This window comes from Strix uralensis, chromosome 2 (genome assembly GCF_047716275.1).
Source record: "Strix uralensis isolate ZFMK-TIS-50842 chromosome 2, bStrUra1, whole genome shotgun sequence".
NCBI lineage: Eukaryota > Metazoa > Chordata > Aves > Strigiformes > Strigidae > Strix > Strix uralensis.
In genome coordinates this window covers 55214978-55644720 of record NC_133973.1, presented here as the reverse complement: position 1 = coordinate 55644720, position 429743 = coordinate 55214978, and the positions used below count along the sequence as shown (strand labels likewise).

At 40.9% G+C, this 429743-nt stretch overlaps 3 protein-coding genes across 12 annotated transcripts; 2 read left to right on the top strand and 1 right to left on the bottom strand.

The window, feature by feature from the left end:
* Positions 1-331: 331 nt before the first annotated feature.
* Positions 332-332925, bottom strand: ARHGAP6 (Rho GTPase activating protein 6). Of its 5 annotated transcripts, XM_074858817.1 has the most exons (14): positions 123719-123796; positions 123033-123134; positions 65302-65461; positions 43968-44039; positions 32970-33226; positions 27915-28110; positions 24726-24781; positions 20861-21011; positions 19606-19754; positions 16429-16608; positions 11057-11154; positions 4767-5029; positions 3150-3230; positions 332-2399 (listed from the first exon to the last, which is right to left on the bottom strand). In XM_074858817.1, the coding sequence occupies exons 1-14, from the start codon at positions 123758-123760 to the stop codon at positions 1693-1695; spliced, it is 2514 nt and encodes an 837-aa protein (XP_074714918.1). In that variant the 5' UTR covers positions 123761-123796; the 3' UTR covers positions 332-1692. The 5 variants fall into 5 exon arrangements, with proteins under 5 accessions (XP_074714918.1, XP_074714917.1, XP_074714921.1 ...); XM_074858816.1 differs by lacking the exons at positions 123033-123134; positions 123719-123796 and adding an exon at positions 332400-332925; XM_074858820.1 differs by lacking the exons at positions 123033-123134; positions 123719-123796 and adding an exon at positions 327226-327256.
* A 6893-nt stretch (positions 332926-339818) lies between these two features.
* Positions 339819-344653, top strand: LOC141939999 (uncharacterized). The gene is made up of 3 exons (XM_074860771.1): positions 339819-340922; positions 343462-343509; positions 343596-344653. Exons 1-2 carry the CDS (start codon positions 339819-339821, stop codon positions 343468-343470), a joined length of 1113 nt encoding a protein of 370 aa, XP_074716872.1. The 3' UTR covers positions 343471-343509; positions 343596-344653.
* Positions 344654-376293: 31640 nt separating this feature from the next.
* On the top strand, positions 376294-397763 carry MSL3 (MSL complex subunit 3). Of its 6 annotated transcripts, none has more exons than XR_012627556.1 (14): positions 376294-376420; positions 378386-378468; positions 379054-379149; positions 379708-379808; positions 380723-380814; positions 381627-381749; positions 382212-382372; positions 384339-384497; positions 384912-385174; positions 385555-385664; positions 385858-385957; positions 386416-386500; positions 387020-387112; positions 388001-389068. XR_012627556.1 is itself a non-coding variant. In XM_074858811.1 (14 exons), exons 1-13 carry the CDS (start codon positions 376322-376324, stop codon positions 393004-393006), a joined length of 1515 nt encoding a protein of 504 aa, XP_074714912.1. In that variant the 5' UTR covers positions 376294-376321; the 3' UTR covers positions 393007-393030; positions 396850-397024. The 6 variants fall into 6 exon arrangements, 5 of the variants coding, with proteins under 5 accessions (XP_074714912.1, XP_074714911.1, XP_074714913.1 ...); XM_074858811.1 differs by lacking the exons at positions 387020-387112; positions 388001-389068 and adding exons at positions 392964-393030; positions 396850-397024; XM_074858810.1 differs by lacking the exons at positions 387020-387112; positions 388001-389068 and adding an exon at positions 396850-397763.
* The last annotated feature ends 31980 nt before the right edge of the window (positions 397764-429743 follow it).

The window sequence follows — 429743 nt, the reverse complement described above, 5'->3', positions numbered from 1 at the left end:
CTGAATGCAGTATTCATAAAAAGACCCAGCCAGGCTGACACTGCTACAACAGTCAAAGGCCAAATCCTGCCCATTTCTACTTGGGTCGGTGCTTTTATCCTATAACTTTACTTGGGAAATGGAGATATGATGGACAGACTATAGGATGGATTTCAAGCCTAAAATTCAAGTAAAACCTTGGATCTTGGATATTTGAGTCATATTTGAAAGTGGTCCTTAAGTTCCTAAGCCTTTTAGATTTATTTTTTTTTACATAGATAATCAGGAATGCAATAAAAACACAACAATTTTTAAATAAACCTTACTTCAAAAAAAGGAGCAAAAAATATGCTCATTGTTTTGCTTAGCTTTTTATTCCATCACTATGGCACAAGATAGAACTTAGACAACGTCACTGAATAAGTCTTCAACTTCATTAAAATTAAGACTAATATGTTTTATAAAATTCTTTGATATGATACACTTTCCCTTATCAAGTGATAAAAAGAATTTTCTCTAGAATACTGAAGTACATTGCCACCTGCTGGCTATAAACAATTTTGCAATTTAAAAACACCAGAACGTGTATAAAACAGCAACAGTTAAAAATGCAACATACAGTCATTGAAGAAGTACTATTGACCCAGACTTTGGCACAATATTTATAGAAATTCAGCTGTGAACTTCTCCAAATGTCATGTTCACTTCTGAAACTCTGTGTGATTCCCTTTCGTATGTCTGTTTGCTAATGCTGAAGCTTTGTTATTTCAAAGGAAAAGCCATATTCTTTCTCAGTTGTTATACACCTCAATTTATTGGGTTTGGTTTTCTAAAATTTGGATTCCAGTTTATTGTTTTAGAACAATACATAAAATCATACATTTATAAATATATATTATATCCTGTATACATAACATTGGTTTTCCTCTAGAATGGGAGGGCAGACCTTTGCACTACATCCTTAGTTGGTTTAGGCACGGCCTTGCTCTTAGCTGATTCTCTGAGCTGCTTCCTACCAGAATCTAAAAAAATATTTTTACAATCTTGTATCAAATTTTAATTTTGTTTGCAAATATATTTATAAGAAAAAAATATTTGGTATCTTCCCCTCTAAGCTCACTACTACCCTTATAAAATATATGGCTTTTCATGTTCCACTCTATTTTAGTGTTTTTCAATAGGCAGTGGAAAGAAGGACAACTTCCCCCTTTAACAGGTTTTTTTTATATAAGCACAGAAACCAGCTTGTGCACTTTCTATAGAATTCCAATGCATATCACGGTAATGTAAGTGCAGTGATTTTTAAAAAAAGCAGTCATGACTGATTGACATCTGTATATGAAAACATAATATATGATTATCATACAGTACCCATTACAGAATATACAATCATCAAAACTGCAGATATATAAATACATTTTTAGCAACCTCAAAGCAACAGTTTTATCTTATACACAGTGTATGCGTACAAAGTTATTAGACTAAAATTTTCATCGTTTCTTCTCAAAAGCTTGCTGAAAAACAGGAACATACTGTATTTGTAAATGGACTGCTTGACAGTGCTGTTAAGAAATTAAAGTGAACAAAATTATAAAAAAGTATATGCAATTCAGTTGGTATAAAACAAACAAGCCCTCCCCATTTTCCAACGTCACTGCTGTTTTCCTATGAGATGGAGGCATAGGGTATGAGTGGCAGTTCTGCAGAGTCCGATCATACAAGGGTTTCTGGGAGGGCATCGGGGTTATCAGCTGATAATAGCTCCCAAATTTGCCACCTATCCCGTTGCCAATCATGCCAGTCCGCCTCTGAAACATTTTTACTGTTCTGACTGTGAGGTGCCGCCGAGTAGATGTGACCCGCTTGGGTGTGTGGGGCCGGCCGCTCCTGCCTGGAGGTGGCCTGGTCAGGGGCTTTGGCTGGTGGTCCTCCAGCTGCTCTGGTCCCTGAACTTTTCTCTTGGCGTTGAAGTCTCCACAGAGAGTGCAACGTTGAAGAAACACTCGATCGTTGTGACAACACGGAGCTTGTTTTTGCTGGGCCTGGGTAAGGGGGTGGTGGCCGCTCTTTTCTGTAGGAAGGTTTGGCTGTACTTTGCGAACAACCCGCATTTGAGTCACGCTCACTGAGGTCCTCCACACTGCTTAAAGTCAAGTGCTGCTCTGACTTTGAGTGTGACAGGTCTGAACTCCTACTGTCGACTTCAATTTGCGGGTTACTGCACACCCGAGACACCGTGGGATGAAGCCGACACTCGGGAAGGGCAGCAGTCGTCTGGCTCCTTCGCATGACCTGCCTGCTGGTGTCCAGCTCAGAGGAGCTGCCCTGACACCGAGGAGAATACATGGCGAGGTTCCCCTGGGAAAGAGAGCACTGTCCGGGTCGCAGCAAGCTGCTTTCATAAATGTTCCCATAAGAACCTGGGGGCCAGAGTCAGAAAGACAACATCAGCCTGCATAATCATTTACGTGGTATTTAACAAGTTACTGCTTTTCCCCTGCATCACACTGTAGAAGAGGCATGGGGGCTTTTTCTCATCAGGCTGTGCGACTGGAGGTGTTATCAGCTTCACCACTGGCCGAATCTGGGGACACAGAGCAGCAGCCCTACATCTATCTGAACCACATCTAATGTATTACCCAGTGACTCTTTAATACTTTGCTCTGACATAAAGCTTTGCAGCACTTAACATCTTTCAAATCTTGAAAAGCAGGGGGTGTTTTAGTCTCACAGTTTCTCTGTGAGTGGGTGCAGATGGGAGAAAAACAAAGGCAGGACAGGTCAGGGACTTGCCAGGGCCATGCCAGGGTCAGCAAGCAGGGTTGCCAACCTCACCGCCTGTGCTTGTGCCACTGCGGCAGCCGCTCTCAAATGCCCACCGGGCGTCCACCTTCCAATGACTTTTAGAAGAATACAAAACTACTTTTTGGAGTAATTTTAAAGCGACTTTTAAAATTATCTTGTGACAGTTTGAAATGTCACCACAGTTTGAAATGTCACCACATTTGTATAACCACTGCGCTTCTCTGTATTTTATTGAACAGATATTTTTTGAAAGTCCAACTCTGGACAATGTGAATTCTCCTACTGGTTTCACTGTGATTTCTCAAAACCAGGGAATTGTTTATCTCTTTGCTAGATTTGGGCTTAAAACTTGAGAAATAACTGACCTGTCATTGCTGGATCTTTGCAGCCACTTTTCAGTGTGGAATGCCAGGTGCCCCAGATATCAAAATGATCTTCGGAAACATCTAAATAGCAGGAAGAGCAGGAAGAAGATGATGAATTGATCCTCTTAAAGCCATTATTTATTTAGAAACATACAAATGGAATGGTAAAACCTTAAGTAAGGTATCAGAGATGTTAACATATACTAGCATCTGACTTACCCTGCACCTAACACAAACATCTCAAATGTATTTGTTCGCGGTTACTTGTTGTTTCAGGCTCAGATCCTGTAATTAATTCCTTAAGCTCTGTACGGGCAGGATGCCCAAGTTTGCTGAGAGAGTGGAATTTCCCTTAAGTCCTCTGCCTTACCAAAGTCAGTCGGAGAATTTCCACAAGAACAGGAGGATTTGGTCAACAGAAGGTAGTTCATGTGCTTTTTACAGGAAAGAATGGTGAAGCTCCCTCACAGGCAGCCCCAGCCCAGAGGTTACGGTAGGGCATGCTCTATCAACCTGCAGCATCACTTGGGCCTTGCAAAGAAGTGCGGTCACAGAATGGAGATTTAATGAACTACGTGCATCAGGCATTGTGCCTGATTATAACTATTTCATGCCTTTTTCTGATTCCATTTGGCAGTAAAGGAATTTCCTAATTTGTCATGGTCCAGTACCATCATGATGCATACTAAAGTCCAAAAGACGGTCAATATGATAAAACCTCATGTAATTTCCGGTTCATAACTTACTAGAAATCTGACCAAATTTTGAAACCTATTCAGAGATTTAGGTGCTGAATACGGAAGATAAATGCCCATTGGCATTTATAAAGCATATAGTTGAGATAATAGACTAAATCCCATTAATTCCAAAGGAAATTAAGTACCTAACCAGTACCTCTGAAATGAAACGGTTTTTAAAATACCACCAAACAGTTATCTGCATCCCTAAGCACTGAAAGTTCTTAAAGTTTGGCTTGCTAAATATGCATTTCATGAATGAAATTTTTTTTTAAAATATTTTTAAATGAAAAGCATCTTGACGTACTGGTGAGCTATCAGTTTAAACCACAGTTCTTTACAGAATAAATTATTCAGGTGTGCACTCCCTAGATAGCTATGGAAATTATGGATCCCTGCACTAGTATTGCTAGGTGTGTAATTGGTAGCAGATGTAAAGCTGTGCAGCTCAGCTGTGTTCTCCAGTGAGAGGGTGTTGAGGTCATTCTTTTCAATTGGAGAAAATTTGTAGCTTAATGTCTTAAAGTCTCAGCTTTTTCCAGAGTCCAGACCATACCCTTGTAGGTATTACAGTCCTATGGAGCAGGACTAGAAATCAGTCTTTACCATGCTGTCACAGGCAGGCCGAAAAGCAGGACATACATAGTTCTATCTTCCTAAGTAATAGCTCCAAGTTTTGAGAAATGCCATACGAAGAGCATCCCTGACCCTTTGGGCTCAACACAAAAAAAGGATGTTGGTCAGTTATTTTTTGTAAGGTTATTTACACTATTGCTCCTCTAACCCTGGTAGCTAATAATACAAACCCGACACTTTTCAAGTATTTCAGAAACCCCCATTAGTCACTGAGGAGGAGAAACATGAGCAGGATGTACTCTACCTTTTCCAGCCTGTGATGCAGAAGAATTCTCCTTTGTCTTAGGCTGCAAATGTCCAACCAGCGTGTACTGTTCAGGTACCTTGTACAGCTTATCTGGGCTGCGGGCAACTTCTTCTTGCATTGCCATCAGAGAGCGCTCAGACAGCACGGGGGAATTGTTGTCGTAAGGGGAAACATCGCCGCTTGAAGCTTTGTTGGAGTCTGTGGAAGAATGTCTTCCTCCTGTGGAATAGGAACCTTCTGACCGCAGCATCTCAGGGCTCCTGAGAAATTTTAATAAACAAACCACTGTTAATGAAAAACGCTTTATGTTCACAGCTATGGGTGCAGTCTGACATCATACAAATAAAATCAAATACACAACTATGATCACAGCTGCTGAAATGAAAACACTTCAGAAGCAGTACAGAAATGAATTTTCCATGAGTAAAACTTTTGCCATGAAGTGGCCAGCAGAGGCCACTAAAAATCAAAAGATGTTGCTGTCAAGAAAAAACAACAAAAACCACACAACAGTACAGTTCACCACAGGAAATCAAATAGTGAATCAATTCCTTATGTTACCTTGACAATTTAGCCTGTTGCAACAGTAAATCTGTTTGATGCTAAAATCACTTATTCCATTCTGAAGTACTGCACAGCCAGAGAAACCAAAACCACAGCTCACCTCTCGCTGTGAGAAGGATCCTTTTCTACAGACATCAGAAGGTAAATATTCTACAGGGGACAAGCAGATGTATCTACCATACTTCTGATGGGGGCAGCAAACAACTGGCTCTGCTGATAACTTCTACAACTTTTTTTACCCTTTCACCTTTACACCACCAACAGCATGGCCTGCATTTAATTTTGACAAAAAAAGGCAAACACAACACCCACCTAAGTGTAGCCAAGGCTCAGAGAGACAATTCTCATTTTTAAAGTGTGTTGGGAACATTGAGGGACATTTCTTGAACTGTTGCAGTTTACTACTCAGACAGGAGGCAGTCTGTGAGTCACTGAACCTCTCAAAGAATATGCAGAATTACTCTGTAAACAAACATAACTTTTCCCCTATCGGTCCTCCCTAATTTATATTTCTATTACTCATTTTTCATTTCTCTGCACCTTGATCTTTGTTTCTTACATGCTTATCTTTTGCTTTTCTTCTTGGTCACTTCTCTCAGGGAACTCACATTAATATCTGCTGTAAATGAATGTGACATGACAGAGGCTCATTCTTGTAAATGTGTACTGAAAATGGTCAGCCCTTCTCAGAGTCAAATCCAAAAAGCTTGAACTGAGCCAAAGCACATTACTTGTTATGGAATAATAACCTTCTTTCCAGACAAATGAAATAAAACTGAAGAAAAAAATAAAGAAAACACAGTCTAAAGTGGTAAGACAGGCTAGCCACAGCACACTAAATATTAATGCAGAAATAATGACAAAACTTAACATCACTTTCAAGCTGTTGGCCTTTTTTCCTGGCTGATTTACATATTGCATGTCCCAAAACATAAAATATATACACTCAACATCATGACTATTATGTTATTCAATATTCCATTTTTTTTTCCAGTAGAAAAGCAAACATAAAGTGTTGGGAATGGATTAACTAAGTTTACTGCCCAGTAACTCCCAGCAACAAATCCATCACTGAACTGATTGTGAACCTTAACTGGGGCCAACTCAAAAAATCAGAGCTGCCATTTGGCAAAGTAGCACTGTCCCAAGCTTCCCAGTGTGGTTGGTATGGTAATGCTGGGAGTCATTAAAAAAAAAAAGAAAAAATTAAATCATGCCTCAATTATGTAACTTCCCATCTTAACTTCTCATCTGAAGATGAGTCCAACATAAATTAATCTATAAACAGCCACGCACTGAACAGTTACTGTCTTTTAAGTATGTACCATTCTATCAAAAATCTTTTTTCTCTTTTTTTTCCCCCCTTACTCCTTTCTTTCTGCCCTCTTAAATTCTAAAAAAGCTTGTGCAGTGAGTGTGAGTTAAGATGAGATTTAAGCAATGTCTTGGGAATTTTAGAAGAACCAGAAAGACCTGAGAGAAAAGGGAAGAGACGTTGGTATCAGTAGGTTTCCTATGACCAGCTTTCTCAACTGAATGCCATCTGAGCCTCACCCTGCTAGCATACAGAGATACTTGGCACTAACGGTGACACGAGTAAGGCCTACTGCATGTAAATCTTTGCAGGATCAAAACTTAACAATGTTGCACAGGGCAAAGAGAGAGGTATACCACCACTTAGTCATGGCAAGGTAACACAAGGAATAGGGGAAAGGGAAATGGAGATGAAAGAACGTGGCAACATAAACTTGAGTTTTGTGAAACACTGATTGCATGTCTTACCTTGAATGATCTGTTATAGTCTATCTCTTCTCAAGACAGAGCTTCTGATAAAAATTTACTTGAATGGAAACTGTCAAGTCTTTGGAAAGATCCAAATGTTCAAGTTTCTAAACTCATTTACAGTTTCTCCTAGTAAGCCCATGCAATTATATATATATATATAAAATATCACTTCCAAATTTGTTTAGAAAAAATAGTTTTAAAAATCAAAGAAAATGCCTGTGGACTCTGTCAGCTTTACTACAAGAAACCATCAAAATGGATTGCATAAAGTTGGAAATTGATCTCATACATTTGCAGCTTTATCATGCTCTTCATGAACAAAACACAACTTGCAAAAGACTTTGGCTCACATCTTTACAAGTAAAGAATGAATTCTCACATATTCCCTAAAACAAAACTTCTGCATCTGTTTCCTTTACAGTTTGAGTTCAGTAGAAAGTGGATGTTTACTAAAATTAAAAATTCATCTTCCCCTGGATAGCTGTGAGATTCTCTACCCACACTCTGGGGAAAAACTAAATTGGGAGGCAAATGTAAATACTGCACGAGATGTCCGCTCGCCTATATGCAGTCTATGAATAAGGGCAGATCATGGTCTCCACAAAGACTAATAGAAGATTAGGTACTATCAAATATGAGAAATGTGAAAGCAAGCAAAGTATTTTCTAGTGGTTATGAACTATGTTAAGGAAAAGATTTAAAAAGTGGTTATGCGCAGACTGAAAGATTTGAAAGCTACAGAAGGAACCTATGCCACGTGTTCAAAAACACTATTTCATATTCCAAAACAAAAATCAACTGCGCTATGAAGGAGTCTTGGGCTTTCCATTTTAACTGGCATCCTGAATTGATGTTATCCACCGAAATCCACTTGGGAATCCCTTCTACTAGGGATATTCCTACTTTTCTGCTGGCATCAGGGTCATAAAAACTGGAAATCCCTTTCTGGTTTTGGCACAAAACTTTTTCTGTTATACCTTAAAGTTTCTCAGTGGGAAAACAATTACATCATTCAAGAGGCAAATCATACCAAGTGTGATGGCTTGGCAGCATGCAGTAGTAATTTCCACACATATTTGAGCAACACAGGTGTCACCAACAAAACAGATTATTACAGGATTATGATGTGGTTGCTACTGTAACAGGGTAGAGGACTCAATGATTCAGGGAGCCTCTGCAGCTTTGAAAACAGCATTTACGCATACTGTATGGCCTATTGTATGGCTTCATCTTTGTGCCACAGGTTAGGATGGATTAAAACCCACCATCACCATCCAAAAACATTCAAAAATTCTATAACTTTGAAACTCATTTACTCTAAAAGGACTACCAACCATGATAAGCAATAAATAATCATAAGAAACAGATTTTATTTCTGTGTTAGTTTAAAGATGCTCCATCTTACAGCTGGAAACCCCCAAATCCACTGTCATCAAGTCAACATACAAAACAGTTGGGAAATCATCCACAAAAGCACACTTCATAATTGCTGCCTATGGTAATTAGTGCTTTACCATGAATGACTTCCATAAACTCCCTGACACACCATTTACAATGCTCAGCTCTTAAGAGAACAGAAAGATGAGAAACATCTGATTTGTCCTCCTCTGGGGAGGAAAAGAGATTGGTTTCTCTGTTAGATCTGAGCCAAGAAAGCATTTGTAATGCCATCAAAAGCAGAGATGTGAGGGCAATTGCAGAAGCAGGACCTTCAGAGCAAGTAATATGACGTTAAAGTCTTGAAGTTGATTCCATACTCTACGCTATGCAGCCAACTAACTTTTCTGATGACAATTGTCTCAAGAATATGTAAAGTCTTCTGTTCCACAGAATCAAATTTGGATCTTGAGTACATGACCAGGAAATTTCTAAGAGTAGTAAGGATGTATTTTGGAGGCTCATTTTTATCAAATCAACACAAACATCTCCTTGTTGTCTGCTGCCTCACATTTCTTACAAGAAAAATAACCAACAAATACGTAGCCTCAAAATTGAGATTATATTCTGAAATAGATTAATCTCTTAAGAGCATCACACTCCTAGCAGTAACCCTATGCAACATTCCCTCTAATTGCCTGGATATCTTAATCAAGAAGTTGCAATCACAGTGAAAACATATCTCATTAACATTAAGAATAAATCACTTACATGATAGCAGAGTAGAAGAAAAATGACAGATAGTAATTTTTTCCTATCTCAGTGATACTGCATCTGTCCATTACTGAAAATACAGTAAATTGGTACTAGTGTAGGTGTATGTTCCTATTTGGTTTTGCAACCTTTTCTTACAAAACCCTTTTTGTCAGTTGTGACCAGCTTTGCACAAAAGATCCATTTTCTCCTGTAGCTGTGCATGGTGGCTGAAAAGTAAGGAAGCTCAAGGGAAGGTCAATTAACTTAAAGGAAACAGGATCTAACATCCAGAATGATTTGTGAGAAATTTATGCCACATGTGAGATACAATTTTATGTCTTTATAGTATATAGATGATGAAATCCAGCATGAAGGTTTTTATTAGATTGAGTTAGAAATAATATGATCATTCCAAACTAAGGGCTTATAGAAAGAAGTCTCTACAGACTTTACCATATGTTGTGTGATTTGCAGTGCCTCTCCTAATCATGGTCTTGGCTCATGGCAAATGTGAAACGAGTAAGAGACAGCTAATGTACCTCTAGTTATCCTGCATTTATTGTGATCTAAATATACACATGGTTACTTGTCAGTCAGACATAAACTAACTGAAATTATTTCATGTCTGTGGTACACTAAGAAAACACACAGAGACAATCACCATAAATCAGATCGTCTGTGGTAATTTGCTACTGCATGTTATGTGTTCATGTAGTTAAGTCAACAAACTCATAAAATCCTTTACAACACATGATATATTCTGCATGTATTTTTGCTTTTAGCTTTTATAATTAAAGAAAGCTTTTCCCCCCATGTGTTAATTATACTATTTCTTTTACACCTCTTCCTCTAAAGCCAGGCACACTAGTACATTACCTCCAACTATACAATGTTCAGAGGGAGAGAACAAAAATCTTGGCTGTCTGTACAAATTCAATTTTAATTGTATTCTGAATTCACTAGGCACTTTCTACACACACAGGAAGACAAAGTCCAATCTGTCCCAGAGAGTTTAGAGTCTAGGAAACCTTTTAAAAATTACTTAAAGCAAGCTTGTCAAATTTTGTGATTTTGGGGTCTGACATGTTGGGATTCACTAGAATAAAGGCAATGACTGTGTGTCCCATGAGAAAGCCAGGAATCCTGTTAATCCAAATGTAGAAACTCACAGCGTTAAGGCACATGGGTGTAGGCATATATACACCATACACAAAGTTAGAATATGTTATGTATCATAACTGCAATAGTGACCAGTGTGATTTTTTTTCTCTTCATATCTTTCACAAAGCATACAATTAAATAATATCCAAAGAGTCTCCATAAACCTGCTGTTGCGGCAGTTGACTTGTTTACTATGTCTTATGTGTATACAATAGGAAAAGAACAACAAACTGGTCAAATGGCTAGCTGTGACTGTGTTAAGGCACTCTAGGGTGTGTTTCAAGGATAGTGTAATACACTCCTCCTGTTACTGAAGACTACAACAAACCCAAGACATGAACCAGCAGATCACTAGAATACATCCTGTCAGATAATAGTGCACTGAATATTTTTATGTACATGTCATTCTGTTCTCTGCAGCAGAACACAATCTTTCCTCTGGATCAGGAAACAAGATTTGTCTTTAGAAAATGCTGTACAAGAGTCATAATTTCTTTGGCAGAGTCTGTGTAATGGGGAAGTTATTTCTACTCCACTGTAGACAGTGCAGAAGAGCTGTGGAAAACTAGAACCTTTTGAACACTTCCAGTGGGAGATAGAAATTCCCAGCAGAAACAGGGATGATGAAAAAACAGATTACTCACGATGACTGGGAAGCTTTCCTCCTCAACAAATAGTCCACAACATCTGGGTCAGTCTCTAACAGGCTTATAAGCACTTCATTCTGTAGGTCAGGGGAAACCTATGAAGACAGCAAAAAATACTTACTTGGAGACTAATATTCTTTCACATATATTGATTTTGGTACTATGCTTAATCTAAAAGACCAAGTACAAGTACATTTACAAAGAGTATATAAATATTCAGAAGCTTCCACTTAAAAGACAAGTTTCACGTAACAACAGGTGAAGTAGGACTAAAGACCACTTTGTACAATGTCAAAGGCTGATCACTGTTGAATAACCCATTGGTATCCAGTTGGATATTATATCTGGTAAAGGTGGGACTAATCATGTATCTCAATCTCAAAAGCTCCAGTTTAAGGTCCTCATCTTACATCCCCATTCAAAGATCTGGAGACATTTACAAATTTCCGTTCTGAGTGGCTGTACTTCTTCTAGAAACAATGTGAAATGTAATTACACAGGAAGGAGAATGTTTCATCATATATTCTGTGGCATTTGACTTATTTATGTCCTCATCATATGGAAATTTCGTGGCAACCGTTCTATCTATGAAGTTCTTCAACCGCTTCATTTCAGTGAGACCTGCCAAAAGTCAATATGTTTCCAAATGAAGCCTTATAAACATTTAATGTTCAAGTATCCACCATATGGTCAAATCCTGGGATCTAGAAGCATTTAAATTCCTGCTCATGCTCAGTGAGAACTTGAGTAATTAGAGAGTTCATCTGTCCATAACTCAAGTTTACAAGTGGGTCCTGTTTGATCTCCAGCCACTCTGGATGTCAGGTAGTAGCAACAAGCTCATCCAGAATTTGTGTCATCTTCTTTGGAGAATGGCCTTCTGATTTGCTAACTCTCTCTAGTGCACTTTATATGGAGATGAACCTTCAAAACACTTGATAGCTTCAGCTGCTGCAGGATACAGCAACATCTCCTGGGCCAGTAGCAGGAATGGCACTCCAAAACCCGCCCAAGTGCTTCCAACTGCATTTTATATGGGTCTCACCAATCCTTAAGTGAATTTGTCCACATGACAGTGGAACATTCAACTCAACCTTCAAAGCACTGAGACAGATGAAACCATCTGAGAAACTTAAACTAACAGTCCAGGTTCACTCATGATGGATGGAACTGGAGGCAAGACAATCTCAGCAAGTCATCAACTGTGCAATATGCTTCTGGATGCAATTTCTCAGAGCCTGAATCTCTTGACCTTCAGGTCACACTGCACGGGCCATTTGTTTTCCCTGACATTTCCTGGGAAATAGGAGTAGAATTACTAATAGATTCCCTCAGGGGAATACCTCAGTTTGGGAGGTATTTAGGGAGTCAAGTTACTGAAAAGGCATATTTCTTTAAAAAAGGAAATAATTTGAAAATAAATGAAGATATGCATCATTTAATTCAAATTTATCCAAACTCTCTATCAAAAACTTGTGTGACCACATATTCCTTTTTTAAAAATTGTATTTAGTCTCTAAGCTGGAAAAATATCTTATTAATGGTCACTGATATACTAGTCTTTAAATAAATTATCTTCTCTTTATAGGAATACATTTTTTGAAACCTGGTATGCTATAATTTCTCCATTTAGACAGCCTTCCTATACAGTAGAATAAACTCCAGATAAAGTTTGAGGGTAAAGAAGAATCCACGTCTTTCTCTAACTTGCTATTCAGTTTTATATCCAGTTGATAAACTTGTAAGAATCTCCTGAGAGGACTCTGTCAGAAAAATAAAAATATTTTCCATTATAAAAAAACCATCATTCTTTCATTCCATAAAAATGAATCTGAAAAAGGTCCAACAGGAAGTTCAATTCCAACTGAAAGCATCTGTGAAACCCAAACTTAACCGTTCTGTTGACTTACAGGATTTTTATCTGAGTAAATAATATATTAATCTATGATCCTTCAACTGGGTTTGTGCTGATGGTCTCCTTGCTAGATATATATTGGGTATACATATTCCTCCTGTGTAGCAATTTACTTCAGTTTAGTTAACTAACTTGCAAGTGTAGAAATGATATGCATGTGATTATAAACTTACATTTATAGAAAACTACTATATTGGTATCTCAGGAAGATGTTACAGAGCTGCAATAACTTATTGAATTAATTGTTTAACTGGCAGTTCTGGCTGAGTAGGTAGGTGAGAACTTGAAATTCAGGGACAGAAGGGAAGCCAAGGCACTGCTGAAATAACAGCTGTTGAGCACACACTGGGATGGATCAGAGGGCTCTGGGGTTGTCAGGACTGCAGTAGAGTAGGAGACATTCTGAGATTTTGGGGCTGGGTGCTACATAAGAGTCACAGCTACTGAGACACAGAAAGGTGGAAGGACACTTAAGTGTCTCCTTTGAGCTGTCCCTGGCTACTGATGTGGCACAGAGAGGCAGCGTGTGACTGTCTCCTCAGTGGGGAGCCACAGTAGCCTCTAACAGTAAAAATAAGAAATTTCAGACACTTCGTAGTGCTTCTTTGCAGCAGTGCTGGATTTGGGCACTAGGAAATGAAAATGCATGACGAAGATGCTCTTCTCCATCCTGCATGACAAGTCAAAACCAATGAGACAAAGTGTGGTTGAGTTGTGCCTCCCCACATTCAGCTGCTGGGCATAGTTCAGAGACTGGCAAAGAACAGTCCTTCGTACATTCCCGTAAAACGTTTTAATGCATCCCTAAGACTCACTGAAATGGGTAAGAATTAGATATGAAAGGCCTTAACATTCTTAACATTAATGAAGCAAGGTCAGAATCCATCTTCCATATGAAATCCACATGTTTGCATGTTACTGATGTCAATGATAATTACGTAATAAAAACAGTCCTCAGTATCCTGGGTTGTTCTGACAAACAGAACCTCCTGACCCACCAATACATCAGAGTCATTCTGATACTGTGGTCCGGGTGCCACAACACATCCTGGTTTCCTAGGTTTTATTTCACAAATGTTGTTCCAGTTTCAGTGTTGAAGCCAATCAGAGTTTTATAACCGCCCCATATACAAAAGTAACAGATAAAAAAATAAACCAAACACAAAAACACCTTAGCAGCAATACACTGTATGTTATAGCTGTAGCTGAATGCTCAAGTCCAGATGTTTTTCTTTTTGTAAGTACCATAAATGTCAAGTATAAACAGCAGTTCTGGTTTGGCCCCACTCCTGTAGGTTTGGAAAATGACCTCCTGCTGCCTGATTTCAAATGATCAGAGCTTTATTACAATTAGATGTACAAGTCTTTTCCTTTCAATACATCTAATACCAAATGATGCACTGGGCTAATTATCTTCATAATACAAAGAGTCTCTCTGTGCTGCTGCTGAAAACATGAAAAAGACAGAAGTAAACACTGGTAGAAGCTTTATGAAACACCAACTATGAGCAATTTGACACAATCCTACAGATCAAGTATCACGTGTGAGTCTAGACATAACTTCAGAAAACACGCAGAACTTGCCATGTTGTTTGTTAACTATGGCAATGGGAAGAGTGAAAGCACCCAGAGATGCTCAGCTGTTACAACATTTCTATAAATTTCACATCAATGTATTGCAGCTTTCAGGAGAGCACCCGAGATAGGTTTGTCTTTCTCTCACATGCAGCTAGCCTCTGATTTTGAAATCTGATTCTAATGCTCCTCCACAATCTGAAAAGCTACTCTGGAAAACAAAAGAAAACTCCCTTTTTTTCCCCCCACACTTTGTTTAACCTGCAGATGAAAATGCAAGCACTGAAGAGATAAAGGAATAAATCCATCACAATTAAAAGAGACCATATGTAGGTTAGTCTAACCCTAAGCCCCACCGTTTCTACATCAAAAAGTCGGAATGTGTGCCTAAGTATTATGTACTGCGATGTGGCTGTGCTGTAAAATGTTCTTAAAGAGAAACAATAAGAAAACTTCAAGTATTGCAAGTATTCTTATTCAAGTATTATTTTAAGTGCCATCTACACTCTGGGCCAGCAGACCTTTGCACAAGAGTGCAGTTCTGTCACTTCTTTTCCTGCTGTGGAAGGAAAAATAGTACCTAAAGTTTCCCCAAACTGTGAAAAGCATTAAAAAAAAAAAAAAAAAAAAAAAGAAAAAAGATTGCTGAGTGTCTCACTGGAACAAGAATAAAAATAAAGCAAAGGATGTAATGAAAGGCAATACAGTGTGAGGGAAAAGACAGAAAACCACAAAGAAGTTCATCTGAGGCTAAGACTGATAGGCAGGACTCGTGACTGCTTTCTCATGCTCTCCTCCCTGTTGAAATCTGGTAGACACCTTCCCCTGACAGTGCTATGGGGCCATCAATCCCACATGTCCACAGTCCAGGCTTGTCTATCTTCTCCCATCAAGGTACCCAGCACCCAGCTTTGCTGGAGCACTAAAGGAGGTTTCCAGAATGTTCTTTCTCTTGCTTTGCGAACCGATCTCAGTGCAACACACAGCACTGCTTAGTTTCAAGACACAACAACCAAAGCCATTTTCACCTTTTCAAGGCTACTGGGTTTCTTAAGACATATATGCCTACTAAAATGAAGACAGGATAGTGCCCACCACTAGGTCTGACTGGCTTCTGCTACCCCAGAGCAGGGCTCTCTCAAGCACAAGTTCTACTGAGCTGACCTATAATTCTGTAGACAAAAAGAGGAAAAGGTAAAGCCACAGAACGAACTGTCCAGGTAACTGCTAGGCATGAGGAATGTGATTTAACTAAGCTGCTTCTTAAGTAAACAATGTGTCCAAGTCCATGGTCACCATCCCTTTTATGAAGAACTTCCTTCTTCAGCAAGAGAACAGAAAGGAACTCAGGAACTGCACAGATATATGCTTTACTCCTCTTATCCAACTGACAAATGAGAAAGCTTTGTGCCTACCCCTCACCCAACCAACAAGAAAGTCTTTGGTAGAGGAGGCTGTTCCTTAAATTAACCAAGGATCTCCTACTCCCTGCAGAAAAATTGACTCCCTGACTACCAAAACTGAGAGGTGAAAGGTCATTTTCAGTCTTGTCTTCAAAACTAATGGGCAGTGCTGGTGCATTGTTTGGTATGCAACTGAATAGCCAACCCCATCATTTCCACTGACAGAAATCTTCTAAGGAAGATACTCTTTTATCTACATAGAAACCATTCCAGGTAATATAAGTACACATTTTTAATACTATTGCTTACTGCAAAGCATTCTCCTTGATAGAAGACTACTTTTTCTACCAATAATTGACCCTAATTTAATGCAGCTTGCACAGTTCATTTCATCCTATTCTACTTTAACACCAACTAGGTAGTTCTGCATTTAACTTAAAAATGTATTGGAGTAACGTGAAGAAACGTCCACCTACCATGAAAAGAGCTTCATAGTTTTCAATCATCTTTTGTACGACAGCTATGATAGCAGTACTCTCTTCAGCTCGAGCTGAGCTCTGAACTGAGAATTCTTTGTCTGTAGATTTCTGCTTGTGCAACAAGTTAGGGCCAAAGATGGTAGCCAGGTTGAGTGATGTCATTTTGTTCCCAGTAATCTAGAAAACAGAATATAAATGAGGTGGGGTCTCACACATCTACACCACCCCCCCACCCCCCCCAAACACTCCCTCTCTCTCTCTCTCGATTTGGCAGATGCTTTCTCAAGTAGCACTCATGATGTGAAACAGATACAGTGAGGAAAGACACACTTTTCCATGTTTAAACAGTTTAGATAATTAAGAAGCATGCTCATTATTTTTATCACTATTTTTCTGTCCTTTTGCTTGTTTCCTAGGACATGCCAAATGTTTATTTGTTGGGTGGATTTTTTTGTTTTGTTGCTTTTTTCCTACTTTTATAACACTGTGCTCAAATAAGCAACAGTAATCTGATTTTGGAAGAAGGCTAGGAATACATACTACACTAGACAGAAATTATCTGAAAAATATGTCATGTAGGTTATTAAATCAGAATTTTCATTGTCATATTTGTGATTAGACTACTTTTTCCCCTCCTATTATTTTATCAGAGAGAACAGCAGGGGTCATGTGCTTCTTCTCTACGTCTCCACTTGGTTGCTATTCTGGGAATGCAGAAGAAAATGCCAGCAGTTTGACTATATAAGACCGTAAGTGAATTTCAGCTGTTAACCCAGTATTTCTTGCAGGCTTTTTTAAAGAACAAAAAAAATATAATGAGAGTTATTTTTCATTTGTTTCAGTTACATTTGAGCTAATCAATTTTTAAAAAGGACAGAAAGAGTCACCAAAAAGAGGTAGTAAAAATAGCATTTTAAGAAATGATTGTTACAAAATGAACCTTTTCAAAGGTAGTATTTTAATTTTTTTTTGTAGCTGGTCATTTACTGAATACTCTAGTCAAAGTTACAACTGACTGCACTTGGTTTATTTTTTACAGAGCTCAACTAGACAGCATAGAGATGACAGTAAAAAGAGCTTTTCCTTTTATTGGTGGGACCAGCGTGTAATCTTGGAAAGACATCTGCACTAAGTAGGTGCATGGGCAGTCATAACAAACATGTTGGCTCTTTGTTTAAAGACTCATCCCATCACGACTGTGAGTACAGCACACTCCCTTATTTGTGCACCACCATGCACCTGGCTGTTTTTTGGGTGACCTGCTTTTTAAACAGTCAGAGTACTGAGCCACCAAGGATGCACAGGCACAAAGTGCTTTGAGTGTGCCAGGGACAGCCTCTGGCTGTGCCTGGACATGCATGTGCAGGCTGTTTGTACAAACAAGAAGTCTCTTCTTAAGGGCAGCCTCAGGGTATCCCTTAAAAAATGTTGTAAACATATCCACTGAAATAACTGAATGGGTAATTTTAATAAAGTTAGTCACTCATCTTCATCTTCGAGAGAGAAGGGCTTTTGAAAGAAATTGTGAAGAGGGCCTGTGTGTCAAAGCTTGGCTGTTTTCCTTCCAGTGATAGCAAACAGTCTGATAAAATACCTTCTCTTGCCCTATATGCTTTTATTCACTTAATTACTGATAAATAGCTTAAATAATTGTGAGCAGAATACTGTGTAATCTATAAAAGGTATCCAATTGCACATACTATTCCTGATGCTTACAATACTGCCAAGATAGTTTACATAAATTTGCCTTGCCAAAATACCTGTAGCAGAGCTGATGTACTGTTAAGGGGAATGAAAATGCCTTTAATACAACTGTTGGGCCAAACCAACTCTCTTAAGCAGCATCCTCTAGTCCTGCAATAAGATCCTCTTGGGTAAATTCCTGAATCAACAGAGAACTCTTTGCAGGACCAGGGGGACCACAACCTTAGCTGACTTATACATGTTTTTAAGCACAGTAAAACTGTTACAGGCTGCTCTTTTTAAATACTTTTCATCATAGTGGTGTAGTTTTTTATCAACTCCCTGCTGAGGACAAAAATCATAGCATTTAAAGTGGATTTAAAAGTGAAATAGGCATTGAAGTCACATACAGCACATTGGCAAGTTACGACTTGAGGCAGAAATTTAGCAAAACTCATCTCAAAGTGCCAATTGTTAAAACCAGCCAACTGCAGAAGGTGTCCAAATTTGACAGAAGTCAGCAGGGTTTTCCATCTGGAAGACAAAATTCTCTAGGAGTTTCAGAAGAGTCTCAGAGGTAACCTCAGAAATAGTCTCTGCTACAGTTCAGAGGACAGGGAAGTCCTTCCCACAGATAAACTGGTACAATTTTGTCAAGCAGTGACAGACTGTATCTGCATCATTCAAAGTTAACAGAGTTGCCACCTTTTGCAGAGCAGCCCACCCTACTAGTTCAAGCATTTTCCTGGTAGAAAATGGGAAGCCTGGATTTTCAGATCTTCTCTAGTGAGAACAGTGCAGATGCGCACGTGTGACTGCTCAGAAGTACAGCTCAGTCACCGGCTATGGGTGTTCTTGTCTCTGTGGGGTGGGTGCACTCCGACTTCTCCACGGATTTTGGTCCAGAATGCAACAGTAAGGAGGCCAGAATGAAAACAGGCAAAGATGGACCCTGACTCCAAGTAGTGATTAGGTCTGTCAGTTGCAAGGACACAGCTGGGAGTTCCTGTTCTTTATTTTTTATTCCTCACTAGCCAGTGCACACAAGGAAGCTAAGGGAACCAAGAAGTGAACTGCTGTGTCCAAAGATCATATAAGAAAGCAACATCAGAGAATGAAAAGAGAATTGAAAAGCATACTCTTGAATGCCTTACACTTTTCTATGTGAGTATATTTTCCATAGAATACAACAAAATAAGGGGCAGGGGGAATGGATGCATAACGTTAGATGTTCTTAACAACAAGGTTGATTATGCTGTGAATCTCCCAAAGGAAGTAGTAGATGCTTTACCAATTAAGTCATATAAAAATTAATCTTTCACAGCCCTAAAAACATAGTAAACAACTAAATGGCACATGTACAGGCAAGAATATGAAATCTCTCCCATCTTTCAGGGGTATGCCACCTTCGTGTTTGTTTCACAGCTTTAAAGATCTCTTTTCAGATTATGAATCAAGGGAAGTCAAAGGACACAAGTGACCAGGACTTACCTCTTGGCCATCTTTGTCGGTGGTGTCTTCTGCATGGCCAGCCACTGTGGCGAGGAACTGCAGCAGCCGGTGTAGGGTATCGCAGTTACAGGGAGGTAGAAGATAAATGAGAAGCTGTAAGGTGCTTAGCTGTTCATCTGGCTCTAATACTAAGAGGGGAAAAAAAATACATTCTAAGAAAATCACTCCAATTAACCTAAAAGCAGAATACATATACTGTTCCCAGCCCAAAGGAAGGTGCAAGAATAGCTTTGTTTAAAGATTATTTTCCTTATAATGTCAGAAAACTCTAAGGAAATATCAAAAGTGTAACAAATACTGTTATGGCATTTTTGTCTTGGTTGGTCATCTTTTTGCTCATAGGATCTCTTCTCAGCCTATAAGAGAGCAAAATCCATGTTGCACACTCCATCAGTGTCACTGGACACAAAAATTCTGCTTCATTTTCTACTTACTGCATTCATTTAGGTATAACTACTAGTATATACAGGGCACCGTTGGGAAGCATTTCCAGTCACATTTATGCTTTAGCCATTTTAAATGAGTTTTCTTATAATTTCACGTCTTGAAGAGGGACTGGGAGACTGGAAAAGCAACTAGAGATATAAAGGACGTTCTGCAACCACCATCACTTTAACCATCTAAAATGCAATGGTAGGCAGTGACAAAGATGGGACAGAGGCGGGATCTCAGACATGAGGGCTAGAAAGAATCTGAAGAACACATACAAAGCAGCAGCTTAAACTTGAAGCGTCCAACTTTACATTCTCCCAAACCTGCAAGGGTCTGCACTCAGGTCTTAGGCAACACATTTGGGAATACTTAATATGATGGCTTTGAGGGCCATTAACTATGATGAAACTTGAACTTTTAAAGCCAGACTGGAATTTTGGTCAGTGAACAGATCGAAAAATTAAAAGCATAAATGGTGCTAAGATACCGGGATTCAAATGGAAGTCTGTCATCTGCTACTGCTGAAGCAATAACCAGGGTCAGGATTTAATGGAAAGCATGAATCACATCCTATATACAAATGCAAAAAGTGAAATCTTTGCTGTTCTAGTTTTCTGGGCTATACTTACACAGTATGAAAAACAAGGAAAGACCTCAGCAAATTTATACTACACAAATATTTGGAGCAAATCAAGGCTAGAGTATTAAATGCACAGAAAAAAAGAATACGGTTAGTAGAGATCAAAGAATTCAAACAGGTAAGCTTTTGAAAATTGGTAAATCAAGACGCTGTAGAGCTCACAGAGAGTGTTGATGAAAGGTGTATAAAGTTCTCTGGTGAGAAGCGGGTCAGGCATGTCACGCAGAAATTCCTTTAACAAAGCAGCAACATCGTGAATGCTGTGCTCTTCGTCTAATACAACATCTATGCCCCGGTCAAACTCTTCACGTAACTGAAAAAGATCATGACACAAAACCACGGTCACATATTGTCCCAATTAGTACATCCCAACACGGTAAATCTTTTAAGATGTGGATTTACTCATTTTCACTTTCCAGATTGGACATGACTAGTTTTTGGTAAGGTCAAAGGTATAATGCATGTCTAATTGCTTACTCCATGATACACAACTTAAGGTGTGTACCAGACAGCAATAAAATACAATTCTTTCTTTCCAGCTAATATATGGCACTCTTATGAAAAAATGTGCCCAAGTAAATATAATTTTTGCAGAAATGTAAGATTAATATCAAAGGCAGAAACCATGGATAATAAGGAAAACTGCAAGAAAGGCTTTCTTATACCCCCTTTCTTGCATTATCCCTAGATTTTAGGACCAGAAAGACCAAAATTGCATTTTATAACATTTACGGTTTTGTACAAAAACTTTAATAAGACGACAATGTTCATATCCACCAAACTCACGTTTCTTTTGTGATTTAAGCATAAGCAGTAAGCAGCCAGGTTCACTTCACGGCATTTGTCCACACACATCTTGTTCTGCCTTCCTAATTTAGTTGCATTCACTAAGTGATGATCATTAGGGAATTAATAAACAGCAAGCTAATACTGTTATGAGGTATCACTTTTTTTTTTTCCCAGCTACAGTCCTCAGACAAATTCTGTGTAATTCAAAGGCATCACACTTCCCAAATGGCAGAAGAAATCCCTCTCCCACATCCAGTATGCCTTACAAAAAAAAAAAAGCCTGCCTTTCTGGAGAGATTTCCCAGCACCAAGAGCGCAACACTTTCTTCACACTGAGAGCTCCACCTTTTATTCTCTTTTCATTTTGAAAATAGTCAAGATGTTTTAAAACCATTTCCTAGGAAAATTTCGTATCTTTGCTAATATTATGAGGTATCATGATCTCACATCTATCTTCTCAAAAAGTAATTATATCTGAATCTTACTAAACAAGATGAAATTTGAGCTATCAGCTTTCTTTACCCGGATTATTACAGACATACCAAGAAGAAAGAAGGTAAGTCACAAGCAAACTATGTGTCTGTGATAATCTGTGGCAAATCTTGATCACAGGCAAATCTATCTTGAGTGTGTATAGTGTGGAGGAGTAGAAAACCCTGTGTTTTCAGCTGAAATTGTGCTTTCATAATGGGTGTGAAAGGTATTCTATAAAAACTACAGCCTCCTTTCTAATTTATTAAGACTACTTTTAACATTATTAATGTCAGTCATTACCAATAATGAATAATTACGCTATGAAGACCAGAACTTGTTCTTTATCTAGTATTACGCTTCCCCCTGCTGATTGTGGCCAAATATTTTCCAGTGCCAACCTGGGGATTTTATTCCCAGTTCAATTCTACTCTTCCAACTGGTGGCAAATGTGGAACATCCCTGCGGAGGACCATAAATTACCTCTATCCAGAAGATTGCTTTTGCACTTACTGCCCAAAAGCAGTCGAGGAAACAGATTAGCATTTTATCAGGAATTCAGACTTCCCAAATAGCTAAATCATAAATTGCTGTTACAGTCTTGAGTATTGCACTTCTGATCTGATATCCTGTGAGGCCTACAGAGATATCCTAATTAGCACAGTATCAGATAATCATTGGTGAAACATGGACACATTTCAGGCTCAGGTAACACGGCTGTTAAAAACTCTACATTTCTAAGTTTAAACTTTAGGTCTCTCAGACTTCATTCACAGAGAATACTTTCAGACTTTTGGAAAATACACCAGGTGAACTACAGCATCCACCAGAGCTTAAGATGTGAGAGCTGAGGACACTCATGCTGGGAGAGGGGATGGGAGAGCAGAGCTCTAGCCATGTCGCTCTTCAACCTCAGGGTCTGGCAGCTGCTTTGCCTGCAGAGCTGCCACCAAGTCACCAGGCCTATCATAGAGGGCTGCCCACCCTAAGCTCGGCAATGATGCTCTGCTCAAGCATCTGTACAGTTTCTGTGCACAAGCTGGTACCTGGCACTCCGATGTATCAGACCTACCACCTTGAGTCAACACTAGCTCAGGAATCTTTGTCCTACACCCATGTGAAGGAGGTTTGTAAATAGATGCACCTGTTCTAGATTTTCTCTTCCTGCTCACCAACCAAAAACCCCACTGGCACATGCATTTACTCACTTATGAATATACTGCAACAAACTACAGTTGAAATAGGACATTTTCTAACTGGGGGAGGAAGGGAAACAAAATTCTGCCTACTTTCTACACAAGAAAAACTAATGAACAGCTGCAAAAGCACACCAAAATCTGAGTACTGGGTTTGGCTTTCCACGGTTCAGAAAATGAGTGGAATTTTAATTGAATCCAGACTTTCCCATGTGTTCATGTTGACAGCATTTATTATCGTAACTGCAAAGGCCAAGCTGATGCTTCCATGTTGTTTAATGAAATATATTAGTTCACCTAGTTCAATAAATTAGTCCACGTAATAGAATACATAAATACCCAAATCTCTTTATTTCCTCAGCTTCTGAAAACACAGTAAATGAGAAACTGGTGAGTCACTGATGTTCAAAGTAAGGCTTAGTTTACAAGTAAATGATACAAGCCCTCTGCTTTTTCCCCAGAGGTATGATGTAGTTGTACTCACCCCTGAATGATAATATATGTTTTGACATTGAGCTGGTAATGCAAATGACAGGCAACTTACTTTTCAATACTTTATCTAGTTTAGTGTTGATCTAACAAGTGCCTCTTCAGACTATGAAAGTTTTTAGCTCTGTGTTACACCAGCCACTCAGCAATGGAAACTGCTAGAGAAGAAGCTACAAATCGGTAGGCTATACTGTCCTACCAGCCAGAATCAAGCCAGTTTAGCTATTCAAGGTAACTTTCCAGAGTGCCAAACTTTGTATAGTTTTTGCAACAAAGAATTATTATTTCTGGGATCAGATGAAGTCAAGCTTTCTTTTGCTTTTTTTCTATTTGATCTTTTTGGTCTTGTACTTCCTGGCAGGGATATTTTCCTGTGACTTTTTATCCCCTCCCTAAGCATCATGCAACCATTAAGCACTCTTCTCTCCTGCTCTAATTCAACATGTATTCCCAGCTTCTGGGAATAACAATGCAATATCTAGGGCTGAGGAAACACCCACTTCTGACTTTGTCTCGGGAACCCAATTGTACACTATCTTTGCTTTTACAACAGTTGGCTGAGACTAGGCCTTGGATGGGTCTGCTCTGACCTTCAAGTTTAACAGGGGTAAAAGAAAGGTGATATTTGGGAGCAGCATTTTGAGGGTCGAAGAGATTGCTCTGTACTTGCATATTTTCTCATACTGTTAGTTTTCAAAAAAAGATTTACAGTTTGGGTTTACTTTGGGAGCTTCAGCTGTTTCTGAGATGAAACTAGCAGCCAAGATTTTTTTTTCCCTACAGTGTAACCTTTGGAAAATTTCATCACTGTAGTCTATTTGGATCTCCAACCCTGTGCTACTTCTGCAGAGCAAAACATATAGAGACTGTTAACCTTCTAGGAACCTGACAAGGATTTCACCAGATGTAAAAGATGACTAGAAATGGCCTGTTATGCGCCATCAAAAAAACAATAAAGTCACTGACCCAGAAAGCCTGAATTTTACCAGTTGACAGATGGGGAGGGAAATCACTTAACAGAAAGAAATCAGGTTTGTTTGTACCATAGCTGATGAGGGAAAAGAGTATCCATATCCACTTACCTGTCTTACTCTCTTTTTTGAGCTTCCAACTCTGAATATTCCTACTGTCTGGAGACCTGCAAGTGCACATCAGACAACTGTTTTATTGTTTAATTTTCTGCTGAAAATTGCACTGAACCAAAGCAATCTGGGCTATGTGTATATTTACAAGAATAAAACCATAGTGTATTTCTCTACAAACTTGTACTTGCCACACTGAGGCAAAATTCAATTGTGTTGGATTAAGAAGCCATCCAATGTAGTTTTTTAAGGACCTTACATCACCTAACTGGCAAAATGGCATCTCTGTGACATTTCTTATAATGTTGTTTTGGTAGTGCCACTGCTACTCCATGAGGGACAGAGGTATGCAGAGTGAGGCACTGCTCAGTGTTTGGAGGTGGCACTTCCAGGACTGACATCAAAGGAAACTGTCAATAAGATAACTAAAGGCTTGGGCACTGAGGTGCGTCTTTGCATACAGGAAGCAGTTGGTGTTTGGGGTTACGCGTTGGCTCTATAGTGCCCATCAAGTCAAAGCTGAAAGTCTTCTTCAAAGGGACATAAGTAGGGCACTCACGCAGATTACGAGCAGGAAGAACTCTATCTGGGAGTTGCGTGTAATTTATAGGGTAGGAACAGCTATAATATAGAGGGAAAGCTATAAAGAAGTACTGTTGTACTTCAGGCAAGTGTTGAAAGTGTGCCTCTTGTGTCATTTAGACTTAAAGTGATTTGGAAATTGGTGTTGTCGGCTATTCCATAAGAAATCAGTTCAAACCTTCTAGCCCTGTAGATACTACCAGAATATCAAACAAACAATGACATGATTGTTGAATGGACATACTTTGCCGAGTAACAGAAACTGAAAAATTTGAGAGTGGCAATGAGAATGTGAGTGGAAATCTTAAGAGACTTAAGCAGCTGTGTACATAATATTATTTTACACAGTTAGACATTTTTTGCAAAAAGGATAAAATTATCTGTAAGCTTTGAAGAGTTTATGGTACAACAAAGACTACTCTGCAACATTCATTTTCTCTACTGACATACAGGAGATGTAAAATAACCTTGAAAAACAAATGCCTTTTGACAGCCATGAGGCTACACTTGCTTGCTAGAGATGTGTAGCTTTGCAGTGGTGTTTGGACTTGAAGGTTTTCATCAGAAAAATTCAGACACGATTCTGCCTTTTAGTTTTTAGTCTCAACATGACACCTCTCTTCGAATATTCTTCTATCTTTGGTTAACAGAAAATTACATTGATGGAATAACATTTAGTAAACCCAGGAACACTAGCAGGGAATCATCTAAGATGGAGATACTCATACTGGGCAAAAATTGGAGGCTGGTTCCCAGTTCCTGCACAAACACACAGTATTTGTTTTACACTGTGGGTCTGCAGGAAGTCAAGCCTTTACAACTCTGGGACATGATCCCAGGGAAAACAGAGAAGGTGAACAAGGCCAGGGGTTTTTCTGGCTAAAACATAATCATTTTTTGTCACATAAAGTTCAAAACTATCATTTAAAGCATTCATGAGAAACCCCTAGGTGATCTGCTGCTGAAAAATTGGCCTAAAGGACTTATGCATACAGGTAAGTATTTTCAGAATCAGAAACTTGGTCCATCATATAGTCTGGAATGATGTTGCTACAGGATTGTTGCTAGAACAGAAAGTCTTCTATTATCCCTAATATCAATGAGCAAACTGTAGTGTTCATCTTCTGCAATTTTTAAAAGTCAATCAATCCCAATGATTGTTTTGTGGATGGCGGATTAAATTGAAAATTGAAGAACATCACTATTTGCCCCAAATTATCTCACAATATTGTGTTGTGGAGTACTACACTGCACTCTTAGAAAATGCACCAAAAAAAATCATGAATTTTCTTTAAAATGAAACTTTAATGTAAAGCAAATATTTTAGTAAAAAATGAAAAGAATCTTTGCTATGACAGTGGGTTAAGTGGATTAAAAAATTTATTACACATGTTCAAGTGACATAAAATCACAGTATTCAAAGGATACTCAGCTGGATAGCTTTTTTGGCTGATTCAGACACTTTTATGGTCTCTATACTCAGCTACCCTTGTTTAAAGGGACAGAAGTCATTCATCTCAAACTTAATCATCCTCACACTTGTTTGTCAGCTATGGTATCTAATCTCTGTAAAAGGCTAACAATGACTCTCTTTCAGAGTCTTCCTTTATATATTTGCAAGCAACATGATTTTCATTTATGTATTGTAAAACTTTAGCATTGTTTTTTAAATTGCAGTCCCTCATCTGCAGAAACCTTTCATTCAGAGTCAGAAAATGATTTCTTTCTGTCAAATTAGGCACCAAATGCATCATTTGGTGTTGCAGTTGCCATTACTTAATGGTTTGTTTATTATCTGTCCATGTGATAACTCCGTCTTGCTGTGGCCAAGTTATTTCAATCCTCATTAAAAATCTTTACATGGATACACTGGGAGAGATGTTGAACAGATACCTTGATTAACTATTGTTTCTGCATTACATAAAGCTGGTGGGAGGTTTGTGTCTGGATGATCATGAAGACATGAGAAAAATATTGGCAGGAGTTTGTAATTCCCTTTGGAGAGAGCAGGCCTGAGCCTCAGGCTGGTCAGGAGAACTCAAGACAGGGACAAACTGAGTAGCCACCCTACAAGCCTTGTAGTGAACAGGAAAAGGCTTCTTGGAGCTTAGTATAATTTAGCATGGGATTTTTTTCTTTCTCTGAGCCTGTATCTTCAACTGCTCTTAAGTTTTGCAGCATAGTATAAACAGTTAATTTAGCTCTTGCACCTTAAGATCCAGTGATTGTGAAAAATGGCTCCAGGCTGACTGGCACATTTCAGACTTTCATTCTCAAAGTATGGATAAACCCCTGGGGTGTGAAGAGCCATTCCTGCAGAGCTGAGCACTCCAGTAGGAGATGAACAACCTCCAAGGAATGTCTCTCCCCCCCATGCTGTATGGGCCAGTTTGCAAGCTTGTAACATAGATCCTTAGTTTTGGAAGATATCTTCTAAGTAATTCTTTGTGAGACAGTATCTTTAGCAAGAGGCAAGATAGGAGGGAGTGTCTGACTTTCAAAGATGTCCTTGCAATTGAAAATGTATGCCTGCTTCTCAAAATATGCATTTATTTATATTATAGTAAAAATATATCTGTCACTCCTCGGAAAACGAAATAGTCTTACCATGCTTTTCCAAGTGCTGGCAGCAACTATCTACAAGCCGGGGAACCTGTCTGTAAATGGGGTTCAGGCTTAGTTTCTTATCTCTTGCCTTTTCTTTCTTGCTCTGGGCTTCTGCTGGCAAAGAGAGCTGGAGAGCTTCTAACAATCGTGACTGATTGTCATCAAGATCTGTAATAGAGTCCACAGACATCGCGCCCTGTAAAATACAGAGACATGAACAATCAGTATCTAAACGCCACAGGACCTTATCTAACAGACTTTTGCCTATCTGCATTTTAAACAAACTAATACAAAAATACAATTTGCTACACAGTTTTTGTAAATTAAGGAAGTTATAATACCAGTGTAAAGGATGGAAAAATCACAATGGTACCACAATTATTACCATACTACAAAGAATACAAATTAGATACTTAAAAAAGTCAATGTTTTCCGCTCACTTGGCACACCTTTTTATTATTGTAAGCCCGCACATACTACAGGACAAGGATGAATCATGGTCTGTGTGTGCCCCTCAGCAGTACAGTATTTATGTTCATGGAGATATATACACATTTTTAAACCTGATTTCCTACTTCTGCAGCTTGGGCCATTGTATCAGTGAGAATGATGGAAACAGATTTACAACCATACACCACATACAGTTAACTAGTAACACAAATACATACAACTGCAGAGACTGAAATAATCCCATGTTATCACAGAACAAAGACACACCAAAGAAGTAGGGGGGTAATATTTTTTTAGATAGTTCTACTTCACATATCTTAATATTTTAAAACCATTAAAATTCCAATGAAAGCTTTGAAAACTATGTTTGGATTACAGCAAGGTACAAAAGTTCAAGCAGTTTGTAAAGGATGAAGCAGTACAAGCAGTAGGAGATTTATGGCATGTTTCAATGTTCACACTTGAAAAATAAGATTTTTTTTTCAAACCATAAGATTACTGTCACTTCAAAACAACCATTTCCCTCAATTGTTATTAAACTTACCAGGCAAAAACATTTTAGGGGACATCTAGGCTTATAAATAATAACAAAACAAGAAGAAAAAATTTGGCCTTAATTCTCATTAAAAATATCTACTGTAAATTATTTTCTTTCTTTCTGAAACAAAGGATACATTTAACCATAACATTAAATGTACTGTATAGGGATCCAACATATCATCCTAAGAAATAATGAAGAAAATGTAAATTCCCATTCAAAACTTTGCTGACAACTCTAATTTCTCAAAAACTCATTGTTTTGAGGACAGGTATTTCACAGACTGCTGGTAAGATCTCCACATCTATTAAATGAAAACTGTACAACTGCTGAGGAATTTCAAGCTCTAGAAGCATTTTCTTCCATCAGCCTAGACAACTGAACTTTGCAAAGATTTATGGCTCATAGGCAACTCATACAAAGTCCACTGAGATTTCAAATGAATTTAAAAATTTTTAGTTCATAATATCTTTTTTAAAAAAGCATCTAACTTCTCAGGTTTAGTTCTGTTTCTTATAATTCATGGAAGACTTATAAATAAAACACAGGGAAGTTTTTAGAGTTTTTTTGGACCCACGCCTCTAAACAATTATTAGTCCCTTTAGAACACAACTTTGACCTTGATTTCTGATGTCTCTCAGAAGTACAATTGCTTGATTCTCTCTACCATTTCCTGCCAAAAGGAGACACAAAAAAAAAAAAGGCAACCCAAAACGAAACAAGAATCTCTGGCTATGATCCATGTGTGTAAAATTCCAACTCAACAATTTTTCTATTTTGTTTTTAAGAGTTTGGGGTTTCAGACATCAAAATTAGTCAACTGACACTGAAAATCCTAACACCATCCTCACCACTACAGCTCACAGGCAGTTCCTGTTATGACAGGTCCCCTCCTTTACAGCCTGCCTTTACTGGTCCTTCCCTGCCTGCAAAGCATCCTCACCTCTTGAATCATTATTATCACAGAGTCACTTAAGTCGGATTCAGATCCCTAAAATAGATGTAAATACAGTCAGTTCACCATTATCCATGGGCATTTTATCAAAGTTGTGGATTAACTGGGGCACTGAGCTGGCTTTAGGAAGAGTGACCTTGAGTTCAGTGGCTGAAATACAGCACTGCTTGGCAATACCAAGTCCCTGACAGCTCTGATTTTAAATTTCAAAGTGCCCAGGAAAACAATACCAACACAGTCCATGGATCCAGCTCAAAGTCAGCCACACCTATTAGTCTGGGCTCAGCCAGACCTATACAACTGCTGAGGAATGATGCAGGAGATCATGCACATTGCTGCCCACTACTCCAGGACTATCAACACAGACACAGTGCTACTTGGACTGCAGTGCCCAGCACCAAAGAAAAATCTACTGGGCATTACCTTTGCACATAATAGATACCAGTCCCTGCTCCACCATGGCAAGCTCAAAATCTAAATAAACTGCACAAGTATTAAGATAAGCATACAGAAACATGAAGGAAAGTGGAAATTAAAAAGGAAATGGAAAGAGCAAAAAGAAAATGAAGGCCAGAGGGACAGGTGTGGAATGAAGGTCAGATTAAGGTTTTCTTTACTTTTTAAGGGTTATAGAAGGCTTTTCTCTTTTGAAAAGATGAGCAATGTTACAGAGTATGCATGGGATCCAGTACTATCCATGGCAGATCCCTTTTCACTCCATACATTGTGGTATTTGAGTAGTAAAGCAGTATGACAGAGCTCCTGATACTTGAATAAAATTTGGCTGCATAATATATATAAAAATAATATATTAACAGAGAGTAGAATATTCTCTACAATAAGCACACAAAAAGTGTCTTGCTGGATGACCAGGGTCTCAACTTCCAACTTCTGGGCAAAAATTCTACACAGAAAATGCAGCAACAGTGATTTCTGTCTAGCTCTCAGAGAAGAGATAACCACAGCACTCATATCATGAGCTCTGCAGCCAGCATTGCCTTATATTTCTTACTGAAATCCTCAGTTGAGTGTTTGAAGACTCACTGGAATACACAAAAGTGAATGGTACAGTAATAAACAACCCTTCCAATTTAAAAGGACTGCAACTCCAGGTATCTGTGCAGCATTTGTGTGAGAAACTGGTTGTATCAGTTGCATCTACTAATTAATCTTTCTTTTTTTTTTTTTTTGGAAGTATTTGCCTTGATATAGTTGAAAATAAACAGTGCAACACTGCCCAAGAGATAACAGATCAGTGCAGGCTTCCTTACCATCCCCTAAAAACCTCAGTGGAGTGGAGTAAGTACACTGATAAGCAGAAGTATAAAAGCCAACGACAGACAAGATATGGGACATGAGTTGTTATTTATGTGAAATAATTGACAATTCATAAAGTACATTACTGAGTAACTGAGGTTCATTCCCAAGAGAAAATGCCAGCTCCCTCCATACCACACTGTCCACCTTAGTCTGCTCTTACTTCTCTGTAGGTGAACCATGTACTACTGCATCCTCACGTCTACGAACTACAGGCTCAAATCCAACACCCTGAAAGCTGCAACACTGGTATTAAAAAAAAAAAAAAAAAAGACCAAACAAGCAAAACCCCCACAAGCTTCTAGGAACTTGGTCCTGACGGAGCTCTATCCCTTGGATATAACAAAGGATCCAGGTTCCTTCTGCTTGCCGGCTGGTCAAATGCATGTCAGAGACCTTATCCCACTTGGTGAAAAGAACAGCAGATGACCCATATCTGGACACATGTGTTATCCTTCCCTCATATGAAAACAGGTTCTGAAGCCAATGGGTGTATACGGATTTCTATCTTTTGTCACTGCCTATGCCAAATTCTGAAAGAAGTTGGCAGGTTTCCCTTCACACTTATATTCATTCACATGTACTGTGCACTTTTGTGTGAACACAACTGCCTGTTTGTATGGTCTGGACAGGCCAATATATGTGCATTATGCATATGTAAGAATGCAAACATCTTCAAATACCATGCCCTCAGCTACAGAATGTAGACATTTCAAGCTTCAGCTGACAGCTAGAGGGAAAGAAGGCAGGTCATGGGGCTCTTCAACTTTCTCTTAATTTGCAATTTACTCCAGTTCTACTCCTCTTACTACCATGTCTTGGAGAGCCCTACATAGCATTTCTCTGAAGCAGGTTTTATCCTAGGGATGAAAGAAGGTAAGGATCCTAAGAAAATATTTTATTTTTCAGGGTCTGTTCCTGTACCCCAAATTCCTTCTCAGATTACTTAACAGGGGTTTTTATTGAAAGTACTTTATTATGAATTTTCTCTCTCTTCATTGCAAATGAAATTAAAAACAGTAACTCTAGAACCTCTATCCCATGGTATAAAAAAAAAAAAATACTGTTACTAGCTGCAGTACTGGAAAACTGAAAAGCTCAGAGCGTAAAATTTACTTACAAGAAACAGAACTCTGCAAACAAATGGTCTACCAGGTACCTATCTTACATGCAGGATTAACATTCAACCCAAACCACTGCACTGTGTTCTGCTGCCAAAGCATAGCCCCCATGTGGAAATGTCCTTCAGAGAGCCTGGTACAAATTTACTCTGACAACTTCTTACTTACCACCAAGGACATGATCAGAATTAGACCATAGGGATTTTTATTAATATTAGGATAGGGATCAATAGTTAGATTTATTTCCAAATTTGTAGAGCTAGATTAACATAAGCATACATATAAATAACAATCACATAGATTTAATCTTCCCCAGCTGAAAAAATTAGGTTGAAGATGGATGGAATTTGTTAAATCTAAAAGACCTCCTACACAGAAGGAGGTAGATAAAGGGACGGAACAAGAAAACTTCTAAATAATCTCTCTGAAACTTTGTGATCTGTAACAGATTTGCACAATCCATATGATCTTTTCCCACCAGCACCAGAGAAAGAAGACTTCCATTACAGTTAGAATTTTCTGGTATAGAACAGGCCAGCTTTCACCTGAAAATGACCGTTCAAACATGACAGAAGAAATATTCCACAATCTGTGGGCACAACAGAGTTTTTTCCTGCTCCAGCGAGACTCTCTGGACCTACCGGCCTGCACCGCATTGTGATGGATCTACTTACACGCCTCCTTGCTCGTGGCGCTGGCTCGGGTGTGTTAGGAGAAGTGGATTCATTTGGTGTTTCTGAGGTTGAGCTAAGAGATGAGTTACTGCTTGAAAGTTCTTTGTTCTGCTTTTTAGTTCCAAACGGCAAGAGAAAGGCCACAAAATCTGAAACATCTTTTTGCTCTTCTCTCTGAGAGTCTTGCTTGAGCTTGTAGGCCCGGTCATTAGCAATCACTTGGGACAAGGGCATTCCAAAAGCCTGGGGAATAAATTCTGCAACAACAACAACAAAATTAATATTTACTGAACATCTGATATTTATTTAGTACAAAAAGAATTAAGTATTAAGCTTTAAAAAGAAAAACAATCTGAAATCCCTTTACATATATAATAATTCCAGTGAAGTACTAGACTGCATAATAATAATAACAACATTCAAACAATAAAATAATAGTGGAGACGTGCCAGGTAATTGTAGCCCATGGTATCTGAATCCTGTTTCCAGTTGGATCATGCAAGACATACCACACAGAATCTTGGAAAATCACTTGGGTGAAGATCTAATTAAGGTATTAACTTTCACTGAAGGCAAATGGCAGTCTGGCACCTTTGGCTATATCTAGATGATGCAGAGGGCCATCAGAGGCTCCGGTAACCTAATCCTAAAACTGGGAAGCCTAGCTGGATGGTGCCACAGCTCTCTCAGAAACCTGGCAAAGGAGTCTGAAATATTTCTCACAAATGCTGCAAGGCACCACGGTCAAGGGGTACAGGTTCATGCATGGGTCTCATTACAGGTCAGGAGGGTATGTGCCTACCTGTACAGGGAGCTTGTAAGTGCATCCACTATTCAGATTAAGCCTTCAAGGATATGGTTTTAAATATATACAAGAACTATCCTGCTTTAACATACTGGTAAGACTAAACTGGTTTAATAGTGATATATCAGTATAAAGGTCCTTTGTAACAGTACAAAAATATATATGGACATATAGAAATATAGTGGAATAGAGATTTCTCTCAATTAACAGAAAGAATATAATCCCATCCCACATCAACATAACTGTAATGTACAAAAGCAGCATATACTTCAGGTCTCAAAGTAAAATGCTCACATATTTTACAGAACAGAAAAATGCTCTACAGTGAATTTGCCAACAACAACTAACATTGAAATTCTTGTCATTAAGTTTCAAATCTAGACCTATCTGAGATTAGTAGAACCAAAACCAGTGGGTCAGGCTGCCAACTAGTACTGTTTTGTGCTCAAATGGAATGAAAAAATAGCTATTGACTCTATTCATCCTGGTGAAAATGGGTGCAACTTTTTAAACTTTTTTTTAATTTTTTTTTACTATGAAAACAAGGAACAAAAAAAAAGGGGCAAACAAAAAAATCCTTACACACTATCCTTCTCTTTTGCCACAATTGTCTACATGATGAAAGGCTGAAGTTTCTCCTGGGACTTAAAGTCTGACTATATGTTTGATGACAGTTTCAAATTTTATCTAGGCTTACATTAAGATTAAAGTAAGGCATTGAAAAGAAGACTATATTGTATGAATCCTAAATGAGGACACTACTAGCCTATCATACTAAATAGACAAAGGCCCATTGTTCTGATTTGGTGAGAAACATTACTGCTCTTTAAAAGTATGAAATGTTAAGACATGACCTTAGTTTGGTGGCCAGACAAAACTAAATCAGGAAGCAGAGCCTCACATATCAAGCAAGTCTGGAGGTGACCTGTGAGTAGAATGACATCTAAAACCATCTGCATTTAATTTAGGACAAGAAAGAACATCATCTCATGGGTATCAAGCAATGCGGGGATTGCCAGTTCCAGGAGCCCAGAGTTAGACCCATCCCTCCTGTACCCAGAAGAGTGTGCCTATAAAATGATGAGAGTATTAGCATTAACATTTTTTTCTTTTCTGAATTATCTTACCAGTGAACATCTAAGACTACAAACTTGAGATACACATATGCAACAATGTCTTCCTTGCTGGCTGTCTAACTGGGTACATTGTTGTACCTCCAGCACCCCTATTTATTTGTCCTTCCACAGCATTTCCTGAGTAAAGCCACTGAGCCAAATGAAATCCTGAACATGAAATATTTACCTGGTTTTGGCTCACAGCCACGTGTGCTTCAAATTGGGATAGGACAGCAGTATGTAGCCCAGTGATGCCCATCATGCTGATGTCACTGATCCTATAGCACTGGGATCAACGGGGATAAGATCAGCAGGAGATGAGATCTCAGTACTGCTTATTAAAAGAATTTCAATAAAATCACCTTCTCCCTGACTTCATTATGTAAAGGCGGGTATTTTGAGGTAGGTGTTGCTCCTCTTTCAAAACTCTGAGGTGTGGGATTTTTAATTGCTCTTGCTCAACGTGCCTGTAGAGCAGTGAAAGGACATTGAGCCTCTAGTCTACTTTGCTGTAGGCCTCATTCTCAGAGGACATGAACTGCTTCCCCGATTTCTCAATGTCTGGCAGAGATGGGGAACTGGATGAAAACCAACTGGCTGATTTTCAGACTAAATAGAGATGGAAGTGATGCTGGCTGGCAGTGGCAATTACGTTAAAGAACTGGCAAAACCAGTAACTTTTTGCTCGTTTGCTGAAATTAAGAGAATTAGTTGCACCCTCCACAGACTGGCTACAGCCTCAAGTTCCCACCAAAACTAGTGTGTGTGTATATATTGTGGGGTGGTGGTGAAGAGCATGTTTTGCCCATCACTCTTTAGAAGTATTCAACCCCAACAATTTCCCTGTTGTACAGGTAATATCATGTCCAGTAGAGAGAACGCCAGCCCTTTTGACATTTCAGATTTATTCAAAAAAGAAGAGTTGTAGTCATGCAAAGTATTTAGCAACCCATTGACAGATTGGAAACTGGCCAATGTGACGCCCACATATAAGAAGGGTCGGAAGGATGACCCGGGAAATTACAGGCCTGTCAGCTTGATGTCAGTGCCTGGGAAGCTGATGGAGCAGCTCATCCAGAGTACCATCACAGAACACATGCGGGACAACCAGATGATCAGGCCCAGTCAGCATGGGTTTATGAAAGGCAGGTCCTGCTTGACAAACCTGATCTCCTTCTACAACAGGGTGACCAGCTTATTGGATGAGGGAAAGGCTGTGGATGTAGTTTACCTTGACTTCAGTAAGGCCTTTGACACTGTTTCCCACAGCATTCTCCTGGCAAAACTGGCTGCTCGAGGCTTGGATGATCGCACGCTTTGCTGGGTAAAAAACTGGCTGGATGGCCGGGCCCAGAGAGTTGTGGTGAATGGAGTTAAATCCAGTTGGTGGCTGGTCATGAGTGGTGTCCCCCAGGGCTCGGTTTTGGGGCCACTCCTGTTTAACATCTTTATTGATGATCTGGACGAGGGGATCGAGTGCACCCTCAGTAAGTTTGCAGACGACACCAAGTTGGGTGGGAGTGTTGATCTGCTCGAGGGTAGGGAGGCTCTGCAGAGAGAACTGGACAGGCTGGAGTGATGGGCTAAGGCCAACTGTATGAGCTTCAATAAGGTCAAATGCCGGGTGCTGCACTTGGGCCACAACAACCCCCAGCAGCGCTACAGGCTTGGGGAGGAGTGGCTGGAGAGCTGCCAGTCAGAGAGGGACCTGGGGGTGTTGATTGACAGCTGGCTGAACATGAGCCAGCAGTGTGCCCAGGTGGCCAAGAAGGGCAATAGTATCCTGGCTTGTATCAGAAATAGCGTGGCCAGCAGGGACAGGGAAGTGATCTTGCCCCTGTACTCGGCACTGGTGAGGCCGCATCTCGATTACTGTGTTCAGTTTTGGGCCCCTCATTACAAAAAGGACATTGAATTACTCGAGCGTGTCCAGAGAAGGGCAACGAAGCTGGTGAAGGGTCTGGAGCACATGTCGTATGAGGAGAGGCTGAGGGAACTGGGGTTGTTTAGTCTGGAGAAGAGGAGGCTGAGGAGAGACCTCATCGCCCTCTACAACTACCTGAAAGGAGGTTGCAGAGAGCTGGGGATGAGTCTCTTTAACCAAGTAACAAGCGATAGGACAAGAGGGAATGGCCTCAAGTTGCGCCAGGGAAGGTTTAGACTGGATATTAGGAAGCATTTCTTTACAGAACAGGTTGTTAGGCATTGGAATGGGCTGCCCAGGGCAGTGGTGGAGTCCCCATCCCTGGAGGTGTTTAAGAGTCAGGTTGACATAGCGCTTAGGGATATGGTGTAGTTGAGAAGGGTCAGTGTTAGGTTAATGGTTGGACTAGATGATCTTCAAGGTCTTTTCCAGCTTAGACGATTCTGTGATTCTGTGATGGGGGAGAAAGGGCACTGACTCAGATGTAAGATGTGTAGGTTTGAGACTCTGGTCTCACACTCAAGGTAAAAGTACCAACTCTCTATTTACTGCTCCCTGCTGTTGCAGATGTTTCATTTGTATGAAGAAGCATTCCTTAGAGCAGCAGCTCAAACTCTGGTCTGTTGTGTATATACTGAGTGCCAAAGCTACTAAGTTAGCTACTCTCTATAAACCCAACAAAAATTTGATCACTTACTCAATTAGGAGAGTGAGCAGCTTAAAAAGAAATTTTGCAGAAAGCACCATGTAAAAATGTGAAAAAACCTGCTGGATTGGGCAACCAGCTTGGAAATGCAGACTCATATAATTAGCCAGCAGCACATAAGGACTTGACTTTTGATCCATTCTGGTTTTTAGTGTTTACTGGCAAAGGAGACAATTTGCTATTTTGGAGAAGTGTGTAATTTCTCTTACCAGAAAGTCCATCTTGCAGCTGATGCAAGTTTCTTAACAAAATTTTCATCAAAACTGGTATGTTCCTAAGAAATCTTTCTGTGGTGGCAAATCAGTGTTTTCTAATCAAAAGCAGCATGTCACAGAAAAACTCCCAGCCAGATCAAATAAGAGTTTCAGTGATCAGAAATCCTGATATCCAGGATGTTGACCCATACAGTTAGCTTACTTGGCTTCATGTCTCCCCATCCAAGTACAGTTTTGAAGGCTTCTCTGAAGTTTCAGCTGGCGAAAATTGTGGTTTCTATTCCACAAACCATAACAATCTATTAAGAACCAGTGAGGTCTACACTCTAGACCCTAATGAGGCCTTCAATGCTAATAAAGTGAACAGCATACAATACAGCAACTTTGGATAGTCTCCTTAGCACTTTGGGGTTTTTTCTTAAATACAGCTAAAGTGCTGGTTTTGAGCTGCTAAAACCTTGTGACCAAGATCTACTGAGGTGCATGTACTACCTCTGTTTAAATGATAGGAATAGCGTGAGACAGCTCAAAGAATAATATGATTTAAAAGGGATATTTAAATGGGTAGGGGTCTTTAACTCAACGTCCCCAGCTAGCCGGACTGGGTAACTCTGTTTTGCTAACTGAAATTAATTACTTTGGATCTGTAGAGAGAGTGGTGGAAGCAAGAAAATTAGGAAAATGGAGAACTTGATACATAATGGGAATGGCAAAACTCCTTCCATCTGAATGTTCATCAAAACCCTGCACTGACTCCAGAAGACTCGAGATAAGACAATGTTCTCAGCATCAGTTCTGTGGCTGAAACTCCATTCTCTAGCTAGTTGGAGCTCACTGACCTTCAAGGAGTGACATAAGGCCTTCCCAATTACTTAGGCTTTTTCTGTGGGTAGGATTTTGGGTTTTTTAAAAAAATACCCAAGAGGTTCTTCAGTCCTTTAGTTGACTTTAGTACAAAATACGACACAGTGTTGCTTAAAAAACCTTTTGTATACCTAGAGAGCATGAGAAACATTTTAAAAGTTTTTTAAAAAGCACAGTAGGGTGCTGGAAAGGCTTGAAAAAAAATCACATTTCTAATAAACTATAATAAAAAAGAAACTTCATCTATTCAGCTCTCTCCTTAGGCTGTGCCAAGACAAACGAACATCATGTCAGGTTGAACTGCTGAAGAATAAATGCAAACATTAAGAAATACCTCTAAATTTATTGAGTATGGCTGGGAAGTAAACAAGGAAGATGTTTTCCAAAATTTTGAACTAAAGAAAAATTAAACATCTACTGATGGATCTGCATATACCACAGAGTTACCAGGAAGACCTTTTCTCAGAAACTCCAGCATACAGAGCAGCTCTGCTAAGGCCCTATGGAACCTGTCAAGTATTTACATTCCACACAGAAACACCAGAAAATGGGATGATTCTCAGTTGCTCAACAAATCACGTAACAACTGATTATTACTTCTGAGCAGGTCTCTTAGTTCACCTGTAGTGTTTACTGGAACCAAGGCAAAATGGAGCTGGTTTACTGATAAAATCTTCTAGGAGAAATCCTTTCTGGGAAGCATCTCTCTCAGGAATGCCTGTGTGTACTGTCTAAGTAGGTAGGCTTATGCTGACCCCTGTACCACTGGCAGGAGTCAAATGAAAGGCTCCACTTCTGCTGCTGTCAAAATTAGCAGTGAATTTGTAAGGGAACAGTACTCAGCTGCCAGCATGCAGAGCATCCTGAGAATTTCTTATTCCAAGCAGCACTGACATTTTACTGCTCCTCCAGCCCGAGTAGCGTTTGTTAGCAGCTAAAGCAAATGTTTGGAGACATGTAGACAGCATGACTGAGAATCACGATGGCCATTAAAAATAAGGAAGCTGGGTAGAGAAAAGCAAAGACATCGAATGATGGAAGCTGAAAATATTGCTTAAATATCTGAGCAGAGTGCTGCTCTCCTGCTTTGTCTGTTTACATCTGGCAACTTTTGCTATATCCTGATCTGGTGAGTCACTCAGAGATGTAAAAACAATTGAAAAAACACTTGTTTTAGAATTTTTGCCCCTTTTAATGAGATAAGGACATATGTATCTCTCAAAAAGGACAAAATAAAGATATGAATCTCATTTAAAGTGAATTCAATTCTACTTTAGTGTCTTTGTTGGCTTTCAGAAGTATGACAATTTGCTGAAACTCTCACTTAACAGACAGGTTGATCGACTGATCCATCTAAATAAACCGTGGTATTAGGAGAGTAAAAACTCCACAGATTGGAACGAGGCCTAAAACATGAGTGATTACATCTCCAAACAGTCCTAGAAGAAATGAGTACTATATCCTTTTGGTTATGCCTTTTAAGCATGGACACCTGGTGGGGTGGGGTGAGGGAGAACAGTCTTGGGCACAAATCGGAGGTAGGTGGTACTACAGAAGTCTACACCCTAGGGCAGTTCAGTGCACGTCAGTGCTAAAGGAGAGGGTTTGTCAGGCAAGACCAAGGACTCAAGTCCTCCCCGCTCTTTCTCAGGAACTGCCTGCACCTGAAGATGCTGACCACACACACTACAAGATGCACAAGATTCACACCTCGTGCACCCTGCAGCAAGGACTCCATCGCACATCCCCAGTGATCAGCACAGTGGCCTTTTTCTCTACCTCTGTGGCTTCCTGCGCCAGACACATCTTGGTGATCTTTGGCTGCAACCCACACACAGGATCACATGGTACTGTGTGATTGGCAGGATTAACCTTCAGAAGCCTATCTATCAAAAAAAAAAAAAAAAGACTTTTCAGGTGGCACATACTCCAGTCAAGACCTAACAATATGGCCCCTTCCACTGTTACTTGTTCTGGTATGTGGGGTCTCCCAAGGTGGGACATGGGAAACTCAAAATGTTTGGGATTAATTACATACTCTTCAAACTGCAACTGTGCTTACAAAAGTGATGCTGAAGGGACACAAATGCTGTTTGCATTAAGGCAGCTGCAACTCATCTGTATAAAGTGTTCTGGAAATCGGCTTCCCTGCTTCCCCTCCGATGTCCTGCAGACTGTCTCCTTCTCACAATGGTGCAGCTGGACTAGTTACCAAAAAAACCCAAAACAAACCCACAAAACCCCAAAAAGAAACAGAAGGAAGGCATTCTTTTCGGGCATGAGAGCTAGGGACCTGCCCGGGTGGGTAAGTAAGTGCTCCCTGCCTTTTGTTTGTGCACACCCATGTCCACAGTGCAATGTGTTTGTATGGAAGATACTCTCTTCATAAATAAATGGTAGAAATGCTTGTTAAAAAACACCATGGAACAGACTAGGATAATACTTCCAGCTTGCTGTGACACACACGCTGAGGGAGGTTAACTTTGACTTTGGGTGATATGGAGACCACTGTTCAGGAAAGGTGGTGGGGCTTGGCCCTGAGGTGAGCATGGTGGGCTCATCCTTACGGAGACCAGCAGCATGAGGCCTTACATTCTTCTTTCCAGAGCCAGCTCATCACCTGCAAGCTGGACAATGCTGTCCCTCCTAACTCCTGAGGCTGGGGGAGATGCTAGTGCTGCTGCTTCCTACAGGAAAACAGACACCTTCCACCAACCGTGCCAGGCTAAGGGCCCATGTGGCATTCCTGGTTGCTCATCCCCTGAGCCATCATGGATTATGAGTCTGCTCAGCAAGTATCTGTGTGGCAGATCATCTTTAATAACTCAGAAGGGCAGAGCACACCAGAAACAACCATGGACAGAAACCCTAAGAAGTAGGGTGCCATATGCTGCTATCTGGGCTATTTTTGCCTAACGTTTGCTGTTGGCAACAAATAAGAGCCAACATGGCTTTCTTTTCACTCTGCTGACACAACCTCATTGGGAACCCAACTCCTTTCAGTTTCCTGGCCTTCTCTACCCTTACTGACCAACCGGACACTACTGTCAATACAGACATCCTCAAGAAAGGAGAGAAATATAGATTCTGCTATTTTGAGTAGTGCTGGGCTATTTTCCCCTCAGAGGGTGCTCTTATAATATTTAATACATGAAGAGAGCATGTAAGACATCTCTATAAATGAGAATAAGGCAGTGGAAGGCAGAAGAAAGAGGATAAAAGCAGAGTGGTACATGTTTGAAACGCCTGAAGTTAAAAGAAGAAAGAAAAAAAAAGGAATTAAAATTAAGAGAATCAGCATAGTGATTTTTAAAAATGCTTGGGTATAGTTAACCAGAAGATATGAGCAATGCTGAAAAACAGGAAGTAGATAAATATATACAAAGATGAATAAGCACAAAGTGCTGACCTAAACAGCAAAGTACACTTAGAAAATCCATCGGAATAAAAACAGAAAGTATACCCCCAAAGTTACTGAGTGGAGTATAAATGCTATCATGCAAAGTAGACACAAAAAAATCCCTGAACAGAGATGTAAAAATTGTTTGAAAGATCTTTGGCAACAGAGAATTTAGAGGAATAAAGAGCAACTCCAGGTTAAGCATTTGTATGCATCACTGAAGGAAGCTATCATTTCTCAAGGCACTGTATCAAAGAGGCCTTGGAGGAGTTTGGAGGTGCAATTGCAAAGATCCACCGGATTTGGGTGACACAGCAAAACTTGTTCTTTGGTGAATTATCAAATCAATTTATTATTGCTAAAATCTGCTACTGCAATGAAAAATGTGAGAATAAAAAGATAAAATGTATTTAAGCTCTCAAAAGAGCTTTTAAATAGAAACTTTAAAAGGAGGCTACCAAAGCCACGCTACCCATATGGGGGGAAAGATAAGAACTCTCAGTGCATTAAAAATTTGTGAAAGCCAGAACAGTTTTTTTTAAAAAAAGCAGTAAGTGGTTAGCCATTTCCGACGCAGAAAAGCACCCCACAGGCTGCTATGAAGATCAGTATCTGGTAAATGCACTGAAAAGCAGGGAAGCTTTTGCACAGAACTATGTTGCTTTGCACTTTTAACTGCATGGAGAACTAAATGAAAAAAAAAACAAGGAAGCTAAGCAACATAATGACTGATTAATTACACTGCAGCCAAATGTAATGCATTGACAGGAGCAGTACAAGATAAGATTTTTCCCCAAAGGTGGCTGTAAAATCATTAAACCTCTCCCTTAAAGACTCCTTCTGCACGTGGGCTCAGTCCTACATCAAGTAATTCTCATAATAAATGAAAGATTAGGTACTTGCAATGCAACATGGGAGAACACTGGATTTACCCAAACAAATGTGTCAGGGGACTTTCAGTTTTAGAAAAACTAATGCAAATATTTCCCACAGCCATTTTTAAATCAAGAAAATAATAATCCCATATATGAAGTCACCAAAGAAACAAAAATTAAAAGGAAAGTATTTTCTTCCTGACAAATATCTAAAGTAACTTTGGAAAGAGGATGTTCATTTTTTCAATGGAATTTCAAAGTTCCATCCTTCTGCCAAATTAGATTACAAACAATAACGTCAGAGTAATGAAATCACTTCTCTTGTTACAAATTTGTACATTTGTGTGCGGGTTTGTGAAACTGGGATGTTAATACTGAGTTTTACTACCACTTTTCCAGAACTACTTTTCCAGAAGGGAACACAAAATTAGATGCACAATTACCTACGTGCAGGAAACTGCGATTTCAGAAACACTTTTCAGGTCTCAACGTCTAGACTTAGCTCAAATGGCTGCAAATTAAGGATCAAGTCCAGTGGATTAGGACCCAGCCCATAAAACTGATAACTGTCCAAACAAAAGAGTACAAGTTTATCTGTAAATCCATGTCACATGGAGTCTATTAAAATCTAACTGATCAGTAGCACTGAATCATTTCTATATTTTAAACAATGGCTATTTTCCTAAGGTTAAAAAAAGAAAAGCAAACCAACTGACTTGCTTGGGCAGGGTGGGGTTCACATGCTTTGCAAATTGAAAGAGGAGAGTGCAAATACAGGTAAACAACTGGATCATCTTATCCAGACTGCACTCTGTACTGGATCATGAAAATGGGCAGAAAGAACAATGAAGAAAATATGCAGTCCTTTAACTCCTCCTTTTCTCCCAGGAAATTAGCTGTCAGTTGAAGAGATCTGGGTTATACCAATGACAAATAGAAAAGATAAGACATATTTTTCAACTTGAAAATAAATACCTAGGCAGTACCTCAGCTCAGCAAATTCTCTTGCTCCAGAAAGTATACATACAAGACTGAAGAAATCTCATATGCAAAACTAAGACCCAATCAGATCAGTAAATATGTACTCATTTTACCTTTGTCTCTGTTCCTCTCCTTCCCTAAAGAGTCCAGTTTCTTTCTTAATGATTTCTTCCTCTTTTGTCCATCTGTAAGAGGAAAAAAGAAGAAAAAAAATAAAAGGAAGTGAAGAGAGAGAATGTTGAACAAACTGCTGCTGCACAAGCTGTAGGAACACAGACCTAGATGGCCATGGCACTTGGGAGTCAGGAAGACTGTGGGGCACATTTCACAAAGGCTAGGGACTGTCACAGTCCTTCAGCCCAAAGAAGCGCTGCTTTGTTCACCCAAATGCCGAAGTTGTACTGGGGAACCAAAATGTATCCCACTGCATACTGCTGGCCACATCTACATATCTGTGGTCACACAGCCCATGTGGCAGAATGAAAAGCTAATTTTGAAGACTTAACAATGGAGATTTGTTGCTGGATATTTTTCATAGTGAGGTACCATAAAAGGTATGGTACCTTACTATGGTAAGGTACCTAAAAGGTACTGGTTAGCCCTCATCCATGGTCACAAGACTGTGACTCAGGTGTGGAGCTGAAGGTAGTATTTGGAGAGGGAGGATTTCTAACCTCCAGGATAAATTCTGCGTAACAGTTGGGTGATAGCTGACCACCTTCACATGACCCATCTGAGAGGAACTCACACTGGGAGCTTGCATATTGGTACAGCATGTCCAAATTGGTTCAGATGGATTAGAGTCTCATAGAAATTATTGTTCTGACACCCTATTATATTATCATCAAAGTTTTCACTAAGGTATTAAGGACCAAAGATTTCAAGCAACAGTGCAGGCAAGTTCATTCTTGAAACAATTACGTCAAAAGGTTGGCTATCATTAGTTCCTTCAGCAGCATCTTTTATAATGAAAAGTCAACAAAAATGCATTTTATTTATTAGGTCTCAACAAATACCTGGGATTAAGACATGGGCCTGCTTTAACTTGTACCTTTTGAATTTTTTAAGTTCCAAAGCAATATAAAGGGTCTAACATAGGGACTAATACTAACACTAACATAGACACCACTCTACCTAAAGGTTAAGGAACACGTACCCTTGCCTTACTGGTTTTGTAATATGCCAAAACCTCAAAAATTAACACATTGTATCTGTATTTCACTTTCATGTTAAGGAGGTAACCAAACAATCTGTCTCAACACGTTTTCTAGTTCTGTAAGCCAGTGTCTTAAGTGGTCTTTCACAGTAGGGAGCATACCACAGAGGAATGAGGCAGATCTTTGTCAATGAACTCTCATCTCTGCAATTAGGGGTCGTGAGAGAACACAAGCCGTTTCCCCACAGTCTTCCCTCAACTCCTATTGAAAACCATGCCCAGAACATAACTCAATAGACAGCTGGAAAAAATATGACTTTTTCATAGCCAGTTAATATCCTTTTACTTTAAAATTAACATTTCCTTTTACCTTATGTAACTGTGGTTTGATCGACTCCACTTGCACTCTGCATTTATTTAGAGCGTATTTGCTCCAAGCACTCCGTTCACTATGATACTCAGTTCCTGTCTCTTGAGGTATACTGTCATTTACTGGTTATGGTAATTCCCCTTTTCCACACCTGCTCCGGTGAGAATACATGTCTCTGAAATAAGGTTGACTAGAATGGGTAAGGTGTTCTGGATGAGAGTTCACCAATATAATGGTGGTAATTCACTGCCTGATACGGTCTATGATTAGATTTTCCTTTTTCATAGCCACATGACAAGTTCATAACTCAAAGTCATATTTTGATTGATTAATATGCCTGGTCTTTTCACACCTTCTAACATTTCCAGTTGATAAAACTGAGTTTATTACAGAAATTCTTCTTTCACCTCTTGGCAATATGAATAGTTAAGTCGGTAGCCTGTTTACATACACCTGACAGTACTGCTTGTTTTTATAGGGTTCCCTACTACCATTGTGTTCTAGCTTTAAATATAAAATTTTCAAATTATTTTTTATGTTATAAATTCAAATTACTGCTTCACAGTAGCCTTTTGATAAATGACTCACATTTCTTTGGAACCTTAGAGCCTTATTCTCCAAAGACCCATTTATTGATATTCCGACATTCCACTGAAGTCTACTGAGACATAAAAATGAGAACAAAAGTCGAAATCGGATGTGAAATACAGTGTTTTGATATTATATCTACACAACGGCAACTTCTGGAGTGTTTTAGCACTGCACAATCAAATACAACAGAAATACAGGAAAAATGAATGCTGTTCAATATTGAACACAGAAACAAATGCCACTCATATCCACATGGAAAACAGGTTAACAACTTCCAGAGCCAGACTATAAATGATTTCTCATGAATCTTGTTTTTAATGGGTGATTCTTTCAACTCCAACAGTGAAGTAATTCCTCAGTAAATGACAGGCTGAGATAACATTTGTGCATCCGTCTCTGCAAACCTTGAATTTTGGATACAAGTGATGCTGAGGCCCAGAGGAATGTAAGAAGCAGGAAGCAGTTCTGTAGATGGACAAGCCAGAAAATACAGAAAAGAGTCCACTCTGAGCACTCCTGAGCAAAGAAAGAGATAGCAGTGACAGAGCGGAGACACTTACCTTGGGCAGTGATTGCAGTTCCACGGAAGGCAGTGGAGCTACAACCATTTACATTTACAGTTTACTGAGTGGCAAGAGAGAGTTGCACGTAAAAGTAAGACTGAGAGGAATTTCAGTGAAAAGCTAAAGCTTAGGGGATCTGCCAAAAGGTCTAAAGTCAGTTCCAGTTCTCCTTCTCCCCAGCAAAAGATGTGCTTAATTACAATCTATATTCTGTAAAAATAAATATGTTTTGAAATGATTGCTGATTCTGGTTACATCAGGCATGAACACTGCTGAAATATTCATAACGTGCTTAAAGAATTATGCAACTCTAGCAGTTTTACATCTTAAATTAACCCAATTCATAATAATAATGTTTAGTACTTATTATCTGCAGTGTGTTTTGAGAATATAATTAATATCCAAAGCATTTTTGGGAAACAGGCAAAGCATTATTACCCATGCATTATACCTACCATACATTTTTAAATTAATTAGCAAATATTTATGCAAAATAGCATTGTACCAGCCCAAAGTGCTATTAAATATGGACCGCTATTTTAATTTGCAGTTTGGAAATGTTTAAACCACAAAGTGATAAATGTTGTTGGGCTTTTATCCAGTGTTTTGTGTACATAATTATCACTTAATGTCTTCTTTCCATAGATGAACAATATACTGCTCCTCCAACAGATTCCACTGAAGAGTATCAGCAAGATGAGAGAAGTACTCAAAAGACAACTACTGTCAATGTGAAGGAAGCTGGATTTTTTTCTTTCATAACCTGTTCTGCTTTTTCTGAAGAACACCCGCCCAGGCAGCTGTGCAGATCAGTTTTTTTCAGAAATGAACTTGGTTTGTTCAATGTTTACATCACTCTCTGGGCGTCTATATATTAAGACTAGCATGATAAATATTTAAAAGACCAAGAGTCTAGAATCAAGCTCCTGAGTGCATATTAAATTGCTATGTGACCTGTTTTTCCAAAGTGGTGAGCACTTCCATGTTCAGTTAATGCCAAAAAGACTTCTCTATTTGAAAAATTAGTTCATCTTTTTACAACTCTGTCAGTGAACCACAGCCTAAAGAATACAAGAGTATTTATACTCATATACTGACTTTGGACAAGAACTGAGAAGTTTGACATCTAAGATTATTATTTTTGAAATTTTGGGTTAAGGTTGAAATGACACCTGCGGTGTCATCACTAACACCATTTAATTATCGGTTACACTCTCCAATCCCAGATTCTATATAGCACATTTCAGGGCCTAAATTTCACTCTAAGTGAGACCATGGTTCTACAAACTAGGTAATAAGAAGCCATTTTCACACTGAGGATATATAAATTTCAGCTCTAGAAGTTTAAAAAAAAAGGAGAGAACTTTGTATTTTTTTAATGACAGATCGCTCTGTTGCTTTGCACAAGACCACCTACCAACACCACATATGACTAAAAGAGAGAGCAAGCAGGCTGAATCCTGTTACTATTATTTCCTTCCAGTACTGCTTTACTAATTTTAAAGATATGGAAATCAACAAGTCTATTGGGTAGGTAGAGGTGTTGTTCAGCATAAGCAAAAGCATCACAAATTTAGTTATAGGGAATTTGTTCAAGATAACAGAGTTAGTGGCACACCTGGAGCTAACATTCAGGAACTCTTGGCCACCAGTTTCATGTTATGTCACTTAATAGTCACTATGCTGTGAAGCCCTAATACAGTATGGTTTTCATAATTAATATAATATACAGTAAAAAGCACAATAGCACCTGAACTTCCTAAGTAATTTTTATGACACTATTACAGTATTAGGCTTCAGATCATGGAAATACCAATGTAAATAAGCTTGAAGTGAACCTGTAACAAAAATACGATTCTTCAGCATCTTCCTTCCTTAAACATGGGCTTATAGATTATCTATAAGAATGGATGTTGCTTTTATGTTACTTACATTCAAAGACACTTTTTTGTTAATCGAAAACATAATTCATAAATTCATACAGAGCCTTTAAACTAATATAACTAGGCAGGTTTTTGACAAAAGAGGTGATCTGTTGCTTATGGGGTTGAGTAAAGAAAACTCCCCTCCCCATCTACTGGCAATTTCCTTTGCTTATGAGAATTGTGTTTCTTGTCCATTTGGGGAAGAAAATTTGTCATGTTCTACAATTAAGGGTTATTTTCACACAGTATAAAGAGAGAAGTTATGTGAGAGATGAATATCATACCCATAGCTCATTTATCAAAACAGAAACAGATGAAAAAGTCAATATTGTGAGATTTCTAAAATACTTCTTCATAGTAGTTGTATTCATGGCCATTTTCCCTTAACAGGTATTAGTAATTGGATCTAATTGCATTTAAAGAAAAAAATAAAAATAGACTGTACTTTCTAAAAGTGTAATCCATTCGGTCTTGAAAATGACTGCCAATGGCACCACAAAGCACCAAGTTTGACCTCTCTTGAGGACTTGTAGGTTCACTTCACTCATTGAGAGCGACACATTTCCCAAGTGCCAGCCTCCTGCACTCAACCTGCAAGCGGAATGCCAAGCTACAGCCTCTCTTGCCTGCGCAATACTGCAAGTAATAGAGACTCTGCAATCAGAACACACTGCTAAATTCTGTTGATGGAGCACAATAAAGACGAGACTGTGCTTCATTCACTGACAGTTGCACTGTGTTTGTGGTTGAAGTTGCCTCTTTGGGTCACTATACAAAGCAAATTTGCTTCTGAATGCATGCTTGGAGCTGCTCTACTGAAGAAGAGTGTGCTGGTTTTACTTAGCCATTTCTGTGACTATAAATGTCCATCTTGAAATATTTATTTAGATTAACTTGTTGAAATACCCTGTCCCCACTCAGCAATTTCCAAAGCACTGCCAGCTGCAGCACAGATGGAAGGTAAACAATTTCAACCAGAGAACCAGGAGCTAGAGATTTTGGCATATAAAGCAATATAAAAACAGAAGGGCTGAGCCTACAGTTACTTTCCATCACTCTCTTTCTCCCTTTCACCTGTCCTCAGCAGTACACACAAAAGGGGATCTCCATCAGCGATGCAGATTATTATATTCCTCCAGAAGCCTTGGACTATCTCCCTGTTTCTCACACTACTTCTCCGTATGGCCTATGTTGCTCTCTATTTCACTTTGACTTAAATCAGCACTCCTTTGTGCTTGTCAGCCTACAGATGGAAGAAAAGCCTTATTTGTTCAAGCGCACCCCTCAGCTGCAGCCATGACCTTCCAGGTGGCAGCCAGCTCACACGTGCTCACGTCAGCCCACAGAGCTGGCCTACGACTGCCCGCCACAGGCACCACAAACACACCCGGAGGCAGCTCCCCTCTTACATGCTGTTTTCTCTGATGCAGCAAACTAGCTTCTGCATTTCCCTCTCCGGGAAGTTCCCTCAATGAATTTACGGCAGAAGAAACTGCGTGAAAAGGGCAGAGCTGAAGAAGTCAGAGCCCATTCTTCAGTAGGGCTGCAGCTCCCTATGGGCTGCGCACAGGTGGGACCAGAGCCAGAGCGTTGCAGTCTTCTGGGCAGGAGCGCTGCCTGACCCAAACCCTTCCCAGGGCAATGGTGAGAAACCGGGTGAGGCATGGGCAAACTGACTGCTCAGGAAACGATGTTCTCAGTAGTACAGAGTGTATACAATACCACCACTTGAGAAAACCCACAACCATCAGACAAAAGTGTGCTTTTCATTCTATTCTCCCTCATCCCATCAGACTCTTTGGTAATCTGCGGTTAGCCTATCTTCTTCAGATATGTGCTTCAACCCCTCTGGGCTAAGGCATTAACGATTGTTAAAATGAAACATGGAGGAATTACAAAGTCCAAATGTGCAGGTTTAAGTGATGAAGCTGCTGGAAGGTTAAATTCTGCATTATACACTATCTCTTTACTGTGGAACAGTAAGAATTTGGTCATATTGGTATATGAATTAAATTATTTCTCTAGAAAGTATTCATAAATTGCCGTGGAACCTGCCTAGAAGGCAAAACTGCTGGAAACCTCCCCTGCTTCAAAAGCAAGCTGCATCTCTACAGGGACCTAAGTTTTATTAATCAAATAACACTTCACAACAACCTTTTGTGATTCTGATACAAATTTTTTTAAAAAATCAAACAATCCTCCATAATTTGTTTCCCAGGTATTAATAGATTTTTGATGCTCCACATCTATTATGATGGCAAAGGTGACATACCAATTTATACCAGCTGAGCATATCATCAATAGACTGTCCTGTCTTTTAGGAAAACACATCTAAAAAGTGTCGTTCAAAACTAGAATCAAATCTGTTAGAGTGAAAAATGTACCATTTCTACTGAACCCTATTCTCAAGGTCTATTTCTATCAGACTCATGTCCCAACTTGCTGAAAAAAAATGTTACATGTTGGAAAACAGCAGGATGATACAGATATAGACTACAACTGTAACGAGATAGGTAGAAACCCTTTCTCACAAAAAAAAAAAAAAAAAAAATCTTACTTTGGGCAATGTTCTAATTCAGACAGCAAATACTACTCAATTCTGGTGGACAGAGGAGTCATAAGAAAACACATTTCAGCTCCACTTGCCTACACCTTCCTTAGTGTATGTAAGGTATTAAATAGTCTCCAAGCATATATGTTGGAAGAGAGAACTACTTTGATGTTTTCAAACGTGTTCTTCCATGATTCTCTGTAGTGAGGGACTTGTGTTAACTGGTGAGCAAACACAGGTGCAACGTACTCTAAGGGTGAGAGTCAAACCTTAGTAGATAGGGGATAGGGGACTGGGGCTCTGGAGCAAGATCAGGGATGCAGAAGCCACAAGTGGAGGGAGGGCATTGTCAGCGAGCACAGCCCACCCCGGCTAGAAGAGGAGCCAGGAAGGAGTCGTTTTCCAGTTGCCCCAGCCACCGCACTCCTGCTGTGCAGGGTGCTGCAGGTCTAACAGACGAACATGAGCTCAGCAGCACCAAAAGCAACCCTTAAGAGAATACAAAGAGGATGCCTGCCTTCAGTTTGTGTATGCCGTGTATAAATATCCTTAAAAGATCAGAATTTTTAATTATGTCAGAATTTTTTAAACCACCACACAAAAAACCAAGAATAAAGTTCCCTATCTTCCCTTTTCATTTGATTTTTTAAAAAAATGTATTCTGTAGTCTTTTTGCATTTGGACTCTTGACTAGAGATAACAGTGTTTGGAAAGATGAAAAAAAAAAAATCTGTTCAGCTATTTTGGCATTACTAGAATGAAAAAATATATAGCTTTTTAACCTACCAATACATTTTAAATGCTGTATTACATGAACTCTAGGGAAGAAGATATTCAGTGAGTCCTACAGAGGAAATGAAAAATCAGCATACTAAACTACAATTGTTTTGGAGCTTATTGGTATTTGCTAAACCTTTAGCTGGACCTAAGGAAACCAACCCATTTTGATAGGAACATAAACAGTTGTTCAAACCTTTTTTTTATACTAGGATAAGGGAAGCTGCTGCTGCTGCCATATATAGAAGAGACGACGGAAATAACTTACTCAAGCATGCAAAGCTACCTGGCAGCCTTTAGAAGATTAGAAAGTAAGGGCCAAATGCCCTTGTGTGCCCTTCTGTGGCTGGCACTGGAGAGTAGCAAAAAGTGGGTGAACCCCTGGAAAGAGAGAACAGATAAAGATGCAGGATGCCAAGTCTGACTTCCCAGTGCATAGACTGAGTCAGATTCTCAAATAATAAAAATCTCTGCTTGCTTCAGTGCCTACATTAGCACAGGATTTCCTGTGTCATAAGAACTCCCAAATCATAGTACTCGATTAAACAAACAAACAAACAAACAAAAAACACAAAAAAAACCCCCAACAAACAAAAACAAACCCAGAAAGAGCGGGCCAAAGGGTAATTTGCTACACATTTTTCTCCAGGAAGGTCTTTTGATGAAGCACATGCCTCGTGTCAATACTGGAAGAAAAAAATGGCTCCAGGTATACTGATATTAGAGGGAACCATTCCTTCTACACTTCAGGGCAATATTTGCTACACTGAGACTCATGACAGGATTCACAAACCAGTAATGTGAAGCAGCAGGTGCAAACCAAAATATAGACGCTGTATTTTTTCACATTGCAGCAGTATCTGTAGTGTTGCAGGAGTTCCCTAAACTCAAAAGCTAGGTAAATTCCTAACTTAAATAGATTATGCTATATCAGGGACTTTGCAGCTGCCCTACTCTCTACATGGAAGGCACTCAGAAATGACAATGATCGGCAGAGGTTTAAAAGCTCTGAGAAAGACTGAATAACATCCCCTGCTTGGAGTGCTTCCATAACTGACAGTAAAATATGTCAGAAACTGTCTACAGTACTACCTCAAAACAACCACAGTAAAAGAAAATATTTTAGCTGTATTGAAAAAAAAAATAATCAAAACAGCAAATCCCAAACAAACAACAAACTGGAGCCTTGATGCTGCAGTTTGAGATCGGAAAAATGCACGTAACAGCTCTAAAACTGCCTTCAGTTCACCGAGGGCAAGGGAAAATTGACTGTCTCCTGGCATTGGCTACCTAAATAAAAAGTCATTTTATATATGGAAGGGGGAGAGTAGCTTGTTGTCATTCCTAGTCAAAGGGACTCTTGATTTGATAAGAAGAATTAATTACTTGTAATCCCCACAGTACCAGCTGGGCTAGGGGCAGGCCAGACATTAAATTGCCAGCATTTAGCTGGTATTGAACTTTTTGTGTATTGATAAACTGGCTTGCATGCCTGTAACTGGTAGGTGAAGCAGCAACCAAGTTTCTTTACATCTCCCTTACAGTTTTCCCCCAGGTTGCTCTCAGCATGATCATGGGTTAAGGTCTTCAAAGGACAAGGAAATTCACTCAGCTCTCTGGAATTCAGGGGACCTGCTCACGGTCACAGAGGTAGTTCATGGCATCCAGGTCCCCACTGTCTTCTGACTATTGCTTTGTTGTTATGAACCATTCATAAAAGTCTTTCCTCGGACTCTCACTTTAAAGAAGGACCTGTGCAAGAAACTAAAACAGCCTTCATAGCTTGCTCCCTCCAGGAGTAACTAAATTAGTCTACAGTATTCCTGCTCAGAGCCTTAATGAATAAATGAGAGAGGAGTCTTTAGTGCAAGGAATTGAAATCACGGTGAAGAAGGCCTCTCGTTGGACAGGCTGGTGGCCCCAATAATTGAGATGCTATCCCTTTGAAAAATGAACAATGCATCTTCTTTCTAATAATGTTTCATTGTAGTAATTATCTCTCCTCTGTATCATCACTCATCTAGCTTACACACTTTTTTATTAATAAACAGGAACAGGTGTTGAAAATGTAAACCACACAGATAAAAGGCATGATGAGCTCTGCAGAGAACACTTGGGTCACTTCCTGCACAGAAATAGAGTCACATAGACATCCGTCTAATCTATTCTTAAAAACCTTCAGCAGGAGATTAGAACTCCATTAAACCTTGAGGTAGACTTTTCAGTGTAAAAGCCTAATACAAAGATATATATAGTACCGCAGCTCTGATAAAATAAATCTATCTCTAGTCACTTTATCTTTCCTAATCAGTATTTAAAGACATATCTTATACTCCTGGCACCAAGCACAACTCCTTGACTGAAACCATGCCTTTGAAGAAACTTTAGAAACTGACTCTTCTACCTAAGGCAAGAAGAAATCCTCACCAGAATTACTTCCCTAACGCACTTTTGAAAGGAGCAATACACGTAAGACAACAGAAATAAATCTGATTTTCAACTGAAATATTTAAAAGTTGTATACCAGAAGAATACACGCAAAAGCAAAGCTCTGCCAAAGGCGAGCAGCATTTGGAAATTAGTGGGCTGCAATGTCAGTACTCTTAATAAAGGCTCAAAAGCTTCTCACATGGGATATATTTATTGGTATTTATTCTTTGGCTTTGATTGTAATAAAGCACGAAATCTTAAGTCACTGTAGATCACTACACACTTACGTGGATTATTTGCAAAGCACAGGACAGCCTAGTTAAGTGTTCAAAAACAAAGGGCCAGTACTACATCAAGTACTAAAGACAGATCTGGCAGAACATAATCAAGAATACCTCTGTTACACTTGTGTTCTCACAAAGATTTAGAAAACAAACAAAAATAATCACATACACCTAATTTTGCAAAACACACTGTTTCAGAGCCCCTGTATGTGCATTTTGCTTCCTAACACTGGTTGGCTCAGGCCATGTGTCTGAACTTTTCAATACGGTCAATAGTCATTAATTTTAAAATGGAAGCTGAGATTTCCATGTGGCACACTATTACAGACAAAATACTGAATGTATTTATACATACTCACAGTCAATAGCTATTTCAAGTGTACTATTAAGGAAATTACTTTCAATAGGATTTTTTTTTATGTCTCAGAAGTACTTTCTAAGCTTAATGGGACTTCGCATCAAATGTATGCATGCAGCAGTCTCCAGATCTGGAGTTGTAAAAGCGGTACCCTAAACCCACAACAGTCAGCATCTAAATAAGCAACTGCCCTAATATTGCTCAAGATTCCATCTCCAGTAACTGTGTCTCATGGTATCTGCATATAGAAATGTGGATGGTAATATTTCCCTGTTTAACTTTGGCGTTTCAGCAAGATGTCTTCCCTTCATTGTGATACCCACTGAAAGACTCCTGCCTTTCAGCACTCCTGCCTAATGAGCTCCGCAGCAAAGCATTCCTTCAATGTCCATCCCTGCCCCCGTTCCCTTCCTCCACCTTCACACAACACACCTACACAACAGGTAGATTCTCAGAAGTTACACAAATCTTTCTTTTAAAGGTGTTGCATAGTACACTAATTTTTCCATGTTCACATTAATGGCACCATTGACTTCACCAAGAAGCCTAGCAGTTTTTACTTCCTTTCTGTATTCGTATAGCACTGAAGAAAACGCATGCTGCTTCTCAATCAAAGCTCCTAGCTATTTACCAAAATACAAACTAATTATTAAAAAGACAAACTTCTTTTGTTTGTAGTGAGTGAAATCATTTGCTTTTAAAACTATTAGTTTGTCTCTAACTGATGGAATAGATATGATGAATGAAGTTTTCCTGATGTAAGCAGACATGTAAAACCTGCTATGCAATACAAGAAAATCTTGGAAATCAATTTGCTGAGCATTACACAGAATCTTTTATTAAAAAACTGCCTTACAGCAAAATTTTAAAAAGGAACAGATCACTAAAAACTTTACATTTTGAAGATAATAAATTATTTTCCCTGTTCTACCCTTAGAAAAATTACATTTTTGCAAGCTTCATGTATTTCTATTTTGTTCTTGTCTCAATGGTGGCAAAAAATCAAATCCAGAAAAAAAAAATCACAACAAGAAATTTCTGCAATTTCCTTATTGGGAGAAAAAAAAATTAAAAAAAAAATATTTTTGGCTTGCTTATTTCCCTGCTTGGAAAAGCTCCTGTCACCTTCACTTTGACAAACTCCTGTGTAGCAGAGTGCATGGCTGTGTGTTCTTACAACCTCTTCCCTGCAGCAGCTGGGACTTCTTCTAGCTTAAAACATTAAGTCAATTTTATTTTCTTTTTTTTTCAGACTGAGAGATACTGTTTTTATTTTCCCAAAAGGAAAAAAAATCCTCAGAAAAATCCGTGTTTCCATGGAAAATTTGAATGGGGGACGGGGAGAGAAGCCTTCATCTAAAAATCGGCAAGATATACAATTTCCATCTCTGACCAAGTTTGATACACCAAGCCTGGTACAGTACGTCCAAGATTTACTAATGTAGTGTAAAGAAACAGAATATAGCTCACAGTCTTGCTTGTCTTTAATATCATCTTCATGAACACTGCTATATTGAAAGAAAATCCATGGACTCACAGGATCATGTTAGAGACAGTATTTATATGAGAAGAAATGGCAGAGGTTGGAATTAAGGGGCGTGGTAATAAGCATCTTCACTTAAAAGATATACTGATGCCAACTCAAAAGCAACCAGCTGTAGTTCCATAGCTCCACAAAGTATAGGCTACAGTTGACTTAGATGCTTTCCTCTGTTACAACAGCCTATAAAGTATATAACATGGTCAGCGGTTAAAAACAATGAGCAGTTTGGAGCTGTCACAAAAATGCAAGTCCAGATAAAAATCATAGTCACTCTCAGTGTTAAGGAAAATGGATAATGAAATACAGTGACGAGTAATGTAAGCAAAAGACAGATCCAAAAATCTACTCCCTGCCAAAATAAACAAGAGAACGCGCAACTCTGAATTCCCATTTTTATTCAGAGCTTAACTGGAACATATTGGGGGCAAAGTGCACCAATGAACAATAAAAATTCGGAAAGCTCAACTATGTATGTTTTCTTCCATTTCAGAGATGGGGCTGTCTCAGGGCTCAGACTGTAATCACACACTTAGCCAGCCCTGCTCCTTCAAATTCACCTTACTAAAGCAAGTCGTACAGGAGACTAATGCTCACTTCATGTGAGCAGATGCACAGCATCACACAGCCGGTGGAACTGGCTACAAAACTTGCATGCAAAAAATGTACAACAGCACATGTTCAAGCAGCATAAGCAATATTTTCCCTTAAATGTCTGGGACTGCATTTAAGTTTCTAAACCCTTAGATCATATTCATTACAACTAATTAAATGAACCGAGAACTAGATTTGGCAGTAAAATTAAAGATTACCTTCTCTCTCCCCAGATGTCCCAGTAAGTCTAAAAAAATCAATTCCCTCAGAAATGGAACACTTGCTGTAATTACTGAAACTACTGTGTGTGACCTAGTTGCTGCTAATGGTAAGAAATTGTATGGATATATGTTTTTGTCATAGGTGGCATCAATACAGTAAACAGTTTTCTTCGTAAAGGCAGCTAATGTCTTTTATTACATTAGGTACACTTGCCAAAATAGCTGGGTAACATGTTTATTGTCACTTCTGGAAAGTGGAGACAAATTCTATGGCTCACCCTTGGATTTATACTCTAAAATATTTGAAAAACATTAAAATAAACCCAAAGATACAAAGTAAACGCATGCAACACTTGTACCAAAATGTAAATATACTTTGGTATGTGGTACATGTTAAAACCAAGACCCTACATCAACATAATGTTAAGGTTGTGACCCAAGCCAACAAAAGCAAGATAATTCATCAGAGATGGACATTCCGGCCTTAGACTAGCCTACTGCAGGTACTACAGTCTGTTGCATCTGATCTATGAACAGTCCTCAGCCAACACATAACCTCAATATTCAATCTTAGAATCATGGAATGGTTTGGGTTGGAAGGGACCTTAAAGATCATCTAGTACCACCCCCATGTCATGGGCAGGGACACCTTCCATTGGACCAAGTTTCTCAAAGCCCTGTCCAACCTGGCCTTGAACCCTTCCAGGGAAGGGGCACCCACAACTTCTCTGGGCAACCTGTTCCAGTGTCTCACCACCCTCACAGTAAATAATTTCTTCCTTCTATCTAATCTAAATCTACCCTCTTTCAGTATAAAGCCATTACCCCTTGTCCTATCGCTATACTCCCTCATAAAGAGTCCCTCCCCATCTTTCCTGTAGGCTCCCTTTATGTGCTGGGAGGCTGCTATAAGGTCTCCCCAAAACCTTCTCTTCTCCAGGCTGAACAACCCCAACTCTCTCAGTCTGCCCTCACTGAGGAGGTGCTCCAGCCCCCTGATCATCTTTGTGGCCCTCATCTGAACTTGCTTCAACAGGTCAATGTCTTTCTTATGTTGAGGGCCCCAGAGCTGGACACAGAACTCCAGGTGGGGTCTCATCTGAGCAGAGTAGAGGGGCAGAATTACCTCCCTCGACCTGTTGGCCACACTTCTCTTGATGCAGCCCAGGGCTGCAAGTGCACATTGCTGGCTCATAGTCAGTTTTAAATCCACTAATACTCCCAAGTCCTTATCCGCAGGGCTGCTCTCAGTCTGCTCATGGCCCAGTCTGTATTTGTACTTGTCATTGCCCTGACCCATGCGCAGGACCTTGCCCTTGTTGAACTTCATGAGGTTTGCACAGGCCCACCTCTGAAGCCTGTCAAGGTCCCTCTGGATGGCATCTGGACTGCACCACACAGCTTGGTGTCATCAGCAAACTTGCTGAGGGTGCACTCAATCCCACTGTCTATGTCACCAACAAAGATGTTAAACAGCGCTGGTCCCCATACTGACCCCTGAGAAATGGCACTCATCACTGCTCTCCACTCAGACATCAAGCCATTGACCACAACTCTTTGAGTGTGACCATCCAGCCAATTCCTTATCCACTGAGTGATACATCCATCAAATCCATGTCTCCCCAATTTAGAGACAAGGATGTCATGTGGGACAGTGTCAATTGCTTTGCACAAGTCCAGGTAGATGACATCAGTTGCTCTTCCCTTATCCATTAAGCACTGTAAGCCTGTCGTAGAAGGCCACCAAATTTGTCAGGTACAATTTTCCCTTAGTGAAGCTGTATTGGCTGTCACCAATCACCTCCTTGTTTTCCATGTGCCCTAGCATAGTTTCCAGGGAGATCCACTCTATGATCTTGCCGGGCACAGCATTGAGACTGACTGGTCTGTAGTTCCCAGTGTCTTCTTTTTTTCACTTTTTAGAAATGTGGATTATGTTTCCCTTTTTCCAGTCAGCAGGAACTTCACTGGACTGCCACAACTTCTCAGATATGATGGATAATGGCTTAGCCACTTCATCCGCCAGTTCCCTCAGGACTTACAGATGCATCTCATCAGGTCCCATGGACTTGTGCACCTTTGGGTTCTTTAGATGGTCTTGAACCTGATCTTCTCCTATGGTGGGTGGTTCTTCCTTCTCCCAGTTCCTGTCTTTGCCTTCTGCAATGTGGGTGGTGTGGCTGGAGCACTTGCTGGTGAAGACTGAAGCAAAAAAGTCACTGACTGCCTCAGCCTTCTCTATATCCTGGGTAATCAGGTCTCCTGTTTCCTCCCAGAGAGGACCCACATTTTCCCTAGTCTTCCTTTTATCACTGACGTACCTATAGAAGCTTTCCGTGTTGTCCTTGACGTCCCTGGCCAGATTTAATTCTGTCAGGGCTTTGGCCTTCCTAACCTCATCCCTGGCTGCTCAGAGATGAAGGTGTATCTTAGATATATCAATCTTGTGTTTTGAATATGAGATTAGAACAAAGGTATTTTTCCACATCAGTTTGAAGATACAGGACTGAACTCTTGGGCTAACAGTCTTCCTACAAAAAATTAAGTTTGATAGCTTACCTGTAATACTCTACTGAAACATGGGTTAATATTGGGATTCTTTACTAATTGTAAGAAAAGAATGACATATGAAAAATAAAAAGATACTTCTAGGGTTCTTGCCTAGTAGAACTCCTAAATTAAGTGAGCCCAGGCCTCTGACCTAGTACACACACAAACAAAAGCTCCCGTGTCAACTTTCTCACAGCTGAAATTCTGGACTGAAATAATTTAGGAGGTTACAACCAAAAATGTTTAATAAGGAAAACAGTGAGACTCTGTGAAGGTCTGTGCAAAATCTGGATAATATATTTCCCTTGCTGATTCAAATTCTACTCCATGCAGGTTAAATTAATACTTTCAAACTTTTAACAGAATTTGGCACACATTTTCACTTCTTTCCCCTTTTTTTGAGAATAAAAGAGAACACCTTTTTCTAATTAGTCTTCCTCTACCTCAGTGTCTCATAATTGACTAGTCCTACAACATTCTTCATCACAAGAACCCTTTCTGATTCCTGGTCCTTCTGAGTTCTTTCAGTAACTTCACCTTCCTCATCTTCAGGAGTCACTTTAAATGTGTCATCCACTTAAGGATGAACATCAGGATATCAAGAGGGCTCATCAATGCTGGAAGCTTAAACTGATAGAGCTGCTAAATTAAGATTAAACACAGCTATAAAGTGATCCACTCTTTGAGCCCATATACTTATGGGATTCAGAGGACATTTCAATTGACAAATCAGTGAGGCAGGGGGCAGCTCTCTCCTAAAAGCAGGTCATTTGATTTGTTGAATCTTTCTGAAACTGAGGGGCAATGATCCTATCAGCCAGGCCTCATCTTGCTGGTCACCACTTCCTCTGTATTGAAAAGCCCCTCAGTGGTTAATCCATCCACACGTCCTGGGTCTCACTCACTTGCCCCTGACTTGTGTTGAGACTAAGTTCTGGTGGCCAGAACCACTGCATAGTTGTCTACATCAAAACAGAGCCTTAACTCATAGCTGGAGCTATATTGTATGAGTGCCATAAAAACACAGGTAGTTGTCCTAGTTGTAACTACTGCAATGACCACCTTTCAGCAGAAAAATAAACATGACTCTCTCTTTATTTTTTATTATCAGCCCATGAAAAGTACTTCTTTCCAGCAGGTAATTTCAAACATGGAGCTGCAATATTCCAATGCAGCTGTGAAACAGTAGTCTCCAGTCTGATATATATGAAAAAACTTCAGAACTTTTATTTGATGTCTTAATGAATAATAATAGGCTGCCCCAAGCTTGTCAAAACAAAGCTAACACACAAGCAGATATGCACTTGGTGTGCCTGCTCTCTCTCTCTTTGGTGTCTGAAGCCAGTTTTGAGTCTGACTTGTGTGGGCAATGGCAATGCACAACCCTTTACACCACCTTGCTAATTAGCCAGGTAACTCTCAGAAGCACCATTGTCGTCTGACATTTAACAAGGTGGGGAGAGAAAAAGGGAGCAGTTTGGTCTGTGTGATCTCAGTTGCTATGCTTGAACCATTGCACAATTGCTGTGTGAGAAAAACTGGTACCTACCAGTATGATTACCTGCCTACTTGTTTCTTCTTCCTACAGAAGCTGAGACTGTGAGGCAGACAACCTGTACTCTCAAAGTGGGAGGCAGCATATGAATCAACAACAAATGATCATCTACGCACAAAGAGAAAAATAAATAATCACAAATGGCAACATGTAGCATGCTTTTATAATACAAAGCCTCTGGATAGGTTACAGCAATTTTGTGTAAAAGAAGAAAATCTTATCTACTTCTTCAGCATCTTCTATTAACAGTCCTTTCTTCCCCACTGGACCAACGTCTTTACCTACCTCTTTCCAAGGGGTTCCCACCAATGCCCTGTCCCAGCCCTAGCAGCCAGTGTTAGTCAAGAATAGGTGGAATGTTTTCTTCTAAAAGCAATCTTGGGCAGTGCAAACACTACTGGTGACATCTCTGCTTTATAAAAGTAAAAGCGGTATTAAACAGACATGAGTGGCAACAGAGCTGTTTTCTGGCACTTGCCCAGAAATTCCCCCAGGTTTGTCTATAACTTTTCAAGGAAATTCAATGGAAGAATATCATGTACACTTTTGAGTAGTCAACAGCACTTACCAAATTATTTTTTTAGACCCAAGTTTAGGCATCAGTTCCTCTCCTCTATCAAGAAGCCCATCTGCATTTGGCTATGGAACAGGCAAGAGGAAGGAGGATGGAAACTCCCTGGGGAAATTCCTAGCCCACAAGACTTCTATGCTCTCACAACTCTTTAAGTCCTCTGTTAGCCACAACCATTCCCCAGAGTTTTGGAGATTACACTTGGTGTGATAACAGCACATGAGTTTTCTATTTTGCTTCACAGACACATACATGACATGCTTCTTTTGCATCCCAGGACAACGCAGGCAGCTGGATTGTCATTGCAGTAATAACGCAATTTACCTAATCATACCAAGATGCTTACTGTGCAGCAACGTTGCCTGTGTGGCTACAGCACAGGACCGTATTACCAGTGAGAAATATAACAGAGCAACTTCCAGAACTGTAAGAGATTTATTCATATGAAAACATCAAGGGTTTTCCATTATTCTTTGTTGATACTATGAAGAAAACACATCCTACTTGTGCTGTCACATGGGACAAAGTGATGACAAATAAGAAAAATCCATAAAACACCAAACACCATTGATATACAGGGATTTGAACATGGCCACTTCTATACAAAGAGGTACATCAGAAGTCAAAAACTTGCTGTCAAGAAGATCAGAAGCAAAGATGACATTTCTGTCTGAGTTACTAGAGATACTGTCCAAATGTCTGCTTGTCATTTGTACAGGTAAACAAATGCATGAGAAAACATATATTGCTCCTATGCTTCTGCACTACTGAGATCAACTAAAGTTCCTCAGGAGTGTGGCAGGTATCATGAACATCAACATCAAGAGAGGTCAAAACTCAGATGAAAAGTCAGGACTTCACTCAACCTGTAGGAATAACAAAGATAGCTAGACTCAGCAGCCAGCGATGGTCACACCATTTTAATGATAGCAGAGAGACCTCTTTCACAGAGGTGAGGAGGGGCTAGCTCTGTGGCACATGGAAGGCCCAGGACACGCAGCTGAGAAAGATGTTGATTACAGAATGTGGAAGACAGATATGAGGCAGAAAAACAAGAGAACAAGAAACAAATCTGAAGCGTCTCTGTCATACATATAAAAATAACTCTTGATCAATTTGAATTCATTCTAATTGCCTACTGCAGTGCAATCATAGCATATTTTAAATGACATGCTGGTTAAATAAATTCCTGTGGGAGGTGGTCTCCTCTCTGTGACCACAGGATATTTAACTAAGAGATGTCAGCAATGCGCTTCATTAACAATAATGGCTGCAATACAGAAGAAGAGGGGGATTGCATATGAGGTATTACATTCTATGCATTCCTCTACAAGTGTGGGAATAGCCAGATGTGCCCTAGAAGTGCTAACTAACTGCACTTCCTGTGACAAAGGGGGCTTCTGAGCATGGCAGGACTGAAACATTATGAAGCAACCAAAAACAGCATGACTGTTGATTGTAAAGATAAGGCAGATGCTTCTGTACTCTGACTTAACTTCCATGCAAGCATCTTTGGCACAAACACTTGTTACCCAAGAACAATGCATTTTTACTTTCCACAATACCTGTGCCAGTAAATGTAATTACTCAAATGCCTGCAGGAAGCAAATGCCCAGCAGGCATGAGCATGTTCTGATGCCATTCATTCATAAGTTCTGAAGAACAGTCAAAAAACCACGAAGAATCACAACTTTTAAAACGGCCTTCTATATTTTCTAATACATACATTGTCCCACTAGCCTCTGCTCCTGAAGATTTTTATGTGGCACTCTTTGAAGTAGGAGAGCTGTAGAGCACATCTTTCTATGCCCAGATCTCTCCAGACCTAGAGAGCTCTTCCTGCTCTCTCAAAAAGACAGTACCAGTTCTACATGTCACTGTTTTTTCTTTTTTTTTTTTTCTTCCCCCTAAACCAGAAAATGTTTAACAGCCTTCAGTCTGTTTTTAACTTGAGGTACAAATGGCTGTGATGGAGTTTTATTTGTATTCCTGCATGCCCAAAGTGCCCAATCCAGTTTCACACTGATAAAACTTGAAATAATGGGGCTCTGAGCAACCTGATCTAGTTGAAGATGTCCCTGCTCATTGCACAGGGGGTTGGACTAGATGACCTTTAAAGGTCCCTTCCAACCCAAACTATTTTATGATTCTATGAATATGTATACACTATTGTCTTGGATAGTATTACCTCCATATATGTATATTCATCTCCCACTGGAACTACCAGAAAATACTGCAATGTCCTTAGTGATACAGTTCCTTCTATTAATGTCCCATAAAATTGTTTTCTTACTGATGGAACATTTTTTGAGGGACCAGAGACAGGGGAGCTCTAGTGGGGCTAAGAAGTTGATTGTATCCATCTCACTACAAACTGATACCCTGCTGTAACTGGTAAGTTGGACATCATTGGTTTTGGTAGGAGTTTTCTGCAAATCCTAAGAAGTTGATGAACACACAAGCTCATGTCTTTCACCTTTGTTCTTTTGCACACCATTATTTTCATAGACTGGACAACTTTTTTCTGCTTAACTTTGATTCATTAAAAAACTGGTCCTGTGGCAGCACTGTGTATGCACTACCACACAGTACCTCTGCTTGTAGCCAAAGGTGAGACTTCAGTCATTCCTTGTTATTCCTTAAATAAGTATAGAACAACTGGAAAGAAACAACAGGAAAGCCAGATTTGCAGATGATTGCACAACAGCTGTCTGCTAGGCTTGATCTCCAGCCTACAGGAAACAATGGAAACTTTCACATTAGTTTTAGTGAGATTGCTTGCACAGTAACCTAAATACAGGTCTACAATGTGCACAAATCCTGCATCAAGATTCTGATACCTGAGCTTCTCCTTTTCAATTAATCTCCTGTTCCTTAGGAGTTCAATGTTTTATGCTGAAAATTAACTTGTTTTCTAGGAAATAAGCACCACTGTCTTTAGAAAAACTTGCATAGGATTCGTCTTATTGATGCAGACATCTTCACTGTCTGTCTGAAATAGTGGTATCTGGCTTCCTCCAGAGCCAACAGAATACAGAGTGAAAAAGCCACTTCTATGGTATGATCTATCTGACCTACACAGACATGTACTTTCATATGTCAGGAAGTGCAAGAAAAGCCTTTTTCTTTCAACTGAGTATCAAGACATCCCAGCATGAATAGGTCTGATTTAGATTATCTACCCTGTAGACATCTGTCCTTGATCAGATGATCCCACCCCAGGTGGTCTCAATTGGACATAGCAGACAAACAACTTCACTAGTCTTTTTTACATAGTTACTCTGTTTAAGCAAAAATTAAATAGAAGACAATGTCTGTGGGTCTGTGGGATAAACAATGTAGAGTTTTCTCCCTTCTACTGCTGTGAAGTCAGTGGCTTAGCAATCTAAACAGAGTTTATCAAGCCCTTACCTTTGGGGATAGTAATCTGACAACTCAGGTCACAGTCCTGCTGCAACTGATAAAAAGCCACTTCCTGCAGCCGAGCACGCTCCAGCTCCGAGAGGCTTTGAACGGGAACTGACTTCAGCCGAACACTGCGCCCTGACATGCTGTTCCAAGTGAAATCACCCTACAGGAAATCAAATGGAAAAATATGAAGCATCATATGGTATGCACAGTTTAATAAACAGAACCATCTCTTTTACCGCTAGGAAAAACAACACAGGTTCTCTTTTCTAAAAGGCCATTTTCTTGGACATCTCTAACCTTCCAAGTATCTTTGTTTTCCTAAGAGCAGCATTCCTTAAAAGGAGTACAGACATGCAAAACAAAAAGTCAGTTCTGTCTGAAACCATTTAACCAAGTATTGTTGCAAAAACATTAGGATTCCAGTAACCAAAAGCACAAAGCCGGAAAAAAACCCCCTTGTCTGCTTTTCCCAGTTTGTTTTCTTTGTACAGTACTCAGTCATCACTTCATTCCTTTCCTTGCACAGTTAGTCAGATACGCAGACCTCCACGAGTCTGTGGACAACACACATCTTATCTCCTTCAATTTGCTAATCCCACACCACCTGGCTGTTCAGAGAGTACACAGGCAAAGCCCTTTCTCTTTTCTGACACATCCCATCCCCTCCTTATGATGATACTGTGTTCAGGCCAAGATTGACTAAAGGACAAACTGTTTCATGTTTTTGAAAAGCCATAACAATGTATGTGTTAAAATTTATACAGGAAAACAACACGAGATATGCTACATCTCTGTAAGGTACCAATTATGCTTGGAAAACAAATCAAAAGCTTTAGCTGTTCTATCTCCCACCTGTGATAACATACACAAAAAGCTATTCTCTCTTCTAGTATTTAGCTTGGGTGAGAGAAGTAATCATCAGTCAAAGAGAAGTGCAAACACACAGACAATCTTAAAGGCTGACAATTAACTTCAAGCAAGAATTTCAGAATTCATAGAAGCATCATCAAAGAGCACATTTTAGCACTACAGGGAGAGAAAGAAGAATTTGTTTTTCATTCTAACCATGTTAAAAAATAAACATCAAGCTTGTCAGTAGGTGTAACCTGATGCAGCTGTAGATAATGGAAAAACTCTGATGTACATCAGCTGAACTGCAAAGACAAATCCACCAACCTGCCCTTCACCACAACATGGTGGACTTAATTACCAAACTTCACTCTCATTTTAGGTGCCCTTTTTCAGTTTAAATTTCAACATCTGTACCTTCACTGCATGCTCATATTTTCACCATTCACTTATGATTCATCTGTTCTGCACATACATCTGCAGTGAAAAGATGCCCTTTGACTTTAAAAGACATTGGCTGAAGCTTTCTTACAAAAATCGGTAAAACTACTTTAATTAGCAGTTTTTGCATCCCGCTGTATGTAAACATCTTTGTGCATGTTTCCATATATTTTGCCTATATATGTGTATGTATATGTATGTGCACACATACAACTTGTATATACATTTGGGTATGCACACATATATACATACCTTTATATGCATACCTACAACTGCATGTGTATATTCACATATATGTGAGACAAAAATCATTCACAAAAGTGCAGCACCATCTAGCAATATAGATCAAAGGAACTACACATTAAACACCATTTCTTACAATGCATGAAGCATGTTTGAGTTCATGAAGGAAACTTTTTCTCATAGTATTTTTGTAAGTCATTAGGTAACCATAATAGATAAAGATGTTACCTCAGTGTGAACAACTGCACATCTGTACAGTCAATGCATGTACTATGCTCAGTATCTTCATGATATTTATATATAATGCAAAATTCTGTGCTAAGCCCAGTATTTGACTACTGGAATTTGATCCTTCAGTTTTTGCTTCTTTATCTCTTCATGCTCTTCTAGTGCCTTACTGTTGATTACCTATTTAGTAGGCTCCAACTAAAGGTTTGTACGGTGATACAAACCGAGCTGACTAACTTAACTCAAGCAAAACGAAAGCAGCAAGAGTCACATAAACCTTATTTGCAAAACTGCAAGTAAACATTTACATTTTTTAAAAAGCTGTTGTCATTTATAGATAAAAGTGATCAAGAACAGAATCCACAACCAGACAATGTGTACTAAGAAACTAATTCCTTTCCAAACCTGATAATGCAAAAGAAACTTTACAAGTACAGAAGTATGCAATTCAGTCCTCGTGAACATATAACATACAAAATGTTCTCCAGTCAAAATGGTACAGAGAGAGAAATATAGGTCTTTATGATAAAGTTTGGGGGAATTTTATCTTATCTATTTCTCTGAGATGAACATTTTCATAAACAAAAAGATCACTGATATGTCTACCATAAAAATTTAAAACTGAGATATTTAATTTTGAAACAGGAATGGGAAGCAAAAAGGATGCCCATTAGAAAATATTGAGGTAACAGAATATTGAAGACTGTAAACTTTTCAGGACATGTCCTCTTTCCCATAAAGCATAAAAACAAAGGGGTGCATGGGGTTTTTAGGAAATACCACAAGTAAAATAAATATTTCTTAACTGAATTAACTGCATGGACACATGAATTATTGCTCTTTTTCAGATAAAAACTACCAATGGCGAATCTAGCTTTGGAGGTGACTCCACATCCTCTGCCCTATCTCTGAGTTAGTTCTGTAACTGCAAGCAGTGAGCTGTAGCACCACAACACTGCAGCTCAGTGGTTAGCCCAGCCCATCAGTTGAACTTGGGAGGGACAGGGCTTGCTAGCTGTGGTACAGGCCTGCATTAATATTCTGCTTTGAAGTAAGCCTCTTCACAGAGAGTCGTGCTGCGTTATATGAGCAGAGCAGCCAACTCAGCACTGGCTCAGGAATCCTACCCGGGGTAATTTTACCTTAATATGGGAGCACCCCACCTCATTTTTTTATAGAAGGTCAAGGGGTTAGAACCAAGCAAAAGAAGAAAGCCCTCAACAACGTTATGAGGGCTGTTCCAACGAGGTTTTTTTATTCTGGCAGTCTGCAAGCTCCCAGTATGTCCCTGGCACTCACTGGGTTGATCCTATCTGGCTAAAAGCGGTGGGATGCAATCTCTGCACCTTCCAACACCAGGACAGGTCGCTGAGCAGCGATAAAGAATGTGGAATCACACTCTGACCAGTTGCTGGGCACTAAAGACAACATTCCTCTTTTACACTCAATGTGTTTGATAAAATCTCTGCTAGGTCACATTAACATAGGTTTTTACTATGCTAATGGAACACATGACTAATTAACTAAAATATTTTTGGAAGATCATGTGTTAGGGCCAGGGGAATCTCCTAATCTGCTAAAGGAGTGAGAGGCTCAAGAAATGTCTCCTTGAAAAAGTCTGTTTTATTTGGGAAATAAATATCACTGTCTTCTATGAGCCAAAACACAGTATTTGATAATTTAATCTATTCACAGACTCCTATGCTTTGCGTGACACAAGGTACATTAAAAGCTTCATCTTGCTTCTAAAGCACTGTACAATTTTACATACACCCTGTAAATTACTGCAGAACCAACCAGGCTTGGGAGAGGTCCAGAAAAGTCAAGCTCCCTTGGAGAATAGGTGCTGGTGCAATTACATCAGTCACTTCTGTCTAAAGCTATTCTTCACTCTGTGGGGCAATGAAAGGAGGGAAAGGGCAGGACAGACACGGAGAATATTTTGTTTCTCTCTCCATATGAGGAGGAACATTTCATCAACTGCTTCAACTTCAACATCAGCCTGACATAGCTCCTCGAAGAAGCTTAAGAGGAGCAGAAGATCTTTAAGCAGCAAGTCAGAGTGACTTAGGTTTTGAAATTTATGCCCTGCATGTGCATTCAGACATACATACACAGCTTCTTTGTTATTTGAATGGTAGGTCAGAATATGACCTGCAAATGGCTCCTTCATCATCAAGAAGGAGGAAAAAAAACCCAAAGAAACAAAAAACAAAACCACAAAAACAAACAGAGAAGAGTGTAAACAGAAATACTGCTCTGGGATAGAGTGATCAGCCTGATAAGACACAAACTGCTAACTGTAAGGGTGCTTTCATAACTGCCTTTTACAAAACCTTAAACTAGACTAAAAGCCTTCTCTGGTTTCTTCTACCAACCAGTCACTTCTTTTCCCTCACAAGTCTCCAGCTTCATCTGCATTTTCTCTCTGGCCCTCCCACTAACATCTAACATCTTTCCTCCACTCAACCAAGCAGTTCACTTATAGGGTAACTAAAATACCGAGCAAATGACTCAGCAAAGGAGCTGTCTGATTAACTGCATCTTGTGCCTTTGAAGAATCTGTCCACTCTTCCTGTATTTCTTGTCCACAGTCATAAGCACATGATTAATAAGATGCAGACTGCAGTTTTACTAATATTCTTTCAAGCATTTTTTTTTAATGGGTTGGATGTTCAGTGGCTCCAAAATAAACATTAAGTAGTACATCCTGACTTAGGTAACACTATGCAATTAAATTACTCTTAAGCACGTGTAGATTATTCTTGTGTTCCTGACCTCTTTCTCCCAAGCCTCCAACACACAGTCTTTCAGATGTCTTTTAGTGAAGACTTGTTCTTCAGTCCTTTGTACAATACAGAAACTGGTTGACAACTACTGCAAGGAATCCTGAATGTAGATGCAAAGCTACAGGTGATGACTGACCTCTGTTGACCTCTGCAGAGTTTTAAGCCTTAGTGAGCAATGTGGACCATGCACAGGGTGGGAAATAAGAACCCACGCACATGGCAGTTTTAGATAACAGAAATTTTAATGCAAGACGGAGAAACCAATTTTTGTCTTACTGCGTTATTGTTATTGACTTCAGTCTGTACTCAAATTTAGGTAAATGCCATTACCAGATTTAGCTGTCTATTACATTAGTCTTTTGCTCAAATCCATTTAAAACTACTAAGATCAAAATCAATTATGTCTATTTGTTCTTCTCCTACCCTAGCAACACTTAGCTATGTGCTTGCATTTAGATGGGTCTCCACTGTAAAAGAATTCAGTATTTTTGCACATGAAAAGATTATATTGCAAATAACATGGCAAATATAGTATTACAATGTCTTAATTCTGTTTGCTTAATTACTTCTTTAAACTTCATGAAACCACACATCATTGCCACTTTATAAACCTTTCACTTACCTTGGTCATTTATTTCAACCCTATTTCCAGATTTCTCAGGCATAAACCCTCACAATTTGACTGTCAGTGCAGGTAATCCCCGTCTTCCTCACTTCCCTGGTGTTGCTGTTAGTACGAACCAAAACCAGTTCTGAAGTAAATGTCAGTCACTCCAGTGCAGCTATATACTCATCATATGAAATCAATGTACAGAATACTATTGCTGACAGGATGACAAAAATAAGGAGAAAGGGGAAATAAACTACGTTAAATACCCATTTTAGCTCTACACGCAGTTAAGGACCGAATGTCTAGTCCTTTACTAATGCCATCTGAGAAAATGGCCACCTGTAGATTAACAAAGTTAGGAAACAACCAGACGCTACGGCCTGACTCTCTCTGCCACCCAATTTCCAGATGCTCCTCCATAGCCAGCACAGCTAGAGAGGCAGGCAGCATGCTGGTTTCCAGCCGGCATTACAAATACTGCAGCCTGGGATGCTCTGGCATCTCCAAACACTGCAGGCATCACGCAGCTGCTCCCAAAGGACTGATAGTATCACAAAAGAAGACAAGTCTTTCAGTTTAATGAAATGGCATCTAACTCCTAAATATGAAGACTCACAAGACTTGCTGCATGACATCAAAGCATTCAGAGGAAGATAGATGAACAAGGGTGCACAAAGCATGGGGCCCCAACAATTAATCTTCATTAAGAAAGACTGACTTCGGTAGTTATCTAGGGTGACATCCTGTTCCCCTTGACATCAGTGGCAAAATTATTAATATAATGTCTCCACTAGGAAGAGAATACAGTCCAGATGATCCTGTGTTACAGTTCAGAGCCTTTCACTTAAGTTGTCTTATCTCATGCTATATTGTACTTATGTGTATCATATATGTACAGAAAAAGCTATTAGTTTTGTCAAAAAGACCATACTTGAAAAATCAGTGATTTAAATATCAGAACTATTTAATGGCAACTAATATAGCCATGGCATTGCCGAAGACAGACACTTCCTCACTGCTAGCTAGCATCCTGTCTCATTCCCAAGGCTGGAAATCCCTGTACTAAGGATCAGTACTGCAAGACAACCCCTGTGGGACATTGGAAAGCTGGTATTCCCCAAAGGGGAGGCAGAATCCACACCCACGGCAGAAATACTTCATCTAGCAAGATGGCATGAACCCATATCCAAGTAAAGATACACATTTCAGAATATTACAATGGTGATTTCCATTTATCAGGGGGGGTTGGGGGGGTTGGGGGGTGAGGGAAGCCCTTCTATCTTCAGTCTAAGGGTAAAAAGGGAGCGGAAAAATGAGGATACTTTCACAGCAGTATTAAGATTGCTAAAATAAAGTGAAAAATATTTCCTGTTCTTCTTTCCAAATACCTCAGAATACTATTTCATGTTTAGAATATTTTACAAGCATTCTCTTAAAAAAATTGATGTGTAATGGAGATGTATTTCATTCCTTTTCTGACATTAATAAACATTAATGATGTACAAAGGTATTGCCTAGCAAAATATTCATCCCTAAGATACCCACTCGGTACTGAACTTTTTATACAGCCTGAAAACCAACCTCCAGAAGTTAGAAAGCTCCACTAAAATACATCAAAATACATGTTCGGATTTTCTGAATTTCTTACTTCAGCAGATATCAATATTTTTGGAGGAATTTATCCAGAAGCACTATAATTAAGAGCCAGAAGGGGAAGAGTACTGTTTTGGAGGTGCCAAAATGGAGACTGAACACCTTAAAAAGCCTAGATGTCAGTCTTCATGTAAACAGATTTCTGTGTATTTTTGTCAGAAAAGAGAATTAGGCCATATTGCAATACTCTGAATTTTGCTGCAGGTTGAAAGTTCATGCATAGCTGTCATAACCATCACTGCATGCAGTAACAAGCCGAACTGCAGTAATTAAACCATTTGAGACCACCGTAATGGGCTATACTACAAAAGCCAGCGTTTTCACCAACCTTGACACAAGAGATCTGGGATAGCCTGGGTTGATTAAGAGGAGAATTCTTACCCCTTTTATCAGTTCATATACTGTATCTTTTGAAAGGTTGGTTCTATGTTTTTCTCAAGTGTTATAATAGTTCCCTGCTTCAGCAGGAATAAAGTGAACTCTGCAAACTAATGGCAGCTGACCCAAAATCAAATACAATAACTGCACAAGTATTATTTTCATTGGCAAAGCTGCCTTAAATAGACCCTGCTCTAGCTTCTGCGACCAACCCAAATGTGTTCCCAACAATCCTCAGTGTTCAACTGCTCATGAAGTTGAACAAGGAACCACAGCCCATGATCCACCAAAGAATGGCATGTCCTCTCTGAGTTTTCCTGTGCCCCAAGTCATGGAAAAGGTGGTCTCCGTCCTGAGGACAACCTTTGCTAGATACTGCAGGTTTTAGTACCCATTCATGCCATGAATGCCATCCATTCATGTTATGCTCTTACTAAGTGTAAAGATTTCCAATGACATTTCGAATATGAAATAGTGCTCTTTTTCCTAAACCTAATGAAGTTAATGTTAAGCATGTGAAAACATAAGGCTGAAACTACATGCGAAATGCATTTAAATGATTTAGATTAAACAAATACGATCATATGTCCTATCTGTAGCTTTACTGGTTCTGAAGTAGTACATAATGGCCCAGTGAAACAATAAGGATCTCTGCTAGTGCAGCGCAGAAGTTAACCATTTCTGTACCCAATAACAAGTATGAACGTGACTGCAGCCAATGCTTTGAACAGTTATGAGGCATCCATTTCTATAATGTTCAGTACAAAAGAAAAAATTGCCACATTTTAGAGAGAAGTAAATGATTTACTATTTGAAAGAGAGAGAATGCACATGAGAGAGCACACACTGTCATTTCCAAACACTCAAAAATGGTATCAGCCTGAGTATTGTACACATGGCTAAAAACACATATTTGAGTAGTTCAGTTTACCTCCTGGATTTTAAGCTTTTAGGATACATGCAGATTACATTATCTGACTTGAGCATACCGTCAGAATCTCATCATGAGGTAAAATAATTAATTCCATGACTCCAAGAACTTGGATTTGACTAGTAATAAAGCCTTTAATTCAATACAAAGCCCTATTCTTATTGTTTCAAGTGGTTCAAACCAGTATTTTCTATAAACTGATATTACTTACAGAAAGGGTTTTGGGTCTAAGGAAAATGAGATCTGTTGCTCTTGTGGAAAACAGCCGTTCTGACTGTCTACATACCAGGTCTAGTTAGAAAACAATTCTAGGGGTTTTTCTCTTTCTTTTCTGTGGGGAGAGGGTGGGGGGGGGTGGTGATTTAGTTGATAGGAATGAAATGTAAGACATCTCCTAATATTTACATTTGGAAGCAGAGAGCTCTCAGTTACTCAGCTATGACAGAGAGGACTCAGGAACGTCTGTACTACCTGGCTTAGAGCAAGAGCTTGAACCAGGCTTTACCCCATCCCAGGCAAATGTCCTAATCAGGAGGCTACAGATTACTCTAACATCTACCCCCACTACTATATTGAACCTTGGTACAGATTGTCAACCCCTTCCAGAATGACCTGCAAGCTCATTATATGAATTGCTACTCTCAGAGCTGACTTGGACACCTCCACCAGCAACTACCCACTTACTCTGTACTGTGACCATGCGTGCTTCCTCAAGCACATTCTCTCTTACAACCTGGGCTGAAATAAAGGTGTTGCAGGAGCCGTTTTCTTATTTAAGGATACTTTCTTTGAGTCATGAGTTTATATCACCAGCCAACAGTGTTGCAGGTGTTAGTGACAGAGTACACATGCGTCTCGGAGGCAGGGACAGGCATGTTTCAAACACGCAGAAAGTAAGCAATTAGTTTTTAGGGATTAGGAGCTTTCACCTCATTTGCTACATAACCACTCTACACTTCCATTTTGGTTTTATCACTCTCACGCTATGGTCATGCATGTAAACGCTACCAGGCAGCCTGGGAGAAGTCTGTACCACTAAACGAGTTGCAGTTTCTCTGCCGATCTACTCCAGTTTATTGGGACTGTGTTTCTTGCTTTGTTTTGTCTTTTAAGATCTGGGATATCAAATTCCACCCACATTGGCAGCTGTTTTGATGACTCTGTCACTCTCCTAAAGACCCTGCAAAGACAAATCGCTATGGAAAAGTTCAGAAAACACAGAAAGTCTAGTAATTGGGGAAAATATTGTGAGTACAAAGAGGTGGCTTTGCACTCACTAGCATTATCATTACTTTTCATCTGTGTAATTACTTTTCCTGTTTTCTGTGTATTGAAACAGTGCGTGCTCTCTTCTTGCAATGCACGGCAAAGGACAATACTTCAGCTTATTGAGAAGCACTACTTCAGCATTTCTTATAAAAAATATCCTGTTTGCACATATGAATCTGCTGATTTGCCATTAAGTTAAATACCAAACAAGAGTTTAAATATTTTTTAAGGAACCACCTCAGCTACACTGGAACCATACAAACTTCTCTCAATGGATATATGCTATAGGTCAGGTTGATGGATCAGTGTACATACCTGTAAAGACCACTAAAGAGCACCTTGATGCTCATCATTGTCTATTAACTTGGCGGCTTGTTAAAAATGTGGCATTCCAAAGCAAGAAATGTAAAATGGATCCACACAAATAAAACCACTATGCTGCAACATCGATTTTCAGGAGAAAGGTACATTTTGTAAACTGCCCCTCCAACCTGAGTCACCCCAAGTTCAAACTGTGTGTCTGCCAGACAGTCTGCAACTTCTTTCTTTGTTTTTAAGCAGCACACTTACTTTGGACAGAGAAAGGGAAAAATAGCCCATAAAGTTCCCACTGTTATGAAAAACAGAAACAATTGCTAGAGTTACAAGCTCCTCATGGACCAGGCCAGAAGATGAACAGCTCTTGGTCTCTACTTTTTTCTACGCAGCTAACCCGAATTTAAAGAAGCAACAGTAACACAGCCATGGCCATAAAACCTGACCCTTGCAGAAACTGTTATTCGCCAAACTGAACCTATGCAGCTGCAGCTGTCATGCCATCAGCTTTCAAAACCCCTTTACCATCAGCATTATTTTGCTCAAGACTGCCTGGATTACATGCCCTTCATGCACAGAGAGTACAGAAAAGGATAAACATGTCACTGCAGTCTTCAAAGGACACCACTTGACGAAGCCACTCAAATATAGATCAGCCTAATTAACCAGTGTGGTTTCAAAATCTTAATGCAACTTCTCATTCCATAGTTTTATTCCTCTTGGTCCAACTATGAAGACAGGCAAGGTCATTAAACTGGTCTGAAAATAAACAGTATTTGAACAGTTTGTTGATGGATCTCCTGAACCTGGTAAGTGGTCAGTAGTGTCAGCTTTTTCCCCCACTGAATCAAAGTGTTCTCTTTTCTTCAAACTTAGCTAAAGCATGAAAAAATTAAACTTGATGTTACCATGAGCATCACATTCAGCACATGTTCTCCATTGTGCTTATCTATACCCCATTACGTACAAGATTATTCAGTTTCCTTACCCATTAACTAAGTTCTATGGCGTCTTCAATGTCCTTTAGTATTTGACCAAACCAGATTTGAATTAAGGACCTGGATCCATCTACACAGTTTCGTAAAATAAGAATAAGGTAAAAATAATGTCGTTGACCTAAAGCTGTGTACCGAGTATCTGAGAGAGAGCCCAGCTGGAGCAGCTGTGACTCCCAGGACACCTTTTGCTGCCAGATGTCATGAATCCTAGCAGGGGAAAAATTGATCTTTTCCTTTGTCCACTTCGAAGCAAGCTGAAAGCCCAGCTGAGGGGAAAGCCCAGTCACACAGACAAGTCGTGACTGGGTTCCCTGCTTCTTACTCTAGAGGAGATGTCCCGAGACAGTGCAAGGAGTGGTGAGGAAGGGGCAGGTCTCCCCTCAAAAATCCTTCTCCCCCGTGGCTATTCAAGCTCAAAACCAACTGTAACTGCCCAAACTCTCCCTACCAGGAATAGCTGGAAGAGTGCTGGATGCAGCTGCCATGGCTCCCTGGAACACAGCAAGGAGCACTTGGCGGTTTCTGCCTGACCTCACACAGTTAGTTCGGAGCTTTTTGAAACACCTTTGAAAATTTTCTACTGAAGCAAGCAGGCCAGCTATATTTATAACATGGTTTTGACAACAGCAACACAGAGACTGAGCATTTTACACACTTTGTTAGGGGAAAAAAAAAATCCTTGATAAAGCCACTGCTTCAAAAATAATGTCTGTCATATTCACAGTCCCCATACACAATGCTGTCATCTATAGTGCGTGGGCAGGCAGCATAGGAAATTTGTGAAAAACAAACAGTGAATCACCAATGATTTTGATGGCAGCTCTGCCCTGCGTGGCATTTCACCAAGTCATCATTCAGAGTGACAACTTTGTTTCTTGGCTGGCACGACTTAATGCTTCATCAGACTGCTCACGGAACAGGAGAAACCACAGGCTAGAGTTCATGGCAACAGCAAGGGAGATTATATAAATAATTTTTTTTTCCATATATCTACTCAGATGCTTTGTGCACCTCTAAATCGAGGTAGGCTGAACAGCCTCCCACCTGCCGGGGTATGAGAGCTGACGCTCACAGCTCAGAAATGCAGGCAGACCTTCTTGGCTCGACATCTTGGCCACCAATGCCTGCCTGGTAGCAGTAAACACAGACATCAGATGTCTCTCATTTCAGAGCCTTATCCAAAGCTCAGGGAAATCAATGCACAGGTCTCAGCATTTTCAATGCCTCAGCATTAGATCAGACATCAACTCCTCAAATCATGCAGCTCCTCACCTCCACTTCCAGTCTCTTTTCACTTCACTACCCAGGGCTGAGCAGTGCTAAGGACAACCAGCATAACTTACAGGATTTCCAAGGAAAAGAAAAACTGTCTTAGTTGCAAAGAGAGCTGAATAACTTTCTCAGAAAATTACTGTCACTGATTGTGCTTACATCCCAACACAAACCCAGGACACTGAAGTTAGATTTATCTCTTCCCATCAAAATGCTGTAGCCAGAGATCAATGTCCTGCTAGTCATCTCATGATTATGCTGTACATTTGTAGTTCTTGCAATCTTTCTTCAAAAGTAAGTGTCTTCAGCCCATATATCCATTGTACCATTTTTCTTTGAGTTCCTCTAATGAGCAAAACTCTTCTATTTATATAACCAGAAATGGGGACGTGTTCTTTCATGGACCCACTCACTCGAACCATGGGATGAAGGAACTGCCATTTTGAGGCTCTGCACAACAGCTGCCTTGCAAGCAAAGAATATAAAAATCACTGATCTTTTTTGGTGGCTGCAAAGAACCCAACCAGCCTGTCTCCCTTGTATTTATGAACTCCAGACAAGTTTATGTTTCTTTACCTTGGATAAAAAAATGTGGAACTGTATTAGAACTATGGGTTTCAATTCCTATTTACTGGAACTACAGGTTGACAGCAGGGGTTTCCTTCTCAGAAACTGAGGAGTCCAGCAATACTTGTTGAGTTATACTTTGAACCAGGGTTCTTCAGGTTATTCAGTAGCTAACAGTATTCCCTGCAAAAAAATCAGGCTCCTTTGCAGTACATTGTCTACACCTAGATGATGTTATTTTTATATACTTTCTATTAGCTACTAGTACATCTGGGGAATTATTTTTCCCCATTTCGAACTACTTTTTTCAGTAATGCACAGCTTTGTATTTAAAAATATGCTATTCAGGGTGGAATGTTATAACACAAAATGTTCACAGTTTATGGAGAGGTTACATAAAATATACCCTATTAGCCACAAAACGGAAGAAAATTAACTTCTTCTGTTGTCTACTTCAGATTCATTTCTTCCCAGAGCACTCAAAAATACTCATCTTAAAAATTTAAACTGAGCTTGGCCTAAACTCTCACTGAGAAACTGGTTAAGTGATTCTGATACTGTAACTTTGTCATTCACAGATAAGCAGTATGGGACTTAAAATTTGTTTCTTAATTATGCAAAATTCCAAGGACTGGACTCTCACTCTGGAGGGGCACAGGATTAGGAGAACCAAATTAGCAGGCAGCTGAGAATTCCTCTGGCTGATCTCTTGCTACACCAATGACCAATGCTGGCCACAAAAGCCTCACGGGACCGCCAAAAATAGCTTCAGAAACAGAATTGACCTAAAAATCTCATTTTTTCAGTGGAAAAAAAATCAGGCGTTTGTCTTAAAAATACTCATGAAAGATATGTTTTCTGTGGAAAAAAAATGGCTTGGTCAAAAAGTTCAAAAAAGTTTGCAGCTAAGAAAGATGTTTTCAGTCCAAAACACTCTGGTGTGCCTCATGGGAGCTACGATTCAAGCACCCTGCGTGCTTGGCTACCTTTCCCCTCGTGAGCAAGGGTTCCTGTGAGAGACTCCTTTCACCTCCAGGGATAGCACTGCACCACGAAAATCCTTTACAGCTCATTAAAAAGAACCTGGGGCATAAAAAACCCCCTGCAGAATAGCTTCCAGGAGACATGGCAGAGCTATTTTGAATAAAAACACATTCCATTTTTGTATTTCCACAAAAAGTAACTGAAAAATGCTGACTACTTTAGCCTTTCCTGGATTCCTTTTGAACTATACTGGGGAGCCCGAGAGACACATATAAGCTCAAATGACACACAGTTCACTCAAAAATAAAAATAAGTAAGAGAAGTACAACAACCTCTATTAGATTTACGCCTGATGTAACCCTAAGACCTGTGAAAATATAGAAGCAGTAGCAAGTTGCATATGCAAAGAAGGCACTTTAATTATATCTGAGCTGTCTGGTCCAGTAACTAAAAACACGCCGTTTGCTCCAGAGACTGTCTGCTGATGCCTCACAAACTCTACAAAGCAGAAAGCAAATAAAACTCAATTAAATATATTTAACTTGGGGGTTTCTCTCGTGATTTTAAGTGTTACCTTTTAGCAGAAACTAGTGACTCCAAAAGAGATGACTTAAGTACTCTGACAAGTTATATCAGGCTCTAATAAAAGCCCATACAGTGAGATAGATTACAAGAGAATGTGCAGCATCACCCCTGTTTCTAGAAAAGGAAAACATCAGAAAGAGTTGCAGAGACTTTGGTAAGCTGATGGAGAGTTGAAAGGCAGTCCTGGAAGAACCAAAGCTGGGTTTGCTCAGACATGCTGGTGCTGCTGCTGTCATCTCTGAACAGCAGAAGAATATGCTCTATTATTTCTCAAAGACTTTTGAAAGCAGTCGAATATATTCTGAGTCATTGCAATACCCCGAAAACCCCACTTTACAGCTTTGCTTTTATAAAAGCTGTACAGCAGATTTTCCCTTTATTGAAGTTCTAAAACCCATGTGGGATGAGCAGCATTAGGTACAGCCCCACAGCTCAACAATCCTTGAATCACAAGGGCAAACTCCCATCTTTGGGCATGTTTAGATTTCTCACCAGCAGAAAGCAGAGCATATATAGAACTATGGATTCAAGTGATGTTTTGGAAAATGATGCACCAGATTTTGAAAGAGTATTCAGTGAGAAGAGGGTGCAGCAAGGACCTTGTCCAGATCTCGGAGGGAGCTACACACAACCAAGGCTCCAAGTCCTGTTTCTGAAACTTAAAGCTTAAAGAGCACAGGCCCTGCTCCCAAAGCATTTGAAAAGACACATCTCCATCCACAGTCTCCAAACGAAAGATATAAACATAAACAAAGTCAGAAGTAGACTGAAAACCTATTTTTAGATGAATGAAGAGCATGAAAGCTTTCCAATGTCCTCTTCTTACCCCTCTCTTCTATTTCTTCTTTTCCCCTCCCTTCTCCCCCATACACTTTTGTTGGTGACTGCCAAATGCTCTCTATTCCTTATTTAAAATTTTTAATGGCAATCTAGCAGCCGTCCCTGATCCAATTATTTTAATCTGTCTGTGTTGTGGCCACAGCAGCTGTTCACCTCCTCTTATCAACATTATTAATACTGTCATTGAAACATACATTACTCAGCTGAAAGATCCACATAAACCTCTTTGAATTTTACTTTTCATTATTCATTGTGGAAAGTGCTTAGTGAAAAAAGAAGGAACCAAAAGTGTGGGTTTAAGAGCCGGTATGACGTTCTTGCTAAAAAAAGGCATGCAGACAGAGGAAGTTAGAGCCTTCACTGCAATATCCTTGTAAAATCAACAATCACTTGCCAGGTTAGATTTGAGGCTGAGTCTCACAGTATTGCCATACACAGAGCTCCCCATCCCATAGACAGGTAGCAGCACAGCATATTGCTTTTGAACTTTTATCAAACTCTACTAATATCGAAAGATCACAACATTTGACCTTACTATCACAGATTTCTGGTAACATAGAGGTCTAGAGAGCAAATTAATTTTGAGGTTTATGGCATCTAAAGAGTTCTTATCTGCATTATGCCCTTTAATGACCTAAAGGAGATTATTTGATACAGCTCATTAATAATCATAAAGTTTATTCAAGGGAAACTCAAGCTATAAGCCTGTATTTTGAAATAAGAGGGATTATACACTTAAGTATCATTGCAATGTGCTTCTAATGGGCTGCAGATGAATTTTAGCTGATCGCCTTAGACATATTCTTTGTTCTCTGAAACCCCAGGGATCTATGGGAGCTGCTACACTGTGGGTGGGGGTTTACCACATGCCAACCTCCTTTGGAGGTTACACTCACACACTTTCATATAATTACACATATGTTCTCACATAAGGGTCCAGCTCTTCAGAAAAGTCACCCCAGCAAAGCAGCAGGACTTTATAAACTTAGCTGCAGTACAACAATTTCCATTAGCTGAAGTTGTGGCTATTTGTTCAGAACCAGAGGAGGACAGAAAAAAAACCTGATATAAATAAAGCTCTTTAAGAGCCTTTACTCAGGTCTGAAGAATTCAACAGCTGCATCCCATTCAAAAAATGGAACAGAATAAATATCCTCAGCTACAAGAACAACTTTCCAGGGGCCCAAGTTGAAAACTGAGTATATTTCTAAAAGACATTGATTTTAAAGGCATTTGTAACACTCTCATATTCCACAGTGTTTTTACAAGTTAACTTTGTGATATTTTGTATTTGCTTTAAAGCTTTATCTCCAGGAGGTATGTGAAAGTACAGGTGGATCTCAGTGTATGTATTTATGTAAGGAATACGTAAAGCTCCAGCCATTGCAGAGAGAAGCCTGCAGGTACGCTCTCTGCGCTTTTGGAAAGTGAGAACCTGAGAAAAAGAACTCAAAAAGCACTTTTTAATTCCACCTAATGATTTTAAAGTAATTTTCATCACTCTGCTTTTCTTGGGACCCGAGTGGTTCTTCCTTCAAAGCATGCAGCTAGAATTCCTGGCATTAGGAAAACCGTGGGCAGCTCTCCGAGCTGCTCCTTCCCCATGGGTAAGTGGACTGCAGCAGGATGGAGACGGCACATTCTGCTGGTGGCAGATATCTAGGGTAACTGTCCCAACTGCTCTCACCCATCTGAACTTCTGTATTTGAGTCCCTAGTTATCCAAACGATGCAAATTGAAATTTGCGTTAGTAGTATTTTCTCCTAATACAGCTCTGGGTCATACAAAAGCATTCACTATCTTACAGGACTGACACAATTAATGAAATACATGACCCTAGCTGAATAAATTATATACAGTGTATACAAGAGATATTTTTTGGTAAAGATAGATACAAATACCCAATAATGCTTGCAGGCAGAAACTGAGGGAATAGTAAAAAATGAAGCATCTGTTAAGTGTATAACTTGATGTTTATTATTGCATAGAAGGCTACTTTCCTTAAACTTCTCCATTCAAACCATCCACTGATAAAAATTAAACACACTTTTGCTCTGACTTCTCACACATCACAGAATTAATGAAAGAATATGTTACTGTTATTACTTTTACCCATGCATCATTCATTACAGAATGAATTAGCTTATCCTTGAGGAATCCTTTAGACTTTGTGAATTTTACCCTTTCCATTTGACAGACTAATTAAAGCCAATGGCAAAAATGCAGATTAATTACCAATGTTTCAAATGCTGACAGATCAGCTATGGGGTAGACCAAACCTACAGTGGAATTGCTTTCAAAATACAGGCATCTCTATCTAACTAGACACTCTAAATACCACTTTCAACCAGTGGTGAGAAACAGGAACTTCTGGGGAAGCATTTAATTTCATTTGGTTTACAGAGATAAGAATAAAACCCCAGAAATGCCCTTTTCCCCACCTCCTCCCTTCTTGTTCATTCAGCTGCAGCCCCTCCTGTGGTCCCCTGAAACAAGTTGCTCTGACCAAGCTCAGCTGGACCACCACCATCATCACTGCACCAACCCATCCTTACAGAATCCAGACTGTGCCCCAGATGAAGCTGAGGCCCTTCTAATGTTCAGAAAATAGCTCAAGGTCATTCTCCATTTTATTAATTTCATGTCCAGCAGTGAAAATGTCAGCTGTAGAGGAACCTGCCTTTGCTTACTTCACTGCCTGCTGTAATTCCCTGAAGCCCAACTGCCATTTATAGCGATGGGGCTGGGTGGAGCATCCCTGGGAAGAAAGAGATCACAGGCTGCATTCTTCAGCTGCTGCAAGAATCTTTTCCCCTAGGAACTGGGCACATGCTGTGCTATTACAAAACAACAGTCAGTCACAATTTTTAATTATACTACTACTGGTCTTCAACTAATTTGGTGCAAACCTCTACAAGAAAGACTTTCCAGCACTACAAAAATTTACCCTGAAAATCGTCCTAGTGAGTTCTGCTACTAAGGACGTGAACTCCCACAAAAATGAACAGATTTGCAGTAACTTCATTGAAAGGAGGATCATGCCTTTTATTTTTTTCCCTGCAGTAGAGCATAAAGTGCCAGATGAAGCAATAACATACTCATCATAAACACTGATGTGTTGAACTTAAGAGTTGCAATGCATTGTGGTGTTATGTAACTAACAGAGAGTATTAGAAACACACATCAATTAATAATAGCTTAAATTTCCCTGAATTTTACTGTCTCAAAAAACCATTCATAACCTAAAACCAGAAAAGAGCCAGTGCTCTTTCAAGTCCATTAGGGATTTGGTTACTGCCAATCTGTCCTGTACAGAAGACATTCAGGCTACAGAAGACACAGAGAAGCATACAATAGAGAAATACAAAGAGCATCCATAGACTGCAATGATATAGCTAATGCTGTCCTTCTCCCACATCTTTTCCAAAATGTTAAACTGCCTTCTATCTGTAAGCAAACCAGAAGACAATAGTACAATACCATCCACAGCTCACACTTCCAAGAGCACTCTGTTTAAAAGCAAATAACCCCCTAAATTGCTCTTTCCAAAACAAGCTCCATTTTTTCTACTAGTTAATAATTACAGAAGAATTTTCTCAAGTTTACTGATGGTGGGAAAGAGAAGTACAGTTAGAGCATTATTTTCTTGTAGGGAACTGAAATAACACTTTTTCCAGATTTCCACAGAGATGTTCAGTGGAAAAATGCCCAGTATCCTGAAACACTTCTCTCTGGAAATTAATTTCACTCTTTCCTTCCCATATAGTCTTTTATGGATATGCAGAAGAGCACACAATAAAAAAATATGAAGTCTTTAAAAGAACACTGAATCATTTATTTCTGACATCTGAAATGTCTATCTGTGAGGACCAAGTTTATTATACAATATTCCAAGCCAATAAAGATTTTCTACCAACCTATAAAGTCTTAAGAGTTTTTATTATATTGTTTCCTAGGACTGCTCCCAGTGAGAATCAATGGGTTCTACTTGGGATTAGTTAGTTTATACAAATAGTTGCATAACAAAGAGCATACTCCTGTACCCAAGCCTTAAGCTCTAAGGTAAAAGACTAAGATGCCAACTATTAGAGCGTGACTGCATGTCTCAGGTTCTCATTTATTTTCAATTCTTCTGGTAGTTACAGAAGTAATTCTAAGAGCCATCCATCATGTCTCCTCTTAAAGATGTCTTTACAAAATGTGCCTACTTGTTTTTTCACTGTACCATGGGTGAGAGGATAAGAAGCATTTCAGACTGTGCAAGATAAACAGTTTTCAAAACTTTTAGATTACCAAGATAAAAACTTTCTCAGAAACCTAGGACAGAGCGAGGGCAGGAGAGGGCAGAATGAAAGGGAAAGGAAAGGGAAGAGGCCCTGACCCAGCTCATTTATCTCACTGGAGAAGAGAGCCGGGATATGTTCCAGACGAGCTAATTATTTCAACCGTATCACCTCACACAAACAATTCAAGTTTGCCTTGCATTTTGCAATATGAACTAATATGTGATAAATGTTACTGAACTTAGCAATGAGTTAACCATCCATCCTACCACACTGTCACTGTCCCTTTAGAAGGCTGTCCCTGCAAGAGACAAAGAGCTCCTCCCCAGAGGGAGAGCTGACAGAGGTGGGTCTGCAGGCACAGCCTTCAGCTCAACTCAGTGTCCTTCCCCTTAAAGTCTCCATCCTTGGGACTCAGAAGTGAGCAGAGGGGAAAGACACAAAGGCACACTGTCAACCTCAGTTGTCAGGAGTTTTAGGTTTCTAACTGTGTTTTCCTATTTTTCTGCAATGTTCTTCTCTAGTCCTACTGCTTTATGGTCACTACTCCCCCTTATGCCCGTTAGCCCTGCAGGACTGCACAAAAGGAAAACAACTGCTGTACAAAGGCAAATGAGTAACTAAACACCTATTAACATCACAAAAGTACATGACAATAAATCAGAGGGATGAGGAGGGAAAAGGACTGTCCTTTATCTTCTGTTTAATACCTCTTCTGTATTACAGCACATATGGCATTTCAAAAGCAGTATGATTTTAAAGATGATCACCCCTCATAAACTGTGTGTTCCCTTTTAAATCATGAGTCATATAACCTGCGGTGAATTACTTGAGGCTATTCTAGAAAATGGCTGTCCAAGCTGTATCCTGCTGGCCAGGCTGTGCCCCTAGGGATGACTTTGTCCTGCTCCCAAACACTTCTGTTATCAACTATCAGGGCATCTCAGCAGACAACTATTCTGCTGTATAATGTAGCCCTGAGCTGGCCACACAAATCTGTTCTAGACAACACCACAGATTGCCTTTGCAACCTCCAAAATGGGGATATACATATATGTGTGTGTATATATGTTTGCCCTTACTAATACAAGATGCACAAAAAGCTTTCGATGGCCTACTGATCTGTGTACCTACCACTGCTTAGGTTTACACTGTGCTAGTATTAAATCAGCAGAATTATGCTTGAAATAAATACTGAAACAGGAAAAATTTTGTAACAAAATGCTTGAAAGGTCAGCTTGAAATACACTGCTGTTGAAGAAAACACATTATTAATCAGGATGTTACCACATGTTTTTATTTAAGCATCTTGTTTCATCATTTAGGACACACATTTTGAATGTAAAAAATTGCACTGAGTGTTTGTTTCCCACTGACCTTACCACCAGATTTGCTCAGTCCAGTTTGGATTAATAAGCTATTAAATCTCAGCATTTGCCCTCACGTAAACAGTCAGAACCTGCTCCTTCACTCTCAGTGACTCTACAGACCTTCTCACAGACTTTTATTTGTACAGAAGGTACCTTCTGCCTAAACACGTATCTTCTGTATAGAAGATAAACTCCAGAGAGCAGACATTTACCTGGTTGATAGCGTTGTGTTACTACCTAAAGCCAAGGATGGAGAATTTATTGACTCTGCTGACAGCCACCATAGATTTTCAAACTCCACAAGCCAAGAAACATTCATCTAAGCCATCTTGTGGGTTTTGTGCTGTGTTGGATCTAGACCTGGTTTCTCAATCTTGGAATCTGCCTCCTCAGTAGTAAAACAACCCAGGGGAAACCAGTGCAGCACACAGATACAGCTGGGGCTCTGCAGAACCTCTAAGGATATCAACATAAAATTTAGAAGCAGATGTGTGTTTGCATGCATATTCACATCTGTAGCACAATGGCAGTTTAGGAGAAAAATACCACACATTTAGAACAGTTCATTATCAAAATAGTATTAACAGAACGAGAATACTCAGTTGTTACAGTTTGCAGAGCAGGAAAAAAGGCTATTACAAGGATGAAGACATTGTAACTTTCTCCTATGCCCCCCAATTCCCACCCCAGCTGAGTTACTGTACGCCCCCGGGTGAGCTTGGGCAGCCTGCAAAATTCCCCACAGTGCCCTGCAAATACATTTAGCAAACAAAACTGAAACAAAGCAAAATACTGAAACTTGTAACACATTGTAAGAAGTTATTACCTGTTCCAATTTGCTACATATTTAACAATTTTCCATTCAAAGGTACCAACCGGGCCTGAGCACAGAGATCTCCATGTAGGACAGTTACATGGTCTTTTACAAGGTACAGTGTTTTCCAGTGGGTTAAGAGCTAATCTCACCTTGTTAGTACTACCGTGATAGTGAATATTCCCGATTGTTCTTGTTTGTACACTCTGAAGATTTTAGGAAGGTTTGTAAGTGGTGGAGACAGACCCCACTGTCCCCAAAGGAGGTACCAATCCAGACTGAAGAGCAAGCACAGCTTCATGTACATCACTGACAGACACTTATATTTTACAAATATTTATCAGAAAGTGTGTGGCCCTCAGGGCTGTCACGACGCTTAACAGGACAAACCATGGCACCCGCCCTGCTCAGACAGTGGGAAGCTTCCCAATGGCGAAGTTGCAGGGTCTTAGCAAGGCTCACATCTGACCAATCCACCTGGGTTTCTTTGCAGGGAGGGAGCTGGTGTGCAGTCAGACCATGCCCCAGTACCCAAGCAAGGTGTGACCTTGGTCTGGTGGTACACCTGCAGCCTCCAGCAGCTACGCACACAAAGGGAGAAGACATAGGTCTCCAGAGTAAAGGAGCGTGTATGTGAACAAGCTTATGCAGCGGAACAAGTGACAACACATCAACAGCAGCGCAAGTACCACCTGTGTTAGCACTGTTAACTTGCAGCTAATGAAGACACCTTGTGCTAGCTTATGAACACGATGAAAGTTTAAATTAATGTATTTATAAAGCATTTTGCATGTCAAAGAGCACACGTATGGTTAGTTACCTTAGCTCTGCCATCTGCCAAGCTTCAGCAGCCCCATGATGTTCCCAATAGTGTGGCTTATCGCTGCTGGTAAGGAAGTTCACCAAAAGGTTCTCTCACTCAGGGCTCAGGCTGAGAGCTGAGAAGTCGTGCAATTACAGTTCAGGATGAAGAAAACCACAAGCCCATAACCAGAGGCTGAAATTTATATTTGCAAACTACACGGGCCTGGGCTCGTGCCCTGGCAGCAACCCAGCTGGCAGGGAACAGCCTTAATCCACACTATTAAACCACCTCCCACTGCAGAGTGGCCACATCCAAATGGTCTGTCATGAATAGTCCCTGGCCTGTGCTAACTCTATACTCAGGAACTGTTTCGGGGAGTTGGTCTGGACCTAAGCTACATCAGAGACATTGGTGATAACCCAACAGCACACATGATTGAGCCCCAGCACCGGAGGATGCTCTCTGATGTGATTCAATCTCTGTCTAGATGTGGTCAAAGACAGCAGACCAGGAGGCAGAAAGGCAGATATACGTGCAGTCATGGCATTTATGTATCTCTAAGAAAGTTACTCACACTCTGCAATATGCCCTAAGTGAGAGAAGACATGAAGCTGTACTGTCAAGAGTAAAGCAAGGAGGGAGAGAGAGAAGCATCAAAGCATCTCCTTCGTTTTTCTTCTGCTTCCATGGTTGTGCTAGACATGCACTGCCTACTGCCTGACCTTGAGAATGCAAATGAAAAAGAGATTCTTGCCTGTGAATGATCAGATCAATTCTCTGAACTTGTACAAAAAAGGTAATATTACATTTTGTGTTTTATTTTTCCTGCCCAAGCTATGTGAAATACTTGTGTAAGAGTGAACTTGCGTGCATACGACGTAGTAGCAAAGTTTTAACTAACAACAAAAAATAACTAACATTTATCATTCATATCAGTGCTATACCTTTATATTAACATTCACCTATGTTAGGCAAGTCTTTCCAAGGTACTCTCAGTCCTACTGACAGGGTCACACTACTCTTAAAACTTCACCTGAGCTTCATCTAGATTAAAGTCAAATGACAGAAGACTCAATGTATCCCAAGTCAGGCAAGTTTATTTCTACAAAGCTGGTTTATACATTTGTTATCATTTGATGCTGTTTTCTTATAAAGCAGACAGCGGAGTTGCCTCTCTAAAATTAACTAGGAAGTTGCACACTCCGGTTAAAAGGCAGATGAAGCTACTAGCGTTATTTACAGGCAGTGGTAAGTACTTCTTTCACCTACTCGCCAAGGGGACACACCGCAGTCAGTGGGACTTTACGTCCAAGCAGTTACGCACAAGATGACGTGTGCTGTTTGATGACAGCCAAATCAGTAAATCTCTCAAAATACAAAGGATATCTTTCCTTTGGACACCCTGTTATATACAACTTGCAACAAATTCGGCTGTTGGCAGTCCTAAGCTCCGCAAGAGCATGGTTGCTCTCCTCATTGCACACTTTAAACCACATTTTTCAGCTCAGTAGGTTCTTCTATTTTTTTCTATTGTCATGCCTGAACAATTCTTCTGATACCAGAACAAAAAAAACGATGGAAGACTTGTTCATGATGGGGTCCCTGATGGCTACAGTTTCCCAGTTCCTAAGAAGAGATCCCACCATCTCTGAGCCCCACTCTCCTGTTCTCCTGGGACAAGAGAACAGTTTGACATTTTCCTCAACTTCCGAAAGTCAAATGAAAAAAGCAGGCCTATGATCTACCAGATTTATTTTCCTACTTTGAGAAGCATAACAAGGAGCTATTGCTGCCTATTTAATGTTTTTCCTTTATCCCAGAGAAAATGATCTTTCCAAAGGAAAAGAGTTATTCCCCCCAGTCTTTGGCAAGATAGAAGGTGATCTCATTACTCCTTGAGAAGCAACAGCAGAATGGATATTCTCACTTACCTCCACAACGAAGCAAAAGGAGATCAACGGTGTTTAAAACACTAACAGACTCTGTGTAAGTTTAGAGTTCAGAGTGGGAAGTTTAGGCTGCATAAGGATTTTCTTTAGAGTTTAGTTGTGCCAGCAAAAAAAAAGGTACTTGTCACTTCCCTGTCAGTTAATGCAGATGAGCATTTTTCACTACGTGACTGTAGTCAGCTATTATCCAACCAAACTACTGTTCGTCCCTTTCTTCTCCTACTTAATGCAGGACATTAACATCAAACTACTGTTCGTCCCTTTCTTCTCCTACTTAATGCAGGACATTAACATCAACTTCTAATTAAAGAATGCTCACAGAACATGAAAATTTTAAGCCACAGAAAATATTTGGGTTGATTTACACTACTATTGCAGTTTATTTTTCATGGTATGAAAAAAACAATTGTAAGCTATCATGCCTTACTCAGCATTTCTGCAATGTTCTTTCTTAATGAGATTTTAATAAGGTTCATGGTAATAAAATTGAAAACATCAATTTAAAAATTAGTACCTTAGTCTAACTTCTATCACCAAGAAAACCTTGGATTCTTTTGTCCTGAAGTTTTACACCAGGACAACAGAAACACCATGTCTGGCTGTCAAAATACATACCTAAATACTTCAGAGACCAAGAGCTTTATAGATCAAAATTGGAATTTTAGTCATACAATTTTGTTTTCTGAAATTATTTCTGAATATTATCAAATCACACACTTAAGTTGAGCTTGTTTTCATGACCTGACATAGTACTACTAGCACAGGACATGACCTAAATTGGCTTACTTTAAGAAAAGCAAAATACCTTACTTTTCTTCAACTCCCAACTGTGATGATACGAATTACGGATGACCTCAGAGCCTTATTTTTAAAGGCATGAAGTCATTAAGTGCTGGGAAACGAAAAGCCTTACAGAATGTGATCCAAATGCAGGAATTCACGCATCCACTCTGCTCCTCCTCTTCACTGGGGTGAGCAAGGATGTACCCTGTATGGAAATCTGGGTGCTCACTCGCTGGGTAAGGCACGGGTGACAGTTCTGTGATTGCTTAAAACTGGGTGCAAATAGATACTAACTATCCTCCTCCTCCTCCAATACTTAATTTTGAATCTGAGGAATCTTTTCACTGAAAACCTATTATTTCTTAATGCAATGAGAACAGAACAGGTTCCTGCAGTGAAAATATCAACTCCTCCAAGTTTCTTAGCTCTGCTCATGGCAGTACTTTGAAAGTGTGACCTCCTTAACTTGGACGCACACTTTTGCAGAAAGGTCACTTCAGATAATACTTTTAGCAAAACAAATGCACCATACCATTATAATAATAAATTATATGTGAACTATAAATTTGGCACAGAATTCTATACTCTCTGAACAAAATTACATTATGATAGATAAAACAGCCAGCAAAATCAGGAAAGAAAATTGTAACTCCAGTGAGGGAGTGATCTTCAAAGCAGCTCTTAAGTAAATATTTTTAACAATTTTTTCTTGAAAGTCTCCATGAGGTTTCTCAAAAAAAAAAAAAAAAAAACCAACCCCCAAAAAAACATGAGAACAAAAACTCAAGACAGCAAGAAGGAATCATGCACAGCTCAAATATTTTTGCAGATTCTCCAGCTGCTAAAATCTATTGTTGTTTTTTTAAGGCTATGACTGCTCCCACATTCCTCTCTCAGAATCTACTAAAGCTGTGCTGTTGGCAAGTATTGTTACATTACTTTTAAATGACATTTAGTCCTTTTGCTATTGGTACTCATGGGCTGGGCTTCAAAATTAAAGGGAACTGCCCTCAGAGATTGCAGAAACAATGGAGACCAAAACCAAAAAAAGTTCAAACATTTGCATTCTATCTCAAGATAAATTCCAAAATCCAAAGGAATTTTATCACTGATTTGCTGTTCCCACCAAATGCTTAACAATGAATGATCCAGCTTTCCAAACAGACTGCACAAGATTTGTCCTTGATACCTACAGACTGTTTATTTTAATTCAGATGCTAATATATGAGCATTGTTTTTTTCTGATATAATGATAGCCAAAGCAGTATTTTTTTCCTCTTAATACAGATACTAGAATTTGAGAAAGAGAGAGGGATGGATCTTGACCACTTGCCTCCTAGGTGCAACGCTTGCTACACCAGTGAGTATTACAGTCAAGTTGTGACTACAACAGCAATTCAGTCCTCAGTTTTGTTAAGCTTGACAGTGAGTCTTCTTACTTTGTGATACAACAGCAACCATACATATACAGAACTATAAAATGAAAATCCCAAAAGAGAGAATGAAGATTTAGCTGGTCTGTACACTAAACACTCTGACCAGGGTTAATTTTAGCAGACCTCTTGGTAATGCCTTGTCTGATCCATGAGACAGTGCCACTGGCTGGGAAAGGAGCCTTGGCACACAGAGGTGTCCTCCAGCAGGGCGGGACCCCTTCAGAGCAAGGACCCACCCAAACCCCACACGGTTCACCACTGCATCAAGCGCAGGTGGCTGGCTGAGCCGGTGGTTGGGGGGCCAGAGAGGAGCTACAGCACAGCGCCGCACAGACACATCCAGCATGCGTAGCAGAGTGTTGGCAAAGTGATGTGCATCTTGATCTCGGAGTTAACGCACAGCACTTGACATCTTTGTGCCATTACTGCTTTCAAAAGATTATCCTACTTTCATGAATAGCAAAGGAAAAAAGATTAGCACTGTAGATGAAAACTCGTCCTCCTGAGACCTGCATTACTATTTGGTGTGCCATGGCATGACGTGCCGGAGTTGGCAGCTACTCTGGGCCAAAGGGCAGGATTTCTTTTCCAAACTCCTCCAATCTTATTAATCTTTCCATAGGAATGAAGTAGAGATAGCAACACTATTTTGACTGCTAATGCTTCATGTAAAAATAAGCTCCTAATGACTTCAGACAGAAGGCAAATCTGCCAGTCAGCAAAACATTTAAGTACATGCTTAGTTTAAGAAGTTTTGCTATCTATCATATGCAACTATTCTCTTGAATCATAGATGTAGGCTGGGTTTTGTATGGCTGAACTTGAGCTATTAAGCAACTCATCTCACCCGTCCTGGCATCCTTTGACCTAAAGAGGTGCTCGATCTTTCCACTGACTGCAGTAAGGTACAAGACAATTGCCTTATATGTTTAACTGGTAGATGAGAAAGCTCATGCTTGAAAAATCCTACCCATAATGGCATACTAGTAACTCAGCAAGACAGATCTGTCACTGCTGTATTCGTTACATGAACTCAAAGACTGTCAGCAAGACCCAGGTCAAGCGCTATGTTACTTCAGAGTAATTTTACTTTGTAACACCAAGGTATCAAAATACATATTAGAGTTTCCTTTTCTAGCTACCCCCCATCCAACACAACCTGGTTTTATCGACGTCAGTTAGGAGGTAAAAAATTTTCATCCTTCTGACATACTTGTTCACTTTAAAATACTGAGTAGCAGGAGGAAAGTGATTCATTACTGAATTACATCAGTGCCAGCCAGCTCTCAATGATGTAAAACCAGAGCACTGCAAAGTGAACCTGACCCACAAGGTCTTCAGACAGAGCAGATTCATTCCAAAGCAAGTTCAGAAGATGAAACCACATCAGCTATAAGGAATACCTTCAAGTGTCAGTCCTGGTTTATCAGTCCAGAAAGTTGTTTTGAACATGGTGTTCATGCAGTAAATTAAATTCTGGTTTTGTTATATTGTACAACAAAGGAATTTTTCTAAAAATGGGAGATGTTCATGCATTTGTATTCAGGCAACTCCAGTCATAAAAGCCCATGATACACTTTAAACTAAGAGAAAAAACAGAAAACAAAAAAACCTCATCTAGTTTTAGGGAGTACTTTTTGCCTGTACCTAATCAGAAGGTTCAGAATTGTTGAATATTTGGAAAAGATTATCTGCGTAAGAGAAAACCTGATCATTACATTAGGAAAAGAGAACCACAGATTTTGGAAACTGTGGTATCTGATTTTTTTCCTGCTTTAGTGTTTTAGCTAGTACAAAAATATTTCCCATTCCACTAAGACCAGATGGCTTTAAGTTTTAACCTTGTGGACTGCAGCAGCAAAGTTGGAACAGAACTGGAAACACAGAGGTTTTCATTCTCATAAAATAGTAATGGTTTTAAAATTTAGTTTCAGCTCTCATGAGTTCCACAACCAAACTTTCAAAATCTGTTACAGCAGGAGGTTCTAAGTTGGGGAAAAAGATGGAAAAAAATGTCTACCAGAATGCCTCCTTTGCCTTAGTTTCACTTAGCAAATTCAGGGCTTCTCAAAATTTGTGACTTTGGGCCAGTATCTCCATGTAGGCAACTCTAGACCTGGTGTCTAGAAATGGTATCACAGATGGATGAGACCTCAGGTATCACATTTCAATTTTTTCCTGCTTTTCTCTGTATACACAATCCTCAAAATCTCCATCACTGACAGACTGGCACAGATACTGACTGCCTACGAATATGTATGTAGAGGTATATTACTCCTGCACTAGCACTTATGTTTGTTACAAGAATACCCAAATGCTAAGCACTTAAAAGTGCTGCTGCATCAAGGCACCCGGAAAATGAAAACCGAAGTACCCTCATGGGGACATAAGTTAGGAGGAAGCAATACAAACTCTTCCTTGTATGCTCCATAGCTGATACTCAAACACAAGGGAAGACAATATATGAGGCGATACTCTGCATAGACAGATACGGCACTGTACTGTCGTGTGTAGGCACTTTTCCCTTAAACATCCCACGTGAGTAAGTATATTACATGCTTCTTCCGTTATGCTTCTATTATATTATCCTTCCCACTTGGGGAAGGGAGTATATAATAAAAGAATATGCTCCCAATTTTGGAGAATACAGTAGTGTTCTTTTGTGGTTTGAAAAGATGCAGATCATCAATCACAGGAAGGACAAACTTTGGTCCAAGGGCTTTTATTATATGGTCTGGACAGCGTTAACAGAGGCCATCCCTGAGAGCATCTATGTGCCACCACAGTATGCATGTTAAATGACAGTGAGAACACAATAAAGTGGGTGTCTTTCTCCATCTGTGCACCCATCCTATGGCTATGATTCAATGGGAGCTGGCTACATCACCAACCAACATTGCCAGCAGTCCAGCAACACCCACAAATGCAGAGCCTACCACCACTCCAACACCCACTCTTTATGGCACTCCAGCACCACCTGACGAATTCCCCAGGCTGTATCCAGTTCCACCAACCAACCCTGCCAAAGCCAGCTCAAACAGCACAACCGCAGGCAGGTGAACAACCAAACCTGACCGAGCAGCTTCAGCATCCTGTAAATCCCAGCCAACTAATGCAGCCCCAGCAGCTGAAGAATCCCCACCTGTCCACGTACCCCATGCCCCATTTGCTCCTGGACATGCCTCTGGGGTCATAGCAGTCCACCGATAAGAAAAAGCAAGAGGAGATAATATGAAAGCTTCCCCCCCCCCCCCCCCCCTCCCTCCTCAGCCATTACAGCCAGAGAGTGTGTCAGTTAAATCAATGTATCTTTCTGTGTAGTCACAGTCTTGTCAGGTTGGAATTGGTTTGTAACAGTTTAGCTTCTGTCAGATTGGAGCAAAAGATCGAATTTTAAACAAATTTGTAATTAAACCAGGCAGATGACTGTCAAATCAGACCTCTTACTGCAGATCTATCATATCAATACAGCCTTGAGTCTGTCTTGTCAAAGCTTTGCAAAGTTACACAGAATTTCAGAGGAAGAAACATGTATTAACAAACTCTGCAATGCTGTACAAAGGGAACACCACACTTTGCAAGACCTTATATCCTACAGGAAAATATAAACATACTAACACCATGGCCTTTGCAACAGATAGAATTAATGCCATGCCCTTTCATGTTTTAAAGAAACCAAGGATGCAATAAGTACATGCTCACTATGTGATTCAGAAGGCAGGAGGATTATAACAGCTTATTCTAACAGCGTAACAAGCTTCCATAATTTTTAGCTCACTGCTTTTCTCCTCATTTTATACTTAAAGGTCACTAATGCTTTTACTTGGGAAAAAGCTGCAAATCTCATTCTTTCTGTATCTTAGACCTCATTTCTTATCACCACTGGAAAAGAGACAAAACACAAACCCCATTACCACTGCATGAGAACTCTTTGTAAGGCTGGTTTTAATTTCATTCTTTTCCTTCTCTTTCAGGATTAAAGAGACCAGGAAATCAGAAAAAAAGCTAAAGTATTTTAGGCATTTTCACTTGCTTTTAAAAATCAATCCATCTCCTGTAGTCAGCGGCGCATGTCTCCTTTAACCCTCCTTCTCAGTGAGCACACTAACTGGAAAAACAAAAATGTGCAACTAGCATAGAATAAAAAATACTTTTAAAAAACCCAAACAAACCAAACCAACAATGTTTTTTGTTGAGCTTCGGATTTAAAAGGTGAGCTTGAGACATTACACTTTGTATCAAAAATAGTACAGTGATTGAGCAGAATAAACATGCTATCCTGAAAAATGGTCCCGCTGTGGTTTGAAAAGCTATGATATAACAAATTATAAAGACTATCTTCTAATTTTAATCTGCAAAAAAGTACTTAAAATAGAGACATACCTAATGCACACCATGAACTTGTACCATAATTGAATTTGACTTCAGAGAGTAAGAATATGACACTGTCACAAAGTACCCTGTGCTTCTAGTAAAAACATAGAGAATTAAGTCTCCATGGACTCTTTCTAGTTTTGTTTTTACAAATCAGCTGAGAACACAAGGCCATATCTTACTCCTTTCCTTACTAATGAGATAAGAATGAATACAGGGTTTTTTTTCTGAGAGAACTGAGAAGTTAATAAAAAATATTTTATTAAAATCACTGGCTTCACTCCATGTCACAAAAGAGTCTAAACCATTTATATTCCTGTAAAAAGGCACACTCACACAGGGAGTTATTAGCTGTAATATCCTTAAATTAAATTTGACAGGCTTATACCATAAAAGTTACCGCTATTAAAGACACAGTTCCAGATCACAGGCTATACCAGCATCCTCAACAGACATATGTAAGGTAAAGGTAGGAGAGAGGTATTTGCTACCAATGCAGCAAGGACTGTCACTGAGCTGGCATGCTGGGGGAGGATTTACTTGTCAGAATTCACTTTCCCAGAGAGCCAGCAAAACAAAGAAAGAGGTTTCAATTCTTTCAGTAAAAAAAAAAAAATAAATCCCCTCACCAGACTGACTCAGGGAAGCCAGCACCACGCTGCCTGTCAGCCTGCTTTGACAGCAAAAGCGCTGCTGGAGCGCTCTCAGAGAAAGGCAGCAGAGCTGGCGAGGGCAAAGCAGTGATTCAGCCACTAGCGGTGAGCACTGGCCGCTAAGAAATACCTGAAACGGGTCCCAGCAGTGAGCGCAGGCTGAGCCTGGGCTGGGTAACACCCCAGGCACACGGCTCCCAGCACCACTGCTGGTCAGGGTTGCGCTCACCGGCACCTGTGACTCCGCCGCGCTACGCAGACGTCCCCTGAGACCAAGACTTGCAGAGACCATGCTCCCAGTCCCTTAAAGATCTCTATGCTTTCGTTTTGCTTCATTCAACAGGAACAAAACCACCTCGAAGTGAGGAGGGTTCACCTGAACTAGCTGTATCCATGACAAACTTGCTACAGAGGTGTTGCTGTCAGCAGCATCAACATGAGCCGCCCATACCACCTGGCTTTAGGCCTAGGCACCAGGCTCTGTCCCTCTTCTCTTCAGCATCACTGACAAAACCTCTCTCCAAGGCATAATTTTTCCTGTTCTCATCTCCTTTATGCATGATGCTAGACCTACTAAAGATTTGCTCTTATTAGCTTAATGGTCAAGGCAGCATCTCCTGAAGAAAACAAAGTCAGAATTCTACTATCAAACTCACTTATCTTTTCATCCAAAATATTCCATAATTTTACACTGCATACCAAAAAGAAAAAAAAAAAAAACACTTTTTTCCTGTTTTAAAAACTAAAGAAATTTAAGAATGACAATAACCACCTAGAGAGAGGGGGGGGGGGGGAAGCTTTAGTTGACTCCAAACCAACCAATCATTTGCTTTTTCTAATCAAAGCAAACCCCAACTATTTCATTATGCTGCCCATACACTGAGATTTTTCTTCTGCATATCGACACTGTCCTTCTGCATGGATGCTTGCATTAGAAAAGAGTAAATGGTATTGAACATTTCAAAATAACTGTATGGCAAGTGTTGTTATTTAAAAAGAAAGGATTTTATTCACTACACCAGATGTTTTACAGAGCCCCATTATTAGGTAACTTCTTAGTGTTCATTCCTGCCCTAGGAAGCTACACACACCTTGTCTCGAAGTCCCACAGAGAAGAAATGCAGAGAACTGGGAAGGAGCTATTGCAGCACTGGGGATCATGCACTTCAATTAATCTGTAACTCCACCATGCAGGATTGCCCCACCATATAACATAATACAAACAGAAGAGTTTAAACCTCTACTGCCTCCCTTGAATTGGTCCTGTATCTGCCTCTCCATCTCAAAGAACAGCTTACAGCAATGAATGTGTATAAGCAAAACACAGGAGACACAGTTCACACAAGTTAAAATGCAGCAGCAATGGGGGAAGCAAAACCTCCTTTCCACAAGAGATTACTCAGGCTTCCTCTGTGCATTGCCCAAAGCCATTGGGAGTTAGTCGAGCTACCTCAGATTAACTCCATCCACCTACGTGGCCTGGCACAAGGCTATACTGAGTTGCCAGCTCAAGTCCTGCACTGCCAGCACGATGCTTGCTCTCTCATGGAGCAGAGCCACCCTGGAGCAGCAGAGTGCAGCCTTCCCTCTGCCGGGACGGGGCACATGAGGCTGCCCCAAGGGGCAGCCACTGGGGAAAGCCAACTTCATGGAGATTGAGTTCAGTTCCATGAAGTGCAGGAAACGGAGCAAAGCAGTGAAAAATAAAAGAAGGCAAAGATGAAGGAAGACAATTAAAAAAGGAAGGGAAGAGTATGGTGAGAAAAAGAGTATGGACCAATTAGCAGTATTGGACAAACAAAACTTTGAATACTGATTAAAAAGTTACTAACCTTTAAGCACAAGTGGAAGCAAGAACACTGAATTCGAGTGGAAAATGTTTAGCTTAATTTGTTCTTAAAGGTAATTTGCAAATTAAGATCAGACTAATTGACCTCATTTGCTTCTGAGAACCAAAGCAAGACTTTTAGAGAAATGAGAATCAGGAACTGGTATCAGAAAAAGGAAGATACAAAACTAGTTCATTTGAATGAGACTAGAAAAAAGACTGAGGCAACAGCCCTCAGGTCAGGCCAGTGGACCTGAAGGGCAACCAAAATTTTGTTGTAAACACCTTGTCAAGCATCAACATTTTGAGGGATCTCTACATCCTCTTACCTGTTGGCTCACTAGGAGAACACTACCAAGGCCACAAATGGCAATTCAGAGCCACAGTCAACTGGGAAGTATGTTGGCACATTAACCATTTGCAAATGCAAGAAATGCATATCTCTGAATCCACGCTTCTGAAAACCTGTCCCCTAAGATGGAGATTTCGTAAGAGTGAATCAGCTATCAGTTAGATGCCTGTATTTTACCACTTCACAATGATTTATAGCTGCCATTTATGATTTCAGAAAGGTCCATTTTTACGATTACCCTGACAAAAGACATGAAGTGACAACTTAAGAAAATGATGAGAGCAGTCTTTTTCCTTCACATATAGTCCACTTCTATAAAAGTGCAGTCCACTACGTTCCAGAAGTCCTCCAGAAGTACCATTTTTAAATTTTGAAAGCAGCATTTCCCAGTTCGCTAGCTCCCACCTGAAAGATAATTATCCCCTCACTTTCTAACATATAACTAAGAAAAACAAAAGGTGAGTTCAACTTACCATGAAGCAACATACCCACTAGCTTCGCATTCCTTTCTGATACAAAATTATACTGCTGGCTAAAAGTCCTATTTCCTCATCTCTACCTTTGCTATTCAGCTTTTCATAGAGGAAGAGAGCATACAGGTATAACATATTTGCACAGAGCAGACAACCTGAGGACGTTAAGAAAATCACCTGCACCTTGCTGAGCTCCTTCTTCTTCTTACAGCTATCAACTTAATGCTGGAGAAAAAGGTAACCTCTATAAATACACAACATATTTGGCATAGGGCACTGCTGGAAACAAAAGCAGAGATAAGCAATGCCTGAAAAGACCTTATTTTCTTTAGCCACAGCCTACTGGCTTTTGCAGGAGACCATTAACTGGAAAAAAATCCTGTAAGAGACTGAAAGGGACAGACTGGGGAAGAAAACACAGACGGGAGAGAATGACAAGGAAAGAATTAGGGGAAGTCTCCAGCAGATTGAAGGGGACATCACTAGCAACCTGCAACCTGACAGAAGATGGAGGAGTTTCCTAAGATACAGAATCAAGGCAGGCTGAGATAGTGACAAATACTGAGTATCCCACTAGAGACAAGAGAAAAAAGTATATGAAGCTTTGGGGAAAGCAAAGGGACACTGGTGTAAAGCAAGAACAAAACAGAGAAGCAGGGCTTACAAAAAGAAGATGAAAATCAATGCGAGACCATATGAAATTAATTGAAATTCATCTAGAAAGCAAAACAGTTATGATTTCCCCTAAGGGATTAATATCTCTGTTTCTCTTGATACAAGTTCACATGCAAAGACTATTTATTATTGTTGCCTAAAAATTCCAGCAAAGTAAAGTACAAGCATTCTCAAGTCTAAAGCATCCATGGGAAATTTCTCTTCCTGACAGCTAAAATCAACCAAATTGGTACATTTCAAGTATCATAACATGACGAAAAAGAACAGCATGAAGTGTCTCAGGTATTTTTTTCCATCACTTTTATTCTACCATCAAAGCCATGTAACATGACTGAAAAACATTCTCTGAAAAACAACTGAGTTAAGAATTTTTTTGGGCCCCACAGGGATTCCCAGCAACTCAGAGCTGTTTGTGGAATGCAGCCACCCTGAGAGGCTTCATCTTTTCACTGAGCAGAAGCAAAGGGATCCCATCAGATACTAGTTGTCCATAGATAAAATTACTTGTAATAAGAACAATCAGAAAATGATCTCCCGAGAGAAGTATCGTGCCATTAACTTAAGTGAATCTGCATGTTACCGTATGTTAAAGAGTAGAAAATTTCCATGGAACTTAAAAACCTAGGGCTTAAAGTCCAGTTAGATCCCCGTAAACTGATCAAGTCCTTGATTAATGAAGAGAGAGAAATGATTTTGAAGGCCTCTAAGGTATGAATCACTCCCCTGCAGCTGAGAAAGACAGGAGCCCACAGTTACAGCAAACACGAAGAGCCCAACTGGAACATACTGCTTTGAAAGAGGGAATTAATAGACCTTGGCTGCAAGGTCAGCCACACTCCTGGTTCCTCCCATTGTACAGGCTCCCCTCCCAAACCTTCCCCAACTACGTGGGCAGCCCAGAAGACAGTGATGGTCCACAGAAATGCAACATCTCTATGAAGAAAACCATTGGTAAGGTCAGGGCCATGGAGATTTCTAGACAGAGGCTCTTATTTCACATGACTTAGTCTCATGTTTTTATGTCTGTGCAATGAGTGTTATTTCAGGCCAAAGTGATCTTCTCCTTAAGTTAATGGATATGCACATACCATGATCAAAAAGCATGTCTGCTATTATTATTGGATCACATTTTCTCTCACATCTACTTATGCAAAGCATGAACTCAGACCAAGTTAAGCATGGCACCAGGGAAAAACAATTTTAACTGTAAAGACTAAATGGAGCGGGCAGAAGAGATCAAAAATGTGAACATCAAGGATGAGGAAGGAACAGGAAACTCACACCTTTAGGTGGAATTCCCCTAGGCCTGGTGAATGCAGAGGGGTGTGGATCAAGCTCTCCTTGATCATGTTTTGCAGAGACAGGTGAGGTACTTGTTCCTTTCCTGAGCAGCCCAGGATGGACCCAGGTACTTAAAGGGTGTCTTCCTTTACCTTCTTCCACTGATACACAGGCAAGATAAAACTGATAGTGCTCAAGCACTCACAAAATAAAATGAGAGGAGTCTTCCAGAAAAGCAATGGGGAAGGAGGAAAAGTTAGTTGACATTACAACCCAAAACCAGAGGAAGACAGGTAAATTAATATGTTCATTCCTCCTCGGTACAGGGCACGATGTGTCTAATAATACTCCCACTCGGTTATCAAATTTTTCCTCCTCTGATGCATTCTGTGCCTCACTGAGTTCCGTAATAAACACACACCTCTCTCACCAGAATATGGATAAATTACCTCAGTAATGTTTTCTGGCTTGCTGTAATATGCTAATCTATAATGATAACAGAAATGTACATATCACTGTCATCTTCAAAGTACTGCACAAATATGAATTAACTGATCGATGAACACTGCACCGGGCAGTGCTAACACGAGATTAATATATTCATAGGTATGTAGGTGGCTAATGTTTATGGTCAGCGTTTTATTTATGTGCCCAATTTCACCTTCCAAGAAAGGTTGCTCCCTTAAGGCAGGTCATCCGTCTGCCTGCAAGGGAAGGGTGAGAACCAGGAAGCAGCGGCTGACTCAGCGCCAGACCCCTCCTGACAGTGGAAAAAGCCGCTTCAGAAAAGCCTGGAATGGTCCCAAAACCTCCCCGCCTGCTGAGCCAAGTGAAGAGAGAGAGAAAACTTCACAACTTAGGCAGGATAACGCTGGAAGTGGCTGACATTTCAAGGAATAGCATACTAAATTGGAAAAGTAAACCTTGGGACACAAAGCAGGTCGGCAACTCTGTGATGGTGGTGCTTAAAATTTATTTTGCAGTAGACTATCTTCCAGGCATCTAGAGAAAGAGTGGAGACCGGCAGGTGCATACCCAAGCGCTCCCCTCCCAAGTCGTTCACCATCCCATGCGTTCAGGCTGTCAGAGCTGAGGAAAGCCATTACCCATGTCACCACCTCAGCCAATGTGACAGATTTGTTATTATTTTGTGAACCTGATGATCTAGGTGATAGATTGTGAAAGATAACAGACATAGGCATTGTAGCACTGTATCTCTATGGGTAAACAGTTCCTTTTATTACATCCCTGTGAGCACATCTACAGCCTGAGGTGGATGATCTACAAGTGACCAAAGTCTTAAACCATGACGAGAGCATGTTAATAAGCCTCTAGATTGACAGCATGCATAGCAAATGAAGATTTTCTTCATAATCCCATTAACTGACAGATTTTCAGTTTAGCTGATAACTGATAACTACGCAGACCTGGGCATCTCGGTACAACAATGTCCCCCCAAATTGCTTTCGTTTCTAGGCAGAGGTGCTCTGTGTTGTACATGCTGGGAAGAGAGGGCAAGTCTTTGATCATCGTATCTCCCAGCTTTTCTTCCTCCAGCCCATGAGGACAACTGCTTGCTAAGGGAACCTGTACTCTCAACCACATAACTTTCCTGCTTCAGAAAGAGGGCAGCCTTGAATTAGCTTTGACCCACACCTCTGAGAAGAGGAACCTCATAGCAAGTAGCAAAGGCTTTTCCACGGCCTCCCTTGCTTCTGCAGAAAAAGCAACATCCTGGCAGTATGGAAGCCCTCAAAAGCTGAGAGCTGCTACACACTGTAACAGCCCAGCTTGATTTACACCTCTTAAGAAGTTACCACCCAAATCAATCACGTCAGTTCACAACAGTATGATAAAGTAATAATAATTATTTCTGAAAAAAATAAGTATTTTGACAATGCATCAGAATTTGGCTTTGCTAACTCAGATACTCCGTAGCAAACGCATTTAGGAATGAGTAAAAAAATGGTTGTTATTTTTCCATAACTTGTGTTAGGAGGTTTGCATTTTCAAATTTAGGTGGCAGAAGCTGGGTCTGCTCATCAGTGAGCTTTAAAAGTACAGTTGATGCTCCTGTCCTTATTTTGGTCTACCTGGTTTTACTAATAGAATTCCCAGTGAGTGAGTGTAAACAGCAGCTTCTCCTAACAGAGATGGATAGATATGTAACCACCTAGGCGGCACACACAGTAGTGGGAGCTATGGAAATTCTTTCACTTCGAGACTGTGTGTGCGCACAGTCCGGACATCTCGCCCCCGCAGCACAGGCAAGGTGGCAGCGAGGAACCCACTGCTGAGCAGTGATGCACGGGGAACAGCAGAAAGGCAAAACAGGATGAAAGACTTGTCAGACCCGTGAATGTAAATAGGCACTGCTGTAAAGAAGTAACAGCCCCTACACAAGTGCTTGTTACACTAAATGCTAAATACACCTCCTTGTAAAACTGCACGTAACTATCAATATGCCTGGCCATGTCAATCATATAAATGCTTAGAAACAAAGGCCAGGCCTAACTGAAAACTCTCCAATGTCTTTGGGTTAAGAAACACTGCAGCCCTTTGAGCTGCAAGGTTGGACTTGCATTTAACAGGGATATCATATATCAAAGAGAACTTCTTCCTTTAAAGAGCTGAGTGTCTTTCTTCGAAAGCTACCAGAACTTCTTTCCATTTTTTTTTTGGCAGTTTCACATCACCAAAAGTTATCATATGCAGACATTAGGCAACAGAGATAACACTCCATAATAACTCTCCATATACTGGACCACATCCTGGATAACAAGACGCACTGCAACTGGTCCAAATAGGGCGGGATCTGTCAAAAGTTTCACTCTCGGGCCATGACCACAGCTGATTCAACAAATTCAAAACCAACTCCTTTTAGCAGAGCATCAATTATTTGATAACAAAAGTCAACATATCTCAGTCACCCCTTATCTGCAGCTAACTCTTTACACTCATGTAAGGCTACAGCTTACTCATTGACTTGCCAGCTTTCACATGCTACATAAGAGCTTCTTCCAGCGGCTCCAGCGATACAGTGCCATGCTCTGGCATCCCACACTGCATTCCCACGTACCAGGCAATCTCCAGACATCTCCATAGGAGCCCCCATGCAGGAGGGTGGCCACAGCATGACCCCAGTGCTGTCAAGGGGGTGCTTCTTCATATGATGTGATCAATGGATGCTCAAGGGAGTCCTCAGGGAAGGCACATCCTCCTTGCAGCAGCCTCACAGAATCACAGAATCATCTAGGTTGGAAAAGACCTTGAAGATCATCCAGTCCAACCATTAACTAAACATTGACAGTTCCCAACTACACCATATCCCTCAGAGCTATGTCAACTCTACTCTTAAGCACCTCCAGGGATGGGGACTCCACCACCTCCCTGGGCAGCCCATTCCAATGCACAACAACCCGTTCTGTAAAGAAATGCTTCCTAATATCCAGTCTAAATCTTCCCTGGCGCAACTTGAGGCCATTAGCTCTTGTCCTATCGCTTATTACTTGGTTAAAGAGACTCATCCCCAGTTCACGGCACAACCTCTCCACTAGCCACAAGATAAGGAGCCCACTGCACGAAATCTCACTCCTTAGGTAAGGGAGCCAGTTAGGAAGGGGTCATACTCACCAGCGTCTGTCTGGGAGAAGCCATCCACAGTCTGCAGAGCACCCCCTCCACGCCTCTCTGAGCCTTCTCAGACTGTCAGCGTTTGCACTGACACCTTGAGCATGGCCTCCCTGACTGCTCACTCAGCTCCCTCCCTCTCCTGTCTGTTGAGAGTTTTAACATCTCTCTTTGATGTTAGGCTCAGCCTTGGACAGGGTAGCCTGCACGGAGCCAGTCAGGAGATGTCTCTCCCAGTTGATGCTGTTATGTTCACTGCTATGGAGCTGGGTCCTACAGCCTGCACATACTCTCACTGCTTTTGGGGGTTTTTTTCGTTTTTTTTAAATGTAACAACCTTTTTACCCTTCCGTTTAAATCTGTGCATTTAGGGATACATTAACACTAAACTACAGCATGGAAACCCAGTCACGCCTACAGTTTTATAAATCTCTCCACAGGAATCACATGAACTTGTTAACTGAGTAAAATCAGTACAAACTAAATTGGATTTTCCTTCTATCTTATAAAATGCAGTGGTGCCTCAGGTGACCTCATGCACCTACCTTATGGAAAGACAAATACAAACATACACTTCAAAACACTGGAGAAAAAAGCCATCTTATCATAACAAGGTGAATCCAAGCCAGGTCAGCTTCCCTTTCAAAGACACAGATTTTTGCTCACTAAATTTAAGGGACAATTCTGCATATGGAGCCTCCTATCATTAACAGCTAAGCACCCATTTTCATTGAAGAACCATAGAGAACCATTTGCTGGAAAACATAGACCCATTCTGTTCAGTTTCCCAGATGATAGTTTTCTATCTTTAAAAATGCTGACGATGAAGACAGGAGTGCTGCTTTTTGACAATGAAGTACTACCATCAATTGCATAAACTGGGTTTCAGTTCAACTCCTTTGGTCTCTAATTCCATCAGTATGAAGGCAGAAAAATCTTTGGTTTAGTGCTACTTTAAAAATACTTCATAGTAGACGTTTTTAGCCATTTAGCAAAAATTCACTTTCAAGACAACTGTGAATAACTTCTCATTTTTGATCTGGGGAAGAAAAATGTAGAGTGAGAATACTGCTTGTCCTTTATGTTTCATAGGACAAAAATGCATGTGCAATATTCATGCAATTAAACTGGATAAGATCTCTCTGAATATCCTCATATATTTCTGTCTCAGTATTCCTACATTTTTTACTGATGCCAGTAATGACAGGTTAGTCTGATGAACTGCAAGTAACTTCCTTTTGCTTTCAGATTACACCAACATTTCTTCAGGTGAGAAACTTTAGTTCACCTAAATAAAAGTCTGAAGTGGTTGGCTAAATGAGACACTAAAATACTCCAATCACTCAGTAAATCTCAAAGTTTAGTTGTTCAGACCATTTACAAATGTGTGCTGCATGCCTAGAGCTGTCGTCACCATTAGCACATATCAGCCAAGTGCCCAAGAATCAGAAGCCCAAGAATCGTATCAAAAAGCAACAGCATGCCCGATTTTGGAAAAAATCAAGTAAATATCTGCATGTTCTCCCATGCCAAAGCATAATCCACAGTATTAAGTGCGAGGCTTATCCGAAACATAGTTAAATACAGCTGAGGGGAGATATCATTACCTTCAAAGGTATGGGAGATTTGCATACTGTGTTTGTAATCACTCCCTGACCATCACATTATCTCAACAACTTCTTGCCTGTTTCAAAACAATGTAAGCATAAAAATGTTAGCATTTTCTGTTACATATAGTTCTTCATGTCACAGGTGCCCTTATGTGTTTCCTAGGAAATCAAGTATCTTCCTTTCACCTACACATTAATTCGGTGTCACTGAAAGATTTCCATTTTGTGTGATTTAAAGAGCAGAAACAATGCACATCAAGTACAAGATGTTCTGCTGGTGTCCCTCTACTAATGCAGCACTATTTGCTAGTCATGGGAAGCTGGACAAGGGCAGTCAGATGCAGTGGAAGGGATGAGAGACAGTCTGGAAGAAGTCGAGACTGAACCGAAGAAAAATAACTTCGAGCTGAATCAGTGAATTTGACATGAAAACAAGGAGGGACATGGGCAGCAGTTGGAATAGCACAGAGAATCAAGGGTGCAACATGCTTCTTAAGATGAGAGAGATGAAAGCAGGCTTGTATCACTATGGGGAAGACAGTGAGATGTAAAGGAGAATCTTGCAGCAGGGTGACCCTGAGCGAGCCTGAAGGAGTGAGTGTAAAAGATTTGGAGATGGGGTTGTGTCACTGGGGCAACTGAATGAGTTAAGAGGAAAAAAAAAAACCAACCAAAAAACAAAGAGCTTTCTGAACGACGGGAAGGATACAGGAGGAGAGGGTTGTAGGAGGAAGAGAATAACAGACAGGACGCTATGGGGAAGAAGACATTCATGTCATATTTCAAACGTTGCAAATTTCTCTTGGAATAAATACTGGTCACTAACACAGGGATATCTAAACAGAGCGCTTTCTGTCAGTCTTCTCTTTCCTTCAAATACTTCAGTTATCTCTCTCATCTCACACGAATACACAAAATGCCTTACTGAATGGCAAGAAGGTAGCAACTAGTCCTCTACTGTGTTTAAAAATGCATAAAATTGGTAGCAAATGTTTATTACTTTCTCATCCGTGCAAAAAAATGTGCATGCTTCATGCACTGCTTCTCAGCAACTCAAGAGCAGTGAACTTATTCCAGTTAAATACCTCAGTGTCATTCACTTGAAAACTGGCTCTTAGCTCAGTCATAATTTTTAATAAGTACACAGTGTATAATTGTCATGAATTGTATCAAAGATAACTTCTTTACACAGGATTCAAACCTACAAAGCCGGGAGCTCTGGTTATGGCTTGTTAATGCTCAAAATACTAGCAAGGACATCTGTAACATAAATCTTACTTCTAAAGAGGCAGGTAAACATGTCTGGTTCATGAGAACAGGGCTTTAAAACTGGTGTAAAAATTGCAAAACCTTATATTTAAGATTCCATAATTGTTCATATTTATGTTTCATTTTATAAAGACGCTTAATGGATTAATAGCTACTCTTTAATTAAAATCAGTAACCTTGACTCAGAATTAATTAATTCTGATCTTACATAGAGAGCCCAAGGGGCAGGCAAAGTGCTTATATAACTGACCTAAGCCTAAGACTTCCAGCGAGATTTCAAAAAACAGAGTATTAGCCAAACTGTCTTCCCCTGAAATTCAGATGTAAAGTGCCCCCAGATTTCATTAGTAAAACTGAAACCACCATTAGATTTAAATATGTAACCTTAAATTGGTGAGTGAAAGCTCAGGTTAAGATACATTTTTGTATCATTCCTCTAGTATGTTAGCAGCCAGCTGGGTCCTAAAAAATTCTGAGGGTTAATTCTCTCCCTGGACAGCAGCTACTGGAGCACATCTATGCCAGGGCTGGTTCTGCAACACTGGAGTGGGGAGGGCCAGCAAAATTCCCGTCCTGCCACAAGTCTGCATCATCTTTCATTTGCTCTATAATACATCATTATTCCTACAATAAAAAAAAAAAAACTCCATGGTAACCAAAGAGTTTAAAAAACTTTGCAAAAAAGTAATCGTGGTGGGGAGGAAGGCAGACGATAAGAAAGGAAGCTATGAGATGAAGAAGGCTCAGCCCTGTGACATCCACATCTAACAAAATTTCTTCAGGCAGAATGCATTTGTCCCTTGAAAAGTATACTTTTCAGAGATGCTTGAATCCTTGCTTTCCGGTATGTAAATAATTTCTTCTCTGCTGTCTCCATAAAGATCATGCAGTCTCGCAAATGCGGCTGAGCTGGGCAAACGAAGAGCCGTTTCTCAGCTGAACTCATAAATTACTTATTGTTTTAATATACTGGAAAATTGGCAGGAAGCGGGGGAAGGTACGTCAGTTACACAAGACTTTATACCATCACTTATCCTTGCCTTCCATTAAAAAAACGTTAGTTGCTGTAGCAACTGTCAAACCACACTCTGGTTCCTCTTCCTCCAAGATACAGAACTTCTCCAAAACACTCACATAAATGCAGTCCTCCCCCATCTGAAGGACAGGTTTCTGGCATTTTCGCGTTGTTTAAAAAGAAAGAGGCTCTCCAAGGGGCTGACAAATCCTTTGCAGGACTTTTGCTCTGAGGTACGCTTCTGTAGAGACAGTTACCTGAAATCCTTAAAATGCTTTTTTTTCTTCCCTGCCTTTACCTCTTCTTTCTTTTTTCCCTCTTCCTGTTTTCCCTTCTTTCTCTGCATTATAGAGAACATTAACTCCATGCAGCTTATTTCATCACTACATCTCCCAGCATTAAGCAAAATGCCTACAGATCTGTCAGATGTCACTCCCTCTCTCATTCCTTCCCTCACAGGAAAGGCACACGCAACAGGGACATCACATAACACACGTTGCAACATCTCTAGGTCACAAAAGGCAAAGTCAAAGACAGGTCTCCTATCCAACACTTAAAGAGACAACCCCTCTCCGCAACCATCGCTTCTCAGTCATTTCTGCTCTGTCACCAAGGAGAACAAGACTCCTTTGAACTGGCTGAAATTCTCCTCCATCGGACAGATTTGAATAGGCTACCAAAAAAAAGAAAGAGAGGAAACCATTAGCATAAAGAGACCCCTTGAGAAAGCTCTGTCAGAAACAGTACAAATCACATACTACTGAAGAAAATCTCATGAGAAAGTGAAAATTGATTCCTCCCCTTTGTGCAGCATGCCAATATTAATGATAAGCAAAGATCCCTGGGAAGCTCTTACATGCTCAAGGACACTGCTTGGGGCAGGATGTTTGTACAGTAAAAGAGAGGTCCTATCCACCTTCTTATATCCCTCAACCTCCAGCAGCTCCATTCCATTTCTAACCAGAATTTGATGCTTATAATATTTTCATGCCAAAATGTTTTTGGTTTTAGAAACTAACTATTAACGCAAACAAATCTGTTCTCATACTTAATGGAATGATTATTTTTAGTTGCTGTCTAGAAAAGAGAGCATCGTAGTATTTCACAGATTGTATTCAGGAATATATACAAATTCTACTCTTCCAAAACAATTTCAGACTTGGATATACTTACGTTTTCCTATCATAGTAGTTTTATCATAATTTTCCTGTGAAGTGTCTTGCAAACTGGGGGATTAATGGTTCCACATAAAATCATTTTTGGTTCTTCTAAAAAGATCCGACCTACCCAGTCAGTTCCCCTTGCAGTTCATTTTTTCAGTGCCATAAGCATCACTTTTGTTCCTTTCCACCAACTACTTGTTTCCTCTGACAGTGTAAAAATGAACCGAAAATGTATAGTGTACTTATTCTGCCTACAGTAGTAGAAAGCACTTAGGCAACTATGGGAGGAGGGGTTAGCATGTGTGTCCATACAAAATTAATTGCAAAGTAATATGCACAAGCATACCCTGAAAACAGCTTTCTGTGAGCGTTTACAGTGGAAACAGCTGCATACTGGCCCAGCTACATAGCATAAACAAGGTCACTTGACTCTTGGGAGCAGTGACACAAAACCACCAGTTTGAACTGCAAACATTGAACCAATCTGTTCCCCAAGTTTACAGCAATGACTCCCTGCAATTAAGTGAGGAGCGCTGAGGGATGTTGTTACTCACTCCCAGCTCTGCCCACTAAGAACAGCAGTTGAAAGCAGGTATTGGTGGCTGATCCTATCAGAAATCCCAAACCAGCTGACATTTTTTGCTCCACTTAAGAGATTGTTGGGCTGTTCTCATACCCTGGTTCTTATGGTCTGTCTCTTTTGCATCTCGTGTCTGAGCTGACACTCTAAGCAGCTTTGTTTTCCTGTGCTCAGTCTTCCTTTCACACTTCTACTGATACTCTCTTTCACCACATCCCTTATTTCTACTGTACCCCATAATTTATCCAGACCCATGCACTTGTATGACAAAGCCTAGGCTGCTATTCTAATGAACGCTCCTGAAGTAAGTGCAAGATACCATTTGCTTTTTACTACCACTTAGCATCTGTAGATCTTCTGCATGGAATGAAGAAACACATGGCAGGCAGCAGCTCAAGGCCACCTTGCGACATTTTGAATGTCAGACTTAGGGCTGAAACAAAGAACTGCAAAGCTATAAACACGGGCTGCTGGAATTTGCACTAAGGCTCCTAAAACAGAACTGTGAGAATTACATCCAAAAAAGGTGCGATAGAATAGGGCCTCATTAACTGTAGTGTGCTTAACTATAAAGCAAAGCAAAGCAATTCCATCCCGTTAATTCACCAGCTAAGATCAGTCAGGAGTCTTGCCAGGTATCTTCATCCTAAACATGAAAAATATCCATGTTGTTACAAAGCCATACACAGACACGCTTTCACAGATGTGGGTGGACTGGATTGAGAAGTTACTGACCCTAGAAATTCGTTACCACTTTACAGCTGGCAAATCATAGTTGAGCTAGCCGTTATTTAACATCTATGCTGCTTTCTTCAGTTGATTCAAGTCACCTCATTGACCTACATTAAAAGACAAAGGAAAGCATTCACGCTACACGTTATGATGTGTTGTCTACAACAGCCATAAAGCATGGGTCATACAGCTGGAGGCAGGTATTAAACTCCTCCAGCAGAATGTGCAAACATGTACCTTCTGTGCTAGAATGATATATGGGCTGATAAGCACCTGGATCCCTTCCGCCTTTGTATTCACCTTCCATCTTCATTTGTCTGTGACTCATCTTGAATGTGTTTGTGAGAAATGACTTTCAGAGTGCTGCTCACTGACTACTTGCACATATTTTCAAGTTTCAGCTCTGGGAGAAGCTTACGTGCACTGTACGCTCACAAGAGACACAACCACAAATTGCAAATTATGCATGCTACATAGACAGAGGCAGTCCATCATAATTTGCCTAAACCAAGGATTACAGGAAGATGTGTTTCCTTGCCACAGCCAGGGGAAAGGTCTTTGCTTATCAGTGTTCAGCACCTCCTGCTGGTTATTATGCCTTCACCTCAAGAGTGGGATATTGTATACATGTGAGCATTTCAGTGTTACTTCAGCTGCCCTGAGTAACAATTCTTGCAGTGGTTTATACCTCTAGCTCACACCTAGACAGCACAGAATGCACTTGGGACTCCAGCACATTCTAAGGAAAAAAAAAAAAAAAAAAGAAAAACAGTGACACATAGCTAGTATTACAGCCATTTTCACTTTTTTCTTAATTATCCCTATACAAAATTGCCAAAATTACACAAACCTCTTCAAATATAGCATTTTAAATGTGATAGCCAGCTGACAGGACCAGCCATTGAGCAAAAAGCTACTTAATATTCCCTTAAATACTTTCTCTATTATCTACAGCTTTAGGTTTCATGTTACACTACGAGTTGTACCATCCATTTTTGCTGTTCCAATAGTATCTTCTGTTGTAAACTTATCTCACTTTCAGTACCACACCTATTTAATCTGAATTCTTTTCTGTTAGAATAATGATAACGTACAACAAGTAGCTTTGCTTCATCAAAAACTACAGCATTTTACTAAAAGTTACTGTAAAGGGACACATGTTCAAGCCAAGTTTTACCCACATATAAACAAAGTGACACTTTAAAAACAGAATTTATAAAATGTGGAAAAGGAACTATCTAACTTGGCTAAGAGGTAGATTTTAAAATACTTCTCTTTAATGTTTTTTATAACTTCAGATTTTTAATTTGCAAGACATTATCTTAGTCTGCCTGTAAATAATGAAGTGAACCTGTTCTTTGTAACAAGCAAATACATGATAACATTTTCTTCTCAGTTCCGCTATAGCTACAAACCAAAAAGGGTCTCTTATCCCACATATGCCACTCCTGGAGCTGATTACTAGAAACTCAGCTCCCTTTGGATGAAAAAAAACGGACTTAGGGAGAGAGAAAGAAGTTCATGCCCATTTCCTGAGACAGGAAGCTTGAATGCATATGGTCTGATAGAAGAAGTAAAAAAAAACCCTCAAATGTTTGAACCTAGTAGCTTGGCTACTTCTGAATATGCACCAGGATACAGCAAGTTCCTCCTCCCAAAAAAAGCATGATGAGTCATATACTATAGCATGAGCCCTTAGGTTATTCTTTTGGTTTTTTTTTTTTTTTAAGTTTCTGAACAAAAAGTTTTATAGCATTAAAGAGGAGTAAGCAGCTTCAGGATAGGGCAAGGAAATGTAAGAAAGCTTAAACCAGGAAGGATTTTTCCGTATGACCACCTGTGATGGTACCAAAAAAGCAAAGCAAGTCAATGTCTTGAGAATGATTTTTTTTCTTTCATTCTTTGGATTTTCATTCTCTCCATTCACATGAGGATCTATTGCTCTGTAAAGATGATGCACTGCAATTGCACAAACAGCTTCTACTCCGTCTCCTTCAGAGGCAGCTTATAAAAAAAGAAAAAACCAAAACCAACTCCCCCCAGCTTGAAAATTTTTATAGTAGAGAATACCATTTCAAACCAAAGACAGCATTTTTGTAGTTGCAAGCAGAGTAGCATGCATATGAAGTCTGACAGACATCCTTTTGCAGATATCAACCACCCTTAGAATATTGAAGAATTTATCAGGAACTTCCAGAATTTAAAAAATAAAGTAAAGTAGAGTAGAGTAGAGTAGAGTAGAGTAGAGTAGAGTAGAGTAGAGTAGAGTAGAGTAGAGTAGAGTAAAGTAGAGTAGAGTAAAGTAGAGTAAAGTAGAGTAAAGTAGAGTAGAGTAGAGTAAAGTAGAGTAGAGTAGAGTAAAGTAGAGTAGAGTAGAGTAAAGTAGAGTAGAGTAAAGTAGAGTAGAGTAAAGTAGAGTAGAGTAGAGTAGAGTAAATCCTGTATTTCAACAAAGTGCAGTACAATCACATTTTAATAAAATCAACATTATGATGGAGGAAAGCACTATGAGACTGGAAGATCTTGAATATTTATTGAAGAATTGAAGAACAATAATGGTGAAATAAGTCAATTCTTTCTCTTTAGAGGAAGGAACCCAGCTCCGAGCTATAGTTAGGATGTAACTATAATATCAGTTCCCAAAATACCAGTCTTAATCAACAGGGAATTTCTTCAGTCAAATTTAATTTGGTACTGTGAGAAGACAGAAGGCTGACTATAGCTTCTATTACATCATGGCATATATGTATGGATTTGCTCATGTTTGTAACTGTACATAAGAGCAGGGAAGCTCAAGCTACAATAGCCTGGATGCAGTCTGCCCAAACACTTGTCTGGATTACTTGCCCTCTCCTTTTCCTGCCACTCTGTCTTCTGGAGGCTTCACAGTCCCTTCCCAGCCACACGGCTGGAAGGCACCTGTTACATGACAAAGTACCAGCTCCCTCCCCATCGAGTCTGTAGCGCACATCAGCTCAGGTAAGTGCATTGGAGCACCCGTGACCACTGGGTCACAAAGTAAGGGCTGCCTCAGCATCCATCCCATCCTACAGCTAGGCGTGTTCCTGTCCCATGACCAAGATGTCGGTGTCCCCCACTGAATCACTAGGTATTTACCCACGGAGAAATGCCAACACTTTGTTACTGTGATGGAAATGGATGCAATGGAAAACTCCATAATAAGCCTTGGAAAAGACAAAAGATCAGGCACAACTAAGTTAGAGAGCCTGAATCTGGTGGTAAATAGCTTGACAGTTACAAGGAGAAAGGGCAGAGAGGACAGCAGGCTTGGAAGAGAAGGAGGAGGAGGAATGGTCTTAGAGACATTTCTGAACTAGGTTTGACTCACAACACATTCCACTAAAAGTAAAATACAGCTTATAAAAAAGGGGAAATATCTCATTATCTTTTACAGAACTTGGCTATCAGATGTTACTCAGTAATTAACACTGCTACTTGGCTACCTGAATGCAGAATTTGACCAGTGGAGAAAATATCCAGGTGAGCAATGTGGGCAAATACAAATGAACGACTTACAAGCAATCTTGAGATATTCAAGTATGATTAGCATTTGTTGAACATGAAAGGAAAAAGGAAGGTGAAACAGCATCATCACTATACCAACATATAATTAATATCAAGCTGTGATGTCACTTGTGATGTCAAGATGTGGACTCCTACTCACATGTGCACTAAAAAAATGTAACATATTCTGTGTTTTGTCCACTGAGTTTTATTCCAGCGTTCAGAGAGGAAATGACTTCATCAAATGCTCTTTAACTAAGCATGATTCCAGCTGTCTTAAATTCACTGTGAAACTAGATATGATACACAAGTCCTGCCTTTCCTTAAAAGTGAACCTCAGAAGAAATATATTGTAAATAAAATTCAATAGAAACTTACCAGTCAGATGCGTGTATATTGCCCTATCTTGCCAGCACATGCACACAGATAAGCACCAGAGCATCAGAAAAATAGCTGCTTGTGAGAAATGAGCAACAAGCTTATTTTCAGAAATAGTTATTTTAATAACAAGCAAAACTGCTATTTCAGTTGCTTGTCTGTAATCAAGTCACCCTGAACTGACACTGAATTAACTCACAGTGAACATGATATTTACAAAAATTAGGTTTTGTTAAATTATGTCTGCATATACATATATTGTAGCATGTTATATAAAATACATCTGCAAATGTTTGAAGGAGTAATATTTTTCTGGTCATTCCCTGTTTCCTTTTGGACTCTTAGCTGGTGCTGGCATTTACTGCTCTTCCATGCTTCATGTGCTATTAAAGTTATATATTTGAATTACTACTATGGATCAGGTCATTGCAAGTGGGTTGTCCAGATGCTTAGCAATAATGGTAGTAGTAATAACAGTCTCTGCTGCAAGGAATTTGGACATTGAATTACTCGAGCGTGTCCAAAAAAGAGCAATGAAGCTGGTGAAGGGTCTGGAGGACAGCTCTTATGAGGAGCGGCTAAGGGAACTGGGGTTGTTTAGTCTAGAGAAGAGGAGGCTGAGGGGAGACCTCATTGCCCTCTACAACTACCTGAAAGGAGGCTGCAGAGAGATGGGGATGAGTCTCTTTAACCAAGTAATAAGCGATAGGACAAGAGGGAATGGCCTCAAGTTGCGCCAGGGAAGGTTAAGACTAGATATGAGGAAGCATTTCTTTACAGAACGGGTTGTTGGGTGTTGGAATGGGCTGTCCAGGGCAGTGGTGGAGTCCCCATCCCTGGAGGTGTTTAAGAGTCGGGTTGACATAGCACTGAGGGATATGGTGTAGTTGGGAACTGTCAGTGTTAGGTTAATGGTTGGACTAGGTGATTTTCAAGGTCTTTTCCAACCTAGATGATTCTGTGAATAAAATTTTAGAGCATTTTTCACATCTGGATGAAGACATGCCATGAGCTTCTATGCAAAACACACTAATCTCAGAAGCCTCAAAGCAGGCAAGTTCAGAGCCACACTAGCCTAGCATTATACTTGAGCTAAATTTCCTGTCTGAACATGACCAAATCTGTCAGAAATACCAGCAAAGACAGCAGAGCAGAGTCTGGTCTGTCTGTAAACACCCCACCAGAGTCGGAACAAGAAAAGCAGCTGGACACAGCTGAGCAGATGGGAGAGCAGAGGAAAAGAGTAAGGCTGTACCAGCCAGTATGACAGGCAAAGCTTAGGGGGTAAAGAAAGTGTTTTACTTATCGTGTCCCCAGCCAACACCATCTACCATTGCTTCCCTGTTCTGTTCAGAACTAGATGATTACTGTCTCTTTAGTTAGATTTTCCATGCTAACACAAAATCAGCTCCAAGAGGTTTCTGAGTACCCAGAAAGCAGCAATCCACAGCTACTTCCAAGCCCAGTTAGCTCCGATGAAGCAACCCCGTTTAATTAAAAGCTGTAATGGTCTCAGATTACAACAGGGTGACATTTCTGAGAAGGATCCGCTCTTTTACTGTATCAGATTGTCTAAAAAGCTATTGTATTTCATAACCAACCTTTCATAGCACTGAATGTATGAACACATATATACTTTCACATAACAAATCTAGAACGCTCCTAAATTATTCTCTGGGGAGAGAAGAAAAAAAAAACAAACACCAAAACAGAAGAAAGAAAAAAAGAGAAAAAGTAAACAGTAGGGAAAAGGCATCTTCAGAAGAAAGAGAAGCAGGAACAAAATTTTCAGTGGTAACAGGAAAGAGCAGCCAAGAGGGAAATGGTGGAAAGAGCAGCAGCATCCTTCCAGCCATGTTTCAGAGCCAGTGGGCAGATACACTGATGCCTACTGAGATATCTACCTGTCCCACCATCTGTCTCTGACATGAAGGGTCTCACCTAAAGGGTCAGGAAGACAATAAAGCAAACAAGGTATGCCCATAGGAGAAATAATCAATCATTGGAGTAATCAATAATTTCAATAATCAATAATCAGAAATATGAACTTTAACTCGACTGCACAGTTGCGTTTTATCTTTGTGTCCCTGTATCAAGTTTTAAAGTTAAATTGGGGGGAGGGATTTCACCTTAATACAAAACGTCATATAAAAGATTACTTTGGTAGTCAGCCTGATTAAACTACATGCAAGTCAGTTTTATAAATGCATAGCTCTTGAAGAGATGTGCTTTTACAACAGATCTATAAACATGCTTTGTAAAACATTTATGTGGGCTCAGCATGTGGGCAAATTCACAAACAGACTTGCTAACTCCCTTCTTTCCTGATGACCAATAACCAGAAGAGGAAAAAGAAGAGGAGATTCTTTTTAGAAGAATAGTCTAGACAGTTCAAAAATAGCCCCTGTGCCCTTGCCAGGTGCAAGGGAAACTGGAAAAGTAGGAACTGTGGTGCTTACTAAAACCAGGGTGTTGTTTTGACTGTTTTTCATCCACCCTCAACCTTCTGGATTTCAGCAAGGAGATTCATATCCATGCAGCTCCCAAAGAAGGCCACCTCATCCCAAGGCTTAACTGAGAAATACTGTTGACAGGCTTCCAGGTGGCCTTCATACAGTGCAAAATCCCAAACTTCAAGACTATTTGCAATGCAAAGTGGCAAGCGGTTTCAGAAGCCAAGACGTCTTCAGGGCTTTAGCTCACCCTTCCTCCCTTGTTTGTTCCAATAAAAAATTCTTTTTGCTTCTTTGCTTGCTTATGACACACGCTTGACCTGGAGAAGGAGTTAAAGGTAGCAAGAGAAATTGCATTCCTGCTTTCCTGTCTTCACTTTTCAGAGAAAATGGGAAAGAAGAGTTGTTTATCCTTTCAAGTCAATGTGCATGTTCTGTGCACTTAGGATGACATTCTGTCAGTGGAGACATGTGGAGTTAGATAACATCAATTTATGTTAAATAATCTTAAAATAGAAACACATACAGTGTTGGTTTTAGACATACTCGATAGTGCTTTCACATAATCTGGTTTTGCATTTTTGGTTGGGGTTTTTTTTCAGTGCGTGGGAGATATATTATCTCATGTTTTAATGGATGTGGTAATTTTCTCTATGGCCAAGTTTACAGATGCTTGCAGGTTCTTTTCCCACATTTGGGGACTCAAGATACTGGGTGAGCAGGAATCTGTAAAACCCTACTCCGCCAGTGAGCCCTCACAAACCTGAAGTGATAGAAACTAGAGAGAGCACAGGGAGAGCAAGGGCCACTGAAGGAAGATCTATCATGCAATGATCTGGGACGCTAAATACTCTAGTTCTCTAAGCAGAATGCTAACGCTGCATACACTCTGTATCATATAATAAAGTAAGGCTGTGGCCATCAGATCCTATTATAGCTAGACCAATTCAAATTTATAATTTTGAATTATAAATTACTATATGCTTAACACCACTAAACATCAAGTTTGTAAAAACTAACTCCACTCTGCTCTTACTAGCAGCTATAAATATGACATTAGAAAGTTAGCACTGTGAAGAGTCAAAGATTAATTGCTTCTTATCTTCTCTTCCCAAAGTTTTAAGTTATGATAATGTAAATATGAAGACAGATCTGCAAGTCAAAACTGCTAAAGTTATCAAGCTGCTAAAGCCTGAACTGCCGTAACCTGGATCTACTTGATGCTTCTCCTGTCATAGCCAGCATGCTGTTCAACTGCTCCTCTCCCAGCCTTCCAGCATGTTGTAAATTTGGCAAGTAGCTAAATAGTGAACAAAAGACACTATACAGAAGACAAAAAGAGATTATGCTTGAAGACACCAGTGCGACTAGAAATAGAGAAAGTGAGCCTAAATTTAACAGGGCAGGTTTTTGGCTTAGTTTGTGACTACTTTCCACTCCCCCACCCCCACCCCCCACCCCTTAAATTGATGGCATACATCAGCTATAACTTCTTCCCCAGGGCACACCATCACAGCCACTGTCAATCTCTGGCCTTAACTTCCCACAGCATACATGCAAGTCTCTAAACTCAAAAGCATTACAAGTGGGAAATGCTGGATGGAGTCCAGGTATGATGATACAAACTACAATTAAATTCTTGGCAATTTAACAAGCGACAACAACTACCTAAACACATTAAGAAATACCTTACAATACACATGCATTGAGGGACATTGTCTAAAAACTTTATAAACACCCACTTTCTTGTAATTAATACTCTCCAAAGAGCTACTGTTAATGGTTCCTATAAAGCACTGCACATACAAACCAGATAAAATAAAATGCTCCAGTCAAAACTGATTTCCCCCTCACCCCCCTTAGAAGTAACCATGCATACACTGCTGAGCTGTTGATAGATTTTGCAACACTGCTGGGAAGGTAAGAAAAGAACAGTACACTCAGAGAATCTTCCTCTTTTTACTACACCCATTTTAAGAGTGTAAGGAAATAAGAGTGCCTATAGATATATTTGCTTAATTCAAAGAAGCTAGTGTTTTACTCTGTGTGATGAAATTCAAGCAAGCAGCAAAAGGAAACAATAGGAAATTACTGAACTGGAAAAAGTATTCCTGTTCCTCAGAAGAATATCTAACTTTATTTAAAAATTACAGCTGTCTGAATTTCACTCTAACAAGCACAAAAATTTACCTTAACGCAAGATTTACCCTTTAAAAAAAATAAGCAAATGTGGCTTATTGGCCCAATACCTCTATTTGCTTGGCCTAGTGAGTGGAAATAACTATTATTTTCTAAACTGACAATAAACTAGGCATGGAACTTCATTTGTAAACTGTAAATCATCTCAATTGATGGAATCCTAACTTTCACCTAAGGTATTTAAGGTATCACCTAACTTTCACCACTGTATTTATTTAAATTGTTACATCATATAAGGAAACTCAATTCAACAGAATTTTCACAAAGCAGGCTTATAGAAATAACCTGAGGTAATAAACCAGGGTAATGCTGAAGAGACTAAAGAAAACCTTTCCAAGTCAATAAGATTTTACACCAGACTTGCAACCTATCCCACAAGCACCAGACTTCCTTTAAAAGCTGGTATTCATCATCCAAATCTTAGCCTGCAGAGAAATGTTGTATGTAAAATTAAACATTCTGGTATCACACTGACAAAGAAATCAAGAGAAAAAATGTTTTGACCCAGCAATCTTCCCCATGATCCTGACCAGTTATTTATTCAGCCAAGCACATAATCTAATCAACCCCAATACTACTGCTGCACTTTTTTTGCTAGTTACCAGAGAAACTGTAGTTTGGCACCTAGTACACAGGTTTCAGAGATCAAAATTCCATGATGAGTATTACTGCTCAAAGAAAAGAAATCACGATTTGCAACCACGTTCAACTCCACTGTCTTCCCACCAGGTGTCTGACTGCAGCAATTCAGCTGTGATGATGTCTTTCAGACCTGAGGTTTGCAGCAAGATGAAGCAGCCCCCTCCCACAATACAGTACTCAGAATGGCACTTCAAAGCCTGAGAGAAGCTTCTGATAATTTCTAGTTTACCAGATCCAGACATCTCTGGCAATTCAGCATCAAAACCAAAAAGCAGATGAGGTATTGAAGTGCTCTGTTCCTTTAACAGGAATAGTGGGAATGAAGATGAATACTGATCATATGCACGGTTCCTTGCATTTCTAGGTTTTCATGTCAGTACTTCACTTCATGTTTTGTATTTTTGCAGTCAGATGTGAGAGTTCCCGAAGCTTTGCTCACTTCTAAAATGCATGAATTGGCTTCTCTGGAAATAGGACTCAGCTGGAAAAGAGCAAGAGTCATAAAAGTAAAAACTGCACCAGGGAATAAGAGAAAGAAATCTACCTCTTGGTCATTCCTTCCCATCATCCACGCCTTATCCATATTCCACTGTCCACATCCCTTTACAGAATCACAAGCACTCTGGCCACCCTGACACTGCATTATCCCATAGTTATGAAGCAGTTTAGTTTTACATACAGTCAGCCTCGAGTGGTGGAAGACACATGTTATCCAAAAGCCTAGACATTTCCAGAAAAACTTTGCTAACAGCCAGTCATCACTCTCTGAGAAGGATGTACTAATTAGAACATGAGTACATTTTTGCAACTTCCTTAAAACATCATGTCAAGAGCTCCGTGAGTTTTCATGAGGAATAAAACTTCTTCCTGCTTTTTTCAACAAGAGCTTTAAATCTAGCATTGCCTTCAGGTAAGGTTTTCTACAGCCAAGGGCATAACGTTTCCTCACATTGTTACTGATGTTCTAATTATGAGTGCAGCATTTGCCATGGAAATATAATAGGAACTCACAGATTACATTATCCAAATTAGGTCCTTTTTTCTCCCACACTTGTTCAGACACTATCCCAATTAAGACCTAACACACGGTTTACTGTTCATGCCCACTTGGAACTACAGTAACAACAGCAGATTTGTATGTAAGTAAATGCATCACAATTCTATACCGTCACAGCTTTTGGCTGACACTTTGCCATTTTGCAGTGAACTCTGAACTGCATTGAAGCTCCTGGTTTTTAAGCCCAACCCATGATTACATGGAAATCTCCATTTCACATTTTACTTTGCCTTTTAAAGCAGCGTTTGAGTCCTCAGAGCTGTGTAGAGAAGTTTGGAAATATGCAAATGTTTAGAAAACAAAAATCAAAAGAACCAACAAGTACATATTTCTCAAATCTACCTCAATCCATCTCATGATTTCTGGGTGCTCCAGACTGGACAGCCCAGCTGCAGAGGAAGGAATTTTACAGAAATTTAAAACAAAGAGATATGACAAGCTATGAGAAGGATGTAAATACATGCATAACTTCCTCTCTGTCAAAGTGTGGACTGTGCTTACACTCGTTTGCAGAAATCTGATTTAAAAGGCAGCTGGAAAGTAAGACTTTTCTAGGGATCATTAGTTGTGGAATTAATTCACTGTTGGTTTGGTCATTTGTGAATCTTGTGGGTGTGCTCCCAAGTACTGAGGGAGGAAGCAAGGGAAGGACTTCTGTTATTTACAGTGTTTGAATCGGAAAGTTCCAGTGTACTACATCTGAAAATGGATATTTACACATTGGATGAGTTTTGCCTTGAAAATTAAATTACGTAGAAGCGTAAGAAAGCACAGATTGTGTATCTTTTAACATACAAGCAGAAATACACATCACTAGAGTATTGATACTTAAAAAACAAAAACAACATCCACAAGAAATTACACATTTCATTATCAGACTATGGTTCTACATACATTTATGTCCAAACATGTCCTTATTGATGTCACACTAAATAGGGCATAGCCATTCAGGAAAAAAAGTTACAGGTCACTGCAATACTAGAATCTATAGTCTGCTTCACCGAGTTCAGATTATTTTTACTAAAGTGAAAATAAAGTACAGGAAACTGAGATTATCTCAGTGCTTTACAGACCATTTAAAAAAGAAACAAAGAACAAAGGGAAGGAGAGTTAAATCCTGTCTCTCTGGTCCCACACCCTTTTATACCTGCTAAGCACTGCTGACTGCAGGACCTTCAGATCAGTCTATGATGTTTCACTGTTTCATTAAGGTGCAACCTGTGAACTGCCATCTGTCATAGCTGCATTTGAGGAAAATACATCCTTAACTCTTGCTGTCAAAACCCCAACCAACCTAACAACGCATATATGTACATGAAATAAATAACCATTCAATATTCTCTGAATGAGCTACCGTTTCAAGGCTGAGCATTGCAGTCCATAGTCAACTTCACTTCAAATTTAGCTTAGTGTACAGATTGCACTGTTAAAATGTTATGATCTCTTCTACCTTTTTGAGAGGATGGGTGAATTCTCTTTGAATAATACGTCTTACACAAACGTGGTTCTCAACTTCTTTGAAGTCCATGGTGAGGTTCTTTCCACAAAGCACCTAAAAGTAAAGTCACTGTGGATAACAAGTTGCACTAAATATAGATGTAACATGAAGAATGTCACTACATAACAGGTAAATTTTAATAAACATACACTTTGAAGGGGTGGTGCCATGTTCTTCCAGCCTACCCTCTATTCCACAGGATTCTACATCTTCCTCTCAGATATATAAAAACAAAGCAGCCTGAAAAAAATCTCTAGTTATTTGCAAAGTAGATTCACTGAGGAGTTATTTTGGATTGACCCTAGCACCACTTTTCCTTCTGACATTCTGTAGTCTACTGTATTTAATCACAATCAATATTTATATTGCATAACTTTGATACAGATCAGATAGCATGTCACAGCTCTGGCATTTTACTTAGTGTATGCTGTTTCCATTTGTTCTTAGGATAACAATTCAGTCATCAATGTAATATTAAATAAGATTTTAAGACAGCAGATGGCATCACTTAGTTATTTTTAACTGTTGTATGCTGTCCATTTACTCTACAGCATAATCCATTTTTGAAGATTGGTAAATGGAGCTCTATGGACAGCATAGAAAAGTGACATTTCAATAAATAAAAAATAAGATATTACCGTTTTACCTATCTGGTTGCCTTGATCTGTATTGCATTTCATACAGGCATCTTAAAAGAGCTCACAGCTTCCCACGGTGGTGGCTGCTCTTCTTTGATTCACCAGATACCTCCCAGCCTGTAAGTGAGCATCCTAAAAGTCACCAGCTGAAGGCATTCATATCTTCACCAGATCAGCAAGAGCAATGGCTGGCTTTCAGAAACCTGGCAGATGTGACTGCAGCTTAGTGGGAATTTATAGACTCTTTTTCCTCATCTGTTCCCACTGGGATCACTACTAGAGCTACATTACACCGGCAGGCACAAAATCACAAAATATTTCAAACCATTGTTAGAGGAGTTACCCATTCAACAAATCAGGGTTGACAGAAATGGTTAATACTAGAAAGGCTCTTCATGCCCATGCAGCATCACATGGGAAATAACAGCCAGGATTAAAACAGACCTGGCTCTAAACTTTGCGAGTGGCTGCAAAACAAAACCTGCTATTCAATCTTCTTTTTATAATTTCTTTATATATGTTCCTTATATAATACATAGGATGATGTGAAAAAAGGCAGAACTATAAGTTTCCTTTGTGTATTGAGATGATATATAGATTTGAAAAGGTAAACCATAAAAACAAAGGTGTCTGCACACAGGCTCAAACTGCTGTACAGAAAATGGGAATTCAGAGAAGGCAATGTATCGAGTCATTTTTCTGATCCTTTTTCAGAAGAATAACAAAACCATTATGTTCTACTCAGGGTATTTAGAAAGTGGCTGTCACAGTAGTTTGTAGGTGTTACAGTAAGAGTTCATGATCAAAAGGTGTATTTTTCCATGTGCCAGGGATCTTGAGCTTAAGATGCCATCGGGGAGCAGCTGGGTGGATGTCCTTTAGCAGGCTGTGTGGCAAGATTTGTAAAGTCAAAGATGGTAGCCCATGGTGCAAACCTAGTCCAGAGGTGGCCCTATGCTGGCTGATCCCTGCTAAGTGCCATCGCTAACTGTCCCCTCATGACACACATACTATTCCACAGAGCGCAATGGAGAGCAACGGGAGGGTCACTTCAAACGTTGCGTGACAGATGTGTGGGAAATGGGATAAAGGCCACACGGAAAAGAGAAGAAATAAGCCAGAGTACAGGAGAAACACTCTCCTCCTGGCCCACACATACACAGATCTGCTTTTCTTTACCCACTCCTAAGTTTTTCTCTGGTCTTGCCTTTTTAAAAACTATTCAGAAAGCCACATTGTATGTACTGTCTGAACGCAGAGATGGCAGCCTTACAGAACATTTAACAATTCTTTGCAGGGTTGCTAACAGTTTATCCTTGCTTGATGGGTAAGTGCAAATACCCACCAGCATGCATGCTTAGTATTTAGTGTGCATTTAATAGCAGCCAGGAGCTCAACCTGAACACCATCTGTCTATAGTAGGAGATTTTAAATGAAAAATGAATTATGAAAACCAACAGGGTAAAGGGATTTGTGAAGAAGTTATGGATTTCTTCAGAAAAGAAAAAAATACTACAGAGAATACTGAAAACAAACATTAGATTCTTTTCATTTTATATCTTTGTAAAGACCTGTTTTCTCCCCGTGTTCAGATCAGCACGTTACCAGTGCACTACCAAAGCATTCATCCTCTTTCTGCTCTCAGCCTAGGGCAGAAATAAGCTTTTTCAGCCACTCAGAGCATGTCATTATACTTCTGAAAAGCAAACAGAGTCCCAAGAGCTGTGAGGAACAGAGGAGGGAAGGGAAGGAGTCAATCCCTGATACAATAAATTATAGAACCACTCTCAAAACTTTTTTCTTTTTATGGAAGTCACCTTCTGAAGTGTTGGCACTGTGTGCTTTAGACAATACTTTTTTTTTTCCCAAGGTTAATTTTTTTTTCCCAACCTGCTAGCAATAGAAATTGAATGTCATTTTTTTTCTCCATAATAGAATGAATTAGACACATAAATCCAACAACAATGTGAACCCAAACCAGCAGCACCATTACTAATGTCATGATAATTGGCATTTATACTCATTGTGGCCATATGCTTTCTGCTGAGTCAGTTTTGAAATACATACTAGTCCAAAAGGTATTAGAAGATACAAGACTAAGTTCCTAGAGGTCACCAAATAATCAGTAATGTTATCTATAGTGAATATCACTACCATAATGACAAAAATTATATGATACAAGTTGCCTACAGTAGCAGAGGTTAGTCTCAAATGATCTTGCCCTGTCCTATCTTACAACTGCTGCTTAACAGAACAGATGATGCAGACACAGAAGTTAAAAACCATAAGGCACTAACTAAGGAGGTCTGTACTTAGGGTCAAAAGTGATATGGGGTAGACTTCAAATTTCAGGTGAAGCATATACATTTAAATATCAGATCATATTTTAACATTACTTAGAAGTCTAAAATTACACATAGAGGTCTAGCAGGGCTTTCTAAAACAGAATCAAGTTAGTTGCGTAAGCCCTATTACAATCAGTAGCTATTAACTGAGCAGTCTGTTTAAAGACTGTAAAATGCTACTGAGAGACTTCTAATACATTTATGTGCCTAGGCATTTTCAAGTATCTGGCCTCTAGGTACATATGAACTGGAACCCTTTAAACTTCCTCAAAAATGAAGCCATTCTGGCCCATTTGATGAATCTTGTGGAAACTGAATCTCATAATCAAACTATATATTATATTCTTTATGAAGAGACACACATACATAAACAGAGAAGAAACATGTTCTAAAACCACATGGAAAGTTCTGTAGACATGCCTACATTATCTCACATTCAGCTACAGCAAGCTTCAGAGCTAACCTATGTACATAAAGCATTATATTCTCCACAGCTTACTGCTGGCAAGGATAAACAGGTCTCCAGAGCTCCACTAGTTCCTACAATGAACCCCTACAGGATTCACCTCATGATTTGCCTTCCTGCACCTTCAGAATTATTTCCTTCCCTTCTTCTGGACTAGTCTTCCCAGCTAAATTCTGAATTTAAATAAACAGTGAGAATAGATGGTTTCTCAAGCGAGTAACAATCTACTTACACTTTTATCCCAATCTCAGCTGTCCTAGTTGGTTTGCAGACATGCCAACAGATGGGCTATCTCTTCACTGCCTTTAATAGGGTGCAACTCTGAAAACCTGAAAAATTACCTCCTTCTTTCTGTCTTTTGCAGCGCTTTTAAAGTGGTGGTGGGAGGAGCAGAAACTCTCCCTATCTCGTCATGTGAGAAAAAGTTAAAATTCCCATTGAAGTGACTCACCGACATTAATCATATATACACCAGATTGAAAAGCACTCAGAACATGAAGCTTGAATCCCATCCTCAGTTAAGCAAATAAGAAGCAAATTGCGCAGTACTATCATATTATTTTCACTGTCATATCTGTACAATCTTGCACAATGGAGCTGATGAATATAAATTTATTGTTTTCTAGCACTGAACTCTTATACAGAAGTGCTGCTGAATCTTTTGGAAGAACAAACAGCCGAGTAATGTGCAACTTCCTTTAGTCTGAAGTGAATAAGTATCAGTGCAAAGATTTTTGTATATAAGACATTCACTTCACTTACCGCCTGCTTTATGCATTAGAATAAATATCCTTATTTCTTAATCAAGCAGATGCACATCAGAATCTTCAGTAACCAAATTACACTCCTGTTTGAGACACTGCATCTTCTGTTTGCTTCTCACTGGGAATACTGTGAGGTTTTTTTCAATAATACTAAATCCAAGCACAAAAATCCAAAGAGTGCTGTTTAGATTCAAGACTACAGATAAATGTTGGGGGTGAGAGGGGTTGAATAAAAAGAGAAAAATAAGAAAAAATCCTACCAGCTCTAAAATGTAGCTTGAAGAAGAGAGGATTTGTTTTCTTATTTAAAAAAAGACAACAAAGTCACATTTGGAGATATATACATCCTGCTGAATCTGCAAGGCAGGGAATTTTCCCATTCACACTATGTATGCAATGCTGCTCTATGTTCTCCATAAAGTGGACTCAGGCTTTTTGCCTTTCTTGTGTTTTTAACTTTGCCTCCCACAGAACTATACTCAGAATTAAATATGAAGAATAATCTATTAGCCATAAAAACAGCAGCATAATTATAAAAAGTGAACTACACTCCTCCTATTTTTCAGGGAAGTATTTGAATGCCCAGGAACTAGATTATGATCTGCTATGGTCCTGCAAATTCAGGATAAATCAAGTGTTGCTCTAACATTACCTTGGCATAAAAAAAAATCAAGGCCTCATTGCAATAAAGTGCTTGAGCTATCGCTGAGTTAACAATTTATACTAGCATTTAATTATAGTGCATTTCCTGAAGCTAAGGCACAGCTTTAGCGTGCGCAGGGCTACTCTTAGCAAGAGACTCATTCTGTTCAAATTAACACTCATCTGACAAATAGTTTTAATATGTATCAATGTGAGACACAGAAAACTGGCCAAGGATGTAAATTTTAGCTCCTCACTGAATGTTAAAGAATATCCAACCCAGAAATTATAACTACCACTATAAATAATACTTACATCCTACTTATGTTTTGCAAACATAAGAGCAAACCAGACAAATTTTCTTCTGGGCAGATGTATAAATATAAGAGTCTTGGTCAAAAATTGGGATCTGCTATACACTTTATACATTTCTATACCTCTAAAGGAAATGCTTGTATGACTTCAAAGCTTCAGCCCATTCTAGCTCCTCATACATGAGTATTAGAAATCAAGTGGGAACAATACATCACATAATTTGAGACTTGTGACTGTTAAGAACAAATCAACTACAGTTAGTGTATAAGCTAAGTTTGTAGCGACATATAGAGCATATTGAATCCACAGAGCAGCACAGGGGACCAATCCACATTTGTGCGAAGTATCTAGCTCTCAATAATCACTCCAATTTACATTCGGGAAGACCAAGATGAAAGGTTTGTGTTAGGTACTTAACAGACACTGTAAGTAGGTGTTTAAATTCAGGCCAGGGAAACTGCCCAGGCACCTGCAGCCCTTCTGGCATGATCAATGAAATGTCAGTCTAGTCAATCCTCCATACCTCAGCCCTGCCACACCACCCTTAGGTCCACACAGCAGTGATACAAAAGGGCGACAGTTCTGAAGGTGGTCTTCCAGAGGTACATCTAAAAGGCCATGTGCTTACAGGACAGAGAGATGACCACGGCTTTCATTCAAAAACAGGCAAATAGGCTCTTCTTTTATAGAAGAGCCTCATGGCCAGAACACTAAGCAGATGTGGGAATATATTTCTGGAAAAAAACAAAACAAAGAAAAAAACCACAACAAACAAAACCTAAAAAACAACCACCACCACAAAAAAACCCCATTACCAACCAGTGCAGGTGTAAGATAAATGAGGAGATCCTGATCTTAGGCTATTCTCTAGCCTAGTGGCTTGTAGCTCTTCCAAGAAAAACTGGAGTTTGAACCTCCTGCCAGGCCACGCTGGAGAACAGCAAACTGGAGTCTTCTGTGTCTTGTGCAGCCCTGTCCAGCATGCTGGCAGGTCTGTGTTATGGCACCAGCTCCTTCCTTTCCATTGCATAGTGAGCTCAGGCACACACTCAAGGCTGTAGTTTCCCGTCCAGAAAAAGCCAAGCGTATCGAAAGTCTGTTAAGACTTTGCAGGTTGACACTTACCTCCGTATTTTAATTTAACCACAAGGCAATTGTTTAAGGTCAGAAAGGAACCATTTGTAGAGACAGCAATAGAAGTCCACCGCCGCTCTCAGATGCTGACCGCACCCTGCTACTCACTGTACAAGTATGAGCCCATCATTCAAGACCCAAAGCTTAATCCTTTCTCTTCCAGATGCTTTACAGAAACTGTTGTGAGACGGCTGGAAAGCAGTATGAAGCTCTTAATGCTAAATTTCAAGTACATTTCTGCACTATTATGACTAATTCCTCTTTGTTGTCTGTTTACAAATATACTGAGGTAACATAATAAATAAAACAGATGTCTCTGAAGAAGGCCTCAGATGCTCAGGAAGTCCTTTGCAGTTTGTAGTTCAATCTGTTTCTTCTCAAGTTTAATCTGACATGTTAGGATCTGTGTGGTGCTTCAAATATTTTCAATTAGTTTTACTAAGACCAATTTCCCCCCCATTTAGACTAAATGGGAGTTTTCATCCGTGTGATCTGGACTTTTTCATTGATCACAGAACAATCCTAAATTGACAATGGTGAAACTACGGTTAAAATAGAAACGGGATGATCTGAATACAGATAATCAGAAATAACAAGGTTATCTAAATAGAGAACTCAAATGAAATCTGGGTCTCTTGGAGTCAATAGGAAGATTTTATCTTTCACACTTGTAATTAATTTCTAGCCTTATTATGTGCACTGAAATACATGCTTGCTTTTGTTTCTACGTAATGGTACAAGGGTCTCAGAAAATTATGTGGGCAAATAGGTATAATGACCAGTCTTGATTCTGGTACAACATGAAAGAAACAAAAGAAGGCTCATAAAGAATTGTAGAAGCAAGCATTGAATGCCTGAAGGGAACAATTCATGGGAAGTTAATCAGTACCCAATATGACATTGAGTAGGAGAGCAACAGAGTCAAGAGTATGAGACCTATGGAGGAACAGCAGAAAATGTAAACAAGGAGACCTAAGAATGAAATAACAATGTCAACAACAGACAAAGAAAAATTCAAGCCATTATAAAATGAGAATTGAAATGAGCAATCAGATGCAGGAAGGCAGAAAAGAAAAAAAAGACCAAAAAGAGTAATGAATAATTTTTAAAAATGTACTATTGAAAAGGAGTGACAATGTGCTATACAAAACTTAGCAATCTGTCAAATTTTAATTCTCTTTTCAATTACTAATTAGGCTTTCTCATTGATTCAATGAAATTACAAACTTTCAAGAGTTTTAATGTTACTTTCTTTTTCTCCCACTATGATCTGCTCATCACAGTGGAGAACCAGAATCCAGAAGAGCAGAACGGGACATTTGCTGCAAGATTATCTCTGCCCCTTAATACTACAGGAACCCTGAGTAAATGTCTATCCTAAATTAATAACATGGCAGAAATTTCAATGACATCAGTGGAGCAGGATTTCGCATGTGTTCGTGACAAATAAGCTTCTCCAAGAAAGCAAGTGATCTAAAATGCAAATTATATTTTTTTGTAGTCTTGACTGGAATAATTACTTCTCCAACCATATGAGCATCAAAGAGAACATAAGCAACAGGCATTAGCAGGCACACTGCCACATGATGCACAGCAGTGGTACCTGCACACAACCATTATCAAGTTACACACATACTCATTTGACACATCTCCATTTCTTCCTCCTAGCTCTCCAGACCGATTTCCTTTTAATCAAAAAAGAGACAGAAAGACTCTGACTGTCCCAGAGCCAGTGTGTCACCTCAGTAATGCCTTCTCTCTTTCCTCTCCGAGGAGCAGCACTGGGACACAGGGAGGGTAGGGGGAAAGCCAGGCATTTCCCCCTAAGCCTCAAAAGCAGCAGCAGTGGTTAGAGCAGGACAAAGCCATTACAGTTAGTGCTGGAAACTAATGCCCAGACCAAAGTGCAAAGGAAGATACCTGGAGCTTTGCCCCTGCTCCTTTAGGGACAGTACACAAAGCATGTTGTTATTTACAAGCTACAGAGAAAGCCATTTGCACTCCTTTCACTTACAATGGCTTTCTACTACATGTATTAAATCTTAAAAAGATATAAATGAAGGTGCATTGGCCATGGGCTCATTTTTGTATTACTGCTTTTGCTAAAATTACTTCAACAGAAGTTTATTCATTTCAGAGTGTGAAGTCTTTTTGCTCAAATTCAGTGGGAACATTTGTGCAATACATGCCACAGTGAAATCACGTGCATTAAAAACTGGCCCACTGGCAGCCATGAGCCTTTGATGAGATTCAATATATAGTCAGTAGTGCTTACCTTGGAGCAACCTGGGAAGGCATCCTTCATCTCTTCTTCTATTTTAATTTTAGTACTTAAGACTAATTTTTGCAATAATTCTTTATGGTTAATTAAGAAAGAAGACAATGGGCATAATCTCTTTTAGAGAATCTAGAACTAAATAGAAATGCCATTTCAGAACAGATGTTGTTACAGATTAGGTGTAATTAATATTATGCTGAAAATGGTCAAAATTGCATTAAATTGTGTATCTAGGGAACTCTGATAAAGTAAAAACTCCTCTTTACAGCTCTGTGAGAACAGAAGGTTTTCTGTATATGCAGCAGCACACAAAATGCACCAGAGCAAACAGAAAGATTAGTCACTGTACTCTAAAAAAGTTAAATCCGAAAGAGACATGCATCAACTTCTCTGCTCACAGTCACTAAAAGGCAAGGACAGATTTTACAGAGCAAAACTGGATTTGAATCTGTAGTAAAGATGCTCAGAGTACCTGAAGTTTTGCTGGAAACAAGAGAAAAGTTCAAAGGCAAGCAAACTTCCATTTTTGCAGTGGAGAAGGCGGCAGTGAGAAAATTAATCTTATGCATTAATCTTAGCATTCCTCACAAGTGACTCAGGCCTGCAGAAGAAAACATTCCCACTATCTCGTTAGAAAACGTCATGTTTCCCACGTGGAAGGGAGCAGAGGAGCCCGAGCTGCAATTTTACTACTTTTACTGATGAATCTGTTTGCAGACCCTTCAGCTGTTCAGAGTCCCAAACTGCTAAGGAAAACAGTTTCCATTTACCAACAAAAATTAAACTAGCCCTCAAAAGTATAATAAGCTCAAGTCAGAGCACTCCTAAGCAATTACTTAACAATTCATAATTTATTGTAATAGTCCTCTGTAAAAGCATCTTAGAATCACAAGCAGTAGTAATGTAGAAGAGATGCTAACAACTCTGTAGCAATATGTGTTTACACACTTAAGAGCTATAAATACATACTTTACATGGTGACAAGCATAAATAAAGTCCATCCAGCAAGGAAGAGTAGGAAATACCCTTGGTGAGCTGGAGGAGTGAGAGAGGTCAGAAAGCCACCTGCAGCACCTGAACCTCCACCATTTCTTCTGCCTGAGCCAAATGGCTCCTTTTTTCTGTGAACGCCTGGTTCTGCCAAGAGTGCTGACTGCATGCAGTTCTCATTCGTCTCAATAAAAGCCAATGTAGTTACCAACTGGGGAAAAGTACATTGCAAGGGTCAGGTGCAAAAAGGACAGTCAGTCCTTATGCTTCACTCTTAAACCCTCAACACTTGCAACAGAAGCAATAGCATCCCACTGGGAAGTACAAGAAGTAAGGGGAGTTACAACCAACAGCTTTCACAACCGCCAGCGTGCTGAGAAAGCAGCTGCTCAAACCTGCCCCTAAGAAACAGCAGATGCGGGTGTCCCAACTTACACTACGTCAGAGCGCTGAATGACTACACTCATCATCCAGGAGAGGCTTGTATCATGCCAGCTCTTGGCCCACTCACCCTCCTCTGGATAAGAGTGCCAACGTGGAAATTGCGACACATGGGAGAGCAAGCAGGAGGCCGGTTACACCAGAGCTGGGTGCTCAGCATGCCTGCCTGAGGGGGGAGAGGTGTTCCTCAGCATCACCCCCTCGTCCCCCACATCCCCCCCACATCCCGCCGGTCTCGGGAGACTCCAGCTGGATCTGAAGATGGGATCAGCAGGACAAGTAACTTGAGCACTGAAAGCTAATTTACTGTCTTCATAAAACATACAGGACAGCAAGGCAGAAGACTTAATGCCTCCTGTAGAAGCAGGTAAAAAACCCCAAGGCTTAACCACTTGCAGAACAAGAAGGAATCAATATGGAACAATTAAACCATGCAGAACACTTACGGTAGGCAACAGATTGCAATTTATTCACTTTAAAAGTACTTCCCAATACAGTTTCTCAGCTGAGCTTCTGTTTTGTTTTTTATTAATGTGACATGAAAGTTGAATTCAGAATGATTTTTCTCTATTTTTATTTATACATGTGGGAACTATTTACAATTCAAATGCGATTTTTTACTGTGTGCCTGAATGAAAATTACCAGTTCGGTCTGAATAGTTTTTCTGTACCAGCTTGGGTCTTTCAGTAATTGCTTTTTCACAACGTAATGTATTGAGAAAGGACTGAGATTACTGAAAATAATTGTATTGGCAACCAAGGAAGGCAAATTATTATGAGCAAATATTTCAAGTTTTTAAAGCCAAGTCCTCCTATTATGAATGGTATTTCCAACTTTCTTCCACTTTATTAAATATTTCATTATATTCTACTGGAACAGAAACGTTGTACAGGTATAAAATATTCTTCATGTGTTTTCCCTCTCCCTCTCCATATCTTGCACATCAGGTCAGTTTCCCCACTTCACAGCTCAGCTGAAAAGTTTAACCAAAAAAGTGTAAGCAAAATAAGTCTGAAGAATGCCACCATAAAACATGCAATACTTCACTGTTTGAAACAAACTCAAGGAGTTTTTCCACTTCTCACACTATGGTAAATGATGTAAGACAAAAGGATGGAATTTAAGTTATTAACAGATTTTCCCATCTATCTTCTGTATCTCACTATGGTTTACAAAATCCTTAATCATGTTTCATTTTTTTGTTGTTAGGGGGTTTTTTTGGTTGCTGTTGAGTCTGGCACAGACAAGGACGAAGTGTCTCCAAGCCATGACCTATTAGAAGCATTTATATGAAAAAATAAAATGTAGCCTTGTTACTAACAAAGTGTTTATTTTAATCTGTCAACAAGTTACAAAGAAAACAAGATGAAAGTGAGACAGTATGAGGAAAAAAAATTGTATCAACTAATTAGACTGATGAGTTTCCAAGATGATTTTAAAAATGAATGCTTTCAGAAAATGTGTATATTATAAACTCTAAATTATATATGTGTAAATGAAAGACTATAACAGTTTTTCTTATGTTCTTCTAATGAAGTTACTAATGCCAATAACTTCCTTCCCCTTCGGCCACCAGGTGCTCAATAATTCCCCTCAAAAAGAAGGCCAAGCAGGCATTCACACATTCATTTGCCATTCATTTTTTTCTTTCATCTATATCCACTAATTATCCTAATCTGCATACATGCTAACATACATATTTACTAACTTTTCATAAATATACAGCACATTGATGTGAATTTGGGGAAAGACTATAGAAAACTTCATAAAGAAATGTACTCATTTCATCAGCGTCTGACAACTTTACTAAAAGATTTCACCAGAAAGATATTATCCCACAATAGGAATCTTACACCTAGTTAACCTTAACCCAGCAGGGCAGAAATGGCAGATCTTTGTCTACTTTGGAGTGACTGGTGTTCTATTGCTTTAGAGCATCTCAACTGTATTTGAAAGGCATCTCTCAGAAAGTCACTCACATGCATCGTCTAGGAAAAGAGTAATAAAGCAAGCTGTTGATCTTCAATAACTGAAATAAATAAGGATAAACATTCTCTGACTCAGTAGAAAAATAGGGAAACTCAAACCACCGAGAAGTGAAGTAACATGCCACAAGAAGTCAGTAAAAGAGAAGGAAGAATATTCAATTATTCTGACAAGTTACATTGGCCTCAGGATGCAAGATTTACACCTCAACTTAAAGAAGTCCAACAGATGGTAAATTAGGATAGCTATAATTTAAGCTTTTCTACAATGCCATTATTCTCTATGGAAAACTAAAATCAGGGGTTTCTTTGATCTCTATTTTAAACAATGAACTAAAATGCTTAGAATTGTTAATGTTAAGGAAACAATCCTTATATAGCTCCAGATCATAAAATGCAAACTTTTTAAAAGAGCTCTTCAGGTCTATTTCATGATGTCACTTTGGTTAGTAAGATATCGAAAACTTAAGAGTAGAAATGTTCTACTGAAGTCAGTGGGACTACACACACTGAGTTCAGTCACACAGGATTTTATCTTAATCTTTAATGCTGATAGTCCAGAACTGCCCAGGTAACTACTTTCAGGGTAGATAAAGATGAACAATATAACCCACATCCTTTATCACCGTAGTTAACCATTACTCACTTCTTCCATTCAGTAAAGATTGACTTTTTCATCTACAAAACCTTCTGGTCATCTATCAAAACATGACCCACTTGCTCCACTGCTTATTCAGGGATCTTTCTCAGGAGTCATTTGACCTGCTCCTCATTGATCTTGTCCTTTTCCCTGAAATATTTTTCTTCTAATCCATCTAATCTGCCTGGATGGGGTCTACATTCTCCTTTCCACATTTCCTCCTCTTAAGACTTCTTGACTCTCTTTCAATGTGCCATCTTCCTCACTTCCTTTATGACCATCCTAGCAATATATTAACAAAAAAAGGACAATTACTTGGAAAACATATGCATTAACCTCTCAACTAATCCCACTGTTACATTGCTTCCCCTACTTCTACTCTTCTTACTCCAACAGCATTAATTAGTAGTTGTCTGATTTCTCCTTAGCTTGAAACACGGACGGACCAGGCAGCTGCTGCAGCACTGCCGCTGGGTAAACTCTGTGGTAAGATACAGCTGAGAAGCCTGTGCTCATACTGCAACCCCATAATGAATATGAATTGGGTCACCCTTTAGTGACAAAAGAACAAGCCACTTTTCATGTATCATGGAGTAAAAGCATTTGTAATGGACAGAAACTACTTCATAGTCGATATGCAGCAAACTAACATTTGAGTTTATTTTGATGCAACCTGCTTACATTTCGAAAAAGTAAACTCTTTGGAAAGCTGTTTCAGGTCTCACTGTCGCACCAGGGATCTTCAGAGTATACATTTTCTACCACTGTTAGCTGCTTTACATAGTCAGAGAAATGTAAAGGAATGTTATGGCAAGTGCCAACCAAACCTTTTACATTATATGTAATGGAAAACGCAGCAGAACATATCCATATGATAAAATAATCTTCCATCTCAGACAGAGTCCATCAAACCCCTCAGAAAGTCCTGTTTCTGTTATTTATTTTAACCCTGCACAATATGTTTTTTTAAGAAGGAGACTGAAAATTAAATATTCTTATAATCCCATAAATAATGCAACAGAACCGCACTGTAGGAACTTTAGAGCAACTAAGGATACTTAATCACTTTTCTTCAAGGATTCTCCTTTAATTTGAGGTTTCTAAAGTTATACAGCATGTTAGCAAAAGTAACACACTGATGAGAATATTCTGACAGAAGCACAGAAATCTGCCGCTGCCACATTCTCAGTCATTTTCTTAAAAAAAAAAAAAAACTACAAGACCTAAAAGAACTTTTAGCAGCAAAACTATCATTTATTTTCAAATATATCTTTCTATATGCACTAACTAGCTCCTGTCTCTCTCTGTCAAGGAGGTATTAGACACCTTGGCAAGTAGATGTGAATGAAACAAAGTAAAAAAAGGTCTCCAAATGTTCAACCCTGCAAAGGTCTGAGTACCTGAAAGGCAAGAGGTTCCCCGCATGCTTAAAGCTTAACAAAAACTTTCCATGTCTCTAGAGATGAAGCCTAAAAGAGCTTTTTATTTCTTGGTGCCAACCTATTTAATGTAATCCTATCTCCTTGATTATGCGTATTCTGGGAAATGAGAGCAGTGTCCTGTCTTCAAATAAATCTTTACCTTTTCAATCCGCACAGTTCTCAGTATCTTTTCAGCCATATATGCCTACAGCTCATTTTTTGTGAATTAATATGACTTTCCTATAAAAGCTGGCTTGAACATCATAAATAATTGACAAGCACTAAATAAACTCCTTGGAAAGCAAGGCTCGGGATGAGATGGAGACTCCCTGCAGTCACCCCACCTGGCAGCAAGAAGGCAGAGGCCGCTGCAGCCGCTAGTCCCCACTACCCCAAAGCTAAATGAGACATTCCAAGGCAGTGGCTCTTGTAAATATTTTGAATGTCACATTCACAAGGAACGTAACTGGGCAATTGAGTGCACCATCATTACGGAAGTTACTCTGAGAAGATGCAGGTTTTATTAGAGCCAATGTTTTCTGCTTCCCTGCTCATGAAAGCTCCGGGGCTAGAGTATAGCTGAATTTCCACAGTTTTTCCTCTCATTTTTCAAGTTACAGAGCAACACACATGTAGCACATCCTAAAAACAGGCAGAAGACAAATGATTTACAAGCACTGACCTAAATAAGCTTGCGGTCATCCCAGCTTTCCTCAAACCGTACCAAAAGAGGCTGCCTGCTTTTCTTCTGAGCACGTGGAGCAGCTTCAGACCGACTGCATCCTTCTGTCCTCCTCAGGTCTCAGATCTTGCTTTACATTTGCCCTTACATATCATGTCTGCCATTTTCTTGGCCTGCTACCTCTCCTTTTCCCTTTAAATCCCATACACCAGCAAATCAGCCTGCTCACCTCCCACTCGCGCACGGTGCCATGTTGCTGTACCCACTTAGAAACCTAGACACCTCTCTCCCCTCACCTCTCACCAAACGCAGCAGCCTCCATGTGTCCTGGCTCCCTCAACCCTTGCACATATGCAACCCTGGCTAGGATGGGAGGAGATCAGGGGGTCTAGAAGGAACCAGGTCATCAAGAACTGCTTTGAAAGATGATTAAGCAACACACATTTCCAGCATAGCTGCTCTGTGCGTGCATTCACCAGGTCCAGGGAGATAATACAGCTGTGAGAGAGAGTCTCTTCTGGCTGGGGAGGCTGTCTGGAGGAGGAATTACAGAGCGAGAACAGGACTCTCCCTTGGTGCTGGGTCTCTGCCAAGACAAGGCAATGGGATAAAGGACCTGACCTCTGAAACTTGCCTGAGGTTTAAATGAGCTTCTTCACATTGTGTACGAATGTAACTGTTTTGATTGTGGTTTGCTGTCCTACTAGACTATAATAAGAGTTTTTCTCTTAGCATAAACCAATTACATCAACAGCCCAATGCGTCATGGGACTGCATGCACACTTCCTCCATGAGAGTCTCCTCTGTGTGACACACAACTGTCACACCAATCACTCTTCTTACCAGGGAGGAACAACCCTCCTGGCCCCCACGCAGGTCAGGGACAGGCAGGCCAACACAGGTAGATTCTTGCTGGACACCATCATGGTGCTCAGTCGGGTCAACATAAAAAAAGAGATGTTCTTATTACATGTAAAAATTTAGTATAATGAGAATACATCAGATAATTTTTTTTAATGACCAAATCTCATTCTCTTCCCTAACATGACAGTCATCAGTGATGTCTTCTCATAGTTAAATGTGAAAACGACAAAGGGCTGGGCTCCTACACCTTTACCAAAGAAAATACAGATGCATGAGGAGAGTTGTTTTGTAGTTTCTAAGAATATTTTAAGTAATGGAGAATCAAAAGCAGATATGATAATACCACTTGAGAGAAAACATCATGCTGCCTGAAGAAGAAATAATGATTATCTTAAATGACAACAGATGGGGCCAATCTCTTCACCCAAGGTGACAAGTCACAAGCAGAAAGCGTTCTGCCTTTTCAACACCCCACCTCAAATCCTCCAGTTAGTTACACTAACAAAAACTCATATTGCCATCATACACTCACAAGGGGCTTCTATTGTGCTAGATTCCCACCTCAAAAATGTCTCTGCAAGAAGTCACCCCTCCCACTCACACCGTAGCAGGCAACATACACGTACAGCAGCACACGCTTGACCATTTACCGTGCATAAAGTACACACTGACTGCTACCCCTCAAAAGGCCCCACACCTTAATTCTCAGTATTACCAGTGAAGAGGCAATTCCTAACGCAGAATCTGAAAAAAACAAAATAAGTAGCTTCTACCATCTGGATGATTTAACTGATGTGTGCCAGAATAGCCTTTCTTTCATGTAGTGATACACTAAGTCTGGTACTGTTAGTTATAAATACGTCCAGCATAAGAATAATCACATATGCTGCCAGATTAAAGAGGATTTTCTGTACTTCTGTACATGGCAATCAGCCTTGGTCACCTTGATTGAAACACTGAGGGAACTGCAGAAAAAAAGAGGGGTATAAAGTCTTCTGTAAAGATACAGTGGTAGAGTTAGTAGGTCATCTCTAATACTAATTTCATTCTACTGCTGAAGAGATTCGCTGATGGACTGTGGAACACAGCCACAGACTCTGGGGAACGGCCCCACAAAAGGGACAGACCTGGGAGCTTTCTCATTTTAATTTCCAAGAGGACGGTGGTACTGCAACAAATCAGCCTCTGTGAGCTTCCAAATATCCAGTGTGGTATTTGTGTTCAGCAGTACAACAAAACATTAATGCCACCCATACATTAACAATGTGACATTGCTAGCTACTGATAGTCAAACAGAAACTCATTCTTTCCCAGCTAGAAAGAGTATCATTAAGTCCTAGCTCCTAAGAATTAAAGGACAGACCAGGTTAATGTGTAGAGAGGATGATATATGCAGAGTTCTCCCTCATGAGCAGAAGACAACTTCTTGAAAGACTTTCTGCAGGTTCAGTGAACACTGAGCAACAGAAGTAAGCTTAAATGAACACTTAAGCTACTGAGGCTACTGCCTCAGTTATGAAGAACATCTCTGTGCTCTGCACCGAGGTGTCTTGCACACAGCCGGAGTTGACAAGAGTTGTAATGAGCTGCACTGGAGCTAAGGTGCCAGAGGACTGTAAAACAAAAGTGGAGAGTGAGGTATCCACAGGCCTAGTATTTGAACAGTAAGGAGAAATTTGAAGCCTGCTTGTCAGAAACAACTGTCCCTCACACACAGGATAGCAATGGGGAAAACATTTCAATAACAGCAGAAACCTTTAAAAGGGAACAGGAACAAAACAATTCTTCTCCAACACATCTTTATTTCATTGTATATATCTATATATTTATGACCACGCTTCACACACAGGTACTTAGCTCCATCCAGATCTTGGGGAGATTTCTCTGTGGAGTACCAAAAAGTACTAGCAGTTCAGTCCAAAAACTTTGTGAACATCACATAAGATGAATACAGCTCAGCTTAAGTAGAAACAGCCACTGTTAGAAAAAGTCTCCTAAACCATTGATCATTTCTACATCAGCATATATAGTCCAGGCACAATCCTTGTTCTTGTGCACATTCCAAGAGCGTACATTCACAGCCCAGAACAGGGCTACGAAGAGATGACAAAGCACCTCAGCTTATAAAACATAAATATTTGTCTGACTGGTCCTGAGGAGCACCCAAGATGAAAGAAAAGGCATTCTCCCTTTTCTGCTAAAGAACTCAGCACTCTGCTCTTTCTTCCCCCTTTCCTTTCACTGGAGTGGAGATGGTTGGTCCAGCTGATTTTCTCTCAGCTACTTCAGGACTTCAGAACTGGTTCATTCTCTTGCAGCAGCTGTGCTCTCCTTCACTACAGGTAGGCGTGGGTCATCATAACAGTCTGTGGTTAGAAGACACTGCCAGTCTTCCATGGGATCTTACTACCAATGCAAATACTTTTTAACTCTCAAAGTCCATCTGCTTTTCGGACTGAACTGTTACTTTCCAGAAGAGTTATTTAATATTTATTGTTACTGTATAGACTCAGGCATGTCTCTTTTCTATTCCTTATCTAGTTGTTACTGTGTAAGACTGCCTGTTGATGAACTGCTAAAGGCATTATTCTGGTGAATGTTTGGAGCAAAACAAGTAACTACTTTCAAGTTTTCATCCTCCTAATTCAGGGCAACATGCATTTTTCAGGACTGCAACACCACTATGAGTCTAAAAATGACTAAACCTTTTAAATGCTGTACATCTCCAAGATAAAAAAATATCTGCTGACAGCAAGTCAAGGGCAAAAAACGTTTTACATAGGACTTTTAATATTAATTTAAGTACTTTGGCTCCAAATAGAGAGGCAGTATTAGCTGTTTTCATCACTGATACAAGGTTATACAATAAAAAAAAAAATTAAAAAATTTAATTGTTCTTTTGATATCTTACTTTCTCTTCAAGGCTGGGCTTCAAGGCTTCAGTACTTTTTTGAGTGTTCACCTATTAAAGCAATTAATTCTTTCATGCATTGGCATTATATGGGTAATAAATTTTCCTTAGAGGAAGGAAAGTGTTGACTGGAAAACCAAGATTAGCATTTTGACTGTCTTCTGCATGTAGAAAGGTAGAATTGCATCTTTGCGTCTGACAAATATTTAATGCCTTTTTAAAAGCATTGTGGTGTAAAGTTGCAAAGAAAATGTTAGAAGGCATCTTTATTTCCTTGCTTTTGCTTCAGAACATTATTCCTGTTTGATAAAGATTTCACAAGATGTCTTTCATGTCCACATGCAGGGTTTCTTTGCCCTGCAACATGCATAAAGCTTTCCAGCTTCCTTTATTTTATAAATATAAAAACACAAAGAGCCTTGAGCTGCAGTCCAGCACAATTTAAAATAGGAAGCCAAGAGCAGTTACAGGTACCACGTCTGCTCCTGAATCTAACTTTTGATGGTTTATAAGCAAGTTCGTGTGTTTTTTTCCTTAATATAAGTGAAAGATCCACACTAAAAAGAGAGAAGACTTGCATCTATAAACCATTCAGGGCAAGTGGTTATATAATAACAACAGATCTACACTGGCTTTTGAGAAGACGACCAATTCTCCTTGTGTCAAAACCATCTGTATACTAGCTCACTTTTTGGTATAAGGTAAGAAACTAAGGTACAATAGAGAAAGCTTAGTGCAGAACCAAGTTTGTGTATTCTTGTCTACACTGTGTGCACAAACTGAGCACACAGTATTGATTTCAACCCTGGGACCATGCTTCCTAGCAGATCACTGCAGTTCTGTCAAGCAGCCATCATTAGGCCCATAAGCCAGCTACAGATGTCAAATGCTTCATGAGTTAATAGGTATGCAGACTGCCCAATGCTGCCTGTAGGACAGCATAGGCATGCTGCACAAAGGTACACAAACTTATTGACGGGGTTGTCTCTCAGGCCCACATCATAAAGACCTGCTAGATCTCTAAGGACACTCGGGCATAATGCAAGAACTGTCCCACATACAAGTCAAATATAGCAGGGCTGCTGGGCTGGAAAACAACTTTGCAGAAAAGGTCCTGGTTCTGGTGGACAACAAGCTGAACCTGACCCAGCAATATGCACTTACAGCAAAGAAGGCCAACAGCTTCCTAAGCTGCACAAGCTTCATTAGGCAAAGTGTCACACAGGTCAAGGGAGAGGATCCTTCCCCTCTACTCAGGCTGGGTGAGACATAGCTGGAATGCAGGGTCCAGTTCTGGGCTCCCCCATACAAGAGAGACAGGGACTTAATGGAGCAAGTCCTCCAGCAAAGAGCCACAAAGATGTTTAAAAGACACAACCATCTGTCATACAAGGGGAGGCTGATAGAGCTGGAGATGAGAAGCCTTTGGGGGGATCTTATCAACGTGTACAAATACCCAATGGGGGGAGAAAATACAGACTCTTCTCTGTGGTACCCAGTGACAGGACAAAAGACAGTGTACACAGAATGAAATTCCACTTAAACATAAGAAAAAATTGTAAGAAAAAACTTCTGCTGTGACAGTGGTCAAACACTGGAACAGGTTGCCCAGACAGAGGGTGTAGTTTCCATCTCTGGAGATACCCAAAACATGACTGGACACAGCCATGAGCAACCTGCTGTAGCTGACCCTGCTCTGAGCAGGGGGTTGGACTAGATGATCTCCAGAGGTGCCTTTCCAATCTATTCTCTAATTCTGTGAAAAGTAAAGGGAAATAAAAAAGATAACTTCTAATCTTTCTAATTGCTAATCAGTACATTGTTAAAATAAAATGTACTTACTGTGATAAGTAATTACACCCCACAATATTCAGTTATTATAAAAACAAATTTCTTCATAATTCAAAATGACAGCACACACTTTCTGATTATGCAGCATAAGAAAGCGTGCTGGCTGCACACTTCATCTAAATGTGGCCAATAAAAGTCACTGCTAAAAGCTAAAGCTTTCTTTCACGGGACAAACAAAACATAAGGCAAGAATGTAATAAAAACATTTGCCTGAGTAACTCATTACCAAACTACCCAAGAAATCAACAAGCTAATAAACCTTTCTGTTTAAAAGAAATCCATCACACTTAGATTTTATTTTACAATTTCATGCCAATGATAAGGCTGACTCAAAGAATTTAGATACAAATCTGAATGTGAAGTTGCCCAGAACTGTGTGGCTAAGGAAGAAATCAAAGGAAACAGTCTGGTCTTTTACTGCAAATCAAAGAAAGCAATTCTCAAAATAAAAGCTGACATTTTCTAAAGTCACAAAACAATAAAGATAAGACAGACCATTTCTTCCTTTGAGAAGCTTTCACTTGTCTCACTGCCTTGAAATTCCTCCAGAGCAGAGTGGTATCTTCCCTTCGGACTCAAGGTTATTGATGGGCAGCTCCATTCAAAACCCACAAATATTAGCATCTATCTGATGCTGAGACTCAACCAGGAACAGCGCTGCCCTAATCAAGTCTCTTCCCTTGCCCTCTTGCCAGGATGCTTTTTCACAAAAGCTCTGTCCCTACTCAGTGTCTCCTGACCACATTTTCCCCACAGAGAGGGATTCAAATGTGCAGAACTAATTAACTGCATACTCCATGACAAACATGACACATGACTTTTACTGATGTCAAAACAGCATCAGCTACAGTTTGCTCAATGTTAAAGAGAGCACAACATCAAAAGATGGCATGAGTCTTTATGTCTTCAACCAGCCTAGTGTTCCTTATTAACAGAGGTAAAGAGGATAGATTTGTCATGTTTGGCAAGCACTTATCCACAAATGGATTTAGCTGCATCCTGTACAGTGGGAGGGCATGTTAATAATTATCAGTAATAAAATACTGAGGAGTCCTATAAAGTAGCAAAGGTTGTTTGTTCTGCCCTCCATGTCACGATGATTACAAATGAAGTCAATGCCCAGTTAAAGAGCCACTATTCAAACTCTGGTAATAAAGCCATTGCCAGAGGTAAAATGAGACAGACACCTGAGAATGCTTAAGCAGTGCTGGAGTGTCTGAGATACCAGCAATACTGGGGGGGGCAGGGGCAGAAAGAGACTGCCGACTTTTTCAACTAACTCCAGTGAGAGAAGAAACAACTCCCATTCATGTTAAAGGGATTAGAATCAGAGTCCTGCAGACAGAGGTATGCTACAAGCCACACAGTTCCACAAATAATAGGAGTAATGCCAAAAATTTTATCAGGATAGACTTTATTGCATTACATTTATTCATAGCCAGATCACAGCTCACCGCCTGTTACCAATGCTAGAGAGCAGCCTTGGCTAAGCCAAGGCCATTCCAGAAGAGTTTCACAGATGAGAAGATGCATTAAGGGATTTGACTTACAGGAATGATTTAACATTTTGCTAATCTAAGTGATACTGCATTAAACCCATGCTAATACCTAAATTAATAAAGTTTAGAATAGGAAAAAGAAAACAATTTGCTGCATCAGCTTGCAAAGCTAAGCACCTCATGCCTATTAACCCAACATACATTTCATAAGACGGCCACACATCGAAGAGGAACAGTGTTAAGTCCAGTGATGGCTAGTGAAACACAGTGCCTGGTGGGAGGAAAGTTAGGTGTAGTGTGCAGCCTGATCACAAGAGCTTGAAATGGGAAACACAAACATGCAACACACACAGGAAAGAATGAAGTTGTCCTAAAGCAGCAACCGCACTTTTCACTTTGTTCAAAGGCTCACAGGATTTGCCTGCCACAAAATAACCTAAGCTAAGGAAGCACTCTATCACTTAGTTCCCCATTAACTACATACACTGAAATCCAAAAAGCCTCCCTGGCTGCATTCTTTAGCAACTCATGGAAGCCAATTACCAAGTGTTTGTAAAACACTCTTCAGATCCTTCTTTGAGACCCTAGCTCGGCTATGTTTATACAACAGGAATATACAATACACTCCCCAACCATCTGAACCAATTTTAAGGCAAAGAAGCCACAAAATGCATCAAACCACCAGCTAATTTCTACGGAGCTTTGCATTTCTGCTGCTATTTGTGGTTTCCATTTCACTGTAGTTCTCCTCATATTATTTAATTCACTTATTTAATGATTTATATAGCACCTATATCCTCAGCTATCAGCCATCCTTCTCATATAGCCTTAAAAGGACTTGTTTAGGTTTGGAGGGGGAGGGGGAGGAGAGGGGGCTCCTTCTGAGTGTACTATGTCAAGGTTGTTAGAAGCCAGCAGATCCTGCCCTCCCAACCCATTTTTAAACTGCAAATTATGAAAACAGTCCACACATGCTGTTTCTCACTAAATTCAGGTTTTTTGATTCTACTCGTAGCGAAAGATAGAATCTGCATTTTGTTAAGAAACAGTATGTGAAGTATGCTATAATTTTCACTTTAAAAGGATGCAAGAATCACTGGCTCCTTACAAACTTGACATATTCAGCACACACACAAAAATTTAAACAAGTCCTTTTAAGGCTGCATAGCTTCTGTCTTTAAAAAAAAGAAAAAAAAAAAAAACACAACCAAAAAAAAAAAACCAAACCCAAAACACAGCCCTCACATATTTGCTAGACTGGGTTGCTAGCACTTCCCAGGGCTCTTCTGTATCCCTCTACAAGAATCAAACCATGCTCTGTCCCCATACATGTGGAGACAAAAACGCCATCTCATTCCTCATCAGAGGGGAAAGGACAGCCAAGTGACATTTCTTCCACTTGGCAAAAGCCTTAAAATAAATTTTAAAAAAGAATAATTTAAAAGTACCCTACAAGTGCTAAAAAAAGGGAAGTGGGAAAAATGGAATTGGATTAAATCACTGTACTAAAACTACAAGCTCTTTTTCTGTCCAAGTGACACCAAAGCCCAATCTTCGTTTTCCTAATTCACTTGACTACCAATCCTTGTTTGCTTAATTCTGCACTTCCTGCCTTCATGATATTAATGTACCTTAAAGCCCAGAAGACCAATTGGTACATAGGATTTTATGTCTTATAAAGTGATCAGCCCCTATCGCAAATACATTCCATTCAATAAAAGTCTAGAGATGAAAACATCTTATAACTTTTTCAGTTTTTATGTCCTCCAGCACATTTTGTCTCCATGGATACTCAAGACACTACTTTTCATTTATTCAGAGTGGAATATAAGCCTTTGAACAGATACACAATGCTAATAATCCTTGTACACAGAAAACACCACAAATTCCTCACTGCAAATCTTTGTGATCTAAAATAGTTCTTCTGTGAAAACCAATACTTCTTATGGACCCCACAAGTCCTGGGCAGAAAAGGTATCTCCTATTCCAGACAACACTTTTGATGAGAGAACATGAGAAGAGGAAAGTGAGCATCAGCTGACTGAGAGGTTGTTTGAGAAACAACCCCCTTCCATAGAAGAAGCCTCCGAATTGCTAACCTGAGTTTATTTATGTCTAGTTTACAATTTATTTGTTATCACTGCTGTGCTTTAACAGAAAGAATTCTTTCTTTTCTGTTTATTCCCTTGATATATTCACTGACAATAATCACACCCTTCTCATCTTCCCTTTCACTAGGCTAAGCAAAGTTATTCTCCTCCAGTCCTCAGGATGACAGTACCTCTAGTTCCTTAAATGTTTACTTACAATTCCTCCACATATTACTTTATCTTTCTTGAACATGGGGCAATGTATTCAGATTGCCAGTGGAACTGTACCAGCGCTCTTTGCAATGGTATAAACACTTCCCTTTCTCTACCAAAAATCTTACACCTGATATATTGTACAAGGCTTGCGTTTAGAAAAAGAGAAAAAAAAACACCCACACACACTTCTAGAAATGCCATGACTATCAAAGAGAACCATGAAATTATTCTGGCACAGTCTGGCTATGGTAAAATTATGCTTCATTTTCCTCTCATCTTCCATTCATCATTATTCCTTATCTTTAATAATGACTTCCTTGTTCTAAAGTCTTTCACACAACAGATGTCAGAATAATCAATCTATAGGTCCCTGAGTCACATTTTTGCTTCTTCTCAACAGCAAGAAATATATTCTTCTCCAGTCATACATGAGCAGCTCTGAAATGACTGATCTATCAAAAATGCTCGAGATCAGATTTTAAATGTTATGTGTTAGGGATGGCTATCATATGGTTCTCAGGATCCAGGAAAAACCAGACACTTAGGTTTTATTCTTAAATCAGAGACTCTGTTTTTCAGGCCCTCACACAAATTATCTTGGCTTTAATACAGCACCTCCAATATAATCACTCTATTAAGAGTGGAGGTAGAAAATATATCTAGTTTTGAGATCATGTCTAGATTATTTTTAAGGTGCATTTTAATGCATTGTGGCTTCATTTCAGCCCTTGTTCTTATGTCTGAAGAACACCTTCTTTGCATCAGGTTCCTCTGTAAAGCACTTAGCATGATTTTAGACAGTTTTCACAGAAGCCCTTAACCTCCAAGCCACAGCTTTCTTAGCAAGGATCTCTGCTTTATTCTGAAGTAGTTAATCCTACATTTACATTTTCAATAAAACAGTTTATATGTGGTTCTGACAGTTTTTCGCATGGCTCTTGGTTTCAGGACTTTGTTCTTTAAAAGAAATTATGTCCCCTCTGATCTCTTTAGTTTTGTTAATTAATTCTCTTAATTTCTGATTGTATTTTGTTTAACTTTCTATTTGAAATGGATTAAGTAGTAGGCATTTGTTCCAGGACTGTTTTCATAGTCAGCTCTTCTACAAGATCATTCCTACATACCAAAACTAAGCCTGAAACAGAGTGATCTTTCCATTCAGTAATGATTAGGTGAAGAAATATGTTCACAATTACATCCAGAAATATCCTTTCTATCATTATTAATAGTATCTTCTCCAAGAAATAGAAGTTTCCCATAGACACGTACCTCCCAGTAGTGTTTCTTTCTCTAGCAACATTAAGGATTTCTAGACCACAGCAGACTCCCAACACCATCCCATAGTACCTCACATCTTATACCTATCCAGGAAACAAAGCAGGACAAGGGTGAGTGCATGGCTCTTTGCTCCACTCCATCAACCAGGAGGCCTTCCAGGCCATCCCTAACTGGAATAACCTTCTCACCAACCCCATGCCATTCTGGCACTGCATGAACAGGTTGGGAAACACAGCTAACATTGTTACTCATTTCATAGGAAACTCACTCAGAATCCATTCTTAAAGTACTCCCAGTGACAGAAAAATTGAAAACTTGATAAACTTTGCCGAGCTTTTTAAAACCTCTTAACTGCAGACCCCTTTTCCCAAAAAATGTCAGAGAATTAGCCAATCTGAACTAACAGAAGACTCTGTTAGACAGATGTTTACAGATAGACAAGTTTAAAGACAATTTAATCTTGATTTGGCACTTCAGAAGCACCTCTCACCTTTGTGGGGTAACAAAGGCAGCCTTAAGCAATTTGAGTGCTGTTGTATTTATTAACACTTTGCATGAGTCACTACTTCAAAATGCCTTATGCTGTCCTTAAAATCATATTGGCACATGTTTCCTTTGAACATTTGCTAAGTGCTACTAAAACTTTACAGCCCTGGAGAAAAAGATGTAGGAGAGAGCTGGCACATTTACACTTTAAACAATGAGGCATATATAGAGCTGTTCCTCTTCTTCCCCATTCAGATTCATAACATGCAAAAACCAAAAAAAAAAACCCTTTACTTAAAATTTTAAGGATTACAGTATATTATAAGTATAAATTACATTTCCCCCAGAAAATGCAACATATCCCTGATGAGCATGCACAGGACAAAGGATCACTGCTTAGCACAAAGATAATGATTTTAAATTTTAAGTGTAGACATGTAAGAGAGGAATAAAGCCAATATGAATGGAAAATTTATGTAATTTTTAAATTAATCCAGTTTGCAACAGATTTTCTTTAAACAGTATGGACTGTTCTGTGTCTTTTAATCTTGTATTTTCTGTTTTCTCAAGTTTGGCAAAACAGAAAGAGTAACACCGGTGAAGTGAATGAATCAGAGAGAGGAAGGGGACTGAAGAAGCTGACATTGTTTCTTTTAAGTTGTATTCAACTTTCTCAAATATATATATTATGTTGCAGGCAGAAGTGCAATTTTCCTGTTGACAATGTATCTGTAACTACTGCTAGGCAAATGTAAAAGTTGGAGGCTTCCTTCAAATTAAGCTATCCATAAAAAAATTAGTTATTGTCACAGTAGTAGTGGTGCAAACAAAAGAAATCTGTTCATATGAACAAGATTTTCCCACAGTAATGAACATCTGCTTCACTTAGTATGGTTTAATGTGGTAGGGAGTCATCTAGGAGCTTCTTCCACAGTTGCTACTCCAAGTGCCAGGAGTTTTTATACTCCCTGGGCCATGCCAGGGGTACTGGTGCAAGTGTGGGGGGCTGCAGGGGCTGCAAGGCTTCAGTGCTTGGGCTCCAGGCTGGCTTCCAACACAACGGCAGTGGGGCCTCCTCAGCTATACCCTTCTCTCTCATCAGTACTTTCCCCTTTTCCTTCCTTTTTCATATCCTGTATCTACAGTTTGCCATCTCCTAACTCCACCTCCTTCTCTTCTGTCCCTGAAACCAGGAGCCATGCAAAACACACTTCAACAGAAACTCCAGCAAAATGAGAAAGATCAGGTACGTGCTCAGTTTCCCACCTCTCCTCTGCCTGCAGAGGCAGCAGATCCCAGTCTCCGAGGGGATGCTTCTTCTGAGGAGCTGCAGAATAAAGCTGATTAGGGCATCTATTTAAAAGATGGGAAATTGAAGGAAAAAAAAAAAAAAAAAAGCCATGAGTTGAAAAGGTCACCAAGGGCGGTATTCATCTAAATGAAGAACGCTGCAATGTTGATGTCAACTGTTAAACTCGGGCTCCATTTATAGTTGGGGTGGGGGAGGGATTGGGACAGAGGACATTTTCTCTTTGACTTCAGGCCATTATATGAGCTCCTGTCACTCTATTCTCCCAGGCAGCCACATTTCCATTGTGCATTAAGTCCACACCTGAAGAAAGCAACAAGCACAAAGGACAGTTTCTACGTAGAGGCACAGAATAAAAGATGCACATCACAACAAAGAGCCAGTTCAGCCAAAACAAAATGAAGGGGAAAAACGTGGATAAATACCAGGGCAGCAAAAGTGCAGTTTAAGCTAAAAGCTTATGTTGTCCCAAGAATAGATTTAGGCCAATATGAAAGGATGACTTATCAGTCACAGTGCTCTGGAAGAGCCCTCCAGCTGAAGGAGTGAACTGGAAAAAAAACTAGCGACACAGAGCCTGCTGTGTTTATGTAAGGGATTATGGGTAGCTGTGTGCAACAGAAAGGGGCAGGGATCCACTGCCCAGGAGGTCCCCTCATGTCTTACATTCCTAGATATTGGCCAAGTGGCAAGTATGAAGAATTACAGGCTCAAAGACTGATTTTCTTATAAAAAGTTACATCAAAACAGAATGAATATGCTTCTTTGAAACTTTTGGGAAAAGGATCAGTCCCCTAATTTGCCAAACACATGAGTAATAATTGCACTAGTTTGTTTCCAGAGTGCTTTTTCTGCTTGCTATTGCCATTCTTTCTGAAGAAGAAACAGATTCTCAGGGGAACAATAATTAATAGACTCAGTCAAGAGATCATTTCCTCTGGTCCCTCTGCAGTGCTAAATCACATCAGTCTCCAGGAAATAGAGTAAAGTGCAAGTGCTAAAAACAATCTAAGCCTACTACAAATGGAAGGAAGATGTGTACCCAAGCAATGGGGGGCATGCAGATGTTTAAAGGAGCTCTGAAAAGCTATTCTCTTTCTTTTTTTTCCATTGTACAATTTTCCTTGGTGCTCAAGTTACACCTACATAGAGTTACTAAGCCTAAAAGTATGTTTCAGAGGTATTTAGGAAGAAATTCAAATACATTTAAGGGGGTATAAACCTGTGGGGAGTATAAGCGAGACAGGAAACTAGCAAACACTCCTGACAAATATAAAAAAAAACGGGACTAAGAGGTAGACTGTAGGATCATCGCAGACTGTCCCCAGCACAAGGTCAAACAGCAGACACAGTTTTGATCCTGAAATAGGGAAGAGGTACACAAGCATCAAAAGAAGGCAACAGAAAACAGGCTGACAAAACTATTATACAAGCTGAAAAACTTCTGGACAAATAGATTTTATGCATCAGATGCAGCCTATGTGCTGTAGAAGAGGCACCCTTCTGCAATCACAGCTGTGAGAAAGTCAAGTGCATCAATGTTATTACTGCAAGTTCACCTATGTTTTACCAATAAAAATACCTCGGCCTTTAAATTTTTCTTCAAGTTGGCATACTTTTCATTCCCAGAACTAATGTAATTATTTCTGCTGGCTGTCAAAACTGCAACTTTCTTTTTTCCTTCCTTCCTTTTATTTGAAATTATTTTTGCAGAAAGACAAAAGCTACCACTGAAAAAGAGAGGGTTAAGTAAAAGGATTTCTGAGAAATAGTTGTCCAAAACTCACAGGTGAGGTCTCAATAACACCAACACTAAAAATACCACAATAGTCTATAGCCACAATTAGGTATTACACCAGCAAATCTAACCTTGCATCAGAACATGGCACGCTGCTCTCTTTGTTTTTTTACAGGAGACAAGAAATGCCTGTACTCCGAGAAAACATTTCAAAATGGATAACTGAATTTGGTCTCAGCAAGGTAACTTAAGCATCTTCTAGCAAGAGAGAAAGAGTTTTCTGTTACACCCTCAAGAGGCCAACCAGCGAGCCTTGCTCGCTCTCTCATGTGGTAACAATGCCGATGACATTTGTTAAAGACTGATCATAATGTGGTGACTGGGTAATCTTGTGGATAACCTCAAGTGAAATACCTCCAGCAGAGAAGAAATAAAAGAACAGTATATACAAACGTATCATTCAAATGCACACAAATATGTAACTAATAAATTGGAATACACATGAAAAAGATACAAAGCAGACACACTCGTGATTACAAGTCTCTTTTCCTAAGGAAACATCCTTTGAGCACTGCTCCTCTCTAACATGGCGGGAAGGTAGGTCTGCGTCCTGGCTAAACCTTCACTCATGTGGGTGTGTCAGCAGGGTTGTTTATAAGCCAGAAATAGATATGAAATGTATATATGAATGTATAACTATCTCTTCAGTGATGCTGAGCAAACAAAGCTGCAGCTGAAGTCTTTGGGACCTAACAGCCTCCAGGACTAATGAAAACCAAGCCATTGGTAATGACTCAGGATTCACCAAACACAAGAGGACAGGGGTCTTTTCAGCCCTTTTTTGAGTGTCAGCACAGATTCTATACAAGGAACTAGTGTTACACTCATTCACAGGGAGCATGCACCAAATGCTGGTGCATGCTGGTCAAACAGGTGGTGGTCTTGCAGCAACTGGCTGCTACCGGCAGGACTGAGTTCAGGAAGACACCCATCTAGAGCGCCCACCCAAACACTGTTACCTTCCTTCTTTGAAGCAAATGAGGACACTCCCGTAGCTCAGAGCAGGTCAATGCAGTAGGGCAGGAATAGCCCTGACCTTCAATCATCATTTGATTTGCTTATTTATAACCACCACTGGGGCTAAAAGCACCACTCATAGGGCCGGGACCATTTGAATTGCATGTGAGTGAACCATGTGGCACAACATGGACAAAAAGGACAATCCCAAATGCAAAAGAAAACTCATCAGAGGACATAACTATAATGGGCGACAGGGGATACACAGACATTTGTTTTCCCACTTGCTTCAAGCAGAGAAGCCCTGAGGAGATTCAAAGAAAGCTCATGTAAAAGCAACCTTGTTTGCCTGATTGATGCAATTAAGAAGGCCTGTTTCTTTATCTGCTTATTTGGAGCCAGACTGAGAAACTGCACGTAGAGTTAAATATCTAAATACCTAAATATGCACTGTGATGAGTCAGAGTATTTATTGTTGCCTTGTTCCAGTCACCCTGTTTAAGTTGAATTTGAGCTTGCTTTAAAATGGATCCACAGAGATAGCTAGAGGCCAGTTCAAGTGGAATTAAAGAATATGAATAGCGAGACACATTAATTCCTCATGGTAACTCAATTAACTGCAGATACTTATCCCAGAATAAATGTGACCTCCTCTTTTCCCCCTTTGCTTTTGCATCCTTAATAAACAAATACCAATTCCACTGAGTTAACAGAAAACTGAATAGTATTACCACTAATTGGAAAAAAAAAAAAGTTTCATGCCAGAAAACAGCAAGATGTATCACCGAAAACATGACAAGGTTATTTGTGAAAACCAAAGACATATGTACACACTCCAAACTATTAGCTCTGAATGCACCAAAATGCATTAAACACTTTATAGAACAAGCTACATACAAACTCTTTGCTCCTATCACTTTATGAAGTTGATTTCATTAAAAACTATGGAACTGACTTGCTCAAAAGAGAGAAGGGGCAACATAAAGGTTACTCTAAGGATCTGGCATGGTTGCTCAAACAGGGTTATACTCTGTTTCTGATTTGTAGTTAACTAAAATAGCTCTAAGATCACAAGATACATTTCAGATCAACAGTTTGCTTTCAAATCCACCTGTGTACTGATTGCCAGGAAAAAAAAAGCTTGCAATTTGCCTCTTAAAGTAAGAAATACATATTTTTAATGCTAGTCTCTCTAGTACAGAATACATCACTGTATCAGTTGATATAAAAAGAAATCCAAAGTTCTGCAGTGCACATTGTCAATGATTTTAAAGGAAATTTATAGGACATGCTGTTTTAATGAAATCAAGAACAGAAACAGAATTCAAATTTCTTCTGATCACAGGAGAATTACTGAATTTCTGACAACTAAAAATACTGACAAAAGGTGTTTGACAAAAACCCATGTTTTCAACTGTAATAATTACGTAGGACATAACAGAAATCAAGACACTCTAGGGAATGAAAAACAGCAATTATTCCACAACTTGAGCTTTCATTGTGAGATATATCACTGGCTGGACTACTTCCCAAAAAAATCCCCACAACCCACCCAGATTTAAAAATCCCCTGAGCTTCCACAGAATCTAAAACAAACCTCAGAGGTATAAATTAACCCAATAATTTCTAACAGATGATTCAGATGCCTGTGTGGAAGAAAGAGGTGCCACATTAAGATTTTTTTTGTACTGGGGAGCAGAGGGGAACGCATGGAGCTGCACACACAGAATGATGCAGCAGAAGTGAGGCCATATATAAATGGAAAGGGAAAGAGGAAACGGATAAAAACTTATTTTAAACAAAGACCACATAAATAATTCTGACAACACTGAAACCATCCTCATCCTTGTCAAACTGCCATGCAAATGCTGGAATTTTCAGAAGCAATAAGTGAATTCTGCTTTCAGTGAAGATGAAGTTTGCTTTACTCCAGACCTCAGTGTGAGCAAAGTTGCAGCATTTTGGAAAACTTCAGATAGAGTATTTGCAATATATACTGTAAACAAAACATTCATCCCTCTAAAATGAAATATTGACTTAGCCTGGCCTAGAGCCCTCAAGAGGTGAACAGTGTTAGATAAGAGATCAAACATACAAGTGTCTCAAACACACAACACTAACACACACAATGCGATGACAATTCATACAAGATAGGGGAAAAACAAAGAGGGAATATTTCAACATCAATCTTCTACATATTTGCAGCTGAAGCCCTCCAGCACAGGTGAATTTGAAGCCCCACCTTGCAAAACGACACCAGCAAGATTAAAGGAGAACAGCATGAAGATCTCAGTTCTAACAAACCTATCTCGGGAGAATGTGTTAGCAAATTAAATAAGAACACACACAAGTAACTTGGGAGAAGAGGAACACCCTGATAATTCCTGTGACTTTTAGTGAAAGGGATATTCTAATTTGCAAAACCTCACACATTAAATAATTATCAATAGCCAATTGCATTATATATATATTTTAACACCAAAGATGTAGCAAAGACTAGAAAATTGATTAAAAAGTGTAAATATTCTGCCAGAAACAATACAGAATCAGTTAGGCTTATAATGTGCCCTGGATAGAGTTTTTATGAAATTGTTGTGGATGACTTACAGAGCATCTATATTTCACAATGGTTCATCTTCTCACTTTCTTGCAAGAGACAGAATTTAAGGGAACTTTAAAAAAAGTAATAAACAGAAAAACATCCTCAGGAACATGTTACTAAAGGAAAGGGATTCAACTATGTTTCTTCAGTTGGAATTCCTTTTTCAGGCATGAATTCTACATAAAAGGCAAGTGATTTAAACAACTGGTACAAAGTAAGCCAAAAGTAAGATATAAGTAAACTCTGCTTAATGTTGCATACAAGTTAAGGTAACAGGTATCACATTTACAGTCATAGATAATAACTGTAAGGGCTTCCTGGCAGTAATATTTCTTGCCAAAGACTTTGGGTTTATGCTCAAGAGACAGGAAAAAAAAAAAAAATGCAGCTCGGTATTCATCACATGTGCCCTCTGTGTGCATTTAAATTATTCTCCATTTGCTCTAGGGACAGAAGTACTGCCCTTCACCTTTTTCAGCCCTGCAGAGACAAAAGGAGTTGCAACAGCATTAAAAGAATTTTGCAGCACAGTAACAATTACTGGGTATTTTGTATTGGTAACACCACATGACAAAGAAAAAAAAACCCAGCCCAAGGCTTCAGCTGGCAACATGTACAGGACTGGCTCCTAGCAAAGGCATCTTTTCAAATTCAGCTGTGCAGACCTAGAAGTCACTGAAAGACAATACATTTGAAAATCCCAAGTGTCATTTTTCTCCACCACTTCACAAAAGAAGTCTGAATGCCACTATGACATATCTGAAAGCAAAAAAATAGGTCTTGTTTACCTGGATTTGAAAAAGCCTGCACAATGCAAATACATAATTAGATGACTTTAAATGGATGATGGAAATGCACACATGAAAAGTGATACAAAACAGTGTGACACACAGTATAGGAAAACCCAAACTCATCTCACTGCAGGAAGGGCCACAGTCTTGACTTCAGTTCAGTCTAATTTACAGACTGGTAGGAACACAATGACAACTTCAATTTATAGCCAGAAATGCTGTTCTAGCACTAAAGGATTTAAATACTCTTCAGCCATTATGGATCCTCTCCGTAAGTAAAATATATGATTCTGTTCAGCATCACGGACAATAAAGAAATTGTCCAAATTCATGTAGAAAGGCTCAATAAATGGAGACTCCCAAATTTTTCATATGAAGGAATGCTTTCAAAGACTACAGTGCTGTCAGGTAATTTAAGATTTTCAAGGACCACTTCTGATGCCATGAATCACCTGTACTGGGACAACTACTCTCCATTAGAGCACTCACAGCAGGGAGAGTTTCCCCAAAAAAATAATTAGCCAGAAGGTAAATCATCAGCTGATCAGCAGTCAGATGGGACAAGAGCATCTCTTCTGTAAATAAATGTAAACAACTCACACTCCCCTTGTTAAATTTAGTAACAAAAGGATTTGATGGAGTTATGTCAATTACGGAGAAGGACTACACAGCTTGCTCTTTCTTACCCCTTTTCTTCTCTGTGATTCTGATGGAGATTAATTCTGCCCTGGTGCAACATTTTTATCATGTTAAATTCTCATAAACACAGATTTTGATATTGCTTCACATGGGCTGTGCTGTCATGCATGGAAAAACCCTGAACTGCAGATGCATTCTGGAAGATGACTGGTAAGGGGACAATAAAGTTCTCAACTTTGCATTTAATAAGTCTGTCTTCTTATGGCCCCAGAGTGAATTTCAGATTTGCATCAGTGTAAATCAGATCTCCTGAATACATTTCAAGACAAGGACACTAAAACAAAAATCCATAAATATTTATAGAAGAATTCATATTGATGCTCCTCATTAATTCTGAAAACAAAGCTCAGCACTAGCAACTTCGTTTCTTCCAGCCAGAATATCCAACTGCAGGCTCGTGCAGCCACGAGAACACAAAGCAGCCCAGAACAATGCACCGGTAAAATCCTTTCCTGAAAGAAAAAACTGGGTGCCCTGAAGCTCAACAAACTGAGCAGGAGTTCACTTTCTGCTGAAGAGGGACTACAAACTGTCTCTGGAAAACCCACTGGCTTTTAATCCAAAACAGGCTGAGAACAGAATTAACTCATGGCCTTGTGTGACATCGCATGGGAGTAGGCAAAATCTTTTGCTGTTTGCTCCTGGATGATTTAGGCTTCTGTACATCATGGGCAAGCAAAAGCGAGGAATGCAACGCTCAGCTGTTACATGGTGCTGTACCTCCACTAGCAGCAGCCTCCGGTGTTCCTCCAACAGTCACCCCAGACAGGCAGCACCACGGCACTTCTACTCGGAGGTTACCAGGACACAGGTCAGCAGCTTCTTACTACCTCCTATTCCTGAGCTGAACTGAAGTGTTAAGATGCGCTGCCTGCCACCCAAATGACACCGAGAGCTATGCAGGTGTATGTCAGACGTATCTCCAGTGAAAATATGTCACTGAGATTATGTATCTTCTCAAGATCTGAATATCTCACCTCTCTCACTGGAGGGGCAGCTCCTGAGGTTCACGTTTACTTCTCATGGGTTACAACAAAACCCCTCTGATCATTGCTCCTTTGCAAGACACTGCAGCCAGCACAAGAAATAAGAGAATCATCAGCTGCAAGTCTGAAAGACATCAACCCTCCAGTAAAAAGCCAAGTCACGCTCTTTCTCTGTGACCACCTGTTTCTACCATTTGTCCAGATGCACTCAGATGCTGGAACAGGCTATGAACCCGAGTACAAAAGCACTCACAAGGAAAGACCACAGAAACAGGCATCTGAGAGAGGAAGCAACCAGCTAATCAGGGGGTTCCCCAATTACTCTGCTTGCAAACCAACAAAATCTCAGATGTTCTGCCACAAGTTCCTCAGTACCATACTCTGCACTAAAATAAATCACTCGCTTTTATTTAAGATAACTTTCATAGAAATGGGAAGTATTTCCAACATTCAATATGTGCAGCTACAAAAGCCGACATTAAAGGGATACATAATCACAGTATGCAAATATTAATGACAGCCTGTACTGATATAGAACACGATAATTTACCACAGAGGTAAAAAAAAAACCCCACACATATTTAAGACCACAGTACCAATTAAAGGATGTTTTGCCCAGAGGGTCACTGGAATGTGAGACAATTTGCCAAGGGAAACAGAGGGTGTGGCCTCTGCACAAAGCTGGACTCAACATCTGTTTCAAGAGCCGGGACATATTTCAGCAAGAACAGGACCAGGCTGCAAGTACCTAAGGTTTTCTTCCTACACAATTTGTTTATGGGTTTCGTTTTCGTACAGATAGCACTATACACTATGTTCATTCAAGACCCCAACTAAAAACTATAAATATATTTCCAAGTTTTTAAGCAAGCTTAATACCCATCTATCAAACAATGATCTTCAGATTCTTTTCCACAGCTTGTGTTTAAACAACAAAGTGCTTTGCAAGCCTAGGGATATTTATTAATAGGACCAGACTGGAAAAAATACAGTAATCTACTCAAATGAGAATTTCAGCCTGCAAGAATACTGAATCCATACGCCAAGTCACGTATAGATGAGCATAAAAGGAGCTTTTTACCCACTAATGGAGAAAATAATAAACATTAAACAGCACCTAATTTAGGTCTCTAAATCAAATCTGACAACCCAGACAATGCAATGAACTTTCTAAATACATAAACCTTTGCAAATATTACACCCTTATCAACACCAAAAGAAAGTAACTGCAAGTTTCAGGAGATACAGACACTCAGGCCAAAGTTTGAGTGCTACACACCAGGTACCTGTAGACATACTTAGCCATTCAAGATGCTTGTTTTCAAAAATAATTTATCATCTACAGTAAACAAAAACAGTGAAGACTGGCTCTAATCTAGTGGAATTACACAGCATAGTAGAAGTCATAAAATCACAGGATCATCTACCTTCATGGCAGCATAGCAAAGGGGATTCATAATAAGATTCAGATACAGTAATGCACAAAAATATGTTATTTAAAAGTAAACAGTTCAATTGTATGATGAAATATCAAACAGCCTCCAGCATCATTTCCAAAGATTCATTCACCTGCTTCAAAAATGTAAAGCATCCAAGTATGAAATAACAGGAGACTATCTTACAGGTAGTTATGATCAGCACTTACTTTTGCTGCATACCTGAGGGCACTATAGCCTGAACAAACCCAAACTTTACTTACTTACGTTGCCCTTAGTAACTGAACACTACTACCATCTATTTAAGTACTGTTGTAATATTCAATTCCCTGCCAGCAGTTCCTAACATTTTTTGATTTAGTAGAGGACATATTCAGGAAATCCTTTTAACTGTGCACTGTCGATAACACTTAGATAGTAATCATTAGAGAGAAAAACACTACTTATTTTTCATTTTGAGTCAGCCATGCCCAATAAGATTAGGGTATCTCCTAAGGGAGCATTAATATTCTGACACTCCTTCAGAGAAACTCAGTGTGAACCATGTGGATTCGTCAGCCAAGGCTTGCTACAGAAAGGTTGTCACATTCTTCTTGTAAGCAATACAATGCATGCACACCTCCTTTATTCCCTAGACAAGAAAAAGCTATTTCACTGCATGGAGTGAGATGGCTTTCTATATTCCCAAATGTTGTAGGAACGCAGGAATAGTATGAAATTTGAACTCTGAGTACATCTTTTCCAAGTCACTGAAAGTTCAGCTGTATTTCTGCTGCAGGTACAGGTATTTCATTAGAACAAGAGCAGCAAAAAGTCCTTGCACAGGTATACTACTCAGTGAACAACAGAGGTGCTTAGCAGACAAATGAAAGAAGTTCAAAGGTGTTCAAAAGACCCTGTAAGCATGACGTGTGAAACAGATTGTTTCTTAGGTGTCATTTTTATTTGAAATTTCATTTCTAAATAAATGAAATTTCAAAGAGCTGTAGCCAGCAAAACTACTTTACTATTTTTAAGTCAATAAAAACAAATCTCTCAAGAAAGTAACCTCCTTCACAGTACTATGCAGACACACATGCATAAAAGGTAACTGATTAGCAACTGAAGATACATAAAAGTAGAACGAACTATAAATATATGTGTGACCTCAATCATCTTCCATTTACACGGTTTCACTCTTCAGGCTCAAAGAAGTGTAAAAATGTGCCTGCAAATTTCTAAAAGGTTCTGGGAAACAGAACTGAAATACAAACCATCAGCCTGCAAGGAGAATATCAGCCACATGGAGTCCAACATTTTTACTGTATCACACCACCTTCACATCTGAACAACTTCTAAAGTTGTTTCCACATGCCAATTCTTTTAGGGAGAGATGTATTTCTGCAGAAAAGTAAATAATAAAAAAAGGACCAGAGAAGAGCCCTACTCAAAAATCACCAAAAAAGGGCATGACAGAGACCGAGATCCTCAATTCTCAGCACTTCATCTGCATGGCTAACCTTCCTTCCAAGCACAGGTTGCCGATTTTGGCCATGCATGACCTTGCTGCTCAGACAGACTTCCTCAGCACTGTGAGCACAAAACCTCATCCATCTGGCATCTTTATGAAGGACTGTTGCTGGTTGATTAAATACCCTCTTGGAGAAGCACAATCACTGTAAATTGTACCGGGGAAGCATACCACCACATCAGAGCCAAATAATCTCCGAATAAAAACGCTGAAGCTCCACTCACATGGAGTTTTATTAAGCAGCATCTTTGTCAGTACTATTACAAGAACTGTAATTGGAGTGATAGATTACACTGTGCAATGACAGACTGAGAAATCGAATTAAAGGGAAGCTTTACATCCTGCTGTCTACACACAGAGTGGCCACTTTCCCCATACTTTAGGCCACCTCTCTTCCTGGCCAGTATCTGGGGGCAGACTAATACGACCACATCAGCATGGCTCTACACCTGACCTAGCAAGCCTTGCCAAACTCAACCTGCATCTGCTCCCATCTTTTCTACTGCACACATGAGAGGAAGGACATTCATATCCATGTGTGCGGAAAGCCCCAGGAATACATCAAGAGTTCAAGGGGTGTAAAAAATATGACCTGATCTGAATTGAAATCTACTTTCTGCAACTTTTTAAAAGCCTGTGACACACAAAAGAGCTCTTCCCTTCCTGTCTTCCCCTCATCCTGGCTCTTGGGCATTAACTCACAGCCACTTTACAGAGCAGATAAAAGCCGGCTGGACTCACTTCAGGTTCCATCAGTCCCAATCAAAGCTTGACCTTCGTATTGACTATTAAGCAACAAATAGTGCTCGTTTCCTATATTTATATATGCTCTTTAGAGACTAGCAATAAAAGCACTTTCAAAAGCTGCAGAAGTGTAAGCATGAATCATCACCATCACTGGGAATTTCACCCAAATTAAGAATGATCAGTCTCAAGAGTGATCAGCAAATATTCCTCCAACAAAACATCCAACATGCATGAGGTCAGCATAAGTCCCTGATGAATAAAATCTGAGAGTCAGATGCCAGAAACCTGACATTTAACCATTCCTCTGCTGCTAACTGCCTCTTCTGTAGCTTGCTTATCTGATCAAGCTGGAAGTTTTCTTCACAATTTCCTAATTTGAAAACAATACCTACAGAGTGTTTTAATTTTTCTGAACAAGCTAACTCTGCCTTTGAGCACTCAGAATATGAGAAAATAAGCAGCTACCTCCTGTGGAGCAGAGATGTTCTAGTTTTAGACCCTGGTGGGCAAGAACTTAATTCTCATGTTGAGCACTGTCTGAATCCCACAGACTGCTCCACCTCACCAAACCTAACTGCAAACGTACATTATGGTTGATCTGGATATGCATTGGTCTGCTCCGCTCCTGCGCTGCTTCTTGCTGGTGAGCCCATTGAGAAGACAGAGAAAACAGACAAATGGTCTAGGTGAAGGCAGCACACTTATCAGTCCTGCAAGATAAATTACTTATAGGATTTACTACAATCACAGTAATAAACACGGTCTGCTTGCGGCATGTAATTTTGTTGTTAAAACCCGTGAGTGGCTGAAGGCTCAAGTCATCAGGCAACGTGTCTTGAAATCAGAAAGGGAAGCAACTCTCTTTAAAAGTGGATTCTTGCAAAACGCAAGCAAGCCCACAAGAGGATGTCAGTGCTTGGGTCCTCCTCCTGAGGAGATTTTGCAGTTCTAGCTTACAGTTTTACAGCATCATCAACCAATCTCACTATTCCACTTTGTTATGAGTAACAACTGGCATTACAACTAGAATATTGGAGGAAAACTTCTATTATCCTCTTTTTAACTCCCTCTGTGCTCCGCAAGGCATTCTGTGTTTCACTAGTGTCGTAGTTTCCCTTGCAAACTGTTTCTTTTGTTTTCTCCATCCTTCCACGGAGACTGACGGATTTAAGATGGTAAGAGCAAGCAGCAAGTCTGCCTGCCACACCAGCAAAGGGTCAGCTGGGCGAAGGCTGAGCCAACACACAAGACAAGACAATACCCCAAATACTGCTGGAGGCAGGGAAAAACCCTTCTTTTCCCAAAATAATCTCTGACATGTGAATTGGAGGTGACTTCATTATCAGCGATAGATTCAGAGGCTTAGACCAACTCATAGTTGTGTCCTCCAGGGACCCACACGTCACCTCCACACCAGCTGCCAGAACTCCTGGTTCCTGGCCTCAAGGAAGAGTCTCACATCTTGTCTTCAGATGAATCCCGCACAGTACCCCACAGGTCATGGCAGCCACTTCCAAAGCCCAGCTCCTCCCCATTTTCTCATATTCCCTGGTTAAAGACAGCCAGAGTTTCTTCATCAGGGCCAATGTCCTTCCCCTTCAGGGAAATCTCTTCTGGTAAATGTTTCAAGACAAAACAAGATTAAAGATGCTACACCAAGATTAAAATGGCTAGATCCAAACCAGAACATACTTCAAGCTTCCTGCTTTGGCCCACTGAGGGGCTGGTTGGTTGGGCAACACCCAAGGCTATTTTGAGTCTTTTCTTCACATACGCAAAAAACTACATTTCAAGTTACCAATGGGTCTCTTAAAATAAAGTAAGTACAATATTGCTTTCTGCTGTTTTAGCCAAAATACATGAAGCAGCTTTTAATTCCCCCTGTAACTGCTGCTAAGATGAAAAAAATCCCATATGAATTTAGGAACCAACAGGAAGAAATCTCAAGTCAGAAAGGTGACCATCTCTCTTAATGAAATAATTTGAAAAATGTTCCTGGAACATTTGGAGATCTTATTATCAGTTATAAACACCATAATACCAGAAACAGCTTGTAAATCAGAGTGAATTCAGCCAGATGATTAGTGGGCAGGTAAAACTAACCTAGGTCTAAAAATTAAAGGGTACGGCTTGGCCAGACAACATACAGCAAAAATGAGATATTATTTAACTTTCTACAAGTTTTCGTAAAAATACTATATAGATATAAATATCAGAAAGGGAGAAGAGGTCTCTGGGCTGGTGAAAAGATATTAGGAGGAAAAAGAATCATTTCTGTGACTCAATGCAGGTGTAACACTTATTTTTTTCCTCCCACCCCTCCCCTTTTTTTTTTTAACCTACTCTCCTTTAGTAAGATATTTTTATTCATTTTCAGCTGGCTGATTTCTTTTAACTTACTTTTCACTGAAAAAAGAGTTTTAGCTGGTTACCTCTTTGCCTCCTGGAGCTTTCTGGGGAGTCAACACCAATGCTGAGTTCAAAGGGTAACTGTGAAATAATTATCAGTCATCCCACTCACATTTAATATACGCTGGATCAAACACGCTATAGGTTATGCAGTCATCTCCACACATGTTACCGTCTTAAATTATTAAGTCTTTGTTTGTATAAGCTATGTTTGCAAATACTATGAAGCTTCAGAATCATGATGGCATCCTTGATGACTTATGGCTACATTATGACGCTGCACTGGCAGCAGCACACTGCAGAGCCAAGGACTGGTATAGAGGATCCAATGTCCAAACCATACAAGTTTCAGAAGCTTACTCTCAAGCTGACTTGGTCCTGAGGCTCAGATACTCTCCAGACACTGGGGAGCACCACGAGCACATCCCCTGGTTCAGGATCACCTGAACAAACGCTGCCTCCCCCGTGCTCCAGGACTGCCCCGAGACATGAACCAAGGCACACAAACGGGGAACACTGGGAGATTTCCTTCAAAAGTGCACTGCTGATCTGAACCAAGATGCTACTGCAGATGCTTCCTTATGCACTTTTATGAAAATCATGAAACTTTAATTATCGGTCCTGAAAAATCAGCAGAAAAGCCCACCACAGAAATCACTATAATTTTTTCTGCCGATAAATTGCTGTTAAATACTATAACACTGTACAATTTTTACTTCACAGTTATCAAAGCAATCCAAGAACTTGATTTGTATTTACACCACACAATTATTCAAAGTTAACGAGAATGGTACTAAGTTACATTTAAGCAGTAATTACGAAGGCCTCAATCCAACAAAGCTCTAAAGTCTTAGCTTATCTTCAGGTCAACAAGCATTTGTTTTCAATTAGGCTATTCATAGACTTCACATCAAGCGTATGCACGGATAACGGCGCAGCCTCCAGATCCATACTGTGCAAACAAACCTGTAACATCACCTGCAAAGAACACTTACCTCCTAGATGTATATATGCATTGATACTTTATTATTGAATTATATCTTAAAATAGTAAAAAATATTTTAAAGTATTCTCAGGTGCACAATTTCCCCTTTGCTTCAATACACAGCAATCAAAGAGCAGTGGTTTTGCAACAGTGGTAATGGTCATTGGAGATGGCTGGCCACCCTGCTTTTTCCTCTGCATAGCTGCTGACCTGAATTTAAGACACCACCCGCTGCCGGCAAGAAAAGGGACTGATACCCAATTGACACAAACCATAATGTGTTTGTAACTACTAGTTAATGGTAGACTGACAAGCATAATCACAGGAAGTAATAAAAGTTTCGTGGAGCTCGCATGCGACCTGACTGTCACTGGTCTCTTGTGTCTAAATACGAAGGGGGCAATTGCCCTATTGAAAGAAGATGCTCCAACTCATTTGATGCATGATAACTAGTTTCCCAGTGAAATCACTATCACTATTCATACATGATACAAACTGTATTTGCTTCTGTGTAACTGTTTTAGCCAACATGTCCTTACCTTTAAAAGCTGTAGTATTACTACAATAGCTGAATGCACTAATACCTACTGTTGAGTGGGTATAAGAGTATTTACAAAGACAGACATTACACCTCCCCCAAAAAATAAAATCCCAAACAACCTCTTCTACTCTAAACTGTTACGATTTAAAAAACAGGCATAAAAAGAAACTTAATTTCACGGCCAATACTGAAGGAATCAAAGTGAACCGTGGGATAAAAGAACATCGCAGTGTATCCCATAAGCAATACACTTCCCAACCCATCCTTGCAGCGCTAGCTGCCGTTCTCACCAGGACCAGAAAAAGCAAGCCTGCTCTGACTGGCAATTCCCACATAACTTCATCAACAGCAATAAAATTATTCATTATTTACATGAGTGTAAACGAGAGCAGCATCAGACCTCGCATGCTAGCGTTTATTTATGACTTCAGGAGAGGAGACAGCTGGTTGCTTTTATGCGGCTTTTTTTTTTTTTTTTTCTGCCCGAGCAACCGAGAAAATGCTCCTAATAAGGCTGGTAGAAAGGAAGTCGCTTCTCAGCAGCACAATCTCCAGTGAAGGAAATAATTAAATACGGTGTTATTATCTCAAATGCAGCGGTAGCGGTGCCGGAACCAGTTACCGAGAGCACTTCTGGTGCCGGGGGCTCGCCCCGCCACTCTGCCTGCGAGCCTGGGGACCGGGCTCCCAGGGCTCCCCTAAAGCGCATCCTCACGCGGGAGCGTTCCGGCTCCTCGCGGGGGGAGGCTGCACCGGCACGGCTTGCGCGGGCTGCAGCCCAGCCTCCCCGCGCTCTTGTTATTAATATTAAAATAAACGTATTTTCGTGTCACCTCCAGCAAAGCGCGAAACTCCGGCAGCGGGAAGCGGAGGGAAGCCCCCGGGCGCGGCGGGGCGCGGGGTCCCCGCCGCGGCAGGACGGACACCGGCCTCCCCCAGACCCGCCGCTCACCCTTGTGCGCGCCGGCGGGCGGGCGGACAAACGGACGCACCCGCCCGCCCGTCCCCCGGCACACGTGGGCGCACAGTCGCCCGCGGCCCCGCCGGCCGAGCCCCGCGGCCGCGGCGAGCCCCTTCCCGCCCCGGCACTCACCGCGTAGCGCAGCGCCGGCCTCTCGCTGAACACCGAGTCCCCCATGGGCGCGGGCGGGCGGAGGGGCCGCTCCCTCCACACGGCGCGGCGGCGGCGCTGGGCGCTGCTCTGCCCTCAGACGGCGGCGGCGGGGGGCTCTCGCCCGGCAGCCTCCGGGCCCCAGCGCCCCTCCTCGCAACTTCTGCCTCCAGCCCGTCACCTCCCCTCCGCGGCAGCCCGCAGCCCCTCGGCGGAGCCGGGCGGCGGCAGCAGGAGCAGGAGGTGGCGGCGGCGGTGGAGGAGGCGCCGCCGCTCCCCCGCGCCGCTGGAGGGGCGGCGGTTTCAGTCCTCCCGCCCAGCGCCGGTGACACCCCGCGGCGCGGCCGCTCTCCCGCCCGGCCGCCTCCCCCCGCGGCGCTCAGCCCGGCCGCACCTGCGAGGTGGCGGGGGGAGCCCTCCGGCGGCTCTGTGCCCAGCTGGGGCCGTCCCGCGCGGCCCCCCAGGCCCGCGGGCCAGGCGCCCCGCGGCCCCCCAGGGCCCCCGCCCTTCCCTCCCGGGCGGCCCCGTCCCTCATCCCCCGGGCAAAGCACCCGGGCGGCCCCTCGCAGCACCTGGAGCTCGGCGGGGCAGCCCCGGCCCCTCCTCGCTCCTGCAAGCGAGGACCTAAAGGTTAAGGAGAGAGGGGCAAATAAAGCTAACTTTCTACTGCAGGTTTTTATCATGCGTGATTTGGGAGGACTGGCTCACGATTGCTGAACACGTAGGCTTTGAAAAATGAAACCCTATTTCACGGCCTAGTCGTTATTTTATGAATGCGTATTTACACAAACGGTAGAAGATGAAACCAATTCTGAAGGAAAATTGCATTCTGCTGTGTTATAATTAGTAGTGACTTCTGTGTGACTTGCCTAGGGAGAGTGGCAACTCCTCCAATGGAAGTGTTTATACATAAACCTCCCTCTGCTAGGCATGACCTCAGCAGAGTGAGGCTAGGGACAGGTTAGATGATTTCCTGACCCACCTTCCATCTTTTTAATCTTTTTTTCAGTTACTCTCAGTCGTTCTCTGAGGAAGTGGCCTTATTCTAGTGCTGCATGACGTATAGGAAATTAATGAGTTTTACTATTTCTGACCTACAGTCTAGGCAAACCTGTTACCAGCACATTGGATTATCTCTAAACAAAGGTAACATAGTTCTTTTCTTCCGGGGAAAAATAAAAGGTATTTTAGGAAAAAAATATAAAACAACTCAAAATACATCCTAGAAAGATAAATCAGTTGAGCCAAAGTTTTTATATGCTCTGATGATGATGTACTGTACCCAACAAACTTCCAGTTATGGATCTTCCATGGATCCTAATTGCTATTGCAGAGGAAATCATCTTTAAGAGTTCCCATGGACAGGGAGGTAATTTTCAATTAACTTTGCGTGGACAAAGAATACAATATCTGCATTTACCCATAAAGTCCATTTTTGTCTCTTGGGTGAACAATCTGTTCTAGTCCCCTTCCTGGAAAACGAGGCAGGGTAGATACTTTAGCAGTTGCAGAGCATATATTGGAAAGCAGTACCCAACAGAAAGAAATTTTACGTATCAAACATTTCAAACCATCAGGACCTTCAAGCAGGCAGGCAAGACAAAACAAAACAAAAAGGATCCGAGTGCCTGATTTTCCCTTCTGGTTCTGCTTTTTATTTATGTCCAGGAGATATTTCAACCTGAGAACTCTCCATATGCTCTGACTTCAAACGTTGTTTTTCCTCTGCTCTGCAGGTATAGGATTTGACCACAGAAAGCAACAGCAATCAGGTGAACAAGATTGGGAAGAGGTGTATAGTATTTCTAACCCTCAAGCTCTATAGCATCACCGCCTTCTTTTTAGCTGTATCTTCTGAAAAGGATCAATGCAAAAGGAAATGCTAAACACCAGAAAAGGCTAGGATTAAAACATGGGGGGGGGGGGGGTATGTTTCAATAAACACCCCAAAGTGAAAAGAATAGTACAGAGGAGACCAGAAACCCCCAGCTGGAAGGTACAGAAGAAAAAGACTAGTGAAAGGAAAGATGCGAAACTTGGAGGAAACAGACTAGTTTAGGAAAAGGGAAAAAACCATAAAGCCAGGAAAGTGAAGAATACCCCAGAGGGAGAAGCCAGAGAGGGGAAGGACTTAAAGGTGAAGTTTTGCAGGTTGAACTCATCTGACCTAGCAATTCATTGCCACCAGAAAGGAGAGTTGGGCTCCCACAACCCTCTTCATCCTCCGCTCCCAGCCGCACGTTGCCACCGCCTCCCTTCCCTCTGCCTCCGTGCTTGTCACAAACCCATACAGCAAATGGAGCACGCAGTTGTCTTCCCGTTTTGCAGGCTGAATCAGCTCCCTGAGGGAGGAGATGAGTGCCAGAGCTGGCACAAAGGAAAGAGGGAGGTTGTCTAGTTGGGAGCGGCATACTGGGGGCAGAAGAGGAGCGTGCATGGAAGTACCTTTGCAATAGTGACAGGTGCTTACATTGGTGCAGCTAAGATTAAAAATAAAGAATATGCAAACAGGAAAATGTCATAGAACTTTTCCTGGTGACAAGGAAAGAGTTATGGGCAAAAACTTACGGTTTTGGGGGGTGTCAACCCAGAAAAATGCAAGTTTACTAAATGCACTTTTTTTTCTGTCCACACAATTCTTTTCATTTATAAAATCTTAAATGATTTGGTAAGTTGCAGCTATCTGAAATTTCATAGTACAGTTCAAGATTTTTGTGTACCTAGTAACAAAGTTTAAAAGTAACTGCTAATTACAGAAGGTGTTTTCAAAGGCCGGACCTTAAAACAAAAGCTTCCTGGATTTTAAAAGCAAGTTATTGTGGCTGTGACTAGAAAGCTCGCTTATACTGTATTTATGGTGGCCAAGGAGTCTATGTGACTTCAAATTGCACAGGATTTGGAGCACACCCCTGGTCTGCAATGAGCAGTAACCGACTCAGTTGTACTACTCAGTCACTCGCAATCATCCGTCCCTCTTTTAAGCCACTTAGCATCTGGGGTTAACATACGGATCTTTCACGGCAGTTCTGACTATCTTTTCAGGTTCCTTCCTTATTCACATTCATTTATGATTCCTCCCAAATTTTCTTCCTCCTTTATTTACATGATAATAGGCACCCAAGGAATGCATGCAGCTCACTTTGGGAAGTGTGAACCTTCCAGGTCAGCTTCTCTTAACATGTAATACAAAGCACAACAGTTAATTTCCTGCATATCACTCCAAGGCTACTCAATCAAGAAAAAAACAATATAAACTGGAAAATTTTCAGTAATTAATTTTAAATAATTTCTGGTTTATGAGGTACGGCTTCCTTGCATTTTTTTTTAATGCTTTCCATGATTCGCATTGTGATTGATGCTCATACTGCTTTAAGAGGCTGTAATGCATGCTTTACACCTGCAAATGTAGATTACAGTAAAACCTTCACTCCTTCTGTCCTATTTATCATTTGATGTTGACAACAGCAAAGAAGAATGAACAATGTTTCAGCTAAAATTTAGTTGCTTTCAACACAGCAGCTGGAAAATGAGTAGGTAATTGAATTTTACTGTGTTGATCATTAATGAGGCCAGATTTTGTTTTTCCCATGTTATTCTATGAACCAAGTGCTTTCTCAGCACTAACTGCTCTTAAACAAAGGAAACTAGCTATAGAGTTGCAGATAGCACACAGTTATGAAACTGGGGAGAAGTGACTTCTCCACTTCTCTGCCATGACTCCTGGAACTAGTGACTCAAGCTGTCTGATCTCACATTGGATGAGGTAGGAAAAAGTTTCCAAATCCACCCTGTTATGGGAGGGAAGACAGCTTAATCCTTATGGCAGTAATAGATTTGTCTCACCTAAATGTAAACATCTACAACCTGCACCTTGGCTTACCAGTCTAGGCTCCCCTAGTCTGTAGGAAGAAACAGACACATCTGGTGGGCAATTTATGTCATTCCAAGTCGACATCTAAAATAGGTCACATAAATTGAAGTGCCTACTTCACTCCCCTGGGAGTCCATGACAATTAGTTCAGATGTCTGCCCTTCAGGCATCTGCAGCTAAGTGAGAGGAAGCCCACCTGGGAGCGGAGCTATGGGATCAGCCTTTAAATCTCACTTCGACTTTCAGAAAAGTCCTTAATAGTCTCAGTGTCTTGATTCTTTTCATTCCAGAACACAAGGGCTACCGTACTTATTGGGTGACAAAACAGTCAACATCTTCAGGTGAAAAAGCTTCAAGCAAGCATGAAGGTCTTGTTTTGTTTGACCTTTCTAACAGCACATGAAGGCAGCTTCCACACAGAGCTAACTCCAAATCTGGAAAAGACTTGCCTCTGTGGCTGCTGAACCAGGGCCAAGAGTGATACTGGCAGCACACTTCTTCCTCGGGGAATTAGCACTTTTCTTATTCTGGCCAAATGTTCATTCGGTCATTGCAAGTTACAGTTTAAGTCTATTTCCCAAAAAGAAGAGAGAGAAAAGATGACAGACAAGTAAATTAAATGCATAAATCTCTACAAACAAAAACTAGAAACTAAGGAATCAGAATGTAGGGATAATACACTGCAAAAATCCTTTGTTCCAAGCTAACAACTTTTTTCTTTTTTTTGAAGTATTTATTTGCTACCTATCAAAATATGTTGATAGCTTCTCACCAGTTTGTAACAGAACTAAGGGAAACAGTACTTAATGCCCATGAAGAATGAAGTGCCATCTCACTCGTGGAGATGCTTTTTCACAACAGTGATATAAATCTCCTTAGACAAAATAAATCCTATTTACAAAGAAATCGATCGCTGTAATTTCCTAGATGTCTGAAACCCCTTTATACAAGATCTAAGGCACTAGAAGAGCATGACACTGTTACAGCTCTCGAGGAGCACAGCTGCCCAAGTGTTGCTCACACCGGTGGAGGGGAAGTTAGCGCTTTATTCCTCAGGAGCAGATACAAAGCAGCCTGTGTTCCCCAGACACAAACACCCATCTTGTACTTGCACCAGGTGGTGCAAGCTGAGAGGAACTGAACCCTGTGCACACCCACCTAACGCTCCTGCACTGCCCAACTCTGTGAAGCCTGAGAGGGCAAACTGGACTCCGGATTACTAACTCAAACCTGTAAACTGTGCTGTGCGAAGGGGCTGGAGGAACCGTTTTTCTTAGCAATGGCATCAGTAAGCATCTTCAGGAAGGTCCTCCCCTCCACTCTTCCCCAGGCCCTCCGCTTGTGGTCAGCCCCTGCTGCCTGATGGGGCACCGCCTGGGAAGGAGCAGCAGCAATGCAAGAGTAGCCCCAGGGGAAGGCAAGACTCAAGACAATGGGCCCCGGGGCCAAAACCAGCTCTTCTGGTAAGCACTCCCTATAAGAAATGGACAACTCACACAGCAATCACAAGTGAAATCTTTTCCCTAATGAAAGTGTGTTAGCACTGGTGTGTCACCAGAATTTCACTTGGGTATTTCATTCTAGTTACCACATTCATAATTTTTTCATCCAATAAATCACTACACTGTTTAATTTCTAGGCCACTGTATATATACTGTATAATTTATAGGCCAGTGATGTTCTGTATGTGATTGTGCACATTACTGCACTATCAGTTATCAGCAGCCTGGCAAAGAAATCTAATCTAAAAGACTTGTATTTTAGAAGAAGGTTAAACTACTTTGCATCCCTTATGTTTGTACATTGGTCTCTATCTCCAGCATCAGTGAAAATTCACTAGAATATCTTTAAACTAAAACTCCAAACTACTAACACGTAAATCAAAAATATGACCCTATCACATAGCATAAAGTAGTTTTTCAACAAAAATTAGCATTTACCCTGTGGGTCACTAGAATTCATTCAGGTTTTAAAGCTGCAGAAGAAACCACCTATTCTGCCATCTTTTTCTCTCCTCAAAGGCTGCAATTTAAACAAACGGGATAGCTCACTGCTTCATGTGAAGAAAAATGACAGAGTTTCAGGCATAATTTTTTTTTTTTTTTATGCTTGGTTTTCCTTGCTGACAGGACAAGCTAAAAAGGCAGACAGTAATAAGAGGGAAAAAATTAAGCGGAGGAAAAAGAAGGAAAAAAAAAATGGAAGCAAACGTAACTTCCAGGTTTAGAGTTTCAAAACAGCTTAAGGGGCTCGAGCATACAAGCCAAAAACCTCAGTGAAGTCTCATCTTTGTAAATGATATACATCTGGGAAAGCAACAATTCACTGGAAGATTTTTCTAATTCCTAAAAGTGGGTAGATCTCCATGTATTTCTTTCCTTGTTTATCTCCTTGCAACTCACGTTCACTGTAACTGCATTACTGGGCTGAGCTCTCACTAGCAATTATCCTTCTCCCTAAAATGTCTTCCAAGAACTGGAGAGGGAGAAAAGCACAATTTTCTTTCATTACATATGACTTTTACAGAAATTGCAGCTATATAAAAAAAAATCAAAAAACACTAACTTGAAACAAATCAGCTACAGATACATGATTTGCTCACTGACTACAGAGAGGAAGGCTTATCAACAATGGATAGAAGCATGGGCTTCTATCTAAATTTACCATCTGGATATTTGACAAGAATTTAGGAGGGGGAAGGGCTCTTTCACAAACCTAAAGTTTATTCAAAATTGTTTTGTGGATATTATAGGATGGTTAAAATCCATTCAGTGTGCAGAGTAATAACTACACAATAAAACCTCCCAAGAAGTAATGGGACTACTGTACGTTTTGATTTAATGTAATTCATAAACCAGTTTTGCAGTGTAAAAGTAATTATTTCAAGACTGGAACAAGACCAAGCCTCTTGTGACCAACAATAATAATATTCATGATGTTAGCAAACCTCTTCAAATGAAGTCATTGTTTAATATGTTTCAGGCTATATGTGAAGTGGCTACAAACATCATGTTTTTGTAGTTGTCAATAATTTTGGGATCGTGTAAGCAGATGGATCTTGTGTTCTTCTGTTCTGGATTTCAACTGTAAATTAAGAGTCAGGGTATTATTACTCATAGTATTCACTGGAGCTGGTTGAAAAGCTAGTGTTCCAGTTGAGAAGGAACTTTGCTTTTCAAAATTTGACTTTCATCCGACTGAGTCTAAAGCCAACATTTTAAAGCTTCTTCTGAACTGTAAATTCTTAAACTTTTTTTGAGCCAGAAAAAAACAAATCATGAAGTAGTCTGCATGGTTAGCAATAAGCCTGACAAAAATTCCCCTTTTCTCTGAGCCCTTGGGGGAGCGCTCATGCAAACTGTCCTCAGAGGGACAGTCCCTGGGAAACATCCCAGTACATCTCAGCTCCAGGGCAGGGAGCCTGGGAAGCCAGAAAGCCAGACTGGGAATTACTATGGAATTAGGATTTGCCACAGTCCTCTGATACCCCGAGGTTTTGGCGCTGGCAAGCTGCAGGGCTGTGCCATCTCCAGTGGTGCCAAGCCCTGGCAGGCAGCCTGCCCTACAGCCAGGGAGCCCGCTGCAGGGCAGTTCTGCCAGGCAGCCCGCATTAGAAATGGGATCCCAGAATTTTCAGGATCACTGGATCTTGGTTTGGATCACTGGATGGACTTAAACAAAGATATACACTCTGAGTCAGTCCCAGGCCTTGGGCTGTGGGACAGCCCAGGAGGATTTTCTCACAGTCATAAACTCAGTCCCCATGCAGCCTGCTTGTAACCCAGGGATAGTTTTCCTGGCTTGATTAGAAGTGGATTCAAGGAGTTGCAAATGAAACATTTGAAGGCCAGCAAACTGGCTTTTTCCACTGCAGCAAATTTCTACTCATTACTGTGATTAATGGCTTTTGCAACATTTCTTCTTTTTTATTTATAAAATGGAATCACATGCAATAACCTCACACACTGAGTTCCTTAGGAAACCAAGTTAACAGTGAGTATTTTTACAGTGTGCTCTAACAATTTACATTCTGTTTTTCTTCTGAAGAACAGGTGCAGTTACAATTTCAGTGTATAGTTACAATTTCACTGTATGGAGTTCTGAGGTCTTCAAGCAGTAATGAGTTTTACTTGAGCATCATTTTCCCTGGCTATAAGTCCATTGTTGTTTTCACCTTGAGGCTGCAGAAGCATCCAAGCATATTTGTTTTCTAGTAAGAAACTTCAATCACCTAATGATTCAGGCATGAAAGTCTTCCTGACCTATCATCACAAGTGAGAGAAAGTATGAGGGAACTGACTTCAGCACTCAAAGGAGAGATGGGGAAATGTGGAATCTTAAACACTTTGGATGACTCTACCCTAATCCTGAAAACATTGTAAAGCAGGTAGGGAAAAAAACAACAACAACAACCATGTCCAAGTGTTCCAGGTGGGATTCATCTTCAGATTCAGACAGCTACCTGTTGGTGTCCATGCATGAGTTACATGTCTTGGTCCCCATTATAGTCACTGAAGACCTACTCTATATAGACAATAGAGTCGAAAGAGTTTGGGACATGTCAGTCTAAAGCAGATACCATGTTTGATCTGCTGAATACTTTTCCAGACCCAGCTGAGTACGCTGACTATGCATGCCCACCTGTAGAAGCTGCCATTGCAGACACATCCATGTACAGAGCCCTACAACAAGTTGTGCTATCCAAAGGAAAGAATGACTATGTTCAATACCTTTTCTCCAGCTGGCTGGATAGACTGTTTCAACAGTCATGTGTTCCCAAAATATAATCCAAAATGCACACAGGTTGGAGCTTGGGAAAGGGATTTGCAAAAAGGCCTGTCTTATATGTCCAGGCAAAATGGATTACAACTGAGAGGATTCATGGCCTAACTCAGTCCTGAGCAGTGTGCATTGCTGAAAACACAGCCCAGAAAACATACAGCAAAAGGTGTATTTCTTGCACTTTAGTTCTCCCCTGCAGCAGTTGTGATGACAGTTGCACCAGACGTGACTGCTGTGCCGTAAAGATGGCACCTCATTCTCACAAATTAGTCCTTACGTGGAAAGAGCTGCGTTTAACTGAAGGGTTATAATACATTAGTGCTCACAACTGCTTCCCAGCTGCATTCAGTGAAAAGCTAAATCACCCAGCGCTTGGGTGTCTGGTGCTCCCTGTTACCTGGAAACTGGAGCGCTGAGCACACGCACTGTTGAGAAAGTGATTTTTAAAAAGTAACAGGAACATGAAAGCAGGATTCATCTAAGACATGCACTGTCGCCCAAGTATTTTCTCTATTTGCAGAGCTGTATTGTTTTAAGCTGCAGGATCCTTTACTGATGTAAGTATACTGAATCATAGCTTGGATGCAGTTATCCCAATAGATCCCAAACTGGGGCTATTCCCTTTGCAGGGGTGGGAGGCAGGTGAAATCAGGGCACAGCCCATAGCTTCCCAGACCCAGGGATCCAGAGGTGGTATAGCCCCAGCGCTGAGCAATGACACTTAGGCTAATCTGGGAGGGGAAAATCCCCTTGGGCAAAATAGCTTGGGAAAGGCTGGGTTGTATAAAAATGCTGGCCTATTCTCCAGCAATTGTTCTGGAAAAAGGTAAGCTATGAATTGAAAGCACTACAGCTATTCCTGAAGAATCCTCAGTGAGCCTGCTCTCCTTCTGCAATAAGGACACCCAGTTCCTTTGTAGTTAAATTCTTCTCAAGTGACTTGCATTGCTTTAACTGTCCTGGTAAGACTCACAAAAATGTACGTACAGAAAAGGCCTTGGAAAACTTTACCACAGCTTTACTCTAGCTTGAAACTGAGATAATACCAGTGATTTCAATGAAGCCAGTGTAGGGGAAAGTGGGAATAACGCAGCAGTGAGGCAGAGCCGTGCTCTTTTTTCCCCCTTTTTGTCCTTCTCCCTTGATTGAAAAGTTGAGGGGAAATCTTGGAAGTGGTCCTATACAGGATTTGTGCTCCTGAGCAGAGCCAGAATGCTGTAAGCCAAGCGCCAGGCTGAATCTCCAAACTTTTATTGTTTATATTGAAGCTTATATTCACTGGCTGCAGAATTTTGAGACCACTTCTCTCCACACAACAGCTGGGAGGTATCAAAGCCCTTGCGAGCCATTCACCCATTCACCTCCAATTAGACCAAGTGTCCACAAGATGCTGAGAACAAGAGAGTGTTAAAGCAAAGGAATTCATCTGCACCAGGCGAAGAATTTAAGCTGTTTACAACTTTCTGCTCTCTAATGTTTATTACAACCCCCCCCCCCGTGAAATCTGCCTCCATCTGTGGTACCTTGTAGCGACAGAGTTAATGAAAACCCAAGCCACATTCCAAGGATGGCAATACAGAATGAGAGCAACCTCAGCATTGTTTTGTTAAGATCTCAAATTGCCAATATGGCAAAATGAAGTAATGGGCTCTGTCAACATGTAGTATGCTCTATAAATGGGATTGCCTGTTCATCTCTTAGTAAAACATGCAGAAAAGCACTATTTGGTTGGCTTTAGAGAAGCTGACTGCTTGCTTCAACTTCTTCCTTAAGATTTATTTGAAGCATGAAACTGCTGAAAGTCTCCAGTGAGTAAAAAAGACAAAAAGATATCAAAAAATAATTAAACATATTTACAAATAGCCCTCACTTTATGTGTCTGGCCTTGAGTAAGCATTTCTTTATCGGTTGAATTAAAACAAAAGTTAGCTAAAGCACTCTGAAAATTTATTTCCATGGACTTCAGTATTAATTTATAAAACTTACATCTTTTTACAAACAAAAGATGACTTTATTAGTTAACTTAGAAACCTCAGACAGGTTTCATAAATTTATAGACAGCTTCCAGATTGAATTTTGCTGATCCAGGCTTCTTAGGCGGAGTTTATGGAGCCAGACTTGTCATATGAGCTATTTTTATAAGCCTCAGGTAAATATACACAGAGTTCGTGTTGTTAGAGAAAGTGGTTTTTTCTCTTCTAAAAAATTTAAGTTAATCTGAAGCAAAAACAAAAGTTCATTCAGTACATTTTGTATTTGTTATTTCTGATCCATTTTGGGAAGCATTTTCCTTCCACAGATCTACACTGCCCCTGCTTCTCTCAAACTCACTTTAACTCTTTCATTCCTTTTACCACCCTATTCACAGTCTGATGCTCTGGTCTCTGAGCTAGAAACAGCTAGATGGAGAAAAGAAAACAGGTTTCAGGTATTTCCTTCTTCTTCCCAACCAGCAGCATTTGTGATTTCCTTTTCCTACGTGTCTACTTTAACTCAAGTCTTATAGAAAGTTGGACCTGTATTGCAAAATCAATTTAGAATTATAAGTTTTTAGTCATGTCACTGAAGCCCTGATATGGATGCAATTACAGGGATCAAATGGATATGTTTTATTTCCTTTTCCATTCAAAATTACTATGGCCATCTGTAACAGCTTTGTAAGAATACCAATCCGTCTGTAATAACAGGGTTCCCCAATTTTCAGTGTACATAAAGCTGTAATTTGTAAACTCAATAGCCCAAGCAATATCTCTTATTTAAGATCTCAGTTTAATGATGATCTTTCGATGAAATGTCACATAAAAGTTTACTCATAAAACTCACACTGAAGTACTCAAAGTCAGGAATCAAAGGATCTGTAGCTTCCCTTTTAGGTATACGTGTGCCTGGCAGCAAGATGGGAAAATGTCCCTCCCCCTGTTTCATCTATAACATCTCTCCATCCACCACTGGTGCTAAGCTGAAATTTGCAAAGAAATTCAGGTTTTTTCCACTAAATTATGATATAGTATACTCACTATAGGTAAAGGTTTTTTACTAGATTTGCTAAATCTTTCTATGACAGAGAATGTGAGAAAAGATAGTGTTAGCAAATAATGAAAAAATGGATATGGCAATGCAACAGGGATGACCAAACTTCTTGATCATTAGCTGGAAATGGACACCTTCATGTGACCAAGAGCCTTCATGTGACCAGTGCCCCCAACTCAAGGGCCTTTTGGAGCAGGCTCCAATCAATGTCTGTTGGAGCAGCTCTCAGAGGTGAAGACACAATGGCCAAGGGCTCCCACTGCTCCTCTATGGGACAGCACTAAATTGCACACAGCTGGGAACACAGTGGACCCAGCAATGTTGCCTGAGCAATCCCTGTTGACTTAGCTCTACTCACAGCCAAGGATGCGGATCAGTCCCTGGGCCAGCACAACTTCGCTGTTGGCCTTACAATGAAATTATGGCACTTGAACTGTCCCATGAGGATTGGAGAGACTGGCTACAAGCCCACAAGAGAGTCCAAAAAAAAGGAGAGCAATGTTCACATGAGGAGAGACCCATGCAGGTTGTCTGAGATGGAAAAGATAGGTTTTAACTTTTTGTTGGTACTTATGAGAAGGCAAGCAGTTGTATTTTGCTGCTGAGGGTGCCCAGGCCTGGTGTTGTTCTACAGATGAACATTCCAACAGTGGACATGAAACAACAAAGTAATGGCTGAAAATCAACCATGACAGACTCTCTTCTGCTCCCTCAGGCTCCCAGCTGTACCATTACAAGAAGTTCTCTTGTGATCTGGGGTGAATCATCACTGACCTAACAGAAATTACTGATCCCATGGGTCCACAGAGAGAAAAAATTTTATGCTGCTCCTTATTTCATTTTAAGGAAAAACATCTTGGCTTGCTTGAATGGTTTACACTGATAGTCAGAGAAGATCTGACTGATTTCTTGCTTGAACCATAAGCAGTCAGCTTTCACACATCCTAGTCTGTTGGTACCTCTGACACCTACCAGCGCAGTGCAGTGGTGAACAGATGGTTGCGGTGACCTGTTTCATCAGCCTGGAGGGATCGAGAAGATGATGCCTGTATATGTCTGTCTACCATCTGGATTATTCCGATAAATGGAATGATTTTTAGGCTGCTGTAGTTACCCTACTGAACTGTGAATGAATGCTCTCAGTATTGTGTTATTTTCATTCAAAACCATTGAGAAACATCCAATCTCCCTCTTACTCTTTATTTAATCACAGGCTGCTGACAATGGCTGTGATTCAAGGTAGAAGCTAACTACTTGCATAGCTTTGAGTATGTTTGTAGTCCAAAGACTGTTCAGCTTTTTTAAATCTCTGTACATGCTTAAATGTTTGTCTAAATCTAAGTAACCTGATTTTTTGTCCCTGTGATTCTTTACAAAGTTTTAGGGCAGTGTGGTGAATCCCACAGTGACCCCTGGAAATGGTAACTACGGAATTCTTCCTGCTCTCTTGTGGAAAAGTGCTCCTGAATCAAAGGCAGAGAAAGCTATGCACCTCTGAGTGGTATATCTTCTATATCAAAGCTATATCTGCTACCTCCAGGATGACCTCAGGTCCAGCTAAGGGTCTCAGATGGAGAAGCCATTTCTCAGGCATATTATTTCAACTGGACAGAAAGCCATAGCAGAACTTCACACAGGAAAACCTTCCATATCATCCCCTCTGTCCCTTCTTTGTCACCTTTTATCAGTTTCTCTGGAATCACCTCTGAAATACCATCCAACAAGCAGAATGTTCCACTTTGCACAGTGAAGTATGTAATTCCTCCACAGGTGCAGCACCACAAATGCTGCAGGAGGTACCAGAGCACAAAGCATGGTGCCCACTTGATGGAGGCTAAGAAGAACATAGCAGTTCTGCTGCTCGAGGGTTGTCGTGACACACAGACTTACACTCTAGTATTTTTGGTGGAAATCCAACAAATGCAGGGGGACTCTCAGCAGAGGGATGGAGAGCTCTCTGTGTCTGCAGCAAACAAACAACTGGAGCCATCAATGTCCCACAGCCTCAGCTGCAGCTGGACCATAGATAGCATTCCTCTGGAACTCATGCACTACTCGGAGCCTTTTTCTGTTTATTCTCTTAACAAAGCTTTGTGGGCTTTTTAAGTGGGGGAAGGGAGACTCAGATATTCCCCTCCCTCAGTTTTAAAAATCAGACTAAATTTTGGAAATAGTTATAAGAAGTAAATCTCTGTTAGAACCTGCCAGTCCTTTAAGGTCTGAGCTTTGTGGCTTTGTTAGCTGACTCAGGATCTTTTAATGTTTTAACTGTCACATTTATTTTCAGCTGAATATTATTAAATGAGCAATATCATTATGGCAAAAATCATATTATTGTAATTAAATATTATGAGATATATAAAGAGAAAAAGAAATTAAGTGAATCAGTGTTCTTTTGATTTAAATTAAGAAGTTAAATCCAAACACCTAAGTGAACTTGACACTGTCTGTCGCTTTGTCTGCAAGTAAATTCTTATTTCTTCCCTACAGCACTAGAACATAAAGGCACTGCCAATACGTGGGTAAGCACTGTGCATTATACAAAACAGCAGTACATCAATGCCTTGTGTTGTAATGGAAAATCTTGATTTAAGATCTGAAGAGCAATAATAGAGAGGAGGAAAACTTGTAGCTACCATTTGTAGCATAGTTGGCGGGATTTTTTTTCCAAGTGAGGTCAGGGAAACAGATTGGAGAACTACATTTATGAGGCTCCTCCTACTCAAGCACAATAGGAACAAGCCCATTGTTTTCTTCGCAGTTAATAAACAATGTTCTGTTCAAAATTAGGTGGCAGTTGTGCCCATGTCAGAGGGTGGAATTTGTCTTAGTGGACTACAAAAAACCAAGTTTCTCACTTAATGAGAAAGCCCTGGAAAGCTATGGTATCTATATGATAGTTAGACAAACAGTATATGCTGCTCTACACTTCTCGAACACTCCTGCCATTGAAAGCCTGTGCAGTCTCACGATGGGCTTAACCCATCTGGTGGTGGGCTGCCACTGGAGGAGTGGTTCTGCAGCCCTCTGCTTTCCTCATGTCTGTTCACATGCTCCTGGTTTAGTGGTTGTGAGGTAAGGCTGCTACTCTGGAGGAAAATTAATAGTTTCATGGTGGATTGATTTTCTGTCAGATCACCTCCCCTGAGGTTGCCCAGCTGCTATACCTGGTGCAGGGGAAGCAGGAGGAATGGATGATTACGGGTGGCCTTTCAAAAGTGGCCTGCAATTAAACTGGAGTAATTAAACACTTTGTGCAACTGTGCATTCGCTCTCCTAAACCCCTGCATATTCAGGGCTTATTACTCCTAAAAGAGGTTACATTACCTATTGTTTTCCCTTTCTGCAAAAGGACAGGCCCTATCAGCGTTAGGAAGTATTTTTCTGTGCCATACATAACTCCATTGTGGAATTCACTGTCATGACTGTGAGAGCCAGGAGAGAAAATAAGTTCGAAAACCGAATAGAAAAGTTCCCAGCCATCAATGGCTATTAAACAAAATCGCTCAGATTATTGTCTAGTTCAAGATAGACCCTAAATCACTAACCATCAGGAATGGGAAAATATACCTTGTATCTTCTTATACTTACTTCTTAATTTTTCTACTGTCTTCCACACTTTCTTTAATCATCATTCCTGCCTACCACAGATCCCTAGGCATTAGGGGATCCTCTTCATCTCAGCCAGTATGCCAGTCCTTATACTGATGTACCTACATCTCAGAGGAGTTTGGCACCTCATCTGTAATCAGTGAGTCCCTTAGAGGAAAATGCAGTGCTATCACTAGCATTCTTGCTATGCCACTAGCAAAGGTCTACAAATGCTGAACTCCTCTGTAAAGAGTTGCTCACAAAATAAAGCCTGAAAAAAGAGATCCATGAAGCTGAACGTCTTCAAGAAGAAACATAGAGCGGGAAAAATACAATGGCTGCAAAGACAGTTGCTTTTGGACCAAAGAGAAAAAATGAAATCAGTAAAGATGACATTTTTCACTCAAACAATTTTTAGGAATAAATATTTAAAAGCAATACTGATTTTTAAATGAATGCATTTTAGATTTCAGATTTGATTTATGCTTTACCTGATCTATTAGCTTTAGCTTTTGCATGAAGATTCAGGTTTAGATGGATCAAGTTTCTCTGTAGAAGAGGACTTCAGGTCTCACTAAGCTGGAAGGGATGTAGTCACAGGTTTCAGTACTGCTGTTCATCCGAGCCCTCATTCCAAGGGACATTATCCTGCCTTTCACTCTAGAAACCAGGATGTCATAAAAACAGATCTGCAAATGAAAGCAGGTGCTCAAGAGTCTTCTTGAAGAAGGGTGCTCTTCTGAACTTGGGGCCAGAGGATTGGTCTGAACTCAGCTCAGAAATACCCATGTTAACATGTGAGAGTGAAACATGGTCCTCTGATGTACAGAGTCCCGTTAAGAGAACAAGACCTTCTGCAGGATAGCTCTTCTGACTTTCATTTAAATTTACTGGTGATGGGGAGAAGTAAAGCTGAGCAGAGCATTGTTTGACAGACACTCCCACCCATCAGAAACATCACCCACTGCCTGTGAATCCCACCTGAGCCCCGAATCCCACCTGAGCCCTGTGCAGAGCCAGGCACTCTCCCACCTCCCTGAGACACGGATGCAGGACAGGCGGCCCCTGCACCTTCCCTGGAGCAAGCTCCACACCAGGGAATGACAGCAGGCAAATTAGGAGTGGCAAAGCTTTCACGAGTGCGTTACAGAGCTGGTCACAGAAGGCACGAGGAGGGCAGGAGGAAAAGAAAGGATGGAGTCTGCAGACAGCTTTGGCACCCACAGCCCACGGAGCACACTTACTGACCAGGACAAAGGCAGTCCTATATTTAGCAAAAAAGGCAGATAGGCTCTCTTAAGAAATGCTCACTGCTTTGAAAGGTTAACACAAAGCAACAGCCTCATCTGTGCCCTTCCACGGAGGCCACCGGCAGTCCCCGCATTCCCCTGCTGTCACCACCTTCTCCGCTCCCTCGCCTGCCAAGTGTTCAGGCTTGTCACAGAAGCCTCTGCTCGCCCTCCTGGAGAGCCTCACTCATTTACCCCTGCTCTGACATGCAACACCCATGCACGTCTTGGCTGCTGCCATTTATGAACATGGACTAGGAAGGAAACCTAATTGTTTGGTAATTTTATAACTGATCACTAAATTTAGATTATTCAGATTCGTTCACCAGAATAAAAAGGGCATTTCCTTAACCCATCACACTGCAGAGTTTATAAGGCATATAATTGTTCAGTTTGCTGAAGACACAGACATGAACTCAAGACTGCCTGTGTCTCTTTAAAGCTATTTTTGCTCTGCCTAAATGCTAAGGAATCAGAAAAACTGTACAACGTGCACCACAGCTTTACTCCTCATTTTCCACTGACACATATTCCTCCATCCTTCCCAGGAGTCCATGGCAGTAAGGCAAAGGGAAGGCAGAAATCTACAGAAGTTCCTTTTTCTGCAGGGAAAACGATTTTGAAGAGCTGTAGGCAATGGAGACTGCTCTCCCTCCACACATTTCAGAGCTGCAAGGAAGAAAGGCACTTTCTGGAGGAGAAGGGAGGCACCCTGCAGGGACAAGGGCTCCTGGTTCTCTTCCCTCTTGATGCCACAGCTGGGGAGGGTTTAATGCCGCTGTTTGGCTCCGGGAATCCCCGCAGCGGGGGGACGATTGAAGCTCAGAGGGTGAGGTGTTCTGCCCTCTCGGATGCCTGTTTTCCTGACAGACCTGTACAGCTGAGATCTCCACCTCACCAAGGCTTAGCACCATTACACAGACATGTCTCGCTTACCCAAGCAAAGCAAGACAGGGAGCTGGTTGGAAAAACCTTTACCTTCACACACAATTTTGCTTCTGTTCCTGCCCCTAATGTAAATTATCAGTAGAAAATCTCAACATTTAGTTTTTAATTTAAGGGAATCTTCTGACAAAAAGTTATTTTTTTAGTATGGCAAGCAATTTTTGAGATAATACTGTGTTTCAATGAAGTCCATTTTTTGCATAAAAAATAAAGTTTCTTTAGACTTACTCTAAGAACTAAGCTTGTTTTGAGCACACCAAACTCCATGGGTGATGCAAATCCTTCCTTTTTTCTGACCAGTCTTACATATTTTCCCTAATACATAGTTTGAGTCACTCTTTTTCTGTTGGCTTATTTCTTTGGTCACCTGCAGTAATTATTTTCTTTCTATTACTACTTTTAAAAATACAACATTATGTTTTAAAATAATTTTAAAGTATTCCTGGCCCTCCTCTTACACACTATATTTCGATCTCTACCTGCCTTCTCATGAAAGCTGGCCTTAAGCCTAAAGTAGTTTTTCCTAACTTTTTGTGCTACCCCTGTCCTTTGATCACTGAAGAGGCTTTTTTTTGTTCTCTGTTCTTCCATGGAGTATTCCTGGTGTTGCCTATGTCGTTCAGAGAGAAATGATCACTCTGAGGACTTAAAAGGAAGACAAAGGATAAATAAAACTCAGAAACATTACCATGACCTGTAATAATACAAATACATGACCGGGGTGTGCGCACACACACACAGAGAAAAACCCCACTCTATGCAACTTGAAACTAAAACATGCAATTACTTTAACACACATTATTTGTAAACTGTGTTTCATGATTCTGCAAGCTTTATTTAAAAGTCTGTGGAGCATATAAAACTAAGCCCCTATAGGGAAGAACGGGAGGTAATCCTGGATCAGATATAGCAGAAACGTTAGGAACCTTGCCCAGAACAGGTTTTGCCTTTTTGCATGTTACACTGTGGTGTGTTTAATTTGTTATCTATTAATGCCCAGATCCTCTTCCACACTGCTACTATATAATCTTTTTTTTTCTCTGGGTTTTGATTGATAAAAGTTTGACTTGGGATTTTTTTCCTCTCATTGACATAACTTTATGACATTGAACTTCCTCTTGGAAGTCGCAGGTTTTGCTAGAGCTCTCCATCGCCTTTGGCAGTTTCAGTGCTCCAAAACTAACCTTCCACAGACTGCAATAACCATCTAGTTTAAAATTCCAGATCATTCACGAAAGCAAAATGCAAACAAAATTAAATACAGATTTACTCTTGACACAAAGGTATTTGCATAGATGTGTTCATTAATTCCTAAACTCAGTTTCAATTTGGTATCAGCCCTGAATTTCCCATCAACTACCTTACTAAAAAGCTTATGATTGCTTCAAAAATATACAAGCTTTGCAAAGTTTGCTGTTTTCTAAAAATCCATGTTCCCCACAATATATCAACCTGTTACCATCTGACTGCTTACAGAATAATCTCTTTATTTGCTTTTTGCTATGCTAGATATTGAAGTGAGACAAACTGGCCAGCAGCTCCCTGGGTTGTTTACTTAGCCATTTATGAAGAGGAGTCTCAGCAGAAATACATGCCAGTATTTCGCCTTATCATATCATCTGAATGGCTCTGCTTCTCCCTTCAGGACACTCCAGTCCAAATCTCCAGATCTAGCTTATTCTGAAGTGTTTTCTTTATCTGGAGACTCAGGAGTTTGTTATTATGAGTAATGAACAATATACTGCTTTTCCTCATTAGAGCCCTGGGCACACATTGGCTTGGTGTGAGCTCCAGGGGCCAGGAGCAGGGAATGGTTCCAGCTGGGTGTCTCTCAGCACCAGCGCTGGTTTCCTGCTTGTCCCACCAAGCCCCAGCTCATTCCCTGGCGAGTGCGGACCAGCACGCCACCCCAGTAGCCTCTTCTGAGAAACTGTGCCACAGGAAGAAGATTTTTCACTGAACAAAAAACTGTTTTCAAGTCACGTTTGGCTATGCAGTAATTATTGCCCTGTGCATATCGCACTGTAAAATGAGTTCAGGAATTCATAAGTGTGGTGGGTCAGTGGTAATACCAGGGTCAAGAACTGGCTCCCAGCTGTATCAAAGGCAAACCCCACTCCTGCACCAGTTTACACCACCCTAAGTGCAGTGCCGGGGTGGGAACTTGCTCATCCAGTGCTGCTGCCAAACCACTCATGCTGTGGAACCGCAGTCCAAAACATACAATGTTTAATCACAAAACTTGCTTAGGCAGCTGCTGAAAAGGAGAGACAAGGTGCTTACACACACATAGTCCTGAATGACCTATCTTATGCGGACTTCAAGATGCTTCATAAATATCATCTAAACCCAAATATTATTTCAACTATCTAAAAAAACGCCATCTCTGAGACTCAGAGCTCCAGTTCACATGCACCAAGGCGACAAAGTGGGTACTGACATCCACCATCCAATTGCTGCTCAGATGCAGGGTGCAGCATCTGCAGCAAGGAAAGATGAACAACATCTGAAGCAACTTCTGGACCTCCACAGTTTCTGCCCTGTACTTCAAAGTAAATTGAAATTGCACCACCATATGCTCTCAGGCAGGTCATTATGGTAATTCATTCCTGTTTCAGTTCACCAAATGCAGGTAAAAACATGACTTTGTCATGTTAAGGGACTTTCTGAATACATGTTCATTTTAGGACAGAAGCATTGTAGTCTCTAGAGGGAACATGATTTTGAAGCTGAGAGCACAAGACATCTCTTCTGATCACCTGGAAGCGCGATCCTGAATCACAGCTCCCCTGTGGATGATGCAGTACTGCCAACATCTCACTCCCCTGCTTGCGTACGTTTCTTTTTCTGTATTTATTGCTGTGCTATTACTGCTTTTCCCTTATGTTTTAACAAAAATCATTTATTTATCATTTTTCTACTGTATTCTAGTTACTATGATGTTTTTAAAGTTTCATTTGACTCTTTTTCTTCCCCAAAATATTGTTATAGCCTGGAGAAAGAGTCTGATGTCAAGATGGGCCTAGCTTTGAACCCAGGGTGGAGAAACTTTTGATATGCTTCCAGACCATTTAATTCTCTAGTCAGGTCTCTGAGTATCTGAAAAAAAACAACTTTCCCATGCCCCGCATGTCTGTGAGATGTAAGAGAGTAAAGCACCCAGTCTTTCTGAGAGGTAAGGTGCTGATTACACAACTTGCAGCACATCCTGAAAGCTGATTCCAAAAACTAATATTGCTTTTGGCGTCACAGAGAGTTCTTCACATAGCCTTTTGAGGAGAAAGCAAGCGCAGGAAGGTGAGGGTTTTTTAACATGCAAAGAAGAGAAGTATGGAGTTGAGAAATGAGACCAAGCAGCCCAAGATCCAACTCAGACTTAGCCAAAACCTGGCCACATCATTCATGACTTTTTGCTTCTGTCCTCTCCATTCAATGTGGTCATGCATCAAAGGTCACTCTGCAAAACTGTATTAAATGAAAATGTTTACACTCTATACTCTAGCTAGTACCCATGGAGAAGGATGGATGTGCTGCAGAACTGCAGTATAAACCACTCTACTTGGAGACAAAAAATTACTCAGATGCAAAAAGCTCAGGGGTGTCAAAACCGTTCCTCAGACAAAACTTCTTCTTGCCAAACTGATGCCATGAATGGCACGTACAGGAGGTAGGAAGACAGCCTGTCTTTCTGCAGCATGAATAACTGAGATTGTAATTTGTATAGTTGCTGAAAAATGACCAAAACTTCACATCTTAGAACAATTCTGTTGTTAAAATCGAAGTTGTTGGTTTAGACACCAAAGCATGCTGAACAAACAAAACCTTTTTATTACAAAAGCAAATAATTTCTGTGTGTGTATATACATATCTCCACATATATATTTCTCTATGGAAAAGGAGACAGGGCAATGCAAATTTCTCCTCTAAGCTGGAAGCAAAATTTTCTTTATTGGCAATTCTCATCCTGCCAGACTACCTTTGGAAATCACTCTGGCTTTCCTGAAAATATAGTATAGTAAAAGGAATTTTCTCTTCATGCTTTTCATATTCAAGCTATCCCAGAACAATTCACCAAGCACGCCAACACAACAGCAGCTGTATACCGAGATGCAGCCTCCTGAATGCTGATTTTTTTTAACGTAAAAGGGACCTTGAGCCCAGATTGGGTGGGAGATCTCTGTGCAGCTGCTGGTTCCCCCAAAGCCCACTCCCACCTCTCCCCAATCCTCACAGAGGAGCTCATCCCTCTCAGCACTTCTTCCTCCCCTCTTGCAATGGAGAATGACTAGATTGGGATCACTTCACCAACACTGTCTGGAAGCCAGAGAGACCTGAAAACGCATGGAGCCACCAGACTCCCTGAACTCCTTGCACCGGTAATATTCCCAAAGCAGCGCAATTCCTTGAGTGTGGCTGTGATACCGGAGAGTCCTAGGTGTGAGCAGAGAAGTCTCTCTGCCAGGTGCTGCACAAACAGCATAAACTCATAGTTTACTGAAAAAGCAACCAGAACCTGAAATGGACACTCCCTTCCTCCAGAGAAAAGGAAGGGAAAATAAATAAGTGAGATAGATAAATAGAAGTCAGCAGGGGAATCAGTGTCTAGCCTAGAAAGTATTTCAGAAAAAGGGTGAGACTCTAAAAGTGATAGCTTGAGAGAGAAGCACAGTTGCCAGGAATCAGACTGTATTCCCACCGGATTTAAATGTTTTAACAAAATGCAATTCATTTCTTCTGTCCTGAAAGAACATTTAAGCATTGTTTTAAACAGTGGGAATTTTTCTCAACCTCCAACTCGTGCCTGTTCTCACCCTTAGCTTTGGAGAAAAAGCCTCTACCCTTGGAGGAAAAACAAAAGAAACAGGCTCAGAAAAAATGACACCGGTTTCATTTCCAAGATGAAAGAGGACTTGCAATTGTAAGCAGGTTCAGCATTAAGCCTTTGCAGCTGGAGACCACACAGTAATTTCCCTCATGAAGTATCTGGTAGAATACAAAGGTGGACATCGTTGAAGGCAACCCATTGGCAACACAGTACTGGGAACATTTAATCATCCTGCTGTTTTCCTGCATGTTCATCTCTATCAGGTATTTAAGCTAATACGGAGAGGACAGAGACCATATTCTTATGCTAAGTCTGTGAGGAGGACAGGAACCACAGGTGAGGCCAGACAGAAGTCTGGCTTTTGCCCAGGAAGATTGACCAGATGGTTTCTCAAGTCTGGCTTTCTTCAACAACTAGACACACAGGAAAGTAAGGAACACCATGGACTTCTCTTTTCATATCTGTTATGTTTAAGGTGAAGAAAAATACCGAAATAAGGGTTCTTAAAAATAGAAAAGAGTAAACCAAAGGAGAAGGACAAAATCATGACTCCTAGTGAGCAGCTATCAATCAGCAGTAGAAACAGATTACAAAGTTTATTTAACTTGGTTTTGCTGCATACTTTGGCATCTGAGCCATATATTGGCTAGGATAGTTTTTTCCCAGGCCTTTTTCTGAGCATATTGCTCCCAAGATGGTGTTTCTTCACAACCCAAGCCACCCATCCAGAGGCCTTTTCCAGCAGCAATTCCTTCAGAAGCCTTCGAGTCTGGAAAGAAAATTTGCTTATAATTATTTAGTGTGCTCATCTGGGACGTCAGAGAGCTGGGGAACTCCGATGCCTTTGATGTCCACACACATGGTCAAATGGAATGGGTCTACTCTAGTAGTACCATCCCAAACCCAGTGCACATGACCCACATGGAAGCACAAGTACTGCTGACTTTTGGTGCTTCTGTCTCTTAGATTTTTCCAGAAATCTCTCTCCAAACAAACCCTTTTCTTTCCTCATGTAAAATGAGGCTTGGTGCTAACAAAACCAACATAAACCAAAGGGTTTGATTAGTTTGGTGTCTTCTTGTTGCCAAAGCAGTATCATACAGAAAGTACCTGTTTTTTTCCTGAAGGAAAGCAAGTCCCAGAAAAGTTATACAGCACAAACTTCAGAAAAACATTATATTATCATGCAACTGATTGCAGTTTCTTACCACATTAGGTATTCAAGCTGTTCCAAACTGACTCTCACAGTAACACTTGTAAACCGTATTAATCATCATTTTAGAATAAATTTATCTATGGATGGCAACCAATTGATTGCTCAAGGGTTCAGTAAGCTAAAAAAAAAACCCCTTTTTTCCCAAGAGATAAATACTTGGTGTCCAAAATATGTCATTAAAATATGCATCCAAGTATTAAAAAAGTATGTTCAATAAAAAGTACTTTCCCAAGCCAGCAACTCTTAGGACCTAAAGCATGTATTTTTGTAAGAATGAATTTGCTAATAAAAGCATTTTCATTGCAGGTGTGTTTTTATTTTTATCCAGTGGCACCGCAGTTTGCATGAGAATCAATAAATCTAGCACGCTGCCTTTCTTATATCCCAAAAATTCAGTATTGTACTCTTGAGGTTCAGCATGGTTAAGTACATCAGTGACGTGCTCAGCAGCACAGAGCATATTTTTGAATCCCCTGCCTGTTTGCAGATGCCATTTTGCACTTATGGTCATAAGGCAGTGCCACTGAAAGCCTTCAGAAGCTTTGCACCAGCACAATTAGATGGGTATCTAGACCACATCAAAACACAGGTCAAAACCAGAGGTTTGCAGGGATGCAAACTAACTTCTCGTTTGCCTTGCTTGCATGGAGTGTGTTTATTTATTGGCCTGTCAGCAGCATTCAGGTGACCTTCAGCATCAATTGGACACTGCCTGATGAGGTGGTGCTTGTAAGATCCAATTAATTCTGCCCTATATTTTGAATCTCTTCTCATTTATGTGCCAGTTTTGTCAAGAGAAGCAATAATGAGGGTGGAGAGAAGAGGGCTCTGCAGTGCTGTCTTAGATTTGGGGCATCTTGCAGCACTTCAAGAAGTGTCCCTAGCTGAGATTTCCAGAGGGACGTCAGTCTGAAGCAAATAGGTGGTTGCTATGAGAGTTAGCGCTGGTACCAGCCTGTGCTTGTTTTCCTTACTGCCACAGCCTGGGAAGAATGAGGAAGATGACTCAGTTCTCTCCACACGTGTATGATGGCATTTCAACCATCCCTGCAAAATCACAGCTTTGTGACATGTGACATTTCAGATCACCAATCAGGGAATCTCTGCCATCATGAAACCAGGCTTCTTCACAAAGACTTTCAAGTCCCGGACATTTCTACAATGAATATAATTAGCCCTGTTTTAAAGATGGCAGATGAAGCAGGAAACAACTTGCAAAAGATCACACACATGTTGGTCTTCTGTGGCAGATCCACTCAATGCCAGGCAAGCACAAGACTCTCATGAATTTAAAAGAGAATTTCCACCATCTCCTGTATTGGAAGCCATGCTGAAGAGTACTATTAAAATTAAATTCAGCCCAAAGTCTTATGGTTAAAATAAATTTTAAACTGATCCTTTAAAAAAATACATGAGCAAATAACAAGATCTGCAATAACACAGAGAAAATTAATTACCTAGGCAGACTCTTTTTCAAGTTCATGACTCATGCCAGCATATAAATGTCTGTGTGAAGCCAGCTCTTAATGCTAATTCTGTTGCTGTAAGAAAATTGTAACCTTCTCTGTAAAAAAAATGACTGCATACCTTGCTAGTGATTTTTCAAGAGTCTGACTGGCAGAATGCTGCACTGTAACTGCAGATTTCTGCTAAAGCTCTAAAATGTTTTGCTAAATTTTGTTCTTTCACCGCAAATATAAGAGACTCCTGGCCATGCCGCATTCGGCCTCAGCAGTGGTCACATCCACTTCATTTCTTCCTTTTTACTGAATATAGACATGGCAAGTGTATCACTTCATAGGTCAAAAATCCCATTCCATGTAATGACAATACCATGGTACAAAGAGTACAAAGAGTAGAAGCAAGAAAAAAAGATGCATTTTTGTTAAAACTAGTCCATCATTCAAAACGTACCCCCCCTTTCACTCCCCTGCCAGAAGCTGATGTTTTTATCAGCTGGTGCTGGCACTGGGTCGCAGCACCGCGGCGCTGACAGGGTTTCTAAAGGAGCCGGCTCTCTTTGCCTCCCCAAGACCTCTTCTCGGAACAATTGTCTCTTACCACAAAGTTAATATAGACTCATGAGCTACCAACTGCAGGTATCTGCTTTTTATATAAGAATTACCAAAGTGCTCCTTGTTTGGTTTTTTTTTTATCCTAATGGAGCACAACAGGAGAAAGCAAATGTGTCTGATACTCCATATACAGAGCCATACTTGCCCACGCAGTGCCAAGAGCTACATGCGTCACTGCAAAAAGTACCCATTACAACAGCAGCAACTCCTTTAGGGGTCACGAGCTCATTAAACTGGGGAAAAAGAAACATACGTGCACCAACACAGGCATTTCTCTCCGCTGCAGGCAGGCAGAGCCCGGCCGGCACAGGGAAGAGGGAGCCGCCATGGTGAGTGCAGCAGTGCTGCTGGGCTGCACCACCCCAAAAGCTGTTGCTCCTCTTCATCCCCCTTGGTAAATCCCTGGCAGTGGGTGGGATGTCAGCATCATGCTGACACCAGAGGTGTGATCAAGATGAGGACCTCGTTGTGGCAGGCCCTTTCCAAACACGTAGCCACACAACGTCCCTGCTGCAAGGGGTCTGAAGCACCCTGTCTGACAAGGCACTAAGCACAGCAGAGGTTTTTGGCCAGCAGACTGAGAGCAGGTCAAGTGTCCTGGGATGCCACAAGCTGCCTTCTCATTACACAAAGCAAAAGCAGCACAAGAAGAAGGACAAGATGAGCAAAAACGCCTCCTCCCCACCAATGCTTTCTCCTCCCTCACCAGCCCCATGCCTATGGCAGTGTGCACAGGGAGCGAGGCTCAGCACGGAGAAAGCCAAGGGCAGAGTGAAAATGTATGCTGTCATCTGCTGCACCCAGTCTCACCACAGACACTGGGCACCCAGTGGACCAGGTGTGTTGGTGCAACTGGCCCAACATTCACAGGGGCCCATGGAGCAGGGAAGGGTTAGGAGATGGAGTCAACAGGGAGTGTACCCGTGCCCTCCCAACTGCCCCTGCCCAGCTCTGCAGGGTGGCCAGGGTGGCCCCAGGGGAAGAAGAGATGACTGGAGAGTAAGACAGAGAGAGGGCATGTTTCATTGTACCACACAAAGCCACCCAACACAGCGTTTGCACCCAAACTGGCGCAGATCCAAGCAGGGATATTTATAGGATTCAGTGACACATGGTGTGGAAGTCCTAGCTTGCACCACCAAAGCAGCCCAGTCTTATCCCAAAGTGCCAAACCCAAGCAGCATCTGGAGGTAACATGGGCAGCAGCATCTCTGCATCCCATTTCCTATACAATGTGGAGACAGCACTTACATTCAGAGGAGTTAAAGGGAAAGATAATTAGAGTATGTGTTATTTTTTTCAGTGAAAATTATATATTTGGCCTTTTTTTAAGCTAATTTTTATAAAGGTGAAATGTTCGGTTAGTAAACTCATGAATTCCTTGCATGTACTCTCAGAAAGTGAAACAGAACATGGTCAGTGCTGCCCTAGATTGATTTTATGACCTTGTTATTATTTTTTATTCATACCACTGGCTTAGATTTATGCACATACAGGGCAAATATCAGCATTTCCAGCTAAAGTGGAATAAAACCATTTGCTGGATGTTCCCATGTTTCTGTAGCAAATCAATAATATATATTTAAATTGTTGTTTAGACTTCAAAGCTAAGATGAATGAGGACATTCTTATTTCTTTCTTGCTGCTATGCTTTCAGGCTGTGCCTTTTAAACAAGACCTGGCATGTGCAATTCACATTGCACAGAATAATTTATACTTAAAAGCTACAGATCTTATTTTCAGAGCAACATGCCAGCCATCTCCATACAATATGGTACATTGATTTAGCCTGTTCGTCTTAATTGCAGCAATTGAAAAGCATCCGCAGCAGTCTGTTATGTGGCATGAATACCTTCTTCATTACTGTATCCAGACAACACGGCACTCGTTTTCACTAACGACTCAGCATGCTGGGGAAGATCTATGGTACTGCACACTCCTGCTTAGGAACCTGTCCCATGCTAGACATCTTCCAGAAACCAGGACAATTGTGGGGCTTGAGATCAAACTTGCATATGCTCGTGATCATATTCTTGGGGTCCATTAATTTTGTCATTTTCCCAAACACAAAGAATTCTGGTCTTTAGGTCAAATCTATTAACATTTTATGAAATTTTGTGGGAATCTGGAGAGAGAAGACGCAGAGTACCAGTGAGGGGTTTGATGTGGCAATGATCTCTAAAAATGTTATGGACGTATTTATTCAACTAAGAGGCTCTTTGCTGCATATATTATTGGATATGTTATTTATTTATCGTTTGCTGCTCTGCTCAAGCTGTAATTTTTTTAAGACTTTATTCTGTATAACTAGAAGGTTGAGGGATGGATATATTTTACATAAAATGGGGATGTGGCTTTTAAATACCTGAGAAGATATTTGCATTTGTAAAACAGGACAAACACAAGAGTATAAATCAACAACAACACTGTAAGTATATTGTCAAGGACATGACCTTAAGAAGGCCATTTAGCTTGTGTAACCAGGCCACACTTGGAGATTTACAATTGCAGAGAAGGGTTACATCATTACCCTCTTAAGCAATGCAAAAAAAAAAAAAAAAAGCAGTTAATTTGTGCTTCTGAAATATGTAATGAAAACGAGACACCTGCAGGTCCCAGATGCATTCTGCAATGCCCCCACTTTGCTGTTTCCACCACGCTGAATCCAAGAGTATACCAACATCTCCTCTCCCCTGGGCCCACCTGCAATAAAGCACCAGGATCCTCTTTTTGATAGTGAGCAGGACCTCACTTCTCTACTGCCAAGAGATTAACAGCTCCACTGAAGCACAATCTGATCCTTTGGAGGGGCCTGCAGCTTTGGCATGATGCTCAAAGCCTTCGCTCAGAGGTATTATCAAACAGATGCAACAGAGCCGTGCACAGCTCAGCTAACATCTGCAAATTTCTTTTAAATGTAAGCACCGAGCAGGCCTATTATGAAGAGAATACAGAAATTTGTTGTGCCCAAACGTTGCTTCCAGATCTCTGGCACAAGGTGACTTACCCTGACTGAAACGAGAAAAGGAGTTAGGGAACTGGAGAGACGAGTGGGACAAAATTCCTTGGCATAATTGATGGCTGTTTTTGCCATGTGATGAAACTGAGCTTGTGACTCATTACATTAAATTACATTTCCAAACTGCCTCATTAGAGTAAAGAAGAGCAAAAATATAACTCAGAAACTAAAAGTTCTGGTTTTCAGCAGCAGGTGGACACTGTAAGGGACCAGGAGAGAAAACAACAGCCATGGAGGCATCTTAACTTCAGCCAACCCTACACTTTATTTAGCTACCAGTATATCCCTTACCAAAGGCTGTGACTTTCTGACTTGTAAATGAAAAGATTGGCAAAAAACATTCAGAATTGTAGAGGCAACAGTTTCTTAAATAAAGATTCTTCAGCTTTTCACTTCTATCAGGCATCCATTCATATATACTCATCTGGTCTCTGTCATATTGATATTAAGAGCATATCCCCAAAAATCAGGTCAGAAATAGCAACATTTATAACTAGGCAATAACTAAAGAGGGAATTTAAAAAGCATATCTAGACAATAAATATGGAGGCACATTTGGAGGTACATTTGGAGGTCTGTTGTGTTTTCTTGTGAAACAGAATAAGTGTAAATCAATACTCAGCTTTTAGAACAAGTGAAGTCAGTGGGCATCCTGAATTCTGCTCAGAAACTATATCTGACTACTGTGACAACAGTTTCATACTGTCATGACCTATTATTGAAACACTGGGTTACTTTTTATGTCAGTGGGGTAGCAAAAATGGAGTTTGCTCTCATATTTTCTGTGGGACAGACATCAGACTTTTTTAATGCCTTTTTTGTAGTGGTTTCCAAAACTCAGTGGAAAACATACAGCTTAAATCTTTCATTTCTGAATTGGTTAAGCAATTTTTAGTATCTTATACAAACTTTAGTATCTTTTTTGTTCTCTCTTAAATTACATAGTTATAATGGGACAAACTTTGAATGAGAAGACGGAGATAGAATGAATCCTCTGTTCTCAACTGCTTCATGCATAGAAAGAAAACTCAGATACGCACCTACAGAAGAAGGTCCAGACATGATTTCCTTCCCATCACTGTTTTTTCACAGCTAATTGCAAAACCAAGGAGCTTTTAAACCCAAGTTTAGTTGCAACCATGTCAGCCTGTCCCAGTCATTACATTTACGATCACACTAATACTATGCCCTTTCACTAAATGCTTCCATGGTCACTTTTAAAAATTTCTTTCAAATGTGAAGAGATTAGTCTTCTCATTCAAGTTACTTTTTCTTAACTGCTCTTTACGGATGCCTCTTTTTTTTTTTTTCTTCTTTTTTTTTTTTTTTCCTATAGTATAAAGGAAACTACTGTGTATCAATCCATTGCAGTTAAAACTGCAGTTACACTGACTTTTTTTGTTCTTGCTAGAGATATTAGCAGTCAGCTTGCTTACATATAGCCCATGGTTTACCTGTAAAAATAGCCCCAAAATTTAGCAGTAATGCAGGCTTTATATACATGTGTGAATAGATATGACATCCACCTTCAAATCCCTCTCTTCCTGTAATGCCTTTGTTTTGATCCTCCACATGGTTACTATACTAAAGCGCCACATGAAGAGTTCAAGAAGGATACTTGTTGTGCACACAGACAGGGATACTCCCTGTTGCAAAAATCCTGCAATCCAAGTGAATGACACAGACTGTAGCAATACAGACATGGTTTCTGCCAGATCCTCGTTTTACTATGAGGTTGGTGGAATGGAATAAATATAATTTCAGACACTCATTCATAAATATTCATTTCATAAAAGCACTCTTTTGGTAAGGAAAAATCTTTCTGAATGAAAGAAGGGCAACATGTTAACAAAACAAAGCACTGCTTCATTCAGGAAATAGGGTCAACCCCATGCTAGCTTTTTGTGTATGGAAATATTTGTGGCTAAGATACTATGATAAACCTTGCACATCTTCAGTACCTTACACTGTAATATCCCAAAGCCTTTCACTAACAAAGATGATAGGCAAACATGAATACTTTCATTATAGACTCATGCACAGGGAAGTTAAATGGGGTTCTTGTCCACAAAGACATTTTGTGGCATAGTTGGAAAGAAAACCCCCAGTAATATTTGGTTTACCACTCTATCCAGTCACCAGTCCACATGCTCCCCTGAGGCCATTACATTTCAGTCCCTAAATTATTATTTCTCATTCTGTGTTCCTGATATTATCTTGATGTTCTTGGCATATGTTAATAACCCCCACAGGGCAGATAAACTGTTCTGATGGTCTCAAACTAATAAAAGAAAGGTTCTTACCAGACATAGAGGAGATTCCTCGGAAACCCATTAACAGTTACAGTGATTCACTCAATTTTCCATGGATCTGTATTTGCTGCTGCATCAGCCTTGCTCAATGCGTATTAACACATCACATCTGTTAAATCCCCAGTAAATGGTAATTTTCCCTTGATTACTGTCCAGTTAGACATGCATTACTTCAAAGATATGTATTGTGGGGTGCAGCCCACTAATGTATCTGCTGGGTTTAGGGGATGCATCCATCTCTGGTGCAACCTCCACCCTCCCTGTTTTTATTACAGAGCAAAATACTGACCTAAACATGTTCCTGTATTTCAGGTACCACTGTTCCCCTTACCAACACAATCCTTCTTAGTATGGTCTCATCTCCTCCCATCACAGACTTTGTCTAGTTTCAGAGAAAGCCACCAAGGTGCTCAGCTGCTCTTTCCCACTCCTTGCTCTGCCACAGAGGAAGCAGAAACAGAAAACCTCCTCAACCTGGACTGCTCTGCTGCTGACAGCAGTGATTCATCCAGGTCTTCTCAGCAACCACGAGCTAACAGCGTTTATGAGATGTGACTTGAATTCACAATCATAAACCAATTGAATGCTACAGCTTATGTGGTTTTTGAACCTTTGTAGGTGTTGTCATCTCAAAGTACGCTCCAAGTCAAAAGGCTGGGTTTATACAAGCAAATATATATGTACATATATATATATGCATTTACACAATGGCACAAATATTCTTCGAGGAGTATAACTGCACAATCCAAGTCTTCAGCTAACAAAAGGCAATGGATATGAAGTGTGTGTGTTCACACACAAGTTCTTCTATGTTTACGGGGTTTTCTTACAGTGTAATTCTTACCACCTCACCATGTCATATCAGTGACTTTGCACAGTATCAACAGACTTGAGGACACTGGGAAAGCAGAAACTATTATTAAAGTATAACAAGATTGTATCAGATAAACATGTGTGGATTTATTTTCCCAGTGGTGACATAAACCAAATGTCTAGGTTTTAGGACAGGTCAGTATGTAGCAAATAAGCAGAGAAGCCTCTGAGCTGTCAGAGTGCCTTTGGACAAAGACATGACAAAACTGACATTGTTTAAGTTTAGGCTGCCTACTAGTACTGACGCTTCAAAGCTGGAGGCTCCTGAGTCAGGGGCCCCTGGAAAGGAGAAACAAAACCACCCCAGCAACTAGTCAGCAAGTAAAGGCTCATAAACCACAGCCTTGATGACTGACAGCAAAAATGAAGAAAAAGTCCGGAGGAGTAGACAAGGGGGCTGTTGGAATCACAAACAATAAAGATAAATATTTTCTTTCATACACTTGCCAATTTTTGATGAAACAAATGAAAGACAAGCTGCCCTAGGATCTTCGTTCTGGATGCCAGTATTTTCCACATTTTAGCACTTTTTGCTCTGATTTAACGTACAATATTGCAATTTATGGAAAGAGATTTAGCAGTGTTTGAGAATTAAAGGAATGCAACTTTTTTTGTTATTTAAAAAGTTGTTTTAGAAGGCAGCAGCCCCAACTCCAACATGAATTAATGACAGTTGAAGTATATTTTTTAATAATTGACTCAAACTATAATTAAGCAATTATAAGCAATCAAGTGAGAGCTGTTTAAAAGCTACTGGCCACAGCTGTTAGCTACCTCACCTCAGCCAGAAATCAGCATCCCCTCAGCTGGGAGATTTACACAAACTCATTTTATCACAGCAAAGTGTAAGTGCTCATGTCTTCAGTTACTCAGCTGAGAAATCAGTTAACATCTGGGAGCAGGGAAGTAACTTTGTTACAGCTCCACATGGATCTGGAAATGGCATATCTGACTGTGCCCACCAATTTGAGCTGTTCTTTCTCCAAAGGTGACTGTCAGAGTTTCTAGTACATATTGCTACTAATATTCCTCTCAGGACTGCCAAAATAGCATGCATTTAAAATGCTGTTCTTCTCTGAAAAATTATTTTAATTAAAACCATATTCAGGGGTCCCATATTCTTTGTTTCTCACTAATTATCATAGCACATTTGTTCAGTTTCCAAGCTAACGGGTACTATCGCTAACTGCCAGCTCCCAAATTAAACATGGGATCTGAAGTGCTGAGCTTTTTTCTTCTCAAGTCGTATTTTGCTGCCACTCCATCTTCTGGGATTGCATGGTCTCTGCGAGGAGAGCATCCTCCAATGTCTCTTTGCATAAAACTCAAGAGATGAGCCCTGCCGAGCACGTCTGACAGTGCAGCACGCGTTCCGGCTCCTGCGCTAGGTCCCTGGATGCAACAGCAGCAAGAACATACTTCAGAGCTTAAAGTAAGCAAGAAGTAATCACTATGAAATCATCACCAGTGAGCACAAAACACAGGAAGCAGAGCTGTTAAGCAGGAAACTGTAATTTGGACACAGCCACCCTCCCAAGCAAGCAGTGCTTAAAGACACAGTGAAACACCCCTTCCAGATCAGTGGGTTTTGTATAGTAGTTCACCATGTAGCTTTCTGGTTCCATCAGCTCTCCTGCAAGGGTTTCCAAATTCACACTGATTTCACAAACATGGAAATCTAACAAAAGTAGGAGAGGATTTCTAATATGGCACAGTCTCAGAAACCTGAATACAATACTGGGCCTTTCATACAAAATTTTTGCTCAATACACTCGATTTTTCAGGAGGTGATTTGTGTTAGTTACTTCAACATATACGTGCCATATTTGTTTGCTTCAGGAATGCAGGCTAACATGCTAAAGTTATATCTACCAAGGCTATCAGTGGACCATAGTGAAACTCTAGAAACTCTTTTTCAGAAGTTGAGAAGATTTAACTTAGCTCACTAGGAACAGTCAGTGGGCACGCAGATTTTTCCTCTTTCCAAAATGACTGTCTTGATGTGTACTTAGCCAATGACCAACACAGAGAATAAAACAAAAACATTCCAGACCCTGAAATAATGCTGTTGTTCCCCCTCCTCAGAGACTATGGACTAGAGGAACAGGTACAGAGGTGCATAGAGCATATGCTGGGATCGAACTAGATCCTGATGACATCCATGTGCAGTGCTCCCATGCATAGAAACAAAAGACCCTGCACAAAGCTAAAGGATGTCCAACAGATTTCTCAAAAGATCAGTGTAACATAGTTGTAAAAGATATTGCACAAGTTTAAGGTTGACCGTTTTGTTGCTGTGTGTTGCTCTTCTGAAAAAAAAGGTATACACTAATAAATACAGCTGCAAACTAGCCCAGGAGCAGCCTCAGCAACTTGTTCCCCCATGGAAAGTCCAAATAAGGTTCCTGCCACTCCCTCTGTGGGCTCACAAAAGGAGCTGGCCCCCGAAGGAAAACTGCTACACATAGGATCTGATGGATTAAGTGATCAGAGGGTGCAGGGACAAAGACACGTAGACAGGAGAGGACAGAATAAGGATGCTGAGGAGAAGGAGGTCATGGGAACCAGCACTTGCACTTTCACAGAGGACATGACTCTCTTCAAGAAAAGTGATGGCTTTATCACTAGCAAATCAAAATAGTTCTTTGCTTTCTAAATGTTTCAGTTAGCGTATGAGTGTATCAGTCTGACATTTCCACAGTCATAATTGCCTCAAAAACACTGTGCACTCAATCCTTAGAAAAAGAATGAAAACACTGATATAGTGTACAGACACACAAGTGTTTCAAAATATAATTGGAGAGATACTGCCTGAGGGCTGACCTGTGCATCCAGTTTCTGGATGAATGTGTCTATTTCTAGAAGCTAGAGGTTAATGCATTTACACCAGGTGTGTCAAAATACCCTTTCTAAATTGGTATAGTCTAGTAAAAAAACCTGTCAACAGAGAAAGAGAAAGGAGGTTAAATGGATAAGGATGATTTAAAATTACCTCTGTGCTTCCTGGGGACTCATATTGGGCTGCACTAAGTTTCAGTACTCATCACATTTCTCCAGAGCTGCATCCTCAGCTGGACATACTGCTGCAAATGCTGTGTCCCCACTGGAATGATTGTTCCACCTGAGCAGCAAAGATGACCTGGGAGCCACTCCATGCCCTGACACCCACAGCCACAGCCTGGGCAATGCTGCCTGCGCTCCCAAGACTTTCTCCTAATTCTACTGTGACCAGATACACATTGGCACTACCATCAGTCCAATTGTAAAAGGAAGAACAAATGGCCAGGCAGAGTTTGACACCAAGAATTAGCTCTGCTGGCTTTTGTCTACACAGTGATGAACTCTCTCCTTGCAATAAGCAAGGGAGACTACAAAGAACTTCAAATTACATTTTGTTTACAGTGTTGTACAGTCTGGAGAAAAGGAGGCTGAGGGGAGATCTTATTGCTCTCTGCAACTACCTGAAAGGAACTTGTATCGAGGTGGGTGTCAGTCTATCCTCCCAACTAACAAGCAAGAGGACAAGAGGAAATAAGCCTCAAGTTGCAGCGGGGGAGGTTTAGATTGAATATTAGGAAAAAGTTCTTCACTGAAAGGGTTGTCAAGCATCAGAACAGGCTGCCCAGGGAAGTGGTGGAGTCACCATCCCTGGAGGTATTCAAAAGATGTGTACATGTGGTGCTTAGGGACATGGTTTAGTAGTGGACTTGGCAGTGTTAGGTTTATAGTTAGACTTGATAATCTTAAAGATCTTTTCCAATCTAAATGATTCTATGATTCTATGAACCCAACAAAAGTATATAAAAAGCTATATGACCAATCTTCTTCCCTATATAAGTCTGAGAAATTATTCTGCTGCCTGGAAATACAGATAATTATGAAGTAACTTTCAGGACCCCTCCCACAAAGCTGTCTTTGAGGTTCACCTGATCAGGTCGCAGGGTAGAACAACCCCTTTTTAACAGCTTTCAGACTTCTAATATTTTCTCAAAACAAACAAACAAAGGTACACATTCTACTACAAAATAACATTCAGCTTTACAAACATTGCTGCTTTAAGGACATTGGTATAAAATGGGTAATTTACTGATTAATAAAATCTGGATTATTAAAATATCATGATGGAATTTGGTGTAATACATTTAAAACAAGAGTCAGAAATATTTTCAATGTATCTGTTTTTCTTTTTAAAAAAATTTTTTTCTACCTCATTTATTTCATTACCAGGTTTTAATCCAGGAAAACTCTCTGTTTTCCCTTTTGCCCCTTTGAGACAAAATCTCAGTCCTGCCCCATAAGATATCCATACCAGTCAGACTAGTTTTTGACTCATTAACATAACTAAAATATACAAGCTAGTCTTAAAAAAAAATTAAGCAGAATTTTATTCCCTAATCCCAGTAAAGTGAGAAACATTACAAACACTCCAGTGATGTTTGTGATGGTATTGCTTGAGCAAGAAACCCTCATGACAAATGCTGTTTAGTTTCAGGTGTCATGGTAGGCAAAGGTACCAAGACTTCAGTATCCCTAGTTTGGGATAATGGCTTCATTTCCTTCTCTGTAAAACAAGGTAAATAATATCTGCACCTCATTAAGGTACTATTAGGCCTAATATTTTTAAAAATACCTAGTCAGTATTGCTAAGTCTATTAAAATTATGCATACATAATTACAAATAGGGAGCAATTAAGTCACTGAACTTTCACTGTTTAAGAGACTTTTATGATGATTTTGGCTATCCTTCTTTCAGTCTATCATTATCAAGAAAATATTGCCCTTCAGTCCATGAGGGTGGGCTGCTGAGTTGGGAAGATATGAAGACCAGAGTTGGAGACATAAGACACTCACACAGGGAGACAAAAGACAGTGAGTAAATCAGCAGTATTACTGATGACTCAGGGAGGTGGGGTAAGATGGAGAGACAAAAGCTCACAATCCCTGTCAGCTCCTACAAGGTACAAATGTCACATCCAAAACCAGGGAATGGTCACAAATGTAAAGTACCCAAGAGAGGTGATGAGGACTCACCTGCATCCCTTGACGTTTGTAATCCTGGCCAGATGTGATTGAATGCCAGACATGGTCTTGGTGGTTTTGTGTAGATGGGTACAAGAGAGTGGGTGAAAGTGTCTGAAATTGGTTTAAAATAAATCTACCTTTTAAAATAAAACTACCTTCCCCTCCCATCAAGCTTTGCTACATTAGCTAGGTTTTCTTTCTGAAAGGTAGCATTATTTGCTTCAAGCAGAAACTTTGTATTTATCTTGAACCTTCAGCTGTCAGAGCAGGAATGAAGAGTGACAGCCGCAATGACATTTCAGGCACCTATCTGCACGCAGAATAAACTTCACACTTTTTGTTGTTTGTAAAACTGTAACAACAACAGAAGTGCTTATCATGCATGGTCTTTGCCAGTTTCTTATTAAGCATTAATTAATCACTCATATACCAGCAGCATGGAGCACTGCTGAGGAGGTCCCAGGCCATGATGTACTGGGTCCTACCCAGCTCTGTTGCAACAGAGTGTCTCTGCCTCTCCCACAGAAAAGAAGTATATTTCTACAGACAGATCACGTCAGTTATTCCAAGAGAGCCATCATCAACTGTCAGTTATCAGAAGGGCTTAAAAGATACAGAGAAAAATCAGAGAAATTCAGATCAACTTAATAAAGCTGCTAGCTATAAAACAGTTGTTAAAATTGCACAGCAAAGCTCAGCATGCCTCATCAGGTCCTTTCCTTCCTTGGAACAGAGATGCATTTATGACAATGCTCAAGGGAGCATTTGGAGCAAAATCCTTCCTTGCTGATAGCCCACAATCACTGGGATTGTTACCTCATACGTGCACATGCACAAAAAACCCCACAGCAGTGGTGATGTCAGTAATGACTTTGAAAATGCTGAAGCTAAAGTATTCTAAGCTATGGTATCCCAGCTGTGCACCCTTTGCTGCTGTTTCATTTACTTAACATCAGAGGAGGTGGTTATGGGTAAGAACACAATTCCTTTACAGCCCAGAGGATGAGGCAATAGTAAAGGTGATTGTGCAGCTGGAAGCCCACGTGAAGCCTGACTGACGACTGCTTTTGCAACAGATTGGATACCTCATTTGGTTTTCCTTGATAATGCAACTTATCCAGTAACTACCAGGTGGTGAAGTGCCCCAGGAAGTTTAATAATTTCCAAGAACATCCCATTGCAAATCAGGGTCTTACCCAAAATTGTCCACTTGTACCAGGAAACAACTGTGAAGAATGTTATTGCACAAGCCAGGACTTTCTGGGTATACATGTATACCCCCTGCTTAGAGCAGATGCAATAAACCTGGCATTTCCTGGAAGCATCAGACCCACTGGGTCTATCTGGGCCTGTCCAGTAAGTTTTGGGATGGTAAATTAAAATATGAGTAAAGTCACCAGTATATGAAATCATCAGTAAACAGAGAAGCAGATATGTGGAGTTTATCTGCATTTACCCACAAGTACGGCACTGAGACCAAGGCTCATGGAAAACGCTGGATTTAACTGAATCTGGTGCTACACAATTAGGTGGCAGTTCAGTTCGGGCTTTGGTACACTTGAAAGAGTTGTAGAAAAATCCACAACAGTTACCCTGACAAAATTCCCAGTCAGGAAACAGTATACATCTAGAGAAAGCCAGAAGCAGAATGATCTTGAGCATAAGTAGCGACGTCACAGTTGGGCCTTGCCCAGGACTGCAGGTAACCAGAAATAAATGGAGAACAGAACTATCAGAGTGATCAGTCAGTTGGCTTGAACAGAAAATGACTGTTTTTTTTAACAGAACTCCCTCCTGAAATAATCCTAAATGCAAGTTTTAAACAAAAATTAGAAATTTCTCAATGTGCTCATCTTTCCATTCTATGCACAATTTTAATTTGAAAACATATAATTTACAGATGGTTCATTAGTCCCAGATCAATTATAAAAAAAGAAAAACAACTTTCCATTTACTTAAACCACTTGAAAGGTATTTCATTTCATTTATGGCTGTTTAAGGTGCATTACTGTAAGCAGTTTCAACAGCATCATTCAGGTGAACATAGATATGGAGCTGCATAGGCAGTAGGTAACAGAGCTCATTAAGTGTTAAGAATGTTTTGTTTCCTTCAGTCAACAAAATATTTTCTAACAATAATTTTCATGTTACAGTTCTTATAAAAATCTCAAGAATTAGAGGTGTGCATGAATTATAAGCATCCATTTTATGAAAAAAATCTGTATCTTTCCAGTGAAAAGTCTTTCCAGTGAAAGGCTGGAAATGTGACATATTCCACTGAATAGACGTTTCTGAGAAATAACAGACTGTCATGCCACCTCCCTGGATAGCTGTCACTCAGCATATCAAACAGCCTGCCTTGTTCATAGCCTACCTACAGCACTGGATGGGTAGGAGGAAAAAGCAGGTTTCATCTCCCTCAAGAACTGCAACAGAATCGCATACATCTCCCGGGATATTTTGATTCCAACATACAAGATTTCTCTGACCAAAAGTTCTCTTAAACATTGTGGTTAGCACATATGCACACATGTGCATGCACAGAGATACTGGTCAGTACAGGTGAGAGTGCACAGTTGTCAGACCAAGCAAAAGCCTTTTGAAATTATCTGTGTGAGGCGTGGGGAAATGATAATAAAAATGGAAAGCCAACGGGATCATCTTTAGAATGTGAACACTATCAGAGCACATCTTCTACTCAAAAGACTGGAAAAAATGTTGGAAAAAAACACAGACCACTCTTGTAGACTTTTTTCCCTATATAACAAGAGGCCTATAGCTATAGAATTGAGGCCAGGTAAGGGCTGCATAGGAAACAGTGGCTCACCAGCGTTCCCAGAGATATGGTTCCAGCTACAGCTAAAGAGATCAGTTTATTATGCCAGTAAATTACAAAAATCCATCGGCAGTACCTTGCTACCTCCAAGGCCTCTGCTTGAAGTCACAAATCTTTGATGTTCCACCCCACAGGAAAAGGGACCAGCATATATCAAGTGGGATGGTGCCAACAGTCTCCTGCTGAGCCCAGGTGGCCACACGGGCTTAGTTCACAATACTCAGACACCTAGCACATTTTCCTGAAATGGGAATCTTTTATCTCATAAGTATCTCATAAAAGATTATTGATAGAAACTTGGGTAAATTCCTAGCTCTTTAAGCTGCAAAGAGCACTTGCGAAGCTCTGACTCACTGCATACCGGTGGCACAGTGTTTGAACTAGCTCTGCCAACAACCTGCAACAACAGCTGAGAGAGGTGTGACCTTTCTCAGTTCAGAGCAACAGGCTGTTAATTTTGAAAGCCAGGAATAAATCAACATCAGCTTTGTTAGCAACCTAATGAAATTACCAGAAGTAAGAGGGAAGATCACACTTTGAAGTAAGCAGCTTAAGTAGCTTACGAACAGAATTTACGATAACATCAATGGGGTTTTTTCCAGATATTCCCAGCCAGGAAAAAAAGTATTGAATTCTGCATCTCAAGCCCAGACTCCTACTGTCACAAACATCCACATCACACAAAACCTTCTGTAAATTACCCAAGTGCACAGGCAGAACTAGGTAAGCATCTCTACTTCTCTTGTTGGGAAGCAGTTGCAGAATTTTGATCCTCTGATGGTTAGAAATTTTTTCTGATTTCTAGTCTAAATGTGTCTTCCTTCAGATCATCTGTTTATACACTGACAGCCCTATAACTGAAACAGTCCTAAGCATTCCCTGATTTTTATCCTCCAGACAGGTAGCAATCAAATCCTCTCAGACTTTGATTTTCTAAACCAAATGGCTAAACTCTTAATCTCACCTCCTTAGAAAGGCACTCTGTTCCTCTTATCACACTACTTCCATTTGTCTGATTTGCAAGATAATCCAGCTCCTCCCTTCCTTTAAGAAAGGGATACCTTAATCCTCCTTTCTGTTGATTACAGCTCCAAGCTTTGAGTCATCAGCATATTTCATTAGTACAGTTCTTTTATTCCAGAAGTATATTATACTAAACTGGTCCCAAGACCAACAGGAATTTCTCTAGTAACTTCCCTCCAGCCAACATTTTGGCTTTCAGCACTAATTGTTGTCATATCCACATTAGCCAATTCCTTACCCATCATAGAATTTTTTCCTACTGATCTGTCTCATTGTATATAACTAAACTGTATAAGGTCAGTTAAAAACCTATATACATCAAACAAAATTCTTACTAAAGGAAAAGCTTAGGCAAATCCTTCATGAAGTTCATCTTTCAGAACAACCAGAGCCATAACAGAGTAAAAGTATCTGCTAACCAGCCTGTCCTCCAATGGGGACTACTTGATCCCCTTTTTGCTTTCTCTCCTCTCCTGTCTTCTCCTCCTCCCAGTCTGAGCAGAGAAAGTGAGTGTGAGCACAGCTTTAACCTCAGCTGTGGTTATTTCCATTGCAGCAGCACTTGTGCCAAAGCTGATTTGGAAGCATGTTGGCTGCTCAGATAAAACTGCCACTGAAGGTAGTTTTATGACAACATCTGACAGTTCCCACCCGACTGACAGAGCTTTTCTTCTGCTCCCGCTGCTGTGAGGGCAGCCTTCTCCAGTTGGGAGATGGAGTGGGGAGGGAGGGACCAGTAACTTTTTAGGCTGCTGGAGCAGGGTTTGCCAGAGCATCTTCTGCAACATGCTAGAGATGATCTACCTAACCCAGCAGATGCAGTGAACTAAAGCAAATTGAGGGGCAGTTCCATGTTACAGGTAATGATGAAGTGCCACCAAAAGCTGCAGCGTGCCCCTGTTCAGCCCACCACTGCCAGCACCAGCTCCTGCCTGAGCTTATGGGGACCTCATATCAGGAATTCACACAGAATAAAAACTATCACTTTGTTCTTTTCAGAAGGTTGTTTCTCTGTCTCAACCAGTTTGCAAGGAGCACCAGTGCCAGTGCTTGTGAAGCAGTTTAAAACTTTACTGCAATAAGCATACCCATCAGGCAGTTGTGCTGCCTACAAAACCAGTTTTAAAACATATTTAAACAGAAGCCATGCAACTTTTTTGTTGGTGTAAATGGAGCCTGTGGGTTTAGATTGCAGTTGGGTGCTCCTACCCCCAGCTGTCTATCTTGTCCCCCTGCAAGACACTACTTTCCCTGTGACAGGGACAACAAAATTGGATGTGTCTGTGCTTGGATGGCCTGGCTGCGCATCATCATCCAGGTCTGTTGTCCCTACTTCAGGCAATGTCTAAAGTCACGTCAGCAAAATGTAGCAGGGACGTCCACTGGAGTATCTGGGTTGAGATGATTAGAGATGTAGCTACCATTTCCTTGGGAGAATGACTGGAAAGCTATCCTGGCCCTATGTTAATCTTACATCCATTTAACTCTTGCACCCGCTTCTAAAGAAGCTATGTTAAAAGCTAATTTTCTTTTTCTTTTTTTTTTTTCAAAAAGAGATGCGTATTTTATACATAGCAATAAGGAAGGCATGAGTCCTTGGTGAGACCAGTTTCAAGTAAGTATTCTTAGGTACTTGCATAAATCTTGAAAAACTGAGTTGCAAATGCTGGGGAATAATCTTGCTGCAAAGATATCACAGTTTTTATTATTGTCTTTTTGGTACTGATGTTTCTCAATGCCTCACAGAACTGAAAAGGAAAAAAACTGTAGAGGTTGAAATAATAGTTAATAACACATTACTGTACTTACGACTAAAACTTCTGAATTCTCTGAATTTATTCTTACTAAACCTGAATCATCTCACTCAGAAACACCAGTTGGTTTTCTGACAGTTCAGAGATAATGAGCGTCAGCAGTAATTTATTACCTGTATGAAAGAGCCTCAGTACAGTGACTCAACTTTGCAGCATGTGGCCTTCTGTTGACTAAGAGAGTGCACCAGAAATATTAAAATAATCTGGGAGATTGAAACTGTTGAACCCTCAGAATGAAAAAATTTACATTAGGAATGAAAATATTTCCTGTTTCCTAGCAGAATTTTAAAAGCACACAAATACTCCAGGCAGTCAGTTTGCAGCTGAAAATAAGGTTTTCTCACACAATATGTCATTTCAAATGAGATATGCTAACATTTTTAATTCATGTGCTTCCTTCTAAAGATTTCTGGTGACAAAATTGTGAATGCTGTTAGGAGTCTTGCCTTATCACTTATTCTACGTGTCTGAGTGAAAGACTTGAGCCATCCAAGAAGTGCAATGATTTTCCAGTATACATTGTTTGAAGAGCTGTATTGTTTTCATGTAAAAGGGTGAAGGTGGAGAAGGTCATGTTTATGTACTTAGTGCACATTCTTGACACACAATCAGGAAACTCTTCTTAAAGTATTTCCAAACCCACCTCCAAATAATGTTCAGTACTGTAAATCCTGCTTACATGTAATACTGCTCATCTTCTGAGATGAATCACACTCCACTGAAATAAGAGAAAGTCGCCTGGATTGTCTTGCTGAAGAGCTACAAAACACTGAATTCAGGCTAGAACTATGTATGAAAATGGAAATTAGAAACTCTTAATCACATCAAAATGAATATAAACTGCTAGAGCCAATTGCCACATTTGATACACATAGCATATGGTGGACCCAGTGCAGTCTTCCAGCAGTACCTCCACAAGCTTTGAACTCTCTGGGGCCCCTATATGCCCTCATGCCACACATATTCTTGGTTTTATGCTATAAAAATATACTCTGAATGGCTGTGACACAGCCATCTCTTTTTTTCACACACTTTGTTATTATCTCTCTTTGTGTTTTTTTCTTCTTAAGTTTGACATCCAAAGGTGAGAGGAGATGCAGGGTGAAGTCAGGTGCTATGTGATGTGATGTGTTGAATCCAGCCAGTATGTGCCAGTTAGCCTCAGGGGTACGGCTTGGTTTATTTCACCTCTGAACTAAAAACAGGTGTAGGCATGGAGGCATATATATCCCAAAGCTAACTACACACAAACAGTGTAATCCCCATGCACCTTAGGAAGGTCTGTCTCATGAGATCGGAGGATTGGACCATGGCACCTTCTACTTCACATATCTTGTACGTGGCCAAATAGGAGGTAGGTCTCTCTTTCCATGTGCTAAATCTATACCCAAAGTTTTGAGTTAAAGCAACATGGTAGGCTGTCAAAAGAAGGCTTGCTACCAGGGCCAAATGGACTGACCCTGCAGACCTGTGCAGCCACACCTCTACAAAACAAATCCTTTGGCAGCAACACCAGCATAAGGAATTTTGGTCCCCAGCTCCCCGATGCCTCATTCCTTTCTCTGCTTGAGGCTGAGCACCATCACCACCCATGGTGCTGATGTACCTGCTTGCAGGATTACACTGTGAAACAGGTCATTCTGCAGCCCTGCCTACTGCCCACCGAGGCCACAGTCAGTTTGTGGGTGTAGCAGAGAGGGTGGCAGCTTGGACCTCAGGGGTAGGGAAGAGGAGGCCAGTGCTAGAGGATGGCCTGAGTTTAGATACTTAATCAGAAAGCCCTGGGTCAGCATAGTTTACAGGGCTAATCTGTTCTCAAATCCCTCTGGTTAGAAAGTCCAGAAACTTGGAGGAAAAAATCCAGTGTAAAAAGTGAGGATTCTGTTTCCCTCTCCCACATTTAGAAACCCTCAGAAATACCACCTTTGTTTTGCTCTCCACTAATTCCATCCCAGAATACAAAACCTAGAAATATTTCCCAAGAAGCTGAGCTGTTGGTCCCTGAATTTCTCTCATTTATCTATCATTATTTTTCCCTACAAGTTAGTTTTTGCTATTAATTCACTGGGTTTATTTTTGTATAAATATTATAAATACTAAATCTGTGTAAATATTTGTGATATAAATATTATAATTTACCATGGTAAATGATTTCTAAGTAAAGGTGATCTTAATCCAGTTTCTCATATTAGTGCTAGACACAACTGAAAAAAAAAAGAAGATGCTGTATAGAATCAAGTTTTGTTTTACACAACATACCATCTTTTACATTCTGGACCATCTAGCCTCGCCAAGAATGACTTCAGCTGGAAAATATCCTGGTAGGGAGATGTACTTGTAACTTTAGATATCATGAAGCACAAGTCTGAAACTTCAAATTTCAGCACTTTGTCCATAACAGTAAGGGGCAAAAGAACTCCACTTCAGCTGAAAGATATACTTAAATAAAACTAAGAAAAAATATTATTGCATAGTAGTCCAGCTAACAAGCAGTAACAGGAAAAACAACAAAGTGAAGTTAAAGCAAGCTTAACTCATTTACAAAATCTAAAGAGAACTCAAGATTGATGAGAGTGTCAAATAAATGTAATGAACTTCCCATTTTGTGTAAGGTTTGCTTCTCTGGTTCTACATGCCTCAGCACTGATTGGGTTTAACAAAATACCACAAGAAAGGCTGGTTTTCTGACAGCTTACTTTTGAAGAGTATAAGACCACAAAATCCTATGCAATGGCATTGATTTTCATTCCAGGTTTTTCATTTTAAAAAAATAATAAAAAGAACAAGCATTTCAATTTCTGGATATGTTTCGATTTTCAGCCCTTCAAAGCTTGGTTACTGCCAGCCTAAACCTCTAGATGTGCTTGTTTCCAAATATCCAAAAGACTGCAAAAGACTAAACCCACCTGCAGATCAGAGGAAGGAAGGGATTGAGTTGTACACAGCAAGTAATGCTTACCGCTTACTAGCACAGTACCTCAACACCTAAGAGACATTAAAGCACCACCACATAAAACTACTAAGAGATGGTGCCATCAGTCCTGGATCAGACATTCTTTGTTATGCATGTATACGTCTTTAATGTAATTTCTCCATCATAGCAAGTTTATCAAAAAGAGGGGAATCCTTTTGCTAAATTAAATCATGATGCTTTGAAACTGAATTCCATGAGTTACCATACAATTGGGCTTCCCGACACTGAATAAAATATTACCTCTTTGACAACAGAAGTCATAAGGCAAGATGCCCATGATACAATTTCTATTCAGCTAATTCAACTAATGGCTAATGCTCTTATCCATAAGCTCAGTGGCAATTAAGACTGATGTCCCCTATGCTAAATGCACTCCTGAAAAGTCCTCTCTTTAAGGGCAAGCAAACAGTTCTTCTTTTTTTTTTTTTTTTTTTTAAAAAAAACCATGGTGGTGGTCAGAACATGAAGTTTGGAAAATAGACCAGAAGTTATGACAGTGAGTGAGCATCACAGTCGACTAGTCCAACAAATAGGCACATTTTTTTGTGGAGAAGGGCAGGAGCAATGGAAAGAGCCCTTACATGACTGGAGGGACCACACAGCTGTGATCTATGAGAATACATCATGGCAGGCAATACTCAGAGGCAAGGGGCTCACATCATCTTATTCTTCTTCACAGTAAATCCTGAGCTGGCAGATATCTGAGTTCCTGTCATTGTTGCCAAGACTGCTGACAGACTTAGCATTGAGAAGTCATTGAGAGGACACAGGAGCAAACCTGGCACCAGAAATCAGGTCTCTCCTCCCATGTGAGTTCTTGCTGCTTTATCGAGGGGAACCTTACCCTGCTTTTTCCCCTACTCTTGAGTATTAACACTCAGTGACAGCTGTTCACTTGAGCCAGTGTTGTCCTCAAAGGTGAGCCTCAATCTCCTGACTGCAGAGACACGTCAGTTTGAAAGTATCTGGCTAAGAAAAGATCAACCAACCAAACCCCCGAAGTACTTTAGGAATGAAAAATTATGAACTTGCTAGTGCAACTGCATTTGTACCACAGTCCATTTGCAATGAGAATGTTACAAAAAAATGAAACACAGAAATTTGGAATGAGAAATCTGAAAAGAAGCACAGTCCAGGACAGACAAATGTCATATCCTGAGGAAGTAACATAACGCAATATCAGGGAGAAAAAGTTTAAAAGCTGATGATTCAAGGGGGAAACAAAAATGGTTTTGGTAGACATGACAAAATTAATAACTAATATGAAATTAAATACATAAAATTACAAGGAATGCACAACATCAGTGAGTGTTCTATAGCAGCAAGGGCAAGCAGACAGACCTGTTTACTTTTATCCATTGTTTTACAAGGCTCAAACAGGGTTGATGCCCCAGCATACAAATAACTATATTGCATCCATTCCCTGAAGAGCATACTGTACCACCTCCTGGTAACAAATGGGTGCTACATTCTACTCCTGCTTTAGGACTGGCTCCTAAACACACTCAAATAACCAGAAATTTCTCCACTACTGTCAGCAGGCTTTGAAATCCTGCCACTGGTCAATGCTGGCACATAATGATGGATACGGACTGTTGAGCATGATATTCATGTTTAACTTCCAACTCCTACTTCCTCACTGCTGTGACATCTCACAGATAACAAACATAGTGCAGTGCTGCTTGTGGGATGTCACCTACTCAGCCTGGTGCATCATGGATGAAGGCAACTAACTTTACTTCGTTAGGCAGCTCCTCCCAGTGCAGAAACTATGCTGCTCCGCTGCAACAGGGATGACTTTTGCTAGCAAAGCCCTGTGAGAAGTCCTCCTAGAATAAGGCTGTGCATCTCCTGCCCTCCTCTGCCATGTGATCTTCAACACCATTACTTGACCCTTGTCACCTTGCAGGTGTGCTCCTGCCTGATTGACAGTGCCCAGGAAAGCCTCCCATCCCACATGCCAAAATATGGATCTGAAACAGAGATCACAGAAAACTCAGACATCTGCAGAAGGGGAGACAGAACTAGCAGTGACTAGGGAGCTCAGTCATTCTTCAGTACAAGAGGGTGACCTTCATGATAATCATGTTGTCTGCAGCACTGTGATTTACTCCAACTTAAGACACTTCACAGTTCTTTCCCCGTTGCTAAAAAGGCTCTTAGGTTCCCTGGCCAACACTGGTGCTCAGAGGTGGAGTGGAAACAGGGAAGGCAGAAGGGACACACCAGAGAAAGTGTCCTCTCTTGGCTGCCTAAAACATGAGTCTTGATTCTTCATTAACCCTTTGCATAACTGTCCTGCTAACTGAAATGCTGCTGGCAGTCCTTTGGCAAGTCACACAATGGAAATTACATACCAGGCATGCACTGCTAGAAAAGCAGTCACCAGAAACATCACTGAGTGCTCTCACCGCTTCATTCCTCCACCTCTCCAGCTGCATACTTGGAGGCAGTAATTCTCAATTATCTTCCTTCCCAGAGCAGTATGAGATCAGTGTACAAAATGCAATCTCTTCACAAGAGGTTGCTTACACAGGCATGTCTGCTTGACTATGGGAAAGAATACTCTCTGCGCACCAGTTTGCCGGTCTCCCACTGAGAGCCACATCTATGTCAGCTACAAATGAAGGTATTTTCCTGATTTGTTTAATCCGATTTTAGTGTGACTGCTTCCTAAAGTGATGGTCACACCTTCCCATCACTTCTGTCTTCATGTTCCCAGTCTCCTCCTCATTGCAATGCCAAAAGTTGTGTGACTGTGTGATAAAGGAAATGACTTGCTGAAAATTCACCCAGCGGCAAAAAAGGAGCAAAAGATGATTTTTCAGCTGGGTCATTTCTGTGATCCAACAACTTGCTATGCAGCCATGTCTTTACTGGGCACTGACACAGAGGAAGCAGGAGGAACACAAACTGCCTTAAAGCATCAAATTGCAACCTTATCAGGCCTAATTTTAAAATACTTATAACAGTAGCTGAAAGTTTTATTGTAAGTGGGTCCTCAGAGCTCAGAGTACCAGCCCAGTTAAGGGAGTCGTGCTACATGGTAACTTCCATCTGTACGACCCCAGGGACACTACAGCAGCCTGATGGGCGCAGTGCAAACAGGGCCCCTGGGCTCATTTCAGAATTAAATTAAGGATGCCTGTGTCACATTACATTAATAGTGCTGTACAAAGGAAAAACACAAAAAGCAGTTACTGTTATCTGAAAGTCATGATAGAAATACCCCTCTGAAAACAGCAAGGTCGATGGTCTGTGAGAAGCAAGGAAACCAGACCTTGTTGCAGATGTTTTGCTTTTGTGAAGCATTAATTACTCAGATATCATTATACTTTCATTTCAGAGAATGGTTGGCTCTGACATTTTTGCAACTTTCTTTTGTGGTTTTATTATTTGTATATTCAGAAATAGTTTTCTGTGAGGTTCATCATTGCCTTATTAAATGCCTAATCCTATAGGGCATGGCAGACAGAATTATTAACATTAAATTTCTGGCATTAAATCTAGCCCCATGATTCTACCTGATGTTAACTTTTGCTTTTGTATAATTTAGCCCACATTGAATGACAGGACAACAGCAGTAAAATTACAAACACCCTAAAACTAAGAACATCTCAAGAGGTACAAGTAAAACAATTTGCAGAAGAACTGAATTAAGAGACATACTTATGCCTAGCCTTGTGCCAAAGACAAGGAGACACTGCTTCCAGAAGAAGTCAAATGCGACGCGTTTCTTTTCTCAGCAGGAAGACTGCACATCCCAGCCCGGCCCAGCCCCGGCCCCAGGTCCCCAGGGAGGTGCCCAATGCCGGGTCTGGGGCTGCAGCGGTGCCCCCGGCTGGGACTGGGATGGGTCCTGGCTGCCAGGCCCTGCCTTGAGCCCCCAGCCTGGGGGAGCCTCCGGCCCCCACGGGGCCCTGACATTCAGGATTAAGAACTAGGGAGGAGTACAAGCCTGCCAGCAGCAGCTCTGGTTTAAGCCTCCCTTGTTCCTGGGTGCCCGTTGCGATAAGTGTCATGGAGGTTTGCAGGTGACACCGTTTGTGAGCACAGATCTGCCCAGCAGCCTCTGCAGAGAGAAGAAACCAAAGCAAGAGCTTGGGTTAAAAAACATTTGCTCCCCACTCCAGAAATGTCCTCTAGCAAGCCAGTTTACACCTGCAAAGATCCTGTGGTAAAATGGAAACAGCACCAAGCAACAACACAGCATAACACTGGCGTGCTTACACATAAATCACCTGCAACAGTGGACCACTGAGTTAATGTCAGTTCTTCAGTTCCCTGAACGCTAACTTTGGTACCCAAAATGTGACCAATAATTAGGGTTACAACAGCTCAAGTTAGGACTCTGGTGAGCTCAGATTTAGAAAATTAGATTGTAACAAAGACCTATTAAAAAGGTGTGAATGCAGCTCCTCACTGATTTTAATTACAACGATCCCCATGAATGTCTCCTCCTGTTTTCACCAGCCTCCTTCTAACACACTGCAGTGGCAAGGGTGATGTTAACCATGCTGGAAGGAGGGTGGCTGACCATAGCATTAACTTCAGACTGGCCTCTTGGATAACCTGGTGACACAAAACTGGGAGGTCTGCCTGGGAGCAATCTCTCTCCTTCCACCCTTATCAGACCATAAAACTGGGGCATGCGGCTTCTTTGCCTTTCCTATTGTCTTGTACCTTCGCACTGAACTGGAATGTCAAAAGCAAACAGTGTTACGTTAGCAAGCAAGGGTTCATCAGCTGAGACATGTGCCACAGAAACCAAAGGGCCCCCACGCAAGGGGCTGACTCCTTCCAGCCAGAGGGGTTTATCAGGAGCCAGACGGGGGTACTGAGCACACCCACATGAGTCTCTTGGCCCCCTCCATGCGCATACTCCTGCATTCTCCGGGGTCCCACTCACTGCTGAGAAAGGCATTGCTTGCTTGCAGTCGACTAATACTCTGCTCCCTAACCTACTCTAGGTTAAGTACTCTAAGCCAAAACACTCTCTTCTCTTTGGTGACACTTTCTGTTGCTTGGGCATTTTTTAAGGCCAAAAAGGCTGTTGTTACTGTGGCTGGCTATAACATTGGTCATATTTTTCCCTCAGATAACATCGTATGATGTATCTTGTTTCTGTGCTCTCACCTGTTGTTTTACGACTGGTGTCCTCCACCATAAAGTACTTGCTAAGGGGCTGCTGAGACAGCCTGAAGGCTTGCTGCTTGGAAATCGAGGGGCTTCTTCCTCCCTCCCCAGGACCAGGCAGTGCTGTGCCTGCACTCCACTCCTCTCCACTCTTGCCGCATGTGTGCTTGTAGGGTTCTTCAGTGAAGACAGCGGAAAGCTATCCTGATTTTTCAATGGATACACTACATTTCTAAAATTGCAGGAAGAGGCTCATGGTAAGTCATGGGGGGATTTACTCCCCCAGCCCTGATGTTGAGCTTGATTTCTGGTTACACAGACCATGACAAGCCACCCCAGAGGACAGGCCAGCTCCTTTCTGTATCCTTGAGCCCATCTGAATCACTCCACCACTGGAGTGATGCTGGGAAAGTGGCAGGAACATCATGGAGAGGGGAAAGCCCCATGAAAGCCCTTTCTAGGCAGCCCCAGGTGAGCCCGTGAAGCAGACCAATGTGCTTAACCTAGATTTAAAATGCTAGCCTGGGTTTGCACTGGCTCTGTTTTAACCAGGAAGGCCACTCAGGGTAAGCCAGCTCATCATGTAGCCTCCTGACATGGCATGAGGGGGACAATCTGTCAACCTGCTGACAGGGGAAAAGCAGGGACATTGAGTCAGAGCCACTGCAGTGCACAGTGGTCCCTCCTACATGGCGACCTGTCCACTTGGATTCTCATCACAAAACTCTTGTGGTTCATAAGCCCGTGGTTAGTCAACTAGTGTGCTTTGTCACAAGGAGAAAAAGATGAGTAATCTGCAAATTCCACTGGGAAAGAGCCAGTTTAGCTCTCCGCCTTCCCCATGGGTTTAGCCTTGATGACTAGTAAGATAATCCCAGATTCTCAACAAAACAAAGTTTGTATGTGACTGGTGCACACCAGGGCCTCAAGGGCACATCAAGGCTGAACTTCCTACTTCTCTGTGATAATTAGGTCCGATTCCAGTAATTTAGATTCTCAAAGCAGTTCCCATCCCTTATACTGAGACTGTTCAGCACTGGAAGTTTTCAGGCTCTAAAAGTGTGGTAAGGAGCCATAGTTTTTGAAACCCTCGAGTGGTAGCCTGGAGCTTTCCAGACCATTCTGAGTGAAAAGTGACTAAAAATGGTACCTCAGGGTTCAGTAGCAGTTAATAACTTGATATGCAAATTAAGCCTTGTTCACTTTGGGTTAAATAGCTGTTTGTCCTAGCCTTGCAAAGCCTTCCTGAAATCAGCAATGTGAGTTGATTCCTTTTATTCTAATGAATTATCAGTGGCACAGACCAGTCTATATGAAGCATTATTCTGGAATAATTATCACAAGCTAGCTCAAACACTCATGCAGGAAACTATCCAGGGACAGCTACTTCTTAATTCATATCTCACTCTATCTTGTCTGGTAGAATAAGCTAGAATGCTACAATTTTGTGATGAGGCTTGACACAACTTAATTTCCTCAATGGCAAAATGAGGAGTTTCCAGTCAACTCTATTTCTGCCACCTTTGATTCTCTAAAATGCTAGAAGAATAAGCCAGGTTTAAAAAAAAAAAAGTCTGCCTTTTTTTTTTTTTTTTTTTGTCTAGGTTTGAGAGATGAACTGGTTCAGATCAAGTGAGGAAAGAGTGAGCCTGTCCCTTCTGGCAGAGGTGAGCTCTCAGTCTGACCCACTCATAAGGTAACTTAAGAGTACTGTGAGCCAAGATCAGTCTTTAGTTAAGGATTTTTGCAGTCCCACACATGCTCACATTTAAGATGCTACCTTCCCTGAGCTTTAGTTTTATTCACTTGTGCAAAGCTTAAAAGGTGATTGATTCACTGTTGCATCATGGCAAGTGCATTTCTGTGTGAATTTGACAAGCAGAGTGATAACTCTCCTTTTCTCATATGATCCTAATCTCTGGCAAAAACCTGGAAAAAACTATTTCCACAAAATTACTGTAAGTGCAAACAATCAGTGCCATTTTCATAGTGATGTGCTTTCAGCTAACATAAAGTCTGCGTGAGAAAAACCACTACAAAACTACTGGAGCACACTGAACACCAATTGGAGGTTTTACTGTATCTGTCATTTTCCATTGTATATTTAAAAACCCACAAACCTTTTTGGCATGCAGAACTGTTGTATTCAGAAAAGTTAGACAACATAATTCTTCAAGAAATGTACACGTACATATGCTGATTTCTACATACTTAACTAGTTTAGTTGATCTCATTGCAGTTATCCATATGCATTACATTTAGGGGTACATAAATGTTTGAAAGACTGGGACCTAAATGAGCATGTTGCAACTCCTTTGGAAGTACTTGGGACTAAGGAGGAAAAAGTGGATAAAGAAACTATTGCAAATTCCTAATTTCCACACAAATCCTTAACAAGAAAGAGAGCGGTGAAAACAGACAACTATGCTATACAGTCTTTGGAGTGATGTGTGTTCAGTCTAAAGTGGGAGAGACCATCAGTTTTAAAGACCTCTTTCCCAGTAATATAGATGTTAATCTTTGTGAGTATGTAGGAAATATCAGTCTAGGTTTTCTAGTCCTGCAGAGAAGATTGCTAGTCTAAACAGCGTGTCCTTCACAGCTCGCTACTGGACTTGTTCTCTTAGGAAAGATCACATTGGTGCCCATTTCTTCAGTTCCACACTTTTTTTTTTTATTGAACTCCACTAGGAACCTTTTAACACCACTCTTTCACACAAGGTTATGGAACAATGAAACATGGAAGAACATCCAGTACTTGGGCAGTAAGAGATCATGACATCAGGCTGGCCTGCTGCCTAATGAGAAATTAATTTCTTTCCAAAAGGGTATGACTGCCCGTGTTAACTCACTGCTCCTTCTCTCATATCTCTCACTGTTTAAGGAGATATAACTATGACCTTAGAAGATGGTTCTCCTTGGCCAGAAAAGCAGTACCTATGATACAAGACACCAATAATAAAAGATGCAAAATAAGTATGGGACTCCCACTGATTTTGAAAGAACATGGATGCTTCCCGAGTGAATTAAAAAACAGATTGCCACACACTTTTAATTTTCTCATTCAAAATCTTTTCTACCAGTACTTCAGGTCTTTACTGGAATGTAAAGGATATTTTAATTTATTTGTCATCCTGGTATTTATCAGCCACTGCTATTTTGCTCTTGTGGTAGTTTTAAAATGTATATGCCTATTATTTTATGCATGGCTGTAAACCTCATGAGAAAATTGTGACTAAGCATCATTTCAGCTGAGTCAGAATTTCCCCTGGTAACCTACTGGGAAACAGTGCAACTGGAACCGGACTGATTTCCCCCTGTACTTTTATTTTCTGTGAGGTCTCTGCTTCCCCAGCTAGAGGACGCAAAACACATCAGGCTTCTCATCCTAAACCTAGAGGAGATGATGAGCAGTATGTTGTGAATTAAGATGGAAAGAGCTCTCAGAAGGAAGACTTACCTTTCATCTCACACGTCTACTGAATGGTAAGCTGTGCAGAAATATCAACAACTGGGCAATGTGAAATGGGAGAGAAAGGACCCAGGGATGGGAACTCAAAGACTACCTGCTACTGTGGGAAGACAGTAACAGGAGATGAAATGTGAGGAAAGAGATGCAGTGGGTAAGGAACTGAGGATGAGGACTGGTAGACAGCCATTTTGAGACAATTCATTGGGTGTATCCAATGCATTTCAGGAGGCATTTCCTTATGTATATGAGCAGACAAATTAAATACTCTTCTTCCAAGAGGAATTCGAAAACAAGTAAGACTGAAATACAGTTGAAATTAGAAGAAATACCCTCGTTATGTAAAGCTAATATTATTTTAGTCATTATATTAAACCAGTGTGTTTATGTTTTGGTTTGTCTCACAGTTTCAAATCAACAGACAAAATAATTTATTTTTCAGTACATGATTAATACGTGGTATTTCTCTGCCACGTGTTTGACTTTAGTACTACATCTAATTTCTGGTTTTAAATTTTCCTTTGGTTTTGAACTCACAATGGCCTCTGCCATCATCCTTTACCTCACAAAAGTATTCTGAAGATGTGCTCCCCAAACACTAAATCTACAGCACTTCAACCAGTATTCAGCAAGAAACTATTCTGTGGCTTAAGTTTTCAAGCCAATTCTCTTTCAAACAGAGTGAAAAAGCATTCATAGCATTTTTAGTATTCCCTGCCCTCACAACCCACACTTTACAATATTTTTGTTGGAGGCAAGAAGAAGAAAACATACAGAATAACCACAGTGAAAAGAGTCATGGTTTAACACTACAAAATGTTAATTCTGCTTCATCTGCCACAGCATATAAACACTACTATATCCAGTCCAGTGGCAGACAACATTAAAAGTGTTGGCATTTTTATAGCGCTTTCTATCTTAAGATTGCTGGCCTAAATTAGACATCAAAAATTGCTAGTCCCTTTAGAAAAACTGGAAGGATTTTAAATGAGGTGATCTGTTGCAGACCACTTTTTCTGGAAAGCATGCAGTAATCCATGCCTTTTTAAAGGTGCTTCAAGCTGGGCAAGCAAAATCACCTATGATTATTCTTTAATGCCTCCAGGTGGTTGAAAACATACCAATTTTTCACTGACAAATTGGGTTTTTGAGTGCTGCAGCCCTATCACACAGCAGTGGAGTATCAAGGGGGACAGGGGTATAAGAGCAAGCCAATAGGACAGGTATTACATACCCTCAAGCACCCCATTACAACTTGTGAATATACAGAGAATTTGCCAAGTCAGATTTCTAGACTTCCCTACCCTGAGGCTCACAATTATTTTACTCACACGGGAGGGCAGATCTGTTAAACCTGCCTCTGGCTAGAACACCCTCGTTCCAGCAGAACCACGTTTTGCTATGTAGAAAAAGTTCAGCCCGCAAGAGAAACACCCAGCAGGTTGTGTGCACTTTTGCCAGAGGGACTACTCGCACATGAGGTGTTCCTGCCAGGAAAAGCCATAGGTATCAAGGCTCGCACAGCTTCACACCCAGACGTGACCCAGCTGCTTTGGCAGAGGTCTGGAGCACAGAGTTGGCCTCAGTCTTGGTTTGTAACCACAGAGTTAGCCTCTCCATCAACAGGATGAGTCAACTCATTTAATTCCTCTTGATAGATGGACTTTCATGCAATTTCACCTGGTTTTCTTTCACCCAGAAAGAAAACTAAATATTTAGGCTTTTAAAAAATAGAGGGCCAACTTCCTGAATGTGATCCATGTGAAGCTCTTTTACTGCTACAAGGAAATGGAGAGCAAAGCTATTTGAGTGCCATCTGGACAAACAGCTTCCATCTACATAAACATGTCTCAGCAAGGGCAAGTCCCATGGGCAGGATATTTGCCACCAACTTTCAGATTCACATGACCCTTCTCACAAACACTTCAAGGCCTCTAGATTAGGCATCTCTGTTCCTGGCACAGCCTTTTGGTGCATATTCCCTCATGGCTGTGGAAGAAGAGGCTTATTTATACATCTGACTTTGGTCCTACCAGCTCCATGAGACCCCAGTTACAGAACTGCTGTCACATATAAGTGACATGCTGTTGATTTGTACTTTTGACAGCCCTTTAACTCACCCTTCCTCTTTCCCAAACAGTAATGTATTTTAAAAGCTGTATTCAAGTTTGGTTTTAACTAGTACATGCTCCTTCTTGCTGGGTTGGACATGACAGTACATGAAGGAATGGCACACCCCAGACCTGCTGGAAAGACCTGGCACGTTCTCAGGCTGACCCTTGGCTCTAGGTAGTGAAACATGATGTGCCGGTCAGTGCTCTGGTCAGTCACAGCCATTTCCCTAAAACAGGCAGTAAGAGTATGAGGCTGTGCAGGAGGATGATGAAGTGCAGTTGCATCACTTGCCTCCTCTGTCCATCCTGGCATCACTGATGTCCATACTGGAAAGCATGATCAAGAGGAGTCAGTGGGAGTGAGGCTGAGGATGCCTTTCCATTCCCACTGCTCTCCACCTTCCTCTTTCTTAATCCCTCTCCCAGTCAGTCTCTTCTGCAAGATCATACCCATCCTGCAAACAGTCTTGTCATTCCCTGACTCCACTTCCTGCCCTTCAAGCAGCTCCTCTCCCTCAAAATGGAGTCAGGCTTATTCTTGCTGAGAGGAGCAGGAAGGAGGGAAAATTTCTGAACTGTGGTCCCTCTTTTTCTCCAGCATCACTCTGCTGTATGCCTCCTGTGTTAGGGAAGAGGTGGGGGAATGCAAGGTGATCTGTAGGTGTGCTAAACAGCTACAGTGGTAATTGCATTATTAAAATCCTCTAATGTAAGACTGCCTAGAGAGAGGAAGGAGAACAGCTAAGCTGCCTACTCAATACTTCTTTGTATAAACAAGGCCATGGAAATGTACGCAGTGTACCTTGGAGACTGGCTTATGAGAGCCTCCTTACAATCTCTGACATTCTCTATGGCTACATTTGCTCTGTTGTTCACTTGCCTCTTTTGTTTCTTTGTTCAGTGTTAATCATCCCAAAACAGTAGTTCACACTCAGACACAATAATGCTCTACCTTTCTACCAAAACCATTGGTTTCCTGTATCAGTATTTTTCAAGAATCAAAGTCAAGAATCAAGAAGAGGAAGCTGTAAGAAAAAAACCTAAAGCATAACTAAAGGAACATTTTATTGGTGCTTAAATGGAAAAAAAAAAAAAAAGGAAAACCAAAATGGAAGAGAAAAACCAACAGAACCATCATGTGCTGATTTGGGACCATTTTTACCAGTGACAGGTAGCCATATACACCTTTCTTCTCCCAACTGATAGCAACCAGACTCAATGCCTTCTTTCGGTAAGCCCGTTCTTCTGCAGGCCTCTCAAAGTATGTTCACTATGCAATCATTTTGAAAGAGCACTATTCTAAAATGAAGTTCAAAGTTTCAGTAACCACTTACTCCCAAGGACTCCCAAGCTCTTTCCCTAACTCCACCACACACTTGACTGCCCTTGCCCCCTATATAGTTGCCATTCATGGTCAAGATAGTCAGAAGTAGGGTCTTGCACCTGGACATACTGCCGCAGAGCATGCTATCATGATGCTTCAACATCTGAAGTCAAAGCCACAGATATGGTAATATTTACAGCTTACTTAAAGCATATATTTGGAGTGCATGCTGTTTGTGGCTGGTGGCTTTTCTGGCTATCTATTCACACTGTTGTGTGAAAATAGAAAAAAGTATGCCTGGAAGTAAAACAGTCTTGGACTATAGCTACAAAACCTGCAGTTCAGGGACTGGAAAGCACCTCTGAGTCGAGAGTCCTAGGTACTAGCAACTATGGCACTCTTTGGTCAGGCCAGAGTCACAGCTTTCTGAGCAGACAAGTCTCTTCATAAACCTGTTGCCTTTACTTCCATTACTTTCATTCTGAAGAGTCTCAGAGCTTCGCTGCTTTGATGGTTTGAAACCATTTTCTAATTTCTGTCCTAAGGTTATTCATTGCCATCTTATAGCCCTTTAAATCTTCAGCTTAAATAGCTGTGCTCTTCCATTTCATCCCTAGTATTTGGTCCCTACTAAGAAAGGATAATCCTACCGCCTTCTCAATGTCCTTCTTTTGTGAGGCTAAGCAATCTAAAATCTTTTGATCTTCCTCCTCCCTGATTTTAGCAGCACTTACTTGGATCCACTCCAGCTCTAGGTCATTGTACTTGAATATGGATGACCAAAATTGTACATGAAGTCTTAGTCATGCTTTGTACAATGGAGTAACTCTTTTTCAAATACAACTATACATACACATGCAAATGAATAGTTTTCCAAAGTTCATAAGGTATTTCCAAAATTAAGCCTCATCATAATGCTAACAACACAGATGTTATTTATGAGCAAAGACATGCTAGGGCTTCTGTTGCAAGTTGCTGACAGAACTGGATCTTATTCTTTCATTTATTGAAGTCACTTCCTTTCTGGGGTAAAAAAATCCATTAATCAAACTCGGGTATTGTAAGTGCACCTGATGGTGCAGTATGTAAGTACTGGATTTCAAGGTCAAGGCCCTCCCAGTAAATCAAATATAAATACAAACTACAGCTGTTATTGGTCATTAGTGTATGAGAATCAATTTTTTTGTCAATTTTTTTCTCCAAAAATTTCAGAGTTATTGTTCACTCCATAAACAAGAAATCATCTTCTCTGTGCCATTCTGTTATGCTCCTGTTCCATCACTTCAAGTATCCTTCTGACAGGCCATAACCATTCCATAAAAAAACAAAGGTCACAATTACCTACATAAACAATTATTTTCCATTCTTTGTTCACTTTCCTGAAAAGGATAATGTTGCTTTCATAATATTCTATGACCAACCACTTAGAAGGAAGTATGACCAGGTAAATTATACCTCATTAAAAGAAACAGCTTAATTACATTTGTGTGAGTCTTAGCTCACATTCCCTAAAATCCAAACAGTAAAGATGATTGTGGTAATGCTTATTTGTAGAATAATTTTCCTTTTGCTTCTAATGCATGAGACCAACACACATATACAGGTGTTTCCAAGATACTGATGTCATATGGATGCCTAACCTGCTGGTAAGGGTGGAGGTATGAAACAACAGTACTAGAAAGACTCAAATATGCTGAGAAGGGAAATACTACGAACAAGTATTTGTGCACCTACTGTGAAATTTAAAAGTAGTTTCCATTTTTAACCCATTTTCCAGTTTTCCAAATTCCCCTACAGTAAAGCAACTCATCTTCCAATGCCTCCCTCAGAAATCTTTACAATTCTTTCTATGCTAAAACTGTTTTGGAGCAGCTGTGGCATTGAGAATGCTATGCAAATGCAGCAATACCTGAAAGTCTAAAGATACCTTTAGGAGGACCACAGCATTAAAAAATAACTTTGCCACCCTACGAATAGGCATTTCTGAGGCCTGGTGTGTCAGAGCAAAAGTTGACTCGACCTCAGCCGGTTCGTCTCTCACAGTACTACATGTTTAACAAGACCATACAAGCAGTGAGCAAGTATGAAGCTATCCTTACACTGGCTTTTCCCCTCAGCTGCAGCAATGAAGAGTTTAAGGACTGCCACAAACTACGTTCAAAGCATTTTGGTTTTTATCTAATCCATTTTTTAACTCATTAATACTCTCACCCCTCCTAATATCCTGCAGGAATTGACTCGTACTCTAAAAGAAGTCTTTCATTCATGATAAAATCTGCTGCCCAGTATTCCTGTACATCCTACCCACCGTCAGAACAGTAACCTTTACGCAACACCTACAATATAAAAAAAATACATTCTCACAAAAATGGCAGAAACACACAGAAATTACTGTGAACCAACAGGTGTCATTACAAGACACAATCAAAAATTTCCCCAAATATGTATTTATACATATAGCATTTCTTGAGGATGTTGCTACTGCTGTGCTATGGCTTGTGACAAAAGAATGGAGGTACCAAGCCAGGACTTTAGCAGAACATGTCCCACATGACCCTTAACTCAGCAGAGTTACCAGCAGGACTGCACAGTGATGGAGAACTGTGAAGATCAGCAGTGACAGCAGCACTGGAGGATGACAAAGACAGTGACAAAGGCAAGTCACTCTGGGGCTCACGCCAATGCTCTGTGGCAGAAATCTAACCTGGGAGCACCCCTCAGCATGAGAAGTATGTAGTGAGCCCCAGCTGGAAGGGATCTATCCCTGCAGCCAGCAGCTATCTAGGTGGTGTTGATAAATTCATTATCACCACTGTTGTCAGGTACATTTGACTGGTTGCAAGGCAGTAACTGCTGTATCTTGCTAAGAAGCTGGGCAGAAGGTTAAAATCCTCTCATAACCAGAGGCCTAACTTACACTCAGCTTTCCTGGTTTATGGAGTCCCCTGCTGAAAGCTTGGCCAACAGAAAGAAGAGATGTGACTGAATGCAGAGAAGTTGTACAGTTGTGTGTTTTTGGAAGATCACCAGTTAGATGGCCTAGTCATGCTTCCCAACTTCCTGTTTCTCAGAGGGGAACTGTCTGCAGCAGTTTGCCCAACATCTAATGAGCAAAATCCTGGATAATATGCAAGAGCAGGAACTGAAGGGTCTTTCAGAAATTTTGGGCAGTTGTAGAGGCCAGCTCTAGGAGAAAAAGTGCAATTTGTCAAGGAAATAGGTCATAGATACACTTCAATGGCAAGGGCAGCTGTGGCTAGGAAACACTTGGCTAGGTAGGAAATATACCTTTGCATGGGGAAAGAAAGGAGAAAAATGGAAAAGGAAAAATTAGGTATTAAGAATGGAGAAAGCTGGCATATTGTGTTTGCAGATTGACCAGAACTATATAAAGTTTTTTGGACATATAGTTAAAAATGCACTTGTTGGTTTCAAAAAACACAAGCATTTGTTCCACAAAAACTGGAATTTTTTAAACTTAGGAATAAGAGAAGCTAGTCATGGCAAGGACGACTTTATCTCCTGTGGGACTGAGTATGGTGGAAACAATCTGTAAGTTGGCTGATTGATATGGATATTCCAGTGTGGAGTGTTTACTCCATTTTGTAGGGCACTGGAGTGTAGTGCTTGATCGTATAATAAGAGGTGCAATCCAGCAGCTGTGTTCCTCTGTAGGTTTTAATCCTATCACTATACAAAGCCACGTGTTATCGGTTGCTCCACTGAGACTGCTCCAAGAAGCTGATTCTCCACGAGTCTGATTTTGCATCTCTTGGTTGGGATGAACCAAATGTTTCCTGGAACTATTTGGAGCTATTTAGGGAATGATGAGAGAGTTACTTGATCATTTACTACTCTTGTCAAACAGAATACTTTCTTTGTCTTAACTCCCACAGGCCAAACTAAAGTGCATTGCCAAACTGACAGATTTCTGTATGATCACCACACATGGTAACGCCTTAAGTACATAAGGATTTCGAACTCCTTGCAGCCTCGCTCAAAGCCTTTGAATCATGACCTCTGAAGTTTTGTGAAAGAGGAATGCATGGACAGGATACTGTAAGAAATAAAAGATAAAATATTTCCATCTCTGGAATAGAGGCCACTTGGAAAAAGCTGGCAGTAGGGGGCTAAAAGCTATGCATGACTAGAGAGGTACTTTCCTCTACCCAACAAAGTGCTAGGCCATCTGTGGCTAGGAAAAGTAGTTGAAATACACCTGTTGAATTACACCGCAGTGAAAGATCACACTACTGGAGAGACTCACAAAATAGTGCTTTCAAAAGGACTGTCCACTCAGGGGTCTCCTGTAACATCACTCATGGATAATGGTCCTCTCTGGATTGATTGGCAAGTGAGTGCCGTGCTCTCTGCAGGGCTCTTAGCATTTCTCTTCCAATGTGTAGTAGCATTTCCTCCAAAAAACACGTTCCTGTTCCTCAAGGGAAAAGTAGATACTGGATTAATTGCCCAAAGTCTTGTTCTGGATGCATCCACCACAGAGACTCCATCTTAACAGTTACAAGCCCTGGCAGTGTCCAGCAGCCACCTGTTCTATGGGACATGCAAACAGGACCATCAGCTCTAGTCCTGACTTCATGGCACAGCGCTCGAGACCGCACCTCTTGCTACTGCAAGGGGAAGGGCCATCATGGCTGCCTCAAGCTCTACAAGATTCAAACAACTCGTGGGTATGCAGCTACCAAGCACCTAGATTGAGTTTATGTAGGATGCCAGTTTGAGGGCTACCAACAATGCAGCTGCAAATAATTTGTCTATGCAAGCCTTAAAGCAAACCACCCCTCCGTAAAGCAGAAAGGGTGATGCTCTGAGAAGATTACTTACTGAAATCTGAAGTGCAAAATAAATGGGGCTTGACAAACACTTCCAACATTGAAGATGCTGTAATGTGAACCAGAGGTAGTGAGGTAGCAGGACTCTTTGCAGGTAAGATCTAACAAAACTTGTGCTTCTACAGCAGGAAGAGGGAAGCAGAAAGTACATAATCCAACTCTGCCTGCTTCCCCCTGAGTCAGCCTCCTACAAAGAATATTCTCCAAGCATGGCTGGTGCACAGAGTGGAAACCCTTTGTCAGCTGCAGAGCCAGTGCTCAGGATCTGCTGCTATTAAGCAATAAATTCTGAATACTATCCACCGAAAAAAAAAGGGGTTGGATTATTGAGAAACTACTTCAGCCTGGAAAAAGATGAGAACTGCTGAAGAAAAAGTTTTCCTTTAACAGGGTGAAAACAAGGAGCTAAAGTGCCCCATGCTAGCAAGAGAGCTGCTTGCAGCCAGATACGCAGAACACCACTCCCTCGTGTGGTCTGTGAAATACAGTTCTTCCTTCCCAAAAAGCTGAATCGGAATCACCATCAAAGACCAAGCTAAGCAAAACTCAATCATTTTTAGCTAAATGGATACATCAAACGAGGGGCATGGGAAAATAATGATAGGAAAATCTAAACCCTTGTAGAGGGACTAGCCCATCAAAAATTTTTACTAAAACAGGTATCATTGAATGGCACAGCAGGTGACCAGATTTTTCCTCCCCGAAGTTGGCTTCCAACGTTTTTTACTTTTTTCTTCCAGAAGAATATTTTTTTTCATTTCAATTGTTATGGGAGAACTCTGAGGTGGTCAAATGGAAACATCTGTTTATATCTGTAAATGGAAGAAGAAAAATTACAGTTTGGAAGAACTTTCTTCATATTAATTTTATCTTTTTTTCCCCAAAAACTAGCAATCTTTGCTGTAGCTGGGTATCAGAAATTGGCATCGCTGCAAGCTTTATCCCTGTAGCAATTCTCAAGTGTTTTGTCTAGTTCATTTTTGTTTATCTAAGGAAATAAAGGAATCTTATTTCCCTTAAGGTAATCTTAAGGGAAACTTAATTTACAATCAAAGACATCTCACTGTCACATTATTAGAGCCTGTATGAATCTTTCCTTAAATTCTGGTAAAAGTTGTTAAGCCTTGCCTTGGATTAATGGGAAAAGAAAGTGGGAGGGAAAAAATGAGTCACCACACATATCCTCATGTTCCATATCAGTAAATCACTGAACACTCATTACATCACAGATGTCCCGTGCAGCACCCCAAGTAATTACTACAGTTAAAGACGCATAAACTTGTGCATGCTTGTACATAAACAAACAAGAATGACGTTTCCTTTTATTTTACATAGCTGTATACACACAGTCCTCTAATCTGGGTCCAGTAAGGTTAATATCTGTATCATCAGCTCTCTTGAAAACTCCAGCTTCAATACTGATGAAACAAAACATTTTCAAACTGATGATCCCTACATTAGCAGCAAATATGCTGTAAAAGACACGCTTTTTGATGCACAGACCTCAGCTTCTTGGTCAGTTGACATTAATACATCTCTACCAGTACATGCTCTAATCATGTTCCATTCAGAGCCATGTACAAGCCCACAGGAAATAGGGGAAATCACCCAGCAGAGTTCTTTTTAATGAATCATTTTTGAAAAATTAGTCATTATTCTACCACAAAGAACAGTCAGCAACAATGTTCAGAGGAAAGCAGTGTGTTTTTCTAACTCCCATCCTCACTTCTCTCCCTATTCCCATACGTAAAAAAAATATGAAAATTGTAGCTTTTGTTTAAAAAACCCTCACATACATCTGCTAACTTTAGGGAAGCAGCTTTATAAGCAAAGCTGGTGGCTATAGCATGACTCTGAGGCCACAGGCAATATGAAAAAATAAGTAACAGAACCAAAGGAGCTCAAAAAAAAAGCCAAAAAACTTTTTGAGTAGAGGACCCAAAAAACTCACCAGGCCTAGGGTTTGGCCAGGAACAGGTTTGCTACCTGAAACAGCGGTGACAAGGCAAGAGATGTCCCACTGAAGTCCATGCCGGCTCCCAGCAGCAGGACAGCCTCTCACTATCCCAGCCCTGAGCTCCCCCATTACCCATGCCAGGAGGGACCACAGATTCGCAATGGGGCTGAAGACATCAAACCTGGGACATGGGAAAACAGTGATGGAAAAATCCAAACTGGTGCAGAGGGACTGACAAAATGCTCATGCACTATGAGGTGGTATTTCATGAGCCTGCAACTGCAGCTCCAAACAAGCTGAGTATACACAGCCATCGAGTGGAGTGGCCTCTCAGCATCAGTTGGCTGGGCTGGCAAAGGCTGCAGTTTCCCTGGGAGGATTCAGTTTTCCAAAATCTGGGCAGTGTTGATCCAGGCCAGCATATGACTAACAGTGCGGCTGTGAGCCATGATGGATGCTGTCTCCCTCGCAACACAACAGAAACAGTTAAGATTGCCAAGAAACATTAAGTGAAAGTAATCTGAACTCTTTTCACCTGCCAAGCAATCAATTACTTTAAAAATTAACTTGTTTCGCAGCAGCTCATGAGCAGATCTGAACAAACTCTCACCATGAGACCAGACACAGTCGGCACTTTGGGATGGGACAATAACGACGGGCCAATAACAATGTCAGGGTGGGCTGCTCCACTTGGACTCACCCAGGGCTCACAGCTTCATGAGCAAACCAGACAGGCACCATTAAACTATAATCCCATCCTTTCAGAAGAGGGCAACTGTGAAAGGTGAAACAAAGTTATTGAACCTAACTGTTACCTTTAACACACCCCTGCTCCTTCTTTGGTGCCTCCGCTGCCTTCAGCAACCAGCATGCAGCAAACCACCTGCCACCACAGGAGCCTCGGCAGCCTCTGTAATACCAAGTAATACCAAGTACCGCTTGGTAGGAGTTTGTACGCTGGCAGGCAACATGCAGAGTGCTTTATACCTCTGTGAGCTGCAACTTGACAAACTTTTTCCTTTGTAAATGTTGTTAACTCCAGGCTTCCCAAGAATTTCAGGACTGACAATGTATTATGTGACTATGCCTAAAGAAACATATCTGACTTCAAGTTCCTAATTATATTGTATCAGTCATTTTAGAACCGATAAAATCTCAAGATCTCAAAACCCAATATTTATGAATCACAAGGAAAAAAATTCTCACATATTATACTAGTTTTCCACCAGAAAACATTTTCTTGAGTTTAAGTATATAGGAATTGAGCTTTTTGTTCTGGGAAAAATATACTATTGACAGCAAAATTGAATTAAAACTTTTCAACATGTTACATTTTCTCTTTTGCATATAAGAAATCATGAAGTATATGAAAAACATTCCAACATAAGAAAAAACATTTTGATTGCTCTTAATATTTTTCAACAATTTTCTTTCTAGAAGATTGAAATATCTTAATTTTTATTTTAATTCAAAGGAAAAGCAAAGTTTTGAAATAATGGAATCTCATACATTATATGAACTCCATTTTCAGCACAATTTTTGTGTTATTTTAAAATACAGATATAAGTTTCATAATAAAACAAAATTACTAGCAAAAAAAAGATTAAAATTTCAAATGCCTTTGTAAAAAGTTAGAAATATGAAAGTAGAAAGATAATTGCTGAATATAGAAAAAGGACAAAAATATTAATTTATTCTCAAAATGAGTGTTTTTGCATCTTTACTAATAAGAAATTCTTATTTGCATTTTTTTTGGTCTCTGTCGGAAGCTGACCATATTCCTCTTCTCCACTGGGTGGCATTACTACCTAAAGCTGTAGTATTTGACTACATGAAGCTGTTACAATGAAGTAAATGTCTCACATACCTTATTGATCTGAATCTATAGAATTAAACCAGTTTCCTGAGACAGCCATCTAAACTAGTCTGCTGATGTGCAAAACTGTCCCTTCTGAGCCAGGTAATAGTCTTGTCTGATAATTTCAGAATGAAAATTGCTGTAAAATCCAGATCTTTCAGCTTAATTGAATTCACTCTACTGGGTTTGGCGATGTTGAATCATTCACATCTCTCTGCAAATAATAAATTCAAAGGGACAGATTAATGTAGTAAAAGCACATGGTCGCTATCTGTGAAACAGAAAGAAATACCGAATAAAAGTAGATATAAAATAACTCACAGCTTCTAGGTCTGAAAAAGCATTCGAGCTCTAGCAAAAAATCAGGGTGTTCAAGCACCTAAGCAGTCCCAGTGAAGTGAGGCACATGCTTACTACCTCGATGAAGTGTGCTGGAGGTGTCAGGTGTCATGTCTGCTGCACATGAACGAGATACTTGGGCTCTGCAAAGCATCCCACAAATCCTACCACCAAACTGCCCATTCTTTCCCATCCATGTACCGTGACCATTCTGCCTGTTTCCTTCCAGTGAAACCAAAGTGCAGGGAGTGAGGAAAGAAGCTACAAACCCAAGTTGCATCTCGATTGGCAGGAAGAATATAAGTGATGTGCACACGCGGACACTGGGTTGGAAAATATTTTGGGTCATGGTTTAGACAGCAACTCAGCACTACTAGGAAATACATGAGGAACAGGAACAGCTCTCAACAATTTCTCTTTTTTCCCCTTTTACAATGTTAAAAAGTAGGAGGTCAGAAACAAAAAAATTAATCCAGTTATGCAAGAATCCATATAAATAAATATTAACAGGTAGAGTTTAGATTACAGGATAAAAAACAAGCAAGATTTTCTGATGTTAAAAGTTTCATTTTAATCTGGTTTGATCATAAGTCTTAGACCATGACCCCTGAGTTCTGTTAGTTTGGTTATTCTATCCTTCTCAACACATTTTCGCCACCCCTTTCCCCAGGAAACGCTATTGTTAATCTCTTAGACAGACTGCCTTTATGTCTACATACCAGACCTAACGCACGTCAGGCCTTCATCCTTGAAGGACTTGCACACACTTATGATAGGACAGTGAACCTTGCACTTTTAGCATATCACAACTATCTTATTGTGAAGTTCTGTTCTCATGTTACTATCACTTTTTGTCCCAGGTCTTACCCAAGGCTTGAACATCTTCACGGCTGGGAGTATGAGCACTGAGGAACTTGTCCTGACTGAATCTTCTAGGAAAACAAAACCAAAACAAAACCCAAACCTTCCTATTTCCACATCAATGACCTCAAAATAAAAAAATCCAAAAACTGTCTCATGTCTTCATTAGTGCCCTCTTCAGGTAATGAGAATAAAATCTTCCCAGACCAGGGCCTGTTATGTTGCACAGCACTTTGCTGCTTGTGCTTTTATTTCAGCAAAATCCATTTGAAAGGATTTATAGTCCAGACTGAGAGGCCTGAGTGTGCCCAAGCCGGCTCCCACACAATGATGGGCAACCACACATTCCTGTCCAGCCCCCGCTTTGCATGCACAATGGGCAGGGCTGCCCACGCTCATCTCCTATGCATGCGCAAAGGGAAGCTCGAGACACAATGCACAGTGGGTTTCTACACCGCTGAATTAATGTAAACATGTAGAAAAAGAGAAACCTCTCTGTAGAATGAGTTCGTGGTACGAAGCTGTCTACCCACTACTTCCTTTGGTCTGGTATTCTCTCTATGAGCACGTACATTTTGGTTAAGAACTTGATTAAAGAGCCAAATTTGTCTTTCCCCGAGAGATTTGTATTTAAAACATCGCCACAGAAACAAGGACAGAATCCTTCCTTCTCCTTTTGTTTCCTTTCAGCAGCCACATTTAACCTAATTTTGTCACTTCCCCAGACTTCATGATTTTTGTTTCTATTCATCTGTGGACTAGCTTCTACAAATTGTGGTCTTTGTCCTCTAACAGGAGGCTGAAATAGGAGGAATGAAGTTTTTTCAATAATCATTGTTCCTTTCAATAACAGCAAGTTACAGATTTTCTTTGTGTCACTAAGGACCAAGTTATTTTTATAATGTGATTGTTATTCAAAAGTGACCATAAGAATACAACAATTACTCTATTATTGCCAAATACATTTTATCCACTTACTATTTCCAATAGTTCATACATCCCCTCCTACCTAAAGTTACCATCTTCTCAGATCTGCTAATTTAACTGTTCATCCAGTCCTGTCATAACCCAGTTTTGTCAAGTGGTCCAAATTATTAAAAAAAAAGGGGGGAGAAGGGGAGGAAAAAAAGAAAGAAAATCTAATACCGACTGTTCTCCACACTTATAGTTCTTGCAGTACATTCTAAAAAAGGTTTATTTCACAGATTTGGAAGAAAAGAACAAGTGGGAAAGTGAAAATGACAACCATATAAGCCAAATCTGTCACCAACAGAAGAACCTCTTTTACTCAAATGGGGTTTGGATCAGGCCTTATGAAGGTACCTTCTCTAAGTTCATCTCCTTTCATGTATTGGGTGTTGGTTTGGCCAACATACATGTCTTCCTGCTTCTTACCATATCAACCACATCAAAGAAGCAATGTTAACTAAAGAACTTGTCCATATCCATACAGTAAATGCAGAGAAGATTTCTCCTCCTCACTTCTCACTCCCAACAGCATGGGCTAGAGCCCTGCTGTGGGGCTGCACTGCTGGGAGCTGGAGCCAGTACTGTCTGGCACGTACAATGGGTGCCACAAATGCATTTCTGGTCACACTGATGCAAATGATGCTACCCACCATGCTTGCAAAGATGTTGCTCATTATTTTAATGAGTATACAGAATGAACAATTTTCAGCTCCATGTGCCACATCATGTACAAATTAGCAAGCAAAAAAATGTCTTGCTACAACAGCTAGACTGACTAATTCATGTGCAGTTGCAGCTGTGCTGCTTTGTCTCAGAAACATACTTCTTGTCATCTCTTAAAAAGGCTGGGTTTAGGATGCACTCCAGCCAGTAGTTCTGAGTTGTGTTTTTCCTCACAAGGGATTTGAAAATAATCCTACAGATCTCTCAGGTCTGTGGATACGTCGACTATGCACACACCAGAGAATCTGAACTGCTATTAATCACTATATTTTCTATGTAAAGTAGACTGGCAACAGAGGACTTAACACAATCTTTGATTCTTTCACTTGTCAGTTTATGGCAAATTCTGTCATGCATTTTTTTTGTGATTGAAAAAGTACAGGAGATATATCCCACTTTACAGTAGAATTCATCACCAACAAACTCTCCGGCCATTGTCCATACACATGCTCTTCCTCTTTCTAGAACAACAGGTCACCTTCTCTACTTGTTTCTTATCAATGTATAAACCCTTGTGCTCAGCTGTAGACAAACTCTAAGGGTCACTGAAGACCTAGTTGGAAAATCCTGACAGCCAGGATCAGCTACAGCTGAGCTATTTCAGGACAAGGCTACCTAGCAAAGCTGGGAAATTGCTCTCCCTGGAAGGTAAGTATCGGTTAGGCAATCTATTTCAGTGCTTCACTATCCTTATCACCAGAGAAATACTGATGTTTACATGTCTCCCTTTCACTCTATTTTTGGGGGTCTTATTTGCTGCGGACACAGAGAATTATATTGCCTCTTTGCCTGTGGTTATATTTAAGAAATTTAGAGTGTCTCTCCCACATCTTCTTTTCTGTAAATTAAACAATGCCAGTTCTTTCAGACTTTTTTATATATAGCAGTCTGTAAACTTCTCGTAGATCAGAATTACCTCAGAATGGCCCACATTGTTTTTGATGAGGGATGCCCAAAAGTGGACATGATACATTTTTGCTAAAGCCTCAGCAGAGCTAAGTAGAGTAGGCAGATTACTTTGAAAGTCTTGTATGCAGCAGTCCTGTTTATACATGACGGTATGGCGTTGCTTCTCCTACAACACACGCCACTCTGAACCACAGATTAAATGCAAGGCAACAATAATCACTACATCTTCCTCTGCAGACCTGTTGCCTAACAAGCAATTCACCCCCTATCAGGGGGATGTGTCCTTGATTGCTGATAAATAAATATGGTATTTTGCACTTGTCTTGTATTTTATTTCAGACCTAGCTGACCAAACAAATTAATTTTAGTCCCATCCTTCAACGTTTGCAGAGCAACTCCTCTCTCAGTTTGGCAGTAAGTGAATAAACTCAGTCTCTAGTCCACTTTCCAAGTCATAAATTAAAAATTTTAATTCATTTTGGACCATGACAGATGTCTGGCTCAGTATATAGGATTGACCTTTTCTCAGTATATAATTCCCATTAATGCCGGCACAGACAGACAGGCAGTTTACTGTGGTTATGGATATACAGCACAGCAATCTCCCACACTTCCTAGGATTTTCAAGGTGATATTGAAATAAAGAACAGATCTACTACATTTACTTTTCTTGAAAATTATCTCTTTTCAAAGAAAAGTGTTAGGTTATTTTCCATTCTATGTTTTTAATTAGTCTTTCCTTCAATACATGTTCAAAGCCTTCAGGTTATACAGAAACTCAGTTAATGAATCCATATTGCCTAGACCACATTTTTCTACCCGTTCTCAAATTTGAGAACTATTTTCTGCCCTGTGTTACTTTAGGGACAGTCACCAATTTGACTGACTTGATATTCATTAAAAATCCTTTTGACTAGATCTACAGTTCCGTTTACTTTAAGAACCTGGCAATAATCAAGAGAAACACCCTCTGAATCACTCAGTTGAGTTGTCCTCTTGGTTGTGCTATTTTCCACTTCCAAGCTTCAATTCCATTAGTCCTCTTTCCTTCAATAGGCATCATTGAAAGCTGAAGCATATTTCTCATTTGATCACTTTGTTTCTCTGCTCTGCCATCTCTGCAGAGCAAATGCAATCCTTTCTTTTATAAATAGCTAAAGAACTTTTACTATTGGCACATTTCTTTTATGGCAACTAAGCAGGACTCGTGGTTTTTTACTATGGGTCTGTGTTTCTGACTTTTAAACATTTCTTTATTGATGCTTCTGTTCTTCTTTTTTTTTCTATTCTTTGTGGGAAAACTCACTGCTTGCTTCTAACCACCTCATAAAGTTCTTTGTTTGACTAGACTGAGTAGGCTGCTCTGCAAGCATTTCTCCTCAGTTTGAAATACCACTTCCAGTTCCTCTGTAATGTTATCACTATTCACCAAACCACACATAAAACAGTATTAACAGGTTCACTGGTTATTTGGTGAGAGTCTTTTACATCTAGAAATATCTAAATGACACTGTTAAAACGTGTCTAAACATCACTTGTTCCTACCCCCGTATCTGCTGTGATGACAAGTGCCAGCAGTCCGGTAGTGCTGACTAAACAGCACCAGCCAGAGGGACTTTCTGGCAGAGGGACCGAGAGAGTGAAGAATCTCTCTGGGCTCATCTCCATGAAGCTGTGCAAGCCTAAGTGTCCTTTTTGCTGTGCCACTCATTGGCTTTTCTGCCGTACCTTTCAGACAATACACTGACATTTTTCCTTCAAGATCCATGCAAACATCTTTCTGCCTCTTGCCCTACTCAAATGCAGTCCAGAAAATGAGAGACAGTGCCCCACCACCAAAATGCCAAAAACAAAGGGGAAATTAGTATTAATATCAGGTTTTTTACCCTCAGAATGTCTTCTTCCCCAAGAGTAACTTCTGAATATCTCTGTAAGGAAGTACAAAGCAGAAATACTCATTTCAGGATGACAGCTGACTGCTCTAACCTTTCTGGCTAATGTTGTCCTCATTTTCTAAGTAAGAGAAATTGACATGAAGACTCAGAATCTCCAGCGAAGGCATAAGCAGTGCTTCTGTGACCTTGCCTCTATATCAACCCCTTCATCTCCAGCCAGCACGAAAAGATCCCATCACCTGCACCCAGCACCCACACCAGCCCACAGTCAGGACACCCACCAGAGAACAGCAACATGAGTCAGTCCACAAATTCACTGACTGTGGCTGGAGAGATGCCCTGTGACAATGGTCACATCAGTTTGTTCTGTGCTGCTCAGAGCGTAACCTCTCCAAAAAGTGTGTCCTACCAGATACACAACAAGTTCAGTACTCCACCCAAAGGGATCCCAACACGAGGAAAGCTTTGAAAGACAGATCTATTAAAAGCAAATTGCATCAAGCACACTCCGAAGAACTCCCCTAAACAGCTGCCATAGGAACCAAGTGTTCTGGGACAGAAAACAAACATAAAGTCATATTAAACACTAAGAAGAATTACATAAAAAATATCAGAGGATGGGGATTATGGATTTACAAAGCAGTGACCCAGAGGATGACAACAGTAAGAGCACATATTGTCTGCCCCTCAGCAGCAGGATCCTTTGTCAATAACACACATTTTAGGATATTCTTATTTAAAAGTGAAGTATAATTTTCAAGGATTCAAGCACTATAAGGGATGGGTTTGCAACTGATTTTTTAAAGAATTATCTTTCTTTCCTCAGGCTTGCTTTTTTTTTTTTTTTTTTTTTTTGTGAACTGATGTAGCATTTCAGTAGCTTGTAACACTATTTTTAGAAATTATCCACCAGTGATGATTTTCAAGAAATAAAGGACTCTGTACATACAAAGTCCTACCTTTATATCAACCCCTTCATCTTGTCATTTTGCGAAATAGATATCAAAACACAGAAAAATACCCCAGGCATCTGTGACTCTTCAGTATGAAATGACCCTTTTGTGAAGCTTTTATCTTATAAAGTATCTCTGTTTCCAGAAAATGTTCATTTCCTACTCAGAGGCCAGTTCTTGTCATCATTTTATAAAAACAGATCTTGCAGCTCTTTCAAAGCAGAATTTTCCTCTTTGCACTTTTCTAAATTAAGCTAGTACTGCTAGATGTTATCTGCGGGATATATATGGTACACTCCCTTATTGTGCCTTTTGACCTATATCACTGAAAGTTTTCTTCTTAGATGCCTAATATTTACTATCTCTATCCTATACAGCACATATTCATGTTTTACTACATTCATGTTTTACTGTGTAGTTGACCTTAGAAGTTGTGAATAGCCAAAAAGACAGTTCAGGCAGAACAAGTAAAATGTTTCACTGATCAGCACCAGAAACTGAAGTACGAAAAAATACAGGCTTGTGGATTACAGGTATTTTATGTTCCCACCTGCCTCCACTGAGTAGAGGATACAGCACAACATCTCCTTCTCAGGACAGTAAGTCTCCTACAAGCTACATTTGCCCACAGATAAAATCACTTACAAAGTCTTTTACTGATCTGAGAAGAAACAACAGTCCCCCATCTAGCAAAAGTCCAGTCTCTTCAGCACGTAAATCAAGACCTCAATGTTTCATGTTAGATTGCAGACAAGATGCCTTCCACCAAACACAACTGGCCATTGTTGACATCCCCTCCCTGAGCCAATGATGCTGCTTTACCTAGGAGTTACCTTGTCCATAGAGCTTGTCGAAGAGTGCAGTCCTTTCAACTCTTCCTATTCATGTGCAAACCGCATAGATATTTCAAAAAATAACGCAAAAAGGCCAGCTTGAGGTGAGGCTAAAGGGAAGATGAGATGCTTGCAGATGCACCATGTTCCCTCAAAGCATGGCATTTGATTCTTGCAACAATGGGGTAAGAGCTGTTATGTCAGCTATTGAAGAGAGGTTTCTTCCCAACACAACAGGCCACTTGCAAGTCAAACCTTACAGGCACAGTCAATCACTGAAGTAAAACACCAGGACCCTCACACCAGGGAGAAACTAGTATCACTGCAACAGCTAATGGTGCTTTGGTACACATCTCGTATTCAAAAATGATTTACTGGGGCAATAAACTCTTCAGTAATTCATCCTTTGATGTTTGGCTCACAATTCCCCCTGGAATCATATGTACTATGGAAACTATGATAGATAATCTGTTAAAAAAGTGCATCTGTTTCTTACGCAATGTTTCCAGCACGGAACCAAGCTTGAGCTTAACAGACGGGTCCTTCTAGTATGGGATCACTTTGTGGATAATTCTCCCAAATGACCTCAAATGCTTTTTCATTTTCCATGAGCAAATCAGTGTTTATATTCAAGCTTCCTCTCTCTCTTCTTGATAGCAGTCCATTTTGTAGAAAGCTGCAAGATTTTAAAATGTGATAAATATACTATATGAGAAAATGTTTTCATTGGTTTCAGAAACTCAGGGATTGTCACGATAGCTCACCTGCAAACATGACGGATAACCAGAAAACTGCTACAAAGAGTACAGTTTTAGCACTAACTTGTTTGTCATCAGAACTCAGAGTTAAAATTAGAATGAGAGCTTCTTCAGAGTAAGTTCTGGAAGATAACATGATAAAGAAAAGGGATGATAGCAAGAGATCTATTATTGTCATTGACCAAACCCCTGATAATATAAAAGAACCCAATCATACAATAAATGTGTGCTTTCAAGTTTCGTGAATAATCTCTGTGAAAAGAAGAGGATGAGTCTAAGCCTGGAAAATTTCCAAGAGTGTCCCTCTCATATCCTTTCAGCATCTCAATTTAACAAAAACACCCACACATACACACAAAAGATCTACTACCATACCAATGAGTAAAAGTACTTACCAGCAACCTAAAAGAGCCTTCCTCAATGGATCAAGGAGATTTAATCACAATTACCATTAATTTAATGTTTGGTAATTTTTCTTGCCATCACCCTGCCATCACTAACATCAACATCTGCTTAATAACACACAAGTTCTTCTCAAAAGTGACTAAACTAAAACATACCATGATGAAAGAGCTGCTCTTAAGCCAGTCAAACTTTTGCTTCCTAAAGTGCAAGAACAGGATGTGATATCCCTTTTTCTGTTGTTTCTTAAGAAAATTCAGAGCAGAGAAAGCTCTCCAGAGAGTTCCCAAAGATACAGTGTTATCTTAGCATTCATGCTTTCATTCTGTGCTCATTTAACATTTCTAATGGAACTGAAACACCACTGCCAAACACTAAGATTGACTCAGGGTCTAATCTTTCTCTTGAGGAGGGCAAAACATGTTGTTGCCTTTCCTTAGCTTCAGCTTACTATGGGGCTCAGCCTGGAAGAAGGGCCCTCAGAGTGGGACCCCTAAAAACCCACAAAAGCAAGGTTGTAACACAACAGTGATCTGAGGAAAGACCAGTGTCTCTCTAGAGCAGCACGGAGAAGATTCAAAGCACCAGGCCGAAATCCAAGGGCCAGAGCACAACCTGACCCTGCCAGAGGTGAAATGGATTATTAGTATTAATTCTGGACAGACTGTGGACTGGCTTTGTTGATATTTTCTTGAAGAAAATTGACTGTTCTGTACATATTCCAAAAGCAAGGGACACACTTTATTTATTTTTGCCACTCTCCAGGAAGAGTTTGTTTTATTATCCCAAAGCCAGGGGACTAGCTTAAAGTTTCTAAATCAAGGAGAGAGGCTTATGCAATACCAAAGATTAAAGGGGGAAAAAAACAAACCCACCCAGTCTGCAGTGATCCCTTTCCAATACATTAACTCCTTTCATGCCAGGCGTCCTGAAGCTTCCTGTGACATAGCTCCAGAGAAAACCAGAGGATACAGGATGATAGCACCATATCTCATTTCCCTTTTATAAATATCAGACTACTTTCATGGGAAAAGTGCACTGGCAGCACAATCCAAGCTGTGGCCACAAGTGCAGACACTGTGGCAGGTGACAACAGGATGTGCGCTGTTGAGCAAGTGACAGCCAAAACAAATGAGACCTCACAGATCTGTAATTAGGTCTTTAATATTCAAGCAAATGTCACAGCTAGTGTCTATACAGATCTTCCCATTTAAGAAGTGCACACTCAGTTACGACAACAAAAAGGCACAAAGGATTTCTGAATTACAGAATAAAAAAGAGCCATAGCACCTGCTTGAAAGGAATGCATGATCATTTCCTAGACTATAAGGCATCTAAAAACAGTTCCTGAAATGGAAATGTTTTCTTAGACCAGTTTATAGGTCAACCAGATGACCTTCCTGAGAGATGACAGAAAGCATGTGGTCTTCCTGGCAGATTTGATGCATTGGGCCTTCTTCACTTCAATCCACTCCCGAGACTCTAGTACTGGGAACAACCAAATATGAAATACATGTTATTTACATAAAGTATTACTGGAACATGCATCCAGATGAAAAAGCCAAAACCAAACCATCCATTTGGATTACCTGGCATTTTTAAGAAGTCCTCATCAGGGGACTGACACATGGGTAGGATTCAACCTAGCAAATCTGAGCTGCTCATCTAGATGCTTTTTATAGGCAAAGGTGGCACTTCCAGGGTACTACTCATCTCATCCCTTAACAGGCACATATAGTACTGCTTCTCACCATTGGACTGTCTGCAAAAAGACACTGGTATGGATAACTCTCATGTAGACAGCTACACTGCAAACATCTAGAGTTAGACTAGATGAATCTCTACGCACCTGTGTCAAGGAGAAGGGGAAAAAGAAGGGCTTGGGATGAGAAAGGTAGCAAAAGATCATGCTGGAGAGAGAGCCCTGGGGATGAGTTGTTTTCAGAGGGACAGATTTGTATGGCTGTTCCCACAATAAAGCCAATACATCCAGTTGGAAACAGAGTGGCAGACACACCACCATGGTGGCTGCCTCCAGCCTGTGACGCTACAGCAATACTGGTTTGGCTTGACAATGCTAAAATTAGTGCTTTATTCCCACCAAGAGCCCAAGTATTGGCTGTTCTCTCCCATGTGGCAGAGCACCATGCTCTCTTCCATGGAAACAAAAGATTATGCTCCAATCCTTTGAGCAGGTTATTCCAAAATGTCCCCCTACAACCTTATCTTAAAGACACAGGCCTCCAGTGAGGAGAAAAGGTTCAGCAAGGGACACCATCAAAAGCTTTGATTTTTGGTGATTAAGGGATTCAGGCATGACATTTCCTACTCCCAGTTCCATTTCGCCCATTTCAAATTAAGGACTGGATTCAATCACTGGCTTATTTTTACAGGCATTTAATCATAACAAAAAGTAAACAAAAAAACCTGGCAATGAGACAAGCACTGCAGCCTGCCTTCTTCCTTATGCTGCTACAACTCATTATAACGCAGTTCAGTTCAGCTGTGAAAATGCCAGTACCTATGCAGAAAACCACAATGCATCATCAGCTCTCTGGAGAGCAACAAGAACTATTCGAAATTTACGACAAGTGCAAGACACAATTGTCCTTACAATTACAAGGAGCTACAGGAAAGTATTAGTAGATGCCATTTAAAAAAACCCTCTTATTGCCCTCATCCTACCAAAGGTCTTAACCCTGTTACCCAATTCTGAATATACAGTGTTTTAAAAACACAGTTTTAGTGCTTATCTGTTGCCCGGGTCCAAATATTTTGTTTTCCTCAAAAGGGCCTGAGAAGCCAAACAAATCAACATCTTCAAGTTTCTGTTGGACACAGAAAGGATTTGAAGCTCAGAACAAACAGGGTTCGTCACATGATGGGAAAAAAAAAGGAAGCAGAATAATAAAATGTAACATCAGTATCTCCCTAGGAGGATCAGTGTTTTTGCATCATGTTCATGCTAGTTCCTAATTTCAAGCTGTTGATTTTACATAACAAACGTAGCATGATCATTCTTACTAACTTACACAGGGAATGATTAATTCAATTCAATCAAATGACTACTTATTATTGTCATTGACCAAAAACCCTGATGACATAAAAGAACCCAGAAATAAAACTTTGATGACATTTTAGGAACTTCTAACAGTAAAGGTTTGAAAAGAGAAAGGACCAGAGACAGGGGAGATGATTTAAGAGCATGTCATCTAATGAAATTAAAATTAAGGGGTATTGTGAAATGGAAGTGAACCCAAAATATAAAATGCAAGAGACAAAACAAATATTTTACACCTATGATACTGAATTTTGGAGGGCAGATAAACTTTTCCCCACTCTTTTCCCTTAAGCTGTCCTTGGGGAAGCACTTGAAGCCATCGCACGAGGACTCCTCCCTGCTGAGACTGGCAAAGGAAATAGTACATTAATAAATACTGACCCAAACCAGCTCCGTCATCTGTACCACACACTCAGGCAGACCGTTCTGGCAGGCCACTGCTGGAAAAATCATAAGCACACTACACAGTTTGAGTCCTTTCAAGCAAACCTCTCTCTGCTGCCCTTCTTTTCACCTTCCTTACGGCAGTGCAGGCAAGAGTAAGGAGACGCTGAATCTCTCATCAATATGTACATCGCTTCTGACGGAGGTATGCAGCTTTGCCTTTGGCTCTGCCCTGCTTCAGCAGTACAATCAAACACCAGATATTGGTACATTTTTTTACTGGTGAGGTAGCTTTACAGTTATACTTAGGATTAACCAGCCTCTTAACAAAAAAATCACCATTCACTTCTGGAGACAGAGTGATATTAAACTTCACTGGGAACAAAAAATTAGGCTGTTATTGAAAAGAGAGCTGCACTCAGCTGCTGAGTGAAATCCTGAGGATGCAAGGCATAAAAGCAGGCTGTTGGGGACAGCAGTTTCCAGCGTATCCTCTGTGGAATTGGTTAAAAGTGTTCAAATCACAGAGGTAATTCAGCTTCAAAATGTGACAAGTTTTTTTCTGCGAACATTTTCATGAAATGCTTTCCTGTTCTCCATCCAGGTCTCCATCTGCACGGCAAAAGGGGTGGGGTTGCTGTGAATATCACTGAGCAGTTGTAACTAACCTTTGGTTTCTAGCTCCCCTCTCCTCGAAATTTGTCCTATCAAGTAAGTGATTATTTGGCTTCAAGATGACTGAAAAGGCCCATACTTAAATATTCAGGCCTCCTAAAAGAGCCTAAGAATTAAATAAGGAGCTAACATCAGCGTGTCCTCAGTGGAGAGTGACTTCTGCAGGATGGCAGCACTGAAGGGTAAAAGCTCTGATGTCAAAGATAATAAATCTCTTCCCACCCCCCCAACCTTAATAAAATAAATAAAATAAAACCTGAACAGCATTAAACAAATATCAAGTGAAAAGACAGTCCCCATTCTGTAAGACGCAGATCTGGGTACTGTTTGTAGTCTGAACTCTCTAATGAAAAAGCACACTTCTCATATTGCAAATCCGAAATATGTATCACTTCCAAGCAAGCCTTCTTGACTTTGGTCGCTTTTAGAGGACCAGAAATGACTATTATTGGTGTGCTACACTCCCATTACCAAGCATGAACGTCCTGTGGTTGTTTCTATATCTGGGTGGTGAAAACTTCTATCTTTTTATGCATTTTTTTAGCTAGGAAAGCTTATCTGGATGTTCCATTTCCTCCTCTTGCCCTTCACTGATTTCTGCTGCTATCTTCCTACAAATTAAGGAAGATTAGAAACATTTTAACAGTACTGGAAGGTTTCCATTATTCTTCTTTAATACAAAAGAGTCATTAAAAGAGATAATTGCAATCTGCGAAGAGAGATGTAAATTTAGGATTGTTCAGCAACCTAATGAAAATGGAATCCCAGAGGTGTTTGTTACATGCTTCTGAAACAGTCTCCCTCTATTTTAGGGAAAAAAAACCACAACAAAACAAAACCACACCAATCACGGTATTTTACAGTTACTATAGAATTAAACAAAAGGACCACCACAGTTGCAAGCAGCTGAAACAAAGCATTCAGCAATACATGACAGCTAAACTCAAGCTCATCCTTCTTTCTTTCTGTTATTAAAATGCAATGCACATGAGAAATATTTTATTGTTTGCTTCAGAAAGTTGATAGTAGTCAATTTAAAATTTATAAGCACTAATCAGGTAACACATCCAGTTTATCGTCTTGTTCACCATTACTGTTGAGGAGATCCATAAACAGGAGATAAGGAAAAAAAACACAGGTGTAATAAAGTAAAAAGCAGTGACTCACCTTTGGTACCAAGAGCTTGTGGGGAGGAAAAACGCCAAAGCTTAATGCCATTGCTAGATAAATTCTGAGCCTTCTTGGTAACTTCTGCTATTTAATGTACAAAACATTGCAAAGTAAGATGACTTTATTTTCCTGCATGGGAGTTATTGCTGTAGCCACAAATGAAGGAAAGGGCATAGGGCATAAGGTATGATTTTAGTAAGAACTGGTGCAGGAATGCGACATAATACATAAACAAGCCATCTAACTTTTGAGTAATTGTAACAAATTGTTATAGCTAGCCTGCAATTACAACAGTGCCAGCAAGAGCATATTTTTTCACTTTTAATGGACATTATTACAGCATACAAGGTGGATTCAGACCCTTTTCTCAATGCATTCAGTATTTGGCAAATATATTATTTAATAACTTTCTAACAGTATAATATGCATTAGATACATATATCTCACAATATACAGAAATGCTTCAGATATTGATCAAGGTGAGGTAACCTCCCTAAAATCCTCTATGCTGCTGCTGCTTGAGTCAAAGACAACATTTCCTCATTATTTTGCTACAGCAAGTTCTGAAAGCCTACTGGAGTGACCACCTCCCTGACACAGAGTCCCTGTGGGTTTATTGCTGGGAGGTCAAACTGCACGTTGGAGGTCCACCTGAAGCACCTCCGTCCTGCCTCTACAGGGAACTTGGGCTTTTTGCTCAAGACAAAATTCATCCACTTCCCATGGACTAGAATTTCCATGGACTTTCCATGGACTCCACTTTCCATGGACTGTATTTCAACTTATTTTAGCAGTCTCTGCAGTGCTACAAAGTGTCCGCTCCAGAAAGCCTGCCCTGGCTTTTCTTCTGCCAGCTACAGAATAACATAACTCTTTTGAACCCATGAGGAAAAATCAAAACTCCATCAAAATATGAAGAAGGGAACTGCTGAGTCTAGAGAGGCCCTTCAGGTGCCTATCTATGACATGGAAGGATTAGTCTTATTTCAGACTGTAGTATTTATATACCACTGTACTGCACTGAAGTCATAAATATTATCATCTGTAAGACTGATACTAACAGCCCACTAACAACATGGCTGCCCGAGGTCTCCAGGCCTTTCAACTTCTGCTTTCTTTCAGTGTAGCAGGTGCTTCACAGCTCTTATCCTACAAACAGGTAGGCAAGTGCTTGTTTGTGATCATAATTTTTCCCTTCAAAAGTAATGGGATTGCTCTCACGCACACAGGTCTATCTGAAGTTTATGGTATGTGTATTCCACAAGTGAGGCAGCTGCTTTCATTCCAGCGAGGATTTCAAGAATTAAATTAGAATCAGCAAGCTTATATAATGCCCAGTTTAAAACAATGACATTCAGTCCCACATTTCTAAGAGCACAAATAAACTATGGAGTATTTTACAAGTTGACAAAATATAACAGCTAGCTTAAACACACATGCACATGCATGCATATGCATACTAATGCACACAGACATATACAGAGCAAAATATGTAAGTCCTAAGTTTACCAGATATAACATAAGCAACACAACCCAAGTGGACCAGTGACAGCAACAGCAAGCTGGTGGTGTTGAGATTCACTGCCTGACGGGTGTGACTGGAGAGAGTGTGGCTCTGCGTGCCCATGAGGGGACATGCTGCTGGCAGCCTGGCTTCAATCCAGAGGCAACAGGAGGCCCAGGTGAGCAAGTCACAGTCATGATGTGCAAGGCAGGGGTAGTTGCTGGGGAATAATTTACTGCATTCCAACCAAAACCCCAGCAAATGCTCAGAGCATCACTAAGCCTGATGGTGAAGGAAGGACAGACAGCTGCAAGACTCAGAACTGCTTGTAAACCCATCTCACTGTGCACACAAGAGCCACCACCGCCCACTGCAACACCACTGAATGCCACACTGCAAATTCCACGGTGGCAGCAGCAGCTAACGTGTTTACGCTAGCTCCTGTGGTGTGGATGCAGTATTGGGCCATAGTAAAAAAAAATCCCAAACCGAAACACGCCGCCCCTCAAACCCAGCTTCCTACTTCCCCCAATAAGGTTAGCAACTGAATTTTTCCCACTCATCTTTGAAGTTGTCTGACAAGGAGACAGGGAGACCAAAAACATCCACCATTCATCCTGATTATGCCAAAGAGGCTCAGCAACCCACCAGACTAACCAGGCAGCTAAGGCAGCTATCTAAGGCAGCTTTTACAATGCAGCACAACTAGTATGAGGTTTAAAAAAAAAAGATATGCATCTCAGTATTTTTCACCAGAATTTGGGAACAAAATAAAGCAACACTGAAATAAAAGCAAAACTATGCATGAGGCCAGTAAGAAACTCCTTTCTAAAAACTAAAACCAAAAGCTTCAACTCTGCAGACATTCTGCAACAGCAGAAACACTGTCTGATGAAAATACATGTTGCAAATAATTTGCCTTGCTCTGCTCCATGTCCCTCTAACTAAATACAGTTCTTTTTGACAACACCTTTTTTTTCACAATCATGGTATTTTTCTGAGAGAAAAGACACTATACGAAGAAGATGGTATGAGAAGCTCAGATTTTTTCTACGTCTTGAACTCAGGAGTAATTTGCTTTGTTCGTTCCTCACCCTCGTTCTTCTTCTTCCACCCCCTCAAACAGATAACCTATCTATACTTAAACAGGAAAGCAAGGAGAAGCGGCAACGTCTCTGTAATTGTGGTCTTTTGTAAGTGTATTTATTTTTTTTCCCAGTGTGCTTACTTTAACTGCTTTAAACACTCAGCAAAATCATGTAATTGCTCCCAGCCCTGGCCTCGCGGCGGAGGCACCTCGCAGAGCTCACTCAGCACGGGACAGCATCTCCCGCACTCATCGTCACCAGCAGCAAGAGCTGCATCCACATCTGGGACAGCAGCAGATGCAGCATCTTCTGCACAGAAATGCCTGAAGAGGGGAAGTCCTACATTCGCTACACCGAGATGAATTTCATGGTCAGTATCGTTTCCAGCTGGAGGGTTGCTGTTGAGAGCAGGACACCTCAGCTGCAATAGCTTCTGCCAGAGATGTTGCCTGGGCTTTTTGTCTTCGGGTCCCAAGCATATACTGGGAGATTCTCCTATTCTCACCATGGTCCACTGTTCGTCCCCTTCTCCATCACACAAGCTTTTTGCCATCTCAAAGGCTGGCACCTCTCTAATAACACATGAGCTCTTAGCATTGGGCTTTCACACTGCATTTACAGAAGTCAAAACAGAAAATATGCAAGTTATAAACAGAAACAAAAAAGGGGAGAGAGACCTTCCCCAAGAGCACGTTCAGTGTCAGCCCACTGACACCGGTCTCTCCAGGTTAAAGCCAAGCTGAGTCTGTTTTTCATCCCACTTAAACTTATCACTGCCTTACTTTCTAGCTTTCTAGGATCACACTGGATATGGTCACTGATGCACTCTAAGGAATTTTTTGCGGGCATCCTACTATTAATAGAGTGATTTGCTTCCCCTGCAGAATGTATCTACTTGAATGCCCCTCACCAGGGAGGCACCTTGGGACAGAGCACACAGCACCTCGGTGCTCTGCAACCCTGTCAAAATTACCTTCCCCAAACTGACTGGGACAGAGCACACAGCACCTCGGTGCTCTGCAACCCTGTCAAAATTACCTTCCCCAAACTGACTGGGTCAGAGCTCTTCCCTGCTGTCATTGCTACAGCAGTCTGCAGAGAGAGAGGAAAAAAACCCACGAACTCTTCCAGCTAGGGCTGCTGGAAAGCTAGAAACTGGCATCTCTACTCAAACTGAGTAACAATCTCCAGAAGAGGAGTCATTGCATTCACACCACATGGAAAAAAAAAAAAAAAAACAAACAAACAAAACAACAAAAACAAAACAATGTAAAACAAAACCTTCAAAAGAGAAGTTGCATTAGCCCAAAAGCATAGGTTTTGTAAATGGAAAAGCTCAGAAAAATCTCATTTTTCTTGAAGAATGCCTTCATTTTCTCAAAAACTTTTCCCAGTGCTCTGCAGCATTCGGCAGAAGATTCTCAATAACAGTGAGGGTCCCTGACACCATGCTCCCCTCCGAGGGGACACCTCAGAGCATGAGGATGGCTGGAGATGGTGACGTTTTCCCTCTCACCACACAAAACACCCTTCTAGATCTATGACAGATGGTAAGCAGCAGTGTCACTTCTTTCTCCAACAAAAGACAAAACTAAAGGCAGTTCAGATACCACACAGGCCAGGAACAAGGTGATGTTTCTAAATGTAACGAAACTTTAAAAGATGTACTTCGAATTTTTTCCAAAACATTTTAGTTTGACAGACATTTACAGATTTCTCTTTTGCTTCCCAGGTTGCAACCACCCCTGACTGAACTGTGCGGGGCTTTGCCTTCCCCACGGGATGGGGAACTGAAAAAGAAAGGAGGAGGCTGGCTTTCTCCAAGAGTTCTTTTTAAAGTCCTCTTTGCTATTCAGAAAGCCATGCTGCACGGTGATGACAGGCATGGGTACACGTTACTACAAGTTTCCTTATGCTACAGATACCCCCTGATTTTGGTGGGATATTCTTTTTTAAAAACCCAGTATTTTCTACAGTGGCTTGTAATCTCAGAGTCTACAATATATAAAATACAACCAATATCTCTTCTCAGTCTGTTCCATGTTTATTAGGAAGAAAGATAAAATATACAGTCTATAAATTCAAGTCAGCATTAGTATGCACTTTGCTACTGTTCTCGTGATCTTTCACTGGACAGTGTTGTTCCTGAATTAAATACTATTTTTAAAAGGAACCTGTTGTTCTCTTTAAAATGTCATGCATTCCTTTAATGCCATATACCAACACTGAACAATGAAAACCATTTTATCCTTCTGGAACTCATACTTTGAAAACTTAGTTCTACAAAAACAAATGATTTGAAAAAAAAATTCATCAGAGGTTTAGAATTCTAATAGGTTCATAACATTCATCTACTATATTTCTGGGTTACAGGTACTAGGGGAGCATGTTCCCATGAACAGATAATGTATTTTCACTGGACAGCTTGCCTATTAGAAAAAGATTATCTGATAAATAAAAATGTTTCACAATTATACAGTAATTAAGTAAAAACTTTAAATTATGACTTGCCTGTATCAAAATGGTTTAATTTTATCAAAATAAAACACAGTTAAGAACATGTTTTCTCTGCAAATTTTGTGGTTTTAACCTTTCATACCAGTTAAAGGAAAAGAAATGCTACAGAAAGGACATTTCAAATTTCTGGCAGCTGGAAAAGTCAGCCCTGCTTTAAACACATCAAGTTACAGGCATCCCACCGTAACCTTTCACAGGACATTAAAACATATACATCCTCACTTAAAATTTGCTCCCTACCTCTCATATAAAGTTTTCGGGCTTCTAGTAAATTAATTCATTTTACTTTTTTTCAGATAAATTTAAAATCAAGGTCTACCAGGGATCCTTGCTCCAACGACATGTGAAGATGTGATCACGGCAGTGGGTTCAGTCTCTTACTAGCCAGACTAACCATGCAAACAAGGAGACGCCGTGGAGCAGTGTTAAATGGACACAGCAGAGCCTCCATATTGCCATCAACATTTCTGCTCTATTCCTCTAACTCTGTAGAATTTACTTCCATAGTTAAATTTCAAAACCCTGTTGCAATACTAGATTTGCTACACAGGGTACCCATCCTGCTTTGCAGCTTACGTAGTCTACCCACCCAGAGCAAGCAGCAAGTGGCGTCATACAAGAATGGCAAGATCACCATACATTTCAGATGAAAGACATGACCTCACCTGGGTCAAAGCTACAGAGGACTGGACCCATCTGGGGATACCTGCTTTGGAGGCAAAATGGATCTGAATTACAACCATATGAGTACCTGCTTGCTTGTCTTTAGCAATTCAACAGGAGGAAAATAAAATTTAGGCTGTTTTTTAAAATAAAATACTTCAAACTTTTCTCACTGAAGTTAAAAAGGAAAGCAACCACAGTTTTACTGCAAGTCAAAGAAAATATTTAAATTTGCACTGAAATGGCTATTCCCTGGGCATGTTTTCTAACAGCACAGGAAAGAGAGTGCGGGAGCTGTGGTGGTGGCAAGGTGCTAAGCTGTTATAAGTTACAAGCTGTTATAAGTACATGAATAACCATCTGGGGCAGGTCTGGATCCAGGGCAAGTGCCCTAACCACCAGCACATTGGCACTCTCACCCTCTATTCCTCAGGCTCACCAAATACATTAAGTCTTTCATTTTATTGTTTTAAAGGAACAGAATCAAAAGCAGAGATAAGGAGTAATACACCCCAAAATATCCTTTATTTTCAGATCATATTACTCTCTTAAGAGATGATTGATGTGGCTTCAAGTCCTTTTGTCCTTGAACGCATTCTTCATTATCATGTCCTAATCACAGGGTAATTGGTAAAAGCAGAAGAATTACCACTTTAGCTTGAAACCTTTTTCCATCCAGACCTCTTCAGACAATCATCCCAAATTTCCAAATAGTTTCAGGATGACAGAAAACACTTTTCTTCTTGGAAAACTATTTTCCAAAAAGCAAATGTTCAACTCTGTTCTTAATGAAAAGTTGGAATGGCTGGCTTCAATACCCTCTATAAACTGAAAAGTACATTTTTTATGGTTTACGCAGATCCACCACAAAGAATGCTGAAGTCCATAAAACCCACTTTCAGGTTAAATGTAAGGTATTCTACTCCTTGATAAGATGACAGAGGAATTTAACATTGTTAAAGTTTTGAGATTTTTTTTTAAGGATTTCCTTCCTATGCATAATTAAGAGCTTGAGCACATGGTTCATTACAAGAGTTAACAAGAGCGTATCTGCTGATGGGCGGTAACCTCTTCATACATGTGCTTAGACCTAGATAAATGCAAAGTAATATGACTTAAATTACCACACTTTTACTGCAACCTAAACTAAATTGAATTACTTAGTATTTGCCATGGGCGAAGAACACGTGCACAGACAATTGCAAACAGCTTCTTTACTAAAATACACTACATTACTAAGCAGCAGTAATATGATTATTCAACTAACACCCAACCTATCTATTGCAACACTCCCAAACTCACTGTTTCATTAAGTGCATTTCTGGACTGTAAATGCAATATTTGAAAGCTATAATACTCTTGTAATTTATTTCTCATCCCTTACTGCATTACTGATATACAAAATGTCACTGGAGTTTAACAAAATTTGTCCTTTGTATTAAGGAAGAGTGTTTAATGTTACAATTACAAAGTCCCTAGGAAAAATTTTGGTGAGCAAGGTGACTATAAATACAGAAATCTCATTACAAAGAGCTGTTTGAAACTTATACCAACCAGATCATGACAAAACCTGCTAACTGCTAATCTGATTCATACCCTATTTTTAGGGAGAATGCTAGTCTTGCAAAAGATACCAGTTACTCTAACTTCAGTCTTGTAAATGCCTCTATGTGGAAAAAACCTACTAAGTTTTGCTTCTAAGCAGGTAACAACATAGGAAAAGATGGAATGAAAAAGAAAAGGGAACATGTTGAAAGCAAAATGGTCATAGGGAATTGCCAGGAAAACAAACAATCAATTGAAAGATGTTTTTTAAAGACTGGATTCTCTGCCCCATTACAAAACTGAGTGTTTTCTTTTCTGATGGGTAAGGAACATTTATAAGAAACAGCCCTCCCATACATTGCAGCATGGCAGTCAAGAGCAGAACAGGTCTTGAGGAACACAGAAAGCCTTCTCCTTTGAGAGATCTCAAAAAAAGACTGAATAAAGCACACATGGATGTTATTTTGTTCATTTGTGAATATTCATACACAAACATAAATACTTTGCAAAGTTTGCCAGTTCTAATGACTCCTTCAGCTTCCCAAGAGTCCAAACTGTACAGCAAAGTTGTCCTCTCTGGCAGGCTTATTTCACGTTCTACATGAAACATCAACAGCAGAGTTACTACTCACAGGAAATCTTTCTGCAAAGGCAATCATCTTGCTAATATTCATAATTTTACCACTACTCAAGCAATAGTTAGTGTTTTAGTCTTAATTGGCTGTAGTCTTAATATCGGGAGTAATGTGAATATTCCATTACGGAAGAAATTCTATGTCAGCTACTTCAGAGAAAATATGAAAAAAAAAAGCTATTTGTTCCGTATCAAAAGTAAAATAAACGCTTTCCTTCCTTGCTTCTAGATTTCACTTTTAAAAGTCTAATACAAAACTGTAAAATACACAGGGCTGCTAAGAACTTAAGCCCAAGCACTCGCACACTTTGAGCCAGGAGCTTATTATTGGATATAGAGGTTACCCATGTAGGAGACGTAGCATTTGCTCCACCAGAGGAAAATGCTCGTGCTCAGAAGGGTCACAAGGGTTTGACTATGCTTCCTTCCCTTAAAGCCCTACATGCTGACAGGGCTGTGTATGGGTCCACAGAGGGGATCACTTGGCAGGAAGCAGCCCCTCACACATGGTCTGATTCAGGATGCATTAATGCTCCTTAGAGTTAAATCTCAGAGCTTGAGTCCATAGAATAAACTTAAATGCAAGATGTTAACAAAAAGTTAGATTTTTACATTAACAGGATACACATAATGCATTTGCTATGAAAATAAATCTCTTTGAGTGAACCAAAAAATGCCCTTATTTCTAATAATAGGAGAGAAAATTACAGTTGGCAAACTTGAGAGACAATTAAGCCAGTGTTTCAGAGAACTCCAGATCACTGCCAAAACAAATATTCAGATAAAAGAACACAGCTTCCACTCCCTGCTTCCTTATTAATTGTGTTTTCTTCTCTAGCCATTACAAATAGGTTTGTAAAATAAACTCCAAAAATATACGGGTCTCTGTTTTTTGATTTGCACTTGATTGTTGTTTCTGAGGATGCTACCAACTGCTGAAGAAGAAAGGATTGCACTAATATTCACTCTATAAATAATGTAATAAAAAAAAGAAAAGCCACTACACAGCAAGGTTAAATGAGGACAATGTGGGAAATTCAGGGTATAAGGGACTGAGGCCTCTTACTTGGCTTTCCAAGTGCAGGATATTCATTGCATTTTATTAGCTGATTAACGAGGTGTGTGGCAATTCATCTGGAGCTACTAAGGTCCTTTGATCCACCCTTCTTGCAAGCACTTCCCCTAAAAGACAAAAAAAGTCCTTTGTGGCTAAAATCCCCCCACGTCCAGTGGGACAATGCTACCAGGGGCCAGGCTGGAGACTGGCAGCACAGCACCCCCCCACTGGGGGGAGAGGTCCAACTGTCTCATCCACCCCTCAGGGCTGACCACTCGCCCTCCCAGGGCAGCCTGAGGGGCTGTCCTCCATCCACTGGGCCTGATTCAGGGTACACCGCTCCTGCCAAAGCACACGTAAGCTAGCAGTGTGCTTTCTGCAGGCCAACCCATGTTTCTGGGAGGCTCTGAGGAGTCTCATCACTCCATGTCTTGACAGGACAGGCAGCTGTTGCATAGGTATTCCTGAATGTATATGCTCTCTTTGGAGAAGCCCTCAACCTGCAAAATCCCTCTTTACCGTTACATGCACAGGTATCAATAACTTCAATACAAGCAATTTAAATCTTTTCTTTTTTTCCAGAGAAAACATGGCCTCAGACCTATGTATGATTTGTACTGTTCAAGCCTAAAGATCTTCAGTTTGCTCTTGGGTGCTGAAAAAAACTCTCAACCCTGTGCCATAAGGGAGACGCGCAGAGCCCACTGGATCGACCATCCGTTATGATTGCCAGCAGAGGTGGGAAGCTGGACCTGATGACCCAATGGTCCCTCTAATCTATAGGCTACAAAAGCCAAGGTTAAGCTTCATATGGTAGGATATGGTAGGTTCCTGGCTGTGTGCAGCTGAGAGTGGGTATCTTGGTGTTCAGTCTGCAGCTTTAGAATGATACTAAATAGTACGATCTAAAGCAGACACTCTTGAAAGCAGGGAATGTCACAAAAGAGGCAATTTTTGGTAAGTGTTCTCTCTTCTGCCATCTTCACTTCAGACTGAAAACCTAGAAGCTGTCCTTATTTTGTGGCTTTGGAAGCCAGCTCCAAGTAACAGGGAACAGACAATGATGTGAATCTGGGGGGAGCAGGGCAGGAAAGAGGCAGGAAATTCGGTGTGATAAGAAGTAGGAGAGAGCAGTTTTCATCTTGATCAAGAGGAGACAATGTCTCTGGAGAGCAGCTGGAATCTCCATCTGTACCAAAAGAACGGAGACATGATAATTTCACAAAGGTCTCTGAGATGGGATAAGGCAGTCCTCTACACCAGCTGAGCATCAGAGCAACTGCTGATGAGCTTTACAGTCAAATACCATCCAGAACTGAATTCTATTTTCTTGTGCAGTGAACGTGCTTCTACTTTTGAAGTCAAGAACCTAGATTTTCTAGAATAATCCTATTTCACTTTAATCTTCTTCCCTAGTAACAAGGTGATCTCAGAGGAATCAGGGACACTGAAACATTCAGCTCATCAGGGAGTGTGCATACATTTTGGGAAGGACCCAGAGGCCTAAGCATAACTGTCTAGTGCCACTTCAAGTGCACTTTAGGATATCTGAGACTTCTCTGGGAGCTAACAGAGTAACACAGGCCCTATGCGGGACCGCCAACAGGTGGGACAGCCAAGGTCACCTCAACTGGCACCAAACACCTATGAACCCCAACTGTCCCTCTCAGTGCCAAGGTCACCCAAGAAATTAATTAGAATTCCCAGAAGATGAATATGCATTTTTCTCTACCAAACTGGAAAGGGCATTTAAAGAACAAAAATCTACCCACAGCAGGTCTAAACCTGCACCCTTTTAGCAAACAGCAGCTGGTGGAGAAATACTTTATGAGTTAAAGTTTACCTATAAGTATCATTACAAAGCTGTTCAGTAAGATGGAGGCAAAAAAAGGGAACTCCAGTGGCATCCTGAAGGACAGAGTTCTTCTGAGGAGCAAGGACTGCTTCTGCTCCTGGCTCATCTTGAAGATGATGCTCAGTGCTTGCTCTGCCCATGAGCTTTTGAGCTCATTAACTGGAAGCTGATGCTGCTGTTAATGATTAAACTCAAAGCTAAGGTTTATGGATAGCTAGCTTTAATGGAGTTTCCCACTCCCAACGCCACTGTGCACAGCACTGACTGGCCTGTCACCATTACTACATGAATCATTTTAAGTATGAGCTGTGCACAGGTCTCAATGATGAGTAGTTCAATGATAACTTTCTGTTAAGAAATCAAATATACAGAGTAAAATAATAAAGGGTCTGCAGTGCTAAATATTTACATATAATAATGAACAAAAAAGCAAATGCATTAGTTGAATTTTCTAAGAAGCACATCTTATGCTGTGTTTTCTAATAGTAAGTAATAGGGGATAAAATGAAGCCGACAGGAAACAGCACTAACAGCCATTTTCAAACAGAAATTTCATTTACTGAGTCCTGGCCTGTGTCAGATTAAATTCTTTTCTTAAATAACATCCAGAATGACCTCTCCCAGAGCGATTAAGACAGCAAAGGAAGCAATCTGAGGAACAGGAAAAAAATATCAAATAAGTGAAGTGAGCAGCTGTAGATGAAATGGAGCAGTTCCTCCACGCTGACATTTCCAGACTGCAGCAGTGATCGGCCATACTGATGTTGGTTTTCTCTGATTTTATGTCTTCCTTGGGTGGTGAAGGGTGGGGAGAAGGGCAGGCTACACTGTGCCTTTGCAGAGGGGCTGATACTGCTCTCTTTTTCAACTTGTGGAGTATTTCCTGCAATTCCCACCATGATTTCCTTGAGACACAATGTGACATTTCCCTTAGGAAACCTCCTTTGCATCAGCAGATGCATGTTGTGCTGAAGTCAGTTAACTGATAATCCCTTGACAAGGTACAGAGCAGCATGAGACAACACCTATTAATCTGTTCTTGAGAAGGCAAAACCTATCTCTAATTCTGTTCTGGGTTTATTTGGGAAGACCCGTGCTGCTCGTCAAAGTCACAGGTAGCAGAAGCCTCATTCTCCATGGGATGATGTCCTTGCAGGAGGCTCGAAGCCGCTCTGTGCTGTCACGAGCAACCAAACACCCTTTTTTAGCCAAGGTCTCTGCACCAGGAACACTGGATGCATCTTCAGAAGAGATCACCTCTTCTTCAGCTGCTGATGTGGGACTCAAGACCCTTTTAGATTCAGGCTGCCTACCTAGTCTTGCCACCCTGGAGCTTTCCCCACATTCAACACCCCCTAAGGCAGCAGCTGCTCACCTGGGGGTCTGCAAGGCTGGACTTCCAAACCAGTGGGGCCAGGCTTGGGTACAACAAGGTGAAATTGTTCCCTCAAGACTTTCTAGTGCATGTCACACATGCACAAATGTAGTTGCAGCATCAAAATGTTTTGCACGTCCATTTTCATACTACTGAAACACTTGTGTCAATGCACAAGCAGTTCTAAAACAGCTGATGTGCTCCAAACTTTTCAAAATGAAACAGTGTGCTTCCTCCACTCAATGCTTTAGTTTCAAAATGTATAATGCATAAAGGGCAAAAATACTTGAAAGGCAAAAAACCCACAAACCCCCTTGAAATTAATCTTCTCATTCAGCCTGAAATAAATGTGTTTGTTAATAATCATCTAGGATTCAATGAAATAATTTTGTGGACTTGACCCCAAAGGAATTTTATATGAGTTTCTGGACATGCCAACAAACCAGTAGCATCCCAGGCTCACGTTTAACACTATCGATTTCCATTGCTGCTGGCGTGAGCTAGAGATGTTAGGATGTTAAAAACAGCGCAGCTACACTTACAAGCATTCCCAATGGTGTTTACAAAAAAGCATTTCCAGAAACAATTGGAGTTACTAAATATATTCCGTAAAACTCGCGAAGCATGCAAAAGCCAGCCTTGCAATGGCAAACGCCTGCTTAGTAACTGGATCCACTCTGAGATTGTCCTGAATGTCACTTGGTTTACAGGAAAATTACATCCCTTAACAAGGACCATCAGTGTTTTTCCCTTCTATAATTATAACTTAATTTTGAGATTAAACTGATCGTTTAATGACTCTTCCCAGTTAGAAAACAGTATCCAGGAAGAGATGTGGCCAAACAGAGGCAACTGTCGCATCCCGTCTCCGATAAGCTCTGAGCTGCTAATAGCAGTGCCTGCTTGCTGTGAACCCCCTGCGCACCCCTGGAGGGGCCAAGCCCCTCGCGTCCCTTATGCCTCGCACTGCCAGCAGGGACAGCAGGCCTGGGGATGCTTCCAGTCGGTGTGCGCTCAGGGCACCTCTCTCGGCAGGTGCAGTACTGCAGAGCTGAGGCACTCCAAAACGTGGCTTAGGACCTCAAAACCTTGACATGAAGCGAAGAGGCCCATGAGGAATTGCAGGGTTGCCAGCAGCTGCCTGCTGAGGTGCAGTGGGAGCAGAGGGGGACCTGCCTGCCCTTGTGGGCCGTGCTCATTCACCCCTCTCTTCTACCTGAGGGTGATTTCCACAGAACTGGTGGGAACTTCTCTCCCTCTCAGCCGAGTCTGGCAGACTTGCACAGAATCAGAAATTATTCACAGGGGTCAGCATAATTGTATGAGACTCAGTCACACAGCAAAACAAGCTAAAAATAAATACCTCCAGGTAGTTTCTATTTGTCCTTAGCTTTCAAGATGTTTTCTGCAATCCTCAACATACTATTTTTTCATTTTAGACGACAGCTGCAATCCTCACAGGTGTACTTCCCCTGGTGAGCAGAAGCTTAAGACAAGCAAGAAACGGGGCAAGAGTCCTCATAACTTTACAACAGGTGGCAATGGGGGTGGATGAGAGGGGATGGCATTGCACTGCAGAAAGGCATTTTTCAGCTGCAGAGGTCCCAGCGGGGAGTGAACATGCAGGCAGAGCCACGGGAGCGGCGGGGGAAGAAGCACCACCAGCACTGGGGGCCTGCATCACCGCTACGTGTCCCCTCCCCAGGCTGCAGTGACACCCCGCCACCAACGCAAGGCTGACACTGCCAGTCAAAGTGACACCTGCACTGTGAAGCTTCAGAGCTGAATGTACAGGAATGGCTGGGGTACATGAACCTCTTCACGTGAGAAAAAACAGGGGAGCACCTATGTAGAATTTAAGAGGCATCAGCCCCCCAAAAGAAGGAAAAAAATAATATGAAGAAATAGTTGAAAAGGCAAGGGATAAAACCACAAAGCTGAGTCCAACATATTGCAAGATTAATGCATTTGCAGTCAAAGCCAGATTCTCCATTCCTCGGCAAAAATCAAGAGAGTTTACAATACAGTCAGGAGAATCAGTCCACCAGCCTGTGCTAAGGGCATCCAGCCCAAAGTTTTGCAATTCTTTATCTGCTGTTCGTAAATGACTTGTGATTTATTTCTCTAGTGAGGAGAAGACAGGCTAATCTAAAAATAAGTTTTGTGAACAAAACCACAGAAATACATTCAGATCTTCGGCACTTGACAATTTGTAGGCTGCAGTTCCAAATCATCTCTTTCTCCTTCAGCACAAAGCAGCAGCAAAATACTTTGCTGAAGCAAGGTCACGTAATACATATGTTTGATAGAAGTACATAAATATATCCATTTGTCCCTACCACTGGGTATGTTTAAAATACTATGTTTAGAATAACATCAGGATGCCTCATTTTCAAGCGAGAAAATCCAAATTATTAATGTGGCGAAACATACGACTCGTGACCCAAAGCTTTCTCTTCCACCTCTGCCCCCTCCCTAAATCAAGAAAATATGGTTACTTCTCGTTTCCTTCAGAGGTTGTGCCAAGAATTGAAAAGTAATAGGAAAATAAATCTTTTTCTGTAGATTTTCATCAAAACAGTATACTTTCAAGCACAATGGCATGCCATTATTTTTAAAGATTTCAAAAAAGAAAGCATCGGGGTTATTCTATAATAAAACTTCCTATGAAACCTGGATCTTTGTGCAGGAATGACATGGACTGTGTTAGTCAATGTGTGCTGCTAGGTCTTTCCTCCTAAAGAAATTCTATTTGATTTGCTGGTATGGCTATTCTGAATGTTTTAATCTGACAAAATTACAAAAATTTCTAAACTCCCATACCTCTAATTATAGGTTTGCCTTTAAAATCACCATATAGAAAGCCAAGCTTGCCTGCTGTTCATGCAACCCCCCATCATCACTGCTAGCACTGTCAATGTGACAGCAGGCCCCAAATGCTTCTACGTTTTTCACATGTGCAGAGCTCTTGGCCCTGAAGCATCTACAGCTTGAGTAGGCTCCACAAAAAACACTGGGAAAATGGGAGTTTGATACAGATTCGTCCATTTTCAGGCCAGTGTTCTAAGGGAACAAGGATTATGCCCTTTTTCCTGTTTGTCAGTCCTCCCGAAGCAGTGTTTGGGGCCAGCATGAGCCACATTCCACAGAAGAAGAGAGGTCTGACAGAGGATGTGCTGCATTTCCGCAGACTCTGTAACATCCCTGGCTAGCAAGCAGAAGCCCAAAGGGGAAAACCCAGAGGGTTTCCCAGAGGGAAAAACCACAAAGCGAGTGCAGCACAAGTCTGAGTCCGTCTGACCCTCTAGGATGCCTGTCACCATACACCTGCCAGCCAGGTGATCCAACGGGGACCTGTGGGGTACACTGCCTGTTCGCCCCCGGCTGAGGAAGATGCCAGCAGTACGGTACCCGGACAGGGGAGGAGGGGAGGAAGACCACCAGAGACAGCTGCACGCTGTGAACAGCCAATTAAGAAACATAATCATGGCTATTAAAAGCATGTGGGTGTGGGCATATGCACGCACCCCCAAGGAGCATGGTCCTGGCACCAGCAATGTCCAGTCTCCAAGAAATGTGGTGGTGAAAGTGTGGCTGTGTGTGCTTGTGAGCCAGAGAGACAGATGGATGCCCAGAGGCAGTGGGCTGGATTCGCTCATTAAAGGGAAGCATTTGCTGTCTCCTTCACACCTGCAGTGCCACAAGCTCCCCACCCAAGCTGCCAAACCCCGTCTCCTATCAGCAGACACTGTCCCTCTACTACTTCAGTTTATAAAGCACCAAACTAGAAAGTGTTCTTTGTCCTACAAAGCAGGTACCTGCTTCACAGGGCAGCATTCACTCAGCAACACCTTTCCTCTGTCACGTGTGGTCAAGAAAACTAGCTGACAACCCAAAGCCTCTCTGTCTCTCACTGTGTTCACTTCATTGCATTTCAGGAGTTTTAATTGCAGCTGTTCCCCAAACCAAAGAGGCACCTCACGGCAGTGACGGCTGGCAGGAGCTCCCAGCATATTTCCATGTTGATGGGAAGTCAGTCTCTCTCCAGAGGGTTTACAAATGAGCCCCTATTCTTGCAGCAGCCAAATGTTTCATTTTAGGCATTTTATCTATGTAAACCAAACAGATAACAAGGAGAGCAAAGACCTTTGAAATATTTATGAATAAATTAAAGTCCTAAAGCTTTCTACTGCACAGTGATAAGGAGCAAATTCTCACATAAGATGCCAAGGCATGCAGACAAACTGATTTTATCTGAGTTCAAAAAGAGTAGGTTTGCATACAGAGAAAGAAAGTAAGCAAAAATGAGCTATATACAGATTTAAAGATAGCTACTATATGCCATGAAAGTAATATTCAATAAATTATTGTGACAGAGCGTAAAGACTAAAACAATATGAAAGCTTTGCAAGCCAAAACTACAAACTATAAATATAGACTGAGGTACTGATTGAACACTTTCTCATTGAGTATTGTTTTCTGAACCATTTACTATTATGTTATGACAGCAGTTGAAAGTTGTATAGAAATACAAAATAGCACTTTCTTGTTCAATGTGGATGAAAAATATTCCCGTTTTTTCTCAGTTGCAAAGGTGCTTATTTTTCTCATAAACACCATGTTCGGGGAAACCTGAATGTGAAAACAAATGGCTTCATTTTGTTGCTTTGGTGTATTTAGTTTAATGAAAATGAAGCATGACTTAGTGTGAAGGTCACTGTTCAGTATGCACAACATCAGAAAATTTAAGAGTGCTGGGACACACGAAGAGAAACAGGGACTTGAAATAGGTTTGAAAAATAACCCAGTGCAGCAGGATCTCAGCAACACTGAAACACCACAGAGGTCTGGCTGGTGTTGTCTCCAAATTTGTCACCATCTGAAGACAAGAAAAGAGGAAGGGGAAGAGGCAATGCCATGGATCAGTAGTGTCGATCACATGTTCAATACCCTTCCCCTGAATCAAGTTGTACTTTCCTAAGATTTTAAAAAATAAGTTTTTAAAACTTTAAAGTTGAAATTAAAGCAACCTCAGATGATGAAAAAGCAACTGAATAAATGCACCAAAAAATAAACTGCCCATCTCCACACACCATAACTGCAGGGGCAGGTGCTGCTGGCACACACGTACGTCTCCCCAGGTTACTCTGGTGCATCTGTCACTGTGGTATGCAGGCAACATTAAGTGTGTCGGCCAAATTCACAAGGGCATTGTAGGTGCTTTGTGCAGTCCACAAACATAACCTAAACATAACCTAGCCCTAAACTTAACTCTTTCACTTAGGGAAGTAACTAAAATGTTGTATCCCTTATGTGTTACAGTCTTTGACCACTGTCAGAGAAACAGGAGAAAAAGAGGAATAGCACAATAAAGCAATGGTACCATCTCTTCTTAGTTATGTTTTCACCTATGTTTTGCTAACCCACATGTAGGAACAAAAAACCCCAAAACCCCACAACCATCATCGCCAAAAACTGCTTGGGCAAAATGTTTTTCTCTTGGAACATGACAATTCTTCGAGCATGAAACATTTCACCAGAAATTGTCAAACCCATACCCTTTTTGGAAGAAATCAGCCTGTTTTCCCAAGCCTCTCTTACCTCTTTGACAGCTCCTGGGCTGGCAGTCTGGCTGTGCACATGGGAGACCGAAAGCCAGGCTCTCAGATCTCATGACAGCTTAAGAAGCCCCACTGATTTCTACTTAAAATTTGACATATGCCACTGCTGTAATTATTTAAAATTCGTCCTGTGGGAGCACTGCCTCCGAAATTTGAAATGCCCTTTAGAAAATATTTTTCTGCATCCTTCTTCTAGTGTAAGTTATTGCCATTTAGAGTATCATTACAACACAGCACATCTGGAGACTGAGCATCACAAAGTGAGGGCGTGTGTACTCAACTACAGTCCCTAATTTCAAGGCAGTCAGTTCTTACACAAGAATAATACTAATCCAGGCTAGTAATACTGCATCACTTTTCATCACATGGGACTGCCTAGCAAACCATAAGGACATGTGCAGCACACGTGTGTCTGGGCAAGAAAGCAGCAGTGCAGAGACAGTCCCAAATCCTGCAAAGATTTAGCAGAAAAGCATCAGTTTTTTGACATGCCACTGGCTTCAGTGAAACTACTCAGTTCAAGATGTTAGTTAGCGTGCAAGCCCAGTCATACATCTTTTTAACCTGGGAAGCCAGGCAAATTTTGGAAGCCTACGACATGCGTTGCTGCCCCGATGGTCATAGATCCCGTCCCTGCCTGTGCTGGGTGCCTGTTCTTCTTTGGAAGCAGAGCTGAGAGAGGCACATGAAGAGAAGTAAGTGTCCTCAAGACAATTCTGTTTAGGTCAAGAAAAGCTCCCCTCCTTAAATGGCGATTTATAGACCACTGTGGCTTGCAGGACCAACTTGCGCACCCTCTAACTGAATGATTTACAATTTATGTGAAGAACAGCTTCAGAGGTTTAAATACTTTACTGCACAAGGTGCAAGAGTAGAGGCATTTTCATTGTTTTGCTCTAAAGTAGGTCACAAATGTCCCACTGAGAGGGGAAGCCCTTGAATGATGGCAGAGGACCTGCTGGTGCTAAGCGTGGGCTGGAGAGACCTGAGGGTCATGTTTTACATTTGGATGGGGACCCTGCTGCCTGCATTAACATCTCCTGGCCACAGCGCCTGTGCCTGTACCCATACATTAACTCCTGTTACAGCCTGTTATAGCCCTATAAACAGCATGGTGAGACATGAACCCATGTGCCATTAGTGGCTGAACTGGGCACCTGTGGAGGTGGAAAGGGCTGATCCACTGGCAGCAGTACCTCACAGAGCTGCTTCTGCCGTCACCCGCTCCTCAGCCCTTCTCCTCTACCACCCAACCCCACCAGGGCAGAAGGACCAGGCTGCTTGGCACTCTTCTCCGTATTTTCTCTCTGGGTGGTTTACTTACTCATCTCCTTATTATTCACAGTCTCACTGCAATTCATTTCTATCCCAGAGATCGTGATTGTGGAAAGAGATGAGACAGAAAGGAAGTTCCTTTTGTGCAGAGAAGGAAAGACAACAGTCTGTAAAGAGAGCATGATATTAACAGGCTGATGCCTGATACTAAGCAAAAATAGCATCATCTCCAAGAAACACTTAATTTGCTGTAAAGATTGCCAGATATGTGACAATCTTTGATCTTCACAATTATGCACCCGTAAAGCCTTCTGATCTACACGTTTTCTTTTGGGACAGCGATGGGAACATCTCTCTGAAAAGGGATAATCGTGTCAAACATGTTTAAGAGCAAGAACTGACATTAAGAAGTAGGCACAAAAATAGAGATAATCAGTGGCAAAGTAGAAAATTAACATATAAATTAATAAAAGCAGGAGTTTAAAATATGGAAGTAATGAATGCCAAGCAGACTACAATATGCTCCTTTTCTGACAGTATGCCAGCTCCTCAAGAGAAACACAACTGGCAGTTTTGTTTAAGTAGCTTCCCTTGTACATACAGAAGAAGTCATCTCACCCACTTCATACCATCCTATCAATGGTAAACTGAATGGAAGAAGAGACAAGCATCATCAAAATACTCAGGTAACCGACTTCAGAAAACCTTGCTTCAAATTCTATAAAGCTCAGTCAAAATGCAGCTGTAAGTAGCCTTCAATACAGACTCTCCCCGACCTGCACCTTGGCCAGCAGGAAGGGGAGCGAGTGGGGCTTGCAACCCCTTCGTACACAGCTAGCTTCCCTCTGCCAGCATTGCCAGGGGGAGAAATCACTTGAACTCTTCCTTGCCCAAAGCACCACAGAGGCTGTAACAGAAGGGCAATAACTCCACCAAAAGGGGCAAACACCAAAGTGGCATCAAGTATTGGTTCCTAGGAAATATGAAGAACTAGAAAAGGCACTGGAGTGAAGATTCACCTTTAAACACATCTGAAAGACATGTATCCACCCAAGCAGTGGGACAAACCAGATCAGTATAATGACGCACAGAGAAAAAAGACCAACTGAGCATCATAAATCTTTCCTTCTTCCAACCAAAAGCAGCGCTACCCCAGGCTGGGATGGAAACAGCACGGGCACGCTGCATCACCCGGAGGTGAGCCTTCACGAGCAAAAAGTAAACCTCTGTCTGAGAAGCGTTGCCTTGCCCCAAGGTTTCTGTTGTGAACATCTCGTTTCAGAGAGCAACACAGCTTCCATCGGTGCTGCAGCACGGCTACTGACACTGAGTTCAGTCCCCCTCTCCCCAGGGCTGTCGCTGGATTTTTAGAGGGGGAGCAGTCAGTCACACTTCAGATGTGGGCAGACTGAAGTTAAATTTTCCCTCTTACAAATTGAGGTTGGCTGCTGTATCTCTGAAAAGCCTTAGCAAGTATGAGAAAAGGATAAATGTGAAAAATCTGGCTTTCCATACTGCATATAATTTGCTACTTTTAAAATACTGACTGTGCATTTTTAATACAGAACAGCTTTCAGTAACGTGTAACCTGCAAAGGCAGAAGGTTCATTTCTTCATAGCTTGTCAGAAATGCTGAAGCATTAAAATGAATATGGTGCAGAGGCTCTGAATTTTATCATTTGGATTTATCTAACTCTTACCATACAGATTAAAGATTTTGTTTTAAAACTTGCTTTTATTTCCTTTTTAAAAAACCCTAAGAAAGGAAATTTAAGGTTGCAAAACAAAGCACTCAACGATATGGAAATGGTAAAGTGAGAACTGTATTCCCTTTCTCACCTGCAGGAGTGTCCAGATGGATTTTGAACGATCCCATACTGTTTCTCAAGTAATGATATATCTGAATAATGCTGTTTCTAGGCTACCTCAGTAGTCAGCAGCATTAACTTCAATCGGATTTCCAATATTTTGCAAGGTTAAGTATGTGTATATATATGTATGTATATAAGGTATGCTGATTTGCTCTAGTAAGAGTAGGGTCATGTTTTCTCATCCTTAAAAGAAATTATCACTTTAACGCTACATGTTAAAGTTAACAGAAAATTAACCTGGGGGCATTTTGAATGCAGTGAGATTTAAAACAGAAATTACTGTTTGTTATCTGATTTTTTCCCCTCCAAAATGTGAATCATGCAATCTAGTCTTTTTACCAGTACACAAACAGTTTGTTTTCTTTCTCCAGCACAAGCTATGAATACCCTCCTTTTCTATTTCTGTCCTATGTAAACACATTTTTCCCAGGACTTCCATATTTCAGCACATGGAGGGTATCCTGCAAATAGCACATCCATGAAGCTGTACACTGCTTGCAATAAGCCATTTTCATGCAGATCACTGAAGTCTCAAACCATCCGCTTTTCATTTTATGTGTACAGTAAAACTACTACACTCTGACTAGATTTAAACAGGATCTCAAACCCGAGGTCATTCACAGATTACTTTATGCATTTGTGCTACAATTCACATCTAAAATGAGACCATAAGAAGCCATAGTAATAAAATGCTATTAAACTACAAAATACTGTCAAATTGAAATATCTTTGAACATAGATATATTTATCTGGCTTTAAACATATTTGTTTCCACAATTATTTCAATATCTGCTGTACAATGTTTAAACTTTCAATGGTGTTTATCAAATCAGAAAATCTTGATGAGACTCTTCAGTCATCAGAAATCACAGGCAGGAACAGCGATGTAACTATCCACAGTACATACCAGATGCATAGAAAAAATTGCTTATTCCGTTACAGTCATGCCTTGCAGGTGTGCCCGCAAGAAGTAAATATCTCTCTGCATAAAGGCAAGCAAGGTTCTGAGGGATTCTGTCCTAGCTTACAAAGAAATAGACACTCTTACATGAAACAACTAAGTATTCTAAACATTAAACAGTTTCTGTTTATATATTATTTATTACACATATATACTTAAAGTGATAAGAGCAATATGATTCTGATACCCTGGGGCATTGAGATGTAACATCTATTGTTATATCATGACATAAACTGATTTTTCCAAATTAATGTGAAAACTGAAAAAGTGCAGAAAATACTGCTTTCTTGTATGGAAACTGTTTCTGTTTTTTTCCTGAAATGACTGACATCATCAATATCATTATAAATTAAAACAAACAGTTCATCAGCTCATACTTCCCCATTCCTTCTTCTAGGAGGTTAGGGACTACTTTTTACTCTTTTTTAAATCAAAGTTATTTATATTCAGTGTCGAGTGCTATTTCACAACACAGAAAAGGAAACATTTCATTTCTAAGATGCCAAATGCTCTGACTTTTCAATAATGTGTTTCCTTGTTTTTCCAGCTGGAATTATTCACTGAAGGTGTACCACATTTTTATTTCATGTTCAACCAAATTCTCTAACACAAATTAACTACTTCTTAGTGAATTGGTTATTTTATTTAATATGATGAATCATGCAAAATACTCAGTGTGGGCTTGTAGGAGAATGAGAAAAGACAAACAAGCGTTCAGATCTCATCCATGGCCTGTATCTAGAATTATTAGCTCACATATGGGTCTCATCTGCTTCAAGCTGAGTTTAGGAAGAATATAAATAAACATCATCTTTGAGAGCTAAGGGAGGGCAATAATAAAACATGAAATACTAGAAAAAAGCAATGTCCGACTAAAAACTCTAAAGATATGGAAACATTTATGTGATAATTTGTATATTCATTATATGATACAGGACTTAAATGATGTCTGCTCTAGAAACTCTTACAGGCATGGCAAAGAGTTGCCTTGATAGGGAGTCTGGGATTTTTAGGATGCCTGATGAAACATGATTCGCTCCTTTAGTACATTTCTCCAGCAGTAATGACATTCTTCAGAGCAAAAAGTATTGCTCCCCTTTGAAGAAAAAAAAAAAAGCTACATATACAGGAATAAGATCTACCAGCTTTTCATGCCAAATATAATCATACTTATCATACCGATCTATTTAGAAAATATAATATTGCTAAACCAGTTGTTATGGTTGATTAATCCAAGCCCTTCTTGTTAAAAACAGATGGCACATGCAAGAATAACCAAACACATTCTGGAGGGTATCTGATGAGAAACTCCATTATATCTCACTAGTTTCTTATTTATACAGAGCAATAACAGCTGGACCACAAATAATTACAAAGAATAAACAAAATGGAAGGCTGAAAGCAGAGACCAGTTCATTACATGTACGGACAAGTATTTTTATGGGGTTTGAGCAGATTTCAGCTCGGGATCCTCCTGGTCCTCCCACTAAAAAATATCCTAAGGAAAAGAAAACTCTTTTTGAAACATCATCTGGAAATATATTTATGAAGAGAGGTAGCTTCTTCCTGAGTTTCTGTAGTGTTCCTGTTTGATTGTACTGGGCTACTGCCCATTTATCGAGCCTTTTGCGATGGCCTGATTGACTCATTACATATCTTTTTTTTTATCTAATTTTGAAGGTCTGTAAAATAAGAGCTTGGAAAATGTTCTAATAATAGTAATGCTGACCTCAATGTCCTGTAAGATAAAATGCCTGAAATGAAAGAAAAGCCCCAGGAGGAGGGAAATTATGAACTCTGTTGCCTGGCCTGAAACCTACACCTTCAACACAGGTGAAGAGAGTAGCTGGGCTGCACAAGAGAGGAAACAGCAAAACATACCAGCACCATTTAAAAAACATAATTATGCATCTGAAAGGTGGAAAGTCAGAGATTAAGCAATCAGGGCACCATTCAGCAGCTGTGGCTGATTTTCACTTACAAGGGATGGGGAGGAGGAAGCACCAGAGACAGGCAGCAGAGATAGCTCCATGATACTCATCCATGACCGTCCAGCCTGCCCCCGTGCGAGCTGCCACGGTGGTGACCAGGGCTGGTTCCACTGGGACACACCGACAGCATCACATACGTCCCAGCAGCACATAGATCCTGGCAGAATGGGACATCAGTTTCCCCAGGGCACCCTGGCACCATACTCCAGTGCAGCAACCCAGCACTAACCCAACATCCCTCATCCAGATGTCTGCTGGTGTGAATCCCATTGTCCCTCACATTTCTGATACAAAACCACACTAGCATGGTACAGCTGTAGGCAGTTTGTCAGTATTTCTATCTGCACCATTAATGCCCAGGGAACATGCCCATACTACTTGGGCAGGGATGGCTGCTGGAAGGACAGGAGGAAACCACGGTGTCCACCATGTAGGCAGACAAGGCTTGCCGCTCTGAGCAAAATCAGGGCACTGTTCCAAGCCCCCTTGTCCCTCAGGAAGTGAAAAGGACACTGGAAATAATAGCTAAACTTCATCCCACTTCAGTCTGGAACAACACATACAGGCTTTCAGCAGCTATGAGAGCTCTTACACCTTCTGCACAGCGCTTCCAACTGGGACCCAATAAAATAACTAGACCAACTTCTTGGGAAGCCCCAGAATCACCATGTGACTTCTTAGTGAAGAAATCTACATTTCCTCTTCATAATAAGCATTCAAGACCTCACAAGGAGGAAAAAACAACATCTTGAGTTGAGATGTTGTTTCATCCCCCACATCTCTGGGATTATGTGTCAGGTCATAACCTCAGTATCCTTCAGCTTTCAAAAGGGCAAGAGTTTACAATTTAGTCCTTTTCCTATAAACTCCTTTTAGATTCCTTCCTATTAGCCTTCTCTCTCAGATAGATATTTTTTAAAAATTGAACTGCATGGATTTCCTGGCCTAAACTGAGGCAGGCATCTCCCTCTGCCTCCATCCTGCCTGTAGCCCTGCCTCCTGATTTGGCCAGCATCCAGGAACACCAGGGGACAACCCCACTGTTTTACTCCTCAGAAGTGTAAAGAAAGGAAACTTCGTGTGAAATGGGATGCTGGGCCCAAAACAGATGTTCCCAATACACTACTACCATATTAGGATGGCTTAAACACTTCACTTTCCCTGTATCCTGCTGGAGTTGAGAGCTCTCCAGGTTGCCAGAAATATTTCTCCATAGCAAGAACTACCACAACAGGACTTGGGCTATAAGGAGTCAGTCTGTGACAGCCTTCGGTCAGAAGCAAAGCCTGATGTGAAAAGAGCCAAAAGGAATTTTTGGGGAAATAAACATTATAGAAAAACACAAAAAAATTGTGTGCAAGACTTATGCAAGAAACTGCAATGATGAGAGCCACACGCAAAGGCTACGGAGTATGCAATTGGTTTCTCTCAGTTAGAAGTCTAACTGAGTTTAAATCCCTTTTTACCAAGAACTGTAGCTTTGCCTGGATTTTATGTGATCACACTATAACAGCATTGTTATGAAAAGTAACAACTTTGCATTTATAAGACATCTGGAAGAATTATCTTTTCCAGTTGGCCTTGACGGGAAATTCAGGCATGGAATATTTTCATACTCTTACTACCATAAACACCAAATCTGTGAACTTCATAGTCATCCGGCTCAGCATTAATGCACTATACCAAGACACAGATATAATTCTCCCCTTCTCGACAGCCTCTAATTTCCAGTCTACCCTGTTCCATGTAAGCTCAACAACAGTTTAATAACAACTATCAGCTGTTGCTGACCAAATCCTCTTTCATCCCTTTCCAAAAGCAGGATAGGCTATTACGGACAAGAACATGGCGCACAAATAAAAGCACTGGAGCAAAACACATGAAGGAAAAAATCATTGCATACACACGTTTGGACACAAACTCATTTTCTCCCCATTGGGTTTTTGCATTGCCTCACAGCACTCTAATTGCCTTTTCTTTTTTTAAAGCTCTCTTTTCTTCCTCTCTTCTGTTTTGTGGTTATCCAAAGGAGCTTTGGAACACCTAATTATTTTCTACCTGGTTTGCCTGCCTGCACTATCTCAGATTTCTGTTTACAGATTGACTCCAGTCATTTTCTGATGTATTTTGGCTTTTCCCTAGGGATACCGCTGGGGTATGGCCTTCAAAAACACTGCAACCCCTCACCACTGAGCAGTTGAATGTTATACAAGCGCAGTGGTCCTTCATGTCATCTCTGCAAAGAATTAAAGAAATACCGAACTATTACAACACAGGCTAATGTACCTTAAAATCAGGTTTGGGATGCAAGAAACTAGTTGGGCTGTGTAGCAGGAGCCCTGTTTGCTGGGGCGTTTCCAGTCCCAATGTACTTATATCTGGATTAAACCCCACTTGCTGTACTTTGCTGCTTGATGTGGTGTCTCAGTTGCACATTTGAAACAGAGAAAAGTCTGCCCTGTTCCCACTACTACAAACTTCAGTTTTGGCACTTTGGCACAGGAAAAAGAAAATCAGCTACTTGCTTCCTTGCTCCTCTATGATGTCAAAACAGCTTCCCAAAACCCACTCCGTCAGTTGTGTGTTGCAAAAATGAGAACTTAAAACCTCTGCCTCTCTTAAGTGTTAGCATTGCTTGTAAATCCAAATATATTCTCCTTGAGATAATGGTGCACTTCAGGCTGCCCAGGGCAGAGCTGGGGGAGCATCCACACCTCTCCAAGAGCAGCCCACACCTCAGCCTCCATCAAGAGCTGTAAAGGGAACAGGGTGACATATCCTAATTAGGTCTGGTGCTAAAGACCAGCAGCAGAGCTCAAACAAGTAACAATCCATGTGGTTAGATGTGGTCTCAGAAAGGGTCTCCACGATGCAGGGAATGACAGCAGTACCTTCTGCTATTTCCTGAAGTAGACGTTAAGAAGGAAATTCAAATGCAAAATGAATGGATGAGTTCTTCTCAATGCAAGGACCTGTGTTATTTATGGGTATGCTACTCTGACTCCCAATGTTTAAGCAGTGATTACTGGATATGTGGGAGCCAAACATCCTGGAAGTGCTGTCAGGAGCTATGCCAACCTGTTCAGCTTTCCCAGCTCTTATATTTGTAAGCCAGTGGCCCTGCTTGCTCACAGACTTCTCACCAAGTTGTAGAGCCCATCTAGCTCTCTTTAGCTAGCAGCGCAATATGACTCTTGCCAGATCCACCTTCCCTTACACCAGATGCAGCCACCAGCTAGTGCAGTAGCCAGCCCTGCCCAGCCCGCCTGGAAAGCTGGGGCTGAGCAGCCAGGAATGGAGCTGGCTGGCACAGCCCCTCAGGTAGCCCCGGCGGTCAGGGGGCATTGCCAAAGCCCAAGCCACTGAACAAAGCTCCGCCAACTTCTTTTTAAAACAAACATAAAATGTAACATTTTGGAATAAAAATTTTTTACATTTACAGAATTCCATTAAACTCATTGGCAAACCTACCACTGGTTGAAGTAGGGTTCCAGGATTTTACCCTTGATATTTTAAACAAAACCCCCAAACAATTCACATAAATAAAATGAAAAAAACCCCAACCTCCGAACAACATAATGGGATGCCCTTTGGGGATCTCCACATAGGGGCTATCAGATACCCACATACCACTGGAACAACTTCGTTAGGATCAACTGCCGTCTCCCGCTTCTCTTCTTCAGCCATGTAAACACTATAGGGACATCTCCAGAGATAGGAAACCATCTCTTTTCCCCAGGGATCCTGTGGACATCTGATTAAAAATGGTGATGTGTTCCTGGGAGTCTTCACATGGAGGCAGGAGATGCTGCTGAACAGACTGAGCGGAGCTGCCTGTTGCCCAGCCCAAGAAAACGGGCTCCAGTGCTAGAAACAGCGACGGAAGAGCTGGTTCCTGGAGATTTTTTCTGACTACAAGTCTAGACAGGAAGCTTGAAAGAAAAAAAGTTGCTTCATAGGGGTTGGGAATTTATTTTTTTCCTTTTCATTTAAAAGGATATTCCTTTTATACGATATCATATATTCTATATATGCTAGACAAGACAGAGTGACTCAGGCACATTAATATTTGTTGCTTCTTTTTCTTTTCCCCTGACACAATAAAAGCTATTCATATTTTTGAATTGCCTAAATCTGAACTATTTCTGGAAAATGACACAGTAAATGTTCTAGCTAAATGCTATGCTAAACTAGAATTAAGATTATGTTAAGATACTAATTAAGAAAATTTACTCATTATAAGTAAATTAGAAATAGAAACGTAGGTGCCACATTTTAATCTCCTCTGAAACAAGTACTATTACCCATTAAAAAAATCAAATTCAAGTGTAAACTGGAGAGAAGAATGTCAAGCATTGCTACAGAAATATATAGGAAAGACACCAAATGGACTTAAACCTCCTCAGGTTATATATGGTTCATATGGTTCCAGACGGCACTAGAACAGATATTCTGTTGGATATGGTTTTGGTTATTTATTCCTATTCATGGACAAAAAGCGTATTTTAAATCAAGCTAGCTTCACTGCCTTCAATCACCATTCTGAGACACCAGGTACCTCAAGACTATCACCTGTAGTTAGTTTGGAGCAAAGACAGCCTTGAGGGGGGTCTGGGCTACCACAATGCATACCAGCTCAGAGATGAGGGTTATGCTGAAGGCAAAGGAAAAAACACATGCCACATAATAAGCAGAAGGAACCTCCATGCCCATGAGCTGGTGTTTACATGGGGATCTGAGCCCCTGATCTCCTTTTGGTGTGATCATCTTTCTTTCTCCTTAGCTAAGAGACCTCTGGGACCATTTCCAGATCTGATAAAACATTATTCCTTTAAAAAAAAAGTAAAAAAGAAGACAATATCAGGAGAAAGAAAAATCAGACTTGAGATAAATGGTAGTGACAATGATCGTCTTTTCCACTATTTCAGTTATTAAAAAGTGGGAAAGAAGCTAAAAATTACATTTTGAAAAGAACTACTTCATATATCAGTGTTTTGGGGAGTAGGGGGAGTGACTAGATATAGTTTGAGGAACAGAAGCAATAGACAAAATTCAATTTGTGGGATTCTCCACCTGCAACTGAAGTGCAGGCTGCAAAGCTGTAACTGGGGAGCAAGAACCAAATACCAGAAACCAAAGGGTGAAAGGACAACATCTCAGCAACACTACCAGGGCCTTCAAAGGCCTCCACAGGTCTGGCTGAGGTAAAAACTTACACCTTATCTATGCACTTAAGCAGGTTAGCAGTGTAGTCCCCATATATTTCATTCAACCTTGACTTCAGCAGTGCATCCTGATGTCCCTCATCATGGCAGGAGAGTTTGACTGGATGACCTTTCAAGGTCCCTTCCAGCCCAAACCGTTTTATGACCCTATGATCCTCTCCTTACCAGATGATCTACTCGCTATATAAAAAATACCATTGCATTTAGCACGCATCCCAGTACTCCGAGAGGCTAGCCCAAAAGTGGAGAGCAAGGGTAGTTCCATGATGGGCACAGGAGGCTGAGAAGATTTTACCACAGCAGTAGCCCACAAGAAGCATGCTGCTGACCCAACATTAAAACACACTTTAGTTCTACTTGCAAAACAGATGAAAGCACTGGTGTTTTTTCAAGGCACTGTTATTACATAGATAAGAAATGGAAAAATACATTGTTTACTATAAGCTCTACTTCAAGGACACTTTTTTTAGTCATGTCTTACTATCTAATTAATAATCACATTGAAGTTGCTGTGCTAAATCAAGGGCAAGTTACAAGGCAAGCAGCTGTAACACACATCTATGAAACTGGAAGCTAAGAATTTGTTTTTCATATCTCAGATACAATGATTTTTTTATCAAGATTGGCAGCAAAGTTTTGTATTTCTTATTTAGTAGTACTACAAGATGCAAGATCAACACTGGAATAACCAGATGAAGAAAAAAATTCTGACATAAGAAAAACTAGTTCATTATTTGTTTGGGATGTTATAAAATATCCAGAAAAAATGGCTTCTACGACATTAAATATATTTTCAGCATTAGCACACACATATATAAAGCCTCAAGAATCAGTGTTCAGCTCTTATTTTATGAGTCAAGAAAAATACTACTGAAAACTTGCTGTTTAGAAGAGTTACAATAGTAAAATATTTCTCTATTTTAAATTTTTATCAGTTAATAAGTCATTCATAGGAACACTGTAGTAAGATTTACACAATTTGCCTTACATGCAGGTGGAAGTTTCATAAAGGAGCATTACTGAAAGCTACGTGAAAAATAATTCCATTATAAAAATTTATCTGAATATAACAAAAGGAAGAAAGTCATTACAGCGCAGACAACCCACCTGCTCGTAAAATGTATGATGAGCTAAGGCAAAATTTAGAATAACACTGCTTGCTCCCTTCCTTTGAAAGAAAAGTATGGTCTTTCAAGGACTTTACTAAAAGAGGCTGAAGCAGATAATACCACTCTGGTAAAATGAATTCTTTAACAAGCTTATGATGCAGAAACTCTCTGTCCAAGGAAACAGGGTGTTTTTAGGATGAATGGAATAGATGGAGGCTAATTTACTAGCAGATCACAAGGCAGGCTTTCAGGCATCCTAGATGTCATTTCAAGCCAAGATAGAATGTTAATTAGCACACGTGTCTAACTGGCACTTGGCAAAAGCCATGCCTGCAGCTTTCTGGGAGTGTCACATCCCATGTACTAAAGTGTACCTCACAGTGCCTGGCCCAAGGCAAAGGGCTCCTTCCCACACAAGCTTTATTCAGAAAAGGGTTTTGTCCAGGAGGTGATGACCACAAGCACCTTGGTCCTGCAAAGACTGCAAGCACCACTAAGACCTCCTGCTGATGGAGGTGCTGTATTTTGCTCCACGAGGGTGTCTGTGCTTCCTGCTAGCCAAGACAAGCGCTGGTCCTTGGTGTGGAACAAGGGCAAGGACAGAACAGGTACTGTAACTCTGCTGGAGTCACATTTCCTCTCTGATGTTTGTGGTTCCCCTTATGGGTTTTTACGTTCTTGTTGCTACTGCTGCTTATCAATACGTACAATTTCCTTATTGAATATTTTGCCATGTGGTTTAGTCACAATAGACAAAATCAGCAATAGTTACTCAGTTTAGCTTGACATAAATGTTTAAGGAGGTTCACTGCTGGACCACGTGTATGTTGCAATATACAGAATTTATAATAGATATCCAATTAAATGAGAGAAAGGATAAAAAACCAAGAAAATTAATAAGAAAAGCAGATCTAACAAGACAGGTAATATGATTCCCTTTCATCTCATTGTTTCTGCTACTCTGAAGTTTTTTTGGTCCTTCTGGTTGTTCCACCTACCAACTGAGCGCTCAGTGTGAGCAAGCCACTGTGCACTTCACCCTCTGGAGAAGTTTAAGCAAGGATCTGCTGGAGGATGCAGTCCTCCTGTTCCCCATTCCCATCACTGCAGTCCGACAGCTTCCACCACAGCAGGTGGTTTATGCTATGCAAGCTTACGCAAAGATCGAGGGTTTGAGGGATTAAGAGTCTCCTGAGTCATCCCAGATTTTCTGAGGTAATTCCAGCTACATTGAGAGATGAGAAATTGATCCTTTGTCCTTAAAGAGATTAGTTTTACAAAGCAGTTATACAATTCAGAAAAATGAAAGCTATAGATCCATATTCTTCTTCTCCTGTTTTACTGTATTAAGCCAGCCTGCCATAGCGCTGTTGTATGTGATAAACAACTGAAATGTTCTAGTCCACCAAGGGCATTTTATAGTGGGTGTGCATGGGCAATTGCTACTTCCATATACGATGCAGTGTTTACAAACACTGTGACATCAGTGCAAAAAGTCAACATGCTGACAGAAACACACCAGCATTTAAATTAAGTAATTAAAATGCTCTGTATTGCAAAAATTCCATCAATCTCAAAATTTAAGGCTCCCTTCACAGCTGTTTGTGCTTGATGAATTCCCATAATCTCTTGAATAGGCTTTCTCCACATATCTTTGCATGACAGAGTCAAGGCATTAAGCTTCTATCATTCCAATAATGTCAAGATTTTTCTTTAATCTTTTCAACAGTGGATGATGTAGGTGGCTGTATATCACTACCATCTTCCTGAGCTTTACAGAAGTATGCTACAAAATCCTAGAGTTATCATCTTACAAATGTATTTTTGTTTCACTAATCTCTGTAAAAAAAATGAAGAGCAAGAAACTACCAAAGCTCATCTCTGACTTTCTTCTCCCTCAGAGAGGATTTTCCCCCTTTGCTTACAAGACGTGATACCTCCTCTACTTGAATACGGATGGGATTCTTGGTGAATCCCATGGCATCACAGAAAAGCAAACCAGAACCACAGTACATACCTTCCTGCAAACTAATGCCTTCAAGCTAACTTTCATCACCCAGGAGACTTATTCGGGAGGATGTCCACAGAGACCTAGAGGCCCTGTGGAGTACGGACTGTGTTGAAAATAGGTAGCTGGCAGGTGCTGCCAGGTATCTGGGACCTGGCAGCAGAGCGGGACACAAGATCAGCATCTCCCTCCTTCATTCTTTGCAGCCCTCCTGCTCCCCATTGTGGCCCTGACCTCCCTGCTGGCATCCATGAGGAGTTCTCTGCAGGAGGAGCAGGCTGTCCCTCTCCATGAATCCAGCACACAAATCCCACAGACACACGGTCCCAGCTCCTTGTTGGAGTTCTGCCAAGAGTGACCTGATCGTGATGAAGTGAGGACTTGAAACAAAATGGAAATGGAAACAATGAAGTTTTATGCCCTGAAACAAGTTATTAATTGTAGTCAACTGATGTTGTAAGCACAGTAACTGGAGACAAGATAGACATTATTACTAACCATCTGATCCAATGCCGTGCCCTGAATCTGAGGCTAATCATGAAAATATTTCTCTCACACCCACTCACTACAACAACAAATGCAGCCAAGTGTAATAAATTTTCCCTTTTTTGTTGATCTGCCTATGTCCAGAGTTTGCTGCCTTTCAGTTAAGATCATTCCAACAAGAACAGTGTAAATCGTTCTCTAGCTGCCACATTATCAGTAATTACATGGCTTGAGAGTTATTTTGCCTGAGTTTACCACCCAAGAAGCTATTATTAGTAAATAGAAACAATGGAAAGAAGAAAAAAGATGAATGCATTAAAAATTGAGAACAGCCAGGTCTTTTAAATACATCTTTTAAATATGTACTTCAGCCTCCCACTGGCAATACAGAATTTCTGGAAAGGTACACCAGCTTTTCAACATAAAGCTTCAACATAAGCTTCACTTGAAAGTCTTAGTCTTAATGGAAGTGCCAACATGGCTCCTCTGCTGTTCTCCTGGGCAAGCTCACCAAGCTCACAGTGTAGTTGTGTCTGATCTTCTGCCTCTGTCTTCTCATCTGGCCTGTTCCGACCATGCTGTATCTCATCCACGGGCCTCAACACATGCTTAGGCCCAAGGCAACACTGTCAGTCAGTATCATGAAGCTTACGTCCACCAAATTTGCCGTCCTTACCAGTGCTCTCAAGTCCTTCTCCATGATGGTCCAACCAGTAATAGTTTTCTCCTTTCAAAACTAGTCCTCAGCTATTTTCATGGCCACCTCTCCTCTTCAGAATTCAATAATGACACCAAAAGTATTCAAAATCATTTGTCAGAGCTTCCCACAGCCTGGACAAATGTTCTTTGATCATTTCCCCTTCCAGAGATTTTCCCATTAATTTAATGCTTAAAGCAATCTTCTATCCACCCATTTTGGACAATACAGGTGTTCAAGTAGAAAAAAAGGATTAGTGTGGCAATATACTACAGTGAGAAACTCTTGGGTGTGTGAATTGCATTATGAAGCTTAATCATCTACCAGCTAGCACAAGCAGATCTTTTACAGCATTAAACTGCATTTACTAACATAAAATGCAGTGCTGGAATGTAGCAAATGCACCAAAGTACCGCAAAAGAACAATTTCATATCCATAAATACATATTTTCCATCCCAAATGAAACTATTCCTTCCCTCAAAGAAACAGATGTTATGGCAAAGTTGTCTTCTCTTTTAGGACTGATTCTTTTTGTCAATTTAAACCTTTTTAGATGGTATACAATAACTTGATTTTGATCGGTCACTGCTTTACCATGGAAGTGGAAATGGAAGGAAAAATGAAATCTTCATGAGATGATGAATCTTAATCACAGCAGGGAAAAGGAATATTTTGTGCTATTTCTGTAGAAGTAGTGACAAAAGTATGAAGGAAATAAAATGAGGTAGACTGGCAGCTCAATTACACAACACCACTGAAAGCAAAAACATTATGGTTTAAAATATAACATTGCTCAGTATTGTACTTGGGCTGAAGTGATACAGCAAGACAAATATTTTAAAAACTCGTGTGTGTGTGTGTGTGTGTGTGTATTTTCCCTTTGAAATTCCTAAACAACACCATTCATGATTAAGTAGTAACACAGTGTAGTAGTAACACAGGAAGTATGCCTGAATGATTATGAAAACAATATTACTTTTCCATTTCTCACTTGCAATAAAGTGAGATGGTACACTAAGATCATCAGTATTTTCTCTTAAATTCTGTTTGTGGTAGCTGAAAATACCTGTCGAACACAGAAGTGCAGCACACAGCTCACATGGCATGAAATGTCAACTCTGTCTAGGCCAAGCAGATGCAAAGACAGAGGGGTTTATCACTGAAGTGCAGTGTTGCCTGCCTGACCCTGCACACTAAGTACTCAGAGAAGTGTGAACGCCATAGATTTTAACTGATATACTCTGAAATTTGCTAGTGATGATCGACATTTCAGTATGGACCATTTCATTCCTAATCCAGTCATGAAAAAGACTATCAAAATACACGCAGGAAGTGCCTTCTTGGGGTTTCATGCTCTGTGATACCCATCCTGCACACTGCTGGATAAGCCAGCAATAGAAATTTGATGCAGACCAGGAACAGACACACAATTACATTTTTGTTAAATAAGCCAAATCATTATGCTTTTATGCAGGCTGCAGAAGGCCAGAACAATACCTAACTCACAGAAAACTTGCTGGCACAAGGTTAACCCCCAAATTTTGAAAGAGCAGAAGAAGTCAACATCGGATGAGTGCTTTGCTCCATGTGGCCACAGCATTTCTGATCTGATAACCAGGACCAAGAAGTCAGATGGATTTGTGATGGACCTTGCATTTAGTATGAGGAAAACAAATCTTGCAACAGCGACTTGTTTAGAAAAACTTGTTAACCAAGAAATGGTCTTGCCTTCAGGAAAGTAACTAAGGTGTTCAATATACTGTCTGTGTTTCCCATAACTCGTCCAGACTGTATTTGATAAATACCTTAGAAGATTAGAACTGCTCAGTCAGAAAACGAACAGAAATTTGAATTTCAGGAATACACAGAATTAAGGAAATGAAGATTTGACCAACAAGTGGGAGGAATGGAGAGGACCTGCCATAGCCATTTGCCCTCCTTGTGTGCTTACTCAGGTCTGTGGAAGGCAAAACAGTCTCCTCCACTTTTGCTGTAAAGCAAATTGTTCCAGTCTGATCTCTCTTTTCAACAAAAGTCAGAGTGTGGCCTAATGCTGTTTAACACACCACGATTAACATGTGGCATGTTTTTAAGGACGTTTCAGGTAGGCATTACCATTCACTGCAGCAACCTAAGATTGTTGCTAATGTTCAGTCCTCATTAGTCATCCACCATACACCAACACTAACAGAGCTAAAAATAGCAACATGATTTTAGAGAAGGATATTCTCCAATGTAAACAGTTTATAAATGAAGGGTTTTTTTACATTTGCTATGTATCTTCAGCACAGCCAGTTAAGTATGGCACAAAGCAAATTGTCCATGAAAATAAGGGAGAACCTTCCATATTTTCTCAGCCTGCTAGAAAGAGAGAGAAAGGACTGAAATTGTTCTATTTCCTGCCTGTGTTTAAAGTGTCATTGGACTGAACTCTGGATAATGTCCAGGAATCTGAAGTCCCCTCTTTGACTAAATGCGTATTTTCTAGGATGAAGCTGGAATTAGATCACAGCTACATGTTTCAAATACCCTGTCTTTAAGTTATGAGCAATGTATTAGATTACTCAAAAATTACTCCTTCCCTGCTAAAAAAAAAAGCCTGTAGTAATGACAATTGAAATGCATAGAACAAATCTATAGATTTTTATTTGTGGCATGATCAGTCCAAACTATGAATCCAAAGTCTGTCTTCTAGTAAACGTCCCACCTTGCCGTAACTTCAGTAGGGGCATATGCGTATTTCTGACAAGACGCAGTCAGAACAGCATGTGGCAAAACAGAAGACACATGGTTTGCGGCTCTTGCCTATGCCCTGTTTGACAGTTGTGGATTTAATAAAAGATAGTTGGCTTAGGTTAAATTACTGGTGGAAAGCCAATCAGACATACTAGGGCATGTGCACATGCCCGTGCGGGCAGGGATCCTGATGCCCACGTGTGTGTAGGAGATGTCTGCATGTGGTATGTGTGCATATCCTCTTCTCCCACTGACACTAAAGGAAAGATCCAAGGTAAAAGATGGCAGTCAGTGAACCACGGGGAGAAACAAGGCTGGGCAAAGGCAAAGATAATGAAGAAAAAAGAAGGGAAATTGGAATACAGAATAAAGGGAGGAAATGAAAAACTGACGGTACACATAGCAGAAGGATAAATCTGTGGCTAACGTACAGGACAAAGAGTCCTTGCCAAGCACCATGTGTAACCGCAGTCACATCTTCCCTTATTATTTCAGTTAACATATCTGCCAAGCAAGGGAAATACTGAGCTAGCGCAGGTAGGAAAGATCACATGAAGTCCTAGGAGTAACGCTGCTGACTTGCTGTTAGCACAAAATAAACTAATGGTGTCCCAACCTTTTTGGTTCAAAAGCCAAATGAAGCCTGTTATTTTGAAGAGGTCAGAGCTATAATGAACACCTGTCAAGAAGACTTCTGCCCTATTTCACTCTGCACCCCGAAATCACCTGAGAGGGTCCAGCTCTCCCCTACTTCTTCCTTCCAGCCCCCAGGAGTGCAGCTATGGGAGGCAGGGGGATAACTGCTGCTTGGGATGGACCTTGGGTGACAGGAGCCCGTGGGGACAAGTGGAAGCAGTCCCTGGCCTGTCCATTCTCAGTGGGAGCCAAGACCAACAGCTGTCCCTAGCTGCTCACTTTCAGCTTCTCTTTGCCTTCCCCTGCCACAAAACAAACTCAGGGTGGCAAGGATGCAAAGCCATCACCTGCAAAAGGCTTTCCTGGACAAGAATAGCTTCACTCAGCTCTTTTGGCCACTTCCATAATGAAGCAAGAGTTTGAGGAAGCCAAAACCCCTTCTCCCTCCCTTCCACCTGGTACAGCAGGGGAACAGCTGAGCCGGGCTGGGGTAGGGGCTGCCAGGCCCCCAGCTCCGACCATGACCATGGCTGTAAGCCCAGCAGCAGCCAGGTGACAAGTGCCAACACGCTGCTTCGTGCTTTCCTGTAACAGACTCTCCTGATGCGGTTTGGGGACCACATTTTCGGACACAGTGAAACGCAGTTTTTCCTCCCAAACAAAGTTGTCCATAGGTGCCAAAAGTGACGACCACCCAGCCCTAAGTAAAGGAAGCCCCAGCCAACCCAAAAACACTTGCTTGCTTTCACCGTGTCCCCAAAAATAGCTGTTGCTCCAGAAACTACTTCAGGCTTCTTCACAGCAGCTGGCGGATCTGAAAGCTGTCTACATTTCCACAGTATCTCTGCTGACCTAGCCAGCAACCTCGTCTCCTAATTTGGTAGCAATCCTCTGGCTTCTCTTGCTGTGGGGTACATGTTTGCTTGCAGCCTAAGGAAACTGCTGCCAGGCAAGGATCTGTCTCAGCACAGCAAGGGGCAGCGAAGGCATATTTCTAGGATGACAAAACCTGCACCCCAGATGTCTCGGACCCATACACAGTAATAGAGTAACCAAGCATAAAAAGAGAATGAGTGGTTAGGTATGTCCCAGATGTCAAACAAGATCCTTTAGAGGAAAAAAAAAAAGCAGCACTGATACCTAGCTTTGCCCCACAGTGTGACAAAACACAGTTTTCTCTAACATTTTGGGAGCAGACACCTCCTCCTCTGTCTCACGAACCCACTCCTTGGTTCAGGGAAGCCCTGAACTCAGCTGTAGCTCCTCATCTCTCAGGCATATATGCTAGTCAATAGGCTATGGGGCTAACACCTCAGCTGGCCTAGTAAAAGGCTGTAATGAGAAACACCCCAAATTTGCAGCCAGGTTGTCACAGCACTAAATCAGGTATAGCAAGAAACTGAACCTGGCTCCCTCATACCTAGGTAAAGGGGAAGAAGAGGTCCGTTACTAGTAATTCATGGGGGTTTTTTTGCTTTCATATCTCTATTTTCTACCAGGAATCCTACTTTAGACCCAAGAAAGAACCTTGCTGAAACTCCATTTAAAAAAATACGAATTGCAAAAAGTTTCTGCTTGGACAAATTAGAATTTTCTGATATAAAATATATTTTAAAAAATTTGCAACTATTACAAAAGCTTCTCCTTTTGTACTCACAGCCCCAGCATATGCTCTGCAAGTGTGCAACAGCTTCAGCGTGAGAGTAAGTTTTAGTGTGTTTCGCCTACAAGAAGAACATCCAAACATAAAGTCAGAAGGGAATTCTCCCTGTATTTCAGCTGCAAGGATCCTTTACACAAGTACTGAAAAGTAACTGCAAAGAGACCTGTTTCCCCCATGGGATGGAAACATAAATTCCAAATAATCCAAGGTAAGCCAAAAATAAAAAGCATCCAGGCAGGATAAAAAATTCCAGCTGCATGTTGACCGCAATAGAAATCAAGACAACTGTTCAAAAGAGCTGTGCCAGGCATCCAGATGCTGCTGCTGGCAGCAGCAGATCTTCCACAGTCTGATAGCAGCTGATTCCAAGGACTGCAGCCAAAGCCCGAACATAAAAGAGAGAAGCGAAGAGAGAGAAGAAGGGAGAGAGGGAGAAGTGACAGCTCACCACCCAACCAGCATCCTTCCTTCTACACAGGCAAATGCATGTTAATTACTAATCGATGTTCATCTGGAAATTGAACACTTTTAGTTAAAAAAACCAAGTTTGACACAGTAGTGTACCAGGGCCTATGACCTTGAGATTAATAGGACCAGCACCTGCAAAAACCTCACTGCTTACTGCAGAGTCACTGCAGGCAATTCATTAAGATACCTGGATGAGAAAAAAAGACGGCTTGAGAGCATGGAGCCAAAGTCCTCTCTTAAGTCTTTCTCTATTTCTGCATAGTGTCCTGTTTTAAAACGTCCACTTCTTTGATTACCGGATCAATCAGCGCTACCCAAGTATTCTGCGTGTCTCTACCTATCCTTCTTCATTGCAAACTGCTGCCCACCTCCTGCTGCTGACACCCTCCTTCAGCCTCATGGCACATGGTTTGGGCACTGCACCAAAAAGCTGCCTCAAACTGAATGGCTGTTACACATTAAGAAATTGCTGGCAACTTGAAATGCTCCCATTATTACCTGTCCCCAAGGATTGCTCTCCAGGCACTTCAGGCAAGTTTGTGGTCCAGAAAACAAGATGTATACACTCCCTCCACTCCAGGCTAGTTGAGACTGATATAAACAAGTCACCAAAGAGTAGGAGCATAAGTTTCCCCCTCTGCTGTGCTCTTCCCCTCTACTCCACCCTGATGAGACTCCACCTGGAGTTACTGCATCCAACTCTGTGGTCCTCAGTACAAGAAAGGCATACACCTATTGGAGCAGGTCCAGAGGAGGGCAACAAAAATGATCAGAGGGATGGAACACCTCCTCTGTGAAGAAAGGCTGAAAGAGTTGGGGCTGCAGCCTGGAGAAGAGAAGGCTGCAGGGAGACCTTATTGCAACATTTCAATATATAAAGGGGGCTTATAAGAAAGATGGAGAGAGACTTTTTATCAAGGCCTGTAGTGACAGGACAAGGGGAAATGGTTTTAAATGGAAAGAGGGTAGGTTTAGCTTGGACCAAAGGAAGAACTTTTTTATGATGAGGGTGATGAGACACTGGAACAGGTTGCCCAGAGAAGTTGTGGCTGCCCCCTCCCTGGAACTGTCCAAGGCCAGACTGGATGGGGCTTTGAGCAACCTGATCTAGTGGAAGGTGGCAGAGTGGTTGGACTAGGTGATTTCTGAAGGTCCTTCCAACCAAAACCATTCTGTGATTCTGTGATTCTAAGTAGCAGGTGGAGTCAGCGGAGAGAGGTAGGAACTGCCAAAGAGTAACTCAAAGGATCTGAGTTAGGTGTCTGCTCTGGGACAGACTTCAAGTAGCCAGAGTTCAGTTGCTGTTGTGACATGTGGTAGAAAAAACTGTTGTGGTTTACATGCAGATGGTGGCAATTAGCTATTGCACTATATTCAAGTTATGTTGTATAGAATGAATTAAGATGGATCATCACCAGGAGGCAGAAAACACCCTCTGAGATGAAAAGGTTACAGAGTGAAATTTTCAAGGATGGATAGAGTTGGAGCGCAACTCAGCCACGGATCCCATTCCCAGGCCTTCACTAACAGCAACAGTAATTCCAGTTCTCAGGAGAGAGACAAGCTTGTTCTTATTATGGGATGTTGACTGTATTAGCAACAGGATGGATGTTCCTCTTTCTTACATTCAGGAAAGGATGCAACAAATACATTGTTCCTAGTAAGGTCCTTAGTTCTCAAATGACCCAAAAAGAAAAATAATATGGCCATTATTATTTTTCAGTAACTCTGAATAATATCTCTATTACTGTCTCTATTAAAATTAAGATCCTGATATCCTTCACACAACCAGAACATACTCAAGGTCTAGCCTAGCCCAGTATCAGGTCCCCAGTACCTGGAGATACTTGGAGAGGAGCACAATCACACAGCAAGCATAGCTGTATGGCATGCTGCTCCTCCATGCCACCAGCCCAGAGCAGGAGCCCCTCTGGCTACCTTCACATCAGCAAGTGCTGCAGCACCAGAGAGGCAGCTGTGCAGAGCGGAGGATCTGACTCTATATACCTGGTTTGGGGGGGGGTTATTTTGGAACAGATGAGACTGAAAGCCCATTTGCACCTGAACACATCAGGTGTGTTTCTGAAGTGCATCTTCTGAGTGAGCTTCACATAAAACAAATCCAGCTTGTGGGCCCTGAGACTGCTCTCAGGCAAACCAAAGCAGAAGGAGGCAAGGACAGATCAGGCAACTGTTTCAAAAGCTCTGTTTCTGGTGTGTTCTTTACTCCTCCGTAATTCCTAAAACTTTATTTGCATTTTTGACAGCTACTGAACTGTATTTGTACAGAATTATCTGCTATAAACCCAAGACCTTATTCCTAAAGTGCAACAGATTACTCAGACCCACTATCAGCAGTGAAAAATTAGACATTAGAAATCAGAAGTGTGCCTAGCTTTTTCTTTTCTCTTAAGGATCAGGTCACAATTACTGTCAAACGTATGTCATCCCCAAAACCACCATTAATCCCTCCAGCAGATTTTCTCTCAACATTCCAGATCACCAGTGAGCTTCAAATGAGCTGTTTTTATTTTGAATAAGTATCTCAGAGGAAGATGTTCTTTTTCTCTACTTCACAGAATAAACATTTTATGGCTGGAGGCACTGGACAAACCAGACTCAGTGTGGTGAAAAGTGGGAAGAGTAACTGCTCTCTTATGAATAAGTTCATCACCAAGTCTGACTGCTGGCACCTCTGCAGGACTGAAAGGTGGTCCTTTATGCCACCAGAAAAGTTTCCCAAGCTCAAACTGCATCAAGCCAAATAATCTAGTCTTGGAAAGAGTGGGCCCTCAAAGCAGAAACAACATATATGGTTGATCACAGCTCCCAGGGGACCCTGGAGTAAAGGGGCAAGGTACGCCAGTGATCCAGGCTGAACAATATGGAAGAGGCCCTGTTAGAGCTGACAAAATTCATGTGTGCTGGCTCACCAACCCTTTGTGGGTCCTGCCTGCAAGCTTCAAGTGCATCTATTTTCTTTCTTGACCAAACTGGACCCTCATAAAAGATATTATAAATCAATACTGACTTAGAAACATTGTTCTGCCAAAAATACATAAGGTCCTTGATTCCTCTTGTGTCTGCTCAGGAAAACAGACACTGCCACTATAGATGCAATGACAGTATACATAATCAGATTTAACTAAGGGTGCTAGGACAAAGGTGGGGAATGAGAAGACAGGTGAGAAAGGGGCCAGAAACCCCTGACTTCAGGGTAGTTTTAGTTAGACCACCTCCCGCTCCAGACCCAAGGACTCTGGAGTTGATGGCTTCACAACAGACAAACTGTACTGGAGATGGAGATGTGGTCCTCAAAAGAGTCAGTCAGCAATCCCATCTAGTCAAGCATTTCCCAGAGCCTGTCTTTCTTTGGTAAGACTTCATCATACCTAAACTGCTCTAAAAACCACCAACTTATTCAATCAATTTGATTGTTCTAATAAACTTACATCTGTATTTTGAATTCATTCTAGTCACAACAATAATTTAAAATTCTTGAAAGTATTTCTCTCCCATATACAGTGATTTATGTGGGTTATACATGATAGAGAAGTTTCTTACAATAGTCTCCCCTTCATTTATCATGTCTTGAATAACTCATTTGTGGCCTTTGTCCAGAAATAACAGAGCTATCCCCATGCTAATGCTGATAAAGCTTTTCTTTATATCATCCTGGTATTTCTTCTCTATTTGACATTATATACACAGGAAAAAAAAACATGGACAGATACATTAAAACATACTAAATTAAGGAAATACAAGGAAACAGGAAATACGTTTTCTGCAACTTTTAATAATGGAAACAAAATGTCGTCACATCAAAGCAAAGCCCAGAGCAGGAAGACAGTCAATTCAGCATGAAATTAAACAAATATGCAAGGAATGAGAACTACAAGGTCCAGATTTCATCCAAGGATTCAAGTTCAAAGGGAAGGCAAGGTGACAGGGAAGGGCCCATAAACTTTCTTGCACACATGGAGGATAGGAACTGGTTGCCACCAGAGAGAATAAAAAGCATCTAGCAATATCCTACAGAACAAATTGGCTATTGGTAGCAGCTTGCTGAAGCAGGGCAAAGGTGTTCAGAGCCTGCAAGAGATTAATATCTCTACCTCTGATCTGCAGGCTGTAGCATTTCATGAGGACCATGTTTATCATAAACTGATGTGTATTTTGCTTTTACTCTCTCTCACCTTCCAGTTGGAATCCAAAAGGACATAAAGACTAAAAATGGGAAAACATCAATCTGCTCAATTTTCCTTTTCAATAAGTCCACCCTGGAAGATTATCTGCAGCCCAGTTTCAATATAGATATCAAAGGACTGTGCAGAAAGGACTGGGGGGAATAAGTGGGAAAGAAATAATCCAGTAATTGGATTCAAACATTGAACCCAGCTCACAAACTGAATGCCCAAGCAAAAAAAAAAAAAAAGGAGCAAAGCAAGGGCAATAAGGAAAGACAATGTCATATATTGCTTGAATATTACAGGCACAGGCCTAGTTATTTGTGAGCATACATTGTTTTGACTAGATGCCCAACTGCTATTTAAAAATGATGATGAGAACTTAGTGCACTATACCATAAATGCCAAACAAAGGTACAATATTCTACATACATTTTTCTATTATTTTGTTAGGAATATTTATTTTTAAATTGAATCTGCCAAAACAAACAGCTGCACTGAATCTCTTCCAGTACATGAGCAATCTTCTTCTAATATTTAACAGATTGTGGGTTTGCCTTTATAGAAAAGGAAGAAAAAAAGTCCTGTGTTTGGATACAAGAAGTCACATGCAAAACACTGTCACCTCTTGCTGCATCATTCCCTATACTATATAGGTAAATTCCTCTCCCATCGGAAACATCTACATCCCATTCAGAAGCTGAGAGGCCAGCCTGATGTTTCCGTCAGACAGCGATGGCACTCGTCCCAAGACAAGCAGGTGATTTTTTTCAGTCTGCAGCATTTCACAATGGCACTGTTCCCTACCAGTGTATATTTGTCAGCTGCAAGTGACAGCATTTCAAAGTTTGAACAAAAGAAATCAGAATTAAGGTATTACCTGATCCTGTATATTTTTAGAACTAGGTCAATAGTTATTTTATTTTCGGAGCCAAGGAAGGTTGAGCAAGATGAACTTGGTCAATCAGTACAAAACGTATTCATTATTTTTTCATGTGTATTGCCTTAGATGCCTAGCCCTGCTTCACCATTTTAGTACTGAAATGAAATACATTATGCTGAAGCAGATAATCTCATTAGATTTTGACCTTCACCACTAACTCTGTCTAATTAATATGCTGTATCAGAAAAGTAAATTACAAGCATGTTCACAGGTGTGCATATAGTGCATATAAGCCTTTATGTATTTCTGGCCCATACAGTCAAAATTCTGCTCTTGAAGGTTACTTGTGTCAAAAAGAAACCACAATAAAGCCCAACTCCTACAAAAAGCATGCAACATCCTTCTCCCTTCTACACAACACAAAGAAAAGATGGTTTCGTTGGTAACATTTCCAGGCCCTATCCTGCCAACACTTAGCCTGAACAAACCCTCGGCCACAAATTTTTCTCCACCAATCTTGTTCCTAGTACTTGTTCTGATTTTGTGCTCAGTTTCCTAATGCTTCTCCCTTGGACACTAGTGTTTTCAACATACCATTTTCCCATCCCAGGAGTGGTTATCAGATGACAGGGAATATCTCTTCTGCCTCGAAGTTAAATGTCCATGCCAGCCAAAAGACAGGATTTTGGGGAGCAGAGACTCTCAGGCTTTCAGTTGGTTTTATAATACCTGTCTTACTTTTACTATGAATAAGATGTCAAACATTTAGTAAGGCTTCATCCAGTCCACAACAACACTTTTTCTATTCAGTATGAAAAATAGGAAGCTAAGGGAAAAAAAGGCATTAAATTTTCAAACAGATGATGTATCTGACATCTGGAGCCAACATATCTAACAAAAACAAGTGTGAGTGTTCATTTGTTTTTAATTAATTTAATTTTGTACTTAAAAAAAATAATAAAAATCACAAGTTGTTTTATTTCAGCCAGAAGATGCTGGGGTAGATACAGGAACAGTTGGCTTCACTGGAGGTTAGCCTGGATCATCATGTTCTGTTCCTGCCTTAAAGTCTAATACATTATTCTGGAATAGAGCAGAAATTAATCTGAAGAACACGCAGGGAAAGTTTCTTTCTGTATCTGCATTTGAAAAATAAAAAGAAAAATGCTAAAGCAGAAATATATTGTTGACTACTGACAGTCTATTGTGAAACACACATTTTAATCTTCAAAAATCTCACTGCAGAAAGGTCCCTGATAGAATGGGAGTTGGAGTAACTTCTAATTTGTAAAGCAGATTATTTAACATTTAAGGATTTGATGTCTCCTCTGTGATTTTTCTATGTTATGTTCACACGCATTATTGCCCTTGGTAAAAATAACTTTATTTATTTTAAAATATAAACTCTGTATGATGAACAAAAATAACAGTGCTTCAGCTGGATTTCCTGCCACTTCAATTCCAATGCTGAAAGATGTGGAAAAGCAAAACTTTAACAAATGGATATGTGCTCAGATTTAGCAAACACATTGAGAGAAGGGTGGCAATGGAGATTGCATTTCATCAGTTTGACTGCTCTCTTCTAACATAAATATAAAAAAAAAAATTTCCCTGGCATCCATCATGCAATAATCATTACAGGTTTTCTCCATCATTCATTCAATTAATCAAAGAAATCTCAAGTTCAGTTAAATTCACCCTGAATTTTAGAAAGTCCAAAGTGCTTTCTAGGTGATGCAGTTACAGAGTTTGTAGTCCACTGTGGACATCTCTGGCCTTGGATAGCCTTCATATGCAACCTTCCTCTTCTTGTATTTGTGAACAATACACTGGGAGGCAGTGGAGTAGAAAAATGGACCTCTTCTGCTTCATTATATGTACTATGAAATGACAGTAAAGAATAGCCATTCAAGAGTTTTTAGAAAATGAGAACAGAGACTGAACACTGAAAACTAAGGCAAACCACAAGAACTTCAGTTCACCATTGTGTTAGCCATAAAATAAATTAAACTCCCTGTTCTATATCAGCTGATTCTGCAATGCTGGCACAAAAAAACAAGGGCAGCACAAACTTCCTTCGATAGCAAAGGTCAGCAGATACTAGTGGGAACAGATGCACCAGGAATAAGGTAAGGAGATGCTACTGTCATTTTTGGAACTACTTTATACAAATCCACCATCACAAGCATATAAGAAGTACAGTTAAAGAGGAACATCAACATGCAAGCATCACATTTCTAGATGTTTTTATTCAATTATTTACTATAAACTGCTGAAACTTGGGCTACATGATTATCTGCCTGAAGTGCTATGGAAGAGCCTTAGGCATCTTCAACTCCAAATGAAGCTACTGTACCTCAGGAAAAAAAAAGGGAAAAATTAGAAAGAGATACTTCTGGCATAATATTCTGTTGGTAAGTTGGCAAAATTCAAAGCCTTGCAGACTGTGGTAAGTGTCCTGTAACAACCTGGCATATTTGGGGCTCCTTTAGAAGACTGTTAAGTAAGAAGTTAAGACAGTGAATTTCACAAAATGTCTTCTGTATACATTCAACCTGGGGGTGAGGGAGTTGTCTTTTAAAGCCAGTAACATGTTCCATAGATTACTGATTTTCACAATTGTTTTGGACTAAGCATGTGTCAGTAACAGACACAAAGCTGCTTCAAACTATTATGAAGAGCAATGCAATTAAACAGAAAGTCAGCAGAGATCCAGGAACCATTTTCTTGATTCCCTTATTGGCTATTCGGTAGGAAAGCCACAAAACAAAATTACTGATGGGTCAGAAGACAAGCAGTTTCTTAACATCAACTGTCAATGTCTGGGTTAATACTCATAAATGTGATAAAACCCCAGTAGATAAATTAATTACTGCAGGAATTTAGATGAACTACTGCATGAGTGTCATTCAGCACTGTCACTTTCTGTCCGTTCTTTGCTGCCTGTTGAGGTTGCAAGTGCTTGGGGCAGGCAGAGCAAAATTAAACCCAATGCCTTCTGTCCTGGAAGGATGTGAAGCAGAGCACTGAACAGGCTCAGAGAGCTGCCAGCTCCTCTGTCTCACAAAGTCTCAGGAAACATTAGCCTGTAGCACCTGACAGCACATGCAGAAATTCATATATATATATGTAGGTATGTATGTATGCATATATATCAGATAGCAGGAGCAACATGCTTTTGGGACTAAAAATATTTACATTACAGTTGTCATGTTTAATTTCCTCTACTGAAGTATCTACATTATTTAGAAACCAAGACCATCTACACACAAAAAAAACAGCCATTGTATTTGGAAAGCCATGTCTAAAACACTATAATGTTAGTGTGAGCACAATTCTACAGAGAACATTTTTCACCTCTACTAGTGTTTGGCTTTAAAAGTTTTCATATGAAAAGTTTGGGGTTTTTTTTAAAGTAACAACTAGTGTACTCTTTAAAACTGTGTATTTATTTATAAAACACATTTGTTTCCATGAAATGGTGACATTTGTTAGCTGTCTGGGTGCTGCTTTGTTTTGATTCCATTACTTGTAACACTATGAGATGCTTAGGGTTCAGGCTAGAGCTACTGATGCTGAGAGGTGGAGTAGGACTTCATGTGCAGTTAACTTCCTGCAGAACCCTGAAAACTGGACATTATAATATTAGATTAGATTTCACAGAAAGAGTTAACCAAGTGCTTCACTCCAAGTGCAAAAAAGTAGGAAGCATAACAAGAGAGACAGGTCACATAAGGACTATTTGCAAGGCTAAGCTGAATATTCCGAGGCACTACTTTTACAGGCACTCAGGAGATGAACATATGTTTCATTTCCACTATTTATGGCACACTACAATACAGTAATGATTTCTAAAAAAGGGGGAAAAATGCTCTGGAAGTGTTACTGCCTTTAAGACACCTGTTAGAGTTTTGACAAATCCATACAAAACAACATTACTTACACAGCACATACACTGCTATTATGGTCTAATGGCTTTAAACAGAATAGTCCAACATTGTGTCATTACTCATGAGTTGCAAAACCACAAAGGAATGATGTTGTTTATCTTAAGTGAATGTCAATAAAAGCCTTCCACAAAACTAGGCTGTCAAGTGTTTTCTGTAAGTCATACTGTTCAGGGAAGGTTTGTATTAATCTCTGTAGGCAGATCTCCAGCCAGGAGAATATCCAATCTCCAGTGGGCACCAGCAGGATGAAGGTCTACACATAACCTCTGCAGCACCAAGGGTTGGTCCGAGTCCTTGGCACAGTGCTCCTCCAAATGCAAAGCATGTGTGAGGGACAACCGGGCTGGTCTTGCAGGAGCCATCTCAGGTTGAGACACAACAGTACCAGTCATATTGTCTATGAATTGACAATATCCTGGTCCCTCACTGCCATAGTGAAGGTAAGGGGACAATTCATCAGGCTGCCTCTTCTGTCCACTTGCCTATAAAGCTATGCTTCTTCATTCATGAAATCTAGCTTTAATGTAGAGAGTAGACGGTTGTAAATATAAATTCCACCTCTGTAGTATTTACCCTTCTATTTATCTCTTCACAATCTACTTCTTTAATATTTCTTCTGCTGTGCCTAATACAATAATGGTGTGAAATGCCTTCTCTCAGGATACATCAGGTCTATAAACACACTGCACAATTCCTCTGGGAATGGGGGAGTGCTTGTTTTCTAGTATTATAAGGCTTTCTTTCTTTTACAGTCCTTTAAATCTGCCATTATTCCAATACTGCATACTGGTTGTTCTGCCCATCCTTTTCAACCTTGTAAGAGAATTAAACTCCACATTTGGAAGGAGAAAACATTTCTACAGACAAAGGGTAAGGAGGATGTTTCTGCCACCGAACAGAACATTAAAAAAAAGTTATCTGACAAAGATGTATTTTACCTTTAACTGCAAACCCTACAGTATTCTTGTTAAGCACTTAAGCCACTTGGCCAAAGAACTCAGAAGAAACAAGGGAAATAATTAACAAAATTAGGAAGATTAACCTCATGAACTGATGATGCATCTGGTTTGAAAGGATGCTTTTTTAACTGTATGAAGACTAGTATTCCCCTTTCCTCATACTTGCCTTTCCAATGAATAGATTTTGTTTATATCTGATTGTAGCAAAAGTAAATTAAATTTAAATAGTCACAATATACAGGAAACTTAAGCTTTGATAGATTCAAAACTTTATTCAAATGAGTATTAAAGAAAACTTAAAATAACTGAAAAGAGAATTACTACAGATCAAATATGCCTCCACAATTATAGTGACTTTTACTTAACGTAGTTAATCCAAAACTCAGCAGCTCCCGTCCTCATTGTGTGAAAAAGCAAGACTGGAAAAGACGTTACAAAAGAGCCGTTAACATACCGCAACTGCATGAAACTTGGAAGAACATTGTTTCCTGAGATGCTTTATAGTTCCAAACATATGTTTTTGTTGTGATATTATGCTTCCTTGGGCCTTTTTTAACCCTAAATTACTACAGTTATTTAGTAGTATAAATAGAAGGATGGGAAAAAATGTCAAAAAATGCAGGAGCAAGTTCTGTATGTCTCTCCCACAAAGCCCAGAGCAGTCTAGCTGGAATGGCCTTAGAGGACTTTATGCCAGCATAAAAGTTAAAGCTGTTTAATCCATTTTTAAGTAAAAGTAAGGTGGCTGGAAATCATTCAGTCATGACCAGCTCCAAGCAAAGCCTCCTGTTCCTCTTCCCATGAAGGTGATAACACTGAATAAGCCCCTAAAAAGCTGGTATCACACAAACCATTCCTCTTTAGGAGAGACAGGCGGCCTCAAGAGCAGACACGGAAGACACCAAATTGAGAAAGAACAGATCTGAGCCATGAGCTGGGAGTTTTTCTGTAGCACTATGCCAAATATGACATCATGCTTGAACTACAAACAAAAGCTAATAATAGTTTCTGATCTTAATTTACAAAACAGAGTTTTTACACATTTTTGGAGTCTTACCAGATTTGAAAGATCCATGGAGCCCAGGAGAACATCCATACTCCTCTCCATCTGCCACCAAAATCGATTAACCAAGTACCGCTGCTAGAAACAATTAATTGCTCTGTATCTGGAGAAGCATCCCACAAACATTCAAAAGGTTGTAACTATTGATTACGAAGTGCCAAAGCCCTTTTATCAATAGGAGAAAAAAAATCAGTATCTGGCCTTTAAAAAAGCCCAAGTTCCTGCTTCTTCATTTCAATCCAGTGTTTTCTACAGTAAAAAATAAATAAATCCTTACAGGGTTTTCAAAAAATGCTATCAACACAGTAGTCACTGGGAAATCTCCCTGAATTTTGAAAGAAAACCTGGACAGGCCTGACAGTCTCACCAAGGACATCAGAGCTTTCAGCAGTTCACCTGAGGTTCATATAAGGCGGTTCTCAATGAGAAGGAAAAAATTGTTGAGAAAAAAGTCAACCAAGGAAGCACTGAAGACATGAGATTAATTCTCCTCTCTCTAACAGCGGTTCTTCTGGTGTCAATACATTGCTTACAGCCAACACCTACAGCAAGAGCCAGCAGGTGGGACAAACTACTTGAACTATTTTACTTCCGTGGAGCAAGACTCTGCACATCAGCAGCTACCATGACTCAACCAACCTTCAGTATTTACAATCATGGGCTCACATATTTAGGCTGCAGAAAGTAATCAGGTAGCTCAAATCTGAGGACTACAGTTAATGCAGCAGACAGTTGGCATTTCAAATATCTGCAAGCAATCCCATCATTATGTAATGAAAACTGCTGATTTCAAGACCGGCTCACTGTTTCAGGCTAAATGTCGATATTTGAAGTACAAACAGTTTAATGGTTCACAACTCAGGACAACCTTACTAAGCATGAACCAATACAGCTTTCTGGTGATGTTATCCCCACTATTCCGGCCCAGAGCTGTTTCATCCTACAGGACAACCAACCAGTGCAATGAACTGAAAAGGTCACCTTGGATCAACTAATTTCACTCCATTTTGGACAGGTGGCCTTTCAAATTTCCTCCTAAATGAAAAAAGAATCATGGTTTTTAATATCTGAAGGTCGGTCTACCTTTTATCCTTTCCTTCAGTTTTAGTCACAGATTCAGCCTATGAGCTTGTGCTTTAATTTGAACCAAGTGTTGGATACTTCAAGTTCTAAAAACAGATCCTAAACTCAAAATTTCTAATAAGCTTACTTCCTTTTCTTTAAGCTTTCCCTCTTCAATATTTTCATTCCATAAAAGACCACTTCCAGTGCAGCAAAATAAAACAAAGTCAGTAAGAAACCAGACTCTGGCAGGGTCCTAGGAGATGTTATCCTTAATCTATTAGATAGTAAAAGATCACAGTGCCTAGGCACTGTGTTCCTCTTCTCACATGTTTATAGATCTGGAGTAGCTTCTCTGCAAAGCATATAGCAAATACAATTAATATGGGGAAGAAAAGTCTATTATTGTTATTTCTCATGAAATAAAAGTTTTAAGTCACATGCTGTGTTAAGAGTACCAAAACCTGACAAACGCGGCTTAATGCCTACTTAAAGCACTGGTACGTAGAAATGCTCATCAGGCCACGGTGGTGAGATGGTGGGTGTGAGTGACTTTGGCCCAGCACCAGCACGGGATGCCCCATGGCCCACCACAGGGAACAGAGACAGAGACACAGGAGGAGAGAGACAGGAGCTCATTCCCTCCTGAGCCAGCGATGGAAGGGATTAGCCAAAGCAGCTCTCTCTGGGAACCACCCAGAAGCCAGACCCCTATAATTCATCACTTAATTCTAACTACTTTGCAGAGCAGGCTACAAAAGAGCTAATTAGTCTCACAAGCAACCTAAAATGCTGAAGCAGGAAAAAACAATTTGCTTTCCATGTATCCTTAGTAATACGCTTTTGTGATTTTAACTTTTTTAGTGACTTCATTCCGTTCCTGTAAATCTGTGTTTTGAGTAAACATGCTTTTATTGTTAAATCTTCTCAGTGATAAAGCTGATTCAGAGTAATATGACACACACCAAGACCTCTTTCTTTCCAGGGTACCGAGTCATCTTTCCAGAGAGAAGCCGTCGCTCTCTTTGTTTCCCACTGAATAGCTCAAAGCCTTCCTGAAAGCCTCTGTCACAGGGGTGCAGAATTTTAGCTATGGCTTTTCAAAAGCTATCTGCCTATGCACCCCAGCCTCCCTGACCAGCGTGAAGACAGTGGGAGAAAATACCAGAACTCGAGCATCAAAAGAAATCATATTTACACTCAGCTTTCCAGGAAAAAAGATAAACAGTGTTATAACAAATATTCAGCAGGGTCCTTATGGAAACAAGCACATTGTACACCTAAACTGCAGGTACCACCTCACCCATGTACAATTGGTTTGGTGTCTGTCTCACCAGTTTGGAGGGAAATAGGAGGGGAACATGCAGCCTGAGCACAGAGCCTCTTCATTAGGGTGGCTGATTAAGGACTGATTACCCCAAACACAGAGGAGGCCCATTCACCACTCCCCAAGCTGTCACAGCAGGGAATCATCCCTATGCCTGTAGTGTGTGTACAGGGCTCTGAGTGCAGCAGCGGGAGCTCGACCACGGGCACAGAGGTCCGTGTGATTGGGTACCACCAACTGCAGTTGGGCTGCGCCTCGAGGGCTTTCATGCCCAGGTGCCACCAACTGGGGAGACTGGGATCTAGGGGCAGCCACAGGCTAGACTGAGAACTTGCATGTGCATACATATACTGTATATATGTCTATATAGATGTGCTGTATAGATGTCTATATTTGACTTTCATCTTAAAGAGCTGGAGAGGAGAAACAGGATGAGGCCAACTACGCCACTGATATTTGTGTGACTGCTGCGTGTCCTCCGTCTGCGTTGATCTGTGTGTATATATAACCATGTATATACATATACACATATATATATAGTGCATGTGTGCCTACTGGGGATACATGCTGGACCTGGGGATGTGGGGTCGCAGCAGCCTCACCTTTATTTGGCTGTTAGATTCCCCACCCCCTTGCCCTGTACCCTTTCTTGAAATGCTACCAGACCTTCAGAATGTATTTTAAAAATCACTGGTATAGCTTAAAATGTAAAGTGTTGTTGAAAAGCATCAAACAGTTCTGAAGACTGCATCACAAGAGAGCAGTCTTAATCGTAAAATCCTTTTTGCAGCTCTGCATCCAGCTGAGGAATCCTAACAACTACAGGAGGCTTACACAGAAATTTGCAACATGAAAAGGCACTGGCTTACTTTATACTGCTAAAATGCTTACAGTCCCCTCTTTCAGCATCTCAGAAAGTGATAGAAGAACCACCCTTCTTTTAATGCTGGATTCTTGTTAAAAAAACAGTTTCACCACCTTGATCATGTATATCTGAATGTTGTTAAAGAGTAACATAGATAAAACAAGGAATTGGACTAATTCCAGTTTTTAAAAAAAAATATATATAGATAACTAGGAAAAGATCGGGAGTCCGTCCTTATCAAGAAAATACTACAAATACACACTTTGGAAAACGGTTTCCTGCTCTCTGAGAAATCATTTCAGCTGTGGAGTACAATGAGGACATATTGTAGGCAAGAAAACACAGGGACAATTTATTCACTGGCTCAAAGGGTCTGGAAAAGTCTAAGAAAAATCAAAATGAGGAACTAGTCTCAAGTCCCTTGATCCTGAGATTGAACTGCATTTAGAAATCAGAGGTTCACTGTGAAGTACTAGGTACTGCTTTTCATTGCAGTATAAAAATAGAAAGCCTCAAAATAGAAAAAAAGAACAAATTCTCCTCTGTTAGGTTCAGCTTGAAGAAGTTTGGTTCTCAGTGTTTACCACAGATGAGATAAGCTATACCACAGGAGCGAACATAAAGAGTTTTGAGATCGTGCTAATTTCTTGTGGGAATAGGGGGTTCTTTGGTGTAGGTCCATCTCCTGAGAAACGGTTTGACACAAAGTTCACTAAAGTCTCTCTCTGACTACAGATAGCTTTACATCAGGTCCAGAGGACCATGCAATGTGACCTTCATCTACAGAGCAGGAACTCCAGGACCTGATGGGATACAGCTGATGAGAGCAGTCTCCATCACAAGCAAGATCCTGAAGGTAGCAAAGGATATTCTGTTACTGGTAGAAAGGCCAAAGTGCACAGAAATTCAAAGAGAAGACACCAGACCAGTGTTTTCACATTCCTGCTGCTGAATTCTGCACTGGTCATTGTATTCAACACCAGCCACAAGTTTCTTCAGGGTCTATGAGATAAAACTTATGTGAGAGATACAGACTGAATCGGGACATCAAAAATGCCATGGATTCCTACAGGTAGCCCTTTTACTAATGTGCAGTATAAAGCACTTTAAACAGGTACAGACATCTCCCATTTAAGGCTGCAGATACTCAGTTATCATCAAACAAAGTCTAAGCCATAACTTAAAAACGTAAGTTAAGGAAACAGTGTCAGCAAAAGAACTGAGATTACCTGAGTTCACATGACTGAAGACATACACCTGCAATGCAGGTTTACAACCTGCAGTCTTGTTGTATCCGTGGCTGCTGCTTCACGAAACAGAAGTGGCAACAAGACCTCCTATTCTTCCTGAGGCCATGTTTAGGAAGAAGGTTAGAAAGGTCAGAGGTCCCCAGACAGGGACTCCTTCAGCTAGTCATGTCTTCTCTGAAGGTAAGAGCCACTTAAGCTAATGTGAGAAATATGCTTTACCCCCTGCCTAATGGCATCAACCTGCACCACATGCCACCCAGTCCAGGAGAACAGTAGTGCATGTACAGCGAGTCCACGTTAGCGAAGGGATGACCTGAGATGGGCACAAATCTGCCTTGGGGAGGTGGAACGGTGCTTCCCAGGGGTGAATGAGCAAGGAAGAGATTGCTATTGAGTGTAGTTTAGTTTGCACACTATTTTTTAACTCTGTCAATGTTTGAATATAAACAGATTTTTCTTTTACTTCAGTTTGAGCCAAGGGACAATTTAAGTTGTGCTAAGAAACACATACATAGCATAAAGTGGTTACACCATGTTTTAACAATACCTCCACTACTGAGGATAAAAAAAATGTATATTTCCTACTAAAATAATGGTGTGCATTCATGATGTGGTTGGTTCCCAGTACAAATTTTCAGTAGTCTAGCTCAGGAGGTTAAAATTCAAAAGTAAGCTTTTCACCATTTATGGCTTGTGTTTTCTTGTTTATATTGCACTCTGCCTTCAGAAAGACAAGGCCAGTCAATTAGAGATTCAGTTCTTCAACATCAGAGCTATGTTATTGTGCATGGGTTTCCAACACTAACAAAATTACTTGTATCCAAAATAAAACTTCTAAATGAAATTAGGAAAAATACTTCATGTTCATAGCAGCAACATAGCTATTCACAGCAGCTTAAATGCCCTGTTTCGCATTTTGAAAAATGAATTTGGAAGTCAAACTGCATAATCCTGTCTCTTTAAGAAAATTGGGATTTGCCATACTAAACAGCACAAATAAGCGTTCAATATAAATCACATCTACTGCATTTATCTAGTTATTTTTAATCCTAAAAATGCAAAGTTAAATTTTTTGAGGGCGAAGTCATGTTGCTGACTGTTGAAAAAACAGCTGTGTATGGGTTTCATTGGGCCATATAAGCAGTGGCACAGGATGGGGGCACTCTGGGGACATGCACGTGCCTGCAGGTCACTCCGCAGGATGCTCTCATGTGCCCTGTCACAGCAAATGTTGGGCACTACTCATTTAGCCTGTTCTGGATACATTCATTAAAGTTAATCAGAAGCTCAACAGCCACAGAGGAAAAAAAGCGTCTGTTTCCTAGAAAAGTTATGAAGAAAACCCCAATTCTATGTTCTCCCCACAGGAAAGTTCATGAGAAGTCCCCAAACGTGCCTCATGTCTTCATACGACAGGAAATCTAGTTAGATACAAATGCTGACACTCTTGTGTGCTCTATCCAAGATGTTTCAGGTCATGAAACAGACATCGCTCAGCTAAATACTACACTCATTTTCACAGGACAAACCACAGCAATACTTTCAAACCACAGCTAATCCCATCCAAATGGGAATGTAATCTGTTTGAATAAGTAAGAAGTAAAAAGAAGAGTGAAGCCAAAGAATAATGAGCGTTTCTCAGGGCTGTGTGTCACGGCTAGCTGAGTATCTGAAATTGGGGTTGCATCATTTATACTGTATACGCTGAAGAAGACAAGCTGTGCCCTGTAAGGCAACACGGACAAATGTCTTGCGACAAAAGACACCATGGGCTAAACTGTGATTTTATGCTTGCTGGAGAGTGCTCTTTGAAGTTACTGTGTATTAATTCTTTCTGTAATTATATTCACACAGGCGCACACACTTGCATAACGAATTTTTCATCTTCTTCTAAAGCACTGAGCATGAGCCACTGTCGGAGCCAGAATGACTGAGTCCACGGCACACAGTCTGACTAGCGCAAAACTTCTTGAGCAGCATGCGCTAACTTATAGTGATGTCCAAATACTGCATTTCTTAATCCTTTTTGCCATAACCATTCAAAACGTTTCAAATGGCTGCAGTGAAGTTTACAATTATATTGCAACTATTCCTACTACAGAGTGATTTTATATCCCACGCAGAATTTATGGATACTGCAAAACTGTACTGCAATAGTATGAGTTTCATCTCTAGCACAAAAACTTCTCATCACATAACTTAAAGATAACATATTTGGTACATATAATGAGAAATAAAATCACAGTGGGTATTAAATGCCTTCCCAATGCTGAGGTGTTTGGCCGCATGTTGCTCTGCAATGCCTGATGTGCTGACTGCAAAGGTTATGGCCCCTGGCCTGCCCCGGCTCCCTGTCATCTCCCTGTCACTGGAGATTAACGCCTGCCCCAGGCTGCTGGTGCAGCTGCTCCCAAGAGTATTCCAGCACCTTTTCAGCAGTAACAGCCACGTTAATAAAGCGCAGTACTGGAAGTTAACCTGGCCAACTGAGACTTAACAAAACGTGGGTCCCAGAAGCAGCTCTGTCAGCTGTCTGGAGCAGTGCCGCGTTGGTGGGGGCAGCCCATGAGCAGCTGGGACAAGGACTTCTCCGTCCCGGCAAGCTGGAGAGACAATGTGATCACAAGTGAGGCGCAAAACCCTAATTCTTTGTCCGACATCCCAAAGCATCTTGGGTTTACACCCAAACACCCTGCACCCCACAGACCTACAGACATGCACCAAGCCTGCTCTGAGCACCTACCTCTTGAAAGCCCCTGAGAGACTGCAGTCCCAAACACTGCAGATCTAGCAGATTTCTTCCATCTATGTATAGTTTTTAAAGAAAACAACTTTTCAATATGTATGAAAGGTAGAATGACCATTCCCAATATGTCCTACAATAATTCTCCCTGGAGACACACAAAATCTGCCTCCCTACCTCCTACTAGATAGCCCCACGTTCGGCTGGGTTTAGGATGAAGCTACCCTAACCCTGTGCCTCCAGTCCTCTACACCAGTTTCTTATTGTTTCTATTTCTCCTTCCCCATGAACATTCATGAACTAGCTTTATAACTGTTCATGTCATCCCAGAAGAAAGTTAAGTGGAAACACATGTGATTTTTACCGTCTTCCTTTCTGTCACAAGGATTGAAATAGCCACAGGGAAACCGCCCACAGTGTTATCAGAATCACTTGTCTGCAGTTTGGCAAAGTTCACGTGCCGGCAAGTCCTGGAGTTGTCTAACGGCAGAATCTGGAAAACAGCTTTTAGCCTGGCACATTTGGAAAGAGCTCCTCCTGAAATCAAAAGTACTACAGACATTTTTATCTAAACTTAAATTCTACCAGAACTGGTAATGCACACATCTTACTCCCTCAGCTGTAAAACGTAGTCACACTTTATTCTGAAATGTTGACCTTGTGTAACTTCACTCAAAAATCTCCCCAAATAATATGATCTAAAAGCCACTAGAATAATTCATTAATTATAAAACTATGTGAAAAGAATAGAGCCTCCCTTTTTGCTCAGCAGCAATAAAGATACTCAGAGATAATATAAGGATGTCAGTGCTGCTGCATTCTATATAGGATTCCAAATACGCCTGTAATGAAAACCTCTTTAAAGTACAGCCTGGGTTAAATAAACAAAGACCGATCACGACTGCTGCAAGCAGCAGTGCTCAGCTGAGTTCAGTCACTGCATATCCAAAGGTCTTGCTGGATGAATATTCAAACAATGCATTCAGCCTCATGACCTTGGACTCTGCTAAAGAAAATTCCAGGAGACCTCCGAGGTCTGATCCTCCACGACCTTGCTGGGAAGGGAATGTAGAGATCAATGTCCTGGAAGCATAACACAACAATCTGGAAGAAAATATAAACCACACTGAACAAGAGTTGTGAAAAAGGTAAATAACTGCAAACAGCACTAGAGCAACTTTGACAGATTTCAAAACCTCAGTAGGGGCAGGGGAGGAGAGGAAGGGAAGCATATAAAATTGTAGTATCAAATGACAGCACATAATATGCCCAAGAAAAACTTTGTCAAAAATGGATATAAAACTCTGTGCACATACTGTGAAATTGTGCTGCTGTAGCCAAACTGGGGACCAAACTACATGAGAAGAAAAGCCAAGAATTGCCAATACCCCCTACTCAGAAGGGCTGTGATGCTTAATATGTCATTCATGTACACTCATTATCTAGAAGAATGAAATAGTATAAGGAGTACTCTTTCCTTAGTAGCCAAAAGCACAGATTGTGCAAAGATCTCACTTAAAACAAAGAAAAGCCTTATTTTATTTTTCAGTATCAGTGCTTACCTTGGCTCTAGACAATCCAAAAGCAACATTTTCAGTGTTGCATATACAGACAACTGCGACCTCTTGCTAGGTGAGCATAAGAACGACGAGTTCATTGACTTGCATCCTCCTGAGCAACAGGCTGTGGTTCTCATGGGATATCTAGACAAAAGTTGTATCTATACTGCCTGCTCGTCCAGCTCCCGCCTGGGGCTCACACTCTGCTACGCACAGTACCAAGTCATGAACCCAAAACAGAGGCCCCTACTTCTCCCCACAGCCCCCACTGGCCCACAGGGCCAGTTTCAGAAATGCACTAAGGGCAGACCAGTGAGCCATAGCCACAGAAACAACACTTCTTACTTCCCAGCACCCAGATGCACTGTTCCTTTGCTTTATTTTTGGGACAGGAAAGAGAGTGATGCCCCCCCGAGCCTAATGCCAGCCATCTCAGAAGGACTTAGGGGACACAGACAACTCTGAGCATACAGGACACCCACACTCACACAACTGATCCCCAGGACGCAGCACAGCATGATTTTTCACCCCACCCATCCCTGTCACTTCCTTGCTTACTTCACAGTTGACTCAGGTACCAGCACAGAAGTGGTTCACTTGCTCCAAGATCACATCTTAAGCCTAGGGTGCTCCTAGTCATCTGCTGAAAGAGAAACTCATGGTCATGACACATTTTGGAATAAAAGAAAGTAAGACAGGTAGTAGAAGGGAGGGCACGAGGATAAGGAAAATACACAAAAGCTGCATGACTTCTTTGCATCTTTTGCATTCCATCTTTATAGTGTAAGGACATTAGCAAAATAACACCCATACTTACTCTTTCCTGAAATATACTGTTGATAGCTGAAGATGAGAGCTGAAATAATGAGGGCCAGGTATGTTTTACATTCAAGGGATCTGAACAATAGAGGTATAAGTGACTGACAAGATGGTTAACTATGGTATGGTTTTTACTTATTTTATTTCTAAACAGCTCTATTTAGACAAGCCAACAAGTGGTTATAACTCACCTACAGGCAGTGACATCCTTAGCACCCAGAAAATTTCTCACAAAAAACAAACAAAAACCTTCTATAATGTGAAAATCTTATTTACGATGATCTTAAATTTTCTCATTGTATTAAAAGAATTGATATTAAATTCAAACAGTACACATCTGCTGATGAAGTTTACAAGGAAGTTAAACCACCCAACTGGAGAACAAACTGCTTAAGGACCTGTAGGACGCATCAACGTGATAAACCAACAAAGCAGTTTGCTCAATCACAAACTATTTTGCTGATAATAAAGACCATTTTCTTCAGTTTGGCCCAGTTCAAGAACTAGTTCATTTAAAGGCTGAAGAACTGTTGAGAAGAAAGGATTTTTTCCCTCTCCAAATCTATAAAAACTTGGCAGAACAGGCTGTATCTCTAAAATCTGAAAGAAACGGAAACCAAGAACAGGCCATTCAGACACCTACATAGTCCTACCTACAGATACTGCCCAGGATTTCTAACAGGTTAATAATTCCCTTAGCTATTGAGGCAAAGCACAGAGCTTGCTTTTTCAAAAGTCCAGCGTACCTGATGTAGGCTGAACATGCACTAGTGCATTTTGCAATCTAATTTCATGTAAAAGCAATTCCATCCACACGCTCTAAGGCTGCTCCAGGATGTGAACCCAAGTTCAATGAGTGTGGATGATCAACAGAGTGCTTTAAAATGCACACTCCTATCCAAATGAAAATTATAATTCTAATGTACATATAGTGTTGTTTAACTGATTGTCTTGATACTAGTTTCAACAGCAAAACGTGGGTTTCAGGGCTTCTCATATATGTAACTCAGTATTATTTAAACAACTTTATAAAACTGATTTTCTGCCTCATGAACTGAATTCCAAGACGTCATCACAAGTAAAATATGGCCAGATGCTACATCCATTATTCACCATTTACAACAAAGAATATGTATGCAGTTTGTCAGTCTGAATAGCAAAAGAAGTACCAAATTAAGGAAAAGATTATATTACCATTGACACTCAACACATGAAACAGCTATCAATCCATACAAATCAATCATGCAAGAAAAATAACTGAAATAAAATCTAAAAAGTTTTAACTCAAATCTCTCACTAATTAAGTACACATTTAAAATCAGTGATTAAAATCACTTCCGCTAACCAGCCTGAACTGCAAACCCAAACATGATTTAAAGGACTACTAATAAAAATATAATTGAAGACCCAGACAAGAAGCAGACAAGGGGTCATAACTCAGCTATAGACAGCATATGACATCCTTAGCACCTGGAAAATTTCCCCGAAAGATTAAATGACAAACTCTGAGAATGCCGAAAGCATCTGAGGACAAAAGATAATTGAATACATTTTTTTTCTAGTTTACTGTAATTTACTCCTAATGAAATTATTGATGTGATTCACACCTTTGTATTTGCCAGATAAACTTTACAAGTTGCACAATATTCCCACCTCTTTTCTTCTTTTTTCCTTGGTTAAAGGGAATTTTGCTTGAATGAATACCCACAGCACATGTCTGCAGCTACATTTATTTTAGCGATGTGATGCAGCAAAGTTTGGATGTTTACCTACTCGTGACAGACAAGAAAGCTTTGGAAAAGCTTTTTGCTGAGAGCCCCCAGATCACTTCAAATTATCTACATTTTCTCTGGGAGTCTTTTCCTTACTCCTGAAGGCTGTCTGCAACCCAGAGTTATATTATCCTGAAGAAATGAAACCCATTTTAAGGAGTTATGGTGAATGTATTTTCACAAAAATAGCCAAGTCCCAATGCAACTGAGCTCTGAAAGCCAACGGGGGACCTCAGAAAAACTGAGGACTGGGAATAGGAGAGGACATCTCACCTACTGCTAGCATTAGCCAGGGAAGCATGAATCATCTTAATGGAGCAGACCCCAACAATGCAAAGCAGAGTGGAAACAAGATATCGAGGACACTGAACTGAGACTGAAAATTTTTCAGACTAAAACTAAAAAAGCCATGGCCTTCTGAAGGCCCATGTTTATACAGATTGTGCTGAAGTGGGTGGAATTTTAATCATTTCATTTGCAGCTCACCATTAACAAAGCCAAACAAAACAACAACAACAAAAAAGCAACTGCAACAACTCCACATTTCCACACATATCTAGAAATGTAACAAAGTACCTGTTATTTTTTGAGCACTCCCAGAATTCTGACCTGGATGGACCAGCTTAAATTAAAAAAAAAAGCATCCTTCTCTTTCAGCCTTAGCATTTTGGCCGTTGATAAGTGCAGTCCCATATGAGAGGCCACCTAACAAGAACACACAACTTGCAAATGCAAGTATTCAAACCTGGAAACTTTTGATGCTAAAATTGCTTGTATAACTTTGACTCTAAACTCAAGTGGAAAGCAGTCATTAATTACACGGTCACCCAGAATTTCTCCAGCTGATGCTCTACACATTTTTTTCTATAACTCTAAACATATCAATATTGTTGCTGGAACAAGCAGTGGATAGACACTCACATGCAAAAACGAAAAAGCACCTGTGAAAGTCACATAATTAAAACAGTTCTATGGTGCTTTCTTCCTAATACACAGAAGAGCCCTAAGGATTTAAGGGAGACAGCCAATCTAAATCTTCAGCTACATCAGCTCCATGGAGCACTTCTTCACCGATAGATTCAGGACCTCCTCTGTGCCTGTGGGTCCAGCTGGTTCTTGTCCCTCGCCAGGGGCAGGACCTGGGTTTGCACCAGACCTGCTCCTCCCACTCCCTTGCCTTTTCCCGTCTACATGAAGGGAAAGGAGTTACGCAGAAGGGAAGCAAGGTTCAAGCTATTCACGTGGCTTCTTCATCTAAGCAGATGGGAATCGGCTCACTAGCACATCCCCATCTGAAAGTGGCACCATGCACATGTCTCAGTTTCCTGGTCAGTACTTGGTGAACCAAAACTCCTCCTCCTATGCTAGAATGGCACTGGATAGGAAGACCTGAATCTAATTTACTAAACACAAGCTTAAAGAGGACTTTGGAGGAAAATATTATGCTCTAGAGCTTCCTCAGATGTGAGGCCAATAATGAATCTTTATTTTTGTCCAGTTTTCACACATACCATTTGCCCTGCCAAAGCCAAATGTGGAAAACATTTTGTCCTTTATTTGAAAGTACACAAATTATTCATGCATGAAACTATACAGGAACATATGCATGTGCAAGAAATATATTTGCAATGTTATATGGGTGCAGTTCTTTTAAATCTTACCTTTTCAGCTGTGTATTTGTTTCTGATCTCAGCATATATAGATGAAATTATATGTATACAGAAACATCAAAATGAGTGATGTCCTTCAATTCAAGGGATACTTAAAAACATATATCCATATAAATCTGATTATAATTCATTGATATAAATGCCCAGCACTTAGAGATAAAATCTGCTCTTTAATCTATGTTGCCCTACAGATCTTCAGTTCACTGATTCATTCTATCATTCTGGATATGCATGGAATAGACACCTTTAATATCAATTTTACCTGGTTTTTATTCTTCTCCCGGGAGCAGAGGAGCACAGAATATAATATAAAGACAAAATAAATCATATCGTGTTGAATGCTACTTCTAACATGAATGATGTGTCAACTGTCTGCTTCCAAGGTGTGGTAAGGCATCTAAGCAAAGAAATGTCATACCCCATACAAAAATGTCTACAAATATTTTCTCACAAATACTATCTTAGAAATGTATTTATGTGTTAATTCACCAATTGCAAATAGCATAACAGATACAACAATAATCATATGCATTTGGCATTTCTTTCCCATTCAGTATGCTGGATTAAGTCACAGGAGTAACAACACTTTCTAAATGAATGTTGCTTATTCTTCTCACCATATGAACAAGTCCTCTCAATGAAGATCTGTCTAAGCCACAAAGTACTGAGTCATCTACAGAACAAAGAACAGCAAAGTGAAGCGAAAGAAGTCTCAAAATTAAATAAGCCTGTGGATGTAGGAAGTCTGGAAGGAGGCAGATCGTGTCTTACACAAAAGATTATCAAGAGACCCGTGCAGGGACATACCGGAGTCAGACACGGCATTGCCCATGGCAGTAAAACATAGCAGTGATTGATGAGACAGCTTAAACAAATATGCACGCCAAACCAAAATTTCCAAGATGTTTTTTAAAGAAATATGGTAAATATGAAACAGTGTCAAGTAAAAACAAATCAGGTCCTTATCTCACCGCTGCAGTTGACATTGTATTACAGCTTCCCAGCAGGTGTTCGTGTTAGATTAGGCATGGTAAGATCTAATAAATACAGTCCTCCCTACTACGGGAAGGCAAATTAACTGAAAAAACAAACCCCAATCACAGACAGAAATAAATACCGTCAAGCAGAGACCGCAACAGAGTCCTGACTGACAGCATCACAGTATAGCTTTTTTGATCGAATATTAGTTTTTGTTTTATTAAAATAAACACATGTATTAAAAATGGACCATGTGTTGTGATTCTCTGACAAAAAATTATATTGCTTCAGCCCCAAAATAGGAGCCAGGATACCCTCTATTTTTGAACTATAAAAGACCATATTTCCCTCATGAGCATTACATGACCAACCCTAATTTTAAAGCTGACTTATTTGTGACCTTTTCCTGTTAGGAAGAGCATGGTGTTTACACATCTGTTGAAACACCACACCATTTGCAAAGTAATATTTAATTGATTCCATAAGATGTTAAGATGTGTTTTAAGTAAGACCACCACTGATAAAGAAACCATGCCAAATAAAGTCAGCATGCTGCTTGATAAAGCTTCATATTCGTCAGCCATATATATCAATCTCTCTATTTAAAAAAAAAAAATAAATAGCAGAACTTGTTACAAAACTCTCTGATATTCTGGCTAGAAATATTTCTCCTACAGACTAGTGCCTTGCATTTTTGCAAAACAATCAAAGCATGGCACTTTGAAGTCTAGCACATTCTAGCAAGATAAAGGCACCATAAATGTTAATTAATTCTTCATGTGAGCAGTTCTCTCCTACTATGTCTATGAGCAGACTGAGAGCCCAGGATCAGAAATCAACCGAAAGCTGATAAACATGCCTTTAAGGAGAACCAATTCTATTCCTTTAAAATTGAAATTCTTACTTTTTTTCAAGTAGTTTAAAGAGATTCATCAATTAAGATGAAATACATAGTTAATTCTAAGATTCACCTTGGTAACTGCCATTTAAGATGAAAACATTTAAAAAGAAAATATTTAAAATCTTACACATTAAATATTCACTGAAGAGTATCATTTTTCTTGTCCTGTTTATGGGATTGCATATATTTAAGAGAAGGGGAATGAAAAGTGCTTTTACATGTCTTGATGTTTAAAGTATATTCCCATTTCCCTAATGTCAAACCTACCATTTTCCTGGATGTCCACACTCCATTCCTTCTACTCTTTCAGTGAAATAAGCTATTTTAGAAGCAAAGCTCAGCCCACACCTCCTGATTTTAACACCATGCGAAGCACACCTTTACGAGTCAGCTGGTGAAAAAGGTGGAGGAGCAGTGTACCAGCTACCTTACTCACACCTGCCTCCGACAAAGGGACTGTCAAGCCATGTCGCATAGGTGAGACAGCAGACGCAGTGCATGCAGGCCCTTGCGAGAGCCCGTGGGTCACAGGGTGTCCCGCAGGGCAGGGGGACACGTACCCAAGGACAGCCAGGCATGTTCAGCTGTCTCGCCAGTGCCACCAATACTGCAGAGCAGCCCTGTGGTGGCTAAGCCTGGGCGTGCAGAACTGCCCCGTGAGCTGCAACTGCTGCACAGGGAAGATTTCTGTGTATTTGCCTCCAACACAACAAATTTAAAGCAGTCAGGGCAGGCTTTACTGCATCTGCCACTGGATCCTTTGTGCTGTCCTTTTATGAGATGTTTGTTCAGGTAAAGGTAAATCATTAGATTCCTCTTGGTAATGACTAACTACCAGGGCAAGGACTTCTGTGAAAGCCATCAGTGGCCTAAAAGGCTGAAATATTGAACCCTGGAAATAATGAACATCTCATACAGAGATCTAATCAAGGCACAAATACCCATCTTCCAGGACAAAAGATAACAATTAATCTGTCTTCTCAAGTGACAAGCTCACCAATAATTCAAGTCACATTCCTGAACTTGTATTTCTGAGTAAGATATTTGTTGTCTTAAATGGAGAACAGGTCTTCAGCTTCTGGTGGTTTTGTGGTGCTTTTTTCTCTTTTTTTCCCAGTACAAAAGAGTGGCCACTTGCAAAACCAATTTTTACTGAAGAAAGCTTCCCATCAAAGCAAGTTCTCACATAAGTAATCCCTGCTTTGGGGAGGACAATACAGTTCTGGAGGGCACCAGGCTCGGGACTAGGAACTATACCATACAACCTTGGTTATAATACCCAGCAACTTCCTTGTGAGATGTTAGTAACCATAATATAAGGTGGAAGCTTGACAGTCTGCCTGCAAAAAGATATTGAATGGAGAATATGAAGACACCCATCCAAATGAAAGATAGTGTCACGCTTCAGGGTGCACCTCTCCTTCTCAGGGGGCTGAGGTGCTGAAGAAGACCAAAGCTGTGCTCTGGTCTGTGCCCCGCAGGCTGCTGTGGTCCAGTACTGGGTATGGGCAGGAATGGGGGTCCAGGCAATGAAGCACTCCAGGGTATGCCTATGGTCGAAGGTTGGTTTGCCCTTCTTATAGAGAAATAATAAAGAAGGTATTTAAAGAAGAGGCTTACAATTTCTGCTGCTGACAGAGTAACAGTTTAGAAGTAGTTAAGTGGTCATAACAAACAGGTAAGAGACTCAGAAGTTTATGGTTAGCAACCTGGAGGAGGCTCAGCACAACTGTTATGTATAAACAACTGGCAGCACCTTTCTCCTACCTCATCTGCACCTTTATTAAAGCACAGACTCAAAAACTTAGTGTTTTCAGATAGAATTACAGAACTAAGTTTCAAGGCAAACATGTGTAAACACATGTTAGGTAAGTGTTAATAATTCACAGCAAGATGCCAGCTCTCCATTAAGACATCTAATGTGAAAAAAAAAAACATTGCAAAAGGTCCTTGGAATAAACTGAATAACTTTCAAACAAAAGGAATTACTTAGCCTATTGGTATTGTTCATAAAGACTTTCTCTTTGCTGCTCTTAAAAAAAAAAAAAAAAGAAGGTGTTTCTGCCTGGAGTTTAAATTTGTGTACTTAAAACCATACACATAACCTTCTTCCTTTCTGGCAACAATGCCTCTGCCTTTGCCAGCTGAAAGGGCAGCATCCCCCTCTTGTCCAGCCACCGGGATTCAGTAACCCACCACAGGGGGTGGTACCTTCATAGCCACCACAGCTGTCCAGTAACCAGTTCATAAGGTCCACTGCCCCCATGTGCTCAGCAGACCGACGGGGGAACAACACCACTGCTCACAGGGATCAAGAAAGATGATCCTAAGGCTTCTCATGGGAAGGGGAGTAAAACTGCCCCAGGTAAAGGGCTGTCAGAGAGACAGGTTCCAGTTGGGACAGGAGACAAGTGGGGTGGTGAGGTATCACTACAGGGGCAATCACTGAACTCAGTTTTATGCTTCATCTCCAGTTAGTCTCACACATAAAGTGTGTCAAACTCCTTTCTCAGTACAAGCATGATCCAACACCCCAGTAAGGTATAGCATGTGCTGAATGAAACAAATTCAGATACTGTAGAGATAAAAGTAGACTGATCCTTAAATTCATTTACTTGCCATTTATTATTACTATGGTTTCCCAGTACCTGTCATCCTCTTCTCAAGAGATTATTGGGTTTTATTAGATTTCTTAGCTTAGTCACTGTGGGACCATGGCTGCACGACTTTGGGACCTCAGCAGACCCAGTGCAGCAGCACTACACCTAGTCAGCTTCCCAGCTTAGACCAGAGATTTTTACACCATGCTGCACTATGCATCTAAACATACTCTTCAGGACATGGGGAAAACCTGACGCCTGTGTAAAGGGAGGCAGGAAGGCAACAAAGGTCAGTATACGCAGTATTCCTCCTATCATCTACCTCTGGCCAGGAGCTAAAAGAAGTTATATCTGTACACAAATGGTCAATACAGAGCCTTTTCAAAACAAAACCCAGCTAGAAATCCTATGCAGACTTCTATCTTCTCAATGGCTCTGGCATTCTGATTCCTCGCCTTTCCAACGCAATGGACTTTTATTCGTCCAGAATGCTCTACAAAGGCTGTTTGGCTTTGATCACGTCACCTTTTTCTATGTAGCCTTCCACTGCATCTCAGTCTGTTAATTACATCGAACATCAAACATATCCCCCCCTAACCAGTCCCATCCTCTCCATCATCCTCAGCTGCTGCCTGCGTTCGTTCCACCATGTCATGTCTCTGTTACCCAGTTTTGTGCACTGAGAACTTCACTCCTTGTCCCTTCATTCTCGAAGAAATTATTCCTAAATATCTGTATTATTAACCTATTATTGCCATGTCTTGAGACTCTAAAACTTAGCAAGGGCAAAACATTTGTTTGCTGAGGCCACTAAATATCACAAACCAGTCTCTGTGCAACTGTGCCTATCTGTAAAATTTCTATCTTCTGTAAAATTTTTGGAAGAAAAAATAAAGTCTCTTGTGTTTATACAGCATCTTGTACAGTGATGTCCTAACCCACAAATAGGATATCAAGACACTATGGTGATGTAAAATCACCTCTGCAATGCAAGGCAATCAGTGGTTCAGGGATGCCCACACAAACTCTCTGGATTCTGTGCGAATTTTCACACTGTTGGATGCCCATTTCTGTCCCTCAACCCCCTACAGGCAGGGAAGAAACAACAGATACTCTTATCACTCAGCTTTACTGTCTCGTTCCTAATTTGGGCATAATCCCAGTTTAAACCAGTTATCTAACAGCTAAATATAATTTCTCTAGGTTGTGTAGTTTCCAGAAATAACTAACACTGCATCCTCTTCCCCTCATCAGGGAAACACCCAGCAACACTTGCCAAATCCCACCCCACTGCCCTACTCAGCAGGGCCATGTGGCACAGAGACCTAGCCTTCACAGCAGATGCTTCCCATGCTCCTGCGTGGATTAGCCATCAAATCCACAGGTTTATCTGCAGGTCTGATTTTTCAAGCCTTGTGCCTCCCTGGTGCTTCAATGAGCCCAGGCAGCTCCTAAGGACCAAGCGATCGCCTGCCCACTGCTTCTGTCCCACTCTTCAGGAGGAAGTCAGAAGATACTCTAAGAAGCATCTAAACTGTGCATACTGTAAATAAAAGATATATTCTTACAGAGTGGATGTAGCCCTAATCCATATTACCAGTGGAGGAAGGAAAGGGCAAAAGCTTTCTTAGTCCCTGCAGTAAAATCCACAGCTGATCCTTTTCCAAAGCTGGGTAAATTAATTTCTCCCTCAATGGTCTTGAGCACTGCCTCAACTCTTTTAGTTCAAATATTTCCTAAAAAGCTGGGAAGAACAAAAGCAAAACAAAAAACAGAGTATTTCCAGAGTTATCCTAATACAAAGCATGGAAAAAAAAAAAAAAATCTTAATTTCTTCCAAATTCAGTATGTTAGATCCTTTTCTACACATTGATGTTGCGCCAGTTGAGCATAAATCACCAATTCCTCACTCTGAAGTAAAGGCAGAAGCCCTCCAGTTCTCTCCGGAGGCAAGTAACCTCCAACTATTTGATCTCACAACTGCTCACATGCCTCCTTGTTCTGGAAGCTCCTCAGTAAAAGGCATCTGGAGGAGTTTGGTAGGGACACCTAATGCCATCTGAATCGAGCACGGCGGTCCCTGGTGTGGTGGCATACGCAACTGTGGAGTTGCTGTGCTGGAATGCAAAGCAATATCCCACTGACTCACCACACTGAGCTTTCAAACACATGTCTGAGGAGCCTCAGCTCTACTTGCTACGAACTTCACCCACCCTGCTTTTCAGTGTCTCATCTCAGGAAACCACATCTCATAGCTGGGAGATGTTTCCTGACAAAAAAAAAAAAAGAGATGGACAATAAAATCTTGACTGACAACAGAAAGATGCACATTACTAAGAAATAGAACATTTTATGTGATTTTTCTTTTCCTTGGCATTGTACATTGAAATTTTCTATAAGTAAATAGTTTTTTAGTAGCTTGGACTCCAGATGTACTTAGGTTGTTGTGAAATGGCTAAACTAACATTTTTTTCAAGTGTCAATCCTTCATCAAAGAGAAAGATCCAGATACAAAGAACATTTTCCATGCAAAAAAACCCCATAGCAAACATTATTTGCAAGTTTAGAAAGAAAGAGACAATATATGTATTAAAGATATATATCTTACAGGCAAAACATCTTGTTACAAAAATTAAATAATTCCCCTGCAGTTCATAATACCAACCATCCCAAAGCACCTCTAGTTTCCTTTTCCTTATTGTGCTCCTAAACTCTTCCCCTTCCTCCCATCAACTGCTTGCAGTCCAGCTCTTCTGGGCAACTACCCCTCACAGAGGGTGTGATAACGTAGAGATGCAATTCACAACTTCCCTCCTTGGGGGTTCAATTCCAGGCTTCATTAAGGCTTGCCAAACAAATTAGAGCACTCCTCCACTGCACAAAATAATCTTCACTAATAAGACAAGTCCCAGCTACTCAACCACTTATCCCAAAATAGATACGGTACTTTGAGTGCATCAACACAACGGCTACCCCAGTTCCATGTCCCACTATGTTCAGTGGTCACCAGATCTCTGGTCAGCCATTCCAGTCCTTCCCAAATCTTTCCTGCCCTTCCCAGCATGGCTTCTCACTGTCTCTGCTTGCAAAGGCTGGGTTATAAAATAACCAAAATAACAAAAAAAATAACCTTTGGACTTGATGGGAGGTCCCATTACACTCCTTGTTCTGTGACCTCAACAGCTCAGCAGCTGCTTCTGCGGCACCGTCATCCCCAGCCCTCAAGCCTGGAAGGAGACCCCTTCCCTTCCCTCTGGCCCTTTATTGCTGGCTCCAAGGAACATGACAAGCAAACTCCCCTCTGCTTTTCTACTTTCAGCATCCTCTAGCCTTGGATTTTCTTTCAAGAGGGGTCAGCAAGCAAGCCCCTCTGTAGCTCCCCCAGCTATCTATCTTCTACAGGAATCTTCCACACTCTCCTTGGGAACATCCCAACTAATTGTTCCCTTCCAGCTTTGCTTTGATTTGCCCCAGATGTTGCCAACCATATTTCTCCTTTCCCCTTGGCTTCCACTCCATCTGTCTGAGTTAGATCCAGCACAAGAAGAGCTCCTGCTTTCCTACGAATGCTTTAGTCCTGTTGTAATTAAAGGGGCCAGTCACCCTCTAGCACAGCAATATGGTTATTAAATGCCTTTATCTCAACCAAAGGAGCGTAATTCAAAAAACTGTAAGGAAGCCAGAAATAAATAATTCACTGCAGAAATCTCATTCTTTTCAACTGTAATTCAAGTGACATCTTAAGCCTGCTATCTTCAGCTCCAGAGAAGGTCTATGGCTAAACCTCATGCTGAATGCTAAGTTCAAGTAGCTGGACTTGGTCCAGAAGAAGGGTCTCCAAGAGCTCAAAGCACTTAGGAAAGGTGGCCTGCCACCTGAGACCATAAGAAAATGTGTAGCCACCACAACTGCAGTATGGCCATAAAGATGAGCTCATTGCTGCTCCCAGTGTCTCTACTTCAAAGGCACAACAGCTCCTCAAACTGCCAAGCAATGAGTGCTCTCTCTGTTCCCTACCCCAGCCACTGGGATTTGGAAGGCACAGTGTGAAAGCTGGTGTTTGTGGAGCTATACGTACCATGCCTTGTTATCTCTACCCACTCCTCCTGCAGTGGCAGCTCACTGGCTCTGCTGGGGCTGCAGCCTTCAGCAGCCTTCAGGATACAGGAAGGATTTCCTCCGTATAAAGCAAGACCATATTCAGCTTCCAGCAGTTTGTCAGAGAGATTCGCAAACAACCAAGCCCTCAAACTCAGTATCTAAACGCCAGGGAGCTTTGTTTTCAAAAGACTCCCAGAGAGGAAGCTCTCATTGACAAATACAGCACTGCAGCATAGCTCCCCAGGTGTCCTCTCCAGGCCAGCTATCACAGGGACAGAAGGAGTTACCAAAGAATAGTAGATCTTCTCTTTTTAATTCTAGCATTTACACCAGATCCTGCACTCTACAGCAATCAGAATTTCCATTTACCGTCTGAGTGTATAGCCGCATGCTACCAGATTAAAGAAAATGCATACATTTGGAATTTAATAATGCACAGCCTTAAGACATGTTTCTAAAAACCAAGCAGATCTGCTGTCACAAGCTGAAAACAACAAATGATAGTAGAAGGCAAACATAATATAGCAAGTTGTGCTAAAGCACGTAGTAATCACCACAAAACAAGCACAAACAGAACATGAACAATATTTAGAGATACAAGTTGAAAGTGCTAATGAAATGAAAAACAACTGAAGAAGACAAATGGAGAAGACATAAGACCCCTTTACTGCTAAAAAATGGTATTCAGTTATGTGGAAGACCTCTTCCCCTGGAAAGGAAGAAGAAAGCAAGAAGGCTCTAATTACCATAACAAAAAGTAAGGATATAAAAGACCTAGAATAAGATTTCAAAAACTATCTAAACAATCTAGGAGCTCGAGGTTCATCTTCAAAATTGAGTCAGGGGCTTCAGAAAGTCACATCGCTAGAGATATGGTGAGAACTAATCAGGGAGTGAAACGCACCATGGCAGCCCATAAGCACCATGCACCATTGGGTCCAACACTGACCTTTCATCTTACGAAACTGTGCCAGAGGTGGGAGCTTCTCTGAGGGCCAGGTGGCACGGTGGGCAGAGCTGTGAAGCACAGAGCAGCCCCAGGATGGCACCTTGGGTGCAGCGCTCCTGGGAGGAAACCAGGATGTCACACCGCGAGAGAGATGGGGCAGGGATGCCCAAGCAGGAGTCAACGTTCTCCTCTTCCCAGCAGTGGTGGCACTCCAGTGGCAATCCTGTTTTCCAGCCCTAATGATGTTTTCCTTACCTACTAATTTCTTACGCGGTTTCGCTGTTTCAGTCTCCTCCTCCTTTTTATTTGAACCATGCAGCTGTAATCCACAGTCACTTTTTTTCTCTTTTTATTTTCTTGCCTATTCAAGGAAAAAATAACTTATCAAGACCGCAAAAGGTTATAATCCAAGCCATCAAGGCTTTGTTTTACTGTGGGCAAGATCCTTCTGTCAGCCCAATTTCATACTTGATGCTGGAGGCTGCACCTGCTTGACAAAACCTCTGCCAGCTAAATGCAGACTTGCCAAAATCGTTTCCCAAGAGCAAGGAGGAGAGACACAGGAGATCAGATGTTGACCAACATACTCCAGAAGGTCATAAAAGCCCACCACTGCATTGTAAACAGCAGAAATGTATGACCTGTGCTCCTCTTAAATAGCAGTGTGGGAGCATTTAGTTCAGCAAGCCAATTTGGTACCAGCTTTTCCCAGGCTGCGTGGCCCCATCTGCCTATTCCAGTTCACTTTAGCTTTGACTGATCCCACTTACATAACTGTACCCTTAAGCTCATAAGTTGTAAGGTCAACATCAGGTTAAACTGTTGCTGTGTAAGACAATATAGGCAAAGCCTAAACTGTCCTACTGCCACACCTATCTTTCTGTGTATCTGATGCAACTCCCGGCTCAAAGCTCAGCAAAAGATTTCCTTTCCATCTCACGTACCTCTTCAATTTTTTTCCTTCTCCTTCCGCTTCTCTCACAGATTAATTTTACTTTTATAATACACTCAGGAAGATGACAAAAATGAAAGTCAGAAAAGCTAAATTGACAGGAATGCTTCTGTACCATCATTTTACTACAGGCACTGAATTGAAGTGTTTTAGGCAGCACATCTTATGGCCTGTCATGATCACACTGAACTACCATGACATGGGGCAGGAAAAGATAATGGTGTTTTGCCAAATGTTCAATATTTTTAAACCTAAAGAGAAATAACCCACAAAAGCAGACGGAGCGCAACTTCAGAGGAGGTCTGTCCCGACAGCACACTGTCCTGAAGGTAGATACCTTGTAAGCCCTGGGCTCCCTAGTGCTGGAATATGCAGACAGGCTTGGTTAAATGAGCTGACAGGAAACCTACCTGGCAAGCAGTTACTGAAACTTCCCTGCCAAGTCCCTGCCAAAGTTCTGCTAGAGTGCTGTCAAGCTGTCTCTGCAAAACACTTGAATTTGAGACGGGTTTGGTTGGTTGGTTTGGTTTTTTTTTTTAATTTTACTGACATCTTTAAAAAACACCCTGGCTTTCTTTGCATTTGTGAGACACCAGTAGTGTAGCTGCAGTGTAATGGTAGGGTCTGCCTCACAGTGTAGCAGCACAGCAACAACTTTGGAAAACAACCCAATGAAAGAAATCACTCTTCTTATAAGCCTGCTTCAAATGTTGACACTGGAGAGCATCACACTTTCTGCAGAAACCCAGCAACTTTTGTTCCATCAAAGATTTGTTGCAGCACAAGGAAGCCAGTGGAGTTTTCATTCTACTGTGGAAAGAAATGACACTGAGAGTCACAGAATCACAGAAAAAATAAGATCAGAAGGGACCTCTGGAGGTCATTTGGTCCAGTCTCCTGCTCGAAGCAGGCCCAGCTTCAAAATTTGATTGGGTTCCTTGGAGCCTTGCCCTGTCAAGGGTTGAAAATTTCCAAGGACAAAGATTCCAGAGCCTCTCCGGGCAACCTATTTCAATACTTAACCACTCCTCCTGTGAATGGTTTTTTCCTTAGATCTACTCAAAACTCCTCTTGCTGCAACTTGTGACCATCATTGTGCAACTCTGACAACACCCAGCTCCATCTTCTCCTTAGTCCCCATGTAGGCAGTAAAAGTGGAATTGCATCTCCCCTTATTATTCTCCAGGCTGAAACAAATCTCAGCCTTTCCTTGTGCATTAAGCGCTCTCATCCCCGAACTGTCTTGACCGCCCTCTGCTCCACTTGTTCCAGTATCTCCCTTGTACAAAGAAGCACAGATGTGGACTCACAAGGTCAAAGTCACTTCCCTTGACCTACTAGTTACCTTTTTGCTCATACAACCCAGCACCCTGTTCTCCACAGTACAAACCTTCCACCGCTCACCAATTTATCTAACTGGTTTTCCTCTGATCCATGTGAGGTGGTGTAATTTAGCTTCATTTGGGCTAAAAAACAGGCAACAAGCTCTGTTACATAGTTCACTTCAAGACAGAAAAGTATGCTCATCTGTCACATTCACTCTGCTTCTGTTGAGGAGAGGTTTATGAAACAGAAAGGTTCCATCTGAGCTTTGATGGAGTGTGGAAATGGTATGCGCTCAGACCTCAAGCAGAGAAAAGGATCAAGAAGCATTTCGGACAGTTGTGCCAGAGATTTTTCAAATATGCAAATTTACCTATGTAAACTTCACTAATTATTCTACTAAGAAGTTGCTTTAAAACCTTCCATACAGGTTGACTGTCAATTACATCACATTCCTTAGCGAGTATAGAATTAAGGCACATTATCCCTGGAAAAAGTAAAACTTCTAATTGTGTTTATTTAAGCAATTTGGCTGCCTAATTCTCCCAGCTGGCTATGGTTTGGTACCCGCTCTCTGGCACAGCCCACTCTGTATATCATTTGCGAATATGCTGTCCCGTTCTAAAGACCTATGAGACATGTCCCCATGGTGCACTGCTACAAGAGCTGTCACTAGATGCAGAGACAAGAACACATGCTTGAGAAACAGTAGTGAAGCAATGAGCAAAAAGCACACCATATTTTGTCAGCAGGAATGTTATGAAATAGCCACAAAGAAAATTCAACCATATTGTTCTAATTTAGGATATAGTAGATAGGGTCTTATTTTGGAGCATGAAAATGTAATCTATCCCAGTCTCTCTTTCCCCACAGCCCCTTTCAAATAACAGTCTGCACTGTCATCCACATTAAATTAACAGCTTAACATAGCTGACTGCCAACCAGGATGTTACAAGGATTTGGCCTTCTTATATACACATACAGTTACAAAAGAAATGGTGGTAATGAGACTGAGATCAAAATATTGACCAGAATCCTTTTAAAATCGAGAGCAGGGAAAAGAGAAGAGAGATTTCTTTATGATTTAAGAAGGATAAATATGAAATATGTATGATCAAAACAACAAAATTTGAGACGTTATAGCAGATGTGTTAATCCGCATTCTTTAGCTTCAAATTCTCCCATTTCACCTAAGTGTCAGCTTATTCCAGAGCTTGACGGCACTGTATAAAGAAACAATTGCATTTATCTTCTAAAAACAGAAGATGGTGAGATCTCTCGGACAGTTTGCCCGAAGACTCTACTGTGCCTAAACTCTTATGGGAATACAATTCAGAAAGGTTTATTCAATAAATTAAAAGAAATACCTCCTACGGGAAGCAAAAGACATAACAGAATGAAAAACATTTCCTGTAGGAGGAATATTTTTAGACTTTTAAAGAGAGAGGCAAATGAAAAGTGAACAGAGCACTGCCAACTGGTTTCTCACCACATTACTCTCAGTAGGGTGCAACTCAACTGAAATTACCCTTTAGAGAAAAAAGAAAAAGGCAGTGCTCAAAAACCATCTTGCTGTATTACAACAGTGGCAGAAAACAAAAGGATAAAGCAAATAAAACCTGAAAATAACAATGGAAAATTTGTGTTAGTCTTCCTCTTACAAAATCAGTTATAGATGTTCAGTGGAGGTACAGTCCCATCACTGAAAATCAAATTCAGGAAGCCAGTCCTTTGGAGAAGCACGACTCTGAGACAGTGCGAAAGTAATCTTAATCACACTATAAAAAATTAATCTTTCATTTGTTAGCAAAGTCTGTATCAAACTCTGTACTTTGCTGAAAACCATTTTGTCCATTTATGAGACAAACCATTTATGAGAACAAAGCACTCATTAACATTTGACTTGGCCAATCCAAATAATAGGCTACAGCTACAGTAAAGCAGCTTTTTTTCAGTAGGAACTTCAGGTGATGAAAGCAAGAAAAAGTCCCATTATCTTCCTTAATGTTTGGCACGGAGGATAATGAAAACATAAAAACATATAGCAAGGACAACTAGAAATGGATAAAAGACAAGTCCAACCTGAAAAGGTCTGAGCATATGGAACAGGAACTCATAAATGAACAGGGGAGAAAAGAGAAAAGCAACATCTACCCAAAGTCCTAGCAGGTTCTCCACAGCCACAGGGAGAGTTTCTGCATAGGACTGGGTGCTCACGTGCATTCTCCTAAGTGCAACGCTCAAAAATCTCTTTCCTACCTTATACTGTCAGAGTCTTCATGGATAAATACCATAAATCAGAAGGTCTTTTCTTTGAGAGGATACAGAAGACAGCAAGTAGGAAGATCCAGAAAAGACAGTTCTGGTTTTACAACTTGGGAGGCTGATGCAAGCTGTTCCCATAGCCAGGATTGTCAGGATGATGACCCAGGGATGAGAGCTTTAGGGTGGGAAACTGACGTTTGTTTTTACGGGCCAGAGACACGGTACCTAACCTACTTAGCTCCAAAAACATGAACATGTGGTACCCAACATCTGGTTCCAGTATGACAATGTGGCAAGCATCAAGTACTGGAAGCTCATCAAATCCTTCAAAAACACTCTTAACTCTCCTGGGGATTTAATAACTCCTTGCTGACAACTGGAGTAGAACAGCCATGTAACATGAAATAGCCAGCCTGTACACATCCAGGAAAAGCTGAAACTCAACCAGAAAGCCTGCACATACATTTCCATTGATATGTACTACTGCTACAGAATAAGAATAGATTAAAAATAACAGAAATTATTTTGAATAAACACAGCTTAAAAATCTGCACAAAACAATAGACACAAAAGTTTTAGAGAGGTGAAGAAAGTAAAATTCCTAGGACTGAATGATAACTAAAGGGTTTGCTTCCTACCTGATACTCTGTTTTGACTGGTAGTATTCACCTGCTAAAAGTAAAGCACATACTTGAGCACTGTCAGATTGAAGTCTGAGAGCTCAATACCTTGCAAAATTGGATGATGAGTCACAATGTCAAATTCCAGTGAAGTCTGAATCTTGCCCTTACCTCTTTATTGGCTGCCTTCCAGTCTCCATAAGCTGAATGGAATATTTGGCCTCTTCTCCAACCATCCAGACACCTGGTTCAGTTAAAAACCAGTGTAACCCAGGATGTACAAAAACTATGTTTTAAAACATCAGCTTAATTCCAGTGACCCTTACGTTCTCAAATACTATGCCACATATCCAGAAAAATCAAACATAAGCAGCATTATAACATGTTTAATGAGACTAAGATAGTATTGCCATTACAACCTTCATTTTCGTTATCTTTTTGCATCACGATTTCAACTCTGCAACTCTGACACTGATATAATATAGTTACTACTATACCACCATGAGTGTTCAGCCTTACTTGCTCAGAACTCCCTGCTGGTTTCCATTGTGATACTTACATCGGAAAGGAAAAAAATCCCCCAAAACATGCTTAATATCTATATGCTTATACAGTCACAAAAGTGCAGAAGAGTGAAGAGAGACTCCTGAGAAGTTCTCCACCTGCAAATTGTCATAGCTGCAGTTCTTGTCATACAAGGGAGTCTGCAAAGCTAAATGCGCCGCAACTCCCCCATGAAGTCAAGACAGCAGTCTGGGTTCTTGGTATTTTAGAAGCTGCTCAAAATTACTTTTCGGTCTCATTTCTATTATTTTCACAAGTTCTTTTCCCATTATTTAAGCAATGCACACTCATAGAGAATTCTGTCTGTCCTAGCTGTCAACTCCCATATTTCCACCAAATGTCTTCAGAAGTAATTCAGTTGGCAATGGGAAGAGAGCATTTGCCAAATTCAGAAATGTTGAATATATTTAGTTACTTTTAATGGCATTCCTCTTCATACAAGACCCACAACATTTCTGCCCACCAAATTTTGCAATTACAGAACTCATACAGCATTGAATAGGACAGACTTAGGCTGAAACTAATCTGTGTGTCTAGTGGTTTAGGGTGTCTTATGGAAGAAAATAAAGCGGAACTGTTCAGTGTAAATATCAGCACACAAAGTTTTTTACCTTAAAAAATAAAAACCTTCCAAAATACAGTTCTCACACATCTCATTAAAAAGTCCCCCTCAAAGGGAAAAATGCAAGTTAGCAATTCTGGGGATCGGGCAGTGTCCAGTTTTTAAAATATTTTGATGAACACCAAAAAACCAAGGTGACAAAAAACCATTTAAACATGATAGACCCCCATTTTGCTTCCTGGACAGTTAATCAGGCTCTACACAGGAATATGTTCAAACATCTCTTCCACCCATATAGAAAAATGTCTGGGTTAGGTATGAAGGTGCTTAAGGATAACAGACACTGAGCTCACACTTCAGCTACATATCACTCTTCAGAGATCATTATGGCAAAAAGATAAACTAGTGCTGATGGCAATTTAATACATTCCCTGTGATTCTGTCCCAAAGACGGACAAATTTTCCATCTGATGGAGAAACAATTGTAGAGCATCTCATCGTAAGAAGCCACACAGTAAACACAGGCAAGCATAGAAGCAATGAAATCAAAATCATGAGGCCTAGAGCTCTGTAAAGTTAAAGACTGTAAGACTATGGCAACTGGAGAGCAATAAATATGACATTGTCACAAGAGACTAAACGTTGAGGAGGTATTCCATTAAAATATTTGCATGTATAGCATTAAATTAGTTTTAGGGGAGTACTGACGTTTAGACGATGTGAACTATTGCAGCCTTCAGTGGTAGAGCCTTATCCCCAGTTTCAAGTGCAGAGGCTTTGCTTTTGCACCTCAAAAGCTTCAGCTTAAACCCTGGTTTGACAAACATGCTGTCAATCAGCACCACTTGAAGCGCAATGCCTAGTGAAAACTGAGGAAAGGATGTCTTCGCTTACATATCTCATGATGGATCTTTTGAAAGTGATGCAGCATTTATACTTCCATTTCACATTTTCTTCATGCATCCTAACAAATAGGAAAAAACTGTCTTCTTTCTCTCTTTTCTGCAGGTAACCTACAATTTTCAGAATATGTATCAATCATTGCTTACGAGTTGAATAGGGGAAGGAAAAATAAAGAAAAGCTCTCCCTCCTCTAAGCTTACAATGAACAGGTTCTGCTCCTGCAAACTTGATTATGTGATCAGTCCTTTCTCTCTCCAAAATAACTTGTCCCACTAACCTCAAAGAAAAACACTCATTTGAACCACCCAAGGACATATACCCCATATGGGAATGTGACTTCTCAGTTTGCTCAATTTTTAAGAATTTTGCTTTACCCTTTATCTCTGAAAGTATTTTTCATGTGTGTCCTTCCATCAGCATAGTTTTGAAGCAAGCATTGGCTGTAAAAAAAGCAGAAAGACGTAAGCTAGCCACTTATACAGCAACTCGGAACAATGGAGTTAAAATCAATTTGTGAAAAACAGTGATGCTTGGGGGAAACTTTGGCAAGCAAGGACATATGAAAAGAGGGAATCTGAGATGTCTTCCCAATGGATTCAAACTCTTAAAGTATCAAGCAAGTGAAGGTACCTCCCAAGGCACCTATCAGCTGAATCTGGTGTTGTGAGCGTTCACTGGTTCTGATAGCCATGCCCTAAATTATCACTCCATATGACTCCAACAGAAGTTATAAAATAATTTAGCTAAACTAATGTTGTTCTGACATTGCACATGAGCATCTCCCAACATCCTTGCAGCTGGCCACAGCTTGGCCAGCTGGCAGCTCAGGAGACACCAGGATGACTACTAGCTTCTCCCCCAAAACCTGGTGAGGAACCAGGGCAACCTTCCCTCCCACACCATGGGAAACCCCTCGCACCATTATGCTCGACAGAAAGCGTCCCTGTGCAAGCAAGCAGGTTGATCGCAGGCTGCACCAGGAGGAGGAAGAAGAAGTGAAGAAGGGCTGAGCCAACCCCCTGCAGCAACCCAACAGCGCTGAGGAGCAAGTCGCAAACTCAGGATGGTGCCTCCTGCTTCCCAATGGCCAGGCACACAAGCGGGAAGGATGCAGATCATTACTTTAAAAACAGCTCTCCCCCAAAAAAGCATATTAACTGGAAATGTTAACGTTTAATTAGTCAGTAACACATGGAGTGTGACAGCAAAATAATGAGGCCATGTAAGTTTTAAGCGTGTAGATTTGGTTTATCATAACAAAGAGATTACTCAGATACATTCACATGATTTGTCATGTTTGTTATACACACGCTGTGGCTTTCCACTGCCAACTTTAGGACAGAAAAATAAGCACAAGAATTAATGCAACTTGAGAGTTCACACAGATCACTACATTTTGACCTATTTTTGACTTTTCACCTTGCAAACGTATTCCAGTTGGTCACTGTAAAACACTTGCATCCTTCACTTGTATGGGACTACTCACATACTTAAGCATAAATATATGACTAAACATTGGCAGAAGGAAGGCATTAAGGTATCTCTACATATTTTTACCACCTTTTCCCATGATATTTAATTTAGTTAGAGAGACACTTAACCTTATGAAACACTTAATGAAAGCATAATAGTCGTAACAGACTTAATTTTGCAAGTGAAAGGGAATTTTCTTTAAGGAAAATGGCTTAAAGGGACAGCTGAGGTCTGATTGGAAATGAGGATAAAAGCTTTTTTCCCTTGTTAAAAATCCCCCTCACTTTGCCCCACGGAAACCACTGGAAATGTTGTCACTGATTTCCACAGACCCAGGTACAGGTTTTTTATTTAAGCAGCTTAAACATGAGCAGATAATAGAAAGGGGAAAGAATGCTTGTCAGCAAAGCAAAGCTCTACTAAAAATAATCTTTACAGTTGTAAAATATTCTCGTGAGTAAAATTACATGTCGATAAAGAAGAGACAGATCACCTAGGAGTGAGAGACACCTCTGTCACATGATGCTTCACATCCAGAAATCTGTGGATCCAAGACTACAGGCCTAACACCCTTCTTTGGGTAAAGCCTTTAGCTGTGACTTGCTGCTGATACTGCAAGTCCCCTGTGCACTCTGGCATTCCATTAAAAATTATTTATGAATGGCCGCGCGAACTGAGCAGCAACCTTTCCCTCCCTGGGCCAGTAGACAGGGTTGTGGTATAAAATGCTGAAGTCAAAGAACTACAATAAAAAAAAAGGTAAAACAAACAATCCATCCTTCTCCTGGCCTCATATCAAAGCTATTACAGACATTTTGGCCTCATATACAGCCATTGCAGATCAGCTGGTGAGGGAGCACTCGGTGCAGCTGTAAAATCTGAGTACGGTTGGGCTGGGTGCTCCCACTCCGGGGGTCCTGGAGCTTCGGGGGCTGCCCGGGGCGGGAGTCGAGCTGCAGGCCCCACCCTCACCCCGTCCCTCCAGGCACCACCGCGCAGATCCAGCTGGGGACGGGCGAAGGAGGTCCTGCTCAGAAGTTACTATTCTGGGGGGTTCTGAAGAGAAAATCTTTCTGGCATTTTCACTTCTCTCTATTGCATTAGAGATTAGGGTGGGGGGAATAATTCCCACCTATATCTCCTAAAATATTATTATTAGTGCATAACCCTGTTGCTTGCACAGTGGCTTTAGAGAAACATTTTCCAAAAAGTGCAATTATACTGAAGGTTTTGGAACGAAGGTAAAGAAAACAGATTTTGCAATGAACACTTCTTTTATTCCCCACCTAATAGGATGGGAATTTTTAACTACTCAAACCAAAACCTTCCATGCTCATTTTCAGCTTGCAGTCATCTATTCAGTGGTTTTTTACAGCTGAGTAAAATCATCATCATGATGTATTTCATTTTCTAAGTTGAAAAAAATGGAACTACACACTTCCTGTTGAGAATGCGATAATTTGGGTAACGGGACCTTTTAAAGTTACAATATTACAAATAGTTATTTCCTTTTCACCCAATAAAATATGGGGGTTTTCCACCTCCTCAAGCACACTTGCTTTGCCACAGCTATGGTGAAGCCCCAGAGAATCCTTCGCTTCCTAAAAACTGAACAAGTCCTTTTCCAATAAAGACTAAATAGGAAGCAAACAACTCAATCCTTTATGAACAACACTATTTTATGATAAAACTAAACTGCATGGCCATTAGGATGCATGCCTGCAATTAAGAGGGGAAATATGATCAAAATTAAGTATGTGCAGTTTCTGTTAAAATATAGATTAAAATCATTTATACTTGTCATTGCTGATAGTTATAACTAAGTTAGTCTTTGTGTAACTCCTTGAAAATAGAAACTCTGAAACCAGAAGGTATCAGGTCAGATGGCAACTGACACACAATGCCAAAAATTCACAGTGAGGTCGCTGACCCGCCGCAGAAGCCCCGCTTCTGGTGCAGCACAGCCTGCCCCTCAGTCCCAGCACCGCGGCTGCTGGGACGATGACCGCGATGGACGACACTTGTGCCCAACTGAGGGCTCCTGGAGAGGGGTGGCCTGGCCACCTGCCCAGCCTGGCCACGGGAAACCGGCACAGAGATGCGGATGCTCGCTCGTCCTGACAACACTGGCCTCAGACCTTACCAAAACTGTTCTCTTACAACAGAATCACATGTTGCTGGGTTTTTTTCTAATGCAAAGGTGACTTTTTCTTTTAAAGTACACTCACACATATGCCTCCGTTACTCTAAAAATCAGGCCTCACCAATAAGACAGACACCTCCAAAATACAAGACCATGCTTTGTTAGTGTATGCACCCATTTCTTAAATGTATGAAAGATACTTACCCAGGTTCAAATGGCAAGTAAACAACAATTTGTCAGAGAACAGTGCTGTAACATCACACGAAACCGCACTGAATCAAATTTAACTATAAATTACATCACTATACTGCAATCATGTTATTAGTAATATAATGCACCCCAAGAAAAAGGTTTGACTATTTAAAAATGCTAGATACACACCAAATTAGGAAAAAAATTGTACTTTTGAATTTGCAGTCTGAAGATGTGCTGTGCTACATGGTTTGACGACGTACAGATCTGAAAAAAAATGCCCCAAGCATCCAACACCTTTGTGTGGATTCTGTGAAGCAGGGAGACCCACTTACCTTTGCAGATCAGAGACCATGCTCCGAGTCTTGGACTCAGCCACGAAACTCTGCACAGGAAATCTTACGTATCCTACACTTTTTGATGTTCCTTATCAAGTTATAAGTGGACAAGCAGCCAACTTATCCTTAATTAGTGTGAGCATCTAAAGGTCATTAGCCACTGTCTCACTGGAGGTTTTTTGTCACTGATACGGCAACTCCCACACAGTTCTTTGAAATCATGAGTTTTCAACTATCTTAAAATTCAAGCATCAAGATGAGATATTGCTAAGAGTAACTTCTGATCACACGATTTAAGAATAATAGTCCATTTTTGAAAACTGCTAAAAATCTTCGCTGCCTCTTGCAACATTAGCCAGCATCGTGCCCGAAGTCACCACCCAAGCGCTGACACTCCACCCCAACTGGCAGACGCTGACAACTTTTATACCCTAAGCTAAGAGGAGGATGCAAGGGCTCGTTCAGCGTGAGAGGCAGCCTTTGCCCTTAGAAACTACTTTTCATAATCTTGTCTGTCATGGTGCCTGGTTTGTCTTTGGATCCCAGATTGCTGTGTAAGGTAATGATTTTTCAAGGACTTCTGCATCCCACTGAAACAGTGGGGCTGTCTTTGTTGATAGATCTAGTTTATACTGATATTTATAATAAGTACATCTTAAATGGTAATGGAAATAAATGGAAAAGGCTGCCTTCTGACCCCAACCCAAACGCTCCAGGAGGCACTACTGAACAGTTAAGCGGGAAACCTCATCGCCACAAACAGGATGGAGAATTTCTTCAAACAAAAAATGTCGTCTTCTCCTGCTACAAAGGGCTGTGCATAACCAACGGGCCGAGCAATCGCTATCAAGAAACAATGCCACATTCTTTGAATACATTCGTCCACATGGTATGGTATCTGCAGCCCAACATCGACGACATCCAAGTTAAACGAATAAATATTTGCATTGCAAAGTTGGATTTGTCTTGGAATACGATCGCTCCTCATGTGGTTTTGACACATGTGCGTTGTCAAATAAATCACAGCTCCCTGGGTGTGCACATTAAAAATGATTTGTCTATCTTGTTAGAAGCCATCGCATACTTCAGTTTACGAGGTGTGAAACTGGGAGGGGAAGGTTTTACATGCCCGGGACAACTATATATGGAGCCCGTCGAGGGAACGTCCGCCCCACCGCGGCCGCGGGCGCCCGCGCCCGGCGCTACCGCCCCGCCCGCTTCCCACGGCGGCCTCGACGGCACGCCAGCCGCGTCCCAGGACACCGGCACACGCGTGGGGCCGCCCCACGCACCCACCGCCGAGGGGGAGCGCGGGCGGCGGCCCCGGGGGCTGCCCCGTCCCGGCGGCCGCGGGGCTCCGAGGGCGGCGGGGGGGCCCGTCCCCCGGCGCGGGCGGGCCTACCTCGGATTTCCACACGACGTAGGCGGCGGGGCGAGGCCCGGGCGGCGAGGGCTGCCCCTTCCTCTGCTGCAGCCAGCGCCGGGGCGAGGAGAAGATGCTGTTGGCGGAGCCGGCGGGGCCGCTCAGCGCCGAGGCCGAGGGGGTGCGCGCCAGGAAGGGCAGCTCCCAGCCGGGGCTCCGCTTCCCGCGGGGGCTCTCCTCGTCGAAGAGGGCGCTGCCGGGGGGCGACCGCTCCAGCGGGGTGCTGGGGGTGGAGAAAGAGGCGCCGGGGGGCGGCGGGGCGCCCCGGGGACTGCGGCGCTCCCCCGGGGGGCTGCCGGCCGCCCGCGGCCGCGGCGCCCGGCCCGCGCCCTCGTCGTCCTCCCGGCCGCCGCCGATGATGGCGGGGTCGAGGCTGCGCGTCTGGCGGAGCCTCCGCTTGGAGAGGCTCTTGGCGGCGGCGGGGGCGGCGGCGGCGGCCGGGGAGGAGCAGGAGAAGACGCTGCTCAGCAGGCTCTGCGCCGACATCGCGGCGGCCGCTGCCCCGGGCACGGCGGGGGCGGCCGGGGGTCCCGAGCTCTCGCTGCCTCTGCCTCCGGCCCCCGCCGCGGCGGCGCGGAGCGGCGCGGAGCGGCGCGGCTCTCGGGGCGTCCCCCGCGCCCCGGCTCAGCCCCCGGCGGCGCGGCCCGACGGCAGCACCGGGGGGCTCATGGCGGCGGCCGGCGCTGGGGCTGCTACGGGGCTGCCGCCGCCGCCGCGGTCACTTTGCTGGGAGGGAGAGGGAGGGAAAGGGAAAAAGAAAAAAAAAAAAAAAAAGTTGCGAGAGAAAAGGGGAGGGAAGGAGGCAGCAGCGGAGCTTTTATCTCGGCTCGCCGCTGCCTGCCAGAGTCACTCCCCCCTCGGCCGCGATGCGCACGGGAGCCGCTCGCCGCCCCCCCCCCGCCCCGTCGGGTCCCCGGGTGGCCGGGCCCGCCTGCCTCCCCCCGCGAGGCGGGCAGGGCCGCTCCCGGTGTCGCCCGCAGCCCGGCGGCGCCGCGGGGCGTCCACGTCGGGGGCGCGGCGGGCGAGAGCCCCGCCGGGCTGCCGCACCGGCTCAGTGCGGTGGCGCTTTGGGGAGGGATCGAGTAGCGAGGGACGGCTGTTTTTCGGAGCGACCGTTCCGGAGGCGCAGCCGGGGAAAGCCCCGGACTGAGCCAGCCGAGCCCAGCGCCGCATCCCCGTCCCGCCGGTGAGCGGCGGGGACGCGCTGGGCTGCTGGTTGTGGGACCCCCGTATCCCCCCGCCCCCCGGCCGTGTCGGGGAGGGCTGGTGTCTTCAGGGAATACTTGCAGGGCTAGGCAGGGTGCTTGCAGTGTACAGCACTCATCTGCAGGGCTACCGGGCCTTCAGCAGAGCTCGACCAGCAGTTATGTTCTGGCCCAAGTCTCTCTCTCTATCCTGTGACAGTCTGAGAAGATGGTCTTACGTATTTAACCACAACAAACACCTACTTTGAGGGCACACCCTGCGACTCCTGCCTGACAGCCTGTGCAGAACAACCCCCACAGGCAGCATGGACAATCCAAGACCTGTAACTGTTCTGCTGGGTAGGTGACGGCAGCAGAAAAAAGGAGCGGGGCCAACGAAGCTAAGCCTCTTCAGGACAAAGAGCTAGCCTTGCTTGATCCTCTGTAGACTTTTCTCTGCTCGCTCCCCAAGTCTAGACAAGGAAACCTTCATCAGGAGAAAGGAACAAACTTGGGAAAGCCAAAACCGTAAGGAAACGCAAGAACAGAAAGCACGCAGAGGACGAACACCACCGAGCCCTGCGAAGGCTGCCAGCCAGCCAGCTCCTTTCCCACCTGGAGTGAAGAAGACAGACCCTCAGCCACAGGATCCGACTCCTGCCCCCCTCTTCCAGCTGGGAATACCGAGTCCTCCCCTCACTGGAAGCAGTTCAACCGTGACGCTTGTAGGGTTGTTTCTGGAGGCCCCGCACCATCGCTTGCTTACTGTTTCAACTTTATTAAGCTGCAGCTAACCATTAGCTTCATGAGTGAGTTCAGATTTGTCGCTCTTTTGTCAGTGAGGAATACAGCCTTACATATTTCGAAATGAAAAGCAAAACACACAAACCCAAATCCTGTGTTGCTTCCAGACCTACACTTCTATTTATGGAGGGAGTGGAAGATGCCAAAGGACTGACTGGCTGAGAGCTGCAGTGCAAGTCTTGAATGTCCCCTGTCCCAGGTGAAATCACCGTTAGACTAGTGATTCCACGGGGCCTATGCATCCTTCTTTTGACCGGAGAAACCATCAGCTCCACAGTCTCCCCAAAAGTATCGGAGACAACTCTTAAAATGCCTTAGAAAAAGACTGGCTACTTTGGGGGGAAAAGAACAAACAAACAAACAAAACAAAAACAAAACGCTCAAGCACAAGGCAAGGGTTATTTTCTCCTTACACTGCATTTTCTCCTCAGACCCTAGCGAACAGTTGTGTTATCCTCCCAGGCATCCTGGAGCCTGTGCAGGTCAGCACTCCGTGGCAGCATTTTCTAGTTTCATCAATAGAGGGAGTAGACAGTTCTTTCCTTTGTGGCATTACTTAAGGTTCATAAAGAGAAACAGCACACTAGCCCATCCACTTTCAAAGGGAGGTGTTCTGGTTTTATGTAATGTTTCCAAATGGGATTTTTTCCTCCATTTTTTGTGTCTGAAAAGGAGCTTTTCCCCCTTATTTTAATAAACTGTTCTGTTGCCTCATTCCAAAGCCTGCTAGTTCCTCCACAGCTAAGGTTGCAGCTGTTTCTGTTTAAAGCTTCATTTTGCCTCCTCATTAATGCCTTCAATAAGGTCTCATGCTTGGGACTGAAAAGAAGGTCTGAAGCATAAAACAATGATCCGAGTTTGTTTCTGCGGTTCTGTGCCCATGCTAGGAATTTGGTTGAGACATGTCTGCAGTACAGATATACAGACGTGTGGCTCCAAGTACTCACTTTTTTTGTCCTCTACAAATGTATCGTGGGAACATGAAGGGACAAGAAGACATGAAGAAAAAGGCAAGGGGGAAATTCAGAGTCGTAAGGAGCTCATCACATGAGGAGCCGAGGGGACAATCACGCCTGCCTCCAAAATCCACTGGCAACAGTTCCTGCCGTTCTCTGTGAGGTGTGTTGCCCGCAGTGAAGAGCTGATACTCTTGGGCACAGCCAGTTGCCAGTGGACAAACCTTCAAGTGCAGACTCAGATCCTTACACACCGCACACACAACCTCTGAAAGGAGACGGAAACGATCAGATAAGTGCAATGTTAGGAGCATACATCAGTTTAAAAGTAACTAAATGAAGTGGGAGCAAAGCATTCTTATTTCCACCTTCTTCAGCTCAGGTATTACTATTGCCCAGCTGGTTTTCTCCATGAGTGCTGTCATGAAAAATGGGAGGATGGGTTTCATGAGACAGAGACTTGGATAATCATCACAGCCACCATTCAGTGAGCAAAGCCAGCATATGCATAGAGAGGCTTCGTGTAGACAGCTTCAATACCTGTCTTCGTTGCTGTCTGTATCTTCCGGGGCCAACAGCAATATAAGCACTTACTGATTATTTTTTAAGTTGCTGTTTATTATCACTACTAACTGCATCGTTGTGAGACCTGGCAGCACACCCATGCAGCTCGTCTCCAGGGCTCTGGTGGGCACTGTACAAGCATGGAACAAAAAGTCCTAGTTTTTGCACTAACCTCCAGCCAAAAGATACCAGTGGTGTAGTGAGACAGTACTAGTTGATCCGATATTGGTTATTAGCCCTTCTCTTCTGAAGCAAAGCTGTTTCTGTAACTGCTGCCCATAAGGTTGCAATATCAGTCAAGGAATTGGATGGTCTTTCCTGGAGCTGGGAGTAGCAGTACTGGCAGTAGATGTGCTGACTGCTGGAGTTGGAAAGGCTTTTCTAACAGTTTGCACTGTCATTTTTTTTTTTTTTGCAGAGAAAGCTTAAATCCAGTGAGGATGTTTATTCTTTGTTCTGTCTCACTACCTGTCACTGCCTTATGCAGTAGTCAGCTTACTCACTGCAACATGAAAGATCTCAACTTTTCAAGTCTGTATTTCTGAAAGTGAGCAGTAGTGATGTGGATCAATAATGCAATAAAAATTCAGAAATATTTTGAGATTAATGCATTTGACAATTATGACTTTCTGGTCATCAGTTTTATTCTGATGTATCTTCAGTTTTAGCACACAGAGTAGGAGTACAGAAGCATTCCCTGGGCATACAGGCATGGTACTTGGGAAGCCAAAGCTCAGCTCTTGGTGTAACAGGCAAGGGGTGTCAAGGGCAATGAGCAGTTTCTACCACCACAGCAGCAGTGAAAGAATATAAAAAAGGGTGTGGAACCTCTGCTGAAAGCAGCAGGTGACTTGGTGTCAACGAGCAGAGACCAGGCTGAGTACTCAGTGCTGCCTTTGCCCTGATCTTCACCAACAGAGTCTGCCAGCCCTTTGTGTCTCAAGGAGAAGAGAATCTGTCAGTAGTGGAAAAGGACTGAGTCAAGGATCCTCTCTTGAGGAATCCCAACCCTTGCAAGTCTGGGGAACCAGCCAGGTGCTTAGAAGGCTGGCCAATGTCACTGCAATGCCACTTTTTATCTTTGAAAGGTCACGGAGATTTGGAGAGGTACCTAATGGCTGAAAGAGGCTAAATGTTGCACCTTACCTTCCAAAAGAGCAAGGGCAATCCAAGGAGCTACAGGCTGGTGAGCTTCACTTTAGGAAAACCACAAAAGCAAGTTCTCTTGGAAAGCTATTTCTGGGCATGCAGAGGAGAAAAAAGGTGACTGGAAAGATGCAGCATGGATTTACCAAGGGTAAATCATGCCTGACCAACCTGATCACCTGCTTTGATCCATGGATGATGGGAGAGCAGTGGATAGGAGGGTTTTGGCATGTTCTCCCACAGCTTCCTTGTTGTTATAATTAGATGAGAGAAAAACTGATTGGATCATAGTGATTCATGGTTTATAATGTACCTGGAAACTGGTTGCAAGTGAAGTTCTTCAGAAGTCTATCTTGAGACCTGTCCTGTTTAATATCCATATCAGTAGCCTAGAGGAGGAGACAGAGTGCACTCTCATCCAGTTTGTGGACAACATTAAATTAAGGTGTACAGTCAACACACTCCAGGATGGGGCTGCCATTCAGAGGGGCCTAGATAGACCAAATGAATGGGAAACCTTACAAAAGACAGCAAGGACACATGCCCTTGGTGTGGACTAACCCTCTGTATTTCTGTGGGCTAGGCACTGACAGGTTGGATTGCAGCTCTGATGGGAAGGACCCAGGTGGCCAACAGACCAAACATGAGCCAGCAGAGAGCCCTGGCAGGGGTGAAGGCTAACAGCATCCTGGGGGGCATCAACAGAAGTGTGGTCAATAGACCAAGGGAAGTGATTATTGCCTTTTACACAGCATTCAGTAGACCTCATCTGGAGTACTGCATCTAGTTTGGGTGCCTCCAATTAAGGAGGACCCTGAAAAACTTCAGGAAGTCCCTTGGAGGGCCACCAAGACAGCTGGGAGCTGGAACATTTGCCCTGTGAGGAGATGCCAGGAAAGCTGGACTTGTTCAGCCTGGGGAAGGGAAAACTGGTAGCAGCCTTCCAGTACCTGCAAGGGAGGTTTCCTCCAACTTCAGTGACTCTGCAGTTCTAACCAAATACGAATTTTGGGTTGAAGTCAAGAAAATTTTCAGAGATTTCATATAAATGTGTTATCACCCACCACCCTGCTTGCTGCATGGACACATTTTAGAGAAATTATGGTGTTACTATACTTCTAACAATCTCTGGTGTTATTAATGCCTCATTAATCTGGGATTAGGAGGAGATACTGGACAGAATTTAAAGTCAAAATGTTTAAAAGCTCATCAGAGTTGCACTTGTTTTCCTAGCATTTAAAAAAATAATTGTTTATCGAAGTATGAGTCTATTCATCTCAAGAATTAAGTAAAGTCTATTTTGTTCAGACTTCTGAAAATAAAATCTCTGAAAATAAGGGTGAATTAGAAAATAAGGCCATTTTGCTACTCTTATTATTTCTTCAGAATTTATTAAGCATAAGGAAAGCAAAGTCACTCTTTAACCTTACTTTTTTCCTACAGAAGGATTCCTAATTTTGTAATTCCTGGGATTTGATTTTTTGGACAAAAAGACTTTTAGTTAAATTTTAGCTCTTGCAGTTTTTCTGTGAAGACAGAAGACCTGTTACGTTTTTTACAGAGCTTTTGACTATATTACCGTGGAAGTGATCTATAGGCATTTCAGCACAGCATTCAGAGCTGCTCCTCCAGAGGAGAAAGTGCTACACAAGCGTTTGTGGAAGCGGCTGGGGAGAGGGTGCATAACTTAAGTCCACACGAGGAACCAGCACCCAGCTTTGGCTTCTGCGGTGTTTGACCTTCACCTCGGTGGTGACCAAGTACTGCGAGGGCCTGGTCCTGTTTCTACAGAGGCCACCGTGTTTTGGCAGTGACCTCGGTAAGACGTGTGTGGCTGTGCCATAGAGAGTGTTTTGACGTGACTAGGAAGGAAATTGCCCATGAGGCTGCATCTCCAGTAAAGTTCCCCTGTTCCCCTGATTCTTACCTGGCATGGGACACTGCAGGTGATCACTGAGACACCTTGAGTTTTGGCAAGTGTTTTCCCAGATTGGCTACTCAGTGCTTAGCTAGGATAGCCAAATCTGGGTGAAAAAAAAAAAAAAGCCATTTTCTAGAAAGAGAAAAATTATGCTGATTTATGTGGAAAGGGAAAAGTGATGGAATGTTGTTATTCCTCAAAATGTTTGGTGTACTGAAGCAATAACAGTGACTGCTACTATACACCTACTATACAGCAGTGTATGTATATAGTTGTATATAGCCTGTATATATACACTATATAGTGTATATCTGACTCCATATATAATTTTTTATATATATAGTGTATAGGTACATACACTATATATAAAATTATATGTATATAACGTATATGTATATATACACTATGTATGTATATATGTACGTGTGTGTGTATACATACATGTATATATAGCTACACTATATAGTCATATATATATTTTTTGAATACATGGAGTGAGAGACTGTATATGTTTCATGCTCCGAGCCCAGCGGTTCCGTGCCGAACGGTACAAACCCATGCGCATCCCGGGGCCGCTTCACCCCCGTCGCTCAGCGCGGGCCGCCCGCCGAGACGTGCCCGCTGAGCATGCCGGCGCCCAGCACCGGGCCCCCACGCCGGCCCGTGTCGCTCGGGGCCGGGCCGGGCCGGGCCGGGCCGGGCCGGGGCGAGCGGGGCACGCAGAGCCGCGGGGGGGCAGGCCCCGCCCCACCCCGCCCGGCCCCGCCCCGTCGGGCCGTAGCCCCGCCCCCCGCCGCGCCCCCTGCCCGGAGCCGCCGCGCCGATGCCACGTGGGAGGCGGCGGAGCCGCCGTCGGCGCCGGGCCGGAACCGCGGCCCCCCTGACGCTGGGGACGGCCCTCGCCGGGCGCCGGGAGGAGGGGAGGTCGCGGAGCCCCCGGGACCGCGGCGGGATCGCCGAGACCCGATGGGTGCTCGGCGCGGTGGCGCCCGGCTCGCGGCTCGGCCTCCCGGGCCTAGAGGCGCTGGCGGCGGCGGCCGGGCCTAGGGGCGGCTCCCCGCCCTGGGCGGCGCCCTCGCTGCTCCAGGTGCCGGCGGCGGCCCAGCCGGCCCCGCGGCGGGAGGGCAGCGACCTGCCCGCCGGCGCGCCGGCCGCCCTGGCCGTGCTGCGCCTCCAGCCCGGCGCCGAAGGCTCGGCGCGGGCGGCGGCGGCGGCGGCGGGGGCCGCGCCGCGCCTGCGGACCGTCTACGTGAACCCGCGCTGGCTGGAGCGGCAGGCCGCGCTGGGGGCGGCGGCGGCGGCGGCGGCGGCGGCCAGCCCCTGCGCCGAGGCGGCGGCGGCGGCGGCGGCGAGCGGCGCGGCCGGGGGCCCGGCGGCGGCGGCGGCGGCCGCGGCGGCGGGGCAGGGCGAGGCGGCGGCGGCGGAGGCGGCGGCCACCCCCTACGTGGGGCTACGGCGGCCGCTGGGCTACCAGCTGGCCAAGGCCACCAAGGAGCGGATCTGGCGGGGGGAGTTCATTGACCTCTTTTCCTTGCTCCACACAGAGCTGGCCCCCGAGCACGGCCCGCGCCCGGGGGACACGCTGGACCAGTGGGTCTCGGCCTTCCTGGTGTACGCCAGTGTGCTGTGTGAGAAGCACCCGGCGCGCTGCGGGGCCATGTTCAAGTACCTGGACACCATCCGCAAGCTGCACGCCACTTACGGGGGCACCTCGTGGATGAGCTACGACGAGGACTTTCGGCGGCGGGCGGCCAAGGACCCCACCCTGCCCTGGGGCGACGTCGACCTCGACCTCTGGATGAAGTGGATGGCGCCCCTCAAGTCCCTCGTCAGCCGGCAGCCGCGTGCTGAGGGCGAGGCGCAGGCCCCACCGGCCCCGCCAGCCCCGCCGCCGGCCCAGAGCCCCGAGCAGGAGGAGAAAGGCCAGGTGTGACGGGCCGGCGGCGGCGCGTTTCCCCGCTCCCCTGGCCGGGCACGGTGCCCTCTCGGAGGGGAGGAGGGGAAGGGGGCAGTTGGGGTGTCCCCCGGGTCGGTCAGCGGCTCCCCTGTCTTGGCACTGACCCTTCGCTCATGCTCGCCCGAGGGCCGCGGTGTCACCTGGCGAGGCGTGGGACCCCATGGGTGCCCAGCTGGCCACCATGGGAGGCGTGGGCATTGCTGGAGAAAGAACCACGCTCGCAGCAAATAATAGTTTGTAGCATTTATTGCTCTGGCCACCAGAAATTAGGAACCCCACTAATTCCCTCCCTGATTTATAATCGCATTTTCCTTAAGACATTAGAAGAAAGGTGGGGGGGTTTTTTCCCCCCCTCTGAGTTGTCTTTAAAAAATTTAACTTTCTCAGTAATACAGTTATCTGTATGTAAGAAAAAAGAGTACAGACTCTCCTGTTACTATGGGAGCTTGTGGTAGTCTCAGGCTGTGTGGGAGGCCAGAAAAATTGATGTGAATAAAGATAAACTTCAATATGAATGGCCACAGCTTGCCAATTCACTGTGATTTGGAGATATAACCTGGTTTGGGACTCAGTAGATTTAATCCACAAATTGTGGCCTGTTTTGTGGGAGAAGATGGTGGGTGCGATTAGAAGTAGGGAACATTTTGTGTATGTTAAGGTTTTGCTTTCAATATAGGCATCGAGTGTCACTGAATTGGTATAACCCCTGACGTACACAGGCAGATCTACTTTTTCCACTGCCTGAGCTCTGACAGCGAGCTCCAAGGCTACCAAGGGCTGTCTGCCTGTATTAGGGTTGTGCTGCTTCTCTTATACTGGTGGGTGTAGTCTGTCAAATCCCCAGCACAGAAAATGCTGAACACTGAACGCTGAGTTTCATGCCACCTAAATGATGGTAGGGAGATTTTGCAATATTGGCTGTATTTATTACTAAACATTTTTTTTAGAACCGTAGGAAGAACCTTTGTGTTCCTGAAGGGTTTTTGCTAGCTCATCAGGTGCTGTGCTTTCTGGGGATTGCCAGCACAGAGGAATGGCTAAAATTGTTCAACTCTTAGCCTGATCCGGACCCTTTTTCAGGGCACCTGGAAGGGTTTGGTGTGTCGCACCAAGTCCCGACGTTGGTACCTATCCAAAGTGACTCTGGGCTAACCTGTGACAAAGATAGGGAGCAAACACCACACAGTAATATAGATTAACAGGTCCTGGTGCAGGCCTTGTGGCCTTGGAGCCTTCTGTGGTTGGTGCTCTAGGTTTATGCAACTTTTTCTGGTATCTCTGTTTAGATTTCTCCGTTCTCAAGAACAACAGCTCAGTTCTTGTTTTTCTACGGATCTTATGTCAACACCAGATGGGCAATGGCTTGTAGCTTTCATCTCATCCGAGACTGGATCTTCAGCTTGTCACGTTAACCAGACTTGTAACTTCTTCCACAGCAGTCGGTCTGTCAGTGCAGAGCTTTGCACTGTTGTCTGTTGAGGCACCAGAGGTCTCGATCCCTTTTGGTTTTGTGGAAATTTCACAGTTGATTTTTAGCAATGGCATTGGTATTCCCCCCCCCCCCAATTCTGTAAAGAAAAATTAAACGTGTTTATTTTAACTAAATAACTTACAAAAATTTTTAATGTTTGTAAAAACACTAGTGCTTTAGCAGCACAATGAAAAGCAAAAGTAAAAGTTACGCAATTGTTCAGTGTGGGTTCAACCGCCTTTCTGTTATTAGAGCAGTTTTTGCTTGGTAGCACATAGTCTCTTATAGCTGTTTAAAAGAGAAAAATCTCCTTAACTAAAATAATGATTTGAGCAGCTGTTAAATGTAGATGAGGCCTAGGATAAAGCATGAGTTTATCATTGGCAAGGCAGCAGCAAGGAAATGTCGCTCTCATGGAGGTGACCTGTGGGTTTCTCCTGCACCTCCCTAGCTCCTTGCAAGCTCTGATTTTGTTGTGTAAAACTCCTTTGGAGAAATAAGATGTGACCTCACATTTGGGCAAAAGGATCAGAGAATTAAAATGGGAGAGAATAGCCTTTTGTGGGCTTATGGCTTTGGCCGGAACCTAAGCTTTTCCACATTCATGCTGTCAAGAGGAAGAGGAGGTGTTTTACAAAGACCTATTCTTCCAGATTGTTTCAACTGATTTTGTTTTCATAATTTCAAGGGATAGCATTAGGCAGTGTGACTGGATTTCATTTCTCCTTTCAGTTGAAGACTCCTTAAATTTCAGCTTGATGTAGTGCCTATATCTCTGGTTCTGCAGTTCCACAGAAGGTTAACCAGTAAAAACAAAGTCAAGGAAAACAAAGTGTCATGTTTGAAGCTAGCTGTCTTTTTTAAGGCACCCATGGGGGAGCTGTAACTTTGCTCTACACAGAAAGAACAAAGTGAGAAACCCTAGTTTTAGTTTGAGTGCAATAATTGGCGCGTATGTAGGATAGCTGAGATTCATTTCTGCAAATTTATGTCTGTATGTAAAACTTCAGACAATTCTTTTTTTTTTTTTTTCCCCAGACTCCCTGAAAACAGAAGGCCAGTTGGGATGGCAGTCAGACTAAGTGGGTGAGTTTATTTATAAAACTGACTAACTTTGGATCTTAAACATTTGCAGATTTGTTAAATACAGAATTTCTTATTGGTGCCAACAGCCTGACTCCGTTGGTGTTTAAGTGGAGCTCTGGTATTCTAGTGCATTCTTTTACCTCTGCTTCTGTTGCGTTGCAAGCTGTGCTAGAGAAGACATAGGAAATTCATTTTACCCAATCAGCAATTGTAACAATGGACTACAAACCTGCAGAGCAAGCCAGTTTGCTGGAAAACAGGAATTCCTGCAGCGCAGCACTTGTCACAGACTATCCAAAGAGGGCAAAGATTCAGGAAGGTGAATAAATTGAACATTGGTTGAATGAGGTCAGGAACAGTCTCCTGGAGGAGAACCCTGCCCTAAAATACTACTTTGAAAGTATAAACCAATTTAATGTGCAGATTAACCCTTCTCATTTGAGCAAACTTGTGTGCAATCCTGGATCTTTGCAGATCACAACCGGACACTTCAAAAAGCTATGTACTATATTTGTTTAAAAAAAAATAAATCATAACTTTGTCTTGTTACAGCTGTTACTTTTACCATTTCCTTGAGAATCTCTGCAACATAAATGTATATTTGACTTGAAACAGTATCATACACTTGGTATAATAACTCAGGTTGTCAACAGAATTATTCTGTGAGGCTCAGTATCACCTTTCCATTCTTCTCTGAAAAATGCATTAACCATTGCTGTCAGTGCCAGAAATCAGTTATAGCCCAATTGTGCATTCCAAAATTCTTGATCACATATAATAATTGACCTAAATTACTATTCTGGTTTTATCCTCGTAGAATACTTAAGATCCTGAGCATCAGACTAGACGTTTGTAGTCTGGTGTTCATGAAAATCATATTCACTGGTTCACTGTTCAATTGTTTTACATCTCAGTATTTTGTTTCCTTTTCCCTTGCATACTAGGGAGTATGATCATGGTAATACTGTGATCCAGTAACACGCATGATGGTAAGGGTATGCCTTTAGTTGTTTCAGGAAAAAGCTGCCATTATCTGCTCTCCTTTACCTTTCTTGATAGTTTCAATAATACGCATAACATGAAGTGTTTGTAAATTGATATTAAACTGTTTGTGACTTCACCTAAATAAATTTTTATATATAAATGCTGATTTTAATCTTAGCCTTTTTTTCCTTCCTTGTTCTTATATTTGCCACTTCCCCTTTTGTAATCACTCTTTTCCATCACCTGACCTTTTACAAAATTTCTGGTTTTCAGTTATTAAAACACAACTGAATCTTAACTATCAACAGAAAACAAATCAGCCTTTGAAATTTGCTTTCAATATTTTGCATAAAGGCTTGATAATGTTGTAACTGTAGTTGTCATAGCTTATTCATCTTTGCCAGTTGTTGAGACAGTGATAGGTATCAGGCCTTGTTCTATCTGAAAATGAAATAACCGTTGTACTGAAAGACCAGTATTTTAATAGCCTCCAAACTGGGACTCGGATCCAGTGAATGCTCAGATATCTGCATTCAGTACAGTAGGATACAGAGCACTGTATTACAAGATATAAAAATTCCTTTCATTTTTGAGAAGGGGCTTAAGCTCAATGATCAGATCACTGCTGCCATTTTTCCTTTGTCCTGTTTTCTTAAGAAATCAGAAGTTGGTTACTCACTGGTCTATGCTGCGTTTCTTCCCCATCACTGCTACACATGAACCACTGCAGGCATCTCCTCCTGAGGAAATGCTGTAATAGTGGCAGGATTTGGGGGGAGACATGGGAAGGGGGGATGTGGAGCGAGGAAGGATGAGCAGACATTGGTCCCACTGATGAATTGCACAAGTGCGGGTCTTAACCTACTGACTCAGAGCAGAAAAGCAGCAACAGTTCTGTTTTTCTTGTCCCATTTGGGAGCAGCATACCCAGCTGGAGTCTGAAACACTTCCTAATGTTCTTTGCTGAGTCCTTCTGCCAAGAATTTGTTGGGTTTGTTTGTTACTCTCTCCAGCCTTCATACAGTCTGGTGCCCTTCCTGGCACTCTTGTCACCTCCCAGTTTCCTGCTTGCTGCTGGTGCTGGGTTGGACCACCCTGTCTTCTGTGTCTGCTGTAGACAATTGCCAGGGCTCTGCCTTGCTCTCCAGTGGCAGTGGCTGCTTTAAAATTGCTGCCTGCTTTCATAAAGAAATTGCCTTTCAAATTATTAGCAGAGATGTTTTTACGACATGTGGGACTTCCCCCCCCTCTGCCACCCTCCCTTTTTTTTTTTTTCTCCTTCATAAACTTGACCTTCATCACTGTCTTTGAGCCACCCAATAATTTCACTGTGGTACTTGTGCACCCTCACTTCAGGGTTTATTATTGCACGTGTGATTTCCCCCTCATTGCTGTGCTGTAAGCTTCTGCATGAAATTTCCTTGTCCATTAATTTCTCGTTAAATGTGTTGGACTTCAATAGGTTTCTTCAAATTCAAACAGTTAGTTACCGTGTGGGTTTGCGTGGGTGATTAACACCAGATGAATCTTACCTTTACAGCTCCCAATGTTGTCTTGTCCTTGTTGAGTCAGTGTGCTGGCTGTGGTAAAAGGGTGGTGCAGAATTGCATATCTTCTGCTCATCTCTGATTTATGAGATTTCTTTCAGTGATTATAAGCTAAACTTGCTGTCATTTACATGGTATGGCAGGCAGCATGGAGATGCTGAAGATGCCGGCTGTCTGAAAGCAGACATTGAGGATAACCCTTTAACTAAGTGATGCGTGAAGATAGAACACACCGTCGGTGAGAGGCTTAGTGTTGAAATGAACCATGATTCGCTTATTCTTTCAGTAACTGTGATCTGCAGTGGAAATCAGTGGTACACAGGAATTATTTTTTTATATTATTTCTGTAAGTCCTATTACTTAGCATGGGGGAATGTCTTCTTTTCAGTGTTGTTGAAGTTTCTTACACTTTTCTCAAAATCTTGAGCATTTGTACAAAGTCGTAGCAAAGTTTTTCACCAAGACTGATGGAATTTCCAGTTGGGAATACTTGTAAAATGTGTGGGAATTGATTTGTTTGGGAGGACCAGCATCTTACGGGAAAATAACTTTCTGTCAGTTGACTGGACTTAAGTAGCATGTTCTTTTGGGGAGTAATTTCAGTTAAGTTAATTTCTAGGGATTTCTAGCAAGACAGGATTTTTTTTCACAGATGTGCTTTTTCGTGTGCTGGATTTATAAGCAGTGTTATTACAAAGAACAAATTAAAACCAGCGCAATGCGACTGACAGCACAAAATGTGTTGCAACTTAGGGATGAGACTGAAAGACATACATCTTTGAGCAAGCTGACATGACTGGGGAGTTTAGAGTCAAGCTTCAGCAAAAGTAGAGTTAAATAAATGGGATTTCTAACTTCCACCTGGGTGCAGCAGTTTTGGAGCATCTGAAAAAATCTGGTCACATTACTGCTCTTCTGGCCTTACTAGTATAGTGATGTGTCTTTAAAGGTAAGATGACAGCAGAACATTTTGGATGTGTGGTAGCCTGTCACATCTGCAGTTGAGCAAAATTACTACTTCTTAGCTCTGATGAGATCCTGTCAGTTATTCAATGTGGCTTCCAATTCAAGCTTAAACCGTTGCTTTCCCATCTTCCTCTTTCTCCCATCATCTCACCAACTTGTTTTCTTCTTCGTAAAAATCTGGTGAACACAGCAAGCGTGTCTGGAGGGCCAGCTGTGGGATCAGGCAGTGTCTGACCAGACTGTCTGCGTGTACGAAGCCTTTCACCCCCACGTAGGTAGTTCTGCCAAGCTGGTATGCTCTAGCATGAAGAAATTCAGTATGTGTTAAGTGTGGCTGGATGGAGTGCATGTGGGAGACTCCCTGGCTGCCCGTGAGGCTCGTGTGTTTTTGAGAAGCTGGTGGTGTTGGCAACAGGTCTTTCTGTCCACTCCTGTAGTAAAATCAAAACCAAAAGCCCGGAGACTGTTGTAATCATTGAGGGGAGGGATGTGAGTCAGTGCTGTTTGTGGAAACGTTGCCTAGTGAAGTTATCAAACTTTTTTTTTTTTAGGTCCTATGCTTAAGAAGGACTGCAACAATTGATAGTGTCCGTGGGAGTGCTTTTGGCAGTTCTTTCAACAAAGAGATCATGTCCCTGAAAACTTGGCTGGAGAAATTAGAAGGCTAGATCTTACTTTTCCCCTGTTCTTTTGGTACTCAAGTTTGACTTCTATCATGAAGTTCAGTGTGCATTAGTCCAGCCCAATACAGCACATAAGTTTTATCCATATAATTTTCTGGGTCAGGCACTCTTTTTATTTTAATGTGTTTAAGTGTTGGTTTTTCCCCTGGGAATTCTCATAAAAAACAGTTGACATCTTTGCAGTTTGGCAGTTTACTGGGCAATTGGCTAAACGGCAGCTAAGATTTAAAAAGCAGCAACGTGTTTACAATATCTTACATATTTGTAAATTTTAAATATTTCAAGAAGTACTTTTACCTTTTTTGGTGGTTGTTGCTCTTTCTTTACTTTACAGAACACTTTCTTCTGCCCAATGTCTCAGTGCAGCGTTGCTGTGTTAGTATTTCCAGGGCAGCAGGGGAATGTTTACATCCAAACAAAATCTGTTTCCTTTGAATTTTTTTATTGCAAACATTTGTGTCCATAAAATCCTTTCCACAAAACCCAGTCACTGTTTAGCTTAATTTTTTTGGTTCTGTGCAGTCTAAAACTCAGATCACATTCAGTTTTCAGGGTTTTTTTATTTTCTGAACCATGTAATATGAGTATTGTATCTGCACCTACATCAGCGGGTGTAGAAAGTGCCACTTGCAACTTAAAACGGCAGTCCTAATGATCTGAAGTCAGGAATTGCTGTTTAAAAACAAATATGGCTTACTCTCGCTTCAGATACTATAAGTGCCATCTGCATTGCTGATGTTAAAAGTGTCCATAAATGCCCTATATTATCCCAAAATACGAGGCTGCATGAAGTTAGGAGGCTGTACGAAGCCTCAGCCAGTGACTGTGCCTCGTTCTACACAGGCAGTCAGAGGCAGTAAAAGGGCTGGGTGTGCTGGTGTTAGTTGGTGGGGCTCCACGGTTGATATGCTGCAAGACAACATGGTGGGAGAGGACCTGGCCTGTGTGTTCCCTTATAGATGTCCCTGGCATAAACAGAGACAAGACAGCTCCTTGAAATGTACTGCAGACTGAGAATTCATATCTCCTCTGCCTAAACTTTCCACCCTCCGCTTGGGTGTTCTGGCATTTACCTTCCACCATACCTCCCTCATCATCTCTGTTGGTTTTTTCACTCCGTAACAGTCAAATGTCATTCATGCTGGTGTTTGGAAAGAAGAAAGACCACCAGTGCATGCAGGTGGTTCCCTACCGTATATGTATCTCCCATGGATGATCCATGCAATGCTAAGCAGAAGGATTTTTTTTCCCCTTAAAACTGGAATGAAGTTTATACAAGTACTTAACAGAGGTGCTGGGGTTATGAATGTTAGCAGCTCTGAATTCTTGAGAATAAAATAAGGGTCAGTTTGAGATGGGGAAGTCTCTGAGGGTGCCTTTGCTTGGGGCATGCAGGAGTGTGTCTTGCTGCACTTGGTGTGACTTCAGCTGCTGAGGGACTTGAAGCAACAGGCTTCTCAAAGTGCTGTGGGTTGGTAGGAGAAGCATTTAATTTTCCTTCTTTTCATGTAATTTTCCTTGTCTTCTCTTCCTCACCAGTAGTCTCCCAAACCAGATATGTGACTTTGTTGTCAAGTACTGTTGGATAACAGGGGAAATCTCACTGCCACTACACTGGATTGTTGGGAGAAATGAGTGAGTTTACATCTCCAAGGTGATGGAGGTTTTCCAGGAGCAGCACAATAAATTTGGTGGTATAGAAGGGAAAAAAAAAGTGACTTCAGGAGGCCCAATCTGTCCTTTGCTTTCCTATTTAGGAAAGAAGATTCAGCTACCCAGCTTAATGTGGTATGGGCCAGTGGAAAAGCTACTGGTAGAGTGTCTCAATAAGATTTGGTACCAGAAAGTAAATGCACACATAGTTACCTGCTGTAGGTGCTTTGTAGGCCAATATATGAGCAGGAAAAGGAGCCCTGGCCAGCAGGTGAAGCTGGCCAGGCTGCTGGTGATGCTGACCCACCATGAGGGCACTTCATGGAACTGTTTACGGAACCATGCAGCTCAAGGAGGGAGCTTAAAAGACCACTCTTCTTGTGCCTTAGCATGCTCTAATAAAAAAGAAAAAGACACAAAAAGTACTTTCATTGTATAACTGGAATGTGCAACAAATAATAACACAAGCTACAGTTGCAAATGCTTTCTGAGAGAAGAGTGGGTGGTATCTGGTATGCATCATTTCCTGAACCATGCATTTTCTATTTTAAACATTTTGATTGCATGCAAATGCAAAGGAATAAAATTGAATCTTTCAATACAAATAAGGTGGAGAACAATACAATTTAGCAGTGTGTTAAGATTACTTAAAATGTTCTGAGGCTTTGTTAGCAAGCATTCAAAAATATGTTGCTTTTTTTTTTTTTTGTCACTGCTCAAAACATTGAAAACACAAACTTTTAGCATGTTCCAACACTGTTGAGAGCAGCACAAGTTGCTTGTGGCCCTGCACTGCACAGAGGTGTAAGTAATCTCGGTTGTTCCCCATCAGAAGGGTGGGGAATGGAGAAGCGTATCCTTTACCTGCCTCTTGTATGAGGAAGCTGTTAATATGGAGTGCTTCCCAAAGTGGCGAAGCTGAGAACAAGACCTTGGGTCACCTGGTTCCCTGCTGGCTCACAGCAACTGAACTGCTGGGTTCTGAGATACGCGGTACCTTTTTGCTTCTCTTGATCTCTTCAGCCCACAGTCTCTGAATGAGCAGTTTCTGCAGAGCATGGAAATGAAGAAACTTCTTTTTTGTGTTTTTCTGGTGTTCCTGCAGCTTCAGTCTTGACATCTTGTTCTGTGAAGCTGCTGCAAGAGAGAATCACCAAGCAACAGAAAGGTGAGGAGGGCTGGTAGAGATGTTTCTTCCTGAGTGTAAAAGTGCAATGAATGCTCCTAAGCTTAGTCTGGGATATGTTGGTTATAGCTTGATTTGTATCTCACAGTGGTGAAGGGCTAGAAAAGATAAACCTGCTTATTGCTATAGCTTGTGTTGCCAGCAGTTTACGACAGCAGGCTCTGTGTATCATCGCAGAGTGGGATGGGCATGGGATGGTTTGGCTGTGCTAGGAGAAGAAAATTATTTGACAAAATGTGTCCTGGTGAGATGGCTGACTCTGCGGCTTAACCTGGCAAGCCACAATAAAGTAAAACATATTTTGCCTCTCTCTTAGAATGCAGAAGTGACTTGAGATGGGGATGTTGCCTTGAGCACATGTACCTGTTCAGTGTAGCAAGTGTTTTAAAAATAGTGCTGCACATGCTGGGTCTGGTCAAGCAAGAACCTGAAAACTTTGAAATGTTAGCTCTAGATAGCTTCGTCTGCTAGTTTCCTCTGCTCAAGACAACTGGCAATTAAATTAACTTCTGTATTGCTGCTTTAATGCCTGTAAAGTTCCACCACAGGCTTCTGGTGGTGTTATTAATTACTTTATGAACAACAAGCAAAGGACCTATTCTGATTTGTTTCTCCCTGCCCCATCTGTGAGAGAATGCCATTGTGAAAAGGAGAGCAATTTCAGACTTCAAGGTGAAGGCTAGAGTTATTTAGGAAGCTGCAGAAAATGCCATTTACCGTACCCTCTCTCTGTTGCTGCACCCTTTGAAAACAGGCAGCACCAGAATCGAAGAGCCTGCAGTACCCTGGTGGGCCACTGAAGAAGAGTGAGCCATTTGAGGTAGCTAAGGATGGGAGAGTTGTCTTAATATTTAGTTAATGACCTTTTCCTATGATGCCCATTTTAAGAATTTGGGGGAAGTAGGAGAAGCACATGTGTGCACACCACGCACTAGTAGCTACACAGCACTCCAGAAAAGGGATGAAGTTTTGGGGCTGGCTATAGATTCCCTGCTTCTCCTCCTTCCTTTGCTGCCGTGCCTGCTGCTGAGGCTTTGGCAGGTGTAAAGGGTCAGTTCGTCACCCCAGTTCCCCGTGACACCTGGGCTGGGAGGAGCAGGAATCCAGCTGATGTCTGGAAAAGCTGCGTTTTACAATTTCATGTGTAAGCATTGGAAATTGTGGCTACAGAGCTATGGGAGGCCAGAGAAAACATGGTCAACAGTAAACTACAGGAAACACTCTTTACTTGGAAGCCTTTTTCAAGCAGTAAGGAAATAGCAAAGTCTGTCACGCTGCTGCGTGTCATGCTAAAGACAGTCAATACTGAGAGACAGGTCAGAAATTACAAAAGATGCACCACACAGGTCAAATTGTCGAGTGCGACATATGAATATTTCTTCACTGTGATATTTCCTATTGCAGTTTCTACTCCAGTCTTTGTTCTGGAATTACTTTTGTTTTTTTCTTTTCTTTGTTTTTTTTGACTAGGAGTTCCTGGGGGCAGGCAGCGGCAATGCCCTGATTAGAAACTGTAGTGCCTTCCGAGATGCACTCATGGTTTATCTTCCATGTGTGCTACTTTGCTTTTATGTATGCTGGATCTTACCTACTGTTGTTCTGTGTAGTCTGACAGTTTGCCAGGGCTCTCTGCAATTTCTCAGCATTTTCTCTAAAGATGGACTATTCAGCCTGCATAATTTTCAGATATCCCAGTATTGTTTCTAATTTCTTCTGGATGAAGGTGCTTTCAACATCTCTAAACGCCTCTGCTAGGTAGCGGGTAAGGGAAGCTGAATTTCTGTGTCCTTGAGTTTATTTTGTTCCTGTCAGGTCTCTTGTCCTCTGAGACACCATGCTGTTCTTTACAGTAGAAGCTTCTGCTTCTCATGTTTCTAAAACAAAGCTTAGCCACCTGACCTTAGATTCAGCATTATGCCAAGAAAATCTCTCTCAACCCATTTTGTTTAAAGTGAAGCTGCTCCTACTGCAACTATATAAAAATTATTCCAATTTTTCTCAACAGATGGGCCCCTTATGTTCAGCATAACACCTGTGTACATTTATTATTACAGTTGTTTATAAAAGTTTTTCCAGTTGAGTGTTTTCATTGTTGAAGATGTTATTTTAACAAGTTGCAGGGTCAGAAAACTTGTTTGTTTGTTTTTTCTAGAAAATGACAATTTCTATAAAATAGAAAAGGTGCTGAAAACCCATCTCAATTATTTTAGGATTTTTTGCTCCTTTTTACTCCATGAAAGGAAAATGGATTAATCTAGGGATTTGCACCGAAATTTCTCTCACTTTACTGCAAAGCCTTGGTAGTACATTATAGTCATCTTGTCATGCAACTTGTTATTGCATAAAGGTGTGTGTGCTAACAAAAAAAAAAAAAAGTCTTCACTTTTACATTAATGGAGACGGTCTGCAATACAAGTGGGATTTTTCAAAGCCTTATTACATCAGAAATTTTAAATAATTCCTCTTTTTTTTTTTTTTACTTAGAGGATAACCAAATAGATGTGAACCAATTTCTGGGACTATATTTGTAGCACTAACTTTAGTTTCTATTTTGGTGGTCCGGCTTGGAGCCAGACTTTTTTTTTGTTAACTTGGAGTTTTTCTGGCACAATGTAAAAATGGCTCTGTTTTATTATTCCTAACATTTTGCAAAATCGCCCTTCAGAGTAGACTTTTCTAAATTAACCAATGCTTGTGCAGTTATTTTCTACTTCTTACAAAACCACAGCTGAAAGGAGCAATTAAAAAGCTTGATTGTCACTTTAAACTTGGAATTTAATCTGTATTTAACAAAATAAGATCTTGTTTCAAGATTGTTTGATGCAGCTATTTCCCCTGTCAATGTTAATTGCATTTTTGGGTGTGCACAGACTGTAGGATCTAGCACTTAGGGATTTAGAAATGATGGGCTCTCATACAAGTGATTCCAGATGGTTGGATTTTTCCTTCAGACACTGTCCTGGCTCTTCCCAAGATTTGTACCAGCCATCCCACGATCGCAACATGCTGCCTCTTGAGAGGCATTTGGTGTAGCTAGGCTGTATCATGCCTCTGTAGTGCTTCACTGAATGTCTCTCATTCAGACTTGCAAGCAGAATAATACTATGCCTTCCCAATACTTATACAAAAAGAAACACCTGAAAAATCCCTAGACAAGAAGCCCAGCTGAAAGCTGAACCCATGGCACATGTCTGACTATGGCACTGGCACAGCAGACTCTCTGCAGCTTTGCTGTCACTAGGGGGGAAGGGAGATGCTCAGTGCAAACAGCCAAACTGATCCTGGCATTAGCTACCGCAGACCTGTGGCAGCATCCTGGTGATGTAGGTCTGGCAAGGCTGAATCCTGACGTGGTGCTAAACTGCTCGCTATAAACACTGCCCCCAGCAAGACACAAACTTGAAGGAGGTGAACTGCTGCTCATCCGTCACTTTTGGACAAGGCAGATGTCCACCTCTGTAGTGTGAGCTACAGAGCCAGGACTTTACTCACAAAGCAGTCTAAGCATATGAAAGCACTGGATCCAAGTCACACCAGTCCAAACAGCAGCAGTGGTTAGGCCTGCATGTGACTAAGTTCGATGCTGTCAGCTGCTGTACAGGAGGTCAAAGCATTGTGCCTGGCTACCTTTACTCCTCTTTCCCCCAGATATAAAGCTAAGTTTATATAAATACATAAAACCCATGTATGTAAATATAAAGCTAATTTCATTGTCAAGTCTTAAATGAGTGTCAACAGTCTAAGCATAAATAAATAAATAAATAAATGGCCACATGTGTCTGTTTTATTCAAAGCCACATTTGCAATTCAGAAATGTCTCTTGGAGCTGTCAGAATTTTCCCATCTCCCAGGCAGAGAGGGAATCTTCTGTCGGGAACTCAGCTGCCTTGGGTGCTGCACAACTAGTAGCTGTGCATGTCCTCCATCCACTACCTGCAACAGCAGCCCCTATCTGAAATTCCAGGGGGTGGGTTGGGTTGTGCAGCTGCTGTCTCACCAGTGCACCACAGAGCTTGTCATGTAAACTCAAGGCACCTCTTGTTGGACCAACCTAGGTAAGCAGAGTGAGGACAGAAAAACAGATCACAAACAATTGGTAAGACTCAGTGTCTTTTGATTACTCCCTTGGTGCACATCATTCTTGTATCCCAGGAAAATTTCCCACCATCAGAAAAATATTTGTCTTGTTTTAAAACAGGATGCATCTTCACATGCACAGGGTTGGTAGCCACTAAGCTTCAATATAAATTTTTCTTTCCTGGGCAATAAAAGTTCTCATTATCCTCTTGAGGCACTGATTGTCTTTTCATTTATTGCTTTCAGATCTCCCAGCAGACTACAGAACAAATAACGAATGAGTACTTTGATTTTTACCAACTTTTAGTAAATGGTATGTTTTCATAACACGGAAATTATTACACAGATTGTCCTTCTGGCTGGAGAAATGAGTTCTAACACATTGCAGAGCTTTAAGGGGGAGAATTCATTCTGAGGACAACTGTGTGTCCTGGGAAAAAGACAGGAAGTAATGAACAAAATAAATAAACATTTGGAATGGAAATGGTGAGTTAGTATCTGCCCAAAGTGGAAAGTAGAATTCAAGTGTATTTCTTCACATGCACGTGCAGCAGTTTGGTATTTAAATCAAGAGAAAGAACATGCAGAATCCACGCATTCTTTCCATTAACTGCCTGCGTGCTCACATCCAGCTAACGCTTGTATTTTCAGTGTAAGCAGGTATACTGTAATATGTAATGAGTCCTGGCCAACCAATGGACAATATATTGAAATGGTTAATTTGATCTATTGTTAATTCTAATCTTTTTTCTTCCCATCAGTTTTAGATACTCATTTTGCTTTCAAGTTAAAAATTTACAAATGTGCGAGCTCTGCTGTTTGATTTTAGCCAGATAGACCCATCCTGCAGTTCACCACTAACTGATAAGATTTTATTATCATAAAAACTAGGCTGAGGAGTTCTGAGTTAGAGAATTAGGGATGGATCCATCCTCTTCTGTGTTGGTCACAGGTCAGCTGAGGATTTCACCAGTCCGGGAGGATGTATGGCTAATGTGAGTCAGCAAAGCTGGCCCTATATGGCACTCACCTGGCCTCCCGCCAGCCATCAGAGACGTGCCTGCTGAAAGCAAGAGGTCATGGTTAGTGCACTGCTGAAATATGCCTGTTCTTGGCATAAGGGTCCCTACTGCAAAGCAGCATAATTCAGCGCAGTCCTCAGGATCATCTTGGCAGCAGCCCATGGGTGTGAAGGCACTTTGTCATTCTCTTTGGGATGTGCTGAATGAATCCTTAGCCGAGCAATGCAAATAAGGCACGTTTCCAAATAGTGTCAGTGAGTTACGGTGCAGTGCTGGTCAGTAACTCTGTGCGAGCTCCTACTCTGTGTTTTAGAGTGCTCCAGGGAGGGGTGAACTTCTGCAGCTTGCAAAGTACCTGTAACTGCTCTGGCTGAGCCTCAGACTGATTTTTCAGCTCCTTAAACAACCCAAAAGATTAAAAGAAAAAGCACTTTCAGTCTGTTTCAATTGACTTTTTGTTCTTCTGAAACAATACTTTTGTTTTCAGATTAAACAAAGTGTTTTTAGAGAAAGTTGGAGGGGTTAATAGACCTAGCCCTATTTCTTACTGACAAGGAAGAGACATAATTTGAGAAGGCATCTTTCAAGGACACCATTTGCTCCTTGTCAGTAAAGACCTACAATACAGACTTAATTATTAAATCTGAACTATTTCTCTTCTAAAGTTTCTTCTGAACTTTCTATTCTTTACACACAGTCCCCACGCTAGTTATTTCTTTACTCCTGTGTTGTCTATCCTTGTTTTAATTTTTAAAAATGCTTTTTACTGTGAGTCTGATTAAAAACACCCCTGTGAACTTTTCCCTCGCCTTACAGCTGGGCCTTTCACCATGCACCCATCTTCCTATGACTGCCTCCTCGTGTTCTATGCCAGAGCCTCTCTATGCCCCATCTCCCCATAGCAGCATCCTCCACTTCTCTCCCTTTGCCCAAGGCTCTGCATGTCCTCCCACCTGCTCTTTCCTCACCACACCTTTGAGTGCCATGAATTTGCTTTTCATTCCCTGTTGGTCCTGCCCATGCCGCTGTCCCTCCCCAGGAGCCCATCCCATCCCCTGCCAGCATTCCTGTCACCCACCTCCAAACACAAGCGCCCCTCTCCAAACTCAGCCCTCAAAGTTGGAGACTTTCCTGCTTCTGTTGCTGTTTTGTTTTCCTTCTCATCCACTGACACTCCTAACTCAGCAGCTTGGAATCTAGTTAAAAACAGGGTGTTGTTTTTGCAATAAATAAATAAATAAACAAACAAACAAATAAATAAATCTTTAAGGCCCTCCATGGCTCTAATCAGCAAAGAAAAGGTGAAAATACTCTTGTCCTAATAGAAATCTCAGAGGTAAGACAATGCACTACAGGAGTAAAGAGGACAGATAAAGCAAATGATACTCAATTTAGCAGTCAATTTTTTTGTTAATTGGTACTGCTATCATTCAATAATCTCCTTTTTCAGTGTGTTCCACATGCCCGTAATACTACCTAAACTGACTTAGTTTTTCCACTTTCCAGCCCTCAGGTCTATGAGTCCCTGGCCCCTGTGCTCAAGAAATGAAACTAGAAACTCTCTGTTGAACCTGTTGCTTTTGCTCAATTGTTGTAACTTCTCTTGGACAAGCTGTAATTCCCCTTTCTCCAAGAGAGGCCTTTTTGTTTCACATGTCTGGAAGTCAATTAGTTACAGCTTCTTTCCCCAAGAGAAACGTCCTGTGTTGCTGTTGCTCTCCAGTCTGCTCCCAAGCACTACTAGTCCCTGCAAAAATGCATGTTCAGCTTGCACAGTGTACTAAAACCACTGCCTAAGACTGGCTTGAGCAAACGCTGAATTCCAAGTAGTTCTGTGCTGTTGTAACACAGCTTGTGCAGAGAGAAAAAAAAAAGAGTTAACTTGACTGACCTAACTAGTCCTCCTGCCATCATAGTTGCTACTGTACACTCGATCATGTAGGATTCCCAGTACGTACTGTGGCCTCATTACAGGAGCAGATATAGGACAGAAAAAAACCCAGCCAAAACAACAACTCATCCTCTCTGCAATCTCACTTAAAATCTAACAATGTGGAGCACTGGGGCTGCACTGAGTCCCAGAGTAGCAGAGACTGCAGGAACCCATACGAAATGTCGCAAACATCTGCTGACTGGTTTTGATAACACTAACTATTCCCACAGCAACCTACAGACTTTTTTTGTGACTTCAGCATGTCTCACGCTGTGAGTCTGTCGCCAGAAGCATGTGTGTAAGCAGGTGAATGATTATCTGGAAAGATGAGGTAATGCGGTTTCACCTGCAATGTGAAACCTCCTGGTCTCCGTGACCATCTTGATAAGGCTGGCCCCACTCAGCCTGGCGGGTGCACACCTTTTGGAAGACAACGTAGAGAAACATATCTCAGGAATCAAACTGCATGTCTTAAAAGATCTGAGACACAGCTTTGTGAGCAGTGTTTACTTTTTTCTTTCAGCCACAAGCCTTATCATGGGTATGAGTTTGGGAACGGGATCATTGTCAAGAGAATTAGGAGTCCATTCAGATTTGCTACTAGGAAAAGAAACCAGCAGCAGACTGTGCTAACAGAGCACTGTAATTAAGCCAGGTGAAAACTAAAACCACACTGAAACACTCCCATATTTTGAAGCCTTTGAAATCCCAAACTATGCCTAATTTTTCTAGCCTTAGCTATCTGCCTTAGGCTGAGGTCATCTTCAAGCCAGGGGTGATCTCATGACAGGTATCACATCACATCACATCACATCACATGTTCCTTCCCTGTTCTCCCCAGGGCTAATACATGAACAAGACAATAACTACACTGAAGATTTATTTCAAAAAACCCCATAGATATATCAGTTTAAAAATTAGTTAAGATGTGGAGCTGTTAAATATAAAATGCTTTTTCTTAAAAGCTAATATACTGTTCCTTATTTGGGGGAAAGTCACTTTTATAACATTTTACTGAATGAGATTAAGTTAAAGCCATTCTCTTAGGAAATGAAGCACTCTTTTAAAACCAATTAAGTTACCCAGTCTGTTTCAACCTGGGGGGAGCAAAACAAATGAGAGACTGACTTGATCCAAAGCCCCCTGACTTCAGAGGGAGTTTTGCTGATATTCGTATCAGGTTCCCCTGTAAAAAGTGACATAAGTCGTGGTAATTGGTGCAGAAGCTGTGCTATTGGATCAACTGGCAGCACAAATTTGATGATATCAGATGTTAACACCTCTGCAGTACGCTGAATCAGAGTGCAAAATATGTTATGTATGTCGATGTTATGCCAGATGCAGGAGGATAAACAATACCTCAGCCAAAATTAGGTGTTATAGTACTTTATATATACTTTACACATACCTTATATAAGAACAACTCAAGCAGACTATGCAAGCCTCTAGGACAAGACATACCTCCTACCTACATTTTTTGAACCAGTATGAACCAGCAGAGTGAGTTTTTCTAGCACTTTGCAATCCGTGTCTGTTAGATACTGTATAAGACACCCTAAATCATCTTGTCAAACCACAGCCTAAGCACTCAATAAAACAAGCTATTTCATACAAAGTTTCAATCTTACAAGCACAGTCACACAGCTGAAGTCTCCTCTGAAAACACATGCGTGGTTGGGGGAACCCTCGTGCTCAGAATTAAATAATTAGCTGAGAAGTTGCACAAAAGGGACATTAATCCATGATTTCCACATTTCAGTTTGGCCATAAATCTGGCAATGTTTAGCTAATACCCCAGAAATCACTCCAGGCTGGAAGGATATCTTTCCACTCTCAACTGGAAATATTAAATAAGATGAAGTTTTTTTGTGTGGTGGGATCCAAACGCTGGTCGTATAACAGGTTTGCACAATCTCTACAACAGAGTTTCTCAAGAGGTTCATGTACCAAGAGGTCCAGAGGTTCTCAGCAATATCAGAGGAGCACTTCACACCTGAGAATATGAAAAGGACACATCCTAGAAGTGTTTACCTGTCATCAAAATATGAAGCACTGTTCATTCTCTTACTTGGCTCTTTAATAGAAGCAGCCAAGTATCAGGAAGAATGTTTGCATATGCCTCGCCAAAAATCAAGGATGCCTTTGCAAATAATTTGCACCAGAAATCATCTATTTGAAAAATGCTGACTTATTTATAATAACATCACCTGTGAGGAGACAGTCGGAGTTCCTGGGAATATTATGGCATACTTAAATGACACCTGAAGAAACACAGAACTGTGTTGGGCTGAGGCTGAATATTTTGGAAACTATATTTTCATCTGTATTCAGCCCTGCTGATTGAGGACTAAACAGTGTGTTACAGAAAATGTTATTATCTTCCCAAACTCATCTGAAATCACTACTAAAGGAAATATATGGCAGTGATTTAACAACAGCAAGTCTCTTAGAGAATCAGATATTTAATTTTGCTTAAACAGAAAAGGCATTCTGAGGAAGAGATTTATTTTCATAATAGGGTGGAAAACATAATCATCTGTCGCCAGAGAGGCTGTAAGGTGTTGGCAGTAAATATCTAACAAATAAAATGTAAGCTGATAATCAGTTTAGTACTGTGCCTTTACCCTGAAATTGTCTGTATGAACTCAACTTAGGGTGGAATATCACTTAACTCCTGGCACCTGAGCAAGGCAACGCCACACTGTAGTGAAGACATTACTGCATCCATGTCAACAGCACACAGAGCTTTCCTGTAATGAGGGAAAGTATCCACTACACAATGTATTGGGTTTGTTTGATAGCGGCGGGGGCTACAGGGATGGCTTCTGTGAGAAGCTGCTAGAAGCTTCCCGTATGTTAGGGAATGTAGAAGCCAGTGCCAGCCGGCTCCCAAAAAGACTCACTGCTGGCCAAGGCCGAGCACCTCTGTGATTAACATATTTAAGAAGGGGGAAGAAAAAAAACCTGTGCAACTGCAGCAGGAGAGAGGAGTGAGAATATGTGAGAGAAACAACTCTGCAGACACCAAGGTCAGTGAAAAAGGAGGGGGAGGAGGTGCTCCAGGTGCTGGAGCAGAGATTCCCCTGCAGCCGTGGAGGTTAATGGTGGATCAGATCTCCACCTGCAGCCCGTGGGGGACCCCACGCTGGAGCAGGTGGGTGCCCGAAGGAGGCTGTGAGCCCGTGGGAAGACCACGATGGAGCAGGCTCCTGGCAGGACCTGTGGCCCCCTGGGGAGAGAAGCCCACACTGGAGCAGGTTTGCTGTCAGGACTTGTGACCCCGTGGGGGACCCACACTGGAGCAGTCTGTTCCTGAAGGACTGCACCCCGTGGAAGGGACCCACGCTGGGGCAGTTTGTGAAGAGCTGCAGCCCGTGGAAAGGACTCACACTGGAGAAGTTCATGGAGGACTGTCTGCCATAGGAGGGACACCACGCTGGAGCAGGGGAAGAGTGTGAGGAGTCCTCGTCCTGAGGAGGAAGGAGCAGCAGAGACATATGATGAACTGATCACAACTCCCATTCCCTGCCTCCCTGCTGGGGGGGAGGAGGTAGAGAAAATAGGGAGTGAAGTTAAGCCTGGGAAGAAGGGAGGGGTGGGGGAAAGGTGTTTTAAGATTTAGTTTTTATTTGTCAGTACCCTACTCTGATTTGATTGGTAATAAATTAAACATTTTCCCAAGTCGAGTCTGTTTTGCCCATGATGGTAATAGGTGAATGATCTCTCCCTGTCCTTATCTGCACCTGTGAGCCTTTTGTTATATTTCTCTCCCCTGTCCAGCTGAGGAGGGGAGTGATAGAGTGGCTTTGGTGGGCACCTGGCATTCAGCCAGGGTCAACCCACCACAACAAGAAAAAAAAAGTGTGGCAGAGAAGTCCCAGAAAAGTCAGCTGAAAGCTGTGGTTATCTGTCAGGTCGTGTTTCCCTGCATGAGGAAGGCTTGGCATGGCTCTCCTGGCCTCTTGCCAGAAAGGCCAGGTAGAGCCAACTGTCAGTGACAGCATCCCCAGCAGGGTGCTGAGACTGCAGTACCCTCAGCTTGCCTGTTAGGAGATGAATGGGCTTCAGTACCTCCCTGGAAGTAAACTATAACAATTCATAGCCTCTTTTAAATTGTAAATAGGCTGTATATTCTTTTTTTCCTTGCCTGCATTTAGATTTCAATGTATTTCAATTTCATTGTATCATTAAAATGTAGAAGATGACCGTAAAACAATCAGATAAAGCATTTTCCTTACGTAGGACTGTGTTTAGCACTGGAATGACATGTTATGTTACTGTGGAGTAAGGACTGCATTTGTTTATTCACTGAAATATAGTCAGAGCCTAATAGTATTTGTGCTCATTTCTCAGCCTTTAAATAACCATATCTTTTCCCATCTGTTAGTTTTTCTGGAACTCGATCAGTAAAATGTCTTTCCGTCTTCATTTTTAAGTTCATGCTGTATATATAGACCATATGTTTCTCATATATTATGCTCTGTATAATGCTTTATAGGTATAAGTCAGTTTTCTTGTACCTCTTTTTCAAAAGGTACTTTAAAAATTCCTCAGACTTTTTTCTAGCCCTTGATATTCTCAGATACGTACGAGATAAATCTATGCCACTTTCAGTAGCCAAGGCTATTCTGCTTAACAGCTTAGTATATGTGATCCGAAGAAGTTTGGACATTGCAGGAGTAGTCTGATATAAACAATTGCCTTCAATAAATAAATTAACTAGAAATATAAAAACAACAGTGTCATGTAAAGTGATTTAGTTTACACAGGAATCTAAGTGCAAAATGTCATCCTTTGGATGCCAAATATTGTATTAATATGGGATGGAAATGAGCCACTTACTCCAACTAGCATCTCTATAATCCCAACATCCTGTCTTTCCAATGTCAGCACTGAAAAGAGCAACCTTCTAGGCTGTTGGAAGTGATCCACGTCATAGATTATTCAGCCCTTCTCAGCTCTCCTCGTATGTTACTCACAATCTGAGAAGACCCCAAGACTCATCTCATTCCTCACTGCCCACCAAGAAGATTCCAGCCAACACCAGCTCTCCTGGATCTGCACGTTTTGTCACAAACTCCAAGGCAGCCCTTGTTTAATGCTTGATGAAGGAGAATCCTACAGCCACCCAGGGCCCCTCGGCACTGAAATGCTGGGCATCGCAAGAGCAGACCTGGACCAGGGGTTAGCACCTCTATTCCTCTGGGGACTTGAAGGCCTCTGGTTTGTCGGCCACCTTTAGTCATTCTTAACTGACACATGCAAGGAAAATAAGCACCTTATACGCGTGATAGTTGGCTGCAAGATATCTCATCTGTTCTTTTTTTCTAGCAAGCTGTCAAGAAGATCATCAAAGAAGATTTTCACATTTTTCCCAGACTTGGGTCATTGTTTTTGACAAGTCTTATCCTGGCCCTGGGCTCCCTAAAGCGGCTACTGACTGTACACTGACTATTTCTCCTTTCCCCCTTTAATTAGTATGGCATCTATTAAATGTAGCTTTATTGAAGGGGTAAACTCCTTGTGATTGACTTAATTAAGACATTAACTTGTCCTTTAATTCCTGGTGACTTCTTTTACTCTAATCAGTGAAACTGCATCTTACTCAAGCCCAGGGGAATACAGACCAATATGCCCGATGCTATTGAAAGCACAGGGTATCCATGAGAACCTGAACTTACAGACAGGAGAAAGCAGCCTATACAGGGCCATCAGACATGTCACTGAATACTCTGAATACCTTCAGTTCAGTTTACAACACATAGTACACCATGTATGGACCAAAGAAGGACTGATAAGTACTTGCCAGAAAGAACAAACTGGCTCTTCATTTTTTCACTTTACCACAGCAAATTGTTTTTGCAATTAGAAATTAAGAAAACAAAAGCCAACCCAGCTACCTAACCAATAAAAAACCAGTGGTTATATCTGTGCCTGCATTCACTTTCTTAAAATTGCTGCCATATGAGGTGTGTCACGAATTGCTGAGGGTGTCAGGACACAGCCAGCACAATGGGGCAGGTGAGGGAGGTGTAGATTTCCATGCCCATGCCTGGAGTATACAGAAGTGCAAGGGACTGAATCCCACAGGCAGGCTGAGCACAAGATGTAGCAGGCAACACTAAACTTTTTCATGGCAAAGCACACAAGATCTAGCACAAAAAACCACCACCACCGACATCACCACTAAAAACCAAAACAAACAGAAAAAAACGCCAAGCAGACAAAATGAGAAAAAGACCTATCGAGCTGTCTTCTCTGCCTGTTAGCATGGCTGCTTGTTCTGACCCCTGGGCATCTTGAGATGCCTGTGGCTGAAAGCAGCAGAATACCAAGAGCCTCCCATATCAACATCACTGTCCTGTCCCCTACAGTTTGGGCATCATCCTCATTTCTTTTCTCCTGCCCTGAAAAGTCCCTCAGGCTCCCTGAAGAAACGGTAGAGTATTCAGGGATGATGTTCACCTCTTGACTTTGGATATGATAAAGCAGGCACCTTCAGTGTGGTCACACTGGTGGGCCCAGGGCTTCCACTAGTTTCCTCAGCTTTTGTTTTGGCCTCCCTTGAATGCCAGGTCCCTTTACTTCGACAGCAGCCATAGTGATGCATGCTGTCAGTGGAAGATGCTGCTGGAACTGGCTGTTCGCTGGTCAGAAGGGCATCACCTTGGGGCTGGTGTGAAGAGTTCTGTGCTCAGGGCTTACGGAAAAGAACCAATGGAAAAGATTTTGCTTTTGCCAAAGATGAATTCAGCATTTCATTGTTACTGTCCATTGGTTAGTAGTACAACTCCAGGCAGTCATTTCTTGAGTAGCATTACTCTATCTTATACTATATTTTTCAAACAGATGATTGCAAACTATTTTGCTGAGTTGGGCATTTAGGTATCTGCACTATTTTAAAGTCAAATGTTAAAGCCATGACTGCAGATAAAAATATGATTTAAAGTGCTATTGCCTCAAAAATTCATGAGTCTGAATGTCAGTTTGTATTGGCCCATTCACTTGCTTGCAACTACGAGGGGCTATAGATCAATACAAGTTTAATGCGTATAGCTCACTTCTCAAGATCTAATCATTATTAAAAAGACAGGTAATAACAATAGGCTTTACAAGAAAATCGTTCAGTGCTTTCTCTTTCTTCTTATTAGGCAAAAATCCATTTTCCCCCTCTGTATTTTGTTTTGACCCACAAAGTTTTTAATTCTTTCCCATGGTTCAAGAAGGACCCCCTGCTGCCTTTACTCTAGCAAGTCCATTAAATGGACCCATATCAAAGTGTTCCTGTAAATCTAGATTAACCATGGCATATGCATTTCCTGTTTTTCAGCTTTTCCCTAGATTTCTCCAAATTATGCACCCAGATATATATGACAAGAAGGACAGCTAAGGAGCTTTCTCTTTCTAAAAGATTAATTTGTCTTAACCTTAAAGATTTGGGCACCATTTAAGACAGACACTAAAGTAGATTCGAATATTTCAGCATGTGTTAATACTCTTTGCTGAATAGAAACTGAGTTTAGTTTGTGCTTAATTTCCAACAAAACAGAGAACTTCAGACTAATGATGTGTTTTGCTGAAATTTTCAGCCTCCAGCAAAACAACCAAAGAACATAGGCAAGCCCACCATCTGAGAAGCTTTCCTGCTTTCTCTTTTCAGGGTGCATTACCTCTGTTTAGTTGTATTTGCAAATGGTAAAGTAAACAAATCGCACTGTGCATTCTTTAGCTGAACCATTCTTCCCTGGGAAAGGCTGGTTAGTCCTGGGCACACCGACTAATACCAGAAGGCAGAAGAGACAAGAAAGAACAAAGACACATTCACTTAGCACAAAATAATTATGTTGAGAAAGGAATTACTCAAGGCTTGAAAGAATATGAAAATACACTTTTAATTCTCTATGTACCAGTGATAGCAGCCTGAGTAACAGACAAGAGGAAGTAATTGCTTTAATTTAGCATAAACAATCCCCTGAATTTTACTAATAAAACATAGTGGGAACATTCATATTATTAGATTTTTAATAATAAAGCTTATATCTAAAACTGAACAAAAGAAAAGAAAGCCAAAATATCCCATTAACTGGGAAATTAATTTTAGTTGTATTGAAATGAATTTAAATATTAGGTTATTAGATAGGTTTGATTAGGGGAAAAAGCATCACAGAACTATCAGAGGAAGAGAGCTGTTACTCCCAGTTCATTGAAGAGAACTCATTTAAGGTGGAGTAGACCAGGACTATGGCAGTTTCTCTACTTTAGAAATCTGAATCCACCTCTCCCTATATTTGAGGAACTGCTGCAGTCACTAACTGCTAGAGTAGGCTAGAATGACAGGTTTTCCTCTTGACACTTTTCATTCTCTGTGAATAATTAAACACTGACTGGAGGGGTAGGTCCAGGTCCTACCTCCTGGGGGAAGGACCCACCCACCAGCCTGCACAGTCATTCCTCATCACTTAGTCTTTTTTTCACAGTAGTATTTATACACAGTGAAGCAATATTAAGAGAAGCCTCAAGGAAGCTCATTGTGGACAACTTTGTGAATTGAATGTTGGGTGGTATTCTAAGAAATGGGAGAAAGTCTCTAGCAATCAGAGAGTGGGGAAAACAAAAGCTTTATTTTTCCACTCCCATTTTCAGACTGGTTTGCATAGCCTTCTTTATAACTTAATTAGGGTGGACTGAGTGGGCAGAAGGGATGGGGAACATGTGCACTATATTTCTGAACTGGTTTCCAAGTCTCTCAGAGCCTGGAAGCAAAGGAAGGACTGAGCGGGTGGGGTTTTACACCGCAAAGGCATAATTCACAGAGATCAGTTCGACTCCACGAATTCTTTCCCACACCATCTGCTGCTCACCACTCTTAGTATTCAACTCATAAGCCCACCTCTGACACCTACCTCATGCCAAATATCCTTTATTTTATAAGTGTAGCCAGGGCTATTGTCTGTCCACAATAATTTGTCTCAGCTTGGGAAGAGAGGAAGAAAATGTGGGAAGACACATAACTGCTCCCAGAACTCCACCCCTTCCTACACTTATTTTTCCAAAAGCCATTAGTCAGATCTTCACTCTGAGGATAGCAAAGGCCATTCATGGTTATTTCCCATGAAGCCAGGACCGCCACTCCAAACTAAAGGACTCCTTTGCAAATACACGTCATGCAGAGAAGAGCATGGAGGGCTTCACCATTTCAGAATTTTCTTTCTGAGCACTCAGAAAAATTACATTCTGTTCCAAAGTAACTACATGCCAAGTTTCAAGATGAAGTTATTTTGGAGTTATCCAAGCAAGCATGAAAAGAAAATACACATCCCAAAAATGTTTTAACTACAGAAATTTGTGTTCAGGGTCTAAATAACTCAGGAGATGCCTAAAAACCTCTTGTGAACGATAAAAAAAGTAACTTAAAAGCACAGGAGTCAAATAAAGCATGAAAAGTATCAAACCACTGGACAAATTATAAACACGTGAAAATGTGAATTTAAAACTTTAAAATCGGCCTTACCTCCACCTTTATTTCTTTAAAGAAAAGAATAAAAGTAGATTAAGAAACAATTTCCTCAATATGGATTTTGCCATGTCAGTTTGTTCAGAATAATTCAGAAGTACTCTTGTCATGTCAGATGCAAAACTGTCAAGAATGCTCCAAGGAAATATATCTTCATTATAGCAGACATTTTTATTCATGTCTTCCAAAGGCTACCTTGGTAACTTTTTTACACTGATGTTCCACAATTTGCATAGTCCAGATCCTGTTGTACTAGAGACAGCTAAACCTTTCAAGAATGCTAGATCATATTTCAGTGACACTCTGTACCTTGACTTCTGAAACTTTGCTTTGTCTGTCTCGTTCAATGTACAGGTACAGAAGCAAAGGGAGGAAAAGCATGCATTGACTGAGTGACCTTAGAGAATAAAAGACCATGTTATACCTTGTTATCTTAGGTATTTCTTTTTAAAGTCTCTCCCCTTCTTTATACTTTGGAATAAGATGAACATGCTTAGCAAAAGAATAGACATATGAAAAGGAAGACTTTACTATATCAGCATATCAACTGAAGGTATGCAATATGTTTGGCAGCATGAGGACATGCCTCTCTTTGCAAAAGGTAATTTCATAGTCCAAGAGAAGGTGCAATTCATTTACCTGCACTTCACATCAACTCTTCTGACTCTCTGAACAGTGCACAGGGTCAGATTTTTCTATCAGCCACCATTTACTTTAATGAATTGCCAATTTATACTCTTACAGGTACATAAGGAAAACTCCTGAGTCCATGCATGTGCTCACCCTTCCTTTCTGACTCACGCAAAAACCCCTACATGCAAAGAACACTAATGGAAACCTGCACTCCAACCAAGTGAGTGGGAGGTGTGGGGAGCTGAAAGCTACAAGAGGAGACCAGAAGCTGTGGCACAGGCAGGGCGGAAGTTGCTTACATGGAATTTCTTTTGTCAGGAGTCTTCCCTGAGCACTACTAGAAAGTCTCAGGGAGGTGGTCTCAAGCTTCTTATCTGGAAAACTGAATGGGAATGAAAAAGAGGCTTAGGTGAAAAAGCAGATGCAAGTTTTGTCACTGATCTTCCTCGTCAGGGAGAGATATCAGCCCATTTCTTTATAAAACAAAATGTCATTTCAGCTCTTTGCACTCCACAAAAATGGGAGTTGGGTGGGAAAAAGACCTGAGGAAAACCACATGGTTGTGTGGGACAAAAAGTGATACAATGAAAGAAGGCAAAGAGTCAAAAATGTTAAATAGGAAATGAGGTGTGGAGAAGAGCAGAATTGCTGGGGTTACAGAGGTCATATTAAAGAGGAAAACGAGAGCCATGTGTGCATCCTAAGGTCCCTCCAAAAGTCAAGGATTTCACCTCAGTCTCTGCAGCTGCCTGAACTTGAGGATTTTTCTGCAGACCACATCAAGAGACTGCCTCCCTGCAAGCATCAATACCCAGGGAGTGGCTTTACAAAGAAGAAGAAACCAAAAAAACACTCTTCTGTTCTGTGGGCACTGCAGAATGGAAAAGGCTGACTTCTAAGGCTGTGCTCCTTACTCCCTGGTTACCCGCTCTGACAGCCGGGGAATGTGTGCTGGTGCACAGCCCAGCCCTGCCCCACATATCCAGAAAACAGCCGCTTCTGCCCTCAGTCTGGGGTTGTTGGGTGCTCTCTGCTCTGTCTGGTGCAGGCTGTTTCTGCTCAGCCACAAAACCCTCATCCACCTAGCTCTCCTGCAGTGACCCCAGTTGTTCCCTCCCCACATGAATTGCACATGCCCTCTTGCAGCCTGCCTCACTCACCACTTCTCTGGACACCAAGGCAGCCATAGGGTCTGTATTTTCTCTTTCCTTTCCAAGCTCCTGAGTTTGGGGCAGCAGCTTATTGCATTATTTATGATGCCGCAGTGTGAAGGCCAGGAATAAGGGAGGTTTGCATTCCAAGAGAGCCATTTCTTTCCCAGGAAAAGTATGTACAGTCCTAATGCCCAGAGTGTGTTTTCTACTACAGACAATTCACTGCCATGATATGTGGTATGTATAAATACCTTATTTCTACTTCTTCTCCTGCAATCTTTTGCCCTCCATAGCAACATAAAATGACAGACCCTGTAGGAAAACAGCAAAATTTTGTATATTTTCCTTATATTTATTCTGTGCAGATGGAGTTGAGCATTTGTAAAGCCTCAATGAACACTCACTGAGTTATCTGTGATCATGAATATTTCATCCTTTTTTTTTTTTTCCCCTCAAAAACTTCTGCAGCTTCAATTGACCCCACTCTGCTACTGTGGGTCAAGCCTCTCTTCAAGTCAGTGTGCTCAGAGTTTCCTAACAGTCTTGGGCCACCAAAGGGCAAATCTGAAGATAAAACTGCAAATACAACTGGAGGCCCAAGGACTGTACAGCCTGTTGCCCGGGCGCCCACAGGCTTCATGCCTTGATGCCAGCACCATTTCACACTCCACAACTGCTTCATGGTCCATTTAAACCAGAAGGGTGTGAAAGTTTGCGCTTTAGTTCCCTGCTGGTTTGAAGTATTATTATAATTTTACAATACAGGAATCAAGGCAAAAATATTGAAGTCAAATGTAATGGGAATGTCTACCTGGAGTTACTTAAGTCTTGATTTTTTAAAAAAGAGTATTTGTTACTATATCTTGTTTGTATTTCAGCCCAAGCTTCTGTTCAATTTTGCTACAGCTATAAGGTCTCAACCCATCTTCAGATCAGGCTCCTTGCTGCGCACACAGCTGTGCCAGGAAATCTGATGGCAGTGGAAAAGAAAACAGCCAGCAGCAGAAACTTCTTCAGCTGCTTTAGGGAATCCTGGCCTGAGATCATCTAAAATTAAAGACGTCTCTACTGATCATGTGCAGTAGAATGGTTTCTGCCCAAAGGACTCTAAAGCTATGTCTCCAGCACTACTAGGCCTGGAAATGAGCTTAAGCACTGGACTGCTAATTGCCCATTATGCTTAACTGCAAGCATGTGTCCTGGAAAAGCTTTGGCTTGTGTCAACTAGCAGTGTCCCAGACAGTGTCCAGACCAGGAGATGGTGCGTGTGCAGTCCATTCCAGCGGGCAGCACGCACCAGGCAAATGCCACATCAGCCTCTCTCCTCTCCCCTTCCCATGCCCAGCATCATCGTTTATCACCACCCCCAGACTCCCCAGGGTACAGTGTACATGTTCTCAGCTTCATACTAGGAAAACATCACTCCAATAAGGTTGTTGGGTTTTTTTTTTTTTTTTCCAGGAACTTAAAAGAAACAGCCAACAAAAAAAGCCCAAACATACTAATAGTTGTGTCTTTGGTCCATGGAAAGGAAGCGATTGCTCTGTAAGATGGATGTGGCCAGGGCTTGGCACTTCACCAGAAACCAGTCTTTCACTTATTTTATTTGGTGTTATAAACATCGGTGAGTTGCAAGAATCTGGTTTTACCTTCACAGGGGTGGCAGAAGGCACACTTGTGACACTAAGGCCACCACCCTGCTGAAATCCATGAGGGCCTTAGGACCAGCAAAGATATTTTTTTCCTCTTGAGCAGAACAAATATTAGCTTTGTCCATAGAAGTGACAATTACTTTGGCTGAAACTTCTCAGTTTGAAATAGAGACCCAAACAAGAACATTAGGAGCAATGTCCTTCATAGGTAATGATTATCTCCCCACCTGTAGCATACGGAAGCAAAGCCCTTTTTTATCCCACAGATGTCTGCAGCTTTACAGTAAATTAGGGTGGGGTTTTTTTTGGTTTTAAGATCTCACAATTTAATTATGCTGAAGCAGGAAGTACACTTCATTTAAGTGATGTCTGGATTTCCCTCTAGAGCTGTTTCATGGGAAGAATACTTACTTCTGTTTCTCTGTTTAGGATGAAAGTTTATGAAGCCAGTGTAAACAGATGAAATGAGCATAAACACCAGGGATTAACTTTAGGAGATTTGAAAGGGACAGGGTTTGCCTTAATAAAATGAAGCAATTAGTTTATATAGTTTAGAGATACTGGAAAAGTGTGTTCCTCTATTAAACATTTACCATTTGAGCTTTTGGAGGATTACCTCAAAGAATCAAGGATAGCATTATTATGGTATTCAAGCTACCTTTTATCAAGTTCAGGGAGAGGACAACTGGGCTATTACTTCATTAAATATACAGACATTAAATATACAGAATATATAAATATTCTCTGTGCATTGCAATCCAGCAAGACTTTTATGCAGTAAAATATTCTTAAAGGATTATTGTCTATTTCTTGTGAGCTGTGCTTTGATTCTAACTGCCTCCTCTGCTCACTGCAGATGTCCTCTGCTTCCTCTGAGCATCCCGTAATATTAATGGGAAAATTTCCATGATGCTAATACTAAAACTAGTGGTTATAATTACTTGTGAAAAACTGAGTGGGCAAAAAGGAAGACTGCCAAAAATCGTGTATTCTCTTCCCCATATCAACTCCAAACCAAATAATTTTATTTTATAACAAACAAAACATGCAAGAGAACCTGTACAGGCGATGGCTGTTAAATAAAGGCCTAGGAAGAAAGTTACACAATCTTAAAGGATTCCAATCTGAGCAATGTGATGAGAGACTCATGAAGCCAAAACACCCTCAGAATGCTTAAAAAGTTCTGCTTGCGGTTTCCAGCCTGTAAGAATGAAGGAGGAATTTTAAAGAAAAATGCATTGCAGGAATTAAAAATATATTGATTGCTTAACTGATCTGAAGTTTCACCAGCATTTGTAAGAAGCATACTAACACGGTGAATATTGGAGCTCATACAAACACCACTTGCCTCTACTGCCCTCAACTGATGTGCTTTCCCATTCAGTGTGTGTGGGCTAAGTGCTGGACCAATTAAGATGACCCAGGTCATCTTAATGACACACCTGACATTCTAACACCCATCCCAGGCAAAATAATGAAAATAAGGGAAGATTCAAACAGTAACAACACAGCTATGCATATCACATCTTGTCAAACTAACTCGGTATGTCTTTAGGATATTACAAGTTCAATAATTAAAAATACCCATATAAAATGGACTTCCGCTAAATGTCTTGCCTCTTTTTGATCCAAGCAGTTAGCCAGTATTTAGGATAATGCAGTCTGTTCACTTTAGAAGTTGTTGATAGAACTGGTCTTTCTTGGAGGCAAAGCTGTTTATTTATTAAACACAACATCTTAAACACAGCAGAAGATTCTACTTTTGACCACCGCTTTAGGCATCCTTTCAGCCAGGACTTTGTTGCAGAGGCTCCCTCTACACTTCTTCATTTGAGATGTAATCATATTTGTAGGACTCACTCATGTCTTATGTAGTACTTTCTCCAGACAAAACATTGATGATATAGGTAGTGAACCCCTAAGCCAAATATTGTCTTGCAAGTATGTGTATTTTGGCCTCTGACCTGCTAGTGTTTGAGTAGCACCTTTATTGTTTTCTGAGGGATACAGCTACATCCTATGGTTTAACGTGATTTCAACCAACGTATAATTACTGCATAACTTACTATTAACTATAAACAATGCGTGCACATCTCTCTACTGTTGCTTCTGGAAATTCACTTTTGCTATTTGTGCTCTAGATGTACAAGACCTTCACTACATCCTTAATAGTCAACTTGAACAGCAGTACCTTGGAAACTCTTTAGTGGCAACTTGGACAAAATTGATTGACTATTTTCATCTTCTAATACTGACTGACTGAAAATCAATCTGTGTGGTTTTCACACCACAATTGTATTTATTTAAGACGTACTTTAAGGCGCTGTCGCTTTTTTAGCCTGCAGGTGTGGAAAACAAGAAGTTACCTGTATAACTCGATGCCTAGTAACTGCAGGTGAGGGGGTAAAATTAAGGTTTCATACACTGTGGTAATGAAAGCTCTGCACAGAGCAGAGCAGTTTGTAGGTAAGCACCGGCCCGTCTGTCTAGTAGCAGCCCAAAGGATCACAAGTAACAGCCCAAACGCCCCCCACAGCTCGCACAGGCCGCTGCCGCCCTCCGCCCCCCAGCGAGGGCCCAGAGCCCGCCGGACCGCGCCGCGGCCTGCCCAGAGCCGCGGCTTCCCGCTGCTTCTCCACACGGGCCCGCCTGACTCCGTCTTCCCCAAACCGCTGCGCAGAAGGGGACCAGGCAGGAAACGCCCCGAACGCTCCTCTGTTCGAGAACCTGCCCCCTCTTCCCCGCGGGGCGAAGGAGCGACCTCAGCGAGCTGCCCCACGCCGCCACACTACAACTGCCAGCATGCCTTGCGGCCCCGCGCCGCCTCCATCTTGTGCGGCGGAGGGGCGGGCTCTTAAGGCGCCCGCGCCTTTTACCCTGAAGAAACGGGGGTGGTAGCGTTGTTTAAATGAAAACGGCGTGGTCGCGGGGCTCTCAACGTTGTGTTTTTTGAGCCTGCGGTAAGGCAGACAGTTGAAATACTTCTTCGAGGACCCCTTAGCCCCCATGATCTGGTGGGGTGCACTTTGGCAGGGGGTGCTTGACAGCAGGCTGGGGTCTCCTCTCCTGGGCTGCTCTGTCTCCCAGAGGAGCTGTAAAACCGCTTTTCTTTCCTGGAAGCGATGTAGTGTCCTGGGAATCTCTTCAAAATATGCTGCGGGTCAGCTCATCTCCTGGTTTAGCGATGTTGAATAAGCCCTGCTGCTGGCAGCTCCCAGCCCTCACCCCTCTCCCCGTTCCTCAGCATTTAGGACATTGAACCCAAAGGCACTGCGCCTGACAGAGCCCTGCTGCCCTAGATTTCTTCTTGTAGCAGACTTGCTGGATACAAGCGAGGAACTATATTTCAAGTTTTGTCAAATCTGATATATCTGTCGCTGTACCTTTTGTTTATGTGCTGTACATGGCAGGTACAACTCATCACAGGCATTGCACAGGCAGCATGTACGTGCACACGCACAACCAGCATTTTCCAAGTGGCCATTGCTCTGGTTTTTTTGGGTTTTGCACAGCCATTTGGCAGTCCTCGCCATGGAGAACTCTGTACCTTTGAAAAATCCATGTTCTGCATTTCATCTCCTGGTAGGTGTTACCTGGGTAGCACGATCACAGACCCAGTTTTTCAGAAACGTGCCAGCCTTTCTGTTCTTGGGGCTTCCTCTGGGTGGATCTTAGTTAAGCACAGCCCACATATGGGTTTTTAAAGATCCTGCTTGAGTGGGAGCCTTGATGGGAGATCTGGCAAGGCCAAGGATCTGCTGGCAAGGATCATCTACAGCAAGGTGGCTCGGGGAGATAAGAGCAAATGCACAAGTGCACATATCCAAGTGTGGGAGCAGGGAGAGGGAAGACAGGGCAACAACTGGACCTCAAACACTATGGCAGAGAGCCATATATATGGGTTAGGAAACCTAAGTGAGAAGAAATTTGAGTCAAAAGGCTTGAAGAGTAGCTTGGGTGCGAGCCATGAAAGTGGGCTGGAATGAACTAGGAGAGGCTGAGACAAGATGAACAAGAAGCAGAGTCTGCAAGTGGAGACCAGGGGGGAGGAAAGAAAAGAGGAATCTAGGAGACAGCGTGAAAATACATAAAGCTGTTTGTGCAGAAATTGTGGGAGGCTCCTCTTGTGTGAATACTCTTAACACCAGGTTGGAGGCAGGGACACAAGCACAAGTTTGTTGTTTCCTTCCCCTGCTTTTTTTTTTTTCCTATTTTTTAAAGTATGGTAGTCCCTCGGAAGCAGGTTTGTTCTGCAAGTGTCCAGCACCATTTCCCTTTTCTTAAAAAAAAAGGAACTTCAGTAACACTTTCTGGAATTGACATTGCATCCATATATTTTTTGAGCCTGTTTCTTAACCTAAGCAGCAGTGATCTCTGAACAATTTCTGGAATACTTCCTTAATTTTCTCACACTTTCTCCTCAATCAGTTGGCTTCTCATTCTACCATGTCTTAGCAGCAAGTTTGCAGGTTTTTCCCACCACTGCCATTATAACAAGTACATAAGTTTTGAATGAAAAGAAATTGAGTACTCTACCCATCCTACCCCAGAGAGCAAGCCATCCTCTCAAAATCTTGTTTTCTGGGCATCCCCTATCACCTTTTCCCTTCAGAAACCTGGTAATACACTCGCAGCGCCCTGTTCTTTCCCATGGCATTCCTGCCAGTTTCCAGCAGTGCTATTGGCCTCAGAGACTGGAAGAAAGGAGGATTTAAACTTCTCTTCCCATTAGCACTGGACTAGGGTATGCTCAGTTGCACAGTTGCCTTTCTCTGTGTAGTCATCCACCACCCTAACAGCTTTTACAGAAAAGCAACTTCAGAAATGCTAAATAATCACAAATTAACTGGTCTTTCTACAAGGCTGGCTAAGCCCAGGCCTCCTGGCTCTATCATGGTCTTGTGTAAATCAGAAACGCAGAACTGGCATCAAAACTGTAATGGCCTGAGGGAGCATCTAATAACATTGTGTGGGAAACCGCAGTATTCCCCTGACTGAGCCCCAGCCCCTTCCAAGCATCAGTCAGCATAAAGTACATGGGCAAGAAAAAAAGCAAATTGATTTTGGTTATTTCCCCTATTTGCATCCTGTTTGAGACTGAAAGAATTTCAACATTGGAAAGATAAATCCAGCTGCAGGTAATTGAGTTTCTAGTCCAACATCCTATTTATTTCTAGTTTATTTTCTTGCAAGAAGGCTGAAAGAACACTAAGAGGAAAACAAACCTTGGAGAAGGCTACAAGGTATAAATAATATCTTGGGAGTACAGGGCGGTTCTCTGCTTGGTGGGGAACACAAGAAACGGGGCAATGGTTGGGACACAGTGCACGGTGATGTCGAGGGGGGCAGTCACCGAGAGAAGGGCTGCCGTTGTTCTCAGACTGCACCGCCGCTCTGCAGCACGCCGCTCCGCAGGCGGGCACACGCCCAGCGCAGGCCCCTGCCTCACGCGCGGCGGGGCATGGCCATCGCGGCCCGGTGACTTACCAGGGCCGAGAGCTCTCACCTCACCCAGCCCGGGGACCCCTGGCCCAGGGCAGGCGGCCGCCCTCCCGCCCGGAGGGGCGCGTCCCCCCGCCGGTTCCTCAGCCAGCGCCACGCACCCCGCATCACTGGCAGCAGCAGCGGGGCGGACACTCACCCATCGGGGGCCAGGGGAGCCCCGCAGCAGCGGCCCAGACAACCTCCCTCCTGCCCGCCCGGCGCCGCCGGAGGCGCCGGGGGCGGGGCGGGGCGGGGCGGGGCCGTCCGCGGCACCTCCCTCCGCGGAGGGGGCGGGGCTCCTCTCCTTTGCGCCATGATGAACAAATGACCTCGCGGGGAATGAAATTTAAGTTCCACCGGGGGGAGAGAGTTCTCTGCTTCGAGCCCGACCCCACCAAAGCCAAAGTGCTCTATGATGCCAAGGTGACCCGCCGCGCGCAACCCTGCCCATCCTACCCCCCCCCCCCCGGGGCAGCGGCGAGGGGCGCCGGGTGGGGGGGCGGGGCCGGCGCGGAGCCCGGCCCGCGGCCGGCGCTGCCGTTAACGCTCCCCCCTGGGCGCTGCGCGCGCCCCCGGGCGGGAGGCGGGGGGGGAAGCGGCAGCGGGCCCGGCGGAGGGGGCGGGGAGGCGGCTCCGCCAGCAGCACTTGTTGCGGGAAACGGACGCTGGCCCGGGGAAGGGGAGGGGGGGAAAGCAGGCGACGAGGACCGCGGGGTGGGGGCCGCTCGCCGTCGCGGGACTGGGAGACAAAGCGAGGCGGTGCCCATCCCCGCCGGGCCTCTCCTCCCCACCGTCAGTGCGCCGCCGCCATCGCCCCGCGGGCCTCTCAGCCCGGCCCACCGGCGGGGTTTGGCCTCTTCACCCCCGGCCCCTCCGCCCCGGGGGTGGGGGGGTGCGCGTAGCAGCTGTGCGCGAGCCTCCGGGCCCTCCCTCCGCGGCGGAGACGCCCCGCTGCCGGGGTGACAAAGCGGGGGGCGTCGGGGCCTTGCTCTCCCCTCAGGCAGTGAACGGAGCCGCTGAGGGGCTCTGGAAGTGTCGGACTCGGTTCCCGCCTTCCGTGCTCGGCTGAACACCTGCAAAGTAATGGTGAAACCTTATTTTCATCCCTGAGATTTCGTAGCGTAGCTTGTTTTTTTTCCCCCTCCCTGCGCTCCTACCCCTACTGTCCGCCCTTCTGTCTTTCAGAAGGATTTAAATGGTACCGAGAGTATACAGCAATATGATAGCAGGCAGTGAGGGTGGACCATAAGTGTTGCAGTAAGAGGTGACAGGCTCACTCGGGCCTGGCCTTAAGAATTGTGATAATAATTGTAGAGCTTTATGTAAATATAATATTGTTTTGGGTATCAGTGGGACATGAAATAATTTTTCAATCCTAAGTCATCTGTACCTAAATTGCAAACAGAGTTCTGTTTTTTTTGTTTTGTTACAGAGAGGGGTAAAAAGGGAGGTATTGCAACTGGCTTCCTGACTAATACTTTTTGCTGCAAGCTTGCTAGTTGTATAGAGCAGTGTTTTTCAAACATCTTTGGTCAGGAACTCTACTTTCCTGTAATATTTTGAGCTGGTCTTTTGTTTGTACATGTATTTCTATGTTCTGACCACCCCAACAGCTTTAATTGCCAGCCCTAGAGGTAATTTGAGTGCAAAAAATAATAGTGTCTTTTCTTCTTTACTTTCAGATACCCCAAACTCCAGCATAACTGCCCTTGACTCCATCAATAGTTCATAAATTCTAGACTCCCCAAGTTAAACATTACTGTAGCCTAACTACCGGGTTCACCTGAGATACACAGTCTAATGATTCCTTTGTTACTACTAGTTGTTCTCAGTGGTACACCTGAAATGTCTTTTGAGGTGCAGGCCCATTTTACATGTGTGAGAAAGAGGAAGAAAACAAGGGCTCAGATATTCACAAAGCCCTTTAATGTTCTGTGGCTAAGATTCAGTGCTGTTCAAGAGAGCAGCATTTCTGAGGTTTATATATATGTAGAACTCTTTTGTCCTGCTTTAAGGGCATGAAGAGACAGCACACAGAAGAAAACCGTTAGTAGCCCAGATGTATGTCTGCATATCCGTATTGTGGTACTGCATTGTTTTGCATCTCCCTTTGTCTGTCTTGAAAGCAGGAGGCATTTGAGGACAGGACAAAGATGGATAGCAGTCCCCAACCTTAAAAGTCCTCAACAGAAAAGCTAGTTTTTCTGACTATTTAGTATAATCTCTATCTTCTACTCATATATACTATTGCTATATTTACTGGAAAAAGTACAGGTATATTTCATTTCTGTAAATAAACATTTCTTATTTCCTTGTGCATAAATCCTCTAAATACCAGAAAGCTCACTTCCAAGTTTTTTAATACATGCTATTCAATATTTGTTTCAGATTGTTGATATTGTTGTTGGAAAAGATGAGAAAGGCAGAAAGATTCCAGAATATCTGATCCATTTTAACGGTTGGAACAGAAGGTAAAAACCTGTATGCACGGTTTCAGTTTTTCAATTTCTTCTATCTTATTCTGCAAAGAAAAGCATTGCACAGAGTATCAAAGGACTTTGATGGTTGCATGAATATTTCTGCTTTTGTGAATGCCTTTAATATACTTGCTCATATTGACACATTGGTCTGTATCCATAAATTTTGGTGGCTCAGTTTGATAGCCATGAGATTAAACTTTATGGGATGTCTGTCTTTGGCATATACTTGTGGCTCCTAGGTTTCCATTAATGAAAGGAGTTTATACTTTGTTAAATCTAGACCTGGATTGTTTGGTTATTAAGGCCAGTATATGAGTGCGGTCCCTGACTGTGATCTATAGCATGTGTTGATGCTAGAAACACTATCACATGTTAAATCAAGGTTTGAGAGATTTTAAGATAGCAGCACGAGAGTTGAAGCGATGTGAATGCAAAAGGATGCTAACCTTGTGACACAGATGTTGCTTCTGAATGACATTAAGAGTGCTTTTTAGATTTAATGTAGATTAAGTCATTAGTAATCATGAGTGGCATATATTCATAGCCATTAATAATTTTCTTTTGACCTATCCTTAGCTGGGATAGATGGGCAGCTGAAGATCATGTTCTTCGTGATACAGACGAAAATCGCAGATTACAGCGTAAATTGGCACGGAAGGCTGTGGCTCGCATGTAAGAAATCCTTTTGGTCTCAAAATGAATGAGAAATTCATTTTCTGATTCAAACAGATGCATCCAGGTGTCTACAAGTGAGCTTGGCCTCTTAGCTCATGCTGTAGATGGTAGATACCTACTCAGTACAGTCAGTGCATTCTAGAGAGCTACTCTTATCATACTAAGGTAGATACCTACATACTGTTATTAAACAACACTCTAAATGACTAACACTTAATAACTATGTTATTCTTAATTATTTCTGCAAAATGCCTGTGTATTGGATCTACACCTTCCCAAAGAAATGTACTTGAAAAATAACTTAGGAAAACCTGAAGTATTTTTCAGCCAAAGGCAATAATCTAATATTGGTTGGCCATGGCTTGAGGATCTGCTTGAGAACACGAATATGAGGTAATATACAGACGTTAAGGTATCCACTCTCAAATAAACATTGTCCAAATTATTTCAACATTAATTAATGAAACATACGTTTCCTGTGCATTTGCATGTAATGTAATTAGCTAGGATAAATAACATTTGCCACATTTCAGTGAACCATTTTATGTTCTGCAGGAGAAGAAAGGGAAGAAAGAAGAGACGTTGCAGGTTGCCTGGTGTTGACTCTGTATTAAAAAGCCTTCCCGCTGAAGAAAATGATGAGAGTAGTGAAAACTGTGAGTTTGTTTTCCTTCTCTGATAACTGGCATGATGCCTTTAACTTTTTGAACTAGGGGTACAGTGGATGTTGTAACTTGCTATTAGGATTGCATGAGAGCATCACAGTCCTATTTGAAACATACAGAGGCAGTCATATGAAGAGTGAGCACTGTGTCTCATGCTCATCATCTATTAAGTTAAGATACCTTCTTTCTTCTTGTGTTCCAGAGGCTTTTCCTTGGGTCACTTCCACTCAACTGTTCTAATCGGTGATTTCAGAGCTTAATGCTCCTTTGTTTAGTGTAATATTACTAGGTGCAAGAAGCCCTCAGTTTTCTTTGTTTCGTTTAGGAAACAAGACACTTCTCCTTGCTAGTGCTGCTGCATATTTTAGGGGGCAGTAAGATTTTCTTTTTCCCCAGTCTACCTGGCACAAAGGTCTGTTTCTTGTCAGCTGACTGGCTGATTTCACTCTCAAGCCAGCTCGTTCATTTTGTAGCATTTTTCTTTGTAGCTTGAAAGCCAGCAGGAACACTGGCTGGCACTTAACTGATGTTCTGACAACTGTCACTGCACAGATCCAGACCTTCTGATTGAATGATTGATATGTTAATCCCTTGTTCAGAACTGAAGTCCAATAAAAATTGAAAAGATCTGTGAGTGTTCAGAAATGTAGGGAACTTTTAAAAGTGAGTGTTTTTCAATTAGAAGATGCAAGAATACTTCATGTAAACTTCTTGTCTTGCATATTTAAAAAGCTTGTAGTGTGCTATAAATAATACTTGTGTGTTTAATTAGATTAGAATTATTCAGCATCATTAAATATGACAAGCTAGTTGTGGGCGTTGGTGTTTTGGCCTTTTTTGGGATTTTTTTGCATTGAGGCCTGAAATTGATGTTAAGATAAATATGTGAAATCTCTTTTACACAGCTATAAGTAGTTCTTCTTCTGGTGACAGTGATGAAGGAACAGATGAAGAAATAAAAAGTGAAGAAAGTGACATAGAAGAGAGGACAGAAATGGTATATTCATGAGCTCCTTAATAGAATTTAAACATCTGTATTTGAAACTCTGGAAAAATTGAAGTAGATGAAATATAGGCCACAGCTGGTAATTTAGCTGGAATTAAAAGCATAATTTTCTTACTCCTGGTGCTTACTGTGGTTAAGTTTTTGAAAATTGTAGAAGACTTCATATTCTTGTAGAATTCTTTGATATTAATCTAAAAGTACACATTTGTTTCTTTTCCTTTCTTCCTACACATAAGGCTTATGTGGAGAACACATAGCAAACGAGATTATCCAGATTTGTGGGTGCTGTAAAATTTTACTGGTCCATGCAGATTGGACAAATCCTAATAGCAGCAGGATGTTTCTGGCTTTTGTATTTTACTGTGAAATGGGCATGTCAACTCTGGTCTTAAATTAAAATGTAGAAGACTGACTTCAAGAAAAAGCGTTTATTTTCTCCACATTATTATAAGAAAGTACAGCTTAAAAGTTGTTCTGAAGGTCTGTGGAATCTAACTACTACAGTGTGGGTGACTGAAGCAACAAAGCCTAACAAATTTCTGTTCATTCTTCTGTGTAAAATGCTTAAGCAAATGCTAGATTAAAAAAAAGTTTTAAAAAATGAATTTGCAGATGACTTCAAAGCAGTATTGTTAAATTGTTTACAGTAAGGCTACTATCCACTTAAATATTTACTATACTTTGTATTTTTATTTTGCACGACAAAACTTGATTGTTATGTTGTATCCTGACTACTGAAGTTCTTTTTCACTAATATTCCTAAGCACAACCAATATATTGTTTCTTGCACTGATCTGTTGTAGAAAGAAGAGCAAGACACTCACACAAAAAGGGACATGGAAGAAAGAGCAATAAGCATAGAAATTCCTGAAGTCTTGAAAAAGAAGCTTGAGGAAGACTGTTACTATATTAATAGAAGAAAACGGGTATGAAATAAAAGCTATGGAATGAATGTGCATGGAGGGGGGTATGAGGAGGGCACCAGAAGTAGTTCTTGTATATAACAAGTCCTGGGTTTTTGAACTTTATTAATAGAGGTAAGCTTAGACAGTATAAGGAAGAATAAAGAGAGTGTAGGGAGCAGTCTTCCTTATAGCTAAACCAGTGAGTTATTATATTTAAGAATGTAACATTTCAGTAGCAATTGTGTTTTAGAGTGCAGATTGTTTTTTAAAGCTGGAAATGTAAGCTTGTTGACCCTATTTTTGTTTCTCCAGTTGTTTATAAAGGATTGATCAAAAATGGAGTTTAAGGGTTCAAATTAATCACTCATGAAATAACTTCATGCGATAGAGGCTTATTCAACTAGTCAATACGTTACAAACTCCTGTTTTAGCTTGGTATACTTACTGTTTTTGTAAGACATTCATTTGTTTTTCCTTTTTCAGCTAGTGAAGCTTCCTTGTCAGACAAATATAATAACCATCCTGGAATCATATGTGAAACATTTTGCTATTAATGCTGCTTTTTCAGCCAATGAAAGATCTCGGCACCATCAGATGACTCCACATGCTAATATGAATCTTCATTATGTGCCACCAGAGAAGAAGTAAGCAATCTTTAGTCCAGCACTGTTGCCACAAGATGAATGACCTTGCATTCTGTCTTCTGTTTCAAGGCTGTTCACTTCTGTGAGCTTATACTGTGATGTATGTCTGTGAGGCTTAAAATATTTGACAGATACCTACAGTACAGTAATGCTGACAATTTATCAGTGAGTCCCTATGATCTGAAAAGTCATTATGCAAAAGCATCACTATCCCCTTTTGTTAACGTAAGTTCTTGTGAATACTGTGTCCCTTTTTGGAAGAATATGTTACTATTGTCTATGTGAAGAGCTTTTTGAGCACTGAGAGAGTATCCAATGAGAGAATTCCCTGCTTAAATAAAATTGAACAGGTTCAAATTTTATAAAGGATAAAAATGTTATGCAAACACTTACAGAGAATGCCAAGTGCAGGTGATTTGTTTTTTTTTAATTTAATTGACATATCTTAAATCATAAAGTCAATGCCTAGGGAAACAATGTGTGTAGTAACACCAATCCTGTTCATTAAAAATGATTGCGTCTTAGTTGCTGTTTTCTTGGCTGAGCTGTATATTCTTTCACCATGCTACAAATGCAGTGTGTCAACCCTGCATGCTTGGGGCACGGGGGGTTGTCTGTTTTTTTCTCTTGTGTTAAAGATTCTCAATATTAGATGAGACTGCTTCTTAATCTAAGTCTGCACTGGTGTGAAATCTTGTATTTTATCAAACAGAAATCTTTTGTTACCACATTCTATTTCAATGGTGCATATTTATGCTATTCCTTGCAATATTTAGGTCTGTGTGAGTGTCTTGGTATAATAATGGTGTCAGTCATTATTTGACAGATTAATGATACTTTCCTTCTTTGTAATATTATCTCCCAAACAAGAGGTTAGATGAGACATCAGAAATAGGAACAGAAGGTTCTACGCACATTATGATTTTTAAAGGTGTGTGTTTAAGTGACTTCCTCAGTAATGAGGGTATTTTAATAACGAAAATGTGTGTAATTTCAGCAATCCATTAAGTAGGAGAGGTTTAGCTGACAACTTTATTGTATTGCCCTTACTGCTCTAACACAGAAGGTAATTGACCTTCTTGGATGTGATAGAATTTCTGCACATGATGGCCCCCTGAACCAATTTAATATAATGTTTTTTAAAAAAAGACAACCCACAAAAGCAGTAGTTCTAGCAGGTGATATGGAATGATAATAGGAGGTATGGAATTTGTAATGTGGGTCATTGTGGCAGAATCAAATTACTGTTACCATACACATATATGCACTTGAGACGTGAGAGATGAATACCTTCAGAGAGGTGTTGAGGTGGGCTGGACTCTGTTCTTGGCTCTGCTTGTAACAGCACATCTACTCACCACCTAGCACTGTCTGTGTTTTACGCAAGCCCAAAACTGAAATTCCTAGTAGCCTCTAAATGTCGTGCTTTGGTTACCAGGAGCAGGTCATTGGAGGCTGATCTCCAGTGCAAATGTATCTGGTTTTGTTGTTTCACTGGATATCTCTTAAGCACAGCCTTAACTGCATCTTAGCGGCTGTAGATAAAATTCTGCATCTGCCTTTTAGACAGAGATTCAGTTTATTGAGTACGTACTTTTTCTGGCAGGTGCCTCTTTTCTGAGTCTAGTAAACTTGGAAAAACAAAATAATGCTTACATGAAAAACTAACTAACTTTATTTACTGTAAAGTAGATTTTATTGATCCAGTAAATAGTAATACAACGGAATTACTGTATGATTTTGTTGGACCTTATTAAGCACACTTTTAAAATTTGTATTTGTCTGAAGTTACCAACAGCAATCATTGTCTTTAAGTATGCTTTTAATTGCTCATCATTACTTCGTGATGAAATCAGCATATTGTAGTTAAGACATTAAGGATCTGTATTAAAAGGGAATTTCCTACAACTACACTGAAAAATTTTGACATGCAATTTTGCAATTCATAATCCTTTTTTTTCTCTAGTGTTGAGCTGTGTAAAGAGATGGTGGATGGTCTGCGAATAACCTTTGACTTCACACTTCCGTTAATTTTGCTCTATCCTTATGAACAAGCTCAATTTAAGAAGGTGACTTCATCAAAATTCTTTCTTCCCATCAAAGAAAACTCAACAAATACTAACAGGTAGGTTGGGTATGTGTTGTCTAATGCTGCTTATCTCCTGAGCAAAATGCAATAGAATGTGCTTATGTGTTCAGAATAGGATGATTTCTCTCAGACTTTGACTTCAGCATTTTATCAAGACAATTTTTAAGTTTTCTGTGAATTGCTTGCCTGAATTCAGGTTCTGAATTTCTATCTGGTTAACTTCAAAAGGGGTTTGTACTGACTGGTATAGAGTTACGCTGCAGCTTTGTGGGGAAAAAAAAATTACATTGAAATGTCAATTTGTGTTCATTAACTTCTAAATTTGAAAATGAATATGCTTCTGGAAAATGTCTAATTCGAATAAGTATTTAACAAGATCTGTGAAACTAGAAGGATGTCCTGTAGGGGAAGAACCCTGACCACTTCTGTAAAGCTGCCTTTAATTCCTAGAAATCAGGAGGAGCTTTCCCCAAGTCCTCCACTGTTGAATCCACCAACACCTCAGTCAACTGACAGCCAGCCTACAACAGGGGAGCCAGCCACGCCAAAAAGACGGAAAGCTGAACCGGAAATTCTGCAGTCGCTGAGACGTTCTACACGCCATAGCTCCAACTGCGACAGGTTATCGGAAAGCAGTGCTTCCCCACAACCTAAACGACGGCATCTTGAGACCCCAGCTTCTATGCCAAAGCTCTTCTTGCACCTGGAGAAAAGTGGGGTTTGCTGTTCAAATTATTGCTCTAAACAAGATTTTAAATCTTGTTCTTTTTTTTTAATGTCATCTGGACTGAACTGAATGATTGAAGTAGGAATTAATTACATTTTGTGTCAATTCTTTATCTCCGAAGCTTCTACCAAAGGGAGAAATACAAAGCAATATTCTCAGTACTTTGGTACTGTATTTCTCAACAGAATTCAAGGAGATTATTTCTGTGAGCCTGCTTTAGGATAGCATTTATTGAATTCCAGTGTTTAAGACTTTAAAAATTTTAGCAGCAGGCCTTAGTTATGTTTAATGGCTTATAGTGCCATAAAACAGATAATAAAAGTTATTTCTGATTTCTTCTGTTTTGTTTTTCCTTCCCTTTTGAAGAAACCCCTGTCCATAGTGGATCATCTTCACCTATAACTTTGACTCCTAGCAAAGAGGGGAGTGCAGTTTTTACTGGCTTTGAAGGTAGAAGAAACAATGAATTGAATGAGGTAACAGATTTTTTTATGTTACTGTCCTAGATTTAATGATTAAAGGTTTTGCTGACCTCAGAGTAGGGCTATATAAGAAAAGGTTTTGTTTGTATTACTTATTTCATCTTTGATTATACAGTTATGGGCAGACTAAATTATTTATGGTGCTATAAAGATTTTATGTCCCAACATTTTCATGTCTTATGTTTAGGTTTTGTCCTGGAAGTTGATGCCAGAGAATTATCCACCAAGTGATCAACCACCACCTCCCTCATATATCTATGGATCTCAACATTTGCTACGGATGTTTGGTAAACTAATGCAAAACTGTGCTGAATCAAAATTGCTTTATTTGTGGGGTTTTGGGTTTTTTTGGTTTTTTTTCAGTGACCATATCCATGTGATTTTTCTGTTTGCTTTGTCACATTTAGTTTATTCTTGGAGAAGTATATGTTTTAATCTGTTTAAAACTCCTGGGCTGTTCATAAACTTGCTTATTTCTTACTGGGTCTATAAGCCTTCATTTAACAAAAATAAACAATCATTTTTACTTCCAATACGCTATCAAACATTAAACTAAGTAGCATTCACTTTCTCAGCATGTTTCTTTTTAGTAACATTTTGAAAGATCACTGAGTAACTTGCAAAAAAAAAAAAGTGGAGGCTTCAGGGAGAAGAAATTTTTACATTCTTATCTGTATAGTGGATAAAAGTAACTAGAAATTCCTTTTAGAAAAACAAGTGTAAACACTATTTCTCTTATTTACAGTGAAGCTACCAGAAATACTGGGGAAGATGTGCTTTCCTGACAAAAACCTGAAGGCTTTAGTAAAACACTTCGAAATGTTTCTGAGGTAATGTGACACAATGTACCTTAGTGGTGTTTGCATTGTTACATAGATCTAATTGTCCTGTAATGACAAAGGGTTTTTAAAATAAATTGTTTATTTTCTATAACTACAAGCATATGATAAAATTAATATGAGATTTTAATAATAATAATTTAAATAAAGATTAATCCAAGAATTTTGATTCTGAAATTCAAATTGAAGGGAACCTGAACTTCCTACTTAAAGTTTTGATAAATACAGTGATAGAGAACTGAAGTGTAAAAGTTTATTTGCTAGTATGTATAGAATGACAAGTCTGACTTGGTTAAGAAGCATATTTTATGAAGAAATACAAACTCTGCATTATTATTTTTGAGACCACAGTCTGAGACTTTTGATGTTGCATCGATATTGGCAGGGAGAGAAGCTTGTGGTTTAAAATGTGTTTTTAATTATGGTTGGTTATTTTGGTTTGTTTATTTTAAAAAAAGTCTTGTCTTAATTGACCTTTAAACAGAAAAGTTTCTCTGTTATGCATTGCAGTGACTTGTAGAGGAACCCAAACTCTTTCTGACCATGCTAGCTCCATGGCTGGAGTCACTATGGTCATATACCTGCACTATGATCATTTGTCAGGTACTCTGGTTAATGTCTCTACATGGCATTGTAGTGGTAGTTAGATATCTAGTGTGGCACTGTGTTGTGCAGCAGCAATACGTGGAAAATTAAATTTCCCGAGGAAAACTTACAGGGGAAAGTCTTGTAAATGGTAAACATCTGAAACAAATGTGGAACTCCTAAACTTGGTTTTGGTCAAAGACTCTTAAGTAACCACATACGGAAAAGTAACATAATGTGGCAGTAGCATATCAAAAGTCCTGTTAGAGATCAGGGAGATGAAAGTTTTAAAATGCTTTTACTTTAATTGTTTATTGAAAATAAAAGGTGTCTCAAATGTCAAATTTTCTACAATATAAAACTTTTCTCTCAAAGCATTTAATTCTTTATTTTTACCAATTATTTTTTTACATCTTTGTTTTGTCAGATCCTTGTTAGTATTCAAAATATCTTTAAGTTAAACAAGACAGCATTAGTGCTTATTGTTGGAAACCTATTTTTGCTTGGAGTGACTATTACTTAGGGTGCTTAACTCACTGTGGATTTTATCAGATCTCTGCCTGTTTGGATTCTTCTGTGTTGGTCAGAGCATTCTTTAGCGTCTTAAGTGCGGTTTCTTCATACTCATTCTGTGGTGGAGTGGAATAGTGGGAAGGAGGAAACATGTCCCTCACTCCCTATACATTGGGAGGCGATTAAACTGAAAGTTATCGTGGTAGTATCCTTATGTGTCTTATTTTTCCATCTGACCATCTTGTTGAAATGTGCAGTGATCTAGAAATACAAATTAGAAAAAAAAAAGGCAGAAGGTATTTCCACATCAACATTTTTAGGTCAGATAGAACTGTGCTTTTGAAGCAAATCTCTTGGTAGTTCCCACTTACCATGCTTTGTGTTGCGTTGCAGAGTGCTCTGAGTGCACAAGCTGAATTCCTTTTGGAAAACAACCAGAAGTGTGCTTCAGTACTAGGGGGCATTCAGTCCTCAAGACCAGACTACAGCTAAACTAAAATGGGCCCCCCAAGGCAAGCATAGTGTGGATATCACGTATCTGGTACAGAATTCAAGGGCTGTGTGGTTTTTTTAAGTGCTTTCTAAGCCAGTGTCATGTATGTTTTGCTGATGCTGTTCTTGAGGTTTCTTTACTGTGCTGAAAGAATGATTTCTATGTTTTTGTCAGAAGTTATCGAATGGAAAGCCTTCCTGAAAAAGCTTCCAAGCTACAGTTATTGCATAGGAAGCATTCAATCTTTAGGTAGTTTTGTCATAAATATTCTTAGACTAGTTTCCTTACCAGATATGCTAGTGTGTGTTCAAATAGGTTACATAGAAGCCAATGCAAATTATTAGATTTTTTTTTAACTCGTATTCATGGGACTTTAGGACATCTTTCATTTGGTTATTTCATTTTGTCCTGTATATCATGGAAAGTGGTCAAACAATTACATTTTCTAGAAACTTGTTCAGACTTGATTTTTATCACTTCTGCATTATCTGTTTCTCATCGCAAGAGAAAACTTGAGGCTGAGGTGACATCTTGTACTAGTTCTTCAATTTTCACATTCTGTCTCTTCCTTTTTGGGAATGAAAGGATTAATGGATGTTTATTAAAAATATACTCTATTGGTTCTGTTCTGGCTTATCTTTTGAAAGGTAAGAACTATCCTACACAGTCTGTATGCATTAGATGATAGCAGCGAGTTTTCTTAAGACTGCCTGACTTCTAGTGAATTGCTTGAGTGACAAGCTGACATACTCTCCTTTTCTTTTTCTAATAGCAGACAAGGTATTGAAGCTGTCTGTTCACATTAATAAAACTTTCTGAATCTTCTTTGAATTCTAGGTAGAATAGTTCAAGTGTAAGTAGTTTATGTATTTTTGAATAAAACTTTCATGTGGTACACAATGATTTAGTTCTGGCACAGTTACTGATTTAATTTTATATTATGATTTTATGGCTAAAATTTACAGTTTCATTTAACATTTGTACTATTAATCTCATGTGGGCTGAGAAACTGAGACTTATTTAATAGAACACTTTGTCTAGAAGCTTGTTTTACTGAGTTTACTCAGTACTTGATAGATGCATTAAATTCACTTTGAGGTGCTACATGGGTAATATTTTCCAGTCATGCACTCAGATTGCTGCTAGACAAGATTGATCTCAGTTTCCTAGACAACATATATTTTTAAGGGATGTATGAAATACATCTTTTTGAGTTTGATATTAAGTAGAAGCTTACCCTTTGTGCTTTTTGCAGCTTTCTACAACTGTGCATAATGAAAATTTCTGCATGGAGAATGTGAAAGTTTTCTCAATTACAGAATTTGCCAAAGTAAAAAAAATTAGTTTCTCAAATTAAGTACAAAACTCTTAGTCTTCACTTCAAATTATTTAGTCTTACGAGGAGCGGCTGAGGGAACTGGGGTTGTTTAGTATGGAGAAGAGGAGGCTGAGGGGAGACCTCATCGCCCTCTACAACTACCTGAAAGGAGGTTGCAGAGAGCGGGGGATGAGTCTCTTTAACCAAGTAATAAACGATAGGACAAGAGGGAATGGCCTCAAGTTGCACCAGGGAAGGGTTAGACTGGGTATTAGGAAATATTTCTTTACAGAACGGGTTGTTAGGTGTTGGAATGGGCTGCCCAGGGAGGTGATGGAGTCCCCATCCCTGGAGGTGTTTAAGAGTCGGGTTGACGTAGCACTTAGGGATATGGTGTAGTTGGAAACTGTCAGTGTTAGGTTAATGGTTGGACTTGATCTTCAAGGTCTTTTCCAACCTAGATGATTCTGTGAATTCATAATACTTACAGAAGAATAACAGTCTGAAATGGATGTTAGTGACAAACTCGCAAGTTGGTTTCACTGAATTTCACTTACAGTTTGAGTTTAGTCTTCAGGAGCAAGCAGTGGAAACTGGCACAGTAACTGGTGCTACTAACTGGTAATCTTACTAGCAAAGGACCCCTGATTAAATCTTCCTGCCTGTTAATAGTTTTTGAGATAGAGTAAGTATTGCCTTTTAACCAATTCCATTATTTCATCCGTATTTTTAATAAAATGCTGTATGTGAGTATTTTACAACTTCTCTGTATTGTGAGGTGCTTAGCACGCCTCCAGAGGCTGCTTAAGTGGTGAGAAATGATAGACAAGAAGGTGCCAGGTTTTGTTTTGCTGTTTCCATTGATTTGAACACAACCTTGACTTGGAAAACTTTGGGGATGGGGGGGGTCACTTCTCAGGACTGCTGACCGGTAGGAGATATTTAAAAATTAGGAGCATGTAACATGTCTGGTTTTAGAATAGCAAGACACATCTATTTCAGTCAATGCCATTTGCATTTTAGGAAAAAAAGCAAAACAAAATGGTACAGCACTTCAGAAACCATAGGTATTTTGACTTTCAAGAAATATAGAAGAATGACTAAGTGTTGAAATGTTTCTAAAATAATATTTCTAAAATTTTTAATAACTTTTTCAGATTAGGCAGTATTTCAGATTATAGAAAACTACATTCTTAATGGTCAAAGACTTTGGTTTTGTGAAAAACCCACTGATATATCAAACTCAGTATATCCTGCCAGTTGACTCTTTCCGTTTAGATCTCATTTTTTTCTGATGTTTTACAACCTGCTTGTATCTATTGTACCACTCAGCTCCATGGGTAGAAAAGTATTTTAATACTGTTGAGTATTTTATGAGAAGGAAGCCAAATCAGAATGTGACCAAATTAGAGGGGACTGTGATAATAAAATGTGTGTATAGAAAGATGAGGAGTTGTTTGAAGTAACCTTAAGAAGTAGATCTCTGGTTTTGATGGCACAACATTTTCTGAGTGTAGTAATTTTATTATATGTAATTGCAGTGGTGAATTATGACCACTAGTCTGTGCTAATGTGCAATTAATGAGATGTTATTAGTGGCTTTTTGAGAATGAAAAAATGAAGCATTGCACATGGTGAATGAAATAGAAAACATCTTTATTTAGGTGAAGTTGCTTGTGACAGAGTTCCTGCTTATTGTGATTTAATAAATTTGCAAGATGCTAACTGATTAAAAATCACCTTTTGAAAGATCACAAAGAATGCAATTCTTCTTCTGTTTCTTGTTTTCATTAGGGCTTTTCTATTTGCCCCTTTCCCTTTTGGGGTTAACTGATTACTTGACAAAAAGTGCCTGTGCAGCACAGCAATTATGACATACTAGAAAACTTTATGGAATTGGAGCCTAAATGTGAGAAAATCAAGGTTCTGAGTGTCAGTTGACAGGTGTGGGTTTAGGTGCATAAAAAGGTAAGTTTTGAAACACTTTGAAGTAAAGGAATTCTACTTGCACAGTGAACGTATATCCCTTATTTTAGGGCATTATTAGAGTTGTATTTGGGCTTCCCTGTATTCATTGAATGGGTAGAAAGGTAACTGCCATTTTGGGTCCTCTCAAACTTTTGACACCTTATATTGAAAGCTTCTTAGTGAGTACCTGATATTGTACGGGTTCTTATTTTCAGTAGGCTTTTGTTGTCTGGTTGGTCTGCAGAATCTGCTCATGTGTGCTTATTGTTCTTGACTAACGTTTGATTGCTTTGTCAAAAATAATTCCTGAAACAGCAGCATGTGCATTGCTTCTCTTCCTTCTGCTTACCCAGTCATCAGGTGCCTGATGTTTGAGTGAGGAGCATATTCCTAATCATAATAGCAGAGTTTTGGATCTTGTATGTAAAGTGAGGGATTGCCCAAAATATTTTAAGTGTTATGGTAGCTTTTTTAGAAGGTGGCTCTAGGAGTTGATTCTGGGATCTGTGCTGTCCTTGCCAAAAGTGGATCTTCATCCTCAAGACCAGCCAAGGACTCCTGTGTTGAGCTCTTGTAGGACTGTTTTCCCAAAAGGTCTACTGGAAGTTCCCACTTCTAATTTTCACTCAGCCTGATTACCTGAAATGTTATGTTGGCAGCTTGACATCTTCAGAGTTCTCTGCACTCTTGCCCTTTAAAGGCCAAGGAAGATGATCTTGGTTTCTGTATGTGGATGAGTGACAAGAATACAGTTAACAAAACAAGCCTTTTGGTTCCTTTGGCATGGTTCTGGAGACACTGGATATCAGAATAAATATCTGAAGCTTTTGACTTCACTTGTTCTGTTGACTGCATTGGGGTTATGATGAACTTTGTGTTGGCAAGCTTTTGCCCTGAACAGCCTTCCAGATGGAGACATGCCTGTCATTGGAGGGAGTGGTGGCAGGTGGTGGGATACGCTTTTGTGTGAAATGAAGCCTTTTATCTTTCAAATCCTGCATTTGAGTAGTAGTCTTGGAGAGGAGATAGCTTCTTAATCTGCAAATGACATTTCTTTTGATGAGGTGACTCATAGACTTAAGACCCATCATGCTCTTTCAGCAAATTCCTTTAGGTAGATCATTACAGTTGCCTTTCAGACAACAACTAGCCCAGGCCACTGATCTCATCAAAGCACCTACTTACCTCCTAGAACTTGAAGCTGTAGCAAAAGTGTGTAAGATGTCACCTTCCTGAAATTTTTTCCTTTTAACTCTGTATTCTTATACCTTTATGGATGAGGTGGTCTTTCTTAAAATTATTAAGGTTTTCCTTTCTTCATAATTTTCACACTTTTCAGGCCATTCTTGAGGTTTTTCATGTGATTGTAGCTGATGTTTAGAAGAGTGTTTTTCTTCATGCAGAGACTGTTCAGGTAATAGGTTGTGTTGATGCTGCCAAGACAAGGACGTTTTTGCTGCTAGATGACGCTCTTAAAGCTCATATTAATTCAGTGACTCTGAGAAACGTTCCTGACATATATATGTCAAGCGGCCTTTTAATATGGATAATGATAATTCTATGCTTCTTTTTGGTAGATCTGTCTGCATAACTCTCAGCCAGATGGTAGTATATTTTTGAGACTATTGCTTGGAGTCACCTAAGGTAAGCTTGCTTATGGACTGCTACACCTGAAGATCAGAACACAGGAATTCTTCAAGCTAGGTTGCCCACATGTCTGTCTCCCTTCTCTTCATCCCGTCTAGTCCTTTCTGAAGTGTTGCTCTTTTAGGAACCTGTGGTAGAGAGTGAAATAGCTGCATTGTGCCCTGTTACCTCTGTGTTCTGAGCAGGAATGTAAGCATAAGTAATCTTTTCATAGATGTTCATGATGAGAAAAATGTGTGCAGTCTTACATCAGGGTGTTTGTGTGGACTGTGCATCTCAAAACTCAGTAACTCGTAAGCAGTTTCGCTCTGTAGGTGTATGCATGTGAACTCTGTAAAAAATGCTTTTCCAGGAGCAAAGCATGAGTGAAATATACAGTAGCTAAGAGTCTTATCAGACTCCTGATATTTCTGTGCCAGCTTTCTGCCCTGCGATGTAGTTTGAATAGAAAGCAGCCTTAGAAGGGCCACTGCTCTTTGTATACGGATATACAAGGAATTGGGACAGAAGCTGACCTTGTGTTCTTTTGCCCGTTTCCCCCCACTTCTCTGCAGAGAGTAATGTATGTTTGCTTTTCACAACTGTTACATTAAGAACAGAGATGTACATTTGACTGCATGCATTCTGCCTGTCTTTTTTTTTTTTTTTTTGAGTTGTAGCTGTGCCACAAGCATCTCAGCTAAAATTTCTCATCTTTACCAGCTGTCATTTTAGCTTGAACCAAACTGGCATTTATAACTGATGATCTTAAGCAAAAGTCAGGAAATTTGTAAGAGAAATTTGTAAGAGAACCTGTTTCCCATTACTTGCCCTTAAAATTCTTGGAACTGTCAGCTACCCAATGTCCTCTACAGGTTCCTTTTTTTTAAACTCGTATGATCTAGCACTTGGTACTGTGTTTTACGGAATGTTAGCCAATGACACTGAGAATTTGATCTTGTCTGTATTCACTGTCTCAAAGTCATCAATGTGTGTTAATGAAGAATTATTAATGAAATTCCATTTGTGGCTCATCTTAATATTGTGCAATCTAAGTATGTTAAAAGTTAGACTCAAGCCTGTTAAATTTTAGGCCTTCTCACACTCACTTCATACCAACCCCACATATCCCAGAAAGTGATTTGTTGCTAAATACAGTCAGAGGTCATAGCAGTTGATGACTGGTATTTTATTAGCTTCTAAATTGCTATAATTTCTTTTGTAGCAGTTCTCCTAGAGTAAGGTGTGTGTGTGTGTAGTGCAAATGAATGCAATGTTTCAGTGAAGATTAGGAGAATCTGATTGTGTGGATTGTTTTTGTTTCTTTGGATTAGTTTCTAAGGGGTATCAGTCTCATGAAAAAAAATTATTTATAAAGTATTAGAGAATTTATGGCCTGGTAAGCCTAGAAAAGTAGGTGGTGAGTGGTTTTAATGACAAGAGCTAGTAAATCTTTTTTTAAAGTAGTGTGATTCAAACAGTATATTAATCAAATTGGTGGTTGAAATCTAGATTTGTCCTTTTTTTAGTTCAAGAAAAGAATAAAACTATTTTCTTCTGATTCATTCTTTTGCCAAAGTTTAACTCATTTGGATTCACTGCTTAGTAGTTCGCTGCATTGATTGTGACTCTTCTGTTCTTTCAGGGGAAAATATTTCACTGCTGTTTTTATTTCATTTATTTAAATGCCTTTATTTCTGTGAATAGAAAATTGGTATAATGCAACTGTAACATGTTGTAATATTAAAAACAATTTATTTGATTTAGCAAAATAGTTTTCAAAGACTTTTTAAAAAACTGCCTCTCAACTTTAGTCCTTTTTGTTTTGTGCTATTTAATAAAATAGGAAGCTGCTGTTGGACCCAGTGAAAAACTAGCACTAGAAGTATGAATACTTATAAGTAAAAAGTATGCTAAAGTATTTAATGCACTTAGGATTGCGTGAATGAAGACTGTGTGGAACTTTAAATTTACTTAGCTCTTAAACATTATTATGATAGCTTATGTGGTGTCAGTCTGGCAGAGCCAGTTGGATCCTTGCTTTAAATATGAGGGAGATCTTTCTCCCTTTTGGCAGTACCTGCTCAGCTGAATATTGCCAGAAATTATGAGCTTGATTAGACACTGTTACGGGTCATGTAACGGAGCCTTTTCCGCTCAATTCCTTAGGTAATACTTAAAAACAAAACCAAGCTGCCATTTAATCTTCTGGAAGTGTATTAGTTGTCCAGCCAGTTCACTTGTGTGTCTTAAACTTGAAATGTTTTACATCAGAAACCACCCTACATTCCTCTATGCTGTTAATCACAGAACTCCTATGAAATAAGCAAGCATGGAGGAAGTTGCCAAAGTGCCTTCTAAATAAATGGTGACACACTGAAGGATTGATTTCTTCTGAAGAAGCTTGTATTTCTCACTGCTTTTCCTAGAATTGGTAGGAAGTAACCAGTTATTCCTCCAGTTGAGCACTAGTTTGCCCACATTTAGGTACAAGGATTGTGTGTGTTTGGGAAAAATCAACCTTTTTTCATTTATCTCTGTTTTTGTGCTGTAACCTTTCTGTATGAGCTCTCAGCCATTAATATATTCCTGATTAAATTTGGATTGCGTTATATAGAGAATCTTGTCACTGTTCTTTGATGCTTTGGCTCTCTTAAGATCAAAGGACATGCATCCCTAGTTCAGGCAGTATAACTGTGAGTGAGGTTGGAGAAACACTATGGTTTTAATTGCATTCACTTGTACATTTTTTTTAAATTTGGACTTTCCATGTCCAGAGTATTGGTTATGCAAAACTGGTATTTTTAGCTTCCAATAGTGAAATCGTCTCCCTAGCCAGTGATTCTTGAGAGAAGCCAGATTCTGCAAATGACATTGTTTCCTGTTGCTTCCTACTCTAACTTGGAGGACCTGTAGCTAACATTATGCCATGTTTATTGATGCTGATCTTTAATATCCAGGTATTTTTGAAGGTCTGTGTTTTGTTCTGAAGTACAGCTTGATTGTGTACTTCAGGTTTTAAGAACCATTTTGCCCTTTTGCCCCTATTTGTACACCTGGTATCTTTGTATACAAAGGAAAGAGCAGAATGCTTACAGTCATTTTAGCTGTTTGTTACTGATGTTAGTAACAGCACGGTTTATTTTCGTTTTCAGTCCTAAACCAAAGAAAGGGTTATATGTTAGTTAGCAAGCAGGAAGACACGGTAAGATATTGGGTGCTTGGCTATTTGAATAATACTTGAACACGAGCTTGCAGAAATCTGAAATTAGGGAACTGGATTTGCAAAGGATGTGTATTTGTCTTTGAGAGCCATATTTAAATCAGATCTGAGGGGTGGAGACCCTAAATACACAGGCACATGAAAGAAGAAATCATAGCTTTACTTACCTTAAAAGATACAGTTTGATTTAATGGTTACTGGCCATTTTATAAGATACTGACATAGTGGTAACTGAAAATCCTGGTTTTGACATAAATGAAAATAATATGCTGAGTAGGTGACTGACAGAAGTTGAAGAAAGATCTCTTCACTTTTTTTTTCTTCTGTGATAGTTCTTTGCATTCTTTTCTGAGTGTAGCTTCAACTTTCAGATTTTTTATTGCACTTGAGCAAATTTTAACGCTATTTGGATTTGAGAATGATAGGGGAAGGCTGTTTCTCACTATGTAAAACTTGTAAAAATAGGGCAAGCCTTTTGCATGCCAAATTTTAAAGTGTAATAATTCTTAATTCCCAGACTGTGGTTTTGCTGAGCTTAAAAATTAATTTGAAAATAGCTTTTCTCATAAATGTTTCATGTTCTGTTCTTTTTTTTTGGTGTCCTTTCTTCTCAGGTTTTTAGCAGAATACCATGATGATTTCTTCCCAGAATCTGCTTATGTAGCTGCATGTGAAGCCTACTACAGTACTAAAAATCCTCGAGCAATCTACTGAAGCTATTAATGAAGATTAAATCCTACTATACGTAGCCCATGACAATGCTGTTTTGCCATGTGGCTACAAGATGAAGATGAAAAAGGAATTAAAACAACTTCTGGAGTTGATGAAATAGAGAAATATCTTCTGTGATGGTTGGACTACTTAGAAATGGAGAACTTCTTTTCTGAGATGTGTATAGACTGCGTTGTGAGTTGCTTAGAGGATTAAATATAACTCTGACTTCAGATGAATGAAGCAGCCTTGTTCTGACTTCTAATGCATAGGACTGCTAAAGAGGAAGGGAGGTAAAAGCAGATGCATTAGCAACAGGACATTTTCATGAAGATAGATCATCATGCTGTGTTGCATTTTAGCTCAACCTCTCCAGCCTGAGAAATAAGACTTGACTACACAGTTACATGAAGAGAATGCATAACCGGTACCTTATGGATTTTTTTCCTTGCAAATTGCACTTCATTTTGTGGAACTGTCACGATAGCAAAGATTGCTTGATGTAAAGGTGTTTTTGCTGTTTGGCTAGCTCAACATCTGCCTCAAGAATGACTTTGTTGTTTGAATGAAAGATGTGTTGCTTACTTTGCATTTTGCAAAGATGTAGCTCTTTTCATGGTAAGGCTGCCAGACTTCCAAGGGGAGCATACGTTGCCAGTGATTCAACATTTACCTGGCAATAAATGATTTCCAGAGCCATTATGACAGAACTGATTTTCTACAAGTAAGCGGAGAAGTCAATAAAGTGATGGGAGTTTAACTGGCAAACACTTCTTGTCTTAATAAAGTTCACAGTGGCTGCTGTGTAAATGTGTGATTTTGACTGTCTAAAATGTCTTGTTTGTGCTTGATTAGTATTTTTGAGATTGCTATGTGTGCATATAATGAGGTGGGATTGACAACACAGGGAGAGAAGCCCTTTCTGTATCATTGTGTTTTCTTTTACAGACTTGAAAGATGCCTCTTTAGACAGTTTTAAACACTTTAGCTCTGGAAATAGGAATTCAGTAAGAACTGAACACATTCAATAGAAATTAATTGAAATATAATTCTTGTCTTGATTGTCATTAAAACTTTGTCCATGACTTAGAACTCTGGCCTTCAGAATCCTCTGCTGTGTGAAGACAGACATATTTTAAAAGCACTGGGAGAAAATAGGACTCGGGGCTCATGGACTACTGCACTAATCACTCTGTAATCCTTCCTAGTTCAGAAAACTTCCATTAGAACACTTACCTGTAATTCAAAACTCAACATATTCCCCCCCGATTTGCAGAAACTAGTAGTTAGGAGGAATCATCTTTCAAATGTAAATGGCAAGTTTAGTCTAAGAGGTCAAAGGACATCTGAAACCTACTGTTGGCATTCTTTGTCACTCACATTTCAGAGTATGCTGGTGTGTTAAAGCTTTTGAACTGAAAAGGATTACTTTGGTTTTAGCAGTTTAGGTTCTGTTTTTTAGAAAAATTTCTGTAAAGTCTGTTAAATGTAATGGTCGTTAAATGAATGTTTGGCATGGATGCATGGAGATGTGGTGATCATTATTGCTGAAGATTACCATTTAGTAGTACTGCTCTTTTTTAGTGCATTTCTGTTCTGCCAAAAATATTTGTAAGCTTTAGTCTTTCTCAAATTACAGAAGTTTTGAATCTCTAGCAGAATCCAAGTAGCTCCAAATTCACTTTGCAAACATGTTTCATTCTAGGCTTAGATCCTGTTTTTCTAAATAGATGATTCAACAAAATACTAATGGCTATCTGACAAGAAATTAATCTTGGAATACTGCCTGAAACTCCATCCTCAGTCCTTTCTATTGCAGGAATGTTAGTGTGTATAATACAGCAAATCTGGTTTTGTTCCGCTGTTGGTACCTGTGAGTGTAAGGCAAGTTATGAACAGAGTTTAAACCTTATTGTGTGACTGTGTTTAACTGTTAAAATGACAATCTCTGCATGTAGGGGTTATTAATCCTGTCTGTTTGTCTTGTTGATACATTGTGAGGGTTCTCAAAAGACATGAGGAGGGGGAGGAATTCTGAAGGTCCAGTTAGCGTAGTCTTTATGTGAACAAACTTTTTTGTAAAATTCTCTTGAAGCTGCTGTTGGATATAATATTACAAACTATCTTGCTCTCATAACCAAAAAACTTTTCTCAAAAGTATCACTCTTTTGCGTTTCTTGACACTTTCAATTGACATTTCTTCCCTGGACGCTATCTCTTTGAATTTAAAAAGTTTAGGATTATATATTCAATTACAGTAATGTGCATCTTTGACATTCCCCTTCCCTACTGTCACTCTTCTTTTACTGCTTTCCTATTTTTATACCTGGTTTTGTTGTTGTTGGTTTGGTTTTAGTTTGGGGTTTTGGTTTGTTTTGGTTTTTAAGCTGAAGCAGTGCAAGACACTTGCAAAAACTTGAACCAGATTGTATAAGACGGTAGTTTTTACTAGTCTTAAAATATATAGAGACTTAGCAGTGTGGTCTCCAAAATTCACTTTTGAATAGAATATTCAAGGACTCAGGTGGCTAGGGGAAGCTTAATAGTATAGTTATACTGCTGGTGCGATTCTCTAACTCTTTGAATGTCCTTGACTGATGAGATTTTTGATGGGATTCATATCCATCTGAGCTGATGAAAGAGGGTTTTGCCCTTAGCTCTTTGTCATTCCTTGGTTTCTGTTTGTAGAGCTACTCATATCAACGTTTACCAACCTAATTCAGTCAAAATGGCTTAGGTTAGCTGAAGAAATGTGAAAAACTGACTGAAGAAGGCTAGGGAGCGTTCACATGAGCAAGCCTGCCAGCAGACTTCAGAGAGAGTCTCCTGCAGAGGAGGAGCTGAGCTGAGAAAGCAGGTTAATAGGCAGTAATAGTTTACACTGGCATAGCTGTTCGCATAACTCACGTGTACTCTGGTTCCAAATTAGGGGTTTTTTTGTGTATTTAAGGAAATTATACCAGTGTATAGTTCATACTTAAACTGGTAAATCTCTACGCTGAAGGCTTCGAGAGTAGGCTGCTCTAACGTGAGGTCTGGTGTAGAGTTTTGAATATGACCATTCCCGGGAGAAGGCAGAGGAGGGCAATCACAGCCTGGGCTTAGAAGCAGTAATGCAGCTGATGCGGTGCATAAAGCGTGCTGCCATGTAAGTACCTGAGGTGCTCGGTCTGCACAAATACTACTGATTTCAGTACCTGCTTCGACTTTGTGAGCATGAAGGTACCCGAGTAACTTGACACTGTGCCACTGAAGTGTGGAACTGACTGTATGGAAAGATTACAGTGTTTGTCAGGCCACACCTGGAATCCTGTGTTCAGTTTTAGTCCCCACTGTGCAAAAAAGATATGGGCAGGCTGGAGAGGTCCAGAGAAGAACCACAAAGATGATCAAGGGACTGGGAAGCCTGTCATGTGAGGAAAGGCTGAGAGAACTGGTCTTGTTCAGCCTTGAGAAGAGATGGCTTAGGGGAGACCTTATCACCGTGTTCCAGTATTTAAAGGGTGTCTCCAAAGAAGATGGAGGCTTCCTTTTTACAAGGAGTCACATGGAAAAGACGAGGAGTAATGGGTACAAGTTACTCCTGGGGAGATTCCAATTGGGCACAAGAGGAAAACTTTTCACAGTGAGAACAATCAGCCACTGGAATACTCTCCCCAGGGAAGTGGTGGATGCCCCAAGATTGGACGCTTTTAAGATTCAGCCAGACAGGGTGCTGGGCCGTCTTGTCTGGACCGTGCTTTTGCAAAGAGAGGTTGGACCAGGTGATCCTTGAGGTCCCCTCCAACCTGGTATTTTATGATTCTGATTACTGAAGAAGAATGTATTAACAGAATGTAACTTTAATATTCTTCCATTTTATTCCTAATTTTAGACTTGACTTTGTACCTACCATGCTCCAAAAAAAAAAAATCATACCGTTCTTTCATGTGCATTATCTAGAGTTGCTGCATTGCCTTTCATTTTGCTACTGTCTTGCTGTGTTTTTCAAGCTCTATTTCAAGCTCTTGTTTCAAAGCTCAGGCTTTCATGTAGTGTCCTCTTCCACTGAGATGACAGAGGCAGATGTGACCAAGTGCTAGTTTAAAGTATGTTCCATGTCCTGTTCTGAAAGCAAGCTTATGCAGATGTTAGGGTGTCATTTGGCATTTGGTGTGGGCTAACAGCTTGTGTGGGGTCAGCCATTATTTTGGAAATGTTTAGCGGGAACTTGTCAAACAGTAGTGCAGGATGACCTTGCTCTGGATTATGCTGAGAGGAATGTCTGCAGTCAAAGAGGAAATAAAAAGCTGATTGGAAATAAAAAGCTGTTACTGCTTTTCATGTTTGCATCATAAAAAGTGTTATCAAGACATTTAGGAAACACACTGGGGAGACTGTTATTGGAGTTAAAATATATAAGTATATATTAAACCCTTCATTTCTTGAAAATTATATTTTTTCTCCTCTGGAGTCTTAAGCATATCTCCCAAAAGTACATATACTGGGGTGGAAATAAGCTTTTTCAGGGCAGGGGGGAAGGAAGCAACATGTATTATCCTTACCGGAGTCTCAAGTCGAGTCTTTATTGTGGTAGTTAGCTGTACAAAAACACAATGCTGACAGCTCTTGGACAGACAGCCACATCTTAACTTCTGGCCTAGTGCATGTTTGATCGCTTTTAACTTCTTGATCTATTAACAGAGCTGGAAGGCAAGTTTTTCCTCCTGAGCGCAAAAACTCTAGTCTCTAAATTCAAGGAGAAAATGCCAAATAGCTGCAATGCAAGCATACTTAGGCCAAACGTATCAAGAAGTATTTTTGTCCTGTGTACGGTAGAATCTCCTTTGTGATACGAGGTGATTGCATTTAACTGCATTAACAAGTCCAGTTATCTATTTATTTTTCTATGTAAATACCTCTCAGTGTAATGAGGTTCCCTGGAACAATGGTTCTAGATGATGTGTTACTTTTGTAATGTGTTTGACTATAATCAGCACAACCTTGATGTGTTTACATAGCCAATTTTTTCACTTGCTTATGAAACAATGAATTTTGGAGGGATTTTCATTTTTTTGTATAGCTGCATCATTTTTCTGTATGAAATTAGTGAATGCAGGTACTATACTTCTACAGTCAGAGGTACCACTGCAGTGTTTCTGTCTCAATTTTTGGTGTTTTTTACTTCAACAGCACCCCCACCCTGAACTCCCAAAACAAAGTTTGGAATATATATTGCCTCGGGGAAAATGCTATCAGCAATGACTGAGTGGCAGATGTAGATGCTTACTAAGATCTAACTCAATGCATCCTCCCTATTGCATGCATTATGTATTTTCCCCTTCTAATTCATATAGCAGATGACTTTTTTGCATTAAGGCTAAGAATTATAGCAAGCTGAATAAAATCAGTGAAGTATAAGCACGTGCACAAAGATGAAAAGGAGAAATCTGTTACAAAAGAAAAAGGAAGAAAAGCTCATATCGTTCCTCCTGTATGTCAGTTGGGAGTGGTCTCTCACATCATGTGAAGTAGATAACATCATAAAGAGAATGAACAAGCCTGTGAGATGCAAATTGATAAATCCTGGCACTAATACAGACCTTTAAAAGTGTCTGTGAAGGAATCGAGTAATTTCTCTGCCGTTTTGTTGCTAGAAATGGTAGAGGGTTTGATTGAGAATGACTTTTTTTTTTTTTTCTTACCAAGACAAGATATTGGATCTACTTCTGGGGAAAGCAACCCAGGTATTAAAGTGTTGAATCATACAATATGTTCATGGGGATATTTCAGTGCGATGCCAGAAAACAAAGTGTGTTTATATAGCAAGAAATGTAGAGATAAATGTGTTTAGTTCCTGGCAAAATGAACAGCAGACATTTCCATCACAGCAGTAACATACTGATTCTGCCTCTAGTATCTGTGAAAGTTGAGTAGATGTTCAATTTATTACATTTTTCTAGTCTTTAATTATAAGCTATTAATAATTACCAGTCTGATAATTAAGTTATTAATCTTTAAAGTCCTTGAAACAATGATATCTCCCAAGTACTTTCTTTACTTCTTTTCTTCTTTCCTTGCTTGTATTTTTCTAGTGGTATAGAAAATTACAAGAACACGCTTATGAGATTCGTGGAAAAGAGGAGAATGGTTCTGATTCAGACTAAGCAAGCTGCAAATAGTTTTCTTAAGTGTTTAGATGTTTCTGATTCATTTTGAGGTATAATCATCAAATATGTGTTAAATATAATCAGGATTTTATTTGTAGGCTCAAAAGTAGAGCTAAAATGAAAGTGTCAGGTGAATCAAATGGTGCGAATACCTAGTCAATTTATCGCATAATTTAAATATGCCTGAAATTAGTTCTACTGTATGTATTTATATGTTTTCTATTTTAAATGTGGCGCTCTGATTTGTCTTGGTTACTTGATGCCAAGTATGGTAAATGAGGACCTTTCTAAAGTGTAAAATTGATTAAAATAAACACGAGTAATCAAAACATAATATTTTGCCATCATCCTGTGTTATGAGCAAAGAGACATTCTGCCTTTCTTTTTGCAGAATCTTCTTAGAAATACAGTATACAACAAATCTGCTGCCACGTGGCTGACCTGGCAAAGGTGTCAGTCTCAGTGGAAGGACGGAGGTAACCTACAGCTCTTCGCAAAGTGCCTTCAGCCCACACAGAAGGTACTCATGGTGTTCCGCTGGGGGCATCAGTAAGCGTGCCTTGAGAGATTCCTCCGATGGAATAAACCTTCACAAGTTGCCTCTTACACTTGTATTTTAATGACAGCAGTACAGTAAATGCTTCCATAGTTGATATTTAGTAAGAGTTTTCATGGTTTACAACCTTCTGTTTTGTAGGCTGCTGAGTTAAGATATCTAAAGTAGTTCTGTTTAGGTTTCACATGCATAACTGAGTAGGAGGTAGATTTTACTAATTGTTTTTTATCAGATTAATGAGGAATTTATTTTCTGTTGCTGTGATTACTGCAGTGATATCGCTTCTTTGGCATTGCAGATTTGTACTTTTAAAAATAATTTATTAGAAATAGAGTAGTAACTAACTGGACATTTTGTAAAGATTTTGCTTACTGGCAGATGGATGATATGACACATGTAATGTATATGCAGTATTGCCAACTGTAGGCATTAGAAATCATGAGTCAGACCCTTAAAAGTCTTGAGAGTGATTAAGAAAATGTGAAGATTAACTCCTGTTCTTTGGGCCCCTAGGGTAACGTGAGTCAAGCTTGCGACAAGGCTTGCTTGAGACTTTAGAAAGGAAAACTGAGGTTTTTGGCTAATCGCATGTCTTTTAGAGTTGGAGCTTTAGAAAAAAAAGCACAAAACCTTGCAAGACTGGCAATAAAACGATGATTTGGCAATGCTCTAATAGAGCAGGATGCCATTAATCTGAAAATAATCAGAGACTGAATTTATTTGTGAACATCTGTGCGAACATAACACAAGCCTCAGATAGCAAGGTTTTCCGGGTAGGGCAGTTATATCTGCTAATCTACAAAACAGTCTTCCTTTGCCAAAGGCATAAATCTAAATTTGTAGATTCAATTTTTTTTACTTGTTTGGAATGACTATTAATAAAGTGAGGGAGATAAATTGTTTACCATAGTAACAGAATTACCCTGTGCATGCTGATGAAGTTGATGAAATCATGCATCAGAAGAAAACAGGAAGCAAGATGAGAACTCCACTATTTCTACACTGTATGTGCAAGACTAATATTTTGTTTATGTTGTTAGACCCACTTGTTGAATTATTTGTCTCTCTCTGGTTGCAACGAGAGAGACAAGTTGTTACTCTTGCCTTAGGCCCAGCTCTGTCAAAGACGGTAGGTGTCCAAAGAAAAATCTAGACTGAGGTCAGATCTGTGTAAGCCAAAGAGAGCAATCCACAAATCATTTCTCTTTCCAAATCTAGTATGGCAATCTGTATGGCTGTGGTTGCCTCAGTTTTTCTAGTGAAGTTATTTAAATATTAAAAGGCTGAACTGAGATTTTAGCACCCGTGTCAGGTTTGCAAGGCCATTTGAGATGTACAGATTGAGCATCGATCTTTGCACCTGTGTCTGCTGGAGGATGCGTGCTTCTCACCAATGGCATTGCAACCCATGATACAGCAAGAGTAGCCACTAAGAAAAGTTGGGAGGAGGAGCAGACTGGAAATGCAGTGCAAGTCCCTTTGATATGCTACTTTAAATGTTGATTAGGAAGTGGGAGATCTGGGTTTGATAACTACTCAACCTGAGAGGTTTTGCCATGCCCTCTACAGACCTTTTGCTGCTTGAGGTCACCTTCTACATTGCTCGTAACACTGCCTCACTGCACAGAAAGCGCAGTGAGAGCTACAAACCTGGAAAAGAGAATTTTCTTCCTTTTTGAGCTGGAGAGTAATCTTTCCACTTGCTTGTTCTGATTTTCCCATACAGCTCTTGGATTCCTTTTTTGCATGCCTTGTAACTTCAACAAGAGAGGACAGCCTTGCCACCAGCCTGATAGGAAATACTGGTGTAACTTGTCTGAGGAGTACTGGGGCTCAGGCTGTGAGCTTTGAGTGGATCAAAGTCCTACTACAAATCTGAACTTTCAGTTTCTTCATGTGAAGAACAAAAATACCCCAAACCTTGTTCTTTCTATTGCTGCTCAAGCAGGTACAGTAGGATTCAGCCCAACAAATATAGAGCATGGCAGCAGAGATATCCCCATCTGAACATCCTCTACAGTCCTTGGACAGAAGTAGTACTTCCAGGGTGTGACTGATCTTGCCCTGAAGCAGGTGTACAGCACATGCTATTGAGCTGCAAGGCCATTGCTGCTTAGAGAATCTAGAGTAAAGAGCTTGACACAGATGCATGTGCATACATTTAGGTGAGATGATCCCTCCCTCTACCGTGTGTATAAATTCAAACCAATTTGGGGCATTCTAGAGCTTTTACTTAATTTTTTTTTCTCTCCTTTATTTAGGGGATTTTTGTAAATATAGATCACTCTTACTCCAAGCCCAGCAGAGGTTAACTGTTATTCTACCTAGTTATTGCAAGAGCATTCAGAAATCCGTGACACAAGAGGAAAGATAGAAGCTTGGAAAAAAAAATAAATGCACACAGCGCGTGAAGAGTAACTGCTAACTGTGGAGGCAGAGAGCTGGAAAATAACTGGTTAATGTGTACACAATGTGCAGTTGAAAGCAGGTAAACAAAAAGCAAGGAGTAGGGAGGATCAGCGCTATGGTTTTGCCTGCCTCTCCTGCACCATTTAGACTGTGGCTGCTGGTGTCATGCTGACAAGTGCAGCCGGTCAGTGAAACCTGGGCTTTCTCAGATCCTGGAGCAGAGATTCTATGCAACAAGCCCTACAACAGTTCTTGATAAAGCACTGAGAAACCTAGTGCTGCTCGGGGAGAAAAAAACACCAGCTCAAGCATCCTTCTCTTTGTAGGACTGCATTCTTCTCCAGTCCTGTGCAAGTCATGATTTTTAAATGCTCACATCAATCATTGCTTTTCTGCTTAGGAGCCTGTGATCCAAAAAGAGTAGAGATGCAACCTGGGTTTGGTTTTGCTACTCTTCTCACCCAGCCTGTTGTATCAGTTAGAAAGCAGCCATGCTTTTTGTACTTGTGGATTGAAACCATGTGTGTGGATATAAGTTGTCAATGACACCTTGGGCTTGGGTAGCAGCACACGGACTGCCTGGCTGTGAGGCTGCCCTTGCTTATCTCTGCCTGGCTTGGAGGGAAGTGTTTATTGGGTGGTGGCTAAAAGAGGCGACTTACTGTAAGGCCATGTTTGGATTTGGGAGAATAGCTGCTGTATGAGGTGGGAGTGTGATCCACACGGTGCTATGAAAGGGTTTGAGGACAAGTAAGCTGTGGGACACCATGTGGATTTGAAAGGCTGGATGCAGCACAGGGTTTCATGTGTCTTTGCTTAGGATTAGCAGTAGGTTGATTTTCAGGCCACGAACAAAGCTCTGAAGAAGACTGCTGCAAGGCATCGTGAAAGGAGTTATTTCTGAATATACATTTTTCCAAATATTTTATTTCTGTCCTTAAATTTGAGGTCACACAAATTCTAGTTTGTTTGACACTACGTTTGTCATTTGCATGGGCATTTGGGCTGAAAAACATAACACTGCGTTTTGAAGCAGTTTAGATTTTCTCTGTAATGCTTTTTTTGGGTTTGGTTTTTTTTCATGTCTGAATGTTGAAGCCATTTTAGCCTAAGGGTATGTTTTAAAAAAAAAAAAAAGAAGATGCAGCAACGCTTATATTTGAGATCAGATGAAGCTATAGAGGGTCTGGAGTGAACTTGGCTGTTCATGCGCTCAGTTACTCTTCCAAATAGATTTGTGTGTAGTCATCAGAGCTAACAAATCTAAAAACCCCAATTCTATTTCCTTAAGTCCATCTGTGGCACCTGTGTACTGAGAATAGATGAAAGGAAATGGTAAGACAGGCTTCCTGCACTGAAGAGGTTTAAGGTACTCCTGATGAGCAGAGCACTCGGTGAGTGAATGCCTTGGCAAACAAGTGCTAAGGGTGGCATTGCAGGGGTGACAATGGGAGTGAGTGTTATGGAGCCAAGAACATACAGAAATGCTGAGGAACTGCTCAGAAATATGGTGAAGAAGTGGGTTTTTTGGACATGTAACACATGCTTTCTAAAGTAGGGTGGGTGTAGGCTTCTCTGTCACTATAGATGAAATGATGAAAAATCCGTAAGGACAAGAAGTTCATTTTCTGGAATAGTATAGGTGCAATTAGATTAATATTCAGAAGATGACTGTAGTCCCCCACCTGGGATTTAGACTCTGGAGTAGAGGATTAAAACTGAATCACCATATGCTGCTCAATCTCCGTGTGTAATTCGGTAGTTGTTTCTCTAAATAATTAATTAGATAATGCTCCTTGTCAAGTAATCAGTTTGGGGTTCACTTGAGGAGAACTAACATGAAGTCCATCAAACCAGAGAGGATTTTATTAGGAAAAGCATGATTAAGGATTCAAACTCTAAATGAGAACTTCTTAATTATGCTGTCCAAGTGCAGAGGGAGAAATATTTAGTGTATGAAAAGATTACAGAAGACTCCTGCGGACACCTCTTTTTTTCCTGATTTCATCTTGGAGCAAAACAGGAAGAAAATTCACATCTTCCTCTTAGAAAAACGAATTTGACAAGTCTTGTGGAGCTATGAGTGGCAGACGTAAAAGCACAAGAGGCAAATCAGTCAAAATATTTAAGAAAGCCTTTTCTCTCCCATAATTTGACAACACTATTTCCTTGAATGTAGGGTTATGTTAGGTATTTTTCCAATCATTTTGTAACATTTATTGTGCTTTAGCTGAAATGTGCTAGAGCAAAGTGAAGTCAGCACCTTTGCCTCTGATAAATAGATTGAAAATTGGAAGTACGGTTGCCTGTAAGCACAGGTTGATATGCATACTGTCCAGCCCTGAATACTGGGGGTAGCAGTGGTCATTGGCTAGTCAGGGTGGAGGAATTTCTGTACCGTCATCTCACGGTGACACTGGACAAGGCACAAGATGATATGAACAGCAAGGAAGGGCCCAGTTGATCTGGATATCAAGCATTTTCTATGCTCTCTGCTTCACGGTGGAAACTGCTATTTTACAAGAGTGTTATTCTAGAGGAGAAAGATGTGTGTGACCAGCTTAATGTTTTGCTGGAAACATTAAAGAAGATATATTTTTTTCCTAGAAGAACAAGAAGTTACCCCTCATTTTTGAACTTTTATATCAAGAAAGCATTTATAAGGAAACATATAAATATTGAGCTAATTCTTTTTGTCTTACCTAGATGAAGGAGATAAGGAAGAGGAATTTAAGGTCCTGCTCTGATAGTAAAAATCCATATCTTCAAATATGCAAGAGTAAGCAACTGTCATTACAGAGAGTCAAAAGTAAAATTTTGGTATACTGTGGACAAGCCCTATATATCCCAACTTCCATACAGTATGTATAGAAGTATGCTATGTGTAGAAGTTTACAGTATGTATACTGCCTTTACAGTAAAGTAAGTACAAAAGTAATCACTGTGTAAGTAGTCATATATAACTAGGTATGCTGCAGGACACATGGGTTGAAGAGAAGCCAAACAAAGTTGGTTCCTTTCATTCATTTGTCCTTTCACTAGATAAAGGGAAAAACTTTCTGCAAAAAATTGAAGCATTTCGTGAAGGGAATCAAATTTAAACAATTACTTTCAAAAAAGAACCCACAGGAATAATTGCAGTTTTAATACAAAACTGACTGAAACATCAGAAACCAAAGCAATTATGAGTGGTAAAATAGCAAAGTGGAGCTCACTGGGAATTAGTGTTGTGCCTAATACTTCTCTACAAATGACCAAAAATAATAACAGAAGAAAACTTATACATCAATCAAATTCACAGACGGTATCAAGAAGCTGCAAAGAAAGAAGTGGAGATAACAGATAAACTGCCAAATAAACTAGAGAGTTTAGGGAAAAAAAGGAGCATTCAGGGACAAGATGCAACTTTGATACATACCAGGTTTTTTTGTGGGTTAAGAGAAGGCTAAAAATGCAAATGTGTTCACAGAATCCCATGGACACCGATTTCATCAGGAGACCGGACAGTCTTACATAACCGCACCTCACATCGTGTAGCTGGGGGCAAATAGTTTAAATTTTTTTATCAGCAGTCTTTGGTCTCTTGAACTCCATGCCTGAGGGAGAGGCATCTGTAACCATTTTATTTCACCACAGAGAGGCTTCAGGATTTTGTTCTCAATCTGTTGGAAAGAAAGCAAAACTTTTTAAATCTGTTGTTCCTAGTTTTGTCAGTGCCTGTGTTTTAAAAAGATAAGGTTTGGCTGGCGTTTTGTTTTGCCGGTGGTGGGAGACTCTCTATCAAAACCTTTAACAAAACCAGTGTGCCTGTGAAACTTGTTGACTTTGTATCCATTGGTGATGCGGCAGGTTGATATATGGCTAAATGTATCTTTACCCACCTGTGTGTGGTGTTTGATTCTGTATCTACAACATAACCTCCTTGTTTTGATTTGGCACACCTAGGGCAGGTTGGTAAAGCTGTGGTATTTAGCGGAGGGCTACAAAACTGTATGAGTTTGTAATCCTTGGGTAAAGGACAAGTGAATAATACTCTGACAGATGAGCAGGTAGCCAAGAAACAGATGGCCAAACTGATTCCTGGCTAGTGAAGGACATTGCCTGAAGAAGGGGACCAGTACTTGTAAAAGGAAAAAGCTTTTTTTACAAGCAGCCTCTCTTTGATTATCAGAGAAAGACAGACATAACTTGGCTGCAGGGGCAGGAAGAGATGAGGCTTCAGCAAAACCCTGGAGTCTGCAGACACCGAACAAATCCAAAAACTGGTGGAAAAACTGAGGCAGTGATTCAGATGTTATTTTTTTATTTTATATTCTATAAATCTTTGTTTCCTGCACTGACTGAATAGCATGATTTTTTTTTCTTTTTCCCAGACGTTTTGGCAAAGTTTTATGTGCTTCTATTTTCATGGATCCCTGAAAAACTAAACAATAAACGAATGTATCTGCAAAGGTAGATGCATGTATCAGAAACTTGGAAAATATTTTAGTGGGACTACTGAGGAAAGCAGGCTGCAAAAATGAAGCTTCTTATGGTTAAAGATGATTGTCATCCTACCAAGACCTCTCCAGGTAAGGGTGCACACATTACTGCAAGATAATGTCTGAGGCTGTGGGCAGCCACTATAGCTGCCATATGAAGTTGGATAGTTAATTAGGAAGCGCTTATTTTTGTTGTAACTGATAAATTGTCAAAGCAATGTTGTTGCAAGAATGAATATGCCTTTGCATATAGATCACCATTACCTGCAGGGCAGTGGGAGTGGCTGATGGAGGGGAAGGTGAGGTGGTGGCTCAGTCAGGGGAGCCTGTGGTTCAAGTCTGCCATTTCTGTCATATTGATTAGTGGCCTAAATTCATAAAGGATTGAGGTTGTCTAAATGGGAATGAGTAATTTAGCATCTTAAACACCAAATTTTGAGCCTACTCCTTAAGCTAATTCTTTAGATATGCAGATTTTCGTACTTACATTCACCAAGTATTTAATATTTTGTTTCTGTGCACAGTTACAAACTGCTGTTGGAGCAGTAGTTGGAAGCCAAGCCTCTGTACCTCTGATCGAGTTTTCCGGTCACTGGTTAAAGGATTAGGCAGCTTCTCTTTAGTCCACTGAATCTTTAATTTTTGCCCGTGAATACAACTGTAACAGGAGGGGAGAGGAACATCCTGACTGTAAAAGCTGCAGCAGGGTGGTTGGAATAGCGAGTGAGGTCTGTACAAAATAATTTGGTTAAAATGGCAGCCTCACGCTTTCCTGTCACACAAGTAATGACTTGTTTCTGTGTTATACAGGGCCCAGTACAATCTACAGCTGCAATGCAGGAGAGGACTCCGGGCTAGAAATCCCAACCTGATGCTAATCATAGAATCATTTAGGTTGGAAAAGACACCTAAGACCATAGAGTCCAACCATAAACTAAACTAAACACTGCCACTACCACTAAATCATGTCCCCAAGCACCACATCTACACATCTTTTGAATACTTCCAGGGATGGTGACTCAACCACTTCCCTGGGCAGCCTGTTCCAATGCTTGACAACCATTTCAGTGAAGATTTTTTTCCTAATATCCAACCTAAACCTCCCCAGGTGCAACTTGAGGCTAACATTGTAACTGAGACTCAGGCAGGTGGGGTCACGCAAGTGGTGGGCTCTCAGATGGATGCCTCTCTGTGGCATCTCTTGGGGAGCCTGGGTGCCTTCCTGCTCCTGGTTCTGCCCAAAGCAAACTCAGTGTCTCAGTGCCTCGGCTGTTGCGGCACCTCGCCATCCGTCGGAGGTGGAACTTGGCAGGCAGGCACCGAGAAGGCAGACGTGGCAATGGCTGCTGCTGCAAAACGCATCCATCCCTTGGGTCTCTGACTTACAGTGCAGATAATGGTGTAGAAGGGATGTTAAAAATCAGCAAGTTATTTAGTAACAGAAGGGAGGTGAGGATATCAGACCTCTATACAGTTGTATTTTGCTCTTTCTTCTTTTCTTCATAACAATGGGACGTCTGGTTCTGCCTGTGTGTGTGTATGTAGAGTGGGGTGGAAAGTTCCCCCGTTCCAGAGATGCCACTTTTTCCAATGCAAATCCTTTTTTGTTTTCCTCCTCAAAACCCCTGTCTTGATTCATGTCTCCTGGGTGCTGTGTGGACCATGTCGTGCTGCATGGGGGGTGCATCCCTGTGCTTGCCCCACTCCTGATGGTGGGAAGGGAACACAAACTGCAGAACAGCTGCAGAGGAGTGGGGTTGGTAGGATGGGTGTGGCCTGGCAAACCTCATCAACTGTCACCCTGCATTTTTGAGGCAGAGGTTATGAATGTTGACCTTTTGTATGTTTTCTGAAAATGACCGCTGTCAGACTTCCAGTTAATCGCAGTGTTTTAGCAGGTCATAAACATAGACTTTGTGTACGTACTCAGTGCAGCTTGAGCTGCTGCATGATGAACCGTCTCTCTGTAAACCTCTCATAAGTGTTTTGTTGTACATTTTGAAATGTACTTAATTCTCTAATATGTTACAGAAGGAGTTTGACCACTGGGTAGCTGTAGGCAGTACAGTTTTTCAGTATAATGACTGATCTTTTGTTGAAATTCTAGTTTTACCTCTAGTGATAAAGGACCTCTGGATCTGTCAGCCTGAATGATTTCGCACATGTTTCTGGGCCTACAGCTGCTAATAGACTTCAAAATCACTGGTTTAATAAAATGACTCAAGGAAGATCTCTTTATTGCACTTCTTTTTTCGTATTTTGTTTTTCTCTGGTGATTGTAGCAAGTCTGTCTGCTTTAAATCTAATTAAAGCATCTTAACTTGGCAGGGCAACATTATTTCATAACGTATAGGAGTTTTCCAATATGAAAAAAACTAGTTAAAATGCTTACTGTGAAAAAAATCTTATTGTCATTTCAAATGAAATTACAGGCTTTTCTCATACATTTAACCTTAGTTTTAAATCACTGACTTCAGGGTTAACTATTTCATAATAGGAAGGTTCCAATTATTTTACTGGACATTGAAATGTATTTCATGCTTTCTAAAATGTTTCCTCAATATATTGGCTGCTTCTTATAGAATAGCAGTTGAGAGTAGTGAGCAGTGAACCCATAGTAAATGTGAGTTAATCTTTATTCTTCAGAGATGTGCTGCATTTTTTAAAAATGATGCATTCATGCTAACACTGTCATCTTACCATAACTACTGGATCATGTTGTTATAGGGTTTTCTGTTTTTTATGAAGTCACTGCCTTTCAGTCTAAGTGCATCACTATTTTAATTGATCTCAGTATGAAAGCTGTCTATGTTTTTAGAGTTAAAACCATAAACACCCTGACATAGAAGCATACGCTCCTCTTGTTTCAGAGGAATTATCTCCTTTTCCAAATATCTTGCCAGAACATCTTGCAAAGTGTGTAGAGTTATCAGAACGGAAACATTAATATTTTGCAGAAGAAAATGTAAGATGAGTATGTGGTCTTCAGCTTCATTGTTGAGTTCCAGCAGCATGAAGGCTTTACAGCATACTTTTAGATTTTCTCTTTTGGATTAAGTGCAGTCCCAGATGTCCTGTCAAAATAGCTAGATGGTGATAATTATCATGCTTGTTAATTACCACCATTTTCTGCTCCATAAATTACTGGTCTTCCACTTTCTCTTGTTAAGCCTTATTCACTGAAACACAACCTACCATTTCTTACCTCATGCCTTCTGAGAACTAAGAGCAAGCAGGGAGTCAGCTGAGCTGAGGAACGGTAATTCATCCTACTGCAGAAACTCCATCAGACAATGATGATTTTGCCCTTTATATGGGTGATGCTTGGGAGTTGGAGAAAATTTTCAAAGGATTTCATGCTGTGTCAGTGTCTGAAAGCTCAGGTTCACAAAAACATTTCTCTTCAGTCTAGAAATTTCAGACAATCTGTTTAATATGCTAGGTGATCTTCAGCCCTGCTGAAACATCCTGAACATGGGGTGGTTTGATATTTCTGGTTCTGAACTCTAAAGAAGAGGTCTCCAAGAAGTCAGGTACGTGAAAGAGAACCAATTTTATCTTTGGAAGTGAAAAGGTATTTGTTCCTAAGCTCAAGTCTTTTCAAGCTTTATTTTCAGTATCAAGTGCTATATTTGCGGTTTATAATGCTTGCTCAGTATCACAAAGATATTGAACATCTCAGCTGAGTAAGGTAGAGCTATCTTGAATGCCACCACAGAAATGTTCCTAAAATAATGCTATAAATACAATTTTATGTGCTGGATTTTTGGGGGTTTGGTTGGTTGGTTTGATGTAAGACAAGTTTGAAGATTGCAAAGGGTAAGTGGTCCAACTTTGTCAGTAATTTAAATGTGTCAGGAATCACTATCTGTGTTTCCTTCAATGACACTCTAGCTGACACTCTGCAGTTGCATGCAAATATTGTAAATATTGCCTTATTAGGGTAAGTTGTGAAAAACTGGCCAGAAGAACCAGCAGACTGGCACTGGTGGGCTTGATCTTTAAATGCTTGCTTTTTGAAATACTGCCAAATGTAGAGGGACATCAGAAAGGGTCATCATTGCTGAAGTTACAACTTTCCAATGATTTTTTTATTCCAAAGAATGCTGGGGGAAAAAATTTTCCATAATGGCAATTACAGAGTTCTACTTTCCAATAACAATAAATGCAGAACAAAAAGATAAACTCTAAAAGTCACACTTGAAAGTGTTTTATCAACACAAGATATTCAAGGCAAGAAAAAATTTATTTGAAAAATGGGAATTGATTAACCTGTTCAGTAAATGTCTCAGAACAAATAAAAACTACAACTCAGAGAGAAAGACAGAGCAGCTATTCAGGGCTCACTTCACCTTTTCTTGAAGTAGGGTTTGGGGGTGCCCTTCTTCCCACTGCAAAAGTGCTTGGTACTACACAAATGTCATTTTTTTTCTCATGAGGTGCTGCAGAGAGATGCCTAAGCAATACTCCTGTCTTGAGATCTCTGAGATTATACATTTGCATGCCTGGAATATTGTCTTGGCATCCTTGCCTTTATGCAAAATGAAATGAAGCATTGGCGCAAGTTTAACTTAGCTGCAAGAAAGACAGTTTTATCTGTAAGTGAAATTAAGTTAAGGTATGCACTCTGACATGTCTCAAGGCAAGTGAAGCTCTTTGTTTTAGACATATTTATATAACTTCCTATGGCTTTTGCATCTTGTTGTCATTCTACCTTATATTTCTACATTTCCTGCATCTCAGAGAACACATGACTGGAAAATAAAAGCTAAAACATAAAATTAAGACACTACTTTTGATTTTTAGGGGAAGAGGATGGATTTTTTTGTTTTGCTTCCTAGTCTCTGCTTCTTTTCCACATCGCCAAAGTCCATGCTCTACAATTAAATTCTTAACTAACCAAGAAATTAGGGTTTTACTTTGGTGGGATTCTGAATTTATTTGGGGTTTTGGTTTTTTTGTGACTTAAAGAATTTTTATCAATCTCTCTATCTGTTTTCATTCTAAGCAAAAACCAAAACAACAAACCAACCCCAAAACCCCAAACAACAAAACAACAACCCAATGCATTTCACATGAGCCAGCCAGCGGTCAGTGTGCATGTTCTGGCCACCTCTCTTTTCCATTATGACAGTGCAGCTCCAGCAATCGAATGCACCCTGGTCCCGAGTGTTCTTACAGCTGGATCACCAGCACAGGCTTGAATTGAAGCTGGACAATGCAGCAGCGAGGAGAAAACTGAACTTCTGGTAATGTGAATTCTCCAGTGGTTGCCACTGTCAGTGGGGCTTGTGAAAGTGATAATGTAAAAGTAGAAAATTTCCAGCGCCGCCTTAGTAGTGGCAGTTGTACAAGCTTAGTTTTGCCTTTAGAGCTTGGGAGGAGTTGAAGAAGCTCAGTCTTAAGCTACCAAAATACAGCAGAGCTGGAAGAAAGGAATGTTTCTGTAAGCACCGTAGGGAAAGGAAAAAAAAAAAAATCAACAAATGCAAGCTCATTTCTGGAGGACAGGTGGGTTATGCTGGTTATGTTGACTGGCATTCCCAAGCATGGAAAATAGCTCATTAATTACAGCTGGAAATATTAAATGTGAAAGGCTGCCAGCAGAGTCAGCTCAGGTTTGTGACAATGATCATTTTACAACTTGCATCATTTCAGTCTCCCAGCAGGTTCCCTCCTACTCACAGAATAAGCGAATAGGTGACTTCTTACAGTTGCCAAGTAGTTTTGGGCACAGGGTTGTTTACTAAAAATATGTTTTGTATCCATATTCCTGGATCTAGTTTTAGCTTGCCTGCCTGCTATCAAAACTGTGAGACGAGTCACCCCCATGTTCCTACTCCTTGTTTGTGCTCAAGAATGATGCAGATTCAACCCTGGGGCTGAAACAGGTTGGTATTACAGCTTCCATCCATCAGAAAGTCAGTATCACCTTCACAGGTCTTATATGAACAGACTGGGCAGATGAGAGCTCTGAGAAGGCAAAGAAGTTCCCACAAATTCCAACAATGTTCCCATCCCTTTTAATGTGGGCAGGGACCCGTTAGAGTGGGAGAGAAACCAACCACAAAAAAGGTGAGTGAGTGACAGGATGTACTCATTGCAATGAGACGTTAAGGTTCAAATCTCTGAAGACCAAGCAGAAACATACTCTGTGATTGGGAAGCCATTGAATATTTAGGGCCAGAAAAGTAGTAAAGGAAAAAATTAATGATGTTTCATCTAGTAGAAATAAATAATTGCATTAATAAAAGACAAATCTTTTACTCCATCCTTTACACATTGTCAATAATAGCATGTTATCTCATTTTTATTGCTATTATTTAATAACTGTTATTTCTAGAAACAATTAATGTGTCTTTCATGTTTTGATTTTAATGGAAAACAGGAAAATGGCACTTCATGGAGTAAAATATTTTGCTTTAGGACGTGACAATTTTTTTCTTAATTAATTTACAAAATTTTGAAAAACAACAAGAGGTTCTTCATGCTTTTTTTGAGAGTATCTAAATGAGAGACCTGAACTGGCCCATTTGTCAGAAGTGCTGAATACCTTTTTTTATGAACATCAGTGCTGTGTAAAGGCTATCAACATGGACAGCTGAAAATAGAGATTCTTAAAACCACAACTTGCCTTCCATAACATTACTCTACATTTCTGCAGGAACTCTGGAACCACCCTCAAAAGAGTAGAGGAGTTAAGCTGCTACGTAAGTGTAGCTGCAGATGATATCAGTTGTTCCTTCCTTGGCTGCATTTTGTTATTTTGACCTTCTTTAGTTAAAAATATAAAATGTGAGTTGGTTTGACACTATAATACATTGCTACAGTAGTTCCATCATAGCAGGGCTGAGACCTGCAGAATGCGCAGAAGTGTAAAGCTTCAATTTAGATAAATGAAGTACTTACGTGCAACAATGCCTACAACAATAATGTTATCTGAGAACGATAGCTAACACTTATGGTACAATTTTTATGAAATATATGAATCATCTGTCTTTTGGGGAACACGTTGTAACTTCCTTCTCCTGATTCTGTGTTAATATAGTGATTTAATTTCTGTTTCTTACCCATCCTCTAGAGAGAAAAATAGTAGGAAACACCAGCGTTTAATAATCACAGCCTTCAGAAGGCAATATAGGCACTTCAAAAGCATACAAATAGGCTGGGAGCATGCAGAGTTATGGAGGAAAGAACAGCATGTTTCTCAAAATTCACGAGTGCCCGTTTGGAGGGATGCTGTGGAGCACAACTGCCGTGGAGGTTGGCACCTTACGGTGACCTGATCTGTGTGCCAAGGTTTACTGCGGATTATTCTGGACCAATGGCTTTCCCAGCAGTAGATGCTATTGAGATTGGTCACACAGCTTTCATGCTCCATCCTGTGGAAAGATCATTGGAACGTGTTCTGGCTATCAGGGGAGAGAATTTTTTGGATGGGATGCTTGCCTGGTGTATAGCAATCTGGGCAGAATGGATACCTTTGGATTGCTACAGTTCATCTAGCAACTGATTTTATCTGGAAACAGGATTAGGGCTGCCAAGACAGTTTCTTGGCCCAGTTAACATTTACACTGCGTGTTCTCCCTGGAAAACCATGAAGGCATATCTGGGGATGTCTTCGGTTAGCATAGGGTGCCACATGGCTTGACTATATTGTTTGATCAGATTTTGTGTGTGTGTGTGTTTCTTTTGTTTATGCCTGCAAATAGACCATACGGGCACTTCCAGATTAAAGACTTTATTGAAAAACTATGAGCACTTGTTTCCCAGGAAAACTGTGGAAATGGTGAATAACCCCTGTTACATTTTCTTTTTCAGGATATTTTCTGATGCTTTGTCCAGATTGAACAAGGAAAACTTACCAGTTCTTTTAATTTCCTGTTCCCCATGCACTAAGATAATGGTTAGCAAAGTAGAACAAGAGTTGGCATAATCCAGGAATGCTTGGCATTACAAAATCACAACAGGGCTGAAATCTCAGCAATCTTTTCCCTTAAGAAAAAAAGCATAAATTTAAAATTAAATGAAGCGTATTGGAACAAAGAGTAAGTGTGGGCAGAAAAGAATTGATAGTACCTACTGTGGTGTAACATTCTCTAGGCTGAACTAATTCAGATTTCAGAAAATTCTGAATGTAATTTGGGCATTTAGATTGTGAACTGCAAAGCCTGTAGGGTCAGGGCAGTCCTTCTGTTGTCCCAGTGGTCTGCAAGTTATGGACTCACTGGAGATCTGGACTAGCCTGGCTGCACGTGGAAAGCATCCTCTCACATTCAAATCCCATTTCACCTTTCTCATGTCTCATTCTCCCCTAAAATCCATTGCCTATTTAAGAAGCATAATGACAAGAACTGCAAATAAGCCTGTGTTTCATGCCGTTTTATTTTTGATGTGTGGAAAAGACAGGGGTGACTAAAAGATTAGTGATTAAAGTCTCAGGTTGAATATAACTGAATTTCTCTGATCTCTGGTTGGACTAATCAGAGAAAGTACAGTTCCTTTTTGTTTGGCACCTTTTATTGCATGACTTTAGTGCTATTCTCAAAGCATGCATTTGAGACAGTCTCTGCCATGCCACTGCTTCTTTGGAGCAGATTTCATTTCACTTTGGCGAGGAGATTCAGTGTGCCTACCATTGGTGCTCAGATCCCTCATGCTGTCAAGAGTGGAAAATAATCCTTTCCCTATGCCTTCTGCCACATACACAGATGTACAAACACATCCTAGGGCAAAATCCTGAGCATGCTGAAATCCAGCAGGGCCATTAAGGTGGGGATGGAATAGCATACATATATATGTAGTATGTATCTATCTCCAATATGAGGGATAGGATTTATTGTAAGAAGAAAGAAGAGAGATAAAGTAAGAACAGAACTGGTAGTTTGATGAATTTATATTGATGAATGAAGGATAGCATTAACTAGTTACCACCAAAGTGATCGGGGGGAGTGTTCTGCTTATCATTTTGATATATTTCTTCATTTCCTCAAACTGAATTTTTGTTAATTTTCTCATAAATAGCACCTCTTTTTTTATATGCTCAAAGCTTCCAAGTGAGGTAAGATTCATTAGAGATGTCCAAGGATGTTGATCCTCACGCTGGTCAGGGCTTGAAATAGGTGGGTAGGTTAACCCTAAAGCTGATTCTTGTCCCAACCACTGCCCCATGGCAAAAGGTGATACTTAGCCAATTATTACTTCTTCAAAATGCAGTCCATGAACACAATGAATCTGTACTGGTTTTGTTTGGGGTAAAGTTAATTCTCTTCATAGGAGATTACATGGGGCTATGTTTTGGATTTGTTCTGAGAATGGTGTCAGTAACACACCAATGTCTTAGTTATTGCTGAGCAGTGCTTACACAGCATCAAGGCCTTGTCTGCTCCTCACCCCACCAGTGAGTACACTGGGGTGCACAAGAATATGGGAGTGGACACAGCTGGGACAGCTGACCCCCACTGACCAAAGGGATATCCCATATCGTATGACATCATGCTCAGCATATAAAGCTGGAGGAAGAAGGAGGAAGAGGGAGACATTTGGAGTGGTGTTTGTCTTCCCAAGTCACCATTATGTGTGATGGAGCTCAGCTTTCCTGGAGATGGCTGAACACCTGGCTGCTGATGGGAAGACGTGAATGAATTCCTTATTTTGCTTTGCTTGTGTGTGCAGCTTTTGCTTTACCTATTAAACTGTCTTTATCTCATCCCATGCATTTTTGCACATTTACCCTTCTGATTCTTGTCCTCATCCCACTTCTGGGGGTGCGAGTGAGTGGCTGTGTGGGGTTGAGCTGCTTGCTGGAGTTAAAGCATGATGGAATCAATTTCACACACTTTTTACAAGAGTAGATGACATGATTAGCTCAAGGTTGCAAGATGAGTCAGTAATGGGTGCTGCTATCTGTTAGGATCTCAACTATTTAATCTATTGAGCTATCACAGGTAAAATTCTTGGCCTGAATGGTTGGCAAAACTGTGTTAGTAGGAAGATGACAGAAAAAGACATGGTCAACTTAAAGGAAACATCAGATTCCATCAGCTGAATCATTTCACAAAGAAAATCTGGTAGGCTAACTCCTGCCAGCTACTTACTAAAAATAAAGTATTCAACATTGTTTATTAAAATGCAATCATGAAGTATTGCCTTCTGTTCTATGCCTCCACACTAATAAGCAAGATATTTAGTAAATCATCTGCTTCCAACAAACAAGAGCCAGCTAATGAATATGAAACCCCTTTTGCAGCACTATAAAAGATTATCCAAAACAGTGAACACATCTAGAAAACAATAGAACATAGCTGTTTCTACTAGCATTTCATTTGCACGGATGCAGTTGGCATTTATTTAGAAACTGTTGACGTTTTAGAAATCTTTGTAGTATGGTATACTGAAAATTGTAATTTTTTTATAAAGTGTGTGCCATAATTTGCAGTGTGACTTAGGGAGAAATTGATACTTCATAGCAAAACCAATGCCTTCTTCGTAAATGTCTTGGTAGACCAAGGGTACAAAGGAAACTGTGAAACAAGCATAATGAGACCGTGAGACTGTCACAGTGGTGGCATCTGGTCTACATTTCCATTTGCTCTGTTTATGATAAAAGTTTTCAAATCTAAGGGCCATCTTTATGATTTCTCTTTTTGTACTACCTAGCAAAAGCAGGTTCTGGTCCAGACCCACCCGCTTCGTGGAGTACAGCCCAGAGAATAAGCAAAAGGAGGGGGTGCTCCTGGCTCTACATTTCACGTATCCTCGCTAGGACTGCTGTTGCCTGTCAGCGTCGCTCTAGGGTCAGTTAAACCTCAGACATCTCCTCTGCTTCTGTGGATCATAACGCTGGGTGCTTTCCGAAGATACTGATAAACAAGCTGGGACTGGGCACCCTTATCTAGCCAAGACAGTGTCAAGAAATGAGAAGGACTACCTCTTTGGAGAGGGGAGGAGAGGACAAAGTTAGGAGATAGGTATGCCACATGACTGGTTAAATATAAAATAAAATGTTGCTTTTGGATGTGGATCATATACACACTTAGGAACCAACTTCAGTGGCACCACAGACATACAGAGAGTCAGGTGGTAGGTATGTGCTCAGCAGTGCCACATACTCCAGATCAGATGTGTCACCTAGGGTAACAAGATGACTGCAGTAAAGCCAACCACTGGCCTGTAGTGGGGTCAGATAAGCTCAGGAATGAGCATCAGTGTCACAGGAAGCAATGTACAGCTGCAAGACCCATGGGCTTTCACAGAGTGGTATGTGAATGGCAGCTCCCCACCAGTCTTACCAAGCAACCTGCTGCAGGAAAGGGCAAAATCCTTATGGAGGGACCTTCTGACTGACCAGGCTTCACCTACTTGATATTGCTGCAAGGGCTATTGTACATATGGCAGAGGGCTTAGGCAAAGGGTTCCCTGTGAGGACTGAGCAGGGGGCTGCTTAGGCTGACATCATATGTCACGTAGGAGCAAGCTTTCTCTGACCAAGCACTAGGATTTCCCAGGAGCTCCTGTCTAACTTGCAACCGAATTGGATAAATACAGAAAGAGTTGAGGCTTCAGCATCAACCTGTTTGTACCCGAAGGATTGTAAAGTTTTTCTATACATAATATAAATGAAAATTCAAGAAAAGATCTACAGATGTAAACATCCTCTTTGTCTACGTCCATAGACATTCTTTGAACTAATTCAGTCAGAGTGAATAGTAGCTGCCTTCACCATGTCACTGATGTGAAAATATATCCATCTGCTCTTAGCATGGTTGCTTCTGTCTCAACTAAAATTTGGGATTTTTTTTCCTTGTCTACACTTCAGCTGAAGTTACTGTGGGAGGCATAATAATAATAATTATTATTTTTATTATTATTCATCCTTTCTCTTTTCTGACTTTTTATGGGCAGTGGCTCTATACAACGGCTGCATCTTAGCTAGTCACTCTGGGCTCCATTGCAGTGCTTGTAGATGAAGAGGTATGTTAAAGTTTGATTTGTCTTCAGAATAAATTAGTGAATTGGATAAATGGATCAGATATAGGGAGTCTTGGGCAACCAACTCAGATGATACACAAATTTACACTGTAAAACCTGAAGTTAGATGAAAGAGATTAAAGCCATTCTCTGTGTGCAGTGACCACTGTTTACCTCATTATTTTCTACTGTCCCTTTGCTGTGTACATTCCTGTGGCTTCCTCTCCACTTCCCATCTCCTTCTGCCAGTCAGCTGTTTCTCTCTCCTGTACTTTGACTGTATAAATCACAGTGCAGAGAAACTGATACGCCAATTCTTGTACTATGCCAAACATACTGGGACTCTGGCCTGTAAATGACTCCAACACAAATTACTGTAATAAGCCTCATTAACAACACATTCCCATCAGGAGGGTACTTAAACACATTTATAAAACTGAGGATGTGCTTATGTTCCACTGAAGACAAGTTACCAAGGTGTATGTTTAGACTTTAATACGTGCTTTTTTCTACCCAGTCACAGCTTGTAACTTAGTTGTCTGAAAGAGTTGATCTAAAACTCTGCCTCAGCCCTGAGGAAGGGGGAGCCTAGATTGCATGTGGTAATCAGGAACATTACCGTTTGACTGCTATTGACATTTCCTTGGCACTTCATCACTGGAGTGTGATTGCCCACAATCTTTCTTTGCCTTTCTATTGCATCTCATTCCAGTCAAGGATCTAAACATGTTGTACCAGCGGCACCAGCTTCAGTGAGAAGCTGAGTGTCTTGGGAGTTGATTGATTAGCTGTCTTCTTAACAACATCTACCCTTTTTATAAAATCTGGGCTTTCACATTAAGGCTCAAGTTTGATTTGGCAACAGATTTCAGATTCATTCTCTTTATGCAGCTGACAGAAACTGTTGCTGTCGTTAAGTTTGGAAAACAGTTACGGTATTTTGAATCCTTAATTTAATGTATAGTGCTCAGGTTTGCAGCCCTCTGCACAATGTGTGGTTCCCATTTTCACCTGCTGTGACAGAGCTGAGACAAAAAGTCAACCCTGTGTCTGCAGGTTTATGACAGTATGCAAAGTAATAACAAGGCCTTTAGCACAGTGATGGTTTAAATTGGTTTTGTCAGCTGTTATTGTTTCTAAATGACTTCCACTTTTAAGCAACTGTAGGTAGGGCTTATTGATTGCGCTGTTTCTACGATGCAATGAGATCTTACAGTCCAATTAAACAGTGTTCCCCAGCAGTGCCCCTCTGAATTTTTATGCAAACTGTTACACTTAAAATATGAGAAGAAGCTGTGTTATTAGGTTTTTCTCAAACCGTCAAAACATTTAGCAGTCCTATCCAGGCTGGTGCTGCAATCCTGCTTGCTCACAGAAACAAAACATCGTGCGTGCAGAGGGAACAGAAGTTCAAACAGTCAGTACCAGAGGTCGCTGCCTCCTGCCCCGAGGTGATGGACAGTGGAACAGGAGAACTGGCATGTCTGGGTGGGTCTACTTTAAAAATTTAATTCTTCCTATAACTTATCTAGAGTAAAATACATTTTATATGCTTTTAATGTTCCTTGCTATGCTACAGGAAAGACAGGTGCATAGAGGAGGAGAGAAACAGTCTGGGAAATGGTGGGTTAAACCGTTGTATCCTCCATCTATTGATTGTTAGCACTGTCAGAGGCAATGTGTTTTCAGGTTCCTTCAACACTTCAGTACTAACTTGCCATTCACACATGTAGATGTTACAAAAAGAGAAAAAGCTGCTTAATAATGTTCTTTATATAAAGGTTTTTTTAAAAAATCTGTTCTTATAAGAAAAGGTTAAAAATCAATGTCAATAAAAGAAAAAGTACAACAATCATACAACTATTCTTTGAAAAAAATCTTATTAAATTCTCTTTTATTTTAGACTAAAAGGAAAGCAGATCTTTTGATAGATTAATTAGAAGCTGAAATGTGTTTATTACCTCCTTTTTTATATCTTCTCATTTTCTGTTGATCAGACTGACTTGATCTGCTCATCTCATCTTTGAGCTCATTTCATCATGAGCTGATGAAGTGTTTGAAAGAACTTGTGATGCCAGATTAAACCAGCTTTCTAAAACTTTGTTTAGGACTCCAACTCCAGATACTTCTCTTTGGCTTGGAGGAAGGGGAAGCGTAGAGGAGAAAGGAGAGATGCTTTCCACCTGCCAAATTCTGCCCACCTTCCTGCAGCCTGACTCACTTGTACACTGAGAAGAGGAAAAGATTACTCTTTTGAATTAACAAGGGTAGACAAATCTGTCCTCTGTAAGGATTCTTCTATGAAAGCAATAATTTTATTGCTCAGGAATTAATATCCTCCTCTCTCACTTGAATTGAGCTTTGTATATTTAACAGAACTTTTGTCTCAGGAGCAAAATACAGGATTGTTTGAAAAGTGAAACGATCACCTTGTCCTGAGAAAAATGTCACATTTATGATTGGGATACAAAGAGGTACATAAAATTCAGTGTGTTAATAGGCATGGCAATGTAATCTCACCCATTGCTGTCTTGTTACTATCCAGAAATCTCAGAGGGCTCTCTCTGTTTTTCAGAGCTATAAAAGAAACCAATCTAATGAGATAATGACTTGGCAAGAGACCACTGGTTTACAAAATATGCATGATCAGGTTCTCTAGCAATCCTTCAGAACTAAATTGAGTTGGGCACTTCTAACAGATGTGTGCTGAGCCCAGACTGGGAGAGCCCTGCTCTATCTGTGGGGTATGGTGGTGTCAGGGAAAGCTGGGCACTGAGCTGGTGGGAAGGCATGCACGCTGTCTTGCTGCAGGTCCTGCATTTATCATTTCCTTTTATTCTCCTTTCACCAACTTTACAGGAGTCAGAGGCACATCACAATATCCATATGGTTTTTCTCTCTCTCTTTTGGGCTTGGAGAAGATGGGATTTCTCTAAGCAAATCCTCCTTTCCACCAGCACAGCCACAGTACAGATTCAGATAGTGCCCACTTGAAGGATGGATCTGCTTAGAGGGAAAAAGAAAAGCAATATTCCTGGTGCTGCTATTTCTCCCTGCCCTTAACCTGTGAGAGGGGCAGCCGACACAGGAGTAACAAGAGCCACAGCAGCACAGAAATGCAGCATGGTTGTTCCCGGAGCTGCTGATGCCCATGGGCACTGTCAACTTCTGTTCACCAATGCACATGCGTGCTGGCAGCACTGAGGCCGAATTCACACATGACAGACAAGATATGCCTGATGTGCTGTCATTCTTTTAACGACAGTTGTTGGGTTTTAATGATAAAAGTCAACTGTGTTTTCTCTTTCCTTCTCCCCAGCTAACAAGCCTCAAAATGGGAAGGACTAAAAAGCAGTAATGAGACCTGATGTAATTTTACCCTTATAGTTCAACAATAGAAATAAAAGCTCAGCTTCACTACAGTGGTATGTAAAATTTGTGGGGAGCTGAAGTGCAGTCATGCTGATAATAAAACCAAAAATATTAATGATTTACTCCTTGATTCCTGGCTTTTCTGTGTTTGGTTTCTTTCGCCGGAGATAATGAGGAACCCAGAAAGTGTGTCAAGCAACAGAACTGTTTTGATTTTATGGAGGTATCATTTGATGTTAGAAGTGCTATAAATGATAAAAAATTGAAGCATGTTCCTAATTAAAAAGGTAAAATCCAATTCTGTCTATAGGATACTGACTTGCTGTTTGCTATTGTATGACTTTGGACAATTTGTGTCTCTCCCTGTCTTATTTTTCTTTCCACTTCCCATGTATCTAGATTGCAGTCTTTTGTGGTTATTGACTACCTCTTACTGTTGTACAGTGCCCAACCTAGGGGAATCTCAATTCCAGCATTGTGATTCAAACACTAAGAGAAAGAAAATTCAGTAAGCAGCAACTAATCCAATCCCCTCTGATATCCACTTGTGTTAAAAGGGTTAGAACCACGAACCTGTAGGAGCTGCAATGGAGTCCTCTGAATCGGCATTGGGATTTGCTATTGCACTGGTGGCACTTCTTTTTGGGTAAAAACATATGCCCATAGTCAGTAGGGACCTTCTCGGAAGGTGACATTCAGAGGCATCTGTCAGTACCTGATGGAGGCATTGTGCGGCCAAGAATCCTGACCTACAGACATGGCACCCTGCTGTTTTCATCCCCCTGCATGGTCTGCATTGAACTTGCATATAACATGTTGCACTTTTGCTGGTGCCTGAGTGAATACCACAGACTGATGCTGAGTGCTAGAATGTGCCATCTCAAAAATACTTTTCTTTCCCATCTAATGTAAAAAGAACAAAAAGCTCTTCTATCTTCTCTCTGTTAAAAATCCAGGCACAATACAACAACCTAAAGTTCCTTATGTCAATTAAAATGTATTTTTGAAGGCTACCTATGAGTGAAAAGCTCATTAAGTTCATGGTGACCTTCTAGATCCTGAACATCCTCTGAAAAGCCTTGCAGTGCATGCACATAATTTCTTTAGAAATATTTCTCATTGGTTTATGCTCTAGAAAGAAGTGCAAAGTCAGTTTGACTAATTACAAAGATGTTTCCTTTTCTTCTTTATCTGTGAGAAAAGATAAGGTTTCTTTCTATGTTTTTGTTCTACCTTGTTAGACAGCGTGAAAATTAACAAAGTTATTCTGATGTACCTGATACATGACACCTTTTGTTTCCCTTTTTCATTCATAAACTTTGTTTTTCCCCCAAAGGTAATGGAAACATAGATGAGAAAGAAGATAATGGATATTGTAGCTCACATCATTTCTGCTTTGTTCTTCTGAAGATTGTGTGCACAGGCACAAATGCTAATTTTCTTAAAATAAAAGGAAATCTCCATGCCATACAGATTTACTTATTACTTGTCATTTCTATATCCTTTCCTTAATGTTTGAATGCTTCCTAGTGCTAAATGCATAATGTTTATCTCCTTGTATGACTGCTCTCTCTTCCCTCCCACACCAACTCTCATTTAAGTGTGTCTTTGAGGTTGGAAAGCACAGTGCACTTAGGCTGGTATTGCCTGTGATTAATGGGTGATCTCAGGCCAATATCCCATTGGATTTCTTCTGTTGACATTGATCCTTCACTTGTGCCCTAGCTTGGGTGAAAATGAAACCTCACTTTGGTTTCTCTGTGCTTTTATTGAATATAGTAGCAGGGAAAATGGATGTAGGTCAGGTGTCTCTAAGCACCCAGTGAATTGTCTATTTATGGGTATCAATATGAAGGTGAGGGTCAGTAAATGGAGCCCAAATCTTACTGACTACCACTGCATGGTGAACAATGTTAAACAATATCTGCTCCCCCCTGGCTAGGAAAGGGTAGGATCGGGCTACAAAAAGGGTGGGAATATATTTTTCCCAAGTAATTTTCCTACCTGGACTGCATAGGTGGGTTTGCAGTCAGCAGAGGCTCCAGAGCAGGAGTGTGGTTGAGCAACAGAGACTCTGCAATTAGGTATTCTTCAGGGCTTTTTATTTTTATAAGCTCTAGGAAGGGGGGAGTGTGCCAGACCATGCTCAGGGCAGGTGGAGGTTTTTAAAATGCCTTTGGGTTGGGTGTTTTACTTTTTCAATGAGAAAAGGAAGAATTAATTGGAATTTTCTGATGTATTTTTGTGAAGACTCTGAACAACAGGCAAGCTGGCATGTTTGTCTTTTCCCTTTCCCTTCCTTTGTTTAACTATCCTTTCTTTCTTTAACTATCAATTGGGTTTAAGATAATGAGGTCTGTATACAATTCTTTGATGAGTGGCTGTGCAGCGTGTGAATCATCAGCACACATAGCCTGCCTGTGTGACTCTGTTGTACACCATGATCCTGCTTGCAAACCCAGCTGCAGAAATTTCCAAAGAAAGAGCACTGATCAGCAAAGATGCAGGTCTATAAAATTCACTGGGATATAGACCAACCCATTGCCACAAAAGGCTGCATATCTTTGTAACTCTGTTTATATGAGCAGTCCCATGAGTTTCCATGGAATCGCTCTTGGAAGTCAAATTAAGAATATGAATGCATCTCCCTGAGCTGTGTTTAACTTTCCTTAATTGTCATGACCAAATTATGAAAATTACTGCAACATGGTCATATACCTAAGCAAGGGGATATTTTCAGATGTCTGAGATGAAATAAGGTAAACTTTCTTCCTTTCACTTCTGAATATCTTCTCCTAAACCATCTGAAAGATATCATGTGCATTTCTGGGCAGTGACAATGAGAGGAATGAAGCCAGCTCTGATGCTGTTGGAGTTAGTGAGGGACTGTGGCCGTGTCTGGAGTGGGCAGAGCTCTCCTGAGAGGGGACCTGTACAGGTAAGGTATTTCCTGTAAGTGTCAGTGTAAACTGGCTTTCTGGGATAGAGGCATTATTATACTTTTGGACTGATATTTACCTTTAGAAAATAAGTCTCAAAGGAGAAAGAACATTCTTTCCTCATTGTTGCAGTCTTACTTGAAGGAAGTTGCTCAAGGTCACAGAGCCCCTAGGAGAGTGAGTGGTGATTGTCCCAGCAACACTCAAGCAGGCTTGAGTGTCTTGGGTTTCCTAACTTTGTAATACATGCAGGCAAGAGCAGATCTATTATTCAGACTCTGGGATTCACCAGTCATCTGCTAAAGACTCCAAATACTAATGCAGTGTGCATTTTATGCAATGAAGGGCTCCTAAATCTCCACTGATTGTTGTTTCAGATACATGCAAAATGAAGCAGCAGTAACAAGTCTGAAAGAGTATCTTAACTGGGAATGGGGGGACCTGCACACTCAGGGCTCAAAGAAGCCATCTGGTCTCCCACTGATCACCTACATATTCATCTGTGCCCTAGTGAGACAAAAGACATTTGCATCGGTGCCAGCCATGTCAGGGTTTTCAGACTAGAAATTAAGCATGAAGTAAAATGCACCCAGTGCCTTCATTAAGTGAAACAGAGTAGTTGAGATTTTCAATAATAATTGCAAAGGACCTTGCAGACTGTACGATCTGCTCCAGGGAGGGTTTTCTCTCATCCCTGGCAGGATTACTAACGCACCCTCTGCTGCAGCAGTGAGTGGAATGAACAGATCTTGGAGGGCGGGTGTGGAGCTCCGTGGCATGTTAGGTGTCTCAAAAATAGGCTCCAATGTTCTATTCTCTTTCTGCTCGTGTTTGATACTATTTATGTTAAGGCAAATCTGGATGTATAATATTGCCGTAAATAATTGAAGAGCCGGAGTCCCTTAAAGGGTTTTCTGAAAT

What these genes read in the sequence shown, in the direction of transcription:
- LOC141939999 (XM_074860771.1), top strand. Translation starts at nt 339,819, where the DNA reads ATGCCACGTGGGAGGCGGCGGAGCCGCCGTCGGCGCCGGGCCGGAACC.
- MSL3 (XM_074858810.1), top strand. Translation starts at nt 376,322, where the DNA reads ATGACCTCGCGGGGAATGAAATTTAAGTTCCACCGGGGGGAGAGAGTT. An exon ending in AAGTGCTCTATGATGCCAAG is followed by an intron (nt 376,421 to 378,385) that starts GTGACCCGCCGC and finishes TATTTGTTTCAG; the next exon opens with ATTGTTGATATTGTTGTTGG. An exon ending in CTTCTTGCACCTGGAGAAAA is followed by an intron (nt 385,175 to 385,554) that starts GTGGGGTTTGCT and finishes TCCCTTTTGAAG; the next exon opens with AAACCCCTGTCCATAGTGGA.
- ARHGAP6 (XM_074858816.1), bottom strand. Translation starts at nt 332,906, where the DNA reads ATGTCGGCGCAGAGCCTGCTGAGCAGCGTCTTCTCCTGCTCCTCCCCG. An exon ending in ACGTCGTGTGGAAATCCGAG is followed by an intron (nt 65,462 to 332,399) that starts GTAGGCCCGCCC and finishes GATTTCCTGTAG; the next exon opens with GGTGATTTCACTTGGAACAG. An exon ending in GGAGAGGAACAGAGACAAAG is followed by an intron (nt 33,227 to 43,967) that starts GTAAAATGAGTA and finishes TTGTTGTTGCAG; the next exon opens with AATTTATTCCCCAGGCTTTT.